The following is a 576,716-nucleotide window of genomic DNA, read 5'->3' on the forward strand; positions in this document are numbered from 1 at the left end:
TGTGTTAGCAAGACCGGCAATTCCACCTCGTTTGTTCTTTCTGCGAAGGTTCCTTAAGCTCCAGATGTCTACCGGGCCCTGTGTTAGGCAAGGGGCAAAAAAGACATTGCTGTTTGGGGTCATCTTTGGAGGAGTTCACCTTGTGCTAGGGTCACGCCCTGCGCAGGCTTTCCAACAGAGGAGGACCTAGAATGTGGAACTTTGCTAGGCCCTCGGGTTTCTTAAGCAGCACCTCTCCGCTGCCCTTAACTGATTATGGCAACCGTTCCATGCTTTCTTTTCCTTCCCTCCCAGCGGCAGTGGGATGTCTGAATAGGGTCTGAACCGGGACTGTCAGGTTTTAAAGTGCCTTCTGGAGACCCAAGCAAAATTTACAGGTGTCTGAGCAAAAATTACAGGTGTATGCCTGGAGTTTGCAGCCATTGCTATGGACCCTGGACCGTCAGCTTTCATTCCCTGATTCCCTTCGGCTACTTTTTTTTTTTTTTTTAGCATTTTTATTGCAGTGTAATTGTTTTACAACGTTGTGTTTCTGCTGTATAACAAAGTGAATCAGCTATAGGTATACATATATCCCCATATCCCCTCCCTCTTGCGTCTCCCTCCCACCCTCCCTATCCCACACTTCTAGGTGGTCACAAAGCACCGAGCTGATCTCCCCGGGTGATGCAGCTGCTTCCCACTAGCTATCTATTTTACTTTTGGTAGTGTATATATGTCAATGCTACTCTCTCACTTGGTCCCATTTTACCCTTCCCCCCTCCCTGCGTCCTCAAGTCCATTCTCTACATCTGTGTCTTTATTCCTGTCCTGCCCCTAGGTTCATCACCCTTCGGCTACTTTCTAAATAAAATGTTTATAATGAAAATATTTATAATGAAATACCATAAATGAAATATTTATAATGAATTACTCATATCGAGTAATATGATAAATACCTATCACCACAAGTATAATAATTTAAATTTTAATAAAAACTTCCATATATTATACTTGTTTTGATTAATTCTTTTAAGTAGAACAATACAGATAGGCAGAAGCTCCCTCTCCATCTCAGTCTGTTTCTCTCCCTCCACTCTAGTGACCACTATCCTCAGAATGGTGTATATCATTATTCCCATGCACGTTCTTATACGTGTACCCATAGCAATACGTTTTCTTTTGCACGTTTAGACATGTAAATTAAATGGAATCATTCATACCTATCATTTTGCACCTTTCTTCTCTCTCAAAATTATACTTTTGAGACTTATTCAATTAACAAATCTATAGTTAATTTTCACTGCTCTTGTGTGACACCCAAAATTTATCCTTTCCCTCACTGAGGGAGTTAGGTTGTTTCTACTTTACTGCTCTTAATAGAGCAGCATTGAACACCATGTGAGTTAGGTTGTTTCTACTTTACTGCTCTTATAGAGCAGCATTAAACACCATGTGCAAGAGAGTCACCAAATAGATCCCCAGAAGTGAATTTGCTGGGAACTTTTCAACTTTATTATCTGTTGCCAAATTGCTCTCTGAAATGACAGCACCAGTTTATACTCCCATCAGCGGTATGTGTAATTTGGACATCCCAGTGTACTCACTCCGAGAAGTCTGAACTGAGAGAGGCTAGCAGAGGCAGCTTGGTGGAGGTAGGGGGTAGGGGAGGAGCAGAAAATGATTGCTGCTAGGGGATCAGCCTGCATGCCCAGAATTTGTCAGCACAAAGGATACGCATGGAACAAATGTGGGCCACTATAAGACAGCCAACATGGAATCATCTTAGATCCTGTCTAAAAGGCCTGGGTGGAAAGACAAACAGACTTCAGCACAAAGAGCTTGAATTCCTAGGGGCTGAAAAAGGAGAACTGCATTTGCTTTGCCAAAGGAACTAAAGATCAGTATTTTACTGGTGATGGAGTTGTAAAGGAACTCAGGAGAATGCCAACAAGAATCAGCTTTAAACTTCTGACAGAACTAAAAAACAAAAAACATCTGACAGGGTCACACAGCATTGATCATCTACCACCACAGCACTAACAGGTAAGAACTTTCCTGCTCCCATTTACTCTCCTCCCTTCTGCTAGGTAGGGGAGGGGAAGGTAGGGTCTAGAAAGAAGACTAGGTGAAGAAAGAAAAGAAGCCCACCATATCACCCTCCCCAAACTCCAGCTTCCTGCTGGCAATAAGCCAGATCTGAATGAGGGGAGAAGCCTCAACTGTAAATGAAGTTTGGAATTTTGAATGAAAACATTAATTGCTGAAATGACACAGTTCTATAGTAGGACTTTTTAAAGCCAAAGAATGACCAGAAAAGTCACGACCCTATCCTCTATCTGAATTTTCATCTAAAGACAGGAGAAGAACTGGACCCAATGAATAAATGTAAATGGACAGTGGGAGAAAAAAAACAAAGTTGCTTCCTAGTTATATTACAAAGTCATGCTTGTTCAGTACATCAATCATTCCTCCAGGGTAGCTTTAACCTACTCTGTAGAAAGCTTCCCATCAACATATGTAATTTGTTTTAAAATTCTGGCTAAGCCATATATAATTTAAAGATAACCCCTCCCAAATTTGTAATGCTTCCAAAGCCAAATAACGTTAATTTGGAAATTCCATGCTCTTCTGGGTAGGTATTGAAGCAGCAGTACTATTTCCTATAATTAACTGGAATGACTAAGTATTCATGTAAATAGCTTTCACCAGTAGTCAAGCACTTGTAATAGGCAAGTAGAAACAAATCCTTATATTTCACCCATCAAAATACAACAAATAACTACAGAATGAAGAAGACAAATATTCTTATTTAATATGAATGTTCTACTTAGAACCGAGAGCATCACTCATTTCCAGAGATAACTTAAATATACTATTTTATATCATTAAGTAGTGTTTGGTATATATGAACATTAGTTTTACAGCAGTAGAGGTACATAAGATTAAATATGTTATTTTTCCTAATATTGTACTTTCTAATAGAAATTGAGTAACACAAATCCTTCAAAAATATCTACTTTCAGAGTCCAGGATGAAAAAACTCACAAGCAGAAAAGTCAGTCAGAGAAAGCATACACCTCATTTGAAAGGCACTGTGTTTTATTGAAATTATTTTTCCATGTTGTATACAAAGTGAACTTTTAAATTAAATCCAAGTACACCTTTACAGTAATTCTAGAGTTGAAAGGCACAGTGCAAGTATAAATTACTACAAATCAACAAAACTGAAAATGATTTTAAAAATTTTGGGCACAAAAATTTTTCTTTAAGTAAAAATAAATGCAGAGCACTACACCATCACCAGAATACGCAGTTTGACACAATTCTTTCACATTCATCTTCAAGCTGGATCAATACCATTATTATTATTTTATTATATTGTTATTATTAACCATAATATTGTGGAATGTTCAGCATTTATGTTTGGTAACCAGACATATATGATCTGTATAACCACATTTAGAATTGAATTCGTTCAGAAGAGTTGGTGAGTTTGGTATACTTTAACCTGGAGAGACTGAGATGGTAACATAAGATGTGATGGAGGAAGTCTCTAATGCCAAACTTAGTAAAGATCAACTAACACTTTAGACAAAAACCTAAACAAAGGAGATCTGTGGATGCTTTCAAACTATGACATGTAAAATAGCAAATTGGATAGATTTTCTTACTAACTAGATGCTCACAATTTCACATCAAGAAATTACTAGCCACTCTAAAAATAGAATTAGGGAAGAAATGTGATTTTAGAACAGTCTTCCATTTCAACAGTTTTCACCAAAAAGAAAATATGAAATAATTTAATATATTCCAATTTCTGTGAAACACAAACAAGGAAGAAATCTGTTGAAAACATGGAGCACATTCTTATTTCTAATTTAAAATCTCCTTTTAGGTTTTATAAGCTTTGAAAAGCAAGTACAGCTTTAAAGCATCATAGTGAGTAATTACAGATGAATAATAATGCAGTCTATATCTTAGGAGGCATCTGTAGGCATTTTAATTGGAAATAACCATTCTGAGATAATGCTAGTAGCAGTGTAGAAAAATGAAGTTAAAAAAAATTCAAAGTGTAGGGAATCCTCCTATCCTTTCTGGATTTTATTTTAATCATCTCCTCCACAGAGAATGAGCAATACCTTCTTATAGTCTCCAGATGTATCACCCTGGGGACAAGGAAAGCAGAGTTACAATCAGATAAATGGGTTTTAAAATAGAATACACAGCTCAAAGTCATCTAGGTTAACTTTTTCAGTCTTGCCGGGATCTTTCTTAGAGAGGTTTTTTTTTTTTTTTTAAATGACATTTGTTATTTTTTATTATAAAAAGAACACCTGTTCAATGTAGAAAATAGACATAAAAGAATATAAAAACATCATCTATAATCCTAACATCTAGAGATTACTCTGCCTAACATTTTGTTTTTTGCATATCCTTCCAGACTTTTTTCTATGGATATAGATTCCTACATGATGGGATTGTAGTATTCTTCCATATTCTACTTTTTTAACCTTCTATACCTATTTCCCTATTTTAATTTATTAAATACTCTTCCACAGCATCATTCCTTAATGGTTACAGAGTATTCTATTGTACATAGGTAAAATAATTTATTTGATTACCCCTCATTGGATATTTATGTTTTTTTCCCAATTTTTCACTATTATAAACACTGCTGCAATAAACATACTATAAATTTTTGTGCATTTTTGAATGATGTATTCAGGATAAATTTTCATAAAATGGGAATTACCAGATTAATGATCATGTATTTTCTTTGAATATGGGTTGCAAACTAGCCTTCCAGAAAGGTGCTATAATTTCTACATAGTATTTTTCATGGACTAAATAACAGATCAATGTTTGCTAGTGCTTCATGGGCACTAGAAAAGATGGGATGGGATTCAAAGTTTAATGTATATCTATTAAAATCAATCTTAATACACCCTTGTTTATACTTTGTCTCATTGATCTGCCAAAAGAGAAGGATGTGTTAAAGTCTGTCTAGCATAGTATTTCCATCAACGTCTTCTTTTGGAGCCTCAAGTTTCTTATTTATATATTTGAATGCAATACTATTTGGCAACTAACGTTTTATGGTAATTTAATCTTCGTTGTAAATTGTTGCTTTTATCAATATAAAGTGATCTATTACTTTGTCCTATTTAATGCTTTTTCCCCTTAAATTCTTCTTTTTACTTATAGTATAATCCCTGCTTTCTTTTTGTCAAATGTTCTTTTCCCTGGCCTTTTCTTTTTAAAGCTTCTTACATATCACTGTATTTCAACTGTTCCTTATAAACAGCATAGAGTAGGATTTTATATTTTTACCTAACCTGAGAGTTTATTTATTATTATAACTTACATTTGTAACCTTACTCCTGTCTTTTTTCTATTATTTACATATTTTCTATTTCTATTCTGTTTCTTTTGACAATTTTTATTGAATGGGCAATGTATTCTTTATTTTAAATTTTTTCCAGTGTTATGTGAGTGTGTGTATACACATATTAACGTATTTATATATATACAAACATATAATGTAAATGTATTTATTGTGCTGTTTCCCCTAGTCAATCAATATTTTTTACCCCATCATTTTAGTGTCTGTATAGTACTCCACTGGATAGATTTCCCATAATTTGAGTCATTCTCTATTGGTTAATAAAAATTAAAATAATGTGTAATAAACTCTGTAACCACTAAGCAAGAACTTCCTATTCCCCTTATCCTCCAGCCCCTGGTAAACTCTAATCTACCTTCTGTCTCTATGAATTTACCTAGTCTAAATATTTCATGTAAGTAGAATCATATACAGTATTTGTCCTTTTGTGTCTGGTTTATGTCACTTAGCATGTTGCCGAAGTTCATCCATGTATCGGAAACTTCATTCACATTATGTGTGTATATATCACGTTTTGTTTATCCATTCACCTGTTCATGGACCCTTAGGTTGTTTCCACCTTTTGGCTATTATAAATAATGTTAACATTGGTGTCCAAATACCTGTTTAAGTCCCCTTTTTCATTTCTTTTGAGTATACACCTGGAAGTGGAATTGCGGGGTAACATGGTAATTCTATGTTTAAATTTTTGAGGAAGCGCCAAACTGTTTTCCACAACGGCTGCACCATTTTACATTCACACCAGCAATACACAACGTTCTAATTTCTCCACATCCTCTCCTACATCTGTTATTTTCCATGTTTTAAAAATTATAGCCATCTTAGTAGGTACGACGTGGTATTTCACTGTGGTTTTCATAATGATGTTGAACAGCTTTTCACGTGCTTATTGCCCATTTGTATATCTCCCTTGGAGAAATGACGATATTTAAATCCCTTGTCATTTTTTAATTGGGTTGTTTGTCTTTTTGTTATTGAGTTTTAGGAGTTCTTTATATATTCTGGATAGTAAACCCTTACTAGATATTATTTTCTCCCATTCTGTGGATTAGCGCACTTTTATCTTATTATTTTGCCTAAAGATATTCTTAAATATATAATAACTAAGTAAGAGGTATAGTTTATTTTTTAAACATTTATTGGCAAGTTGCCTCCCCGGAAAGTTAGACTAGTTTATAGTGCTTCCATAAGAGACGGTGAGATTTTCCCAAGCCTTTCTCAATGCTGGTTATGACCTCTTTAAACTTTGTTAAGGTATTAGGTGAAAAATGATGATTTGCTTTTATTTGCAATCCATTGTATATTAGTGAGATTAAACATTGTACATATTTATTGTCCATTTGTGTCTCATCTTTCATGAAGCTCATGTTTTCTTTCTGTCCAGTTTTCTTTTTGGATTTTTCTCCTTGTTCTTAGTAATTTGTACAAGTTCCTCATATAGGGATATTAACCCTACATTATAAGTATATGGTACAAATATATTTTCCCATAGCTTCATTTATGGTCATCCTTGAATCTTAAAATTGTTTTGCTTACAGCTAGCTGTATTTCAGCTCTGCAAAAAACAGTGACCTCACAGACTGTACAGAAATAGAAACAAGTTCCTAAATGCCTTGTAGACATAGTCATAAACTCTGCAGCTCAAATCACCTAGTAGTTAAACCTCTCCAAGCTATGAGTAGGATCAGAATATTTAATTCACAGATCAAATCCTGATCTGTGCTGGCAACACCAGCTTCTAGGGAAATGGCTTTGGCTTCATATTCCCGAGGCATCCTCAAGAAGCAAAGTCCCAGTAATGAGGGGTTTTGAGAGACGTGAATCATTTCGCATCACTCCCATGCCATGTTAGGACTCCTAGAAGTCTGGTGCCAGGTAAAGAATAGCAATCCAGGATGACTATCATGTTTTCCCATATTTTCAGCAGACCTCAGCTGGCCCTGGATGTGGTTCTGGATGACTGATTCAGTTGCTTCTCTTTTATTGTAAGCAGGTAGAAATGGAAATTGTGCTCTTAAAACCATTCATTAAAATATAACCTTTCTTGAGAGGTGGAGGGTGGCTGTGTCTCACCGTGAGGACAAGGACACTGGCAGCAGAAGTTCTAGGAAGTACTCCTTGGCATAAGCCCTCCCAGAGTCCGCCATTACCCCCACCAAAGAGCCCAGGTAGGTTCTAGTGTTGGGTCGCCTCAGGCCAAACAAGGAGGGAACCCAGCCCCACCCACCAACCTTCAAGCGGATTAAAGTTTTACTGAGCTCTGCCTACCAGAGCAACATCCAGCTCTATCCATCACCAGTCCCTCCCATCAGGAAACTTGCACAAAACTCTTAGATACCCTCATCCACCAGAGGGCAGACAGCAGAAGCAAGAAGAAATACAATCCTGCAGCCTGTGGAACAAAAACCACATTCACAGAAAAATAGACAAGATGAAAAGGCAGAGGGCTATGTACCAGATGAAGGAACAAGATAAAACCCCAGAAAGACAACTAATTGAAGTGGAGATAGGCAACCTTCCAGAAAAGGAATTCAGAATAATGATAGGGAAGATGATCCAGGACCTCGGAAAAAGAATGGAGGCAAAGATCGAGAAGATGCAAGAAATGTTTAACAGAGATCTAGAAGAATTAAAGAACAAACAAACAGAGATGAACAGTACAATAACTGAAATGAAAAATACACTAGAAGGAATCAATAGCAGAATAACTGAGGCAGAGGAACGGATAAGTGACCTGGAAGACAGAATGGTGGAAATCACTGCCATGGAACAGAATAAAGACAAAAGAATGAAAAGAAATGAAGACAGCCTAAGAGACCTCTGGGACAACATTAAACGCAACACATTCGCATTATAGTGGTCCCAGAAGGAGAAGAGAGAGAGAAAGGACCAGAGAAATTATTTGAAGAGATTATAGTCGAAAACTTCCCTAACATGGGAAAGGAAATAGCCACCCAAGTCTAGGAAGTGCAGAGAGTCCCATACAGGATAAACCTAAGGAGAGGCACATAGTAATCAAATTGGCAAAAATCAAAGACAAAGAAAAAAATTATTGAAAGCAGCAGGGGAAAAATGACAAATAATATACAAGGGAACTCCCAAAAGGTTAACAGCTGATTTCTCAGCAAAAACCCTACAAGCCAGAAGGGAGTGGCATGGTATAATTAAAGTGATGAAAGGGAAGAACCTACAACCAAGATCACTCTACTCAGCAAGGATCTCATTCAGATTTGATGGAGAAATCAAAAGCTTTACAGACAAGCAAAAGCTAAGAGAATTCAGCACCACCAAACCAGCGCTACAATAAATGCTAAAGGAACTTCTCTAAGTGGGAAACACAAGAGAAGAAAAGGACCTACAAAAACAAACCCAAAACAATTAAGAAAATGGTCATAGGAACATACATGTCGATAACTACCTTAAACGTGAATGGATTCAATGCTCCAACCAAAAGACACAGGCTTGCTGAATGGATACAAAAACAAGACCCATATATGCTGTCTACAAGAGACCCACTTCAGACCTAGGGACACATAAAGACTGAAAATGAGGGGATGGAAAAAGATATTCCATGCAAATGGAAATCAAAAGAAATCTGGAGTAGCAATACTCATATTAGATAAAATAGACTTTAAAATAAAGAATGTTACAAGAGACAAGGAAGGACACTGCATAATGATCAAGGGATCAAATCAAGAAGAAGATATAACAATTATAAATATATATGCACCCAACATAGGAGCACCACAATACATAAGGCAACTGCTAACAGCTATAAAAGAGGAAATCGACAGTAACACAATAATAGTGGGGGACTTTAACACCTCACTTACACCAATGGACAGATCATCCAAAGTGAAAATAAATAAGGAAACAGAAGCTTTAAATTACACAATAGACCAGATAGATTTAATTGATATTTATACGACATTCCATCCAAAAACAGCAGATTACACTTTCTTCTCAAGTGCACACGGAACATTCTCCAGGATAGATCACATCTTGGGTCACAAATCAAGCCTCAGTAAATTTAAGAAAATTGAAATCATATCAAACATCTTTTCTGACCACAATGCTATGAGATTAGAAATCAATTACATGGAAAAAAACATAAAAAACACAAACACATGGAAACTAAACAATACGTTACTAAATAACCAAGAAATCACTGAAGAAATCAAAGAGGAAATCAAAAAACACCTAGAGACAAGTGACAATGAAAACATGACAATCCAAAACCTATGGGATGCAGCAAAAGCAGTTCTAAGAGGGAAGTTTATAGCTATACAAGCCTACCTCAAGAAACAAGAAAAATCTCAAATAAACAATCTAACTTTACACCTAAAGGAACTAGAGAAAGAAGAACAAACAAAACCCAAAGTTAGCAGAAGGAAAGAAGTCATATAGATCAGGGCAGAAATAAATGAAACAGAAACAAAGAAAACAATAGCAAAGATCAATAAAACTAAAAGCTGGTTCTTTGAGAAGATAAACAAAACTGATAAACCATTAGCCAGACTCATCAAGAAAAAGAGGGAGAGAACTCAAATCAATAAACTTAGAAATGAAAAAGAAGAAGTTACAATAAACACCGCAGAATACAAAGCATCCTAAGAGATTACTATAAGCAACTCTATGCCAATAAAATGGACAACCTGGAAGAAATGGATAAATTCTTAGAAAGGTATAAGCTTCCAAGACTGAAACAGGAAGAAATAGAAAATATGAACAGATCAATCACATGTAATGAGGTTGAAACTGTGATTAAAAGTCTTCCAACAAACAAAAGTCCAGGACCAGATAGCTTCACAGGTGAATTCTATCAAACATTTAGAGAAGAGCTAACACCCATCCTTCTCAAACTCTTCCAAAAAATTGCAGAGGAAGGAACACTCCCAAACTCATTCTATGAGGCAACTGTCAGCCTGATACCAAAACCAGACAAAGATACTACAAAAAAAGAAAATTACAGACCAATATCACTGATGAATATAGATGCAAAAATCCTCAACAAAATACTAGTAAACAGAATCCAACAACACATTAAAAGGATCATACACCATGATCAAGTGGGATTTATCCAAAGGATGCAAGGATTCCTCAATATATGCAGATCAATCAATGTGATACACCATATTAACAAATTGAAGAATAAAAGCCATATGATCATCTCAATAGATGCAGAAAAAGCTTTTGACAAAATTCAACACTCATTTATGATTAAAAACTCTCTAGAAACTGGGCATAGAGGGAAACTACCTCAACATAATAAAGGCCTTATATGATAAACCCACAGCAAACATCATTCTCAGTGGTGAGAAACTGAAAGCACTTCTTCTAAGATCAGGAATGATGAGACAAGGATGTCCACTCTCCCCACTATTATTCAACATAGTTTTGGAAGTCCTAGCCATCGCAATCAGAGAAGAAAAAGAAATAAAAGGAATACCAATTGGAAAAGAAGAAGTAAAACAGTCACTGTTTGCAGATGACATGATACTATAGATAGAGAATCCTAAAGATGCCACCAGAAAACTACTAGAGCTAAACAATGAACTTGGTAAAGTTGCAGGGTACAATATTAATGCACAGAAATCTCTTGCATTCCTATACACTAATGATGAAAAATCTGAAAGAGAAATTAAGGAAACACTCCCATTTACCATTGCAAAAAGAATAAAATACCTAGGAATAAACCTACCTAGGGAGACAAAAGACCTGTATGCAGAAAACTATAAGACGCTTATGAAAGAAATTAAAGATGATACCAACAGATGGAGAGATATACCATGTTCTTGGATTGGAAGAATCCGTATTGTGAAAATGACTGTACTACCCAAAACAATGTACAGATTCAAATTACCAATGGCATTTTTTACAGAACTTGAACAAAAAATCTTAAAATTTGAATGGGGACACAAAAGAACCCAAGTATCCAAAGTAGTCTCAGGGGAAAAAAACGGAGCTGGAGGTATCAGACTCCCCGACTTCAGACTATACTACAAACCTACAGTAATCAAGACAATATGGTACTGGCACAAAAACAGAAACATAGATCAGTGGAACAAGATAGAAAGCCCAGAGATAAACCCAGACACCTATGGTCAACTAATCTATGACAAAGGAGGCAAGGATATACAATGGAGAAAAGACAGTCTCTTCAATAAGTGGTGCTGGGAAAACTGGATAGCTACATGTAAAAGAATGAAATTAGAACACTCCCTATCACCATACATAAAAATAAACTCAAAATGGATTACAGACCTAAATGTAAGTCCGGACACTATAAAACTCTTAAAGGAAAACATAGGAAGAACACTCTTTGACATAAATCACAGCAAGATCTTTTTTCATCCACCTCCTAGAGTAATGGAAATAAAAACAAAAATAAACAAATGGGACCAAATGAAACTTAAAAGCTTTTGCACAGCAAAGGAAACCATAAACAAGACCAAAAGACAACCCTCAGAATGGGAGAAAATATTTGCAAACGAATCAATGGACAAAGGATTAATCTCCAAAATATATAAACAGCTCATGCAGCTCAATATTAAAAAAACAAACAACCCAATCAAAAAATGGGCAGAAGACCTAAATAGACTTTTCTCCAAAGAAGACATACAGATGGCCAAGAAGTACATGAAAAGCTGCTCAACATCACTAATTATTAGAGAAATACAAATCAAAACTACAATGAGGTATCACCTGACACCAGTTAGAATGGGCATCACCAGAAAATCTACAAACAAGAAATGCTGGAGAGGGTGTGGAGAAAAGGGAACCCTCTTGCACTCTTGGTGGGAATGTAAATTGATACAGCCACTATAGAGAATAGTATGGAGATTCCTTAAAAAACTAAAAATAGAATTACCATATGACCCAGCAATCCCACTACTGGGCATATACCCAAAGAAAATCATGATTCAAAAAGACACATGCACCCCAATGTTCATTGCAGCACTATTTACAATAGCCAGGTCATGGAAGCAACCTAAGTGCCCATCGACAGATGAATGGATAAAGAAGATGTGGTACATATATACAATGGAATATTACTCTGCCATTAAAAGGAACGAAATTGGGTCATTTGTACAGACGTGGATGGATCTAGAGACTGTCATACAGAGTGAAGTAAGTCAGAAAGAGAAAAACAAATATCGTATATTAACACATATATGTGGAACCTAGAAAAATGGTACAGATGAACCGGTTTGCAGGGCAGAAACTGAGACACGGATGTAGAGAACAAACGTATGGACCCCAAGGGGGAAAGCGGCAGGGGGTGTGGGGGTGGTGGTGGGATGAATTGGGAGATTGGGATTGACATGTATACACTAATGTGTATAAAACTGATGACTAATAAGAACCGCTGTATAAAAAAATAAATAAAATAAAATTTAAAAATTAAAAAAAATATGGACACTCCAAAAAAAAAATATATATATAATCTTTTTTTGTCTGGGGTCAACATGAAATAATTAACTCTATTTAGAAAGCAAACATTTCCAGCTTCTAACCAGGCAGAGATTTAAACATCTGTGGGAAAGGAGAGAGACTGGAAATATCTGAATTAGAGTACCATCCTTAAATGGAATGATGTCTGCCAAGGAGAGGATAAGAAGTGTCTAAAAACCTAGGTCAGAACCCCCTCCTTTCATCAGCACTTTCCTCTGGGCCAAGGCAAGGCTGCTGTGACCCACCTTGATGAAGGAGTACAGAGACTTTCCGTAGAGCCTCTTGAAGTTTGCCCGGATGTCCAACATGTCAATCTCCGCTCGAGAAACCATCACTCTGATAAGGGTGTTGTCATCAGTGCCCAAGCCCTAAGGAAGAAACAAGATCCCTGCATGCAAAGCTGAGCTAGTTTAGACAGTGCTCTTTGTTAGTCTATCAAGGTAAACTATGTATCAGTCTCCCAATGACATCCCTTGTACTCTAACCTTAGAGGCCTGTGGAGTCTGGTTCCTTACCATGGAGCTCAAGGGTTTCCCCAACTTATCTTTTCAACACTCAGTGTTCTGACCAGAGGAGATAGCTCTCTGCCCTTCTAGGGACATACCCTGTGTTCTCCAGCCCTCCTGCCTCACATACAGTGATCCACCCACCATGTCATCCTCCCTTCCCAGCTTTACCATCCTTCCTACCATGTAAAACCCTCTGATGTAAAACTTCCTTTAAGGTCCTGCTCAAATATACCAATTTCTTTATATGTCCTTTTCTGATGCTCACCCCCAAACAAATATTTTTTTAAACACCCTTTCCTCTGTGTTCCTATAATATTTGGATCCTCAACTACCGTCTTACATTCTATTTTGTTCTTACTGGTGTTTTGCACAGAGCTGCCTTCCTCTCAGAGCTAGAAGTTCTTTGAGACCAGGGATTGCATTTTGATCTCTCTTGCCCCTCCCATGGCTCTCAGCAAGGGTGCTTGCACGGAGTACAATGCATGGTTAGGAGCTGGGGCTCTGAAGTTGGACTACCAGTGTTTGCATCCCTGCTCCATTCCTTTCCTCACTGAGGACCCTGGGCAAATTGCTTATCCTCTTTATGCCTCAGTTTTCTCATCTGTAAAATGGAAGATGATAACAGTACCTGCCCCACAGAGCTGTTGTGGGGATAAAATTATACATATAAAGTATTAGGAACAGTGATCACACATTATAAGTACTCAATAAATATTACCTAGCATTATTATTAGCAAGCACTCAGTGAAGTATTTGAAGAATTGAACTGAATAGCTCAAGCTGATTTTGGCTAATTTGCATGGGGGATATAAGTAAGCATATGAAGGTGGACACAAGACCCTCAGAGCCATTCAGATGCTAACAATGAGGCCACTTACCTTCATAGATTTATAAAGCCTTTCAGCAAAATATGCAGATTTGTTCCTCATGCACTTTACTGTCAAGAGATAAAAAGAGAAATGAAAAGATTACAGATAAAATCTGCAAAACAAGAAGAGACAGTTGTTCCCATTGTTTCTACAAGGTGTGAAGTAGTATCTTTTGATTGCTTTGTCGAAAAATTTAGCCAATGTTTTATGAGCATAGGCTATGCTAAAAGCATTTTCACAGATGGAAAGTACCCTCAATTTATTGTCAAGTTCCTAGACAAATAATTAATAAAGGCCATTAAAGCAAAAGGCAGCATAAAATTTCAAAAAGATTATTGCTATCTGTACCATATGAAACAGTTATTAGTTCTAACCATTCACAGACTTGCAAGATGCAGCTAGTATAGGATTAACCTTTCCACGTGCTAAGATATAAAGGCACAGAGGATATAAAATAGATAAAGCCACATGGTACAATAACAATCAGGTTATATATAATATTTCTCGCTTAAAATTCTGGGTCACACGGGACTTCCCTGGTGGCACAGTGGTTAAGAATCCACCTGCCAATGCAGGAGACAGTGATTCAAGCCCTGGTCCAGGAAGATCCCACATGCTGTGGAGCAACTAAGCCTGTGTGCCACAACTACTGAGCCTGTGCTCTACAGCCTGCAAGCCACAACTGGTGAGCCCGCATTCCACAATTACTGAAGCCCACACACCTAGAGCCCATGCTCTGCAACAAGAGAAGCCACCGCAATGAGAAGCCCGCACACCGCAACCAAGAGTAGCCCCTGCTCGACTCAAGTAGAGAAAGCCCGTGCACAGCAACGAAGACCCAGTGCAACCCAAAATAAACCAATTAAAAAAAAAATTTCTGGATCACATGTCATGAATGATTTAAACAATTTTTTTATCCCTGAAAAAAAATTTCTACAACCCATGACAACAAATTGATAATAAGGAGGAAAGTCTATAAATATTTGTTTCTCCACTCCCCACCCCCTACCAGCTTACCTATGGCCAGCAGAGCTTCTTCGAAGCTACCAGATGTTTCAGACTGAATACTCTGTTCAATATCCTTCTGTGATATCCTTTTATATTCATCAAACACTACAAACAATAACAAAATGAAAATATAAATAATAAAGAATAGAGGAAACTAAACTGTACAGAGAGAATGAGCATCTTTTAACTAGACTATACTATTATTCTTTGGTATATTTCAAGAGGAAACTAATTAGCAATGTGGGTGAGAACCAGGATGCATATGGCAAGTGGAATGGAACAGAGGAGAGGAGGAAGGAATATTGTGAATCTTGGAGGACTTCAGGCAAGTCATTTCCCTTATGTGGGACCCTGTTTTCACTACATAAAGTGGAGATAACCTCTGGAGAGATTTGCTTTTTTTTCTCCTTGTTTCCTTAATAAGCTTGGCAATCACCTGTATGTTCATCTTCCTTTCAGCACATCAAAACTAGAGCAATTCCTGTTTACAAGAGCCAAGACATGGAAGCAACCTAAATGTCCATCGACAGGTGAATGGATAAAGAAGATGTGGTGTGTGTACACACACACACACACACACACACACACACACACACACACACAATGGAATATTACTCAGCCACAAAAAAGAATGAAATAATGCCATTTGCAGCAACATGGATGGACCTAGAGTTTATCATACTAAGTGAAGTAAGTCAGACAGAGAATGACAAATTTTACATGATATCACTTATATGTGGAATCTAAAAAATGATAAAAATGAACTTACACAACAGATACAGACTCAAAGACATAGAAAACAAACTTATAGTTACCAAAGGGGAAAGGTGGGGGAGGGAAAAATTAGGAGTTTGGGATTAGCAGATACAAACTATTATACGTAAGATAGATAAACAACAAGGTCCTACTCTATAACACAGGGAACTATATTCAATATCTTGTAATAACCTATAATGGAAAAGAACCTGAAAAAGAATATATATATGTATATACATATACATATAACTGAATCACTTTGCTGTACACCAGAAACAAACACAACATTGTTAATCAGCTATACGTCAATTAAAAAAATAACTAGAGCAATTCAACCTTTTCAAAACTTGGTCACGTTTGGTAACAGTTGCTTGCACCTTTTAATAGACTTTAACATAATTAAAATTTCTCCCCTTTTCTACCAAGTATTTTTGAATATTATGAACATATTTTTCTCTCTTGCTGCCTCCTTCTGGAGCCTTCTTAGAGTGGATATCTGCTGTTTATCCTCTTAACACTGCCTTCTTTGGGATGCTACTCCACCCCCATCAGAGTGATTCTCACAGGGCTGTCAATCCAGGAACACCCCTACCCCCCAACATACATGACAAGCTCTAACAAATGAGTGAGCAGTTCATCCAACCAGGGCCAATCAGTCTTACTCTCCTGGGAATTTTTTAACTGAGCAGATATGATGAGGATAGCCAAAAGCACTGAGTCATCTTTAACTTCAGAGAACATAAGAATCACCTGGGAAACCTGTTAAACTCTTTGCGTGTCACTCTCAGAAATCCTAAGTTAGCCAGTCTGAAGTAGGGGTCCAAGAATCAGCATTTTTAATGGAGACGAGATTTTAGGAAACTCTGCCTTAGAAATAAATCCATGACTCCCTTCTACTGAGATCCTCAGAACTGCCTTGATTTCTAGTCTTTCTGGAGCTGTTCAGTTCTCCCTTCAATTCAATGGACCTCTAGTATTTTCCATTTTCCCTCTTGTCCCCTTCTATATGATTTTCTCTTTTCCTATGTAATTATTCAGTGCCTATTTCTTGGAATTTAAAAATCTAATTGACACATTTTCTAAGACTCAGTGTTCTCCACTGTAAAATGGGGAAAATAATGGCTGCCTCACTGGGATGCTTATAATATGCTTAGCACTGCACCTAGAAGATAATTAACAAAATCTTAGTTATTATGAATCCTCACTACTATTGTTGGTTGGTAAGAAAATTATGATGTTTTCTTTATTCAAATAATGCTGAAAAGATTTTCTTCCAGTGGCTTACAAGCAAATGTTTCATAACTGCCCAACTATTGACTTATGCCTGGAAGCGAAAATTGTTACAAATATATTTGCATTAAATCGGCTTCTGAGGACCTGCAGTTCTTGGAAAATAACACCAGGGAGAGACTTGCCTTACTAGTAATCAGGCAAGGGAAGGCAAAAAAAATAAGGATCTGAGTCAGAAGTTGGTGCATCTGATGACTGCCCATGACATTTATTAACTGGAGTAATCACCTACTGTCACTGTGGAATATCTGAAATAATTGCAACTTCCAAATGTGTTGTAATTTTCCATTTTTTTCACGTTTTCAATTTAGCAAACTCATTCTTCTCAAATTTCCCACAAGTTTTATAAATTGTGAGTGATTATAAGGGCATGATGAGTTTATAAAATTAGGATATAGCATACAGACCTCAAAAGCTTATATAAAAGATGAAATATTTTATTAAACCTTTATTGCTGTTTACAAGAAGAAAATAAACCTGACAATAAATATTCTACAATCGTATAGTACCTTTTTCCCAAAGAAGTTAAAATCACATTAAAAAGACTAGCATTATCAGAAGCAAACTAGAAACTTTACACATAGGAAATAAAATCTGAAATCATCCACTATTCATCTTATGCAACACCCCCCCTAAAAAAATCACTTCTATTAGCTTTTTTTTTTTCTTTGCGATACGCGGGCCTCTCACTGTTGTGGCCTCTCCCGTTGCAGAGCACAGGCTCCGGATGCTTAGGCTCAGCGGCCATGGCTCACGGGCGCAGCCGCTCCGCGGCACGTGGGATCTTCCCGGACCGGGGCACGAACCCGTGTCCCCTGCATCGGCAGGCGGACTCCCAACCACTGCGCCACCAGGGAAGCCCTCTATTAGCTTTTACAACTTGGATGTTAAATAGGAATAAATGTCAACCAACATTTCTATTTTATTGCTTGCTGATGTACTAAAGGTTTTGTCTTATGTAACTAAATTTAAATGGAACTGCTTTAGAAAAAGGACTGACTATGGAGGTCAGTTTCCTACCAACAGGAATTCCAAACTTCTATGAATATATCTGCTAATTATTCATAATTAATCTTTCAGCAATTGGCCCTCATGCACATTGTTGCACCCATACATTTCCAAGGTAAGACATCTAAGACAGTTCAGTAAAATTAGATCCTTGTACCAAGTAAAGGGAAAAAGGTTATCAATTACAGGTGATATAGTTTTCACTATCTTTCAAATAGTTTCTTTAGACAATGAGGCAAGTGCCTTACCATGCAACAGATGATTTTGATTCCGGGAACAGAGAACACTTAGAAATTTCACCTCATCTGTCCCCCATTTCTTCTCTCCAGCCTCATACAGGTCCTGAAGCCAAACAAAGTACAAGTTTAAAACACAATGGAGCAGGTGCCAGGACATATGTAAATATTTCCAGAACTTCAGAGAGCAGAGTTAGCTTAGTTTTATTTTGTTGATGATGGCGGTGGAAGTGGTGTTGGCAGTGAGTGGAAATGACTCAGGATTTTTCCTTAGGTATAAAACTAATGGGACTCTATAATATCTCCCTGAGAGTCAGGGCAAACACCAGCAGCTCCCTACATGCAGACTACATGTTTCTGTCTTAAGACCCGAAAGGAATGTCCTAGACTTGGGCTGTCCTATACAGTAGCCACTAACTACATGTGGCTATTTGAATTTTAATTAATTACATAAAATTAAAAATTCAACTCCCCAGTCATACTGGCCACATTTCAAGTGCTCAGTGGCTACTTGTGGCTAGTGGCTACCCATACTAGACAGTGCAGATGTAGAACATTTTCAACATCACAGAAAAGTCTATTGGACAACACCACTCTGGAATGATCTGTGATTTGCTTGAGACTACAGAAGGTCTCACAGTAGAACCAGGACCCCATTAGTAATTGCTTATATTCCAACCTGGTAGAAATATAAGAAATTGATTCTGGTTACTTTAACTATATTATTACTTTTTTTTTTGGTTGTGCTGTGAAGCTTGTGGGGTCTTAGTTCCCCGACAAGGGATTAAACCCACTCCCTAAGCAGTGAAAGCGTGGAGTCCTAACCACTGGACCGCCAGGGAATTCCCTTTAACTATACGGTATTATCGATAAATCAAAACTACTGTTCATAACACCTCACACCCGTTACAATGGCTGCTATTTAAAACAAACAAACAGAAAATAACAAGTGTTAATGAGTATATGGAGAAATTGGAATCCTTGTGCTATGTCAGTGAGAATGTAAAATGATGCAGCTACTATAGAAGACAGCATGGCTTTTCCTCAAAAAAAGTAAAATGAAATTACCATATGATCTGGCAATACTACTTCTTGGTATATCTCCAAAAGAACTGAAGTTAGGATTTTAAAGAGTTATTTGTATCCCCATATTCAAAGCAGCATTATTCACAATAGCCAAAAGGTGGAAGCAACCCAAATGTCCATTGACACATGAATGGATTAATAAAACATGGTATATACACACACAATAGAATACAAGGCAGTCTCAAAAAGGAAGGAAATTCTGACACATGCTACAGCAGAGATGAGGCTTGAGGACATTATGCTAAGTGAAATAAATCAGTCACAAGAAGACAAATACTGCATAATTCTACTTATATGAGGTACCTAGATGCATCAAAATCATGGAGCCCAAAAGTAGAATGATGGTTGCCAGTGACTGGGGCGAGGGGGAAATGAGTTGTTTAACAGGCATAGCGTTTCAGTTGTGCAAGTTCAGAAAAAGTTCTGAAGATTGGCTGCACAGCAATGTGCATATATTTAACACTACTGAACTGTATGCTTAAAAATGGTTAAGATGGTAAATTTTATATGTATTTTATTAAAAAAAAATTTTTAAACCCTACTGTTCATTTATAACCAGCAGCTGGCTTGTTCATTTTCTCAAAATTCCCTACCTTGATACATTGTGTCATTCCTTGGGCTTACCTCCATCTACTCAGCTGTTTCTTCACTTCCTTCTCTAATTCCCACACTATTAAAGAGTCAGTTCATAGGACCGTGGAATTTTAAAGCTGGGAGGGCACAAAAGGTTCATCTAATTCAGTGTTTTTCAAACTTGAATCTCAGCAGGCTTGTGACTGCTTCAATCACTAAAGCTTGGTGGCAGTGACACTGATTTCTGAGGCTAGGTCATAAAGGTCAGGCAGCTTTGGTTCTCGTGGAGTGCTGCCTTTCCAGATGGTCCCTCTTGAAATGCAGCCGCCATGATCTGGGAAGCCCACGCCACCTGGAGAGGCCACATGTAAGAGATCCTTTCGAAGCCCCAGATGAGCCCAGCCTTTGAGTCACTGCAGCCCAGACACCAGACACATGAGTGATGGAGCCTTCAACCCCAGCCATTTGAGTCACCTCCAGCTACTCAAGTCTTCCCAGCTAAGACCTCTGACACTGCAGAGAGGAGACAAGCCATCTCACCTGTGCCTTGTGTGGATTATTGGCCCACAGAATCCATGGTCATACTAAAATGGTAGCTGTTTTATGTCACTGAGTTTGAGGTGGTTTGTTATACAGCAATAGTAACTAGAACATGTGGGCAAGGAACGAACTTTCAATCTGTCACAGAATGATACTTTTGTAAAATACCATAAGAATGAACTTGAGTAAAGTTTTAGTAATGGGTAGAAGATGGTATCTTTTTGTGTTAATTAAAAAAAATAACTAGTGAGGTTGGTCATCTTTTGGTGTATTTGCCATTTCTATTTTTCCTTTTTTTGAGTTGCCTGTTAATACACATGGACCATTTTTTTTTGAGAAATGGGGCATTCTTATTCATAGTATCAAAACTGTAGTTTACTTATGTACTTTATATATTAAGCTTATTATACATAAGGTGAAATTTCTTCCCATTCTATCATTTGATCTTGTAATTTTGTTTGTGGTATTGTTTGCTAAGACAGTGCATTTTTTTTTTTTTTTTTTTTAGCCAAACTATCAACCCTTTTCCTTTATGGTTTCTGCCTTAAAAGAAAATGCATACAAAATCCTTTCCCAGCTCCAGATTTAAAAAAGAATATTTAACTATACTTTTTTATAGTACCTTTATGGCTTGCTTTATTTATGTTAAAAATTTCAATCTATTTGGAGTTTTTTACGATGTCAGGTGAAAGTTGCGATCTAACTTTATTGTTTCCCAAATGGTTAGCCAATTGTCCCAACTCCACTGAGTAATCTGTGTTTTCTTCACTGACTTGAAATGCATCTATTCTGTATGTATTCCTGAATATTCTCACATAGGCTTGGTTCTGCTCTTAGACTTTCTAATCATTCCATTGATTTCTCCCTATTCTTACACCAGGACCAGATGCTTTAATTTATTTGTACATTTATTATATATTTAAATATATTTTAGGGCAAATTTGTCCACACCCTTCTTGTTGAGATTCTAATCTCCACAGTGTTTCCTCTATATTCTTCCTCTTCTCTGATTGCTTTGTCCTTTTCTTCTGAACCCTGGAAATTTTTTAGTACTGCCTTCCACAATGATTATTTTCTGCAATGTCATTTCTGATCATTTCTGCTTCTAATAAACATTTAGATTCTGTCTTTCCTTGTTCCTAAGAACACCTCTCCTCCACTCATGTAGCTCTCTCTTTATCTCTGCTTGCCCTTCATCCAGCTCCATTTTCATCTTCATTATTTTCTCATTGCATCTTTTTTATTTTTGGCTCTTGTTTAATTAAAAGCTGTCGTTCTCTCATTTGTGTCAGGATCCAAAGCGATCTGAAATCTGTCTCTTCCATATAGAGAGCCCATGTTTGCCTCCCTTTGTGGCCCAGTTTGTTCACAGACCACAAAGTGTTTGAGCTGGGATTTGTTGATGTTCATGCTCTTTGATCTTGAAATGATGAACAGTATATCCAGACCCGGTTTTTCCCCTAGAACGAGGTGAAGTGGATTCTCCTTTGAGCTCCTCACTTTTCATTTGGATGAATTTCAAACAGGAGGACATGCTGCTGGTCCAGTGGAGGCACCTGAGACACAGCCCAAGTCTTCCCTGAGGAGTTTCCCCATTTGCAGGAAGCCGCTGTGTCTATTTCTAGTGGGGGCAGGGCGTGTGTGTGTGTGTGTGTGTGTGTGTGTGTGTGTGTGTGTGTGTGTGTGTGTGTGTGTGTGTGTGTTAGCATCTTTTCTGGGGCAGGAATGGCTCTCCTGCATCCCTGGCCCAGCTTTGCTGCCCATCTGGCATTTTAATGGCCCTCCTCCACAGTTTCCAGTGTTGATGCAGATTTTTCTCTATTTTTGTATTTCCTGGTTTGTTTGTTTTTCAGAAGGGAATCAAACATGTGCCATCTTCTAACAAAAGCTCCAAGGGGCATTTTAATGTGGCATTAATATCCTACAAATTTCTTTTTAAAGTAGGAATTCTGAATACTGCCTGCTATTTCCTTCAATGCAGTTTTCATACCAAGAATAGATAAAATTGGACTTTTAGATAATAGCCTCTCTATACTTTAAAATTTCTGCCTTTGATAATAAATTACTAGCTAACTCCACTTGTTCTGATAATTCTTTTCATCTCAAACTCATTTACTTTCCTACATCAAAATTCAGCTATAATACCCAAAGTTTGCACATATCCGTTACTGCTGACGTATGTTAAAGAGCGAAGGTTGACCAGGTTTTCCTACTGTCTCATCTTGGAAGAAGAGCTGAAGCCTTGACTGGAGTTGTTCTTAAATTCCTTGCCTCTCTGTAAGACTTGGAGGATCCAGAAAAACCCTATTCTGAGTTCTACTGCTTCTACTCCTTCCAACTTCTCCCAGCCCAAATTTGTTTGGAAGCACCTTTTCATCTGGTCACTTCCAAGGAGAACTGTGCTCCTTGAAGAACTCTCAAGTATTTGTTGAATTGCATGGTTTTCGTTGTGTGTATTTTTTTTTAATTTAGGTATAACTGACATATAACGTTATTTTAGTTTCAAGTGTAAAACATAATGATTTGATATTTGTATGTATTGAGAAATGATCATCACAATGAGTCTAGTTATCATCTGGCACCATACACAGTTACGAAATTTTTTTTCTTATGATGAGGACTTTTAAGATCTTTTTCTCTTTGGAACTTTCAAGTATGCAATACAGTGTTATTAACTGCAGTCGCTGTGGTGTACATTATATCCTTATGACTTACTTATTTTATAACTAAGTCTACCTTTTGATCCCCTTCACCCATTTTGCCCACCTCCACCCCTGCCTCTGGCAACCACCAATCTGTTCTCTGTATCTATGAGGTTGGTTTTTTTGGTTGTTGTTTGTCTGTTTAGATTCCACACATAGGTGAGATCATACAGTATTTGTCTTTCTCTTTCTGACTTATTTCACTTAGCATAATGCCCTCCATTCACATTGTTGCAAATAGTAAGGTTTCATCCTTTTTTTATGGCTGACTAGCATTATTCCATTGTACATATACACCACAATTTCTTTATCCATTCATCTATTGATGGGCACTTGGGTTGCTCCCATATCTTGGCTATTGTAAATAATACTGCAATGAACAAGGGAGTGCATATATCTTTTTGAGTGTTTTCATTTTTGAGGGGTAAATACCAGAAGTGAAATTGCTGGATCACAAGGTAGTTCTATTTTTATATATTTTTTGAGGAAACTCCATACTGTTTTCCATAGTGGCTGCACCAATTTACATTCCCACCAACAGTGCATGCGGGTTCCCTTTTCTTCACATCCTCGCCAACACTCGTTACATGTTGTCTTTTTGATGACAACCATTCTGACAGGAGTGAGGTGATATCTCACTGTGGTTTTGATTTGCATTTCCCTGATGTCTAGTGATGTTGAGCATCTTTTCATGTGTCTGTTGGCCATCTGTATGTCTTTGGAAAAATGTCTATTCAGATCTTCTGCCCATTTTAAAATTGCATGGTTTGGGTTTTTGCTATTGAGTTGTACGAATTCTTTACATATTTTAGATATTAACCCTTTATTAGATATATGATTTGCAAGTATTTTCTCTCATTTAGTATGTTGCTTTTTCATTTTGTTGATGGTTTTTTTTGCTGTGCAGAAGCTTTTTAGTTTGATGTAGTCCTACTTATTTTTGATTCTGTTGCTTTTGTTTTGGTGTCAGATTAAAATAATTATTGCTAAGACCCATATCAAGTAGCTTATCACCTATGTTTTCTTCTAGAAGCTTTATGGTTTCAGGTCTTACTTTCAAGTCTTTAATTCATTTTGAGCGAAGTTTTGTGTATGGTGTAAGGTAGTGGTCCACTTTCATTCTTTTGTTTATGGCTTTTCAGTTTTCCCAACAAAATTTATCAAAGAGACTATTTTTTGCCCATTGTATATTCTTGGCGCCTTTGTCATAAATTAATGCATGGGTTTATTTCTCAGCTTTGTATTCTGTTCCATTGATCTGTATGTCTGTTTTAATGCCAATACCGTACTGCTTTGATTACCATAGCTTTATAATATGAATTGTATGGTTTTAAAAAAATCAAACAGATCTGGATTCAAAGAGCACAATTCCACCAGCTATGTGATGTTATACAAGTTACTTAAATCTATGCATCTGTCTCCTAATCTATAAAACAGAAGTAATAACATCTACTTCACAGATCTGTTGTAAGGAAGAAATGTAAAGTAGTTAACACAATGCCTAGCACCTAGTAAACCCACAAAAAGGTGAGAGTGGGTATATATATGTACATATATATATATATATATATATATATATATATATATATATATGTGTGTGTGTGTGTGTCCACCAACTAGGACACAGCTAGTGTCCACCAACTAGGGTCTGTATTATTGGCAAAAGAGAAGAAAGAGGCTGCAGTTCTACTGACCTGGGCATCCTGTCTCACGAGAGCATCATCCAGATAATTTCCTTCATCCCTGCCACCCTGAGGATGAGAAAAACAAACCCTGAGCATGAGAAAAACAAACCAAAGAGACTGAGAGAGGATCCATGAAGATTTGGGAGGTCTGATAAGACAGAGTGTGTGGGAACCCAAGGACATGGTAATTAGACAGAAGGGGTCCTGAGTCCAGCTTAGGGAGAGAGGACAGATGTCTTTGAACGTGCTTGCGATATTCCCACAGTTCTGAGCTGACCGATCAGAAGGCAAGCTCGGTGTGGCTCCCTGATGTTGTGTGGGCGTCTCTGCCAGCTGAAGGGGCAGGAGGACACATATGGCCTGGTGACTGCTCCCTCTGGGACAGTCCTCTACTCCTTCCTCCCCTGCCCCCACTCCTGTGTCTTCCCTGCTGACTTATGCCTTCCTAACTGGCAAATGTACACTGATCAATTCTGCCAAACAGGAGCTGGAAAGACAGGAGAATCAAGAGACTCTGGGGCCAACGGTGGGGGCTTGAGGAGCACCTGAAAGTGCCCCATCCCTCACCAACACCAGCTCACCAGGAAGGCCTTGCAAATCCATCTCTCTTTTCTGGCACCCCTGCTCCCACACTAGCCCAGACCTGCTTTTTTCACGGTATCTGGAATACCGAGGTAACCTTCCTGCCTGGGCTCCCCGCCTCTGGTTCAATTCATCTAACATATCGCTATAACATTACTCTTCCTGGGACTTCCGGGGCAGTCCAGTGCTTAAGACTTCGCCTTCCAATGCAGGTGCGATTCCTGGTCGGAGCTAAGATCCCACACGTGCAAAAAAAACCCGAAACATAAAACAGAAGCAATATTGTAACAAATTCAATAAAGACTTTAAAAATGGTCCACATCAAAAAACAAAAAACAACTTTAAAACAAACAAAAAAAGAGCACCTGGCATGTATCCGGTGCTTGTATGTATAAATGAGAACAAATGGGCCTACATGACTAGCCAGAGTCTTTAAAGGAGAGAGGATAAAATAACAGAGACCCAAGAAAAACACAGGGGAATATGCCCATTTGGGAGGGTGAAAAGATGAGAAAGGCTGGAAAAGTGGGTAGAGAGTAAGTGTCTCAATAACACCCAACCCTCCCCCGCAAAAGGAGGGAGCGACTCACAGCAGACAGAGACACCAGCACGCGCTGGAACATAAGCGACGTGTCAGAGCGAATGTCATCTTCAAGGCTCCGCCCATATTCTAGCAAGAGAGTAAAATCAGTGACATCAGAGTAAAGAACCCTGCCCGGCACCACATCACACCCCAGAGCCTCCCACCCTCTTCAGGACCTGTCTACTGAAGCAGCTCCTCGTGAGGTTTTTCAGCCCACACACAGTTTTCCAAAAACTAAACTCTGGTAAAATGGTCAAGATAAGTTTAGCTTGTCATTAGAGGGGAAATGAGATGCTCTTTTTCCTTGAATTGGGCAGTTGAGAAGGCCGGGCTGTGATCCCCACTCTGTGGTTCCTACCGTCCAGGGGTTTGTCCTGAACATGGTTGGCAGTGACGCAGAGAAGCAGCTAAGCAGCCCGTGGAAAGGCAAACAGAGTGGGGTTTCTGAACCTGTGTTTGGGGACAAGCCAGGGACTGTCCATAGGGAGAAGTCCTGTATGTGGCAGACGTGGGGAGCCAGCGCTAGAACCAGACTCCCGAGGTTTAGAATCTCCAGATCTGAACACTTACCAAAAAACTCTTATTGTTTTGTTTTCTTTCTACCAAAGTGTATGTGTTTATTACAGAAAACTTAGGAAAAAACAACTAAGTAAAATGAAGGGAGGAAAAGAAAACCTCATCATGAATCTAATCACCCAGAAATAATAATCATTGATAACATTGTGGTGAATATCCTTCCTCATTTCCCCCCATACACACATATTCTTTTTCTTTCTTTGAAAAACGGGATCATAGCATCCCATTTTATGATTTGTCCTTTTCACTTATCCATACACCATACCACTTATTGTAATTTAATAATATCCTTCAATATACGTTTTGATGACTACATTGTGTGTGTGTACCATATTTTGTTTAGCCAACCTGTTGGACATTTTAAGCTAATATAAGCAACACTGTGTGATCTAAACCTTTGTGCATTTTTATTATATTCTTAGGGTAAAAAGGTAGGCATCTTTTAAAGGCATGTATTGATGTATTGTTCTCTGGAGAATTTTTTTTTTTTTTTTGTGGTACGCGGGCCTCTCACTGTTGTGGCCTCTCCCGTTGCGGAGCACAGGCTCCGGATGCGCAGTCTCAGCGGCCATGGCTCACGGGCCCAGCCGCTCCGCGGCATGTGGGATCCTCCCGGACCGGGGCACGAACCCGTGTCCCCTGCATCGGCAGGCGGACTCTCAACCACTGCGCCACCAGGGAAGCCCTCTGGAGATTCTTAAGAGGGGAACAAGTGGTTATCCCTCTGAGGTGGCTGCAGGACCTATAGTCCAGTCTGAAGGTAAGAAGTTGGGCAAGACTGCTCCTCCAGGCCATTCCCTGGAATGCTAAGATTCAATGGCACCACCACTTTTGAACAAGCACCTTTGATTCTCTGCTTGATAATAAGGAACCCCTTTCCAGCTTTCAGGGTAATAAAACCCTGGGTAGCCTAAGTAGAGTGGCAGGTGCATCTGAGAAGTCTTGAAAAGCCAACAGTCATTTGTGTAGACAGGGATCTGCCTGAAGGCAGAGCTTGGAACTGAGGATCCCTCATGGTCAGTGTTTCAGTGGGTAACCACCTGCTGTTACTCTAGGTCTCAGAGAACAGGGCCTCAGCCAGGGCCACTGAGGATGCTACATACGCAGCTGGTAGGTCTGGTTTATGCGCCGGATCTCCTCGGGCATCCGGGAGGCCAGGATCTCAATCAGGCAGCCCTCATCCGTGCCTGCGCCCTAAATGCAAAACCCAGAGGAGAGGGCTATGAGTCAGTTTACCAAGTTGAGTCCCACACACAGGAGGAATACAACCAGGAATCTGCAGAGAATAAAAACAACTCACCAAGTTCTAGCAACAGGATTTGCTCCTTTTTAACTGTCCGACCCAAATTCCAACATGTTTACTACAATCATTATTAGTCATAACATACATTTATAGGCTATTTCTATGTGCTGGTTAGGGACAGTTTCTGCCCTCTGGGGGCTGTCTTTCCTTGCCCTCCCCTGTACTTTTCCTTTGCAGGGCAGAATCTTCTGGCAAAGGCTGTTATCTCTTTGTTTTTCCAGAGTCTAGCCCAGAACCTTCCACGAGGCTGAGTATTTACTGACATGGTGGAGGAGGGTAGTTGTATTTGAATTTCATACTTGGTCATTAACAATCGGCAGACCCTGGGGTAGGGCACAGTGGATCCAGCATCCAGCTGAGAACACTTTACCAGTTCTGAGCAGACCGAGAGGCCCCCAAGATGTCAGTCAGAAGTTTCATATCTCAAAAGTAGCTAATACAGCAAGAAAGCTTCTGGAGCTGCACCAAAAGCACAAGTTTAATCAGTCCCCAGTGAGCCACAGGAAAGAACAAATGATTCCTTAACCTCTGGAGAGACAACTTTTAAATTACAGTGGCTAGAATGCAATGTCATGTTTTCAAGTTGTCATAAATGCAGGAAAATCTTTCTCCTATATCTCCTCCTCCCCACTCTCAGGAGGCCTCTATCACTGATTCTTGAGAAAGCCCGCCAGCAGCCAGCATTTACACAAACAGCACCGAGAGCAGGAGGGGAGGACCACGAACCTTCAAGGCCTTTCGCAGCTCCTGCACGTCGTACAGCACCGTGGGCGTCATCATCCCCAAGATCACCTGCTCGAAGTTGCCACTCAGTTCTGACTTCAAGTCGTCCATCAGGTCCTGGGACACAAGAAAGCACGCTGCTTAACTGCTACAGTAACGGAAACCAGCCACCCTCAGAGGGGTCCAGGGACGGCTGGGGGCTCCAAGACCCTTTCAGGGGCTGGTGTGCACAAAACCAACTTCGTAATAACACTAAGACGTGGGATCTGACTTTACACGCTCATCCTCTCACAGTTGTCCAGGGAAGCTTTCCAAAGGCTACTCGGTACGTCTACAGATCTACAGTTATGCGAAAAGGCTATTAAAATACTCCTCCCGGGCTTCCCTAGTGGCGCAGTGGTTGAGAGTTCGCCTGCCGATGCAGGGGATACGGGTTCGTGCCCCGGTCCGGGAGGATTCCACATGCCGCGGAGCAACTGGGCCCGTGAGCCATGGCCGCTGGGCCTGCGCGTCCGGAGCCTGTGCTCCGCAACGGGAGAGGCCACAACAGTGAGAGGCCCGCGTATTGCAAAAAAAAAAAAATAATAATAATAATAAAATATTCCTCCCTTTCCCAACTACCTATCTGTACAAGACCAGATTTCCTTCCTACTTCAACCAAAACCACATATCGCAACAAGTTGAAAGCAGAAGCAGATATGAGAATCCAGGGTATTCCATTAAGCAGACATTAAAGAGATTTGCAAAATATTAAAAGAATGCCAATCCTCTCACTAATTTTTTCTCTTTTGGAATATAAAGCTATTTTTTCCTAAAATCGTTATTTATGTTAACGTGTAATATGTTTTTATAGATTTTTAAATAAGTTAACAAATACCTATTTTTAAATGTCCTTAATTTAAATTAAGTTTTAATTTTTAAAATGGTTAACATCAATAGATGTAACCCACAAAAACAGAAAGGTCCTCAATAATTTAAGAGTGTAAAGGGGTTCCAACATCAGTGTATGCGCTCACTTAACAATATACCCTGAATGTATTTCCAAGTCAATATTTACCTACAACATTTTTAACAGCTGCAGAAATTTCCATATGTAGAGGCAATATAATTTCTTTAATAAGACCCCCGTTCTATTTTTCTACTATTCTTCTAAACAAGCCTTTAGCTGCATCCTTGTGATCATTCATGATTATTTCTTGACGCTCAATGATTAAAAAGAAATGCAATTATTTGGACAAAGGACCAATTTCTTTTTTTTTGTGTGTGTAAACAGCTCCATGAGTTTTTACTAGACATTTTTTTAACCCACAAAAATGGAATTATATCAACCGCATTTTTCTTTTTTTATACAGCAGGTTACTAGTCATCAATTTTATACACATCAGTGTATACATGTCAATCCCAATCGCCCAATTCAGCACACCACCATCCCCAACCCCCCCCAGTTTTCCCCCATTGGTGTCCATACGTTTCTTCTCTACATCTGTGTCTCAAATTCTACTCTGCAAACCGGTTCATCTGTACCATTTTTCTATGTTCCACATACATGCGTTAATATACGATATTTGTTTTTTCTTTCTGACTTACTTCACTCTGTACGACAGTCTCTAGATCCATCCACGTCTCTACAAATGACCCAGTTTCGTTCCTTTTAATGGCTGATTAACATTCCATTGAATATATGTACCCCACATCTTCTTTAACCATTCATCTGTCGATGGGCATTTAGGTTGCTTCCATGACCTGGCTATTGTAAATAGTGCTGCAATGAACATTGGAGTGCATGTGTCTTTCTGAATCATGGTTTTCTCTGGGTATGTGCCCAGTAGTGGGATTGCTGGGTCATATGGTAATTCTATTTTTAGTCTTTTAAGGAACCTCCATACTGTTCTCCATAGTGGCTATATGAATTTACATTCCAACCAACAGTGCAAGAGGGTTCCCTTTTCTCCACACCCTCTCCAGCATTTGTTGTTTGTAGATTTTCTGATGATGCCCATTCTAACTGGTGTGAGGTGATACCTCATTGTAGTTCTGATTTGCATTCCTCTAATAATTAGTGATGTTGAGCAGCTTTTCATGTGCTTCTTGGCTATCTGTACGTCTTCTTTGGAGAAAAGTCTATTTAGGTCTTCTGCCCATTTTTGGATTAGGTTGTTTGTTTTTCTAATATTGAGCTGCATGAGCTGTTTCTATATTTTAGAGATTAATCCTTTGTCAGTTGATTCATTTGCAAATATTTTCTCCCATTCTGAGGGTAGTCTTTTCGTCTTGTTTATGGTTTCCTTTGTTGTGCAAAAGCTCTGAAGTTTCATTAGGTCCCATTTGTTTATTTTTGTTTTTATTTCCATTACTCTAGGAGGTGGATGAAAAAAGATCTCTGTTAAACATTTCTTGCATCTTCTTGATCTTTGCCTCCATTCTTTTTCCGAGGTCCTGGGATCATCTTCACTATCAATATTCTGAATTCTTTTTCTGGAAGGTTGCCTATCTCCACTTCATTTAGTTGTTTTTCTGGGGTTTTATCTTGTTCCTTCATCTGGTACATAGCCCTCTGCCTTTTCATCTTGTCTATCTTTCTGTGAATGTGGTTTTTGTTCCACAGGCTGGAGGATTGTATTTCTTCTTGCTTCTGCTGTCTGCCCTCTGGTGGATGAGGCTATCTAAGAGGCTTGTGCAAGTTTCCTGATGGGAGGGACTGGTGGTGGGTAGAGCTGACTGTTGCTCTGGTGGGCAGAGCTCAGTAAAACTTTAATCCCCTTGACTGTTGATGGGTGGGCCTGGGTTCCCTCCCTGTTCGTTGTTTGGCCTGAGGCAACCGAACACTGGAGCCTACCTGGGCTCTTTGGGGGTAATGGCGGACTCTGGGAGGGCTCATGCCAAGGAGTACTTCCAAGAACTTCTGCTGCCAGTGTCCTTGTCCCCAAGGTGAGCCACAGCCACCCCCGGCCTCTGCAGGAGACCCTCCAACACTAGCAGGTAGTTCTGGTTCAGTCTCCCCTTGGGTCACTGCTCCTTCCCCTGGGTCCTGATGTGCACACTACTTTGTGTGTGCCCTCCAAGAGTTGAGACTCTGTTTCCCCCAGTCCTGCTGAAGTCCTGCAATCAATTCCCACTAGGCTTCAAAGTCTGATTCTCTAGGAATTCCTCCTCCCGTTGCCGGACCCCCAGGTTGGGAAGTGTGACGTGGGGCTCAGAACCTTCACTCCAGTGGGTGGACTTCTGTGGTATAAGTGTTCTCCAGTCGGTGAGTCACCCCCAGCAGTTATGGGATTTGATTTTACTGTGATTGCGCCCCTCCTACCGTTTCATTGTGGCTTCTCCTTTTTCTTTGGATGTGGGGTATTTCTTTTGGTGAGTTCCAGTGTCTTCCTGTCGATGACTGTCCAGCAGCTAATTGTGATTCTGGTGTTCTCGCAAGAGGGAGTCCAAAGGACCAATTCCTAAAGACATTTAGTCACATTTCCTCCTAGAACAGGTCAGAGAATTTAAGAAGCTGCTTAAGATCAACCGATAGGGAGTTGATTTGGTTTCAAGTTCCAATCTCAGATTCTCACAAACCTGAGTCTGCAACACTATATTTCAATCTATTGTGCATATTTTTATGTTACATCCACACGTATCAAATAGATGAATGAACAAATAAATTAGCGTTCAGTCACTCCATTAAGGTTGGTCATCTAAACAAACTGCTGTCAGATCAGCTTAGTTCTGAAGCTGAATAATCAACCCCAAATGTGTGGCAACACTTTGTCTCTAGCTCACACATCTCATGCATGTTCATTAAATTTCCTTGGGGATGGAGAAGAGCTTAAAATGCCCAGAAGGTACTCTGAGCAATCTGAGGGAGGAATCCCATTGGTGCCCAGCCAAGGTTTGCATATAGATGCTCCCGGGAAGAGCTGAGCCAGCCGTGCCCCACCCAGCAGCTTAATGCCTGCCTTTGAGAGGCAGCCCGTCTGACTAGCTTTTATAAAATTATCCAAGAATAGAAATACTTATCATGGAGTTAACAGCACTCTGAGACCTGGAAGCACTCATTGATAACATTACCTCAATAAAAAGATTCTCTAATCACACAGATGGGCTTCCAGTGATGTGGAAAGATTGGGTCAATGACCCTGGTAAGTAAGCTGTTGAAAACGAGACTGAGACAGGGTTGCTCAGGGGTGTGGAATTCAGAGAGGAAGGGGAAAACATGGTGAGTGAACCGCCTTTGAATGCATAAGCCACTAAAATACACACACACACACACACACACACACACACACACACAGAGCCCCATTCTAGAACTGGAGGGGGTGGCTCTCAATTAAGGATCATTCAAAGGAATGAATATATACTACAAAGGGGTTTATGTAGAAGAGTTGGATAGACCCTAAATCCTCGGAGAGCCTGTTTAGAACAAACTGGATTTAAACATTTTAGTCAGTTTGGAGGAACTTCATTAGCACGTGGCCTAAAGGAAAGGCCAAGGGAAGCAACACTGAAATCTGTGCCCTGCCCAGTGCTCCAAAGGGTAGGGGGCTGAGTCCATTCCACAACCAAGTCCCTGAAAGGACTTGTGGGGGAAGAGACTAAACTTAGCCTTGAATTTTGTGAATCAAGAGCTCCCTGAAATCACTTCTGGCTATGGACAGTGGAGGAACTCTTGAACGTGTTGAAAGTGTTTTTTGTTTTTTGTTTTTTCCAAGAACATCTTTACACAAGGCAAAGGATCCATCTTTTAAAAACCAAGGGCCACTACTTCAGGATTCAAGAAGGAAGGGGCCCCTGCTCCCTTACTGCTGACAGGTCCCTTGTCAAGCCAGAGAGCTGCTACCTACCCTGCCGATGGTGGTCTTGTAGGCCGTCCTGATTTCCTGGCGCTGGGCCGTGTTGCGATAGGCCAGGACGTTGATGATGGCATCTTCATCCGTGCCTGGTGAGGAGCGGAGACAGGGAGTGAGTGTGATTTGAGAGAGGAATGAGACAATGGGTTCTTCTGCGGACACTGGTGTAACCCAAACACACGCAGAGAGCTTTCTAAGAAAAGAAGTTCTTGTTCAGAGGGTTTGTCTATTTTGGTGGGAAAACAGACACTAGATTAGAGTCTCGGTCTCTCCTTTCATTAGCTATTTTTTTTTTTAACATCTTTATTGGAGTATAGTTGCTTTACAATGGTGTGTTAGTTTCTGCTGTATAACAAAGTGAATCAGCTATACATATACATACATCCCCATATCCCCTCCCTCTTGAGCCTCCCTCCCACCCTCCCTATCCCACCCCTCTAGGTGGTCGCAAAGCACCGAGCTGATCTCCCTGTGCTGTGCAGCTGCTTCCCACTAGCTATCTATTTTACATTTGGTAGTGTATATATGTCCATGCCACTCTCTCACTTCATCCCAGCTTACCCTTCCCCCTCCCCATGTCCTCAAGTCTATTCTCTATATGTGCGTCTTCATTTCTGTCCTGCCCCTAGGTTCTTCAGAACCTTTTTTTTTTTTTTTAGATTCCATATATATGTGTTAGCATACGGTATTTGTTTTTCTCTTTCTGACTTACTTCACTCTGTATGACAGACTCTAGGTCCATGCACCTCACTACAAATAACCCAATTTCGTTTCTTTTTATGGCTGAGTAATATTCCATTGTATATATGTGCCACTAAATGAAAGAGTTAACTTCTCTGAGCATTAGTTTCCTTATCTATGAATGTGAGTGATCATTGTACTTTCCCTCTTTAGATCGCCCATATTTATCTTCCACGTTCTTGCCTTTCTCTCCTCACTTTTATCTCTTTATCGTCTCCTCTGAGTTTCAAAACAGTTCAAACCTGTCTTTTAATTCATGATTTGGCACTTCACAGGGTTTAAATTGGCTGCTCATTGTATCCACTGCGTTTTAAGATCTGTATTTGTGTTTTTCTTTTCTAAGCTCTCTTTCCTGATCTCTGATCAGGAAACTTTTTATAACTACCCATGAATTCCCATGATGCAATATCCTACCAAAACTTTCACTATGAGTTACAGTTTTTAAAAAAATATTTTTAAAAGATTATCTTTGCTCTTTTTAAAAAATTTATTTGGCTGTGTCGGGTCTTAGCTGCAGCATGCAGGATCTTTGTTGAGGCATGTGGGATCTACTGTTGTGGTGCGAGGGCTCTTCATTGTGGTGCATGGGCTTCTCTCTAGTTGTGGTGTGCGGGCTCTAGAGCGCATGGGCTCAGAAGTTGTGGCACGCGGGCTAATTTGTCCAGCAGCATGTGGGATCTTAGTTCCCCGACCAGGGATCGAACCCGCATCCCCTGAATTGGAAGGCAGATTCTTAACCACTGGACCATGAGGGAAGTCCCTGAATTACAAATTTAAAATATCTTAAATTTTGTTTGCCTGTTTCTTGCAGCAGCTTTTACAGGCGACTTTCACAGCTGGATGTTCATGTATGCTGGGTGAGTTTTCCATTTTCCCATATACTGTATGGGAAGATGTGATGAGTTATAGGGGAGTCTATTGAAATATTTCAGGAAGAAATAAAAAAATGTATAGATTTACGAGTTATTCTTTGCAAAATTAGAGATCTAGAAAAATGTGAGGTGTACGGAGGAAGCTATAGAGGTTTTTTTTTTTGTTTTTTGGGGTATTTTTATTTATGGCTGCATTGGGTCTTTGTTGCTGTGTGCGGGCTTTCTCTAGTTGTGGCAAGCAGGGGCTACTCTTTGTTGCGGTGCACGGGCTTCTCACTGCAGTGGCTTCTCTTGTTACGGAGCATGGGCTCTAGGCGCACGGGCTTCAGCAGTTATGGCACGTGGGCTCGGTAGTTGTGGCTCGCCGGCTTAGTTGCTCTGCGGCATGTGGGATCTTCCCAGACCAGGGCTCAAACCCGTGTCCCCCACATTGGCAGGTGGACTCCCAGCCACTGCGCCATCAGGGAAGCCCGCTATAGAGTTTTAAGTTTACATAACTTAGTGACCTACTCTGTTCTCTCGGGGGGGGGAAAAAAAAGAAAGAGGGTAATAGATACAACCATCCTTTTTCCAGGAGCACTCTCAGCTGGTGGGAGAAGGTTCATTGCCTTTTGCTTTTTTAACCAGTTTCTGTGAAAGGCACCACCACTCTTCCGGTCTGTCAGGCTTGAACCCTCAAAATAGCTTTGATTATTTTACCTGCTCTCTTCCTTCACATTCAGATTTCCTGTCAAGTCATGCAAACTCTAGCTCTAAGACCCTTTTTGTATCTGTCCCCTCTTTTTAATTCCTATGACAACCACTCCAGTTCAGGGTTTCTTCTTAGACAACTTAAAGTCTGCTAAGTAGTAGTCTCACTTCCTAATTGGTCTTTCCAACGTCTTGCCAGATTCATCTTCCTAAAACGACAAACTCTCACAGTGTCCCTCCCCTGCTCAGGATACACGATGGCTCCCCACCATTTGCTGGATTTACTATCTGCACTGCTGTCTGGCATTTGGGACTCTCCACCATACCCCATTCACTATTGTAAATATCCACATAAAAAGCTACAGGCAGCCAAATCCAGAGACTTAGCTCCTGAATTCCTGTACTTGACCCAACTACACTGCACTCCTTTCTCCTGACCTCCTTCATTACCAGTCTATGGGCTTAGGTCTCCCTAACCCCCTCCATCTAGCATCCTGATTCTGGCATTTGTTGTTTCCTGGACAATGCCTCTGGGTCATCCTCCCATGTCAGTAGCATCCTCAGGACCCGTCCCATGGTACCTGCCTTCCCAGAAGTCACCTAAAAAGTCAGCTCCTGCTTTGTAAGTACATCCTGCTGCAAGCCACGTATTTACATGGCCTGCAGCTAAGTGCCTCAGCTAAAATGCAAAACAGGGCAATGCTCACACTCATCCCATGCCTTTGCTCACACTGTTCCGTTCACCTGAAACCCATTCTCTCTTATCTATTTATTTACTTACTGAATAAATTTAACTCCTCTCCCAAGGCCCATCTCAATTTCTACATCCTCCAAGAAGTGTTGCCTGATGCTCTCAAATGACATGTGACCTCTCTGACTCCTAATGGGATCTTACTTGTGCCCCTCCCGTCGCTATCATATTATGAACCGATCATGTTTCTGCGCATGCCTTGGCTGCCTAGCATCCGTGGACGACTGAACCACAGGACTAGGTTTATAGTCCTTGTCTCCTCTAACCTTCACTGGCCCACACAGCGAGCACTGAAAATGGTTTGTTGTATCCAATGCCTCCTGACTCTGAGAATTCCGAATGCCATGTGGTCTACGTTCTGAATTATGGTGTTCTTGCTATCCACCAAAGAATTAGGATACCCCTGAAAAAAAGGGCGGGCCGAGTACCTTTTCCATTTTATTTATAAAAAGGGAAAATGATAGATTCAGGGTAATGTCCTGTTCAGAGGTGGGCGGCAGCACAGCGCAGTGGCTTGAGTTCCGGCTCTGGAGTCGGACTGCCTGGAATTGCCTAGAATCCTGACACGTACAACCCCAGACACCTCGGGCAAGTTAGCTCATCTCCCTAAACCTCAACTTTCTCATTAGTTAAACAAGCTGCTGTCAGAATTAACACATAATCTATGTAACACATTGTGCCTGACACACAGTAGAGCTTAATAAATGCTCATTATTATTGTTCCTGTTAGTAGCATTGGGGCTAAGGTGAATTCTTCTTGGATAGAAAAACTGGGAAATAATGCCTCATGGTCAAACGTTTTTATCCAAATCTTGAGGAGATTCTAAATGGCAGCTATGAAACAGAGAGCACTTCTCTGGCCAAATGTCCACTCAGGCAAGTTTGGAGGCAGGGTCTAAGTCAGCATGGCCTGCAGTGCCCGGGCATGGCTGTGCCCACCCAGTGGGAAGCCTTTGCCCACGGGAGCTACCAGAGGGTGGTGCACTGGAAGACAAGCCCTTCTGGTCACGTACGCACAGCCTTCTCACCTAAAATCCCACATGCTACACGGGGGTACTGGCCTAGCTGTGCGTATTACAGCAGCAACAGGCGGGGGGCTGACTCAAGGGAAAGAACATGGACTTAGAGCTGGCAGGCTCTGCTGAGTGTGACTCATGACTCAGTTCCACTTACTCTGTGCCTTCCTATGTTACTTCTCTGAGTCTCAGTTTCACATCTGTAAAATGGGGCGAAAATAACAATAGGACCAGCTGCTTTCACTACATCACAGGATTGTCGCACGTATTCGTTCAGATAATGTTTGTCAAAGTGCTTTGTAAACCTTCTGGCACGACATGCATACGTGGGTTAACTGGAAAACAAATACATTTCTCAAATCTGATATATAGATTCATAATACCGGAATGTAAAACAGATTTAAATTATCAGGGAGGTCCAGAATGAGTTCATAACATTTAAAATTCTTAGTAAAAAACCCTCCCGTCTAGTTTGCCTTGAAAAGTCAACTTGTTCCCATTGTGTTTTCTTAGCCTGAGACGTACTCACAGTTGCCTGTGGACACAACACCCTCTGGGTGACTCTGTCATGCACAGCACATGAGGGGTGTTTACCTCCAGTGGGACACTTACCGAGACCTTTCATGGCCTTCCTCAGGGTCTGGGCATCTTCAGTGGCACTGAAGCCTGAAGCAGCTTTGACGGTGCCTCCCTTGGCTGCCTGAGTGCACAGAGAAAGATGGTGACTGAGAGGCACTTCTCACCAGCATGGCGCCATCTCACACAGCAAGTTTGCTGAGCACCCACCATGGGCCAGACACTCTTCCAGGTGCTGGGACACGGCAGTGACTGTGGGAGATGAGGCTCTTGCTCCCCTGGAGCTGATGTTCAAGTTCAGCAGGAAGCAGACAGTAAACGAGCCAACAAACAAATATTCCACCAGGCGGCCGGTGGTGAGAAGGGCTACAGGGCAGACAGAGAGGTCCTGGAGGGGCTGCTCTGAGGAGTGACATTCAGGCTGAGGTCTGAGTGACAGGAAACAGCTGACTGTGCAAAGATCAGGGGAAAGTGTTACAGGTAGAGGAAACAGCTGAGACAAAGGCACTGAGGCTGGAGCTGCCTTCTGGGGGAGGAGTGGGACAGAGGCCAGTGTGGCTTGAGTTGGTGGGCAAGCTGGGGAGTGGTAAGATAAGTTACACCGTTACCTACAAAGTAATCTTGTCTCCCCTGAAAGGGGAAAATCAAACCTGAATTCAGTCAAGCCTCTAAGGCCAAATACCAATTTATGGTAAATAGGAGAAAGAGGAAAGAGGAAAATGTTAACCCACCCCACAGGGCTGTAATCAGCACAATCCAGACTGTGAGAAACACTACTTGATGGACGATCTAGTTTCTTCAACAAATAAACTGCAAGGAGAATTAGAAAAGAGAGAGATGGAGGGACTTCCCTGGTGGCGCAGTGGTTAAGAATCCGCCGGTCAATGCAGGGGACACGGGTTCGAGTCCTGGTCCGGGAAGATCCTACATGCCGCGGAGCAACTCAGCCCGTGTGCCACAACTACTGAGCCTGCGCTCTGGGGCCCACAAGCCACAACTACTGAGCGCACGTGCCACAACTACTGAAGCCCATGCGCCTAGAGCCCGTGCTCTGCAACAAGAGAAGCCACTGCAATGAGAAGCCCGCGCACCGCAACGAAGAGTAGCCCCCGCTCGCTGCAACTAGAGAAAGCCCGCGCGCAGCAATGAAGACCCAATGCAGCCAAAAATAAATAAATTAAATTAAATAATTTCTTTTAAAAAAAAGAGAGAGAGAGAGATGGAGGGGAAATATAGCTTAAAAGAGATTAAAAATGCACATCAATAATCATAATGGGTGAACTTATTGGGATCCTGAATCAAACACTAAAAAAAAATGACATTTATGAGACAGCTGGACATTGAACACTGACTTGATATTCGATGCCATTAAGCAACTAGTGTTAACGGTTTTAGGTATGATAATGGTATTGTGGTTATATTTTATTTTTTTAAGAGTTTGAATCTTATACACATTGAAAGAATTTATAGATGAGAGGATAAGATGTCTAGAATTTGCTTCAAAATAACGGGTTGGGGGAAGTAAGTGGAGGTAAAGAAGAAACAAGGCTGACCATGAGTTAATAATTACTGAGTTATTATTATGTAATATAATAGTTACTGACCATGAGTTAATAATAATTATAAGTACAAAGGGGTTCTTTTTAATATTTGGTCTACTTTTGTATGTGTTCACCTTTTTCCATAATAAAAACTTTAAAAATGAAAAAGAAAGAAAATCAGAGAGGTTTCAAGGGCAGAACAAGAACCTTCACAAGCCAGTGAGGAGTTTCTGTTTTATTCTAAATGCAGTAGGAGGCACTGGCAGGTTTTCAGCAAAGGGATGGACGAGATGATCTGATTTACATGTTAAAAAGATCACTTGGGCTGCTGTAGGGAGATACAGAGACTAGTTGAGAATCTGGGCCATGATCCAGGGATATGATGGTAGACGAGGGTGAAACAGTAAAAATGGAAAGAGACAGACAGACTCAGCACATGTTTTGGAGCAAAGGCGGCAGAACTTGCCAATGGACTGATGTGGGAGGTGAGGAAAGAAAAGAAGCAAGTGTAACTCTAAATCTTTTTCCCTGAGCAGCCAAGCAGAGAGTGGCATCCTCTACCCAGATGGGGAATGCTGGAGGACTACCAGATTTGGGATGGCAGTGGGGAGTGGGATTTAGAAGTCCTACTTTCAAAATGTTAAGTTTGGGATGTCCATTAAACATCCAAGTGGAGTTGTCAAAAGGATGGTTGGTTATACAACGTAAATCTAGAGGGCAAGCCTAGAGTAATAAATTCAGGACACATCAGCGTTTGGATGGTATTGGACAAAATGACCTAGGGAGAAAGTGAAGAACAGGGGTCCTAGGACAAGCCTGGGCCTCTCCAGCAGAGAAGGACCGGAATGGATAACCAAGAAGGACTGGTCCTTGATGTATAAAGAAAACCAGGACTGTGTGTTGTCCAGAGGCTGAGGAAGGAGGAAGATGTCAGTGCCTGCTAAGGTAGCTGTGAGTAGAGGACACAGAAGGGATGGTCAGATTGGGCAACACGGAAGGTCCTGGTGATCCTGACAAAGGCTTCTGCAGTGGAATGGAGGGGACAGAAGCCTGACCAAGTGGCAGAGGGAAGGATGGGAAGTCACGAGGAGGAGACGGCAGTCTAGACACTGGAGATGAGGGTTAGCATCACCGGAAACGACCAGCATGCCTTAAAGTGAGAAATACTCTGATGCATACAAGGGACAAAAAGTTAGTGAATCTGGGCTTCCCTGGTGGCGCAGTGGCTGAGAGTCCGCCTGCCGATGCAGGGGACACGGGTTCGTGCCCCGGTCCGGGAAGATCCCACATGCTGCAGAGCGGCTGGGCCCGTGAGCCATGGCCGCTGAGCCTGCGCGTCCGGAGCCTGTGCTCTGCAGCGGGAGAGACCACAACAGTGAGAGGCCCGCGTAACACAAAAAAGCAAAAAACCAAACCAAACAAACAAAAAAAAAGTTAGTGAATCAGACCCTCTGCATATACAGACTACAAATTAAAAACATCAACAAGTAAAACATGGGTTAGTAACCAGTAGGTACCATTCAGTTGACTTATGATTTAGAGATAATGTACTGATTAAGATCGAGGTGCCCTGAGTATTTCTAATTATTTACTAATTTATTAATGTTATTTATGTACGTGAGGCAGCAAAGAGAAACATAATTCAATACAAAAGATAAATAAATAGATGAAGAAGTTCAGTGACAGGCCACAAAGCATAGAAAATTACAGTAAAGAAGGGGGTAGAAAGGAAACGGAAACAGAGACCTTAAAGGCCTGTGTAATTATTCGACATGAGCCACAGATTTCTCTGTCTAGAAGCCAAACAAGAGGAAACTGTAATCAATAATGAGATTCACAGTGTCCATAAAAGGCAAAGAGATCAATTGCACCGAATTGCATCCCCAAAGAAAGATATGTTGAAGTCCTAACCCCCAGTACCTCAGAATGTGCCCTTGTTTGGAAATACTGTGATTACAATGAATTAATTAATTGTAATTAATTAAAGCAAGATGAGGAAGCCGCTAATTCAACATGACTGGTGTCCTTAGAAAACAGCACGTGAAGACAAAGACACTCAGGGAGAACACCACATGATAATGTGTTGTTGACTCCAATGTCTGCCAAAAAATGCCTAAGATTGCTAGCCAACCACCAGAAGCTAGAAAGAGACAAGGAAGAATTCCCCTACGGATTTCAGAGGGACCATGGCCCTGCCAACATCTTGATTTTGGATTTCTAGCCTCCAGAAATACAAGACAACATATTTCTGTTATTTTAAACCACCCAGTTTGCGGTGCTTTGTTACGGCAGCCTCAGGAAATTCATGCAGGCATTCTACTTGTTTTCTTCTACTGTATATCTGTAGTAATAAGCAAGCTGTGATTTGCTGTCAGCATTTCAAACGGCCTAGCTCAGCCCTTGACCCCTCCAAGACAGCTGTCTGAGTCAAATGTCTCCCAATGTTCTTCTGGAACTCCAGTGTTGAAAAAATTTTGGATGGTACTTAAACACTGCATTTGACTTTTAAAGCAAATTGCATTGCTGAGGGACACTAGTATGGGATTAAAATTAATATCTAACAAGATGAATCGATAGAGACATGTGCAAAGATAATACAGCTTATCTATCAGCATCTTTTTTCCAGAACAAGATAAGCCCGGAAAATTGGTTCCTGTTAGCTCTAAAGTATCCATATCGACTAAATTCCAGGGAATAATGTATCATTATCTGTTCCAGGAAGGCAGGGGATTCCACCCCAGGAAGGCTTCTTGTGGCAGCAGGCAAAGGAAACAGGCAGAGGATGTAGGGAAGAATGATGAAAACAAATAGCTAGAAATCAGTGATACATCACAATCAATGAAATGTCATTCAGTTATTAAAATAATAAATAATGATGAAGATAAATGTCAAAAGATGGGCATACGATACGATGAAATATTTAGCAATGAAAAGGAACAGAGGAACAAACTGCTGATACAGCATCAGGGATGGATTGCAAAAAATATAATGCTGACAATAAAAGAGCACACGCTCTATGATTCCATTTATAGGATGTTCTCGAACAGGCAAAACTAATCTATGGTGAAAACAATCAGAACAATGGTTCCATTTCTGGAGAGGAGTGGAGAGCAGGGCGGGGACTGATCTGGAAGGGGCATAGAGGAACTTCCTGGAGCGATGAAATGTTCTATCTTGATAAGAGGGGTAGGTCACACGATACGTACCTTTGTCAAAACTCATCTACCAGTAACCTTAAGAGCTGTGCATTTCATTGTATGTAAATTATACCTCTAAAACTTTTTGGTAAATATTTGAATACAATGGCTTTTAAAACATATTTTCCTTTTAGAAATGTGTCATATGGTCATTGTAGAGATTTGGAAAAAAAAATTTTTTTTTAAGAATTAAGAAGAAAATCTCGGGGGTAGGGGGAGGGATAAATTAGGGGACTGGGCTTAACATATACAAACTACTATGTATAAAATAGATAACTAACAAGGACCTAATGTATAGCATAGGGAACTATACTCAATATTATGTAATAACCTATAAGGGAAAAGAACCTGAAAAAGAATATATACATAATATATATATAACTGAATTGCTATGCTGTACACCTGAAATTTACATATGGTAAATCAACTATACTTCAATAAAAAATTTTTAAATAATTAAGAAGAAAAATACAACACCCATAACTCCACCATCGAGAGTAAATAATTTTAATATGCTATAAGATGTAAAATAAACGTGTTAGCATAGCAAAGACTAGAGTGAATACATTAACTGTTCTTCACGTTCTTATTACTACTATTTCAAAACCACTGTCATACAAGTAGGGTCTAAAATAAAGTGATGAAAAATAATTGGGAATTACAACATTGTGATTATATTGTATGGTTTTCCTTTCCTTTAAAGAAGCCCTTTATCTGTCCAATAAATAACAGTCATAATGGAAAAACAGGTTCTAGGAGGAAAGATGAGAGCAACTGAGGTAATTTTCCTCAGTGGAAAGCTCACTAAAGGGTCACTTGGTTACTGTCTTCACATGTAGAAAGGCTGCGAGCTTGTTCAGAACAGGAAGAGTGTCCCATTAATTATGGGTCCCCAGAGCCAAAAACCATGCACAAAGTAGGGGCACTGTAAACATCTCTGAATAAATGTTGTACATGTCCAGGGAGAACCCATCAAGAACAAATGGATTTTAAAGGACAGCATAAGAGATTTGGTGCAGACACGAGTAAGCCCTTGACTGTCAGAGATGATGAAGAAAATTCTAGAATGTCTAATGTTAAAAAAAAGATGTTAAGAGTATATTACTCTTTGTTCAGGATAGTTTACACATCCATCTTCCTAAAGGGAAGTGTGTAGAGTTGGCGGAATGTCTAGTTCCTCTCCAAGTATGAGATTCTACTTCTATTATTTCTTCCTAGAAGACCAGGGATCAAGCATCACCTGCCTATTGAGAAGCTTTATTTGGGCAGGAGAAGGAGAGCAGGTGGCCAGCCTCAGGTACAGCCATGTTTGTAGCTGAAAGGCTCAGCTTCCACAGCAGCAGTGAGCTTTATGGAACTCTCAAAGGGATCCAATTCCCTGCCTGTCCCTGAGATCAGGTAACCAAGCTCTGAGGAGTCCAGTCACAGCCAACAGCAGGAGGCAGATGACAAGTGTTTCTTAGCTGATGAGCCTGAAATGATGGGGTTACACAAAGTGTGGACAGCGGTCATCTCCTAGTGGAGGAAGCTGCGGGATTTTGAGTTTTTCCTTTTTATTTGCCTACAATTTCTAAAATGAACATGTAGTGTTTCTGCAGAGAGAAAACTATAACTTGTTTCTGTATCTCAGGATGTTAGAAGGATTCAAAGGAGTTCCTCTTTGAATTAATTTTCAGGGTCAGGTTACTCACCACCCCTGAAAGAAGTTAAAATGGCGTTTTCGAAAAAAGAAACTGTCTTTCCATTTCCTCGTCCCTCTCCTCTGATGAGCAAACAACTCTTTGTATAAGGCAACAGTCCCTGAGTACACATCCTGTACCTGTCTGCAGCTGGCACCAGGGAGGGTGAGGCACGTCTCCAACTTACCATGACTTTTACTATGTCAGGATCAGAGTTCAGTCAGCCAAGCAGAAGTTTCTCTGTGATAAAAGCAGAAGGGACATTACTGTGATAAGAGAAGTGTCATTAAAATCATTAATCAGGATGACGTACAATTTGCACAAAGTTAAGGCACAGGGAAATAACACCCAATTTCATCAAAAGGCCAGCTACTGATTAGCCAAAGAGACAAGGGCCAGGCTAATCATTAGAGAGAAACTGTGCTAAGGGGCGAGTTAATTACGCCAACAAAATACTGTCCTACCTGCTCTTCTGTTTGGAGATAACACATTACAGAAATGATTCCTCTTGCTTAGTTAGGGTGAGGTACATTGCTTGTACTCAAGCCAAACCTAGATTCTGAACTGGAAGCTCTAGTGGATCAGAAGAGGTGCCTCTCGGAGAGAAAAGAGAATCCGACTGCAACAGGGAAAGCACTGCACTCCAGCCTTTACCCTAAATGAGGGAGTGTGTGTGTGTGCGCACGCGCATTTGTGTATAATGACAGGCCACTGGCCCAACCAACATTAGACTTTTCATTTCCCAATGACCACTTTCACTGCCACCATCTCAGGACTTAAAGGTGCTTCCTCCCTTTAAGCTGCAGCCTTACACGCTCAGCTTGGCCCTTAGTTCTCTTCAACACCCCCTCCTTCAGCAAGAAGCCGGGAGCCATCACTCATTTATTCAGTCGTTTAGAATGCAAGAAATGTCTTTATTGAAGGCAGGCCTCTGAGGAACAGGCCAACTGGCTTCCTGTTTCCACATCCAGGTCTTATGGAAAAGGTTCCTTTCCTGAGCATTTAGTTAGATGCTTGATACTCAAAGAATCATCCCAGAACCAGAAGCATGGGCATCACGTGGGAGCTTCTTAAAAGTGCAGAATCCCAGGGCTTCCCTGATGGCGCAGTGGTTGAGAATCTGCCTGCTAATGCAGGGGACACAGGTCCGAGCCCTGGTCTGGGAGGATCCCACATGCCGCGGAGCAACCAGGCTCGTGAGCCACAACTACTGAGCCTGCGCGTCTGGAGCCTGTGCTCCGCAACGAGAGAGGCCGTGATAGCGAGAGGCCCGCGCACCGCGATGAAGAGTGGCCCCCGCTCGCCGCAACTAGAGAAAGTCCTGAGAAAGTCCTCGCACAGAAACGAAGACCCAACACAGCCAAAAATAAATAAATAAAAAAGATTTAAAAAATAAATTCAAAAAATTTTTACAAAGTGCAGAATCCCAGGCCGCCACTCCAGACCTACTGCCAAAATATGCGTTTTAACAAGATTCCCTGAATATCTGTCCACACAGTGGTTTGAAAAGCACTGGCCTAGATAACCCTGCCAGGCAGCCCTTTTCAATCATTCTCCCAGAATAACGACATCCTTCTTGCCCCACTTTATCACCAACTGAGTTATGTTTGGCCACGTTCATTCTTCATCTTCCACTTTCTGAGGCTTAGCTCATTCTTCCTTGTTTCCCATCACTCGCTACAGACTTATCTCCTATGACCTAGGGGTCAATCCCTTCCTACGGGGAATGTCCACTGGCTCTGGGGCACAGCCGGAGCAAAGGTGCAGAGGTGGGAATGAGCAGTGGCTTCAGGGACAAGAAGGTGACGAGGCTGCTGGAGCAGAGGGCTCCTTACAGGGAAGGCTCAGAGATACGGGTGGAAAAGCAGGTGGGGAACTGATTACCAAGGGCCCTGTACGTGCACCTGAGGAGTCTGACTTACACTGTAGGAATGGGAAAACAGTGAAAAGGTTTGGGTTTTGCAGAGAAATGATGTAAGACAAAACATACTTCAGCAAGTTACTATACTAGAGGGTAGACTAGAGTCAGAGACAAGGGGTCAGGAAGGCTCGAGGTATTAGTACAGGAACAAAGATCTGCACTAAAACAGAGGCAAAGATCTGGGTAGGATGTGGCCCCTGGAATAGGATATACACATGAGATATTTGGAAGGAAGACTTTATTGGATTCAGTGGCTCCTAAACTATATGGATTTATTCATTCAATCACTAAATATTCATAACACACCTCTATATCCCAGACACTGTTCTAGTTGATAGAGATAATACAGTGAATAAGACAAAGAACCTGCCTTCATGGAGCTTACAATGTACCAGGAAAGACAGACAACAAACAAACAAATGAATACGTAAGACAATTTCAGATACCAGTAAGATGAAGATATAACAGGATAATGGTATAGAAGAGGGATTGGCAAACTTCAGCTCAGGGGCCAAATTCTATTTTTCTACAGTCTACAAGCTAAGAATGGTTTTTTACATTTTCAACAGTTGATCAAAAATCAAAAGAATAATATTTGATGACACATTAACATTATATAAAATTCAAATTTCAGTGGTGGCTTGAGCAAAGCTTTCTGGAAATAGAGAGTCATTATTCAATGAGCTAGAAATGTTTTACTAAAGGAAAAAACTGTATCACACTTGAACGCAGGGTGCTTTTAGCCAGACAATTTATTTTAAAACTTGGACAGCACACAGCATAAGTCCATTTATATAAAGACAGCTGTTGTATATTTATTATTTACTAGTATCAACTGAGTTTCTAAATAGATTTTAGAAATGAATGCAGTAAAAGGCACCCTTTGATTCTTTCATTAGATGTCAGGTAATACGTGTAAAGTGAACCCACACACATGCTTACTAGCACAGTATCTGGCACCTCAATAACTCTTGGCAAGAATGGGGGAAGGAATCGAACACCCCCCTCTCCCAATAGAGGACTGCTGTAGGCCTCTTCTTAATTGCGCAGAATAATCAGCCTCCAGAGGATGAAAGGCCCTTCTACCTGAAACTCCATCCCTAAAAGGCCACCCGCACGTCCGCAGGCCTGCAGAGCCAAGGATTCTTTATAGGAATGCTCTTCTGCCTCAACCTCCTTGATTCATTTGCTCTTTCTCTCGGAAGGCCAGCCTACGGTCACATAAACTGACCAGTGTGATCGAGTTCACAACGACTCAGACTTTGTATTGGGGTTGTACAAGCTCCTTTGTGGCTCACAAGGGGGCAAATAATTAGCAACTTGCCTCAGTCTTTACATCTGTGAAATGCAGACACACTCAGTCTTGGGTGTCGCTCAAATGACCTTAAAAGCATCAGGACACTTCAAGATGGAAAGATGAAGGCTGAAGGGACCATATGTTTGCGATGCCTTTTAAAAAAAAAACTATGGGTTATGCAGTGGGTGGGAAACTGCATCTTCTTTATAATATGGGAACTCCTCAGCTAGGGCTCAGGACAGGATTCCTGAAGATTTTAGGACATAGTTTTAGAGCAACTGAAAGAAAGCTGGGAACTAAATGTAAGAGACTTATCCCAATGGCAGTTACATAAGGGAATAATAAGTTATAAATAAGTTCAACCTATTTCAAGTAAGATTACATACACTTTCAGAAATAATTTATGATGAATTCATAAAGAAAAATTAGGTATGTCGAGAACACATCCCTACTGTTTTCCTCTAGTATGTCCAAAAGGATAATAATTACACTACCCTGCATTCTGCCCTATTGTATCACTGCCCGAAATTGGCAAGCCAGGTACTGACTCAAGCATAAAGTTTCTCCTGTCCTTACGGCAGACTGCAGGTATGTGAACAAGGCCCTGACTCCTGGTAATATTTCAGTAGGCCATATAGGCAGCAGTGTGGTGCATTCCTCCCCACTCACCCAGAATTTGGAAAGCAGGCAAATTAGACTCACTAGTAAAATCAGTAAATGATCATCAAAACAAAGATATGCAAACTCATCTCAAGGAGAAAGAATGGCTTCCGAGATGAAGCTAGCTTGCTGAAGGGTATTAAGACATATTTAAAGAAAAATTGTGTCCATCAACAATGCAAGCTCAACCCAAAACCATCAGAGAAGAGTACTTTGAAATATTTATCAAAACCCTGGCCTCAAGAAAGGGTGGCTTGGCCCCGCGATCAATGGTTCAGGCGCCAGATATTTCCCCACTATGAAGATGAATTTTATCCATTTAAAACTCTTTGTTTTGATTCCTCGGGTGCCAAGCAACCTCTGGACTAGAGTTCGGCTTCCCACGTGGACCTGTCTACAAAGCACTGGAGTATGAGGATTTTTGTCTAAGTAACAGTTATATTTCTCAACATAAATAAATTAGCGTGTGCAAGCATATGTGTGATAAGCCTATAAATATGAACCCGTCCCTGAGAGGTGAACCCCTTCCTGATGTGCTAACAAATACAATTTCTCTGGTACTGCTGGATGCGGCACCATGAGGAATTCACCCCAGTACCACATGCTCTCCTCGAGACCCCGACATAACTTGGCAGCCTCCATTCAGATTCATAACATTGACTCACATGCCAGGACAGGCAACCTCCACCTTCATCGTGAAGGGATCTGATGTCCTTGTGACACATTCTTACTGAATCCTTCTCCTCCCTGGAAGATCACGTGTGAGTGAGTCATTCACCATTTTTCTTTGGTACGTGGTTTCATTTTACATCCCACAGGATGACAAATTTAAACATTTAGTCTGTGGATCTGTGGAGTGCGAGTGGGCCCCACCCAGGCACTAAAGGTTTTTAAAACTGTCTATGAAATGGGAACATGAAAGCAACTCTTTTTCCTTGGAACTCAGATTCTTCTAAAGGTAAAGGATGGACTTCCCTGGTGGCACAGTGGGTAAGAAGACTCTGCGCTCCCAATGCAGGGGGCCTGGGTTTGATCCCTGGTCAGGGAACTAGATCTCACATGCATGCCGCAACTAAGAGTTCTCACGGCACAACTAAGGAGCACACGTGCCGCAACTAAGGAGCCTGCCTGCCACAACTAAGACCCGGTGCAACCAAATAAATAAATAAATAATAAAAACAAAGGAAATTTTGTTGCCGGGATGGCGTTTTCATTTTCAAACATTTAATCCAAGGCAAAGTGTGCAAGCTAAATGAATGGAAAGTTGGAAACTTATTTGTTAAGCAATTACAGGGAAGAATCTATTCCAACCCATCATCTGGCAAGTAACTTATTAACAGTCTTTTGTCCAAATTTTAGCCACTTATTCATAGCATTGTTGGAAACAGTAATAATAATTTCAATCCACAAATAATTAAAAAACACAGGTTTTACATATAATTTAAAACATCCCCACTCCTTCTCTACCATTCCTACATCATGCCAAAGTCTACTAAAGTTTTCTACTCTGATTCCTTTGTCCAAAAGGCAGGGAGAAGGAGGGAAGGAACATTTATTAAACACTCCTCTACATGATCTTAATCTACCCAGTAACCTTTGGAATCATGATATTATCTCCACTTTACAAACCAACTGGGTGATATAATAATGAAAGCTGGCTATGGTGAGTTCTATATTGTATCAAGAGATAAGATTAGAAAAATAAAAAGAGCAATGAGGTGGCTTTAATGATTGCTGGAGAGCTGGTTGGGCCCTGCACTCTTAGTTCAATGCTTGCTTTGCTACATGTCCTTTCTACTTCACATAATATCTCAGTGTCCCCTCCCCAGGCACAAGCTTCAAGCAGGGCACAAATCAACGCATATTCTAATAAATTTTATAAGTGTTTCTCTGGGTACTGCATTCAGCTTCCATAATATAAGGCTTCAAATTTTCCTAAGTAATTTTCTTTCATTATCTGAGTGACTCCAAATGCTACCCGTGGACTGGAGATCTTTGGAATTCTGGTTGGCTGTTTTTTTTGTTGGTGGTGGTGTTTTTAAATTATTCTGCCTTTTAACTGCAGACAAACTTCCCCTTGTCCTCTCAGGCTAGTGACCGTAGAAACAAGAAGCTGATGCACTGGTAACACCAATTATTGCTCTCAATCATGGAACTGATAGGATAGTTTCACTGACGTTTCACGCTCATTCATTCAACAAATATGATCTGAATGCCTGCCCCAGGCTAGGTACCATGCTAGGTGCTAAAAGGCACACCTTCATCACCCCGTCTATTCCCTTCATACAGAAAATTATCCCCTGTGCCTTGTCTGTTCAAGAGTAGTCTATGAGTAAAAAAAATCCTGCAGGTGGTTGGCGAGAACTCTGCTGAACTTCCTTCCCATTGCAAGGACTCTACAACCTTTCTGAAGGCTCATCTCCTAGCCTTTAATCTCCTCCTTCTGGTCCTGGGGCTCACTCCACCGTGCGACAACCTCTGCCACTGCTCAGCATCAGGAATACTAGCCTTGTATTCCTTGTCATGTGTGCTGGAGCTGGAGGGACTTTATTTTTTTTATTTTTTTATTTTTTTTTTTGGGGGGGGGACTTTATTTTTAAATAAATATTTATTGACCATTTAGTTATACTGTGCGCCTGGGTCCTTTATCAATACCCTATCTTTTCGCCTTCTCATTGTACAGTGAACTGGGCATGATAACTTAAATTTTAGAAAAGTTAAGCATGATGCCCGAAGTCACTCATGTAGCGGGTGGTAGGAGCTGTGTTTTCAGTCACAGCCGTGACCCTAGAGACCTTTATACTATACCACGTTAAATGCAGGCATGTGTACACACGTGTACCATTATGCATTAGGGCAGGCGTAATGCTAGAAGCTTTTAGAGTAATAATGGAATCAAAACTTTAAATTGTCACTTCTTTTGCTGAGCTAAATACTTTCTTCTTCTTCATGTCTTTAACAAGCTGGATGCAAAACAAAACAACAACAAAAACATTCCTCTCCCAGACTTATCCATTGGAAACTAGACCACACTTTGGCTGGCAGACAGCTCCCAGTCAACAGTGTTGATTACAAGACTGTTGGCTATTTGAAGAGACCATATTTCTAACCCCACACGCCCCTGCCCTAGTTCAGCCGTCCAGCCTTTCCAGTGGGAGAACAAGGCAACATGGCTCTGTGACAGTGTCTCTTGGAGCTGACACGTGGCCAGAGTTGTGCCATTTCCAGCTGAGAGGGACATAAGGAGTCCATCCAGGCGCATTCTGTGCTTCTCCCCCCCATAACAGGGCCCAGAATCCTGTACTCAGTGCAGGGGTTCCAACCACAATATGAAAGTACCCCAAGTGCAGCCTGCTTCAGACTGACTGATGCATCACACCCTTGGGATAGTTTGAGTCCAGTGTCAAAGGTTTAAAATAATGGACCCATTTGGTTATGTTTATCCTAATGTCAGCAATATTTAGACTCTCCAGTGTACTTTAGGGGGTGACTGAAATGTTCCTTATCTTGACTGGGGCAGTGGTACCCAGCTGTATACATTTGTCAAAACTCATTGAACTCACCTCACACCCATCAGGATGGCTACTAGTAAAACAAAACAAAATGGGACTTCCCTGGCAGTCCAATGGTTAAGACTCTGAGCTTCCACTGCAGGGGGCACAGGTTCGATCCCTGTCAGGGAACTAAGATTCCACATGGTGCGGCCAAAAAACAGAAACAAAAACAAAAACAAAACAAAACAGAAAATAACAAGTGTCAGTGAAGATGTGGAGAAACCGGATCCCTTGTGTACTGCTGGCAGGAGTGTAAAATAGTACAGCCACTTTGGAAAACAGCATGGTGGTTCCTTGAAAAGTTAAAAATAGAGTAATTACTATGTGATCCAGCAATTCCACTTATGGGTATATGTATTCTAGGTATATACAATCTGGAGATATATATATATATGTATGTATGTATCTTTCAAAAACATTGAAAGCAGGGACTGAAAGAGATATTTGTATATCCATGTTCACAGTAGCACTATTCAAAATAGCCAAAAGATGGAAGCAACCCATGTGTCAGCTGACAGATGAATGGATAAACACAATGTGGTACATACACACAATGGAATACTATTCAGCCTTAAAAAGAAAGGAAATTTGACATGTGCCACAACATGGATGGACCTTGAGGACATTACGCTAAGTGAAATAAGCCAGACACATAAAGATCAATACTGTATGATTCCACTTATATTAGGTACTTAGTCAAACTCATAAAACAGAAGGTAGAATGGTAGTGCCAGGGGGTGAGAGAAAGGGAGGAAAAGGAGTTACAGTTTAGCAGGTACAGAGTTGCAGTTCCGCAAGATGAAAAGAGTGGTGGTGATAGTCGCAAAACAATGTAAATGTGTTGAACGCCACTAAGCTGAACCCCTAAAAATAGTTAGGATGGTAAATTCTACCTTACGTGTATTTTACCGCAATTTTTTTAAAATAATTTTTTTCCGATAAAAATTGAATTTTATTTTATTTTTTTATACAGCAGGTTCTTATTATCTATTTTATACATATTAGTGTATATAGGTCAATCCCCATCTCCCAATTCATCCCACCGCCGCCCCACCCCGCTTTCCCCGCTCGGTGTCCATACGTTTATTCTCTGCGTCTGTGTCTCTATTTCTGTCCTGCAAACCGGTTCATCTGTGCCACTTTTCTAGGTTCCACATATATGCATTAATATACGGTATTTGTCTTTCTCTTTCTGTCTCACTTCACTCTGTATGACAGTCTCCAGATCCATCCACGTCTCTACAAATGACCCAATTTCGTCTCTTTCTATGGCTGAGTAATATTCCATTGTATATATGTGCCACATCTTCTTTATCTTACGTGCATTTTACCACAATTTTTAAAAAATAATTTTTAAAAAAATAAAAAAAAACCTCCTTGAACTAAGCACTTAAGATCTGTGCATTTTTTTGTATGTAAGTTACACTTCAATAAGATAATAAACATGTCTACAGCCAAAAGTATATGATTAAGATAACACACACCTATACAGCTTTGTAGACAGTGGCCTCTCAGGGGAAGCCTGCTGCTGTTCTCTTTCATTTAGCAATACCCACTCAAAGGCAAAGTCCAACTCAGTGGAATCCAAAAATCCATACAGCTTTTGCACAGCATCACGGGTAAAACCATGGCTCCTCAGGGATAACAACTATTCAAAGAGAAAAATCTGTTCAGCATAGTTAAGCTTTGCCCCAGGTTACACTGTTTTCCCGATCCATTTTCCGAGTTATTTTAGAATTAGAGGCCCTCAAGGTAATGTGAAAGGTCACTTGATTCCATGTTCCCCTTCAGAAATACCATAAGTAAACTATTCCAGGCAAGTAAGACTCTAAGACAGGAACCCCACTAGCTGTTCACCTAGGATGATCACAAAGCTACTGGTGCTGATCTCCAGTTCTTGTCTCTTCTATCACCAGAGCTTCTGTATGTCCATCTGCACCTGGGTTACCTGGACCCCTCCTTATGAATCACAAACAACAGGCCGCATATTTTGAGACCCAAATTTCAAGGTTGACCAGTACTCTTGATCTCCTGTCTTGTCTAAAATATGTATATGTATGTATAAAATAGGTAACTAATAAGAACCTGCTGTATTAAAAAAATTAAATTAAATTAAAAAAAAAAACTCATGAAGGCACAGGGAGGCAATGGAAGAAACTCCATGAAAAAACCCAAAGCTCTAGGACTGACATGAGACAATGTCAGAAGCTGAGAGGAACTGAAACTAACTTGAGGCAGATCGAGTGAGTGTGTGTGTGTGTGTGTGTGTGTGTGTGAGAGAGACAGAGACAGAGAGAGAGAGAGAGAGAGAGACAGAGAGGGGGAGATAGTGGGGAGACGGGTTACACACCTCCATCAGCTGTCTGATGTGGGGATCCCTCCAGAAAACCCCAGCCCAGCCCAGCCCAGCCACCTGAGCTGAGAAGCTGTGAGGTGGACCCTTAACTCACCCTACTTACTCATCCCCAAACCAGACAAGAGGCAGAGTAGAGGCAGGGAAAGGTGACCAGTGAAAAAAACCCTGGTGGAAATGCATCATTTATATATCAGAGAACCGGGCATTGGGGGTAGGAAAAGATGCTACCTCGGAGAGGCAGAAAAGAAACAAAGAGAAAACCAGCTAGAGGTGGGAATTCGATCAGGCACTGTACAAACAACCTTCTCTCCTGCTTAAAGCTGATGCCGGGCTTCCCTGGTGGCGCAGTGGTTAAGAATCCACCTGCCAATGCAGGGGACACAGGTTCGAGCCCTGGTCCGGGAAGATCCTACATGCCGCGGAGCAACTAAGCCCATGCGCCACAACTACTGAGCCTGAGCTCTAGACCCTGCGAGCCCCAACTAATGAAGCCTGTGTGCCACAACTATTGAAGCCCGCGCGCCTAGAGCCTGTGCTCTGCAACAAGAGAAGCCACTGCAATGAGAAGCCTGAGCACTGCAACAAAGAGTAGCCCCCGCTCTCAGCAACTAGAGAAAACCTGGGTGCAAGCAAAGACACAATGCAGTCAAAAAATAAATAAATAAATAAATAAAAAGCTGATGCCAACACAAAAAGGTGCACAGGATGGGACCAAAGTGTCCCATCCACCCTATCCTTGACAGACAGTCTATACCTGTGCCGTGCAATGCCATAGCCACAAGCCACAAGTGGTTATGAGTAACTGAAATGCAGCTAGTGTGACAGAGAAAATAACTTTAAATTTTGTTTAATTTTAATTAAGTTTAAAGTTTTAAATTGAGGCAGTATAAGATATTTTTCCATAACACACAGCTGCAATGTTTTGGTGGGGTCACATTTCACTTTAACCATTGCACTGTGCAGTGCGCATGTCAGGCACGTTGCATCTGTTCTAGTTTTACATCTAATCACACCGCCAATCCACTTGGTGTCAATGGATTGATTCACTTTGACTGATACTATCTATGGATTGATGCAACATTTTTAATGTGTTTATTTGAATATGTCTTGCAGACAGCATGAATTACAGTGATATCTATGTAAACTGTAATTTGTAATCACATTTAAATACTTATTTTAATTATAACATTTTCTAGTGTGAAAAAATATCTATGGACACATTTAAAAATTTTAAATGAAGGCAGCTTACTGATGTGGAATTGAGTGGAAAGGCAGAAGCATTATGACTGGCACAGTAAGGAAAAAGAGATTCAATTGGCATAAGAGTTAGTGAATTAACTGGGACAGGTGCAGTTTTAAAAGTGATATGCTGGGACTTCCCTAATGGTCCAGTGGGGAAGACTCTGCACTCCCAATGCAGGGGGCCTGGGTTCCATCCCTGGTCAGGGAATTAGATCCCACATGCTGTAACTGAAAAGATCCTGCATGCCACAACTAAAACCCAGTGCGGCCAAAATAAGTAAGTAAATAAATAAATAAATATTTTTTAAAATAAAATAAATAAAAGTGATGTGCTTTTCATTTTAAAGTCAAATCAATTCTAAAAAAGATGAACCAGGTTTTTCAATGTGGATGCAAATATTAAAGGAAAATTATTTTTTGGTACTTAAGTTTTTTGGAAAACTTTTATGTATGGTTGAAGTAATGTGAGTATGTGAATCTACATGAAAACTAAATTTTATTAAGTCTAAATGCAGATCAAGTATTTCTGATGAAACTTCAGCAATAGAATTCAGATGTTCTGTCAGTGTAAAATACACACCGGTCTGTTAAGACTTAGTACGAAAAGAATACTGTAAAATACCTCATTAATCATTTCTTACACTGATTATACATTGAAATGATAATACTTTGAATCTATTGGGTAAGATAATGCATATTATTAATTTCACCTGTATCTTTTTATTTTTTAAAATGTGACTCTAGATAATTCAAACTTACATTTGTGGCTCACTTTATATTTCTATTACATACCTTGTGTAATAATTGTGAGAGGTATTTTTGAGCACTTATAATGTGTCAGACACTGTTCTAAACACTTTACGTGAATGATTATCTCAGATTATCTCTTTTAGATCTCACCAAGAAAAGTATTTATCTTCTTGGTGCTTTAATTTCCCCAGTTGTTAAAAAAAGAAAGAAAAACACATAATGGGTCTATGACAAAAGAACAAAAGCCTCAGAATATTTAAAGGCAAAGCTTATCCCTGAAAATAATTCACTTAATTATTCATAAGAAACATTCAGGGAATCATTGGCAGAAGAACACATTCTAAATAGGAGGAGAAAATGATTAGCATAGTAACATCAAGAAATCCTTTGAGACTAAAGAGCTTGGCTTAAATATTCTGTATTCAGCACATCAAGGCCGAGATTAATTTTCTATGATCACTCTTTTCCTCCCTCCCGAGTGGCAAGAGATTTTTTTTTTTTGGTTTAATTTTATAAGAAATTTACTTTTGAAAAACAGTGACTTTTTTTTTTTTTGGCTGCGTTTGGTCTTCGTTGCTGCGCGCCGGCTTTCTCTAGTTGTGGAGAGCGGGGGCTACTCGTCGTTGCGGTGCGTGGGCTTCTCATTGCAGTGGCTTCTCTTGTTGCAGAGCAAGGGCTCTAGGCGTGCGGGCTTCAGCAGTTGAGGCTCACGGGCTCAATAGTTGTGGCGCATGGGCTTAGTTGCTCTGTGGCATGTAGGATCTTCCTGGACCAGGGCTCGAACCCGTGTCCCCTGCATTGGCAGGCAGATTCTTAACCACTGCTCCACCTGGGAAGTCCCGTGGCAAGAGATTTTATTTTTAAAACACTCATGTGTATTTAAGAGGGCTTACCAAATCACATCTAAATAATATTCTTTTCACTACTGTTTGGATTCAACTATCTTTTCCCCCATAAAAATAAATCCTCCAGGGCTTCCCTGGTGGCGCAGTGGTTGGGAGTCCGCCTGCCGATGCAGGGGACACGGGTTCGTGTCCCGGTCCGGGAAGATCCCACATGCCGCGGAGTGGCTGGGCCCGTGAGCCATGGCTGCTGAGCCTGTGCGTCCGGAGCCTGTGCTCCGCAGCGGGACAGGCCACAGCGGTGAGAGGCCCGCGTACCGCAAAAAAAAAAAAAAAAAAAAATCAATCAATCAATCCTCCAGCAGGAGTCCTTCTAAAAGACATGGAGACTATCTGCAGAGATCATAAAAAATCTAATATTAACACCTTAAGAGGGACTTCCCTGGTGGTCCAGTGGTAAAGGATCCACCTTACAATGCAGGGGTCACGGGTTTGATCCCTGGTCGGGGAACTAAGATCCCACATGCCGCGGGGCAACTAAGCCCATGCGCCACAACTACTGAGCTCACAGCGCCTCAACTAAAGAGCCCGCGAGCCGCAAACTACAGAGCCCATGCACTCTGTAGCCTACGTGCCACAATTTGAGAAGAGAAAACCCCCACACCACAACTAGAGAGAAGCCCAGGAGCTGCAATGAAACATCCCGCATGCATTAACAACAACCCCAGCACATGCTGCAACTAAGACCCAACGAAGCCAAAAATAATAATAATAATAAAAAATAAATTAAAAAAACACCTTAAGAGATCACAGAAAAGATAAAACAGAAAATACTGGGTAGCTTTTAAAAAATAACCTTTATTTATTATAAAATGTACATGGCAGACAATTTATTATTTGGTTTTATTTCTGTTTTAGCAACCTCAGGATTTTGTAATTGTAACAATGACGTATGGATCCAGGATAGTTAGCATTAATTTTATTTGTCACCTCTCTTTCCCTCCAGTTGTTATTATTTAAGTTGCCTGCATGGTCTGATAAACTTGTTTCCCAAACCCAGTGAGAATGTGGGCAGAGGTAGAATTTTCCAGTGCAGTGCTAATAATTATGGATCTTTCCTACAAATGGAGAAGATCAACTTTCATAGAATTTTAGAGACTATAAGGTCTTAAGTAATCACATCTATTTCCCCCTTTGATTTTATTTTGTAAATTATTAAGTCAACTTTAAGCACTGAAAAGGTCATTTAAAAAAATGTAAACTTACCATCAACTTTCACTTACTGTTTGTTCCAATCTTTTAGCACAGTTGTAATCACAGTATGTATATCATTTTATGTTCTACTCTCTCCTCTTAATTTTCCTTATTCTACACAATCATCATATTTATTATTTTACTAAATTTATATTCTTCCACTGTATTGATATAATTTATTCAATGTCCCTCTCCTATTGGTTGTTCAGGTTTTTTTATGCTGTGACTACAATCTTTAGAGTTAGCATTGTAGATTTTATTCTTCTTTTGACCTATTCCTTGTGATATCTGATAATTACATTTCCAGTTGTCCTCCAAAGTTAAAAGGCTATCCAAATCCCAGCCAGCCATAAGCTTGTTTGCTTGCTTTATTTATAATTTAATGTTTAGGAGGTGTAGTACTGAACCTTACCGTTGGTTTAACTTGCTTTTTTGAACGCGTAGCAGGAACACTCTCTTCTCTTTTTCCACTTGTATCCTTCTTTGTGAATTATTTGTTTGCATTTTTTGCCCATTTTTGGGATCTTGGTGCTTCACTAACACATTTCTAGAAATTACGAATATATTATAAAATTTAATATTTTATATCAAGAATTTATTATGTATCTTTCCAATTTCATATTCTCCTTTTAGTACAGTCAAAATTCGTGAGAAAAATTGTAAATCATACCTTTGTACTTTGTACTCTTCCCGTCTTTTCCTTCGTACTCTTCCCTCTTATTATTACTTCAATGGTTAGAAAAGTCTCTTTTTTGGTGAAATGTTGATAATTGTTGAGCTGGGTGAGGAACAGGTATATGGGGCCTCATTTTAGTGTTCTCCCACTTTGGGTATATGTGGGGAAAAGTCCATAATGAAAACTTTTAAAAGAAGTATCTCTTCCCCATTGCTAGAATAAGTGCTTTATTTTATTTCTACTAGTTTTTCTCCCACCCCTTCCAGTTGAGAAAACTCTTGCCCAGGAGGTTAAAGTCACTCACTTACTATATGACTCATCCAGTTTCCTACCCACTAAACTTAGCCATCACGTCTTCTTTTTCAGGCATGGGGAAAACACCCAATGACATGGCTATTTGGAAACAGCTAGAATTCAATTCAAGAAAGTCTGGCTGGAAGATCCCAAGTAGCTGGTGCTTTATCCCTACAAGCTTACTCCAACCCTGCTCCACCAGTGAGACATGAGGAGACCAGGGGTGTGCTAATAATCTAACAGGAGCTCTCCAGGGAAAGAAAACCCTGGTTTGTCTCCATTTCTTTGGTGTAAATATTTCCAACATGACCAATTTCAACTTACTTATGTGGTGTCACTGAACTTGGAGCTGGGAATAAGTAGGCAGTAGTACACCATTATATAGTATTTCCACCACACAGATATAAGAAACTATATATAATAGTAAAATGTAGTAAAATAATTGGAAAGTGATGGGTTGTTTTCAATAAAACTTATTTAAAAATAAATACATAAAACTTATTTATAAATATGTCTATTTTAAGGTAATGTATTTACGCCTAAGTTCATTTAACTGAATTTTTTTAAATTGATTTATTTTATTTACTTATTTTTGTCTGTGTTGCGTCTTCGTTGCTGCACGCGGGCTTTCTCTAGTTGCGGCGAGCGGCGGCTACTCTTCCTTGCGGTGCGTGGGCTTCTCATTGCGGTGGCTTCTCTTCTTGCAGAGCAAGGGCTCTAGGAGCGCAGGCTTCAGTAGCTGTGGCACGCGGGCTCAGTAGTTGTGGATTGTGGGCTCTGGAGCACAGGCTCAGTAGTTGTGGCCCACGGGCTTAGTTGCTCCATGGCATGTGGGATCTTCCCGGACCAGGACTTGAACCTGTGTCCCCTGCATTGGCAGGCGGATTCTTAACCACTGCGCCACCAGGGAAGCCCTAACTGAATTTTAAATAGTGGCTATATTTAGCAATCAGCTTGCAAAACCCCTGCACATTTAACAACCATCTCTGATGGACTGATACAAGAACGCTCCAAGACACCACTGGGAGAACAGAGATGAAGGATGATTTTCTTTTTAATTGTGGTAAAATATGCATAACAAAACTTACCATTTTAGCAATTTTTAAATGTACAATTCAGTGGCATTAATTACATTCCCAATATCATGCAACCATCACCACATCCCAAACAGAAACCCTGTACCCATTAAATAATAACTCGATATTCCCCCCTCACCCCAGCCTCGGCTAACCATCATTCTACTTCCTGTCTCTATGAATTTGAATTTGGCTTTTCTAGGCATCCCCTATATGTGGAATCACATTTGCTCTTTTGTGTCTGGATTATTTCACCTGGCATAATGTTCTCAAGGTTCTCCTATCAATATGTTTGAGCACATATCAGAAATTCATTCGTTCTTAAGGTAAAAGCAGGAGTTTAAGACCAATATTTAAGGCCACCTTTAGTGCCCAGACAACCATGCTTGGCCTGGAGGGAGGGCGTGTGGATGCCACTTCATCTTCTCACTTCTGAGGAATAAGCCTTCCCCAGATTCACTGAAGTACAGAAAACCCTGGGAATCCAGTCCACCCAAAGCATGGCTCTGGTGGGGAGGTCACAGGCAGCTTTAATAGGGAGCACAAAAGAACCTGAAAAAGGCAGAAGGCGCCATGTGCATGATTAAAATCCCACTATGTTTATCTTTTCAATAAATCCAGACCAGTATTTCAACCTAAAAGAAGTTCATACAACCTAGTGGCTGTGAAAGTGTGGTTCCCAGACCAAGAACGTCACCATCAACTGAGAATTTGTTAAAAGTGTAAATTCTCAGGCCCAACCTCAGACCCACAGAATCCAAAACTCTGGGGCGGGGGTCCAGCAATTTAGTTTTTAAGAAGCCCACCAGGTGATTCTGATGCATCCTCAAATTTGAGAACCACTGCTTTAGAGTAATGATTCTAGATTCCAACTACTGATGCCTAAAATGGTCCCCAAACCATCCCATGGGCATTTTATAACTGTAGATTCCCACTCATGATCTTACATCAAGAATAAGGTCATGGGGGGAAAAACAGGCAAAATTTTATTAATGGAAGGGGGGGTATCATAACATTAACACCGTTTAATATATACAAGCATAGCTATGCCTAAATATGACTCAGGAAATATGTTTGCCAAAGATTATTTAAACAGTAGAGTTCTCAAAACCACCCACTGCAAACATGCTTTACTTCTGGCAGGCTTGAGCTGTTAATTTATAAGATCTGTGAAACTCCAAATTCAAGTCTCTTCCTACATGTGAGTGGTGGCCTAGGCTATAAAGGAGGACATGCAGCGCTGGAGGTAGGAGGCTGGGAATCCAGAACAAGGGCGGAGCTCCAGTCCCTGCTTCAAGGTTCACCCCCACTGTGAGAGCCAGCTTATTCTGGCATAAATCTGAGATAGTTGTGTCTATTGTGCAGGACTTCTGCCAGGATTAGCAATAATGTCAATCCCCATCATACCCTCCTTCCTCATTAAGAGAACCTTCATGAGTTGACAGACTGGGTTTGGTAAACCAGGAAGGTGGGACTCCCCAGGAAGAAATAATGACTGGTCCAAGGCAAGCCCATTCCAACCGCCACAATGGTCTATGAGTGGCCATGTGACACACTCTGGCCAATGAGAAATAAAGGCAAGCCTGCCAAGGGGCTTGGAGACAGAGTGTCCCCCAGGCTAAAACAGATAGAGTCAGCCTACCAACTTCCTCCTTCCTTGGGGCCTTGGATGATGTCAGGACTTGGCGTCTGGAGCTATGGCTTGAAAAAGATTCTAATTAGTACAGAGGGTAAGGCACCTAGCACGGTACCTGGGAAAAGTCCTCAAACTTTAGTGTGCCCAAAAATCACTCAGGGAGTGTTCAGAAAAATGGATTTGGGGGATGCTAGACTCTAGAACTTGAGTCAGTAAATCTTGGGTGGGGCTCAAAGACCTTATGTAATCAAGTTCCAATAAGCACCCCTGCTTATTCTCCTCACACCCAGTTCCAGGCCCTGATTCTCATTTAGGTAGTCCCTGCATGAGACCCCCCATTCCAAAACTGCCACTTGCTGTGTGGGCAGCCACTCATCGTCTTTACTTAAATAGTTATTTTGCCCCAATCAGGTACTAGGCATTGTGAGAGAAACAGAGACGGAGAAGATCTTGCTAACCAATCCAATGACAAAGCAGCGCTCGGCAACTATCATAAAACCTTCAGGGTAGCGAGAGACTACAGACTAAGTCGTCCCACCACCACCCAAGAGAGTCAAAAAGCTCTCGTTTGATAAAAGCTTAGAAAGACAGACAGGATTTAAACAGCAAAGAGGTCTGTAGGCAAAGACAGTAAAAATGAAGCCTCAGCTCTGATTATGAATGGTAAGACTTATTTGGAAAAGAGTATAGTTGACCCTTGAACAATACAGGTTTGAGCTTCCCCAGAGCCACTTACGCCTGAGCTTTTTTCACTAAATTCTACTGCGCCAGTTTGCCATCCACAGATGGTTGAATCCGCGGGTGTAGAACCAAGGATACCGAGGAACCAAGGATAAGCGGATGGACTGTAAAGTGATACGTGGATTTTCAACTGTGCAGGAAGTGAACAACCCCCGAGTTGTTCAAGGGTCAAATGCATTAAGTGTGGACTTGGGCTGGTTTAAGGACATGAAGAGAGTAGAGATAAAGGCTGGAACAGTCATTTTCAAAAATGGGTCATTCTGTGGGGCTTGGAGGTTGGACTGAATTTTCCAGGCCATGAAAAATAGCACATTCATTCAGCACCCCTTTGGTGAGCACCTACTGTGCACTGGGCCAGAGGACGGGGGGCACACGGCCCTGCCCTCAGAGGAGCTCAAAGCTGAGGGGAGGGCACAGGCCTGTAATCAGGCACAAAAGTGTGAACATTCCTGTGGTAGGGGAATCACAGGGAGACAGGAGCACCCAGGGGAGACCCCTCACCCAGATTAAGCCAATCAGGGGTGAAGACTATATGTAAGCCAAACCTTAAAGAGTTGGCCTAGTGTAGGGCAGGGAAGCAGGGAGCCTTGTTTTTCCAAGGCTGAATCTCTTCCTTCCTGGTACCCAGAGCTTCCTTTTTATTTAAAAACATTTATCACATAACTGTGCTAAGCATTGGAGCAGATGCAAAAGAAAACAGGGATTTTTAACCTAGGCCAGCAGTTTGTACTATGGGATGCCTGGACTCTCTAAGACCTATCCCCCAATAATTGATCCTGTCTCCCATGGGCCTACAGAATGGCCTTAATTTCTGAGGGCCCTCCCGCTCTGGCCGCTGGGACTAGTCCTGCTCTGGCTGACATGCCACTCCTCCACTCTGCCTGGTCTTGCTTTCTCATCCCCACGCCTGTGCATAAGCCCTTCTTCTCCTAGCCCACCTCCAGGATGGTTCCTCCTCCAGGAAGCCTCCTCTGACCACCCAGGATGGCGTTAGGTATACCCCCTCAGCTCTACGGCAGTCTGTGCATAGTGTATCAAATCATTTATCATGCAATGATAAATGCAGTGAGGTAATGGAGTGAACCTCTGCAGACTGCCCTGTGCCCCAGCCTCAGGGCCCACTTGTTGGGACAGGACATTCTGGGAGGCAGCAGCATCTTCTGTATTTCTCAAACTGGATGACTGCTGACCAGAGGCCAAGTGACCAGCTCAAAATGGACTTATTTGCTTAAAGCTAATCGAAGTCACCTTTACCCAGCATTGCCTGGTTAAGTGGTTCTGGAGGTTGTGAAGCCCCTGGAGTTATAGACATCTTTGTATCTAACTGCCTGGCTGAGAGCAGGTTTAATAAATGTATTTGGCTTCTGTAAAAAAAAAAAAAATTGCATGCAATCGTATGATTTTTTAATTGTTGATTTGCTTGTTTGTCTCCCTAAGGATGGGGTCTGGGTATTTTATCCTTGAATAGCTAGCATATGTCACACTGTATAATAAATGAATGAACTTTTTTCCATTTGGCGGGGGCCACTGACATCCTGCCTACCACCTGAAGACCCTTCTCTGAGGTGCTGAGCTGCCTCTCTTGCCCCTAGATGCTGCCCCAAGTCTTGCTCCCATAGGGAGGCACCACCAGCATCATGACACAGCACATCATCCTCGTTTGATGTCTGCTCCACTCCCCACCTAACAGCTGGGACTCCCTGCCCACTTAGAATGACCCAGATGACATCAAATCCATCTTGGACCAGTGGTTTGGACATAGCCTCTACCTCTTTACCTCTGAAAAAGTCCAACCCCGTAGTCAGCTTAATCTACCAGCTCTGCCTTCTCAGGCTGATTCCCCACTTTTAACCCATTATATAGTATAACAGAGTAGTAAGCACAGGAGATAGAATCAGACTGCCAAGTTCAAGTCTTGGCTCTACCACTTGATAGTATGTGATGTCGAGCAAATTCCTCAATCCCTTTGTGCCTCAGTTTCTGCATCAGTATAATGGAGACGACATTAGCAGGACCCACCTAACATAGGTGAAAAATTTTTTAAAAATAACATGCCAGGTGTTTGGCACAGGGTCAGGCTCATAGGGGACACTAGGTTTCAGCCTACAGAGAGGCAGAGACCTCACAGACTGAGCCGCAGAAGGAGGCCCAGGCTCTGAAGCCAAAGCCAGGTCTCTGAGTGCCCATGACCTGATATCACTGTGAGGACTTTCTCTGACAAAGCGCCCTGCCCCAGCAGGTCTATCTAGTCTACAAGCTGTGCGTTATCCCATCTACCTCCTCTCTCTGCTTCTGCAGCTAAAAACACATGGAACCATCGGACCATTTAAATGCAGAACTTTCCCCACCATGCAAGTCAAGGCACCTTACAATATTTTTGCAACCAGTTAAAGTATAGCCAGATGAAATGTATGGAAACCAAAGCACACTCCATGCTAGCTCTTTGCATACAAATAAGAAAGTATATGACCATATATTAATTTTAAGGTTGGAAAACTTGATAATTGTACATTCTTCATTTCTGTTTCATTCTCCCTCTTCACAAGCAGTGTTAAATGGACAGGTGCTATCTGTAACTCTCTGTTTTAAAAAGCTGACAATACATGAACATGATAAAAAAAAACAACTCAAATAGTACCAAAAAGTATATGTTGATAAGTCTGTAAGAACTTCACCTCCCTCCAACTACAGTGGCAGTCATAATTTTCCTGTGTAAACTTTCAGAAGTATTTATGCATTAACAAGTACCTAAGAATATAAATAGCCTCCACGATTCTTATATACAGAAACGTTAGCATATCTTGTAAAACTGTATTTTGCTTTAAATATATGTATATATATCTTCAATATCATTCTATATCTGTTCCTATCGACCTGCACCACTTTTTTTTTTTTTTTTTTTTGCAGTACGCGGGCCTCTCACTGTTGTGGCCTCTCCCGTTGCAGAGCACAGGCTCCGGACGTGCAGGCTCAGCGGCCATGGCTCACGGGCCGAGCCGCTCCGCGGCATGTGGGATCTTCCCGGACCAGGGCACGAACCCGTGTCCCCTGCATCGGCAGGCGGACTCTCAACCACTGCGCCACCAGGGAAGCCCCTGCACCACTTTTTAACAGCTGCATTGTATTGTATTGCATGGATGTTCCATAACTTAACCAGTCCCTTACTGATATTTAATCGTCTCCAAACTTTTGGTGCTACAGACAATGCTGCAATGTATATATCCTTGTACACATGTCTCCACACACATGTCCAAGTATATCTTTAAGATAAATTCCTAGTATTCAAATTGATGGAACAAAAGTAAATGGATTTTAAAATTCTGAGAAACATTGCCAAATTTTAGGGCAATTCTTAACACAATGTCTAGGCATCCATGGTTGGGATTAGAAGGGTGTCCGTAAACCCCTTGAGACTGTATGGGAAAATGTCAAATGCATGTTTATTCTTCTCAAGAGGAGATTCGTGGCCTTAATCAGATTCTCAGGGACTTCCCTGGCGGTCCAGTGGTTAAGACACTGCGTTTCCACTGCAGGGGGCACGGGTTCAGTTCCTGGTTGGGGAACTAAGATCCCACATGCTGTGTGGCATGGCCAAAAAATAAAAATAAATAAATAAAACAAGAAAAGATTTTCAAAGGGGTCTGTGACTCTAACAAGGATGAGAACCAGTGAGTCACTGGGTCCTTGTACAGCATCAAAAAGCAGCAATAACAGAAGCTGAAGCTAAGCAGGGTCCAGAAAATGCCTTCCTGAGGCCCTTGGAGAGGAGTGAGAAGGCAGGTGCTGGGGACTGTTGATACCACCGGGCTTGTGTCCACAAAGGACCTCCTCCAGAGGAGATGGCTCCACTACACAGGAATTAGGAGAACTTGTTCCCATTCACCACAGGGCCCCTCTACACTAGCTCCTGGTAATAATTTAATGTTACCTGTTGGGTGGTGGGGGGAGGTGAGTGCCTTAACCCAGAGGATTGAATCCACAGTGACTGGGCAGGGACGTCTTTCTGATGACTTGACAAAAGTCCACCCATGGGGCCTCCTGATCTGTTTCAAGTCGGGCTGTTCATGCTGCGTTATATCCGGGCCTTAAAGGGTTAATGATGTTGAGGGGGAAAAGGTGAAGGTCTTTTCCAGAGTAACTTACAGTCTGGCCTTTGGCTGCAATTTATCCTTGCTGCCGATTGCGGATAAAATGTTCCACATGAGTTTTATGTCTAGCAGTCCAGACCAAGAAGCAGAATGGCAACTGACTGACCTCAAGCATCTTGAACCTTTAAACTAAATTCTTCAGAGGTGGTGGTGCAGGTTCCCACAGCAGAGCTCTCTGTCCAGTTCAAACATAACTGGACACTAACAAGTTATTCCCAATAAAACCAATGACAGGCAGATTCCTGGGTCCCACCCTGTCATACTGATCAGAACTTTGGGGGCAAGAACCTGTGTGCTGTGCCAAGCTTCCGGAGGGATGTACCTGAAGTTTGGAAACTATGGCTTTAGAAGTCATCTTAGTTTAACCTTGTCCCCTTCCCAGCTCCATCAGAAAGGGGCTGTTCGGCCTCTGCCCAGATATCTCTGGGGAGAGACTCCCGCCAGCTCCAAAGTCACCCAGCCTACGGGTTTCAAAAGCCACTTCCTTAAGTCCAACCAGAACCTGCCATCCAAAAATTCCTGCCCAGCTCTGCCCAGTGCCACAAAGAGTGAGTCTATTCCCTCATCCACAAGCCAAGCCCTTCCCAAATTTAGGGCCATTCACCTGTATCCCCACACTACTGCCAGGTCCAGTTCTTCCCACCATGGTTTACATATCAGCTTGACCAGAAGAAAGTTGAAAAGGCAAAGAAAAACACTGGTCAAGATTTAGTTAATGTTTATGTATGACTGATTCACTTTGTTATAAAGCAGAAACTAACACACCATTGTAAAGCAATTATACCCCAATAAAGATGTTAAAAAAAAAAAAAGATTTAGTTAATAAGCCAGGAAGCCACAAATCCAAATGCCATATCACTCTGAACCAAGCACTGACAGAGCTGCAGTAGGACAGAGAGGATAACAGAACAGGCTTTAGTATCCAGCAGCTGGATTTAAATGTTCGCAAAAGGTCTGACCTTGACTAAGGACCACCACTTAGAGCCTCAGGATCCTCTTCTGTAAAACAAGCTTAATAACCCCGCCTCAGGTTGAAATAAAGATTAAACAAGTAACCTAGTACAGCTGTTACTCAAAGTCCCTCCATGGAGGATACTGCAGCATCGATCAAACTGCCTCCATAAGTAGCCCTAACTGCAGTAAAAGCAAACTCCCAAAGGTTAGGTTTGGGTCAAATTGCAGCCCCAAGCCCAGGCAAAAAGTTTAGAAGTGTTTGTTTTATACGAAGAAGGTATCTAAATTCTGAATCCTACTACAAAGTATATCTGTAATTGTTTTTGTATGAAAAGTGTTTTTATCCTCAAATACCTGGATAAAATTGACACCCAAGGAAAATTCCCCCTCTGGTTTATTCTGAAGCTACAAGTACTCCCTGGCACAAGGTCTGTTATCCCGGTGCCCGCCCCTCACCTCCGTCTCCCTTGGAGAAGAGCAGGCTTAGTCTACAAGCAGATGTGCAAGGCTGAGAAACAAATGAGCGGCTAGACATAAGCAAAGAAATGGGCCACAAGATACAGTCTGTGGATGACCAAGTGGCTTCTCACCCTACAGATACTGAGGGCTGGTGTGCTCGGACTTAACTGCAATGTTACCCTCTAAATAGCTTTCAGAGAAAAATTATCCCTAACCAAATGCAAGAACATCTAGGAGGGAAATTCACAGACACCTTTGATCCAGTAATTGTGTGTACGTCTGTGCCCGCACGTGTACCCCCAAAGCAATAGAAATCTGATCTAAGCTCATGTAGGGGATCCGGCCTTGGCCAGAAAGGGCTCTGGGAAGTCAGCCGGTCCTGGGCGGCTATGGTTACCCATTTCCTCATCCCTGTCCCCTTCCTCTGCTGCTTGCTCTTCCACCTCTGTCATCTGAGAATTCCCTGGCAACTAAAGAGTGAGGGCTTCCCTATCAAGAGAGTTACTTGCAATGTAAGGAGGAGGTGGAGGGTTCTAGAACTGATGGACAATGGGATGGATCATTTAGAGGGGGGGGGACCCTATTCATTCTTCCCACTGTCAGCTAGAGAGAGCAGATGCCCACTTTTCATGAAAGCTGTGGGTTACTCAGGACCCACATGCTCCCAACAGCTTACAGAAGACTTGCATCAATTTGAGAAGCACATAAAGTTGGGCAGATTGTTGAAAAGCAATAACCTCTTTGGTCCCAAAGTCTCCAGCTGGTTAAAACCATGACTAAAGAGTGAGGCTGTGCCACCGGCAGACGCTGGTCATGGATCTCATAATAATATCAGATTCCCATGTTCCAGGCATTGTGCTGAGCACGTCAGGTGCACACGGAGAGAAAGGGTAAGAGACTAGGAGAAAGGAGTTCGTTTCTTAAACGGAGTAAAGAAAGAATTAAAAAAGCAAAACTCGGGTGTTGGACTGAGTCAGCTCCAGGGAATATTACTCAATCCTTTGTAATGCCTAAATCCAGCACCGTGCTTGGCACATGAACTCAATAAATAGCTGCGGTGGTCTCTAACTGGTGTACATCCTGAGCTGCATAAACTGCTCTGGAGGTTCTCCTGGAAGGTGCCGGTGGATAAGGGCGGTGTTTGCCTCTCCCTTGCCCACCCGGAGCGAGTCCGGCTCGCTCCACCCTGTGCCTGCCCGGGCGGGCCCGCAGGCCGGCCGCGGGCACCCCCTCCTGGGAGCGGCGCGGCGCCGGACCCGCCACCCCCGCGAGGCTTTCCCGGGCTGTTGCACCCCTTCCGGAGCCCGGGACCCCCTTACCCCTGGGGCCGAGACGGGACAGCGATCCTTCTGTGCGGTCACCGAGATCACACCCTGACGGGGCCGGGCAGCGGGTCTTATCCCAAGCGGACCCGCCCCGCTTCGGGGTGGAGACTGAGCCCGAGTTCCTGGTTGTCCCTCTCTGCCCACGAGACCGGAAAAGCCTACGCGGGCGAAGCGCACCTGGACGCCGGGGCCGGGACCGCCGCGCCGGGCGCCCGGGGAGGGGCTGCACCGGCCTAGACCCCGCGCGTCGCGCTCTCGGCTTTGTCCCCAGCCTGGATCCCAGCCTGCCCGGCCCCGCCCGGGCGCGCTCGTGCTCCCTCGAGTCGAAGCAGTCGGACTCTCAGGTCTCCGGTGCTCGGGCGCCCCACACCCTCGGAGGGCCGCGCCCCGGGACCTCTCCCGCACACGCCCTGCGCCCACCGCGGCCGGAATTCCGGCAGAGAGTCAAAGCTTCCTCCCCGCGACACTGCACTTTCTCACGCCGGAAAAGTGGAAAGTGAAATCAGAACGGCACATTTCGTTTCCCTCTCAGCACTATACATACCCCAAAGTTCCCCGTAGTTCCACTTCTCCCTTGAGAAAAGCCGAGTTCCCTTTCCTTGGGGAAACCTTTGGAAATGGGAGTTCGGAGCAGTTCCAGATCTTTCTCGCTACCATTACCTGGGTTCGCTGCTGGTCAAGTAGCTCCCGGGTTCGGCATTGAAACAGCGCTCTCCCCTTATTATACAGTCTTTGTTCGTATCTGCCTCCCCGGTTGTACTCAAACAAGGCACTGACTGGGTCTAAGTGGTCTTTGCACTCACACCCAGTACCGACCGTCCTGGCACATGGCAGGTACTCGGTGAATGCTCGCATAATGAACCTATTGGGTATATCGGCAAATTCGGATTTCATTTAACAGAGGGTAGGTAGCTTTGGGGAGTGTGTGTGTGTGTGTGTGTGTGTGTGTGTGTGTGTGTGTTTAAGAATCGATTTTATTTATTTTTTATTTTTGGTTGCGTTGGGTCTTCGTTGCAGCGCACTGGCTTTCTCTAGTTGCAGCAAGCGGGGGGCTACTCTGCATTGCGGTGCGCAGGCTTCGCAGTGCGGTGGCTTCTCTTGTTGCGGAGCACCGGCTCTAGGAGCGTGGGCTTCAGGAGTTGTGGCTAGCGGACTCCAGAGTGCAGGCTCAGTAGTTGTGGCACAGGGGCTTAGTTGCTCTGCAGCCTGTGGGATCTTCCCGGACCAGGGATCGATCCCCTGCATTGGCAGGCGGATTCTTAACCACTGCCTCACCAGGGAAGTCCCTGGGGAGTGTGTTTTATATCGAACAGATCAAAATGCAAGTGACTGTTAGCAACCTTAAAGCTGGAGAGGTGAGCCTCCCTGGTGGCTCAGTGGTTAAGAATCCGCCTGCCAATGCATGGGACACAGGTTTGAGCCCTGGCCCGGGAAGATCCCACATGCCTCGGAGCGACTAAGCCGGTGCGCCACAACTACTGAGCCTGTGCTCTAGAGCCGTGAGCCACAACTACTGAAGCCCACAGGCCTAGAGCCTGTGCTCCGCAACAAGAGAAGCCACTGCAGTGAGAAGCATGCGCATGGCAATGAAGAGTAGACCCTGCTCACAGCAACGAAGACCCAACACAGCCAGAAATAAATGAATAAATAAATTTATATTAAAAACAAAAAGCTGGAGAGGTAACATTAAATTATTTCCTTAAGATGCAACTAAAGGAGGTGGTTTAATATGGTTGAGAGCATGGGTTTGGGGATCAGACTGGTCTGGATTCTACACCTGGTCAGCCCCTTTTCTCTGCTTGATACCTTTAAGTTTCTGAGCTTCAGTTTATGAACTAACGTGGAGTCAACTAAAGAAGACAAACAGTGGGAAAAAATGAAATAAGGCTAATTCATTTCCTCAGAGGGATTAGATCCACTACTTAATCCTTAAATAATTAATAAAATAAAAAAGAAAAGGTTAGAAATGGAGCAGATGCACCCTGCCAAGATCACCTTTACTAGGCGGGTGTACCCAGCTCACAGCGCCCCCTTTTCTCCCCATAACTGCCCTCACTCCAGGTTGGGAAGCCACAGTCAATGCTAACCTTACAGGGTACAAAAGGCCAAGAATTAATCTATGATATCCTTCCTATTCCAGAGCTCCCATGGGCTTAGGCTGAGGCTAAATTTCAGCAGAAAACCCTTCTGTGCTTTGCTTCTTCCTCTGCGATGTCCTGCTTGACTCACAGGTTCTCCTGAGAATACCACCTCACTAAGACACTTACACAAGAATCCCTGTCTCAGGCTTTGCTTCTAGGCAACCTGATCTGTGAGTATTTTATTTCATTTAATGTTTTAAGTTTTTTTTAGGAGTATTTACAAAATTAATATAGGGACTTCCCTGGCTGTCCAGTGGTTAAGACTTTGCCTTCCAGGGCAGGGGGTGAGGGTTCGATCCCTGGTCAAGGAACTAAGATCCCACATGACTCTCGGCCAAAAAACCAAAACATAAAACAGAAGCAATATTGTAACAAATTCAATAAAGACTTTACAAAAATGGACCCCATCCAAAAGAAAATCTTTAAAAAAAAGAAAGTAAACAAATCAACAGCCTCTGAGCAGTTTAAAAAAATAAATAAATAAAAAATTAATGTAACAGTTGAAATTAAAGATTCAAAGGAGACTTTAAATTAAATATAGCAGAATGAACACATGCATTTGCCTTGCTCCCTCTTGAAATCTCACTAAAGTAATAGTAGATGTTTTAAAAGAATGAAATAGGACAAATTTGTAGCAACATGATGGACCTAGAGATTATCATACAAAGCGAAGTAAGTCAGAAAGTGAAAGATCAAATACCATATAATATCCGCATATAATATGCGGAATCTAAAATATGATGCAAATGAATATATCTACAAAACAGAAACACAGAGAACAGACTTGTGAACTTGTGGTTGCCAAGGGGGAGGGGGTGGAAGAGGGAAGGATTGGGAGTCTGGGATTAGCAGATGCAAACTATTATATATAAATACGATGGATAAACAACAAGGTCCTACTGTCTAGCACAAGGAACTATATTCAATACCCTGTGATAAACCATAATGAAAAAAATATAAAAAAGAATATATGTATGTGTAACTGAATCACTTTGCTTTACATCAGAAATTAACATAACATTGTAAATCAACTATACTTCAGTAAAAAAAATTTTTTAAATAGTAGATTAAAAAAAACTCTCAAGAGGGACTTCCTGGGTGGTCCAGCGGTTAAGACTCCACGCTCCCAATGTAGGGGGCCAGGGTTCGATCCCTGGTCAGGGAACTAGATCCCGCATGCCTCAGCTAAGAGCCTGCATGCCACAACTAAAAGAGCCTGCATGCCACAATTGAAGATCCTACATGCTACAGATCCCGTATGCCTCAACGAAAATCCCGCATGCTGCAACTAATACCTGACACAGCCAACAAACAAACAAACAACAACAAGAAACTAACCCCCTCCCCCCAAGAAAACCTCACAAGAACAAGTGAGGAAAAATAACAAAATTTTGGAAACCCGAAAGCAGATAGGTGATAATTGACATAGCAGACATGAGAAAACTGACTCCTAAGCCAGGAGTAGGGAAAGCCAAGAAGCAACATGATATTGTAGAATTTCCCAGGGTAACGCAGGTATTGCGTGCTGCACCAAGTGCTTCTAAGAGTGGGTATATAACTAAAACTAAAAACAGGAGGATTTTTTGTAGGTCTGTACTGGAAGCAGCCAATCTCCTCCATCTCCTTCCCAATAGTACGCAGCTGCCACTGCCCTCTCCCACTTGGGCAGCAAATCAGAAACATAGTCTCTGAAGGCGATAAAGCAGAGGATCTCTGGAATGGGGCATACCAAGTGTAGTCGAGATGTTCTGGTTATCTAAGGCTGACTAACAAACTAGCCCAGAACTTGGTGAATAAAAACAATGACCATTTTATTATATCTCCTGATTTTTTAGGTCTGAATTTGGACAGGGCTTGGCTGGGCATTTCTTCTGTTCCACGTGACATCAACAGAAATCACTTAGTCTCACACAGGTCAGGATATCTATTATCAGAAAGACAACCGATAAGTTGTTGGTGAAGGTGTGGAGAAAAGGGACCCCTCGTGCACCGTGGGAGGGAATGTAAATCGGTGCAGCCACTATGGAGAGCAGTATGGAGATTCCTCAAAAAATTAAAAATAGAACTACCATACAATCCAGCAATTCCACTTCTGGCTATTTATCCAAAGAAAACGAAAGCACTAATTAGAAAAGATATATGCACCCCTATGTTTATTGAAGTGTTATTTACAATAGCCAAGATTTGGAAGCAACCCAAGTGCCCATCAATAGATGAACGGACAAATAAGATATATATATATATATATCACTCAGCCATAGTAAAGAATGAAATTTTGCCATTTGGGACAACATGGATGGACCTAGAGTATATTCTGCCAAGTAAAATAAGTCAGACAGAGAAAGACAAATACTGTATGATTTCACTCACATGTAGAATCTAAATGACAAAACAAATGAAAAAACATAACCAAACAGAAACAGAGCCATAGATACAGAGAACAAACAGGTGGTTGCCTGAGGGGAGGGAGGGGAGGGGAGAGAAGGAAAGAAATAGGTGAAGGAGATTAAAAGGTAGAACTTCCAGTTATAAGATAGATAAGTCACAGGTATGAAATGTGCAGTGTGTGGAATATAGTCAATAATATGTAATAATATGTAATAACGTGTAATATGTATGGTGACAGAGGACAACTAGACTTATGGTGATTATTTTGAAATGTATAGAAATATCAAATCACTATGTTGTATACCAGGAACTAATATATATATACATATATATATATATATATACACACACACATATATATATACACATATATATGTATATATATACACATATATATATGTGTGTGTGTGTGTATATATATGTATGTATGTTAAAAATATACACCAGACAAAACTTTTTTAAACAAGTCACTTGATGGTATTCAGCTGGCAGATGGGCCAGTCTGGAGGATTCACTCACATGTCTGCCACCATGATAAGGTGTGCTGGAAGGCTGATCTCAGCAGGCACTGTCCACAGGAGCACCTACACATGCCCTCTCCACATGGCAGTTTCAGGGTAGTCAGATTTCCTGTGGAGGCTCAGGGCATGCAAAAAGGATATTCCAAGAGATCCAAGCAAAAGTTACTAGGCTTCTTATTATCTAGGTTTGGCAGCCCCTGGACGTTATTTCTGTTGCATTCTATAGCTCATGGAAGTCACTAAGGCCAGCCCAGACTCAAGGAAGGGGCATTAGGCTTCATCCCTCAATTGGGAGACTAGCAAAAAATTTGCAGCCACCTTTAATCTACCACACAAGGCTGGGGGCGTGGCCCTGAAATTGAAGATCTATATGAAACTTAATATAATGAATGTTGAGCTGCTCAGTATTCCTCCTTCACTTGACTCCTACAACCCTGGCAACCAAGATGAGGAGTCTGGAATACTCTGCTCTTGGGAAGAGAAAAGACCTAAAGAGACTGTCATTGGTTATTCAATGAAACCGGAGCAATCCTTTAGTGACTTCACCATAGTCAAGCCCCACCCCTTACCCAGGCATACAGAGCTTCCAGGCAGCATTTTATTTTAATTTTTAAATGTTTGTATTTTATTTTATTTTTTCTTCCAGTTTTATTAAGATATAATTGACATACAACACTGTATAAGTTTAAGGTGTACAGCATAATGATTTGACTCACATACATCATGAAATGATTAGCACAATAAGTTTAGTGAGCCTCCATCATCTCATATAGATACAAAATTAAAGAAATAAAAAAAAATTTTGCGTGTGATGAGACCACTTAGGATTTACTCTCTTAACAACTTTCCTGTATAACATACAGCAGTGTCAATTATATTTATCATGGTGTACATTACATCCTTACTATTTATTTAATCTTATAACTGGAAGTTTGTAGTACCTTTTTTTTTTTTTTTTTTTTTTTTTGCGGTACGCGGGCCTCTCACTGTTGTGGCCTCTCCCGTTGGCGCACGGGCCCAGCCGCTCCGCGGCATGTGGGATCTTCCCGGACCGGGGCACGAATCCGCGTCCCCCCTACATCAGCAGGGGGACTCTCAACCACTGCGCCAACAGGGAAGCCCTGTAGTACCTTTTGACTGCCTTCATCCAATTACCCCTCCCGGCCCACTGCCCAGCCTCTGGTAACCACAAATCTGATCTTCTTTCTTATGAATTTGTTTGTATGTTTGTTTGTTTGTTTTTGAAGTATAATTGACCTACAACACTATGTTAGTTCCTGTTACTCAACACTGATTTTTTCCATACGTTTCAAAATGATCACCATGATAAATCTAGTTACATGTTGCTATACAAAGCTATTACTTAGTTATTGACTATATTCCCCAAGCCTTCATACCCATGACTCATTTATTTTGCAACTGGAAGTTTGTACCTTTTAATCTCCCTCATCTATTTCTTTCTTCTCCCCAGACCCCTTCCTTCTGGTAACCACCTGTTTGTTCTCTATATCTATAACTGTGTTTCCATTTTGTTATGTTTGTTCATTTGTTTTGTTTTTTAGATTCCACATATAAGTGAAATCATACAGTATTTGTCTTTCTCTGTCTGACTTATTTCACTTAGCATAATATCTTCTAGGTCCATCCATGTTGTCCCAAATGGCAAGATTTCATTCTTTTTTTTTTAATTTAATTTTTTTTAACACAGCAAGTTCTTATTAGTTATCTATTTTATACATATTAGCGTATATAAGTTAATCCCAATCTCCCAATTCACCCCACTCTTTTTTATTCCAGGCAGCATTTTAGATCTTAGTCTTAGGGCTGCTAGATAAAATACAAGACACTTAAAGTGGAATTTCAAATAAATAACAAATAATTTTTTACTAAATTATAAAATTCTTATATACAGTATATCCTAAATATTGCATGAGTATATTGATACTAAAAATTATTTATTGTTTATCTACAATGAAAAGTTAAGTGTCCTGTTTTGTTTGTTTTACTAAGTTTGACACTACTAAGTAAGAACAAACATTCAAAGGTCATCAGAATTTAAGGGAAGGATCTGATATGAAACAGAGCAGAAAAAAAGAAACTTGGAAGAAACAAGACTATATGGAGAGTTGAAAACTTTGAAAAATCTTTCATTGATCTCCTTTGAGAAACAAAAATAGAATAAAATAGAATGGAAATACAATAGATTCTCTAAAAAATGAACACTCAGAGAACCAAACAGAGCTCTTTTAAATTAAAACTATGATAGCAAAAATGAAAAACTCAGTAGAATGGTAGGAAGATAAAGTGAGGAAATATCCTAGAATGTGTAGATAAGAGACCAAAAAAAGAGAAGGATGTAAGAAAGGATAAGAAAATTCAAAAGTCAGCCCAGGATATCTGGGAAACAGAGTGGAAGAAATCAATTAAATAATTCAATCATATATTTTTAGAACTAAAGGACATGAGTTTCCACATTGAAAGGGCTCACTGAGCCCAACAAAATGGACAAAAACAGAACCACACCAAGGCACATCATGATAAAATTTCAGAACACTGGGGACATAGAGTAGATCGTAAGCACTCAGAGGGAGAAATGAGGTTTCACACAAAGGATCAGGAAGGATCAGAGTGGCATCACTTCTCCATAGCAACACATGAAGCTGGAAGACAATGGAATAATGTCTTTACAATTCTGGGAGAAAATTATTTCCAATACAGGTTCTTATACCCAGCCAAACTATCAGTCAAGTGTGGGGGTAAATAAAGATATTTTCAGACATGCAAGATTAAAAATATTTTTTTATCTTCCAAGAATCTTTTCTTAAGAAGCTTTCAGATGGTATGTTCCACCAAAACAAGGAAGTAAACCAAGAATGTTTAAAAAAAAAAGTGAATAGTGGAATGGACAACTGAAAATTGAATGGCAGGGAAGGGTGGTTAGTTAACACTATAGTTATTGAGTCTAATTTACTTAACTGTAGAGTATAGCTAACATTTATATAAGCACTTAGCATGCGCCAGTCACTATTCTAAGTACTTTAGATATGCTGTTTTAATCAGTTAATCCTCACAACAGTTCTATGAGTTAGATACTTGCATGGAGTATGTGTCAGTAAGTATTACTATTGATGGTATACAATCACTTACTAATTGAACAAAATTGTATTAAACTTCCCGTGGCCGATTGTATTTTTCAGAATTGGTTGTAATAATATATTCAGTCTCTCATGCTGTTCCAACACCACTCTCCCCACCCCAGTCAAGAGATAGCATCTCTGTCCCTACTCTTTGGACCTGAGTGGACTTCTTGGGTGAGCTTCCGTGATTGCATAACAATAGTAATGCTTTTGAAGCTGGGTCTTAAAAGATGATATAGCTTCTGTCTAGTTCTCTCACTCAGAGCATATGCCTGTGGAGCCCTGAAGTACAGCTTCCCTGAAGCCACCATGCTGTGGAGACGATGTGGACAGACCACATGAAGACAAAGAGAGTCGGAGGAGTCCCAGCTGTTTCAGCCCCAGCAGTTTGAACTTTCCCAGACCCAGTGGTAGACAAGCTAATGAAGAAGCCAGATGACCCCAGCATCATCCCTGTCTCACAGCAGCCAGATGAGAGACACTGAGTGAGAACCACTTAGCTGAACTCAGCCAACCCCCAGACTCCTGAGAGATGACAATAGTAAATGATTATCATTGTTTCATACCATGAACTTTGGGATGTTATTTTATGGCACAACAAATTTCCAGAACACTTCTAGATAGGAGTGGGGGTGTCTAACCCAGACTTCTGAATCTCCCTTCCCAGTACTCACTGAAATGCCCCAGAGCCTTTGGGGGGGGCGGAATTTTTACCCTGAGTGGCAAGCTCCTCTCTGATATCCATTCTGGCTGCTGGCCGAGAAGGAGGTGAGGACAAAGACCAGATAACCTTCAGCCCTTTGGGACAGTGGCTTTGCAGAAACTTTGAGAAGAAGCCTTACAGGGGTGACCTTCCTTGCCAGATGGCTCTCTTCACAATCCTTACAGGCTGCCGGAAGGTAATCAATCCTTCAGCTTAAGATATGAAGAAGATTCTAACAGCATCCAAATAGACAGGCAGGGAGCCAAGAAGCATTAGCTCATACTGTTTGGGAACAAGTGCAAAGCATGGTTAAATTCAAGGATGAGTAAGCATAAAAAAGGTTATAAAACCATGAAAAAATTCTGGAACAAAGAAAAGAAAACAGCATCTAAGAGGCAGAAGAAGAAACTAGTTTTCCAAGTTTTACAATATGAAATAGAAGTAAGATTTAAACTGTCTCTGCTATGACTTTGATAGACCAAACACCAAAAAACATACAAGTGATTGGAATAATATTATTTATGAGGTAGAATGAATAGTTATGAACTGGACTGGACTCCATGTTCTACAGAGAAAGCAGCTTCCTTTCAATCATCTACTGAATATTCACAAAAACTGACAAAATATTTATTGCAAAGAAAACCACAAAAAATTCCAAAATAAAAATAGGGTTTGAATCCCAGCTATACCATTGGTTAGTTGATGACCTTAAGAGAGTCAGTTATCTTTTCTGTGCCTTAGTTTTCTCATTTGTAGAATGGGAATAATGATAGTACCTACATTATAGGTGCTATGTTATAATAATTAAATGGCATATTTTTTGAAGAGTTTGTTGTAACTCTATGTTAGTGTTAGCTATTTTTCTGATCACAGCTAATAAAATTAAAATTCAATAACAAAACTATTAACCAATCTTTCCCTTTTAAAATAAATAGTATTTGCTACCACCTAATTATATTAAATGCCATGTTTGGGGGCTCATAAGGAAACTAAATTTGACACCGTCCTTCAAGATATCTCTCCATTGTCTCCTAGAATCCACTGGTATCAAAGAAAAATTTGATACTCAACTGGTTCTTTTTCCTTAGTTGATAATCTAGTTTTTCTCACAAGAAAAACTTAAGATTTCCTCTTTCCCTTGAAGAATGTGTTTAGGAGTGGACCTGTTTTGCTTGTCCTGATTGGCACTCTTAGGTTGTTCACTAAGACTGACATATTTTCCAAACTCAGAAAAGTTCACCTATATTATATCTCTCTTCCATTATTTCCATTCTTTTGTTCTGGAATTTCTATTTGATGCTGTGGGAACTTTTGACTTTATCCTCCATGTCGCTTAACCTTTCTTTCATTGGTTGTTTTTGTTTTATTTTGGCTTTGTTTTAGTCCTTTAGCTCTGAGCTTGAGAGAATTCTTAGGATTAATCTTAATTCAGTTCATTAATTCTATTTTTAGTTGTGTCCATTTTATTCAGCCCATCTACCAACTTTTTTTAATATACAGCTTTGATTTTTATCATAGTTGCAAATGCACATAGTTTTTTGTTTTTTGTTTTGCGGTACGCGGGCCTCTCACTGTTGTGGTCCCTCCCGTTGCGGAGCACAGGCTCCAGACGTGCAGGCTCAGCGGCCATGGCTCACGGGCCCAGCCGCTCCGCGGCATGTGGGATCTTCCTGGACCGGGGCATGAACCCGTGTCCCCTGCATCGGCAGGTGGACTCTCAACCACTGCGCCACCAGGGAAGCCCAATGCACATAGTTTTGAAAGACAAATAGTTCTACAAGATTTGTTACAAAAAGAACAGCAGTTTTCCATCTCCTCTCTCTCTCCATCTTTCTGCCAGGGAACTAGTGCTGCTTTAGGCACAAACCCATCTGGGACCATAGAATCCATTGATTTCTGAGATTATATAATAGGTATCCCAATCACAGGTCACAGCAGTGTATAAGGCTTGCTAAAATAAAGTCTGTGAAAGGTTTGCAAGAGGGATTCTCATGAAGAAAACCTGTGTTTCCCAATTTGAAAAGATACATTCACCACCACATTCCTTGTAGCATTATTTACAATTTCCAAGATATGGAAACAACCTAAGTGTTCATTAGTGGATGAAGAGATAAAGAAGATGTACATATACACAATGGAATATTACTCCGCCATAAAAAAGAATGAAATCTTGCCATTTGCTACAACATAGATGGACCTCGAAGGCATTATGCTAAGTGAAATAAATCAGACAAAGATAAATACCATATGATCTCACTTATAGGTGGAATCTGAAAAACAAAACAAACAAAAAACAGCACCAAAAACCAAGCTCATAGATACAGAGAACAGATTGGTGGTTGCCAGAGGGAAGTGTGTGTGTGTCGAGCAGGTCAAAATGGGTGAAGGGTGTCAAAAGCTACAAATATCTGGCTATAAAATAAAATCATGGGCATGTAATGTACAGCATGGCAATTGTAGTTAATAATACTACAGTACATGTTGGAAAGCTGCTAAGAGAGTAGATCTTAAAAGTCCTCATCACAAGAAAAAAAGAAAAGAAAAGAAAATTTCTGTAACTGTGTGGTGATGGATGTTAACTAGACTTATTGTGGTGATTATGTCACAATGTATATAAATACTGAATCATTATGCTGTATGCCTGAAAGTATTGATAATATAATGTCATATGTCAATTATACCTCACTTTAAAAACAAAATAAAATGTAAAAAATTAAGAAGATCTCTGTTTCCAACCTGCTAAATTGAAGGTAAGGGAAAGAACAGTGATAAGAAAACAGACAGAAAAACAAGTCTGCTTGGCGACACCCCTGCCCAATGGTAGTGACAGTTCTACCTTCAGTGATTAGCATTGGACTTCCCTTTTTCTCACCTCCTCAAACCTGAGCCAGCAGATCACTGCCTCCATGGAGAAGGTGACACTGCAACTTGCTTCACTTCCAGCCTGGGCTCCTTCAAGAAATTTAAGGCATAACATGGCAGCAGATGAGCAACATGCCTACATTAGTACAAACTTTGGATTAGGTCCTCTTTTGGTACTGTAATAATATTTATTCAATGAATTGGTGTTTGGAAAGAGGTATTGCCCAACTTATCTCATTTTTAGATATTAGGATCTCAGAAATTTATGTTTGCCTAACAGACAGACATCGTAAGCAGTGGTGATGAATCCTCTATGAACCCCATTCCCCATCAGGAGATAGTCTAATTCTACCAGAAATGTATCAAAGAAAAACATGCAGCACTTGCTGTTTTCCTTTTTCAATGACCCAAAAGAGGAATGTCTTTTTTCTCTTCTTCTCCAAAACCTATTTTGGCTACCATAAGATGCTGCAGCTCAACCAAAAGAGAAAGCTGATTTGACCTCAGAGAGGTTAATCACTTGCATTACAACAGTATAAACTTTAGCAAAGTTTGACAAGCAAATAACAATGCATTTGTAGATCACTGGCTCCAGGGAAGTGCCCATGTCCACGTTTCACCCCACTCAGAAGCCTGGCAGCTGATGAGGAAGGTAATTTTCTTTCAAGATTGTTGAACTTTTTTTTTTTTTTTAAGCATCTGCTCTTCTAGCTTGTACTTTTCCTGCTGCTGTCCTGCAGCTCACATATATGCCTCATAAAATCAAACCATCATTATGAAAATTAGCTCTGATCATAGGAGTCATCATGGTCTCATTTGTTTTTGCAAATACCCCAGATGAACGTGGACAGCTCTGAAGTGATTGCAGGTAAGTCAGCTATCACAAAAACACAGCAGCTGCAAATAGTATAGGGTGAGAGCTAGCATGATAATCCATTTTTCTATACAGCTGTCCCTTGGTATCCATGGGGAATTGGTACCAAGACCCCCCCCCCCCCCACTGACACCAAAATCCCTGGATGCTTAAGTTCCTTACATAAAATGGCATAGTACAACATACAAGACTCAGGGTGGCCAAGATGGCAGAGTAGGAAGACCCTGAGCTCACTTCCTCCTATGGGCACACCAAAATTACTATTTACAGAGCACCTGTTGATGAGAAAGACTGGAATCTACCAGAAAAGATCTTCTACAACTAAAGATATAAAGAAGGAACCACAACAAGATGAGTAGGAGGGGTGGAAACACGGTATAGTCAAGCCCCACACCCCCGGGTGGGCAACCCACAAATGGGAAGATAATTACAATTGCAGAGGTTCTCCCCAAGAAGTGAGTGGTCTGAGCTCCACATAGGGCTCCCCAGCCTGGGGGTCCTGCACCAGCAAGATGAGCCCCCAGAACATTTGGCTTTGAAGGCCAGCGGGGCTCACTTTCAGGAGAGACAGAGGGCTGTGGGAAATAGAGTCCCTTCTTAAAGGATGCACACAAAATCTCACATGCTCTGGGACCCAGGGCAGAAGCAGTAATTCAAAACGAGCCTGGGTCAGGCTTACCTACTGATCTTGGAGAGCCTCCCAGAGAGGCAGGAGGCAACTGGGGCTCACCCTGGGGTCATAGACATTGGTGACAGCCATTTTTGAGAACTCCTTCTACCAGGTGGACACTGGTGTTAGTAAGCACCATTTTAGAATCCTCATTGTTAATTAGCACCAGGTCCAGGCCTCACTCACTAGCCTGCTGGCACAGTACTGGGACACCTAGGGCCAAGCAACTAGCAGTGTGGAGAGACAGCCCCATCCACTAGCAAGCCTGCTGCCTTAAGACTCCATGAGCCCACAGTACCACCTGGCCCTGGCCATGAACACCAGTGCAGCACTACCCCCTGGACCCATAGGGACTTGTAGCCAGGGACCCTGGGACAGGCTCTGCCCACCAGTGAGCTGACACTAGCCCCAGGACCCAGCCCTGACCATCAGCAGGCAGACACCAGCTCCAAGACACCTTGGACCCCACAGCCAGCCATGTCAGGAAGCCATCCCAACCACCAGCAGGCTGACACTAGGTCTGGGACTCCTGGCCTTGCAACCACCCACTCATGAACCTGGCTATGCCCAACTGTGGGCCAGCACTATACCCCTAGGGCCCACAGCCAGCAGGCTTGTAACCCAGCCCCCACCCACCAATGGTCAGCAGCCTCCACACAAGGCCAGGCCTGAAAGCCAACTAGACCAGCGACCAGCCACACCTACCAGGCTGCCCACAGTAGTCAGCTCATCACAAGAGAAGGACACACACAGCCCAAATAGAGGACACTCTTAGAGTAACAGTTCTGGTGACCAGAAGGGAGTGCCCTCCTGGGATGCATAGGATGTCTTCTACAAAAGGGCACTTCTTCAAGGTCAGGAAAAATAACCAACCCACCAAATACATAGAAATAAAAACAGCAAATTAGGCAAAATGAGGTGACAGAGAAATATTTTCCAAAGGAACAAAATTAAGTCCCTGAAGAAGAACTAAGTGAGGTGGAGATAGGCAATCTACCTGATAAAGGGTTCAAGGTTATGATCAAACAGACGTCCAAAGAACTCAGGAAAAGATTGGGTAATCAGAGTGAGAAGTTATAAGCTTTTAATCAAGAGTTAGAAAATATAAAGAACAACCAAACAGAGATGAAGAATACAATAACTGAAATGGAGAAAACATGTGAAAGAATCAATAGTAGATTCAATGATACAGAGGAATTGATCAGTGAGCTGGAAGACAGAGTGGTGGAAATCGCTGAAGCTGAACAGGAAAAAGAAAAAAGAATTAAAATAAATGAGGAGATCACTGAGATTTAAGAGATCTCTGAGACAATATTAGGCCTACTAACATTCACACTGTAGAGGTCTCAGAAGGAGAAGAGACAGAGAAAGGGGCAAATAATATATTTGAGGACATAATAGCTGAAAACTTCCCTAACTTGGGAAAGGAAACAGACAACCAGGTCCAGGAAGAACAGAGTCCCAAACAGGATCAACGCAAAGAGGACCACGCCAATATACATTGTAATTAAAATGACAAAAGTTAAAAATAAATAGAGAATATTAAAAGTAACAGGGGAAAAGCAACAAGTTATACACAAGAGAATGCCCATAAGGCTATGATCTGACTTTTCAGCAGAAACTTTATAGGCCAGAAAGGAGTGGGATGATATATTTCAAGTGATGAAGGAGAAAAGCCTACAACCAAGAATACCTGGCAAGGCTGTCATTCAGATTTGATTTAGAAATCAAAAGTTTTACATAAAGGCAAAAGCTAAAAGATTTCAGCACCACCAAACCAGCTTTACAAGAAATGTTAAAGGGACTTCTCTATGAGAAAAAGAAAAGACAGGCCACACAAAAGGAAAAAGCTCATTGTTAAAGGCAAATATACAGTAAACGCAGTAAATCAGACACAGCTAACTTCACACTCAATGGTGAAAAGCTGAAAGCATTTCCTTTAAGATTAGGAACAAGACAAAGATGCCACTCTCACCACTTTTATTCAACATAGTATTGGAAGTCCTAGCCACAGCAATCAGACAAGAAAAAATAAATAAAAGGAATCAAAATTGGAAAGGAAGAAATAAAACTGTCACTGTTTGCAGATGATATGATACTATATATAGAAAATCCTCGAGACACCACCAGAAAACTGGTAGAGCTCATCAGTGAATTTGGTAAAGCCACAGGATACAAAATTAATATACAGAAATCTGTTGTGTTTCTATACATTAACAATGAAATATTGAAAGAGAAATTAAGGAAACAATCCCATTTACAATCATATCAAATAAATAAAATACCTAGGAATAAATCTAACTAAGGAGGTAAAAGACCTGTACTCAGAAAACTATAAGACATTGATGAAAGAAATTGAGGATGACACAAATAGATGGAAAGACATATCGTGTTCTTGGATTGGAAGAATTAATATTCTTAAAATGTCCATACTACCCAAGGCAATATACAGATTCAATGCAATCCCTGTTAAAATACCAATGACATTTTTGACAGATCTGGAACAAAATAATTCTAAACTTTGTATGAAAACACAAAAGACCACAAATAGTCAAAACAATCTTGAGAAAGGAGAACAAAGCTGGAGGTGTCATTTTCCCTGATTTCAGACTATACTGTATTACAAAGCTACTGTCATCAAAACGGCACAAAAACATACACATAGATCCATGGAACTGAATAGAAAGCCCAGAAACGAACACACACTTATATGGGCAATTAATCTATGACAAAAGAGGCAAGAATATACAATGGGGAAAAGACAGCTTCTTCAATAAGTGGTGCTGGGAAAACTGGACAGCTATATGCAAAAGAATCAAACTGGACTACTCTCTCACACCATGCACAAAAATAAATTCAAAATGAATTAAGGGGGCTTCCCAGGTGGTGCAGTGGTTAAGAATCCGCCTGCCAATGCGGGGGACACGGGTTCGAGCCCTGGTCCAGGAAGATCCCACATGCCGGGGAGCAACTATGCCCGTGTGCTACAACTGAGCCTGTGCTCTAGAGCCCGAGAGCCACAACTACTAAAGCCCTCAAGCCTAGAGCCCGTGCTCTGCAACGAGAGAAGCCACTGCAATGAGAAGCCCATGCAACCCAACGAAGACCCAATGCAGCCAAAAGTAAATTAATTAATTAATTAAAAAAAATAAATTAAGGACTTAATGTAAAACCAGAAAACATCTACAAGGAAACATAGGCAGTGCACTCTTTGACATCAGTCTTAGCAATATTTTTTTGGATATGTCTCCTCATGCAAGGGAAACAAAAGCAAAAATAAACAAATGGGACTATATCAAACTAAAATCTTTTGCACAATGAAGGAAACTATCAACAAAATTAAAAGGCCACATGCTAAATAGGAGAAGATGTTTGCAAGCAATATATCTGATAAGGGTTAATATGCAAAATATACAAAGAACTCATACAACTCAATATCAAAACAACAACAACAACAACAGCAATCCAATTAAAAAATAGGCAGAGGATCTGAACAGACATTTTTCCAAAGAAGAAATACAGATGGCCAATGAGCACGTGAAATGATGCTCAACGTGGCTAATCACCAGGGAAGTGCATATCAAAACCACAGTGGGAAATCACCTCACACCTGTCAGAATGGTTATTATCAAAAGGACAACAAATAACAAGTAACAAGTGTTGCCGAGGATGTGGAGAAAAAGGATCCCTCATGTACTATTGGTGGGAATGTCAATTGGTGCAGCCACTACGGAAAATAGTATGGACAGTCCTCAAAAAATTAAAACTAGAACTACCATATGACCCAGTAATTCCACTCCTGGGTATTATCCAAAGAAAACAAAAACACTAATTAGAAAGCAAAGTCTATGCTGAAGAAGATGAAATCTAGAAGTATAAAGACATCAAGACTTAATAATAAGGTCCTGTGACTTCCCTGGTGGCACAGTGGTTAAGAATTCACCTGCCAATGCAGGGGACACGGGTTCGATCCCTGGTCTGGGAAGATCACACATGCCGTGGAACAACTAAGCCCGTGAGCCACAACTACTGAGCCCGTGTACCTAGAGCCTGTGCTCCACAAGAGGAGAAGCCACTGCAATGAGAGGGCCGTGCACCCCTGCTCACTGCAACTAGAGAAAGCCTGCGCGCAGCAACAAAGATCCAACGCCGCCAAAAATAAATAATAAATTTATTTAAAAATTTAAAAAATAATAATATGGTCCTTAAGTCAGTGTGGCACTCACACAAAGATAGACAAATAGATAACTGGAACAGAAGAGAGAGGGCAAAAATAGACCTTCACCCACACAGTCACCTAATTTATAACCAAGGTAGCAGTGCAGTGGGGAAAGTGCACCATTCATTTTCCATGAATGGTGATGGGTCAATTTACAGCATATGAAAAAATAATGAATCTTGGTGTTACCTAAAAGAGAATCAATTGCAGATGGACTGTAGATCCAAACATGAAAGAAAAAAAACAATAAAGTTTTTAGAAGAAGACAAGTCAATGTTTTAGAATAGGTAAAGATTTCTTAAGTAGGATACAAATAGTTCTAATCATACAGGGAAAATGGTCAATTTAATAATATTAATCTTAAGAACTTCTGTTCATCAAAAGACATGAAGAGCATGAAAAGGCAAGTCTTAGAGTAGGGTATGATATTTACAATACACATATCAAAAAGAGGACTAATAACAAGTATATATATATATATATATATATATATATATATATATATAATGCTATAAATTTAAAGCATTTTAGAGTAAAAGAGTGGCCAGAAACAGAATATTTATGTACTATCTTACTAGATATTTACTAACTACAAAGGGAAAAATGGTAACTTTATGGTAGAGACACCTGACAGATATCACCTTAAACCAAGTGATCAAAGTTGACATCACTCCGGAGAAGACAATTGACATCATGTTCCTCCTGCTCTTATGCACTGAGAAGGATACAACATCACTCCTCCAAAGATACATGACCTGAATTTAATCATGAGGGAACATTAGACAAATACAAATTGAGGGCATTTTACAGAACAACTGACCAGTACTCATCGAAAGTGTTAAGGTCATAAAAGACAAAGTAAGACTGAAGAATGATCCCAGATTAATTGGGACTAAGGAGACATGTCAACTATGACATAAATCACAGCAAGATCCTTTCTGACCCACCTCCTAGAGAGTGGAAATAAAAAGAAAAATTAACAAGTGGGACCAAATGAAATTTAAAAACTTTTGCACAGCACAAGAAACCATAAACAAGACAAAAAGACAACCCTCAGAATGGTAGAAAATATTTGCAAACGAAGCAACTGACAAAGGATTAATCCTCAAAATATACAAGCAGCTTATGCAGCTCCATATCAAAAAACAAACAACCCAATCCAAAAATGGGCAGAAGATCTAAATAGGCATTTCTCCAAAGAAGATATACAGATTGCCAGGAAGCACATCAAAAGCTGCTCGACATCACTAATTATTAGAGAAATGCAAATCAAAGCTACAATGAGCTATCACCTCACACCGGTCAGAATGGCCATCATCAAAAAATCTACAAACAATAAATGCTGGAGAGGGTGTGGAGAAAAGGGAACCCTCCTACACTGTTGGTGGGAATGTAAATTGATACAACCACTATGGAGAACAGTATGGAGGTTCCCTAAAAAACTAAAAATAGAACTACCATATGACCCAGCAATCCCACTACTGGGCATATATCCTGAGAAAACCATAATTCAAAAATAGTCATGTACCACAATGTTCATTACAACTCCATTTACAATATCCAGGACATGGAAGCAACCTAAGTGTCCATTGACAGATGAATGGATAAAGATGTGGCCCATATACACAATGGAATATTACTCAGCCATAAAAAGAAATGAAATTGAGTTATTTGTAATGTGGTGGATGGACCTCGAGACTGTCATACAGAGCGAAGTAAGTCAGAAAGTGAAAAACAAATACCGTATGCTAACACATATATATGGAATCCAAAAACAAAAACAAAGAGGTTCTGAAGAACCTAGGTCCAGGACAGGAATGAAGATGCAGACGTAGAGAATGGACCTGAGAACACGGGGAGGGGGAAGCTGGGATGAAGTGAGAGAGTAGCATGGACATATACACGCTACCAGATGTAAAATAGCTAGCTAGTGGGAAGCAGCCGCATAGCACAGGGATATCATCTCGGTGCTTTGTGACCACCTAGAGAGGTGGGATATGGAGGATGGGAGAGAGACGCAAGAGGAAGGGGATATGGGGATATATGTATATGTATAGCTGAATCATTTTGCTATATAACAGAAGCTAACACAACACTGTAAAACAATTATACTCCAATAAAGATGTTTAAAAAAAAGAATTCTATTTAATTTCTTATAATGCACGCTATCCTCAAGGCCACATACTCCCTGCTCAACCCACTGTTTGCACTCCCCTGGGCCTTAAGTCTTCTTCAGGTCTTGGGGGTTGACTTTGAAGGCAGACAAGAGACCTTACCATCATGAAGGATACGTTCTATATCCTAATTGGGGTGGTGGTTACACTGGCATATATATTTATTAAAACACACTGAACATTACACTTAAAAATTTTGTCTTTAAGCAGGGATGGGGGGATAAATTAGGAGTTTAGGAGTAACATATACACACTACTTTATATAAAATAGGTAAACAAGCACAGGGAACTATATTCAATGTCTTATAATAACTTATAACAGAAAAGAATCAAAATATATATATATATGTATAACTGAATCACTTTGTTGTACACTTGAAACTAACACAATATTGTAAATTAACTATAGTTAAATGAAAAATCATAATGAAAACTTGACTAAAAAAACCTTCTCCTTAAAAAAAATTATACTTTTAAATATAATGTAAATTATGCCCCAATTAAAAAAGAAGAATGCTAAAATGATTAATAGCTATTGGTTGCCTGGAATCAGAATTTATGAAACCAACACCCCATGATGTTATCAATAAGGCCTTGTAGTATTTCCCAGAAATACTAGTTTTCAGGGAACTGTGTTCCCTATGCCTTGACCTGTGTCTCCTGGATTTAAACATCTGTGGATTGAAATATATCCAGACGAACAAGAAAAAGAGAAGAGGCTCTATATGAGCTTGGTGAGTGCTGTGAAACTGTTACTCCATTTAATAAAATTACATGACAGGATGATAAGGTATTTCCCAAATCACATAATAAAAAAAAGGCTGGTATCAAACTAAAGTCCGTTCTACACAGGCAGCCCCTGCATCCCCACTTCCTCTGTCTCCCCACTTTAGTCCTCAGTGAAGTCTCTTTATAGTACTTGGGGGAGGTTGCCATCTTGTGGCAGGAGAAGCAACTGCAGGGCTACAAGAAGCATGGGGGAAATGAGCTTATCTTTGCCTTTTTACGGAACTCAGAAGGTCTCCTGGCAGAGGATAATTCTCCATCCGTGGATTGCCAGTGATGCGTTAGTCACCCACCAAAGGGCTTGAGAAGATCCTCTGAAAAGATACTTTGAGGCTGAAGAGAATTGAGGGAGCTTTTTTTTTTTTTTTTTTGCGTTATGCCGGCCTCTCACTGTTGTGGCCTCTCCCGTTGCAGAGCACAGGATCCGGAAGCGCAGGCTCAGCGGCCATGGCTTATGGGCCCAGCCGCTCTGCGGTATGTGGGATCTTCCCGGACCAGGGTACGAACCCGTGTTCCCTGCATCGGCAGGCGGACTCTCAACCACTGCGCCACCAGGGAAGCCCGAGGGAGCTCTTTTGAAAGGAAGACTTTCAGGGACAGGGAGACTCTCAGGCATGACTCTTCTCCTAGCTGGAACAGCACAGTGATGACAGCCAAGGACATAGGCCTGCAAGTAGCCCCTACTCACTGATGCATTTGTGCCAGATTAAAAAAGCGTTCTTTCATCTGGGTGGACAAAGCCCCAGGGTGCACAGCCTGGTAAGTGGAATACAGGCTGTATCTCAGCCCTCCTCACCACCTCTGCCAGGAGCTCTTGTGCAGTGGACAACCTGCACAACCATGACTGCAGCCCCGATGCAGCCATAGAACCTTCTCTTGGCACCTAAAATGCCCACAGCAAACACCAATGCCCCAAAGCTGGGGCAGAAGATGGGCACATCCCGCCCTCATATGTATGCTTAAGGTAGTTCGGCACCCACTGTTACACGTGAATTTCAGTTTTCTTTCCAACAGGCACTACCATTTCTATTCAGGCCAAGGTGTTTCCAGGTGAAACAGAATAAATGTTGTGAGCCTCTAACGTAGGGTCTTTAGGAAAATAGCATCACACTGCTTTGCCATGAAAGACTGTAGAATGGACAAATTTGAAAGTTATAGGTAAGGGGCTAAGGAAATTTTACATTTTAAAATCCCTGGACAGACAAAAGACACATTGGAGAATAAGACAGAGAAGATGTTTATTCATTTAGCAAACATTCCTTAAGCACCCTGATTTGAGACACTGGGCTAGGAAGGAGTTACAATGATGTTTAGAACAAGAGTCTCTCTGCCTGGAAGACACACACACACACACACACACACACACACACACACACACACACTGTGCCCTAGAAAACTTCTCTCCCAAGTTCACAGTTCAAAAAGCTTGTCTTTGTGAAGACCTCTACTTCCCTTTGCATTTAGGAGTTTCTTCATAGCATTTTTATGAGTGAATCACTTTTAGCACTTATCACATTTTGTTATAATTACTTCTTTTTATTTGGTTGTTTATATTTATTGTTTTATTAGCTTTCCTCTTCCACCGAATCGGCTTTTGGCTGATTTGATTTTCTCTATTGTTTCTTTGTTTTCTATTTCATTAATTTCTGCTTTTATTCTTACTATTTTTATTATACTTTCTTTAGGTTTGCTCTGTTGTTTTTTTCTGCTGTCTTTCGTTGAACTTGAACCCATTTGTTTATTTATTTATTTTTAATTTAATTTAATTTTTATTTATTTATTTTTGGTTGCGCTGGGTCCTCATTGCTGCGTGAGGGCTTTCTCTAGTTGCGTTGAGTGGGGGCTACTCTTTGTTGCAGTGCGCAGGCTTCTCATTGCAGTGGCTTTTCTTATTTATTTTCTATTTTTTTTTAATCTGATCCATTTTTTAAAGTCATTATTGAATTTTTTACAATATTGCTTCTGTTTTATGGCCACGAGGCATGTGGAATCTTGGCTCCCTGACCAGAGATCGAACCCGCACCCCCTGCATTGAAAGGCGAAATCTTAACCACTGGACTGCCAGGGAAGTCCTGTGGTGGCTTCTCTTGTTGCAGAGCACAGGCTCTAGGAGCATGGGCTTCAGTAGTTGTGGCACACAGGCTCAGTAGTTGTGGCTTCTGGGCTTAGTTGCTCCGCGGCATGTGGATCCTGGACCAGGGACTGAACCCAAGTCCCCTGCATTGGCAGGCGGATTCTTAACCACTGTGCATCCAGGGGAGCCGCCCATTTATTTATTTATTCGTTTTTATTATGGTAAAATATATAAAACAAAACTTGCCATCTTAACCTTTTTTTTTTGCAGTATGCTGGCCTCTCACTTTTGTGGCCTCTCCCATCGTGGAGCACAGGCTCTGGAGGCGCAGGCTCAGCGGCCATGGCTCATGGGCCCAGCCGCTCCACGGCATGTGGAATCTTCCCGGACCGGGGCACGAACCCGTGTCCCCTGCATCGGCAGGCGGACTCTCAACCACTGCGCCACCAGGGAAGCCCCATCTTAACCATTTTTAAGTGTACAATTCAGTGGCATTAATTAAGTACAGTGTTGTGCAACCATCACCACTATTTCCAAAATTTTTCACCACCCCAAACAGAAATTCTGTACCCATTAAGCAACAACTCCCCGATCTCAACCTCATCTCCAGCCTCTGGTACCCTCTAACCTACTTTCTGTCTCTATGAATTTGCCTATTTTAGAAGTTTCATGTAAGCAGAATCATACAGTTTTTGTCTTTTTGTGTCTGGCTGATTTCACTTAGCATAATGTGTTTGAAGTTTATCCATGTATCAGAACTTCATTCCTCTTCTTGGCAGAATAATGTTCCATTGTATGTACATACCACATTTGATCACCCATTCATCTGTGGATGGACACTTCAGTTGTTTCTACCTCTTGGCTGCTGTGAATAATGCTTCTACGAACATTGGTATACAAGTATGTGTTCAAGTCTCTGTTTATAATTACACTATTTTGGATATATACCTTATAATAATCTCTTTATATCACTGGTACTTGGAATAGACTATAGACGCCTAGGGCTTGTAGTACTCATTTTATATTCCCAAGCCAAACACAGTAGGAATGGGTATGATGGGGGGAAATAATTGAATAATGATAGTTCTTTACATCTATGAATCGCTTTGAAGTTTATAAAGCATTTATCATATATATATGATAAATATATATATAACATATATCATGTATATACATATATATATATCTTTAACATCTTTATTGGAGTATAATTGCTTTACAATGGTGTGTTTCTGCTTTATAACAAAGTGAATCAGCTATACATATACATATACATATGTTCCCATATCTCTTCCCTCTTGCGTCTCCCTCCCTCCCACCCTCCCTATCCCACCTCTCCAGGTGGCCACAAAGCACTGAGCTGATCTCCCTGTGCTATGTGGCTGCTTCCCACTAGCTATCTATTATATGTTTGGTAGTGTATATATGTCCATGCCACTCTCTCACTTTGTCCCAGCTTACCCTTCCCCCTCCCCTTCCCAGTGTCCTCGAGTCCATTCTCTAGTAGGTCTGTGTCTTGATTCCCATCCTGCCCCTAGGTTCTTCAGAACCATTTTTTTCCCCTTAGATTCCATATATATGTGTTAGCATACAGTAATTGTTTTTCTCTTTCTGACTTACTTCAGAAAGTAAGTAATAGACGTGTGTGATAGATGCTAGGTCCATCCAGCTCACTACAAATAACTCAATTTCATTTCTTTTTATGGCTGAGTAATATTCCATTGTATATATGTGCCACATCTTCTTTATCCATTCATCCGATGATGGGCACTCAGGTTGTTTCCATCTCCGGGCTATTGTAAATAGAGTTGCAATGAACATTGTGGTACATGACTCTTTTTGAATTATGGTTTTCTCTGGGTATATGCCAGGTAGTGGGATTGCTGGGTCGCATGGTAGTTCTATTTTTAGTTTTTTTAAGGAACCTCCATACTGTTCTCCATAGTGGCTGTATCAATTTACATTCCCACCAACAGTGCAAGAGGGTTCCCTTTTCTCCACACCCTCTCCAGCATTTATTGTTGGCAGATTTTTTGATGATGGCCATTCTGACCGGTGTGAGGTGATAGCTCATTGTAGTTTTGATTTGCATTTCTCTAATGATTAATGATGTTGAGCATTCTTTCATGTGTTTGTTGGCAATCTGTATGTCTTCTTTGGAGAAATGTCTATTTAGTTCTTCTGCCCATTTTTGGATTGGGTTGTTTGTCTTTTTGATGTTGAGAGGCATGAGCTGCTTGTAAATTTTGGAGATTTATCCTTTGTCAGTTGCTTCATCTGCGAATATTTTCTCCCATTCGGAGGGTTGCAAATATTTTGTCCCATTCGGAGGGTTTTTTGGTCTTGTTTATGGCTCCCTTTGCTGTGAAAAAGCTTTGAAGTTTCATTAGGTCCCATTTGTTTATTTTTGTTTTTATTTCCATTTCTCTAGGAGGTGGGTCAAAAAGGATCTTGCTGTGATTTATGTCATAGAGTATTCTGCCTATGTTTTCCTCTAAGAGTTTGATAGTGTCTGGCCTTACATTTAGGTCTTTAATCCATTTGGAGTTTAATTTTGTGTATGGTGTTAGGGAGTGTTCTGATTTCATACTTTTACATGTAGCTGTCCAGTTTTCCCATCACCACTTATTGAAGAGGCTGTCTTTTCTCCACTGTATATTCTTGCCTACTTTATCAAAGATAAGGTGACCATATGTAAATGGGTTTATCTCTGGGCTTTCTATCCTTTTCCATTGATCTATCTTTCTGTTTTTGTGCCAGTACCATACTGTCTTGATTACTGTAGCTTTGTAGTATAGTCTGAAGTCAGGGAGCCTGATTTCTCCAGCTCCGTTTTTCTTTCTCAAGATTGCTTTGGCTATTCAGGGTCTTTTGCGTTTGCATACAAACTGTGAAATTTTGTTATACTTCTGTGAAAAATGCCAGTGGTAGTTTGATAGGGTTTGCACTGAATCTGTAGATTGCTTTCGGTAGTAGAGTCATTTTCACCATGTTGATTCTTCCAATCCAAGAACATAGTATATCTCTCCATCTATTTGTATAATCTTTAATTTCTTTCATCAGTGTCTTATAATTTTCTGCATACAGGTCTTTTGTCTCCTTAGGTAGGTTTATTCCTAGAGATTTTATTCTTTTTGTTGCAATGGTAAATGGGAGTGTTTTCTTAATTTCACTTTCAGATTTTTCATCATTAGTGTATAGGAATGCTAGAGATTTCTGTGCATTAATTTTGTATCCTGCTACTTTACCAAATTCATTGATTAGCTCTAGGAGTTTTCTGGTAGCATCTTTAGGATTCTCCATGTATAGTATCATGTCATCTACAAACAGTGACAGCTTTACTTCTTCTTTTCTGATTTGGATTCCTTGTATTTCTTTTTCTTCTGTGATTGCTGTGGCTAAAACTTCCAAAACTATGTTGAGTAATAGTGGTGAGAGTGGGCAACCTTGTCTTGTTCCTGATCTTAGTGGAATAGGTCTCAGTTTTTCACCATTGAGGACGATGTTGGCTGTGGGTTTGTCATATATGGCCTTTATTATGTTGAGGAAAGTTCCCTCTATGCCTACTTTCTGGAGGGTTTTTATCATAAATGGGTGTTGAATTTTGTCGGAAGCTTTCTCTGCATCTATTGAGATGATCATATGGTTTTGCTCCTTCAATTTGTTAATATGGTGTATCACGTTGATTGATTTGCATATATTGAAGAATCCTTGCATTCCTGGGATAAACCCCACTTGATCATGGTGTATGATCCGTTTAATGTGCTGTTGGATTCTGTTTGCTAGTATTTTGTGGTGGATATTTGCATCTATGTTCATCAGTGATATTGGCCTGTAGTTTTCTTTCTTTGTGACATCCTTGTCTGGTTTTGGTATGAGGGTGATGGTGGCCTCATACAATGAGGTTGGGAGTGTTCCTCCCTCTGCTATATTTTGGAAGAGTTTGAGAAGGATAGGTGTTAACTCTTTTCCAAATGTTTGATAGAATTCGCCTGTGAGGCCATCTGGTCCTGGGCTTTTGTTTGTTCGAAGATCTTTAATCACAGTTTCAATTTCAGTGCTGTGATTGGCTTGTTTATATTTTCTATTTCTTCCTGGTTCAGTCTCAGAAGGTTGTGCTTTTCTAAGAATTTGTCCATTTCTTCCAGGTTGTCCATTTTACTGGCATAGAGTTGCTTGTAGTAATCGCTCATGATCTTTTGTATTTCTGCAGTGTCAGTTGTTACTTCTCCTTTTTCATTTCTAATTCTATTGATTTGAGTCTTGTCCCTTTTTTTCTTGATGAGTCTGGCTAATGGCTTATCAATTTTGTTTATCTTCTCAAAGAACCAGCTTTTAGTTTTATTGATTTTGCTATTGTTTCCTTCATTTCTTTTTCATTTATTTCTGATCTTTGTGATTTCTCTCCATCTGCTAACTTTGGGGGTTTTTTTGTTCTTCTTTCTCTAATTGCTTTAGGTGCAAGGTTAGGTTTTTATTTGAGATGTTTCTTGTTTCTTAAGGTAGGATTGTATTGCTATAAACGTCCCTCTTAGAACTGCTTTTGCTGCATCCCATAAGTTTTGGGTCTTCACGTTTTCATTGTCATTTGTTTCTAGGTATTTTTTGATTTCTTCAATGATCTCTTGGTTATTAAGTAGTGTATCGTTTAGCCTCCACGTGCCTGTATTTTTTACAGATTTTTTCCTGTAATTGATATCTAGTTTCATAGCATTGTGGTCGGAAAAGATACTTGATATGAGTTCAATTTTCCTAAATTTACCAAGGCTTGATTTGACCCAAGATATGATTTATCCTGGAGAATGTTCCATGAGCACTTGAGAAGAATGTGTATTCTGTTGTTTTTGGGTGGAATGTCCTATAAATATCAATTAACTCCATCTTGTTTAATGTATCATTTAAAGCTTGTGTTTCCTTATTTATTTTCATTTTGAATGATCTGTCCATTGGTGAAAGTGGGGTGTTAAAGTCCCCTACTATGATTGTGTTATTGTCAATTTCCCCTTTTATGGCTGTTAGTATTTGCCTTATGTATTGAGGTGCTCCTATGTTGGGTGCATAAATATTTACAATTGTTATATCTTCTCCTTGGATCGATCCCTTGATCATTATGTAGTGTCCTTCTTTGTCTCTTGTAATAGTCTTTACTTTAAAGTCTATTTTGTCTGATATGAGAATTGCTAATCCAGCTTTCTTTTGGTTTCCATTTGCATGGAATATCTTTTTCCATCCCCTTACTTTCAGTCTGTATGTGTCTCTAGGTCTGAAGTGGGTCTCTTGTAGACAGCATATGTACGAGTCTTGTTTTTGTATCCATTCAGCCAGTCTATGTCTTTTGTTTGGAGCATTTAATCTTTTTACATTTAAGGTTATTATTGATATGTATGTTCCTATTCCCATTTTCTTAATTGTTTTGGGTTTGTTATTGTAGGTCTTTTCCTTCTCTTGTGTTTCCAGCCTAGAGAAGTTCCTATAGCATTTGTTGTAAAGCTGGTTTGGTGGTGTTGAATTCTCTTAGTTTTTGCTTGTCTGTAAAGGTTTTAATTTCTCCATCAAATCTGAATGAGATCCTTGCTGGGTAGAGTAATCTTGGTTGTAGGTTTTTCTCCTTCATCACTTTAAATATGTGCTGCCACTCCCTCTGGCTTGCAGAGTTTCTGCTGAAAGATCAGCTGTTAACCTTATGGAGATTCCCTTGTATGTTACTTGTTGTTTTTCCTTTGCTGCTTTTAATATTTTTTCTTTGTATTTAATTTTTGATAGTTTGATTAATATGTGTCTTGGCATGTTTCTCCTTGGATTTATCCTGTATGGGACTCTCTGCACTTCCTGGACTTGATTAACTATTTCCTTTCCCATATTAAGGAAGTTTTCAACTATAATCTCTTCAAATATTCTCAGTCCCTTTCTTTTTCTCTTCTTCTTCTGGGACCCCTATAATTCAAATGTTGGTGCATTAATCTTGTCCCAGAGGTCTCTGAGACTGTCCTCAATTCTTTTCATTCTTTTTTCTTTATTCTGCTCTGCAGGAGTTATTTCCACTATTTTATCTTCCAGGTCACTTATTCTTTCTTCTGCCTCAGTTATTCTGCTATTGATCCCTTCTAGAGAATTTTAAATTTCATTTATTGTGTTGTTTATCATTGTTTGTTTGCTCTTTAGCTCTTCTAGTTCCTTTTTAAATGTTTCGTGCATTTTCTCTATTCTATTTCCAAGATTTTGGATCATCTTTACTCTCATTATTATGAATTCTTTTTCAGGTAGACTGCCTATTTCTTCTTCATTTCTTAGGTCTGGTGGGTTTTTACCTTGCTCCTTCATGTGCTGTGTGTTTTTCTGTCTTCTCATTTTGCTTAACTTACTGCGTTTGGTGTCTCCTTTTCACAGGCTTCAGGTTCGTAGTTCCCGTTGTTTTTGGTGTCTGTCCCCCACTGGCTAAGGTTGGATCAGGGAGTTGTGTAGGCTTCCTGGTGGAGGGTACTTCTTTGTGTTTTGTCTGTGTTCTGGTGGATGAGGCTGGATCTTGCCTTTCTAGTGGGCAGGTCCACATCTGGTGGTGTGTTTTGGGGTGTCTGTGGCCTTATTATGATTTTAGGCAGCCTCTCTGCTAATGCATGGGGTTGTGTTCCTGTCTTGCTAGTTGTTTGGCATAGGGTGTCCATCACTGTAGATTGCTGGTCGTTGAGTGAAACTGAGTCTTGGTTCTGAGCTGGAGATCTCTGGGAGATTTTTGCCATTTGATATTATGTGTAGCTAGGAGGTCTCTTGTGGACCAGTGTCCTGAAGTTGGCTCTCCCACCTCAGAGGCACAGCCCTGACATCTGGCTGGAGCACCAAGAGCCTTTCATCCACACGGCTCAGAATAAAAGGGAGAAAAAATAGAAAGAAAGAAAGAAGATAAAATAAAATAAAGTAAAAGAAAAGAAAATAAAGTTATTAAAATAAAAAATATTATTAAGAAAAAAAAATTTTTAAGTAAAAAAAAAAAACGTACGAACAGAACCCTAGGACAAATGGTAAAAGCATAGCTATACAGACAAAATCACACACAGAAGCATACACATACACACTCACAAAAAAGAGAAAAAGGGGGAAAAAATATATCTTTGCTCCCAAAGTCCACCACCTCAATTTGGGATGATTCGTTGTCTATTCAGGTATTCCACAGATGCAGGGTACATCAAGTTGATTGTGGAGATTAAATCCGCTGCTTCGGAGGCTGTTGGGAGGAATTTCCCTTTCTCTTCTTTGCTCGCACAGCTTCCCGGGTTCAGCTTTGGATTTGGCCCCGCCTCTGCGTGTAGGTTGCCTGAGGGCGTCTGTTCTTCGCTCAGACAGGACGGGGTTAAAGGAGCAGCGGATCCGGGGGCTCTCTCAGGCCGGGGGGGAGGGAGGGGCACGGAGTGCGGGGCGGGCCTGCAGCGGCAGAAGCCGGAGTGACGTTGCACCACCCTGAGGCGCGCCGTGCGTTCTCCCGGGGGAGTTGTCCCTGGATCCCGGGACCCTGGCAGTGGAGGGCTGCACAGGCTCCCCAGAAGGGGAGTGTGGATAGTGACCTGTGCTCGCACACAGGCCTCTTGGTGGCGGCAGCAGTAGCCTTGGTGTCTCATGCCCGTCTCTGGGGCCCGCACTTTTAGCCGCGGCTCACGCCCGTCTCTGGAGCTCCTTTAAGCAGCGCTCTTAATCCCCTCTCCTCGCGCACCAGGAAACAAAGAGGCAAGAAAAAGTCTCTTGCCTCTTCGGCAGCTCCAGACTTTTTCCCGGACTCCCTCCCAGCTAGCTGTGGAGCACTAGCGCCTTCAGGCTGTGTTCACGATGCCAACCCCAGTCCTCTCGGAAGCCCGAGCCTCAGCTCCCAGCCCCGCCCGCCCCGGCGGGTGAGCAGACACGCCTCTCGGGCTGGTGAGTGCTAGTCGGCACCGATCCTGTGTGCGGGAATCTCTCCGCTTTGCCCTCCGCACCTCTGTAGCTGCCCTCTCCTCCATGGCTTCGAAGCTTCCCCCCTCCGCCACCCGCAGTCTCCGCCCGTGAAGGCGCTTCTAGTGTGTGGAAACCTTGCCTCCTTCACAGCTCCCTCCCACTGGTGCAGGTCCCTATTCCTTTGTCTCTGTTTATTCTTTTTTCTTTTGCCCTACCCAGGTACGTGGGGAGTTTCTTGCCTTTTGGGAGGTCTGAGGTCTTCTGCCAGTGTTCAGTAGGTGTTCTATAGGAGCTGTTCCACATGTAGATGTATTTCTGATGTATTTGTGGAGAGGAAGGTGATCTCTCCGTCTTACTCTTCTGCCATCTTGAAGCTCCTCCTATCATATATTTTATTTGATCTTCACAATGACCCTGTGAGGCATGTAGGAGAATCTGATATTATTTCCACTTTACAAAGGAGGGCAGCAAAGGTAAGGGGATCAGAGTCAAAGTCACTTAAAATTTCCAGATATTTTGCCTTCTAATTCAATTCTATTGTCATCCTGTTATTTTGCTATTATTTCTGAAAAATTACTGGTTAAAAGTATCCATTCTTAAAAAATTGATTACAAGAATGTAATCGATTACAGGAATGTAAGAGAGCTGCAGGAGGCTGAGGGGTCTTGATTTGTCTTCATTATCTCGTACAGTAGTTCCTGTACTTGGAATATAAACAATCCAGGCTGATCATTTAACATCACAGATTTCATTATATTATTGCTCTGTATGAAACCTTTCAATGGCTTCACACTGCTTCCAAGGTCAAAAACAAAATCCTTAACAAGTCTCCCACCCCGTAGAGTTTAGCTCTTGACTTCCAAACTCTAATCCCGATAAGGACCAGGCAATTGAGTTAAATGAGTGAGCTGGCTGGGTGTAAGATGAAATAGCAACTGGCCTTAGCTGCAGTGGTGGAAATTGATAGCAAGTGGTGGGGACTGCGATGGCCTGGGGAGTGTTGACAGTGGACAGTCAGTATTTGGTTTGTTGCCGTGGAGTCATGCAGACCCAGTGTGGCCAGATCTTACAACTTTCTTAGAGAAGCAGAAATTTGGATATTTTGTGTGAATTTTGTGTATTTTTTAATATTGGCAATTATTCACATTTTTAATAGGCTATTTTTTAGAGTGGTTTTAGGTTCACAACAAAATTGAAAGTACAGAGATTTCTCATATACCTACTGTCCCCACTCATGCATAGCCTTGCCCCACTATCAACATCAGTCACCAGAGTGGTGTATTTGTTACAATCCATGAACCTACATTGACAGGTCATAATCACCCAAAGCGCATAGTTTACATAGGAGTCCACTCTTGGTGTTTTACACTGTACGGGTTTGGACAAATGTATAATGACATGTATCCACCATTATAGTATCATACAGGATGGTTTCACTGGCCTAAAACCCTCTGCACAACTAATTCAAATTTAAAAACCAGTTGGGCCAAAATTAGTGTGAATCAGAGAAAACAGAACAGGTTGATCACTAGCCTAGTGAACAGGGACTCCCTGCGTGTTTCTCCTGCCTTACCCTATGTCCCTCTATACTCCAGCTGTACTGAACATCTTCCAGTACCTCTAATGGCATGGCTCTCAACCCTGGTTGCACATGAGAATTACTGGTGAATTGGAAGAAAAAAAAATGATGTGTGGTTTCCACCTCTACATGTTTCTTTATGGGTCCCCAGGTGATTCTCATGTGCAGCCAGGATTGAGAACATGTAATTGCCAGCTGAACTTCCTGCCTCCAGCTTTGCCCTCCTCTGGGCAATTTTCCACACTATTACAAGAGGAAGCTTCTAAAAACATAAATCTGATCAAGTCGCTCCCCTGTTCAAACCCTCCTTTGGCTGCTCCTTGGCATAAGGAGACATTCTTTTGCATAATTGGAAAGTCCTTCAAGAGCTGGCTCCTGTCAAGAGCCTTCCAGCCTCATCCCTTCCCATCACTGCCTCTGCTCCTTTCCGCATGAATGCACTTTGTTTCAGCTACCCTTGGTTTCTTGAGTCTGGATTTTCCGTGGATTTCCATGCATGCTCTATACTCTTTCACCCATGAGTCTTTGAACACGTGCAACTGGAGGGGCTTGAATGAAAGTGGTCACCAGGGCACTGCTGGAGAGGGAGTCGGGGCTTGAGAGGGTCTGACACGGTGCAGGGAGGTGACCAACACTAGTACCATCCTCAAAAAGATGGAAAACTCCTTAAAGGCAGAGAATACAGTTAGTATTGCCAGTTTCCTTTCTCCTATCACTCAGGGCCAAGCCTTGAGGATATGAAGCAAATTCTAATTAGAATTATATTCTCTGGAAGTACTCCCTAGTTTGTTTAGTTATTTTGGAAGGGAGCAGCAGGTCTAAAGTATTAGAGTTAAAGGAAAATGTGGCAGGTTCTGGAAAGTACAAGTAATTCTACAAGTCTGAACCTGAATGATTCAGTGACCTCTTCCAGGGATCTCGGGTTCTGGCTTCACATGGCTGAAACAGCATCTAACTGAGAAAGTTAAATATAATTTTGTTTATGGTTAGTGAATTACATCCCCTAAGAATCTCTTAAGAGACTGTAGGAAAGAGAAGAAGGAAGGGTGAAATGACGAACATCCAGAGGATGGGGGTGACCTTTATATTGCAATTTATAGCCTTCTTTGGGAATTCTAACCATCAGGGAGGCCCTTTGCCCAACAGTTCAAGCTTTTATCCAGCAAATGTGGAGTCCTTGCTTCTGTTATGTAGATGAAAAGCAAGGTTCTCCTGGGGTCACACAGCAGGAGCTTGACATTTGGGGAATGTGATTGATGAGTCCTGTCCTCCCACAGAGGAGTTCCATGGTGAGAGAGGACTCCAGAAGCCAAAGAGCCAAGGGACATTCCAAACCAAACATCTGCAATGAAATGCAGAAACTGTTGAGCTGTGCCAGACCCAGCTAGACACACAGCCCTATGTTCCCATGAGAACATCTCCCAGCCAGACTTTCCACCATTAAAACAGCTGTTTTTAATTCCAGCTTTCTCCTGAGAAGACTCCTTTGATAACATCCGAGGGGGAAGGGATCACATAAACTGTGTAAGTTTCTCAGCTTTCCTGTCACCTGATAGAAATCCAGTCCCCAAGGGCATACACTGTAGAAGTCCAGGCAAATTCAGAGTTTAGGCATCACCTGAGATGAGTGAATCAGATGAGGTACCATTCCAGGGCATCATGAGGGCCCAGGCTACCTGATGTTGAGGCAAGGCTTTGGCGGGGAGGGGCCACAGGGAATAAGATATTCCAAAGAAGAAAAGAGCATGGGCAGGGGAGTTCCTTAAAGGCACATAGCCTACTTCCCAATTTTCTCTAGGACTGGCCAACACTCAGAGTCATGATCAAATCCATTATCTTTGTCCCTCCTCTATTCTTCTCTTAGGACCCTATAGAAAAAAATATTAACAGCAAAGATTAGGCCCAACAGACATCAGCAGAACACTAAATTTCACCCTGATTTTTTTTTCATCAGTGAATTGTTTAGATTGTCTAAGTTGTTAAATTTTTGTCTTAAACCTTTAAAAATTAAAGTATGACATATATACCGTAAAGGGAATAAATTGTAAGTTTGAGAAATATATATAAGGGCACAAATTATCATTAAATGAACCCATCCAAATAACCACCCAGGCCAAGAAAAAGAATATTACCTTTATCCCAAAGCGTCCTTGTGTACATTTCTTTTTCTGTTTTGGCCACACTTCATGGCATGCGGGATCTTAGTTCCCCAACCAGGGATCCACCTTGTGCCCCCTGCAGTGGAAGCACAGAGTCCTAACCACTGGATGGCCAGGGAAGTCCCTCTTTGTTTGTTTTTTAATTTGTTTTTGTTTCTTGTCAACAGTTCATTGATTTTAAGTACATGTATATTGTTGTGCAACCTTCACCACAATCCAGTTTTAGAACACTCCTATTGTGACAAAAAGTCCCTTCCTGCCCGTCCGTAATCATTGTCTACTCTTGCCTTCAACCCAGGCAACCACTGATCTGCTATCTCTCTATGGCTCTGCCATTTCTAGAAATATCATATAAATGGAATAATATAATATATAGTCTCCTTTCCTTAGCATAATATTTTTGAAGTTCATCCTTTTTTCTTTGCATGCACCAATAATTTGTTCCTTTTATTGCTAATAAATACTACATTGTATAGATATACCACAACCATTTATCTCTTCACTAGTTGGTGGACATTTGGATTTTTTCCAATTTGGGGCTCTTAAGGATAATGTCAGGACTTCTCTGGTAGCGCAGTGGTTAAGAATCCACCTCCCAACGCAGGGGACACAGGTTCGATCCCTGGTCCGGGAAGATCCCACATGCCACAGAGCAACCAAGCCCGTGCACCACAACTACTCAGCCCATGTGCCACAACTACTGAAGCTGGCACGCCTAGAGCCCGTGCTCCGCAACAACGGAAGCCACCGCAATGAGAAGCCCACGCACAGCAACAAAGAGTAGCCCCTGCTCGCCACAACTAGAGAAAGCCCACGCGCAGCAACGAAGACCCAATACAGCCAATAAATAAATACATTTTTTTAAAAAAAAGGAATAATGCCATTTGGAATACTTGTGAGCAAGTATTTGTGTAGACATATATTTTCATTTCTCATGGATACATAGGTAGGAGTGGAATTGCTAGGTTGTAAAGTATATTTAGCTTTAAAAACTGCTAAGTTTTTCCAAAGTAACTATCATTATACACTTTCACCAGCAATGTATGAGGGTTCCAATTTCCCCATAACCTCAACAACACTTGTTATATTCTGTCTTTTTGCTTATAGGCATTCTAGTGAGTCTGTTGTGGATTCTCTGTAGTATTAACTTGCATTTTCCTAATGATTAATGATGTTGAGCATCTCTGAGTGTGATTATTATCCACTTGAATATTTTCTTTGATGAAATGTTTACTCAAGTCTTTTGTCTATTTTTTTTTATTAGATTTGTTTGTCTGATTAAGTTGTAAGAGTTCTTTTTGTGCTCTGGATACAAGTCCTTTATCAGATATATGATTTAAAAATATTTTGTCCTAATCTATACCTTAATCATTTTCTTAATGATGTCTTTTGAAGTGAAAAACTTGAATTTTTATTGATATATAATTCACAGACCATAAAATTTACCCTCTTAATGTGTAAAATGAAGTGGTTTTTAGTATAGTCACAGGTTGTGCAACCACTCCCACTATCCAATTCCAGAACATTTCTATCATCCCTCAGAAGAAACCCTGTTCTCATTAGCAGTCACCCCCATTCCTACCTCTTCCCACCCACTGAACCACTAATTTATATTCTGTCTCCATGGATTTGCTCATTCTAGACATTTCATATAAATGGAATGGTATAATATGTGGCCTTCTGTTTCTGGCTTCTTTCATTTAGCATAATGTTTTCAAGGTTGTAGCATGTATCATTACTTCATTCCTTTTTATGGCTGAATAATATTCCATTGTATGGGTATGCCACATTTTATTTATCCATTCCTCAAAGTATAAGTATTTGTGTTGTTTCCACTTTTTGACTATTGTGAATGCTTCTATGAACACTTATGGGCAAGTTTTTGCATGGACATATGTTTTCAATTCTCTTGGATCTATACCCAGAATTACAAAGCCATGTTGTAACTCTAACTTTTTTGAGAAGTGCCAAATTTTTTTCCACAGCAGATGCAACATTTTATAGTAATAACAGCAATGTACAGGGGTTCCAATTTCTCCACATCCTAGCCAACATTTTTCATTTTCCATTTTTTGATTCTAGCTATTCTAATGGGTGTGTGGTTGTATCTCATGTGGTTTTGATTTGCATTTCCCTAAAGAGTAATGATGTTGAGTTTATTGGCCATTTTTTTGTCTTCTTTGGAAAAATGTTTTTTAAAATCCTTTGCCCATTTAAAAATTAGGTTGTCTTTTTATTATTGAGTTGTAAGGACTCTTTATATATTCTGGATACTAGACTCTTATCAGATGTATGTTTGCAAATATTTTCTCTCCTGTAGGTTGTCTTTTCACTTTCTTGATGGTGTCTTTTGAAGTGCAAAAGTGTTTAATTTTGTTGCAGTCCAACTTATCAATTATCTCTTTTATAGATACTTTTTCTGTCTGAAGAAATCTGTGCCTAACCCAAGGCCATAAATATTTTCTCTTATGTTTTCTTCCAGAGGTTTTTTATAGTTTTAGTTCTTACCTGTAGGTCTATGATCCATTTTAAGTTGGTTTTTGTGTATGGTATGAGGTAAGGGTCTAAATTCTTCCTCTAATTCTTCTCCCCTTTCTACTCCTCCTTTTCTTTCTTTTTCTTATTTTTTCTCCTTCTCCCTCTTCTTCTTCTTCCACCCCTTCTCCTTCTCCTCCTCCTTCTTCTTCTCCTTCATGCGTATGTGTGTGTATAGATATACAATCAACATTACTTGTTGAAAAGAATATCCTTTCTGCATTGAATTGCCTTGGTACATTTATCAAAGATCAACTGACCATAAAGGAGGGTTTATTTCTGCACTCTCTATTCTGTTCCATTGATCTACATGTTTACCCTTATGCGTTGTCATGATTATTGTAGATTTAGAACAGCTGCCTTAAAATCAGGTAATGTAAGTCTTCCAACATATTCTTTTCAAAATTGTTTTGGCTAGATGTGTTGAACACAACTGAATTGTACACTTTAAAATGATTAAGTGTTGCATCCAAATTGGAAGGGAAGAAATAAAACTGTCACTGTTTGCAGATGACATAATATTATATATAGAAAACCCTAAAGTCTCCACCAAAAAACTATTAGAACCAATAAATGAATTCAGGAAAATTTCAGGATACAAAATTAATATACAGAAATTTGTTGGTTTCTTTATACACTAATAATGTACTATCAGAAAGAGAAAGCAAGAAAACAATCCCATTTAAAATCACATCAAAGAGAATAAAATACCTAGGAATAAACTTAACCAAAGAGGTGAATCACTTATCCTCTGAAAACTACAAAACATTGAGAGAAACTGAAGATGATACAAGGAAATGGAAGGAAGTTCCATGTTCATGGATTGGCAGAATTGATCTTGTTAAAATGTCCATAATACCCAAAGCAACCTACAGATTTAATGCAATCTCTATCAAAAGAGCCATAACATTTTTCACAGAACTAGAACAAATAATCCTAAAATTTATATGGAACCACAAAAGACCCTGAATAGCCAAAGAAATCTGAGATAAAAGAGCAAAACTGGAGGTATCACATGCCCTGACTTCAGAATATACTACAAAGCTACAGTAATCAAAACAGTATGATACTGGCACAAAAACAGACACATTGGTCAGTGGAACAGAATGAAGAGCCCAGAAATAAATCCACACAGAAATGGTCAATTAATCTATAACAAAGGAGGCAAAAATATACAATGGGGAAAAGATAATCTCTTCAATAAGTGGTGCTGGAAAAACAAGACAGCTACATGTAAAAGAATGAAATTAGAACACTTTGTCACACCATATACCAAAGTAAACTCAAAATGGGTTAAAGACCTAAATGTAATACCTGAAACCATAAAACTCATAGAAGCAAACATAGGCAGAACACTCTTTGACATGTCATAGCAATATTTTTTTTGGATCTGTCTCCTAAGGTAAAGGAAACAAAAGCAAAAAGAAATAAATAAAAAAAAAAGAAAAAGAAATTGGACCTGATTAAACTTTAAAGCTTTTGCACAACAAAGGAAACCATCAACAAAATAAAAAGGCAATCTATTGAATGGGAAAAAATATTTGCAAATGATACGTCATATATCCAAAATATATAAATAGCTCATACAACTCAACATCCAAAAAGCAAACAACCCAATTAAAAAATTGGCAGAAGACCTGAAGAGACATTTTTCCAAAGAGGACATACAGATGGCCAACAGGCACATGAAAAGATGCTCAACATCAGAGAAAGACCAATACTCTATGTTATCACTTACATGTAGAATCTAAAAATTAAACAAACAAATGAATATAATAAAAACAGACTGTGATGGGAGGAGGGGCAAGATGGGGTAGGGAACTAAGAGGTACATACTACTATGTATAAAATAAGATACAAGGATATATTGTACAGCACAAGGAATATAGTAAATATTTTTACTTTAAATAGAATATAATTTATAAAAACATTGAATTGCTATGTTGTATACCTGAAACTAAAATAATATTGGAAATCAACTGTACATTAAATAAATAAATAAATAAATATTTTAACAACAACAACAAAATAAAATGGTTAAGGGTTAATTTTATGTTATGTGAATCTTATCTCAATACAAAAAAAAAAAATTAGACATTCTGGAGATGTAACCAGTGCAGAGGCAGAATTAAAGTGCTTGGGACTTTTGACTAACAAAAATGCCTTCTAAGCTACTCTTGAGTCGAACTAGGCTGCATATGTTGGTTTACAAGTGTGTTTTGCTTAAACCAGGAGGTAAATTGTTAAATTCTTTGATGTTTCTAAACACAGATCAGAATTTTATTTCTCTAAAAAAGTTGAATAATTAGTAAAATTTATATCTTGAAAAAAAAAAAAGACTGCAGCTTTCAGCTTGGGTTCTCCCTTTCTTCCTCTCTCAAATCACTCTCTCTGGGGTAAGCCAGGTGCCATGAGGTTAGGCAACCCTATGGAGAACTTCATGTGGTCAGGAAAGGCCTCCAGCCAATGACCAGCAAGGAACTGAAGCCAGCCAGCTGCCACCTGAATAAGCTTGAAAGCAGATCCTCTCTTAGTTGAGTTTTCAGGTAAGACTGCAGCCCTACCAACAGCTTGACTACAGCCACATGAGAGACCTTGAACCGGAGGTACCCAGCTATACCACTCCTGGATTCCCGATGCACAGAAACTGTGAGATGATAAATGCTTGTTGTTTTAAGCAGCTACATTTTGGAGTAATTTGTTACACAGCAGTAGATAACTATTACAGCTATAGATTTCCACTGTTCCTATCTGAAGGTCTAGTAATTTTTCAAGAATAAATGTTTCCTAGTTTGTTTTCTGCCTGTGGTCAATTTCCAGAGCCCTAACACTTTATTTTATTTTTTAAATAATTTAATCCAGTTTTATACTTCTTTTGTTTTTGCCAAGAAGATTCACCAACCTCTTCACACAGCCATAGCCAGAAGTCCCTAAGGCTGCCTGATTTTTATCTTATGCATAAACTCCATGAGATTATTCAAAATGATCTCATGGCAGTCCTCTTTAGTTTGCATAAACATTTCCTCAAGAAAGAGAAATTGTTTATTACACTGACCAGGCTTCCAAGGTAATACCATCATTTCAACACAGCCCCAAACAATCAGCCCCCCAGATGGTGACCTGAACTTCCCAGCTTTTGAGGAAACAACCCAAACCAAAACCCCTGCCCAGGCAATCTAAAAACACAGGAATTCACCTTAACTACTTCATGAATTTTGTGCCATTATACAAGAGCCCCTAAAAAAAGAAACAAATTGTAATGTATTTTGAATTTTAAGTAACACTTCAATTTAAAGAATGTTCTGGGAGAAACACTGATTGGCTTGAGTAGCAGACCTGGAGTAGGTGGGATAAAGCAACATGACTTCAGGGTCCTTGAAGAGAAACCAAGTTGTTAGATGCTTGCGTTCAAAGAGGAAACAATTATAAAAGAAAGGAACAGACAGCAAGTATTTCTGGTTCAACTCAAAATAAGATCCTTTGACTCACAAAATAATTTTGTCTGATGCCCTGTAAACCTTGGCCTTTGTTGCCCTTATTTATGATGGAGGGATAATGATCAGATACCACCTGCTTGTGCCAATGAGCCAGGCCTGCCGATTACAGGGCAGATGCCAGGATGGGTGTTGGGAATGCGGGATGAAAGCCGCTGGATAAACAAAGAGGAATTGATGGGAGTTCCCCAAGCACTAGCCTCAGTTTTCTGCCCTGAAGCCTCTTGTCACATCATGGCCAACCTTGAGGGCATAGCCAGGTAAAGAAGGCAACTTTACCAAATGGATGGATTTTTTACCGGGCATGTTCATATTTGCATGAATTTGGGAACATTCATTTTGTGGCAGCCTCCTCCACCCTTGGGGCTTCTGCATTTCCTAGCAGCCAATCACCTAAGTTAATGAAGCCCCTGCTCTACGTCATCTCTATCACACAATGATGCTTTATTGTTTACCAGGCACTTACCTATTTCTTTGTCTGTTTATTATCTGTTTTGCCTTCGCTGGAGTGTAATCCTGGGGCAGCATAAATCTGACTGTATTCTTCTCAGCACACTGCTTGACCAGTAGTAAGCATGTAGTAAATAGTTGAGTTGATGACTCAGAACTCTAAAAAATTTTCCAACTCAGGCATCTCTTTTAATATACATACTGGACAATTCCATTTCAAGGTCTGGCTCATACTTCAACCTTGCAGTGATGAAAATGCAATTCTTTTAGTTCCTGCCCTTCCCTCCAGCCAATGGCAAAGCCAAGAACTTGGGAGTCATTTTCCATCCTGACCTCTCTCCTGGATTCCTGGAGCAGCCTCCTGTTGAAACTGCCTACTGCTGTGTTCTCTCTTACGTTTATCTCCCGAGTGACCTTCTGAAACAAGTTTGATCACAGCATACCACTGCTGAAAACTCCAGGGTGGGCCTTTAGATTGCTTCCATGACCTGGCTATTGTAAATAGTGCTGCAGTGAACATTGGGATGCATGTATCTTTTTGAATTATGGTTTTCTCTGGGTATATGCCCAGTAGTGAGACTGCTGGGTCATATGGTAATTCTATTTTTAGTTTTTAAAGGAACCTCCATACTCTTCTCCATAGTGGCTGCATCAATTTACATTCCCACCAACAGTGCAGGAGGGTTCCCTTTTCTCCACACCCTCTCCAGCATTTGTTGTTTGTAGATTTTCTGAAGATGCCCATTCTAACCGGTGTGAGGTGATAACTTATTGTAGTTTTGATTTGCATTTCTCTAATAATCAGTGATGTTGAGCAGCTTTTCATGTGCTTCTTGGCCATCCGTATGTCTTCTTTGGAGAAATGTGTATTTAGGTCTTCTGCCCATTTTTTGATTGGGTTGTTTGTTTTTTTAATATTGAGCTGCATGACCTATTTATATATTTTGGAGATTAATCCTTTGTCCGTTGATTTGTTTGCAAATATTTTCTCCTATTCTGAGGGTAGTCTTTTCATCTTGGTTGTGGTTTCCTTTGTTGTGCAAGAGCTTTTATGTTTCATTAGGTCCCATTTGTTTATTTTTGTGTTTATTTCCATTACTCTAGGAGGTGGATCAAAAAAGATCTTGTTGTGATTTATGTCAAAGAGTGTTCTTCCTATGTTTTCCTTTAAGAGTTTTATAGTGTCTGGTTTTACATTTAGGTCTTTAATTCATTTTGAGTTTATTTTTGTGTATGGTGTTAGGGATTGTTTCAATTTCATTCTTTTACATGTAGCTGTCCAGTTTTCCCAGCACCACTTATTGAAGAGACTGTCTTTTCTCCATTGTATATCCTTACCTCCTTTGTCATAGATTAGTTGACCATAGGTGTGTGGGTTTATCTTTGGGTTTTCTATCCTGTTCCATTGATCTATATTTCTGTTTTTGTGTCAGTACCATATTGTCTTGATTACTGTAGCTTTGTAGTATAGTCTGAAGTCAGGGAGTCTTATTCCTCCAGCTCCATTTTTCTTTCTCAAGATTGCTTTGGCTATTTGGGGTCTTTTGTGTCTCCATAAAAATTTTAAGATTTTTTGTTCTAGTTCTGTAAAAAATGCCACTGGTGATTTGATAGGGATTGCACTGAAGCTGTAGATTGCTTTGGGTATTATACTCATTTGCACAATATTGATTCTTCCAATCCAAGAACATGGTATATCTCTCCAACTGTTTGTGTCATCTTTGATTTCTCTCATCAGTGTCTTATAGTTTTCTGAGTACAGGTCTTGGATAAAGAAGATGTGGTACATATATACAATGGAATATTACTCAGCCATAAAAAGGAATGAAATTGAGTCATTTGTAGAGATGTGGATGGATCTAGAGACTGTCATACAGAGTGAAGTAAGTCAGAAAGAGAAAAACAAATATTGCATATTAACGCATATATGTGGAATCTAAAAAAATTGTACAGATGAACCAGTTTGCAAGGCAGAAATAGAGACACAGATGTAGAGAACAAACATATGGACACCAAGGGGGGAATGTGGTGGGATGCATTGGGAGATTGGGATTGACATATATACACTAATATGTATAAAATAGATAACTAATAAGTACCTGCTGTATAAAAAATAAATAAATAAAATAAAGTTCAAAAATTCAAAAAAAAAAAAAAAAAAAAACAACTCCAGGGTGGCTCCACGTTGACCTCATATAAAGACCAAATTATCTCAGCAGGGCACTAAGGCCTTGTCTATCTCTCCACCCCTCCACATGTCTCAGCTCTAGCCATACTGAGCTGTCTGCAGTTCCCCAAATGTAGCTGTTATTATGCATCTTGGCCTCAGTCTCTCTTCTCTTCTTGTCTTTCTTGTCCCTTCTTTCTTGGGTTACCTCATCTATGAAGATTTTTTTTTTTTACCAATATTATATTTCTCAAAACTTGCTTTTAAGTGACAGAAACCCACCACAAACTTCAGTTTAAAAGGGGGGATGTATTAACTCATATACGTGATGACTGGTTGGAGTCAGCCTCAGGAATGGCTGGATCCAAACACTTGAATGGTGCTGTTAGCTCTGTCTCTGTCTCTGTCTACACACACACACACACAAACTTTGGTTTCTTGTTATGAGTTTATCTCATTTTCTCTTGCTTGGGGAAAATGTGCTCCAGGCTTATATACAGTTTAGACATCTCAGGGGAGAGCAAAAATTTCTTTCTCCTAGTTTTAGCTTATAAAAATTATGGGAAAAACTAAGGTTAGCATGGCTGCAGACATATGCACAGTCATTGACCTGTGGATGGAGGGATAAAGTTATGATTGGCCAGACCTTGGACCATCCCTCTGGACCTGGGGAGGGAAGATGGGTACTCCCTTTGTTGAGGAGCCATTCTCCAATAAAAGAGAAGACGCTGTTACCAGGAAAAGAAAGTAGACCACCAATGTCTACCATGATCATCTTCTCACCCTCCCTACTGCTCCGTTCATGTTCCCACTGCCTTCTGTGCAGAGACAGTGGGCCTAGTGGGGGATAAAGCAGATTTTTGAGTCAGATGAACATATATTCAATTATTGTCTTGATAATAACTCTATGACCTTGAGCAAGTTCTAAGCCTCTCTGTGCCTTTACTTTCTCATCTGTACAATATTTTAGGATTCTTGTGAGTATTAAAGACAACATAGGTAAAGTATCTGGCATACAGTAGGTAGCATTGTTAATAACACCCATAATAATTAATTGTATTTGCCTATCTCTTCCTTCTAGGTTATGAATTTCTGAGTCAGGGCCTTGTTTTAGGTACAGTAAAACTTAGTTATAATAGCTGGGCTCAAATATATCATAGACTGATGTATCAGTTTGCTAGAGCTGCCTTAACAATTACCACTGTAAGGTTGGGCCACCCAAGATGGCTGTTCTCTTGCTCTCTGTACATCCCCTGCTTGACCAGTCCCTGCTTCACCCACACCCTACTCACATGACTGACCTTCCCCCTTAATCATAGAGCCTAATCAGTAAGTGCGTATGTACTTGCCTCTGGCCCCAGCTAGTGATTATTCTAATCTTTAAATCAGAACTATCTCCACTATGATAGTTTGTCAAAGGGGTTGTGAGGGGTGCACCACTCTGCTGGTTTCCCTGGCAACCAGTGAGTGAACCAGATGTCAATTCCTCCTGTAATTGGTAATCTCCCTCTTCCCCTGGGAGCGAAGACTGCCGCCACGTCCTGCCCGCCATCTGCCACAGACGCAGGGGTGTCGCTCCAGGACCTTGCTTCATATGTGTAAGCTCCCCCATCCATTAAACCATTGATGTCTCAGCCATTAACTCCAGGCTCTTCTTCAGTTTTGAGGCTGGGCGAGTACAGGGCTTACAGGCCTGTGGGGTGCAGCCCAACACCCACAGACTAGGTGGCTTGAACAATAGAAATTTTTCTTACAGTTCTGGAGGCTCGAAGTCTGAGATCCAGACATGAGCAAGATTGGTTTCACCTGAGGCCTTTCTCTTCAGCATGTAGATGGCTGCCTTCTCTCTGTGTCTTCTCATGGTCTTCCCTCTGTTTGTGTCTACATCTTAATTTCTTCTTCTTGTAAGGATACCAGTCATACTGAATCAGAGCCCACCCTAATGACCCCATTTTACTTCACTACCACTTTAAAGGTCCTTCTCCAAATACAGTCACATTATGAAGAAATGGGGGTTAGTACTTCAACATACAAATTTTGGGGAAAAACAATTCAGTCCATTACAATTGATTTCTTTCCACTGAAATAATATGCTACTGAAAATGTATACAGGAGAAGGCAAGTTTTGAAGACAAGGGAAGCGTTTACTTCTGTCCACCTCAATCTTGGCTTTACAATAATGATCCATTGCATTTATATAGACTTCCTTTTTCAGTTCTCCAAAGCATCTTCACATCTATTATTTGACTTCACCTTGTCACTCTAGAGGGCCCTGGATTAGTTTCATGAACCAAATTGACCAGAGATCCAGAAGACACAAGGTTAACCAGAAATGGTCAGCAGGGGGCATTGTGAATAAGCCCCAGAAACTCCAAGGAGAAAACTGCTGTGGTTTTGAACTCAGACCTGGAGCAGGCCCAGCGTCCTACCAACTGACTCAAGCACCTCTGGACGTGGGGGCCTGGCTATTGGTTGGGCTCAGGTTGAACCACGTTTGCCTTCCAGGGCATCTCAGCACAAATTAGGTCCCAGCCCAGGGATCTGGCCCAACATAAGCACTCTCCCATGCTCAGGAACTGAGTAGACAACATAAGTTCGATGGGAGCCCAGCCAGCCTTTCAACCCTGCCTGGGTCCCAGGAAATAAAGTGCTGATGTTTGGGAAAGCCTGTATCTCCAGGAGTAGCAGTGGGCCCAGCGGTGGACACACTGTGGACAGTAGGCTGGCTGAACTGGGTTTGTACCTGGATGCAGGCTCTGAAGAAGGCTTTAGTGCTTTGAGAGGTCTCAGTCACTTTCCCTCACTGAAGCCCCACTGTCTGATTTTCTTGTGCTTCCCCGGCTTTGATTATTGGGAGTAGATGCTTATATTCTATCAACTCATTTATGCCTGAAGTCCTGTGGTGGATGCCTTTGGTCCTCACGTCATACTTCTTTCCTTCTGGAAACAGTATACTCCCCTCCTTCGGAGAAAGTTAACCCCCATTCCATGGGATCTGGATGGGGCTGTCAATCATGATGCTCTCACATATCTGCCCTGACCCCCCAGCCCAGGGCCCAGCCTCAACAGACAAGAAAGATCCAGGGCTTGTGGGATGGTAAACCTGAAAGGAGAAAAGCCTCCAAAAGGGGGAGGTCAGAAATGTGCTGAGTCCAGGCTGGAGTCTTACAAAGATGTTACCCAGCACTGGGAACTCATTTAGGACAGGGACGCAGACTGAAGATTGTCCTTGTCCCTTCCTTGTGGAGGACAGAGCAGCAGAGAGTGAAGTTTCTATGAACTGGGTTTTGTTCATGCTATATTAGGTTTTCCCTTCTCCTTTTCAAGGCAGATAGCCTGGCCTTGGTGTTCCTTCATCAGGTGAAGTCTGTGTTGTAGGGTAGAAAGCAGAAAATGCTAAAAATAACATTTCTTTCTTTTCTTTTCTTTAATTGTGTGTATGTATGTGTGTGGGTGTGAGAGAGAGCGAGAGCGAGAAGGAGAGAGAGAAAGGCTGAACTTCTCCAAGTCCCAAACTCCTTAAAGAGTTAGGTGCCCCAGGGAGACAGGTGATGCTTTTCAGGAAGAAGTGGAAGCAATGGAGCAACAGAGGAGGAGATCTGGGGTCTGTTAACAGCAGGGAGCTGAGGCCCACATAACCATGTTACGTGGGTGTTGATGTGCTGCTGCCCCACATAACAGCTCATGGGAGCTGAGTGCTCAATTTTCAGGAATTTTGCAAACTGGTTTACGTTACTTCAGTAGCTTGAAATCAGCCATGGTGGAGGTGTTTACACCATGGGAACTGGCCTGTGCTGCAAGTCAGGGCTCTTCCCCCATCCCAAAGCCAATTACTAAACATTTGCTGCTGCATGTAAGAGTGACCTTTCTCCTAATACCATTCTGGCAAATGGCTCCTTCCTTGGGGAGAATGAGTGACAGGGGTGGGAGATAGTGCTCTCCTCTAAAAAGCGGACTGGAAGGTTCTTTATGAAAACATATGGAAACAGAAGTAGAGGGCATCCCCCTCCCTCCCTTCCCTCTCTCCCTTCTTCTTTTCTTCCTTTTTCTTTTTTACCTATAATAATACCTATACTGGAGATTTTCGAGAAGGATAGGAGGCAGCAGAGTATGAAGGCTGAGAGCAAGGCTTTGCAGTTAGACAGAATTTGGGCTCACCCCCTGGCTTGCACACTCTCTAGCCATGTGATATTGTATGAAGTGGAGTAAAGTTGTTGGAGTGAGAAGCATCCTGATGTGTGTTTGGGGCAGAAGCCAAGCCGCTCTGTTCATCAGCTCTCTCAGAAGATCTCGATGACCCCAAATAGTCCTACCCTGTCCTTCTCTGAGCCATGGCTACTAATGTGATAGCAGTCCACAAACCTGGTCCAGAGAAGGTGGATAGGATCTAAGCGCTCTCCTGACAACTCGTGGAGAACCCAGGCCTCAATAGCCCAAGAAGCTCTTGTCTGCCTTTCCTAAAAACAAAATGCCAAACTGCCCTGAACATCTGTCCTTTGGTCCTTTTTAATGAGGGAGTGGGTAGATTCCATTGCTTTTCTAAATTTTAATTTCCTCAACTATAGGATGGAAATAAAAATACAGCTTCATTGCCTTTCGTGGATACAGAATGAAAGGCCCAGAGCCATGGCAAATTTGTTATTGAAAATTTTTGGAGTTTCCCAGTTGGATTCAATTAGGATCATGACTGGTGTGGTTGCCTCCGCCAGGTTGAAAGAAAAATGCCATCATTAACCTTTAATTATTCACAACAAACCCATAGGAAAAGTCCTTGGTCCAGGTCCTAATGGAGTTATTAAAGCTCTTTTCCTATTCCACTGTTTAAACTCAAGGCAAATAACCTGGTACTTTTCTGTGGCTTCTCCCTGTAGAATGTGAAGGACCAACAGTGAACCCTCCCTACCACGTTAGGGCACGTTAGGGCAGGGGCTAAACATCTTTAGCTTCTTGGAGTTTTTTGCTTTACTTTGTCCACCTATTGTTCTCATTTGGTTGTGTTATTGTTGATGTGTGTGTGGTCTGTTTAGAGGGAGACTTTGGAAGCACAGAATGGTCACACGTGTTGTGTAAGAACCCCTGAGAAAAGGAAACACCAAGAGAATAAAGAGGGAATAAAAGAAATTAAATTGAGACAAGAACAGGCAACACAGAAAAGCCTATGTACAATAATCATCTTTCCTTTTCTCAATTTTATGCTTTCTTTCTTACTGCATATGAGTTTTTTTTCCTTCTCATTTCTATATGTCTCTTTTCTCTCTCTGTGCCCTCATTAACTCAACCTCATTAACACGTCCAAAACCAGAAGTCATTATCCTGATACCATCCTCCGCATCCCTCAAGTCCCACTTCTCTTTCTGAATTTCCCCATGTGTTCTCGGGTTCTACTTCAGGTCAGCTGCCCAAGTGAAAAACAACAACAACTCAGAATCATTCCTTATTTTAAAAATCTGCTTATTGAGATGTAATTTACATACAAGAAAAATTCACTCATTTTAAGCACACAAATTTAATGTGTTTTAACAAATGTACAGTCATGTAACCATCACAACAATCAAGACATTTCCACTACCTCAAAAAGTTTCTTTCTGTCACTATAGTTTTGCCTTTTCTAGAATGTCATATAAATGAAATCATATAGTAGTCTTTTGTGTCTGGCTTCATAGCATATTTCATTTGAGATTTATCTGTATTGTTGCAGGTATCAATAACTCACTCATTTTTATTGCTGAGAAATATTGCATTGTATAGATATATCACAATTGTTTGTTTACCCATTTACCAGTTGATGAACATTTGCATTGTTTTGTTTTGGGTTATTATGAATTAAGTGCTATGAATATTCACATATAGGTCTTTGTGTGGACATATATTTTCCTTTTTTTGGGGAGTAGAATTTTATTTCATTTCTAGGAAGACAATTGCTGAGTTGTATGGTAAGTGTAATTTAACTTTATAAAACACTGATAAACTATTTTCCAAAGGGACTGCATCATTTTCATTCCCATCAGCAAAATATGAGAATTCCAGTTGCTCCTTATCATTGTCAACACTTTGCACTGTCAGTTAAAAAAATTTTAGCCATTCAAGTAGATGTGTAGTATTACTTCATTGTCCTTTTAATTTGTGTTTCCCAGATGACTAACGTTGTTAAGTATATTTTCATGTGCTTATTTCTCTTGAGTATATCTTCTTTGGTAAATTGTCCACTTTCTTTCCCATTTAAAAATTGGGTTGTTTGCCTGTCAGAATGGCTATCATCAAAAAGAATGCAAATAAATACAGCAAAGGAAACCATAAACAAAAAGAAAAGACAACCTACAGAATGGGAGAAAATGCTTGCAAATGATATGACTGACAAGGGATTAAATTCCAAAATATAGAAAGAACTCATACAACTCAATATCAAAAAAACAAACAACTCAGACAAAAAATGGGCACAGGATCTAAACAGACATTTTTCCAAAGAAGACATACAGATGGCCAACAGGCACATGAAAAAAATGCTTAGCATTGCTAATTAGAGAAATGCAAATCAAAACTACAGTGAGGTATCACCTCACTCCAGTCAGAATGACCATCACCAAAAAGTCTATAAATAATAAATGCTGGAGTGGGTGTGGAGAAAAAGGAGCCCTCCTACACTGTTAGTGAGAAAGTAATTTGGTGTAGACAATATGGAGAATAGTATGGAGGTTTCTTAAAAAACTAAAAATAGAGCTGCCATATGATCCTGCAATCTCACTCCTGGGCATATATCCAGAGAAAACCATAATTCAAAAAGATACATGCACCCAGTGTTCACTGCAGCACTATTTACAATAGCCAAGACACAGAAGCAACCTAAATGTCCATTGACAGAGGGATGGATAAAGAAGATGTGGTATATGTATACAATGGAATATTACTGAGCCAAAATAAGAATGAAATAATGCCATCTGCAGCAACATGAATAGACTTAGAGATTATCATACTAAGTGAAATAAGCCAGACAGAGAAAGACAGATATCATATGATATCACTTACATATGGAATCTAAAATAAACTATAAGTGAACTTATTTACAAAATAGAAAGAGACTCACAGACATAGAAAACAAACTTATAGTTACCAAAGGGGGAGGGATAAATTAGGAGTTTGGGATTAACATATACACACTACTATATATAAAATACATAACCAGCAAGGACCTACTGTATAGCACAGGGAACTATACTCTATATTTGTAATAACCTATAAGTGAAAAGAATCTGAAAAAGTATATATATGAATCACTGTGCTGTAAACCTGAAACTAACATGACACTGTAAATCAACTATATTTCAATTAAAAAAAAAAGAACACAAGTAACAAATGTTGGCAAGTATGTGGAGAAAAGGGAGCCCTTGTACACCGTTGGTAGGAATGTAAATTGGTGCAGCCAGTGTGGAAAACAGTATGGAGGTTTCTCAAGAAACTAAAAACAGAACTACCATATGACCCAGCAATTCCATTCCAAGGGTATACATCTGAAGAAACAAAAACACTAATTCGAAAAGATACATGCACCCCAAAGTTCATAGCAGCATTATTTACAATTGCCAAGATATGGAAGCAACCTAAGTATCCATCGACAGTTAAATGGATGAAAAAGATGTGGTATACATACACAATGGAATACTACTCAGTCATAAAAAGAATGAAATTTTGCCATTTGTAGCAACATGGATGGACTTGGAGGGTATTATGCTAACTCAAATAAGTGAGACAGAGAAAGACAAATACTGTATGATGTCATTTATATGTAGAATCTAAAAAGTACAACAGGGACTTCCCTGGTGGTGCAGTGGTTGAGAATCCGCCTGCCAATGCAGGGGACACGGGTTCGATCCCTGGTCCGGGAAGATTCCACATGCTGCGGAGCAACTAAGCCCATGCCCCACAACTACTGAGCCTGCCCTCTACAGCCCGGGAGCCATAGTTACTGAAGCCCATGCACCTAGAGCACTGCAACAAGAGAAGCCACCACAAATGAGAAGCCTGTGCACCACAACGAAGAGTAGCCCCCGGTCGCCACAACTAGAGAAAGCCCACGCGCAACAATGAAGACCCAATGCAGCCCCCCAAAATAAAATAAATAAATAAAGTTTATTAAAAAAAAATACAACAGGGCTTCCCTAGTGGCGCAGTCGTTGAGAGTCCGCCTGCCGATGCAGGGCACACGGGTTCGTGCCCCGGTCCGGGAAGATCCCACATGCCACGGAGCGGCTGTGCCCGTGAGCCATGGCCGCTGAGCCTGCGCATCCGGAGCCTGTTGCTCCGCGACGGGAGAGGCCACAACAGTGAGAGGCCCGCGTGCCGGAAAAAAAAAAAAAAACCCAACAACAACAAACTAGTGAATATAACAAAAAAGAAGCAGACTCACGGTTATAGGGAACGAATTAGTGGCTACCATTAGGGAGAGGGAAGGGGGAAGGGGCAATATAGGGGTAGGGGATTAAGAGGTGCAAACTACTAGGTATAAAATAAGCTATAAGTGTATATATTGTGCAACATGGGGAATATAGCCAATATTTTATAATACTATAAATGGGATATAACCTTTTAAAAGTGTGAATATTGTACACCAGTAATTATATAATATTGTACATCAACCATACTTCAGTTTTTTAAAAATGGGTTGTTTGGTCTTTATTATTGATTTGTAAGAGTTTAAAAAAATATTCTGGATAGGGAATTCCCTGGAGGTCCAGTGGTTAGGACTCGGCGCTTTCACTGCCAGGGCCTGGGTTCAATCCCTGGTCGGGGAAGTAAGATCCCACAAGCTGCATGGCGTGACCAAAAATAAAAAATTCTGGATACAAGTTCTTTATCAGATACATATTTTGCCTATGGAAATAACCCAAAATACAGACAAAGAGTCATTCATGAGGTTTTTCACATCAATGTTATTTACAATTGTGATGAAATTGGAAATAAGTTACAATCTAATAAAAGGGAAACTGTTCACTTCTTTACGATTCAAAGGAATATTTTACAGCCATTTATTAATATTAAAAATGTAAAGACATAGAAACCTGCTTTTGATGTAATTTTAGGCAGAAAATAAAATTATGTATAATATCAGCTATGCATTAAGAAAGCCTGGAAGTATATGCCAAAGCAATGAGGGTAATACTGTCTAACTGGTAAGATTATGGCTGGTGTTTAGATTCTCAATACTTTTCCAAACTTTTCAAGGTTGATACGGTAAGCCTTAGTTAAACAAGAAAAAAGCATCTCATAAAGAGGTAAATGGTTACCACAGTGGTTGGTGCTTCCTTTACAAGCTCACCTAGACTGAGGCATGATTTGTGATACCATTAATAACCAGGCGGGTTAGTCAGTAGCATAGCAGACCAGCCAAAAGTTCTGAACTGTAATTCCAGCTCTGCCCTTGAACTTCAGGCTGTTTTTCACTCCTGTTTAAAATGGGACTCAGAACTGTGAAGTACTTAGCAAGACTGCCATGTAGCTTTCTGGGGAACTGCTTCCCAGGTATGTACTCTCAAATATGCAACAGCTCTTGAGATTTGTTGAGTGACTTGGGAAGATAATCTTGAGAAGTCAGGCCTGCCTTTAATAGTTAGAAGAGAGAGCCTCTGTGCTTCTGCCGATACACAGATACAAAGAGCTGGAGGGCAAGCAACAGGGGTAGTTAAGGAGAAAAGCCTTGGGGTGAAGAAAATATTGGAGGCAAGAAGAGAAAGACAAGGGTGAAAAGAGGAAATGGACGAAAGAATTGAGAACCCAAGCAAATAAGTCTCTGGACTGAGAACTGGCATACTTTGAATAAGAATTTTGTAGCTACATTTTGCACCTGTAAAGTCTTACTCTGTAAATGATTTGTATCCTTTTACTCATTTTCCTTTCTAGTTCTACAGCTATTTATGTCATCCTCTGGAGACTGGAAAGAGAGGACAATTACTACTGGGTTTACTGAGAGGAAGGAATTTAAAGTGCTTCTATAGGAATGACTCTCATAAGAAGGCAGTTTCCTAAGGCAACATATTTTGTTAAAATGAGTGATTCAGCTCATATCAGAGATATTTTTGAACCTGGTCAATTACTTTACCTAAGGCAGCCACACTATATATGTTTGCTGATGTGTAACTCATGAAACCAAGAAATAATATTCAAATGATTATTTAGAAGATCAAATAGAGGGTTTTAAAAAAAATTGGTAGCCAACAAAATCTAGCCAAAATTCTTTTTTGAAACTTGATAATATGGAAATGCAAAGGGCCTAGAATAACCCACACAATCTTGAAGAAAAACAAAGTGGGAGGACTTACTCTACTGTCCGTTACATGTATTATAAATAATTGTGTCACAAGGATGGACATACCAACCAATGAAATAGAGTATAAATCCATAAGAAGATCCATGCCTATGTGGATATTTTATTTATGACAAAAGAGACACTGCAAAGCATTAAAGAAAAGATAATCTTTTCAATAAATGGTGCTGGGAACATTGAATAAATTATGTGGAGAAACTTGACACCTACCTCATACTATACATGAAAATTCATTCCATCCCCATGCACTTGCAGTCCATGAGCCAAAGGGATATGCAAAGATGCTTAATTAAACATTTCAGGGCTGGTTTCTCTGTTCATATCCAATTCTGGTGCTTAGGAACAGGGACCCATGCTGATGCCCAAGGGCAAAAAGCCCCACTTCCTTTAAGGAAGGGGGCAAGCCTGACCCTGATGCCCAGTAAGGGGCAACGCTGGGCGTTTTGTTTTTCATGCTTTTCTTTTTGTTGGCCTTGTGCTGAGTTTGTTTACAAAAGATGTATTTTGTTTAACCAAATATTGAAAATGGAAAACTCGGTACATTAAAAAATTCAATCTAGATGTATCATAGACTTAAATGTAAAAGGCTAAATAAAGCTTCTAAAGGAAGAAGAGCTTCATGACTTCAAGATAAGAAAAGATTTTTAATAAGTACTAATCATAAAGAAAAAGATCATTTGAGTACATTAAAATTTAAAACCTCATTAAAGGCAAGGAAAGACTTTTAAAATAGGAGACAAAAAGAACTGATCATAAAGAAAAAGACTGATAAATTTGAGATTAATTTAACATTGGTATAAATACTTTCCATTTATTAAAGGATACAGAATATGCAGAAAATATTTGCAAACCTATAACCTACAAAGAGCTCATGTATGAAATACATAAAGAAATCCTATAAACCAATAAGAAAATGACAGTCAACCCAGAAGAAAAATGGGCAAAAGATTTGAACAGATGCTTCTGGGGAAAAAAAAGGATATCCAATGGAAAATAAACATATGAAAAGATACTTAACATCCCTAATAATTAGAGAAATGCAAATAAAAACTATAACCAGACATCATTATATACCCACCAGAATGGCTAAAATTAAAAGACCAGCACTCCCAGGTGTTGGTGAGGATGTGGACAGCAGATACTCTTATATGGTGCTGGAAGACTGCAGATTGGTACAACACTTTGGAAAATTTTTTATAGTATTTAATAAAGTTGAAGGTACATATAAATTTTTACCCAGCAATGCCATTTATAAGAATATACCCAATAAAAATATGTGTATATGTTCTTTTTTTTTGGGGGGGTACATGGGCCTCTCACTGTTGTGGCCTCTCCCGTTGCAGAGCACAGGCTCTGGACGTGCAGGCTCAGCGGCCACGGCTCACGAGCCTAGCCGCTCCATGGCATGTGGGATCTTCCCGGACCGGGGCACAAACCCGTGTCCCCTGCATCGGCAGGCGGACTTTCAACCACTGCGCCACCAGGGAAGCCCCTGGGTGAATCTTAAAAACATATTGTTGAGTAGAAGAGGCCAGATCCACAAGAATATATATTAGCTTTTTTCCCAACGGGTTTGCCACCAGGACACGGGTGTCCTAAAAACCTAAGCAAAACCTAAGCAAAAACGGGAAAGGAGAAGACCCACATCAACATCGTTGTCATTGGACACACAGATTCGGGGAAGTCTACCACTACTGGCCATCTGCTCTACACATGTGATGGGATAGACAAGAGAACCATTGAAAAGTTTGAGAAGGAGGCTGCCGAGATGGGAAAGGGCTCCTTCAAGTATGCCTGGGTCTTGGACAAACTGAAAGCTGAACGCGAGCGTGGTATCAGCATTGATATCTCCCTATGGAAATTCAAGACCAGCAAGTACTATGTGACCATCATTGATGCCCCAGAACACAGAGACTTCATCAAAAACATGATTACAGGCACATGCCAGGCTGACTGTGATGTCTCGATTGTTGCTGCTGGTGTTGGTGAATTCGAAGCAGGTATTTCCAAGAATGGGCAGACCCGTGAGCATGCCCTTCTGGCCTACATTCTGGGTGTGAAACAACTAATTGTTGGAGTTAACAAAATGGATTCCACTGAGCCACCCTACAGCCAGAAGAGATAGGAGGAAATTGTTAAGGAAGTCAGCACCTACATTAAAAAATTGGCTGCAAACCCGACACAGTAGCATTTGTGCTAATTTCTGGCAGGAATGGTGTCAACATTCAACCATTCCAACATGCTGGAGCCAAGTGCTAACATGCCTTCATTCAAGGGGTGGAAAATCACCCGTAAAGATGGCAATGCCAGTAGAACCACACTGCTTGAAGCTCTGGATTGCATCCTGCCACCAACTCGCCCAACTGACAAACCCTTGTGTTTGCCCCTCCAGGACGTCTAAAAAATTGGTGGTATTGGCACTGTCCCTGTGGGTCAAGTGCAGACTGGTGTTCTCAAACATGGCATGGTGGTCACCTTTGCTCCAGTCAAAGTGACAACTGAAGTGAAGTCTGTTGAAATGCACCATGAAGCTTTGAGTGAAGCCCTTCCTGGGGACAACGTGGGCTTCAATGTCAAGAATGTGTCTGTCAAAGATGGTCGTCATGACAATGTGGCTGGTGACAGCAAAAATGACCCACCAATGGAAGCAGCTGTCTTCACAGTTCAGGTGATTATCTTGAACCATCCAGGCCAAAGCAGTGCTGGATGTGCACGTGTGCTGGATTGTCACACAGCTCACATTGCTTGCAAGTTCGCTGAGCTGAAGGAGAAGATTGAGCGTAATTCTGGGAAAAAGCTGGAAGATGGCCCCAAATTCTTGAAATCTGGTGATGCTGCCATCGTTGACATGGTTCCTGGCAAACCCATGTGTGTTGAGAGCTTCTCTGACTATCCTCCTCTGGGCTGTTGTGCTGTTCATGACATGAGACAGACGGTTGCTGTGGGTGTCATTAAAGCAGTGGACAAGAAGGCAGCTGGAGGTGGCAAGGTCACCAAGTCTACGCAGAAAGCTCAGAAGGCTAAATGAATATTATCCTCAATACCTGCCACCTCAGTCTTAATCGGTGGTGGAAGAACGGTCTCAGAACTATTTGTCTCAATTGGCCATTTAAGTTTAATAGCAAAAGACTGGTTAATGATAACAATGCATTGTAAAACCTTCAGAAGGAAAGGAGAATGTTTTGTGGACCATTAGTTTTGTTTGTGGCAGTTTTAAGTTATTAGTTTTTAAAATCAGTATTTTTTAATGGAAACAACTTGACCAAAAATCTCTCACAGAGGGCTTCCCTGGTGGCGCAGTGGTTGAGAGTCCGCCTGCCGATGCAGGGGACACGGGTTCGTGCCCTGGTCCGGGAAGATCCCACATGCCGCGGAGCGGCTGGGCCCGTGAGGCATGGCCGCTGAGCCTGCGCGTCCGGAGCCTGTGCTCCGCAACGGGAAGGGCCACAACAGTGAGAGGCCCGCGTACTGCAAAAAAAGAAAAACAAAAAAATCTCTCACAGAATTTGAGACCCATTAAAAAAGTTTAATGAGAAAAAAAAGAATATATATTATATAATTCCATTTATATAAAGTTTAAATACAGGTCAAACCAAACTATACTGCTTAGGGTTCCATGCTTAGGAGAAAAGCTACAATGAGAAACAAGGAAATAATTATCACAGAAGTTAAGGTAATAATTATCTTTCAAAAGAAAAGGAGTAGTGATTAGGGGAAATCACTTTTGGGATTTCTGGAATATTGGCAATTTTGTATTTCTTGACCTGTGTGTTGCTTTGTGAAATGTCATCAAGCTGTTTCATAAACTTCACTGTTTGTCTGTTAGACTGGCCCAAGAAGAAATAGAAAAATTGAATAAACGAATATCCATAGAAGAAACTGAAATGGTAGCCAAAGATCTACTTCCTAAAAGAAACCAGATCCTATAACTCTATGATTAGATTCTATGAAACTTTTAAGGAACAAATATTTCCTACCTTATCCAACTCTTCCTGTGCTATAACTCACATCAGAACTAAATTTAAAAGCAGAAGAAATTTAAAATAATAAGCTCACTTATAAAAAGATACCAAGATTCTAAATAAAATACTAGCAAATTGAATCTTGCAATTCATTAAAAGAATAATTATCATGACGCAGGATTGAAAGGATATTTTAACACCAGAATATCAAGAATTCTACTAACTAGAAGGATGATGTAAGCATGAACTTAGTAGATGCCACAAGATCATTTATGTGTGGTATAGCCATACAATGGGATATCATCCAGCCATAAAAAAGGAATGATGTCCTGATACATGATACAACGTGGAGGAATCTTGAAAACATGCTTAGTGAAAGAAGCCATGCACAAAAGTCCACATACAGGCATACCTTGGAGATACTGCAGGTTCAGTTGCAGACTACCTCAATAAAGCGAGTCACAGGAATTTTTTGGTTTCCCAGTGCACATAAAAATTATGTTTACACAGTACTGTAGTCTAATAAGTGTGCAATAGCATTATGTCTAAAAAAAACAATTAAACATCGAAAAAACAGCCTTAATTAAGAAATAGTGCTGTTGGAAAAATGGCATCAATAGACTTGCTCGATGCAGGGTTGGCAGAGACCTTCAATTTATAAAAAACACAATATCTGTGAAGCACAATAAAGTGAAGCACAATAAAATGAGGTATGCCTGTATCGTACAATTCCATTTGTATGAAATGTCCAGATTAGACAGATCCATAGAGACATAATTTTTCTACCAGCTGTAACAAAAAACACACCCCCATCAAATCAGACTCATGCCAGAAATGCAAGTAGGTACTGAGCATATATCCTGAGAAAACCATAATTCAAAAAGATACATGTACCACAGTGTTCATTGTAGCACTGTTTACAATAGCCAGGACATGGAAGCAACCTAAATCAGCAAATGAATGGATAAAGAAGATGAGGCACATATACACAATGGAATATTACTTAGCCATAAAAAGGAATGAAACTGAGTTATTTGTAATGAGGTGGATGGACTGAGAGTCTGTCATACAGAGTGAAGTAAGTCAGAAAGAGAAAGACAAATACCGTATGCTAACGCATATACATGGAATCTAAAAAAATGGAACTGATGAACCTAGTGGCAGGGCAGGAATAAAGACACAGATGTAGAGAATGGACTTGAGGACTTGAGGTGGGGGAGGGGAAGCTGGGATGAAGTGAGAGAGTAGCACTGACATATATACACTACCAAATGTAAAATGGATGACTAGTGGGAAGCTGCTGCATAGCACAGGGAGATCAGCTTGATGCTTTGTGACGATCTAGAGGGGTGGGATAGGGAAGGTGGGAGGGAGGCTTAAGAGGGAGGGGATATGGGGATATATGTATACGTATAGCTGATTCACTTTGATTCACTTTGTTATACAGCAGAAATTAACACAACATTGTAAAGCAATTATATTCCAATAAAAAAATGCAAGTATGGTTCATTATTTGGATTTGTATTAATATGACACTATATTAATAAATCAAAGGAGAAAAACAATATAATCATCTCAATAGATACTTAAATACCATTTAGCAAAATTGATTTCTGACTAAACAAAACAAAATCAGGACTTCCCTGGTGGCACAGTGGTTAAGAATCTGCCTGCCAATGCAGGGGACACAGGTTCGAGCCCTGGTCTGGGAAGATCCCACATGCTGCAGAGCAACTAAGCCCGTGTGCCACAACTGAGCCTATGCTCTAAAGCCCGCAAGCCACAACTACTGAAGCCTGCATGCCTGGAGCCCTGCTCCGCAACAGGAGAAGCCACTGAAACGAGAAGCCCGTACGCCACGACAAAGAATAGTCCCCAGTCGCCACAACTAGAGAAAGCCCGCGCACAGCAACAAAGACCCAATGCAGCCAAAAAAACAAAACAAAACAAACCAAAATCAAAACAAAAACCAGAAAGGCTTACTATCATGAATAGCTAGATTTTTTTTTGCCATTATAAAGATCCAGTATCATACTTTAATTACCATTAAAGTAAGGAAGAAGACATTATACCTTAATAATGTTCTGGAAATCCTAACCAGTACAGTTAAATAAGAAAAGAATTTAAGAGATATCTCTTAAGGTAAGAGATACCTTTCATACCTTAAGTAAGACACTCTTAAGGTAAGAAAGGTTTATTATTTGTAATTGTATCAAAGGATAATGAGAAACCTGAAGAGTAAAAAGAACTGTTAGGAAGTTGTGGGAAATGCAAAAATGGCTACGATATTTTGAAGCTCTTCTCAGGAGTGGAGTATATTTCTTCACACTTTGAATTTGAGTTGAACTATATGACTTTCTTTAGAACATTGGGAAATTAGCAAGTTTGAAAAGTGCTTGTGCATTGGAACTTGCCCTCTTTTATGTTTTAAGGAAATCTGAGACCACTACTCTGTGAATTAAGCCTAGGTTAGCTTGCTGGATGGTGAGACACATGTGTCAAGTCATTGACATTACCCAAACTGACACAGAACAAACTCCCAGACCCATGAAGCCATCCCAGACTACCTAGGCCAGTTGAGGTGCCAGTTGACTGCAGGGATAAACTGAACTGGCCTAGACGAGGACACCAGTTGATCTGCAGAGTCTTGAGGAATAACACATGCTTGTTGTTTTGAGCCACTATGTTTTGGGGTGTTCTGTTATGCAGCAAAAGCTGACTGATACAGAAATTATAAGTGAACTTATTAAAGTGGTCAGCTACTTTTTTACCATTAGTGTACAGAATTGACAAATGGTTAGAAAATATAATGGAGGAAAGATCCCATTTACAACAGCAACACTACCACCAATATACCTGAAAATAAACATAACCAGAAATAGACAGGACCTATATAAAGAAAATGTAAAATCTCTATTAGGGAATATTAATTCTTGCTAAATTAATCTGTAAACTCAATGTGATCTCAATCAAAATGTCAAAAAAATGTAAACATTAGAAAATCTTAATGGGTTCATTAGTAGAAATAAACAAGAAAACTATCTGAATGGAAAGATATTTGGGGGGGCAATCAGATTAGATATTTTATTGCATTTTGAAGTTACAAGAATTAAAAACAGTTTCATTCCAGAAAAATGTAGAGAGACCAACAGAATCAAATAGAGAATCCAGAGCAGACTAAAATACACATGATTTTAGTAAATGGTAATGGTGACATTTCCAATTCATGAGAGGAAAGATAGATTATTTTTAAAAGTGTTGGGACTAGTTGGGGGAATAAATTCAAGCTATATAACCCCACTTCTTTTATCAAAGTAAATTCCAGAAGGAATGTAATGTAAAATGTTAAAATGAAACTATAAAGGTACTAGTAGTAAAGAAGCCAGATACAAAAGGTCACATTTTGTATGGTTACATTTATGTGAAATGTCCTGGGAATCCATAGAGAAAGAAAGTAGATTAGTTGTTGCCGGGGGTGGGGGGCGGACAGGGAAATGGGGAGTGACTGCTTAATGAATATGAGGTTCCTTTCAGGGTGATGAAAAATTTGTAAAATTAAATCGTGGCAATGGTTGCACAACTGTGAAAATACTAAAAATCACCGAATTGTATACTTTAAAAGGGTCAATTTTATGGTATGTGAATTATATTTCAGTAACACTCTTCCTTAAGAAAAAAAGAGGAAGAAGAAAATGAAAAGCCCAGAGACTGGAGAGTCCAGGGGAGGCTCTGACCCAAGTAATGAGGTCAGGTACAGTGGAACTGGGTCTGGAAGGGTATTTTTCGGAAGTAGATGTTTTATACGAAGAAAGGGAGCAAAAGAAATTACCTCTCTTGGCTCTGATTACTGCATCACTCAGCCTCTTCCCAGGACTTATGGACTCTGCATGCCCTGGATAATTATTTTAAACTTAATAAATGGTTTTCAGTAAAAAAAAAAAAATTACTAGAAGAAAACATGAGTGAATTCATTTATAATCTTGTAATGAATATCTTTCTAAGCATGACACAAAACCCAGAAGTCAAATGGAAAATGATTGATCCATTTGCATAGAAATCAGCAGTTTTTATATTAAAATACCACATACAGGTAATAATAGTATTATAGTTATGTTTTTAAAAGATTTTTTGTCTTTAGAGATACGTACTGAAACACGTGTGGATGAAATGATATGATGTCTGGGATTTGCTTCAAAATAACTTGGGATGGGAGTGAAGTTTGGTAATGAGTCCATGGGATACTCTTCTCTCTAATTTTTTTAAGTTTGATTTTTCCATGACAACAAATTAAACAATAAATAGCAAGAAAAATGTATGTACAACATAAAAAGATAAACTGGGAACAAATATTTGCAGCATAAAACATTAAAAGGGCTTGGTACTTCCCTGGCAGTGCAGTGGTTAAGACTCCATGATCCCAATGCAGGGGACATGGGTTCGAGTCCTGGTCCGGGAAGATCCCACATGCCGCTGAGCAACTAAGCCCGTGCACCACAACTACTGAGCCTACACCCTAGAGCCCATGCTCCACAACGAGAGAAGCCACCCCAATGAGAAGCCCGTGCACTGCAAAGAAGAGTAGCCCCTACTTGCCGCAACTAGAGAAAGCCTGCATGCAGCAGCAAAGACCCAATGCAGCCAAAAATAAAATATAAATAAATTTAAAAAAAAAAGTATGGCATTTATTGCCAAGCAAGAAGAACAGGTACCTTGTGCTCAAAAGACCCAAACTCCCACGTGGCTTTCGGGGAAGGGTTTTTAAAGACAACGTGAGGGAGAGGGTCACAGGTTTGCGTGATCAGCCCATGCATATTTCTCTGATTTGTTGACAGTGAGATAACAGGGTGCTGTTTTGGGAATCTCAATTATCAACCTTCTGTGTCCAACTGGTCTGGGGTCTATGTGCTAATGGTCAGCATGCAGTTAACTTCCTCCACCTGGTGGGGGTTTTAAGTATCTGCAAAACAACTCAAGGATATGGCTCAGGATACTATCTATAGCCCTTGAGGAGGAACTAAAGGTCCTTGACTTTGTTTTATGGCTAAACTATTATTATTTTGTCTTGCTTGACTGCTTTTCTTTGTTTCTGCATTTTCTCACTTCTCTGATTAAATTTATTCTTTGGGGCTTCCCAGGTGGCGCAGTGGTTGAGAATCTGCTTGCTGATGCAGGGGACATGGGTTCAAGCCCTGGTCTGGGAAGATCCCACATGCCGCGGAGCAACTAGGCCCGTGAGCCACAACTACTGAGCCTGCGCGTCTGGAGCCCGTGCTCCGCAACAAGAGAGGCCGCAATAGTGAGAGGCCCGTGCACCGCGATGAAGAGTGGCCCCCGCTTGCCACAACTAGAGAAAGCCTTCACAGAGAAACGAAGACCCAAGAGAGCCAAAAAAATAAATAAATAAACAAATGTGGGGTTTAAAAAAAAAATTATTCTTTGGAACGAGGGGAAGGCCTAGGAGGTTAAAACTTTTCTAGAAATAAGAGGCAGGGGACACGGGGGTCTGTCCCCGAGAAAGCCTTGCAGGATCCTGCTCATTTTCAGGTTGATCTCTAAGATACATTATTACGAAATCAAGGCAGTAGAGTTTCACAGAGTGTGTATTGTATGGCCCATATGTATACATTTTAAGAAATGTGTGTGTTGTATGTGCATGTGATATGTTTATTATAATTTTTATATAACCATAACACATTTTTTTAGAGTTATAAATAAATTATTAATAGTAGGGAGAGGAGTAGTGATGTTGGTGGTGAAAGTAAGATTTAATTTTAAAACTTTTTGTAGTGCTTGGATTCCCCTCCCCCCATTTGCATGTATTCATTTTAATTTTTTCTAAGTTTAAAGGAAATGGAAGCTTTTGCACTCAAAGGCTGTGAACCTTGGCATATGGTTTACAAGATAAAGTTCCATTTGTATGTAGTAGCTAACCATCCCTTTTTTTGTCATTTTTCCCTTGCTGCTTTCAATAATTTGTCTTTATTTTTTGCCAGTTTGATTACTATGTGTCTTGGCGTGTTTCTCCTTGGGTTTATCCTGTATGGGACTCACTGCGCTTCCTGGACTTGGGTGGCTATTTCCTTTCCCATGTTAGGGAAGTTTTCGACTATAATCTCTTCAAATAATTTCTCTGGTCCTTTCTCTCTCTCTTCTCCTTCTGGGACCACTATAATGTGAATGTTGTTGCATTTAACGTTGTCCCAGAGGTCTCTTAGGCTGTCTTCATTTCTTTTCAGCCTTTTTTCTTTAATCTGTTCTGTAGCAGTGAATACCACCATACTGTCTTCCAGGTCACTTATCCGTTCTTCTGCCTCAGTTATTCTGCTATTGATTCCTTCTAGTGTAGTTTTCATTTCAGTTATTGTATTGTTCATCTCTGTTTGTTTGTTCTTTAATTCTTCTAGGTCTTTGTTAGACATTTCTTGGATCTTCTCGATCTTTGCCTCCATTCTTTTTCTGAGGTCCTGGATCATCTTCACTATCATTATTCTGAATTCTTTTTCTGGAAGGTTGCCTATCTCCACTTCATTTAGTTGTCTTTCTGGGGTTTTATCTTGTTCCTTCATCTGGTACATAGCCCTCTGCCTTTTCATCTTGTCTATCTTTCTGTGAATGTGGTTTTTGTTCCACAGGCTGCAGGATTGTAGTTCTTCTTGCTTCTGCTGTCTGCCCTCTGGTGGATGAGGCTATCTAAGAGGCTTGTGCAAGTTTCCTGATGGGAGGGACTGGTGGTGAGTAGAGCTGGCTGTTGCTCTGGTGGGCAGAGCTCAGTAAAACTTTAATCTGCTTGTCTGCTGATGGGTGGGGCTGAGTTCCCTCCCTGTTGGTTGTTTGGCCTGAGGCGATCCAACACTGGAGCCTACCTGGGCTCTTTGGTGGGGCTAATGGCAGACTCTGGGAGGGCTCATGGCAAGGAGTACTTCCCAGGACTTCTGCTGCCAGTGCCCGTGTCCTCACGGTGAGACAGAGCCACCTCCCGCCCCTGTAGGAGACCCTCCAACACTAGCAGGTATGTCTGGTTCAGTCTCCTATGGGGTCACTGCTCCTTCCCCTGGGTCCCAATGCACACACTATTTTGTGTGTGCCCTCCAAGAGTGGAGTCTCTGTTTCCCACTGTCCTGTCAAAGTCCTGCAATCAAATCCCACTAGGCTTCAAAGTCTGTTTCTCTAGGAATTCCTCCTCCCGATGCCAGACCCCCAGGTTGGGAAGCGTGATGTGGGGCTCAGAACCTTCACTCCAGTGGGTGGACTTCTGGGGTATAAGTGTTCTCCAGTCTGTGAGTCACCCACCCAGCAGTTATGGGATTTGATTTTATTGTGATTGTGCCCCTCCTACCGTTTCATTGTGGCTTCTCCTTTTTCTTTGGATGTGGGGTATTTTTTGGTGAGTTTCAGTGTCTTCCTGTCGATGATTGTCCAGCAGCTAGTTGTGATTCCAGTGTTCTCGCAAGAGGGAGTGAGAGCACGTCCTTCTACTCCGCCATCTTGGTTCCTAATCTGCTAACCATCCTTTTTAATAGGTAAAATTTCAAAATCATAACATTAAACCTTATTTTTGCCTTTCTACGCCTTTCTTCCATTCCTCCTTCTCTCCTTCTGTTCCCCCTAGGTGTTCCCTTCCCTGTCTAAGCCCAAAACCACTGAGCATGTGGCTGTTACACAAGGCATTGGGATGTCTTTGGAAGTGCTGCCTCATACTTTTTCACAGCTCTCCTTGCACCTGGTACACTCACAGCACGAACTGAAAACTCAATACCTATTTGAAAACAAAAATTTTCTTGGGCATGATTGATACCCTTGCTTTGAAAGTCGCACAGCTGTAGTGCTGAATCCTTCATTTCCAGCACGTCAATCATGCCCTTCTTTTCACTCAGGACCCCTCACTTTTTAGGGATATCACGTCCACTGCAAGTGCCAAGCCCAAACCTCTCACTATGTGGGCATCCACTAACTTTTCACAGATGGTTTTCCATGTCTTTATAAAGGATCCTTTCGCTTCCTTCTCAGGGTGGGCCAAGTACAGAGAAGAGTCCTGGACCCTTGAGCCAATAGAACAAAGTTTAGCCCCAGCTTGGCCACCAACTCTAGACCCAATGTCCTCATCTACAAAATGCAGATGAACTCTAGAAACCCTCCCACCCCTGATCCCCGCATTCTCACTTCCGGTGCTAATGCTCTGCAAAGAGCATCACACCCTCCTCTTCCCTCACCATGTATATCTTTGTTATCCCCTGCCCAGAATCTTTCCTTCAATTTACTAGCTCTTTAAGATATTAGCATAGTATATTTTCCAGGCTTTGTTGTTTAGCTTTTTCCCCTGTTTTCTCTCCTTATCCTCTTATTTTCTTCTGAAGGATAATGACTCCTTCACTCAATAATTCAAATCATAAATATCAATCTAGTTTGATTGCATCTAGGTAGACACCTCTTCTTCTCCCTCTTAAATGAAATCACAACTCAAAGCCACCCCCTTGTAGAGCATTTGTAGTTTATATCACAGCCTTGAGAAGCAAGGGATAAAGCTTGACAGGGCAGAAAGCATGTGAGTCTCAGAGGAACAAGGACGAGAATCAACTCCCAGCACCACTACTCCTTCTCTTAACCTGCTTGACCCTCAGTTTCTTCATCTGTATTACAGAGGCAATAATAGTTCATTCTTGCCCATCTCCCAGTCCCCCTGCCCCACCTGGTCAGAGCTGACAACTCAGTCTGTCCTCAGGATCCGTCGTCTCTACAGGTGGCACCCCCAGTGCCCAGGCCTTCCAGGAGTCCTTTTCTGCTGCTGTCATTCCCCACTCACTGCCCTCATGGCTTGCCTCACTCAGCCTATCCTCCTCAGGGAACCGGAGCTCCCTGTGTAGAAACAGTGGGGAGAGGCGGGTGGAAGGAGGCCACAGAGGAGACAGATGAGTGGAGAGGGCTGAAGGGCAGTTCTCCAGCTCCAAAAAAATTCAGTGTGAACAGACTCCTCATGTAGTCACTGTTCCCCCAAATGGACATTTAGAATTATCTCAGAGGTAGGACTGCTTTTTGTTTGGAGATAAGTCTTAACAGGGTGAGGTGACTCATGCTTTCATTCCATTGTTTGGGAGGCCAACAGCCTCCTGAAAGCAGATACCAGCTCTCCCTGCATGGTTTCTCCTTCACTTGGTTGCTTCCATCTAAGCATCGAGAAGAGCTTGCAGGTGTTGTTTTATTTCACACTCATGGTGCGCTGTTCTGTGTTGTTTGTTACAACGCTTCCCACAACTTTCTTTTTCTCCCTCATCTCCAAAAATAGCAAATGACATTGCTGACCCGGATTTTCCACCTGAGTCTGTTTTTCATTTTGAGAGAGCTCAACATGGGTGCTGAGTGTTGCCCCAGCACCGACTAAATACTGATATTTAACTCTAGGACAAAGTCAGAGGTTATCCGTTTCTGCTATGCAGCTGCAAATCTGTCTTTATTCTTGGCATGAGAAGAAAGGATGTTATTTGTGATGGAAGAACTACATATGGGAAAAGCTTGGATGTGCCTGGATTTCTGCACAAAATATGTTCCTGAAACTTAATGTGTACATAGATTTATCTTAGAGCAAAGTCAAGCTTACCCAAAATGACTGGTAAACACAGTTTCCATGATAACAAGTATCTTGAGAGAAGACCTACCCTTTATATGACACATGTGTAACTTGGTTTCTGCAGGCCACACCACCCAGGGCATTCAAGGGGGGCCATAGGACCAGTGATAACTCCCTGGCAGGACCAGCTTCATGGGTGGGCACCCTATGTAGCTGTCCGGGCTCCACCCTCCGGAAGGTCCTGTGCTGTAACGTGCTGCTGTCACCATCATGAAATCCTGAAATTTTAAAACAAAGGGTCTACATTTTAATTTTGCCCTGGGCTCTGCAAATCATGTAGCCAACCTTGTTCCCTGACTCTTGGTCCATCTACTTTTGTTCCCCATTGCTACAGCCTCTGGTTAAATCCAACCCCAGTGATGTCCAGGAGCCCCCTGGACGTGGGTTTTGCAGAGGTTGATGAAGCCATCTGGTCACCTACTTTGTGCCCACTTCATTTCCTTCCTCTCCTGCGCTCACAGGCACTGTGGCCAGGATTTGTGGCAGCCCTCGGGGAGCTACAGACAGCGTGCCGTGCCCTCTGGACTCCCCAGAGGGCTGTGTGTTCCGGCAGAAGTGTTCTCCACTCTCTTGGTAAATACATTTTACCTTTCACCCCAAAGCCCATCTGCTTGCGCCCCAAATGCCTCACACAGCTTAGTGAGAAAATGCCCCTCCAAGGTCTGCTTGTGGCCCCCTCCCTTGTCTCAGCCCCTAGACAGCAACCTTCTACCTTCCCAGTCTCCCGGTCAATGCCTCTCCTCCAAACCTTCCCTTTTCCCCTTCCAGCCACCTTCCTCCCACCTAGAGCTTCACCATCCACCCTTTGGTTCCTGTTTTCCTTGGAAGCCGTCACTAAACATGGATGAGCACTTTTCAAAGAACCATTGCATTTACCAACTCTCTGTGTGTTTTTCAGAACACCTTTTCTGGCATATGTTAATAAATGCAACAAAACAGAGGGAGGTTCACTTATCATATGAATTGGGAAAAACTGCATATTAGATGATTTTCTCGGAGATTTAACTAATTACTGTTAAGTAAGTTGAAAGTTCAGGGAAGAAACTATTTAACTTAACACGGTGTTTACCAAATTGAATTGGGCATTCAACACTTACTGCAAACACACACACACACACAATTAAGTTAGCATTCTGCAGACAGTATATTTGGGGGATGCTCACTAAGAGTATAATAAACTTAATTTATGTAAATTCATTCTTAGCATAATTTAATCTTTTCTTGAGGACTCATAAGGTACCGGTATTTATCATTTGATGTCTGGACAAATGGAAATTAAACACACTCTGAATCACACTTAAAACACGCTAAGGACATTTAGCCTTACATAGAGCTAGGTACATAGATAGCACAGACTTGCTGCATTACTGAATTTAAAGAACCTCTTTGGGCCTCAGTTTCTTATAGGGGTTGGGTAGTTGGTCTCTAAGACCACTTAATAAATGTTGAGTCTTGTATGCCAGGCACTGAGATGTGCAGAATAGGCTCCTCCTCCAACAGAACTCACAGTTCAGTAGAAAACAAGCAAGAAACAAATAACAATACTACAACATGATATTGTTACAAGACATATATACTTAGTATATGGGACACTGAGTTGGGTCTTAAAGTGTGAGCAGGTGTTTGTTAGGATGAGAACATACGGGGAAAGGGACTTCCAAGCTAAGTGTACAGCACATATAAATGCATGGAGGCTTAAAGCACTAAAACTTTTAGAGACACTCTAGGTCTAAATTCCTTGACTTTAAGTTTTAATAAATATTAATAAATTCCATAATGCAAAACATCATGCCCCAAATCAGAGTTTGATATGTTAAGTCTCCTTACAGTGGAATATTCTGAGCTTTCCAGAATTCAGGTAATATTCTGAGGTTTTCTTAAGATAAATTACTGGATAGTAACTAATCCCACACCCCTTCAAAGTCTGCATATGCCAGGAAGCCCAGCAACAGTGGCCAAATAGCTCTGGTCCTGCTAGTGGTTCCCATTCTGCAGACTTTTGTCCTGCCCGAGTGACATCTGGACGGCTCACGAGGGTCAGTCCAGAGCCTCACGTCCCAGGCTTTTTCCAGTTGTGCTCCACAGCTCTCTGGGTTTCAACAGCAGCTTCTACGGTTCTGTGGCTCGTTCCAATGAAATAGTGTGTGCGTGTGTGTGCGTGCCCATGCACCTGTGTGTGTAAAATTACTGAGGCTTCTCATATTTGACCTTTGAGCCTATAATTTTGAATCTGGTTCCTTTTTCTCTTCTGTCTCCAGAAGAGAACGCAGAGCAACTAACCCCGTATGCAACAACTACTGAGCCCACGTGCCACAACTACTGAAGACCGCGCGCCTAGAGCCAGTGCTCTGCAACAAGAGAAGCCACCGCAATGAGAAGCCCGCGCGCCGCAATGAAGAGTAGCCCCCGCTCGCCGCAACTAGAGAAAGCCCGCGTGCAGCAACAAAGACGCAACGCAGCCAAATATAAATAAATAAACATTAAAAAATTAAAAGGAAGATTAAAATATAAAGCACATCATGATAATGCTGTCAGAAAAATCTATTGGAAAAACTGCTGCCACAGCCTCCATTCCTAGCATTCATGTGTACCTATGACTTATCATTATTCTTTTATTTTTATTATTATTATTTTTTTGTGGTATGCAGGCCTCTCACTGTTGTGGCCTCTCCGTTGCGGAGCACAGGCTCCGGACGCGCAGGCTCAGTGGCCATGGCTCACGGGCCCAGTCGCTCCGCGGCATGTGGGATCTTCCCGGACCGGGGTACGAACCCGCGTCCCCTGCATTGGCAGGTGGACTCTCAACCACTGCACCACCAGGGAAGCCCTCATTATTCTTATTTATCAGTTATTTCAGGGTGTTTCTTCCCAGCAAGGTCCCAGGATACATTTTGATTATGAGTTTCTTTGTTTGCTTTATAAACAATACTAAACCACTATCAACTAAACTATGGTGCTTAATTAAGCAACCAGTGATGCCCTGATATACGTGCATTTGAAGTCAAGGCCTCGTTACTTAGGAGAGGTGACTCATTAGGTGGGTAAAGCTTTTGCAGGAGTTATTTTTAAATGAACTCCTGAGCATGCATTGTCACCTAAAAAAAAGAAGGGTTTTTAGAGGATGGACAAAAAAAAAGGGCTAATTTAGATGCCTGAGAAAATAGCTTGAAAAATATAGGCCATTTGCTCAGGCTAGAGAGGGTGCCCCAGGGGTAAGGACATAGGAACTGGACAAACAGAGCAGAGCCACTAAATAGAAGGGAGAGAGGAACTGAGGGAAAATTTTGAGAGGTGCCTAAATTTTACCTTGGTTGACCATGCTTAATGTTATAATGCTTTACATTTTTATTTTGATTAGATGTGTCTAATGTTAGACTTGGAAGTCTAACATCCAAGTAACAGTATGTTCAATCCACACAACAGAGTACTACACAGCTGTAAACACCAATGAGTACTATATGGAACAATCCTGCAAATACAGGGTTAGAGAAAACAAAGTAAGGTAGGAAAAGTGTCTATGCAATACTACTGTTTTATCTAAGAAGGGAGATTAAATACACAAAAATATTTGCTTTTCTTTTTTTTTTCTTTTTTTTTAACATCTTCATTGGAGTATAAATGCTTTACAATGGTGTGTTAGTTTCTGCTTTATAACAAAGTGAATCAGTTATACATATACATATGTTCCCATATCTCTTCCCTCTTGCGTCTCCCTCCCTCCCAACCTCCCTATCCCACCCCTCCAGACGGTCACAAAGCACCAAGCTGACCTCCCTGTGCTATGCGGCTGCTTCCCACTAGCTATCTACCTTACGTTTGGTAGTGTATATATGTCCATGCCTTTCTCTCGCTTTGTCACAGCTGACCCTTCCCCCTCCCCATATCCTCAAGTTCATTCCCTAGTAGGTCTGTGTCTTTATTCCTGTCTTACCCATAGGTTCTTCATGACACTTTTTTTTCTTAACTACCATATATATGTGTTAGCATACGGTATTTGACTTTCCCTTTCTGATTACTTCACTCTGTATGACAGATTCTAGGTCTATCCACCTCATTACAAATAGCTCAATTTCGTTTCTTTTTATTCCATTGTATATATGTGCCACATCTTCTTTATCCATTCATCTGATGATGGACACTTAAGTTGTTTCCATCTCGAGGCTATTGTAAATAGAGCTGCAATGAACATTTTGGTACATGACTCTTTTTGAATTATGGTTTTCTCAGGGTATATGCCCAGTAGTGGCATTGCTGGGTCATATGGTAGTTCTATATGTAGTTTTTTAAGGAAACTCCATACTGTTCTCCACAGTGGCTGTATCAATTTACACTCCCACCAACACTGCAAGAGGGTTCCCTTTCCTCCACACCCTCTCCAGCATTTATTGTTTCTAGATTTTTTTTTTTTAAACATCTTTATTGGGGTATAATTGCTTTACAATGGTGTGTTAGTTTCTGCTTTATAACAAAGTGAATCAGTTATACATATACATATGTTCCCATATCTCTTCCCTCTTGCGTCTCCCTCCCTCCCACCCTCCCTATCCCACCCCTCCAGGCTGTCACAAAGCACCGAGCCAATATCCCTGTGCCATGCGGCTGCTTCCAACTAGCTATCTACCTTACTACGTTTCTTAGTGTGTATATGTCCATGACTCTCTCTCGCCCTGTCACAGCTCACCCTTCCCCCTCCCCATAACCTCAAGTCCGTTCTCTAGGAGGTCTGTGTCTTTATTCCCGCCTTACCCCTAGGTTCTTCATGACATTTTTTTTTCTTAAATTCCATATATATGTGTTAGCATACGGTATTTGTCTTTTTCTTTCTGACTTACTTCACTCTGTATGACAGACTCTAGGTCTATCCACCTCATTACAAATAGCTCAATTTCGTTTCTTTTTATGGCTGAGTAATATTCCATTGTATATATGTGCCACATCTTCTTTATCCATTCATCCGATGATGGGCACTTAGGTTGTTTCCATCTCCGGGCTATTGTAAATAGAGCTGCAATGAACATTTTGATACATGACTCTTTTTGAATTTTGGTTTTCTCAGGGTATATGCCCAGGAGTGGGATTGCTGGGTCATATGGTAGTTCTATTTGTAGCTTTTTAAGGAACCTCCATACTGTTCTCCATAGTGGCTGAACCAATTCACATTCCCACCAGCAGTGCAAGAGTGTTCCCTTTTCTCCACACCCTCTCCAGCATTTATTGTTTCTAGATTTTTTGATGATGGCCATTCTGACTGGTGTGAGATGATATCTCATTGTAGTTTTGATTTGCATTTCTCTAATGATTAGTGATGTTGAGCATTCTTTCATGTGTTTGTTGGCAGTCTGTATATCTTCTTTGGAGAAATGTCTATTTAGGTCTTCTGCCCATTTTTGGATTGGGTTGTTTCTTTTTTTGTTATTGAGCTGCATGAGCTGCTTATAAATTTTGGAGAATAATCCTTTGTCAGTTGCTTCATTTCAAAATATTTTCTCCCATTCTGAAGGTTGTCTTTTGGTCTTGTTTATGGTTTCCTTTGCTGTGCAAAAGCTTTGAAGTCTCATTGGGTCCCATTTTTGTTTTTATTTCCATTTCTCTTGGAGGTGGGTCAAAAAGGATCTTGCTGTGATTTATGTTCATAGAGTGTTCAGCCTATATTTTCTTCTAAGAGTTTGATAGTTTCTGGCCTTACATTTAGGTCTTTAATCCATTTTGAGCTTATTTTTGTGTATGGTGTTAGGGAGTGATCTAATCTCATACTTTTCATTACCTGTCCAGTTTTCCCAGCACCACTTATTGAAGAGGCTGTCCTTTCTTCACTGTACAAAAGATAAGGTGACCACTTATCAAAGATAAGGTGACCATATGTGCATGGGTTTATCGCTGGGATATCTATCCTGTTCCATTGATATATCTTTCTGTTTTTGTGCCAGTACTATACTGTCTTGATTACCGTAGCTTTGTAGTATAGTCTGAAGTCAGGAAGCCTGATTCCTCCAGCTCCGTTTTTCATTCTCGAGATTGCTTTGGCTATTCGGGGTCTTTTGTGTTTCCATACAAATTGTGAAATTTTTTGTTCTAGTTCTGTGAAAAATGCCAGTGGTAGTTTGATAGGGATTGCATTGAATCTGTAGATTGCTTTGGGTAGTAGAGTCATTTTCACAATGTTGATTCTTCCAATCCAAGAACATGGTATATCTCTCCATCTATTTGTATCATCTCTAATTTCTCTCATCAGTGTCTTATAATTTTCTGCATACAGGTCTTTTGTCTCCTTAGGTAGGTTTATTCTTAGATATTTTATTCTTTTTGTTGCAATGGTAAATGGGAGTGTTTTCTTAATTTCACTTTCAGATTTTTCATCATTAGTGTATAGGAATGCTAGAGATTTCTGTGCATTAATTTTGTATCCTGCTACTTTACCAAATTCATTGATTAGCTCTAGTAGTTTTCTGGTAGCATCTTTAGGATTCTCTATGTATAGTATCATGTCATCTGCAAACAGTAACAGCTTTACTTCTTCTTTTCTGATTTGGATTCCTTTTATTTCCTTTTCTTCTCTGATTGCTGTGGCTAAAACTTCCAAAACTATGTTGAATAAAAGTGGTGAGAGTGGGCAACCCTGTCTTGATCCCGATCTTAGTTGAAATGCTTTCAGTTTTTCACCATTGAGGACGATGTTGGCTGTGGGTTTGTCATATATGGCCTTTATTATGTTGAGGAAAGTTCCCTCTATGCCTACTTTCTGGAGGGTTTTTATCATAAAAGGGTGTTGAATTTTGTCGAAAGTTTTCTCTGCATCTATTGAGATGATCATATGGTTTTTCTCCTTCAATTTGTTAATTTGGTGTATCACATTGATTGATTTGCGTATATTGAAGAATCCTTGCATTCCTGGGATAAACCCCACTTGATCATGGTGTATGATCCGTTTAATGTGCTGCTGGATTCTGTTAGCTAGTATTTTGTTGAGGATTTTTGCATCTATGTTCATCAGTGATATTGGCCTGTAGTTTTCTTTCTCTGTGGCATCCATGTCTGGTTTTGGTATCAGGGTGATGGTGGCCTCGTAGAATGAGTTTGGGAGTGTTCCTCCCTCTGCTATATTTTGGAAGAGTTTGAGAAGGATAGGTGTTAGCTCTCCTCTAAATGTTTGATAGAATTCGCCTGTGAAGCCATCTGGTCCTGGGCTTTTGTTTGTTGGAAGGTTTTTAATCACAGTTTCAATTTCAGTGCTTGTGATTGGTCTGTTCATATTTTCTATTTCTTCCTGATTCAGTCTTGGCAGGTTGTGCATTTCTAAGAATTTGTCCATTTCTTCCAGGTTGTCCATTTTATTGGCATAGAGTTGCTTGTAGTAATCGCTCATGATCTTTTGTATTTCTGCAGTGTCAGTTTTACTTCTCCTTTTTCATTTCTAATTCTATTGATTTGAATCTTGTCCCTTTTTTTCTTGATGAGTCTGGCTAATGGTTTATCAATTTTGTTTATCTTCTCAAAGAACCAGCTTTTAGTTTTATTGATCTTTGCCATCATTTCCTTCATTTCTTTTTCATTTATTTCTGATCTGATCTTTATGATTTCTTTCCTTCTGCTAACTTTGGGGTTTTTTTGTTCTTCTTTCTCTAATTGCTTTAGGTGCAAGGTTAGGTTGTTTATTCAAGATGTTTCCTGTTTCTTAAGGTAGGATTGTATTGCTATAAACTTCCCTCTTCGAACTGCTTTTGCTGCATCCCATAGATTTTGGGTCGTCGTGTCTCCATTGTCATTTGTTTCTAGGTTTTTTTTAATTTCCTCTTTGATTTCTTCAGTGATCATTTCGTTATTATGTAGTGTATTGTTTAGCCTCCCTGTGTTTGTACTTTTTACAGATCTTTTCCTGTAATTGATATCTAGTCTCATAGCGTTGTGGTCAGAAAAGATACTTGATACAATTTCAATTTTCTTAAATTTACCAAGGCTTGATTTGTGACCCAAGATATGATTTATCCTGAAGAATGTTCCATGAGCACTTGAGAAAAATGTGTATTCTGTTGCTTTTGGATGGAATGTCCTATAAATATCAATTAAGTCCATTTTGTTTAATGTATCATGTAAAGCTTGTGTTTCCTTATTTATTTTCATTTTGGATGATCTGTCCTTTGGTGAAAGTGGGGTGTTAAAGTCCCCTACTATGAATGTGTTACTGTCGATTTCCCCTTTTATGGCTGTTAGTATTTGCCTTATGTATTGAGGTGCTCCTATGTTGGGTGCATAAATATTTACAATTATTATATCTTCTTCTTGGATCAATCCCTTGATCATTATGTAGTGTCCTTCTTTGTCTCTTCTAATAGTCTTTATTTTAAAGTCTATTTTGTCTCATATGAGAATTGCTAATCCAGCTTTCTTTTGGTTTCCATTTGCATGAAATATCTTTTTCCATCCCCTTACTTTCAGTCTGTATGTGTCTCTAGGTCTGAAGTGGGTCTCTTGTAGACAGCAAATATATGGGTCTTGTTTTTTATCCATTCAGCCAATCTGTGTGTTTTGGTGGGAGCATTTAGTCCATTTACATTTAAGGTAATTATCGATATGTGTGTTCCTATTCCCATTTTCTTAATTGTTTTGGGTTCATTATTGTAGGTCTTTTCCTTCTCTTGTGTTTCTTGCCTAGAGAAGTTCCTTTAGCAGTTGTAAAGTTGGTTTGGTGGTGCTGAACTCTCTCAGCTTTTGCTTGTATGTAAAGGTTTTAATTTCTCCATCAAATCTGAATGAGATCCTTGCTGGGTAGAGTAATCTTGGTTGTAGGTTTTTCTCCTTCATCACTTTAAATATGTGCTGCCACTCCCTTTGGCTTGCAGAGTTTCTGCTGAAAGATCAGCTGTTAACCTTATGGGGATTCCCTTGTGTGTTATTTGTTGTTTTGCCCTTGCTGCTTTTAATATGTTTTCTTTGTATTTAATTTTTGATAGTTTGATTAATATGATTCATATGTGTCTTGGCATATTTCTCCTTGGATTTATCCTGTATGGAACTCTCTGCACTTCCTGGAGTTGATTAACTATTTCCTGTCCCATATTAGGGAAGTTTTCAACTATAATCTCTTCAAATATTTTCTCAGTCCCTTTCTTTTTCTCTTCTTCTTCTGGAATCCCTGTAATTCGAATGTTGGTGCATTTAATGTTTAATGTTGTCCCAGAGGTCTCTGAGACTGTCCTCAGTTCTTTTTGTTCTTTTCTTTATTCTTCTCTGCAGTAGTTATTTCCACTATTTTATCTTCCAGGTCACTTATCCGTTCTTCTGCCTCAGTTATTCTGCTATTGATCCCATCTAGAGTATTTTTAATTTCTTTTATTGTGTTGTTCATCGTTGCTTGTTTCATCTTTAGTTCTTCTAGGTCCTTGTTAAATGTTTCGTGCATTTTGTCTATTCTATTTCCAAGATTTTGGATCATTTTTACTATCATTATTCTGAATTCTTTTTCAGGTAGACTGCCTATTTCCTCTTCATTCGTTAGGTCTGGTGGGTTTTTATCTTGCTCCTTCATCTGCTGTGTGTTTTTCTGTCTTCTCATTTTGCCTATCTCTCTGTGTTTGGGGTCTCCTTTTTACAGGCTGCAGGTTCATAGTTCCCGTTGTTTTTGGTGTCTGTCCCCAGTGGCTAAGGTTGGTTCAGTGGGTTGTGTAGGCTTCCTGGTGGAGGGGACTAGTGCCTGTGTTCTGGTGGATGAGGCTGGATCTTGTCTTTCTGGTGGGCAGGTCCATGTCTGGTGGTGTGTTTTGGGGTGTCTGTGGACTTATTATGATTTTAGGCAGCCTCTCTGCTAATGGGTGGGGTTCTGTTCCTGTCTTGCTAGTTGTTTGGCATAGGATGTCCAGCACTGTAGCTTGCTGGTCGTTGAGTGAAGCTGGATGCTGGTGTTGAGATGGAGATCTCTGGGAGATTTTTGCCGTTTGATATTATGTGTAGCTGGGAGGTCTCTTGTGGACCAGTGTCCTGAAGTTGGCTCTCCAACCTAGGAGGCACAGTACTGACTCCTGGCTGCAGCACCAACAGCCTTTCATCCACACAGCTCAGAATAAAAGGAAGAAAAATAGAAAGAAAGAATTAGTAGAAGTAGAAAGAAAGAAGGGAGGGAGGGAGGGAGGAAGGAAGGAAGGAAGGAGGGAAGGAAGGAAAAAAAGAAAGAAAGAAGATAAAGTACAATAAAATAAAGTAAGATAAAATATAATAAAGTTATTAAAATAAAAAAACAATTATTAAGAGAAAAAAATTTTAAAAAAACAAAAAACGGACAGATAGAACCCTAGGACAAATGGTGGAAGCAAAGCTATACAGACAAAATCTCATACAGAATAATACACATACACACTCACAAAAAGAGAAAAAGGGGAAAAAGTCATAAATCTTGCTCTCAAAGTCCACCTCCTTAATTTGGGATGATTCGTTTTCTATTCATGTATTCCACAGATGCAGGGTACATCAAGTTGATTGTGGAGCTGTAATCCGCTGCTTCTGAGGCTGCTGGGAGAGATTTCCCTTTCTCTTCTTTGTTCTCATAGCCCCCAGGGGCTCAGCTTTGGATTTGGCCCCGCCTCTGCGTGTAGGTCGCAGGAGGGCGTCTGTTCTTCGCTCAAACAGGACGGGGTTAAAGGAGCCGCTGATTCGGGGGCTCTGGCTCACTCAGGCCGGGGGGAGGGGCGCGGAGTGTGGGGCGGGCCTGCGGCGGCAGAGGCCAGCGTGATGTTGCACCAGCCTGAGGCGTGCCCTGCATTCTCCTGGGGAAGTTGTCCCTGGATCCGGGGACCCTGGCAGTGGCGAGCTGCACAGGCTCCCCGGAAGCGGGGTGTGTATAGTGACCTGTGCTCGCACACAGGCTTCTTGGTGGCGGCAGCAGCAGCCTTAGCGTCTCCTGCCCATCTCTGGGGCCCGCGCTTGTAGCCGCGGCTCGCGCTCGTCTCTGGAGCTCCTCCAAGCAGCGCTCTTAATCCCCTCTCCTCGCGCACCAGGAAACAAAGAGGCAAGAAAAAGTCTCTTGCCTCTTTGGCAGCTCCAGACTTTTCCCCGGACTCCCTCCCGGCCAGCCGTGGCGCACTAACCCCCTGCAGGATGTGTTCACGCCGCCAACCCCAGTCCTCTCCCGGCGCTCCGACCGAAGCCCGAGTCTCAACTCCCAGTCCCGCCCGCCCCGGCGGGTGAGCAGACAAGCCTCTCGGGCTGGTGAGTGCCGGTCGGCCCTGATCCTCTGTGCGGGAATCTCTCCGCTTTGCCCTCCGCACCCCTGTTGCTGTGCTCTCCTCTGCGGCTCCGAAGCTTTCCCCCTCCGCCACCCGCAGTCTCTGCCCGCGAAGGGGCTTCCTAGTGTGTGGAAAACTTTCCTCCTTCACGGCTCCCTCCCACTGGTTCAGGTCCCGTCCCTATCCTTTTGTCTCTGTTCTTTTTTCTTTTGCCCTACCCAGGTACGTGGGGAGTTTCTTGCCTTTTGGGAGGTCTGAGGTCTTCTGCCAGCGTTCTGTAGGTGTTCTGTAGGAGTTGTTCCACGTGTAGATGTATTTCTGGTGTATCTGTGGGGAGGAAGGTGATCTCCACGTCTTACTCTTCCGCCATCTTCCCAGAAGCCCCCGCTCAAGTTCAGATTTTGTTGCCGCTTGATCTTACACTCAGTCTTGAATTGTATCTGCTAGTTTAGGAGGGTCTCCTGTGGAGGCAGGAGTGGCTGTGGCTCAGTGCAGGGGTAAGGACACAGGCAGCAGAAGTTATGCTTTTCTTTTTTAAATGGAAGAATAAACCATAAAATTTTGTTTTTTGAAAAAGATTATCTTGGGGCTTCCCTTTTGGTCCAGTGGTTAAGAATCTGCCTTCCAATGTAGGGGACACTGGTTCGATCCTTGGTCGGGGAACTAGGATCCCACATGCTGTAGGGCAACTAAGCCTGTGCACTGCAACCACTGAGCCCGTGCATCACAACTAGAGGGACTGTGTGCCACAACTAAGACCTGACGCAGCCAAAAAAAAAAAAAAAAAAAAAAAAGATGATCTCTTTTGGGGGTAGGGGTCAGGTGGAGGGGACTGGAGAAGAAGCCACTGTCATATGAATATGCCTGGTTTGAGGACTTGACTTCAGAAGCTGGTAAACATTTTACATAATTTCATTCAAAAATATTTTTCATAAATTTTTTAAAAACTAAAATCAAAATGAAACAAATGAACTAAAATGTACTTGGAGAAGTAGCAACACAGAAAGGCACTATTTCAAGGAACTATTTCAAGTGACTAATTTGATTTTCATTGTTATTATATACCTTAAAAACAAAAATAACTACACAGCAATCTTAAATGGATTCCAGTAATCATATTATGGGTGGAAGTGTTAGAACAGGTTTTCTAAGACAGCTGCATGTTTATTGTAAAATAAAACAAATAAATAATGGTGTTGATGTCTTTGAGGACTGGGATTTTTGGTAAGAGAGAAAGAAAATACAAATGTAACATTGGTGAAGTTTGGAAACATCCTGTGACTTCTCTGGCCGTCTAGTGGTTAAGACTCTGTCTTGTTTGAAAATGTCATATAAACTCATGACAGACCTGCTCTTAAAGAAAAGGAGTATCTCCTAACTTTCTACTGAAATGGCCCAGAAACCACGATCAACCCTGTAGCCTGACAACCCTAGAGCTCAGAGTATTGTCTCTAAATCTCATTGCCCATTAAAAGGAATCAGGACCCTTGGAGTAATGGCTGATTCCAGATCTGAGGCCGAAAATTCATGAGCTGAGACCGGAATATAAAGAATCCTGTTATACTAGAAATCAAGAAAATTACTAGGATCATATTTAAAAGATTCAGAAGCCAACCTGAATAAACTCCCACTGGCCAAATATGGCACAAATGAATATTAATAATAATAATAATGGCAATGGATTGAAATACATTAAAAACCATGAGTTCATGATGATACTTAAAACAAAACAAAATCAAACACTCACTGGCCAGCTTTGGCAGATGCTAGGGAACCAATTCATTATTTTGAAAATTAGTGAATAACCATTTCCTGTATAATCTGTACTTCAGGGTACAAATAATTGATGAGGGGTACTTCTTTAGAGAAGTATTTCGGCTAATAAATGGGGAAAGAATGATAGAATATCACCATTTGCAACTCCTAATTAATTAACGGACCTAGACACTTATCAGTGGCTGCTGACACAGCAAAAAGAGAGCCAGACATTCTTTGCTTCCTAATGAGAAATATACAATACCACCCATGAAGTATTCTGCCCCCCAAAATCAAACATAGATCTGATCACAGGAAATATAGGGGACAGAGGAACATGTTAAAGACATCCTAATAATATAGTCGGAAAAATCCAGTCTGAGAAATTCTACAAGACAGATGACTCAGCACCTTCAGCAAATAAATTGCCAGGGAGAAAAAATAATGAAAAGGTAAACCTATAGATTAAAAGAAACTTAAGAAACACATCAACCAATTGCAATGGGTGGACCTTAGACTTATCCTGATTTGAGCAAATTCAAATTAAAAAATGTATGAGACAAATGGGAAAGTTTAAACATTGACTGGATATTAGATGATATTAGGGAATCAATATTAATTTCTTAAGTGTGATAAAAGTATTGTGGGTATATTTTCAAAGAGTACTTGTATTTTAGAGATACAGGCTGAAGTCTTTATAGATGCAGTGATACGAAGTCATGAATATGTTTCACAATGATCTAGGGTAGGGGTATAGATGATACAAGATTAGATACAAATTGATAATTATAGAAACTTGATGATGTATTCATTGTATTATTCTTTCTACTTTTTAATTTTGAAAATTTTCCCTAATAAAAAAAAGTTTTTTCACGTGCACTGTACTACCCTTCTAATTAATAAGAGCCAAGCAAAGCCAGGAGTAGGGGATGCCTCTTGGCATGTACCTAGAAAGAGCAGTGCATCAAAATACAGGAACTCATAGACTTGAAAGAGACCCTATTCCCTCCTCTGTGGCTTGAACCACCTCTACATTGTTCCTAAATACTGTTGCCCATATTCTGCAGGATTACCTTCAGCCTGTTCCACTTGTGACAGCTTTGAAAGTTCTTCCTCATCCTGAGCAGAAATCAGTCTCCCTGTATCTTTCTGCCACCCATAGATTATAGGCCTAAACCTTCCTCACACAATAGTCCTTCAAATATTTGAAAACCAGCATTCACCTGTCCCTCTCGCCCTAACTGCACATGCAGGTCTTTTGAGCTTCAGCCCTAATTCTGTCCCCACAGGCCCAATACTTTGGTTTTCTGCCATCCTGGCTGCTCTGCTCTGATCTCAGAACGGTTTGACTTGTAAGTCATGTGCTCTGGAATGAAGTGATCTGGGTGTAGCCTGACAATTACAGAGAACAACAGGGCTATCGCCTCCCTTGTTCCAGTTACCACATTTTTTGTTGTTGTTGTTACACGGGGCTGGAGCCTGGATGCACAAATTTCCAAGAGCTGGGGTGTTACATTTTCAAGAATTCTGTAGGCCAATTGTTAAAGGCAGTCATAATTAAAATTTAAATTACATAAACTTACAATTACATGTTATATTAAAGGTAAAAAATACTTAAAATGTATCACTTCCTTATTAGTTTACTACATATTACTATTATCTCTTCCTTTGAGGTTATTTACTTTGACTGCATTTGTGTAGTGGAAATACTGTAATGTACTGGTATGCTACTGCAAATCTCTTCCAAACTGGATTCAGTGACATCATTGGTGACTTGAAACTGGCCATGGTGGGAGTATTTACACTACAGAAATTGGCAGGTGCCATGAATCAAGGTGTTTTCTTCCTGCAGAGAGCTAGTTGTTAAACATTTTACCACCACACCCCTAGACACAGCCTGAAGTTTTAGGGTTTTTCTGGCAGCCACGTTACACTCCTGACTCAAATTAGGCTAAGGCGCTTAGCTTCTGCTAAAGTAAGTATAACCCATTCTTACTGATACAAATTAGTTCGTCAGACCTCATACTAATAATTTGCAAATTGCTTCCTTTTAGATTCAACTCACTAATTCTGATTTTGTCATCCAAGTATTCATTAGACCTCCAACTTCAGGTTACCAATAAATTTAATGAGCACACCTTCTGTATATTTATTCTGAAAGCATTCATGAGGGGAAGAGGGACACAGCCCTTGGACTCATCATTATATATTGTACTTTCTTACAGTTTGATATCAATTTGTTAGTCAGCACCTTGTGCATATAATCAACTGGTTACTAATTCATCAACAATGCCAGAGTCCAGTTCGTTATTTCCCCATCTGGTCCAAAAGAAAATCATGAAAAACCTCATTAAATGTCCAACCAATGATGAAATACTCTCTCTATAAGGGCTTTCCCTGAGCTGCTGGGCAGGTAACCTTGTCAAAGAGGGAAGGAGATAATCAGCCTTGGCTGATTCTGAATGAGCTCCTTCTGAGTCAACCATTACTTCACCTAGAACCTGAAACTGTTCGTCTAGTCACACATTCTAGAGTTTTGCCTGAGATTGAAGTTACAGACAATGGTCTACAAATTTTCTGGTTCTGCCTTCTCTCTCGTTCTGGAAAATTAGGATATCCCACTGTCTCCAGTCTTCTGATAACTCTCCTACTCTCAGTGATGTCCCCCAAATCACTGACAATTGGTGATCCCATGCTAAGTTTTCCTCGGGGCCCTAAGACGTTATTTCTCAAAGCTGGGGATTTGAACTCACCTGGAGCAGTTCTGGGCTTTTTCACATTCTATCACTCCATCTTGGGCTTCCATCTTCCCTTACTAAGGTTCATTCTTTTCTCTATTCCTCTTCATCTTACTCCTTCCATGTGGAGAAGAAATGTCTCTGCCATGAAAGTCAGAAACAAAAGAAAATGGAAAAGCTCTATTTTCTTCGTATCACCCACTGGCAGTGGTCCCAAGCTGAAGATCCTATCCTTTACCTGATGTTAGTTGTCAAACTTTACTAAAATGACAGTAATAACAGAACCTTGTAGTTTTAGAATAACTTGAGTGTATTGGGAGCTTTAGCTTTTCTGATACTTATGACTGTGTCCACGAATATTCCAGCACAAAGAATGACAATTTGATGGTAGGATAGATATACGATGAGATTCCTGACCTTTCAGAAGTTGTGACATCACATCCTTGTTTGAATTTGCAACAAGCTCCCTACCGTAGGGCATGATATATATTAATTTTAAAATTTTTATTAATTTGGTCTTGAGAATTTTTCACCTTGAAGTGTTTTAATAAAACACTGTAGATAGTTCTGATAATTACAAAATTACAATCAAGGGGAACGGCAAATACGGAAGAACTCAGTATACTTGGGAGCTTTTTTCTTTAATTTTACTTAGCTGATCTTTAATATAAAAACACCTCTTAATATAACCAACTCTTGTTATTCAGCATTTTTTACCTGGAAGTCTGTAAGTTGCCCTTATACACAGTTCCAAAAAATGTTAATGATGTTTATAGGTTTTAACTTGGAGGCCCTGAACTAAGAGATATGAAACCTAGGTTTTCCACTTTGTTTTGCTACTAATCAGTCGTGCCATCTTGAAAAATCCCTTTGCCTTTTTTGTTCACATCTAAATATTGTTGTAAGTCCCTTCCTGATCTAAGAGCAGAGAGCAGTAAAATGCCCAGCTATCCTGTCTACGGGTTCTTGGCTGTCTGCACTCACTCTCTGTAGTTGATGTGAGTATGCGGGTATGTATGGGGGGACAGGGAGGAAAGGTTTGAGTTGGGAGCCTTGGTAGGGAAAGGGGGAAGAGGAGGAGGAAAATAGCCCATATCATTCCTCTGAGGTTTTTCACAAGAGGTAATTTCAAAACAAAACTAAGTCAACTTATCAAAACAAGATAATGACAAGGGAGAAAGTAAAAGTTTTTGGCCAAATCCATCTCACAATCATTCTTTCCTGTCCCCACAAAGCTATCTGAACTGAGATCTTGTTAGTGAACCTCCATTTCCAGTAAACATCACTCACTTAGAACAAAAACGGGAAGCTCCCACATGTAGCCACTGGAAACAGTCCCAGATGCAGGAAGAGGTTTGTATGACATCATCCAGAAAGTTATGCATTGGGAAGGTCTGCAGATTAGAAGACTAGCTCACCTAAGGGTACTTTTCACTAGGAGTTTTTATCCAGTTTTAGAAGTCCCAAGTTTCCTGGAAAATGTATTTATTAATAAGTGTGTATATTTAACCCATATGTTGAAATGTATATACCTTACTGGAAATTGCTCAGATGCTAAAGAAATGTTATTCATGTGTGTAAACATTTAATTAAATAGTAGAAAAAAAAAGACAAATATTATTGTTCCTCTGTATGTGAAAAAGTTTTGTTCATGCTTTTAAAAATAACTCGGTTGTTTTAGTAAAAATGATATGTGCTCATTGCAAAATATTGAAACAAATCAGAAAAGCACAAAGAAGGTAACAAAAATCTGCTGAAGCTTCATTAGCCACAAATAAACATTGACAGAATTTTGGTAGACTCTCCAGACATTTTTCTGTGCATATGTACGTTTAATTTTACAGGAGTGGCATGTTTTTTATTTGCGGCGTTGTGTTCTTCCTTCCTCCTCAATAATGTCACTAACATCTTTATGTGTAACCAAATATAGGTATATGGTGTGACTTCAGAGGACTCCATAATTTTTCATTTTATTTTGTTTGTTCCATATAGTTAGTCGATTCCATGTGGATGAAAATATAGGTTGTTGAGAAAGAGCTTTTTTAAGCTTCAAAAGAACAGTTATGTAAAGAATATAAAGTTATGTTAAGTAACATATTTGCACAAGAATCTGGTTTGGTTATTCCTCCTGCAAAAGCTTGAAATATAGTAAATGAACAGTGAGTGTTATAGACATGTAAATGTATCTGAGCCGTTAATACAATTAAGTGTTTTAAAAAGCAAGAATGAATCACAAAGTAAAACTCAACATATTTAACAACACATTGAATAAAAGAGGCTGCACAAAGCTCCCTACCCACTTCTGCCATTTGAAGATACAGGAGACCTGCGACCAGGAACAAGGTCCTCACCCGACCACCCTGGCACCCTGATCTCTGACTTCCAGTCTCCAGGACTGTGAGAAATAAATGTTGTTTGTAAGCCATCCAGTCTCTGATATTTTGTTATAGTAGCCCAAATGGACTAAGACGGACTTTGAACAAGTTAACTAGTTACCAGTTCTGAGTCTCCCACAATTCCAAAGTCTTCTTCATTTCCCATGAATCTACAAACCACATCTGTTAATTTTAGTTTTAATTTCCTTTTGAGGCAAAATTCCTTTATTCATTTGTTTCTGAACCTACAATTCTGAAACCCAATGAATTTTAACATTAATGTATTTATTATTTACATATTGTCACATTTCAAAACAAATTTGAGGCAGTAAATGTTATTACTTAGTAATTAACAGTTTAGTTTTTTTTGTTGTTTTTTTTTGCGGTATGCGGGCCTCTCACTGTTGTGGCCTCTCCCGTTGTGGAGCACAGGCTCCGGACGGGCAGGCTCAGCGGCCATGGCTCACGGGCCTAGCCGCTCTGCGGCATGTGGGATCTTCCCGGACCGGGGCACGAACCCGTGTCCCCTGCATCGGCAGGCGGACTCTCAACCACCGCGCCACCAGGGAAGCCCCATTTTAATGATTTTTAAGTTCAGTGGCATTAAGTACATTCACATTTTTATACAACCATCACCACCATACATCTCCAGAACTTTTTCATCTTCCCCAACTGAAATTCCCATTAAACAATGACTCCCCAATCCCCCTTACTCCCAGCTCCTGGTAACCACCATTCTACTTTCTGTCTTTGTGATTTGACTATTATAGGTAACTTGACTTTGTTCGGTTTTAAGCCTTAAATAAATCTCTTCTCTATCTTGGTTGAGAACTCTGCTAGTTTGAAAGAGCCAGCTTTAAAAAATCCAAATGTTTTTTACGTGGAGGTGACATTTACATACCACAAAATGCTTACAGATACTTTAAAACATACAAAATTTTCCCTATCTTTATGTGAATGTATATGTGATAATGTATTATCAGCATGATTATAAAGTCATGAGACTCGTGTGCCATTTTATTTTGAAGTCACATCATACCCCTAAACGAAATAGCAGAATACAAATCTATATGCTGTGATTCCACCATGTAAAAAAGAATATCTTTGTATAGAATAAGACTGGAAAGTAAGAACATGGGAAAATAAAAATGGCTTATTTTTAGAGTGGTGCAGTTTTTGCAATGTGATTTTTAAAAAAATTATCAATAGTGTTATCAAGTTGGAGAACAGTTTTTTTTTAAATAAATTTATTTATTTATTTAATTTATTTTTGGCTGCATTCGATCTTTGCTGTGCGCCGGCTTTCTCTTGTTGCAGCAAGCAGGGTTACTCTTTGTTGCCATGCGCGGGCTTCTCATTGCGGTGGCTTCTCTTACTGGGGAGCACGGGCTCTAGGCGCAGGCTTCAGTAGTTGTGGCTCGCAGGCTCTAGAGCGCAGGCTCAGTAGCTGTGGCGCACCGCTCCGCGGCATGTGGGATCTTCCCGGACCAGGACTCGACCCATGTCTCCTGCATTGGCAGGCGGATTCTTAACCACTGCGTCACCAGGGAAGCCCCTAGTTTTTTTATTATAAGAGGATAGCAGAAAATAGATATTAAATTCACAGATTACTAAATGAGAAGAGAAAGGGCTGATGTTGTCTTATATCTCAAAGTTTCTAGAAAATCATTTCCATGAAAACTTTTCCCAGGTCCAACCAATTTGAATGTGGAAAGCATTTTTTTTCCCCTCTCTGAAAATAGACACAGAAATCATTGAGTACACCTATAGAAAGGCTGACTCACAAAATGTCCATTATACTCTACACATTAGGCATAAATTATAAGCCAAGGGGAATGTGCGCATATAATTTTAGGAAAATTAACTCAAGATCTTTTCCATTTTCAAATGAATTGTGTCCTAAAATTGACCTGCCTGTGGTAAAGGTATGTGCTGACTCTTTTCCACCTTTCCTTTCACAATAGTCTTTCTCCCACTTTGCAAAAGGAAGGCGTACCTGTCACCATTTACCTCACTGTGCAAAACCCTCCAGACAGGCAAACAAAAAGACTATGCAAAATAATTGGTCTCTGGGAAGCATCTTAATCACAAATCAAGTCACTAAATTCACACGCTAAGGCTTATACTTATTTCTGTTAAAGGAGAAGCTAGGGGTTCGAAATGGAATATTTGGTTCTTGTTGAGGTGTATCTAACTCAGTGTGAATCTAGGACTTTTATTTAATGACTTTGCCTCTTCTATTCCTTAACTATTGTCAAAGGATGCAGCATTTTTTAGAAGTTCCATGAGGGGAAAGCAAAGACAGCATTGGTGAAAAGTACTGAAGTGTGTAAGCAGCTTTTTAAAAACAAGCAATTCTTTTAGGCTATTCTTAACATTCATCCTTAGGCCATATCATTAGCTGGAGAGAAAAGCATGTTCAAACTGAATAAGCAGAACAAGCCTGTGGCACTGACTCTTCAACATAATTTGAGGGTTTTCTGGGACTATTGTATATGATTTTAGATGAAAATTTTACTTAATTTGTTTAAAATTCAGTGTGAATCAATAAGCTACAATCTATTTTATAAAGCATATAATGAAAAATTTATTCCAGCTATAGTCAATCTTCATCTTATTTCAACTAATTCAATATTTAGTATTTTCTAAATCCTAATAAAAACAAAAAATAAAAGTAGATGCCAGCTGCGAGGTCAATTAGTTTTAGTAGTATCTTTCTTTTTTATTAGATACACAAGGAAAGTTTGAACATAATATCTAAGGAGTTAACAGGGCTATTTCTGATTTTTATACATGATTCTTATTCTGAAAAGCCAAACACTTGTATTTGATACATGGCACACATCTTTAACAAAAAGCATGCAGTGACTTTTATCACACTCCTTGCTTAATAAGTAACTTACCTGTAACTTCACCTACACATGCTAGTTCATTATTTCAAAATAGTAATAAAGAAATGGCGTATTCCTTTCATCTGGTTTTATAACATAAAAAGGAAAAACGCCAATTATATTAGATATACATTATTTTAATCTCAAATTCTTTCAGTAATGTTGCCAGATACTATCTATAATTTACTTCACAATGCTTTATAATCTTTCTTGAAACATATAAATACATACTGTATATGTATTAAGTAAAGTTGGGGGAGGAAAGAAGCCAGACTTTTCTCACAAACTAAGTCTGATTTACATTGTTTCTCTGACCAAGAGGACTGATTTTACCAATTAGATTACATGATGTACTCATAAATTAAATGTATTCACAAATTAAATGAGTAAAATCTATCTCCACAATTTTGGCAAAAATATATTTAAATCACATTATAAAAATAGCATTTTATTAATAAATATTATATTGAAAAGGGTGCTTTGAAATTTACATTATTTCAGTTACCTCAACCCTTTTTTTCTTTTATTTATTTTTTTATACAGCAGGTTCTTATTAGTTATCCATTTTATACATATCAGGGTATACATGTCAATCCCAATCTCCCAATTCATCACACCACCACCACCACCATCACCACTTTCCCCCCTTGGTGTCCATATGTTTGTTCTCTGCACCTGTGTCTCTATTTCTGCCCTGCAAACCGGTTCATCTGTACCATTTTTCTAGGTTCCACATATATGCATTAATATATGATATTTTTGTTTTTCTCTTTCTTACTTCATTATGTATGACAGTCTCTAGGTCCATCCACGTCTCTACAAATGACCCAATTTCATTCCTTTTTATGGCTGAGTAATATTCCATTGTATATATGTACCACATCTTCTTTACCCATTCATCTGTCGATGGGCACTTAGGTTGCTTCCATGACCTGGCTATTGTAAATAGTGCTGCAATGAACATTGGGGTACATGTGTCTTTTTGAATTATGGTTTTCTTTGGGTATATGCCCAGTAGTGGGATTGCTGGGTCATATGGTAATTCTATTTTTAGTTTTTTAAGGAATCTGCATACTCTTCTCCATAGTGCCTGTATCAATAAATATTCCCACCCACAGGGCAAGAGGGTTCCCTTTTCTCCACACCCTCTCCAGCATTTGTTGTTTGTAGATCTTCTGGTGATGCCCATTCTAACTGGTGTGAGGTGATACCTCATTGTAGTCTTGATTTGCATTTCTCTAATAATTAGTGATGTTGAGCAGCTTTTCATGTGCCTCTTGGCCATCTGTACGTCTTCTTTGGAGAAAAGTCTATTTAGGTCTTCTGCCCATTTTTGGATTAGGTTGTTTGGTTTTCTAATATTGAGCTGCATGAGCTGTTTCTATATTTTAGAGATTAATCCTTTGTCAGTTGATTCGTTTGCAAATATTTTCTCCCATTCTGAGGGTAGTCTTTTCGTCTTGTTTATGGTTTCCTTTGTTGTGCAAAAGCTCTGAAGTTTCATTAGGTCCCATTTGTTTATTTTTGTTTTTATTTCCATTACTCTAGGAGGTGGATCAAAGGAGATCTTGATGTGATTTATGTCAAAGAGTGTTCTTCCTATGTTTCCCTCTAAGAGTTTTATAGTGTCTGGTTTTACATTTAGGTCTTTAATTCATTTTGAGTTTATTTTTGTGTATGGTGTTAGGGAGTGTTCTAATTTCATTCTTTTACATGTAGCTGTCCAGTTTTCCCAGCACCACTTATTGAAGAGACTGTCTTTTCTCCATTGTATATACTTGCCTCCTTTGTCATAGATTAGTTGACCATAGGTGTGTGGGTTTATCTCTGGGCTTTCTATCTTGTTCCATTGATCTATATTTCTGTTTTTGTGCCAGTATCATATTGTATTGATTACTGTAGCTTTGTACTATAGTCTGAGGTCAGGGAGTCTGACTCCTCCAGCTCCGTTCTTTTCCCTCAAGACTTCTTTGGCTATTTGGGGTCTTTTGTGTCTCCATATAAATTTTAAGATTTTTTGTTCTAGTTCTGTAAAAAATGCCATTGGTAATTTGATAGGGATTGCATTGAATCTGTACATTGCTTTGGGTAGTATAGTCATTTTCACAATATTGATTCTTCCAATCCAAGAACATGGTATATCTCTCCATCTGTTTGTTTCATCTTTAATTTCTTTCATAAGTGTCTTATAGTTTTCTGCATAAAGGTCTTTTGTCTCCCTAGGTAGGTTTATTTCTCGGTATTTTATTCTTTTTGTTGCAATGGTAAATGGGAGCGTTTCCTTAATTTCTCTTTCAGATTTTTCATCATTAGTGTATAGGAATGCAAGAGACTTCTGGGCATTAATTTTGTATCCTGCTACTTTACCAAACATTGATTAGCTCTAGTAGTTTTCTGGTAGCATCTTTAGGATTCTCTATGTATAGTATCATGTCATCTGCAAACAGTGACAGCTTTACTTCTTGTTTTCCAAATTGTATTCCTTTTATTTCTTTTTCTTCTCTGATTGCTGTGGCTATGACTTCCAAAACTATGTTGAATAATAGTGGGGAGAGTGGACATCCTTCTGTTGTTCCTGATCTTAGAGGAAATACTTTTAGTTTTTCACCATTGAGAATGATGTTTGCTGTGGATTTGTCATATATGGCCTTTATTATGTTGAGATAGGTTCCCTCTATGCCCACTTTCTGGAGAGTTTTTATCATAAATGTCTGTTGAATTTTGTCAAAAGCATTTTCTGCATCTATTGAGAGGATCATATGGTTTTTATTCTTCAATTTGTTAATGTGGTTTATCACATTGTTTGATTTGCGTATATTGAATAATCCTTGCATCCCTGGGATAAATCCCACTTAATCATGGTGTATGATCCTTGTAATGTGTTGTTGGATTCTGTTTGCTAGTATTTTGTTGAGGATTTCTGCATCTATATTCATCAGTGATATTCGTCTGTAATTTTCTATTTTTTAGTATCTCTGTCTGGTTTTGGTATCAGGGTGATGGTGATTTCATAGAATGAATTTGGGAGTGTTCCTTCCTCTGCAATTTTTTGGAAGAGTTTGAGAAGGATGGGTGTTAGCTCTTCTCTAAATGTTTGACAGAATTCACCTGTGAAGCCATCTGGTCCTGGACTTTTGTTTGTTGGAAGATTTTAAATCATAGTTTCAGTTTCATTATTTGTGATTCGTCTGTTCATAGTTTTTATTTCTTCCTGGTTCCGTCTTGGAAGGTTATACCTTTCTAAGAATTTGTTCATTTCTTCCAAGTTGTCCATTTTATTGGCATAGTAGTCTCTTAGGATACTTTGTATTTCTGCGCTGTCTCTTGTAACTTCTTCTTTTTCATTTCTAATTTTATTGATTTGAGTCCTCTCCCTCTTTTTCTTGATGAATCTGGTTAATGGTTTATCAATTTTGTTTATCTTCTCAAAGAAGCAGCTTTTAGTTTTATTGATCTTTGCTATTTTTTTTTTTGTTTGTTTTTCATTTATTTCTGCTCTGATCTTTATGATTTCTCTCCCTCTGCTAACTTTGGGTTTTGTTTGTTCTTCTTTCTCTAGTTCCTTTAGGTGTAAGGTTAGATTGTTTATTTGAGATTTTTCTTGTTTCTTGAGGTAGGCTTGTATAGCTATAAACTTCCCTCTTAGAACTGCTTTTGCTGCATCCCATAGGTTTTCAATCATCGTGTTTTCATTGTCATTTGTCTCTAGGTATTTTTTGATTTCCTCTTTGATTTCTTCAGTGATTTCTTGGTTATTTAGTAATGTATTGTTTAGCCTCCATGTGTCTGTGTTTTTTAAGTTTTTTTCCATGTAATTGGTTTCTAATGTCATAGTGTTGTGGTCAGAAAAGATGCTTGATATGATTTCAATTTTCTTAAATTTACTGAGGCTTGATTTGTGACCCAAGGTGTGATCTATCCTGGAGAATGTTTCGTGTGCACTTGAGAAGAAAGTGTAATCTGCTCTTTTGGGATGGAATGTCCTATAAACATCAATTAAATCTGTCTGGTCTATTGTGTCATTTAAAGCTTGTGTTTCCTTATTAATTTTCATTTTGGATGATTTGTCCATTGTTGTAAGTGAGCTGTTAAAGTCCCCCACTATTATTGTGTTACTGTTGATTTCCTCTTTTATAGCTGTTAGCAGTTGCCTTATGTATTGTGGTGCTCCTATGTTGGGTGCATATATATTTATAATTGTTATATCTTCTTCTTGGTTTGATCCCTTGATCATTATGCAGTGTCCTTCCTTGTCTCTTGTAACATTCTTTATTTTAAAGTCTATTTTATCTAATATGAGTATTGCTACTCCAGATTTCTTTTGATTTCCATTTGCATGGAATATCTTTTTCCATCCCCTCCTTTTCAGTCTTTATGTGTCCCTAGGTCTGAAGTGGGTCTCTTGTAGACAGCATATAGATGGGTCTTGTATCCATTCAGCAAGCCTGTGTCTTTTGGTTGGAGCATTTAATCCTTTCATGTTTAAGGTAATTATCGATATGTATGTTCCTATGACCATTTTCTTAATTGTTTTGGGTTTGGTTTTGTAGGTCCTTTTCTTTTCTTGTGCTTCCCACTTAGAGAAGTACCTTTAGCATTTGTTGTAGAGCTGGTTTGGTGGTGCTGAATTCTCTTAGCTTTTGCTTGTCTGTAAAGCTTTTGATTTCTCCACTGAATCTGAATGAGATCCTTGCTGGGTAGTGTAATCTTGGTTGTAGGTTCTTCCCTTTCATCACTTTAAGTATATCATGCCACTCCCTTCTGGCTTGTAGAGTTTCTGCTGAGAAATCAGCTGGCAACCTTATGGGAGTTCCCTTGTATATTATTTGTCACTTTTCCCTTGCTGCTTTCAAAAATTTTTGTTTTTAATTTTTGCCAGTTTGATTACTATGTGTCTCGGCATGTTTCTTCTTGGGTTTATCCTGTATGGGACTCGCTGCACTTCCTGGACTTGGGTGGCTATTTCCTTTCCCATGTTAGGGAAGTTTTCAACTATAATCTCCTCAAATATTTTCTCTGGTCCTTTCTCTGTCTCTTCTCCTTCTGGGACTGCTATAATGTGAATGTTGTTGCATTTAACGTTGTCCCAGACGTCTCTTAGGCTGTCTTCATTTCTTTTCATCCTTTTTTCTTTAATCTGTTCTGTAGCAGTGAATTCTACCATACTGTCTTCCAGGTCACTTATCCGTTCTTCTGCCTCAGTTATTCTGCTATTGATTCCTTCTAGTATATTTTTCATTTCAGTTATTGTATTGTTCATCTCTGTTTGTTTGTTCTTTAATTCTTCTAGGTCTTTGTTAGACATTTCTTGCATCTTCTCGATCTTTGCCTCCATTCCTTTTCTGAGGTCCTGGATCATCTTCACTATCATTATTCTGAATTCTTTTTCTGGAAGGTTGCCTATCTCTACTTCATTTAGTTGTTTTTCTGGGGTTTTATCTTGTTCCTTCATCTGGTACATAGCCCTCTGCCTTTTCATCTTGTCTATCTTTCTGTGAATGTGGTTTTTGTTCCACAGGCTGCAGGATTGTAGTTCTTCTTGCTTCTGCTGTCTGCCCTCTGGTGGATAAGGCTACCTAAGAGGCTTGTGCAAGTTTCCTGATGGGAGGGACTGGTGGTGGGTAGAGCTGGCTGTTGCTCTGGTGGGCAGAGCTCAGCAAAACTTTAATCTGCTTGTCTGCTGATGGGTGGGGCTGAGTTCCCTCCCTGTTGGTTGTTTGGCCTGAGGTGACCCAACACTGGAGCCTACCTGGGCTCTTTGGTGGGGCTAATGGCAGAGTCTGGGAGGGCTCATGCCAAGGAGTACTTCCCAGAATTTCTGCTGCCAGTGTCCTTGTCCTCACAGTGAGACATAGCCACCCCCCGCCTCTGCAGGAGACCCTCCAACACTAACAGGTATGTCTGGTTCAGTCTCCTATGGGGTCACTGCTCCTTCCCCTGGGTCCCGATGCACATACTACTTTGTGTGTGCCCTCCAAGAGTGGAGTCTCTGTTTCCCATAGTCCTGTCAAAGTCCTGCAATCAAATCTCGCTAGGCTTCAAAGTCTGATTTTCTAGAAATTCCTCCTCCCGTTGCCGGACCCCTAGGTCGGGAAGCATGACGTGGGGCTCAGAACCTTCACTCCAGTGGGTGGACTTCTGTGGAATAAGTGTTCTCCAGTTGGTGAGTCACCCACCCAGCAGTTATGGGATTTGATTTTATTGTGATTGTGCCCCTCCTACCATTTCATTGTGGCTTCTCCTTTTTCTTTGGATGTGGGGTATATTTTTTGGTGAGTTTCATTGTCTTCCTGTCGATGATTGTTCAGCTGCTAGTTGTGATTCCAGTGTTCACACAAGAGGGAGTGAGAGCATGTCCTTCTACTGTGCCATCTTTCTACCTCAACCATTTTTGGAAATATTGGGTTGAAAAAGATGCCACTAAGGAAAGGAATAGCAATGATATGTTTAATTTTGGTAAGACCTTTTTTATATATTTCCCAGAAACTGAGGAAGTGAATGGCTCTAATGACTGGGTAATAAATTTCTGCAAGTGGTAGTTTTCTTTTTTTTTTTTTTTGTCTTTGATAGAATTTTAAAAGAATCAATCAAGTTAAAGTTGATATATTGTTAAAAGTAATTTTTGAGACTAGATCCCTTTGTTTTTGTGTGTCTTTGTTTGTTTCTTTGGCTTATATTTCAGTCATGCAAAGAAATAAGTGATGTTGCCAAAAGAAGACTTCTTCAAGTCCGTTCTGTGTATGTATTGAACAATTTTTCCCAGTGCTTACGTCTATAAAAATAAAAAATAGACATAGAATTGATGGAATTAATGAACTGAATTGTTAAAAGCCCCATTCATCTTGTAAAGAAATGCATATCCTGTAAATTGGTGCAGCCACTATGGAGAACAATATGGAGGTTCCTTAAAACACTAAAAGTAAAGTTGCCATATGATCTAGCAATCCCAGTTCTAGGCATATATCCAGAAAAGATCAAAACTCTAATTTTAAAAGATACATGCACCCCGATGTTCGTAGCAGCACTATTTATAATAGCCAAGACCTGGCAGCAACCTAAGTGTCCATCCACAGATTAATGGATAAAGAAGATGTGGTATATATGTACAATGGAATATTACTCAGCCATAAAAAAGAATGAAATAATGCCAGCTGCAGCAACGTGGATGGACCTAGAGATTATCATACTAAGTGAAATAAGTCAGATGGAGAAAGACAAATATCATATGATATCACATATGGGGAATTATAAAAAATGATACAAATGAACTTATTTACAAAACAGAAACAGAGTCAGACATAGAAAACAAACTTAGCTTACTAAAGTGAAAGGTTGGGGGGAGGGATAAATTAGGAGTTTGGGGTTAACAGATAAAAAGAACTACATATAAAATAGATAAACAACAAGGACCTACTGTATAACACAGGGAACTATATTCAATATCTTGTGATAACTTATGGAAAGAATCTGAAAAAGAATATATACAGGGCTTCCCTGGTGGTGCAGTGGTTAAGAATCTGCCTGCCATTGCAAGGGACATGGGTTCGAGCCCTGGCCTTGGAAGATCCCACATGCCGTGGAGCAACTAAGCCCGTGCACCACAACTACTGAGCCTGAGCTCTAGAGCCCGCAAGCCACAACTTCTGAGCCCATGTGCCACAACTACTGAAGCCTGTGTGCCTAGAGCCCATGCTCTGCAACAAGAGAAGCCTCGACAATGAGAAGCCTGCACACCACAACAAAGAGTAGCCCCCACTCACCACAAGTAAAGAAAGCTCGTGCACAGCTACGAAGACCCAACACAGCCAAAAATAAATAAATAAATATTTTAAAAGTATATATATATATATATATATATACAGCAAATTGATTCATCATATATATATATGAATCACTTTGCTGTACACCTGAAACTAACACAACATTGTAAATCAACTATACTTCAATTTTAAAAAATTCATTCCCAATATAGTTTTACTTTTTGTCAATTTATCAAAATTGTTTTATTATTTATGTTGTTTTAATTAATTGTATAAAGCTAATAATTGTCAACAAGAAGAAATTTTTTAAACACTTAGAGACTTATAGGAAATTAAAAACTAAAAATCAATTTTGTAGTGTAGAAATAAAATGATCCAATCAATGAAAGAAAATCCAAGCATATCATTATATTACTTTGGGATAAACTTCTGTGGGGAAATTAGAAATATGTGTTCTAGAAGAAAAAAGAACAGTGTGAAATTCCTAGCTGTTGGAGAAGAATTTAAGTATTTTTAAATGGATGATGGTATTTATATTTCATCAAATATATGGTATTTAGTCTCCATTCCATACATTGAAAAGAGTGATGGAACACTTTTATTTTTAAATGACAGTATTTATGAGATGCCATAAAATATATCCTTTGCAATTATTTAGACTTATGATGAAAATTTTTATATGTCAACTTTAAAACATATGAGGGAACATGGGGTTTTTAAAAATGAACTTAGTGATTATGTCAGTGAAAACATTTGAAGACCACTGTAATAATTCCCAAGTAACGCATGATATTTCACAGATGCTCCCAGCTGAAAGACTGTTGTTGATTTCTACTGTGGTCTAATCTCTGCCCTCTTGTTAAACGAAATCCACCAGGACTATTTGGAAAATACTTGCCAAGAAGCACTTAAACTCAAGTTTCTAATGAATTGAGGTCACTGCTGCCTTCAGTAGTTTATTTAATAGTCATGACCCTGGGCTTCCCTGGTGGCGCAGTGGTTAAGAATCCGCCTGCCAATGCAGGGGACACAGGTTTGATCCCTGGTCTGGGAAGATCTCACATGCTGTGGAGCAACTAAGCCCGTGCGCCACAACTACTGAACCTGCGCTCTGGAACCCGCGAGCCACAACTTCTGAGCCTGCATGCCACAACTACTGAAGCCCACGCACCTAGAGCCCATGCTCCTCAATGAGAGGAGCCACTGCAATGAGAAGCCCTCACGACAACCAAGAGTAGCCCCTGATCACCGCAACTAGAGATAGCCTGCGCGCAGCAATGAAGACCCAATGCAGCCAAAAATAAATAAGTAAATTAAAAAAAAAAAAGAAGCTCATGGGCAAGAATGTTAATTTTGAATGCCCAGAGTTTCAGCTGTAAACAGAAATGACTAAATAAAATATCATTCACAATTTTAAAAACAGAATACATGGGGCTTCCCTGGTGGTTAAGAATCCGCCTGCCAATGCAGGGGACACGGGTTCGATCCCAGGTCCGGGAAGATCCTGCATGCCGCGGGGCAACTAAGCCCGTGCACCACAACTACTGAGCCTGTGCTCTAGACCCCGTGGGTCACAACTACTGAAGCCCGTGGGCTTAGAGCCTGGGCTCTGTAACAAGAGAACCCACTGCAGTGAGAAGCCCACGCACCGCAACGAAAACCCAATGCAGCCCCCAAAATAAATTAATTAATTAAAAAAAAAAAGAATACATGATTCACTAAGGTTGGGACAGGGACATTTCGGGAACCCCAATTTATATTTTATGTCAATTATAGCAAGTACATCTTAGTTCAATACTTTAATGTGTCAATTTCAGTGAATACAACAGATTTCCAAAATGAAATGGTTGAGTCCCAGTTTAAGAAGGCATCTCGCTAGGTGTCCATTAGCTTCTCCCAACAACCCATTAAAATTCCTTAAATGACTTAGGAAAAGATTAAGACTGTTAACAACAGGTGGATAAGGTAAATGGCATCTGTAAGGAAACTAAAACACAGAATTTAAAACTACATTAGAAGCAAGAAAAAGCTGAATGGTATGGAGGGCAAACTTTAGAAGCTTTCTTAGAAAACAGAGGAAATGAACAAAAGATATGAGAATGAAGAGAGATGAGATCATAGACTCAAAGGGCAGAGAATGGAGATCTGACAGCTACACAGTTGTGTCAAGGAAAATATGAGACTTTAGGGGCATAAACTCACAAAGGCAAGAGAAAAAGTACAGGCGGACAATACCACTAAACTTTTGGAAAAGGGAGAACAAATAAGAGTGGTAAATATTTAGCAGATCAGAGAAGGGTGCATCCAAAGCCACAGTGGAGAAAGCTGAAAACAAACCCAACATATACCACTGAGTCGTCAAAAGGCTCAGGAATTTGTTGCAAAAGGTACCTATGAAAGAATTGGCTGAACCTTTAAGAAGCAGTTTGATTCCCTCGCCCACACTGAGTGGCCAGGTGACTATCCCCTCCAGCCCTGGCAAAAGACTGGAGGTTTGTCTCTGAAAAGCGTAAACACAGAGTAAGGCTGAGAGCCAGAGTATAGCACCGAAGCTAAGAAGATTAGGGGATGGTGGCACGCTGCATGCTGGCTCCCCTAGGTCTCTTCCCTGACTGGGTCCTCCAACACAGGTGACCAGGTCTTTGCCCTCCAGGCGGGATATTAGTATCTTCTCTGGGAAAATCTGACTAGCCTAGTTCTGAAGAAATGGGCTTTAGAAATTCACCTGCCTTTTGGCTTATAGTCAACAAATCCTATCTAAGCACTCAGTTTCCAATCAGCTTTTCAAATTCTCAGTCTTAAATGTGAATACACAACCAAGGATTATCAAATGTTAAGGAATGCCTTGAATATTAAATAAAGAGACCAAGTCAACCAAATAAAGAGTAAAAGGCAACTTTTTTTGTGATGTGGACCATGTTTTTAAAGTATTTATTGAATTTGTTACAATATTGCTTCTGTTTCATGTTTTGGTTTTTTGGTTACGAGACAGGTGGGATCCTAGCTCCCTGACCAGGGATCGAACCTGCACTCCCTGCACTGGAAGGCAAAGTCTTAACCACTGGACTGCCCGGGAAGTCCCATAAAAGACAATTTGAAGGAAGCAGACTATGTAAGGAAAAGAAAACTTAAAAAAAATCATTAATCCACGAGGAGATATTATGTTCATGAAATAAGAACAAGATCATATTAGCTACTGGGAAGCAGCCGCATAGCACAGGGAGATCAGCTCGGTGCTTTGTTTCCATCTAGAGGGGTGGGATAGGGAGGGTAGGAGGGAGATGCAAGAGGGAGAGGATATGGACATATATGTATACGTATAGCTGATTCAACTTGTTATACAGCAGAAACTAACACACCATTGTAAAGCAGTTATACTCCAATAAAGATGTTTAAAAAAAAATTGTGTCCAGGAATTCCATAGGAAACCTGGGTATCTTCTCTATCATTTTTTAAAAGCAACAGAAGACATTCACAGATAATCTCAGCCTCATATCTCTATCTGAGAGATGACTCAAAAAAACCCTCAAAGATCATGTTATAAAAGAACTCTCTGGTGGTATTAAAATAAGGTGAACAAAGAATTTCATCAATGTATTTTTATAATTGTGGTTTCAAAACAATTCAACTGTGAAAAATTATTGAAAGACAAAACAATAATTTCATAATAGTAGCAACTAACATAAAGTGTTAGTCTCTGGTCTAAATGATTTACATGAATTACCTCTTTTAACCCTCCGAACAGCCCAATGATGGTAGATACCATAATTATGTCTATTTTACAGATGAAGAAACTGAAGCACAGGGGAGTTTAGTAATTTGCCTAAAGTCACACAACTAGTGTACTTGCTATTTAACTAGGTCTCTATGCTGTGACCCTGAGATTGGAACTCTGCTAATCATATTTCCTAGACTTCCTTGCGAACTGGCTCCCTGTGTCTGCTAATAAGAGGCACTGGAAGAAAATTGTAGATAGAGAGTAGGAAAGAAGGCTTGTGCTTTCTGTTTTCTAGTACTGTCAATATTGTTCCACCATTAGCAGCAGACAGTTGGCTCTAGCTCCCAACTTCTTTGGGCACTCCTAGCATGAATCTTGCTTTGCCCCTCAGAGGAATCTTCAGCAGGGGTGGGGCAGGGAACCCTCTCCTCCTCTGAAATCCAAGCACCAGCTGCAGAGAGCCTCCCCTTAAAGATCTGAGCACCAAACCTACAGGGCCTCTCCTCTGAGCTCCTAGGTTCTAGAAACTTGATTTCTTCCTTTTGTTCTCACAGTCCTAAAGGTTGAAGCTTCTTCCTGCAGTTACTAATCTCTGGTTTACCTTAGCTTCTTGTTTTTTCCTTTTAGTCTTCTAACTCCTCTGTAACCAATTCCCTGTATTTAATATCTTCTGTTTGAAATACTTAGTGTGTTTCTGTTTTTCTAATTGGACCTTGACTTATACAGTTAGTAAATGACAGGGCTGGGATTCAGATCCAGTAGCCTGACTCCAGAGCTCATACTCTTAATTGCTATTCATATTATTCTAAGTGCTTAAAAACAAAACAAAAATAAGACAAAAAAGTAAACATGACTTTAAATAACCCTTGGGACAAAGAGGGACCAAAAATTGTAAAATGTAATTGGAGTATTTAGGTCTTAAATAATGATTAGAGAAAAATTAAAACACTGTGACACACAAAAGCTATATTTATTGAGGGTGAAGCTCTTAGCTTTAAATGGTTTTATTTTTAAACAAGAAAGAAAAAAGCAAATACACCAAATATTTATCTAAATAATTAGAAACATAATAAAATAAACCAAGGTAGGGAATTCCCTGCCTGGCAGTCCAGTGGTTAAGACTCGGTGCTTTTACTGCCATGGGCCTGGGTTCGATCCCTGATTGGGGAACTAAGATCCCAAAAGCCACATGGTGCAGAAAAAAAGATAAAATAAACCAAGGTAAAACCAAAGGAAAAACAAAATATAAACAAAAGTAGAAAATATGCAAGTCTCATGTCTACTTTTGCTTATCATTTTACCATTTTTTAAAATCCTCAGTGCCTGGCAGACCTCAGAGCTCCTTGCACGTAGTGGAAGAAGTCGGTTTTAATGCAATATTTTCTCTATCAACTAAAACTATTCACACATACATACATAGGTAATATACATGCATACTGAAAATGACAGGGAGGATATCCATCTAACTGTCGTAGGGTTTACTTATGAGTAATGAGATCAATTATTTTTATTCTTCTTCCTTCTGCTTTTCTTCTTCCTGCTTTTCTATATTTCCAAATTTTACAAATGATTATGCATTATCATAACTAGAAAAAATGTTTTTAAAATAACCTTTCATCAAAAAATTTTAGAGTCCTTTGTTATAAAGCAGAAACTAACACACCATTGTAAAGCAATTTTACGCTAATAAAGATGTTTTAAAAAAAAATTTTTAAAGGCCTAAGATCAAATTGGGGAAAAGTGTTTTCCATTTATGTGACAAGGGTTTTTTTTTTTTTTAATTTATTTATTTTTTTAGCTGCATTGGATCTTCGTTGCTGCACGTGGGCTTTCTATAGTTGCTGTGAGCGGGGGCCACTCTTCATTGCAGTGCGTGGGCTTCTCATTGCCGTGGCTTCTCTTGGTGCGGAGCACGGGGTCTAGGCACGTAGGCTTCAGTAGTTGCGGCACGCAGGCTCAGTAGTTGTGGCCTACGGGCTCTAGAACGCAGGCTCAGTAGTTGTGGCGCACGGGCTTAATTACTCCGTGGCATGTGGGATCTTCCTGGACCAGGGATCGAACCCGTGTCCCCTGCATTGGCAGGTGGATTCTCAACCACTGCACCACCAGGGAAGCCCAAGGGGTTTTAATTAATAACATTAATATATAAAGACCGGCACATCTAATCTAAAGTAGTCACTCAGACAATTTCTATCATATCACTCTAGTCTAATTATATTATGGTATTTACCATTATCCAACATTTTTCTTGACTTGTTTGTTCATTTACTGTGGTTTCCTTACCCTGACCCTAACATAGGCTCTCTTACAAGGAGAAACCTTGTTTATCTTGTTCCACATCAAATTGCCTATTCCTAGAACAGTGCAGTACATGCGAGGAGCTCAGTATATACCAACTGAATAAATAAAAGAGTACTTTCAATCAATTCTTAAAAATGAATGCTCCAACAGAAAAACTGTATAACAATGTGATTTTTAAATGAAGAAATATACATATCCAATAAGTTTTAGACTATAAACTCTGTAAGGAAAGGAATATGTCTACCTATTTATCATTATATTTCCAGTTCCTAACACAGTTTTGACATGAAATAGATACTTAATAAAACAATCAATGAATAAATGATTGAACATAATGTTAAAGAAAAAAATTTCATGACACTTGTCAAAGACAGTAAAGAAAACTTTATTCAGGAGGGACTATTGCAATGAGGATTTGGTGGTAGGGAAGAGAAACCAAGCTCAAATCCAAATCCAATCAGGATAAGTAGAGATCTATAGCCAAAGGGCAGCGTGGATGGAAAATTACTAAGAGGAAACATCAAGGCTAGGGGGAGTCTTGCTGGTCAGACTCAACAGGATTCTTGCCTTAAGGCGGCCCAAGGTGATAAGATATTGAGAGTGAAGGATAAAGAATGTGACCAGATTTCCAGAGTGATCATCTATCGGGGTGAGGGATTTTCACTAAACTGGCCCAGCAGAATTCTTGCTAAAACTGGACTAACTGGGCCAAGAACCGAGCCCAAGGTCAAAGTCTAGTCAAAAAGAGGACTCAGGGCTTCCCTGGTGGCGCAGTGGTTGAGAGTCCGCCGGCCGATGCAAAGGACACGGGTTCGTGCCCCGGTCCGGGAAGATCCCACATGCCGCGGAGCGCCTGGGCCTGTGAGCCATGGCCGCTGAGCCTGCGCGACCGGAGCCTGTGCTCCACAATGGGAGAGGCCACAACAGTGAGAGGCCCGCGTACCAGGAAAAAAAAAAAAAAAAAGGACTCAGAGGAGCTGATTCAAGTTTGGTCAAGGAGAGTCTTTCTCAATGAGTCTTTGAAAAATGTTCACTAACTTAAACAATGACAATTAAAGCGACGAGCACCATCTCTACTTATCAAAATTTAATAGAGGGGACTTCCCTGGTGGCGCAGTGGTTAAGAATCCACCTGCCAATGCAGTGGACATGGGTTTGAGCCCTGGTCCAGGAAGATCCCACATGCTGCAGAGCAACTAAGCCATGTGCGCCACAACTCCTGAGGCTGCGCTCTAGCACCCACGAGCCACAACTACTGAAGCCCGCGCTCCTAGAAGCCTGTGCTCCACAACAGGAGAAGCCACCGCAATGAGAAGCCCACACACCACAAGGAAGAGTAGCCCCCTGCTCGCCACAACTAGAGAAAGCCCGCACGCAGCAACGAAGACCCAATGCAGTCAAAAATAAATAAATTAATTTAAAAAAATGTAATAGATCTCTCTCTCTCTCTCTTTTTTTTTTTTTCTTTTTGTTTTTAAAGACAGGTCACCGGTAGAGAGTGACTGGGGGCTATTTTTTTTTTTTCTTTTTTTTGCGGTACGCGGGCCTCTCACCATTGTGGCCTCTCCTGTTGCGGAGCACAGGCTCCGGGCATGCAGGCTCAGCGGCCATGGCTCACAGGCCCAGGCGCTCCGCGGCATGTGGGATCTTCCCGGACTGGGGCATGAACCCGTGTCCCCTGCATTGGCAGGTGGACTCTCAACCACTGCGTCACCAGGGAAACCTGGGGGCTATTTTATTGTATTTTATTTATCTATTTATTTTGACCATGCTGTGTGGCATAAGGGATCTTAGCTCCCTGACCAGGTATTGAACCCATGCTCCCTTCATTGGGAGTGCAGAGTCTTAACCATTGGACCACCAGGGAAGTCCTAGATTTCTCTTTACACTGTACAAACTCAGTGTTCACATGGGTATGGAAATACTTAGGATTTAACGTCTTCTTTTAAGACCAAAAACTTCTTGAGTTACAAGGAGTATATCTATTTTGTTCATTGTAATAAACTTTCAAAGGCATAGCCCAGGGCCTCCCTGGTGGCGCAGTGGTTGAGAGTCCGCCTGCCGATGCTGGGAACACGGGTTCGTGCCCCGGTCCTTGAGGATCCCACATGCTGCAGAGCGGCTGGGCTCAGAGAAGATCCCACATGCCGCGGAGCGGCAAGGCGTAGCCCATGGTGGGCGCTTTAACATTTGTTAACTGCATCACTGAGTGGGGAGCAAATCAGTATTAACTTTCCTAGAGGGTACTTTGGCTCTATAGCTGTAAAAACATTCATACCTTTTGACCCAGTTATTCCATTAAAAAAAAAAATCATAGCCTTAGGAAAAAAGTCAAAGAAGCACAAATAAGGATATTCATCCTAATCATATACAGTAAGTCCCCTGCATACAAACCTTCAAGTTGTGAACTTTCAAAGATGCAAACATGCAGTCCATCAACATCAGGCATGAGTGAAATTGAAGCTTGCCCTCATCTCCTATTGCTGACGATCCTTCAGCTCTACCATCTCCCACCACCTCTCCCTCCTCCAGTCAGTAACTCTTCTTGCCTCTTCACTTGATGCCAGCCCCTGTATGCCAGCTGTTGTACTGTACTACTCTACTTTTTAAGGTACAGAACAGTAAGATTAAAAATGTTTTCTTTATTTTTTGTGTTTGTTTGTTTTTTATGTATTATTTGTGTGAAAACTATTATAAACCTATTACAGTACAGTACTACGTAGCCAATTGTGTTAGTTGGGTGCCTAGGCTAACTTTGTTGGACTTAACGAACAAATTGGACTTACGTATGTGCTCTCAGAATGGAACTCATTCGTATGTAGGGGACTTACTGTATGTATAACAGTAAAATTTTAAAATAAAACAATACAGTATTCAAAGAACATATTATTAAGAGCAGTCATTAAAAATAATGCTTCTGAAAAACATGTAATGAAATGGGAAACTATTAAATGAAAAAAAAAGTACCAAATATGTATTGTGATCCAATATGGTAAAAAAACAAAACAAAACAAAACAATTTATAAATGGAAAAATGCTAAAAGGAAATGATCAAAATGTCAATAGCACAAATAAATGGAAAGATATTCCATGCTCATGGATTGGAAGAATTAATATTATTAAAATGTCCACACTGCCCAAAGCAATATACAGATTCAGTGCAATCCCTATCAAAATTCCAATGGCATATTTCACAGAAACAGAACAGAAAAATCCTAAAATTTGTATGGAACCATAAAAGATCCTTTATAGGCAAAACAATCTTGAGAAAGATGAACAAAGCTGGAGGCCTCATGCTCCTTGATTTAACTATATTACGAAGCTATAATAATTAAAACAGTATAGTATTGGAATACATACACATAGATCAATGAAATAGAATACAGGGCCCAGAAATAAATGCATGCACGTATGAAAAGGAGCCAAGAACATACAATGGGGAAAGAACAGTCTTTTCAATAAAATGTTGGGAAAATGGACAGCCACTTGCAAAAGAATGAAACTGGACCCCTATCTTATACCATACACAAAAATCATCTCAAAATGGATTAAAGATTTGAAAGTAAGACATGAAATCATAAGACTCCTAGAAGAAAACATAAGCTACTTGACATAGGTCTTGGCCATGATTTTTTTGAATCTGACTCCAAAAGCAAAAGCAACAAAAGCAAAAATAAACAAGTGGGGCTACATTAAACTAAAAAGCTTCTGTACAGCCAAGGAAACCATCAACAAAACAAAAAGGCAACATACTGAATGGGAGAAAATATTTGCAAATCATCTATCTAATAAGGGGCTAATATCCCAAAATATAAAGAACTCATATGACTCAATAGCATAAAACAATCTGATTTAAAAATGGGCAGAAGATATGAAGACGTGTTTTTCCAAAGAAGACATATGGATGGCCAATAGGTACATGAAAAGATGTTCTACACCATCAGCCATCAGGGAAAGGCAAATCAAAACCACAATGAGATATCACCTTACACCTGTTAAAATGGCTATTATCAAAAAGACTAGAAATAACAAGTGTTGGTGAGGATGTGGAGAAAAGGGTATCTTTGTGCACTGTTGGCAGGAATGTAAATTGGCATAGCCACTATGGAAAACAGAAGGAGTTTCCTCAAAAAAATAAAAAATAGAACTACCATATGATCCAGCAATTCCACTTCCTGGTATTTATCTGTAGAAAATGAAAACACTAATTTGAAAAGATATATGCACCTCCCTGTTCATTGTAACATTATTTACAATAGCCAAGGTATGTTAACAACCTAAGTGTTCACTGATGGATAAATGGATAAAGAAACTATGATATATATACACAATGGAATATTATTCAGCCATAAAAAAAGGAAATCTTGCCACATGTGACAATATGAATGGACCTCAAGGGCATTATGCTAAGTGAAATAAGTCAGAGAAAGACAAATAGCATGTGATCTCTGTTATACATATATGTATATATCTCTTAGATGTAGAGAACAGATTGGTGATTTCCAAAGGTGGGGGTGGGGTGAGGGGGCATGGTGGGAGAAACAGGTGAACTGTTTTCTTCCTGTTGTTGTTTAAATAAATTGAGTTTTAATAAAAGATGAGGACTGAGAGCTGCCTATTGGACATATTAATGTGGAGAATTGTTGGAGACAGTAAGAATAGACAATCGTATTGAGGTGTTTTTGCAGGAAAGAGGTACAGAAAAATGAGGTAGTTGCTGGAGAAGGATGAAAATTCAAGGTAAATTGATGTTTAACTAATGACATCAAAATGAACTGCAGGAGAAGGTGGAAATATGAGAGACCTAGAATGTTTCACCTGCCTTTCGTGTTATCCAAGAGGACTGAATATCCTATACACTTTATTCATCCATTGAGATTTACTGGTATCTAACTTGGACTTTCAGGTCTAGCAACAGTTTTGATGAAGGAATTCTGCTAAGAGAACATTTCTATGGTTAATCAGACTATTAGAATTCTATCTAATTAGGACCCTGATAAGAAGCATTGAATATGTTTCAGCAATTTTGTTTGATTTTTCGTTAAATTACTAATTCATTTGTTCAAAGTATTTGTTGAGCACTCACTACGTATGTGTGAGTCAGTTGCTAAGGACAGAAAGATGAATGTGGTGTAATCCTGAAGGGATAAACATGTAAACCAGTAACGACAGTACAAATTGATATGGGCTATAAATGAAGGTATAGTCGTCCCTCAGGATCTGAGGGGGATTTGTTCCAGGACCCTTCTCAGATACCAAAATCTGCTGATGCTCCAGTCCCTTACATAAAATGGCGCAGTATTTGCACACAACTTATGCACAAGAGATGATACTTTAAATCATCTCTAAATTATTATAAAACCTAATACAATGTAAATGCTATGTAAATAGTTGCTGGCCAAGGTAAATTCAAGTTTTGCTTTTTGGAACTTTCTGGAATTTTTTTTTTCTGAATATTTTCCATCTGTACTTGGTTTAATCCTCAGATGTGCAACCGTCAGATACAGAGGGCCAACTGTACATTCAAAGTGCTGTAGTAACAGTAAATAGCAGAACACAGCAGAAGGGGTAGTTGAAAGATTTATAGGGCAACTAAAGGGAGAAAGGGGATTTAGAGTTACAATAGGGCATTGGACTGGAAAATGTTGAGAGGTTCTTGAAAATTTGAGCTTCATGAAAACAGTGAATGCAAAAAAAAAAAAAGTCAATAGCAATTATCTCTGAGTGATTTTTATTCTGAGTTGACTTCTTCATACTTTCTTCAATGATTATATAATTACTTTTCTAACCAGAAAACAAAACAAAACCAAAAAAATCCAAGAAATCTTTTTAAAGAAAAGAAATGGTTGTTACTATGTCCCTTCTGCTAAACAGGGGCTCTCAAACTTGAAAATGCATCAGAATCGCCTGGATGGTTGGTGAAAAGAGATTGTCACCTCTGCCCCTCCCTCCTATTCAACAGATCTAGGTGGGGCCTGATAATTTGCATTTCTAATAAGTTCCACTGGACTAAAAGATTGCAATATAGAATGGCTATATGGTACAGTGAAAATGAGTGGGTTTTGAGGTCAGGTTGTGATTCTGGTTCTGCCCTTTGCAGGCTGTGTGTAGCAACAGTTGACATACTTTAACCACACTCAGCCTGTTTCCACATTGATAAAATAAAAGTAACACACACCTCAGAAGTGTATTGTGAAGGCTGAATGATATGATTAAATATCCAATGCAGTGCAGGCCTTAGTTAAGGTCCTTAAATAATGTTGGTCCCCTTCCCTTTGATTTCCTCTACGGATGAACCACACATTTGCCATAACTAGGTTTACTGTGACATGGTTTAGTCACATCACAGGTCAAATCATTTCCTCCGAACCTAACAAACCATGCACATCCCTCTGCTACTAACAAAATCTTCACTGTTCATTTATAAAATTGGGGATAATAGTATAGTAGTGTCTACTTTGCACAGGTGCATCCATGAGGGTTAAACAAGATACTATGTTAAGTGCCTAAATCAGTAATTGGCATGTGGAAGATGTATAGTAACTTTCCTTTCCCTTTCCCTTTAATTGGATATTTCTCCATAGTATCTCCTTGACCAAGTTCAAAATGGTCTAGAATAACTCAAAACAACTTTTCCACCCTAATCAAATTGTTTTCTGTGTCACATTTAATTTGAAGTCAATTATTTGGTTTATTTAAATACTGGTAAGGACAGACTATATAAACTATTGTACTGGATGTTCAAGGAGATAAGTAGAAGACTGTTACCTGATTCTGAGTAGTTGGTTGAGGTGACAATATACTTGAAAAGCTGCAAGGCCAGGGAGGACAAATCATACAGAAATAAGTGTGGTAGGAGTTTTGAGATTACAGTGGTTGATCTGATTATTTTACACTAAGATCTAGAGAATTACTGAGTTGTAAGAGAGCTATGGCTTTATGGCTGAGAAAATAGGTCCAGAGAGCTAAGTGGTCTAGGGGCACAGCTATGGAGTGGCAGGGGTTTCCTGTCTCCCAGTCCTGTGCTGCTTATAGATATGTTTCTTACCTTGAGGAGGCAGTTTGGTGTAGCTAGTTAAGCACTGGGTTCTGAAGCTAAGATGCTTGGATTTGAGTCCTGGTTTTTCCAGTTACTATCTGTGTGACTTTGGGCAAGTCACTTATCTCTATGCTTCAGTTCCTCCATCTATAAAGTGAAAATAATAATAGTACCTTATTTCATAGGGTTGTTGTGAGGATTCACTAACTTAATATCTGTAAAGCATTAAAAACTGTAGTTTTGACATTGTAACTGCCATTAGTCTCTAAGAGAATGGAAGACAAGAAGTCCAGTCTTCTGTTTTTTCCTTCTTTTTCTTCTTCTTTTTAAAACTTCCTCCCTCAGATTCTGATCAAAGCGTCCACGTGAGTGCTCAAAAAATACATGTTAGCTACCTTAATCTTATAGGATAAAAACACATTTTTGTATCTCAGAAGTAAGACTTGGGATTTGCATAAGTCAGGCCTAGTCTGGTATCAGGAAAGTCTAGAGAAGTAAAAACTGAGATAGCAACAGATTCCAGGATCCAACAGGGCTTCTTTAAAAAAGCCAGGCAAGGGACTTCCCTGGTGGCGCAGTGGTTAAGAATCCACCTGCCAGTGCAGGGGACACGGGTTCGATCCCTGGTCCGGGAAGATCCCACATGCCGAGACGCAACTAAACCCATCTGCCACAACTACTTAGCCTGCGCTCTAGAGCCTGTGCGCTGTAACTACTGAGCCCCCGCGCTGCAACTACTGAAGCCCATGTGCCTAGAGCCCGTGCTCTGCAACAAGAGAAGCCACAGCAATGAGAAGCCCACGCACCGCAGCGAAGAGTAGCCCCCGCTCTCCACAACGAGAGAAAGCCCACGCGCAGCAACGAAGACCCAACGCAGCCACAAAAATAAAAGAAATTAAAAAAAGAAAATAAAAAAGCCAGGCAAGATCAATAGATGCAGAGAAAGATGGAGGTCAATGAATCTAATTTCAAATATGCTTTCCCATCTATTTTAAGATCTATTCCAAACTTCCTTGGAGAAAAATCTAGACTTTTAAGGAAAGTGCAGCGAACATGCCCCCCGTGGGCTTGCTTTGAGGGAATGTTTCAGCAGGTGCTGCATACTGCCCTGGAGGTGGCTGCATGGATTTGTGAATCGAGGTGACAACACTGACTCCCTGAAAAGATGCTTTCTCTACACAGGAACTTTAACTGATAGTTTAACTACAGTGATACTACTTGAAACACAAGGAAGAAAGAGGAAGAGGAGGAGGAGAAAAGGGAGAAGGAAAAGAGGGAGGAGAAAAAGCGAAGGAGGAGGAAGAAGAGGAAGAAGCAGTAGAAACTGCCGTCAAGCCAGTCACAACTCAGTTCAATAGTCATTTTAGAAAAAGCAAGAACCATCCCCCCCACCCCCCCTCCGCCCTGGAGCACCTTTCTCTACGCTTCTCAAATCCTGCTGAAAAAATTCTGGGACTAATTTACAAGCCAAGAAGGCTGTCGCAGAATTAGGGAGAGCAGGTGGAGGTGAGAAATAACCTATATTGAGGGACTTGAAACATCATGGATTTGGGGAGGGGGGATGGGCAGGGACTTGGCACTACCTTCAGCATCATCTATCAGGAAATCTAGGGATGGAAGAAGGTTCCAAGAGGGGTCCCAAATCTTCTGCATTTTGCAGATGCAAATCACATCGTCCACCTCCACTCTCGGCACTCGGGCGGTATCAGGATAAAATAAGCATCAAAAGGGGAATCTTGAAGTGAAAACAAATAGCAGAAGGTCAGCCTAGAGTTCTTGTGTGGGAGTGGCTTAACAAAGGTCAGCACAGCCACAGCATCAGAAAAGGTGGAAAAGATCACCGACAGACGAGCCCCAAAGTTTGGGGTTTGGGTCTCCTGGTACCCTACGATTTGCCCCGCACACACACCCTTTAAGTTTCTCAGTTTGAGTCTCGCCTGTAGACTTCCTGAAAAGATACGGTCTTATTAAGCGTTCTCACAGCGCCTAGCTCAGAGCTGACCCGTGAGCCGGTTCTCAATAACGTCTGGGAGCAAAAGCAGCTTTTGAAGTTGGAGGAGGAAGGGCTCTGGGTTTATTTATGTTAGGGTTGGCTTTCGGGTGTGGCCTGGCACCAACTGCCAGCAAAAATTTCCCGATCACCTCCGGTCTTCCACCTCTGCCCAGGTGACGTCGGTAAGCCCCGCAGGACCAGCTAGAGCTAAGCGGCTAAGCCGCGTCCTTCAGGTGTCAGTCTCGATCCGTTCGGAAACCACAATCCCCAGAATCCCTTGGGCAGGGAGGTCAAGTCGCAAATAAGATGGCTCCAGAAGGGTGGGACATGCAGCAGGGTGGAAACCCTGGTCCTTGGCAGTTTCTTTACCGGATGTGTTTAAATAACTGAATCCCCACAAATGCACCACTCCAGTAACCACCTCCGTGGCCGAGGAGGCCACCGCAGCCGCCTCGCTCGGTCTTCCAGGGGCATCCTGGGAGTTGCAGTCCAGTCGCTGGGCTGCGCCGAACAACCTTTCCCATAGTGCCCTACGGGTCGGGCAATTTCAACGTTCTTTTCCAAAACTCTCTCCGCACTGAGATCCCCTTTCCCCAGTCCCCTTCTCTCCGATAACTCCTTCCCGTCTGTGGCGACAGAGCGCCGGCCGCCGGTGGCCTGGGCCCCTGGCCGGGTCGCTCCGAGAGGCACTTCCGGCGGCGGTTCACTTCCTGGTTCGGTGGATGGAGCCGAGCGGGAGCGCGCGCGGGGGAGGGGCGGCGGGTTAGTCTCCGCCGGGCGCTCCGGGGATCAGCTGGCGGGCGGGCGGGCGCCGAACGCGGCCCCGGCTCTCGCTGCAGCGCCGCCTCCTCTCCTTGTCGCAGGCCGGCCCGGCGGCCGTGACAATGTTGCGGCGCTGGTAGCTGGGCGCCGGCCGCCAAGCCATCTCAAGTGGGTGCCGCTGGGATGCTGCCTCGCGGGGCGGCGGGGAGACCGGGGAGGAGGGGAAGCAGTGCCGGGTTGGGTCAGCGCTGCCCGAGGCGGCCCGAATCCCTCGTTTTTCAGACCCCGGGGCACAGGGTCCCGGGTTGTGGGGCCGGGAACGCGTTTTCAGCCGCAGGGTTTTTCTAAGAAAATGCATGAAGCGTTTCCCCAGGATGGTGGCTTTTGCTCCCCCTAGGACTCAGCAGTTGAATTTTTAAGTGTGTTACTGATTCATCCTCTCTCTCTTCCTCTGTCATCACAGGTTTAAACTTACACGAATCGCTCTCTTGAGGAGGAGGGGACCGCCGCGCGATTGACACGCATATTCCTATAGGCATCCTCCCTCAGCCCCCACCCCCTCGGCCGGATTCGGGTGGCTCCTCTCCTAGCTGAAATCCGAGAAGAAATCCTTGGATCTCTTGTTAAAAAAAAAAAAAAAAAAAATCTAGAAACCGTCGGTATTTTGCTTTACTGCTTCCTTTTCGCAAGATGAAGAAGTTTTTCGACTCCCGGCGAGAGCAGGGTGGCTCTGGCCTGGGCTCTGGCTCCAGCGGAGGAGGGGGCAGCACCTCGGGCCTGGGCAGTGGCTACATCGGAAGGGTCTTTGGCATTGGGCGACAGCAGGTCACTGTGGACGAGGTGTTGGCGGAAGGTATGGTGGGACTCTTTCAGTGCGCCGTAAATTAAAATCTTGTGCTGATGCAGCAAGACGTTAAATGTATGAATGGGTTTTGACCAGTTGACCCTCCCTTCCCCCTCCCCTTGCCCTGTGAATCATTGTCCTTGAGAAATTTGAAACTGAGATTTCAAAGTGACAGGGCTTTATGGGGTGGGGGGAATTTGCCAGAAATTGTTTACCTCGGTGGCCTTTTATTTAAAAAAAAAATTTGACAAGCCACTTCTTGCCTGCCTCACCGAATTATGAGGATCAGACGAGAAAACGTATGGGTGAAAGTGTAAAGCTTTACATCAGATGTAGGGTGTGGGGCTTGTCATCCACCTAAAACTTGAAATACTGATGTGAGGGCTGAGCGGTGGGGATGGAGGACCTTTAAGAGGGGTTTCTTCTACCCAACTTTCCCACTCCCTTGAGCAGGCACTGGAAGGAAGAGAGGATTTTCAGAGAATCAGAGTGTGTTTTTCTAAGAGCCAAGGCTCTTGTTGGATTTGACTAGATTTGTTTCCTGACCCAACTGTAATCAGGTCCCCAGGATGCAGCTAAGATAACAAATTACATGAAATGAATGTGGTTATTTTGAAATCAGTCCAGTAGGCCCCTCTTTCTCCTGTTCTTGTTTTTCGGTTTTTGGTGTGTGTGTGTGTGTGTGTGGTTGTGTTTTGCCAAAAGAATTACTTGAGAGTGGCCTCCGATTTTTTCTTTTTCTCTTTTGGAGAGGATGTTAATGTTATTTAGATCTGCTGCGTAAATTCCCTACACACGTGTTCATCTGTGTATCTATAGACATGTAGATATATATCTTCATCCCCCAGGCTGTCCTGTAATCTTTGCATGTCTCTTTTGGTAACCTTAACGTCGACCTTCATAATTATGCCAGACTCATAATTTTCACAGCCCATTGCCTGCCTAGTGAGCTTTTATTTTTAATAAAAGCAGCAATTTCCTTGGCATGAAGCTATTCCAACTAATTGGATGGGGCCAACCTGCTGTAGGTTGTTTTATCAGCCAAGAGGGGATGGGGGAAGGGGAGGCCTCTATTCCTGCAGCATGGTGGGGGAACAGTTTCTTAGCAGGAGAAAAAGCCTTCTTGCAAGCTAAGGTTGGAGCAAGGGCCCCAACCTGGGCTTGGGACATGCCTGACACGGTGAGTGTTGCTCGTGGTGGGTTTGGAGGAGGAGCTGTTTGGCTCTCAGCTTCTGTCAGCATGGGATTCAGCTGGGCCCAGTTTTCTGGGGTTACGGTTGAAGACTTTTTAAAAACACTGGTTTAAAAAAGACCTGGCAGTTGATGTCCTTATGAAATTGTTGCTCTTTTCCATTTTCAGTACTGCTCTAGCTGGACTTAATCCGGGGCCTGAGTCACTGTCCCTCTGGATCCTTCCTTGTGGGCTTTGGTGCAGGATGGGAGATGCTTCTGTGCCCGCTGCCAGATCCACACCCTTGAGTCTGGTCTGTCTGTTTCATACCTGTGCCAAAGCCCTTGACTGCAGTGGGATGGAGAAATGGAGAAGGAGTGTGTGTGAGAGAGAAATCAAGAGGAAGGAGGGGGCCCAGAGCTCTTTCCTTCCCTCTCAACAGCCTCTGCTGAACTTAGAGCCCAGAAACATTTTGTTCAGCTAGGCTATTGTCTCATTAGAGGTGATGCTACCCTAAGCAGTGCCTTTTCTCGGAGTCTGAGTTGACGGGGAGGAGAAAAGGCAAAATTGGTCTTTTTTATCTAGGCTGCCCTTCTCTTCCCCAGAATTCATCCCTGAGAACTGCACATCATGCATGATGGTATTTTTAAATGGAACTGAGGGCTTGCAGCTCTGTATTCATTCATTTATTCATTCAACAAACAGTTATGGAGTGTCTGTGATGTGCCAGGCACTGTGCTGGGCTCTGGGGAATATGATTTAAAACTAGATACTGGAATTTACAAACTACTTTGAGAGATGGAAAACAGCCACTTAAAACAGAGCAATATGTGCTATCATGGAGATAAGCTTAGGGTGCAGTGGCCTCCAATTTTAGAGAGCCAAGAACTGCTTGCGGCAGGAAGTGACTGACTGAAGGACGAGCAGGAATTATCCAGGTACGGTGACAGCACGGACAAAGGCTCAGCTAGGTCTGGCAGTGTCGCCCTCTTTATGTTCTTTGACTATAACTGAATTTGAGTATGTGGTTCTTAGAAGTATGTAGCTGTGTAGGAGCCAGTATACAAAGTACTTGTGAAGAACCCACCAAGTACAAAGGCACTGCAAGGTTCTGGGAAGGATATAGGGGGGTTTAAAGTGTGATGCCTGCGTTTAAGGAGCTGTCAGTGAATTTATGAAAACAAGGCAAACATTCACCCCTACAGCAGCACGGTTACCAGGGCTGTCTGTGGAATCAGGTAGATCTAGATTCAAATTCTGGATCTGTTCTTTACTAGCTGTGAAACCTTGGGTAAGACATTTCAGACCTCTCTTGAATCTCTGTTTCCCTCTGGCACTCTCAAAGTGTGGAGCCTCGGTCCGGAGCGTCAGCATCACGTGGGAGCTTGTTAGAAATGCAGGTTCAGGCCTCACCCCATAAATTTGGTTGTGGGGCTTTAACAAGTTCCTGGAGAGATTCTGCTGCAAGCTAAAGTTTCAGAACCACTGCCCTACGGAGCGGTCTTGAATATTAACTGAGGCAATGTATGTAAATTATTTAACATTTTTCAGATGTTCAATAATTGGTAGCCATTATTTCTCAGCCAGGAGAAATGGGGGGCAATGTGAAGGCTAGTTTGACTGCAGCAGTCTGCAGCTTTCCTTTCCCCCGGTGTGGGTAGACACAGCCACATGTTCTTTGCAGAGGCATCAGCAGCTCCTTAAAGGGTCAACAGATGTTTTGGGTAGCCATGCTCCTTCCTGAACCCTCTTCGCTTTGAGTCCCCAGGTGCCGACCTAGCCACCAGTCCCAGCCAGTGTTGTCTTAGGATGACGAGAATCATGCATCAAAGTGCCCAGGGCAGTGGCCAGGCAGTTCAGGGAGGGATGATGTGCTGGGCTTCAAGCTCAGACCCTGTTACCACCTCGTCTCACTGACCGTCCCTTTTTCCTTCACGTGGGTTTGGTCTGTACTTTACAGTGAGGAATCGCAGGAACCCCAAGGAGGAGGTGCTGGAGTGTAAGGCAGGAGAGTGCCTGGGCTGCCATCTTTCTGTCAGCGGCATCAGCCCCAGTCACCCAGTTTCCCTAACTAGTCCAGTGAGGGTTTGTCTGTCTGGGGGAAGTGAAGGTTCTAAGTCACGAGGGGTCTGGCTTTGTGTAGGCTGGTGCAGGGGAGGATATTTTCTCTCTAGCTTCCTCAGTGAAGATGCCATGATGAGATGCTAAATCATGTGTGAAGTAACAGGCGTGTGATGTCAAGGGAAGATCTGGTTTAAGCTTCCAGAATGAGCTCAATGGGAAAAGTGGAGCAATGCTCAAAGGAGGACTGAGAGGCTACGCTTTTGTCATATCCCCCTAGCTCTATGAGGCCTTACCTCTAAGCTCCAGACAATACGTAAATGTTGACTACCTGCTGTGTCCAAGACAGCAGTCCTGAACATTCTGTATAAGGTGGAGCAGGGGGCCCTTCAGGAAAGTTTTCTGACCTACACTAAAGGAATTCAGGTCTAGGGCTAATGAGAACTACTCAGTAAGTCTCCATGTCAGTAAACTGACAGTTTCTCCTACCTACAGTGCAAAGTAGTGAGGCTTAAAAAATATGTGTGAAATCACCTAAACCTAACAAATGTGTGTGCGTGTGTGTGTGTGTATGTATGGCATAAATATGTATTGGTGGTATCAGTATGACGCATGCATGTATTCGTTTAGTGAACGTTTGTTGGTGCCTCCTCTGTGGCAGGTGCTGTATTAGGCTCCAGAGCTACTGGGATGAATGGGACTTGGGCCCGGCTTTTAAGAAGCTCATAGACCAGCAAATAACGCTACGATAAGTGTGCAGCACTTAGCAAGGTCCTGGGTGTGGAGTAGGTGGAAAAAAGATGTTATGAGATGATAAAGGGCCTGGGGCTGAGGGTTTCCAGATGAAGTGTCGTTTGAACAGGAATGGAAATTACCCAGCATATATTCCGGATGAGGGTTAGTCAAGCCTTTCTAAGCAGAAAGAATAGCACATGCAAAAGTGCGAAGAGGGGAGACAGTATGGTGAGTTCTGGGAAAACTGGCTAGTCTGGTGTTATCATTTTGGTTAGTAGAAGTTTCCCTTCCAGAGTCAAGGGAAGAAGGACATGGCATGGTAGAAGGAAGTTCTTTTACATTTGCTCCCTGGCTGTGCTGGCTGCTTGCTTTCCCCAGTGGCCCTGGGCCTTCTGAGTAACCATTGGCTAGCTGTCCAATGTGCACTGCTTCCCTCTGTGCCTCAGCCCTTTGCCAGTAGTGGGGGCGAGGAGGTGGCTGGTGTCTGGGGAAGGAGTGGTCCCGAAGGTTCGAGGAGAGGCAAGAAGCTTGAAGCAGAAGCAGCCGGGGGAGTGAGAAGACCAGTGTTACAGGAAGGAGTGGACAGGGGAGATAATGAGGGTGTTTGGCCCAAGCAGAAGGTATGTTGGAGAGAAAAGAAAAGGAAATAAGGCCACGGAGAGCTTCAGCGCCAGGCAGGGAGGTTGGCTATAAGCATGTGAGGTCTTCCCTTGATGCAAACAACCAATTTGACCCCTCCCACTTCAGATGTCTTTGCCTGCTGGGAAGTCTGGTTTTTTAGTGGCAACTGCAGATTTTCAGGGGGTGGCTTGTGAATGGTGTCTTCTTCCTGGCTTCGGGCATGATGACGGTTATAGCTTTGCTAAATATAGCCAAATCTCGAATTCAGCAATGAAATCTAGAATAAGTCATTGCGTGGTCAAAGCCTTTCCTTTGGTCTTTCTAACAAAGTCACACTCATTTAATGAGAGGTCGTGAAGAGAGAGAAACAGTTTCATATGGGTTTTGAGAGGGAGGGTACGGGGGGAGGCATACACTTGTACCTCGGTAGCTAAAACTGCATGCAGAGTACACAGGAAAAGCTTGGTAAATATTAATAAAGAGCACATGAAAACATACTACTGCGTCAGAGCAGTCATTTTACCTTGCAGTATTTGAAAGTTGACACTTGAGACAGAAAGGGGACTCACCCCACCGTCCACCTTCATCTTGTCCTCTTCAAAGGATAGATGCTTTCTGAGCTGCTTAAGAAATCCCTGTGCCCTCTGCATCTTTAAGAGCCGAACAATGATAATCATAGAAATGAAATTGTCTAGTGAAGCAGCATCCAGCACTTGAAGTAGCGGAGCGTAGCCTTCAGCATACTTTTCTGGAGCCATCTTTTGGTGTGTTTGGTGTGGTGGCGGTAGCACTGCAGTGTGATTGGAAGACCCAGGTTTGTTCGTTCATTCTTTGCCGTGTTCAGTAACCGTGCCTGTGCTGGATGTCGTGCAGTGATTAAATAAGACACGGCTCTGCCTCACTATCATAGAACTTCAGACATACGAGCAAATAGCTCTACGTGCTGTGATGAGGGATGTACAAGGGCTAGGGGACAGACATGAGGGAGCCATTAATCTTGTGGGGTGAGGAGTAGTCAGGGAAAGCTAAAGAAAGTGATACTTGAAATGTGTCTTCGAAATAAGAACTTAGTACTAGATGGACAGGGTCAAGAGAACATTCTAGGCAGAGAGAATAACCCAAGACACAAAAGCAGGAAAGTACACTGCTTGCTGAGAGCTGTATGTTTTGAGACAGTAGTGATCTCCTAGTGTCCAGTGCTGTGCAGGCCAGTAAAGTAGCCAGTAGCCACATGTGGGTATTTAAATTTAAATTATCCGATAAAAGATAAAAATTTAATTCGTCAGACACAGTAGCCACATTTCAGTTGATTAATAGCCACGTGTGGCTAAGGCCTACAATTTTGGACAACACAGACGGAGAAAATTTCATCATCGGAGAAAGTGCTTTGGGCAGTGTTGGTTTAGAACAATAGTCTTTTAAACTTTTTAGGTAGAATAACACTCAGTTTACAGACATGCTCTCCCTTGTTTATTTACATTATATTCATGGCCTGCTGTCATTAGCTAATAATCTTAAGGCGTAGTGTGTACTTATAGTGAAGTTCATCATTTATGATAGTGGTTGCACATCCACACTTGAATCTCAGCAAGGTTTCGGTGAACTTCTTGTCATATCTTATTAGACTGTGATTGTTTCTGCGTTGTAGTGTGACTGTTGAAGAGGACACCGGGATAGAAATCAGGCCCTGCCATTCTCTTGTTGCTCACGTATGCTTGTGTTATCTTTATCCAAGCTTTCTTTGCAGGAATCTTTTTAATCCCCTTGTTTGTTTTATGAGAGCTAATCCATTTAAAACAAATGCAATCAGTAAACGCACTTCACCAAGCACATGGACTGCAGTACCTCTCAGTACATCTCAGCCTTTGCTACGGAGCTTCCGCTCTTCCCCCAGGATTCCATCAGATGTGTCTGAGACGTGACTGACATTTGGACTTGATGGAAACATTAGAGATGGACCGTATATTAAATATTAGTAAAGATAAAAATCTTATTTTTTAAGATGACAGTTAATAAAAATAGTCTCATATTTTCTTTCTAAACCCAGTGGATTGCTTTGGAGACCACTGGTCTAGAGCAGTGGTTCTCAACCAGGGGCGATCATCCCCAGGTGACATTTAGCACCATCTGGAGACATTTTTGATCGTCACAGGATCGGGTAACACTGGCAGCTAGTGAGTTTAGGCCAGGGCTCCTGCTAAACGTCCTACAGTGTACACGATTTCCCCACCCCCGACAGAGAATCATCTAGACCCAAATGTCAGCAGTGCCAATGTGGTACAGCATGATGTGTCAGCCAGTATGGGGACAGAGAGGAGTCGGGTGGCTCAGAAGGGTCTAATTTGCTGTGTGACTTCAGGTAAATCACTTAATTTTAAAATTTATTTTCTCAGAATCAGCAAACCAGCAATCTTTCTTAACCTATTATGGTTAAAAACCTCTACGTCATTTTCTGTGTAAAACAGCTACTTGCAGAGTAAACCGGTAAACCAACGGAGATAGAACGGCGAGTCTGTGTGGGTCCTGGCTGAGAGGAGTTATGGCAGGACTCTCCACTGACTGCATGTGAATTATGAGCTTTAAAAAATTCTCCCCATATTCCCATATCTGAGCAACCCCAAAATGTGGTGGAAGCATTTTCTGACTTGAATTACTCAGAGCGAGGTTCAGTTGGGGAGGGATATTAAAGGTCAGAATGTTATGAGAGAAGATGTTGGTAATCCTTTGTGTAAGGAAGAGTCTAGCACTTGCAGCTAAGGGTCTTGGGTTCAAGTTCTTTCACATCTGCTACTTGTCGTCTTTGGGGAAGTCATTTAACTATTGTAAGCCTTTGCTTCCTCGCTGTAGAAAACGTCCTTCCTACCTCTGTAGGGATGCTGTGATCATGCAGTGAGAGGCTGGAGGTATAATGCAGAGAGCATAAGAGACAGCTTGCCCCTCCAGCCAGGGGGAGCAAGGTTTACTGAGCATCTAGCATATTCTTTACCAGCTCTGTTTGAGGTGCTGTGGCAGAGAGAAGTAATGGAAAGCTTGGCTTCTGCCCTCCCAGTTGACGTGACGTGACCAACACGCAGGAAGCAAGTGCACCCCACAAGACAATAGCTATTGAAATGCTGGCATGTGTGGTGTACTCTCTAAATTGTGGAGGGGTTGAGGGGAAGGAGGGCAATGAGGACTGAGATGGTTAGGCAAGATTTCCTGGAGTGGGATTGTTCTCAACTGTGAGTCTTTTCTCTGGAACCCCTTCTTCGAGGAACCTTGTTTTAGGGAACATACCTAGTTCAGCACCTTTGCACATGTTATATTCTTAGTAAAGTTGAAGTATTGCAACATTTTTAGTCTCTTTCAAGGAACAGTGTTGCCTGCATAAATAAATCATATGTTCTGTGTTTATACCCAAAGCAAAAAAGCTTTTTCATTCTATGTGATTTTGAATCAGGAATAATGAGTATCAGCACGTTAAGGCAATACTGGCTGCAAGATTTTGTGCTTACTTTCTTCCTCCATTATTATCTTTATTATTATTAGTCTGTTATTTTTATTATCATTTAGTCTATTATGTATAAACAATCTCAGTTCTTCTATTGAGTTATGGACAGTTGTTAGAAGGAGGAGTTCTTCTTATGAGTGAGACTTCTACCTTGGCAGAGGGTGAGTTCCCCAAGTTGGAACAAAGTTAAAAGAGTAAAAATTTGGAGTTTCATTTGAGATGTGCTGTGAGTGAATCAGCTTGAGCTGATCAGTTTTCTCCTTGGGCTCTGAGTGAACCTTGGCAGACAATGGAAGGCAATGCCAATTACACCTTGACATAGCCACACAGTGGGGGGTTCAAGAGAGTAAGGAAGCTTTGTTATTTATGATTTCTGAAGAGCCAAGAGATTGTTGGATGAAAGAGTTTATGGCATCCCTATATTATTATAATAGAAGGCCAAGTGAAGCATTGATGTTGGATTATCATTTGTAATTATAATGATCTTAAATAATGATGCCTTTCATCTAGGACTTGAATCCTGGGGAAAGCAGTATAATGCCATGTAATTTGCTTGGCGCCTGTTTTTAAGGACTTATAGCTATTGTACTGGGACCTTTAGAGTCAGAGAAAGATTATTGTCCCTCTGGTACTGAGCGTGAATTTGAGAACAAAATGGAGACTTCATTACCCGGGGACAGGAAGAGAGAAGAGGACTCAGACCTCATCAGTTGGGCCCTTCCAGCTTCACAGAGGTGGCATGTCTCCCACTAGTACCCTCGACTCATCATTTTCCCTGGTCAGTGAATTTTGTTGGTTCAGGAAGTGCTGATTATCTTACAGGTTTGTTAGACTCGTTTAATTTCCCCTGGGGATAGGCTAGCCCTGTTCCTCAGACCTTTGTCCTTTACTATTTTTAGAAGCCTGGGAATCTTGGTGGTGGGGGAGTGGGCAGTGTTGGAAGAAATAATTCCGTCTGGCTTTTTGGCTATGGGAAAATCTCGGTTTGACCGGAAGGTGTAACTCAGTAATGATTGGGGAAAACCTGATGTTCAGTACTGTCTTTCCTCCCTGACTCCCTAGGTCAAAGGGAACACGATGATGTTCTCCTTAGGAGAGGATTTTCAAGGTTTGCATCACACGTGGTGGTTTAAAAGCATGCGGCTTGGAGGTGGGCAGCCCTTGGCTTGAATCCTGGCCTGGTCCCTGTGGTGTTGGGCAACTTACTAAGATACTGGCTTATCATTGGCAAAGTACAGAGAATACTCTGAGTGGTTGTGAGGCTAGAGGAAATTATGCAAAGCACTTAACTTAGTGCCTAGCGTGTAGTTAGTAGTCTGCAAACAGTAACTCTTAGTATTTAGGTGCCTGAATTTTGTTTTTATCAGGCAATATTTGGTTTGCTGTATGTAAAACCTGGTGGAGCTAGAGTCTTGCAGATAGATGAATAGATAATATTTATAGATAGATATCTATATCTTTCACAGTATCTATTACAAACCCCAGGATGAATAAGGAGGAGAGAGAATTCAGATTTTATTTTATTTTATTTTTCCCTGCTTGAAACCCACCTGTGTTAGGATAATTGCCCCAGCCTGTCAAGTCACTGTTAGTATGATGGCCCTCTCTGCCTGAGGAACTCCTGCCCCCAGCCGTGTATCCACCTTCAAATCCTTGTGCTCTAACACAGGTCTCCTGTTTCATTCAGGCCTGTGCCCCCCTCATCTCCTGTGAACCGTGGATTTAGCTCTTTCCCATGCTCTCCTGGTAGTGTTCCCCGCCTCTGGGATCGCTTCCCCCTCCCCACCCACCTACCTTAATCCCACCTAACCTTTGTCCTGTCTAGCCTCAGTACTCACCACAGCTGTCAAAGTGACTAGTCCTTTGGATGCCTCCTCACTCTGACCTGCAAACTGCTACCAGAACTTGCATCTCCCTTAACCTCAGCCAGCATGCTTTTTAGTCACAGCAGTGATTCCTCTTTACCTTTTCTGAGCATTTAACAGCGTCTCCTCTTTATTGTCTTAGGCATGGCTGGTCCCTTTGCTTGGAATGTTTTTCCTGATCTTTCCATGGCTGGCTGTTTCTTGCCATTCAGATCTCACTGAAATCTCACCTCAGAGAGGCCTTTTTTGACTATCCAATATAAGGAACTCACCATGTTTTATTTTGCCACGTAGCACGTGTCAACTGATTCTTCTTGCTCATTGTTTATCTCCCCCCACTAGAATTTCACGTCCATGAAAGCGGAGCCTTGGCTGACTTGTTCGTTGCTCTATCCCCAGTGCCCGTGTAGTGCCCAGCACATCTGCGGAGCTCAGTGAAAGCCAGTTGAATGAATGAGTGAGCACATGAAGGAGGCAGAAGGAATGGCTGAAGATGGGGTTGGGGAATCAGGAGAGAGTGAGTGGGGAAAGTGAATACTAAGTAGATTTAAAAGAAGGAGGGTGTGGCTGTGTCAAGGTGTAAGAAATCAGAAAGGTCACGATGAGGGTGGAAGAGTGTTTCTTGGATTTGGAAATGTGGAGTTCGTTCATGAGCTTTGTTAAGAGCATTGGAAGTGGAGCCATGGAGTGGAGTCCAGGTGGCAGTGAAATGAGTGAATGGGAAGTGAGGTGGGTGCTGAGTCAGGGAGGAATTTATTATTATTTTTAAATGGTGGAAGAGTCTTGAGTACATTAAGCAGAAAAGAAGTGGCCAGTCGGGAGGAAGTTGGAAATGAAGTACGGGGGGATTACTGTTGGAATGGGGCTGAGGAGGTGATGGCAGGTCATGGGTGGAGTCATCAACTCAGGTGGGAGAGATGACCTTGGACAGGAGAAAGGGCACTTTATGCACTGACCTGGAAGGAAGAGGAGTAAGAATGGGAACAGAGGAGAAGAAATTGGTAAGGTTTGGCAAGTTGAGGGAGTTCTTGCCTCATGTCTTCTGTTTTCTATTGAATGCTGTGGGGTGGGAGTTGAGTTGAGGGGTTCAAGAGAGTAAGGAAGGAGGTGGAGGAATTCCCTAGGTTTATGGAGAGAAGGAATGACAAAGAATGAGTAGAAGAATGGCCTGGTCATATGGAGAGCCCATTCAAGATGACTCATCATAGGAGCACATGCTTTCCTGACCCTTGGGGGTCTGTTTTGAAAAATGTACAATTTTGGATTGGGCATTTTCTGAAATACATTATTTCCTGTCTTCTAAATTATATGCCACAGAGGCAGCATAATATAGGTGGAAAGTACTCCTGATCTGAATCTGTGTGGTGACCACCAGGCCCTGTACTCTGGACAAAAGCCTTCCCAGCTCTGTCCACCATCAGGTTCTTGTCTGTAAAATGAGGACGAGATGACGGTGAAGTTGCTTTTCAACTCTAACATCTTACCGTTCTCTTATTTCTCAAGTGCACTATTAGAATGTTACTGTTTTGTTATAGATCTGTTAGGGTCTTTGCTTGCTATGGGTGAGAGAGTTTGCTCCTGAATAAAATGGCCCTGGGTTGCTATGCTTTTTGAATTTCACGTTGTGCATTATGGTTCCCTTCTTTTGAGATCGTCAGCCATCGCTCCTTACTGCTACCCGAGTGTCTTCCTGAATTAGCGCCTCTCTAATTTGCTGCTTTTAATCTGCCGTGGACTTGGAAACTAGATGACTAAGCTTGTTAGACGCGTGTCTAACAATAAAGAGGCTCTTAGTGAGCATTTGAGGGTCTTGTCGTGATTAAAGTGCATGAACTGCTGAGCATGGGCTTCATGTCTCTTGTTGGCACAGAAACCAGTTTTTTATGTCTCTTCTGCTAGAAACGTTGAGTTCTGAAGACATAACGAGTTACCATTTGGTATTTATTATTAATTAAATGTGTTTAAAGCCTTTTGTCTGTAAAGTTGAGTGTCAGTGCCGTGCCTTAACCCATTTCCATTTTCCTTTTCACTTACTATCCCTTCTCCTGCTGTCTCCTCAGTCCCTTCTCCACACGTTCAGTGTAAGGCAATGTTCTAGGCACCGTTGTAATATTATTTTAGTCATTCAGTTTTGATTTCTTTGAAACCACAGAGAAGTTTCCAGGATTATAATCCACTGTTCAATGCTGTATCTGTTTATATCTCAATAAGCGCCCTGCTGGAGACCCTCAGATGGTATTTGGGGTTGGACCTGGAAGACGGGAAAGAATGAAATGAATGCTAGCTCCATATATAATCTTTGGGAGATATGGAAGAAAGCAATCCAGAAGTCTTAAAAAAATTTTATGACAAAAATTAATCCATAGTATAGTAGAATAATTAGAAGATAAAGCCAGACAAAAAGAGAAAATGTTATCCATAATCGCATAAATTACCTTTGTTAACATTTTGGTGTGTACCTTCCAGACTTGTGCATTTTTTAAGGATAAGAATATGCTTTGTCTGTAGTTTGCTTTCTCACATAGCAGTATATCCTAACTATCTTTTTGTGTTAAGCGTCTGCATCAACAGTTTCAGTCCATTGTGTGAACGTTTTGTGATTTGTTTAACCAATCTCCTATTAGTCATTTAGGTTATTTATAGCTATTACGAAACAACTGCAACGAGTATTTTTTAAAGCCTTTGGGTACTTGTTCTATTACTTCCTTAGAATAAATTTCTGAATGTGAAATGGATGGATCAAAAGATATGCATATTTTAGCTTTCAGTACATATTATAAAATAGCCTCCAGAAAGATAAAACCAATATATGCTTCCACCAGAAGTGTTATCTTTTTATGAGGTTGGACATGTTTTCTTTCTTTTTCTTTCTTCCTTCCTCCGTTTCTCTCTTTCTTCCTTCCTCCTTTTCTCTTTTCTTTCTTTCTTCCTTTCCCTCTTTCTTTCTTTCTTTCTTTCCTTCCTTCCTTCCTTTCTTCCTTTCTAACTTTCTTTTCTTTTTTCCTTCTCTTTCTTTTTCTTCTTTCCTTTTCTTCCTTTCTTTCCTTTCTTCCTAACTTTCTTTTCATTTTTCCTTCTTTCTTCCTTCCTTCCTTCCTTCCTTCCTTCCTTCCTTCCTTCCTTCCTTTCTTTCTTTCTTTCTTTCTTTCTTTCCTTCCTTCCTTCCTTCCTTCCTTCCTTCCTTCCTTCCTTCCTTCCTTCCTTCCTTCCTTCCTTCCTTCCTTCCTTCCTTCCTTTATATTTCTTCTGTGGTGAATTTTCTGTTTCTTTATTCATTTCTGTTAGGACATTCATCTTAATGATTTATAGAAGTGCTTTACCTATTTAACATATGAATACTTTGTGGGTGTGTGTGTACACATATCAGGTTTTTTTTTTCTATTTTGTCATTTACCTTCTGTTAAGGTGGGGTTTTTGCAGATATTTAAAATTTTTGTGCAACCAAGTATGTAAATCTTTTTCTTTATGATTTTGTCTGCAGTCATACTTGGAAAGGCCTGAGAAGAAAGATAGGGCCTAGATCACAGAGATCTTGTGAGTTTGAACTTTATCTTCGAGCAATAAGGAAGCCATTCAGACTTTTAAGAGGGGGATAGCATGATCAGATTCGCAGTGTAGTTAGATTTGTGGAGGATGACATGAGGTAGCAGAGTCTAGCGCATTGAGGAGGCTGTTGCCATGATCCAGGTGAAAGTCAGTGAGGGCTCAAGTGGCAGAGTGGTGATAGAAACAAAGGAGAGTACAGATGAATATTAAGAGGTCATATCATAAGACTTGGTGCTTGACTGGATTTAGAGGTTGAAGGAGAGAGATGGAATCAAGAATGATTCTAGGTTTCCAGTTTGAGAGCCCAGGTACGTGAGATAGAAGTGACACTAACTGGGACTTCCCTGGTGGTCCAGTGGTTCAGATCCCACGCTTCCACTGCAGGGGGCGCAGGTTTGATCCCTGGTTGGAGAACTAAGATCCTTCATGCCACACGGCGCAGCCAAGAAATTTAAAAAAAAAAAAAAGAAGTGACACTAAGTGAGCTTATTATTCAGGAAGAGAGGAAAGACTGAAAGAGGGAAGCCCCAGGTTTAATGAGGGAGGATAATGAGTTTAACCTGATCAGTTTGTAGTGTGTTTCGGTTACCTATTGCTGTGGAACACACTACCCTACAACCCAGTGGCTTAAAACAACAACAGTTTATTATTTCTCATGATTCTGTAGGTTCACTGGGGGCTAAGCTAGACTTCTTGCTGGGGCTTCAGCTCATCTCATTTAGGGTCCGTTAAAATTGTCTTTCCTCCTTCCACTCTATTATATACCTGAATTCAGAACACCCCAACATGCACCAATATATCACATTTCTAACACCGTGCTTTATTCTTAGCAGAAATATATATGTCAGAGAAATATAGGAAACCCTATGGGTTTATACACAGAGCTTTGGTGTTTTTTACACCCTGGGGGATGCAGTGAGAATTGGGTGAAGGGTGTGCCTTTTACAAAATTTACTTATTTATTTATGGGAAAGTGAGATAAGGGCTTGGGGGAACTCGGGCAAGTCATTTTAGGAAAGAGTACCTAGGGAAGTTGAATGTTGCGAAATTGATTTGTTTGGGGCTGTCCATGAAGAGATGCTTGTACTCGAGTTTGAGAAGTCAAGAGTAAGAAGAGCAATGGGCTGAGGATGGAGTTGAGTTTTAGCAACATTTAAGGGCTAGTTAATAAGGAAAGCCGTTAAAGGAGACAGGGGAAGACTATCCAGAGGTATGAGGAGAATCAGCAGACTGCAGTGTCTCACACACGTGGTGCTCTGCAGAGTTAGTAAGTCGGAGTAAAGAGGGTCAGATGCCTCTGACTGGTCAAGTAGGGTAAAGACTGGAAAAAGGCCTCTGGTTTGGGCAATGGGATGGCCCTGGCTTCTGCAAGAGCAGTTTTAGAAGAGTCGTGAGCTGGTGAATGGGAGAACCGAGACTCGACTATTTCTTTAAGGAATGTGAATAGAAAAGAAAAGGAGAGATTGTATGGTAGCTGATAAGAAGACAGAGAAAGAAAGAGATTTAAAACAAGAGTGAGGGCAGTTGTAAGGCTCCTGAGGAGACTGGAGGAGATGGACCCTTCGTCTTTTTGAATTGCAGCTCCGTTCTTTCAGTTACTCAGGCCAAAAACCTTTCCTCCAGTCATCCGATTGGGAAAATCCTCTTTGCTCTACATTCACAATAGATCCCAAATCCAGCCACTTCTAACTTCCTCCTCTGCTGTCTCCCTGGGCCCAGCTGTTGTTGGCCTGGATTACACTGGCTATCTCTTCACTGGTCTCTCTACTTCTGTCCAAGCTTCCTCAGTCTGCCCTCAATGCAGTGGCCAGAGGGATCCTTTTAAATGCAACTCATTTTCCGTTACTTCTCTGTTGGGAACCATCCAGTGACTCCCCATCTCCCTGAAGTTAAACCGCAAACTCTGGTGTGGGCCTAGAAAGTACTGTGCTCTGGCTCACAATGACTTCTCTTCTGTCCTGTGTTACTAGGTTCCTCTTTGGTTATTGCACTCTCTCCACACTGGCCTCCTTGGGGTTCCTTAAAGCAGGGGAGGTTCACACCTCCCCCTTGGGGTTTTTGGGCTTTCCCCTCTGTCTGCAGTACTCTTCTCTAGGTAGCCCCAAAGCTTGCTCTCCCTCGCCTGTTTTGCTTAAATGTCACCTTCTCAGAGAGTCCTTCTCTGACCATTCTGATAAACATTGCAAGCTCTCCTTCCCACAGTCTCCCTTTGTCTCCTCCCTGCTTCTCATATGCTCAATAATTAACCTATTTGTTTATGTATTGTCTCCCTTCTTTAAAATGTAAGCTTCCTGAGCTTGTCTGTTTTGTTCACAGGCCTAGACCACTTAGTAAATATTTGTTGCTTAAATGGGTAAATGAATGAATGAATGGGATCAATGCTGATCCTTGGAGAAGAAGAAGGAAATTTCACCCTCTGAGATAGGAGGAGAAAAATGAATCAGTATGGATAGAGTTAAGCTTGTATTGGGAGAGCTGGAGGTGTGGGGGAGATAGGAATTTGAAGGTAGACATGGAAGATGCCCTCGTTTTTCTGGAATGAGGAAGCAAGGTTGTCTGCTGAGGGTAGTGGTGAGTATGGGGCTGAGGAGACTCCTGAGGGTTTAGGTTAATCACTGAGAGGAATGGGAGAGGGAGCTGTCCAAGGACAGGTATAGGACTCAGGCAGGATGAACACCATGAATTGATAGTGATGCAGTTTTGCAAGCCTGTGTGATTTTTCTCTGGTAGAACTCAGGAACCTGGGACTTGGAGCAGAACAGGTGGACTTAGCCTTGATCCAGCGTTTAGATGTTTTGGGAGGCCAGGGGTACAGAGGAATCAAAGGAGTGGTCCAGGTTGTCAGCCGTGGGGCCAGAATGGGGGAGAGAGGACTGTTTAAGGAGAGGGTTGTTTGATTGGGAGAAAACGGAAAAGAGTCAGAGCTAGGTGATGCATAAATTTGAAGAACAGTTCAGCCCAGAGTGAAGACCTGAGAGGCTGGAGGCTTGGAAGGTGTGTCAGAAAGTGAACAGTTGTCATTCAGGGTTTGTGTTGACAAGGTCCAAGGTGTGGCCGTGTGTGTAGGTGGTTGAGAAGACCAAAGGTCACTGTAATGAAGGCATTTGGAGGCTGAAGTATAGGAATAAATCATCCTCATGGATCTTGAAACCTCCCAGGAGGACGGCAGGAGTTGTGGAGAGGAAGCCATGTGCCAGAGCCTTCAGTGAGTGTTGGGAAATGAGTCAGAGGGTGGAGGGACAAAGGCAAGGCAGGGTGGAAGCCACCTGAGCCAGGTGGCTCAGGCTCAGAGGGACAGGAACCTTTACATGAGGGTGGAAGGTGGAAGGAGTAATGCTCTGGAATCCGCTTAGGAGAACAAGGAAAAATCTGACCTCCTGCCCTGAAGTTCTTGAGGTGTAGGAAGATCTGGCATCAGCGGGCTGGTGATGCAAGCGATGTTGGCTGGCTCGAGCAGGCCAGGGCAATTTGGATGACACATCTTTGGCCAGATTTTGGAGCTAAATTGTTGTTATTGTTACATTTATATAATTTACGGTATTTGACAGCTTTGTGTTTCCTCTTATTAGAAGGAAGAAACTTTCCTTTTACTTATATTTACCTATATATTTACATAGCATGTTTATTTATGTTTAAATACATAAATATATATATTATTTATTTATTTTAAAAATTTATTTATTTTTGGCTGCGTTGGGTCTTCGTTGCTGTGCACGGGCTTTCTTTAGATACGGCAAGCGGGGGCTACTCTTAGTTGCGGTGCACAGGCTTCTCATTGCGGTGGCTTCTCTTGTGGAGCACGGGCTCTAGGCGCACGGGCTTCAGTAGTTGTGGCGCACGGGCTCAGTAGTTGTGGCTCACGGGCTCTATAGCACAGGCTCAGTAGTTGTGGTGCTCAGGCTTAGTTGCTCCACGGCATGTGGGATCTTCCGGGACCAGGGATCAAATCTGTGTCCCCTGCATTGGCAGGTGGATTCTTAACCACTGCGCCACCAGGGAAGCCCTAAATATATATTTTAAATTCTCCCTTGGGGCTTGGCTTTGAGAAGAAAGAGGCAAGAGACCTTGCATGGTCACTGTACAGACATTCTCAGTACGTGGTTTTGAATTTGCCTTTTGCATTTTGTTGCTGGGGGTTTCTGCTCACCTTTAACCTTTAGGCCCTCCTGGTCAGGTTGGTTGCCTCTTGGCTGTCTTTTGTCACACTGAACTAGTGATTAACTCTTATGGAAGCCCTTTACCTCAGGGGTTACTGAGAGATGAAGGACCACTTCTCTGAGTTTTTACTCAGCCTTTAGGTAAAGGAAAAGGTCTGACTGTGTCAGCAAAATTGCTCAATCTGTGAGTTAGAAATGGTATCTTGCATATTTCCAGTTATTCAAGAACCCACATAGTTAGCTGGGAAGTCTCCATTAAACACTGCCTCCTCCAACATCCCTAACACTTCAAACTCGTCGCTTCCCCTTCTGCACAGATATAGGGTGCTGTGGGCAGTATCTGTTGACTTGCTTTACGTGCGATTCGTTGTTCCTGATGTTGGTTCTCTCACATACTCAAGAGCACTTGGCACATACCTCTTTAGTTTTTGTTCCATCTTACTGTCTCTCTCTCTCTCTCTCTCTCTCTCTCTCTCTCTGTCTTCTAAGCTACTCTTCACCTACCTCTGACCCAACTTGTACTCCTTGAGGGCATGGATAGGTTTCTGCTTATCTTTCTCTATGATCTTAATAAGTAGATACTTAGGAAGTAGGTATTGAATGAATGCATTAAATTTAGAATTCAAACAGCCTAAACCACACATCTTGCAAAGGAGAAAACTATGGCCAGAGGATTCAATGACCTGTCCAAGGCTACATAGGTTCAGATGGGAATAGAGTCCATTTGTCTTCTCAAGGTTTGAGGGCTTTTTCAAAGATTAATGTCAAAACAATGAAGCCTGAATTGACTGTGTTCCCCAAAGTTAGAGATCCCTGAAGTTCTTGAAAGTTTAGTCGTATCTTCTAGGAATAGGGACCTTGTGCCTCTCATTTCACCTGTCACCCTGTTTGGGGACGAACTGATGGAGGGGGGAACTTTTGTTGTTCTTTAATTAACTACTGAGGTCGGGGAACCAGGGCCTAGGTACAGGAAGGGTCTGCCCTACTTGTAAAACTGGTAGGTTGGGTTTTTCCTTGACCTGTACCTTGAGGATGTCCTTCCGTCTCTTGGGTGCTAATGGAGACATGGAGCCATGCGCTGGGGACAAGGTGAATGGTACTGAATAATCTCTAGCCTGGCAGGCAGAAAGCAGCCTATCCTGGGCACTTGTGAGTGGTTTGGGGGAATTGGGAGTAGAAGAAAGGACATTACAACCAGGTGCCAGAAGTCATAGATAGGTCATTTGTGGCTGGTGGGGTTGGCAGGACACAGTGAGTCACACTGCCAGGTTGACAAGGGATTGAAAAAGAACAAATTCTTAGTAATTGCTGGGAGAGCCCTTTTTTCATTTAGACCAGCGGCTCTTAATTGGGGGCGATTTCACCCACCAGGGTATGTTTGGCAGTGTCTGGAGATAGTGTTAGTTGTCACAACTCAGTGAGGAGTGTGTGTGTGTGTGTGTTACTGGCATCAAATTGGTATTGGCCAGGGATGCTGCTGAACACCCTACAGTGCACAGGACAGCCCCTCACGACAGAGAATTAATTATCCAGCTCGAAGTCAGTAGTGCTCAGGTTGAGAAACCCTGATTTAGACCCTGATGATCAGTTAAGTCATTAAAAATGTTTTATATGTATTCTTTGAATTCTAATGGCAAAGTTGGATTTATTTTACCTTTTTCAATTGAGGTGAAATTCACCTAATTGTTTTAAAGTGAACAGTCCAGTTGCATTTAGTACGTTCATAACGTGCAGGCATCACCTCTATCTTGTTCTAAAACATTTTCATCATTCCCAAGAGGAAACCTGTACTTGTTAAGCAGTTACTCCCCACTTCCTCCTTTCCCAGCCCCTGGAACTACCAATTTGCTTTCTGTCTCTATGGAGTTCCCTATTCTGGATATTTCATATAAATGGAATCATATAGTATATGATTGCCTTTTGTGACTGGTTTGTTTCACTTAGCTTAATATTTTTGAGGCTTATTCATGTTGTGGCATATGTCAGTACTCCATCCCTTTTTATGGCTGAATAATATTCCATCGTATAGATATACCACAGTTTGTTTATCCATTCATCCATTGATGGATATTTGGGTTGTTTTCCACCTTTGGCTATTGTGAATAATGTAGTTAGGAACATTTGTGTACAAGTTTTGGGTTGAAAAACAAAATTCTTTTTGAGTTTTTTTGAGTATATTCCCAGGAGTGTAACTGCTGGGTTATATGGTAATTCTGTGTTTAGCTTTCTGAGGAACTGCCAAACTGTTTTCCACTGTATTGTAGAAAACAGTACTGTGTATTGTGTACTGTGGCTGTACTATTTATACATTCCCACCAGCAAGGTATGAAGGTTCCAGTTTCTCCACATCCTTGGTAGCTTATTTTTATTTTTGATAATAGCCATCCTAGTAGGTACAAAGTAGTACCTCATTGTGGTTTTTAACAAAATGAAAACTTTTTTTTCATTTTGGTAAAAAATGTGCATAACAAAATTTACCATTGTAGTATTTAACCTTTTGATATACAGACTGGTCATTCAGCAAGTATATTTTGAGACCCTACTCATGAGGGCACTGTTGAAAGCACTGTGTAGACTGTGATGAGCAGAACAGGTATAGGCACTGAGGAGGTGAACACCCACCACTCAGTTGTCAAGTCCTAGAAGTGATTTAGCAGAAAGTATAGGGGGTGTAGCTGTTGCAGCAGAGTTGACTGTCACAATTTCTTGATTTCTGTGTGTGTGTGTGTGTGTGTGTGTGTGTGTGTGTGTGTGTAGTGCCTTTCATATAAGGGCAAATTCATAGTTTAAAGGACACAGGGTAAAAATAAGTGAAGAGAGGGGCTTCCCTGGTGGCGCAGTGGTTGAGAGTCCGCCTGCCGATGCAGGGGACGCAGGTTTGTGCCCCGGTCCGGGAGGATCCCACATGCCGCGGAGCGGCTGGGCCTGTGAGCCATGGCCACTGAGCCTGTGCGTCTGGAACCTGTTCTCTGCAACGGGAGAGGCCACAACACTGAGACGCCCACGTACCACAAAAAAAAAAAAAAAAAAAATGCGAAATATAAGACGCAGCAGTGAGGAGGAGAGGACTGGTGCTGTGGCATCTGTCCCTGCCCCATAGTCCACTGAGGAAATCCTGTGTTTCAGGTTCCTTTAGAAACTCCTGGGACTTCCCTGGTGGCACAGTGGTTAAGAATCCTCCTGCCAACGCGGGAGACACGGGTTTGAGCCCTGGTCCTGGAAGATCCCACATGCCGCGCAGCGACTAAGGCCGTGTACCACAGCTACTGAGCCTGTGCTCTAGAGCCCGCGAGCCACAACTCCTGAGCCCATGTGCCACAACTACTGAAGCCCACGCACCTAGAGCCCTTGCCCTGCAACAAAGAGAAGCCACCACAATGAGAAGCCTGCACGCTGCAACAAAGAATAGCCCTTGCTCGCCGCAACTAGAGAAAGCCCGCGTGCAGCAACGAAGACCCAACGCAGCCAAAAAATAAATAAATTTATTAAAAAAAAAAAAGAAACTCCCCAAGCAACTCCCCAAGCTGGTTCTTAAAATATCTTCTATTGTGATCTGTCCGTATCTTTTGAGCCATGTAGGTGGGACAGTCGTATTTCCTTTCGAATTGGTTTAAAAGCAGAATGACATACCTAGCTGTTCACTGTGTCTTCCGTAAGGATCAGAGCGTGAGATGAGGTGGGGTAGGTGGGCTGCGGGCCCGGCAGGACTGAACTGTTCTGGCCTACAGAGCCCCTTTCTCTGTGAAGCCTCTGAAACGTGGGCTAAGCCAAGGTCCAGGTCCCCATGAAAAGCACACCACCAGTGGATGTGGTTTCCTTGGTAGACTATGTAAGTGGTGATTCCCCAGAAGGAAGGTCTTTGAAAGTGCCCATGAAGGAGTACAGCAAAGTGTTTGTTTTTTTTCCTGCCATGGCGGGGGTCGTATTATTTTCTTAGGTCTGGTCTGACAAATGACCATAAACTGGGTGGCTTACAATGACAGATTCATCTGCTCACAGTTTTGGAGGCCAGGAGTCTGAAACTAGGGTGTCAACAGGGCCACACTCCCTTCAATGGCTCTTGGGGAGAATCCTTCCTTGCCTCTTGCAGCCTCTGGTGGCTTCAAGGGTTTCTTGGCTTGTGCCTACATCACTCCAATCTCTGCCCTCATCTTCACGTGACCGTCTCGTCTTCTTTTTGTGTCTCTCCTGTGAGTGTCATTGGATTGTCATTGGATTTAGGGCCTACTAGTATGTTATTGGATTTAGGGCCTACTAGTATAATGCAGGATGACCTCATTTTGAGACCCTTAAATTAATTACATCTGCAAAGACCCTTTTTCCAAATAAGGTCACATTTACAGGTTTCTGAGGTTATGACATGGACTACCATTCAGGTCATTACAGGGGTGGAGGGGACAAGGTGCTGGGGTTACAGGAAAACCTTTTTTCTCCTGGCAGGGAAAGGAAGTGAGGTGCTGTGGAGAAAAGCCTGGCTAAAACCCTTACCTGGGCACCTGCAATATTGCTGTCACCCTCCCTGGTAGCTCTTAGCTTGAAATGCTAGCTCCACAGGGAAAGGACTGAGGTGGCCTGACCAGGCCTGGCTTTACCAGAGGTAGTTGACTAAACCTCATCTCACACCTGTCAAATGCGTCCCTGTGTGATGCCACGTATGTTTTCCTTCCATGAGCCCCTCCTCTTCCCTCTCTCCTTCCTTGCCAGATGTTTTCTCTCCAGTGCCTTGCTTTCCTTTGGTACTGTTCTGTCCCCATCACAGACAGTAAATGAAGCAGAGGTGTGTATTTTAGTAATCTTAATGTTTACCAAGTAACTTTGTTGCTTGTCTTCCGAGCTGACTCAGCAGATGGTGGTGCTGGAGCCCTGCAGTGACCTTCTTGATCTTTGGCCACATGTTTTGGGATGTGATTCTAGGAGCCGTTGGGACTGCACAAAGCATGTGTCTTCAAATGCTTGCATCTCCTTTTCCTTGACAAGAGCACCTGTCTTGCAGGGGGCCGTTGGACTTGGGGAGAAGATAGGCCTCCTGAGACCTTGAATCACCCACTTTCATTGGATTTTCCTGGTTTCCACCCAGATTTAGAGCTTGAGCCATCATAAATGGTTAAATTACTTTGTTAAAATGCACATCTCACCTAAGGATAAGAATACTTCTGAAGGACCAGAAGCCTAGTCAGCACTTCTCAAATAACACTTTGAGATTGACAGACACCTTGGCACATCTATACAGTTGACATCATAGGTAGGGTGGAGGACAGAAAGGCTCTGGAAGCTTTGCTGAGCTTGGAGATCATCCTTGAGGTGCTTTTTATAAACTGGATCATATCTTCTACCTTGGTATGAATATAGTAGTTCTTACTTTTTCCAAGGAATGTCCTGTCGCCTTGGACATCATTGAGACTTGCTGGGTAAAAATTATACAGCATGTAGTTCAGTCCTAGAAGTGTTGAATGGTGAACCAGCAGGGGCCATTAAGAGAATAGAAAGGACTTTATCAATAAAATACCAAACAGAAATGATAGTGATTCAAAAATACAATTACAGTCCTTTCCTGATCCAATGCCTGGTAGTCAGCTGTGCCATTCTCATAGTCATCTTCATCATAATATTAAGAGCTAACTTTTAGTGCTTATGTGGTGAGTGCTTTACTGGAATCATCCCGTTTATCCCAACAGCCCTCAACAGTGAAGTAGGTATGTACTGTTATTACCTCATTTTACAGCCGAGAGAGGTTAAGCAACCAGAGGCCACAGAGTTATCTAATCCTTGGTAGAGGGGCTGCTGACCCTAAACCCAAGCCTTTTTTCCCTATTGTGGTGAAAAATACATGCTGTAAAATTAACCATTTAAACCATTTTTAAGTGTACATACACTTCTGTGGCATTAGGTACATTCACATTGTTATATAATCATGACTAGCATCCAGCTCCACAACTTTTCATTTTCCTCAACTGAAACTCTCTACCCATTAAATACTAACTTCCTATTTCCCTCCCCAGCTCCTGGCAACCACTTTCTGTCTCTATGAAATTGGCCTTTTTGTACGTTTGTGATTGGCTTATTTTACTTAGCCAAGATTCATCCAAGTTGTAGCAGGTATCAGAATTTCCTTTTTAAAGCTGAGTAATATTTAATTGTATGTGTATATACCACATTTTGTTTATCCATTAACCTGTTGATGGACACTTAGCTTGCTTCTGCCTTTTGGCTATTATGAATTGCCAAAATAATAGCTGTTACGAAATGAGTACACAAATACCTATACAGCTTCCTGCTTTCACTTCTTTTGGGTAAATACTCAAAAGTGGATTGCTGAATCAAATGATAATTCTATGTTTAATTTTATGAGAAATCACCAGACCATTTTCCATAGCAGCTGCATCATTTTGCATTCCTACCAGCAATGCACAAGGGTTCCAGTTTCTCCACATCCTTGCCAATACTTTCTCTGTGTGTGTGTGTTTTATAATGGCCATCCTACTGAGTGTGAAGTGGTATGTCATTGTGGTTTTGATTTGCATTTCCCAAAAGACTAGTGATGTTGAGGATCTTTCCATGTGCTTGTTAGCCATTTGTGTATCTTCTTTGGGGAGAGAGCTATTCAAGCCTTGTGTCCATTTTTAAATAGGGTTTTTTTTTTTTTGCTGTTGTTGAATTGTAGGAGTACTTTATATATTCTGGAATTTAATGTCTTATCAGTTATATGATTTACAAATATTTTCTCCCATCCTTTGGGTTGCCTTTTGGTTTTAGCCTTTGGCTTTAGCTCTTATGTTTAGATCTTTGTTCTATTTTAAGTTAATTTTTGTATATGTTGTAAGGTGAGGGTCCTCATTTTTTGTCATGTGGATACCACTTTTCCCAACACCATTTGTTGAAAAGACTACCCTTTCCCCCTTGAATTGTCTTGACACCCTTGTTGAAAAATTATTTGACGATATATGTGAGGGTTTATTTCTGGGCTGTCTATTCTATCCACTGGTCTATATATCTGTCTTTATGCCAGTACCACATTGTTTTGATTACCGTAGTTTTGTAGTAAATTTGAAATCAGAAAGTGAGACCTCCAACTTTGTTCTTTTTTTTTTTTTTTTGCGGTACGCAGGCCGCTCACCGCCGTGGCCTCTCCCATTGTGGAGCACAGGCTCTGGACGTGCAGGCTCAGCGGCCATGGCTTACGGGCCCAGCCGCTCCGTGGCACGTGGGATCCTTCCGGACCGGGGCACAAACCCGTGTCCCCTGCATCGGCAGGCGGACTCCCAACCACTGCGCCACCAGGGAAGCCCCAACTTTGTTCTTTTTGAAGACTGTTTTGTCTATTCAGGATCTCTTGAGATTTCCTATAAATTGTAGGATGGATATTTCTATTTTATTGGGATTTTGATAGAGATTGCATTAAATCTGTAGGTTGCTTTGGGTAGTATTGACATCTTAAGAAGATGTCCAATTATTAAGCCTTCCAATCCACATAACACGGATGTCTTTCCATTTATTTGTGTCTTCTCTGATTTCTTTCAGAGTTGTTTTGTACTCTAGTTTTCGCCATCCAAGTCTTTCACTCCCTTGGTTTAGTTTATGCCTAATTATTTTATTCTTTTTGATGCTATCATAAATGGGATTGTTTTAATATACTTTTGGGATTGTTTATTATTAGTGTATAGATATGTGACTGATTTTTGCGTGTTGATTTTGTGTCCTGCAACTTTGCTGACTTCATTGGTTCTGGCAGTTTTTTGGTAAGCCCAAGCTATAAACATGGTATACTTTTTCCTCTATCCTGTACTTTAAAAATTAATCCCTACTTCATTTTTATCTTTTTTAACTTCTCCTCTGAGTTCTTGAGGATTTTAAGTTTTACTTTACTAATCTGATTTCTATAACCCTCGATTTAGTATTCCTTTTGTCCATTACTATTTCAGTCGGCATTCGGAGTTTTAATTTCCATTCAGTCTTTCCTGGTTTAGAAATCCCTTTTTAAATAACATGAGTATCATAGTTACATTGATTTCTTAAATCTTATTCTGAACAGAGTTTTGCAGCCTTCACTATAATCTCATGAGAGATGGATTCTTACAGAGGTAACTGTGAGTATCTGTCTTAACTTTTCCATATCCAAGTAAAGGAACAAGGGGAAATTTTAGGTTGACTGAATTTACTTTGGGGCTGCCCGTGCCAGGACCCAGCCCTTCAGTGCCACTCCCTCTGCCAGGCATGGTGGCCTGGGAGAAGGGTTGGGTGGGATAATGCCTGTCCAAGGCTCTGAGGGAGGCCCTTCAGTGTGGGCCTTGACCTATGGTATAGCAGTTCTGTGTGTGCCCTCTCCCTCTTGTGTATTCTGCTGGTCCTACATTTATTGTAAGAACACATGGCTTCTTTAGAGAAAGAATATCTAGCAGAAATTCCTCAAAGTTCTGGGCAGGTGTGATGGCATCCTTCTTAGTTTTCAGCTCATATGCAGGTTTTTCTCTATTTGTATGTTCCTTTAGTTTATTTTAAAGGAAACTGGGGGCAGGAGACACCTATCCTCCTGTTACCATCTTACCCAGATGTCATATAAGATAGACATTCTGTTAACCAAGTCCACGTGATGAGATTCACAGGCTCCCCGTGCCTTCTGTAAAACACTCAGGCTGAGTGGTCATGGCTAGGCTCTGCTGTACCCACACCCTTGATGATTCCAACCACTGGCCTGATTGATTGGGTTGAAGAAAAGAGAGCTTCTCCTATATTACTTTTTTTTTTTTTTTTTTTTTGGTGGTACGTGGGCCTCTCACTGTTGTGGCCTCTCCCATTGCAGAGCACAGGCTCTGGACGCGCAGGCTCAGCGGCCATGGCTCACGGGCCCAGCCGCTCTGCGGCACGTGGGATCTTCCCGGATCGGGGCACGAATCCGTGTCCCCTGCATCGGCAGGCGGACTCTCAACCACTGCGCCACCGGAGAAGCCCTCCTATATTACTCTTATCATTCAGAGAAAAATCAATTTTTTTTTCTTTAAAGTGTAAGTAATTTTTAAAATTTTATTTATTTATTTTTGGCTGTGGTGGGTCTTTGTTGCTCAGTTTTTTTTAAAAAAGAAATACTTAGTTTAGAAATGGGTTGATTTAGTATGAGTCTAATGAAGTAGGCTTTGATGATCCATTCCCACTTCTTGACGGCCATGCCCAGTAGGTTTTTCCTACCTGGCAGTAGTTGTTATCTGTACTTGATAAATTATTTTACTCCTGAACGCTATTTTGGGCACTGTGGGAGTGGGAAAGAGTAGCCAAATAACATGGTAAAGACAGATAGATGGAAAAGGATAGAGTTAAAGTGTCAACAGTAATCAAGGCAAAGTCCTTCTTGTGTCCCTCAAGGCCCTATATGATTCACCCCCCCACCCTACCCCCACCACAACACTCCACCTTTCTGAGCTCATTTCTTTTATTTTTTTAATTTAAAAAATTAATTAATTTATTTTTGGCTGCCTTGGGTCTTCGCTGCTGCGCGCAGGCTTTCTCTAGTTGCGGCGAGTTGGGGCTACTCTTCATTATGGTGTGAGGGCTTCTCATTGCGGTGGCTTCTCTTGTTGTAGAGCACGGGCTCTAGGTGCACGGGCTTCAGTAGTTGTGGTGCACGGGCTCTAGAGCGCAGGCTCAGTAGTTGTGGCGCATGGGCTTAGTTGCTCCGCGGCATGTGGGATCTTCCTGGACCACAGATTGAACTCATGTCCCCTGCATTGGCAGGCGGATTCTTAACCACTGCACCACCAGGGAAGTCCTCTGAGCTCATTTCTTAACATTCACCAGCCTTCTTGCTAGTCCTTGAATATGTCTGATGTGCTCCTGCCTGCTTTTCCCTCTGCCTCAGACAGTCTTCCTCCAGCTAACCCCATGGCATGATCCTTCACCTCCTTCATGAGTTTGTTAAAATGTCACCTTCTCCCTAACATATATAACTCCCTATCACCCTTCTTGCCTTTTTTTTTTTAGCTCCACAGCACTTAATCTAACTTACTTTTAAATCTATGTATATATTTTCTTATCTCCCTGCACTTGAACACAAGCTCCATGACGGCAGGGATTTTTGTCAGTGTTGTTCACTGCTGTGTCCGAGTACCTAGAAAATTACCTGACATTTAGTAGTTACTCAGTGAGCGTTTGTTGAATAATCAAAGATTGACGTCACTCAGCAGCATCAGGATCATGGATGGTGTATGTGTACCCTAGATCATTGAGTCTCAAAAATGTTCTCAGGGAATCCACAGATTTTCCGGATTCCTTCCTTCATTCAAGAAGTTTCTGTTGTGTATCTTCAGTGAGACAGGCACTGAGGTACCAGCTCATAAACCCCTTATGAGCATATTTATTTTTGCATTTCCAGCACTGAGTGCAGCTAGTGAGAGGTAACACAGAGGAAGGATTTGTGAAAGGCTATTGAACCAAACCACTGGGTCTTGTGAAGACAGAAGTGAATAATACATATCCCTGTGTTCAGTTGGATCGTGGTAAAATGGAGAAGACCTGGGTACATGACAGTTCTGTGATCTGAGTGGTGTAAGAAAGGCATCACAGACGAGGGAAAACCCAATTGCTTGGGGATGTTAGAGGTCAGGAAGAGCTTTTTATAAATATGACATCTGAGCTGAGCCTTTTGAAGATGGTTTTTCTGAGTAAAAAAACCAGGGAGGGAATATAATAGTCATAGGAACAATGCAAGTAAAGATGCAAAGGCAGGAAAGTGCAAAGTACGTTCCTAGAGCACTGAGTTGTCTTGTATTTCTGGAATAGTGAGTTGATGGGCGTGGAGGTGAGGAATGAGCTGGAGCAGTAGATCCAGACCACATCACAAAGGCCTTGAATGCCATGCTGAGATCTGTGAACTTTATTCTGTTGGCGGCAGTGGGGCACTGTTAAGCGTGTCTGTTATAGAGGCAGAAAACACATTAGTGGTTGCCAAGAGTTAAGGATGGTGGGGGGGTAGGGAAGAGGTAGGGAAGAGGATGAGTTAACTGTAAAGAGGCAGCACAAGGGATGTTTGTGGTGATGGAACAATTCTATATTTTGATTGTGGTGGTGTACACGAGTCTGTACATGTGATAAGTTTGCATAGAACTATACCTGCCTACACATACATACAAGTGCATATAAAATACGTAAAATCTGAATAAGGTCTGAAGATTGTGCCAACGTCAGTTTCCTGGGTTTTTTTTTGTTTTTTTTGTGGTACGCGGGCCTCTCAATGTTGTGGCCTCTCCCGTTGCGGAGCACAGGCTCCGGACGCGCAGGCTCAGCGGCCATGGCTCACGGGCCCAGCCGCTCCGCGGCATGTGGGATCCTCCCAGACCGGGGCACGAACCCGTGTCCCCTGCATCGGCAGGCGGACTCTCAACCACTGCGCCACCAGGGAAGCCCAGTTTCCTGGTTTTGATATTGTACTAGAGTTATGTAAGATGTTACCATTGGGGGAAACTGGATGAAGGTTACATGGGTCCTCTCTGTACTATTTTTCAAGCTTCCTATGAATCTATAATTATTTCAAAATAAAAAGAAGAAAAAGCATAAGAAGGAAAACTTGGTGAAGGATAAGCTGGAGCAGGCCACTTATTAGGATTTTCATTTATTTAACAATATTTTAGGGACTTCCCTGGTGGCGCAGTGGTTAAGAATCTGCCTGCCAATGCAGGGGACATGGCTTCAATCCCTGGTCCAGGAAGATCCCACATGCCGCGGAGCAGCTAAGCCCGTGCACCACAGCTACCGAGCCTGTGCTCTAGAGCCCGTGAACCACAACTACTGAACCCATGTGCCACAACTACTGAAGCCTGCACACCTAGAGCCCGTGCTCCGCAACAAGAGAAGCCACCGCCGTGAGAAGCCCGCGGAAGCCACTGCAGTGGGAAGCCTGCACACTGCAATGAAGAGTAGCCCGCGCACGCGGCAACTGGAGAAAGCCTGAGTCCAGCAATGAAGACCCAACACAGCCAAAAAAAAAAAAAAAAAAAAAAAAAATCCCCAACATTTTATTGTGAAATGTTATGTTCAGATAGTGTATAAGATGCTTGGAAAGTTATCAAATATGGTTCCTATCCTTGAGAATTTTGTTTTTGTTTTTAAGTGGAGGAGACAGACATGTTTTAAATAACGATCGTACTGTGTGTGGATTCTGTACTGGTAAAGATAGGTACATAGCACTATGAGAGCAAGGAATGGGGGGGACAAACTTCAGGGGGTGGGGAAGGCTTCATAACGATGCAGTGATTAAGTTGACTCTGAGGGAAGAGTGAGAGTTTGGGTCACGTACACCAGGGTTCTGCAATAGTCCAGGTGAAAGATAACAGCTAAAATTAGTGGTAGTAGGAATGGAGAGTGGGGAATGGATTCAGGACCATTTTGGAATAGTATTGATGCAAATTGTTGATGTGTTTGGACAGAGAGTTTAGACAGAGAGGGAAGAGTGTGAGATGACAGAGGTTTTAAGCTTGACTGACTGCATGGTGGCTCTGTTAGCCAAAATTTAGGGTGTAGTAAGAGAAAGGTTTTGGCCATAATGTTAGGTTTCAGGTATCCGAAGAACGTCACGTGGGGAGACTAGTGTGCGGTCGGTGTGTGGAGCTCGGCAGAGGCAGAACGTAGATACAGAGACATGTTGGAAAGCTGCACCCACACTGGACCACTTGTCCCTTCCTCAGGCATCCATCTTCATCATGCTTTTTGAGTCTGTGCCTTAGTCTGGAATGTCCCTCTCTTCCTCCCCTGTCTAGTGAAATCCCACTCCTGTCAATGTCTATTTCAGAATAGAGGTGATGGCTGGGGCTTTGCTAGTATGTGAATTTTGTCCATGGGTACTGGAGTAAGGCAGGAAGCGAGGAAGTGGGTTATCAACCTGTGTTCGGAGGTGGCAGGCCCTGGGGAAGAAGGTGAAGAGTAGAAGAACCAAGAAAGTAGTGAGGCCAAATGGAAGTTGGTCGCTCAGCCATAGCAGAGCTGACCAACCAGAATTAGACATATTAGGAAAAGAAATAGTTCATGATCTAGATTGTAGAAGTTCATGGCTACAGAAGATGAGCATTCAGTTTAAGTCCACCCAGAGCTCCATCTCATACATAGAGCTGCCCGACACTGAATGGTCCTTGCCAGCCTGATTAATTTTTCTTCCAGTAAATTTATTTATTTATTTTTGGCTGCGTTGGGCCTTCATTGCTGCGCGCGGGCTTTCTCTAGTTGTGGCAAGTGGGGGCTACTCTTTGTTGCGGTGTGCAGGCTTCTCATTGCAGTGGCTTGTCTTGTTGCAGAGCATGGGCTCTAGGCGCACAGGCTACAGTAGTTGTGGCACGTGGGCTCAGTAGTTGTGGCTCTCGGGCTCTAGAGTGCAGGCTCATTAGTTGTGGTGCAAGCCGCTTAGTTGCTCCACAGCATGTGGGATCTTCCTGGGCCAGGGATTGAACCCATGTCCCTTCCATTGGCAGGCGGATTCTTAACCACTGTGCCACCAGAGAAGTCTCCTGATTAATTTTTAATATACGATTCTCTGTTGAAGTGGCTGGGCATTGAAGTGCATCAAAGGCAGCTTTTGTTTTTATGAAGTTGGTCAAAATAATACCGGGGAGTCAGGTTACTGTAACCTTGAGCTCTGGTTGTTCTGAAGGGATGACATCAGACTCTGTAACTTCCCTGGTTTCAGAAGGCTCTTTACCTTTTGCAGGGCAAGTTCTTTGGAATCGGGAGAGGGTGTGCTTCCTGTTGGATTTTGTGCCCTTTTTTTATTGGAAAATGCCTTAGTTTCCTGCCACAGATAGAGAGTAGCATCAGTGAGTAAGGCTCCCACTTCCCTGCTGGCTTTCTCTTCTGTCCATTTCTTGAGTGATATTGTCTGTTGTCTGAGTTCTGAAAAACTATTGCTAACCCCCTAAAACACCAGAGATTTTAAATACAAGTGTACAGTAAATAATATGCTTTTTAGTCCTCAAAGCAGGTGGTGATGATGATGATTTTAACCTGCGTTCTTCTTCATGTGATCTCCTTAATTCTTCTAAGTTCCCCATCTTTAAAATTTTATTCTTAAATGCTTTCTCTTTTACAATGTCTTCTTTTTATCCTCATATTTTTGTACACAGAAACCACTGATAACTGAGGATAGAGAGTATCTGAGTGGCAAGGAGAGCTTCTTTATATGTAATGAGAACTTCTTTGAAGTGACTCACAGGTAGATGTGCTACCTTCTGGATGAATGATGACTGGTTAGGCAGAAAAGGGGAGGATAATAGAAAGGGAAACTCCTATGTGGATCCATTTTATCAGTGGTGTATGTTTTGAGAGCCCTCAGTTCTAATAGAGTAATTGGTGGGGCAGAGCCCTCCTTTTGCTCTTAGAATGGGATTTTCTCTCTTTTCTGCTCGCTGGCTGGCTATCTTTCTACCTAAAATATACTTTCACAAACTGGAAAGACTTATTCCACATTATCATGGGCTATTGAGGAAACTTTCCACTCTACCCAATTTTGCATTATTTGAAAAATTTCTCAATAATCATAATTACTTTTATAATAGAAAAGTTATAAATATCCCACTGGAAAAATAAACACCTAAAAATCAGGAAAAGATGTTCAGCTATTGAAAATCTCTCTTTATTGAATTTATAATTTTTTTCTTTTTTGACTTCCATAACTGATGAATTATTTTAATCGATTTCTTGATATTCATCCATTCATCCATCCTTACCGTTCTGAACTAACTTGAGTTTGCAGTGGTCTGTTATTCCTTTAACATACTGCCAGATTCAATTTGCTAGTATTTTATTAAGTATCTCTGCGTCTTTATGCCTAAATGGAAAAATCTGTAGTTTCTTTTTTTCCTGTATTGAATGGTGTTAGGGCTGTACTTTCTCGCTCTATAAAATTGCTTACTTGCTCTCATAAAATAAATATGAAAGCCTTCCATACTTCTGGTTTCTTAAAATTTCGGACTAATAAATATCATTTATTGTGAGCTTAGTTTGATCAAGGGTCAGTGATTAGAACCCAGATCTGCATGGCTCCTGAGTCCACGCTTATCATTGCAGGCCACATCAAAGGAGAAAGGCCAATCTTAGAATCCTGGGCCTCCATAGTCAGCAGGCCTGGGCTTTAACTCACCTTGTCTTTTTTTTTTTTTTAACATTTTAAATTTTGAAATAATTCAGAGTTACAGAAACAGTTCAAAAACAGTACAAAAATTCCTGTAAACCCTTTCCCAGAGTCACCAAAGGCTAACATTTTGCTACGTTTGCTTTTCATTCTTTCTATATATACATATTTTTTTCCCTGAACCATTTGACAGTTACAGATATAACGTCCCTTTTCCTCTAAGTACTTCAATGTCTATTTCCTTTAAAAAAAAAAAACCAAAAGCACTGTACAGTTTTCAAAATCAGGGGATTAACTTTGATGTAATACTGTGATGTATTTATTCACATTTTACCAGTTGTCCCACCAGTGTCCTTTATAGCAAAAGAAAAACATTTTTTCCCAGCCCAGGATCTAATCCAGTGTCAAACATTGTATATAGTTGTCATGTCTCTTAAATCTCCTTTAATCTGGAACAGCCTCTTAATCTTGCTCTGCCTTTCATGACCTTGACATGTTAAAGAGTACAGACGAGTTCCTTTTTGTAAGATATCCCTTAATTTAGTGACTCTGATTTTCCTATGATTAGATACAGGTCATGTGTTTTGGCTGGACTACCACAGTGATGTTGTGTTCTTCTCAGTGGATGTATCGAGAGGCATGTGACAGCTGTTTGTCGTGTCACTGGTAATTAACTTTAACCACCTAGTTAAATGGTATCTGCCAGGCTTCTCCACTGTGAAGTTACTATTTTTTACTTTGTAATTAATAAGTATTTTGTAGGAAAATACTTGGAGACTCTATAAATATCCTGTTCCTCATCAAACTTTCACTCACTAATTTTAGCACCCATCATGTCTTTTGAGGCAACAAGCAAGGATGCTTAAAGTGAATGCAGATTTTTGCTCCCCTTGGGGCTAAAGTGAAGGCAAGAGAAAGTGAGACAGTCTATTAGGCAGATCAGCCACATTTTTTTTTACACTGCCTATGGTCTTTGAGGTTGTTTTTAAGTATGTTAATTTAACTTTAGTCACACTGTTGAGAATAGTGATTGGCTGTAACCTGTAACCTTTGGGCTCCTGGATTGGTCACCCAGGGCCAAAGATCCATCCAGCCGGTTTATTCTGGTCACAAGTGCCCTTTTGGGTCTTTGACCTATGGCTCCTGTTTTTCTTTGACCCCTTATCTTTGCTTCTGATTAAGGTTCTGTCAGTTGGAGGCCAGAGTAAACTGCCTCTGTGTTGAATCACTTGTGAACAAGCATTGCTTCTGGCTACCAGGCCCATCTAATCAGACAGCCGTCCTCTGAGCCCCAGTGACGTATCCTGTGCTGTGCCAAGGCTGCAGTTGTATGAGTCACAGAAGCCAGTTTTTATATGTTAGAGTCCAGAATTATGCATAATTGAAGAAATTTTTAAAATACCAGGTGGAATATAATCAATTGCCAGTTCTTACAATTAGATGCTGTAGAAGTTAAAGGAGAAATGAATGAAGCAAAAAAAATCAAGGAAGACTTTTTGGAGCAAATGAGCCTTGATCGATAGGTTGGTAGGGATGCCATGAGAAAAGGCACACAGGTAAGAATGTGCAGAGTAGGAAGGTGAGGCAGAATGGTGGGACTTCCGTTTGGATGACTTCTTATCTAACACCAGGAGCATTAGATAAGCTACATGCTAGCTGTCTCTGTGCTAGTCTGCAGGCATTCTTAAAAGCCATGTGTCTGCTTCTGGTCTCTGATTACAGTGCTTCCCAGTTTTTTAGTTGAACTAGAGGTTAGATGGCAAGTTGGAACAAAGAAAGTTGGTCTCTTTGGGTCAGTATGGGTACGGGGAAACTGCTCTCCCCTACCCCTTATTAAACAAGTTACCTTATCCTTTTTTAGAGCACAGTTCCTCAACATTTCTAAGTTTCTGACCTCACCAGCATCCTTCTGGGGAAAGCTGGTGACTTCTGTTTATGAGACATCAGGAGGTCAGATATGATAGTAATTGGACATGGTAATGTCCCTCTTACTCAGCACATTCCTGATAGCCATAACCCTGAAAGCACAGCTCTTTGCTATGGTGTCATGCTGTTAAATAAAAAACACTGAATTTTATTTTATTTTATTATTATTATTTTTGAACATCTTTATTGTAGTAAGATTGCTTTACAATGGTGTGTTAGTTTTTGCTTTATAACAAAGTGAATCAGCTATACATATACATATATCCCCATATCTCCTCCCTCTTGCGTCTCCCTCCCACCCTCCTTATCCCACCCCTCTAGGTGGTCACAAAGCACCAAGCTGATCTCCCTGTGCTATGCAGCTGCTTCCCACTAGCTGTCTATTTTACATTTGGTAGTGTATATATGTCCATGCCACTCTCTCACTTCGTCCCAGCTTACCTTTCCCTCTCCCTGTGTCCTCAAGTCCATTCCCTACATCTGTGTCTTTATTCCTATCCTGCCCGTAGGTTCTTCAGAACCATTTTTTGTTTTATTTTGGTTTTTTTTTTTGTTTTAGATTTCATATATATGTGTTAACATATGGTATTTATTTTTCTCTTTCTGACTTACTTCACTCTGTACGACAGACTCTAGGTCCATCTACCTCACTACAAATAACTCAATTTCGTTTCTTTTTATGGCTGAGTAATATTCCATTGTATATATGTGCCACATCTTCTTTATCCATTCATCTGTTGATGGACACTTAGGTTGCTTCCATGTCCTGGCTATTGTAAATAGAGCTGCAACGAACATTGTGGTACATGACTCTTTTTGAGTTATGAAAAACAGTGAATTTTAAATCAATTATTTTGATATACATCCATATGTAAACACATGAATAAGTTCAAATTTATCTCCACAATAACCTGACCGTCCCTCAGATTTGGACTTTTCTTGGTTGCCAGGGGATGTTGTGGAGGTACAGCTCTTACCCCTCAGGAGTTACGCAGCCAACAGGATGCTCCTGCTTGAACTAGCTCTTGTGTGAGCCCCCTGAATGTCCAGGGGCGTGTGTCTGTTCTGTGGATGTCATTGGGCATGTGTGTCATGGTGGAGAGCAGTTGAATGGCTTAGACTGGAATTTAGAAATATACCACTGCCCCACCTCCCTTTCCCAAAGAAAAGCTTTTGGGTGGCAGAAATCTCTCACAGAAAAGCCCACTCTCATTTGTACCTTAGGACAGACTCTATGATCTCCCTTAGTCGTTTTATTTTTTCTCTTTTTTAAATTAATGAGTTCCTAATACTTTTGGCTTACTACTCCTGTAAAACCAATAAATTAAAATGGAGAAAGACACCATCCCGACAGTAATGAGAGATGACCAGAGCCACCGAATAAAAGACAAAAGCATGAAAGCTGACAGAGAGTAAAAGCATTTCAGTCTGGAGCTGCTTAGTGAGTGAGGGAAGTAGCCGTACACAGGCCCCGTAGCTTCCGAGGGCATCCCAGTGTTGAGTACGGAACAAGTGGTTAGTATTTGTAATGATTTCTCTAGTTAAGGATAAAAGGTAAAATTTTATCTAGCGTACAATTTGGGAACAGCAAGATGTGAATAATAGCTTATCTTGAAAACTTTTACTACAACTAATCCACATTAATTGTAAATATTCAGAAACGAAAGAAAAAATATAGAAAACAGCCCATATCTTAGGACCCATAGATTTAACTACTCTTGGTGTGTTAGTATTTAGTGCTCTAGCCTTTTCCTATGTACAACTAGAAATATATATTTCTATAATATAAGAAATATATATTATGTGATATGTATTTATGCCAGATTTGTGTGTGAGAACATGAAGCCTGCTTTTCCCCCCTTTTTTTCAATTAAAAAAATTCTAGTAAAAAACATAAAATTTACCCTCTTAACTGTTTGAAGTATACAGTTCAGTAGTCTTAACTGTATTCACTATGAAGGCTGTTTTTTTTATGCAGCAATATAGTGTGAATATTTTCCTATATATGAGTATAGATATTCATTTTTGAGGGTGCATGGATATACCATATTCTAGTTAATCAGTTCCCTATTGTTGGATATATAGGTTTCCAATTTTGGTTGTTATTAGCACTGCATAAAGCCTCTTTAAATATACATACCTCCACATTTCATGAGGATACACTTCCGGAAGAATTGTTAGATTAATGGGCGTGTACTTTCTAAAGGCTTCCAGTGTATATTGTCAAATTCTATCACTTCTGTCACCATATTTTAGTGCCCCTTTTACTGTATTCTGGCCAGTATTTGATGTTATAATTCTTTTAAATCAACATTTATGTAATTCAATCTTTAATGCAAAAAAAAAAAGTAAACAGCAGTAAAAGCTAAAGAAGTCGATGAGAAAAAAATGCATTTTAGGGAATGTGAGGCATGAGATTATTATGGTTTAAAACTAGCAAACTATTGGTTCTTTATGAGAAGAATGTTAGCACATTAACTATTCAGTGCACAAGCATGGTAACTCTTGTCCTAAGACATTCAGTCCTCATAATTTGAAGAAGAGGTGTTACCTGAGTCTGATTCTCATAACCCAGATGGGTGAATCTCAGGATAGGACTGTACTGACTTTTGTGTAACTTTTTTTGTGGTAAAACTTTTTTCAGTTGTCCTTAACTTTTTTGTGGGTTTTGTTCACCACACAGAAGTTTCAAATTTTTCAAATTTTTATTTTATATTGGCATATAGGTTATTAACAGTTCAACTTTTAATGAAGGAAAATCAGTAAAATTTTTGGTTACTCCTTTCATTTTTGTAGAAAACCCTCCTTACCTTAATTTTCTTTTAGTAGTTTTATAGTGTTAGTTTCTACATTGAACTCAGAAATTGCAAACATTTTTATCTCATAGGCTACATTCCACCTGCTAGAAGAGGTGGGTTTTTTGGGGTTTTTTTCCCCAGTATGGTGTTTTTAACAATTGGAACACAAATGCCTTTTAGGAAAGGCATGTATCCTCTAATTTGTCTCATTCCTCACAACTCCCAATTGTCTCATGCCTCACATATTTAGATGTGAACATTTAATTTTACCTACATGATCCTTATGGGCATTTGAGTTTGTGACCCCTGATTAGCCAACCTGGAGTTTATTTTGGTATTTGGATGATCGAGGGAATTGGTGTGAGTTTTTTTTCCCCAAATGACTTAGTTAGCAGTACCAACAATTTTTATTGGATAATTCCAATACAGGCATACCTCACAGATAACGCGGGTTCAATTCCAGAACACCACAATAAAGCAAATATTGCAACAAAGGGAGTCACGCCAATTTTTTGGTTTCCTAATGCATGGAAAAGTTATGTTTACAACTATACTGTAGTCTATTGAGTGTGCGGTAGTAGCATTATGTCTTAAAAAATGTATATACCTTAATTAAAAAACACTTCATAACTAAAAAAAAAAGCTAACCATCATCTGAGCCTTCAGTAAGTCATAGTAGTCACATCAAAGATCACTGATCACAGATCACCATAAAAAATATAATAATGAAAAAGCTTGAAACATTGCGAGATTTACCAAAATGTGACTTAGACACATGAAGTGAGCAAATGCTGTTGTAAAAATGGCGCCGATAGATTTGCTTGACGCAAGGTTGCCACAAACCTTCAATTTTTATAAAAAGGCAATATTTGTTAAGTACAGTAAAGCAAAGTATGACCATGGATATTGAATTCTTACATGTTCTTGAGGTCTTTGCATTTTACTCTTTGTTTTTATAACAAAACATTTTATAATTTTATGTCTAAATTATATGTTTTTAAATTTTGGTGTCTGGTAGAACTGGCTTCTCCATCACCCCTTCAAACCGCCCCCACCCTCATCTTGACTGTTCCAGTACGCCAGTGCATCTTTTTTTTCCTTGATGAAATTGGGAATAATTTCATCCAAAACCAAAAGCAACCTATTGAAATTTTAGCAGCATGTTATGTTTTCATTCTCATTGGGTTCAAAATACTTTCTAATTTCCCTTTTGATTTTGCATTTGACCAGTGGGTTATTTAGAAGTGTTTCATTTAGTTTCCAAATGTTTGCAGATTTCCCCAGAGAGCTTTCTGTTACTGATTTCTAATGTAGGTCCATTTAAGATCATTATAGTCAGAGAACATACTTTGATTTAAATCCTTTTAATTTTATTAAGAATTGTTTTATGGCTTAGAACGTGGCATATCTTGGTCTTCTGTGGACACTTGAAAAGAATGTATTCTGCTGTTGTTAAATGGAGTGTTCTATAAATGTCAATTAGGTCAAGTTGGTTGGTGGTGTTCAAGTCTTCTATTTCTTTATTGATTTTCTGTTTACTTGTTCTATCAATTATTGAGAAAGGAGTATTAAAATCATCAATAATTACTATGGGTTTGTCCATTTCTCCTTGCAGCTCTATCAGTTTTTGCCTCATGTATTTCAAAGCTCTGTTATTATGTATATAGATATTTAAGAGTGTTATGTCGTCTTGATGAATTGACCCCTTTATTTATTTATTTGACCCCTTTATTGAAATGACCCTGTAATATTCTTTGCTCTGAAGTCTACTTGTCTTATATTAATATAGTCACTTTGACTTTCTTTTGATTAGTATTAGCATGATATATCTTTTTTCCATCTTTTAACTTTAAGCTATTTGTGTCTTTACAGTTAAAGTGGCTTTCTTATAGGCAACATATAGTTGGATCTGTATTTTTTGTCCAGTCTGACAATCTCTGCATTTTAATTGGGGTGTTTAGTATGTACTGGTTTTTTTTTTTTCCTCTCTCCCTGGCCGCTTTTACACAACATTATATTTTTGAGATTCATCCATGTTGATTGTATCAGTATGAAGGTAGTTCATACCTTCTTATTTCTGCATAGTATTCCATTTTATAGATAGCCCATAATTTGTTTATCCATTCATCTTTTAAAGGACAGTTGAATTTTTCTGGTTTCGGCTGTTAACATTCTCGTGCAAGTCTGCATGTAGATTATTTGCTTGACTTCTTTCTCTAGCCGTAGAATTGCTGATTCATATGGTAAGTGTATGTTTAACTTTGGAAAATTAGTTTCTTATAAATTTGTTGAGCAATTTTACATTCCTGCCATCATTGTATGAAAGTTTTTGTTGCTCTACATTCCTGTCAAGCTCTTGGATTATCAGCCTTTTAATTTCGGAAAGCTTTCAATTTTTGTGTGTTGACTTTATAACTAGCTTTCTTACTGAACTTTTATTAGTTATTTTTTAGCTAATTATCTTGAGTTTTCTAAGTAGACAATTACATCATCTGTAAGTAATGAAAATTTGGTCTGAACATTTTCAGTATTTCTCTCTTTATTTTGTTTTCTGGCTGAACTTCATTGGCTTAAACTTCCAAAATAGAATACATTTGAAAAAGAATTTCGTCAAAATTAATTAAAATATGTTGGCATTCTTTGAAAGGGCCAAGTGAAAAACTCAAAACAACTCATTCTTAGTGATGTAGTATGAATGAGCTGTTACTAAGTTAAGTACCCGTATGCTCATTATTAATCAGACGGTATCACAATTTATTAATGTTTTTCATTATAAACAGTTCACAATTTGTTTTCACACACACCACTTTATGAATACAGTATTCCAACTCTTTTTTTTTTAATTTAATTTTTTTTAACTTTTGGCTGCATTGGGTCTTAGTTGCGGGAACTTCATTGCGGCACGCAGGCTTCTCTCTAGTTGCAGTGTGTGGGCTCTCTAGTTGTGGCACGCAGGCTCAGTAGTTGTGGCACGTGGACTTAGTTGCCCCACAGCATGTGGTATCTTAGTTCCCCTGCCAGGGATTGAACCTGCGTCCCCTGCATTGGAAGGCGGATTCTTAACCACTGGACCAGCAGGGAAGTCCCCAGTGCTCCAACTCTTGAGAGAGCAATACACAAGCTATCCATAATTAAATATAAACTTTTGAAGAATAAATTCTGTCAAGTGTGTCCCCATGACACGTTCAGAAGTGCATATAATCCTTAAAAGCACTTTAATACACCTATTTATGTTACATGTTGTAGAAATTCTATGGTGGATTTTTAAAGAAGGTATATATTCAGTTCTTTTTTAAAAAATTTTATTAGATTATAGTTGATTTACAATATTGTGTTTCAGGTGTACAGCAAAGTGATTCAGTTATACATATACATATATTCATTCTTTTTCAGATTCTGTTCTCATATAGGTTATCACAGAATATTGAGTAGAGTTCCCTGTGCTATAGTAGGTCCTTGTTGGTTATCTGTCTTATATATAATAGTGTGTGTATGTTCATCCCAAGCTCCTGATTTATCCCTGCTTGCCACGCCACGTTTCCCCTTTGGTAACCATAAGTTTGTTTTCGATATCTGTAAGTCTGTTTCTGTTTTGTAAATAAGTTCATTTGTATCATTTTTAAAAATCAGATTCCACATATGAGTGATATATGATATTTGTCTTTCTCTGACTTAACTTCAGTTAATATGATAATCTCTAGGTCCATCCATGTTGCTGCAAATAGCATTATTTCATTCTCTTTTACAGCTAATATCCCATTGTATATATGTACCACATCTTCTTTATCCATTCCTCTGTCGCTGGACATTTAGGTTGCTTCCCTGTTTTGGCTGTTGTAAATAGTGCTGCAATGAACATTGGGGTGCATGTATCTTTTCTAATTAGGGTTTTCTCTGGATATATGCCCAGGAGTGGGATTGCTGGATCATATGGTAGTTCTATTTTTAGTTTTTTAAGGAATCTCCGTACTGTTCTCCATAGTGGCTGTATCAATTTACATTCCCACCAACAGTGCAAGAGGGTTCCCTTTTCTCCACACCCTCTCCAACATTTATTGTTCGTAGATTTTTTGATGGTGGCCATTCTGACTGGTGTGAGGTGATACCTCATTGTAGGTTTGATTTGCATTTCTCTGATAATTAGTGATGTTGAACATCTTTTCATGTGTTTGTTGGCCATCTGTATGTCATCTTTGGAGAAATGTCTGTTTAGATCTTCTGGCAATTTTTTGACTGGGTTGCTTGTATTTTTGACATAGAGCTGCATGAGCTGTTACATATTTTGGAGATTAATCCCCTGTCAGTTGCTTTATTTGCAAATATTTTCTCTCATTCTGTGGGTTTTTTCATTTTGTTTATGGTTTCCTTTGCTGTGTCCAGTTCTTATAAATAGGTACCACATGCCTGTCACAGTCATTGTTAACATTTGTGAGTTAGCAGGTATGGCTGTGTGTGATCCTGGGGCTATGTGATAGATCATTGTCTAGAGCAGGGTTTTTCAACCTTGACACTCTTGACATATAGGGCTGGATAATTTTTGTTGTGGGGATGCTGTCCTGTGCATTGTAGGATATTAGCAATGTCCCTGGCCTGTACCCAGCTGGTGCCAGGAGGCATTAAGTTGTGACAACCAAAAATGTCTCCACATCTCTGGGGGGCAACATCATCCTATCTTAAGAAGCAGTGGTGTGACAGATCTTGAAGTGGGTTTAGGTACTACCCAATAGGAACTAGTGGCAGGACACAAGACCAAATCATTGGTGGAATACCCTGGTGGATTGTTTCTTGAGAATTGGATCCTAGTCTAGAGATTGGAGAAACTGGGAATTTGAAGAAAGTTCTCGTGTGTGTGTGTGTGTGTGTGTGTGTGTGTGTGTGTGTGTGTGTATGTGTATTCCAGGAATCAGTTTCTCTGCCTTACTTCCTCATCTTCTCTTTTTGACCCCTCTATGGCATAGGAGAGCCAGGGGCAGGTAACTGGGAGTTATTAATAAAATGTTAGGAAAATTGTCAGCAGATCCCTTGATGACATCTTGCCCCAACTTTCCTATTTAAGCTCCATGAGACTATCTGGTCGTTGTGGTTTGAAATACAGAACTGACTCTAATGCTCTTGGTTTCAGGAAAAAGGGATGTATAAGTCATTTACAGAGACTTCTTTATTAAACATGGTCTTATTTCTCTTGTCTTGATTCCCTGTGAGCTGTAGGAATGATACTTCTGTACCTTGGTGCACGTGACGAAATCTCTTAGGTGGGACCAAAGTGTGTTGTGGACGGTCAGTAGACCTTACTGGTTTTGACTGATTTTCGGTTCTCTCGTGCCCTAATTGAGCCAGGTAACATAGGGTGCTACATCGGATTTCATTTTTCGCTTTGCTGCTGTGACCTTTTGAATTGAGTTCTTTATCCACTTTATGCTTTAAATCTACCTATTTCTCAAAGTCATTGAGAGTAATAAAATTGCAGTGATATTAATAATGTTAACTTCCTAACCATAAATATACTAACTACAGCTTAAGTAAATGCTCTATAAAATCTAGACCTGCAAAATGGATTTGCCTTTCCAAATCACCAGTCGTTTGGAATCTATCCAAAATTCCATTTGTCTCAAGAAACTTTTCCTACCAATTTCAGCTAACATTTGTTTTTCCATAGACTTACATTTTTTCCTTATTGTTTCATGTCTTATCTCTGCAACAAAATTCTAAGTGTTTTTTTCAGGGAGGTAGGTGTAGAGATTGCAAAGGATGTCACATTTTTTATACTATGTTAAATCTCTTATGCTTTATCTCATTTGATCTTCCCACTAACTTTAAGGTTGTTAGGATAGATATAATTATTCCCATTTTACAACTGTGAAAACGGAGCTTTAGAGAAGTCAAAACTTGTCAGTATTATCCTGTTAATGGGTGGTTAAGCATAGGACCCATTAGGTATTGGGATTTCTAAATAGAGAAATCATGCAAACCTAAAAACTGTTTTTGATTTGCCATTGTATTTGCAATGTGCAGAATCTTAGTGTTGCCAGTTAAAGTATTGAGCCCTCTAAGCCTGCTGTGTTAAGTAGGCTGTGTGCAAGGTTAGTGGGGATGGCTTATGCTGAATCACTCCTGCCCTGGTTCTGTCCTCCAGGAGGGACAGGCACTGCGGAATAGCAACCTGGGGGTGGGTATACAGACTGAGCATACAGCAGTTTCTCTATATAGTCTTCTTGGAACGTGTGCTCTTTCCTGTTCTAAGACTCTAATGTCCTCTGCTTTAATCCTTAGCATTTCTGCTGCTTCTGATAGAGCTTTACGATAAGACCATCTAAAACTGAGTGTTTGAGAGAGAGGCTCCAGTATGCCCTGAAGTGACCAGGAAGTTAGTACACCTTGTCCAGCATGGAAACTGCAGAGAATGACTCTCTGGTATAAGAGGACAGAGCCTTGTTTTTGGCTCAGTTCAGAGAATGGGGAACGAAGCTCCCAGCTCATGTGCATGGCTGACCTTTGTTGTTGGTTGTCCCACGCATTAAGCAGAGTCGTACAGAGGTTTTTGACTCACTCCCCTGGCCTGGCAGAGCTAGCTTCTGTAGATTATTTTATTAGAACCGTTTGGAGCATGTTTTCTTTTAATCATGTTGCTTGGCTTTCTTCCGTGGGGTAAAATGGAAGCTTCCTTGAAACAGACCAGGAGCTGCTATAACTTCCTGTGCTCGAACAACCCAGTCCGGAGCTGTTACCTGTACCTGAGTGCTTGGGGCAGGTCATGCCTAGGGATTGCTCTCTGCTTCAAGGACGCTTATCTCAGCTTCTCAGACCCAACAGGCCTTTGCATTCTTTTAGTTGGAATATTTATTGCATCTCTCCTGTTCATATCCCCCAGGTCTCTTTTTTCTTCTGACCTTCTTTCTAAGCCTTGACTTTGTACCTCTTTGATGACTTTGTATCTCTTTAACGACTAGCCAGTTTCACAGTCCAATAATTGTATTCTCCACTCTGTCCAGTGTACAGTCCGCTGTTGGTCTGGGCTCTGTTTGGTTTATTTCCTGATTCTGATGCACCTCTGCCTAGTGTTAACTTGTTGCCTGGTCTGAGGACTAGTCAAGTCCTGTCCAATCTGACACATCTGTGCTCCCCGACCCCCTCCCCGGCTCTGACCGAGCTTTCTCAGTGAAAACCCTGGTTTCTCATCTGTCCTCTGACCCTTAACCCCATATGACGCTAGTGATGGTTTTGTGATGAGGCTACGAAAGAAGACTGCCTTCACGTGTGCCATGTGAGCATATTGTTTATATGGCTGTCAAGATTGATTCCACCTTTTCTAAAAGGCATCTAAAAAGCAATGAAAGTGCTTTTGAAAATCACAGGCTGCCTTTTTGGTAGCAGTTCTTTCATTTATTCTGTTGGAGGATCTAGATCTAGCTCTTTATGAAATATTCTCCCACATAATGTACTAGGGTAGTCCTAACAATAGTAAACCTTGATCCAGAGATCAGATGTGCCAGTTGATAAAAATAATGTAGAAGAACTCAATAAAACCAGCCTGTTTAATGGAAGCATCATAAAAACCTACATGGAAAAAAAAAGCACATAGCCGTGGCAGCAAGTATAAAACAAATGGCAGAACCGAGGAGTCACAAAATGACACGGTTGAGCACCAAGGATGGTTTCATATTTGCTCAGATGCCACAGGCACCCAGGACTAGGTCTCGCTTTGACCATCCAGAAGGCAGGATTTCTGGACACCTGCATCATCTGAAACCATCCTGCTGACAGCAAACCCTTGTAATATAGAGAGAGTCATTAGTTAAGAAGAGGGTGGGTTTAGTCTCCCCTCTTAATTTAAGGGATGGAGAGGCTCTTGCTCATGACAAACACTGAAAACGGAGTAAATTTTACATCAGCAGAAGTTCCTGTAGCCAGTGTTGCTGAGGGCTGCAGGTGGTGTCAGACACCCACCTAATGGACATTAGTTAGGAAGGAAGGGGTGAGGGGAGATGGGGGTGAAGTTTGTTGACTGTCTCTGAGGTTAGACGTGTGCCAGGTGCTACAGGATGCTATCTTATGTAATATTCAGGACACTCTGTGCAGCAGCCCATGGTTCCTCATTTCATAAATGACCTGAGGTTGCATGACTATGGAGTGTTTGACCTGGGCTTTGAACTCAGATCTAACTCCAAAGCCTTGCAAATCTGTAGAATGAGGTAGGCTTGCTTTAGAAAATGGAAACTGCTGATTTTGGCAGAAAGGCAGGAGATATGGAAGGACTCAGCCTCAATTCCCTCGTCTCATAAAGATTGCTGCATTTGAAAGTATGGTGCGTTGGGTCTCACCGCCAGCTGTCAACCTGTGGAGATTAAAAAAAAAAAGAAAATACAAACCTACCATCCCGAGGATTTTGAATCTTAGTGGGTTCCAGATGTGGGGTCTGGGACTTCCAAGATGATTGTAATGTGCTACTAGAATTGAGAAACTGTCTATGTATGAGAATGATGGAATGGATGCGAGCCCCGAGTGGCCCTGGAGATAATATTTCCCACCCTCTTGGAGAGGAAACTGAGGCCCAGCGAGCTCAAAGCCAGATGGTCCTTCATTCAGTCCAGCACTTACCCTGCACTGACTATTTGTTATCCTAGGTGAGTCAGAAAATGCAAAGAAAAAATACTTTCCCTGCCTTTGAAGAGATTTTAGGTAAAGGCTACATAGTTGGTTAATGCAAAACCATGGTTGGAACCAGGTTTCTCGACTTCATTGGCGTTATAAAGCCTTGTGAATGTTATCATTGCCAGGCCCTCTTTCAGATCCTCCAAGCTGTGTAAACGGTTCCTGTTAACACTGCGGTGAGTGGCTTTCAAAGCCCCTGGCTTCCAGAAGTCTCCTGCCTGCCTTTCTGCCTCATTACCAGCCTGGTATTCAGCCACACATTTTGCCTTAGGTTCATAGGCCCACAGCTTTTCAGCTGACTGCTTTGTTCTCAGTTCATTTTCAAGTGTCTCACCTGGAAAAGGCCCGAAAAGCTGCAGAATGATTATTTTGGAAACGCAGTGCTTGGACAAAACCTGCCCTTCTGGTGGTCACCCTGATCTCTTTGCTGTGCTTCCTAATTAGTTCGCAGTCCTCTGATTCATCTTACAGTGTTTTTGTGGGCTGCATATTTTCTGGAGTTTTTCTCAAACCCCTCAGGGCAGTGAATGCAGCAGAGGGCAGGGAGCACGTCCCTCCAATCACCGAGAAGGGAAGGAGGAGGACCGTGTGTGTGCCCAGCGCTGTACTAGGCCCTTTTTCAAATATTTTTTTCTTTAATGCTTCCTAATAGCCTTGGAGGAGAAAGATTCCAGGTCTGCAAAATATGAATAATGACTTTCTCGAGGTTACATAAACACATAAGTTTTGTTGCTAGAAATTCAGTCACAAAACCTTCCGACCTGAAGGCCATGCCCTTTTCCTTGTACCACAGGCCACATCCTATGTAAAGCTTTTGATCTAATCCAAACCTACTTTTTGAATTAGTGACTCTTAAATTTGATTTCTGATCTTCTCATTAGGTTTTGAAAATCAAGGCTTTGATATAACAATCCAGGAGAGATACAGGACTTGGGACATGGCTCTAGAGAGGGAGCATAAGGTGTCACAGTCTGAGATGTGTGGTGAGGGTGCGCACTGAGCCCCTAGGCCAGCCCAATAGGACCAGGGGCCAACACAACCGGTGTCCCAGGCCAGTGTCAGAACTTGGAAAACTCAGGGTGACCAAAGCATAAATGCTAAGCTAAGGTCCTTGGGGAGCCAGAAGTGGGAGGGAGGGAGGGATGGACCTCCAGCTCAGAAATATCTCCCATTGTACGTCATGTCAATTGGAGATCACTAGTCTCTCCTTTTAATAGAATGGTCTTTTCTTTTAAAATTAAGAGATAGCTTGAATTTTTATGTACTTTCCTTTTTTGGTAATACTTATCTGGGCTTCAGTTTTTGAATGCATGAATGATAATTCAGGTTTATTGTAATGAGGAAATGAGAACACATATGTGAATTACTTTTGCAAACTGTAGACTGTCCATACAAATACCAGGCATGAGACCCCAGCTTCCCCCCAAACTAACAGATTGGTAAGAATGGCAGTTTTGTTGTTGGGCGAAGGCAGCAGTGATTTTTGGAGCGTAGATAAATCCAGGAGTGGGAAACTGCATTGGGAGTGGGGTGGAGGGGATGTAAATGAGATCTCTGGGTGCCTGGAGGTGGAGGTCGAGGGAGATGCAAGACCAGACCTGATTTCTTGCCAACCTGGGGTCTTACTGAGAGCAGGAGCTGCCTGCGTGCATGTGGACACCACCTTGTGCAATCTTTAGCTCAGTGAGGAGTTGGTGAGAGCCTGACATGACAGCTAAATGTGTTGGAGTATCCTATAGAAATTGAATCACATGAAGGACTTCCCTGGTGGTCCAGTGGTTAAGACTCTATGCTTCCACTGCAGGGTGCATGGATTGATCCCTGGCCAGGGAGCTAAAATCCCGCATGCCGTGCAGTACAGCGGAAAAAAAAAAAAAGTCTTCACATGATGTAACATTTATATGTGAGGCCTGTAATGGAACCGATGCAACCAGGGGTTGGCATGCGTCTACGTGACAGGGTGGGAAACCAGGGCACCAAGAGAGAAGGTTGCTTGTTCAAGTCCACGCTACTCAAAACTGAAGCTAACAGCAACCTCCTGACTCTTACTTCTCCCTCTCTCTCCCACCCTCTTTCTTTGCTTCTATCAAAACATGGTATTAGTGTGTTTTCAAGAGCGAATTACAATGGAAGTTACCACAGTTGTAAAGCTCATCAGCGCAGGGTCTTTGAGGGAAGTGTGGAGAAGCTGGTTAGAGAAGCGGTATTGTGTAATGACCCAATTATGAGGCCTGCCATCTGCTGAGGAGTCACGCCTGCTTGGTTAGGATTCCCCGATTGTGTATTTCAAGGAGCATGCTAGATCGTTAAGGGAGCTGCGTGTGCATGTGTGTGTGTGTGTGTGTGTGGTAGGTAAATGACATTAGAAACACTAGTGCCTTTCTTGAAGGAGGTTGGTACATTGTGGGAGGAGGGAGATGAAGCAGCTTTTGAGGGTTCCTAAGCAGATGTTACCCACTGGCATAGAGAGCAGTGGTAGAAGGTGAATTATTCTGTAGAAGAGGCTCCGTGTGTTAGGGGAGGAGTGGTCAGGTGAAGGTGGCTGTCAGAACATGGCCAGAAACTCCAAGTCTACCTGGAGATGCAAGTGAGACATTTTCTTCCATTAGGACAAAGAGTGAAAAATCCATTTTGTTTTTTTAGTGCCTAGATTGTACTACGGATGAAAACATTAAATCCAGGAACCATGAAAAAATGGGGCTAGGTCAATGTCGAACTGAAACGTAAGCCACTATGCTTAGGGACCGGATGCTTAGTTGCCTCTGAAGGGACTCAGGGCTGGGAATCAGATGAAAAAATCCTGCCGCTGGCAGGCAAGTGGCAGGTGAGGGGAGTGTGTCTTTGGAACTGTTGTGGGTATTGTGCTCAGCTGGAAAGGGGTCTTCGCACTGTGAGCCATGAGACTGAGACCCAGGAGGATGCTGGCACACTGTGCACTAAACGTACAAGGAGTGACTCTCAAGGAAAATATCAACCTTTCCAAGCAGTTTTTAGGAGAATCTTTAACAGAAAATCTTTGTCTTCAGGTTTTGAAAATGTGCCTGTATCAGGAAAATGAGCAAGTGATTGGAGTGAACATCCCAGAAGAAATAATGTTTGGCCAATTCTTACTCCTCCCACCTGTCAGCTCTTTTAATTTATTTCCTTCTGCTGCTCATCCCCTACCCTCCAGTATGAAAGCAGTGTTGTCTTTTAAAGACTCGATCATTCAAATCCCTGCATAGAATTTAGGAAGTCGTTTGGTGTGTTTCATGTCCCTAAAGCATCACCAAAGTGTGGCAGACACCCAGCTCCAAAGGTCAGAAGTTCCTCTGATCCTTTAATCCAGTGCCACACTTATTTTACAGATAAGGAAATGGAGGCCCAGAGAAGTGTAGCAACTTACTCAAGGTCATAGCTTGTCCTTTGTGGAACTTGGACCAGACTTGATCTCCTGACTCCTGGCTGCTTGTTCTTTCTGTTGCCCCTTGCTATCTCTCACATGGAGATTTATTTGAAATGTTGTCAGGAGTTCTGTGGCAGGGGCAGTGACACATGATTAGGTGGGTGTGTAACTGCACAACTCATGGACATAAGCCTTTGGGCATTGTGTGGTGCTCTCACTGGTGTCTTAACTTCCAGCAGAGTCCTCAGTCAGGAAGAGCTTTAAGGATCTAGACATCAGCATTCTTTTTCCATGAGTTTGCAAAGGCTTCGGAACAGGAAGTTTTGTTTCCACGCTGAGCCTGCGTCTTCTTTTCCCTTTGGCCACCACTTCTTGTTGGACCCTGTTTCTGAAACAACCTTGGGATAGCCTTTGTCTCTTTCCCAACCTTCCTACCATTCACACTTGAGATTCAGCCGACACCTGGCAAAGAGGTTTCTGTGTAAGATCTTGAATAGCCATTTAAAATTTGGAATATGGTATATTTTGTTTTCCCCAGTGGCAGATCTTTTCAGAGAATAGGAATTTGCAAAGTCATTAGCTTCCTCCCCTAGACAAAGACAGCCAGCATGGTCAAACTTCCTGACCACCTCTCTTACCCCTAAGCCACTGGTAGGGTTTACTTAATTTAGTCACACACACAGGTTTTCATATAAAGAGATACTCTGATTCTGTTATAAGTGTTCTCAGTATACTGCTATTTTTACTTTTTACTTCAAAAAGATTTGAAATGTCCCTGATCCTGGAACAGTGGTCCCCAAACTGGCAGATGATCTGTACTGACCGGGAAACTTAAAAAAAAAAAAAAAGATCCCAGGACCCCACCCATGACTACTGAATCAGACTGTTTATCAGCATTTAGCTTATATTTACCAACTACTTTATCAGCGATGTAATATGTACTTGGTATATTGGATACTTAATAAGTGGCATATGAATTTATCCAGAGCCTGCTGAGAGGACAAAAGGTTTCGTTTTTTTAAAACACTTAGTGCATTACGTTCAGTGCAGCATTGTAAAGCGAATCTGTTTTTTCCTGCAATAATATAAGAATGAATATTGAAAGTCATTCTCTAAACATGTTCAGAAACGGTTTGTTTGAAAATGGACCGGCCCACCTGCGCAGTGCCAAATGGGGTCTACTAAACTGCAGCGAAATGTTTTAATCAGGGCTTTAACAAAGGCAGTAATTAAAAAATGTACACTCATGGTAAATGGGTTGAGAACTGACATGAATAAAACACTTTGAGTAAAATATAGGTTATTTTGTTAATTTGTTTTGAAACTCAGCACCTTTTAAAAAGTTAATTATTAAAAAACACAATCCTAAAATATACATTTGGCTGTCCTTCTCCTCGGGCAGGTGGTGACTGTCGTTTTGCATGTAGACTGAATACAGCAATAGCACATACTCTGCTTGAAAGCTGTTGCGTATTAATACTTCCTGCCTTCACAGAGGTGGTCTCATTCAGCCTTCCAGTTTTACAGATGGGGAAGCTGAGACCCAGTGAGGAGAAGTGAGTTGCTCCAAATGTGTTGATCAAGACTTTCTATAGGCACATAGTAGTTACCTACTTAAAGTAGCTGAAATGCAAAAGGAAAATGTTCCAAAGATAAGGTGGGGCGTCTCTCAAGGAACCTGGGAGCAGGAGTGCTGCTGACCCTGGGCAGGGTCTGAGATGAGGAACAACAAGGCTCTGGGGGGTGGGCTGGGGGGCCTCTGTCTCTGTCTCTCCTGTATCTCTGCTTTTTTTCTGCTCCTGCTTTGGTTTTCTCTTCCTCTCTGCATGTGGACTTCCCTGTTCATCCATGTCGCTCAACATGGCTACCGTACCACTCCCACTTGCACTTGTTACAGCTTAAGTTGCATGCACAGACTTCCACCAAATTCCACTTTTCCGAGGGAGAGAAACTGATTGGCCCAAGCTTGAGCCAGATATCCTTACTGATCCCATCAATTCCAGCAAGGATGAGGGTGAGGGTATTAGTTAATCAAACATGACTGGTAGGGGAAAGGGAGTGTCCAGAGAGAGGTGAATCGCTGAGGTGAGCAGACACCGTGAAGTTGTATTTTAAAAGTACACTAAGAAATTGTTGTATTCCAGGAGGAAAATGAGGAGGACTTGAACGAAGGCAATGGCAGTGAGTATGGGAAGAAGTAAGCAGATTTGAGAGAGATGGAGAAAGATCAATGAGCTCTGGTAGTTAGTTGGGTTTTGGGGAGAAGGAGTTGTTGAAGATAGGGAGTGGGGGAGGTGATGGTCACATTCACCATAATAGGCAACATGGGAAAGGTGGCTTGAGACGGGGGGGGGGACACACGGGGCTTGATTTCAGTTCAGACATGTTGAGTTTGGAGTGCATGTGAAAATTACAAGTGGAAATGTCTATCGAGTTAATTGAGAAAGTCCAATATATGGGTCTGGACCTCTGGGGAGAATTGACAATCTTGTGAATGTAATTAAAGGATGCTGAAATGCTTAATGGGTGAACTTGCTTAGGGAGCATTTATAGAGTGAAGAGATGCAAAAGGAAAATGTTCAAAAGATAAGGTGGGGGGTGACTCAGGACTGAACCCTGAAGAAACACTAGCATTTAAGGAGCAGGGAGAGGATGAAGAACTCTAAAGGAGATCAAGAAATAGAGAGTAGGAGAACTGAGCATGCAGTGTCCTTTTCTTTGGAAGCCCAAAGGGAAAGCTTTGGATTCAAGACTGTCACCAGTGAAAAGTATGCATGGCAGTCAGGTGGGATAACGTCTGAAAAATAGTGTACTGGACTGAGGTGCAGAGCAGGCGTTGGAGAGGACAGAAACCAGATTACAGGAGGTTTCTGAATGACTGGGAGGTAGACTGAGGAGGGAGAGAAGAATATAGGCAATTAACAATGTCTGGTTGTGGAGAAGAGGAAAGGGGTAGTAGCCAGTTGGATCAAGAAAAGGGTGAAGAGTTGTTTTTCCTCTTTTTTCTTTCTAAGATCAGAGAGACTTGGAGCATGTTTAAATACTGGAGGGAGTGAGGCGGTAGAGAGAAACAACTGAAAATACAAGAGAGGAGGGATAATTTCTGGAGTAAAGTTCTTAAAGGGGGAGTGGCTGTCTCCAGGGACAGGAAGGGGGATGGAGGCAAAGATGGGGTTGATATAGAGAACTTAGAAGAGAGAGGGGTGTGAAAGTTGAGGGACACAGGGTGGATTCAGGACTTTTCAGGACTTGGGAACTGTTGGTAGGTTGGGGTGGTGGAAGAGAGGAGGTGACGGCTTTTGGTATTGAGATTTTCCTTAAACGATGCTTTTGACCCTGAGAATAATTTTAGAAACAAAAGTGGGTAGTTGTGCTATACAGATCCGTGGGCATTTGGGGGGAAGGTGTTACACCCGGGAACAGGATCTCGGTGCATTTGTACTCTTGTCTGAGCCAGGTTGTTGATGTGCTTAGCATTGGACTCTCAGGTTTCTTTAGGATTGAATCACTAATTGCAATGAAGCAGGCTCACACCAGACAGCATCTCTTAATATTCAGCATCCAGAGAAAAGCCTAAAGGCATCTTTGTGTTCAAAATTTCACTGAAAACTGAAAAGTTCCCACACTTCCATCACATACTCTTGCTAACATAGCCTGTATGGTCTGATTTTGTCTAATGCTAACTAGTTTTCACTTCATCCAAAACCCTTGACTTGCCGTAATTAATTACTGCTAGAAAGCCAAGAGGTAAGGTTCCGTGTTCCCTTTTACAGCCCTGGGAGTGGGATGCGAGTGCAGTGAGTTCTCCTTCCTCCTCCTCCACACAGGCTTTCCCCTCCGGCTGAGACCCATTTCCCCGGTTCCCCTTAGTGAAGATGAAGGTGAAAGAGATAACCAAGGACGGTGACAAGAATTTGAATTTAAGAATAAGAATACCGTCTCCTCCATCCCCACTGCCTCCCTGACCTAAAATGTAAGCCCCATTGGAATGTGCGGCTACTTGGTCTGGGTCCTTTACGCCTCCTGTGGGGACAGATGTGGTGGGGATCAGCGCCTGCCCTCCCTTCTGCCGCAGTGTAGATTGCAGCCTGCCTCCTACTGTTCGGGTGACTGCAGAGGGCAAGAGAATACGGTAGGGCCAGCAAGGAGGAACTGTAACTCAAGCTTTGCAGCTGAAATTCCTCCCACAGTCTGGTCCTGCAGGCAGGTCTGGGAAATGATCTCCTCCACTTTGCTGGAAGGTAGAAGATGTGCTGAAAACTGATGCCCCAGTAGTTACTTGGCGCTCTCCCATATTGTCACTCAGCTCTCCCTGTCACGGGCTGGTGAGGGGGGTTACCTAGCATGGAACCCAGTAGGAAGAGTGTTGGGGCACCACTTTGCCCCCTCGTGGTGGGGGAGCACATTTTACAGCGTAGCCTGGTTCCTCGGGACAGCACAGCAGCCCACTCCTAAATGCGTGGTGCCAGAGGTCAGTGACGGAAAGTTCAGTGAATTCTCTGCTTTGCTCTGGCTCACTTTTCTTATTGGTAAAATGGGACTTGAGTCTCTGAATGGACGATGGGTAATTCGATGAGAAAATCACAGTAGAATGTGCTAGAGGAGCCTTAGAAGAATGTTGTGTAGGTGGGCTTTAGGAAATGAGCCTGCTAGGCACAGATCCAGGCCACTGGACACGGGCCCAGGTTATTGGGGTTCTGCTGCTTACGGAGTGAACCAGTGGTTCCCCATCGGATGACGGGTATACTAATACTTGCCTCACAGGGTTGTCACGAGGGTGCAGTTAGAGGATGCATGTGAAAATGCTCGGCACAGAGCTGAATCTTGATAGTGCTATTTTTGGATGTATCCTAAACAGATGTGCTATCAAGTAGCTGGAAGAAGTGAAGGTGGATGGAGCACAGGCCATGTGGCCCGAATATTGTGGAGTGTTATATTGTATGTTTCTTTCTCTTTGTATTCTGATTACTTTAGTGTTAACAACAGAGCAATTTCTCAGCGTGCAGTCCAGGGTGGTGATGCTTCTGTGATCATTGACTTGACCTCTTAAGCTCAGAGGCCTTTGTTTTCTAGGCATATGTGCCTATGTCAGTCACCAGGTGAACTCAGGCCTTGAAGAACGTCTCATAAGCATGGTTAATTGAGCTGATTATTATAATTCAACTGGTATCCACTTGCTTTTGTGTTTCTGTGTGTATCGTGTTTATACCGCCATGAAACTCAAGCATAGTTGTTAACATATAAATATTTAAAAATAGTATTCTAGGGCTTCCCTGGTGGCGCAGTGGTTGAGAGTCTGCCTGCTGATGCAGGGGACACGGGCTTGTGCCCCGGACTGGGAAGATCCCACATGCCGCAGAGCGGCTGGGCGCGTGAGCCATGGCCGCTGGGCCTGCGCGTCCGGAGCCTGTGCTCCGCAACGGGAGAGGCCACAACAGTGAGAGGCCCGCGTACCACAAAAATAAAAATAAAAATAGTATTCTATTAAGGACTAATGCTCCTTTTATAGTTGGTGGGTGTCAGTCATTGTATATCATATATTTTAATCATGGAAAGTCACTGAAAAGAGAGGTTGGGCTAGAGTCATGGTCTGGGGAAACCTGGGAGTGTACGTGGGGCTTTCTAGACCCCTCTCAGGACCACTTATCTCTCAACGCCATCATCTTTCTCCTTTTGTACCTGCTTAGTGCTGCCATCAGGCTGCACAGGCACTGCTCCACCTCACTGCCCTGACCGTGTTGGAGGGTTGGGAAAATTTCCCAGGAAATTAGCCAGTCAGGATTACAGTAAGCATAGAAACAAATTAATGCAAAAAACCCACGATGAACAAAATATCAGAATTTTAAATAAAAACAAGATCAGCCATATTGGAGCCTGAGGCAAAACGAAAAACCAGTACTGATCCTGTCTTTATTTTATTTTATTTTATTTATTTTTAAATTTTACTTATTTTTGGCTGCATTGGGTCTTCGTTGCTGCGCTTGGGCTTTCTCTAGTTGCGGCGAGCGGGGGCTACTCTTCATTGCAGTGTGCGGGCTTCTCATTGTGGTGGCTTCTCTTGTTGCAGAGCATGGGCTCTAGGTGCGTGGGCTTCAGTAGTTGTGGCACGTGGGCTCAGTAGTTGCAGCACACGGACTCTAGAGCGCAGGCTCAGTAGTTGTGGCACACGGGCTTTGTTGCTCTGCAGCATGTGGGATCTTCCCGGACCAGAACTCGAACCCATGTCCCCTGCATTGGTAGGCAGATCCTAGCCACTGTGCTACCAGGGAAGCCCTGTCTTTATTTTAAAAATGATATTTGTTCATCATGGATTTTTTGTATTAATTTTCATTTTAAAATACATTTTAAAATATTATTTATCTTGATTACTGAGTTTTGGGGCACTCCCATAAATTTTATGCTCCAGACATGTGCCTTACTCCCCTCACCCCAGTTCCAGCCCTGGTTTTACACCAAAGGCAGGGGAAATTTTCTCTGCATGGAATTTTGTGCATTGGTCCACCTTGCTGTGCTCCTTCCTGGTCCTTTTTGGAGACTTACCTTCTCAATACGCCTCCCAGGGTTTGGAGGACAGGTTTTTCTTTAAAAATAAACAACAAAAGGAGGGGTTTTTTTGTTTGTTTTTTATAATTTAAGAAAGATAATATATGGTCATTATAGAAAATTTGGAAAATAAAGAAAAGGATAAGGAAGAAAGTAATCAACTGCAATCCCATCATCCTCAGGTAAATCAGTCCTTAGATCTTCCTTAGATCTTTGTATATTAATGCAGGTTCTATTTTAATGTAAATCTAATTTTTAACTTAAAAATTCCCACTCTTCAAGTGCAATTTTTAATATGCTGTTTTAACACTGTTCTGGATGCTTTCTGTTAAACGAGGCTTATGGTTAAAACTATTAAAATTTAGGTCATATCAGAGCTCATGTATTTTATAAACATACTGGTGCAAGGTGTTTTAGGGTCATTGGGTTTCAAGGAACAGAAATTTAATTCAAATTAGAGTAAGTCAAAAGGAATGCACTGAATAAATATAGGGGAACCTTCCAGAACCCAACAGCAGGAGGTGAAGCTAGATTTTGTGAGTCTTGCTAAGTCATCAGTTATCTCTTTTGTCCATCTCTCTCCCCTTGGAGCCTCATAGTCTCAAATTGCAGCTTCTTCCAAGTGTCTGCTCTGATATCTTGCCTTTTTTTGCAAAACACGCTTCTCTGCTTTTTTGTGAGCATGGATGTGACTGACAGTAGCTACCAGCCTGGTCTGCATGGCTGTCCAACACTGTCTGACTCCGGTTCCTGAGTTGTTACTAGGATTCTCAAGAGAGAATGTGTGCCAGCTACCCACTCCTGGTCCCGGTAGCAATGGCCAGGAGAAGGGAGCCACTTGATGTAATGCATCTAATCATTATTTCAGCATGGGGTGAAGGGTAAGGTAAGCTAGACTAATGTGTTTCCTACAAAGAATAAAAATAAAGTAAAATCTTTGCCCTCTGAGAGAATATAGTCCTCAGGAAAGACTGCTATGCAGACAAGTGGGATAATCATCAGGGTTAGAAAATAAAGTAGGGATGGGCATTCTGTTAGGTCAGAGTTCACATAGGAGGCCTGGTTTGAGCTACACTTGGACTTACAGTTACTCATTTACTATTTAAAGAGAAGGCAGCCATTCCAGATAGAGAATACCAGCAAAAAGCACCGAGACACCGAAGGACACTGGCCAGGCCAGTGTGGGCTCCAGATTCTGTTGCGACTTGCATGCCACATTAGGGGTGGGATTTTATCTTGTAGGTGGTCGAGGCAAGAGGAGTATTCTGAGCAGGGGAGCAACATTACTGGATTGCTTTTAGTTTAGGAAACATCTATTAATCATCTGCTATGTACCGAACACCGTGCTAGCCCTGAGGACTCCAAGAGAAATAAGAAGCTCCTCTTGCCATTTTAATTTTCTTTGGTGACTCAGAGAGCAATGTAGAATGTTGTCCTTACGGTTTCATAGTATTCAAAGTCCTTAAACTGGTGTTTAATGATAACATCAAAGTATACATAGTATACTTTATGCAAAAAATATAAAGTATCATATAGTATATAATAAAGTATTATGATAACATAACAAGTATTTCTACCAAGGCAGAAAAAAGTGGTTTCCTGTTTCCTTTAGCCTGTGTAGCAGGGGGAGATGAACATATGTGGGGGGGAGCCACAGTGCACTGTGATGAGTGCAACAATAGAGGTGCAGGCCAAATGTGTGATAATGTGAAAGCCTGGGGGCGATTATCAGGGAAAGGGAAGAAAGACTTCATGAAAGAGGTGTTATTTTAACAATCTTCAACTCCTTTTATCTAGCAGAGGATTGGGTCAGGGTCTTCGAGGCAGAGGGAATGAAATGCAGCAAAAAGGTTAAAGTTCTGAAAGCTTGGTGGTAGAGGAGGGAGCATGGGGAGATAGAGCTGGGTGAGGACAGGGAAGTATTCAGATGATAAAGGTCTAGAGCAGGGCTTCCCTGGTGGTGCAGTGGTTGAGAGTCCGCCTGCCGATGCCGGGGACACAGGTTCGTGCCCCGTTCCGGGAGGATCCCACATGCCGCGGAGCGGCTGGGCCCGTGAGCCATGGCCGCTGAGCCTGCGCATCCGGAGCCTGTGCTCCGCAACGGGAGAGGTCACAACATTGAGAGGCCCGTGTACCGCAAAAAATAAATAAATAAATAAATATAAATAAAGGTCTAGAGCATATGTTGTTGGTGGGAGTGTAAAATGATACAGCCACTTTGGGAAAAGGTCTGGCAGGTTCTTGTAAAATTAAACGTATACCTATACAGTGGCCTAGCACTCACATTCTTGAGTATTAGGTATTTACCCAAGAGAAATAAAAACATGGAACACAAAAAGACTTGTACAAGAACGCATAGAGAGCTTTGTTCATAATAGTTCCAAATTTGAAATAACCCAAATGTCTTACCTGTAAGAGAGAGGATAAACAGGTCAGCAGTAAAAGTGACAAACTACTGACACACTCCACAGTATAAACTATTATGATGAGGGAAAGATCCTTACACAAAAAAGCACATACTGTATGGTTCCATTTATATGAAGTTTTAAAGTTGGCAAAACTAGAAATAGATTTAAAAAATCAAAACAGAGGTTGTCTCTAGGGGGGATATGAGAGTGGGATTGTCTGGAAAGGGGTATGAGGGAACTTTCTGGGTTATGGAAAGGTTTTATATCTTGATAGGGGTTTGGGTTACACGAGTGTATGCATTTATCAAAACTCATCCAATAATACACTTGAGATTTATACATTTCACTGTAACTAGATTTTATTTCTACTCGACCTCCACAAAAGAACCATGAATTCTGAATACGAGTTAAAGAGATGCATGCTGACGTGTTTAGGGTGAGGTGCACCGAGGTCTGCACCTTACTTGGAAATGCATCAAAAATAAGATGAGTTGATGTTTGTGTAGATGGATGATAAATATTTGATAAAACAAGTGGAGCAAAATGTTAATAATTGTAGACTCTAGGTGGTGAGTATATGGATGTTTGCTGTATGGTCTTTTCAATTTTGCTATGTGTTTGAAATTTCTCACAATAAAATGGGGGAAAATATAAAGGTTCTTAACGTACTGCTGTGTTAAGGAATTTGGTCTTTATTCTGGCTTTGGGAAGTTAATGAATGCTTTTAAGAGGAGTTTTTAGATATGAATTTTAGAATGGAAAGAGATCCAAGGCATGGAAACTTAGGATTCTATTTTAGTTCCAGTAAAAAAAGAGAAGTATATGAAGGAGCATCAGGGATGGAAGAGAAGTGTGGATTCCAGAGAGGTTTAGGGGATAGAATTGTTAAGACTTGGGGAAGTCAACTTGGGTGATGGTGAGAGTTGAGGTGGAGAGGAGATTGTGAACTGGTGCACAAGTACTGGGTAAGGAGCCACGACCTGGGGTGGGTGCATGACGGTGATGGGTAGTACAGTCAGATATCCTGAACCTCAGAGGAAAGGCTTTAGCGTGAAGTTAGGTTGGAATGCTCTGTGATTAGCTGTTGGGAGCTGAGAAAACATCACCCTGCTTCCCAGGATGAGGGCTCATCTCCCACATAACTAGGAGGGTCGAGGCAGATTAGGATGACCTGGATAAAGCAGATGTGTCTGGAGATCAGTTCTAGTGAAACATAAAGAATTGAAAACTTTTATATCATGTACCTTTGATGTCAGTGCCTGTCCCAGGAGAACAGAAGACACAGCTTAACCTGGCTTCTGAGCTCAAATCACCACAGTAGAAAACGCTCTTTCTGGAACAGGATGCTTTTTCCGGAACAGGATGCTGTTTCTGGAACAGAGCTAGTTAACCTGATCTTACTACAAAAGCGCAAAGTGCAGAACATGAAGTACGCTTTGAAGCATGAAGTTAAAGTGGAATGTTCTGGAATTAGCACTTGGAACCTGAGAGACCGTCAGCCAAGCTTTGGCTTTGCCAAAACCCCAGTTCTCCTTTGGAGACTGTGGACCAGTAACACACATCAAACATTGGTGGAAATGATTCGAGCCGGAGCTTGAGTGTCTGTGGCGGGCGGTGACGAACCCGGGCACGGATGTCGTGCCCTCTGGCTGACCCCAGCTGCTGTCTTGGTTTGCACACCACTTACTAGAAGATTGCTGGCACCCGTGGCTTGGGCTGAGGGTGGGGTTGAGACAGTTCACGCCCGAGAGGCTCTCTGCTTCTTCGCGTGAGGGATGAGGCAGCACCGAGCAAGGGGGAGTTTGATTTCTTTTCCTTCTCAACTGAAGAGGGTTTCATTTCCAGCTCAAGTGTTCTTTTTAAAAGACGGGGTCACAGGCAGAACAAGTACCACTCTGCGACAGCACAGAGATTTCCGTGAAGATGCAGCTCGTGCGTGTTGCCCCAGTACGCTGTCCAGTTGACTTAGTCTCAGACGACCCTCGGCCGTACTGAGCCACACGCTCAGGGTTTTTCTCTGGGGGGTGGGCTGCCTCTTCAATTAGTGTCCCTTCTACCCCATGCTAGATTCTAACCTTCTGGAAAGCTGGCACTGTATATAGTGTGGTTTGGTTTGGTTTGGTGTGATGTGGGATTTTTTTTTTTTTTTTTTTTTTTTTTTTTTGGTTTCCTTAGGGTGCTAGGCAAGCACTTGAGGATCTTTTATGCAGGGGCCACTGTGCTGCATGACACAGCCACAGTGAGTTATTCGTTGTCCTTGCCCTTGTGCAGTTTACAGGGTTCAGGGAAAGAAGGCATCAAACCAGGAATTACCTACCTAAGTATTTAACTATACTCCTGCTACATTCCGAAGGAAAAGAGGAGGGTGCTGTGCGAAACAAGGATGTAACCTGATCAGAAGAGGGGGTGGGGGCCAGGGGCAGTCAGGGGAGGCCCAACCAAGGCGGGTAACACGTAGCCTGAAACTTGAGGGCTGACTCGTAGAAGCTGGTCAGGCCAAGAATGAGGTGAATAGGGCAAAAAGATTGCACAGCAATCTTTAGGTAGCGTGGGGCACAAGCAACATCAAGAAGAAAGAAGGCGATTGTGGCTGGAACAGAGTGAGCAGTGAGAGGCTGTGGTGAGAATGAGGTTGGAGAGAGAGAGAGATCACATCCTATCATGCGGTGCCTTGCAGGCCGTGCCAGCATTTGGAGTTTCCTTCTAAGGAGCCAGAAGCCACTGAGGAGTTTCAAACAGGAGAATGATATTCAATTTCTGTTTTTATAAGATCACCCTGGCTTGTAATAATAGAGAAGAGAAAGTTGGCTCAGTGTGATCTGGGGATGTCAGTGAACAAAGGATATGGCCCTGCTGATGTCTCTCATCATTTCTCTCTACGTTTGCTAGACAGCCAAGCCCATGGAAACAGTTCAGACAAGGTGGGCCCGGTGGCTCTGGGAAAGGCCCTCTTCTGGTCGGTCTCAGCTGATGACAGGCCAGGTCCAATGTGCTCTGGTTCTATGTGCAGTAATTCACAAGCCTCTGGTGTGTGTGAGCCAACTTGATTTCTTAAATGCTAACCTTTGTTCCAGGTAGGCAGGTGCCTTCTCTGGAAATGTCTATTATTATTATTATTATTATTATTATTTTTAAAGACTCATGCCAAAAGAGAATGGAGATGAACTGGAGATGTTCCCTAGTTGTTGCAGTCCTAGAAAGGAAGAGCCACCTGCCAGCTGTCCCGTGTTCAACCGGGGCTGTGGCCTTCATTGGGTTCCGTTGATGTTTCTGTATCACTGCCAGAGTTTGCCAGTGGCTGACTCTGTGCCCACAGCTCTCGATGGAGAGAGAGGAAGTTGAGTACCTCAAGTCATCTCCCATCTGGGTGTTCTTCCTGCCTGGGGATAGGACTGCTTTGACATGTTCCCCAGAAAGAGTTGGCACATGGTGATTTTTAATTTGAGGCAAGTGAGGAGAGATTGATGTTAAAAAACAAACCCCAAGTCCCCACTGAAATCAGTGTTGACAAATGCTTCAAATTGACCTTTTCTCCTGCAGAATCTTTGCTGTGCTCCTTGCCATCTGTTCTAGAGTTTAGAACATTTTTGTTCCTTCTGAAACTTCTGGCCAAGTTGTCTTGAATAAATTGTGGATGGATGTTTGTCAGCCTCTTTGTCGTCACTCCCCGTGGGAGCTGACAAACACTGCAGACAGTGCACTCAAGTTCTCCCTCTCACCGGGCCACTGAGGGAGGCCAAGCTTTGGACAGGCCCCTTGGCTTTCACCATGTCTTTTCCCTAACCTTCCCTGATAATGGAGGTGTCTTGTAGGGTCCGCTGCAGGGAAGGAGGGAGGGACGGCAGCATGGGAGAGTGGACCAAGGTCAGGACCAGGAATTGGTATGCCTGTTTTTCAGTCCTGGCCCTGCCTCTAGGTGGCGGTACTAGGGAGGCCCCTTGGGCTTTTCTCCATGCCTCAGTTTCCCAGCTAGTCAAGTAGAGATTGTCGTACATGTCCTGCTACTTCACAAGGCTCTCATAAAGGTTGAGGCAGGGCTGTCTCATTCAGTCCAAGCCTGGAAATAGGTTTCCTTAACTTGCACAGGGGTGAAGAGCTTTTCTAAAGTTATAGCTGGGATTTAAAAAGTGGGAGATTTCTCCTAAAAATCTAGCTTCACTTGGAAATCAAAAAACTTGGCAACCCTCAGCCCACGTTCCTCCATGGCAGCAACTGGCCTTCACTGAGGAGCGGCTGCCCCGTGAGCTGGGCGTGCGCTTTCTGGTTTGCACGGTCTCACCACTCCCCGTGATCTCCCATCATTAGACTCCCTCTGTACACTTTGTTATACCTGCACTGTTTCCCTCCCTTAGATGATCTGTCTGGCCCCTGTAGGTATTTGAGTTTATGCCCTTTATCTCAAGAAGATACTCCAGATTTAGAACTTTATGATAAGTCAGATGTCTATCACACAAATACAAAGAACTTTGGTGGGGAGGAGGTAAGGAGGGAACCTATATTCATCACATACCACCTATGTGCTCGGTGCTTTGCCTGTCGTTTAATCCTCCCCAAAGCTAAGAGGTAGCTCTCAGCTGCCCTTGACAGGTGAGAGGACAGGGCCTCAGTGAGATCATGGCTTTCCTGAGCTGGGGTTTGAACCTCATCTGTTCGACTCTAAAGGAATACTCCACGGTCTCAGTGTAAAGTGGACGTGGTGGCCCCGCCTCCCCCCGCCCCCCAGGCTGCCTGCGCACATTTGTGTCTGTGGTAGGCTAGTAGGTAAGGGCCGTCTGCGTGACTTTCAGTGCTGTAGTCCTTTTTTCTTCATAAAATACTTTTACATAGGGCTACAGAACATTCTTTGGGTTTTTTTCTCTTTTAAAGCAGAGTTTCCCCCCTTTTTTCTAGCATCTTTTTCAGAATGAATAATAAGCAGATAAAAGGAAGCTGTGTGCAGAGCCCTACTCTTAAGTGGAGCCACTTTCCCTCGTGGGACCACTGCAGCACCTCCTGTAATCCTATGTCTCTGAGCAAACCGTTCATTTAAGTACCACTCATTTTGCCTTAATTTCTGCAGTTGAGGAAATGGACACCAAAGAGATCCAGCAACTCGTCCAGTGTTGCCCTTTCTTTTACATCTCCCGGATACATCCCACTTTAACTGGGTTCTCTCTCTGATTCTTTAGTTAAGCTTCAGGAGGCTGTTTTATTCTAGTTTTCTCTTCCTCAAGTAATTCCAAGAGAAATTGCATTAAGTAAACAGCATTCATCAGAGTAAACCTTATTTTGAAAGAGAAATGCAGAATTTGTAGGATGGAGAAGTGGAGGACACGAGCAGAGTGTGAAGTTTTCCTCACTTCGTTTTGTTTCCTCACTTTAGTTTGTCTGCTCTTATCGCACACAAGTGGAAGCCATTCCTAAAGGTGTAGATGGGGCTTGTGATAGGAAATGAAGTCCCTTTTACCTGCAGGAAATAAGCAAGCAGCAGGTTTTAGTGCCCCGACTCTAGGCCCGATTTTTAAATATCCACCAAAACCTCTTTGGCAGCAAATCCAGAAACCCTGTTTCAGCACCAGGATGGGCTTTGTCTCATGGTCTCATCATTCTCATTGTCTGCCCCCCTGTTTCCCATCTCCGTGCGTGTCACTGCTCAGATCATCAGTTTGGTGTTTTCCTTCTCTTCCCTATCACCTTCCCTCCCGATCCCTCACTCGTCCTTGCTAAGTGGAGTCACTGGTGTCTTGATTCATTCAGAACAGCCCCCAAGGCCTGGTACCAGCTAGCATGATTCCATATTTGAGATTAAGCCAGGAGAGGTACTACACTTACTTCAAAAGCCCCATTGCCAGTGTTGAATATTTATGGCCAGGCTCCTTGAAGAGGTTGTGTTTAAAAGATTTCAGTCAAGATAATGATGTTGATGACCATGATCTCTTGCTGATGTCAGAGTTGAGATTTTAGAAATTATATAACACCCTCCCCCCCCCCCCCCCGTGTATTACAAATTCTTACCTGCCTTTTTCTCCCAGGATAGAACTAGGCATTTCTGTCATCTTTGCTTGAGAGGTAGAAGTCCAAGTTATCTCAGTAATTTCATTGGTGACTCCATGATCCTATGCTTACTAAAGGCTTTTATCAGTAAAGTGGAAAGCAGGTAATCCTAAGAGTTTAAACGATGAAGGATCTATTGGGAAATGCAAATTAAAACCACAATTAAAAACTACCACTGGCATTTTTCACAGACCTAGAACCAAAAATTTCACAATTTGTATGGAAACACAAAAGACCCCGAATAGCCAAAGCAATCTTGAGAATGAAAAACGGACCTGGAGGAATCAGGCTCCCTGACTTCAGACTATACTACAAAGCTACAATAATCAAGACAGTATGGTACTGGCACAAAAACAGAAATATAGATCAATGGAACAGGATAGAAAGCCCAGAGATAAACCCACACACATATGGTCACCTTATCTTTGATAAAGGAAGCAGGACTGTACAGTGGAGAAAGGACAGCCTCTTCAATAAGTGGTGCTGGGAAAACTGGACAGGTACATGTAAAAGTATGAGATTAGAACACTCCCTAACACCATACACAAAAATAAGCTCAAAATGGATTAAAGACCTAAATGTAAGGACAGAAACTATCAAACTCTTAGAGGAAAAACATAGGCAGAACACTCTATGACATAAATCACAGCAAGATCCTTTTTGACCCACCTCCTAGAGAAGTGGAAATAAAAACAAAAATAAACAAATGGGACCGAATGAAACTTCAAAGCTTTTGCACAGCAAAGGAAACCATAAACAAGACCAAAAGACAACCCTCAGAATGGGAGAAAATATTTGCAAATGAAGCAACTGACAAAGGATTAATCTCCAAAATTTACAAGCAGCTCAATAACAAAAAAACAACCCAATCCAAAAATGGGCAGAAGACCTAAATAGACATTTCTCCAAAGAAGATATACAGTCTGACAACAAACACATGAAAGAATGCTCAATATCATTAATCATTAGAGAAATGCAAGTCAAAACTACAATGAGGGCTTCCCTGGTGGTGCAGTGGTTGAGAGTCCGCCTGCCGATGCAGGGGACATGGGTTCGTGCCCCAGTCTGGGAAGATCCCACATGCCGCAGAGTGGCTGGGCCTGTGAGCCATGGCCGCTGGGCCTGCGTGTCCAGAGCGTGTGCTCCTCAACGGGAGAGGCCACAACAGTGAGAGGCCCACGTACCGCAAAAAAAAAAAAATACAATGAGATATCATCTCACACCAGTCAGAATGGCCATCATCAAAAAATCTATAAACAATAGATGCTGGAGAGGATGTGGAGAAAAGGGAACACTCTTGCACTGCTGGTGGGAATGTGAATTGGTACAGTCACTATGGAGAACAGTATGGAGGATCCTTAAAAAACTACAAGTAGAACACCCATATGACCCAGCAGTCCCAGTACTGGGCATATACCCTGAGAAAACCATAATTCAAAAAGAGTCATGTACCAAAATGTTCATTGCAGCTCTATTTACAATAGCCAGGACATGGAAACAACCTAAGTGTCCATCATCGGATGAACGGATAAAGAAGATGTGGCACATATATGCAATGGAATATTACTCAGCCATAAAAAGAAATGAAATTGAGTTATTTGTAGTGAGGTGGATGGACCTAGAGTCTGTCATACAGAGTGAAGTAAGTCAGAAAGAGAAAGACAAATACCGTATGCTAACACATATATATGGAATCTAAGAAAAAAAAATGTCATGCAGAACCCAGGGGTAAGACAGGAATAAAGACACAGACCTACTAGAGAATGGACTTGAGGATATGGGGAGGGGGAAGGGTAAGCTGTGACAAAGTGAGAGAGTGGCATGGACATATATACACTACCAAACGTAAAATAGCTAGTGGGAAGCAGCTGCATAGCACGGGGAGATCAGCTCGGTGCTTTGTGACCACCTAGAGGGGTGAGATAGGGAGGGTGGGAGGGAGGGAGACGCGAGGGGGAAGGGATATGGGAACATGTGTGTGTGTGACTGATACACTTTGTTATGAAGCAGAAACTAGCACACCATTGTAAAGCAATTATACTCCAATAAAGATGTAAAAAAAAATAGATATGGGAACATAAAAAAAACACAAATATCACTACACACTCACTAGAATGGCTAAAATAAGAAGACCAGTAATACCAAGTGTTGATGATAAAACGGGGTCTGTATCCCTATGTGGCAGTAATTACCTTGAGTTGTACGGTAGCTGTTCCTTTCCGTGGGCCATGTGCTTGGGTTTGCCACTGTCTCCACCAGTCTCTGCAGCCTTTCCTGTAGTAACATTAAGAGGAGAGTTAGTTCATTTTTGAGGCCTCGTTACGTGTCAGGCACTACTCTAGGGCACGAAGATACAAAGGGGAACCAAGCAGACAAAATCTCTAAATTCACAGTGAGTGGTAAGTACCCATCCACATCATCAAAAATTAGAGGGAGAAAGTTAGACCAAGAGTGCTATGTATTTTAGGGAAAGTGGGAGAAAGCATGTTTCTTTGTGGAAGTAAAAAAAATTTTTTTTTAATTTATTTATTTTTGGCTGCGTTGGGTCTTCATTGCTGCACGTGGGCTTTCTCTAGTTGTGGCGAGCAGGGGCTACTCTTCATTGCGGTGCACGGGCTTCTCATTGCGGTGACTTCTCTTGTTGTGCAGCACGGGCTCTAGGCGTGTGGGCTTCAGTAGTTGTGGCGCGTGGGCTCTAGAGCGCAGGCTCAGTAGTTGTGGTGCATGGGCTTAGTTGCTCCGCAGCATGTGAGATCTTCCCGGAGCAGGCTTGAACCCGTGTCCCCTGAATTGGCAGGTGGATTCTTAACCACTGCGCCACCAGGAAAGCCCAAAAAATATTTCTGTATTTAAAGTTAATAGGTAAAAGTGTGTCTGTGTCAAAATTATCCTGCCTCTTTCACTTACCTCACATAATGGATCAGATCCTTTTTCCCTTTATGATTCAATAAATTCATGAATTTTCCCACAAATGGATTTCAGTGTAATCATGGAGATTATCTTAGTTTCAGACAATGCCAGTAGGCAGCGAGATTGGCACAGGCTCCCGTGGGCAGACTGGCACAGGCTCTGCTGAATGTTAGCTTTTCTTACCTCTGTCCAACCTCTCCCCAGCTCAGCTTTAGATTTTTCCATTTAATCAAGATCTAGGGATGCACCTCAACCTGAGGTAAGCACCTCGGGCTTCCCTGGTAGTGCAGTGGTTGAGAGTCCGCCTGCTGATGCAGGGGACACGGGTTCGTGACCCGGTCCGGGAAGATCCCACATGCTGCAGAGCGGCTAGGCCCATGAGCCATGGCCGCTGAGCCTGCGCATCCGGAGCCTGTGCTCCGCAACGGGAGAGGCCAAAACAGTGAGAGGCCTGCGTACCGCAAATAAAAAGAAAAAACAAACAAACAAAAAAGCCATTAAGGTAAGCACCTCTCTTGAAGTCTTACAGCTGCCTTCTGTAATCCCCGCACCTTCTTTAGCTGTGGCTGAGAATCTTATTACCCTGATCTGTGTGGTGGATGTGGGCCTGTGGTGGAGAAGTGTCTCGAGTCGTGCTCTGTGCCCTCTACCTTAAATTTACACTCTGTTTGGTCAACTACATGGTGTAAGTGGTTAACATCTTTAAAGGGACAGATCCTTTCAGGCTTCAATTTTTGATCTCATGATCAAGAAACCCTGATTTAAATGCTTCTCACCTGCAAATAAGCCCTTTTATAGGCATAGATGCCTAAAACGTGGTTCTGTCTATGTGAAGCATAGTGGTTCATTGCGTTGCCTTTAGATCTATGTTGGTCATAGGCTTTGAGGATCTGGGCTGGCTCTTCTCAACCAGTTGTCCTTGACTGGATCATGTGGTAGGCCTCTGACCCGTTTCTTCAGTCTGGTCTGGAAAGGTCATCTTGCTACCTGGCAAAGAAAGCTGACTGCTCCCATCTGGTGGCAGTTATCTCAAGTTGCCGCATCACCAACCTGCTTCTAAAGACTTGCCTCATTCTTTAGTGGTGCCATGCATCACAGAACTGCAGGAACTAGTCATTCCCAGCTTTTGTTCTGCAGGACTGTCAGGTGTGTCCTTATTCTCTAAATGAGTATTGCATAGTTTTCACTAAGATAAGTGAAGTGGAAAGAACATTTTTTAGATAATCAGGACGGTGAAACTGGTCCAGGTTCTGCCCATAACTAGCCATGGGATCCTAAGCCTCACTTGTTTCCTCCCCGTATAAAGCAAACTGCTTGGACTAAGGCTCTCTCGAAACACTACTGGTGTAAAGTCTGTAGTTCTGTGATTTTTTTTTTAATTCAAAATATCTGTAAAATGAAAACCCTCTTTTATTATTCACAAAACAATTATGACTATACATAGAAATTTTATAATTTATACTATCATTTTCCCCAATTTTATTTTATTTATTTCATTTTCCCCAATTTTAATTGCTAAGACACATCATGAATTTAATGGCTTTTGGCATGGGGGAAAGGAAGACAAATACTACTGCATTAAATGTACATATTTATTATAAGAAAATTCTGATATCCTAAAAATTAAAATGTAAAAAATATGCATCTTAGAATTGAGGAGGTTTTTTTTGCATGTGTAATTAGACCTCTACTTGTCAATGCATGCTAGAATTTAAAAAATCTTCTATAGTAAATACTCAAAATTGTAGAGTTAAATTGACAGCTGAGCAGTGTGAGTGGACTTTAAAGTATTACAAGAAAATGTTATTGAGGCACAAAACTTAGAGACATGACAGCTGAAATGAAAGATTGTATGGTGAACTTTACTGTTTATCTGAGTACTGAAGAGCACAAGGACAGGAAATATACAAGCATGCAGTCTTTGATAAATCATTATCAAAATGCGCTTTTGGAACATTTGAGCCCATTAAACAATTTTTTTACCACAGAATTATGTGTGTATTTTATGAAAACGTGCAACAGTGCTTTATGATTAAAGCTCTCTTTGGTTGCATGGTACAGAATCTGACTCAAGTTAATTTGAAAAAGAACAGTTATTTTAAAGATACAACAGGAAATATCTTGAACATCAACAGACAGGTACTGGAGGGCTGCTGGGTCTCAGAGGATTTAGAGTGGAATGATTGGGACCCAAGTCTTTTTTTTTTTTTTTTTTTTTTTTTTTAGTATGCGGGCCTCTCACTGCTGTGGCCTCTCCCATTGCGGAGCACATGCTCCGGACGCGCAGGCCCAGCGGCCACGGCCCACGGGCCCAGCCGCTCCGCGGCACGCGGGATCCTCCCGGACCGGGGCACGAACCCGTGTCCCCTGCACCGGCAGGCGGACTCCCAACCACTGCGCCACCAGGGAAGCCCGGGACCCAAGTCTTATATCTCAGGTCTGAGGTCTCTATAATCACTGCTAATTACCTTGTATCAATTTTGCACGTGGCTGCTTGCCCCAGTACTATGCCATGACCTCAGTTCAACTTCCTGTACTGCTGACTTGTCTCTGTGTTCGGCTCCATCCAATTAGACATCACCTCCGTGCAAAGAATAGCCTAGCAATTTTTTTCACTACCCAGGGTCAGTGCGCAGGATAGTTCAAGCTAAATTATGCAGGTGTGTGAGCAGGCAGATGGACTAAGTGTCTGATATAACTGCTGCTTATCCCAAAGCCTTCAACTTTGATAGCTTTGCTGCACATTATCTACCCAAACCCCTCTTAACAGTGGCACTGAATGCCTCTTACAGTGTTTGGGGAGTGAGGTCAAGGTTAGGAGCTCTAAGAATTTGTGGGACGCTAAGGCATAACCAATTCAGAGCACTGAAGAATTTCTTTTGGAGTTATAGTAACTTCTTTTAATGAATTATGAACTGTCTTTTAGAGAAGGATTAGTGCAGACATTAAAAACTCTGCCCAGTAATCGTCATACTTGCCTGGTATCTGCTGTGTAGAATAGCACTTTCCTAACTATGTCTGTGTCTTCTCAACAGCCCATGAGGTAGGGAGGGCAGGAGGAATCCTCAGAGTGTATTGTTGATTTGAGTTGGGGGATGGGGTGAGGAAGGATGAGAAAAAAGGAAGAGAAGGAGATTCTTGAAATTAATTGCCAACTATTCATAGAGCAATTCTTGAAATAATTTCCGAGCCTCTCTTTAAGTGTTGGACTTACGTTTTTTTAAAGAAGTCCTTGGTTGGATCTAATCTCTTTGAGCCTCTGTTTTCTTCAGCTAGTAATTGTTGTCTTAAGGGAAAAAATATCACCCAGCCTCACAGGATTGTGGTATGAATTAAACAAGAGCTCAAAGTGCCTAGGATAGCAGTTGGAATGTAGTTGGTTCTTTTTTTTCATCCATTCATTCATCTGTTTATCTGTAGTTTCTTTGGAAGATAATTACTGTTCTTCCTGTTTTTTTTTAGATAGACGTTTAGGAACAATTTTTCTTTCTTTACTTAAATGACCTCATATCCTTTTTTTTTTGAATTTTATTTATTTATTTTTTATACAGCAGGTTCTTATTAGTTATCTACTTTATACATATTAGTGTATATATGTCAATCCCAATCTCCCAATTCATCCCACCACCACCTCCCCCGCCCATTTCCCCGCTGGTGTCCATACATTTGTTCTCTACATGTGCCTCTATTTCTGCCTTGCAAGCTGGAGGAACAATTTTTCTGACTTGCTACCCAATCCCACATGTGATACCTTTGAGTCCTCAGAATCTTAAGAATGCTTTCTATGCCAGGCCAGCCCTAGGCCTAGCTGATGATGACATCAGTACCATTAACAGTGACATCAGCAAACTACAGCCACCATGGTCATTTGATTGACTTTTTAAACATGACTCAAAAGAGCTTGTATGTGTGTTTCTCTCACAGGTGGATTTGCTATCGTGTTTCTGGTGAGGACAAGCAATGGGATGAAATGTGCCTTGAAACGCATGTTTGTCAACAATGAGCATGATCTCCAGGTGTGCAAGAGAGAAATACAGATAATGGTAAGGCTGCCCCTCAGACTTGGGACTGCTTGTTTAAAATGGGGAGAGGGACTGTGCCCTCTCATGAGAAAGCCAGTGGGGGGCTTCTTCCCTTCCCTGAGATGGCAGAGAGGCCTTGCACAAAATGGGAGGGAACAGCCATGGGGTGTAGGACGCTGCTCCTGCCTTGGTCACTCTTAGCTAGAGAGTTGAGGAGAAAGGAGCATAGTGAGAGAACCGACCAATTTTCAGGTCAGAGAAATAGTTTGAGGCATTGGGAAAAATGTACTTAACAACTTGGTTCCCAGAATTAACTATGGAGATCCTAGCTTCCCAACAAACCTCCTCTTTCCATCTTATCATCTATCAGCTACCAGTCCTAGTTTTCAACCCTCTCAAGCCCTTCAGCATTCCGTGAACATATCCTTTCATACCTTTATATTACGTAAATGTAGTTCTTTCCCCCGGAATGCTTTTCCCTTTTTTTTTTTTTTTTTTTTTTGCCTAGAAACTGCTTACTCATACAATACTCTGTGATCCCATTTATAAAAGTCTAAGAACAAGCAAAAGTGATCTGTGGTAATAGAGATCAGAAAGTGGTCATCTGGGTGTGGAAAATTCACTAGAAGGGGGTATGTGGGAACTTCCTAGGCCATGGAAATTGTTCTGTATCTTGTTTTAGGTAGTGGTTATGGCTACACCATTGTCTGAACTCAGTTGGACACCTTAAGATCTGTGCATTTTATTATATATTAATTATATCTCACATCTTAAAAACTTAATAAGTTTTCAAGATTTAGGTTCATATTGTGTTTAAAGAAAGAGACCCTATTTGTTAGATATATGATGAAATATTTGTGGATGAAATAATATGATTTCTTGAAATTAAACAAGTGGATTTAGAAGAGAAACAAGATTGGCGATGAATTGATTACTGTATAAGCAGGGTGATGGGTATATGGGAATTTGTTGGAGTTGTCTCTTTCTTTCACTTCTGTTTGACATTATACATTTAAGAAATTTGGATAGTCTTTGTGTTTCCACAGTACTTTTCTTTATGCCAATTGTATTGCTTACCTTGTTACTTTATAAGTGATGCTGCCTTTAGAAAGTAAGTTATTTAAAATCAGAAACTTTGTATTCCAGTACACTACCTGACATAAAGTAAATACTTAAACTTTGGATGAAATGAATGTGTGAAATGGTCATAGCAGATGCAGATGTTCACCTAGAGGTGATGACTCCTTTGTGCCCTACATTTTAATACTCTTGGTTTTTTTTAAATTTAATTTTATTTATTTATACAGTAGGTTCTTATGAGTTATCTGTTTTATACATATTAGCATATATATATGTCAATCCCAATCTCCCAATTCATCCCCCTCCCCGCCCCCTCTTTCTCAGTGCTCCTGCTAAGAGTAGAGAGAGGCCCAAAAAATGGTGAGGGTGGCATTGTAGGGATTCCATCAGGCTTTGCTTACCCTGGTGGGGTTGCCCTTTCAGTGGCTACTTAGAGTAACAAGTTGTACAACTTAGGATTTTAGAGAGCCTGGTACTATGTAGATTCCAGAAGGCTGCAACTATTTGGGAAGGAACTGTTGGTAGAAATAAGTGTTGCTGTCATCATTGCAAAACAGACAAAAAACCCCCAAGGCTTATATACATACAGCCAGGGCCACGTGGAACTGTCTGCAAGGCACCAACGTCCTCCCTCTCCCCTGCCACTCAGCTGCAAACAGCTGTGCTCACTGTATTTCCCTTCCTCCACCCAGTGTTTTCGGGATGCTATTCCTCCTTCTCCTCCCACCTTGCCTCTTCCTTGCTCAGCTCTCGCACTCCATTTGCTCTCTTTGCTTCTGCTCTTTCCTCTGCCTGGAATGCATTTCTCATTCATTTTCTGGTGTTAGAAGAGTAATCCCACTCCTTAACTTTCTCCCACTCATTCAGAAACATTTTTGGAGGGCTTTCTTTGTGCTGGGCAGGTGCTAGAGTAAAGGAGCTAAGAAGATGCGGGCCCCTTTGGAGCTCACAAATTAATGGACCTGATTAGGAATTAAATTACATGATTCAAGTTCTGGCCCAGCCATGTATTAGCTGCGAGAGTTTTGTTTTTTAACTTGTTTTTTCAAAACTTAAATACCCAAATAGTTGAACTAAGCTTATTGTAAAAAAAACATCAAGCAATTCCCTGAGGGGGGCTCCTATGCCACTGCAAGGTCCCAGAGGCCACCACTTTTAGTGGATTCATTTGATACATTTCTAAATAGCAGGCTGATATTGCTAATTCTTTTTCCCCCCTCCATTTTAGGTGTTACATACTATGGAAGGTAAAAAGTTAACTCTCTTTCATCGCCTGCCTGCCCTTCACTCTAAATATTTGCATTATTCTCATCTCTCATTCTGCCACAGTAGCAGTATGTTTGGCAGTATGTTAGTTATATTAGTATTAGTTTTTACATTATTATGTAAGAAAACGTTATTTTTGCTAAATCTTCTAAGTGGACTCTGATTACTATTCCTCTCTTACATAATTCTCTTTTCACTGGAATTAATAATCATCTTGTCTTTTAGGTTTTTTAAATCTTAGTTTTCTGTGTACTTTTGTGCAACTTAATTTCAAACTCTCCCCAAGTTGTTTAAATCATTTTAAAAATACTTTTGAACACAGTTAGTGTTCTGTCTGTTTTATCTTCTTGAAGAAATCTCTCTCAGTCTTTGGACTTGAGGGAATATAGGTTGGTTGCTCTCTAGGCCTCATTTACTTCTTATCGTGGAATTTTCTAGCTATTCTCTTTGCTTCTTTCTCGTTAGATTTGTTGACTCCTCTTTTTGCTCTGCTTTCTCCTTTTGGTGGAACTTGTCCTCCAGGAGCTTCCTGATGTGCGGTAGGTAAATTTTGGAGAACTTGCAGGTCTGGAAATGTCTTCATTTTACATTCACACATGTGATAGTTTGCATATAAAATTCTGGATTGGAAATCAGTTCATTAGATACGTGAAAGCATTGCTGTACTATATTTTAGCTTTCATTGTTGAGCTTTGGGAAGTCCGAAGTCATTCTAATACCTGGTCCTTTGGCTGCGACCCATTTTTTCTCCCCAGAAGTTTATAAATTCTTCTTTGTTTACAGTGTTATGAAATTTGTTGATGATATATACCTTGGTGTGTGCATTTCTTATTTATTTTAGTTGTTTGGTGGTCTCATTTAATCTAGAAACTCGAATCCTTATGTGGGGGAATTTTAGTTTGTCTCATTTGATGATTTCCTTTTCTGTCTTCCTTCACTATCAGTATTTGGATGTTAGTTATCCTGAACTGATTTTCTAATTTTTTGTTTTCTTCCTTTTTTTTTTTTCATGTCTTTGTCTTTTCCCTCTACATTCCAGCAGATTTTCTCAGCTTTATATTCAACCATCCTGTTGAATTTTTTATATATCAGGTTAATTTCTAAGACCTTCTTGTTGGTCTTGTTTTGTTTTGTTTTGGATTTTGATGAAATCCAGTTTATTAGTTTTTCCTTTTGTCAGTTGTATTTTTGGTGTCATTTCTAAGAACTCTTTGCCTAGCTCTCAATTCCAAAGATTTTCTCTTATTTTTTTTTCTATAAGTTTTACATTTTGCATTTAAGTCTGTGACCCATTTTGAGTTAACTTTATATAAGGCATGAGACTTCGGTTGAAGAACATTTTGTTTCTTGTGGGTGTCCATTTGTTGAAAAGGCTACCTTTCCTCTTTTGTCAAAAATCAGTTGGGCCTATTTGTGACGGTTGATCTCCAGACCTTTCTCTATTCTCTGTTCTGTCCCATTAATCTATGTGTCTATCCCTCTGCCAACACCACACAGCCTTGATTACTGTAGCTTTATAATGTCTTGAAATCAGGCTGATTCCTCCTACTTCTTTTTCTCCCAAAATTGTTTTTTTAACTATTCTAGTTCTTTTGTCTTTTCATATAAATTTTAGAATAAACTTATCTGTATCTACAGAATGTCTTGCTATAATTTTGGTAGGAATTTCATTAAACTGTTATATCAGTTTGGGGAGAAATGGCCTCTTTTCTCTGTTTAGTCTTCCAATAAATGAACATGGCACCTCTCCGCATTTATTTACATCTTTGATTTCTTTCATCAGCATTGTGTAGTTTTCAGCATAATGGCCTTGTACATGTTCTTAGATTTATATCTAGGTTTTTGTTTTTGTTTTGAGTGATTATAAATGGTATTGGGTAATTAATTTTGGTGCGCATACTTTTATTGCTGGGATGTAGAAAATCACTTGATTTTTCTGTGTTTATTTTGTATCTTATAACCTTGCTGACCTTGTTTACTAGTTCTGGGAATTTTTTTCTCAATTCTTTAGGATGTTCTATATAGACCACCATGTCATCTGCAACTAGAGGCAGTTTTATTTTTTCCTTTCTGATCTGTTTGCCTTTAACTTCCTTCTCTAACGTGATTGCACTTCTCCCTCACTTACTTATTTATTCAATCATTTATTTATATCAGTATGGACTTATGCATATTAATTTTGTCCTTTTTTTTCCCCTTTAACCTATTTGCTATCTTTGGTTCATACTGGGTAATTCCTATTGTTTTATCTTTCAGTTCACTGGTTCTTTCCTTTGTCTCTTCCATTCTGCTGATGAGCCCATCCATTGTACTTTTTACTTCCGTTATTGTATTTTCAGTTCAAAAATTTCCATTTGGTTCTTCTTTAGGTTTTCTGGGTTTTTGATGACACTTCCTGTTTCTTTGCTGAGGCTTTCTATTTGTTCATTTATTTCAAGCATCACCGTAATTGCTGGTTTAAGCATTTTTTGTCACGACTGCTTTAAAATCATAGCTGGATGATTCTGTCTTTTTCGTCATCTTCATTTTGGCATCTATCGATTGCTGGGGTTTTTTCCATGTAGTTTGAGTTCTTCCTAGTTCTTGGTCTGATGAACTATATCAACACTTTCATATTGTGTTATAGATTCTGGATCTTATGTAAACCTTCTGTTTTAACTGTTTTCTGCTCTGGCAGGGGATTGATGGGTTTGGGGAATGCCCTCTTGTTACTACTAGGTGGGGATAGAAGTTCAGGTTTCCATAGGGCCTCTGTTTTTACCCCAGAAGGTGAAAGTTCACCTTCTCATTATTACTGGATTGGGGTGAAAATTCCAGTTTCCCGTTAGGCTTCCACTGATCCTTCCCTGGCTGGGAAGTAGGAGTGCCTTGCTACTGCTCCCCACGTGGCTTCAGTTGACACCATGGTGGTGGGAGTTGGCCTTGTTACCACTTGGTGGTTGTGGAAGTCTTGACTCTCCACTTGACCTCCTCTCACGGCACCTCAGAGATGAAGGTCTTGACTCCCTACTCAGCCGTCTCTGACGTTCCCCACCCTGAAGTGTAGGTTGGAGTGATTTGTTGCAGACTCATGAGAATGGAAGTCTAGGCTCTCCACTTGGCCTTTGCTGCCGTGACTGGGGTGGAGCTGCAGGTTTTTTCTGTGGTTTTTGGCTGGAATAGAGCAGTTATTTTCTATGGGTTCTGTCTTACTGGGTTGCCCCTTTTCTGGGTCTGACTGGAGAGAGCAGGCTTTCGTTGGGCTTTTTTGTGTTTTTGTCTGCACCCATTGGTTGTTTCAGTTTGCTGGCTTCTTCAGTTTTCGGTCTGGGAAACGTGAGGCAAAAAGAAAACCCAGACAGCTCACCACCATGTTGTTCCTTGGGTCCCAAAGTTCCTAGCCAGTCTGCCTTCTTCTACTCACATTTCAGATACTCATTATTATGTCTCTCTTATGTATAATGTACAAAATATTCAGGTGTATTTAGCAGGAGGAATAGGGAAAAGTACATCTATTTCATCTTCCCGGAAGCAGAAGTTTTCTGTTTATGCCTTTTAAAAAATAAACACTTTACATCATTTAGTAAGGCTTTTGAAGGAAGCAGAGATAAATGCATGTATTCAACTTACTTTTTTTTTTTTTTTTTTTTGCGGTACGCGGGCCTCTCACTGTTGTGGCTTCTCCCGTTGCGGAGCACAGGCTCCGGACGCACAGGCTCAGCGGCCATGGCTCACGGGCCCAGCCACTCCGCGGCATGTGGGATCTTCCCAGACCGGGGCACGAACCCGTGTTCCCTGCATCAGCAGGCGGACTCAACCACTGCGCCACCAGGGAAGCCCTCGACTTACTTTTTAAAAACAATTTGCTACTATTTTTAATCAGAAGTCCCTATGCAATGTTTTTAACCCGTGCTAGGCTCAGACTTCTGTCAAATAGAGGCCATAACCCCAGCCCTACCTCTCAGAGGTTGTAAGAGTTATGTGTATATAATACATATTATTTGAATTTGCTTGAAAAAGCATTGGCAGGATGAGAGAGAGAAAGAGGAAAGGCAGAAGGGGAAGAAAGAGGGAGGGTTCCCTATAGGGGATGAGGACTGGAGTTGAAAATACTTGTCTACTATGTTTTGCTTTTCGAATGTTAATATGTTACTTATTTTTTTAATTAAATTTTAAGCTGTTTTATAGTCACTTAGATGAGTGAGCAGGGATCCAAAGAGACTTCAGGTTGAGTAGGAACAAGCCATGTTCTATCAACATCATGTCCTCTCTTGGGCAGTTTTGTGGATAGGGAGCTCAGGGAAGCGCCATAGATCCAGTGACTGTGGACTGTAGATCCAGTGACTATGGACTGTATCATTTGGGTAAGGGCACTCACCAGAGATCTGTGAGCAAGATGGAGAGTCTAGGCTGGATGCTAGGTGTAATTGCTACTGTTTATAATGGTTTCTGATCGATGATTTGCTATTAATTTCGAGGGAACTTTCTAAGAAAAAAGCACTGCCGCTTACTGTTAACTTTATGTTATTTTACATTTAATAAGCAACTTGCTTAAAGAAACAGAAGACACATTTATCTCTTATGTGCCTAATATAAAGCTGGAAGATATAACAACTGCATTGGATGATAAAATCAGGATCCAAAATGATCCTTAAAATTAGAGCAATGGACTGATTCTGATGAGATGAAATAGCAAGGTAAGGTCACATGCGTGGATTTTTATTTTCTTCTAATCAACTTTACAAGCACAGTTCTGGGAAGGTAGAGATTAAAAGCAGCACAAGTAGAAAAAGACTTAAGCATTTTAGTGGTCAGTTAACTTGATATGAGTGTGTAGTATGATGTGGCTGCCAAAAGAAAAAAGAATGTAATTTTTAGCTGAATTAATAGAAGGTGATAGTGCTGATCTACTTTGCAGGAATCAGACCAGGCCTAGAGTATTTCATTCATTTTCTGGGGCCATTCTTACAAAAAGGACATCGACAAAGCAAAGCGTTTAAACGTGGGAGCAACCAAAATGGTGGTGTGACTAAAAACCATGTCAAAGAAAGTGGGTATGTTTAACCCAGAGAAGAAAGAACTTAGAGTCTAAATAATAATATTTCAGTTGTTTGGAAAATGAAAAAATAGACTAGGCTTATTTTTTTCTGAAGAGGGCAGTCTAGAATCAGGAGGTGGAAGTTTTTAGCTGGATGTAAAGGAGATCAACAGAAAGCGCTGCCTGCAGATGGGCTGAGGGCCCAAGGAAATGACATTAATCTAAGCAAACTTCTTGTCAAAAGGCTATAGCAGGGACTCACACATGGGCTCCCTGGCTGCTCTAGATCAATGCTACTCAAAGGATCTTGTTTTCTTTTTCTTTTTCCCCCTTGTGTGTTTGTTTATGTTATTTTTCCCCCAGCTTGTCATACTACTTTTCTTCATAAATTGAGATAAGATTCATCCTTTTAAATGTAAATATAATTTAAACATAATTCAGTGATTTTTTTATTCACAAGGTCATCCACCCATCATCATTTATCAAATTCCAGAATATTTCTTTCATCACCCCAAAATGAAACCTCACACCCATTAGCAGTCACTCCCCCTTCTCCCTTGCCCCAGTCCCTGGCAGCCATTAATCTGCTTTCTGTTGCCTATTCTGGACATTTCTTATAAATGGGCTCATACAGTAAGCTCTTGTGTCTGACATCTTTCACTTAGCATAATATTTTCGAGGTTTATCCATGTTGTAGCATGTATGAGTACTTACTCCTTTTCATGGCTGCATAATGTTCCATTGTCTGGATATACTGCATTTTGTTTATCCTCATGGACATTTGGGGTTTTTTTTTCACTCTTTGGCTATTATGAATAATGCTGTTATAGACATCTGTGTACAAACTTTTGTGAACATAATGTTTCATTTCTCTTGGGTATATATTTAGGGGTGAAATTGCAAGGTAAGATGGTAACTACTTTTTGAGAAAATGCCGAACTATTTTCTATAGAAGCTGCACTATTTACGTTCCTACCAGCAGTGTATGAAGATTCCAATCTCTGTATACTTGCTGACGTTTTTTATTGTTTCTTTTTTTGATTATAGCCATTCCAGTGGTTATGAAGTGATAATCTCATTATGGTTTTGATTTGCATTTTCCTGGTGATTAATGGTGTTGAGCATCTTTCGATGTGTTTATCATATGCTCTTTGGAAAAATGTCTATTCTGATCCTTTACCAATTTTTACATTGGGTTGTCTTTTTATTGTTGAGTTTTAAGAGTTCTTTATATAGACTGGACATTGGATTCTTTTTTTTGGCCGTGCCACGTGGCTTGTGGGATTTTGGTTCCCTGACCAGGGATCGAACCCATGCCCCCTGCAGTGGAAGCACGGAATCCTAACCACTGGACCTCCAGGGAATTCCCATGGATACTGGATTCTTATCAGATGTATGATTTGCAGATCATTCTTTGCAGTTTCTTTTCACTTTCTTGATAGTGTCCTTTGAAGCACAGAAGTTTTTAATTTTGATGAAGTGAAGTTTATTTTTTCTTTGACTGCTTGTGCTTTAGGTGTCATATCTAAGAACCATTGCCTAATCCAACATCATGAAGATTTGCATATGTATTTTCTTTGAGGAGTTTTTAGATTTGTGGTCCATTTTTGTTACTGAACTCAAGTTCAGCTGCTCACTGCTCAAAAGCCAATAATCAAGAGGCAAGTGTCAATAGAAAGGGAAGGTGCTTTAATCAGAAAAAGCCAGCAATCTGGGGGGAAGGTGAACTCATGTCCCGAGGGCAACTCCGAAGATTCTGCTCAGTCATGGCAGTTTTTTTTTTTTTTTGGCTGCGTTGGGTCTTTGTCGCTGAGCGCGGGCTTTCTCTTGTTGCAGTGAGCGGGGGCTACTCTTCATTGCGGTGCATGGGCTTCTCATTGCAGTGGCTTCTTTTGTTCCGGAGCATGGGCTCTAGGCACATGGGCTTCAGTAGTTGCAGCACGCAGGCTCAGTAGTTGTGGCTCGCGGACTCTAGAGCACAGGCTCAGAAGTTGTGGCACGTGGGCTTAGTTGCTCCGCAGCATGTGGGATCTTCCCGGTCCAGGGCTCGAACCCGTGTCCCCTGCACTGGCAGGTGGATTCTTAACCACTGCGCCACCAGGGAAGTCCCCATGAGGGTTTTTAAAGAGAAAATGGTGAGGGGAAGAATCTCAGTGAATCATCGAGGCAGGAGGTTGGGTTCTGCATCATTCTCCATTGCATGCAGGCTGGCTGACTCTCTCTTCAGATGTTATCTTGCCCGTATGATCTGCCTGCAGGATTGCTAAGGGGACTGTTGGGGGTAAAGAGCTGGTCATTCTTAATTCTTCATTCTTACTTCTTTTTATCTAGGAAAAGAATCAACAGGTTAATTAGGTTCTTTCAAGGTTGGAGGGGAACAGAAATGGACAAACAGGAAAGGGGCAAAAGAGCTGCTTTCAAATCCCCACTGTCTAACATCATTCCATTTCTGTGGGATTAGGGGTGAAGGTCTATCTTCTGTAACTTCTTCATGCTGACATAGGGTGCCGTATTCTCAGAGTGGAAGATGTCAACATGGGTCTGCAGCATCTCTTTGCTGACAATTTTAGTTGGCCACTTACATATTACAGGCAGAACAAACTACAATTATTTTGATGCCCACAGAGATATAGATTATTATGAGCAGTAATGTTAATCCCATTCTCTTTGAGGCCAGTTCTCGGAAGTGTGCTAGCCACAGATTCAGTACTGCTCAAGGTGGTACAGCTTGTGTCATGGCTACAGCCTGGTTATCATGCAGTTAGCTTTGTTCCTCTGGTGGCAGTTGTAGTATCTGTAAACAACTCAGGAATGTGCATCAGACACTGACTCTATGACTCTGTTGTCCTACTCATTAACTGCTCAGTTTTGTAGTTGGTGGGGCCTACAGGGTTCTGCTCGGTTCCATTTTAGGTTAATTTCAGTTTGTGATGTGAGGTAGGAATCCAACTTCATTCTTTTGCATGTAGATATCCAGTTGTCCCAGCACCATTTTTTGAGAAGACTCTTCTCTTCCTCATTCAGTTGTCTTGGCACCCTTGTCAAAAATCAATTGGCCATAAATGTACAGGTGCTACACTAAAGATCTTGTGCCAGAATGTAAGTCAATGAACTGCTTCCCTCATAGGTAAAGTCTCACTAGGAAAAGGAAAAAGTCATCTTAGTGACCTGATTGATTTACGTCCCGGAGTGAGCTCCTTATTTCCTTGTGGACTGGCTTCTACCTAGAAAATGTTTGTGGAACACATTTTGAGTAGCACTCCTCTAAATCTTTGGTACGTTAACTGCCACTGCCCAGGAGTACCCCAGGCTCTATCCCAGAGCTACTAGATTAGAATCTGTTTGTAAACAGAATCCCTAGGTGATTCAATGCTTATTAAAGTTTGAGCAACATGCCTCTAGAATCAGACTCTAAATGACTTTAAAGATCTATTCAGTAAGTAGAGGATTAATTAATGAGTAAGACTTGGAAAAGGGAGAATAAATGTGATTGTAGGCAGGATTATATCTGGGACTTATGTAATAGAAACCCATAAGGGCCCCAGATATGTTGCCTTCGGTAGAACTCCAGGGCCAGTCCAGATCTCAAAGCGTTTCTCTTCACTGCTGCACTGGACTTGATATCGTTTTTGTTTGTTTGTGAATTATAAAGAGTTACAAAGGAAATGTAGACTTATAAAGGAGAGTTACAAAGGAAATTTAGAGTTACAAAGGAAATTTTCCTAAAATTTAGGCAATTTTAGAGAAGGCAGGTGGGGAATAGTAAGGCCAAAGACTTTTACAAAGCAACTTTGGGAGAGAGAAACTAATTCCAGGCCTTAGAACTGCTTTCCTTCATCCTTAAGTTAATAAGAAGCTGCACTTTGGGTAAAAGTGTCTGTGGAATCGTAGTGTGATTCTAGAAGTTGGCAACAATAGTGCCGAGTCATAAACTCAGAAACCATCGACTATTCGGAGGGTCAAAACAGGTAAATATACCTCTTTGGAAGCTTACTGTGTGCAAATGCAGACACTGTCAGCATCAGGAATTTGCAGGAATTTGTCATGCTGACATTCCAAGGAAGGGTGACCTGAGCAAAAGACATATAAGAAAATTAGTTCATACTATAGCTCATTTTACTATTTTAAGGTGAGTGACATTATTGATGTGCTACTTAGAACGCTATCTTCTTTGTTTTCTTGAACATAAATATAAAGGCTTTTATAGATGTACTTAGGAATTGAGTCCTCTGCTTTCTTATAAGGCTTTAAGATTCTTAGGTAGGAATTTCCTGCTGCAGGAATTTTGAAGCTCGGGATAGAATACTGTTTTTGCTACAAGCACCATTAATTCGGACCACAGATAAACTTGAAATGTGTGGTCATCTGTAGGATCTGGGTAGAAGGCCTCATTTTCAAATGGTACTTTTTGTATGTGTTTGTGAAAAAAGTTTTTCATCACTTCAAGCATTTGACTATGAAAGTTAATAAGCTAACTACAAACACTTTAAATATCTATTCAGTAAAGCAGGTCTTCTAATAACATGTTTATCCATGTGGTTTAATGTTAATTTTAAAATAAAGTCTAAAATGACAATACAAGTCTTTAGACTTATCACTGCTTCCATGATTTAATGTAATATAAACTGATCTAATCCATAGTTTAACTGAACATTCCCCACTCCCCTGAAAATCAGAGTTTGACTTATACTCATCATGTAGACTTTTGTCTCAATTCTCCAAATAATACTTGTAGCCGAGGGCATCAGAGCATCTTCCTTATATCCTGCCTTTTCCTGAGTAAACCGGTAGTAACTGAGGTGCCTCTATGCGGGTTCCATCCCAGACCTCTACGTCCATTCATTCTGTTCTGTAAGCCTGGGGCTGGTCTTTTAACTAAAGCCAGGGAAAGCTTGGACATCCTTTGGTATGTTGCTGTTGAGAAGTGCTGTCACACTGCCCGTGAATGTGAGTCTATCTCAGCTTGTAGTAAGATTTTCTCTTGACCTTTTCTACATTTCACAGCCATTCAAACAGATCTTCTCTATCAGTTCTAAACCAGTGGCATCCTAAAATCAGAGACGTCGCTGTGTCGTCAAGTTGTTAAAAGTAAAATGCCATCGTCTCCCTCCAAAGAGGCGGTCTTTTCTGCTTGGACATATCTCAGGATCTCTGCGGAAGACACAATGAACAGGAATTTGGGCGTGGACTGATCAGCCAGCATCTTGGCAGAGTGTTCTAGGATGCCATCTGCAGATGTCAATTATCCAGTTTGGGTCCTCTAATAGCTCTTGACCTCCTCTTGGCTCTATCAGTTGCTTCTTATTTTCCTTCCAGATTCTTATTTATTCCTCTTGGGATGAGACAAACTCAGAGGCAACATTGCTGATTCTTTTTCAAACAGCTAAATGTAGAAACATTAGTCTTTCATTCCTTCTTGTGGACATTTGGAGGACATGATCTGCTGCTGCATTTTGGTTTCAAAGAAATTCTCTCCACTTCTTTCTACTTCTAGGACTGTGTAAATGGAAACAAATTCTAGAAGAGCTGATAAGACTGAAAAGCAGAAGGATAGTCCTCTAAAACATGAGCCCTGAAATCACTTTCTGTTTAGAGAAACTTGAATTCTAGAGGCTGCTTTTCTGCCTCATCATCTCCCTTGTCTGTTATCCAAAACAGTTGCTCTAAGCCTTTTATTTCTCTCATCAAGCTTCTTTCTCATTCCCTAACACTTTGAAGATGATCTTGTACTCTACCAAAAACAGAACAATAGATCTGAACTTCCTCAAATTCCCTTTTTTTTCCCCCAGCCTTAAACCAATATGCATGACCATCCTTATTTCCTTCCTGCTTGCCAGGAAAGAAATGTCTTTGAAAGATCAGTCCCTTTAACAGTGCTCCTAATTCCTTCCCTTTTCTACCTGCAGGACTTTGTTCGCTCAGTTATCCTCATCCTCTCCTGTATCTTAAAGCACCTTTTTGCCCTGGCTCCTTTCACTCTCCAGTGCTCAATCCTCTCCCATCCTAAAACTTCTTTCCCTCAGTGCTTCTCCGCTTTTAAGCTCAAAGTGTCCTGAAAGAATCTCCCGTAGCCACTGGCTCTGCGTATTCCACTCCCATTCTTCGCAAGTCCAGCTCCGTTCTTACTTCACTTTATTCCTTTTACAAAACTGTTCTTGCCTAGATGTCCAGCGACTTCCCAGTCGCCAGTAGAAGCAATCACGTCTTTACCTTTGGTCTGCCTTTCTGAGGCAATAGTCATTCTTAATCCTTCACTCAGAGGAAAGTTCTAAGGAGTTTTAACTTGGATGCTCAGAGTTCAGGTGTGTTGGTTTGATACTGTGAGGCTTCCTCTTGTTTGCGTATGTACTTTGAGATTAAAAGAGACCGTATCACTTTGAACACTGAGTCTCCAGTTAGTGTGGTGGTGGCTCAAGTTGCCGCATTTGTGTGCTGACTCTTACAGAACCACGTTTCCCACCTCCGTCCTCCCATTTCTTTTATTAAACAAAGAAAAACAATTTATTAAAACTAGTTAAAAAATAAAACCTTGGGGCTTCCCTGGTGACGCAGTGGTTGAGAATCCGCCTGGCAATGCAGGGGACACGGGTTCGAGGCCTGGTCTGGGAAGATCCCACCTGCCGTGGAGCAACTGAGCCCGTGCGCCACAACTACTGAGCCCGCATGCCACAACTACTGAGCCCACGTACTCTAGGGCCCACGTGCTGCAACTACTGAGCCCGCGTGCTACAACTACTGAAGCCCGCGCGCCTAGAGCCCGTGCTCTGCAACAAGAGAAGCCACCACAATGAGAAGCCCGTGCACCGCAACGAAGAGTAGCCCCTGCTCGCCCCAACTAGAGAAAGCCTGCGCGCAGCAACAAAGCCAAATGCAGCCAAAAATAAATAAATAAATGTATTAAAAAAATAAAATAAAACCTTACTTTGTGCATAAATCCCGTTGCCCAACTTGCTTGGTTTTTGCTCACTAATGACCTTAGATTTTGAACATCATCATTACAAAGATTTGCCTCTATGGATGTTGAAATACCAGACTGAGGGATGAGGCAACTTCCAGTGTCTAAATGGGTCCTGACACATGGGAGGTGCTCAATAAGTATTTGTTGAAAAATTAATTCCACAAGCAGCTCTGAGAGATGCAGTTCCAACCGGAGAGCTGGAAACATAACCCATCTTATATCTCAGTTGGTTGGCTTGAAAGACTTAATTGTGAGCAAAATGCTTAGGTCTGGATGCCATTGTAGTCCCTTCAAAACTTTAAAAAGCAGTTATGCTTTTCATATATTTCCTAGAGGGAGAAAAACAGTACGAATAGTTTAAAAGTCAAGTTGAGTTCACTTGTGTTCCTACAACCAGGAAAAAAATCAGTTTCATTTTTCTGAATTAAAAATTCACATATTTAAATAGTTCATGCTGTTGCTCTCCTGTTAGCCCCTCTGCAGTGTTTCTGGAGATGGGAAACATTTCCGGAGATGGAAAATTTGCTTCTGGTTTATGTGGAGCGCTGATGCCGTGAGCAAGTAGGCACCGTGTGTGCATTTGGTTCTAGAATTTAGTTCAGGAGAGCGTTATGGTTTAGAAGGGTTGCAGAATTGCTATTGAAGAGCTGACCGTGAATCTCATAGACCAGCGGAAACCTGCTCTTGACCCTGCCCCTTAGTCTTGTCTCTCTTCACTGTTAGTGTTGTCTCTGTGTATTTAAGTTATCTGGGCTAATGGAAAAGCCTGGCTCGTTCTATCTCTACCGGTGTCTGTAACGGATAATTTATTTCTCAACTCTTCTTTACAGAGGGACCTGTCGGGGCACAAGAACATCGTGGGTTACATTGACTCCAGTATCAACAATGTGAGTAGCGGTGACGTGTGGGAAGTGCTCATTCTGATGGACTTCTGCAGGGGTAAGTATATGCGCCATACGTTAAGCTCTCGTTTCTCTAGCACTTTGATTGTCAGGGGTGTGGGGTCATTTCAGTTAATGTGCACTGTACTCTAACATATGTTGTTCCAGTTTTAAAGATTGGAAAACGAAGAGGCTAAAAGATACAGAGCCCTCTGTCACTTCTTGGTTATTCTTACAATGGCGAGCATCAGTGGCACAAATAATTCAGAGTGGTAGATATTACAAAACTCTACTTTTGTTAGGTTTGGGAAGGTTTGGTGCTTGTATATGAATGCGAATGTATGAGAATGAGAATGAATATGTTCTTTGTGATGCTTTAAAACAAATGATGAAGGTACATAATAAAGACCCAACTCCAGATAGACTAAGGGAACAGTTCAGCTTCCCTCACTCGTGTGTTCTCTTCTCCACCCACACCACCATCCTCGCATTAGGGGGTAAAAGAATCCTTTTCGTCTAATGGAAATGACCCTGCTCTTCTTGCTGGAGATCTGTGATTGCCAGGAAGGCTACATTCAGATGTTGCTGCCATTAACAGTAGAGTCAAGTAGTTGAAAGCTCAGAGTTTCAAGCAGTATTTATCTTGGGAACCCAGACTGTAGCATGAATTTATTTGGAGTTGACTGCATTTCATACAGCTATTGTTCGGAGGTTTGGCTTTTTTGGTCTAAGCAGCTGTCACTTACATTCTTGGGTCATTGTCTCACTGTTTGGTGCCCAGTTTTGTAAGCACCCTTAGTTCCACTAACACGTTCCTTGCCTTTACAGATACTGTCCATAAATTAAATATGTTAGTAATGCTTAAAATGTGATGTTAACCGATAGTTTCAGCCTTCGCGGTAACAGCTGCTAACCTGATTTTGTAAAATACTACCACATTTCGGGGCTTCCCCGGTGGCGCAGTGGTTGAGAGTCGGCCTGCCGATGCAGGGGACGCGGGTTCGTGACCCGGTCCGGGAAGACCCCACATGCCGCGGAGCGGCTGGGCCCGTGAGCCATGGCCGCTGAGCCTGTGCGTCCGGAGCCTGTGCTCCGCAACGGGAGAGGCCACAGCAGTGAGAGGCCCGCGTACCGCAAAAAAAAAATACTACCACATTTGAACTTGACAGTTTGTCTCCTCCTCCTCTTCCTTTTTGGACAGTAAAATGTTTAGAGACGAGGCAGTAGGAGAGTCCAGGGAGCTGGATAATTTTCTAAGCGAGGTCGTCAGTCTTTCGGTCCTAGAGATTAAATGTTGGTGTAGCATTTCTGCAGACCAGGCAGCAAGCAGTAAAGCCAGAGAGACCAAGCTGTTTCTAAAATACAGACTGTCAAACTGCCTTCTTCCTCCACCCGGGGTCTGTTGTGCAATCTGATTCTTACTGAAAGATACAGCAGATTGAACCTGTGGCCTCATCCAATGCACAACAGGGACAGTATAACCAGGCAACTAGAGCCAGGACCATATTGTCAGTTCTGCTACTAATCTTGAAGACAGAATGAGGGCAGCTCACATCTGGGCTGCTTTATATAATGAAGAAACTGTTTTGACGCCATAGAAAACAAGTCCCGGGCTGGGAATCAAGATACCGGGGTTTAGTCGTGGCTCAGCCAGTGATGGGCTGAGTCTAGGTTGCTCCTCTGTGGACAGCTTTTCATGCTCGTGGATAAGTGATGGGTCTGAATGTTAATAACCTTTCCTCTGCTCTGCACCCCTCTCAGGAGGCCAGGTGGTCAACCTGATGAACCAGCGCCTGCAAACAGGTTTTACAGAGAATGAAGTACTCCAGATATTTTGTGACACCTGTGAAGCTGTTGCCCGCCTGCATCAGTGCAAAACTCCTATTATCCACCGTGACCTGAAGGTAACAGATCACCATTAAGTGCATTCTTATGGAGTATTTTCTGTCTGCCCCAGGAATGGGGTAGATGTTATGGGGATGTGAGAAAAGCGTAAGGCATGGTACCAGATTCTAAGCTTACATTCTGCTTGGGGAGAGAAAGTACAAAGAAAAAAATAAATAGCAGAACAGTACAGTACAATGTAGCTATCAATTTTATTAAGTAGCTTTCAGAAATTCTTTATAATCATCAAATGCCTGAACACATCTTTTTTGTTTTTCCTGATAAACTCCCAAATTCACTTTTCCAGGGTCAGAAAAAGTAATATGCTAATTTGAAATTTATAAAAAGTGGTGCTTGATCTTTAAAGTCTATTTCATACTTTGTAAAATCCATTAATTGGTGATTTGAAAAATTTGTCCTACTAATTACCATCCCCTTGCACTGGGCCTTTCGTACTGTAGTCACTTGACAATGTTCGTTGAATGGAATTGGCACCCAGTTAGGATTCACTAGCATCTCTGGAGCACTGACAATGTGCCACGTATTCTATTAGACACTTTATGTGCACTGTCTTTTGGGAGGGAGACATTCTTCTTTGCATTTTTTTTTTTTGCGATACGCGGGCCTCTGGCCTCTCCCGTTGCAGAGCACAGGCTCCGGACGCGCAGGCTCAGCGGCCATGGCTCACGGGCCCAGCCGCTCCACGGCATGTGGGATCTTCCCAGACCAGGGCACGAACCCATGTCCCCTGCATCGGCAGGCGGACTCTCAACCACTGCGCCACCAGGGAAGCCCTCTTCTTTGCATTTTATGTTTGGGGAAACTCAGGAGCTGAGAGGTTATGTGATTTGACTAAGGTCATATAACTAGGAAGAAGCAGTACCAGAATTTGAATCCAGCTCTTCTGATTCTAAGTTACAGTTTCTTTTCATTATACTTATGTTTCGAGAAACATGCTTCACAGCTAATATTTGCATCACTGTCCTCTAGTGTGCTTGTTAAATGCAGGCTACTGGGTTCCCCGCTGAATCTTTTGGGCTATAATTTTTGTGATGGTACCAGGGAAGCCCAGGAGTTTTTATCTTAGGCACCCCAGGTGGTTTTTGTATATTCTAAAGTTTGAGGATCATAGCTACATACTAGCGTTTCTGTTCTGAGGGTGTTTTTTAGTTTATTTGTTTGTTTGTTTCTTTAATTAAGATACCATAAAATTCACTCTTTTAAAATGTACAATTTGGTGGATTTTAGTATATTTACAAGGCTGTGCAACCATAACCACTGTCTAATTCCAGAAAATTTCATCATCCCCCCAAAAAATCCTGTATTCATTAGGGGTCACTCCTCATTCTCCCCTTGTCCCAGCCCCTGGCAACCACTAATCTACTTTCTGTTGCTTATTCTGGACATTTCATCTAAATGGGCTTGTACAGTATGTGACCTCTTTCATAAGCATAGTGTTTTCAAGGTTCGTCTATGTTGTAGCATATATCAGGACTTCATTCCTTTTTGTTATAACATTCCATTTTGTGGATATATCACATTTTGGTTATTCAGCAGTTGGTGGACGTTTGAGTTGTTTCTACTTTGGCTATTATGAATAAGGCTACTATGAAGATTCATATACTAGTTTTCATGTGGGCATATGTTTTCAGTTCGCTTGAGTACATACTTAGGAGTGGAATTGCTGGGTCATACGGTAACTCTAATTTTTTGAGGAACTGCCACACCGTTTTCCAAAGTGGCTGCATTATTTTACATCCCACCAGCAACATATGCGGTTTCCGATTTCTTCACACTGACCTAACACTTGTCATTGTCCTGTTTTATTTTCCCACCCTAGTGAGTGTGAAGGCTCCAACAGCCTTAGACAGCCTTCTCCAGTGTGCTTCTGCGCACAGTCAGCCCCTTTTCTGAGTGGAGCGAGGAGGATACATCTCAGTGAATATTATAAGCCTCACATCGTACAAGTACATAGTTCTGTGGGGACAGTGCAGATACAACATGGTTCCTATGCTCATCATGTTAAAGGACTGGTGAGAGAATGTAAATGAAAGATTTGGAATTGAAACCTAAATAAGTGAAATACAAAACTTTATAGAACAAAGTGATGAATGGAAGAGATTCAAGTGGCTTAATATGTGGTCAGATAGTGGGATCTGGCAATGGTGATTGGAGCCTTCTGGAAAAGTCGGATTTTGAAGGACTGGTGGGATATAGGTGGTCACAGAGAGGATGAAGGGCATTTCAGGCAGAGAGCAGAGCCCGAGAACTGCCGAGAGAAGGGAACAAGAAGGCATTTGAAGATGAGGAGATAGGTAAGGGCTTGGTACCTGGCCAGTTACAGACCAGGCTAGAGTGACTGCAGGCCACTGCTCTAAGAATATAATGACACTTTATTTTTTTTATTGAAATATAGTTGATTTACAATGTTGTATTAGTTTCAGGTTTTGACAGTTTATTTCTGGTTGCCTTAACCATGAGTGAAATTCTTGGGCGTGTTAGCATGTATTTCAAAATAGGCAGTGGTACCAACATTTTAGGACCTGACCTTTCTCCCTGCCACCTGCCTTGGAGAAGAGTTCATGAGGGGCAAAGGAAAGGGGGAGAAGTGTGGCCCAGCTGCACCAGCACTGCTTCTGTGACCCGTATGAGCTCAGGTTTCTCCAGAGCCCCATTCTCCCCCCAGGTCAGATGGGGTTCGATTTTATATTGGAACTCAGATTGTATAGCACAGTAACTTGTACCGACTGAACTGTAAGCTCTGTGAGTGATGAGCGTCCTTCGCGTTGCCAGATGCGCAGGGCACGTTGCTCTCCCTGTCTCGTTCTCCTGCCTGTGCATTTGCCTCCTCTGTGACTGTCTCTTCCCATGACCCCTGTGCAGCGTGTTCTCCGGGCTCCTCAGACTCCTTGGTTGCTCCTCTTATCACTTAGCCTCAGAGCCGCAGCTTCCTCGTCTGTAAGGTGGAGACAACAACGCCAGCCTTGTTAGGGTCAGGGTGAGACTAAAGGAGAACATGCATGTCAGTGTGCAGGCTCATCCTTGGCGTAGAAGATCCTGAGCGGGCACCCAGGGAGGTGAGAGCAAGGGAAGAGACCAAGAGGGCCATTGAGCATCCTTTTAGAGAGTGCTACTCCCATGGTAAACAAAATCTTCCTTTATTGTAACTTTTTTCAACATTTGTTGGATTAAACGGGGCCTAAATGATAATCATTTCATACCTGTAAATAGCACCTGCCCAGTTTACCCATTCCCAGCTTATTAGTGCTGCTGTGAGGCGGTGGAGAAGTGTCACCCATGATGGGAACCTGAGGCACAGAGCTCAGTGTCTTGCCTGGGGACACGGTCGGGGGTTGGTCTCAAGCAGCCAGAGCCTCTTCTTTCACTGCTCTGAACAGCCTGTGAGATGTCTCAGCAGAGAAACTCGGAGCAAACTGGAATCTGAGGGTAAGGCCGGGGCACAAGCGAGTGGCTGCCATGCTCTCTTCCTCAGCCCCTGCCCTTTGCCCCTCCGTCCCCCAGGGCTGGGCACACAGTAGTTGTGTTCAGTCAGTATTGAAGACCATCAGGTGTGCTGCTGGTTCGCCAGTAGTTGTTCAGGAGACTTTGTTTCCCTTTCTCCTTGACCTTGGAAATAAGGAGTATAAATAGGGGCCCCTGGGAGGAGGCCTTGACTGTGATTGTTCTAGAGGAGTCCTGTTGCTCTTGATTTTAGGCGTTGACTCCCGGTTGTTTTGCTGAAGCTTTCCCAAATTCCCCAAATCTTACACTCATTGCCATCTGGAGGCTTTTGTTAGCATGTTAGATCCTGTTGACTTCTACTACTGTGTGCTTGGTGGGCAGTCACATCGCCTGCCGCACTGCCAACTTCCTAGGCAGGCGTGAAAAGTCCCCGTGTGCTTCCTGTTTGCCCTGGCTCTGTCATTGCATCACAGGGCCTTGGCCGCTCAGAGCTCCCTGTCGTGGCTGGAACCAGCCAGCACAGTGCTAGCCGTAGCCAGGGCCAAGAAGTCCTTTGTTGTCCTCTTGGCCAGATAACGTGCTGGTGGCTGGTCTCCCGGTTGCTCCCCTATGAGCGACGTCTCCCTGGGCGACCAGGCGCCTCAGGAGTGGTCTGTGGGGCACAGGAGGGAGCACAGGCCAGGCTGGCTGTAGGGCCCCGTGTTGAGCCAGTGTCACCCTCTGCAGCGGCCAGCTTGGTCACACGCGGAACTTAGAAAGGACCCTCTTGCCCTCCCTACCACGTGTGTGGTCTTTCTTGCAAGTTCCAGAGGGGAAATAAGCTGAAAGCGGTCCCTGTCCTTAAGCAGCTTATGTTCTAAAAATAACCATGACAGAAGTTCTGGTCTTTATTGAAAGTCTCTCCTCCAGTACATAGTTTTAACATTTTCATTATTTCCCCCATTGTTTAATTGCCGTCTCTCTGAAGAATGATAGAGGTCATTCCTGCAGATCATGGGGTGTCGTAGACCTGGGACAGTCACGTTAGGCAGCCCTTTCTTTTTACCAACGGCGAAGCCTCTGCCTAGAAAGGCCGTGGCCTGAACAGTGATTTCAGTGATCAAACCAGAACAAAGGCCAAGGTTGTTTACTCTCAGTTTGGTTTCTGTTTGTTTGGTTTTGCTGTATTTTACCATGATGTTTGTCCTAACATTTAAGAAAGGGGAAGAAAGGGTTAAGACTTAATAAGTACATTCTAGATTGAAAAAGTCCTGAATGTCTCCTCAGTTGTCAGAAAGGAGATGTAGACCTCATGAAGTAGAATAAGATGAAGATTCTTGTCCTGTTTTTGGAGCCACAGGTTGGAAAACCTGCATGCATCTAATCCTTCACAATTTCCAGTGGTAAAAAATTAAACTCTGTGGCTGACATGCCTGGATGCCGTATCTGCTTGGAATATTGTCAAGATGAAGAGGTCAGGAGGACGTGGCTTTCCAGACCTCTTAGCTAAAGCTGTGAGCAGAATTTGGGAGTGACGACTTTAATAACGCTCTTAGGCTGACAGGTTGGGAATAAGGTCAGCAATGTTAAACTCTCAATGAGCTGAAAGGTGGGCGGTTGTAAGTGATGGTAACCAGCGTCAGGCTGACTTCCTGAAGGGCTTGGCCAAAAACGAAGTCACCGTGCAGGTTCTCTGAAGCTTCCAGAAGCTGATGTATGAAGATCCAGTTGGTTCTCGACCTTCCTAAGCTCTTAGAATCCCTTTCGGCCCTGGTCATCTCACAGGTGGACGATGGTACTTGCCCTCATTGTTTCCTTTCTCTCACATCAGTGCAACAGGGGAGGGTGAAGTCCCAGCGGTGTGGCAGCCTGAGCCCGAATCCCGCCCTCGCAGCCTTGTGACCTCAGACATGTTAGGTGACTGGACTCCGTTCTCTCGTGTGTTAAGAGGGACAGTGAGGCTGTGTAAGAATTTCGTTCAATACTGTAGGTAGAAGCGTACATGGGGCAGGGTTGAGCCTATATTAAGCTCTGTTAGTTGCTGATACCATTGTTGTTTATATCATCCTGCCCCTGTGCCTTCCTGTTCCTAGTTCCACTTATCTAAGTCCTGCACTTCCTCCAAGGCCCAGCATTATCTCGTCTCCTCATTCATAAGAGTGCGAGCCCATAATATGTCCGGTCCCATGTTTTCAGTTTTCCGGTGCCCAGGATAGTGCTGCCCCAGCCACAAAGGCCTGCCTCTGTGCCTCAGACACCTCATGTGTGCTCCCACCTCTGCGCCTTTATGCTGGCCGCTCTCTACTGAGAATGCTTGTCCCCCACGTGGTCCATGGCTGCTCCCCTCATCAGGGTGACTGTGCTGTTTATAGTATCATCCTTCTTTACTTTACATACATTTAATCTGCTGGAGTTTTTTCCACAATATTTATCACTACCGGGCAGTTATACTTAATATTATTTTTTTTAAAAAAATCATCAACTGGACTCTAAGCTCCATGAGAGGGACTTCCCTGGTGGTCCAGTGGTTAAGACTCTGCGCTTCCACTGCAGGGGACACGGGTTCGATCCCTGGTCAGCAAACTAAGATCCCCCAAGCCCTGTAGCATGGCCAAAAATAAAATTAAATTAAAATTAAAAAATAAAATAAGGGACCTCCTGGCGGTCCAGTGGTTAAGAATCCATGTTTCCACTGCAGGGCCACAGGTTTGAACCCGCATGCCATGCAATGTGGCCAAAAAAAAAAAAAACAACAAAAACCCTAAGCTCCACAAGAGGATGAACTTTGATTTGTTCACTAAGAAAAGTACTTGGCACGTAATAGGAGGTAGTAGTTCAAATGTATTTCTTTAATAAAGGAACGATAACAATACCTATCTTACATGTGTATAGGGAGGTTTACAATTCATTCTCTTACTTGCTTCATAAGAACAGTGATAGAATTATTATCAGCTTTACTTTACAGGTGAGAAACAAGCCCAAAGACATTGGTCCAAGGCCAGACATCTAAAATAGTCCCTGAGGTCTTCTGAACCCCAGGTGCAGTGTGGTTGCCACATGTCATGCTCTGTGTTAAGTGTTTTGTTGATGATGGTGCTGGCGGTGATGCAGGCAGCAGCCAGCTGGAGCTCGGAGGTCTTAACTGGTGTTACACAGGGACGGATAGAGAGAGGGCGGAGCTTGCAGCTACTGCTAAAGTGGCTGCTGCCAAGCGATCTCACCTTCCTAATCTCAACTGATCCTCCCAGTAGACTTGCACGGTAACCAAAGCAGGGATTATGGTTCTTTGCATTGATAGTTCTTTGATATTGCTCAGGCTTTCCCTGCATTGGTATCTCTGGCTCTCCTGTCTATTTTTGTACACACCCTTAATTTTTAACTGGTTTTCCTGTAAAAATAGTTTTGTACAATGTTATCTTTGTGGGAGGGAGGGAGGCCAACTGGGGACCAGGTTAGATATAGTATAATTCCTGAGTTCTGTCAGTCTGGAACTAACCAGAAATACAAACCTAGTTTTTAAGGGGGGGGAACCCCAATGTGCATCATCTTTTATTCTGTCCTTTGTCTACTTAGTTTTCCTCCCTTCCCCAACAGTGATTTTGGTCCCTAGAACTACCTTGTTTGTGTTTTGATATGAATTCGCTTTTCAGTTTTCTAGGTTGTACATTCCAACATTAGAAGGAGAGAATCTGATTCAGGAAGGGCCTGAACACATACAACAGGAGAAGCATGGTTTCACAGGCACCCTTTAGGATGTATGAGGCCAGCAAGGAAGATTGTTGCTGAAAGATACTGAATAAGGGATTTAGGGGTCCCTTATGTGTGTGAAATACTGGCCAGGTATTGTAGGGGACACATGAGCATAATATAATTATAGACCAGAGGCTGGCAAACTTCTCTGCAAAGGGCCAAAGAATAAATATTTTAGGCTTGTCAGCTATATAGGCTCTGTTTCAACTGCTTGAGTCCGCTGTTGGAGCTTAAAAACAGCCATAGACTAGAGGGTAAGTAACCAGTGGGCATGGCTTGGTTTGGACAGAGGTCTTTGTCACCCCTTCCTAGCAGTGGTAAGTTGTGTAGATTTTTGTAGGGTGGCCATGGAAAGTTTTACTGAGGAGTTATGGCTTGAGCAAGGCCTTGAAGACTGGCTAGGAGTTGACTAGTGGAGGGAGCAATAATTGAATAAAAAGACAAACTAGTCAATATGGGGAATGCTTAGCAGACATTGAGCAAATCAGCCTGACTAGTATTTAGACACTTGGTTCCTCATTGACTAGGTTCCTATTATAGGGACATTTCTGAACATAAAGAACTAAGATACCCCTGGCCTTAAGCTTATATCCAGTACATTGGGTGAGTGTAGTCATCCCTACCAGGGTAGGAGGATGGGGATGGGGGGCTTGAGTAATTGTTCTGCTTCCAACCTGCTTCCTGCCCTGGCAGAAAGACAATTCCCTGTCCTTCTCTAGAGCTGGATTGCCTAGGTTCACTGCCTTCCTCAATCACTGTGAGCCTCACTTTCTCTGTCTGTATAACAGGGATTATTATTACATTGTTACTATGAGGATTGAATGAGATAATCCATGTAAAGTGCTGAGACAGTAGTACTTGTATTAGAAAAAGCTCAGTAAATGGTAGCAGTTCTTTTTATAACCTCTAAATTCGATTGGAAATATTAGTGTTGCCTTGTTAGAATTATTTTAGATTCCTAAAGTGAGTATACGTTCAGGATAGCTTGACTGTTTCACTTGGTGTACATAGGTTAAACTCATGAGCATTGTAAAAAGCTGTAGATGGTGGAAATATTTACCTGACTCAGCCTTGTCTTTGGGGAACAAGTCTCCCCTAAGAATTCTTATTCACAAGAGCATATCCACGCAAGTTTACGGTCATAGTTCACACTGCCTGTGTGGCTAAAACTCCCAAGGTCAAAATTGTAAATTAAAGTGATTATAGGTTATTAGTGCCCCAGGTGCATAAGTGAATTATCTCTGGAAGAATAATAGACTTTAAACTCAGGCCTCCAAGGCTTCCCACAGATAAATTCCAAGGAACATGAGTTAACAACAACAATGACAAAACCCCTCACAACAATACCATGAGTGACACTCAGTAGGAGTAAGAAACAATAAACTACAGAGTCAGTTTGCAACAAAGACTTTAGGTATTGGATTTAGCAGATACAGACTATAAAATAAACATTTTTATAATTTTAGAAGAATTAAAGTATAGAAACAAGAGACATCATAATTGACAAGATAGTTTTTAAAGGACTAGCAGTAATAGTAGGGGCCTGGGTATTTGGTGGCTCCTATCTTATTTCTGGCAGACTGACATACACACACACACACACACACACACACACACACACACACACAGGGTGTTGTATGCGTTTCTCTTTTTTAGTTTATTCCATTTAGCCAACATTTTCTGTTCTAAGCACTATGTTAGGCATTGGTAGAGAAGACTACAAATACCTGTGCTTGTCCTTAAGGAGTTTATAGTCTACTCTTACCTTTGTTTTCCGAAGGTGATCAGTCTTTGGAAGGCTGAAGACAAAAGACAATGGAGACTACAGACTTACTGACCTAACAAGATGTTTACTGCCCATGCATAGCCAGGTCTGTCCTCCAGCAAAGCAGTCAGCTCAATTCACCTATACCAAAAATTAATACATCTTGAGTACAGTAGTGCCCACTGTTTTGGAGTTGTTATTTCTTTGGCAGTGATCTTTGATACGAAGGATTTCACTAGGTTCTGGTCTTCAGAAGCTCCCTCCTACCCAGAACTCCTAACTCACTGCCCAAAGAATTCATCTATAAAAATATAAGGATGGGCTTCCCTGGTGGCGCAGTGGTTGTGAGTCCGCCTGCCGATGCAGGGGACGCGGGTTCGTGCCCTGGTCTGGGAAGATCCCACATGCCGCGGAGCGGCTGGGCCCGTGAGCCGTGGCCGCTGAGCCTGCGCGTCCGGAGCCTGTGCTCCACAACGGGAGAGGCCACAACAGTGAGAGGCCCACATACTGGGGAAAAAAAAAAAAAAAAATATATATATATATATATACACACACACATATATATGTATATAAGGATGATACTTTAACAGGAGAACTGTGCATTTGCCCACAGGCCTTTAATCACTTTGAGAAGTAAGAAAAATATAGCAAATATTTATTAATTCAGAAAATCCTAACCTATCGTAGTAAAGAAATTGATATATGTGTTTATAAGGCCCAAATGAAATCCCTGACATCAGGAAGAACAGAGTACTGACGGAACGTAGGGAAGGAGTGGTATTTGTCTGAGTGGGGGCCTGAGGAAAGCTTTGACAGTATAAGGACCATTTCTGCAGAGCTGAGAAATGTGACGAGCAGTCTGGGAAAATGGGACTCTTGCTTCCCCACCGTGGAATTTCCTTTTTTCACCCTATTGCCATGCATCTTTTTTTTGTTCCACTTGGAATGACCCTTGTTGACATACTTAGAGGAGAATAACTTTCCTATGCGCATTAATGAGATTATCAGAAATAAAGTATCTTATTGATGTGTATGCAAACCAAATTTTCAAACACATTACTAAACGGTATCTTGGAATGGGCGGCTGGGCGATGTTTTTCAGGTTGAAAATATTCTCTTGCATGACCGAGGCCACTACGTCCTGTGTGACTTTGGAAGTGCTACCAACAAATTCCAGAATCCACAAACTGAAGGAGTCAATGCAGTAGAAGATGAGATTAAGAAGTAAGCTTTTCCTCCTTTCTTGGAATTTTATCCATTATCGGATCAGCAGTTTTACCTTCAGCTTATGATTGAGAAGGTCAGGGTGAGAAGACAGTGGTGCTTGTCAGTTGCCCCTCGTTGGCAGTTGGGTTGTTGGATTTTAAGTGGAGGATGGGGAAGGGGTTCATGACCATTGAGCAGTGGAGTAAAGTGAAGGAATCTTACAGCACTTTATCAATGGTCCTATGGTCATTATGCATAGATCTTTTGATTTACATCACATAGCCCTTAAAAAGGCACACACACCTTAGAAGTACTGTGATGTTTTAAGTGGGATCACGACAGCTGTGACATTACCAGTCAGTTGGTTATGCTTTTTACTGAAACCTAAATGGCTGTGTGTTCCTTCCTGCTCATAAGGAGCTCACCTGCAATCTAGTGGAATTAGTGGTGCGTAGGGCTGTTTAAGTCTCTGCAGATAGTGAATCACTGATTTCCACGAGAAAAAAGCTTCTTTAGATTTGTGATTCCGGTAAGAACCTGACCCATTTTCCCCTGTTGTCCAGAGTGTTGGATTTTTCACAGGCACCAGCACTCACTATCACTGTTCATAAATCAGCAGTCTGGAGTGCACACATATCCTGACCCTCTCTCTCCGTTCCTGCTTCACGCCTGGCAACCGAGCCTGGGGCAGGAAGACTTACGATCCAAGGCCCTGATAGGCACCTAAACCGCAGAGCCCTCTGGGCTCTAGAGACTCCAGCAGTGCAAATCACAGGCTTGGTAACACTAAGACTTTCACTTTGAAGATGAGCTTATCCTTCTCTTTTCTTGAGCCAGAGATAAGAGGAAAACTGTTGTTTCAGCCTTATGCTGGCAGCAAAGATCCGTCCACCTCCCAGCCTAGCCAGGGCCCACTTTATCCTCCTGAGTGTTCCAGCCAGTATTACATCTCTGTGTCGAGCCACATCTAAAGGGATTACTATTAAAAAAAAAAAAAATCAGCCAAATATACTATCAGAGAACAGGGATTTACAGGAGAAGATTTTGTTATTTGAGGAGCAAGAAAAGTTGCTTTTAGAGTTTATTTAATGCCTTAGTGTCTGTGTCCCCACCTGCTCTTAGATTGGAAGGACTGCAGCCAGAGGGCCGTGGGTGTGTGCCGAGGACTGCTCTTCATTTCACCTGCACTAATATTCCATACTGTCTTCTCCAGGGTGCTCCCAGGGAACTAGACTCTACTTATATATCCATATATATATGTATATTTTTTAAAGTAATTCTGCTACCCCTGGTTTTTAATTATAGCATTGACATATTTAACAAAAAATGAATCTCTTGATTGTAGATACACAACGCTGTCCTATCGAGCACCAGAAATGGTTAACCTGTACAGTGGCAAAATCATCACTACGAAGGCAGACATTTGGGTAGGTGTCAACTAACCTATCCACATCTCAGATGTCAGCAGTCTTGGCCGTAAACTCCCAAGTTTAATGCAGACAGTGCCATAGCAAGAGTGGCCACTGTACCATATCATTGTCTACTTATCCCTCAGGGTTATTCTTGACTCGAGGTGATGAGCCACTGCTTCTCGAAGCATGTCAAAGAAAATTAGTTTAGACCTCTGTGAAAGTTATTCAGGTGACCTGCCCATTATTTAAGTGGTTCTCACATATGTGTTACTAGTTCTTAAGAGCAAAACCAGCTGAATACTTGTTCTTTATTGGAGCACAATTTGGTAATGAGGATAGAAATAATATAACTTAGCAGATATATAGTGATGTTGGGTTCTAAATTCAAGTTTCTAATGGGTTAATAGTACAGAGTGTTTAGATTTGCTGTAAATGTGGATGGTGCCAGTATCTCTCAGCAGACCCATTTGCAGCTATGATAAATAAATCACTAGTAGCAATCTGCTTTTTTTTACTTTTTTAGGCTCTTGGATGTTTGTTGTATAAATTATGCTACTTCACTCTGCCATTTGGAGAGAGTCAAGTGGCAATTTGTGATGGAAACTTCACAATTCCCGATAACTCTCGCTATTCCCAAGATATGCATTGCCTAATTCGTAAGTATTTAAAGTTTCTAGTTTCACATTTTTATTTCTAATCTCTAGGAATGGATTGGAGGATAAAGGGATTAGATCCCAGGAGTGATGAGTGGGATGCAAAAATAAAGAAATCAGTTGATAACTGTTGGTCACTCAAAGACCATGTAACAGTGTCTAGTTAGAGTGGTGAGTCTTTTTGCCAGAAATCTAAACTTGGTTTCACACCTGGGCTGGCCACCCAAGCAGAAATCTTAACTGGGCTTTGAGCATTACAGTACTGCCCTGTTCTCTTGCAGTCTGTATGAAAGCTCTGGTACCAAAGGAGTCCAGCTGACTCATATCAAGCGATAAGAAATTCATCTTTGCAAAACTGGAAGCAACTCAAATTAAAATGATTGCAGTGCGTTGGCTGAAGTGAATACATAATTAAGACTATATAACTCTATGGAACTAGGTTTTTTCCTCTCATTTAGGTTAATCACTGGATTTTGATAAAAAGCATTTAAACTCAATGCTTTAAAATGTTTTTAAGATTCCCCACTCTTTTGTATCATCATAGTAAGCATATGTACTAATGTTCATTAACCAGATGGCAGAATAAGTAATTTTTGCTCAACCCGCTGTATTGGAATGCGGAAGAAACAGAGATTTTTATTATCTTTTTACTTTGGTCAAGATGTTTAGTATCCACATTTTAACAATCACAGATTGTAAATCCTGAGTAATGCACTTTGGGTCCTAGGTGGGGATACACTTGGAGAAAATAGAAGCAGCAAATGCGGTGCGGAGCATCTGACATTTGTTGAAGGCCTACTTGTACCTCATTTAATTCTTAAAACCCTATATAGCAGGGGTCCCCAACCCCCTGGGCCGTGGACCGGTACCCATCCATGGCCTCTTAGGAACCCGGCCACACAGCAGGTGAGCGGCGGGCAAGCGAGCGAAGCTTCATCTGCAGCTCCCCATCGCTCTCATTACCGCCTGAACCATTCCCCCCCACCCCGCCCCCTTCCATGGAAAAGTTGTCTTCCATGAAACCGGTCCCTGGTGCCAAAAAGGTTAGGGACCACTGCTATATAGTAAATATAATTATCCCTATTATACAAATGAGGAAACGGAGCCTCAAAAAGTATAGGTAATGTACCCAAGTTAACATAGTAGTAGCTTTTAAGTGACGACCCATTCCATTATACTAGTTTACACGAGTTTTATCAATCCGCCTCTTCCGTTTATTAATACAGAAGCGGGAGCAGTATTTAAAGGAATGGAATATCGTGTTTAATGGTTGTTGGATGTTTTCAGAGGTAAAGCATTATATTGATATCTGTACTAAAATTGCAGCTATGTAAATGAGATTGCAAGGAAATATGGGGAAATCGCCAAACTTATTGCTAGAATGGTAGGAATTTTTGCAAAAAAAAATTTTTTTTTTAACTTTTGTGCAGCAAATTCATATTACGAAAAACAGCTCTTTATGAATGTGTGTAACATGGCATCTTTCCTAAACTCTGATCTGTTTCACTTTACAAACTGTTGGAAGAGTCCACTGTCACCCTAACTCACAGGTCTGAAAATGCATTTCTTGTTATCCCCCCGCGCACACACACACACATGCCCCTTTCACTCCCAGTACAAGGTTCCCCTCTCCTCCTTTCAGTTTCTATCAGTGGTGTCGCCATTCAAGCCCAGATGACTGAAATTTAACGTTTTCTTTGGATCTGGCTAGCAAGACAGAATAGAGTCAGTCATTTCCTAAGCAGCATTAATGCTTTCTTTGAAGTTTCTCCTGTTTGCTTGACATTCTCTCTGTTCTCATCACTGTCACCATAATATATACCGACCCCGTAGGCTCATGCCTGTACTGGTGGACTGGCCTGTCTGTCCAACACACCCTCACTATGAGATTAATCTTACAAAATACCACCCTATCATGTCCCTATTCAGTAAACCTCATGACTTGCCAATGGTCCCATGTATTCTGGATTCATCCTCCCCACCTTATTTCCCTTTATTCTCTGACAAGGAGACCTCTGCCCTGTCCTCTTGGTTCCTCTATTCCTTGCAACAAAGCGTTCTGTTGCCTTTCTCCAAGTCCGTCTTTGCTCAGACTGTTTTCTTACCTGGAATGTCTTTTTCTCTGCTTTTGCCCTGACTGACTAAATTTTTTCCTGCCTTCAAGGACCAGCTCCACTCCTGCCTCTTCTGCAAAGGCCTTCATAAGGCTGCAACCTCATCAGTCTTTTCTCAACTTAGGGTCCAAACCATTCATTTGATTACTTAAGCAATAAATTGCCTTACATTGCTGTTTACATGTATATGTGTTTGTGTGTCTTCTCAAGGATTTTTTCCCCTGGGGATTTTTCCAGCTTCAGAAGGAGCAGAAGCTTAAAGGACCTGGAAACAGACACATGATCTGTAGATCACAGTAAAAGTAGAGATGTATTTGTTATCTTGTCATTTCTTTTAGATTGGAAACCAGCTAGTACCTCCAACAAAAGAATAATAAGTAAATTCATGAAATTTGAGTTTTGGTTATAATTATCAAGAATAATCATTTGTCTAGCTGATAGTATGAAAGAAGGAGACCAGAACTTCCTAGGTACCAGAAAATGAATGTGTTAAGTTCCACACTGAGAACTTGAGTCCCTGTTGTGCAGATCACAGAATGTGAACTTAAAGTATCTTTGTTACAGTTCAAAAACTTTGTTATTTTCTTGCAGATATTTAAAATTTTAGGAAAGTTAGAGCTTCCCTTTCTGAGAGGGGAAGAAAAGGGCTAATCGTACTGTCTGACTTTTATGAGAAATAAAAATTTTAAAAAGAATTTTGGTAATAGAGAAATTATGCTTCTTAGCTAATGTAATAACTCTTTGGGTACTATTAAATAATTCATATATGTTTATCTTAGGGTATATGTTGGAACCAGACCCTGACAAAAGGCCAGATATTTACCAGGTCTCCTACTTCTCATTTAAACTACTCAAGAAAGAATGCCCAATTCCAAATGTACAGGTATGTGAAAGGTACTTTTTAGGGGAAGTAAACATGATTGAATTGTCATTTAGCATTCCTGGGGTATTAATCAGCTGTTTAAATGAATAAGGCGTCCCTTGCTTTATCTAATAGGGGGCATTCAAACAAGGCAACTATGAAGGAGTTGCTATAAAGGGAATCCAATTTTTCCATAGAATTTAATTATAAAACTGAGGCAATTTTACACACACACACACACACACACACACACACACACACACACCTGGGGATTGAGTTGAACGCTTTGGGTAAAGATTGACCAACTTTACCTTGTCAGCTGTCCTAGTTCCCTGAGAGCCAACGTGCCTGTTGTATTTACCGAGAGGAGGTTGGGCAGGCCGTTTCCCTAAGGCAAGGCCCTGGACTTGCCACTGTGCCTAGGGGAACATAAGCCCCTTGTCCCTTTCCTCCTTTGCTGTAGCAGACCTTTCTTGATTTTGCTTCTGTTGCTGGCCAGTCTGGAACTCACACTCCTTTTTTTCTACCCTCCCCACATATGTCAGGCCATCAGAATGTTTTCTACACAGTCATCCTAAACTCTACAGACAGTTTTCAGAGTACAGTGCTTGCAAACACCCTTCTTGTAGTCTTGGCATATTTCTCATGTCATAGTATGATTCAACTTTCTTGAATATTTTACTAATGGATGCTGGAGTAAAAAATTTCTAATTGCAAATTGTCTTATAGTTTCTCCAGTAATGAACTTCTGATGTCACTACTGGAGCTTGAGGGTGCTGATAAGTAACACTTCTCTTTCACTCCCACATTTGGAATCAGATGTGGGAATCGTTCAGATGGAGCTCGGCATATTGGCTTTATTACTAAGAAGACTGAGTCAGGGAATGTGGCTTGACCAGTCAGGCTCCCTAACATTAGCTCCACATGACTGAGCAGCGAATGCCTGGTTCCTGAGGGACAGGCTCGTCCATAGAGGAGGGGGGCCGAGGGCAAGCCAGACCAGCTCACTTTTCTCTCCCAGTCTTATCAGTCAAGTAAGTTCCCCCTTTCCCTCGGGAGAGGAATGCTTGGAGGGTGGGAGAGAAGCTAGGAGAAATTTTCTAGCCAAAATCCCCTCCCCCCCCACCTGAAAACATGAAGGAAATGGAGGTGCCTCCTAAAAGCCACTTTCATTATTAGTGTTCCATGGTTCGGGTTTCCCAGATTAAAACGAAGGATACTGTGCAGTAACCTAAGACAACGTGATCCCTTTTGCTGTCCCACTTTCCTGTTCATGAAGTTAAATAACGTGAAATAGGATTGGAAGCATTCAGGTTGGTAACTCATTTTTAAAAAGTAAGCGTCACCAGTCTCAAGCTGTTTGGCACTTGCTCAGTGGTGGCCAGCCGTTGTCTTGTGGCTCCCTAACCACAGGAGGCGCTGTTAGACGCATGGTGCAGAATCCGAGCCCGAGGAGCTCCGCCTGCCTTGTGGGTTGAGCAGTGCCTCACATGCTGGGAAGAGGGGCTGGCTCAGCAACCACACACACCGCGGCTGTGGGTTTCTCCCAGCATTCTCACTGAAGGCTAGGTGCACCCTGGCTTGGCCCACTAGGCAGCACCAACGTCTCTAAGATCTAGCTGAGAGCTTAAGTATAGCCTACAGACCTCTTTTCATTCCTTTCATAACATCACTTCTAAGCTGTGCTGTAGGAGGGGGAGGGAGCTGAGATCAAGCCCCAGTGCTCTTGCCTGGCCCAGAGGTTGAGAATGACAGGGGTGGAGTGTGCTGTACTCAGGCTGCTCTGTCCCCTTCTCAGATCCTTTGCCTCCCTGACTGGGGCTGAGTCCAGTGGGATATACTTAGGTTAACTTCTTCCCTTCCCAGACCAGAGATCAGGGTCTGAAAGCCACTCCGGAAGACCCTAATGTGTATTTCCATTGGCCCAATCATGCTGGTTATTGTTTTTCAAAGAAATCTGTGGGGTGAGTTTTGGGAATTGGGTGAAGTGGGAGAAGGGAGTCAAAAGGTACAAATCTCTAGGTATAAAATAAATAAGTCATGGGGATGTAATATACAGCATGGTGACTATACTTAGTAATACTGTATTGCATATTTGAAGGTTGCTGAGAGAGTAGATCTTAAAAGTTCTCATCACAAGAAAAAGAATTCTATAACTGCGTATGGTGATAGATGTTAACTAGACTTATTGTGGTGATCATTTTGCAATATTTACAAATATCAAATCAATCATATTGTACACCTGAAACTAATATAACGTATGTCAGTTACATCTCAATTATTTAAAAAATCTCTGGTGTCCTATTAAAATTTTCTTTCAATTCTATAGAACTCTCCCATTCCTGCAAAGCTCCCTGAACCAGTGAAAGCCAGTGAGGCAGCTGCAAAAAAGACCCAGCCAAAGGCCAGGTAAGAAAGTTGCTGTAGTAGCAAGAGAGGGGACCTTATGGTTCTTGATTTTTAACGCTGCCATGGCCAGAGGCTGCACAGAACAGGAAAGGAAGCTCTGTCTCCCCCAGGCAGAAACTGTTCTTTGGGAGTGCAAGTTGGAATATAGTAAGATACAGAGATCTACATCTGAAAGAGAATCGAGAACCCCACAGCTACTCCCTTTGCTTGGGAATAGGTGCAGGGCATTCAGAGGTGCGGTGACAGCAGACCTTAAGTATTGCTAGTACAATATTGCTAAACATGTGTCCTGGCCTTTGCATAGCCTAGTCCACCACATTAATCTCCAGGAAATCTTACTTTCTGTGGCTCCAGCCACATTAGGAAAGTACAGGTCAAAGCATTGAGTCCATGAACAGCAAAAGAGCCTATGGATCTTAGGTAATCACATTCTAAATAACGGAGGTTCTTCCAAGTAGCAGGTCAAGAGAGGAGTCAAGAAGCTAGGGTTTTATTTGGGGAAATGCCCCTGTGCGAGAAAATAGAGTGGGTGCCGAGGAAGCTGGGAGAGCCATCAGAAAGCATGGAAGTCTGACCCAGAGCAGGGAGGAGAAGGTTGGCTCCAAGTGACCTGGACTGCCTGCCACACAAGGTAAGGAAGGTGCATTGTCCAGGAGTCCTGTCTTTTAGGAACCGGCCTGCCTTAATATCCTTGTGGCTGGAACATTATGGCTGAGAGCAGCCTCTGGGAAGCGTGGCCTCGGGGCACACAGGGCAGTGGATTTCAGGAGCACAATAGCTGAGCCACTTGGTCTTTTACACCCTTGTAGTCGAAGGTCTGCAAGGCGCATCCTCATGGCTGCCATGTCTTCCAAATGGCAAATTCCCAGGGTAGTCCCAGAATTGTTTATACCCTACTTTTCTACCACACTCCCATGCCAAGGAAGCCTTAGTGCAAATTATATCAACAAAGCACCCTAGATGGGAATATATGAATTTTAGTAGAATAGTAAAATAACTTCTGTTTTAGAAAATTCTTGAATATTTATAGAATGCCTGTTGTGTGTCTATTCCAGATGTGACTCTAAAGTAATAAGACTTTGGTTTTTAACAAACTTAGCAAACTACGTCCATGATGTTACTTTGCATTCTGTTTATATGTTAGTAAGTCTGCCATGATCACCTCTAGGCATTGCTTTTGGGGCTGATTTAATTAGCTTAATCTTTTGGGCTTATGGCCATCTTGTACTAGGCCCAGACTTGGTATGTATAGAGGCTAAGCAAAGATCCATTCCCACAAAGCACACACATTTATAAAAATTATAATACCTGCTGACGTTTGAGTGGTACTGTGTTGTGTAAAATGGAGAAAATAATACCTACATCATGAGGCAGATGAGAACATCAAACACTCCTGTGACTGTGTAACTTATATAAACTCTGTGGTGCCCATCTGTTAGTTCGTGTGGACCTCAGTAATGCTGCAAGAATATACAGACCTTACAGCCAAGAGATTTGGATCTAAGCTGTTCTGTATATAATCTGCAGTGATTTCATTTGCGTGATCACATTTGCTCCCCAGTCCTGAGAGGTGGGTTTTTCTTTCAGACTCCTTTTTTTTTTTTCTTGGCCCCGTCACGCGTCTTGTGGGATCTTAGTTCCCCAACCAGGGATTGAACCCTCGCCCTCTGTGAAAGTGCAGAGTCCTAACCACTGGATCACCAGGGAATTGTCCTCAAACTCTATTTTTAAAGTAGCCACTATTCATTGAGGCATCACATATACCAGCTACCATACTAGGTACTTTACATAAATAAGATGACCTTTTTCCCCCCCTTAAAACAAATCTGTGAGGTTGTTGCTGTTCTCACTTCACAGATGAGGAAACAGAGACTCAGAATTGTAAGTCAGCTGCTCAGGGTAGTTAGTCAGTATGTGATTAGCAGAAGAACCAGAACTCCAGCATCCTCACTCTTTCTACTCTGCACGTTAAGTGGTTTGCCCAGGATCACACAGATAGGGCAACTTAGAGCCAGATCTGCTGGCTTCAAGATCTGTATTTTCTTACAATATACTGAGGTCCATACAAACTAACATTTTGAGCACGCTTCAGTTTATAAAATGGTTTTACAGTTATTGATACATTGATGTTCACATCTGCCTCATAAAGTAGGTATTATTGTCTCCATTTTATACATAAGGGACCCCAGGCTAAAAGAGGTTCAGTGGCATGCCTGTTATCACAGTTAGTTACTGGGGAGCTAGAGTTCAAGTACGGTTTTCTTTGACTCCAAATCCCATCGATTCTAAAAATGTTACCCTTAGGAGACCAGTGTGGAAGTTCTTGGCGTTTGGTTTTCTACAGAAGTCTGTTTACCTCCCTCACCCTTGGCTTGATCTTTCTTACCCCTTTCTCCTCTTTCCCAGCATCTGTCCTGTTTTCCTTCCCACCTCCCTTCTCCAGGTCACAGCCTCTCCGATGTGATAGCTTTTATATTACCAGCTTTCCACCCAGCATGAGAGCAGGATGCCAGTGAAAAGCCTTAGGGTCCAGAATGGGCTTGCCTTGGAGACATGTCATGAGGAAGGACACGGGGCCAGCTGCTCTGCTTCCTATTTTGCATTTTATGGAGGCTGTGCCAGATATATTTTGGAAATATTCACGAAGCTTGTTTATTTTGGCCTTCACCTCAGCTATTACTCCCTAAAGTGTGTTTTCAAAGGATAGCCACTCTGATCTAAGTTAGCTAGTAGCCAGCTTCCTGCACTGCTCGAAATCAAGGGAAGCTACCACTTGGGCTGTAGCACCATCGCAAGGAGCAAGCAGACTACACTCTGTACTCATTTAGATTAGATTTGGCTGTGAGTTCTAGAAAGTGCAAATGACAGTGGCTTATATAAGATAGATTTTTTTTCTCTCTCAAGTAAACAACATCTGGAAGCAAGTAATCCAGGGCTGATACGGAGTTCTGTTCCACAAAGCCCTCAGGTACCCAGGCTGCTTTAAGCTTATCACTCCACCATCCCTATGGTTGTGGCCATGCCCTCATGGGCCGATATGGCAGCATCCCTCTTCCAAGCAGCAGGATCAAGGAATTGCCAAAGAAGAAGAGAGACAAAGAGCATGCACGGAGTTTCTTAAGGTTTCTAGAAACTGCTACATAACAATCTGTTTATAACCCACGTAGGCCAGAACTTAGACGCATGGCCATACCTGATTACAAGCGAGACTGGGCAATGTGATTTTTACTCTGGGTGACCCTATGTCCAGCTAAAAATTCTTATTACCATGGAAAAAAGCAAATATGTGTATTGGAGGAAATAGAGTTCCTGTCACACTCCCCAAATCCTTTATCTTGGGTTATTTACTTATTCCTTCTAGTTGCGTTATTGGATTAACTCATTTGATGCTTCTTATTATAGAGAGACCATTTTGACAGCTAGTTCGAATCAGGTTTGAGTCCCTGTACATCTGAAAACCACCTGCTTTAAACCCCTCTTTGCATTATCATCAAAGTAGATTCTAGGAAATACTAAGAAGTATTAGGCAAAATGGTCCCAAGATCAAAAAAGTTTGAGAAACGTTGCATTCTATATAATGCTGTCTTTGAGGTATTCCTTGCACGTTCACAAGTGAAAAGTTTTTCTAGAAAGGAATCTGCTATTTTGATCAGTGTGTTAAAACTTATTTGCCCACCTTTTTTTTTTCATAACATCTAGTAACACAAAACATCCTGCGGAATACCCTCTGGGAAATGTTGATTAAGTGGATATGGAAGGTTTGGATGAATGTGGAGGTGAAAGGTTATCCATCATGTACTCTGTCTGCCCCCTCTTCATTTTCTCACCCTTTAACAGGCAGGTTTTTTTTCACCTTTTCTCTTTCTAGACTGACAGATCCCATTCCCACCACAGAGACTTCAATAGCACCCCGCCAGAGGCCTAAAGCTGGACAGACTCAGCCCAACCCAGGAATCCTTCCCATCCAGCCAGCCCTGACACCTCGTAAGAGGGCCACAGTTCAGCCCCCACCTCAGGCCACAGGTCAGTAACTAGGTCGGTTTGAAACTTGGTACACCTCTTTGTCATCCTGGACTGTAGAGAAGTCTTGGAAAGCCTGGTTTTTCCTGGAATGGAATCTAGAGACATGTAAAGAGTAATGGTTTTCCTCAAGGAACTGGAGATGAGCTGCCGTTGAAGTTGTACGGGTCATGGCTGGCCAAAAGGAAGGCCTCACATTGAATTCTCCAGTGGATCTCCAAGGCCACTGAAGCCTGTTGTCTCTATTTTTTCTAGTCTTGGCCCTGATTTTATGACGTGGTCCATTCGTCCCCTGCCTCCCTCTCTATTTCATATACTTCTCTTTGCATTAAAAAAAAAAATCTTTTTGGACACAGAGGAATTATTTCTTTAATGCTCTGTCTCTTGAGGTATCTGTCACCTCTTCATGTTTTGTTTTTCCATTTCTAATGAGCGGACTGAGTTTCCTTTCGTAAAGAGGATTGATCCAAATTATCAAGTAACTGAACACAGCCATCACTCCCCCTACCAGGAAGCTGCTGTTGGTGAATTTGGTGGTCATTTACTTACAATCAGGCATCCAGACTGGGGTTGTGTAACATACATGTAAACCACCAAAGAATGCTTTGGTCCTGCAGTGTGCCACAAATGCAAAGATTGTGTTTATGTACAGTAGCATCAAAGTCCGGTTGAATATGTAGATCCTCAGGGTGCTGACTAAAGGAGTAATTGACTAAATGGGATGGTGAGCAAAGGAGGACTTTTTGAAGGAGACAAGCATTGAACACTGTTATTGGACCATGTTTTGAAAAATATGAAGCACGTAGTATGGCAAGAAGAAGGAAGGGCCTTCCAGGTGCAAGGACAGTGAGAAGCCCATGGATCTTGGGATTATCTGTCCACTGATCACCCCCTCTTTATTGCTTTGGCAAGAAAGAAAGCCGCTTTCGTTTGGAAGAGTTTTGAGCCCTTATATGGAGTTTATTCTCCTTGCAGGATCCAGCAATCAGCCTGGCCTTTTAGCCAGCGTTCCTCAACCAAAACCCCAGCCTCCACCCAGCCAACCCCTACCGCAGTCTCAGCCCAAGCAGCCCCAGGCTCCGCCCACCCCACAGCAGCCGCCTTCCACGCAGGCCCAGGGTCTGCCCACCCAGGCCCAGGCCACACCCCAGCACCAGCAGCAGCTCTTCCTTCAGCAGCAGCAGCAGCAGCAGCAGCAGCAGCAGGCGGCACCGCCTCCTGCACAGCAGCCAGCGGGCACATTCTACCAGCAGCAGCAGCAGCAGGCCCAGGCTCAGCAGGTAAGGCGGTGAATGTGACCCTCGCTTGGCATATGTGAGTCATCCCTGTGAAAAGGTCCACTACGTGCAGGTGTCTTCCTTGGGAAGCCCTGGGAAGACAGAGAGCCATGACCCGGCACAGCGTCGTACTCACAGATGGCAGACACTAAACCTCACACAGTGAAGCCCTCACTGCATCACTCACAGCCCTCCCCTGCTTCTTCTCAGGCCATGGGGAATTCTGCACCTCACCAGGGAACCTCAGCAAGGAAGCTGGTTTTTAAGGACTCTTTTTTTAATTTTTATTTATTTATTTATGTATTTATTTATAACATCTTTATTGGAGTATATTTGCTTTACAATAGTGTGTTAGTTTCTGCTGTATAACAAAGTGAATCAGTTATACATATGTCCCCATATCTCTTTCCTCTTGCATCTCCCTCCCTCCCACCCTCCCTATCCCACCCCTCTAGATGGTCACAAAGCACCGAGCTGATCTCCCCGTGCTATGCGGCTGCTTCCCACTAGCTATTTTACGTTTGGTAGTGTATATATGTCCATGCCACTCTCTCACTTCGTCCCAACTTACCCTTCCCCCTCCCCATATCCTCAAGTCCATTCTCTAGTAGGTCTGTGTCTTTATTCCCATCTTACCCCTAGGTTCTTCATGACCTTTTTTTTTTTTCTTAGATTCCATATATATGTGTTAGCATACAGTATTTGTTTTTCTCTTTCTGACTTACTTCACTCTGTATGACAGACTCTAGGTCCATCCACCTCACTACAAATATCTCAATTTTGTTTCTTTTTATGGCTGAGTAATATTCCATCGTATATATGTGCCACATCTTTATCCATTCATCTGTCAATGGACACTTAGGTTGCTTCCATGTCCTGGCTATTGTAAATAGAGCTGCAATGAACATTTTGGTACATGACTCTTTTTTGTTTTTCTTTTTTTTTTCTGACATGACACCATCATCAAATTGAAGCAGAAAAACAATTATTTCTTATTATCATCAAATATCCAGTAGTGTTTAACTCTTTCTGGTGTGTCATAATTTAAATTGCTTTGTATATTTTTTCACATTTTTTTGCTCTGAATATATTCATTTTATAATGATCAATATATCTTTTAAGTCCCCCTTTTAGCCATAGGTGGCTTCCTCCTCTTTTTTTCCCCTTTGCCACTTTTTTTTTTCTACAGGACAAACGACTGGGTCGTTTGTCCTGTAGAATTTCCCACATTCTGGATTTGGTTGATTGCATCCCTGTGGTGTTGTTTAATATGTTCCACCACCCTCTGTGTAAATGGGTAGTTTCTTGAGGCCTCTCAGTATTTGATTCAGGTTGATAGTCCTTTGTTCTTCCAGTTGCATCACATCAGGAGACATACAGTAGTCTCAACATCACAAGACATACAGTAGTCTCACCTTGTCTGTGGGGGATACATTCCAAGACCCCCAGTGGATGTCTGAAACCACAGCTAGTACCAGACCCTATATATACCGTGTTTTTTCCTATACATACATACCTATGGTAAAGTTTAGTTTATAAATTAGGCACAGTAAGAGAGTAACAAGAATAGCTAATAATAAAATACATCAATTATAGCAATATACTGTAATGAAACTTATGTGAGTGTAGTGTCTCTCACAAAATATTCTTGTGATGATGTGAGATGATAAAATGCCTGCTTGATGAGATGAAGTGAGGTGAATGTCGTGAGCATTGTGACATAGCGTTAGGCTACTATTGACCTTCTAACCATATGTCGGAAGGAGGGTCATCTGCTTCTTGGGATCCAGAACCATGGAGCCATGACAGTGTCAATGGTTGCATGTCAGGAGCAGATGGTGTCAATGGTTGGGGATCCCAGCCAGGACGAAATGGGACGGTGCAAGGTTTCGTCACACTGCTCAGAACAACATGCAGTTTAAAACTTATGAATTGCTTATTTCTGGACTTTTCCATTTAATATTTTCTTTTTTTGTTTTCTTTCCTTTTTTTTTGCGGTACACGGGCCTCTCACTGTTGTGGCCTCTTCTGTTGCGGAGCACAGGCTCCAGACATGCAGGCTCAGTGGCCATGGCTCACGGGCCCAGCCGCTCCGCGGCATGTGGGATCTTCCCAGACCGGGGCACGAACCCGCGTCCCCTGCATCGGCAGGCAGACTCTCAACCACTGCGCCACCAGAGAAGCCCCCCATTTAATATTTTCATATCACTGTTCATCACGGGTAACTGAAACTGCAGAAAGCGAAACTGTGGATAAAGTCTGCTTGTCCCCTCTTTTATTAATATTAAGATCAATCTGTGGGTTTGGCGTTGTCTGTCTGATCCAGTCACTTAATATTCCCCTTCAGTTTGTTTCCTAAGTCCATTAATTCATTAGGGGTGGCAAAGCGGTGATATTCTAGCATTCCATCTTCATTTCGGGGCTGGATTTTTCTGTAAAGAACTTGGGGTCGAACTCGCACCCCCTGCATTGGAAGCGCGGAGTCTTAACCACTAGACTACCAGGGAAGTCCCCTGTAAAGAACTTTTTCAGCAAATATTTGATTACCCTGAGGTACTGTTTGTACAGAAAAGGCAGAAATAATGCATGACTCTTTCCCTGTGTTTACCAGTTTTCAGAATAATGAGTTTGTTCATAGTACCATCCAGAAGTGAACAATGAAGATTTTGTTTTGTTCTTAGTATCATTATGAGTTCATGCATCTTAATATATTTGATATGTTTCCACACATTGCTGTTAAAAAAATTTGTCCCAGTTGTCTCAGTTTTGGCCAGTGGAAGTCTCTTCAGATTGGCTCCTGGGTCCTTTGGCTGTGACTCCAGTAGCCTTTAATGTGTCCTTGCTATTTGGTGTAACAAGCTGTTCCAGAATCATTCTGCCCTTGACCTGGAATCAGCCATTTCTCCAAGGAGCTGTTTCCCTTTAATGGAAATGATATTTAGAGACCACAGTCTTGCTACTAGGGATACCCATTTGCTAATGGGTTGGTTATTATTTTTAGGCCTTTTCAGTGAATAGTTAGGACACATATATATATATTTTTTAATAGAATATACACCATGAATTCAAATTTATATTTCTAAAGCAGATTTGTAATTATAGGATTTTTGTTTAACTTCTTGGATTTTATATTTGTATCTTTCTCATCTGGAAATCTTGATTCCTAACAACATTAACATAATTCTTAATTGATTTATAGTTTCAAGATAACAATACCAATATGATTACTGAAAACAGTTTAAGATTTCTTTGCCATTCTTGTTTTTTGGGGTTTTTTTTGTTTGTTTTTTTGCGGTATGCGGGCCTCTCACTGCTGTGGCCTCTCCCATTGCGGAGCACAGGCTCCGGACGCGCAGCCTCAGCGGCCATGGCTCACGGGCCCAGCCGCTCTGCGTCATGTGGGATCTTCCCGGACTGGGGCATGAATCTGTGTCCCCTGCATCGGCAGGCGGACTCTCAACCACTGCACCACCAGGGAAGCCCTTCTTTGCCATTCTTACACCTAGAATGTTTAGCACATTATTTTCTAGGAGTTTGGCTATTAATCTGATACACAGGTTTATTTGCTTTGTTTTGCTGTTTAGTTATTGCTTTTTAAATTTCGGTTTAATTTTGTTTTGTGAAAATGTAAAACATTTACATAATTTCAAACTTAAATCTGCAAAATTCTGTTCCCTCCATCCCATATATGGAGGTATCCTTCATTCCTATTTACAACTTGAGAGTGTTCCCTTTAAAGGATATATAGCATAATTTATTCCAATCAGTCCCCTGTTGACAGACATTTCGTTGTTTCTAGCATTTTGCTATTATAAGTAGCCAGCTATTTATTGATATCTGCTTTTTTTGCTAACGCTTTAACTTTGCCCCAGTAGGCAAACAATATCCTCCCAGTTAACTTCATAACTAAGTGACAGTATTTGGACTTTCACAGACAAGATCTTGACTTTTGTTCATCAGTAGGCCCTTTTTTCAGCTGTGTTTTTGTGCCTTACACAGAGTCCTTAGTAGTGAGGAGTAGAGAAGTATTCCTGTCTTCAGGAAGTTTATAAAAGAATATAACTTGAAACCATGCTACCAGTATAAGATAAAATATCATTAAGTGGTAGAGTATATTGAATATTTTGAATGTTTAAAGATGGGAGTATAATAAAGAGAGCTATTGGGAAATGATTTTCAGAAAGGCTTGAGAGGACTTAATAACTGAGTTAACATTTAGGTTATTCTCCTTAGTGTCATCATTGCTTCATCCTGTTCATGTAGGGAAGAATTTTAATCCTGGTTATTTCCAAATCCCTTTACGAGAGGGATAACTTCTGCGGTTAGCAGATCATTTAGTAGCTTCTGTTACGCTCCAGCATGTGGAGTCACAAGATGTACAGTCAGATGGATGCCCTCAGGCCAGGCACAGAAACCCCTCGGAAGCCAGTCTGCACTGCAGGAGGCAGGTAGTGCAGTGGCTGGAGCCTGTCAGTGTAACGTGCTGCTGTGTTTATGTCATGCCCTGAGGTTCCCCTCGTGACTTTTCAGGCCAAGGTAAAAGACGCCCTACCTGCCCTTGCCTTTGGCTTCAGCACCGGTCTTAGTTGTTACTGAGACATTCATCCTTTGTGGAATATGGTTCTGAGACAGGCTTTTATTCACCTCTTCATTCCTTGCCACTTTCTCCTGCTCAGTTTCAGGCAGTACACCCTGCAGCCCAGCAACCAGCGATCGCTCAGTTCCCCGTGGTAGCCCAAGGAAGCTCTCAACAGCAGCTGATACAGAGCTTCTACCAGCAGCAGCAGCTGGCCACAACCCTGCATCAACAACAGCTGCTGACTCAGCAGGCTGCCTTGCAGCAGAAGACCGCAGTGGTAGCCCTACAGCAGGCCCAGGCACAGCCAGCCACAGCCCCCCAGCCAGCCCCTGCCCAGGAGCCAGCGGTGAGAATCAACCAGAAGAGGAGCACGCAGTGAGGGCTAGGGAAAGGGTGGGAAAGAGGCCGCAGCAGCTGGTGTGGCACGGCTGCTCCCCGCCCTGGTGGTGAAAATATTTGATCTTTTCCCGATACATCCAGGAAAAGGATGAGGTATACTCTAGAAGCTTAAGGTTTTACAAAAATGATTCTAGGTTGCTGATGGACAAATGAACTTGTTTACAAGACACAAATAGACTCACAGCCATAGAAAACAAACTTATGGTTACCGAAGGGGAAGGGAGCGGGGAGGCATAAATTAGGAGTATGGGATTAATAGACGATGAACTTTCTTATTTCTCACTCTAATATTAGGCTGGCAGAAAGAGCTGTTCATTGTCTCTGTCAGTGCCAGTGTCAAGCAGTCAAAGCCCTAGGTAGGGTTAGAGCTAATCCCTTTCCCGTCTTCAGGGGGCAGTTTGACCACTGTGGCCTTCCCAGTCTCGGGAGGTTCGTGTAGGCCTCCACCTGTACCCTGAGTCCTGACAGTCTTGTGTTTATTCTTTGTCTTGGACGATATTACTGGCCACCTAAATAAGTCTACTATGCAGCGCCCTTCCAGGGCCCGCTTGCTGAGACCATTTGTCGTGGCCTGATCTCCCTCTGGGCACCAGAGCATCTGACTGTTGTTTGAGCCATCTTGTCAGTTTAGAAATTCGGCATGTTCGTTTCTAGATACTGGCTGAGTATAGAATCAAGACCTCTACGTGCTTTCTGATTGACCTCTACAGGTACATCCTCAGGCACATCATACTTTGACCTTTAATGAGTGCCTTTAATGAGTACTCACAGAGTGACAGTAATAGAAAATTTTATAATGATAGAAAAAGGCATTTTACATACCCAGCTGACAGAGTATCACAGCTACTCTCTTATTCCCAGGGAAGCCCAACCACTAGAAGAACGAAGGAAAAGTAAGAAACTATCTTTCTGAGGATTGATTTCTAATAGAGTTTTGTCACTCATCTTAAACCAGAAAAGCTACATCCCTTCAAAAGGAAGCAGTGCCGTAAATAGATTGTCTTCTTTAAGTCTCAGCTAAATGTGTGTTCAGTGTCTTTACACCTTCGTTTCTGAAACAGCTTGGTCTTCCTGCAGGCGTTTGGTAGACAGCTACTCTCTGTATTTTTAACAAGCGACAAAGTTCCTCTTGTTAATGGAAAAAGAGTTTTTAAAAAAATTATTGTATCATGTAGCTAGTTGAAATCTTATTTTGTCCAGTCCTCATTTAATGGAATTAGAAACTGAGGCCCAGGCTAGAAAGGGATCACCCAAGACACACAGACTGATAGCACCAGAGCTGGGGCATGAACTGAAGAATCCTGATCTGTGTTCAAGGATAATAACAATGATCGTTCAGGGTGAGGACGCGATCATCTACCACTGACTATACCCTTCTTATGGGGTCCCCCTCTGCTGACCCTGGACAAAAGTATCCACTTCCTTGGGAATGAACTGTGATCCTTCTCCATGTTCCTTGAATGAAAAAATACTTTGAGCACTTTGTTCAGGGGTAGGTGGTTGAGGGCACAGAGAAGGAACGGGAACAGAACGTGCTTCAGCCAGGAGCCAGAGAACCTCCCAGCCTTGACCCTTCCCTTTCTCCGGTGACCCTTTGTAGGACTTTGCTAGAGAAGCAAGTAATTGAATGTAAAGCATACCCTGCAACCATCTCACAACAATCTGCAAAGGGAGGATGGCCATACCCCACAGATGTTTATTGCAGTCTTAAAAATAGCCACAAGCATGGAAGCAACCTAACTCGTTCCAACAACTCACCTGTGCAGCCATTAAAAATCATGGTTACAGAGACTTCCCTGGTGGGCCAGCGGTTAACAATCCGCCTTCCAATGCAGAGGACGTGGGTTCAATCCCTGGTCGGGGAACTAAGATCCCACATGCCGCAGGGCAACTAACCCTGCGTGCCACAACTACTGAGCCAGCACGCCACAACTAGAGAGCCTGCGAGCTCTGGAGCCCACACGCCATAACTAGAGAGCCTGCGTGCCGCAACTGCTGAGCCCATGCACCCTGAAGCCCATGCGCCACAACTAGAGAGAAGCCTGCACACTACAACTAGAGAGAAATCTGCACGGCGCAACGAAGAGCCCGTGCACCACAATGAAAAATCCCACATGCCGCAACTAAGACCTGACACAGCCAAAAATAAATAAATATTAAAAGAAAACAAAAACAATCAACTATATTTCAATAAAAATAAATTAATTTTTAAAAATCATGGTCATAAAAGTCTGTACAATAGTATGGAAACTCTCATGAGGTAGTGTTAGAGGAGAGATGAGATTATGGGACGAGTATGTACTTGAAATAGACTTAAATATAAGATACCAGAAAGATAAGAACAGTTGTATTAGAGTAGTGGAATGGAAGTCCGGGTGGTTTTTCTCCCCTAGTCTATATCCTTACATTTCTTGATGTTATTATACTCCTTTTATAGTTATATATTTTGTTTTTTAAAAAATCTTTGGCAAGATAGGCATTTGAGTCTACCTTGCTTCTTCTCCCCCTGTGGTCTGTTTCTCCCTCCTCCCCCTTCCCAATCCCATTTTTGGATGAGGAGGCATCATGGTGCAGAAAAGGGTCCTGGGCGATAGTCAAGAGACATGGATTCTGCCCTCAATTGACCGTGTGACCTTGAGTGAGCACTTAGCCTTAGGGGGCCTTGGTCTGGTCTCTTCTAAAATGAGGGAGTTGGAATCCATGTTCTCTAAGGTCTTTTTTGACTCTTCATTCTGAGTTTCTGATTGGAAATAAAACTGCTTGACAGGGTTGTTGTGGGGAGTGGCTGAATGGGTGGCAGCCAGTTTGAATTGGTAGCTGTGATAAAACAAGGTGTCCTCATGATGGAAGCATCTGTTCTTCGGTGTGCTGCATACAGAGAATAGGCAGAAGGAAGGGAAAATGTTCTCCAGGTAGTCTGGACTCTTCAAAATAAAGGGCCTCAACAGTTAAGTACCCTTTTCAGTGTAGTGAATGTCTTAAAGTGCAAGAAATAAGCAAATCTAGTTCTGTCCTTAAATCCCTTCTCGCCCCTATGGGTACTGGCTTTAGGCTGGCTGTTGCAGATGCACTTCTGGACCCCTGAGGAAGTTGTGGAGCTGGAACTCTGGTCTTCTTCCCAGAGCACTTTGCTTCTCACTCAGAGATGCAGTCAGCTGCTTTACCCTTTGACTTTAATTTGATCGGAATTAGAACCTTATATTGTATCATTCATTCGATTGGTGAGTGGTTGTGTACTCTCACATGTACATAGCCTGCCTCGATAAAATTAAAGTCTGAGTCAATATAGGTACAGAAGCTCCCAGGCTGTCAGCATCCTGACCCAAGTAGCTGGACACTCTAGTTTCCTAAATCTCTTCATCTTTGAAGACACAGAATGTGAGAACCAATTTGCAGCGTGGAGGGGCAGCTCCAATCTGAGATGAAGGACTGGAGGGAAGGGATAGTTCAATACCTGAGGCATTTAATATTCTGAGTTCCTTTATTTCTGGATTGACAGTTAAGAAAAGGGTTAGGTGGCCTTCTTAATATTAATTTTTGTTCATTTTCTTGACATAGAACTTTGTAGATCAAGACTTATGCTTAAAGACTCGCTATGTGGCCACAAGGATGTTCCCACCAGTTTGTTTTTCTGTGGTGACAGTGTGTCCTGCCTTCCTTCTGGAAAAGACCTGTATGTCAAGAGACCTCCTCGTATTATTAGATCAGTCATCATCAAGGGCTTTTACATTTTTTCTTCTCTTTACTGTATTCTCTACATGGTTCTCCAGTGCCATTTCCAAACTGAAGATGGGAACAGGATCATCCCACTGCTCCAATGCTGCATATTTTCTCAGGGGTTGCCACAGAAACAGAATCCTGTAAGACCCATCCTATCAATGAACTAGAGTGTTAACAACAAAAGCAAAAAAGTGCTGCCATTTATTAATCACAGTGAGATTCTGTCTCATTTAACTAGTAGTCTGAGCTCTGTCAGAAAGGGATCTCTTAGCAGAAATCACTCAGCTCAAATGTGTTTTAGCTAGAGGTGTGCCTTCATGGGCTTGTAACTGTGCCAGTAGAATGCTTAAAGGCTGCCCTGTGGAGGCATTCTGAATGAGTTCCTAAAGCAGAAAGTGGTCCTTTAGGAAACTCTCTAGGTCTTTAAAGCTAGGAATAGCTTCTGCAGTCTTTGATCTGGGTCGAGTTACATATGGTTACCCTGTATATTATTGCCGATGAAGATTGAAATTTATAGATAAGCACCAGGTAAGTATCATGCTGGTATCAGTCTCAAGGCTGCAGCTCAGATCGTCAAAGCCTTGTTTTTTTCTTTCTGGGTGTTCTTGATAAACTGAGCCATTTGAGCCATATGTTAGCTCTCACATGGCATTTTTGTTATGCTCGTCTGCTTATTTGTTTTTCCTTTCCCTTTTTTTTTTTTTTTAACGCTTTTGTCTCTCTTCCTAGCAGATTCAAGCCCCCATAAGACAACAGCCAAAGGTTCAGACAACCCCACCTCCTACCATCCAGGGGCAGAAACTCGGATCTCTCACTCCTCCATCGTCCCCCAAGGCCCAGCGTGCTGGGCACAGGCGGATTCTCAGTGACGTGACCCACAGCGCAGTCTTTGGGGTCCCTGCCAGCAAATCAACCCAGCTGCTCCAAGCAGCTGCAGCTGAGGCCAGTCTCAATAAGTCCAAGTATGTACTGCTTTTGTGGGCAAGGGCTGCTGGGGAACATTGCTGTGTGATTTTTGCATGTGTATGTAGTTGTGTGTAGATGTATATGTAGGGGTGAGTGTCTGTGTTTATTGAGAACTGAATTTTCCTGTAGATCAGACTGATCTTAAGAAATAATTTCCTACTTGCCTCACAGTTTCCAGTCTGTCTTCCATCCCATACTGTATCATGTGTTTTCTAAATTCTTGATCTGATCAAATCTCTCCATGCTGATAACATTTCATTGGCTCCCCATTGCCTGTAGAATAATATCTGAACCGACTGGTTAACAGACCAAGGACTATTATATCACATTGGTGGAACTGCCACTCTCCTCCTGGTCCACTTAGGAAATGCTTATTTATTCATCAAGATCCATGTTGGAGGTTATATTTTCTTTGACCCTTCCTCTGGTATCATATATAATTTTGTCTGAACCCTTTTTTGAGCATGTATCACACTCTATTATCATTATTTATTTGTATGGTTAGCAGACCTAGCCTGCAAGTTCATCCACAGCAAGCACCGTGGCTTAATCAACCTTTGTAAATCCGGTGACAGGCTCTGTGCCTGACATCAGGTAGATTGCAGTGAGTGTTCGTTGCGTAAATGCAGTGTCAGGCTCTCAGCTTTCTTGGAACCATATACGGAAGTTAAAAATCTTTAAATTGAGTCATTAGGTAAATGCAAAGGGCATCAAGAGGGACTTTAGAAGAAAATCAGGTGATGATACCCAGGGGCTCAAGATGGTGGTAAATGTCTTTGTTGCTCTTTAACTGTGATGGTGTCCACTGATGCTGGATCCTGACAGATGCGAGGCAGCCGGAATAGGCAGCAGCCCCTCTGGAGCTGTTGTGAATGTTACAGTGGTCACCACAGGATGCACGAGCCTAAGAACAGGTGGCTTTGGGATCCTGAATTGAAAGAACTTGCAGATGAGACCAAAAATCTAAGCAAGAGGTTAAAGATGTAGCGGGAGACAGTGAATCACAAAAGAAAGGGAGATGTTTGTTTCACACAGTGGAAAGGGCATCTTTGGAAACTGTTCCATTGCTACGGGAAGCCCTTTTAGAAACATACTGTAGAAAATAATGGTTTGACTTATAAAATAATTTGCTCTTGAAACAAAAAGAAAATAGGTTGACCCTTTTCAACCTTGATATGTCTTTTTATTTCGTGGGGGTGGGAACCTACCTAGGTCTGCAACCACCACTCCTTCAGGCTCCCCTCGGGCCTCCCAGCAAAACGTTTATAATCCTTCAGAAGGTTCTACATGGAATCCCTTTGACGACGACAATTTCTCCAAACTCACAGCTGAAGAACTGCTGAACAAGGACTTTGCCAAGCTGGGGGAAGGTGAGTAATTGGTGTCTTTTTGTGATTAACTCAAGAGGGGTACGCATGTGAAAATGTAGGCTTGGGTCTTTCTTTCCTTCAAAGACTTGATTTTGAAGTGTATGCACAAATCAGCCTGTATTTTTACTAGGGCACCGAAGTCTCCTCATCCTTAGGAAATCCTGGTCTGTTGTGGGTGGCAGCAAGGAGAGTGGGAAACTTTTAGGAAAGATTTGGTAGCATAGATCAGGATGATAGTGTCAAGCATGTTCACTCCTTGGAGGAATGTGATGGTACCTTGTCCTAAGTGGGTTTATTATCCCAGAAAGTCGTAGCTGCTTACCCACGAGAGTGTGCCCTCATGTAGACACTGAATCTTCATGATCAGAATTCTCTATTACTGTTGACTGACCCTGGAGCGGAGATCAAATAAACAGAAGGTACCATTTCTACCCTCAAATCCACAGTCTAATTTGGAAGGCAAGATACCCACTCACAGACACACATACACCTTGGAAAACAACAGCACACACCCTGGGAAAATTCTACAGTATGATACAGTTCAAAAAAAGTACCTCAGTGCAGACAAAAGCACAGGGTAAAGGAATGATCAGAACGGAGTGAATGATACGAACTTTGACCAAACATTTTAGCTTTATAATTTTATAGACATCTTTTAAAAATCCATACACTTCTTGCCTTTTTTTTTCTTCATAGGGCATAAGATTTAACTTTCTTTGACATTTATTGTCAATTTGTTTCATTGTTACGTATGCCAGTTACTGTTCTAGACTGTAAACAGAAATGCCTTCATGTGCTGTTGAAAACTAGTATTTTGCACCTGATTAAGTGACTCCCAAATTTTAAAATTCTTGTATCTATTTTTAGTAATTTCCTGTCACTGTTCTTGTTGTTCAACTGTTGGCTTTTACATTAAGCCATTGTCATTGTGCCTGTCCCTCATAGCATCTCACTACTGCCATCTGTCTTCTCTTTTGCTCTCATAACTACTTTCAACATGGAAAACAGATCATCAAACTCATTAGAATGATGTAGAGATAAATCGATTCAGAGTGAAGGCTGGAGGCATTGTGCTCTGAGTAATGTCCTCAAGCTTTAGAGCTTTAGACTTCCTTTCTTTCCTCAGCTGTTTCTCAGTTACTGCAGCGACCAGACAAGGGCCTTTGAGTAGCCAAGGTGTTGCCATAATGCAGTAAAATGAGTCAAGTCTAGCTGTCGGTTTGGAGGGTGCCCTTCACCCCTGGCCTGTGTGTGCATCATGGGATTCTGCTGGGATGAACCGAGTGGTATTTTGTCCCTCCAGGCAAACATCCTGAGAAGCTTGGAGGCTCAGCTGAGAGTTTGATCCCAGGCTTTCAACCAAGCCAAGGTGATACTTTTGCCGCTTCCTCATTTTCTGCTGGAACTGGTTAGTATGGCGAACACCTGAAACTCAAGACTCACTGTTGTGACCTTCCCACTGGTTTCCAGTCCACAGATAACCCTAGCATGGCAGTGAGCCCCAGATCCTGGTGGTAACATAGTTTTCTTCATTCTGAAGATTTCCTATAAAAAGATCGGGATAAAAAAAGATCTAGAATCACTTTGAATTAGAATGGCAGGGTGATCTGGCAGTAATATACAGGATTTGTTCTCTCAAGTCCACATACATGTTTTTCAGCAAATATTTCTAAATTTCAGGAACATCACTCTGTTAATCTCTTGTAATTGCTTAGGTTCTTTGGAATGACTTGAAGAGTTCTAAGAATTAGATGCTCTATCCTATATCTGAGTCTCTTCTATGCTGTGTTTTTGTGCATGTGTGTGTGTGCTTATGGGGACAGGGAGATATCTTTTTATTTTTATTTTTTTCTGAAAAAGTTTTATTGTGCACAGAGGGGAAGGGCTCAGTCCTTCTTGGCTGCTGCCTTCCTCATGGAGGCCAGGACATTGCTCAGCTCCTCTCTCTTCCTCTTGGCACAGATGTGTCCCCCCACCCTTTTCTTGATGAACTTGAAGGCCCGCTTGTCCTTGGAGACCTTGAGCAGCTCCATGGCCCGCCGTTCGTAAGAGGCGAAGCCACACACCTCCTGGATCACGTCCCGCACAAACTCGGTGTGCTTGGTGAGGGGCCCGTGGCAGCGGCTGCGCCTCGGCTTGCTCACGTTCTCGGCCACCTTGTGGCTCCTGTTGAGGCCCACAGCCATGGGGTAGCGCAGAGCCATGGCTGCTGCTCTTTAATGGCTGCTGTGGCGGAAGCGAGATACCTTTTTAAATGAGACGTTTAAAAAAATTCTAGAAGTAATTATAAAAACCTAATTTTCCCTTTTATTAATAAATAATATACATATTTAGTAATTTATAGAAGAGCATAGAGAAGAAAGTTAAGAGCCCCATGATCTCACCCCTGAGAAATTAGCATAGCAATACCATTTGGATGTCTGTTAGTGGCATTTAACCTTTTTAGGGTCACAGATATCTTTGTGAATCTAAGGGAAGTTACAGATCTTCTCTTTCACAAAAATACATGTGTCCACAATTTTGTGCACAATTTTCAGCCTCAGTTTATGACTCTAAGGTACATTTTTATAGTCATATTTTAAAGCCTAATTTTTTTTGCTTACAAAATTTGACATCTTTCCCCCATATCATTAAAGAAGCTCCTCGAATATAACTTTTAAAATATCTACATTAAATTCCTTTATGTGGATGCATCCTAATGTATTTAACCAGGTACCTCTTTTTTAAACATTAATTTGATGTCAGTGTTTTACTGTTATAAATTCCTCAGCAATGGATGTGAGGTTTTGAATATGTTCTTTGTAGGATATGGAATTTGATATCCTTCAAAATTGATCTTTTTAATTATATTGATTAATTTCTGCTTTTAATTTTTCATATTCTTCCTGCTTTCTTTGGGTGTATCAGTATTTTTCTAACCTCGTAAATTTATTTCTGATTAGAACTTTGGCTGTTATTCCATAACATTTGCTATGTAACGCTCTATTTATTTATTTATTTATTTATTTAATTTTTGGCTGCATCGGGTCTTAGTTGTGGTACTCGGAATCTTCCTTGCAGCACGTGGGATCCTCCGCTGTGGTGCGTGGGCTCCTCGCTATGGTGTTCAGGCTTCTCTCTAGTTGTGGTGCGTGGGCTCAGTAGTTGCGGCGTGTGGGCTCTGTAGTTGTGGTGCAGGGCTCCATAGCACGTGGGCTCTGTAGTTTCAGCATGCGGGCTCTGTAGTTATGGCCCACATGCTCAGTAGTTGCAGCTCGTGGGCTTCGTTGCCCCACGGCATGTGGGATCTTAGTTCCCCGACCAGGGATCCAACCCGTGTCCCCTGTATTGGGAGGTGGAGTCTTAACCACTGGACCACCAGGGAAGTCCCTGTAATGCTCTCTTATTCTCATTCTTTTCTGGATGTTTTTAAATTTTAAATTTTAAGTTTTGATTTCTTTACCCTAGAGTTATTTAGGATATATTTTCATTGCATTGAGATAATATGGCCTCTGCAGTATTTTCTCTTGGGTATTATGCAGGAGTTTGTTATTCATTCTGTAAACGTTCTATGGGAGTTAGTAGTTTCCACCTCAATAAATACTAATCTACAACATGATTTTTAATGGAAGAACAATAACATTGTATTTAACATCCCCTTTGATTAATACTTAGGTTGTTACTAATTTTCACCACATAAACATTCTTGAAGCCAAATTTTTATTCATATCCTTTAAAATTTCTTTAAGATAGCTTTTAGGGGATTATTTGCTAAATCAAAAGATATGTGTAATTAAGGCTTTTGGTGCATATTTCCAAATTGCCCTCCAAGAATGCTATACACATTTTATTTCAGTCGACAATGAATGAGTAATTTTCACCTGTTTTTCCCAGACAGACCAGCTCAGAGGCTGTAGACAGAGGACATTGTTTACTGGCCATTTTTATTTCTTTTGGGATTTGTGTTGTTCATGTCCTTTTTTTTTTTTTAATGTGCTGTGTTTATTTTGTTCTTATTAATATGTAAGAGCTCTTCATGTGTCATATTGTAAACTTTTCTCCCAGTTTGTCATTTGTCCTATGCAAGTATTGTATTATCTGACCCTCTCAACAACCCTCCGAGGTTGCCACATCATCCCCACATCAGTTATGGTTGAGGTAACTGAGCACAGGCTAGTCTCTTTCCCAGGGTCACATAGCTAGTAAGTGGCAGAGCTGGGACACCGACCCTCTGGCTCTAGAACTTCCTCTCTCAGGTTTTCTGCCTCATAATAAGGCAAATTTAATAATAATGTCCTAGAAAATCATCTATAGTTTCAAATTTTTTTTAATAAAATAGAAGAATACATTTAAATCTTTTATAATATTTTCTTTGCATACATCAATTTTACTGTATGTATTTGTGTTTCTCTTTTTCTTGGTAATTCTAGCTAGAGATTTGCTATTTTATTACCTTTCAAAGACAACTCTATAGAACTACTCTTTTTCTGTTGTCTAATTCTTTATCTTTTGCCTTTATCTTTTTGATTACAGTTCCCTATTTTTCTTAGGTTCACTTTTGCTGATTTCAAGAACACATAGTAAATTTTTTTTTAATTCTTTAAAAAAAAGTATTTAGAGTTTTTCTCTCAATATAACAGTGATTTTCATCTGGCATGAGAGTGGGGAGGGAGGCTAATTATAATTTCCAGGAAGACTTTTTCACAGAGAATCTACTATTCTCTTGCCTCTTTCTTGCTCCAGTTGCCCACCCCACCCCAGCCTTTGAGGATTACACTGTTACTGAGAGTGCTTTCTAATAGCTGTGTGTTTCCCTTGTAAGAAAAAACTCATGTTTTAACCATATCCCATAAGTCTTCATATGATGTTCTCATTGTTAATATTTTGGAACAGGCATTGGAATTATTTGGAAGGTGTGTTTTTTAATATTAAATAGTGAAAATTTTTTGTGTGTTATTTTTTATTTTTAGCTTTGTTGTCTGGTCTATATAATTTTTAATTTTTTTTTTTTTTTTTTGCGGTATATGGCCCTCTCACTGTTGTGGCCTCTCCTGTCGCGGAGCACAGGCTCTGGACGTGCAGGCTCAACGGCCATGGCTCACAGGCCCAGCCGCTCCGCGGCATGTGGGACCCTCTCAGACCGGGGCACGAACCCGTGTCCCCTGCATTGGCAGGTGGACTCTCAACCACTGTGCCACCAGGGAAGCCCTAATTTTTAAATTTATTGGTATTTTGGTCTGGTTGAAAGTGCTTAAAGTTGGATATGCCAAATAGTTGACTAAATATACCAAATGTATAAAGCATTGGTCATTGTCCTTGAGATAAAATGTCACAATGATGACTAGTTATGGTGCTGGGTAGGATATAGTTTCCCTGGAAAGGGGGTCATGGAATAAGCCCTAGGAGGGTCTTCTTTGATGCTGAATCCCAGCGTTTAGTACAGTGCTTGGCTCAGTACACATTTGTTGAATGAAGGAAAGGAGTCGCTTTTTGCCAAAGGATAGGAGCTTGGATTCACCGATGTTAATAACAGATGTCCCTAATCATTTTCCATCCACTTCCAGTTTTAATGCCTAATTCTTTCTTATCATACATTTTATGTTTTGTTTTTTGTCTGTATGAACTATTTTTTAAAGAGTTGTTTTTTGCTTTTATTTTTGCCTCTTCTCCCCGTAATGCTTAACTTTGAAGGTTGTAAATGGCAGTATTTTTTTTAATGGCCCAGCCATTAGAAAACACATATTTGAGTAGTTAGGACAGTAATACCTGCAAACATATGTTGAGTACATGCTGCGTGCTAAGCCCACTGGGTAAGTGCTTTTATGCACATTATCTCCAGTGATCCCTCACAACAGCCCATGAGAGGCTAAGTGACCTGCCCAAGGTCATAGGTGGGGAATGACAGAGTAGAAATTTGTCCCTGGGCAGCCCAGCGCAGAAGCTGTAGTTATAACCACATCTCAGAAATCTTATAAATCAGTGACACTAAGCTTTTACAGGCATTACAAAACATCTTCGTATTTTCCTCAATTTATCCAGCACTTTTCTATGAACGTTTGGTATTTTCCCTTCATTTGCATTTGTGGTGTGAATGAAGAGGAATCTTCATTCTTTACAAATGAAATAAAATTATATCTAAATCCCAGAAATTAGTGTGTCCTCACTGTATGAAGTTCAGGGTGGCACCATTTTCTCCAAGTTTTCTAATCAAGCTCAGACCGTTCACTGATTTGAAACCTTCTAACTAACCAAGAGAGGAGAGAAGCAGGAAATTTGGTGATGAGCTGGGGAGGATGACACAAGGGTTATCCTTAACATTTTTATGGTAAAAGCTGCAAAAATGTTGCTAAACTGTGTTCATACATTAGAGGAGGAACAGGCAGACAATTAAAACTTGACATTGTGCCTCTTTATTTAAAATACAGTAAGTCCCCTACATATGAACGAGTTCCGTTCCAAGAGCACATTCGTAAATCCGGTTTGTTCATAAGTCCAATTTGTTCGTAAGTCCACCAAAGTTGGCCTAGGTACCCAACTAGCACAGTCAGCTATATAATACTGTACTGTAATAGGTTTATAATACTTTTCACACAAATGATACATAAAAAACACACACAAAAAATAAAGAAAACATTTTTAATCTTACAATACAGTACCCTGGAAAGTACAGTAGTACAGTACAACAGCTGGCATACAGGGGCTGGCATCTAGTGAACAGGCAAGAAGAGTTACTGACTGGAGGAGGGAGAGGAGGTGGGAGATGGTAGAGCTGAAGGATCGTTAGCAATAGGAGATGAGGGCAAGCTGCACATGACAATGTACACCAGACGCGTGAACTAACTTACGTGATTGGACATAGGAACGCATGTTCACATCTTTGAACGTTCTCAACTTGAAGGTCATATGTAGGGGACTTACTGTATTTTTCTGTTGATAAATTATATACATTAATTTGCTAAAACCCCAAGGAAGCAAGATTGAAAAACTCATGACCCCATTCCAAGAGGAAAGCATTACTAACATTTAACAATATTTATGTCCATAGTTTTATTTCTTTGTACATACTTTTTTCAAACATGAATTATACTATACATTCAATTTCATAATTTGTTCTTTTTCTTTTAATATATTTCATTGTATCTCATTTTAAAATATTTCAGAGACTAAGAGCAGTGATTTTAACCCTTCTCTTCCTCCACAGACCTTTAAAGAAGCTTAGTTAAAAGCCCACTTGAATGATATTCTTAAAATGACAAAATTATAGAGACTGGGACAGGAGTAAGGAGTGGGTGTGACTATAAAGGAGTACAAGGAAGTTCTTTTGTTTGATGGAATAGTTGTGTATCATTGTTTTGGTGCTTAGGCTAATTTATACATACTGTCAAATGGCAAGGAACTATAAACACACAAACACACACACACAAATGTGAGTACATGTGAAAACTGAATAGAGTTTAGTTAACAGAATTGCCCTGATGTCAGTGATACTGAACTATGGTTGTATAAGAACTCACCACTGGGGGAAGATGGTTGAAGGGTTCACAGAGTTCTATGTACTGCAACTTCCTATGATTCTACAATTACTTGAAAATTAAAAGGTTTTTTTTAATCCACTTTATAAAAGGCTAAATTAGATTTTAATTCAGGAACTAACTCATTATTAAAATGCAAGGTAAAGAATGGTAAAGACGGAGCCAGGAGACCTGTGTTTTGATCCTGGGTCTGCTGGTGGACCTCTGTCTAGTCTCTTAACTTCTGGGCTTCACTTTTTTTTCTGGAAAATAAGAAAATTATGATAGAAAGTGCTGAGATCCCTTCAGGCTCTGATATTCCATAGGGTATATAGATTTCTGTAAATCTAGAAGTTTGCCAAATATAGGATGAATGCCAATAGTATGGTAGATGTAGTCCAAAGGTTAGGGTTTATCTAACCTTCCAATAGGGAAGAAATCTGTTTCTGTCTCTTTGTGTCTACCTAGCACTACATTTGACCTATGGTGATAGAATAGGACTCAGTCCCTAAAGGACCTCAAGAGGGAAATGGGCACATAGGAAGTACCTATACACATATTCTAAGTTACAAAATAGACACAGTTTGTTTACCTACCAAAATGTGTGATAAGGATAGTAGTAATTGCAGTAGGAATTCTGACAGAGATCACTATAGACTGCAGTATCCAAGGAAGACGTGGAATTTCAGATGTACGACTATCCTACTTTTACCATTAATTGCATCTCAGACTACGTTGCAAGGACCAGATTGTACATCTTAGACATACTTTGCTATTACATTGAATTATATCCACCCATATTTCTTTATTCTGCCTCTAAATTTAGACTTACTCTATAATTGGAGTTGGCTTAATAGATGGTAAGTACATCTGGATTTACTTGATGTTTTCTGCTTTTCTCTTTTTTTCTCTCTCTTCTTGACCCTTCCTTCCCCTCCAACCAATTCCAGCTGAAAAAAGGAAGGGTGGGCAGACTGTGGATTCTAGCCTTCCTCTTCTAAGTGTATCTGATCCTTTCATTCCTCTTCAAGTACCTGATGCACCAGGTAGGTAAATAAAACTGATCTGAAGTTAAGTTACATCCCAGGGCTTCTTGAGAGTTCTGTTTTAAACACTCCAGGAAAAGGACCTGAATTCCAATACCTGTTAATAGGTGCTGTTGTATATTTTTACTGTCTCAATAAGAGGGGCAAAATTCTCTTGTGGGGTCACTAGTCCTTAGCAAAGATAATAAATTCAGCTCAGATTATACCAAGTTGTATTCCACATCTTATCAGTCTCAAGTTTCATATCCTTGACTGTGTTAATGGTAATATAAAGGGCCTGTGTATCGCAAAGAGCATTAGTTCAGTGTGATTATAACAAGGGGGGGGGGGAACCTATAAGCCTATGATAGAAGGACCAAAATGCTAATGGTGTAGTATAATGATTGGATTATGAGTGACTTCCTGTTCCTATTTTGCTATAATGTGCTTTTATTTTTAAAAGATACAAATACATAATAAAATTTGATAGGGAGTGTGAGTCAGGAGACGTCGGTTCCACTACCTTCCACTATCTGGGCTTGACTCTTTGTCATCGAAATAAGTAATTCTAATCTCCCCTACTGTCTGCTCTGTACCGATTTTTAAGTAAGCAGTCTAAAAAAGTAAGAAACGGTTAGTGTGGTCTGATTGAAATAGCTTTTGAAACAATATCATTGGATGCTTTCCATTTGGAGTTCGTGAATGCCAAAGATTTCTCTTCGCGCTCCCCTCCCCATCCTTTTGGGGGAAGGGGAGCAGAATGTGAGGAACAGAAGCCACCCTTTCTCTTCTTTTTCAGTCTCTTTGAAAAAGCAAATAGATCCAGCTCCTTAGAAACAGCTGACAGTCATTTTGCTGCTGATAGTTTTTTCTTTTCTCCCATTCTTACCCCTGTCGATTTCTTAAACTAAAAGTCTTAAACTAAAAGAATCTGCTTGGTTTTTCTTCTCTCCCAAAATGTCAGAGGGATTTATTTGATTGATTGCCTTAAGATCGGAAGTGATTGTGATGTGCATATCCTCTACTTACTAAGACAGACCACAGCTAGGTTCCCAAGATAGTTTTTATTTCTTTAAGTAGTTTGTTGACCCTTCTAAGAGGAAGAAGAAATTTGCCCTGATCAGGTAGTATTGTGTAACTTTGTAGCTTGCTGGACCTGGAGGTAGGTCAAAAATATCTAAAGTCACTAGGGAATGATTCAGGATATGGTAGTTAAAGAAAAGAGAAGAAAGAATCAACAGAGGTCCTTTTCTCTGTTGCATTCATCAGGCATGCCCGGCAGGGCCAAGACAGGCCAGTTTCAAGCAGAAGCCTAGAAAGGATGGGCTGTAAACTCGAGCTAGGGCCCACTGGCTTCTTTTTCCTCCCTTTTGTGGCAGTCATAATATCAGACAAGGAAAAAGGGATTATTGAGGCCTTCTCCCTTTGGTACCCCTTTTGGTCCATGCCTTGCTCTTACCTAGATAGCCCATGGACTGCAGAACTGGAAGGGTGACCTCTTGGCACAAGCCAGAGGATGAAAGCATAAATCAGACATGTCACTCCTTTGCAGTCCAGTGAATTCTCAAATCACTGAGCACAAAATCCAGGCTTCTTACCATACCTACAAGACCCTGACTAGTCTGGCCGTTGGCTACCCTTCTAACCTGAGCTCATAGCATTCTTCCCTTCAGTCTTTCCTCCAATAAGCTAAGCTAAGCTTATTCCCACATCAGGGCCTTTGCACTTTCTGGTACTCTGCCTGGAAAGCTTTTCCTTCTTGTCATTTGACATTTGGGTCTCTGCTTAATTGCTGTCTTCTCGGAGAGGCCCGACGTGGTCCCACGGGCACTGTCACTCACACCCCGTGGCTTTTTTCTTCCTAGCATTTATCATGACATTGTCTGCTTCTACTTGTTCATTCCTCTTTCTCCACCAGAATGCCAGTGTCCTGAGGGAGGGACCTTGTCTGTCTTATTTACCAGTGTACCGTTAATGCTGAGAACACTGCGGGGTGTAGCTGGCACTCAGTGAGTATTTGCAGATTAGATGAATGAAGTAAATGAAACCTGAGGCCGAAAGGCTTTTGGCAGCCCCATTACCCTCCATTTCCGTCCCCAGCTACACCAGACTACTATCTCCATAGCCTTCCGTCTCTGAGTCCGCCAACCCCTAGCCAGGCCTCCTTCCCACTCTTGAGGGGGCATAAACAGAGGCACAGCCCACATGTCAGGAAGCTGCCAAACCCTGGGATGAAAGTAGTAGGTAAGCTCAGCAGATTGTTCAGCTCCTCCTTTCATGATGCTCTCCAGGATCTGGGCTAAGTATGGCATGTGACCACTGTGTCTTTGATTACCTTATTTACTGTTATATGCCCAGCCTGTAGCACATTGTTATATAGCTCCTTTATCCCTGTATCCTTCCTCAGCATCTTGAAATGCCCGAGTGAGGAAAGGGCCGAGAGTCTGCGGTCTCTGGTACCTTGGCAGACTGCAGGTTTGTCTCCTGCCCCTCAAAGCAAGCAGTTTGTCACTCCCTCCACCGGTGGTGGACACCGGTTAGGTGTGTTGGTTGGTTGGTTGGGTTTACATACATGCTTCCCTCCCACACTCAGCCTTCCTGATGGTGAGAATCATGGAACCTTAGCCTCCTGACAACTATGCCTTTTGTGACTTAACATTTTATTTTATGCTTTTTAAATGTTTTCACATATGATTTCCTTTGAGCCAGAAATAATACTGACCGGTGGGTATGTCCATTAATCTCTCTCTTCGTGAGTAAGGAAGTGAGGCCTTAGTGCTGCTGTGACTGTGCTCCTTCTTCCTGGTGGCTCACAGCACCCACACAGCAAGGGGTCGTTTGGGGACAGATCCCAGCTCAATAAATCCTTTGACTAGAGAGCTAAATTTAAGGGTTAGGGAGATACAAGAATGGATTTGAACTTGTAAGAGCTTGGTTCTAGCCACTTAGTAGCTAAGTGATTTTGGTCAAATCACTCAAACTCTGTGTTCTCCCCCTCCTCAGCATTGGCCATAGTAGAACCTACCTGCAGACTGGCTTGTGTGGCTCAGATGAAATCATGTATTTGAAATTGCTTTGGGAACTCTGAATTAGTATAAAGATAGGAAGTGCTATAACAGCTTTGGTTCCAGGCCCTTATTCCCAGGGGCGCAGTCCTAGTTATCAAGAAGTCTTAGCAATGGTATTTTTGTCTTACAGACATGAAACTGGCTCTTATGACCTATGACCTTTGCACAACTCAGAGCAATCAAAGTAGAATTCCTTGATATCAGCCATTGTTAAACTCTAAGTGAAGGGACACTGGATAATTGGAGGTGTTTTTCTTTCTTTTTTAAGGAGTATTTTTCTTTTCCAAAGCATTGTAAAACAAATTTTCTTAGAAAATCTGGCATAAAAAAATCACAGCCGAGCATTTGTATGCTCATAAAGCTGCCACACGAAGCCTAGCTCTAGGGAGCCTCAAAGTATTTCACTGATGCTCATATGCTGTGTGTTCATTTATTTTGCCTTTTATTTGTATTAGGGAACAGATAAGCTATAGGTGGTATCAAAGGTTTAAAAAAATGGTAGAGAAGATTGAGGAATTTTCTCTGAAAATTGGTGGAAAGATTTAATCATTTTAAAAAATTGTGGTAAAGTATATGTAACACAAAATTTCCCATTTTAAAGTGGACAGTTCAGTGGCCTCAAGTACATTTATATTGTTTACAGCCATCACCACCATGCATCCACAGAACTTGTTTTCATTTTGCAAAATCGAAACTCTGCCTATTAAACAGTACCTCTCCGTTCCTCTCTCCCCCCAACCCCTGGCAACCACCATTCTACTTTCTGTCTCTATGAATTTGACTACTGTAGGTGCCTCATATAAGTGGAATTACACAGTATTTGTTCTTTTGTGACTGGCTCTTTTCACTTAACATAATGTCCTCATGGTTTGTACATGTTGTAGCATATGTCAGAATTTCTTTTTAAAGCTGAATAATACTCTGTTGTGTTTTGTTTATCCATCTGTCAGTTAACACATGGGTTGCTTCTATCTTTTGGGTACTGTGAATAATGCTTCTTTGAACGTGAGTGTGCAAATATCTCTTCAAAACTCAAGACTCTTTGAGGTACATACCCAGAAATAGAATTACTAGAACCTAACACTATTTTTAATTTTTTGAGGAACTGCCATACTGTTTTCCACAGTGACTATACCCTTTTACATTCCCGCCAGCAGTTCTCAGAGTTTGAGGAAAAGATTTTTATAGCAACCCCTTAATACTGACCTTTCAACATCAGTGTTCCACAAGACTGAGCAAGAATGCATTAGTTGCCCCGTAAGTGCCCTTCCTAGAATTAACAACTGTTTTTAAAAAAGTACTTCTTGGCTTATGGCACTCCGTGTTCTCTTGAAAAGTAAGCAAGAGGAGCTGTGTTTTCTCAGTGCTTTGTTGTCAAGATAGGCATTCCTCTCAGAGCTATTTGCTTGGCAGCTCCCTCACTTCCAATTGCTGTCTTGTGATATTTTAAAAGTCCAAGGTTGATCAGAGTATGTGTCTTTACTCTGGAAAGTTTTTCCTCCCACGGATTCAGTTCTCTAAAATGGACTCGGAATGAATGGGTCATGGTGGTTGACTTTTGATTCCAGCTTGCAGATGTCACAGGTGGTTTAGTGTCTGGTTTCTCAGTGATAGGAGCTAGAGCAACAAAATTCTAAAAACAGCATCTCTCATTGCAAGACATCAGGGCTTACACCCCAAGTTAGACAAGACGTAAATTTCCAGAACCACAAAGCTGTAGCAGCCAAATCATCTTTATCGATGGGGCTTGCATCTGGCTCTTCCATGTCTGTAAGTTCAGTCTGCTTTAGTCCTCATAGCCGTAGTCCTAACTAGGGTTGCAATGGGCCGTGAGCAAGCCCTTAGTCCTACTGGCCTGTATAAATAGATATCTACCCTCATCTTTGATATTTTAAAAGAGAAAAAGCTCACAACTTGCAGTATATCCTGGTCTCCTGCCAGGAAGTGGTTCTGACTGTCTGGCCTTAGACTGGTTTATGAAGGATTTGTACCCTTTTCTGTGATTTATATTTTCAGTTACTAAGTCTTGAGAGGAGCGGTATGAGAATCTGAAATGGATTAATCCCTGTCTCCAACTCTAGCAGCTGCCCCCTCCTCTCTTCCCCTAATCCCTCACGCCATTTGACTTATGTTTAAGGAGAGGGGAGGTGCTCAGAAGAGAAGACCCTTTCATTCCCCCCTTCATTTCAACGTACTAACAATCCTCTCCTTTAAAAGCACTCTCGGTTTCCACGGTCCAGGCTAACTAATTCTGCATCCATTTTTCTTCAGGGGTCCACCTTCTCAGTCTTTTAACCATGATTTCAGCGCTTTTCCAAGCTCTTAACCTGACTCAGTTTTATTTGGGAACCCTAGAGACTTGAGAAAGAACTGATTATAGTACTGGGAATGTGATAAGAAAATCACACCAACAGAAAAATAGGAGCAGACAATTCACAAAGGACAAAAGATGAATTATCAGGAAATACTATTTTTCTAAGGGTTCACCATCATGATGAATCCAAGAAGTACCAATTATAAAGCAGTGAGGTGCTGCAGCTTCTGCTGTCAGATTGGTAAAGATGAAAAAAAGCTACCACCTCAGGGTTGGTGAAGGTATCAGAAAATGGACACACTCAGATCCTGCTAGTGGGAGTAGCAGTTAGTACAGCTTTCAGGGAGGACAGCGTGGCCTTTAAGATTTTACTTCCTTATTGACTTAGCAATTCTTTTCTAATTACATTGTCTGAAGAGCACCTGAGTATGCTTAAATATTTATTGAACGTTCAGAGTTTATAGGAAAAGGTTGGAAGAGCATTTGTTAACAACTCAATAGTGACTGTCTCTACAAGGGAAATTATGGGTAGTTTTATTTTCATCCTTTTTTTTATTTTTTAACATCTTTATTGGAGTATAATTTTTTTAACATCTTTATTGCAGTATAATTGCTTTACAATGGTGTGTTAGTTTCTGCTTTATAACAAAGTGAATCAGTTATACATATGTCCCCATATCTCTTGCATCTCCCTCCCTCCCACCCTCCTATCCCACCCCTGTAGGTGGTCACGAAGCACCGAGCTGATCTCCCTCTGCTATGCGGCTGCTTCCCACTAGCTATCTATTTTACGTTTGGTAGTGTATATGTGTCCATGCCACTCTCTCACTTTGTCCCAGCTTACCCTTCCCCCTCCTCGTATCCTCAAGTCCATTCTCTAGTAGGTCTGCATCTTTATTCGCATCTTGCCCCTAGGTTCTTCTGACCTTTTTTTTCTTTTTTTTTTTTTTTTTTTAGGTTCCATATATATGTATTAGCATACGGTATTTGTTTCTCTCTTTCTGACTTACTTCACTCTGTATGACAGACTCTAGGTCCATCCACCTCACTACAAATAACTCAATTTCATTCCTTTTTATGGCTGAGTAATATTCCATTGTATATAGTGCCCACATCTTCTTTATCCATTCATCTGTTGATGGACACTTAGGTTGCTTCCATGTCCTGGCTATTGTAAATAGAGCTGCAGTGAATATTTTGGTACATGTCTCTTTTTGAATTATGCTTTTCTCAGGATATATGCCCAGTAGTGGGATTGCTGGGTCGTATGGTAGTTCTATTTTTAGTTTTTTAAGGAACCTCCATACTGTTCTCCATAGTGGCTGTACCAATTCACATTCCCACCAGCAGTGCAAGAGGGTTCCCTTTTCTCCACACCCACTCCAGCATTTATTGTTAGTAGATTTTTGTTGATGGCCATTCTGACCGGTGTGAGATGATACCTCATTTTGCTTTGCATTTCTCTAATGATTAATGATGTTGAGCATTCTTTCATGTGTTTGTTGGCAGACTGTATATCTTCTTTGGAGAAATGTCTGTTTAGGTCTTCTGCCCATTTTTGGATTGGGTTGATTGTTTTTTTGATATTGAGCTGCATGAGCTGCTTGTAAATTTTGGAGATTAATCCTTTGTCAGTTGCTTCATTTGCAAATATTTTCTCCCATTCTGAGGGTTGTCTTTTCATCTTCTTTATGGTTTCGTTTGCTGTGCAAAAGCTTTGAAGTTTCATTAGGTCCCATTTGTTTATTTTTGTTTTTATTTCCATTTCTCTAGGAGGTGGGTCAAAAAGGATCTTGCTGTGATTTATGTCGTCGAGTGTTCTGCCTATGTTTTCCTCTAAGATTTTGATAGTGTCTGGCCTTAAATTTAGGTCTTTAATCCATTTTGAGTTTACTTTTGTGTATGGTGTTAGGGAGTGTTCTAATTTCATACTTTTACATGTACCTGTCCAGTTTTCCCAGCACCACTTATTGAAGAGGCTGTCCTTTCTCCACTGTACATTCCTGCCTCCTTTATCAAAGACAAGGTGACCATATGTGCGTGGGTTTATCTCTGGGCTTTCTATCCTGTTCCATTGATCTATGTTACTGTTTTTGTGCCAGGACCATATTGTCTTGATTACTGTAGCTTTGTAGTATAGTCTGAAGTCAGGGAGCCTGATTCCTCCAGCTCCATTTTTTCTTCTCAAGATTGCTTTAGCTATTTGGGGTCTTTTGTGTTTCCATATAAACTGTGAAATTTTTTGTTCTAGTTCTGTGAAAAATGCCACTTGTAGTTTGATAGGGATTGCCTTGAATCTGTAGATTGCTTTGGGTAGTAGAGTAATTTTCACAATGTTGATTCTTCCAATCCAAGAACATGGTCTACCTCTCCATCTACTTGTATCATCTTTAATTTCTTTCATCTGTGTCTTCTAGTTTTCTGCATACAGGTCTTTTCTCTCCTTAGGTAGGTATATCCCTAGATATTTTATTCTTTTTGTTGCAGTGGTAAATGGGAGTGTTTTCTTAATTTCACTTTCAGATTTTTCATCATTAGTGTATAGGAATGCCAGAGATTTCTGTGTATTGATTTTGTATCCTGCTACTTTACCAAATTCATTGATTAGCTGTAGTAGTTTTCTGGTAGCATCTTTAGGATTCTCTATGTATAGTATCATGTTATTTGCAAGCAGTGACAGCTTTACTTCTTCTTTTCTGATTTGGATTCCTTTTATTTCTTTTTCTTATCTGATTGCTGTGGCTAAAACTTCCAAAATGATGTGGAATAATAGTGGTGAGAGTGGACAACCTTGTCTTCTTCCTGATCTTAGTGGAAATGGTTTCAGTTTTTCACCATTTAGGACGATGTTGGCTGTGGGTTTGTCATGTATGGCCTTTATTATGTTGAGGAAGTTTCTGTCTGTGCCTACGTTCTGGAGGGTTTTTATCATAAATGGGTGTTGAATTTTGTCGAAAGCTTTCTCTGCATCTATTGAGACGATCATATGGTTTTTCTCCTTCAATTTGTTAATATGGTGTATCACATTGATTGATTTGCGTATATTGAAGAATCCTTGCATTCCTGGGATGAACCCCACTTGATCATGGTGTATGATCCGTTTAATGTGCTGCTGGATTCTGTTAGCTAGTATTTTGTTGAGGATTTTTGCATCTATGTTCATCAGTGATATTGGCCTGTACTTTTCTTTCTTTGTGACATCTTTGTCTGGTTTTGGTATCAGGGTGATGGTGGTTTCATAGCATGAATTCGGGAGTGTTCCTCCCTCTGCTATATTTTGGAAGAGTTTGAGAAGGATAGGTGTTAGCTCTTCCCTAATGTTCAATAGAGTTCGCCTCTGAAGCCATCTGGTCCTGGGCTTTTGTTTGTTGGAAGATTTTTAATCACAGTTTCAGTTTCAGTGCTTGTGATTGGTTTGTTCATATTTTCTGTTTCTTCCTGGTTCAGTCTCAGAAGGTTGTGCATTTCTAAGAATTTGTCCATTTCTTCCAGGTTGTCCATTTTATTGGCATAGAGTTGCTTGTAGTAATCTCTCATGATCTTTTGTATTTCTTCAGTGTCAGTTGTTACTACTCGTTTTTCATTTCTAATTTTATTGATTTGAGTCTTGTCCCTTTTTTTCTTGATGAGTCTGGCTAATGGTTTATCAATTTTGTTTAGCTTCTCAAATGACCAGCTTTTAGTTTTTATTGATCTTTGCTATTGTTTCCTTCATTTCTTTTTCATTTATTTCTGATCTTTATGATTTCTTTCCTTCTGCTAACTTTGGGGTTTTTTTGTTCTTCTTTCTCCAATTGCTTTAGGTGTAAGGTTAGGTGGTTTATTTGAGATGTTTCTTGTTTCTTAAGGTAGGATTGTATTGCTATAAACTTCCCTCTTAGCACTGCTTTTGCTGCATCCGATAGGTTTTGTGTCATCGTGTTTTCATTGTTATTTGTTTCTAGGTTTTTTTGTTTTTGTTTTTGTTTTTGCGGTCCACGGGCCTCACTGTTGTGGCCTCTCCCGTTGAGGAGCACAGGCTCCAGACGCGCAGGCCCAGCGGCCATGGCTAACGGGCCCAGCCGCTCCGCGGCATACAGGATCTTCCCGGACTGGGGCACGAACCCGTGTCCCCTGCATCAGCAGGTGGACTCTCAACCACTGCACCACCAGGGAAGCCCTCTAGGTATTTTTTGATTTCCTCTTTGATTTCTTAAGTTATCTCTTGGTTATTAAGTAGTGTATTGTTTAGCTTCCATGTGTTTGTATTTTTTACAGATTTTTTCCTGTAATTGACATCTAGTCTCATAGCATTGTGGTCGGAAAAGATACATGATACGAGTTCATTTTTCTTAAATTTACCAAGGCTTGATTTGTGACCCAAGATATGATTTATCCTGGAGAATGTTCCATGAGCACTTGAGAAGAATGTATATTCTGTTGTTTTTGGATTGAATGTCCTATAAGTATCAATTAAGTCCATCTTGTTTAATGTATCATTTAAAGCTTGTGTTTCCTTATTTATTTTCATTTTGGATGATCTATCTGTCCATTGGTGAAAGTGGGGTGTTAAAGTCCCCTACTATGAATGTGTTACTGTCAATTTCCCCTTTTATGGCTGTTAGTATTTGCCTTATGTATTGAGGTGCTCCTATGTTGGGTGCATAAATATTTACAATTGTTATATTTTCTTGGATTGATCCCTTGATCATTATGTAGTGTCCTTCTTTGTCTCTTGTAATAGTCTTTATTTAAAGTCTGTTTTGTCTGATATGAGAATTGCTACTCCAGCTTTCTTTTGATTTCCATTTGCATGGAATATCTTTTTCCATCCCCTCACTTTCAGTGTGTATGTGTCCCTAGGTCTGACGTGGGTCTCTTGTAGACAGCATATATATAGGTCTTGTTTTTGTATGCATTCAGCCAGTGTACGTCTTTTGGTGGGAGCATTTAATCCATTTACATTTAAGGTAATTATCGATATGTATGTTCCTATTCCCATTTTCTTAATTGTTTTGGGTTCATTATTGTAGGTCTTTTCCTTTTCTTGTGTTTCTTGCCTAGAGAAGTTCCTTTAGCAGTTGTTGTAAAGCTGGTTTGGTGGTGCTGAATTCTCTTAGCTTTTGCTTGTCTGTAAAGGTTTTAATTTCTCCATCAAATCTGAATGAGATCCTTGTTGGGTAGAGTAATCTTGGCTGTAGGTGTTTCTCCTTCATCACTTTAAATATGTCCTGCCACTCCCTTCTGGCTTGCAGAGTTTCTGCTGAAATATCAGCTGTTAACCTTATGGGGATTCCCTTGTGTGTTATTTGTTGTTTTTCCCTTGCTGCTTTTAATATTTGTTCTTTGTATTTAATTTTTGATAGTTTGATTAATATGTGTCTTGGTGTCTTTCTCCTTGGATTTATCTTGTATGGGACTCTCTGTGCTTCCTGGACTTGATTAACTATTTCCTTTCCCATATTAGGAAAGTTTTCAACTATAATCTCTTCAAATATTTTCTCAGTCCCTTTCTTTTTCTCTTCTTCTTCTGGGACCCCTATAATTCGAAGGTTGTTGCGTTTAATGTTGTTCCAGAGGTCTGTGAGACTGTCCTCAATTCTCTTCATTCTTTTTTCTTTATTCTGCTCTGCAGTAGTTACTTCCACTATTTTTTGTTTGTTTGTTTGTTTGTTTTGCGGTACGCGGGCCTCTCACTGTTGTGGCCTCTCCCGTTGCGGAGCACAGGCTCTGGACGTGCAGGCTCAGTGGCCATGGCTCATGGGCCCAGCCGCTCCACTGCATGTGGGATCTTCCCAGACCAGGGCACGAACCCGCATCCCTTGCATCAGCTGGCAGACTCTCAACCACTGTGCCACCAGGGAAGCCCTATTTCCACTATTTTATCTTCCAGGTCACTTATCCGTTCTTCTGCCTCAGTTATTCTGCTATTGATCCCTTCTAGAGAATTTTTAATTTCATTTATTGTGTTCTTCATCGCTGTTTGTTTGCTCTTTAGTTCTTCTAGGTCCTTGTTAAACGTTTCTTGTATTTTCTCTCTTCTGTTTCCAAGATTTTGGATCATTTTTATTATCATTATTCTGAATTCTTTTTCAGGAAAACTGCCTATTTCCTCTTCATTTGTTAGGTCTGGTGGGTTTTTGCCTTACTCCTTCACCTGCTGTGTGTTTCTCTGTCTTCTCATTTTGCTTAACTTACTGTGTTTGGGGTCTCCTCTTCACAGGCTGCAGGTTCGTAGTTCCTGTTGTTATTGGTGTCTGTCCCCCACTGGCTAAGGTTGGATCAGGGAGTTGTGTAGGCTTCCTGGTGGAGGGGACTAGTGCCTGTGTTCTGGTGGATGAGGCTGGATCTTGTCTTTCTGGTGAGCAGGTCCACATCTGGTGGTGTGTTTTGGGGTGTCTGTGGCCTTATTATGATTTTGGGCAGCCTCTCTGCTAATGGGTGGGGTTGTGTTCCTGTCTTGCTAGTCGTTTGGCATAGGGTGTCCAGCACTGTAACTTGCTGGTCGGTGAGTGGAGCTGGGTCTTGGCGTTGAGATGGAGATCTCTGGGAGATTTTTGCCATTTGATATTACATGGAGCTGGGAGGTCTCTTGTGGACCAGTGTCCTGAACTTGGTTCTCCCACCTCAGTGGCACAGCCCTGATGCCTGGCTGGAGCACCAAGAGCCTTTCATCCACACGGCTCAGAAAGGGAGAAAAAAGGGAGAAAAAAATAGAAAGAAAGAAAGAGAGAGAGAGAGAGAGAGAGAGAAAGAAAGAGGTAAAATAAAATAAAATAATGTTATTAAAATAAAAAATAATTATTAAGCAAAAAAAATTTAAACAGTAAAAAAAAAAAAAAAAATCGGACAGACAGAACCCTAGGACAAATGGTAAAAGCAAAGCTATACAGACAAAATCACACACAGAAGCATACACATAGACACTCCCGAAAAGAGAAAAAGGAAAAAAAATGTATGTATCTTTGCTCCCAAAGTCTACTTCCTCAATTTGGGATGATTCGTTGTCTATTCATGTATTCCACAGATGCAGGGTACATCAGGTTGACTGTAGAGATTTAATCCGCTGCTCCTGAGGCTGCTGGGAGAGATTTCCCTTTCTCTTCTTTGTTCGCACAGCTCCTGGGGTTCAGCTTTGGATTTGGACCCACCTCTGCGTGTAGGTCGCCTGAGGGCGTCTGTTCTTCGCTCAGATAGGACGGGGTTAAGGAAGCAGCTGATTCGGGGGCTCTGGGTCACTCAGGCCGGGGGTAGGGAGGGGTACGGATGCAGGGCGAGCCTGCGGCGGCAGAAGCCAGCATGACGTTGCACCAGCCTGAGGCCCGCCATGTGTTCTCCCGGGGAAGTTGTCCCTGGATCCCGGGACCCTGGCAGTGGAGGGCTGCACAGGCTCCCCGGAAGGGGAGGTGTGGATAGTGACCTGTCCTTGCACACAGGCTTCTTGGTGGCTGCAGCAGCAGCCTTAGCGTCTCATGCCCGTCTCTGGGGTCCGCGCTTTTAGCCTCGGCTCGCGCCCGTCTCTGGAGCTCCTTTAAGCAGCGGTCTTAATCCCCTCTCCTCGCGCACCAGGAAACTCAGAGGCAAGAAAAAGTCTCTTGCCTCTTCGGCAGCTCCAGACTTTTTCCCGGACTCCCTCTCGGCCAGCCATGGTGCACTAACCCCCTTCAGGCTATGTTCACACTGCCAACCCCATTCCTCTCCTGGCGCTCCGACCGAAGCCCGAGCCTCAGCTCCCAGACCCCGCCCGCCCCGGCGGGTGAGCAGACACGCCTCTCGGGCTGGTGAGTGCCGGTCGGCCCTGATCCTCTGTGCGGGAATCTCTCCGCTTTGCCCTCCGCACCCCTGTGGCTGCACTCTCCTCTGCGGCTCCGAAGCTTCCCCCCTCCGCCACCCGCAGTCTCCGCCCGCGAAGGGGCTTCTAGTGTGTGGAAACCTTTCCTCCTTCACAGCTCCCTCCCACTGGTGCAGGTCTCGTCCCTATTCTTTTGTCTCTGTTTTTTTCTTTTTTCTTTTGCCCTACCCATGTATGTGGGGGGTTTCTTGCCTTTTGGGAGGTCTGAGGTCTTCTGCCAGCGTTCAGTAGGTGTTCTGTAGGAGCTGTTCCACGTGTAGATGTATTTCTGATGTATCTGTGGGGAGGAAGGTGATCTCCGCGTCTTACTCTTCCGCCATCTTGAAGCTCTTCCTACTTTTATCCTTTAGCTTATCTGTATTTCCCAGATTTTATACAATAAACATGTATTATTTTTACACTAAGGTAGAAAACAATTGCAGTTTGTTCTTTTTTCAAATGAGGAGCAAGCTTCGATATTCCCCCACCTCGTCACCCTGTTCTCCTGGCCACTCATGTCTGGGCTGAGTTTGCACGTTGAACAGCTCTCTGCATTTCCCAAAACCTGTCACCTTGAGGCCACGCATTTTAGCTCCTGCCCATGTCACTGAGGAGCCCTCCAGGTGTTCTTCCCTGCCATCAGTACCAGTTCAGAGTTCCAGTGTCATCGCTAAGCAGTCCATCTTCTAAGCCGCCAGTTCGTACTTCCTGTTTTTCCCCTCACACTGGATGATTGAACTTTTAGAGGTGGACAGCACCTTTACATTTATCTTCATTTTATCAATAAGAAAACTTAGATCCAGAGAGAAACAGTGATTTGCCCAAAGTGCCGCATAGACTTAGTGCAGAACCCAGGTCCCCTGGCTTTCAGTACCTTTTCTTCCTCTACTAGACCATGCTGCCTCCACCTCCCACTTCACTTTATTCAAGGAATTTTGCTTATTCTCTTCTCATACCAAGGCATTTGAGTAAAATCTAGAACTTCACCTGCCTTCACTACCTAGTCTCAAGCATCCGTGGCCGGCTGACCTATCTAGTCCTCTTACTTAAAGGAGATGTTAATCCTCTTTTATGGCCTAAGTACTTCAATTTATATGCACATGTACACACATTAATTCTGATAACTATGCCCATTTAATCCTAAAAGCCCTTTAAAGTAGTTCCTATCCTCTGTTTACAGGTGAGAAACTGATGCTTCGAAAAGTTAGGTAACTTAACTAACTTAAACTCAGGCCCTTTGACTCTTTCATGTTGCTTATTCATTTGGGAGGATTTTGCAGACCCCAAATGAAAATGTATAGCATCACAGTAAAAGATTAAATGTTTCTCAGGAGGATTAAATCATTGCAAAATACAATTTATGAATTATTTCTGGTTTTCGTTCGTCTGTCACTCTGTATAATTGAGAATTAGTGTGTGTCTTTGTACATTTCAGGTATGAACTGTCCTAGAAGATATGTTTTGTTTTTGCATCCAGAGAAGCCATTTCCCATGATTCAAGTAAAATTTAAAAAGTCTTTGTTCATTATGTAGCAACAAGTCTCGTCATACGTGTAGAACTTGATCAAGGTTTTGGATGTAAAGAACACTTCCTGCATAGTTTCCTAAATTCACCGCCTCTTCTCTGCTCTTTCCCACCCCGGCATGATGATACATGGCCTCAGAGAGTTTTTATAAAAATGTGAGAGAGAGGCCAGAATTCATAAAAGGAAGGATATCAAAGCCAGACCTTGATGCACCTGGGAGGCCTCCAGGCTGTGATTTAGAGACTGTCAGCCTCCCGTACCTCCCATTACAATCTTTCCCTCCCATTACAATCTGTCCTCACATTCTTCATTTACAGTGACCAAAAATGACCAGTAATAGCTTAAAATTTATCTTCTAAGAGTCTGTACACTTTAAAGCAATCAAAGCCTTAGTTAAACCAGGAGATTGAATCTCTATACATAAAGCTCTGGGTCCCAGTCCTAGCTAGCTCTGTGGCTTGCTGTAAGATCTTAGGCAAGTTACTTCACCTCTCTGGAGCTGTTTCCTCATCTGCAAATGAGAAGGCTAATTGGATAAGATCTAAAGTTCCTTCCAGTGTTAACATATCTTTTATAACTTGACCATTGTGCATGGGACCATGTCTGTGTGAAAACACTTTCTCCTCTGGTTATGGAGCCAAGCACACCCTGTAGGCAGCATGTGGAGGAAACGTTGAAGTCAAGTCCAGGCTCTACCATGTCCCATCTGTGACTTTGGGCAAGTCACGCATTCTCACGTTTTCTGATGTCCACTCTCAACTGTATCAGTATTTCCAAACCCGGGTTTTTTTGTGAATAGTGAATGAAAATGTTTGACATTGAACTCTACAAATGCAAGTGACAACCGTTGTTATAATAGCACCTGGGAGTCAGTACTGAGTAACCGACAGCCGCAAGAGCCCATGGAGTGAAAGAAACCATTTTTGCACAGGCTGCCGACGTGACTTATGCAGCGGCCCTGGACTCTCACTCCTGTTTTTCTGCCTGATGTTACTCTGACCCCTGCTCCTCCCTCCCACAGTTCTAAGATTTGAATATTCCTAAGCAGCACTGACCATCCAGATTATCTGTGTGAACAGCCTGTTACTTCGAGGTTTGGGCAGAAAAGAGTGTGGCAGTTTACCCCAACCCCACCCCATTCCATCTTACGATACAACACAGGTACGCACGCATGCACACACGTACCCTTTTACCCTCATGCTTTTTGCTAATGGCTAATTTTAAAAATCAGATTCTTGTTGAAGGACCTGCTTTTTTGCCATTGATCCCCTGTTCTCCCCACCTCCCCAGTGAAGCCAAAAGGCAGAGATTTGACAGAGAGACGAGAAGGAACCAGGAACTGGGGACACAGAAATTAAGAAGAAACATTCCCTGCCTTCAGGGCTGCCGGAGAAGCGAAAGCACAGTGTTCCAGAAAGTTCCTAATGTGGCAGGGAGGGTGGAGAAAGGCTTAGAGATGATGTTTGAGTGACTAATACAAAAAGGTTAGGGGGAGGTGTCTGTATTTTACAGATAAGGAGATCTGTTTCAGGAACTGCCCCAGGGTCACACCCAGTCACTGGAGAGGCCAAGACAAACTGCTGTATGAAAAACAAGTAATGTTGGGGCCTTTACTTTTTATCCATTGCTTCACAAGATTGCAAATATCTGAGTGCTAAAAGTGATAGAAGATCATTACTTTTTTTTTTTTTTTTTTAAGTGAGAGAACCTTTCGGGGTGGGGGGAATAAAACAAAAGCTAGTGTTCAGAATAATGAAAAATCAGACTTTTGGGGAAAACCATCTTACTTTTGCCAGTATGCTGAAAATTGTCCAAGATATTTTAAACATCTTTTCTTATAATGTCATGTACAGTTCAAGATTAGTGCTGATGTTATTACACTTGTATACTTGGTTAGAACCCTGTTTTTTTTTCCCTGCTGATGAGAGGCTGCTTCCTTCCTCCCTTCCTTCCTTCAATAAAAATTAGGTATAAATGAGATATGTAGCATGTTGGTATTTAATTCAAAGATAGCCACATATTATACATTTCAAAGATGGTAAATTGGTTTCACGTATAAAAATGGCTTTTTCTGCAGTATGTTAACTGTACCAAAGCAAATTATCTTGCCAAGACGCTAAAATCCATTATTTTGTTTCATCTGTGTCGTTATAGATCACCTAGATTACAGACCACCTAAAATTTGGTTTCTGTCCCTCAGTGAATATCTATTTCATCTTTGCTTGTCTTGATTCCTGATAGCCTAGAAGAATACAGATTCATTAAAATGTCATACACACATACTTGAACTTTGCATTTCTTTTTCTCAGACATTTTAATTCTAGCTTTATCTTAAAGGCAGTTTATTTTTCTGATAGAAAAAACATTGTTGACAGGCCTTTAACTGGGCAAATTATAGAATGTATGTGGTCTCAGTCTCTTTGTAAGTAAAAGGAAGTATGAGCTCTTAATTCCCTTCTTTCTGTAAGAGTCTATGATTCATTACTTTGTGTCAAGTTAATGCTCTGCTTTTTTTTTCTAATTACTTGAGAAACTTTATTCTAATGCTCTACTTTTAATAGGTTACAGGTAGAGTTGTTGATGGATCGGGCTAAAGAGTTGTCTTGGAAGGATCCTTAATGTGTCCGTGTTATCACACATTAAGTTATCAGGTGTGACAAATCTGGTGGCTTCTCGTGTCCTTTTGTTTTTTTAGCCAAAAGACATCAAAAGTAATCCATCTGCAGGCTTGGGTGAATTTTGTGAGATTTGGCAGTTTAATAATAAGAGTATACCAGGGGTGTCACAAGCTCTCGGTTGGCAGACAATAAATGATTGTTAAAGTTAACTTAGGTGTGGTTTCATTGCTTCTCTTGGTGAGTCATAAACCATTTCTAAATGCAAGACAAAAAAAAAAAAAAAGAGAGAGATTCAAAACTAAGCCCAGGAAGAGATATGAATACACAAAGACTTATATGCATATGTTTATGGAAGCTTTATTTTTAATAGCTAAAAGCTGGAAATAACCAAATATCCATCAGCTGATGAATGAGTCAACAAAATGTGGTCCATTCATACAGTGAAACACTACTCAGCAATAAAACAAACTACTGATGTATGCCACAACATGGAGGAATCTCAGGAACGTTATGCTAAATGAAGGACATCAGAAAAGACTACATACTATGTAGGAAATGGTAGAAAAAGCAAAGCTATAAGGACAGAAAGCAGATGAGTTGCTGCCAGCGTCTAGGGGTAAGAGGAAGGCATTGACTAGAGAGGGGCACAAGGGTCCTTTTTGGGGTGATGGAACTGTTCTACCTCATTATTTCCGTGGTGCTTACGTGTACAGTTGTCAAAATACATCAAATTGTACACTTAAAATTGGTGGCTTTTATTCAGTGTAAATTATACCGCAAATTTAAAAACAAACTTAGGGCAGCATCTTGAATGCCTTACAAAGTGACTACTTCATTTGGGGAAATAATCATTTTTAAACTTGGAGAGCCTATTTTTAACAAGATACTAGCAGTATTTATTTTTATGCTGAATATATGTAAAATTTTGACCCCTAAAATGTGTTTGTATAGAAAATGGTAAATGGTCGGCTTACTTGAATATCTCATTGCATTTTTGCTTTCTCTTTACTTCTCTGCCCAACCTAGAAAAACTAATCGAGGGACTCAAATCTCCTGACACTTCTCTTCTGCTCCCTGACCTCTTGCCTATGACAGATCCTTTTGGTAGCACTTCTGATGCTGTAATTGGTAAAGTCATCATCTCTGTTTCTTCAGTCATGCATGATATGTGTGTCTGTTTCAAAAATGGCAACTAACTGGTTAACAGATCCCTACTGAGTATAGCCCTGCTGAGGAGCGGAAATGCCACGAAGCCTCCTGGTGTTGGAGTGATGCCTTGTGCTAACCCAGAAGCCAGGGCTGTTTAATCTCCCTTGTTATCGCCCCAAACGAAGTGTTATCTCTGCCTTTCAGCAGCACAGCGCCGTTATTTATTCTTGAAACACTGAGATTTCTAGAGTGAATCTCTTGTGAACTAAGGGGAATGTGGAAAAATTCACATTTCGTTACAAAAGCTTCATGAGAAAAGTTGGTTTCCAGGTGGACTTCACCTTTAGTAGATTCTTCTTTCGAAGGCCTCCGTATGTGCCAAGTGTCAGTAACTGAGAAAACATTTGCCCCACGTTGAGGCCCTATGAGTAGAATCCGGGGCAGGGGCTTGATCTGCTTGCTTTGACATTTTCTTGTGCTCCAGCCGCAAGGCAGGCAAGACCTATAAAATGTCCGGGGCCCCTGTACTACAGGAGCACAAAGTCCTAGAACTCAGAAATGCTATGACCCTTCAGAGAGATGTTCCTCCAGCTGGGGCATGTCACATGGTAAAGAGTACCTCCAGCTACAGCACGGCATGGGATTTGAGGTGGACCTAGTGGCCTTTGCAAGGCACAGAGCATGTTTGGCCCCAAGTTTATCCCTTAAGAAAAGCACAATTACCAGAAGACATTAAGGTGCCTTTGAGCCTATGTCTTCTGACACGTAAGAGGTCTGCTTGAATAGCTCGCATTCAGCATTTATCTGTAAAAACTGAGAATCACCGAGACTAGCCACCGTGGTTCACCTTGCACGTGCCTGCTCTGTCAGTGAAGCCCAGACACTCGAAGCAGCAGAAAGAAAGCAACTTACTGTGCTTTCCATCTTACCTGAGATGGGCATTTTAGAGACATGCAGCAGAAAGCCTTCACAGAATCATCCAAGGAACCTTCTGATTACCTTTCCCTTACCCTTTCCTCTCCTCTCTTAATGCTCTGTTACAAAAGAAAAAGCTGATGTTGCTGTTGAGAGTCTGATACCAGGACTGGAGCCCCCGGCGGCCCAGCGCCTCCCCTCTCAGACGGAATCTGTGACCTCAAACCGCACAGGTCAGTCAGGAGTCTCTGGGGCTGCAGGAACTGGTCAGTTCGGGGAGCCCTCTGAGTCAGGCTTTCCACCTGCGGCAGATGGTCCTGGGCTTATTTCACAGCCTGGCTAGTTCCTCCTGGAATGGGTGCTCTGCACTACAGCCCCAGCTTTAGATGTTGAGCAATGTGTTTCCTCACTAAAGAGTAGAGTACCTTTTTGGAGCCACGTTCTTTGTAGAGCGATACCTGGGCTTTCTTTGATTTCAGTCTGTCTTTATTGAAGATTTTTGTCACTGGTGGCAGGTTCCCTCTACTTCCTTAATTAAAGAACTCTGCCGAGTTGTAAGGATGCCCTTAACTCCTCCTGGGTACTGAGCAGTCTTTTGGATCTAACAATGTCAGTGATGTCCATGGGGGCTCGTGTTATGTGTGTTAACATTCTATTCCCAGCACAGAGCTTTAATCACATCTAGGTGATTTGCTATTAAATTGTAGGCAAAGTTGAAATCTTCCCTGGATCCATTCCTTAACTACATTTCCTTAAATACAGATTTGATAACCTTCATTTTTATTGAGTCCATAATTACTTTGATAAAAGTGTCCACTTTGCTCACTTGGAACAGAAACAATTAGAAGTCTAGGAAACATGAGAATAAACTCACCCAGGTTAAAAAAAAAATGACACAGAAGACAATATGGTTCTTTTTCCTTGTGCTTACTTGGCTGCTTTCTCCCAGAAAACTCTCCCAGAAAACAATTTATGTGTTGAAATACTTGAACTCTGAATTTAATCTTCCTTCTGTTCCTTAACTAAAAGCAAAATCATGTGTTCCAAGGAGCAATTCAGATTTAAAGAATACTAATAAGAGACAAGATCATTCTATTTTGAATGAGGATTGGGTTGAGTTCTAAAAAAGTACTGCCTAATCATGCCATATTCTGCTAATAATAAGCCAGGGACCACCCCCTTCTTGTCAGCTTGGATACCTCATCTTATAGCAACTTTTTTCAGTGAATGTTTAGGGAAAGTTTAAGTGAAACTCTTTAGTTGCAAAGTCCTTTTTCCCAAATGGCATTTGCTGAGAACTGAGTTGCCAAAGTTTTATTGACATCCAAACCATTTACTTGCTTAACCAGCAACCTCTGAGCAAAAAAATTCTTCCATATTTATATATATCTGTTAAGAGAAGTTTAGAAATACATGTTTGTCTAGATGAAAGTACAGGGTGCTTAACGGGTTTCTTTTGGTTTTCCTTCTCCCGCCTTGGCTTGTAGGTATAATGTATTGGGTTGGCCAAAAAGTTCGTTCGGGTTTTTGTACGCGCTTACGGAAAACCCGAACGAACTTTTTGGCCAACCCAATAAACGCAGTAACTTAAAGGCTAAGACCTAACCTCGTGATATTGTTGTGTGTGCCATTTAATGCCATCACTGACCTGGGATGCTGTTAATCGGGACTCAGATTCTCTCACCGGGGAAGATTCCCTGATTGATGGCTCTCTGCTTTCTAACCCTACTACTGACCTTCTGGAAGAATTTGCCCCCATAGCGATCTCTGCTCCGGCCCATAAAGGTAAATGCTTTCCTCTTCTTGGGCCCACATGTATCCTTAGAGGAGAAAAACTGAGCAACTCCTGAGAATTTTCCTTGACAAAAGGCTTTGCTAGTGAAGTTTTTTAACCACCTCCTTAAGTGGAAAACTTGAGTTTGTACCCTTAGCCCCTGTGTTAAAGTTCCTCTCAGTAAGAATATTGAATCAGGCTGGGACAACAGACTGTGGAGATGTTGCTTTCTGGCAGTCACCTGGAATGCAGATATTCCATGCTTTCTATTAAAGACAGAGCTACATACCTTGGCAGTCAGCTCAGGGTTGAGTTGACTGTCCACTAACTGACTATAATTAGATATTTGTTGGCCTTAGAACTTAAAACTGTTTCATTAAATCAGATTTAAAGTTTTTTGATAGTGATCACTACAATAAAGAAAAAAGCATCATTCTTCAAAAGTCAGTCTCAAAGATTGAACTCGTAAAAGTTTTGAATTTTAGTTAACCTTTGAGTCATGATTAATTACTGGATTTCTCTTTCTAATCTACTGTTTCCATTTCTTAGTCTTGGGTTAATACTGGTTTGAAATTCTGAGGGACAGAGGTAGCTTGAATTGAGTGCTATTCAGTGAGTAGTTCGTGAGAGTGACAGGCACTATGCCTGGCTTACCGTAGGCAGGCATTCACTAAACTTTCTGGGCCTAGATAGTGAACGTGGTTTTCTGGAAGGAGCAAATACATATTAAAGGAACCGCTTGTAAGTCCTTTCTGAAGGAAATTTAGGAAGGAAGCCTCCCTGAGATGACTAAAAAATAATTAGCCTTTGGTTTGCAATGGTAATAGCTGAGTTTTTGTTTTTACCCTTAATAGCATTAAAATGACCATGTTTTTATAGAGCGTGTAGAAAGAAGTCGCCTATTTAGCCAATTATGTCTGACAGGAGTGTGTCAGCAGCAATGAGTAATTACAGAGAAACATCACTTGCAAAATAGGTGCTCAGCTAGCACTTGCTTGTAGAATGGAGAACTTCTAGTAAACTTCAGCTTGAAATCTCAGTGCATGTGATCTTCTGCCCCAACATTACTGGGGCATCAGTGTTTGAATGTCTTTTTTCCCAATCACAGGGCAGTGAGTTCTTTCAGAAGTATTCTGTTTGCCTTGTATACACTGGTTACTTCTTAAAGGGTGACTGATTATCTCCACGCTGCCCTTGTTTTTTGAGTGTTTCTGGATATTGTTAGTCCGGCCTCTGTTTGCTCAATAAAGAAGATAAATGACTAAATCCCGTGCCTTTGTGAATTACTGACGGTGAAGAGATATCTCACAATAACTACATTAATGGCCTTATAAAGGCAGGGAGAATTCTTCCTATAACACTTCTCCCTTCTCGTTTATGGAAGTCTTAACATGGCCAGCTCTGAAGCAGTTTTTTCTATTTCCCCAAGTTTTCCAGCTTTACTACTTTTATTTCAACTCAGGAAAATAAGCATTTTCATCTTTAAAAACAACAGTGATTGTACAGTTGGGAACTGTGTGCCTATTATGTATTCTCTCATTTGCTAATCTCTACCTCTGTTGTTTCTGCTTGTGTACTTGCATTCTGTATTAAGCTGCAGAAGATAGTAATCTCATCTCAGGTTTTGATGTCCCTGAGGGCTCGGACAAGGTGGCAGAAGATGAGTTTGACCCTATTCCTGTATTGATAACCAAAAACCCACAAGGTAAGAAAGAGAGGATGGGGAAAAGAGAAGAGTTTGACATCAGCTCTCTTCAAAATAGTAATGTACCTAATCTACAAGGTGTGTGTGGGGGAGGAAGCATCAACATTTAACGAAGGAAATTGGGGGTAATAACAATCATTATGGGCTGGACCAGTGTAGATAGATGGAGACACAGGTAAAGGTACTAATATAGGTATCTTAAAGCATGACCATGGTGTTTATTTAGAGAGAAGAAAAGTAATATTTGACTAAAAGTAATAGTTTGACTAAAAGCTGGTTTTTACAAAGTGTCAAGCTAAAAATAAAGTGATCTTCAGTCAATGGAAACCTGAAGATATATATATAAAAAAAAAACAACGCACAGGGTATTTCTTATCATGATTAGAACAATCTGTAATAAATATTCTTCCCAAAGAGATTAACAATGGTACTTTGATATCATTTGCATCTTTTGGACATTTGTGGAGCATGCTTTTTCTTCTTTGTTGTTTTAAAATCATTTGACCATGCCGTAAAACACTGAATTGCCCTAAGACCATATATATATACATATATATATATGTATATATATATATACACACACATATATATATATACACACATATACACACATATATATACATATATATATATATAGGTGTTATTTACATTTATTTATTTATTTATTTATTTATTTTCTACACTCAAAAACCCAAAGCTGTTTTGTTTTTTTTTTAACATCTTTATTGGAGTATAATTGCTTTACAGTCTTGTGTTAGTTTCTGCTGTATAACAAAGTGAATCAGCTATACTTATACACATATTCCCATATCCCCTCCCTCTTGCATCTCCCTCCCACCCTCCCTATCCCACCCCCCATCTATATATTTTTAAAGCATGTTTTTATTACAGTAGTCTTAATAACCAATTCCTCCCCAAATCAGAAATTACGGATTTTTAATTTACAGGGAAATGAGTTGATGTTATCAGGAAGTTAGTGTACAGCCAGCAGTTCTCAGGCAGAATAGATATTCATTTGAAAATAGCATCCTCTTTGCAAGGTCTCCTGCCTACAGTAGGGTATGCACACAGTGCTTGAACGTTTGGTGGGAGGTGGTGGATCGCTAATTTATATGTTTAAAAATTAGCATCTAAGAGTTTGCAAAATGTAAATTGTTGTTTCTCTAGGGTGTTTTGGTTTGTTGTGTTTCTCCTTTGCTTGTTCTGCACATCTAAACCCTAACCCTCTGTGTTTTGTACTGAATTCCTATCTCTCCACTTCCAGGTGGGCACTCTAGAAACAGCAGTGGGAGCTCTGAGTCCAGTCTTCCCAACCTAGCCAGGTCTTTACTGCTGGTGGATCAGCTCATAGACCTGTAGCCGTGACCCAGTAGCAGATGCAGTTCTGTAACCTTCATACCGTAATATACATTTTCATTACAGAGTTAAAAGAAAATGATTTTTTTTTAATCTGCAAATAAGGGGCTTCTAGCCCTAATCTCCTACTACCCCTTGCCTTCTCCCATAGAGATGATAAGGAAAGAAAATCACTTTGGCCCTCCAGATACTCCTTGGCCAGCTCCTCTCTGTTAGTTTGCTGTGTTTTCTCATTACCCTTCTTCAATAGCATTATCTTAAATCAAACGCTAGATGCCATGAGCTTCACCTCTGCTGGAATCGACTCCACCAAAAGCTTAACTGTAACTGAAACTAGTGAATTGACACCTTTGTCTCATTCTTGCTAGGAATGGCCTCCCAAATCAATCCTCCCAACCCCATCTCCTTTGGCCAGTTGCTGATGAATGTGTTTCTCTGTTTTTGCTTTTTATGCTGCTGCATTATCATGAGGACATGGCTTCTTCAGTTGGTCTTAACTCGAGGTAGTAACCTGGAGATGGGTGCGTGGTTTAAGAGAGGGTAAAACTGACTGATGGTGTATGTTTGGAAAGAGAAATTGAGCCCAGCTCTAGCCAACCAACTTTGACCTTGTTTGATCGTAGACTTAGCCAAGGGATTTCACACCCCATGCAACCTGCCCAGCATTCGTCCAGCACTCTGGCTTCCATTGAACCGTGATTTCTCAGATCTGGAGACATGACTGCAAGTACTTGAGATCCTTGGATAAAATGTGTACATGATATAAATTCCAAGTATTGCCATTCCTTTTCGTGTTAACTGTCCCAAGCCGGGATCTCAGAATTAGACCAAAACCAGACAGTGGTGGTAATATGATACCTTTTATTAGAAGACTTTTCATGGGGGGGTGGATGGGGGAGGGGAAGGAATTGTAGCAGAAACAGATGTATTTTTCTTGTGATTTTTATTTTGAATCAAATATTGTAAATTGTGTATAAATGAAGACGCTGAATAGTTCTGTTTCCACTTGGCGTTTCAAGTCCGATATCAGGTGTCTGTACAGGGTTTTGATCTCTTTCCCTTGTATAACTAACTACGCAGCAATCCTACAGTGTAACATATGGAATCATTTTGAGTAGACTTGTGTGTTGCTATAAGCTTTCAGCAGGTCCTCTGTCTTTGTAGAATAAGCATGTTGTTTATTTTCAGATAATCAGAAATAAGTATGCTGACACACTAGGCACAGTTTGACTTGGGCTACTTACCTTTCTTTCTCTCTGATGTTTGAATTGAAGGATGCAGCCAATGAAATATGTTCAGTTGGTTTTCCTTGGCATCCTAGATTTAAAAAAACAAAACAAACCATAGTTTCTCACTAACCTTAGAATATTGTTCATAAAATAAATAAAGGCCCCTGCACTGATGTGACAACATGACTCATGGTCACCCTCTGTATATGTCCTTACTCACCGAAGTATATTTTTTTCCTTACATGCAAAGCAGTTTTATAAAATCACCCTTTTGAAAGAGGTAGGCACAGAGAACCCCATTTGGTTCTCTTCCTTGAGTGCCATTTTCATGGTCAGAAGGGAACCTCTTAGTTGATCAGATTTGTACCAATAAAATTCCAGGTCCATTTGCTCATTTCCCTGTCTAGCACTTTTGTTTCTTCTTCTTCACGTTTGCTCTTTAAGGGGGAAAAAAAGAAAGCTGAACAGCAACAACCGCCTGCAAAACCCTGTACCTTGGAGGTCAAGCTTTGACCCCAGCAATGTGAGAACAGCCTTTGAAAGGTATCAGAGGAAAAGTCGGAACCTTTCAGTCTTCCTTCTGACTTTAAGTACTTCCGTGTCAGCTGAAACTAGACACACTAAGTACAGGCCTCTGTTAGCATAATGGGTCATTTCCAAAATTGAGGGAGGCACAACCTACCTGCTGAGGGTTAAAAAAGATATCCTCGGGCTTCCCTGGTGGCGCAGTGGTTGAGAGTCCGCCTGCCAATGCAGGGGACACGGGTTCGTGCCCCGGTCCGGGAAGATCCCACGTGCTGCGGAGCGGCTGGGCCCGTGAGCCATGGCCGCTGAGCCTGCGCGTCCGGAGCCTGTGCTCCGCAACGGGAGAGGCCACAACAGTGAGAGGCCCGCGTACCGCAAAAAAAAAAAGATATCCTCGAAGAGCTCTCCATGATTAGAGAGCAGTGAAAATGGGACTTGGTTTGCCCCTTTATGGACAGGAATATTACTGACGATCAAAATGGTATTCTTTTTCCCAGACATAGAAAGAATATATAAACTAATGAAAGAGATGTTTATTTTTAAATAAGAATAATGTTTTATGCTTATGTTTTCCAGTTTGATTTCTTTTCATATATACATGTTAGAAATATATTGAAATATCTAGTTTCTCAATTTAATTGAAACCATGAAGAGTACAGTTTAGAAATTAGGTAAGTGTCTCTAAATTATTCCTTTCATGTATTACCCGTAATCACATTGAGATATATTATCTAGTCATTTGGCTCAATAAAGCTTAATGGAGAATGTTAATGAAAATGAATAGACTAGAAACGAGAGAGACTGGGTGGAGGAAGCCTGAGGGGGATAATGACATGAAATTATCTTGAGTTTATTCTTTAGGAGTAGGGCTTCAAAGGAGAGAACTATTTTTCTGCTAAAGAAGACATGTGAGTGACTTGATAAAAGGGACCTCTTTAGTTTATAGCATCATCCTTGAGCTAAAAGGGTTTATTTGAGATGAGTATAGTATGCTAATAATTGATAGAACTTTGAAACTGTAGACTGAGCTACAAGAGGGACCTTAGAGATTATTCTAGTCCATCCACTTCATTTCACAGATGTGGGACCTAAAGCAGGTGGTGGGAGAAGAGACCCGGGCAGGACAGGCCACCTGGGAGCTTGTCCTGACCTTTGCCAGTCCCTGGCCTAGTGGGGCTTCAGCAGGGGCTTCACTTCTTAGGGCTGCTCCTTACTGACAATGATGGGTTTGGACTAGATGGTTTTTAAGGTTATAGAATTCTAGGGTTCTAAGTATTTATTATGATGCTTCAGGAGGACTATGAAGGAGTTATATAATCCTGATGTTCTTCAGTTATCTTCTGTAGCTCTTACTATTACTGTAGCAGTATTTACATTTTAGAGAATTACAATGGGCTTTCACTAACCCGGGTTGCTCTCTCTCTTGGTTATCTGAAGAGACCCATAAATCATCACAGAGTGTTGGACATAGATTTCCCTTTTTTTTAATATTACACACACGTATCTACCTATTCCAACAAAACAGTATCAGAAGATTTCAATTTTTTTAAACTGTATAATTGAGGACCTGCCATTTAAAAATGGACAAATAACTGTAAGCATATGTTTCTGATTTGCTTTTATTCCGACTGTGCAAAAGTAGTACCTGTACCAGAAAACATCACAAATTGGATTTTTTTCCCTTTACAGCATTCAGATAACTAGATCACCAAATTCGAGTCCCAGTGTTTTTAAAAGCACAGCCCTCAGAGGAGATAAGCTTTAAATGGACACTTCTAAATGTGATTATAATTAATGATTTCTTTAGCAGATGTATCAGAGTTGTGATACCTAATTGAGTGTTCCCTTCAAAGGCATCTGGTTTTACTTGGGAAACATACTTATTCAAATGATGCTGCCACCATTTATGTTATTTTTGAAACTTCTCTCCTTAGAAATATTCAATACTATCAAGAAAGATAATAAATATAAGAAAATCAGTTGTATTATCTAATTAGTATCGCTTTCAGCATCTGAAAGTAGTATGCTCTCTTTCTTGATCTTTTCCTACCACTCTTGGTTCTAAATAACATTTAGATGTTTCCAAAAAGCAAAATCACTCGCCTAAGCTGAAGAGTGGTTACTATTGAAGATAGTAAGAAGAATGAATAATTCACTGAAGATTCCCAGAGAGGATCTCATAATGGAATGTGACAGCAATCAGTCTTAACTTCCTTAATATTCTGAATAAGGGAACTTATACGATTTCGCCTGTCTTTAGTATGGTTTGGAAAATTGAAAGATAGGGGTTTTAAAATACCTCTGAAAGAGGTTGTCACTTTGTTCAGTGTCATTTGATACTGGACTTGGCTCTTCCCAAATTAGAATTATAGAACTTGGATTGCTAGTAATTATAGGGGAACAAATCCAGGAAAAGAACCTGTTTTTCTCAAGATGAAATATTAGCTTTGTTTCTAATCCTTTTTTCGGGGTCTCCTGAGATAAATGATTCAAAGCAACACAACCTCTCCCCCCCGACCGCCCAGGTCAGGAACAGTTCTGCCTTCAGTAGTGCTGGGGGAAGGAGGAGACTTTTGGGGTTGACCTCAGCCCAGAGGTATGGAGGCATATGAATTCAGCTGAACAGATGCACATTGTAGAGAACTTCGGCCAAAATAAAGTCTCCCATGCCGATGTTTGTCTATAGTTCCAGGAGTCTTAGCTTTCTCAGTCTGTAAGATTCAGAATTCTGTAGCCATGAACTTAGACTTTGGGGATAAAAATGACAGGATTGCCCAAAGTACTGAATTAAGCAGATTAGAGGCTGCCCGGCAGAACAGAGAAACTATTAGATGGATACTTAAAATGGTACCTTTACTGAAACGCTCCAGATATTACAAAGCCATCTTTTATTCCTCTCAAGAGACTGTAATTTTACCAGCACAAAGTTATTAGCCTTTTCCTTTTCCCCACTAGTAATGTTCCTAGAGTTGAATGTGCTTGGATTTCTTGAGTCAGAATGAATCCCAGATGGCCTCCATTTCAAATAATCTGTAACAAGATACTATTTTGTTTCTCTTGGGTTTCCTTTCACTGTGATGGGGGAGAGAGGTTCTTTGGACAATGCTGATCTGTGCAGCAGCATGGTAGTTGCTAGAATGGAAGATATCTTCCTGGTTCCCACTCTGATGTAGTCTTGCCCTAGGAGTATTCTCTGCCCTGTCGCACACGCCCTCATCACACGGATGTGTATTCACCACAGACCTTTATCCTGTCCTCCCAAGAAGACAAAGCAAACAGAGGTACATGAAGCTATCTTATACAGAAAAATGTGAAATTTGAACTTTGCTACACAAGTATTGTATAAAAAACAAGTCTGTAAACAAGTTTCTTATGTAAACATACAGGAAAATAAAGACTTTCATCTGTTAAAACAGGAGCATGATGTTCAGAGCTATAAATAAATAACTTACAGTAGCTGCTCTTTTCCTGATCTGAAAACCCACTTTTGCAAAAAAGGATTTAAACACATTGTTGAGTGACCATAAGCACCTGTGCACAAGGAAAGTGCAGACACGTATGAGAGACGTGCAGAGGACATTTTAATGAGTCATGGCTACCCCGGCTTCATCTGCGGTCATAGAGAGTAAAACCCCTGTGAGCCTGCATTTGATATGACCAGACATGGAGCTGTAAAAGAGAGCACAGATTTGCAGCTACCCTCCTCTAATTTAATCTTTAATGTACCCAGGCTAATTTAATTAAACATTTTACGTTGGCAACGACAGTTTTATGCCCAGGGAGAAATCTCTCTCGTTTAATTGCTCTGTTGGCTTGAGAGACCCAGCGCCTCTAGCCAGTGTTGTCCCCCATCAAATATCTTATTCGCCAGGCGTGGGTTTTAATGCAACTCCACAGCATATGGTAGAACCCAGTGCTTAATTTTATTATCTAAGCAAAAGGTCATGGAAATTACTAGTTTGATGTATATCTCCTGATTCCCTGATTCAGCTCTGAGAGTGTGAATTTCATTTGGTGCTACATTTCTGAAGTTCTTGTAAAGGGTATTTTGCTTTCTATTTGCTAACTATATGAGAAGGTTTCCCAATACTCCAAGATTTCACCTTCAGTTTTGGGCAAGAATTATGTCTTTGACACTCCCTATAACTGTTATTTCTCTTTATAGTTTGGGAGAAAGTAAAATTCTGGTCACGCATGATATATTGCACTCAGGAATATCCAGCCTGCAATTTAAGTCTTCAGATTTTCATTCTTTTTTAGGAAACATGGCCCTCACTGTCCATCAGATAAAATTTCCAGGGTAAACCTATTCTAAATTATTCAGCACTTTGGGTTGCTTTGGAAATTAATAGGGAATTGGTGAGGATAGTTGCCAAAGCATCAGATACTTTTGAGGATGCCTTCTTTCTGAAGCATATAAGCTCTTACTGAAATCGACATTAATTTGCAGCCCCAAAATAGACTCAAATGGAGTTATTCCTAGTGGAAGTGTCAAAAAGTGTGCTTAACCTTAACCTGGCACACAGTCCTACATCAGAGCAAGAAAAAGAAGTGTGTTTTGACTTCTTGCTTAATTTAATGTGCTAAAGCAAAATGAAAAGAGACATGACTTAATTTGAGGAAATTAGAACAAAATGCCCTACCTTAAGCTTCCTGATAAGGAAGACCCTTATGCTTGATAAGGGAGACCCTGACCCTGTGAGGCCAGGTCCCAGGTTTAAGCCCAACGCCCCCCCATCACTTCCCACCCCTACCCCAAGAACAACTGCCTAGCTTTATTGAGTTTTCTAGTCACAGGGCATCTGCTCTGCATGCCGTTGGTTTCCAAAGGAACTGGGCCAAGGCACTGAGGTTAAATTAGTATAAATCTTTCATTGCTAGTAGGCAGACTGCTTCCAACATGTTTTTCTGACAGTACAAGGCTATATTCATATACAAGGACTGTTCACCCTGAAAATACATGCTTTCCCTCCCTGCAATAACACACGCATATTCAAAAAAAAAAAAAACCCTCTAACTGCCAACAAGATTTAATGTCTATCTTCTGTTTACAGTTATTTAGACTCTGTCCTTCTCTTGACTGCTTTGTTTCTTGTGCTGCCACCACCAAAATTCCCTGAGGGAATGTGGATGTCTGCGTGCCCCATACCCACTGCGTGTCTTTGTTCTCCAGAACGCCAGGCTTGGAGGGTTACAAAGGGTGGTTGCTCTCAGCCTTGGTCATACTGCACCTCCTCTAAAAGGAATGGAAAGGTTAAGAGATCTGGCCTTCAAGGGAAAATCCTTTAAAGGTGCTTTTCCAATCCTATAGAGCAGATTCATGTTCAAAGACAGAGATGGAATAGGTCTGGCCTTGTTTTGAAGGACTGGAGACTAGTTCTCCTTTCAAACTTGATGTTATAGTATTTTTGTGACTATATATAAATTTTTAAAAGTTGTCGCAATTTTAGGTGTGATTTTTCCTATTCATCATGAAAGTCATAGAATATGCTCTGAGTTGGCAGATTTACAGTTGACTTGATCAAGAACTCACTTTTAACGTAAGTAATTTAGATAGGTTAGGAATGCCCTTCTAGCCTGTCTGACTCTGCACGTGGGTACCCCTGCTTGGTACTTTACAGCTCTCACAATGTACTCTAACACTGCAGGCATCCGAGATGCCCTGCGTTCTATAGGTAGCTGCTTTTTGGAGGTCTGTGCACACAATTTGATTTGACTACGTTCCATTTAAATTTCCCCAGAGCACTAGCTTCAGTCAAACGAGTGCTCATTTTCATTATTGGTTCCCATGGTGGCCAGAGTTGGTCATGACTAAATTTGCCAGTTTTCTCCTAAGAGATATTTTGCTCTCCCACAGAACCACATCAGCTTCTAGGGTGGTTTTGGAAGATGAGAAGTCATGACTTAATTTTGGGAACTAAAAACTGTCCAACTGATAACTGTGTTAGAAAGCAGTTCAAGGAGTTTTGGGGGCCATTCGTACCACTTTGCTCAGCAAATCTTATCTTGGAAAACTTCTCTGCCCCATTTCATTTGAATTTCCCCACAGACATCATCATCTGGGAATCACTGTGACAGATCTCACATCGATATACTTGCCTGAGAGATTAGAATTATGTCTTTCCACATATATTGCAAAGGAGAAGGTGTTCTGTTTATTTCCTGTCCCCTGACTAACGCTTTCCTATCACCATATGGGTGCACATACTAAAGTTATAATGCAAGGAAACATTTATCCTCTTCATATACTATTCAGAAAGCCATTTGGCACCAGTACAGAATTTAACTTAAAGACTGTAATTTGGAATTCACCAAATACATTCAGAGTTCTAGAAAGAGAAATAAAAATGGTGGCGGGGTGGGGGGGGACCCACCTTTTTTGTTTCTGAAAACAATATTTAAGGTCAGAACTGTTTAAAAAGAAGCACTGCTAAAAAGTTACAGGATTCAGAGAAACATAGTATTTTTGTACAGTGTCTTCTAAAATGTTCAGATCTCTCTCTACGTCTCTTTACAATGTAATGCCTCTAAGTAACTGGTTTCCCAATAAATTGATTTTGATGTTGCTTCTGCTGTGTTCTGTGTGATTAATTCAAGCAGAAACTTTAGCAGGGGAAAATTGTTAGCAGAAGTTTCTACTACCTAATGGTTTGCTTAGAAGGGGAGAGGGTAACGTGGGGAGGGGATGATTGAATTTCTGCTGTACAGAGGTTCTGAGTCATCTATAAGAGTCCAAATCATGGTACCTGTAATTTCTTACCCTGGTGGGTTGGGAAACCCATGATGACATGATATCTCTACCCCCAGCCACGCTTTTCTCTGGATTCTTCTTGCTTAGTTACATATGCCTTTTTCCTGCCCTCTTGCTAACATGTGCCCAATGACATACTTCCAACCTGCTAATATTTCTTGGAAGGTAAGCTCTCTTGCATTCTGATAATTGTCTATTTGATTTTAAAAGCCAGAGCACCCTGAGGCACCTCTACCTAGATAAAAATAGATTCGTTTATTAGAGTTTGCAAATACTTCTGTAATTACCTGTGCATTTTACTCCTTCCGCTTAAAGAACTTTATGATGGATTCATTTAAGCAGAGGAGATCTTTGCTAACTTAGAAGACTGAAAACAAAATTCCAGGGCAACTCTAGCTGAAGGTGATTGATTTAATATGATTTTGATTATGTCTCCTCCCCTTAGAAAGTGCCTTCAGTATTCATATTTGAGGCACTCTTGTGCTCTTTGAATAGTACTTATGATGTAAATCATCAAGTAATTTTGCATTTATCAAGCAGCCACGTTCTCCTGCTTTGGCGGGGGGGAGGTTCCATCCTCAGTTACAGGCAGTGTGGAGCAGATGACCACATGTCGCATCTGATTTGAGTTTGTCCCCAGACAGTATTTCTGCATCAGCCAGAACTGTCATGGTGGATGTGGAGATGAGTGACTGGGTTTGTTTTCATTCCATCCTGAGCCAGCACCAGGTAGAGCAGGTGTCAGTGCCTGGCCCCGTGCGTAGGAGCATTGCATAGTTACGCTGAATGTCTTTGTGCCTAACATCTTCATCTCCTTTCCTGCACATCGTGCCTATCGTGTTCCGAAATGTGAGACCGTGATTGGTTGTGTTCCAGTTTGTGTGCAGTTTCCTTGCCTGACTTTTCTTTTTCTGTTTTTCCTTTTCCATTTTCAACATCTATTATTTGGTTCCACAATGTTTCTGCCACGGGTTGACCATTAAATGTTCCAAGGAGAGTTGAATGGACCTGTGCATTAATTCTGCGTTTTGTGCTTTTCTAGGTATCCAGAGAGAGCCCAATCCCTATCCTGTAATAACTGTAGAGCACTTTAAAGAATCAACGGGTTTTAAAGACCTTCCCCTGTATCCAGACCCCTCCAGAGTACCTGGAATGAAAACTCAGAACAATTTAGAATATGACTACTTGGCCCGAGATGGCCCTTCCAGCAACAGCTCGTTCCACAGCAGTGAAGAGGAAGGGACCGACCTCGAGGGGGACATGCTGGACTGCAGTGGGTCTCGACCTCTCCTCTTGGAGTCTTCAGAAGAGGATGAGAGCTGCAGGCCTCCGCAGGGGAAGCTGGGAGGAGCCACTCCCTTCACTCAGCCAGAAGTCTCTCCTGAGCAAGCCAAGGCAGCGCAAGGTGGAAGAAAGAACCAGTTCGGAGCCCTCACGCAGCCAACCGCTGATGGACTCGGTGAGCCAGATGTTTTCGCCACTGCTCCCTTCAGGAGCTCGAGGGTTCCCGCGGATGACGTGGACATTTTCACCAAAGCCCCATTTGTCTGCAAGGGCGGCGTGGCTCCTTCCCAGCCAGAGGAGGCGGACGTGTTCTTGAGAGCTCCTTTCACTAAGAAGAAAAGCATGGAGGAGTTAACCGTTGCCCAGAGCGCCTCCCCAGAGTCTCCTGCGCAGCCCGGTCTCCTCCGTCAGACCAATGACATCCCTCTGCTCCCGGGCCTTGATCGAGCCGTGCATCCCTCTGTCCGAGCTCAGTATTCCATGGCTGGTTTTGCCCAACCGTCTAACCACCCCTCCCATTCTGTACAAGCAGCAGACCATCTTGACAGCGTCTCTCCCAGGGGCACCTCTCTGGAATCTGGCGCCCACCCTAATGACAGAAACAAAGGACCTCAGCCCCAGAAAGAATCTGTCTCAGGCCCCGTGGCTGGCAAACCATTCCGCCCCCAGTCTTTATCCAAATATTCCCGTCACTATAGCCCAGAAGATGAGCCAAGTCCAGAAGCCCAGCCCATCGCTGCCTACAAAATTGTTTCGCAAACCAATAAGCAGTCGATAGCTGGCTCTGTTGCCATCACATCCCTTTCCTCCAGGACTACGGAGCTGCCAGCTGCTGATCCTTTTGCTTTAGCGCCCTTTCCTTCGAAATCAGGCAAGCAGAAACCTTAGGAGCCATACCTGAGCCTTAGGCCTCTGTCTCTACCCCACCCTTAACACCCACCACATCACTCCCAGCTGAGCCTTCCTAAGAAGAAATATTGACATATCAATTATTATCTTTCAGTTCCATGAGTCAGCAGGAATTCTTCAGTCAGCAAACTCAGTCGAGGTGATAAGTTAGTTGAAACTCCTTTAAGTTATGCTCAATTCTTTTGTTTATATTGATTTCTGGACTTCCAGGCATTTCCATCTCCATCTCCACCCAGAGCTCTGCTTTTTGTTGTTTGCCTAGAAACTGTTTAAGTCTAGAACTACTTCCCAGTAAATCCAGAAATAACTTCCCAAAGGGGCCATGTTATTGCTAGTTTGACTCCTGTAGTTCCTGTTCTGAGTCATGTCTATCAAGGAATCAAGATGAGTTCCTCCCGGACTTGGTTTCATACTCTTGAAAAGGGTATATTTCAGGAAAGAAAACCAGATAAAAATTCTGCACATCAAAAGGAAGTGTAATCCCGCAGATACGCATCATTCCTGTGAAGCCGGCAGCTCTAGAAGGATTCTCTGGATCTGAGTCTGTGCAAGCCACACTGGTCCTCGTGCATGAGTGTCTGTGGGTGTGTGACGTGTGTCAGATCCTTTCCTTTGTAGAAATGCAAACAGATATCTATGCTCGTGTCTAATAGTGTTGAGCCTTCCCCATGTGCACACTTTAAAAATTCGTGTGAGCACACAGCTATGTGTGTGCATGTCTGTGTGCACAGGAAACATTCATCCTTTAGCTAAACCCTGTCCCACCTCGCGTACCTCCACAATCACTCATTTGCTGACATTGGTCTCCTGACCTAACTGACTTGAACCCTGTTTTTATTGAGTTCTTTTCTCATGGCAAAATTGAATTCATTGGAATGTATAGGAAAATCCTGTTGGAACTGAAGTTTCTAAGTAGATTTTTTTTTTCCTTCTAGAATTTGCTATGAACAAATTCCATTTACACAGGCTTGAAAAATTAATTATCCTTATACAGTTCCCCCTCAGAACAATAGAAAAGAGCACAATGTTACAGTTCCAAACACTGGGTTTGTGGTCTAAGTAATTTTAAAAAGTACTTAAAAACCTTAGGTCTGAGCACTCCATGCTGTCAATAGGAAATTAATTAATCATGAGACTAGGCTACAAACTAGATTTGCTTGTTTGTTTTTCCACATCCTTGTCACCTTTGTCTACTGCTTCTTGAGGAAATAGAAATCTGAGACATGTAAATAAGTTTGGGAGAAAGGAAAAGAGCTGAACCAGCCAGCCATGAAAACCTTTCAATTCTCTGTCCCCTTGGATGCTAAAGTAGGTCAGATAGGTGCCTCACTTGTGTTTTTGAAATGTCTTGTATTTCTGGAAAGATCTGACTTATTCTTGGCTGTTTTCATACCCTTTATTATTAGTGCCTTGAAATGAAACTTATGTCTCAGTGGGAAGATTTCTGCTGAAGATGTTCAATTTCCTATTTCAACTTGAAAGCTTCCTGTGACTTGTAGTAAATGTTAGTGATTTCTCCATTAGCTGGAGATGTTGGGAGAGTTGCTTACCAACCCAGATTAATGAATTAAGGATTATGGGAAATTTGTCCAAGAATCAAGCCTGAATGCCAAACTCAACTGCAGTTAAGTGTCACACTTTTAAATTTGAAGTTCAGGGATCTTGGCAGTAAAATATGAACAGACACTTTTCAAGACATTTTCTAGTTTAGTCTCCACCTATTTCAGCTGTCCAGGTTAAAAGATAAATTTAAATAATAGGTACTGGATCAGGGCTCCTAGCAATGATTTTCCAACTGAGGTTTCAGCAGTGCTGGTCCTTCACTTTTATGGATGTTAAATGTTCGTTGGGCTTTTCTCCCAATGATCATTTCTGAATTTTCTGTGTAACAGTGGATGTAGAATCATCTTTCCATTTGAATAGTTTTGGCTAACAGGTGTGGAACTTAGCACCCCAAGCTCTTCCCTTGCCTTTATCAATTAAAGCCTTCACGTGCAGGAGTGAAAAGGATGGGAATATTCAAGGAGAGTTCTCACCCAGAAACTCTTAAAGCAGAAGGTCATTCTAATTCACCAGAGGTGTTCAGGATTACCTCTGTAACAGTCCTGCAAAATGACTTTCCTTTGGTTATTTGATCACTCCCCTTCTGATATTTTAGTTCTCAAGGTGAAAATCAATAAAATCTTGGTAATTTTATTACATAATTGAATCATTTGTCAAGCTGTGCTTGTAATCCTTTTTTATTCTCACTGGAGACCTATGATGGCTGGAGACTCTAAATACCTTTTTTGAACAAGAAATGAATATAAACACATGCAGATTACTTTTGTGGTGTTCTTACTGAATGATGCATGAAAATTTTAGGACTATCGGATTACATTAATTATTAGTTAATAACTAGTGAACTCTGCACTGATCTTCTTTGGATCATATAGAGTAAATGCATCATGTAAAGACACAATGTTCTTGGGGCTTCCCTGGCGGTCCAGCGGTTAGGACTCCACACTCCCAGTGCAGGGGGCATGGGTTCAATCCCTGGTCAGGGAACTAAGATCCCGCATGCTGCACGGCGTGGCCAAAAAATTAAAAAATAATAAAGATAAAATGTTCTTGCCAGAGTCCATCCTGAATCTGGAAATCTGGAAAATTTTCGTTTCAAGGGAATCAGGAGTGCTCAGGGCGCTTTGAATTAGTAGCGAATGCATGTTTCCAACTACTGCATTAGGTTAACGCTAAGGGGAAAAGAAAACACATAATCAGCAAAATACTGCGTTACTTGTTTTAGTTTGTTTTATGTGTTACTTGCTTTACACATACACGGAATGCAGGAACCTGTGACCTTTCATTTCAGTGGAGCACAATGAGCCAGGGTACATTTAGACGTAAAGCATTGACCCGCGGCATGAACTAATGAACTCTTAAAGGATCCACATTAATGGACTAACAGGCACTATTGAATTCATGAAGTTATCTTATGTGTGGTGAAAAATATTTAGCATGTCTGTTTCTTGGGTTCACACACAGATAACCCTTTAGCTCCAAATCCTGGTTAGATTGGAAAATGGAATGAACAAAATTTGACGCTTGAAGCAGATGCAGGGCAGGACCCAAAGAAATCTAGGTCACAAACTCCATTTCATTTTGGGCCCACTCATTGTTGAGTTGAAAATTTCATATGTGTGGACTGGTTTATATGTATTCACTCGCCCACGTTAGGTCTGAGTTTAACCTGGCAACCTTTGTGAACTGTCAAGAAAAATACCAGTATCTTATTGACCCATTATTTAGTAAGTTTTAGAATACACGTACATCAATGTTTTCAACTATTTGGTGGACATTTCGCTGACTCAAAAAGTAGCGGATTTCAGTTTTCTTTAAAATAGGTGTAATCACCTATTTCACCAGAATCACCTATCAGAGTGATTCTGACAATAGAAATTCAATCATGCTGTATTTGCTTCCCTAAGGAAGTTGTCAAAACATAGGTTATATAGTATGTATGCATCCTATCAAATAGGAAATTTTATTATAGGAAACTAGAGAAAGGTGAGATCCAACTCACTCTTTAGCAGGAAGGATACTACCTAAAATGGAGTCCCTTGGGTCCCTTTAATAAAGAAAGATGTTATTCTCTGCTGTGTGTTTGGAATTAAAATTGGAGAACACAGGCCAGTCAAGTTCGGAATTGCTGCTGGTCACACAGATGCAGTTTTCTATGAGAAATTTGGAACCCAGATTATTCTGATGAAAGGTACATAGGAGAGCCTCTGAAGAGACCACAGCTTGTAAGGAGGCAAGAGCTCCTTGTAAATGCCCACAGCCATCCCTGAGTTCTAATCCTCCAATCCTGCTTTCTGGAGTAAACATGAAGATTTTAAATGTAATCATGTAAATTTAAATTCTTGCTTTTTCCAGTGACTGTCGACTACTTGTTTGTTGGTTGGTTTTGTTTGTTTTAACCACCAGAACACTTGCAAACTTGTGAAGTTCACTTAAGGAAGGGTTTCAAAATGTTTGAAAATAAAAAGTAGTATCTGGCTGGGAATTGTTTTTGTGTTCTTTTGCTACAAGATAAATTTGCTAGGCTGTGAAAACAACTAGCTGCTCAGCTTCGATGTGGGAATCCACACTGGCAGTGTCTTGATTGCCAGGACGCCATCTTGCTCTCTGACTTCCTGGTCCTACCAGCCTCATTTGCATCTTGACCTTTATTAGGAAACAGGCCTCCCACATGTGATGCCCAGATCCCATCTTTAAACTGCCAGACACAGGTCTTTCCTGCTTTTTCTCTAGCCCTGCAAGTCTTCCTGGCTCACCTTCCTTGTTCATTTCCTCACTTGACATTCCCCTATTATAATCGTACCAATAAGTGGGGAGTGAGAGGTATGACTGAATGAATGATCATGCTAATTTTTATTTGCCTCCCTTGTTACTGTAAACAGTTTTTTCTTAAATTTTAGCCTAGCCTGTGATAATCTTACCACACTGGAATAATTCCAAATAAGAGTGAAATGGCTCACCTTCCCCTTTTCTTATGGACTAGAAGAAAGGATGAAGGAAGGTTGGCAGAAGCCCAGCCTTACTCTGGAGACACAGCCCAAAAACCTCATGCTCTCCACCTTGATCTAACACAGGCCCAGAGTGCCCTAGAATGCAGGGGCAAGTTTATGTTTGAAGGGACTCTAGAGTAGCTTGTAAAAAGGGCTAAATGGGGAAATTCCCTGGTGGTCCAGTGGTTAAGACTCTGTGCTTTCACTCCCGTGGGCCCAGGTTCGATCCCTGGTCAGGGAACTGAGATCCCACAAGCCAAAAAAAGAGGCTAAATGTTAACCAGCACACTGGTGGCTTAGTCCAGTATTCCTGTAACTTGTAATTCCATAAGAAATTTAGTCTGAGTTACTTCTCTGCAATCTCAGTATGAGTGAAAGTGTTTTGAGTTTATAATAACAATGTTTTTTTCTTGAAATTAAGTCAATGTCATCTACATTGCATTTAATAGAACCATATATACGTGTTAGAAGGATCTATATGATTCCTTTTGGTAAAGAATTACAGAAGTGGTTTTTTTACCAATGTCAGTTAAAGTGAGATTTTGGGAGTGAGAGAAGACAATATCACCTTCCCACTCTGAAAAGGCAAGTCAGTTGTATCTGAGTCCACCAAAGACTCCTGTTTGAGGAGTGTGATTGGAGTGTGTGTGTGTATCCTCATGCTTTCTGCCATGGTGTTGAAGACCTCCTAATGAAGGCATCCAAAGAATACCAAGAGGTGACAGTAGGTATTTGAAATGAGTAAATTCAGTTCCGTTAGCCTACCGAGTTAGAACTGGAGTTCTAACTCCAGTTCTAAGCCATTGCCTTAGACTCATTTCCACAGTAAGCATGCTCTTCTCATCCACAAGGATAAAACTCAGTAGGGTTTGACCTAAACTCTCATGTGTGGTATTGGGAGGGCAGTAGTGAGCAGAATACTACAAGGCCTGCAGTATGTTACTTTGAAAGAGGGAATATTTAACGTCATTTGTTAGGGGATAGGAATGGAATAAAGGCCAAGGACCATGCTCGTTCCATGCAGAAGAGGTGAACAAACTCCTACTGACTATATTTTGAGTTGACTGAATGAGGAGGTCGACCCAGCTGTAAGGAGTGTTGAGGTCATCAGACCTCAGGAAACAATATGTGCATACAATCTCAAGGTCTGTGAACATGAGAAAGGGAAAAAACATTTATAGAGTTAATCTTAACAGCTCTTGCAATACCTCTTTTTTGCAGACTCTTGGGTTTATGTTATTGCACCCTTTGTGTGAGCTATCTTATGTATCTGATAGTTTTTATGAATACTTGTTTGAGTTGTAAACTCCTGTACACTTTATTAAAATGGACCTAATTAAAATAAATGATTTACACTTTGTATTATTTCTTAAGTCAGATCTTCCTAGGATTGAAGGACTCCATAAGCACCTTTCACTTAGTACCAAGCCTAGCTCTACATTTTTAAGTTTCAAAGAGCAACTCTTGGTTGGTTGGTTGATTGGTTGGTTGTTTTGTTGGTTGGTTTCCAATGCTGGCATTGTTATTTCCTGAGACCTGCTTTTCATCTAGATGTTTGTGGAGGCATAAATGAAATAATACAAGATAATGGAGCCATAAGGACTGAGCTGGGAAAATCACAGAGCTCCCTGCAATGTAAAGTTTCCTGTGAACTTCTAAAATGTGTTATCTGAATGTGACCTGCATTAATATGCAGTCTTCCAAAAAAAAAAAAAAATCCCTAAAGAGAGACCATAAGAAACTAAAGAGAGAAATCTTTAGTGGAAGTGGATTATACCTAAAAATTTTTAAATCCATACTGTGGGGAAAACCTGCCTGCCTATGTCCTTTCCAAATCTGAGAACATAACAAAGCTTTAATGAGCTTGACATCCGTGATTCAGGAAGAATTGGTAATGGGCTGAGTTCACAGACATGGTGTTCAAAGAAGATCCAGGGATCCAAAGAGCTCTAGTATAAGATGCATGAATAAAGCCAGAGTTGCCTACTTTTTCTGAAGATTTATTTAAGATCTGATTCATCTATCTATCTTTAAATATGTGCCCTACCTAGTTCTACAATGTGAAGTTCTTATGTTTTTTCTATTTCAAGTTCTCATTAGCCAAAAGTAGTCTTCCTTATCGTGACTCAGACCGTTCTGGGGGAAACCCTTTCAGATGCATCACTCCCACTGAGATGCAGGAGAAGCCTTCTGCAGAGGTGGACAGAGCTTACCTGTGGTGACTTATCTCTGCCTTAATTGTAGGGAGAGCCAGAATTAGAAGCTCCAGCTCCCCTGGGGTGGTCTCTCTGCATACAGCCTTTGATGACTCACTTTTGCCAGCCCTGAGACTGGTTGGTAAGAGACCAGCCAGGGAGGAGGTGCCCTTGGGTTGTCCCCTAGGTTAGAACCAAGTGGAAGGAACCAGAGCGAGACCCAGGGAAAAGCCAAGAATAAATGGTTTAGACCTGTTTCTCTGTATTTGAAGATAAAGATCTTTCCCCTTACATCATGTGTTTTTTCCTTGAGTTTATCTTTCCTCATATTGAAGTATGTCAGCCTACAAGGAAGGAGACCAAGTACTTCTTCAACCTGCTTTTATGTAAGCTTAGCCCAGAGGCCCAAAGGACTCCAAGTATTCCCTTCAGAAGGCAGCCCAATATTCCAGTGCTGAGATTTGGGACCAACGCCATTGCTACATGTGGAATTCTTAAAGTCAGATATTGTGAAATTAGTAGTTCTACCAGATCTCCCATGCCTCATCCTGTTTTTGAGCAGGACCTTTTGACCTCAAGGACATATTTTATTTTTCACTCTTTAGAGAAACCTTACGTTATCTGAGAGGAATGGATCACAATTTTCTCTTAGAGTAATCAAAAATTAAATATAAACTGTCAGCCTTTTTTCAGTTTATAATGAATACTACTGGTAGACATATTCAAGTAAAATTCAAAACAGCTAAAACTGCACATCAAAAATTGATGGAAGACTGAAATCTTGACATTTTAAATCAAAATTTTGATTCAGGAAATTTGAATTTAGTAGGTATAGTGGCCACAAGAGAACTCAGTAGTAGAAACCGTTGGTAAAATTTGAAATGAACTAAAAATTGACGAATAAATCTCCATTGTAAAATGTATATAGAAAAGGCTGGATTCCAATGAATATAATTACAATAAAATGGAAATACATTGCATAGGAAATTGATCCCTTGTCCATTATTTCCTAGCTGTGTAATCTTGAAACATTACTGAACTTCTAAGGGACTCAGTTTCTTCATCTGTAAAATGGGGATAACATTAAATGCCCATGATATAGATTGCTATGAGGTGTGCTTAGAAAATGACCCACTTTAAGTGCTCAATCAATGTTAGCTATTTCTGTTTGATTCACCAGCTTTAGTGGCACCAACATGTGGTAATATCACAATTCCCTCAGCCCACCTGAAATTGTGCTTTACCTGACAGTTTTTTATATTTGTATTTATTTTATATTTTGCACACAAGTTGAGACTTTACTAATCTTTCATACAGCACTTTCAAATTCATATAAAATGTGACCATGCTAAGAGCTCGAACAGAAATGAAGAGAGATCTAGGGAGCTTGCCAGTGGGGAACATGGATAAAGAAGGACTAATGAGGGAAACACTTGAATATGTCTGTATGCCAGCAGCTAAGGAGAAACAATCTGTAGAGAGGGAGCAGATGAAGATGAAGGAATAACAAAATGAATAGTAAATGGACAGTAAGCACACCCAGCACCCAGATCTTCGTTTCTAAAAACCATTCTCTAATGGAATTTCTCCATGGAAGCAGGGCTCCATGGAGAAATTGCAGATTCTAGGGCTGGAGCAGGAAATATACAAAATGAAGCAGGAGCATCTGTAGTGCTGGAAAGTAAAGGAGTGCTAAAAATAATAATATATAAAATCACAGGGGCACAGACCCAACCTGAATGAACTGCCAATGCGCAAAGCTGAAACAACTTAAGCAATGAAATAAATAACATAGTATTAGGTTACAACAAAGTATAAAGTAAATATCCATGAGCCCATGCTGATATAAAAAATGACTGAATAAAGAAATGAAGAAAAGACATATACAGAAGAATTTCAGTTAATTTATTTAGCTCCCCCATCTCCCCAAAGTGGAGCTTAATTCCACAAAACTTAAGTGTGGGTTGTGCGTTCAAAGAGTAGTGTACGGGGCTTCCCTGGTGGCACAGTGGTTGAGAGTCCGCCTGCCAATGCAGGGGACGCGGGTTCGTGCCCCAGTCCGGGAGGATCCCATGTGCCACGGAGTGGCTGGGCCCGTGAGCCGTGGCCGCTGAGCCTGCGCGTCCGGAGCCTGTGCTCCGCAATGGGAGAGGCCACGGCAGTGAGAGGCCCGCGTACTGCAAAAAAAAAAAAAAAAAAAACGTAGTGTATGGAAGGGGAAGGAGAAGGGAGTAACTTCGCAGTGGAAAAACCTGACAAACACTGCCTCAGCCAGATGATCAAGGTTAATAGCAACAGTGATAGGTCATGTTGATAACACGAACCCTATGATGTGATGAGAAGGGCACTTCCTTCTATGGTCTTCCTCCCCCTAACCTATAACCCCAGTCTAACCAAGAGAATAACGCAAAACTGTGGAGTTTGGTTAATGCTGGTTCCTTAGCTGTGGCAAATGTATAATGGTAATGTAAGATGCTATCAACAGGGAAAACTGGGTAAGGGATAAACAGAAACAATCTGTACTATCTTTGCAAATTTTGTGTAAATCTAATATATTCTGAACAAAAATTTTACTTAAAAAAATAATAAATTGGGTGAAGTCCCTAAGGACTGGGAGGGGGAGTAAGGAAGCAGATGGACTGAGAACACAGGTGGAGGTACTGGCTTTGGGTAAGAAAGATGCCTCTTCTGCTATGGGAAGAAGGAGGTAGGATTAGTGCAGTGTTGGAGAGGAAAACTCTCTCTACACTCTTAGGTTCAACTCTTGAGGGCTGGCAAATTAAACTTCCAAATGATAGATTAGCAAGAGAAAAGAGGTGTTTTTTTTTTTTATTGGAACATAGTTGATTAACAACGTTGTGTAAGTTTCAGGTGTATAGCAAAGTGATTCAGTTATACATATACCTGTATCTCTTCTTTTTCAAATTCTTTTCCCCTTTAGCTTATTACAGAGGAAAGAGATTTTTATTCACATACTTACATGGGCATTCACAGAAAATATAACTCATGGTGGCAGTTAGAATTTGGGGCTTATATATATTGGGTTGGCCAAAAAGTTCGTTCGGGTTTTTCCGTAACCCGGGCTTCATGAAAAACCCGAACGAATTTTTTGTCCAACCCAATATCATCTTAATAAGGTGCTGCTGCAAATAATCAATAAGCAGGGCTTCCCTGGTGGCGCAGTAGTTGAGAGTTCGCCTGCCGATGCAGGGGACGCGGGTTCATGCCCCGGTCTGGGAGGATCCCACATGCCGCGGAGCGTACGGGCCCGTGAGCCATGGCCGCTGAGCCTGCGCGTCCGGAGCCTGTGCTCCGCAACGGGAGAGGCCACAACAGTGAGAGGCCCGAGTACTGAAAAACAAAAACAAACAAACAAACAAAATAATCAATAAACAATCTAACTAAGAATAGAAGAGAGTTTTATTCAAGCCAAACTCAGGACTATAGCTTGAGAAACAGCCTCTCAGTAGCTCTGAGAAGACTGTTCTGAAGAGGTAGGGGAGGAGCCCAGAGATACCTGATGTTTTTGGCCGGTCAAGCATAGATCCTGATAAAAGATGACTGCTAATCACAAAGAACAGCGATCTCAAGTTAATGATTTTAGTGACCTGCTATGTATGGGAAGATGCAAGAATCTAGGGTCATTGAAATTCTTCCTGAGGTCTGCATCATAACTATCTAGGGACCAGTTTATTCAAAACGCAGAATGCCTTATCCTGGGCTGGTCTTTTTCCCCCTGAATTTCCTTCAGGGCTCCCACTGTGAGCCACAGCAACGGACTGTGACTTAACCCTTTATATAACTGGATGGTGGGCAACATTCTTTCAATGGTTAAAGTATGTGTACAATATATGGTTGACAAGTGATAAGACAGACTATTTTAGTTAGCATAAAGTTCAAGCCAAATCATGTATAAGCCAGAATAACTTCCCCATACCTCAGTATGTGAACATTTCTTCCATCAAAGGGAAGGAGAAGGGGAAGGAGAAGGGGAGAAGGACACCTATGAGGAAACAAATGATTTTTAGGAAAAGATAAATGGTTTCTTATGAGAATAGAGATGTGATAGCTTTGTGAGAATGTCTGCTTAGGTGATTTCTTATCCCTGAGCCAATTCTCCTCTTCAGTGATAAGAGTCCATCTTTCCTGGCTGCTAGACTCCTGGGGAGAGGATTTATAACACTTGAAATCTTTTGGGAGGCTCTACTTTTAGGTAGATAAGGGTAGTTCCAAACAAAGCTCCTGAAGTGGAATATTCTGGATGCCTTCAGCAGAAAGAGATAAGTATGTGAGCTTGTGCAAGGCTTTAATAGTTTAGAGAGTCAGTTGCCACTACTGCTACCACCAAGGCCTCTATCTTTTTCTCTGTGAAGTCAAATCTGCTAAGAATAAGGAGGAACTGGATATCTTTGGAGTAGCTAGTAAAGGGAATGGTTAAAAATATATATATACAACCAGTATTTTGAACAGAATGAGTTCAGTAAGATACAATCAGAAAAAGGGCTTAAATGTCATCTTTTTGTTCTTCCTGCCTCACTCCTTGATTGAAATTCAGCAAATCCCATTGCTTTCTGGTTACTTTCATCTTTAAAAACTATCTTATTTTCTATCTTACTGTCAAGTATTAAAAAATCTAGCCAAGTCTTTCAAACTTCCATCTTGTATCTGCCTTAGAGCTTTCTTCCTTTCCCTTGGTTAGGCTCAAAGACCATTCTTCTCCTCTTTCTACACCTGCCTCCTGCAAGGAAGGGGCTTGGGATCATGAAGCAGTGGTCCTTTTCCTTGCCTGGGGTTGCCTGTGGCTTTCTGCACTGTTCCCTGAAGGGGGAACAATTTATACAAAGGCCCTTAGGTGGGAAATAATTCAGCATATTTAAGGAACTGAAAACAGCCAGAGGAGGGGAAAGAGAAAGGAGGCTGGCAGTCAGCCTTCCAGACACTTTATGCTCACACATACAAGCACATACTCAGAGACACAAACTATTTTACGTAAATGCGATCATACTGTAGGTGCTGTTTCTAACCAGTTTTGTTTTCCACTTAATGTAAATGACCAATAATTGGCAAAAAAAGAATTATTTTATTTATTTATTTTGGCTGCGTTGGGTCTTCGTTGCTGTGCGCGGGCTTTCTCTAGTTGCGGCGAGCGGGGCCTACTCTTCGTTGTGGTGCGCAGTCTTCTTATTGCGGTGGCTTCTCTTGTTGCGGAGCACGGGCTCTAGGAGTGCAGGCTTCAGTAATTATAGCGCACAGGCTTCACTACTTGTGGCGCACGGGCTTAGTTGCTCCGCAGCATGTGGATCTTCCTGGACCAGGGCTCGAACCCGTGTCCCCTGCCTTGGCAGGCGGATTCTTAACCACTGCACCACCAGGGAAGACCCCCTCCCAAATTTTTTTAATCCAGTTTTTGCAAGGGAGAGAAACATATTTTGGTGGCTGACTGAAATGCTAATTGGCATAACTCCCTGAAGTTTGTCAATTAATTGAAGTTTGTCAATTAATCACACACACACACACAAATCGTAAGAGTACTACCCGGAATGAGGTCCCCCAAAGCACCAACACTTAAGCGGCGGGCAGATGAAATTCTGCAAAGGAGAAAGGAGAAGGAGTAACCAGAAAAATAATAGGAAAAATTGGCAGTTGTGGTGCCAGGGAAGCCAAGGAATCAGATTACGAAAGGGAGGGAGAGACCCTTAGCATTCCACGTTCCAGAGGTCAAGAAAGGTAAAACCCAAGAAGGATCCTTCAGGTTCAGCAACATGGATGATGTGGGTGGTCTTGACTAGATCAGCTCCCCTCCCCACACCAGTGGGACACAGAAGGCTGCTTTCAGTGGTTTGAAGAGTGGGAGGTGAAAAACTAGAGGCTAAAAGTGTAGACAACTCTTTTATGCCATTCGACTTTGCTGGGGGAAGAAAAAGTGGTGGTTTTAAGGTGGTTTGGGGCAAGGCAGGATTTTTCTTATGGGAAGGAACAGATAAGAGAGGGAGAAGTTGAAGACAGCAAGATGGTTCCTAACTGGGGTATGTTCTTGGGTGGAAGAGCCACATTGCACACTTGATTCAAGGTCTAGAAGAGAGTAAAGGGGAAAGCCGTGGATGACACTGAGGTCTAGAATGGGTCAGCAAAGACAGAAGCCAACACGCCGCAGCCTTGAGAATGTAAGATGCACTCAGAGGAGGCTCACGTGTCCAGCCCCAGAGCAGCCACAGCCTGAAGCCCCGCCCACCCCCTTAGAGGCCTCCCCTTCCATGTGGTCTCAACTTGTCCGACAACAGGTGTGTTGTTTCCCTTACAGAAACCAGTCCTCTGCGCATATCTTCTAGAACAGTGCTTCTCAAACGTTAGCCTGCATCAGAATCACCTGGAGGGTTTGTTCAAGCAGATTACTGGACCCCAGCTCCAGAGATTGTGATTCAGTAGGTCTAACGTGCTGTGTGATAATTTGCACTTCCCACGTGTTCCCATGCGGTTGCTGCCCTCAGTCCACATTTTGAGAACAGCTGTCCTAGAGAAAGCTTTTTACCCCAGTAAGATCCTGGAGAATAGTTAACGAACTTTTGTACTTTGCTCTGGAAATCACTCAATACTCATGCTTATACAGCAAAAGGCAGCTCCACACGAGGTGAGTTCTCTGTGCTTGTTGGTCCAACATGACCGAGTCCACAAACCCAGCCTAACCCAGGTCCACAGGGGCCCCATGGGAGAAGAGCAGGCAGCTCGCTGGAGAAAGGCGAGAACCTTCCCAGGGTATATGCTTCAGGGCATCTTTTGAGACAGTCACTGAACTGGGCCTGAATGGCAAGCAGGTTCCTACCAGAGGCAATAGGCGGGTCTAGGATGTTCCGCAGGATCAGGCTGTGCAAACGCAGCACCTATCTAAGTGGGAAAAGCAATGTACTGTTCCGCGCATGCGTGCGGAGTCCCTCGTGCTTGCTTGACCACGCCTGCGCAAGCTTCGCAAGGATTTCTTTTTTCCCCCCTTTCCCAGCCTCGGGAAGTAGGTAGGTAATGATTTCCAACAGCCGACGCAAGCCCGCCCCGCTCATCCGCAGCAGAGCCGCGCGCGGCCGGTAGGGTGCGCTATCCACGGTGCCTTGCCAGGTCCCGGCCGGCCTGCGCCTGCGCGGGGCTTGAGCGCCGCTGCGAAGGCTGTGGGGGAGTGGAGCGGCCTATCCCACACCTGCGCACTCGGACCAAGATGGCGGCGGCGGCCCTCCTGGGCCGGGGAGCTGCGGCGGCTGCCGCTGGGCTGCGGAGGCGGTAAGTGGTGAGCCCGGGGCTGCATATAGCGGTACCGCTGGGCGTAGCCAGCAGAGCGGTCGCCTCCGCGCCCGCCCTCTCTTACACCAGGTGGGGAGAAGTGCCCCTGACCTTGCCTTTGGGTCCACCCCCATCGCCGAAGTTGGGGGTTTAAACCCTGAGGTGGGCAGCTCTCGGTGAGGCAGCTCTGCGACCCGGTTCTGGCGGGCCCTGCCGGCCTTGTCCCAGGCTCCGAGACCCGGTGCCTGAGTCCCTGTGGTGGGGAGACTCTCAGAGGCCGGCTGTAGGGACCCCACAGAGGAGCTGTTTTTAAATCGGGGCCCCTCCAGCCCCTCCACCCCGTGCATTCGCTCTGCCTTTTAAACACGAAATCAGAACGTCAGAATGTCACTCATTTTCTTAGTGAGGCCTACCTAGAAGGGGAACGTGACCTATCTGAAGTCACACAGCATCTAAGTGCTGGAACTCCAGATTTCCGCGCCCCACCCACCAAACCCACTCCGTTCCCTCGTCTTTCCTCTTTGCATTTGCCCTGTCTTTGCGTTTGGCTTCCCAGGGACATCTGTTAACACTGGTTAGGTGAAAGGCACTGAGGACGTTCAGTAGATTGTTGTACCCTGGTTTCTCTTATGGAACAAAAGGAGAAGAGGGCCTAACAAGGGTTGACCTCCTGAGTGTTTGTTAGAGGTTTTAGTGCTAATGATGCTGTTGAAGTTGAAATGCGTTTCCTAAAATAATTAGGTTTGCAGAAGGATTTTTTGTTAGTCACCTCCTGTCTCCCTCTCTTATTTTTGAGTAGCTGTCTTCCTGGAATAATGTAACTCACCTTTACTATTTTATTACTGTAAACCCACCTCCGTCAGAATATACAAAAACCCATCTCCATTCTGCCTTTTCTGTGGGCTGAAAGGAAATTTCCGTATTCCAGGTGTAGTTCCGTCCTCGGTGTACTTCCATATTGCAAGGTATCCAAGATTTAGGCAGTGTGCTATAGATAAAAATGCTTTCACCCCAAACCTGAATTCCATTTAATGAATCATTGTTGGGCACCTATTGCATACTAATAATAGCGGTAGCTAACATTTATTGAACACATGCCACATGGCCTAGCACTGTTGTAAGCACTTTACGAGGATTATCTGGATCCGTGTTTGCCCCAGTCTTTATGAGTTAGCGGTGAATATTAACTTCATTTTAGAAATGAGGAACTGAGGTAGGTCATCATGCTAGTGGCTAGGGACAGCAATGAAGACAGTCCCTCCTCTTTATGAGTTTGCAGGTTGAAAATAATCAGAGGAACGTAAAAAACAAAAAGTGATCATAAATATGCTTAAAATTCCTCAGTGACTCCTGTGAAATGAAAATTGGAATGCATGGCAATAGTATTTTAAAGTAAACTGCATTTTCATGTAACTTGCGTCAGATTTCTAAAATTTTTCACTAGTAACATCTCCTTTTGTTTACTTTTCTAGTAGTATTTGGTTTTCCCTTCTCCCTTTGTTTTTAATTAGCCAAATCCATGAAAAAAAAAAAAAAAAGCCAGTCAACACTTCGGAAGTTTTGTAACTTTGGTTATTTCATTCTGACTATATTCAGAGTAAAATAACCAAAGTTATTACAAAGCAGCATCAATATGTTTCCAGTCAGAAAGCACGTATAGACTGTTGACTTCTTTAGCAGTTTGGTGGAGAATAGTATATTTTCGATTAGACTTTTGGAGGTATTGAAATGCCTTTCAAAACAAATAGCATAGGTTGTCTCTTTCCATGGAAACATGGTGGTAGAGACAGAAAAGGAGGAAGACTTTTCACTGTATTTACTTTTCTTCCCTTTGAATTTTGAACCATGTGACTCTATCACTTAGTTGTTTTTAAATCTAAAATGGGAAAAACAGTTCGTAGCTCTTTGCCTCCTTCATGCATACCTAAGAGTCTGGAACTCCAGGTTATAAATCACTAATGTAGATGCATTTCTGTTTCTTTACACCAGGTATTGTATATTCTATATACACTCAGTTATAAAGGCTGTAAATCTCCCCTTGAGCTCTTGTTTTTAAATTGTTTGTAGATATTGCTTGTGTGAGGGAGTGGAAATAATGTTGTGGATGGAAAATGAAAATTCATGTTTGTTATTATTTTCATTATGGTTGTTTTATATATGAGAAGTAGAAACTTGAACTTAAGAGATTATCTCTTAAAATGTCATTTTTATTTGTTTTTAAATGTAGATTCTGTCATATGATGAATCCATATACCATTAAGAAACAGCCTCTGCATCAGTTTGTCCAGAGACCACTTTTCCCACTCCCTGCAACCTTATGTAACACAGGTAAAATTTCATCTCTTTTAGAGCAAACTGCCTGAATGAAATTTTGTGGGTCATGAACAATGAGAATTTGTAAATTTTCTATTCAGATGCCTATAAAAAGAATATAACATTTTTTTCTGCCATAAATTACACTTTGCTATAATTATTTGCTTACACATGTCATTTGACCTTAAATTTCAAGAATCCTGAATACAGTGTCCAGTACTTCTATGAAATCTCAGTTTCTTGTGTAACACATCTTCTGGAACATAAGAGTTGCTCAATAAATGATTTCTGAAACAAAAATATAGAAAGAAGTTACAAATGGGTTTGTGTTTCAAAGAATCATATGTATTTTAAGCTGTTGCCCTCCTTATTTTGATAAGAATACCTCTAAAATCAGTAAGTTTCTAGCTTTCACCCAGGCCTTAGGACATAGTACTTTGAATGTAGTTTTTCTTTTTTTGTCAACATTAATCACTATGGTTTTGTTGACAGTCTTGTTGATGTTACATGCTTTTATTTTCTTTAATATTGGAAATAAGTATGAAGATAGGATTTGAAAATTTTTGCAATATGACCACTGTCACGTGGTTAGGGAACCTTGTTGGGGAGGGTGTGTGTATGTGTGTCTGTCTGTCTGTGAATGCCTACCTATATGTGCTTATGGAGCTGTAAGAATTGGGATTCAGCTCTTGGCCCATCTCCATTTCCATCACTACCTTGAACTCCTCCTTGTGGCCATGCTACTCTGGAAGGTGGCTAACTCTGGCTAATGCCATGAGTTGGATCAGGGTAGAGACCTTACCTCTTCTGTATCCTGGGGCAAGAACAGGAGTGCCAGTTCCTGTCTCCTTGAGTCACAGAAGAATTTAGGCATAAATATTGAGCAACTCAGCATCTTAAGCTACTTTAATTAGACTTTTAAATTTTGTAGAACTGAATCATGTGGTCATCTAGGCTTTTCAAATTGGAAACCTACTGATTTTAGTCTTTGATATTGACTTCAAGCACCATTAATTTATATTTGAGGGGGAGCTTATGCCTACCTTTTTATCTGTTACCTATTATACCAAGCATAATAGGAAAGATTATTTTACAAGAGTCTTTCTCTCCTGTTGTAACCGTTATGACACTTTCAGAGGATCTTTCTGGATGATGGATCTGAGAGTCATTTTTGAAATACCTAATTTAACCCAGTTTAGGCTATGACTGGAATGATTTTGTTAATACCTAGTCAAATTACTTTTTTTGAAGTACCTTTGTTCATTGTTAAAATTTATGTAGTGATATCCTATATTATCATATTTTCTATTTCAGACATATGTAGATTATAGTCGCTTAAATAATTTTTTACATTTATAGTTCTTCAAGTGTTTCTAAAAAGTTTTCTTTCTGCATGTATAGTTTTACACAAATGGACTGAGTAGAATAAAGCCAGATTTAATTCTTCAAATATTGGTGGAGTGTCTAATATGTGCAGAGATTTTGGTTACCAATAAATTATTAAGAAAGGCCACAGAGATGATTGGTCAGAGCCAGGGTTAAAAGAACCTTGTTTTCTGTATATTTACAGAAAGTGGCGGCAGCACTTTATATAATGTTCCATCTGAAAAATTGTTCCCTTGTAGTGCAGATTGTCAGAGGAATTTATTGGTTGGAAGTATAAATATTTTAAATCAAGTACTTCAACACTGAGGTTATCATTTTTCATTTTTTTCTTTTTTAGGATTTGCCTGGTCACCAAGTCACCAACTAATATCTTTACAGGACAGTGACTTAAGCAAAACGTATGGGAGTTTAGTTTCAATTTCTACTTTACCAAGGAAATGACTCAATATCAGTTAGCTGGAACTGCATGGCGAGGTGCAAAAACAATCTCAGCTGTCAAATTAGACTCTTCTCTTTTAACAGTTAAGAAAAGCATTTTTATACCAACCATATGTTTTGCCAAATTTAATCTCTTTCTAATTTAAAATAAAACTGTTGTTTTTTGATATTTTACTCTTTCTTAAGATATGTGATATGAGGATTATGATAGGATAGAAAGACTGATCTTAAGTATATTTTTCTTTTATGCTTGGCACTAATACTTATGGAGTGGTAGTATGCACAGTGGTTAAACAAGTCAGTGCTGGAAAATTGGCCAGGCTTGAATCCTGACTCTGTCACTTAACTAGCCGAGTGACTTTGAGCTTTAGTTTCCTCATTTATAAATTAGGATAAAAACAGTGCCTCCTTGGCAGGATGTAAGGATTAAATGATATAATTCACATAAAGTGCTTAGCACCATGCCCAGCACATGATAATTACTCAATAAATTAACTTATTTCCATATATGCTCTAAGAAGAGAATTGGGTGGTGCTATTTGTTTGTTTGTTTTTAAGTCAGAAGTTTTATTTTCATAATAAGTAACCAGAGCCTGTTTAATAGTTTTAAACTGTTAAAACCTCAGTATTATCTTTTTGTCCTATGAGCTGTTATCATAATAGCAAGGTAGGAAATTAAAGATTCTTTTATTCTCAATCTGATCATGGCCCTAGAAGGAACAGAGAAGAAAAGAATCTCTAAAGATAATTTTCTTTTAAAATTTTATTTATTTATTTTTTTGCGGTACGAGGGCCTCTCACTGTTGTGGCCTCTCCTGTTGCGGAGCACAGGCTCCGGATGCGCAGGCTTAGCGGCCATGGCTCATGGGCCCAGCTGCTCCGCGGCATGTGGGATCCTCCCGGACCGGGGCACAAACCCGTGTCCCCTGTGTCGGCAGGCGGATTCTCAACCACTGCGCCACCAGGGAAGCCCTCTAATGATAGTTTTAAAATATTCTAGAAAGTAATTCACATAGATTCTTACCTACATGATAATTTATAATGTCACTAATTCTATACCTTTGGACAAGTTACTTAACTCTTAGTGACTTAACAAGTTACTTATCTCTAAGCCTCAGTTTCTTCATTTGTAAAATGGGAACAATAATACATTCTTCATAGGATTGTTAAAGGCTTAAATATATATAAAGCACTCAGCCCTGTCTCTGTAATAAGTAAGCATAAAATAAATATCATTTGTTATTATTATAAATTTATTTATTTTAAAAAACGTCAGCACTTTGGAAAGTGATGATGATTTATTATTATAGCTAATTTGTATTGAGTTACCAAATAGAATCCATCTAAGACTCCTGAATTATGATATGCCTTCCTACTTACGTGTAGGATATTGCTAGAATCTGTTGAGTAACAAAACTAAATAATTAGTATTAATATAAAATTCAGTGAAGTTATCCTAAATATTTTGATAAATTTGTTGCTTAACAATTCTTATTCTGTAAGCTTGGGCAATAAAGCTTTATATTCTTTTTTTCTAATTTTCTGTATTCCTTTTGGTTCTCTGAAAATGAGCACTTCATAGTCCATAAACTTGTTAACATTTTTTTTCTAGAATAACATTCTTTCTTTTTTCTCTTTTAGTGAGATACATGTTTATTCAAACACAAGATACCCCAAATCCCAACAGTTTAAAGTTTATTCCAGGAAAACCAGTTCTTGAGACAAGGACCATGGATTTTCCCACACCAGCTACAGCATTTCGCTCCCCTCTGGCTAGGTATAGTACTATTTTTAATTTGCTTTTACCAAGAAACATAAATAACTGACTTCGGGGGTTAAGGTAGCCTTTTTTAGCTATTTTACTTTTATGTGCATTGCATCTTTTCAGTATAGAGATTATTTTCTTTTCAGGTGAGAGATAAAGAAAAATAAGAGTTGATATTAGGAAACCCTTCTCCTGAAAAGGGATGTACTTAAGAGATCTGCAGCATGACTAAATAAGAATTTATATTTTTCCTTTTAAAAAATCTATCAAAATGATAATATGGCAGGACTTACCTGGTGGTCCAGTGGTTAAAACACCATGCTTCCAATGCAGGAGGTGTGGGTTCGATCCCTGGTTGGGGAACTAAGATCCCACGTGCCATGTGGCAAAAAAAAAAAATGAGGCAAATATCCATTCTAAATCTTTAAAACCCTGTTTTTAGAAAACAATAATAACATGATCATTTTATTCTCAAGGATAGCTGGATTTCTAGATGTTTCAAAATGGAATAGTTTCTAAAATATTCCTCTCAGAACTATAAATGATAATAGTTATCAGATGTGGCATGATTTTTTAATAAACTAGTGAGTGGTGACAGTTTTTATTTTTATTTATTTTTTATTGAAGTATAGTTGATTTACAATATTGTGTTAGCTTGAGGTGGATAGCAAAGTGATTCAGTTATTTTTCTTTCCAGATTATATTCTATTATAGTTATTAAAAGGTACGGAATATAATTCCCTGTGCTATGTAGTAGATCCTTGTTGCTTATCTATTTTAGGTAGTCCTTATCTGTTAATCCCATACTCCTAATTTGTCCCTCCCTCTTTCCCCTTTGGTAACCGTAAGTTTGTATTCTGTGTCTTTGAGTCTGCTTCTGTTTTGTATATAGATTTATTTGCATTATTTTTTAGTTTCCACATATAAGTGATATCATACAGTATTTGTCTTTCTCTGTCTGACTTACTTCATTAAGTATAATATTCTCTAGGTCCATCCGTGTTGCTGAAAATGGCATTATTTCATTCTTTTTAATGACTAAGTAGTATTCCATTGTACATGTGTACCACATCTTCTTAAGTCAGTTGTCTGTTGATGGGCGCTTGGGTTGTTTCCATTACTTGGCTATTGTAAATAGTGCTGCTGTGAATACTGGGGTGTGTGTATCTTTTGGAATTAGAGTTTTCATTTTTTCTGGATATATACCCAGGAGTGGGATTGTTGGATCATATGATAGCTCTATTTTTAGTTTTTTAAGGAACCTCCATACTGTTTTCCATAGTGGCTGCACCAATTTACATTCAGTGGTGACAGCTTTTAAATTCACTAAAGACATGTTAAATGTATGTCTAATGATAAAGCACAAACAATAAAATTATAAAACCCCTTTTTAACTGATAGCTAGAGAAGTTATTTATAATAAGAAATGTTAGGTCAATCACATCAACTGAAATTTTTGGTAACCTAAGACTGATACTGATTGCCAAGGATATTGGGAAAATAAAACTTAGATAACTATTTCTGTATACATACAGCCATTTAATGTGTCTCATTTAGGGGAACCAGGAATATGCTTATCTCAGGAATCGTTTTTAAAGTTTCTAATTAATAAATATGCACATTTCCTTCTACCTAAACATTGGAATATATCTTAGAACATTTGTTTTTTATACTTTTTAATACAAGCCACAGTAATAAACTTTTTTTTTAACATCTCTATTGGAGTATAATTGCTTTACAATGGTGTGTTAGTTTCTGCTTTATAACAAGGTGAATCAGCTATTAAACATCTTATATTATGACTTGCTATATACATACACACATATACATACACAGATATACATAAATATGTACATATACGTATGTATATATAGGTATGAAACAAGTGTTTGATGGGGCAATTTTCGCCTTTATAAGGTATAAAACATTCTTTTTTTAATAAATTTATTTATTTATTTATTATATATATTTTTTTGCGGTACATGGGCCTCTCACTGTTGTGGCCTCTCCTGTTGCGGAGCACAGGCTCTGGACACGCAGGCTCAGCGACCATGGCTCACGGGCCCAGCCGCTCCGGGGCACGAACCCGTGTCCCCTGCATCGGCAGGCGGACTCTCAACCACTGCGCCACCAGGGAAGCCCTATAAATTTATTTTTTATTTATTTGTTTTTGTCTGCATTGGGTCTTCGTTGCTGCACGCGGGCTTTCTCTAGTTGCGGCGAGTGGGGCTACTCTTTGTTGCGGTGCACAGGCTTCTTATTGTGGTGGCTTCTCTTGTTGCAGAGCATGGGCTCTAGGCGCGCAGGCTTCAGTAGTTGTGGCACGCGGGCTCAGTAGTTGTGGCTTGCGGGCTCTAGAACGCAGGCTCAGTAGTTGTAGCACACTGGCTTAGTTGCTCCACAGCATGTGGGATCTTCCCGGACCAGGGATTGAACCTGTGTTCCTGCATTGGCAGGCGGATTCTTAACTATTGCGCCACCAGGGAAGTCCCTAAAGCAGTCTTATATTTCCTTTCTTGTACTTTTTATATTATTCTGTTCTGTTCTGTTTTATTTTATTAGATAAAATCCTGGTCACTATATAATTGATTTTACGACTCACTGGTGGTTTTGAAAAACACTACCTTAGAGAACAGCCACATATATACATAAGGAGTGTGCAAGTATGTTCATTGTAGCCTTGTTGGTAATGGTAATAAGTTAGAAACAACCTAAATATTCATCGGTAGGAAGAGTTAGATAAACTTTGTTCGTCCATAGTCTGCATGGACAAACAATAAAACAATAAAAAGGATGAGGCGGACTCATATTTACTGAATGACCTCTAAGACATACTTGTTATTGAAGAAAGCAAGTTGCAGAACAATGAATACATTATGATTATTATGTGTATGAAAACAAAAAACACAAAACAACAAAAATGCACTGATAAAGAGGTCTGGAAGAATGTACACAAAACTGATAACAGTGGATTTGGGGAGGGTGGTCAAGAGGCATTTTCACTCTCTATGTATAGTTTGAAATGTTTACATCACGTACAAGCTCACATATTTTGTATTTTAAAAAATGTAAAAATAAAAAAGCCCAAACTGATTCAGTTACAGATTAGTTGGAGATTATTTCTGTCAGATGTTCAGTTGGCAAAAATCCCCATTTCTCCGGTTTACAGAATTTATTATCTTCAGTCAGCCTTGTTTTTGTTGTTTAGCAGAGAATGTTTTTACTGTAAGGTAGAACGTAAGCTTCATGAGGATGGAAACCAGTCTGTTCTGCTTGTTGTTGTATCCCTAGTGCTTAGTACAGTGTCTGCTACTCAGCAAGTATTCAAATACTAGGTGAATGAATGAATAAAGAGTAATGTATCTTACTTCAGGGAGGCATTTGACATGTTTCTTCCTGTCCTTGTAGACAAGAGAAAGAAATGTAAGCAGAGGGTAAACCTGTCTTCGGGGACATGTAAAAGGGCTCTGAATCCTTGTAGTTGGCATGTTTATTCAGGACTTTTTTAAAATCAGCAACATTAATAAAGATATAATTATCAGTTTTTCAGATGAGAGGATTTGCCTATCTGTTGGATGGCAAAATTCAGAGACATTTTTGAAAGTTTTATTAGGCTTAAAGCAAATAAGATAAAAGTCCAATAGAAATAAATATTAAGCCGTGTGTTTAAATTTTTTAAATGAATAGCACAATTATGGGATAGAAGAACCTGACCTTTCAGTTAGTCATGTTGGATATGATGCAAGGCTTAAAAAAGTCAGTCGAACTTTAACAGAGTCCTAGTGTCCAGCCTAAGAGAGGTAATAGTCTTTGTACTCTGAACAAGTTAGACTACATTTGGGATAGTGTTTTCATATTTTATTTTGGACATTGACAAGTTGAAATTGTCCCAAGGAGAGTAACCTAAATAACAAAGCATGTCTACTAATGTTTGAAACTCCTGTTTCAGCTTTTTCTTTCTTTTAGGGACAGAACCTGTGAACTCTTTCCTAAAGCAGTCTCCATGATATGGACTATAGATCAGGTGTATTCCTTTGCACGGTCCTTTCATTTGGGGAAAAAAAAAAGCTTTGCTGATAGTGCTAATCAAGGGTCCTACTTAAAGGTCTGTGCTTTGGTTTATGGATCATAAGCTGCAGCCAAAAATCTTGTGACCACTTGCAAATTCAACACGAAGTGGTTGTGTAAAGGACTTAGATGACGTAGTTTCAGACAAATTCCTAAATAATTTCAAAGCCGTAATTTTGATAGCATTCTTGCAATGGTAGACAAAGAAAAGGAAACTGTAACCTTCTTTGGAGTATGTCAGCTTTTGTTGCTAAGGCTGGGAAAAAAGAAACTGCTTTAGAGAGTCTGCTAGGTGTGGTACATATGTCAGTGACTGGGGAAGGAAGCTGTAATTCAAAATTCCTTGAAGGGCTTTTTCAAATTATAATCTGCCCTTCATTCTCTCACAGGATTCTAAAAAATTAGCTTTACTGAAGTATAATTTACGTGCAGTAAAATTCACCAATTTTAAGTGAGTTTTGGTAAGTATATATAATTGTGTAACCACCAAGAAAATAAAAATATAAAGCATTTTTATCACTGTAAAAGATCCCTCATTTCCCTTTGCTTTCAGTCTCTTCTTGCTTCACCTCCACACCCTGCTAACTTTCTTTTTATGGCAATGACTTTTAATTTTTAAATTTTTACTAAAAGTTTTTTCCAGCTTCTGTGAGATGTAATTGACATAAAGCATTAAGTTTAAGGTATACAACATGATGATTTGATATACATATACATTGTGAAATGATTACATAGAAAGGTTAGTTAACACATCTGTCACTCTGGCAGCTATTGATATTCTTTACACCACTACAGTTTTGCCTTTTCTAGAGTTTCATATGAATGGAACCAGATAGTCTTTTGTGTTTGGCTTCTTTCATTTAGTATAATGATTTTGAGAGTCATTCTTGCCCTTGTGTGGATCTATAGTTCATTTCTCTTTATTGCCAAGTAATACTACATTGTATGGGTATTCCCAGTTTGTTTAGTCATTCCTCAGTAGATGGACATTTCCAGATTTTTTTGTTTTTGGTATTGTAAATAAAGCTGCTATAAAGATTCATGTGCAGGGCTTCCCTCGTGGTGCAGTGGTCAGGAATCCGCCTGCCAGTGCAGGAGGCACGGGTTCGGGTCTGGGAAGATCCCACATGCCGCGGTGCAACTAAGCTGTGTGCCACAACTACTGAGCCTGCGCTCTAGCGATTGTGAGCCACAACTACTGAGCCCGCATGCCACAAGTGCTGAAACCCGCGTGCCTAGAGCCCATGCTCCGTGGCAGGAGAGGCCACTGCAGTGAGAAACCCGAGCGCCGCGGTGAAGAGTGGCCCCCGCTCACTGCAACTCTAGAGGACCTGCGTGCAGCACCAAAGACCCGAAGCGGCAAAAGTAAATAAATAAATTAAAAAAAAGAGATTCAGGGCTTCCCTGGTGGCGCAGTGGTTGAGAGTCCGCCTGCCGATACAGGGGACACGGGTTCATGCCCCGGCCCGGGAAGATCCCACATGCCGCGGAGCGGCTGGGCCCGTGAGCCATGGCCGCTGAGCCTGCGCATCCGGAGCCTGTGCTCCACAGCTGGAGAGGCCACAACAGTGAGAGGCCCGCGTACCGCAGGACAAAAAAAAAAGAGATTCACGTGCAAGTCTTTATGGAGCATCCATTTTCATTTCTCTTGGGTAAATAACTAGGAGTGGGATTGCTGGATTGTAGGGTAAGAGGATGAAACAAGATTGGCCATGATTTGCTAATTGTTAAAGCTGGTGATGACTGTGTGGAGGTTCTTTTACATTTCTCTCTACTTTTATGTATATTGTAGCCAGGGGTTCCCAACCCCGGGTCCGCAGCCTGTTAGGAACCAGGCCGCACAGCAGGAGGTGAGCTGTGGGCAACCGAGGGAAGCTTCATTTGCCGTTCCCCATCGCTCCCCATCACTCACATTACCACCTGAACCTTCCCCACCATCACTCGCATTACTTCTGGAACCATCTCCCACCCCCTTCCCCCCGTCCGTGGAAAAATTGACTTCCACGAAACTGGTCCCTGGTGCCAAAAAGGTTGGGGACTTCTGTTGTAGACTTTTCCATAATAAAACATTTTATTATCTCTTTTTTAAAATTTTTTCACAGGCAGTTATTTAGGATTGAAGGAGTAAAAAGTGTCTTCTTTGGACCCGATTTCATCACTGTCACAAAGGTAAGCATAGGATTATGTAAAATAAGATGTGACATACTTTTAGTTTTTTCTGAGTCCAGTGCCCCTCTCCAGAATATCCATTCTTGATGTGTTCTACACATACTGTTATTAAAAATCTCGAATTAATTTTACTTCTCACATTTCTCAAGTTAATTATTTAATAGAATTTTCAAGTTGAAATTAACTGTAGTCCAGATCCCTCATTTTTCAAAAGAGAAAAACTTGAGCTTCAGAGAGTTAAATGCAGTGTCCAAGACTGTATAGGTGGCCTCCAGCAGGACCAAGACTCAACCTTGGCAGGACTAAAATTTAGGCTTCCAAGTATAATTTTTACTAATTCTTAATTTACATTGATAGAGTAAAAAGGGAAGCAAATAAATGATCAAATATATATATATTTGGCCTACAGAATGATTACGTCTCCTTTCAAAGTGAGCATTTATAAAATGGCATCTGGCACATTCTGCCAGCCTGCCATCCTGCAGTAACACTTCAGAGCTTCACAGACAAGAGCAGGGGATTGTGTACTTCTGCAACACTTGGATAACCTCTTAATGTCAAAAAATCGAGCTCAGTATGCTACCCATCCAACATCTAAGGTCATATTTGCTAGAAAAGACTGTTTCATTTTTAAGTCTACTAGATTAATGAGAAATGAACCATATAAATTTGAACTATACTTATTCTTTTAAATTTGTAATTGATATGTATGCACTGAACTTAATCACTTGCCCAATTTTGCATCAAAATCAAAAGTATTCAGTTAGCTCCTCTTAAGCAGTTTGAAAGGATTACTCTTGAGTTCTTGCTGCACCACGAAAGGGGACATACTGAGTTATCAACATGTTACATCTAGTCTAGTACTCTCTTGCAGCTGTTTATATGAGGAGGAGAATTAGGATTTTCTTCCATGCTGGCGATCCCAGTGGCTATGGTTGTTCACACAAATATCCGGATTATAAAATGTTCTTCCTGGTTGTTTAACGTGTTATTTTTTCTAAATTCTCAGAAAACCCTTCCTTGACCATATTACTGAACGTGGTAACTCCTCCCAGGCACTTATTACCTTATTTTCTTCATTACACTTATCTCTTAATGATATTGTTTATTTTTATTACCTCTCTTTCCAGCACTAGAATGTAAACTCCATGAAGATAAAGATAGTCCATCTTGTTAAGCTCACCTACAACAATGCTTAGCACATAGTATGCATTCAAAGAAATTTTTGTAGAAGGAAACAATGATGTAAAATTTCCTAAATTGAATTTTCAGGTTTCAAGTGGTTTCCCCCAAATGTAGGATTGTGGTGAGCAAATGTGTGCTCACCAATCTCTAGTTTTTACTTGTTTATAGACATTTGACCTATCTTTGTTATTCTTCAGTTTTTCTTCTTTTTTTATTTTATTTTATTTTTATTTTTGGCTGTGTTGGGTCTTCGTTTCTGTGCGAGGGCTTTCTCTAGTTGTGGCGAGCGGGGGCCACTCTTCATCGCGGTGCGCGGGCCTCTCACTATCGCGGCCTCTCTTGTTGCAGAGCACGGGCTCCAGACGCGCAGGCTCAGTAGCTGTGGCTCACGGGCCTAGTTGCTCCACGGCATGTGGGACCTTCGCAGACCAGGGCTCGAACCCGTGTCTCCTGCATTGGCAGGCAGATTCTCAACCACTGCGCCACCAGGGAAGCCCCCCAGTTTTCTTTCTTTGATGTTTTTTGAAGGAGAAAAAAGGACTAGCATTGCCAACATGTTTGATGTGGCACTAGTGCTTTACATACATTATCTAATTTAATTCTTCTTTTTAAACCATTTTTAAATTGAAGTATAGTTAATTTACCGTGGTTTTTATTTTTACTTTTTTTTTTTTTTGCTGTACGCAGGCCTCTCACTGTTGTGGCCTCTCCCCTTGCGGAGCACAGGCTCCGGATGCGCAGGCTCAGCGGCCATGGCTCACGGGCCCAGCCGCTCCGCAGCATGTGGGATCTTCCCAGACCGGGACACAAACCCGTGTCCCCTGCATCGGCAGGTGGACTCTCAACCACTGCGCCACCAGGGAAGCCCTTTATTTTTACTTTTTAAAAATTTAATTCTTATAACTAGTTTTTCTTGTCTTCATTTTACAAATAGGAAATTATGTATTTTAAGAAGTTTTTATTTCTTTTACATATAGCCTATGTTATATAAATTTTTGGGGGGGATGAAAACGTGATTATAGGGCTTTTTTTTTCTTGATTTGATTTTGGTAAGTCATCTTTTATTTCCCTTTCCCTTTGTAATTTAGTTACCCTTTTTGAAATTTCTCCAGCTCCATTATTTTTTCTTAATGAAATGATATAACCAATAAATAATATTCCGAGTTAGGGCACACATTGATATTTAATAGATAGACTGGTAGATTGATGTGCTTTCTTCCAATTACCTTCCTCATCATGGACTGTCCCATTTACCTGATAGCTTCAGTGATTGCCTGTTTCCCTTTCTAACTTGTAATTGATAATTCACAGGCTTCTTTATGCATCGGGTTTTTTTTTTTCCTAAATGTATATTTGCAGCTTATATGCTGCCTTTTTCTCATTCAGATAACTTCATAATATTTATTTTCTTTTAATACCAATATTTCCCTATTCAGTAGAGCCCACTACTTACTGAAGCTCTAAGGTAGCCTTCTGATCCATCTTCCAAATAATTTATTAAAATGTTACCTAGAAATAGTACTCGTTACCAATCACTAAGACGTCTCACTAATTTTGTTTTTGCATTCGTAGTAGTGCCTGTTTTACCTTCTGTGTACTGTCTCTAAATTGGTTCTTAATCCGTGACAAAAATAGACCCGTTTGTATACGAAGACGTACTTTTTAATAGTATTTAAGCATAGACCCTAGCTAACAGCCCCCTGAGAATCTAGACTGCCTCTAATAGTTTTTCGCCTAAAGAGCTCTCCTTTAAAAAATTAAAACAAAACATTCTGCCTTTCTCATTTTAGATGTTAGTACTATTTGGGTACTATCTGTCTCTTTTTTTTTAATGGAATCGATTAGTTGGCCAGAATTAGAAGTGAAATAGTTATGGATTCTTTCTTACGGATACCAGTCTAGTTGACGGTCCACAGTTCCTCTAGTACAATAGCTGTAGATAAGACACGTTATACTTATGGTTCAACAGTTATGTCATTGGGTTTCTTCAATACTATTAAGTAATATACGTAAGTTGAATTTTTTTGAATAGTCGTGAAATATCCTGTATAGTTCATCAAGCAGTTATATCCTATTTTATTAAAAGAATGGGAAGTCTCTTTATTACCCTCTTTAAACACAGAATCCATTCTGTATTTTAACTCTCTTCACCTCATGAAAAAATATCTTTTAGTCATTTTGGTATCCCCTCTATAGGGCATGTACATACAGCACACTTATTTGATGAATGCATGGATTGGGGGATGTTCTAAGATTGTATCTTCTGAAAGTCATTATAAGCCAGCTCCTTTAGGAACAGTAACTGACATATATTTTCCAGAAATGAGTGCTATAGAATATATATAGGGAAAGATTCTTAAAGGTATTGTTTTGTATTTGTCTTTGCCTTTGGTTGAAAATGTAACGTTTTCCTTCAAATATTTACAGGAAAATGAAGAGTTAGACTGGAATTTACTGAAACCAGATATCTATGCTACAATTATGGATTTCTTTGCATCTGGCTTACCTTTAGTTACTGAGGAAACACCTTCAGGAGAAGCAGGTAATGTGTTGGGTAATTAGTATTTATCTTTTTTTTTTAAACTGTTCTATTTTCTTCACATTTGTCTTGATTTCAGAAGTCATGGGACTACAGATTTTTATCATTATACTATATTTACCCCTGGAACCAATCTCAGAGGGAACAAAATTTCATGTGTAGTAGTTTCATCCATCATTTTATAAAACTTGTGTATAAATTGAATATATTATACAAAACTAAAATTTTCAATTATAAAAATTTTCAAGCATATAGAAAATAATATTATAATGCTCACCAATTTGCCCTCTTCTCAGATTTAACAAAGGTTAACTCTCTACCTTAATTGCTTTAGACTCATTTCTAAATAAAGTATTAAAGACATAGCCAAAGACCCAGAACTCCCATCCCTTTTCCCTTTCTATTACAGAAATGTATGTAAATTTAGTTTGTTTTTAAACTTTTACCACACATGTAAGTCTCTGCAGGGAATTTATAGTATCGGTTTTTGTTCTTAAACTTTAAATAACTTGTGTTATATGCAACTTTCCTTTTTTCACATATTTTGAAATACACCCACTTATTTATTTTAAGTGCTGAATAGTATTCCATTATATGACTAAATTACAGTTAATTAATTTTTTCCTTTACTTATATCCAAGTAAATTGTTTGTGCTAATTTCTGTTACAAACATTGCTGCATTGGGTGTTCTTGTACAAGTCTCTTTGTGCATTTGTGGAAACCTGCTTTAGGGTACTTTTAGAGTATATTACTAAAAGCAGAATTGCTGTATCGTAAATTGTTCTAATTTACATGCAAATTGGCAGTGTATAAGAATTTCAACTTTCTTATATCTTCATCATCACTTTGTGTTTACTTTTTTTTTTTAACCAATATGTTAGGGGTAAAATGGTGTCTTGTTTTAATTGCATTTCCTTGATTAATATTGAGCCTGAAGGTTTTCATATATACAAACATATGGCCAATATTCATATGACTGGCCAATATTTTCCTTTTCAGTAAATTTCCTGTTCATAAACTTTGCTGATTTTTTAAAAAATTGAATTATGTGTCTTTTTTGTATTGGCTTTAGCAAGTTGTTTTTTTTTTATAAATTTATTTATTTATTTGTTTATATTTGGCTGCGTTCGGTCTTCATTGCTGTGCGCAGGCTTTCTCTAGTTGGGGTGAGCAGGAACCACTCTTTGTTGCGGTGCGCGGGCTTCTCACTGCGGTGGCTTCTCGTTACAGAGCATGGGCTCTAGGGGCGTGGCCTTCAGAAGCTGTGGCACGCGGGCTCAGTAGTTGTGTCTCACGGGCTCTAGAGCACAGGCTCAGTAGTTGTGACGCACGGGCTTAGCTGCTCCGCAGCATGTGGGATCTTCCCGGACCAGGGCTTGAACCTGCGTCCCCCTCATTGGCAGGCGGATTCTTAACCACTGCGCCACCAGGGAAGCCCTAGCAAGTTTTTAAAAAATATTCTGAGTATAAATCCTGAATATACTATATATAAATTAAGCATATTCATAGCAAATAACTTCTCCCTAACCATGCCTTATATTTTCACTATATTTAAGTTGTCTTTTGTCATTCAGAAATTTTTTCTTGGGCTTACCTGGTGACGCAGTGGTTAAGAATCTGCCTGCCAAGGCAGGGGACATGGGTTTGATCCCTGGCCTGGGAAGATCCCACATGCCATGGAGCAACTAAGCCTGTACGCCACAAGTACTGAGCCTCCACTCTAGAGCCCACGTGCAACAACTACTGAAGCCCATGTGCCTAGAGCCTGTGCTCCACAGCAAGAGAAGCCACAACAATGAGAAGCCTGTGCACTGCAACGAAGAGTAGCCCCCCGCTCACCGCAACTAGAGAAAGCCTGCACACAGCAACGAAGACCCAACACAGCCAAAACTAAAAAAAAACAAAAGTCCCATGTAAGAAAACAAGAAAGAAATTTTTTCTTATTTTAAAATATGGAACGTTTCACAAATTTGTGTATCATCTTTGCGAAGGGACCATGCTAATCTTCTCTGTATCATTTCAGTTTTAGTATTTGTGCTGCTGAAGCAAGCACAGAAGTTTTTCTTTTTAATGGGTCGCATATTTTCATCTTATCCTTTGTGGTTTCTGTTTTGTGTACATTGTTTTAATAAGTTATTGTATGTAAAGCACTTGGAAGAGTAACGTCACATGGATCTCAAATACTAGCTGTGATTATTATATTTGTTGTTGATGAAATTTTTCCTTTCTCCAATATCGTACAGATACTGTTTTGTGTGTGTGTGTGTGTGTGTGTGTATATGTATACGTATATCTACACACACACAAACATTTGTATAATCACCTTTAAATGAATCAGTTTCACTTCTAGATAATATATATTCTAAATGAGTGATAAATATACACAAGGCAACATGTGGAAGCATGTTCATTGAAATATTTTTAAAATATGTTAGCAGTTAAAAGGAGTGAACTTGATTAGGAGATATCAATGTGGAAAGATATAAAAAATATGAAGTGATAAAGGAAAACTGAAGAGTTTATTTATATGTTCTTACATATATACCATTTATGCAAATTTTAAATAATAATACAAATTTTAAATTATATGTATTCTTGATGGACATGTATGTAAAATTTATATAACGTTTTGAGAGCCATTTGACATCTACCAGAACTTAAAAATACACAAGCCTATTGACCCAGCACTAGGAATTTTTTTTTATATAAAGAGTACTTTCTTTTTTTTTTTATAAATTTATTTACTTATTTACATTTTATTTTTGGCTGCGTTAGGTCTTTGTTGTGGTGAGCGGGGGCTACTCTTCGTTGTGGTGTGTGGGCTTCTCACTGCGGTGGCTTCTCTTGTTGTGGAGCATGGGCTCTAGGTGTGCGGGCTTCAGTAGTTGTGGCACGCAGGCTTAGTGGTTGTGGCTTGCAGGCTGTAGAGCACAGGCTCAGTAGTTGTGGCCCACGGGCTTAGTTGCTCCATGGCATGTGGGATCTTACCAGACCAGGGCTCGAACCCATGTCCCCTGCATCAACAGGCAGATTCTTTGTGCCACTAAGGAAGTCCAGCAGAACTAGGAATTTATCTCTTAGATATATATGCAAAAATACACCGATATATACTTTACGTAAGCATGTATACTGCAGGATTGTTAGAAATAGCAAACTAGAAACAACTGAAATAATATAAAAACTAGCCAAATGAAGACAAAGCCATACAAAAATTACTATGCACCTATTTTTTTTTTTTTTTTTTCCGGTACGCGGGCCTCTCACTGTTGTGGCCTCTCCTGTTGCGGAGCACAGGCTCCAGACGCGCAGGCTCAGCGGCCATGGCTCACGGGCCTAGTCGCTCCGCGGCATGTGGGATCTTCCTGGACCGGGGCACGAACCCGTGTCCCCTGCATCGGCAGGCAAACTCTCAACCACTGCGCCACCAGGAAAGCCCTATGCACCTAATTTTTAAATTGAGGCATATCTTTATATGCTGATACGGAAAAACCTTTTAGGTATATTAAATAGAAATAAAACAAGGTATAGAACAGTGTGTATAGTGTGTATAAATATAGACTTGTAAATGTTAACATGTACTCGAGGGATATACACTAAAGTCATGATAGTGGTTGCCTGTGGAAGTGATGGTGTGGAATGGAATGTAGGTTTGCTGATGTAAGAGAATTTTAACTTTATTATATTTTATTTCTTTTATTAAAAAATTCAAAGTTGATATAATTTAATATTAATATGTTGATACTTACATTGTTGCCAGAACTCTAGTGTTTGTCACAGTGTAATTTGAATTAGCTGCATTTTAATTTTCCCAATGGTAAAGACATTTTTCAAAAAAATATAAAACCCATAAAAATAGGCATACGTGAGGATCGGTATATGACCTTACAAAGTAAAAGAAAAACAAAAATGAAACAAAATGAAAAAACCATGTTTTTGCTCAGATTTGTAAAACATTTTAGAGTTTCCATAAGGCTTACATCTGTATTTAGCATGATTGTCATTTTGAAAACCACTGAATTGAGAAATTGAAAATATAACTTAACTTACAAAGCAGGTGTGCTGTTTTGTCTCAAAGTTTTCATCAAAATTCAGACAATATCTTTTCTCTGCTACTTTTCAGTTCTTGAGAAGGATGAAAGTTTACAAATATATTGGCCAAAAAATTCAAATCCTAACATAATTAGTAGATCAGGTTATTCAGTATTCACATTTATCACCAAATGTTGATCAGTGCTCCTTAATTTTTCTTCAGATAATCAAATGAATGACCTTTACATTTCCCCTAAGTTAAAATCACTCTGTTTTAATGTTTGTACTTGCATGGATATAAAATGTCTACTGTTGATATGTTTTATTCGTAATTGTTTCTAGGATCTGAAGATGATGATGAAGTTGTGGCAATGATTAAGGAATTGTTAGATACTAGAATACGGTATGTGCTCATCTTTCTACCTGAGATCAGATATATCAATACTACAGAGCCAATTTTCATTGTAGCAGTATACTTTTGGTTTGTCTCTGAGGTTGTAGTAGAGTTAACAAAATAAGTATAAGTTAATGTAAACCAAAATAGGTAACCATGACAATTGAATTTAAAACCTGTACATTCTCTATGTTCACTCACAATTTATAACACTCTGTCTAAACATAATAATTTATCTTTCATGGTCACCATTTGGGTTTGATATTGTTATAATACCAAATTTCTTAGTAAGAAAAAAATGGCTTAACAGTGTTTGGGAGAATTGTGAGGAGAGGAGCACCTCTTTTCAGGCTGCTACCCCAAAAGAATAAATTTAAATGAGTAGAGAACCATAGGGTTCCACTTTTGCTTGTAGCAGACCAGTGGTCCTGCTGACAATTCCCAAAAAAGCTAGATAAAATACAAAAAAAAATTTTTTTGTTGTTGTTGGACAGTATTAGATAGCTGCCAAAGCAAATAAGGTCCTGTAGAGAAGGGAAGCACATTGAAACTTCCCTCGGGGCATTCGCTGATTCTTGATGTGAGGTTAGAATATGAGAAGCTGGGCAAAGGGCAGTCGCTAAGAATCAGAGAAACTATGTTGCTTTCAGCAAATTTGTAGAGATGGGAAGACAAAAATTAAAATTCTGGGTTTCCAATGAAACTTTGACTTTAAAGGGCAAGATCCCAGAGAAAAGAAAAAAATAAGCCTTAATACTCAGAAGTTCTCCCCACATGGCACTTACTTGTTCTTAGCTATGGAGGGGAAGAGACTAAGAAGTCAAACAAAAAGCAGTTGAAAAGCTGAGCAAAGTTTTGGCAGTTTTATGGTGCTGGGGGTGGTGACAAAAATTGGAGTTTAGGATCTGTCAAGGAGTGTGGGGCCTCAAGGAACACCCAGGCTTTTAGTCGGACTCTCTAGAGGACTATCCCCTTGAAAGTGGACAAACCAGAGGTAGGCCAAGCCTTACAAAACTGTAGTCCAGTATTGAGTTAACCTAATTCCACAGCAGGTTGAGCTACTGCCAAAAGATAGGGTGAATCCTTTCTGATGTAATATAATCCTGAGTCACTTCAGTTTTTCTTGTACATTGTTCATCATTCATTGTCCAAAAATTACTAGGCATGGAATTTGGAAACTGGACCAAGAGAAAATAAAACAAATCCATAGATAACCTAGATGTGAGAGTTATCAGACATGATCTTTAAAATAACTGAATAAAATGATTGAGAAAATAGAAAGTGAGATGAAGAATTTCATCAGAAAACTGGAATCTATAAAAAAAGAAAAAGTAATTCTGGAACTAAAATATATAATAGCTAAACTTAAGAACTCATTAGGTTAGTTGAACATCACATTGGATACTGTTGGAGAGAAGATTAGTGTACTGGAATATAAGTCAATAGAAAATATCCAGCTGAAGCACAGAAAAGAGAATGGAAAATACAGCAAAAAAGTATGAGAGACGTAGAATATATGGCAAAAAGGGTCTCACAATGTCCTATAGGGTTTTTAATATATCTGGAATTAAAATGCATGACAAAGGGGACTTCCCTGGTGGTCCAGTGGGTAGGACTCCAAGCTCCCAATGCAGGGGGCCTGAGGTTCGATCCCTGGTCAGGGAACTAGATCCCACATGCATGCTGCAACTAAGGAGTCCGCATGCCACAAGGAAGATCCTGTGTGCCACAACTAAGACCTGGCGCAGCCGAAATAAATTTTTTAAAAGAAGGGTTAACCTACTAAAAAAAAAAATGCATGACAAAGATATAAAAGGTGGTGATAAGTATAAGAGTAAGTGTTCTTTGGGACTTCCTTGGCGGTCCAGTGGTTAAGACTTCGCCTTCCAATTCAGGGGGTGTGGGTTCAATCCCTGATCAGTAAGCTAAGGTCCCACATGCCTCAGGGCCAAAAAAACCAAAACATAAAACAGAAGCAATAATGTAACAAATTCAATAAAGACTTTAAAAATGGTCTACATCAAAAAATCTTTTAAAAAAGTAATAAAAAAAAGAGTAAGTATTCTTCATTCTTGGCATTATCTGGGAATTGATAAAAGTACTAATTTATATTAGAGTTTAAGAAATCAAATAGGCATCTTGTGTAATAAACACTAAATCAACAGTAAAAGACTGTGTATAACCAAGCCAATAGAGGGGGAAAATGGAATAATAAAAAACAATACGGGGACTTCCCTGGTGGCACAGTGGTTAAGACTCCACACTTCCAAATCAGGAGGCCTGGGTTTGATCCCTGGTCAGGGAACTAGATCCCACATGCGTGCCGCAACTAAAAGTTCACGTGCCACAACTAAGGAGCCAGCAAGCTGCAAATAAGGAGCTGGTGAGCCACATCTAAGGAGCCCGCCTGCCACAACTAAGGAGCCTGCGAGCTGCAACTAAGGTGCCTACCTGCCACAACTAAAACCCAGCGCAACCAAATAAATAAATAAATAAATATAAAAAAACAATACTTGTTTAATCCAAAGTAATGCAAAATGATAAATAATAAGATGGTACTATAAACCCAAACATATTAGTAGTTATATTTTAATGTACGTGGGTTGATTAACAAAATAAGATTGTCAGATCGGCTATTAAAAAAAACCTACATGCTGCTTGTAAGAGGTATACACCTTAAATATAAGGACACAGAAAGGTTGAAAGTAAAAAGACAGAGAAATATATAGCATGCAAAAAATGAATAAGAGAAAGTTGATTTAGTTATACAGATATCAGACAAAATATACTTTATAGCTAAAGACATTACTAGCAATAAAGAGAAATCTTTCATAATAATAAAAGGGTAATTTCTGTGAGGAATATATACCAATTTTAAACTTGTATGCATCTAATAACAGTTTCAAAATAAATGAAGACTATTTGAGAGAACTAAAAGGAGAATTAGATAATCCACAATTATAATGGGAGACCAACACATCTCTCTCAATAACAAATAGAGCAAACATATAAAATGACTCTCATAAAATATGAGTTATACACATGATTAACAAAGTTGACTAAATTGACACACATAGGACATTGCACCCAACAAGAACAAAATACTTATTTTCTTCAAGTGTACATGGAAGATTTACTAAAAGAGGCTGTATTCTGAATCTTAACGCTGAACAAATTTTAAGGATTGAAATCATTGAGAATATTGTTTTCTACAGTGAGATTAAGCTAGATGTCAGTTTCCAAAAAGGTATCTACAGAATCTCTGTGTATTTGAAAACTAAACAGTGGTCTCCAGAAAGACCCATGGTCAACAAAGAAATCACAAAGGAAATTCAAAACAGAGTATCTGCACGACCTTTGGGTAGGCAAATTTTATTTGACAAGACAAGACAAACTAAGGGAAAGACATAAATTGGACTATAATAAAATTGTGACTTCTTCATCAAAAGGCATCATTTACAGTGAAGAAGCAAAGCACAGATTAGAAGATATTTATATATATGGCAGACTATATTTAAAATCTCTTACAAGTTGTTAAGAAAAAGACAAACAAATAGAGACTGCAGCAGTCTCTTCACAAAAACACTGGAGTAATAATTCACAAAAGACAATAAGCAAATGACCACTAAACATGAAAAAGTGCTCATCCTCATTAGTCATTATGAATATTCAAATTAAAACTACAGTGAAATACCACTGCAGATCCACTGGAATGGTTAAAATTATTAAGATTGACAGCACCAATTGGTGGTAAGGATGTGTGGAGCAACAGAAATTCTCATGTACTGCTGGTGGGAATATAAGTTTATATAACTTTGGGAAACTATTTGGCAGTATCTACTAAATCTGAACATATGCATATTCTTGATGAGCAGTTCTACTCTCAGGTACATTCCCAGCTGTAATATATATGTATACCAAAGGACATTTGCAAGAATCTCCACAGCTGCACGATTTGTAAAAGCAAAAAACTGCTGTTAACCCAAATGTCCATCAACAATAGAATGGATAAATTCTGGCATATTCACTTAATGGAATACTGTGCAGCAGTGAGATTGAATGAACTATTACTATATGCCACAATGTAGATGAATCTCACAAAGAGCAAAAGAAGCCAGATTAAAAAAGAGTTAATACTTTGTGTTTTCTAAACGGAATTTACATTTATAAATTATAGAGTTAAAAAATAGGCAGAATTAATCAGGGGTGATAGCAGGGAGGATAATGGTTACCATTGGTTGGGAGGAGTGATTAGAAGGAAGAACAGGGGGACTTCTGGGGTTGTAGTGTCTGTTTCTTGGTCTAGAACAAATGTATGTTCACTTTGTGAAAATTCACTGAACTGATCATACATGGTTTATGCATTTTTCTGTATTTATATTTCAATGAAAAGTTTAACTAGAAAAAAAAAAGCCAGCACATGTCAGTCTCACTCTGTTCACTTAAAAGAAGTGAATGGGTATATCTTAGGTAATCAGTATAATTTTTAGGAAATTTGAAATCTTAAATGCTGAAGAAAGATTATTAATAAGCAAGATTAAAATGTAATAAGCAGATAAAGTATTTGTATGAACGAATTTTGGCATTTTATCTGAAAGTTAAAAAAAATTACAAATGAGACTAGCTACAGTTACTGTTCTTGATTATAAAAGTAGCTCTAACTGTGCATTTATTAATAGAAAATCTAAGCTCTGAGTTTTATTAAATTTTTTTGACAAAAACTTCTATTATTTTAAATATATCACAAATATTCTATGGCTGCAGGCCAACTGTGCAGGAAGATGGAGGAGATGTAATCTATAAAGGCTTTGAAGATGGCATTGTACAGCTGAAACTCCAAGGTTCTTGTACCAGCTGTCCCAGTTCAATCATTACTCTGAAAAATGGAATTCAGAACATGCTGCAGTTTTATATTCCAGAAGTAGAAGGTGTGGAACAGGTATGCCAATATTGTATGACAGTTTAGATTTAATATTAAAATGAATTTTTTGGAAAGAAAAATTCATGACCTGACATTTTCTTCCAGGGTTATTTCTTCCAGGGTTATATATATAACCCTGGAATATTCCAGGTTATTCCAGGGTTATATATATATCTTCCAGGGTTATATATATAAATATATATATATTTATTTATTTTACTTATTATTTTTGGCTGCATTGGGTCTTCGTTGCTGTGCACAGGCTTTCTCTAGTTGCGGTGAGCGGGGCTTCTCTTCGTTGTGGTGTGTGGGCTTCTGATTGCGGTGGCTTCTCTTGCTGCAGAGCATGGGCTCTGGAGTGCAGGCTCAATAGTTGTGGCACACGGGCTTAGTTGCTCCACGGCATGTGGGATCTTCCCGGACCAGGGCTCGAACCCATGTCCCCTGCATTGGCAGGCGGATTTTTAACCACTGCATCACCAGGGAAGCCCCTCTACATGCCTTTTTTTAAAATTACAGTAGTTAACACTTTGGTCGATTGACAAAGGAAGGTTTTTATTCACTTGTCCAGGGTGGGGTGATGAATTGGCAGTTGGATTATAAACCTGAATTGGCATATAATTATAGTAGATATGGTGAAGAGAAAAAATAGTCTTAGGTTTATATAACTCTTTTCCTTTCCAAAGGAGTTGGTTTTTAGTATCTGAGTAATATATAACCCATGAAAAGATACTAATCTGTTCTTTTTTTTCTTCAAGTATTCATTAGTATCTTTCTTAACTTACTTGAAATGAAAATCTTTCCATTCTTCTAAGGTTTAAAATGAACGTTTATGTCAGTAAGACCAAAATAATTAGTTGCTAGTATGATATTTTGTTTCTTTACCTTTTTTAGTGATTCGTTTTTCTAATATATATTTTTACAGTAACAATTTGGTATAGCTCCCTAGAATATATTTAAGGAAATAAGGTGCTTTTGGAAAAAAAAGCAGGAATGTCAGTTATATATATTAGTCATACAGCTAGGAAATACCAGTTATCATTATAGTCTTCTCTGTCCAGCTGAGACTCTGCTATTGGAAGCCTCCTTTGGGACAAGGAAAAGAGACCAATGTTTTAATTAATTTGCTAATATTCAATTTGCTTTTATGTTTTTAGAATATCAGGTTATGATGCAAACCTTGTGCTTTGGGGGCTGTTTGTAGATTTATTCTTATTGGATTGACACGCATTGTTATAGATTAGAGTATTTCAGGTAAGCAAGTAATATTAAAATCAGGAAAATAGCAATTTCTAATCCTTAATTCTTAAATTCTCTTTGTTCTTTTGTTTTAGGTTATGGATGATGAATCAGATGAAAAAGAAGCAAACTCACCTTAAATTAATTTGAGTTTTCTTTGGGCCCAGCAGTTGGACTTGTTGATATATATACTAAGCTTTTATTATTAATCTGCTAAGGAACTTGAGGATTAATAAAATATACCCTTTCTTCAGAGAATGATATATAAATATTGCATGTTTGCTTTACCTCATATGAGTTATTTATAACATCCTGAGTCATCTTCTGTACACGTGGATTTTATCCAGGGATATTTTTATTTTTGTTCTTCATTTCTCATGGTTCCTTCTTTGCATAATGTGTGAAGCAGTTTAAAATACATCCCCCCCAATCTAATTTATTTACTTTTTTAATACAGAAGTAAATAGGGAGAATCTTTTTAAGATATTCTAAAATGGCTTAGCTTTTTATGAGATGTTTGAAACTATGTTTACTGAATTTTTACCTTGTTAAAAAAAAACACTAAACAATTTTTAGTTTTAAAATGGTATCTGCCTAGTAGCCCCCAATGTAGTATCACATAACTTCCCACTGAAAGACCAAAAAGAAAAAAGAAAAATCATAATGCTGAAAACTGATGAAGAACCAAGTTCTGGAATGTAGACAAAATTTCCATTGATTACAGGACAGAGCAGGCTGAATTGAGAAAAACTGCCATAGTATGCTCAGGCTTTACCTTATGATACAAAATCTGTCTGAAAAAAAAATGTGAAACTGCTTGGTCCTTCTACTGGCTTCTCCTGACTCAGAGATCTATAATCTGTACCATGCCAAAAATTTGGACAGTTATCTTTCTACCATATGTGTACAGCTTTTTCAGATAGCCCAAGTAGCAAATTATGCTTCTCGTTTTTCTATAGGAATTCAGAGTCAACAGTTCACAGACAATATCAGGAAAGGAAAGATAGGTACATTGCATCTTTGGAATTCTGTTCCCCAAAAGTACTGAGATTAAAATAGGGATGGAAACAGAAAGAACTCCAGCAGTTGTGAGTGCTGGGAAGAGAAGTTTTAATTTTTCTTCTTTTGGTTCACAGAACCAGGTATTGCGGTTGGAGAATTTGTTTCCTGAGCCGTTATAGATGAATTCAGGTTAGACTATGGGAATTACTGCGTAAGGTAGGCACATTAACTTGCTGAAGCTACAGGAAATTGAGATTGTGGAGGAGATGCAGTTAATGACAAGTCTTGGGTCTGGCCACGAAATAAGTGGCTGAGGTGAGTGGGGGATTTAGTTACTGGAAGAGGAAGTCACAGAACAGAGAGGCCAAGTTATTGGAAAGATTTTCTACAAAAGGGAGCTTGTTGGAACTTCCCTGGTGGGCCAGTAGTTAAGACTCCACGCTCCCAACACAGGGGGCCCGGGTTCGACCCCTGGTCAGGGAAATAAGATTCCACATAACACAACTAAGCCCACGTGCCACAAGTAGAGAAACCCACGTGCCGCAACGAAGACCCAGCGCAGGCAAAATAAATAAACTAAAAAAACAAAAATAAAAACTGGTTGTCTTAAACAATAGAAATTAAAAAAACAAACAAAAAAACACTATGGGACATTTCAATATGTATTTGAAACTGAGATTATTGGCCAAAGCACCTGGAGGGTTTTTTACTAAACAAAATTAGGGTGAAGCCTGTCAAGGAGTGGGTAATTTCCCCCTCTACCCCTTTTGAGTTCTTGTGACTGGACTAACAATAAAATTGACACAAAATAGATTAACAGGAGAAAAAGAAACAAATTTTAATTCTTGCACACAGAGGTCTCATAGTAACGGGACCCAAGAAGTGGCCAAAGCATTAGCTTTTATATTTTTAGACAAAATTAATTTGAGAGGAATTGACAGAACAAAGAAATTTAGGTTTGGGTGCTAATTAGTAAGGAATTTAAACAGTTTGGACTTGGGTAGTGAGTTAGGACGGAAATAACAAGGTTTGTTTAGGTAGTCTTTTGGCCTGAATTCCCTATCTCTGGTGATAAGGATGTCTTCCTATATCTCCCAGTACAGGGAGGGCACCTGTCACATGGAAGATTTATTTCCTGCTTTCAGGGAGACAGGAGGGTCAGAGTCCCTCTTGTATCAGCCATTTCTTAAGTAACTTTAATTCAAAATAATATGACATTGAGGCATATTTTGGGGTGCCTGCCATGAGCCCCACCAAGCCCTAATACAGAATGATAAGGAGCAAAATATATAAAAATAGACTTTCATTGAGCATTCACTATGACCCTGTTCTCAGCACCTTATATTTATGAAGTCATTTAATCCTATGAGATGGGTAACTATTATTGTCCCCATGAGGCACAGAGAGGAGAAGTACATATTCCATTGCCATAGAAATTAAGTGGAAAAGCCAGGAACATGGACCCTGACATTCTGGGTGCAGAGCCTGTGCACATTGCCATTAGGGAATTGAACCCTCGTACTTTTCCCGAGTATTCCTACCTCAGGAAAGGGAAAAGCATTCCTTGTCTTCATAGGTGCTGCTTCCTAGTGGACCATCTTTTACTTGCTTCAGACCATCATGGGCCAAATGTGTACATTTGTACACATCTGTGTGCATATGTGTACATTTTTTTCATGCAGGAATATGAAGCTGGCTGCTCTCCAGTCCAGTGGGAATTTACATCATCCCTTTGGGAAACCCTAGCCTTATACTCTGCTTCTCCACATTAGAGTTATCAATAATAATTCCACAGGGTGCTTGCAGTCTGCAGAATCGACTTTTGAAAGAAACTCTAGAAAACAGTATTCTTCTGTCTCCTTACATTTGGAGTCATCTTTCAACTCTAGGCAGCTCCCTGAATGGTCCACCTCTATTTTGGCTCTGATCACATCCTACAGGATAGAAATAGTAGATAGGACCAGTTAATCTCATGGTTTCCAATTTGTTGACAATTTCTTGGCAGTAGAATGAGTTTCTTTCTAGCAGAGGTAGAAAACTCTGCCCCAGGTTCTGCCTACTGGGGAAATTTGGAGCCACCCTGGAGGCGAGTATTGGGGAATGTATTAATTCTAGTTGGAGTCAGCACCCTTTGTTCTCAAGCCTGAGGAACATCTTTTGTTAGTGTTTTCTTGGTGTCCCTTCATTCTTTTAGCCCTTTCCTTTGAAGAACTTCTACCTATTCCTGACTCTATGTGGCTCTGGTGGAACTGTCCAATCACCGTGTCCTACCTTTGCCACGAGAGTGGGGCATACGACTCACTAGACCCATCAGAATCCTTGCCTAAATATAAAAAGTGAGGACGGAGGAATAGCCTCTCTCCCCTTGGACTGCAAGCTGTAAAGATGTGATTCCAGAGCTGTTTTAGGGTCTTTACCCTGTCCATGAGGTCAGAGAGAGAATCAAAGAGAGTTCTGACAACATTTTTTGTGTGCCTGGATATAGATGTATCTGAAGCTGTTTGTATCTCTGTCCTTTCCAATTACATTAGCCAATAAATCCCCCTCTTCAGCTAGTTTGAGTAACTTTCTATTATTTGTCATTGAAAGCTCTATCCTCTAGAAATTTAAAATAAATACATATATTCACGTTGAGGAAGTCAATAAGATCACCCTTCGATGGATGTGTTAGTCAGGCTTTCTAGAGAAACAACTAGTAGGGGGGAGAGAGGGAGCGAGAAATTCATTTTAAGGAATTGGCTCATGCAATCATGGAGGCTACCAAGTCCAAAATCTGCAGGATGGGCTGTCAGGGTGGAGACAGGGAAGAGCTGACGTTGCAGTCCAAGTCCAGTTTGGCTGGGGAATTCCTTCCAGCTCTGGGGAGGTCAGTCTTTTGTTCTATTCAGACTTTTAGTTGACTAGATGAGGCCCATCCACGTAATGGAGCTCATTGTGCTTTACTGAGTCCACTGATTTAAATGTTAACCTCATTTGAAAGCATCCTCACAGAAACATCCAGAATATAATATTTGACCAAATATCTGGGCACTCTAGTGCAGCCAAATTGACCCATAAAATCAGCCATCACAGTGGGGAAAGTTTGCCTTCAGCACCAACTTATTCCTGATTCCTGCTTCCATAATTTGGCCTCCTTTCTCTGGCGTTACCATACTTAGTTCCACATGCCCTTATATTGTCCCTTTCTTGCCTAGTGTCATCAACCAAGGTAATCTGTCCAGGTCTGCCTTCCTTCTAATTTCAGAATTATCTTTATTTTATCCCCATCAAAGCTTGCATTTCCTCAGTGACTTTTTCACACCTGGTATCCAAATGAAAATAATCTCATAGTTACACTCAAAAGTGTAATAGATGATAGTGACTTAATGTAGATCTCCTTGGGGAGGGAGAGCTGTTCTGCCTTAAATATATATGTACAGGTGGAGTTTAGGCAATGTGATAGGGAAGGAGTGGAGGTAATTTTGCACGAGGGAACTTTCTGGTTCCCTTATAATCCTATTTTGTGAGTGACTAGTCCTCTATAGTCAAGCCCTAACTATTTAACATTTGATTCCCTTCTTAATGCTTCCTTTTAAAAAGGGCAAATACACAGATGCAAAGTGTAAGATAGGATTCTTCTTTAGGGAACTGCCAATAGGTTAAAGTATAGCTAGACTGTTAAATGCTTGAATACAGTGATGGGAGATGATGCTGATAAAACCGACAGGAGTGAGATCTGAATTACCAAGGGTGTGTGCATAGGAGTCTGGACTTAATCCTTCAGGTGAAGGATACCCACTGAATTGGAAGCAGGGAGAAACAGGATCTGATCTGTGTTTTTGAAAAATCACTCTGGTGTGAAAGTGTCTAGGATGAACTGGGGTAGTGGTGGAATCAAAGGGGTTTACTTAAGGGGTCTTTCTGAGGCCCTGACTGGTGCCTTCTCCTGTTCATTGCTTCCTTCTCAAAGGCCTTCGTGGCTCAACCTACTTCTTTTTCCTTTGACATCTTCTCTGTTCACTGAAGTACACTTCTCCATATAACTCCATAAGATGTGGGATATATATGCCCCTGCTTCCCCTATTCTTGTAATGCACAGGGCTTTTAAAATGTATGTATAATTAAAATGAGATGTATGTATGTATGTATATTAAAATGAGATATGTATGTGTATTATGAGAGATATATGAGATAAAATGTATGTATATTAAAATGAGATAATTGACATATAACATTATATTAGTTTCAGATGTACAGCATGATTGATGTATATATTGTGAAATGATCACCACACTAAGTCTAGTTAACATCCATCACCACACATAGTGAGGAGAACTTTTAAGATCTACTCTCTTAGCAACTTTCAAATATACAATACAGTATCATTAATTATAGTCACCATCCTGTACATTACGTCCCCAGGACTTATTTATTTTATAACTGGAAGTTTGTACCGAGGCCTTTTTAATAATTTTATTGCTATCAATACTTATTATTGTAATCCAGATAAGGGATAACAAAAATCACAAATATGGGGGCATTTAAAAATCTTATAAAGCTATTTCAATTATGGTTCTTCATTTCTTTAGCAATGGCAATGGAATCCCTGATGGCCTTCAGGCTGCATGGCAGGGAGAAGGCTGAGAACCATCATATTCAACAGGACTAATCCCGTGAACAGGGAAATGGACTTACATAAAAAGACAATGAATTACACCCCGTTACCATCATTATTATTATTATTATTATTATTAGTTCAGAACTTTTGTTCAGGAGAGAAAATCTTTTCCATTTCCTTGGATGTTTGAATCAGACCCAGATGTCTCCTTTCCTTCATAGGACATTTATTTTCTTCTCCTCCAGCCCTTATCCCCAAAGGTCCAGCTAAAGCAAAGCTATGTATAGATGGAGGTCAGACAAAGTTCTTCCGTATCCGTGTCTTGATTGGCACATGTTTACAAAGGCTCTTTGTTGCAGTGGGTTGGTGAGGTTGTTCAAGCTTGGGCTGGGAAAATATTGACCTTCAAAGTTTCTTCCTTGAAACTGGTGCATAAGCACCTTCCGAAATAGCTGTAGAATGGAGGTGGACAAGACAAATTGATAGTCATGATGGAGTAGAAAGCAGAAGAGGAAAGTAAGAGTTCATAGATTATTATAGTTTGAGCATAAGCACTTTGGTGATACCACTAACATTTTCTTTGTTCCATCAACAAGTTTTCCGGTGATGCACAAAAGTATTGTTCAAACTTTGGAATCATACCTTCACTTCTTGGCAATATCACTAAGGTTCTACCAGAACCTCTTAGATGAGGGTTCTGAGGCTAACACATACACACACAGAGACTTTTTTTTTGCCTCTTGAATTAAAAAATGTGTTGTCTAGTAACAAACAATTCACTGGTTTTTAACTTTGCTCTGGGTAATTTAGGAACCTGTTTAAGGGCCTGAAATATTAAAGGGCTTGCAGGTGAGTACTTTCATTAGTTAAATGTGACATTTTCCTTTCTTTCAGGACACTTATAAAAGGGCATCTTTTTCTTTCTCTTGTTTTTTTGAAAACAAACAACTTTTTATTGATGTATAGTTGGTTTACAATGTTGTGTTAGTTTCAGGTGTACAGCAAAGTGATTCAGTTTTATATGTATATTCAGTTATATATATATATATATATATTCTTTTTTTTTTTTTTTTGGCGGTACGTGGGACTCTCACTGTTGTGGCCTCTCCCATTACAGAGCACAGGCTCCGGACTTGCAGGCTCAGCGGCCATGGCTCACGGGCCCAGCCGCTCCACGGCATGTGGGATCTTCCTGGACCGGGGCACGAACCCGTGTCCCTTGCATTGGCAGGTGGACTTTCAACCTCTGCGCCACCAGGGAAGCCCTATATATATTCTTTTTCAGATTCTTTTCTATTATAGGTTATTACAAGTTATTGAATATACTTCCCTGTGCCATACAGTAGGTCCTTGTTGGTTATCTATTTTATATATAGTAGTATGTATATGTTAATTCTCAAATCCTAATTTATCCCTCCCCCCATTTCCCCTTTGGTAACCATAGGCTGTTTTCTATGTCTGTGAGTCTATTTCTGTTTTGTAAATAAGCTCATTTATATCATTTTTTTAGATTCCACATATAAGTGATATTTGTCTTTGTCTGACTTCACTTAGTTTGATAATCTATAGGACCATCCATGTTGCTGCAAATGGCCTTATTTCATTCCTTTTTATGGCTGAGTAGTATACCATTGTATATGTATATACCACATCTTCTTTATCCATGTATCTGTCGGTGGACATTTAGGTTGCTTCCATGCTTTGGCTATTGTAAATAGTGCTGCTTTGAACATTGGGGTGCATGTATCTTTTTGAATTAGCGTTTTCATCTTTTCCGAACACATGCTAAAAGGGCATCTTTTTCCCTCTAAGAAAAGCTGGAAAGCCCTTTGCTCATTTGATCAGATAACCAGCCATAGAAAGTCAATTCTGCTAAGAACATATGACTTTTTTCACTCCTTCAAAAACATTTTTGATCCCTTACTTTGTGCTAGAAAACTCTACCAGGTGTTGGGTATGCAAAGACTTGTTCTACTCTCAAGAAACTTAGCTTTGTAGGGAAACATATTAAAAAAGCATAAAATATTGAAGCATATTGCTTTAAAGGAGGCAGCTCAAAGAATGAGAGGTTAATGACTGTCCTCCAGCCTCTCTGGGGGAAGACCAAAAGGGTTTTCCCCAAGAAGTAGCATTTAAGCAGAGATGGGGTGGGGATTCCCCAAAGAGTAACCAATATGTGCAAAAGATTTGAGAACGTTGGACCTGTTGGGAAACTACCTGTTCAGGGTTGTTAGAGTGTAAACGGCTGAAAGGTGGAGTAGGAAGAGAGCAGTAGTGTGAGGTAAGACCAGACATCTGGGATCAGAAGACCATGCAATGTTCTGTACGTCAGGCAAGTTTTTATTTGATTCTAGTCTTGGGCCATTAATAGCGTTATAATAACCATCTACATTTGACTAAAAATAGCATTTAAATATTAAAGCAAATGCTCAGGTAATAAATTTTCAGAAACATCATCTCTCTCTGATTAAGTCTCTCTTGGCAGGACTTGTGCATTAATTCATAGGATTAATAGTTCATGAGTCCAATGGAAGGCTGTCAAATCCAGGCAATTCCTACTGTCTGAGACGTGGGCCATCAGAAGTATGGGCCAGCAGCGTTTCTTAAGCCCAGGCGCCTAGTGTTGGATAGTTGAGCCTTACATTCGACCCACTCCCCCTCTGTAAAAAACTGGGGGTTATGGAGGCAGTGGATGGGGGTGGGAATGGGGAGCGGAAGGCTTTCGAGGCCAAGAATCTGACTTAGAGCTAAAGTCGGGAACTGAATCGCTGTCACCAGAAAGACTGGCCAGACCTGATTGGTACCTCTCTTCCCTCATCTCACTCAATTCTTTCCAATTTTTTTACAAGCTTATGTCCTCTTTCCACCCTGACTTTGTTTGTCCCCTAGGATCAGGTATCCTTCTTTCTTCCTCCTCTCTCCCCGCTTGGTGGGGCGCCGGAGCTTGGGGCCTTGGACTGCTTTAGGCGCGTGCCCCAACGCTATTTGCTTTGGTAACAATACCATCCTCTTTGCTAATCTCTCCATCGTTCCCTGCCAGCCTCCCAGTTCTTTCCCTCCCGCAGGGCAGTGCCTCCCGCTGCGCGCCCGGTGGTCGGGCGGCTCCAGGAACCTCAAGCGGATGCGGCCGCGAGCCGGTGCCACGTCTCAGCCGCCGGCAGGCCAGCGCCTGCGTGGGCTCTGGGGCGGTGAGGGGCGGGGCTGTGCGGGGAGGTGGGACCTGCGCTTGAGCGGCGCGGACGCGGCCCAATGGGACCTGCGGGCGGTGGCGGCGGCGGCGCGGTGTGCGCCGGGGGGCGGGGCCCAGCAGCAGTTGCTGGCAAGCCCGGGAGGACGGGACTGGTTTCATTGCCTCGGCCGTGGCATCCGTGAGGGAGTCGTGTTGGCGACCCCCTGGCCCCCAAGCCCGCTGACCGCCCAAAAGGCTTGTGTGCTCTCTCGAACTCGCCAGCCGCTCGCCGCTTGCCTTGCAGGCCGTGCCTCCTACATCATGTGCGGTAAGGGGGCCGCGGGCGGGGGGCGTGTTGCGGGGCGGTGCTGGGGTGCGGTGCGGACGTCGCTGAGGCCGGTGGAACCGGCGGGAGCGGGAGTGTGGCGGGTGCGAAGTCAGGGTGTTGGGCGGGGGTGTCCCGCGGTGCCTGCGGGTGCTGGGGGCGGGGGCCGGCCTCTGGGAGCTGGAGCGGGGACCTAGGACGGCACCTGAGAGGAGGGCGGGCCCTAGAAGGGATCTGGGGGGGCCGAAGGAGGCTTTGCGCCAAGAAGGGAACCAGGAGCGAAGAGCACTGTCTGAGTTGGAAAAGGAGCGAGGGCTGAGGGAACTGAGGGGTGGAGGGGAGTGACTTCAAAAGAGTCCAGCAGGTGAGGGAGGCAACCTGTGGAACATCAGGTGAGGTCACTTGAATTTATCTCGCATTCTTCCAGGATTTACCTTTTAAAAAATATTTAATTTTAGTTGCTTTCTTTCGGGCACGCCCAGCAGAAAATAGAACTATAGCTAGAGCTACGACAATGACATTTCATATGATCTTACTTCCTGCCTCCCCCCATCTCAACAGAAGCCATTGCTAATCAATGCCTTGGTGAATGGGCCTGGAAGTGACCGTGGAGAGAGATCGTACATCATTTATTACTTGCATGTGCACCCATTTGAAACACTTACGTATGAGAAATATTGGTCTACATTTAATGAATGTTTTACCTAGAACAGTTAAAACATAAAGTTAGGCCCTTTTAGTCCATGTTTTGAGACTTAGTCGTTTTAATAATTAGATAAAAGTGTGAGTTAAAGTTATAATTGTCAGAATTATATCTAAAATGACTGATATGCTCTAAAATTCGTATTAACTTGGCTATTGTCAGTAAAAAGAATTGAATTCTTACCTTCCTTATTGAAATTTACAACTGACCTTACCCCTGGAAGAAAGAACACTTTTTAAAAAAATTTTATTTATTTAATTTATTTATTTTTGGCTGTGTTGGGTCTTTGTTGCTGAGCGCGGGCTTTCTTTAGTTGAGGCGACTGGGGGCTACTCTTCGTTGTGGTGCGCGGGCTTCTCATTGCGGTGAGGCTTCTCTTGTTGACGAGCACAGGCTCTAGGCGCGCGGGCTTCAGTAATTGCAGCACTCGGGCTTCAGTAGTTGCAGCACGCGGGCTCAGTAGTTGTGGCTCGCGGGCTCTAGAGCGCAGGCTCAGTAGTTGTGACAGACGGACTTAGTTGCTCCGAGGCATGTGGGATCTTCCCGGACCAGGGCTTGAACCCCTGTCCCCTGCATTAGCAGGTGGATTCTTAACCACTGTGCCACCAGGGAAGTCCCAAGAACACTTTTTTTTAAGGGAAGTATGATTGTAATAGAATTGAAGCTACCTGGGAAACATTCTTTGTAGCCTTTTGCAAGAGGAACTGAGCAGGAGTAGCTTGTACTCATTAGTGTCTATTTTTCCTGCATTTAACTTTATGTTAATTTCAGCTTCTGAAATGAAGAGCAAGTTTAAATTTAGAGTAGATTGAAAAAAAAGCACACAGAAACAATTATAAATAGCCTGCTGAAATTATTAGTGGTAGAGCTGGCTTTAGAATCAGTTACACTTTTGCAGTGTCTAGGTAGTAGAGTGGTTTTGCAAAAGACATAATTTAGTTTGGAGCTGTGAGGTAATGAATTTGCAATCCCCAGTGTGCTTGTTTGGTAATTAACTGTTACTGAATGATGAGGTGTGCACCTAGTCAAGTACCTGGCTTTCTGGTTGCAGATCATTTCTTTATCTTGTTCCAGGAAAAACAGAAGTCAAAGTACAGTACTATAAAAGAAAAAATCAGATCTGGTTTAGAAAAGGTTCAGATAATGGTGAGGCTTTCAGGGTGGTGATTAGTTGTTAGGCGTTTTCACAGAGTCATCATCCCCATTCCACCATGTTATGCTGCTGAGGAAACAGGTGATAAACAAGAAATAAAGAACTAGTTATGGGAATATATGTATATGTGTAACTGATTCACGTTGTTATAAAGCAGAAACTAACACACCATTGTAAAGCAATTATACGCCAATAAAGACGTTAAAAAAAAAAAAAAGAACTAGTATTTGAGGCATTTCTAAGGTCCTGCTTTTAACCTGGACCAGTTTTACATGATTCCAGGAATAGGGTTCAGAATTTCTTTCCTCTTCAACGTAAATTCTGAAAGTTAACTGTTAAGAAGACAAAGATTTGTCCTTATTTTCCTCCCACATCTTAATTATTGACATAAAATTTCTAGGCAGAGAAATTGAGTAGGAATGAGATTAGATGGGAAAATTTAGAGATTTACTTTCTGATTACCTGCTGCTGGTTCAAGTTTTTCTAAAAGATTTCGTTTCAACATTGCAGAGTGTTGAAGCAGAAGAATGAGGACTAACAATTCTTTTTGATAGCTTTTTCCAATCAGAGATACTGTTAAAACTGTTATTATATTTATCAGGTTGTATCGGGATGTTAATATCTTACTGAGGGGAAAAAAAAGATTTTATGGTCAAATAAATTTGAGAAGCCACAGACTGAACAGTGTTGACCTGGCTTTTTTTTTAATTGCAGGACTTTTGGGAATTTCAATATGCTAGTAAGCATTATGAACCTTCCAGAGAAAAATAGTGTATCTATTTTTAAAATTTATTTTGTCTTCCTCTTATTCTTGGTTCTTTGGAATACTTTGTCCTTTTTAATCTGTTTTACCTTTGGCTTCAGTGAGAGAGTGTCAATTCACTTAAGTTACGCACAGCTCTTAACAGATTTTGCTGTTTTTTTTATAAATGTAGGATTATACCCTTCTGGTCCAATGGTGTATATAAATGATATTTTTGTAAATGAGATAATACTTAAAAACAGTAAGAGAGCTGCAATTAAAAAATATCCTGAAATGAATCCTTAAAATTTTTTTTGTTATTATACTGTGTAATAGCTTTGGGGCTGGTTGAGGGATGCTAAGACTGGCTTCTAGGATAAATCATAAAACTACTAGTGTTAACATGTTCTTAGAAATCATACTGGGTATAAAGTAGTTGTGAAAGGAAAGAATTATTGCTTAATGAGCATTTCCTCAGTTGTGTTCCCTGGAAAGGGGAAAGTTAATAGGTCCTGGTAATGAGCAGTAGAAGGTGGGAAAGAGTTTTTGTTTTTGTTTTCAATCTTTATTGGAGTATAATTGCGTCACAATACTGTGTTAGTTTCTGTTGTACACCAAAGTGAATCAGCCATATGCATACATATGTCCTCATATCCACTTTCTCTTGAGCCTCCCTCCCACCCTCCCTATCCAACCCCTCTAGGTCATTGCAAAGCACCGAGCTGATCTCCCTGTGCTATGCTGCGGCTTCCCACTAGCTAATTATTTTACATTCCATAGTGTATATCTGTCGGTGCTACTCTCACTTCGCCCCAGCTTCCCCCTCCCACCCCGTGTCCTCAAGTCCATTCTCTATGTCTACATCTTTATTCCTGCCCTGCAACTAGGTTCATCAGTACCATTTTTTTTTCCTTAGATTCCATATATATGTGTTAGCGTATGGTATTTGTCTTTCTCTTTCTGACTTACCTCACTCTGCATGACAGACTCTAGGTCCATCCACCTCACTACAAATAACTCAATTTTGTTTTTTTATGGCTGAGTAATATTCCATTGTATATATGTGCCACATTTTTATCTATTCATCTGTTGATGGACACTTAGGTTGCTTCTATGTCCTGGCTATTGTAAATAGAGCTGCAGTGAACATTTTGGTACATGACTCTTTTTGAATTATGGTTTTCTCAGGGTATATGCCCAGCAGTGGGATTGCTGGGTCATATGGTAGTTCTATTTTTAGTTTTTTAAGGAACCTCCATACTGTTTTCCATAGTGGCTGTACCAATTCACATTCCCACCAACAGTGCTGGAGGGTTCCCTTTTCTCCACACACTCTCCAGCATTTATTGTTTCTAGATTTTTTGATGATGGCCATTCTGACCAGTGTGAGATGATATCTCATTGTAGTTTTGATTTGCATTTCACTAATGATTAGTGATGTTGAGCATTCTTTCATGTGTTTGTTGGCAGTCTGTATATCTTCTTTGGAGAAATGTCTATTTAGGTCTTCTGCCCATTTTTGGATTGGGTTGTTTTTTTGTTATTGAGCTGCTTGTAAATTTTGGAGATTAATCCTTTGTCAGTTGCTTCATTTGCAAATATTTTCTCCCATTTTGAGGGTTGTCTTTTGGTCTTGTTTATGGTTTCCTTTGCTGTGCAAAAGCTTTGAAGTTTCATTAGGTCCCATTTGTTTATTTTTGCTTTTATTTCCATTTCTCTAGGAGGTGGGTCAAAGAGGATCTTGCTGTGATTTATGTCGTAGAGTGTTCTGCCTATGTTTTCCTCTAAGAGTTTGATAGTTTCTGGCCTTACATTTAGGTCTTTAATCCATTTTGAGCTTATTTTTGTGTATGGTGTTAGGGAGTGTTCTGATTTCATACTTTTACATGTAGCTGTCCAATTTTCCCAGCACCACTTATTGAAGAGGCTGTCCTTTCTCCACTGTACATTCCTGCCTCCTTTATCAAAGATAAGGTGACCATATGTGCGTGGGTTTATCTCTGGGCTTTCTATCCTGTTCCATTGAGCTATCTTTCTGTTTTTGTGCCAGTACCATACTGTTTTGATTGCTTTAGCTTTGTAGTATAGTCTGAAGTCAGGGAGCCTGATTCCTCTAGCCCTGTTTTTCGTTCTCAAGATTGCTTTGGCTATTCGGGGTCTTTTGTGTTTCCATACAAATTGTGAAATTTTTGGTTCTAGGTCCGTGAAAAACGCCAGTGGTAGTTTGATAGGGATTGCATTGAATCTGTAGATTGCTTTGGATAGTAGAGTCATTGTCACAATGTTGATTCTTCCAATCCAAGAATATGGTCTGTCTCTCCATCTATTTGTATCATCTTTAGTTTCTTTCATCAGTGTCTTATAATTTTCTGCATACAGGTCTTTTGTCTCCTTAGGTAGGTTTATTCCTAGATATTTTATTCTTTTTGTTGCAATGGTAAATGGGAGTGTTCCCTTAATTTCACATTCAGATTTTTCATCATTAGTGTATAGGAATGCCAGAGATTTCTGTGCATTAATTTTGTATCCTGCTACTTTACCAAATTCATTGATTAGCTGTAGTAGTTTTCTGGTAGCATCTTTAGGATTCTCTATGTATAGTATCATGTCATTTGCAAACAGTGACAGCTTTATTTCCTCTTTTCCAATTTGGATTCCTTTTATTTCCTTTTCTTCTCTGATTGCTGTGGCTAAAACTTCTAAAACTATTTTGAATAAGAATGATGAGAGTGGGCAACCTTGTCTTGTTCCTGATCTTAGTGGAAATGCTTTCAGTTTTTCACCATTGAGGATGATGTTGGCTGTGGGTTTGTCATATATGGCCTTTATTATGTTGAGGAAAGTTCCCTCTATGCCTACTTTCTGCAGGGTTTTTATCATAATTTGGTGTTGAATTTTGTCGAAAGCTTTCTCTGCATCTATTGAGATGATCATATGGTTTTTCTCCTTCAATTTGTTAATATGGTGTATCACGTTGAGTGATTTGCGTATATTGAAGAATCCTTGCATTCCTGGAATAAACCCCACTTGATCATGATGTATGATCCGTTTAATGTGCTGTTGGATTCTGTTTGCTAGTATTTTGTTGAGGATTTTTGCATCTATGTTCATCAGTGATATTGGCCTGTAGTTTTCTTTCTTTGTGACATCCTTGTCTGGTTTTGGTATCAGGATGATGGTGGCCTCATAGAATGAGTTTGGGAGTGTTCCTCCCTCTGCTATACTCTGGAAGAGTTTGAGAAGGATAGGTGTTAGCTCTCCTCTAAATGTTTGATAGAATTCGCCTGTGAAGCCATCTGGTCCTGGGCTTTTGTTTGTTGGAATATTTTTAATCACAGTTTCAATTTCAGTGCTTGTGACTGGTCTGTTCATATTTTCTATTTCTTCCTGATTCAGTCTTGGCAGGTTGTACATTTCTAAGAATTTGTCCATTTCTTCCAGGTTGTCCATTTTATTGGCATAGAGTTGCTTGTAGTAATCGCTCATGATCTTTTGTATTTCTGGAGTGTCAGTTGTTACTTCTCCTTTTTCATTTCTAATTCTATTGATTTGAGTCTTCTCCCTTTTTTTCTTGATGAGTCTGGCTAATGGTTTATCAATTTTGTTTTATCTTCTCAAAGAACCAGCTTTTAGTTTTATTGATCTTTGCTATCGTTTCCTTCATTTCTTTTTCATTTATTTCTGATCTGATCTTTATGATTTCTTTCCTTCTGCTAACTTTGGGGTTTTTTTGTTCTTCTTTCTCTAATTGCTTTAGGTGCAAGGTTAGGTTGTTTATTCGAGATGTTTCCTGTTTCTTAAGGTAGAATTGTATTGCTATAAACTTCCCTCTTAGAACTGCTTTTGCTGCATCCCATAGATTTTGGGTCATCGTGTCTCCATTGTCATTTGTTTCTAGATATTTTTAAATTTCCTGTTTGATTTCTTCAGTGATCACTTCGTTATTAAGTAGTGTATTGTTTAGCCTCCATGTGTTTGTAGTTTTTACAGATCTTTTCCTGTAATTGATATCTAGTCTCATAGCATTGTGGTCGGAAAAGATACTTGATAAAATTTCAATTTTCTTAAATTTACCAAGGCTTGATTTGTGACCCAAGATATGATCTATCCTGGAGAATGTTCCATGAGCACTTGAGAAGAATGTGTATTCTGTTGTTTTTGGATGGAATGTCCTATAAATATCAATTAAGTCCATCTTGTTTAATGTATCATTTAAAGCTTGTGATTGCTTATTTATTTTCATTTTGGATCATCTGTCCATTGGTGAAAGTGGGGTGTTAAAGTCCCCTACTATGAATGTGTTACTGTCGATTTCCCCTTTTATGGCTGTTAGTATTTGCCTTATGTATTGAGGTGCTCCTATGTTGGGTGCATAAATATTTACAATTGTTATATCTTCTTCTTGGATCGATCCCTTGATTATTATGTAGTGTCCTTCTTTGTCTCTTCTGATAGTCTTTATTTTAAAATCTATTTTGTCTGATATGAGAATTGCTACTCCAGCTTTCTTTTGGTTTCCATTTGCATGAAATATATTTTTCCATCCCCTTACTTTCAGTCTGTATGTGTCTCTAGGTCTGAAGTGGGTCTCTTGTAGACAGCAAATATATGGGTCTTGTTTTTGTATCCATTCAGCCAATCTGTGTCTTTTGGTGGGAGCATTTAGTCCGTTTACATTTAAGGTAATTATCGATATGTATGCTCCTATTCCCATTTTCTAAATTGTTTTGGGTTTGTTATTGTAGGTCTTTTCCTTCTCTTTTTTTTTTTTTTTGCCTAGAGAAGTTCCTTTAGCAGTTGTTGTAAAGCTGGTTTGGTGGTGTTGAACTCTGTCAGATTTTGCTTGTCTGTAAAGGCTTTAATTTCTCCATCAAATCTGAATGATATCCTTGCTGGGTAGAGTAATCTTGGTTGCAGGTTTTTCTCCTTCATCACTTTAAATATAGACGTATGCCAGTCCCTTCTGGCTTGAAGAGTTTCTGCTGAAAGATCAGCTGTTAACCTTATGGGGATTCCCGTGTGTGTTATTTGTTTCTTTTCCCTTGCTGCTTTTAATATGGTTTTTTTGTATTTAATTTTTGATAGTTTGATTAATATGTGTCTTTGCATGTTTCTCCTTGGATTTATCCTGTATGGGACTCTCTGTGCTTCCTGGACTTGATTAACTATTTCCTTTCCCATATTAGGAAAGTTTTCAACTATAATTTCTTCAAATATTTTCTCAGTCCCTTTCTTTTTCTCTTCTTCTGGGCCCCCTAGAATTCTAATGTTGGTGCGTTTAATGTTGTCCCAGAGGTCTCTGAGACTGTCCTCAGTTCTTTTCATTCTTTTTTCTTTATTCTTCTCTGCAGTAGTTATTTCCACTATTTTATCTTCCAGGTCACTTATCCGTTCTTCTGCCTCAGTTATTCTGCTATTGATCCCATCTAGAGTATTTTTAATTTCATTTATTGTGTTGTTCATCGTTGCTTGTTTCATCTTTAGTTCTTCTAGGTCCTTGTTTAATGTTTCTTGCTTTTTCTCTTTTTCCAGGATTTTGGATCATGTTTACTATCATTATTCTGAATTCTTTTTCAGATAGACTGCCTATTTCCTCTTCATTTGTTAGGTCTGGTGGGTTTTTATCTTGCTCCTTCATCTGCTGTGTGTTTTTCTGTCTTCTCATTTTGCTTATCTTACTGTGTTTGGGGTCTCCTTTTTACAGGCTTCAGGTTTGTAGTTCCCGTTGTTTTTGGTGTCTGTCCCCAGTTGCTAAAGTTGGTTCAGTGGGTTGTGTAGGCTTCCTGGCGGAGGGGACTAGTGCCTGTGTTCTGGTGAATGAGGCTGGATCTTGTCTTTCTGGTGGGCAGGTCGACGTCTGGTGGTGTGTTTTGGGGTGTCTGTGGACTTATGATTTTAAGCAGCCTCTCTGCTAATGGGTGGGGTTGTGTTCCTGTCTTGCTGGTCGTTTGGCATAGGGTGTCCAGCAGTGTAGCTTGCTGGTCGTTGAGTGAAGCTGGGTGCTGGTGTTGAGATAGAGATCTCTGGGAGATTTTCGCCATTTGATATTATGTGGAGCTGGGAGGTCTCTTGTGGACCAGTGTCCTGGAGTTGGGTCTCCCACCTCAGAGACACAGCACTGACTCCTGGCTGCAGCACCAAGAGCCTTTCATCCACGTGGCTCAGAATAAAAGGGAGAAAAAGTAGAAAGAAAGAGGATAAAATAAAATAAAGTAAGATAAAATAAAATAATGTTATTAAAATAAAAAATAATTAAGAAGAAAAAAATTTTTTTAAAAAGTGAAAAAAAAAAAAGAAACGGACGGATAGAACCCTAGGACAAATGGTGAAAACAAAGCTATACAGACAAAACCTCACAGAGAAGAATACACATATACACTCACAAAAACAGGAAAAGGGTAAAAAATCATAAATCTTGGTCTCAAAGTCCACCTCCTCAATTTGGGATGATTCGTTGTCTATTCATGTATTCCACAGATGCAGGGTACATCAAGTTGATTGTGGAGCTTTAATCCGCTGCTTCTGAGGCTGCTGGGAGAGATTTCCCTTTCTCTTCTTTGTTCTCACAGCTCCCAGGGGCTCAGCTTTGGATTTGGCCCCGCCTGTGCGTGTAGGTCGCAGGAGGGCGTCTGTTCTTTGCTCAGACAGGACAGAGTTAAAGGTGGAGCTGACTCGGGGACTCTGGCTCACTCAGGCCAGGGGGAAGAAGGGGTGCGGATGCGGGGCGACCCTGCGGCGGCAGAGGCCAGCGGGACGTTGCACCAGCCTTGGCGCACTGTGCGTTCTCCCAGGGAAGTTGTCCCTGGATCCCGGGACCCTGGCAGTGGCGGGCTGCACAGGCTCCCGGGAAGGGAGGTGTGGATAGTGATCTGTGCTCGCACACAGGCTTCTTGGTGGCGGCAGCAGCAGCCTTAGCGTCTCATGCCTGTCTGTGGGGTGTGGGCTGTTGGCCGCGGCTCGCGCCCGTCCTATTTGGGAATTTTTGACTGTACATTTTAGGTACCTAGAAAGTATTAGAAGATATTATATAGATAATATATAGATATTATCTATATAATATATAGATATTATAGATATATACATACATGAAAGAATCACTGTTGTACAACAGAAATTAACACATTGTAAGTCAACTATACTTCAATAAAAAATATTGATAAAAGAAAAAATAATGAAGATATTTGAAGTGATCACTTTGTACTTGGCACTCTGCCTTTTGGAGAGATGACTAAAACAAAGGAATTGCCTTCAGGGAATTGCTGTCTGATTGGAGGAAACAGTGACTACACATATAACAGGTGTGGGTGATAATACACAGTCCTTCTTCATTGCCATGTTCTAGACTACAAGTGGAATGAATAGACATTCTGAGACTGGTTAGGCCAAGAATGTTCCAGATGTTAGGATAGGACTCTTAGCTGAGGAATGCTGCCAGTTGGTAGAGAACTAGTGCAATGCGAGAGATACCACTGATGGCACGTTCTGCCCAACAGTGAATGGAGTCAGAAATAAATTGAGAACTACTGCTAGTGGGTTTGAAAGAAGAAATAAAAGTGCCAGGAAAAGAGGCCAAAGAATAGTGGTTAGAGGCAGAAGAGTTCCAAAGTGGTATATTGCATTGGACAGAGTCTGCAAGAGTAGAAAAAGGTCATTCATGTTTAATATTGCAGAGACAAGTTAATTGCATTTAGCTATAAAGAAATCGTTAGAGAAGCTGCGTATATGAAGGCAGAAGGATTTGAGTTAGTGTTGAGGAGAGCATGTATACCAACAAAAGAGAGAGTATTGTGAAACTGAGGTCCCTGGTAGAGTTGAAAAGTTGAGTTCCTGATGTGTAAGCTGTGAAATTAATGCCAGGTGTTCGCTGATTGATTCATACTCTAAGCATTGTCTCTAAATTGACTAAAAGTTGATCTAGATCATTGGATAATAAAAATTCAACCCTCTATTGTATAGGATCCTCAAAATATTTTGATGTTAACAAAAAGTTCTGTATTTACAAAATTGAGGAATCTCTTACCAAGAGTTACAAGCAGGAGAGGCTGGTTCAGGGCATATGTGCGGAATATGTTTCTCTATTTTCAGTCTATAGGAAGGATAGGCTTATAGGGTATTACACTGTTAAGATGAAGAAGAAGGCTTCAATTCTATAAAGGAAGAATCTACTGAAAATGAGAAAGAGGCTGGGAAGAGAGAAATGGGGGTTTGAGAGTAGTCTAGATTCTAGACTTTAGAATAATATCTGGGGGAAGTGTAAAATTTAGACAAGCAGTGAATTAGCAGGATTGGTCAGCAGTTGGGAGGGCTCCATGAAAGTGGACGTGAGATAAATGGATGACCTGAAATGGATGGACTTCACTATAGGAGTGCTCAGGGACACAGGGGTGAGAGTATAATGGGCCCAGAGGGGCTGGCTTGGCAGCATGAAGAAAAATTGTGGTCTGATGTGATTGATGAGAGAGAAGTGGGAGAGATGGAATGTTTAAAGGTGTGTGAGCAGAAAGTGCATGCTTTTTCTCGGGAAAGATGATGATATAGGTAGACTGTGAGGGAGTGTATAATTAGAGATGTCAGTGTTTAAACAGTGCTTTGAGTTCCAGGATGTTAAATATGCAAGAGAGAAGTGTTACAGAGCTCCTTCCAGTGGCCCCATTTATTTACAACAAAGTAGGAGGCACTTGAACCAGCATTTTGTAAATAGGAAAAAGATTTTGAACAATTAAAAAAACACAAAAATAATTGAAATTTCTCATGTGTCACTCCATATAACTTTTTCTTTGTGTTTTTAGGGTTGTAGGAAATGTTATCTCAAATATTTCTTCTTTTAAAGGAATCTTACCTGTAGGATGTGCCTCTATAATTATAGTATTGACTATGTTTTATGGCAAGTGTATAGTTGGTGTGTATAACCTTAATAGCAGAATTGTTTATAATTACAAAGAGTTAGAAAAACCTCAATAAATAGGTAAATGGCTAGGTAAAATATGAAAAATCTATTATGGACTATTTTTATTATGCAACGTTCCGTAGACTGGGGTAGATGGGTTGTACTGATATAGAAGGATCTCCAGCATCTTAAGAGAAAAAACTACAGAGCAATATGTATATTATCATATTTATGATAATATATTATCATATTTGGTTAAAAAAACAAAACCTCTAAAACCATGTACATCTGAGTTCATATGTGTAGAAAAATTCATAGCTGAAGGATTGGGACAGTGTGTGGGGTTAATGGTGGTTATCTCCTGTGTGGAGGTAGAAAAAGGAGATTTTTCACAGTTCCTTCTGTAGGATTTGTGTTATTTGAATCTTTAACGATGATAATTTGTAACTAGGGTTATAAGAAAAGATTTTTAAATGAAACTTAAGTAGCGTTGTAGATGGATTCTGTTTCAGAAGGTATAAAATTTAGAGAAGGAATTTGAACACTTAATATTGATAAATTCCAATGTCTAGGGTTTCATCAGAATATTGAAGTTGTCAAGTGAAAAAATATGTAAAAGCAAAATTTCTTCTTGAAATTAATATAATATTGTAGGTCAACTATACCTCAAAAAATGTAAAATTTTTTATTTGTGAGAACATAAATTCAACCAGACATAGGAACTTTAATAATTTGATTGGTCAGCTAAATTGCATTCAGTTTTCATTTCAATAAGATTTAATAGTCTTTGCCTACAGCTAGATTGCTTTTAACCAGATGTGTCAAGTCTGTGATCTAGGTCATGTCTGAATATCTTGTTAAGCAAGGTGTTCAAAAGTGCTTTTATGTCATTGAATTTAAGTTGCCGTTTTCTGAGAGTGATGCCTGTAGGTGCAAGTCCTTGCTTCAGTTAGGGAGATATTTATTCCAAGTGTATTACATGAATAAGAAAATTTGTACTTTGGAAGCACAAGCTGATTTGGGAGTAGAAAGTCTCCTGTGCTCCATACAACTACTGTTTGTGTTATTGGAGCAATTACTGAAGAGTGGTGGAGAGTTGATTTTTAGTCTTTTGTAGTTACCTTAAGCAGTACTATTTATTGTGAAGTTTGATAAGACAAATCAAAGACCTGAAATAGGGATTGCTACTCTAATAAGCACCATTTTGAGTTATGAATACCTACCCTGTAAACATGCCCTGCATGTCTGATTGGCAAATTATTTGCTGTTATATTTTCCCAGCTACCCCAAGATTACAGATAACCCACTAATCTGTACAAGTGGGCCAGCTGTGCTCTCAAGGGGCTGCTCTGTAAAACTGACAGATTCAACCTCTTTATCTTTCATTTTCCTAACCAGGGATAACTTTCTTCTCCCAGCTCTGTTACTTTGATCTTAGAAAATTTCTCTACATGTGTCATCCTTTTATTCCTTTTAGTTCCTGCCTGGTTATGCAAGGAGAAATATTGCTCCTACTTCTTCTTCCTCAATTCCTCCCCTTCCCCTTTTCTTTGTTCCAATAGTGAACCAAAATAAATGACAGTAATGATTATTGGTAACAGTGGTGCTTCCTCTATCAAGGAAAAGGCAGGTTTTGAATTGGAATTGATATATGGTATTTCATCGAATCTAAGATGCCGCTTATTGGGAGATGTACCATTTATATATGGACCACAAAGAAAGAAATATGACTGTCTTAAAATCAATGCTGTCAATATCTGAAGTCCTAGAAAGTATTGTGAGGATGCTTTCAGAATATCACAGGCTAAGTGATCTGTTTGTCTTTACCTTAAAGCAGTGATGAATCTTAGCATCACTAATAGGGAGTCACCAGACAATATAAAAAACATACATACTTGTGAATAATTCTTGTCCCTCAGTTTTAACCTAAATCAGTCAAGCCTTTCGTTTTCTCTTCCAGTTTGCAGGAAATACAAGGAATAGAGGAACTGGTTAGACCACACAGTGTGGAATCAGTTAGGCATAGCCAGAGGTGAGAAATTCAACAAGAAAATTGCTCCTGGCTTATCAGTAAGTCAGTGTCTTAGAGGAAAACAGGGCATTAGGGGAGACCATTCTGGATTCAAAGAGACTTATGAGACATAACAATCAAATGTGAGCTGTGATCCTTTATTATATTGTAGAATAAACAAATCAGCTGTAAAAGACATTTATTTTTGTTAATAGGGAAAATGTGAATATATGAACATTGTATTAGATGAACTAGAGCATTATCTTAGGTGTGATAATAAGAAAATGTAGAAAAATGTTTTGTAGAAAAATGTTTTGTAGAAAAATGTCCTCATATTTTATATGTTACTTTGCTTTTATTAATTCTTAATGATATACTCTGAAAATACTAAGGCCCTCCACCAGGTTTCTAGCTTTAATTTGCTAATACAGTGTACACAGAACAAATCATGTAACTGTCAGAACAAAGAATTGAGGCCCAGAGGAGTACAGTCTGTAGAGGTATTAAAAAGTACCACATGCTTAGCATATAGCAATCTCTATAGCAATCAAAGAAGAATCCTCAAAAACCATAGAACATCAAGCTGGAGGGCACTGCAGGTGTCCTCAGATGTCAGAAGGAGGAAATATTTGGCCCCTGTGCTGTGACTCCTCGTGTAATAGAAGTTGCTAACCAGTCATGGCTTTCCTTCCTGTATGAGAGACAGGGTCACTGAATCCTTTTCAGAGGTGCTCTCTAGAGCCAATACCAATTAAAAACCTGTTGGCACTTATTGTGAAACTTATTTTACCATCTCTCAGTCAAGCCCATTCATTTCGCAGAAGGGGAAGCTGAGGCCGGGTGGTATAGTGGAAAGCTTCGGGGACACGAGTTAAAGAATTTGCAGGATTTCTTCAGCGCAAGAAACTTTTATGAGCTAACAAATGTTTAGTGTGAATTTTATTAGTTTATCAAGTAGTTAAAATTTAAGTTTGTTTGGAGAGGGATACTGGTTTAGAGAATACCTCTTTCCCTATAAAATTGTACTCAGGATCTCAAGATTCACACAATAAGCTAATGTAAACCAGGGAGATTGAAGTTAGAAACAATATCAAAATTGAAGGCTGTTGTTGAATTACATGTATTGAAGATAGTGAATTTAATATTGCATCACTCTGAATTTTCTTGTAAAAATGTGTTGAGTCTATAACTTGTCTTAAAAACAGTTGTTTTTTGTCATTAGCATTTAAATTGCTTTAAAAAAATTGGTATTTGATTATTATATTTAATCTTTAATTCTCTGAATGTATTACTTTTACCATCAGAATTGCTTTTTCTTTTTTTTTATTTGGCTGCAACGCGAGGCTTGTGGGATCTTAGTTCCTCAACCAGGGATTGAACCTGCACCCTCAGCAGTGAAAGCACAGAGTCCTAACCACTGGACCTCCAGGGGATTCCAGAATTACATTTCTTTAAATGAACAAACCAAACCAGAAAAAACCAAGAATGTAGAAACAGAGAACAGAGTATGCGGGGTATATAGAAGTAGAAATATAATGTTATTTACATGAAACATATAATGTTCAAGCCAATATTACTTCAATTAAAAAAAATCTCAAAAAAAAAGGAATTACATTTCTTAAAAAAAAGGGAGAAATGATATTTAGTAGTGAATTTTTCTGGATGTGCTGCATTATTGGGATTTGGACTTCGTCTTCAAGGCTTTCCAGAGACCTCAGCCTGCAAAGAATTTTTGACAGTGTAATATGTTGTATTAGTTAATGATTTTCAGATGAATTAGATTGTATCCTCCTTTAGCAGATTATTTAGCTGATGCTAATCACAGTGATGGAGAGTTAGACTAGTTGAGAATCAGTGTTCTTTTAGCACATTGTTTTTTCCTTTTTTCTTTTTGCCCACGTCGCACGGCATACGGGATCTTAGTTCCCTGACCAGGGATTGAACCCATGCCCCCTGCAGTGGAAGCGCAGAGTCTTAACCACTGGATCACCAGGGAAGTTCCTCTTTTAGTGCATTTAAAGTTTTATTTTGGGAAAATATTTATATTCTGTGTATTGTCCATTAATGAGCTAATAGAATACTTATTTGGGGCTGATAGTTTTCTGTGTGCATTTAATCTTTATCAGAGGTCAGTGACCCATGGGGGCAAAAGGGTAGAACACATAAAAGTTTGATTTACAATTGGGTTATTGGTTTAGTTTTTTCATATTACAGATACTTTATTAAGGACCAACAATAACAACAAAACCCCCAGACCTCATGCAGTGTTGTGGTGCAGTGAAAGTGAGATGCTTGTACAGTGCCTGATAACTTAATAGAGCTTTACAATTATAATTTGTAAAAATATGAATGAATATAGGATTTCTATGAGTCTGGCCTTGTACCACTTTTTTGGGAAAGTTCAAACTGTTGTTTCAGGTTGTTTTGGATTTTAGTTTTAAAATGTCGTTTCCTTTTTGTTTGAAAGGCATGATTGAGAAAATTGCACTGTACTCACCATGGTGATCAGCATACACGTTACGGTGGCTTTTTTGTCAACTATTAGCTATGTGATATTTTTGTATGCTGAAATGCTTTGATAAGACCAAACTCTTTATAGAAATAAAGATACCTTTTCAAATGAAATGAAAGCTGGTCATTCCAGAGTTCTGCCCCACAGAATTAATCCCCTTAATAATCAGTGGCATTATAGTGTAAGATAGTTAAGAAAAAAGAAAGTTCTTCCATAAATAAGCAGCTTGAGCTTATATTGCTTTATATTTTGATTTTCAGTTTTTATACATTTTAGCTATATCCACCCTGGCCAAAGCACAATCATGGAAGACCTCAGACAATTTCCATGCTGCTATTCCTGAAATGTGGATTTCCTTTACCTGTGTTCTACTGCCTCTTTGCTCTTCTGGATCACTTCTTGTTGTACAAGTCCCTTTATTTATAGTTTTGCTTTTCCAAATGATTGTTCCTTTTCTATGAATTCTCAAGAGTCGTTAACATGTATTATGGTTATTTGTCCCTTACTAATCTGGTGAACAAGTGAGAAACCATTTGTCTTACGATGATTATATATATTTTTAGCCCATTTTTCTCTATGATTAAATTATTTAGATTGTGAGTATTCTTCACATCATTGCTATTTATAAGTTATTTATTCCTAAAATGTATTGATAGCATGGTTGTTGAAAGTAAGAAAAATTATTTCATCTGTATAGTTTTGGAGGGTCCATATATTGCTTAAAATACTTAGTTCAGAAAATGTTTTCCTTTAAAAATAATGCTCAGTATATAGGCCATAAATCCCAAATTTGTTGGTTAGTTTTGAAGCATTAAATTTTAGTTGTTAAAATGTCAGTGATGGAAGGTAAGTGAACAGTCTTATAAACGGCTTTGAAAAAACTAAACATTTATTTTGACTTATTTGCTTCAGTCTTTTATACTTAGAAGAAATTCCGCTTTGAAAAAGTTTCACTGCCTTTGAATAATTTGAAGTGAAGATTCTTTCTTTTTTAAAGATGGACTGTAGCTTCACGTTTTTGCACATCTTAGATATTATTATGAAAATTAAGATTTTTGTCATAGTTATGCCAATGTTGATTCTCTAGTTCGAATTTTCTATTAAATATTTGTTTATTTGCAGGTATATTTGCTTACTTAAACTACCATGTTCCTCGCACGAGACGAGAAATTTTGGAGACCCTAATCAAAGGCCTTCAGAGACTGGAGTACAGAGGATATGATTCTGCTGGTATTTCCTTTAAAAAAATATTATGGGTGTTGCATGATTCTTGAATAAATAGAAAGGGTTTTTTGTTTGTTTTAGGTTACTAGATTCTTTATAATGTTCATTTTGTTGTTTCTGGTAAATCTAAAATCTGAAGAATTTTTGGCTTTTATCACGTTTAAAGGGTTTGTTCATGCAATTTCAGCAGCATTAGCATTTATGTAGAATATTGCTTCTCACGGGTATCTTCTTTTGCTAAGAATGTTGCTATAAAAACAAATCACATGGGGCATTTTCATTATAAAACAGTTCTTAAGGCCTTACTCTGTATATATTTTTTTCTTTCCTGTAACTTTTAACTTCTTTTTCTCCGTGGATTCCATGCTTTTGGCATGTGAACTTGCCCAAGATTCTTCTATCTTAGAGAAACGACAAAGCAGATAAAAATAACTTATTGTCAACTTTATGTTCTACTCTAGCTTCTTCCCTTAACTGTATCAGGGGTCCCCAAGACCATCCCCAGTTTCAGTGATTCCCTAGCAGCACTCAGCATATAGTTGTACTCATGGCTATGATTTATTACAACAAAAGAATACAAAGCAAAATCAGCAAAGGGAAAAGGTGCATGGGGTGAAGTCTGGAGGAGAGCAGACATAGCTTCAGGATTCTCTCCCTGTGGAGTCATGCAGGATATGCTTAATTCCCCCAGTGAGTTGGGCAAAATGTGTGAAATGTTGTATACCAGGGAAGCTCATTAGTAACTCAGTGCCCAAGACTGTCACTGGGGGCTGGTCATGTAGATACCCTCTGCCTAACATGTGCCAAAATTCCAGGCTCCTAGAGGAGAAGCAGACATTCGGCATAAGCCACCTTGTCTGCACCAACAGTTTAGGTGCAGTAAGCCACACTTAATCAGTTACTGTGGTGGGAACCCTCCTGAAATCCATGCCAGCCAATGGCCAGCTTTGCCAAGCAGGCCTTTCTAAGACAGCGATCTTGGGCCTGCCATATTAACTCTTTTCTGTACACTCAACATCCCTGGCTGTAACGGGCATTTATCTTCCCTGACTCTTCCTCAGCTAATGGAAAGTCAATTCCTCAACTCCTTTGTTCTTAAAATTCTCTTTCCTCAGCTTCTCTGACGGCGCATCTTCTCACTCTCTTCCTAACATGCTGATTATTTCCTGTCTGCTTTGGGGGCTTCTTTTCTTCCACCTATTACTTATATTAATGTTCTTCAAGATACTTTCATAGGCCCACTTTTCTTATTTTGTATTTTCGTGGGTGAGCTCTGACTTCATCAACCTCCTGTATGTTTTTTTTTTAATTTTTATGTTGGCCACGTTGGGTCTTCGTTGAGGAGTGTGGGCTCTTCGTTGCGGGCTTCTCTCTAGTTGCGGTGCGTGGGTTTAGTTGCCCCGCGGCTGTGGGATCTTAGTTTCCCGACCAGGGGTTGGAGCCACGTCCCCTGCATTGGAAGGCGGATTCTTAACCACTGGATCACCAGGGAAGTCCCAACCTCCTGTATGGTTGTGACTTACAATCCAGATGTATTTCCCGTGCTGCACACCTGTATTTCCAGCTGCCTCCTAGAAATTTCTCCCTGGGTAGACCATGATATTATAGACTTTGCATGTGCAGAATTGAACTGAATATGCTCCATTTCTCACTCCACTCTTCACTCTGTTCTTTCTGTGTTCTTTAATCAACAGTCAGTCATTCAGCAAGTCCTTTGAGCCTGGGAGGTGTCCCAGACGTCTCCTGCTTTCTCACGTTACCTGCAGTCAGTTCTGCTTCTCAGTATCACTCATCTCTTCATGACCATTGTGTAGCTCAGGCCTTCCTCATTTTTGCTTTGCTGTAGGTGTAACTTCTGACAGCAGGTTTCTTCTTCCTGTTTCTCTCCTCCAACCTTTACACTCTTTCCAAAGGGAGTTTTCTGAACTTTTTCGCCATGTAATTTCTCTGCTTGAAACTACTCAGTGCTTTTCCAGTATCTTCAGAGTAATTTTTTCAAATTACGTAGGAACTTTAGTAGAATCTTGAGAGATGTGTTCCCTGACATTCCCTCCTTACCCTGCTTCTGCAGTGGGTGCCTGTCTTCTTCGTTTCTCCATTGTACTTCAGTTGCAACCTGTAGTACTTTTATTATAACCACATAACTTTTATTATATTAAAACCACACTGTATTGTAATTATTTTTTTCCTTGTCTGTCTTCTCAATAGGCTATTGAGAAATTTAAGAACAGGAACTGAGTTTTCTTCATTTTTATCTCTAGCAGCTACCGTGGTTTTTGACATGTAATAGGTTTTCAGTAAATTTTGAATTGATAAGTAAGTGAACTAATTAGATGAAAAACAAATTTTTTTCCTTAGAAGTTTTGCCTTACAGTGATAATCTAAGTAGTGGTCAGTTTCTAAATCTTGCTTTTCTACCTCTCGGTGATTTAGGTGTGGGGATTGATGGAGGCAATGACAAAGACTGGGAAGCCAATGCCTGTAAAATCCAGCTCATTAAGAAGAAAGGAAAAGTTAAGGCGCTGGATGAAGAAGTTCACAGTAATGTACTTAGTTTGGTTTTTGAACCCCCTCCTCTTTTCTTCCTTCTCCCTTCCCTACCAAATTACTTTTCCTCCCATATTTTGGGGCCCATTTTGAGAACAGTGATTTTTAAAGTTGAAGGGAGGGAAGAAAAGTAGTTTTGATGCTATCTGTACTGGTTTTAATATCCCTCAGTTTCAAAAAATGATATTAACTAGAGAAGGAACTTAATTATGTACACTGTGTTCAGAGCAAGCTTAATATCCTAAAATGAAGTAGCCATCATTCCTGAGGAAGGGCCTTTCATAAGACAAAAGGTATTTTCAGTGGTGCCCTTATTCATGTGTCTTCACTTGGTGGTTGTCTTCACTTTGGACTAAACGCTGAGTTTGGATGTGTGGTCAGTCTGGATGTTGCACCTTTTAGTAGGTCTGATACAATCAGGTATCATATTTTTCCCTCATGATTTTCTTACTTCCCTGGCATAAAGTAGTTGCCAGAGATACATGTTCCACTAAAGAGCGTATACTTTACAGTATTTAGTTCATTACATTATGTTTATACATTTTATTTTTTCACAGGAAACTTGAAAACAAAACAAAAACTTTGAAGTAGATTGATTGAAAAAACATTTCAAAAAATCCTCTAAAATACCAGGAAACAGGGCTTCCCTGGTGGCGCAGTGGTTGAGAGTCCGCCTGCCGATGCAGGGGACACGGGTTCGTGCCCCGGTCTGGGAGGATCCCACATGCCGCGGAGCGGCTGGGCCCGTGAGCCATGGCCGCTGAGCCTGCGCGTCCGGAGCCTGTGCTCTGCAGCGGGAGAGGCCACAACAGTGAGAGGCCCGCGTACCGCAAAAAAACCCCACAAAAAAACAAAAAACCCAGAAAACAGTAGGTTTTTTATATACCTGCTCAAACGGATGCCATTGTTATCATTGTAAAGAAGTGCAGGTGGAAGAGGAGAACGATGGATTTAGTCATTTTTAATTTTCACATAAGCCAGACATTTAGCTTTGTGGTACAATTGATGCTCGAACAACACGTGTTTGAACTGCTCAGGTCCGCTTATGTGCGAATTTTTTTTCAATAGTAAATACTACATTATTACACCATCCACAGTCGGTTAAATCCATGGAGATGGAACCTTGGACACAGAGGGCTGACTATAAGTTATACTCGGATTTTCAACTGCTGGGTGGGTCAGCACCCGTGACCCACTGTGTTGTTCAAGGGTCAACTGTACTTGCTTAACAAATTAAATCAGTACTTATTTTTTATGTATTGTGGGTAAGATTAGCTTGGGATAAAGCAGACACCCCCAAAAGCTACACTTCAAAAACTGTGGTTATAAATATTTGGTCTAATGTGTGTACTGCATCCTGTTTACCAGGCTGATTATAGTAGGTTCTACAGGAGAGAATAAACAGATTGGTTTAACATTCAGGGGAGAGCTAGTTCCCACAAGTTAGGAAGACTTGGGATACATAAGGAATGGCTGCTAATTATATTTGGGCAGTGAAGGTGGGAAGGGAGGACCTTCTGAGTAGATTAGCTTGGAAAAAGATAAGAATAGGGAAAGCAAGTTTGATGGAATGGTAGGTGGTCCTTTTAATCTACTTTGTTGGTAGATGAGTGCGAGGCTAGAAAGGCAGATTGTGACCAGAATCACCATCTTTGAATGTCACCATATTGAAACATGCCTCCTCCTGCAGGAAAGTGACCCCTTTCCTGGAATGGGTCACTTGGAGACAGTGCTGGTGAGTTTGTAACTGATGAATCACTTGGAAGAGCAATCTGGCAATGTCTAAATGGGAGATGCCTATACCTTGTGGCCAAGCACTTCCACTCTTGGGCAGGTACTCAGAAGAAACACTATGACAAGGAGACATGACAGTAAGATGCATTGCAGCCAAGTTTAGAAGCAACCTGGAATAAATTGTATGTGATAGTGAATGACCATGTGTAGCTTTTGAAAGACGTGTACTGGATCTGGTTCTGCATGTGGGGACATGCATAATTTCTGAGAACTTAATGTTGAGTGAAAAAAGCAATCTAGAGAAGGATATGCAAAGTATTGTACCATTTAAAAAAAAAGAACACTATAATTTATGAATATAGTAGCATAATAGAAATTTGAAGGCATAGGTGGGAAAGCTCTTGTGAATCCTCTGGGGAGGAAAGGGATGGAGCAGGGTATAAAGGAGGCACCAACTGCATTTTTTTACATTTTAGGGTTTATTTATTTTTTATTTATTTTTGGCTGCGTTGGGTCTTTGTTGCTGTGCGTGGGCTTTCTCTAGTTGCGAGGAGCGGGGGCTACCCTTCGCTGTGGTGCGCGGGCCTCCCACTGCGGTGGCTTCTCCTGTTGCGGAGCTCGGGCTCTAGGCACGTGGGCTTCAGTAGTTGCGGCACGTGGGCTTCAGCAGTTGTGGCTCGTGGGCTCTAGAGCACAGGCTCAGTATTTGTGGCGCACAGGCTCAGTTGCTCCACGGCATGTGGGATCTTCCCGGACCAGGGCTCGAACCCGTGTCCCCTTCATTGGCAGGTGGATTCTCAACCACTGTGCCACCAGGGAAGCCCACATTTCAGGCTTTAAAAAAGATCTAAAGCATAAATGGTGAGACGTTAGCATTTGTTAAGTCGGAGTGTGGTTATTTCGATGTTTGTGATGTTTATTTTATTATTCCCAGCAAGTTTTAGTGTTTAACCTCTTAAGACAAAAGGGAAGGAAGACATCTCAGAGAAGACCATTAGATTGCTTTTTGGTAGCTCCTGACTTTGATAATACTTGCTAACATTTATTGATTGCTTTCTGTGTCCCAGGCACTCTACTAGGTGCCTTCTATATAGTCCTCGTCATAACCCATGAAGTAGGTGAAATTATCATCCTCATTTTGCAGATGAGAAAATTGAAGCTCAGAGGAGCAGGTACTGACATTAGATGGTGTCAGCAGTAAAAGCAGTGAAGTTTGGGGGCAGAGGAAAGGCAGAAGAGGACTGCTGTTCTAGGGCATGACAACAAGTAAAGATTTTTTAAATAATTTATGTCTTAAAGATGTAAAGCACAAATGATTATATGTTAACATTTGTTATCTGGGTGTAGGTATTTGAGTGTTTCATCATTACCAGCAAATTAAATATGTTTGAACGATTAAAAAAAAAAGAAAGATGACATCTGAGAATAGGTACACAGAGGGCAAGGAACCTTGGGAGTAATAAGGGTGGGGGGAAGACAGAAGATGCAAGAAAGGAAATTATTGAGGTGTTACAGCTCAGAAAGGTCAAGGCACAGGTGGGGAGTTAGCCTTTACAGGAGTTAAAGGGAAAAGAAAAGCTAATTTAAACAGAGTTATGAGGTGAAGGGGAAACCTGAGTAAGGTAGATTGAGGGATGATATAGGTAGGATTGAGGCTTAAAAAGTATAAAAAATGTCATGAGCTGTTGGGGAATTGAATGAGTTCTCAGTTTAGTGAATAGGGAACACGGATACGTGTTCCTTAAATGGCAACAGTTAAATAGATTTGATAATTACCCATGAACTTGAAATGGACTCAATTTACAGAATTTTGTGACTTTCTTCAGTGTTGCTTGGCAGCTTGTGGCGGGCGGGGGAGAGAAAACTGAGTGTAGCGTTATCTAGACTTAAGGTTCAACAAGGGGCTTTAGAATGGAGTAACACTGGATAGGAAGAGTCAGGATTGGAGCCCTGATTAATTTATAAAACATGCAATATTTCTTGCGGGGAATATGCGTATTGTCATAGCAATGATCTTTTTCTTATTAGTCATTAGATAATGTTCCTTTGGCAACAGTGAAATAGGTATGGTAATTACCGTGAATTTGAAATGAGTTCATTTTATAGACTCTTGTTGCTTTCTCCAATGTACTTTCTCTTGCCAGCAAGTGGGGGCACATACTGCTTTTAATTATAGTTAACCCCAAAAACTAGTCAAATGTTTTCACTGCTTGCATTGCCTGTTAAGTAGTAATAAATGGAAATCCTTACTTTTCTGGAGGTCATTTATCAGGTCGCCTTAATTTTTCAGAACACAGTTAAGCCAGAAAAGAATACATTGATGATTTTATCCATTGATTGAACCACCCAACAAAAGTTTGAGTATCTGTCCTATGTAGCTTAGTGCTTACAATTCAAAGATAATAAGACAAGCTGCTACCTTTGTGGATCTTAAATTCTGGCAGAAGCCGGGTAGACAACATGTCATAAATGTTATAATAGTATGGCAGAGTATACATTGTGGTTTTAGTCTTAGGTTCTGGAGTCAAGCACTCTTGGGTTCAAATCCTGTCTCTGTTTCCTATTAGTTGTGACCTAGGGCAGGTTCTGTGACCTCGTGAAGCCTCAGTTCCTTTATCTGTAAAATGGGGACAGTTGTACCTAACAGTACCTAATTGTATTGTGAGGATTCAATAACAAAATGAATATTTATTGAGTACCTATTATATACCAGCCATTGTTCTAAGCCCTTAGGACAAAGAAAAGATAAGCAAACTCCCTGCCCAGGTGGAGCTTACTGTCTAGTGAGAGGGCCAGATGACAAACAATAAATAACGTTAGGTAATGATTAGTGCCATGAAGAAAAGGTATGGTAGAGATGACATTTGAGCAGAGATCTCGTGATTGTCTGAAGACGGGAATTCTAGGCAGAGGGAACACCAAGTGCGTAGATTCAGTGTGGGTTTGGCCTGCTTATAGCTGGAAGTCAGTGGGGCTAGAGCTCAGTAAGTGAGGGAGAGAGTGGCAGGAGATGAGGCTAGAGAGGAGGCTGACGGCTAGGTCATGGAGGGTCTTCAGAATGATGGATTTTACTTTGTGTGTCGTGGGAAGCCACTGGAACATTTTGCATAGGGGACTGACGTGATCTAACTTCTGTTTTGAGAGGATCACTTTGGTTCGATTGTACAGAGGAAGACTGGACACAGGGCGACCAGTTAGGATTCTGTTTAGTAGTCCATGTAGAGATGATGGAGGCTTAGGCCACAGTGATAGGGATAGAGTGGGGAGATGTCTGTAGTACCTTGCACAGAGTAAGTTCTCCTTAAATGTTAGCTGTTGTTATTTGTAAAAGGTGCATTGAAAGCTTCGAGGAGTGATTGGAGAGGGTTGGGAGAGAAGGATGGAAAGGTAGGTGGGGGCCAGATGGTGAAGGGCCTTTGTATACCATGAAAAGGTGTTGGGGCTTTATCTTGTGAGAAAATGGTTCTCTGGTTGTATGTTAGAATTTGAGAATCTTTTTTTAAATCCACGTGACCAGGTTTAGGATGATTCATATGGGTAGCTAGGGGTGCAAACCACATTTTAAGCAACTGGAAGTCTATTTAAGGATTTTAAGCACTGTTTCTTTATCAGATTTGTATTTTAGGATGACCACTGTTTAAACCAGGATAAAATCTACAAAGACTACGTACTAATATGCGTGGACTTTCCTGTTCACACTTCTGAGCATTTTGCTCTTAATTTAGACCTAATTCTGATAAGGTTTGTTACCTGGTTTCTTAGCCAAATGAAATTTCTGTTTAGGAAATTAGAAGGAGACGTTACTGGTAGATGCTATACTAGAACTGTCTTTTTTTTTTTCTTTTCCCTGGAGGAAGCAAGAAGAGAGAGTTCGTAAGGAGAAGGAATTAGAATAGCTGCTTTGCAAGACAGAGGAACATCAGCCCATAACCTCATACTTTCATAGTGCTGCTTTGTTTTCAAGGACTATTTTTTGATTATGCAAGCTCTTCATAATTGCAGTTTATGGTGTGAGATATGGTTACATTCACTGGGGACCAAAGAAATTGCACTCATAATGTTGTGTGGCATTGAGAAAATGAATTTTCTTTTTCTGTACGCGGGCCTCCCACTGTTGCGGCCTCTCCCGTTGCGGAGCACAGGCTCCGGATGCGCAGGCCCAGCGGCCACAGCTCACGGGCCCAGCCGCTCCGCAGCATGTGGGATCTTCCCGGACCGGGGCACGAACCCGTGTCCCCTGCATCGGCAGGCGGACTCTCAACCACTGCGCCACCAGGCAAGCCTGAGAAAATGAATTTTTTTTACATGTCTAATTAAAATGATACTGATTTTTTTTCAAGGAAAGGATTAAATACAGATTTAAAAAAATCACCTTAACTCTTTTTGACCATAAGTTTGAACATTTTCAAGCCTCCAGAAAAGTTGAAAGAATAGTACATTAATCATCCATATACTTCATCTAGTTTTACCAGTTGTTAGCATTTTGTCACATGTGCTTTGTCTCTTTGTATACATTTTTTTGGTTGTTATTGGAACCATTTGCCCTAAATATTTCAGCAGCATTAACTCCTGTAAGTCTTTTAATTACTGTTTTGAATATGCCTGATCTTCACTTTCAATAATTATATATTCCAGGTGAGCAGAACTGTAATAATGACATTTAACTTTAGCTTATAGCATTATCTCTCCAGCATGATTTAATATTGAAGTTTTTTATTTTATCTTTTTCAGAACAACAAGATATGGATTTGGATATAGAATTTGATGTACACCTTGGAATAGCTCATACCCGTTGGGCAACGCATGGCGAACCCAATCCTGTCAATAGCCATCCCCAGCGCTCTGATAAAAATAATGGTATGGACAGGACAGACTGTACATGCTCTGGAGTGTTTGTAGAGGGCCAATAATAGAAGAATGAAAACTCTGTTTTCATTATTTTAATATGGAAAATTTCAAGCATATTCAGATGTAGAGAGCATACAGAACCTGATATATCCATCACCCAGCTTTAACATTTATCAATACATAATCAGTTATATTTTTCTGTACCCCACCCAGATTATTTTGGAAGCCAATAGATATCATATAGATAGATATATCACAGATAACTAGATATCATAGCATTGAATTAGTAATTATGTAAGTGTGTATCTCTAAAAGGCAAGGACTTAGTAGATTGATTTATCTCCTAAGTCTCCTAAGAGACTTTTCCTTTTCTCTCCTTTCTTCCTTGCAGTTTACTCTATTGTTTGTCCTGTAGAGTTTCCTACAGTCTAGATCTTGCTAATGGCTTGCATCCTGTGGTGTCATTTCACATAACTCTCTGTCCCTTCTATGTGTTATAAGTTGGTATGGTATTTGTTTGTACCTGTAATGTTTGGATGTTTTTCTTTTTGTGTTAGGTCATTGATAATCATTGCCAATATTAATTATTTCTTTAGGGGTTATAAAATGGTGATAGTCTAATACAATCTTTCCTTCGTCATTTATTATCTAAAATACTTCTATAAAGAGAAACTTCTCCATATTAACCACTTGATTATCCTGATGTACAGATTGTATAGGAAAGGCAAGATAAATGTTTGATTTTTTTTCCCCTTTATTTACCATTTTTCAAATGAAGCGCTTCTAATGTTCTAAGGTGAACAGAGTTCCTTTTTATACTTACTGTATTATTATAAATTCATGGATTTAAAATATTTCATTTGTTTCAAAACACTGAAGTAATTATCTATATTGATGCACAAAACTTCCCATCTTTAGTCATTGGGAGCTTATTCAGGTTGACTCCTGAGTCCTTTTGATGTGACCCAAGTAGGCTCAGTAGTCTTTGTTGTTTTCTGGTAGTTCAAGATGTTGCAGGTTTATCTAATCCTGCCCCAAACCTGGAATCAGCCATTTCTCTAAGGAGTCCTAGTTTCTTTCAGTGGAAACGATAATTAAAGACTATAAACCTGGGTGCCGTGGTGGCTGTGACATGGGGGGCCCGGAGCAGATGCTGGAAGTAGCGGTGGGTACCATGGAGCCAAGGCCTGAGGGGGTGGGCGTGGCGACCACCGAAACACAGCGCCCTCTGTTCCCTCCTCTTGCGGTGCCTCGTCGCTCCCCTCCATCAGCTGCTGTGAGCCAGTGCCTCTGCCCCAGGAAAAGAAGGGGTGGCAGTGAATAAGACCACCATCTTCCCCCCCAGACCAAAAGGAGTAGTAGAAAGCCTGTCTTTCACGATCCCGGGACACAGAGTCTTCACTCAGTGATAGTGGCGGGAGCAGCAGCAGCGGCAGCAGCGGCAATAGCCAGGGCCGGGGGGCCAGAAAGTGGCTTAAACCACCTCGTCGCCGGGCCCAGCGCCAGCACCCTGAGCCCGTGCCAGGCAGTCTGCATTTGTGCCGAGGCCCTGGCTTGCACCTCAGCCAGATCCTGAAGGAGGCCCACTTTCATGGCCGACAGCACCAAGGACGGCCTCCCACATGATGTGCTGGCAGTTTCTTGCCTTCTGTGAAGGGATGGTGCTGTGCAGATTTGATATTTCAACTTAACAGTGTTTTAAAAAGCTGCACAAAAAAATGCCTGTTGGCTTTTCAGTCGATATTTGAAATAACAGGTTAACAGGCAGTTGTTTACTTCTGGTTTTGCTGCACTATTGTGATTAAAAAGGGGTTTTGAAGCTGTTTTTTTATAGGATTCTTTTGAGGGTGGGTATCAAATCTGCTTCAAGGTAACCGCAGGAGGAAATCTCATCTGCATGTTGAATCCATAGTTTGTCCAATTCAGATTGATTTCTAGATCTGTCAATTAGAAATTCTACTTCATGTAAAAAGGCCTTTTAAAAATGCAGGATCTTCCATTTTTAAAATTCAATAAACTAGAGAAGAGTATCTAGTTTCCATGAAAAAAACCGAAGTTTTTTTCCAAAATACAGAATGCTTGATTCAGTTTTGCCCTGAAGTTAATTGCCATACCACCTCTTAGTACGTAGATGTCCTGTTGAAAGTACTCGCTCCTTTGTGCCAGGAGAACGATCAGATCCAAGTTACACTGTGTAAGTAAGCATCCTCCCTGATGACTGTCTTCTCTCTTTGTTATATATTTGTACTTCCGGAGAGGTCTTTCAGACTCTTGGATACTCAGATAACTTGTTAGCATTACTCCTCCAAAGCCTACATCTCAGACTCAGAAAACATTGCTCAGTTATGCTAGTCAAGAAACATGTGATGACTTTTTGTCTTACAAACTTTTCCAGCAGTAGCTTCTGTGATCTCATTGATAACTCCACCTCGTAGTGTCGAGAATTAAGGAGCAGGTGAAGGCCGACAAAGTGTAAGCTCTCTGAACTGATGTCTGAAGTCACAAGTATTTTGAAACTGTTGGAGAAGGGTTTACCTTATGGTTAAAGTAACCCCCAACAGTAACTAGGGGGCCACATTCCACCACTGAAACTGGAAGGACTGGTATGGCTTAGAAATACATCAGCAGAGGCACCTCTAGAAGAAACAGCACAGTCAGTAGTATTTATTTAGAGATGGATTGTTCCCGTGTTATTTAGTCATGCTAGAGAGCCACGCACGTTTGAATAGCGAAGGCGTAGATGTGTCTTCTGCTGCAGTGACAAGCTGTGTGAACACGGAGCCAGGATGCATCAGGCCATCTTCTTGGGAGAGTGCGGGGAGGGACAACCTGCCATTCTACGTGGAGGAAAGTGCCTTAGAGTCTACTGCCTGCTCTCACCCTCCACTTCACTGGGAGTCCGCACAGCGCACACAGCAGATCTGAGGAGCATGGATAGCTCTAGAAGGAACTTTGCTCTTTGTCAAGATTAGAAAAGGACACAGGGGACAGAGTGAGATTTTCTTGTGTGACAGAACTAAAATTTGAAGATGAGGCCTATAGAAAGAGGGCAACATATGTACCTCCTTTCCATGGTTTGTTCCTCTAAATGGGTAGAGTTGAAAGGTCAGTTACTTGAAGTAGAAATGTAGAGTTGTGAGGGAAAGTTTCAGCATAGGCCCATGCTTACGGAGGGGATGGTTTGTCCAAGGATTTTTTTTGTTTTACTGCCATCTCTGAAGTTCTAAAACCAGATGTTTGATGAGGATTTTGGATCATAATAGGTTTGATGGCAGGGAATATGGGAAGGATACATTGCTAATATTTTATCCAACAAAAAGGCAAACAGCAACTAAATGCTGTAAGAAGACAAGCTCTCAGGCACACATGTACACAACACAATTCAGAAATACCCAGGAGGACTCCTGCAGGCTTAATGGAAACAAAACGTGTATTAACAAGAACACGTAAAACTCAGGAAAGCATGTGTCCTTTCATTTCCCACCCAGCTGAAAGAAATGAAAGATGAAACCATCATTGAAACAAACCAGTTTTTTTTCCAAATAAGTACAGTTATAGTGCTGGGCTAGCAGTTAACTCTTTTACCCTGTTAAACACAAGAATAATCTCCATCCCATCCTGCATATTTTCTACAGCCTTGGCAACTTGAGATACATTTCTGTTATGAGGCTACTTGATAGTAAATGGTCATCTTTTAAAACTTCTGTTATCTCAAGCTAGTAACAACACCATGTACTTCTATATTGCACTGCCAAAAAAAAAAAAAAAAAAGACTAAACCAGGTCTTAGAAGTGCTCATTGCACCTAGGCCTTTTCAGTGAGCAGAGCTAGGAAATATATATACCTCTGTGTATGTGCATGTGTAAATTTAAAGAGAAAACACAACGTAATTTTACACTAACACTTTCAATTCAGATCCAGGGCTGTAAGGTTTTTACTTAACCTCATTGATCTATGTGTTTCTTTTCAGTCACACTTAAAAACTTAGTTAACACCAGCAACATACTTATTTGATCTATCAGATGCTACGTGTACCATGGAATCATAATGTCAACACTACCATAACAGTATGTTGACTGTTTTTTATTTTTTTTTGTCCTTAGGGTATATCTCTCTAGGGATGTATAATCAAATTACTATGTTTTGGAGTCACTTGGAATAATCCCTCTGTATGTAATTGTTCTACTAGCTGGGTATAGCATTATGTTGATATGTTTTATTTTGAGTTTTAGGAATTGATTTTCTTTAAAAAATAATTTTTATTTAAAACTATTTAAAATATTTGCATAGTTCTGAGGTCATACCTATAAAAAAGGCATACTAAAATAAGTCTAGCGTCTATCTTATTTCCTCTTCCTTATTCCATCTCTTCCTGTATATAAACATTTAACAAAATTTTTGAGTTATATGTATGTATGTGTGTATATATATCCCTTTGAGGTAAGATTTTGTAGTTTAATTCAGTAGCTACCTTTTTAGGTTTTTCATGCTTCACATAATTATTGGATTAGAATGTTAACTACTCAAACTTTTAATACTGACAAGGTCTTTATAAAAGATTTCTGAAAAACTATATGTTATATTTTGAGAATTTGGCTTTAATTTTAGGCTTTATATCAGCTATTTATGATTCCCTGTGTTCTAGCATTAAAATTTTAAGATTTATTTTTGTAGTATCATTTTGTGGTATCTTTTCTTAGAAATCTAGTGAAGTGTTTAACATTTGGTTTGTAATGAACGTGTTCAGTTCAAGCTCACTTAACGTCAGATCTTTAAGTATATTAAAAAACATTTTGATAATTTGATATAAAATTGAATTTAGTGGTAATTTCTCTCCTGATTTACATGAACTTTAAATAAGAAATCCACATTAGTTGCCTTTACTTTACATACACTGTCAGTGGCTACAAATAATATTGTCAACTCCTGATTGCACATTCTTACGTTTTTGAAAGTTATTTAATCAAAAAAAAGATGAAAATTATCCCACTGTCATCTGTATTTGATCTTGAAATGCTTCTTTAACTTTAGTTTATCTGACATTCTGGGAGTTTTCTGGGCCTCAGATAAGTAAACTATAGAACTGAGTAACTGTCCGTTTTCTCTCAATTCTTTAACTTTGGTTTTAAACTCATTTAGTGTAAATTGGATGAAGCCTTTCTCTTTAAACTTAGGAATGTTTTATGCATAAGAATGAATGAACAAAGAAGTGAGAATAATAGTTATTTAGTTCAACCCTTTCATTTTGCAAATGAGGAAAGTGGCCCAAGGAACCTGCTTCTTTTACGTAGTGGCGCTGGACTGGTAGTTTAGCCACAACTGAAGTTGATGTCTCTAGACTCCAGTTTATTATATTAACCCACCATACCCACCTCTTAGCACTGTGTGCTTCTACATGTGAACTGTGCTGCTGATCTACCTGAGGGTAATCTGATGATGAAAAGTGGATAATACTTGATTACAGCTGAAAGTATAGCATGTAACAAATTTTTTGACTTGAGAAAAATCTCTTAATAGTAATGGCAATTTATAGTGTTTATTAGACCTATAACTTTTTGGTCATCAATACTTTTATCTCTTTTAGAATTTATTGTTATTCACAATGGAATCATCACCAACTACAAAGACTTGAAGAAGTTTTTGGTAAGTAAAGTGACCTAAAAAGACTACCAGTCTTTGAAGAATACTTCTAATGAGAGCATTGAGGTTGTCTGTTGGGATGTGCAGTAAATCCTATCTCGATGTGATCAAATAATTCCTAAGACAGTTACAAGGATATGGTGGTTTATTGGACTTTTTTTTGTTGACAGTAGAACTTTTTTGTTTCTTATATGAAAAGAAAATAATTATTTGGCTTGATTATAAATGACCCAAAAGCTTAAATAAAATTGGAATTTGGGGGGATGTCTTTGCATTGTGAGAGACAGTGTCATTTTTAAAAGATTCTAGGGTGTTAGAGGACTCAAGACAGATTGAATGAAGGCTCCATGCCCTAAATAGCTGTGTAGTATACAGTAATGGTAATGATGATGACTTCATGAGTGACTTCTCAGAGCTGTCCCGTTCAGCATTCTGCAGTGATGGAAACTTTCTGATCATGTACTGTCCCAGTATGGTAGCCACTGTCCACATGTGGCTGTTGAGGTAGGATGAATGAGGAACTAAATTTGAAATTTTATTTCACTTTAAATTTAAATAGCCACCTATAGCTAATGGCCATTGTATTGGACAGTGAAGTATCATCATTAAAGAAGGAATCATGGGCTTCCCTGGTGGCACAGTGGTTAAGAGTCCGCCTGCCAATGCAGGGGACACGGGTTCGTGCCCTGGTCTGGGAAGATCCCACGTGCCGCGGAGTGGCTGGGCCCGTGAGCCATGGCCGCTGAGCCTGCGCGTCCAGAGCCTGTGCTCCACAACAAAGGGTAGCCCCCACTCGACCCAACTAAAGAAAGCCCGCGCAGCAACAACGAAGACCCAACACAACCAAAAATAAATAAATAAATAAATTTATAAAAAAAAAAAAAGAAGGAATCATTATATTCATAATGGAATTAGTGGTTTGTGAATGTTATATATTTCATTATATTTTAATTATTTTAAAATGTATTTAATTCATATATGACATATATAGATTTATATAATTATAAGTATGTTTGATCACCTCACTATTTTGGATTCACCGTAATTAGATGGTGACCTTAAGTTTAAAGAGTGGGTATTCAGGGTGTGGTGGTCAAAAAGAGACTAGAAGTTGGGTAATGAGATTTTTGAGGAAGAATTGTGTAGAAAAGATTTAGATATTATGAATATTTCCTTGAATGGGTCAAAATTTTTTCCTTTCTAATTACAGGAAAGCAAAGGCTATGACTTTGAATCTGAAACAGACACAGAGACAATTGCCAAGCTTGTTAAGTACATGTATGACAATCGGGAAAGTCAAGATACAAGTTTTACTACCTTGGTGGAGAGAGTCATCCAACAATTGGTATTAAACCATACTTTTAAAGATGATTATTGCCGACATTACTCACAATAAACGCTTAAAAATAACTTTGATAAGTAGGAATTATGCTTATTTCTTAAGTATTTTTTGCTTTTATTTCCCATGTATATAACTATTCAACTTGAATAATTTTGAGAGACTGTTGTTTTAATGATTTTACTTCTTTCACTGTAGTTTAGTGTCATGGGAACTAAAAATAATCCAAAAGCAGTTTGTCCAAAAACTATGCATACACACACATAAACCCATACACACCACACACAAATGTGTACACAGTACACACACTTGGGGATTCATCACCTTCTTGCTTCCTGCTCATTCAAGTGTTCTTCTAGTCAGTAACTTAGCGAAGGGTAGCTTCGGTGAAATACACACTCTTTATTCTGGGATAATGGCTGCATGTCTCAGCCAGTACAGTCAACTCATTTTTCCTTATGGGGACTTTTCCTTGGCCCTGTACCTCTACAGAAAATTATTTCCCAACCCGAGGGAAAAGTGGTATTGTTTTTGATCTCATCCCAGTTGTCCTAATTAAAGATTAAAGATATCAAAGATACACAAAGGTCCAAATACATAGTGATTTCCACCCCCGCCCCAATCCCACTCATAACTCTGGCTTTTCCATTTAAAAGCCCTTTACTTCTCTGTGAAGGTCCAACCCTTACCTCCCATCTCCACCCAAATCTTATGATGTCTGCAGCTAAAGGAGTCAGGAAGGTAGAGAAGATAGAGAACTTCTCTTTACTCAAGGCAGAGTAGTGTGCCTTCCCAGCCTTTTCTTGTTTGTACTCGTATAGCCGTTTTTCTGTTCCTTCCTTCTCCTACCTTGTGTTCCTCCTTTATTCATTCTTGATTTCCTTAGGCCCTGTCCCTGAGGAGTTTGGGTTGAGGGGGGGCGGTATGGTGTGCATGTTAATAATTGTGATTGTGTATATTTATGTCTCCAATATCAAGGACAAAAAGGATGGAAGTTAACAGTGGTATAAAATTACTGGGCCAGAGAATGGGTTTTGGATATGGAGCTTGGGATCTTTTCTGATTCTGCCCTTCCCTTACTAATGCATAGTATGGGAGATATGATGTACCTATTGAGAAGTATTGGTAGCGTGTACAAAGGTGTCTTTTAAAATGGTCTGTTTAGGAGCTATTATCTACTGAGCCTATTTCAAGAGTGGGCTTGGTTAAAAAGTGGATCTTGGATACATCAAAGCTCAGGAGTAAGTGTCTACCTAAAATTCAGACTCATTTATAAACTAGTGCAAAAGAGTAGCTGTGTGAACAAAACATTTCTGTGCTGAAGCCAGTATATTTTAGGCATTTCACATTTGATAATTGATTATAATATATAATGCTAATGCATTTTTTTTTTCCCTCTATAGGAAGGTGCTTTTGCACTTGTATTTAAAAGTGTTCATTTTCCTGGCCAAGCAGTAGGCACAAGGTATATGTAAATTTTATAATGACTAATAATTATGTGTATTTTGAAACTTTAGCATTTTAAGCTTATCCCCTGTACACTCTGAATGGCCCTTCACCATAATGACTCTGTCCTTTTTTAGAGATACTTGTGTGAGTCATCCCTTGGTATCCATGGGGGATTGGTTCCAGGAGCTCCCGTGAATACCAAAATCCATGGATGTGCAAGTCCCCTATATAAAATGGTGTAGTGTTTGCGTATAACCTAGATACATACTCCTGTACACTTTAAATCATCTCTAGATTACTTACATACCCTCATGTAATGTAAATGTTATATACATAGTTGTAAATACAACGCAAATGGTAGTGTGTAAATAGTTGCCAGTGTGTGGCAAATTCAAGTTTTGCTTTTTGGAACTTGTTGGAATTTTTTTTCCCCGAATATTTTCAATCTGCAGTTGGTTGAATCTGCAGATGTGGAACCCATGCATATGGGAGGTCGACTATATTTATTTTCATATGCCCTTCTTGTCTGTTGTTTTACCACTATTCCATGTAACAGAATCCCTTAACAAAGCAAAAACATTTTGGCATTTATAATCGGCCTTTTGTTTGTAGTGGGGCACCATTGTTACTTTGTGAATTTGGATGTTGAATATTTTGTAAAATATCCATATTTTTCAGAACTCTATATTCTAGACAGAGTCCTAGATAATTGTACCATTACTACTTTTGCTGGGATATTCAAGCCTAATCATGAAGTCCTTTTTAGAACAGTGTGGAACCCTAAGAGTTGGTAAGAGAGAGCTGTCTTTAAAATGAAGTCAAGGGGACTAATGTTCATATATTGTTCACACATCAAAAGAAAGGTTTCATTTTACATTAAAAAGGAGAAAACTTTCTAATGCATCATTATAGAACAGGGGTCCGCAAACTTTTTCTGTAACAGGCCAGATAGTAAATATTTTAGGCTTTCTGGGCTATGTTGCCTCTGTGGCAACCAGTTAGTTGGTTTTGCTGTCGTAGTGTGAAAGCAGTTGTAGAAAACGTGTAGAAGAAAGGGCATGGCTGTGTTCCAGTAAAAACAGACAAACCTGGCCTGTGGGTCATAGTTGGCTGACCTCTGAATATTTTTTAAAAACTCTGTTTATGTCATTCTTTTGTTATATCTGAAGTCGAACTTGGAGGGAGAGTTTAAACATTATTTGCAGAGCGTTCCCTCATCATTTAAATTTTGTATCATTAGTGCATTACTTATAAAAATGGCTTAATTCTGTTTAATTTTGTACTAACAGACGAGGTAGCCCTTTGTTGATTGGTGTACGAAGCGAACATAAACTGTCTACTGATCACATTCCAATCCTCTACAGAACAGGTAAAAACTATTCCTACATCATGCCATGGGAAAAATGTATAAATTGAGTGCAGTAGTTACAAAGAATTGTTTTCCTAAAATTGATTAAATGCCCCTTTGGTCAGATCCACTCATATATATAGTTCTGTCTAGACATGAAAAGAATTTGTTTTTGTGATTTCTCTGACGAGTAGAATTTTTTTCTGTTGTATATCCTTAGCTAGGACTCAGATTGGATCAAAATTCACATGGTGGGGATCACAGGGAGAAAGAGGTGGGAAATGCACTCTGCATGATGGGGAGGAATCTTATCCTCTTTTGTTCATTCTTTACTAATTCTTTGTTCTTGGAGTGAATGAATGTGCTGGGCCTCTAAAAATATGCTTATTTTATGGGGAAACATATTTTGACATTATTTTTCTAATTTGTGGGAGCGTATTTTGTCTGTCTGCTTTTGGCATTTAGAAAACTGCTTTTAATAATTTGTTTCTTTAAGATCTCTGAGATTTGAGGAAATAGTTGAAATTTTAAAGTTTTTTCCTTTGTTTTAAATTAAAACCATGTAGGATACATTATTATAAATAAGATGCTGAGATTAGGAAAAGAGCATTGTGTTTGCGTGCTAGGCTATTCTAGATTGACCTCTGTGGTAGTTATTTGAATAATTTAGCCTAATTTTTAACTGAAATATGTTGAAATGGGTTTTGTTTTATGCATGACATTTTACGTTTATATTTTTACATTTGATACCTGATGGGCTTTGTTTGAATTTGGAGTTTTTTTAAAATTTACATTTGAAGTTTATCTTTTTAGCTGTACAAGCTGGATCATTTTATTGATATAATTAGACAGAAAATGGTGTGTTATTTTTGTTTACTTTTTTCCTAAAAGCTCTCTCTGTAAAAGACACAGGGAGTGGTAAATTCAGGAAATTGAAACCCATATTATTCATGCATAATTCTTGGTTTCTTGAAGAAGATGTAGCAAAGTACTCTAAACCTATTCATCTTTAGATAGTAGCTGCTCTCACTGTTTTACCTAGAGCAGAAAGTTATTTCCTTAAATAACCTTCAGTCCTGAGATGTTAGAACTTTATTTTCCTCCTCCCCTCCCTCTCTTTGCAGGAAAAAACCTAGCCTACCAGTATAAATTTTGGATCCAGAGTTCCAGATTTCTGTTAATAATTCTGCTTGTGTATATATTACTTATGTGATATATTACCTTGTACAATGTCTTAGGCTGCTTTTAGAAGCAATGGAAAAACATTGGCTAAGGTCTTAAGAAGTTGGAAGAAAAATTTATCGTGAGACACCTTTTTGAGATCAGGGGTTGTGCTTTAGTAACCCTGATTTCTCTAGCTCCTAGTAGGTAGATAAGGTATGGCTCAGCAGAGTTTAGTTTAAAAAGTACAGCCTCTTATTGAAGAGGCTGTATAAAGGGGAAAACACTGGACTGGCTTTCAAGCATTTGCTATTTTCTCCAGGTATAACTACTGACCAAATAAAGCAGGATGATAATAATCGTTTCCACTTAAGTGAAATCAGAGGAGATAGACAGTAGATGGGAAGACATTTTACAGATTGTAACAGTCATATAGATGTCAAGTGGTAATATTTTTTTCATTTAAATAGGCAGTGATACCTTGAATTCTTCTGAATATTGTATTTAAATATACCCTGTTACTTGAAGAAGGAAATAACCAATATTTGTAGAAAGAATATGGTGAAACTCAACTCCAGTAGGGCATTTTATAACCAAATCTAGTTGTATTTAAAAATTTTTAAATGTAGGTGCTGGCCTATCCTTTTGCCTGTTTTTTAATTCACCTTTTTACATACGGTAAAGTTCACTCTTTTTGATGTACAATTTCATGAGTTCTGTCAAGCACATAAAGTTGTATAATCACCTCCACAATCAAGATAAAGAACAATTTATCCCCTAAAAAGTTCCCTCAGCTGACCCTCTGTAGTCAACCCCGTCCCCATACCCAGCCCCTGGCAAACACTGATCTGTTTTATCTTTTTATAGTGTTATCTTCTCTGGGATGTCATCTTATACTTGTTTTTCAAAGTGTGGTATCTTTTCTGCTATTGAATTTGGATGGAAAGAGCTATTTTACTTTCATGCCTAAAACACACCAAATAATCATGGATTGTGGAGAACTTTGAATGTAGGTTACTAAGAATAATTACTATCAAGTTTTTATAGACATGCATTTTAGAGGATGGACACAATATGAGTTTTTACAAGTATATTTATGGTATCCTCTGGCCATTGTATCCATTGGTTACAAGGTCCACTATGTCCTGATCTTAGAGAAAGGTGCTTTTTTGTCTCTGTGACATTTATATAGCCTTCAGTTAATAGTATTTTCTGTGTTTGGCAAATTCGTCAAACTTCATTATGCCTTCTGGTTTTGACTTCAGTTGTGAATAAGCAGAGGGGAAAAAAGTTCTTCATCAATAGCTTGACAAATTAAGTAGAAATGCCAGAATTCTAAAGTGCTAGAATTAAAAGATATTATCATTGCAAAAGGACTATCCTTTATCCTGACATGAAAGTAATGTAAGAAAATCCAATTTTAAGAAAGGAGAGGTTCTGGGTTTATAGTTCCAGTCCTTAGCAGTAGCTGCCATGTATGATATACCATGGTTAGAGACTTATAAGTATCTTTGTTTTGTTTTTAGATCAGAATTAGTGTAGCCTGAACTTTGACTTGTTATGCTGACTTACTGTTAAAATCTAGAGAAGTTTTGTTAGGAGATAATAAAAATATGCCACTAGGCTTCATTTTATTTTTCACTGCACAGTTTTGATATTTTTAATGTAACTTTAATGATAAGTGTAAGTATACAAACTTATATGTATTAATTTCATTAAGTTTTGTATGAAGTTAAATTAAAATTAGGCTATACATACATTAAAAAAAAGACTTAGTGACATTAATTATTTGCCTTTTACTTGGAAAAGAAATATTACATTAAAGAACGTATAGCACAGCACTGTATCTGCCACGCTGTCTTTAATAGCTGCTCTTTCACTCTATGCCCGTTGTTCTTGTTGGCTTATTGCATGGAAATAGGGTGATCTACCTGGCATTGAAAAGTTGCTGGAATTATTTTGCATTGCTATGGTTTTTTGTTGATTTTGTAGAAAATTATGTATATTTATATATCAGCCATGGTTTTCTGCATGTGTGCTGATTCTGTTAACTCTATAATATAGGCAAAGATAAGAAAGGAAGCTGTAATCTCTCTCGTGTGGACAGCACAACTTGCCTTTTCCCCGTTGAAGAAAAAGCAGTGGAGTATTACTTTGCTTCTGATGCGAGGTGAGCTTCCTTGGTTGATTCAGAGAGAATTCTTAGTAAAACTGCTCATGCTACAAGAAACCAAGAGGTCACTTTGTATATATATCTAGTCATGCTGTAGAGGAGAACTTTGTTAATTAAGGATGTGAAGGTGACCTTTTTGGAGATGGTGTTCTAGAACGTTTTTGCTCTCAATTCAAAGTATGTAGGTCAGTGTACAAAGGAGATAAGTCCTTGAGACTTGTTCCAGTGTATTTACTCTGAGCTCGTGTTTTTTTTTTTTTCCTCTTTTTTTAAGAGCCTTAACCCAGGTTTTATAGGAAGGAGAGATTTTAGATTGGAGAGTAGAATGGCTTAGGAGCATACCAATTATAGTATAATTGCTAATCTATATTGTAGTTTTAATCCAACGTGGACATATCTTTTTAATTCAGAAGTAATTGGCAGCAAAATCACTTTTATATAGGAAATAGTATTAGACTAGGACATTTTGAGAGAAAATGCAGTGGGGATGCTTAGAGGCATTTATAAATGAAATACGAATAGTAATGAGGATAAAATGGAATCACTCAAATCGCCAACAGCTATTTGAATCATTCATTGTGCCTGAAAGTAAGGGGATCTAAAAATGTATGATCATGCAGTTCACGACTGCAGGGGATGTATTATCTCAGTGAGAAAACAAGCTTCAGTGTTTTCTAAATTTTACAGGTGTGTAGGGTATGTAGTCGGTGTTGAGATGTGTCATTGCTGTCGTTAGGTAGGTTTGTTACAGAGTTGACAGTTTTGGCTTAAATAATCCGGAAGTTGCAGAAGTGTCTCGGCCTCTTTTCATTCACTCATGCGTTCGTATTGAACACTTCCAGCAAAGCCATGTGCTCGGCTCAGGAGATAATGGCGGGTAAGAATAAAAATATTACTTGTCCTTAAGGAGCTCTTCCTTAATGGGAGAGACACATTTTAGTGAGTGGTCACCAAGTATAGAATTCCAGCTGTGACACGAACTACAGAAGGCTTATAACAGGGTGACTTGACCCTCCTATGGGTGCATTTCTTTAAGGGAATGGTGCTTGAACTGAGAGTTAAGGAGATATTAGGAGTTAATTAGGTAAGGAGGTGGAGGGAAGAACAGTTATTCTCTGCAGATGGATCAGCCTGTGAGATCTTGGGCTGGGTGTGAGTGTGGCTGGAATAGGGAGAGGAAGTTTGGTGGGAGACAAGGCCAGAGAAAGAGGTAGGGGTCATGGTAAAGGCATTTTGCTGTTTTCCTAAGAGCTAAAGGGAAGCTGTTGCACGGTGTGTTGGTGAGGGAGAAATCTTGATTAGGGTTGTCTTTTGATGTCCATTTTGGCAGAAAAGGAGAGTGGATGAGGGAGGTTAGAGGGAATGTGGGTGGAAGTTGGGAGGTACCTGCAGTAGTTCAGCCAAGGGCTGATGGTAGCTTGAACTGGTTTGTGGTGGTGGACACAGAGAGAAGCTTTGGGAACTATTTAGGAGTTATGATTAGAGGACTTGTGATAGGTAGGATGAGGAGGAAATAAGCATGCTTTCTCATCTGATCTCATCAAATTGGTTGCCATACAGAGTTCCTTTTCTTCATTGTCTGCAGTGACCACCCCCCTCCTCCATTTTCCTGTAGGGAATGGCACTGATAACCAGAAAGTTATCAGAGATATTGCAGGTTGATAGACTTTGTATTTAAACTTGGTCCTTTTGTCCTAATGATAGTTGTGTTTATAATAATCATCCTAGATTATTGATTGTACTGTCTCCTTGAACATTTTTAGTGCTGTCATAGAACACACCAATCGTGTCATCTTTCTCGAGGATGATGATGTCGCTGCAGTGGTGGATGGCCGTCTTTCTATCCATCGAATTAAACGGACTGCGGGAGATCACCCTGGACGAGCTGTGCAGACCCTCCAGATGGAACTCCAGCAGATCATGAAGGGTGAACCTTTCTATCCTGTTACACCTTGGTGTCCTCAATGGAAAGGATATTTTCTCCTTCCTGACCTGGTGTAGGAATCTGATAATACAGATTAGTGAAGGGATAACCCCAGAAAGGGGGATGATTCTTTGGAGAAATTATCTGCTGTTTTGACAATACTTCTTCAAACGAATTCGTGGTTTCTTGTTTCTCACATGAAAAAAGAAATCAATTATTTAAGTGGTACTTGATGTTTTAAGATACTTTATAAACATAGTTTGTGTTCTATTCTTTGTTCCTCTCTTATTCTCTGTGTGCTTCAGTTTTCTCATATATGAAATGGGGATAATAGGATTTACCTCACTAAGGTTGTTTTGGGGATTAAGCCCTTACAATAGTGTCTGACATGCTTAGTGAGCTCTATATAATGTTTGCTACTATTAACTATTATGATTATGGTGATTGTGGTTTTTATTGTCCTTTCTGATGGGGTTGTGGTGAAAAACAAGCTAACGTTTATTGCATAATGGCTATATGTCAAGTCTTTTCTATATTAATCCACACTACCACGCTATGAAATAGCTGCTAGAACAGATCATTTTACAGGTTAAGGAATTTCCCAGAGCTGCTTAGCTATTAAAAGATAGAATCATGATTTAAACCTAGATCTGACTCTAAAACTTAAGATTTTCCCACTCCCCTGTTTTTCTATAATTGCATATTTTAGGTATGAAGTTAATAAAAGTATTTTTCCTCCTTGTTCATTTTTCTTCCCATTGGGTAAAATGTCATATATGAATATTGTTCTCTACTGCATGACCTTTCGTTTCATTTCATTTACTAAGATTATATTAAAGGAGATAGACTTTTAGTTGAATACAAATTTCTTATCCTTTGGCTTGTTAATTTTTGTTTTAATGATACAATTTATATTACTTTAGGCAACTTCAGTTCATTTATGCAGAAGGAAATTTTTGAGCAGCCAGAGTCAGTTGTGAACACAATGAGAGGAAGAGTCAACTTTGATGACTATACTGGTAATTACATGTGAATTATGTTATTATTTCAAAGTCTTTCATGGGGGTTGACGTTGACAGCCTTATAGGGTTCATTGTCCTTTGTAGAATAACTATGGCTGCCAGCCATCAGTGGAGCCCAGTCCTCTTTTAAAAGTCCTTCCGTGTGTGATTCCACTGATATGAGGTGTATCTAGGTTAGTCAGATTTGTAGAGACAGAAGGTAGATTAGTGGTCACCAGGGGCTGGGGAGAGGGGGAAATGGGGAGTTAGTGTTTAACGGGTATAGAGCTTCAGTTTGGGACGATGCCAAAGTTCTGAGATGGATGATGGTCATGATTGTACAACAATGTGAATGTGCTTAATACCACTGAATTGTACACGTACAAATAGTTAAAACGGTAAATTTTATGTTATGTATATTTTACCACTATAAAAAATAAGGGAATAATAATAATGGTTGCCAGGAGCTGAAGGGACAGGGGAGTGGAGAGTGACTGCTAATGGATACGGGTGTTTTGGAGGTGATGAAAGTCTAAAGTTAGATAGTGGTAATGGTTGCACAACTCTGAAATACTAAACACCACAATCATACTCTTTCAAAGGGTGAATTTTATGGTAAGTGACATACCTCTAAAATGATTATGAAAAATATAAAAAATGCTTAGGAAGTCACATTTGAAAATTGTTGTCAGTTATGGGACTATTAAGGTGATTTTCCTGGAGAAAAAAAAAGTCCTTCAGTGTACCATTAAGAACATTTAACTTCTTTTCAGTACAAAAATCTTTTATTGGGCACCTACTATGTACCAGGGACTGTTCTGAACACTGTGAGTTCTCAGAAGAATGGGACCTGGTCCCCTTGTTGGGAAGCTTGCTGTAACTGTTCAGCCTAGGTTTTCTCTCTCAGTTTATAAATGAGTGAAGTGTGAACTTCCCAGAGGTTTTCCAGGTGTTTGCCTAATGCCTTATGGGATAACCTAACCTGTACCTTCCTGCCTGTTTAAGGTGGGGTGACAGTGCAGCTCTGGTCTTACTTCTGGAAGTTCTCTCTAGACCTTGTGTCACAGGAGTTTCTGCACCTTGGTGGGATGAGCTTGAGATTGACTTTCTGTGGTCATAGGATATCCATAAACTATCGCTAAATCACATTTTTGGAACATTCTTCATGACCAGTTTAATAAACAGTTTAACAAACAAGCTTTGGGCTAAGCTTCTCAGTGTTAGGAATCAGTTTTGGAGAAATTATATCTGGTATGCAACAATCTTTTCCTGAATTTGTGTGTTATACATATAATATTAAGTGCCTTCTCTTTTATGTCACGTCCTGCTAACTGATAGAGAATGATTCTCTGAATAAATGCGGTTTTTGTATACTTTTCTTTTCTGGAGGCATCAGACTCTTTCTCAGCAGGAGAGATTTGTTGAAGGCTGAATTATAAGTTGAACATCTGGTGAACATGGTGTGTGGAGCACCATGCTGAACGTATCAGGGACTGTAGGAAAGTTGTCTCTGCTGCGGTCTCCTCCTTGAGGTTCTTGGAAGGGGGATGAATACATAATTAACTATTTAAAGAAAGGTAAAATATGATAAATGACATTAGAAACACAGTTTAATGTTGAAATGTTTAAAGTTTAGTGTTGAATTTAGAGGAAGTAGAGAATGAATCTGTTTGTGGACAGGGGGCCAGGGAGGGCTCCATGAAGTAGGCAGGTGGTGCTTTAAAGGATTTGGAAGGTTTGAATAGGTAAAGATGAGATGGGAGCATTGCAGTTGGGTAGAATGCATTTGCTAAGAGGAGATAGTAGAAAACCATCAGAAATTTGTTTGTGAAATAATATGTAGTCCAGTTTGCCTGCCACCTCTAGTACTTGAAGAGGAATAGAGAGCAGTAAGTCTAGGGAAGAAGGTGAGAGGAACTGCCCAGGAGGGCCGTGAATGCATTGTGTTGAGTGTGAAGGGTACCTCCCTTTGTAGAAATTGCAGAGCTGTTAGGAGACTTAGGAGCCAGGGGTGATCGGAGCTTTACTGAAGTGACCTGGGTACCAGTCTCCAATGTGCATTGGAGGAGCGAGAGGCCGAGATGCAGTCGCCAGTAAGGATGTTGTCCCATCTGGGGTAAAGCAATGGGGAATGGGAGGGCAGCGGGGTCCGGGAGAGAAACAGAAGCGCTCCAGAGCAGGACCTGTTATCTGCTGGTGTGGGAGAGGGGGTTGTGGAAGGTGGTTGAACTGGAAGAACGGGGAGAGTAGCAGTAACTACTATTATGGTATGGAATGGAAATAAGATTAGGAAAAAGTTTTGTTTTATAAGGGAAAAGAAGGAGATAAACTTTGAAAAGTCATGATTTTAAAAAGCACTTTTATCTATGGTATGTGTTCCTCATAAAAGTTCTATAATATAAACAGGATAGCCGTTATCTTTTTTTGTTGTTAAGATAAGGAATTTGAGGCTCTGTCAGTTTGCGGTCTGGCCAGAGGTCACACTGCCAGTCATTTATGGAGCCAGACTAGCCTCCAGTGTTCAGTGGTGTTCACGCTCCATCCCACCCCTTTCCTCCAGACATTCCTGCTGTAGTAGTGGTCTCCCTTACCAGAAGTAGGAGCCTCTCCAAAGCATCAATTCAGACCATGGGCGACTCCTTCCAGAACTATCCCAAACGCCCCTCGGCCATCAGGGAATTTGCTAGGACTAATTTTAGGGAAATGCTTGTGACCAGCTAATCTCACTGTCTAACCTCCCTGTCCTTCTTGGTTATCATCTGAAATATAAGTCTCTCTGATAGTCTGTCTACTTTATACTTAGTCATCTCCAGACTGATGTGCCTTTGCATGACTCCCTACCCAGCCTCTTAATGTTGTTTCCTTTTCCCTCAAGTCTTTTCAATACATGCCGAGGTCTGAGGCAGAGGTACACAAAAAGGAACAGCAAGAATGCCAGTCTGGCTGGGGTGGCCTGGGTGAGAGAAGTGCTAGGACATTAGGTCAGAGTGAAGCAGGAGGCAGGGCTTGTGGCCGCTTGAAGGCCATGTAAGGAGTTTGGACTTCATTCCAAAGTAACTTGGGAAGCCAGTGAAGCTTTTCGTTGTTTTATTTTCTACTTAACTAGTTTCTTTTTTTTTTTTGCGGTACGCGGGCCTCTCACTGCTGTGGCCTCTCCCACTGTGGAGCACAGGCTCCGGACGCGCAGGCTCAGCGGCCATGGCTCATGGGCCCAGCCGCTCCGCGGCATGTGGGATCTTCCCGGACCGGGGCATGAACCCATGTCCTCTGCATCAGCAGGCGGACTCTCAACCACTGCGCCACCAGGGAAGCCCCCATAACTAGTTTCTTAAAATAGAGAAATATAATCGGCCCTCTCAGTATTGAAATTTAAAAGGAAGAGCGTAAATTATTCAAAAATATAAAAAGCAAAACATATACGTTGGTTCCATTTTGTAACTAGTTAAGGTAGAAGAAAAGAGTGGAGGAGATAAAGAGCAGGGGCAGAGTAGACAGACCGACGGTGGGTCAGATGGAGAAGGATGCTGCCCACGGGCATGCTCATTGCTCTCATCAGCCAGACGCTGAACTGTCTGGTAGCCACACAGTGCCTTGGACAGTATATTCCCTTGGTAGGTGCTCAGAATATTAGTTGAACAATTGAATGAATGTTGGATGAAAATTTCTCACAGGTAGAAAACTCGCCATGTGTAGAAGGACCCATAGACAAGGCACCCTTAGCAGAACATGTACGTGGCTGTAGAGACAGAAAGAGGACAGACTCATTGGAGGGTTCTGTGATCAGATTTACGTTTTTAAAGAATCCCTCTAAAAGATCATTCTGGCCGTGTGTGGAGAACAGGCTCTAGGAGGTAGAGAATAGAAGTCAGGAGGGTACGGCTCTTGTCCAGGGGAGGGATGTTGGACTTGGCTGATGGTGTTAGAGGTACAGTTTGAAGGTGGGGCTCACAGGACTTGCTTGTGCAGTCGCTGTTGAGCAACCGAGGATGGATGACCCTGCCGTTAGGTGAATGGGGTGGCATTGACTGAGATGGGAAAGACTGAGAGGAGAGTGGTTTATATTGTGTTCAGAGCACTGTTCTGGGCATGTAATGGAGATGAACACAAGTAAGACAATTTTTTTCCCAAGCAGGCTTACTGAGATATAATTAGGTATAATAAAATTGACTGTTCTTAATGTATAATTTAGTGAGTTTTGACCAACTTCCACAACATGGTCATAATCCTGAACAACCTGTACAACAATCAAGAGTTAGCACAGATCCTTCACCGGAAAAATTTCCCCAAGCCCCTTTGTAGTCAACCCTTTCCCCACCTCCAGCCACCAGCATCTACCGATCTATTGTCCGTGTCCCTATAGTTCTGCCTTTAAGATACCTTTTAATCTGAAGAGAGGAATGTAAAAATGACCGAACAAGGTAGGATGTGGTAGATACTGTAGTTGTGTAGGTGTATCAGGGGGTGAGGAAGGTTAATTACAAGTTGGAGGTGGCCAGTTAAGTTCGGACTTACTTCGTTTACATTTCAAAACGAGAGAGAACTGTGCTTCCTAAGAGGAATATGAATGCTTTAAAACAGCAGTGTTGTTTCCCAGATTGGCATTGGTCACTCATGAAAAGCGAATACATGTTTCATATGGTTCTTTCCTAAATAATTATATCCACAAACTTTTATTTCAGTGAATTTGGGCGGTTTGAAGGATCACATTAAGGAGATCCAGAGGTGTCGGCGTTTGATTCTTATCGCTTGTGGAACAAGTTATCATGCTGGTGTAGCAGTAAGTGGCTTCTTAAAATTTTAGTTGTGTCATTTTGGGTATTAGAAGATATCTGCAGATAAACAGTATCTCCAGTAACACACCATGTAAAACTATTTTTTGTTAAAACACCGTGTTTTGTTTTCATGTTGTGATGGCAAAAATCAAGAAGGTTGGGGAGAGAAATTTTAATAGCTACTTGGAATTATTTATCAATGGATCATCTGCTTTAGAAAGGTCCTTAGATATACAGGTAGACCGCCTGCAACTAACTTCATGAAAGGCAAAGAGTGGAAAAGTTCTTATGCCATCCTGGCCTTGCAGTTCACAGCGCATGCCTACTTCTGTTAGAGCCGTCACTGGGTTTTGTGTATCATTGTTCACTTGCCCCAGACAGATGGCTGTGTGAACCTCAACAGGATTTTAGTAGGTAGGCACATTTCTGCAAAGAAAGGAAGTCTTCTTTTTGATAGACTTTGTTCTTTAAATTGTTATTTTGGAAGCTGAAATTCTGTATCAAAGATGTGTGTTGGTTGTCAATATAGAAGCCTAGGAATTTAACAGTGTTTTAGTCCAATAAATCAGATCCACGTGTAGTTTCCCTTATAAAGAGACAGGCTATGTGCTGTTGATGTCAACTCCTGTAAGTACAGAAAACCCTTGCACACTCAGTTTCTACTTTTAGGATTGATTTCCAAAGTTCATGACAGTAATTTTTTTATTTGCTGGGGCATAAATATAATTATCTACACTTGTGGGAGCCATTCATTTGAGGAGTGAGTGAAACTAGCTGGTCACTCAACCCTTGCATCTCAATAGGCTTTCTTCTTCTCTAAAGCACCCCCTTCTCCCTCCCCTCCCCACCCCCCGCCCCAAATTACATGGTCCTAAAAAGGAAAATCTGTGCAATTTTGAAGGGAAGAGTTGTTAGAAAGTGATTGTTTTGAGCACTGGAAAAAAAAAAAGAATGAATTAAAGACATTAGTGTAAATTAAGGGATTGCCTGATTTAGTGGTGGCTTAGATCTATTATTGAATGAGCCCTCTATTCAGAAATACAAAATTTGACTAAATGTTTCATCCAATGCTAAGCCTGAATTGTGGGGCATAAATTATATATATGCTGTGTTGGAATTCTCTAATTTGAGAAGATGGAAGGGTTTTGTTTTGTTTTGGGGTTTCTGGTGGGTGCTGAGACTACTGTAGTTAACAAACAAATATTAGAAATCCTGTGTGGTTTAGCATACAAAATAGTGTCCCTGAATTAATTCTAGCTAGGTTATCTACCCCCTACTCCACCCTCCATTCTACAGAGTTTGAAAGTATTGAGCTTTCTTAAACAAGATTTTTAAAGTATATTGACTTTTTTTGAGAAACAGCATTCTTTATGAATACCTAGTATTTCTGAAATGTTTAATTTTTCATTCACTGTTTATGATACATCTGTTATTATCTCATTTGAAATTCTCAGTGATTTGGTATTATATGAATTGTCATTTAAAGACTAGGAATTGGGAAGTTAGAGTTAATATACAAGCTAACTCAGAACAGTGCTTTTTCCACTTTTCAAAACATTTTATACATGCATTTATTTATACATGCATTGATAATTATCTAAAGAGACTTGTGCCAAAATATTAACAGTGCTTATCTCCTGGGTGTTGGGATTTTGGTTATTTTATTTTTTTATGCTTTAATCTCTGTTGTTTGTATTTTCTAACACTGCATTATGTATCATTTTTATAATCAGAAAAAGTGAAAACTATACATTGAGTCTGAGGAAGTCCAGTGAAAAAGAGTATTTGATGTAAAGTTGTATGACCAAGTCATCTTTTCTCTGCAGACACGTCAAGTTCTTGAAGAGCTGACTGAGTTGCCTGTTATGGTGGAGCTAGCCAGTGATTTCCTGGATAGAAACACCCCAGTTTTTCGAGATGATGTTTGCTTTTTCATTAGTCAGTCAGGTATGCTAATTTTAAAGACTTAAAGAAAAGGAAAGTCATTCTTTCTAACAACTATAGCATATGTTGGCAAAACTGATATTTAAAGATAAACTGGTTATTGCAGATAACTTGACAAATATAGGTTTATTTTGATGTTATGGAATTCTTAATGAGTTAGTAAAAACACATTTTACACTCAGAAGAGCTGAATTTTTAAAGACAAAGAAGGAAAGACGATCCTAAGAAGTCGGATCCTATTATTAAAAGTTTTACAAATTTATTCTTTTAAGTACATGTTTTAAATTTTATTTAAAACAAATGAGGGGAAAAGGGAGGGAGCTATGAATTGGGAATTTGGGATTAACAGATACACACTACTATATATAAAATAAACAACAAGGACCTACTGTATAGCACAGGGAACTATACTCAGTATCTTGTAATAACGTGTAATGGAAAAGAATCTGAAAAAAATATATACGTATAACTGAATCACTTTGATGTACAACTGAAACACTGTAAATCAACTATACTTCAGTTAAAAATAATAATAAAACAAATGATATTGTTGAAAGAGTAGTCAGTTTTCTCTTTTTGCATCTAAAAAACAGCATATGTTGACTGCTCTGTGTGTTACTTTTGTCTTCCTTTTTACCCAGGCGAGACAGCAGATACCCTGATGGGTCTTCGGTACTGCAAGGAGAGAGGAGCTTTAACTGTCGGGATCACAAACACGGTTGGCAGTTCCATATCAAGAGAGACAGACTGTGGAGTTCACATCAATGCTGGGCCCGAGATCGGGGTGGCCAGCACAAAGGTAAGTTCTTGACTTAGTTCTCATGTGATTATTTACATAATCATAGTGTTGGTGAAACAGACTAATCTGTATCTTATATTTCATTTCTTAGCACTTATAGAATTCATATTGTTTACTAATCGTAATTATCGTAAGCCTTGAGCGTCAGTAATAGATAAAACACTTGTTGTCCCCCTTCCTCACACTCATCTTAAGGGACAAGCGTATATAATGTAAAGTTTATTTTGCAAACGTCTCTTCTGACTATCCGCATTCAGCACTTATATTCCTCCTGCTGTGTGGGGTGGGATATGTGGTAAGTATAATGCCCCCTCTTAATTAAGTATAGTAGGGAATTAGAAAAATAACAAATCAGAAACACCCAGCTTAAGTCTAATAATTTTTGACATTTTTATTTACAGGTTTGTACTATCCTAATAAATGTGCCAAAATAGACACACTGCCTTTGAAGTTTGTAAAGAGGAGTATACTTTTGGTATAAAATTTGGCTGTTTAAGAAAATAAATTGAGTATTATATGAGAATATCTGTTTCTCTTTAGATATACATCTGTGGAGATTTAAAAGCACCTTCATTTTCATTTTTAAGGCCTAGTGAGACAACTTTCCTCTTTGAAATTGGGATATGCATAAATTTAGTACCAGTAATAAAAATAGGAATCTTAGAAAGTTGTATAAATGCAAACGATGTTCTCCACAAATATGTTACTCTTTATAGTTTCAAAATTTCAGTTTCTTGTCTTTTTCTGCCTAAGTCTAATATTTGTTACTGATTGTTGAATAAGATGCTTAGGTTTTGGTGGATTTGAGTTTAATTAAGGGAAGATGATGTTAACATATACAAACCACATTTGGTTCTTTTTCCATTTAAAGAACCTCATGGGGAATTTTTTTGTGGAAAAGTTATAATTCTTAAGTAAAAACTCTGAGTGAGGTTTTTGTTTCTTGGTTACTTTGATATTGCTAACACTATAATTTACAGAAAACCGAAGCCTGAATTTTCTCCATGTGGTGATTAAAACATGTAAGATATTTGTGCTTGGGTTTCCATTCTCTGCCTGAATGAATAAACAGCTGCCCTCAGCAGCAGCTTGTGGATTCTTGGAACAGTGTCCAGACAGACAGCTTTGATCAGGGATTAGAATCCCAGACCCTTCATTCAAACGCATTTGAAGCAAGGGCTTCAGTGTGGCATGTATGGGATGCAGGATCATACCACTGAATGGAGGCTATTGACTTATCTTTTTATTGAATCTTTCTTGATCTGTGAGCTGCCAGGGGACATGCAGTTTTTTTGATTTCTAATTGTATCATTCATGAAAACTTAAATTTTCCTCAATGTTTTATTATAATATTCAAACATACAGCAGAATTAAAAGAACTTTACATGAGTACCTGTATACCCATCACCTAGATTCTGCCATTAACCTTTTTTCTGCAGCTTTATTGAGGTATGCTTTTCATACCATAGTGTTCACCAATTTTAAGTGTATATGGTTTTAGTAAATTTGGCTGTTTATCACCACAGTCCAATTTTAGAAGACGTAATCACCTGAAAAAGTTCCTTTGTCCCCCTTTCCAGTCAATTCCCACTCCTACCCCTCTGCCTCAGCCTCAGGCAAGTATTGCTTTCTCTTGCTATATTATTTCATTTTCTAGAAATTTCTTATAAATAGAATTGTGTAATACATGTCTTTTGTATCTAGCTTCCTCCATTTAACATGACGTTTTGAGATTTTTTCATGTGTTATTTGTATCAATAGTTTGTTTTTTCTCTGTAAGTCCTTTTCTAAAATCTTTTTGTTTTGAAATAACTGTAGATTTATAGGAAGTTGCAAAGATAGTAGAGAAGTCCATGTACTCTTTACCCAGGTTCTTCCAATGGTTACATCTTGTATAGGAAAAGAAGCATCTTTTTATAGTATATACTGTAATTCTTTAAAAAAATGGCTCCCTGAAAAAATTTAGTATTATGGCAGCTTAGTCTTAGTTTAAATTTTCTTGGATTCTAAAGTTATTTTGTTTTCCTTAACTGCTATAGACATTCTGGGCGTGGAGTTATTTAAAAGTTTGGGGGTGTTTAGTTATAGATCATTTCTGAATGGCAAGTATAAGTTTATATGTTAATGGGTGACGAAAGAAATTCTAATTAATCCTGATCCCTGGGCTCCATGATAGGGCTAGCATAAGAATTCTATAATCTTGATGATTAATTCCCAACTTTGCCTGAAAAACTGTCAAGGTTAGAGAGATATTATTAAATTTCTCAGAATGTTTGACCGTAGATAATTTGATATTGCTGTAGAAATCGATGGGTATAACTGTGCAGACTCAGTAATTCTTGTATGTTATTGCAGGTGTTTAGAAGTTCACCACAGTACTGACTTTTGTTGATTTTTTAAAAAAAATAAACCAGTATAACTTTTATTTTTGGCTGAATAAAAAGTAAAACCAAGTTGAAAAGTTCAGAGTCAGCATTGTCCTGGTAAATTCTTTCAAACCTCAGTAATTCTAAATGTGAGGTGTAGCTTATTTTTTTCATAATTGGTTGCCTGGTGTGTATTGATGAAATGAAAAACATGAAATTGGAAATTAAGCTGAATGCAATAGAAAAAATATGTGCATTAAAGTTACTCTGTTTAATATTTGCTTTTAAAAACCAGTGCTGAGATGTTTTAAGTCCAAACAAAGAAGCATACTCTGTAGAATAACATTTTTATTTATGGGCTGGAGGAACCAGAATACTCATTATCTGATCATTTTGGATTGGAAACAATTTAGGTATCCCAGGAGTCCAAGATATTGGGTCTCTCCCTCTGTCCTGATAGTATATTTTCTGATTAATTGGTTTATTGAAAAGTAAACTTCAGTAGAAAGAAGTAGACTGGGAAGGACTGGAACTTAGAATACAGGTATGATTGTTAGATTGGAGGCAAGGGACTGAAAATCCACTTTAGTGCTAAGGGGAAAAAAATCCCAGTCTGCCAGTGGAACACATAGGAGGACAGGGACAGGTAGCTGTGGAGGATGTATGAGCACCTGGTAGCTGGGAGGTGCAGCGAGAGGAAACAGGGAATCTAATTTAACTATTGGGAAGGTAAGGAGCATTAGCAGACTGTGATTTTATTGTACAGGAGGCTCACTATCCACATTATGACAGGAAAATATTCACTCATGACGTGATCCCTTATCCAGAGAAGAGTAGTAGAAATTCAGCATATAATCTATAAAAAAACCCAAGATGAATTATTCATAGCACTGTAGCTGACAATATCACAGTAATCCTAGTGATTAATAATAAAAATGTAAATAAAAACCTCAAATGCCTGGAACATAAAAACGTTTCTTTAAATAACTTGAGTTAGAACCATATCAGAATTGCCATTTAAAAAGACTTATTAGAAAAAATAACTATAATGAACAATATGGGTAAAAATTTAGATAGTGTGGCCAGAGTGATAGAAGTATGTTCATAGCATTAAATGCTTCAAAAAGAAAATGAACTGAGTATTGAACTCAAAAAGGTAGAAGAAGGAAACCCAATGAAGCAGAAGGAGGCAAATAATAGAGAAAAATGGATGAGTGAACAGCAAAATAGAAAGCTTCAGGACCTTTATCTTGGTGGGCCTTAGCTGTTCTTCTGGAACCTTCCTAGGATTTTATCTGTATTACTGCAAAGCAAAAAAGGTGCCCTTAGAATCCTTCTCAACATAATGTTTCACTGTGACAACCAGTAGGTAAGGATTGACTCTATATGAAACGTATTTGCTATCCCTATTCTAGAAGTTCTGTCCAGTTTAGTAAGAAAAATTAAAACAGCAGGAAAGGAGGAAACAAATTCTTATTTGCAATTGATATGATTGACTACCTGTAGAACTTAAGAAAATCAAGTCAGAAACTTCTTAGAATGGATAAAAATTCATGTAAGGTGCTTTATAGAAAACATATATAAAATAGAAGACAGAGTAGTGAAAATCACTGATGCTGAACAGAAAAAAGAAAAGAAGAATGAAAAGAAATGAGGACAGTTTGAGAGACCTCTGCGATAACATCAAGTGTACTAATATTTGCAGTATAGGGGTTCCAGAAGGAGAAGAGAGAGAGAAAGGGGCAGAGAACATATCTGAAGACATAATAGCTGAAAACTTCCCTAACTTGGAAAAGAAATAGACATCCAAATCCAGGAGGCCCAGAGAGTCCCATACAGGACTTACCCAAAGAGGAAAACACCAAGACACATTGCGATTAAAATGACAAAAATTAAAGAGAAAGAGAGACTGTTAAAAGCATCAAGGGAAAAGCAAGAGATAACATACAAGGGAACTCCCATAAGGCTGTCAGCTGACCTTTAGCAGAAACCCTGCAGGCCAGAAGGGAGTGGCATGTTTTATTTAAAGCAATGAAAGGGAAAAACCTACACCCAAGAATACTCTAACCCAGGGGTCCCCAACGCCTGGGCTGTGGAATGGTGCTGGGCTGTGGAACGGTGCCAGTCCATGGCTTGTTAGGAACCGGCCGCACAGCAGGAGGTGAGTGGTGGGCAAGTGAGCGAAGATTCATCTGCTGTTCCCATTGCTCCCCATCACTCACATTACTGCCTGAACCATCCCCCCCATCACTTGCATTACCTCCTGAACCCCCCCACCCCCGACCGTGGAAAAATTGTCTTCCACGAAACCGGTCCCTGGTGCCAAAAAGGTTGGGGACCGCTGCTCTAACCAACAAGGCTCTTGTTCGGATTTGTTGGAGAGATCAAAAGCTTTACAGACAAGCAAAGGCTAAAAGAGTTCAGCACCACCAAACCAGCTCTACAAGAAATGTTCAGGAAATTCCTCTAAGCGAAAAAGAAATGGCTGCAACTAGAAACATGAAAATTATGAAATGAAAAAGCTCATCAATAAAGGCAAACATACAGTAAAAATAGGAAGTCATCCACCCACAAAGCTAGTAGAATGGTTAAAGACAAAGCAGTAAAGTCATATATGTCCACAATAAGCAGTTAAGGGATGCACAATACAGTTAAATGTAAAATATATCAAAAACAGTAATCATGAGAGGAGGAGAGTACAAATGCAGGGTTGTTAACATGCATTTGAAATTAAGAGACTGGCAACTTAAAACAATCACGCACACACACATATATACATATTGCTATATAAAAACTTCACGGTAACCACAAACCAAAAATCTATAATAGATATAAACCAAAAAAGGCAAAAGGAATACAGACAACACTAAAGATAGTCGTCAGATCACAAGAGAACAAAACAAGAAAAAAGGAAAAAAAAAAAAAGACCTACAAAACAACCCCCAAACAAGTAATAAAATGGCAATAGCATACATATCATTAATTACCTTAGATGTAAATGGACTCAGTGCTCTAATCAAAAGAGAGAGTGGCTGAATGGATACAAAAGCAAGACCCATATATATGCTGCCTATAAGAGACTCACTTCAGATCTAAAGACACACACAGACTGAAAATGAGGGAATGAGAAAAGGAATTCCATGCAAATGGAAATCAAAAGAAAGCTGGGGTAACAATACTTATATCAGACAAGACAGATTTTAAAGACTGTTACAAGAGACAAAGGAGGACACTACATAATGACCAAGGGATTAGTCCAAGAAGAAGATTAAACGATTGTAAATATATATGTACCCAGCATTGGAGCACCTAAATACATAAAGCAAATACTAACCGACATAAAGGGAGAAATCAACAGTAACACAATAGTAGTAGGGGACTTTAACACCCCACTTACGTCAGTGGACCAGTCATCCAGACAGAAAATCAACAAGGAAACACTGGCCTTAAATGACACATTACACCAGAGGGACATAATTGATATGTGTAGAGCATTCCATCCCAAAGCAGCAAAGTACACGTTCTTTTTATGTGCACATGGTACATTCTCCAGGATAGATCACATGCTAGGCCACAAAACAAGACTTGGTGAATTTAGGAAAATTAAAATCATATCAAGGGACCTCCCTGGTGACGCAGTGGTTAAGGATCTCCCTGCCAATGCAGGGGACACGGGTTGGATCCCTGCTCCGGGAAGATCCCACATGCTGTGGAGCAACTAAGTCCGTGTGCCACAACTACTGAGCCTGTGCTCTAGAGCGTGCAAGCCACACCTACTGAGCCCACGTGCCTAGAGTCTGTGCTCTACAACAAGAGAAGCCACCACAATGAGAAGCCTGCGCACCGCAGCGAAGAGTAGACCCCGCAACTAGAGAAAGCCTGCACACAGCAGCAAAGACCCAACGCAACCAAAAATAAATTAAAAAAGAAATTAAAATCATATCAAGCATCTTTTCTGACCACTATGCTATGAGACTGGAAGTCAACTGCAAGGAAAAAACTGCAGAAAACACAAATGAGGAGGCTAAACAACATGGTACTAAACAACCAGTGGATCGCTGAAGAAATCAAAGAGGAAATGAAAAATACCTAGAGAAAAATGCAAACAAAAACATGATGATCCAAAACCTTTGGGACGCAGCAAAAGCAGTTCTAAGTGGGAAGTTTATGGTGATACCTCAGGTATAAGGTATTCCTCAGAATACCTCAGGAAATAAGAAAAAATCTCATATAAATAACCTAACCTTACACCTAAACAAACTGGAGAAAGAAAAAGCCCAAAGTTAGTAGAAGGAAAGAAAGCATAAAGATCAGAGAAGAAATAAAATAGAGACTAAAAAAATAATAGAAGAGATCAATGAAACGAAAAACTGGTTCTTTGAAAAGATAAACAAAATTGATAAACCTTTAGCCAGACTCATCAAGAAAAAAAGAGAGAGGGCACAAATCAGTAAAATCAGAAATGAAAAAGGAGAAGTTACAACTACCATTACAGAAATACAGAAGATCGTAAGAGACTACTACAAACAACTATATGCCAATAAAATGGACAACCTAGAAGAAATGGACAGATTCTTTGAAGATGTATAATCTCCCAAGACTGAGCCAGGAAGAAATAGAAAATTTGGATAGACCAATTATCAGTAATGAAATTGAACCAGTAATTTTAAAATTCCAAGTAAACAAAAATCTAGGACCAGTGGCTTCACAGGTGAATTCTACCAAACATTTAGAAAAGAGTTAACACCTATCCTTGTCAAAATATTCCAAAAACTTGCAGAGGAAGGAACGCTGTCAAACTCATTCTGTTAGGCTGACATCACCCTGATACCAAAACCACACAAAGATATCACAAAGAGAAAACTACAGGCCAGTATCACTGAAAAACAAAGATGCAGAAATCTTCAACAAAATATTAGCAAACCAAACTCAATGATACATGAAAAGGATCATACACCAGGATCAAGTGGGATTTATCCCAGGGATGCAAGAGTTTTTCAGTATCCAGAAGTCAATCATTGTGATACATCACATGAACAAATTGAAGAATAAAAACCAAGTGATCATCTCAATAGATGCAGAAAAAGCTTTTGGCAAAATTCAACATCCATTTATGATAAAAGCTCTCTAGAAAGTGGGCATAGAGAGAACCTACCTCAACATAATAAAGGTCATATTATGACAAACCCACAGCTAACATCATACTCGGTGAAAACCTGAGAACATTTCCTCTAAGATCAAGAACAAGACAAGGATGCCTGCTGTCAACACTTTTATTCAACATAGTATTGAAGTCCTAGCCATAGCAATCAGACAAGAGAAAGAAGTAAAAGGACTATAAATTGGAAAGAAAGAAGTAAAACTGTCACTGTTTTTGCAGATGACATGATACTATACATAGAAAATCCTAAAGATGCCACCAGAAAACTACTAGAGCTTTACAGTGAATTCGGTAAAGTTGCAGGATACAAAATTAATATACAGAAACCTGTTGCATTTCTATACACTAACAATGAACTATCAGAAAGAGAAATTAAGGAAATAATTCCATTTACCATCGCTTCAAAAAGAATAAGATGCCTAGGAATAAATATACCTAAGGAGTTACAAGACCTGTACTTTGAAAACTATAAGACACTGATGAAAGAAATTGAAGACAATGCAGATAGAAACATACTGTATTCTTGGATTGGAAGAATTAATATTGTTAAATGAACATACTATCCAAGGCAATCTACAGATTCAGTGTAATTCCTATCAAAATACCAATGCCATTTTTACAGAACTAGAGCAAGTAATTTTAAAATCTGTATGGAAACACAAAAGGACTCCAATATCCAAAATAATCTTGAGAAAGAAGAACAGAGCTGGAGGAATCATGCTCCCTGACTTCAGACTGTACTACAAAGCTATAGTAGTCAAAACAGTATGGTGGTGGTACAAAAACATACACATAGAATAATGGAACAGAATAGAGAGCCAAGAAATAAACCCATGCACTTATGTTCAATTAATCTATGACAAAGGAAGCAAGAATATACAGTGGAGAAAAGTCAATCTCTTCAATAAGTGGTACTGGGAAAACTGGACAGCTACATGTAAAAGAATGAAATTAGAACGTTCTCTAACACCACGTATAAAACTACACTCAAAGTGGGTTAAAGACCTGAATGTAAGACTGGAAATCATAAAACTTCTAGAAACAAACATAGGCAGAATACTCTTTGACCTAAATCGCCACACTGTATTTTTGGATCCTTCTCCTAGAGTAATGGAAACAAAAGCAAAAATAAACAAATTGGACCTAATTAAACTTAAAAGCTTTTGCACAGCAAAGGAAACCATCAGCAAAACAAAAGACAACCTACTGAATGGGAAAAATATTTGCAAATGATATGACCAATAAGGGGTTAATATTTAAAATATATAAACAACTCATACAACTCAACATCAAATAAACAACTGAATACAAAATTGGCCGAAGACCCAAATAGACATTTCTCCAAAGAGTACATGTAGATGGCCAGCAAGCACATGAAAAGATGTTCAACATCGCTAATCATCAGAAAAATGCAAATCAAAACCACTACGAGATACCACCTCACACTTATCAGAATGGCTATCATGAAAAAGAACACAAATAACAAATGTTGACAAGGATACGGAGAAAAGAGAACTCTCATACGCTTTTGGTGGGAATGTAAATTGATACAGCCACTGTGGAAAACAGTATGGAGAATTTTCAAAAAACTAAAAATAGAATTATCATATGATCCAGCAATTTCAGTTCTCAGTGTATATCTGAAGAAAATAAAAACACTAATTTGAAAAGATACACGCACCCCAATGTTCATAGCAGCATTATTTACAATTGCCATGATATGGAAGCAACCTAAGTGTCTACCAACAGATGACTGGATAAAGAAGATGTGGTATTTATATATAATATCACACAATGGGCTACTACTCAGCCATAAAAAAAAATGAAGTTTTGCCATTTGCAGCAACAGGGATGGACCTGGAGGGCACTATGCTGAGTGAAATAAGTCAGGCAGAGAGAGACAAATACTGTGTGATGTCACTTACATGTAGAATCTAAAAAATACAACAAACTAGTGACTATAACAGAAAAGAAACAGAGTCACAGGTACAGAGAACAAACTAGTGGTTACCAGTGGGGAGAGGGAAGAGGGGTGTGGCAGTATTATAGGGGGAGAGGATGAAGAGGTACAAACTATTGTGTGTAAAATATGCTACAAGGTAAAACATGGGGAATATAGCCAGTATTTTATAATAACTATAAATCGAGTATAACCTTTAAAAATTGTGAATCACTTTATTGTACACCTGTAAATTATATAATATTATACATCAATTATCCTTAAATAAAAATTTTTTTTAAATATACAAAAAGTTTTCTCTATAAACCGACAGTGACTACTTAGAAAAGTACGGGGGTGTGTGTTTGGAGGGGGGGAATTCTATTTTTCAATAGCTATAAAAAATACTTAAAAATAAGTCTACCAAGAAATGTGTAAGATATCCATAAATATTTGTCAAATAAATGAAAACTATATAACTCTTTAGACTTTTAAATTCCTAACAAATTTATAGAAATATGATGTTTCTGGATGGGAATATTGTTTTATAAATAAAATGACAAATCTGGGACAGAATCTATAGTCCTGCAACATAGCTCTAGTGTATCAAATAGCTTAGGCTACAGGAAATGTCTCAAACTTGACATTTGAGAGATAGGGTGGGGCGAAATGGAGGGAAAATTGTGTATTTATAAAAATAAAAACAACTTAACATCTTGCACTAAAATTAATTTCAGATGAATAAAAATGTAAAGAAAAAAGTGAAAAGGGACAATGGAAACAACAGAATTAAGAAAATTTAATAATGCTTAACTGATGTTAGGATGGAAGGACTATTTAAGCTTCAAAGCATGACATAAAGTTAAAAAATTAAAACTTCTGTGTGAATAAACACCATTGTAAAAGGTTAACCTAAACTGGGAAAATGTATTTGAAATGTAACAATAGAGACCTTTTTAAGACCAACTGAAAAGAAAACAAACCCAAGTCAAAAAACGAGTGAAGAATAATGAAATTAACTTTCAAAAGAGAAAACATAAATGGCTAACAAATATGAAAAATAATGTTAATTTTTTGGATTCAAGATATGTATGGTGAAGTAGTCATGAGAGTACATTTGTCCAGCAGTCTAATGGTAAAAATTCGTTAATAGGGTAGTTCTCAATATTGCAAAGAATGTGGTAAAATAGGCATATCTCACACTCATATGTTGCTAACAGGAATCAAAATGGGCTTGGCAGTGAGACCGCAAGTTTTCAAATATTTACATTCTGTAGCCTCCGAAAATAAATGTCTGTTAGTTCAAATTTTCATTAATGAAAAGTTTGTTTTGAGCCTGTATGTCAGGCATTATGCTGAATGCTTTACATTTGTTTCATTTAATTCTCATGATTATCTTGTAAGTATTATGTATCTTTAAGAGGTAGACCATCTGAGACCCAAAAGGGAAAAAACTACTCAAGGTTATTACACACTAGTAAACAAGATAGAAAGCATTCTGTCTTGGGAAAGTGCTTGTGATGTTAATTAAGAATAAACACATGGGCTTCCCTTGTGGCTCAGTGGTTAAGAATCCGCCTGCCAATGCAGGGGACATGGGTTTGATCCCTGGTCCGGGAAGATCCCACATGCCGCGGAGCAACTAAGCCCATGCACCACAACTACTGAGCCTGCGCTCTAGAGCCTGCAAGCCACAACTACTGAGCCCATGTGCCACAGCTACTGAGCCTGTGTGCCACAACTACTGAAGCCTGTGTGCCGCAACTACTGAAGGCTGTGCACCTAGAGCCTATACTCCGCAACAAGAGAAGCCACCTCAGTGAGAAGCCCGTGCACTGCAACAAAGAGTAGCCCCTGCTCGCCACAACTAAAGAAAGCCCGTGCACAGCAATGAAGACGCAACACAGCCAAAATTAAGTAAATTAATTAATTGGTTAATGGAAAAAAAAAAAAAGAATGAACGCACTTGGGGAATCCCCTGGTGGTCCAGTGGTTAGGACTCCTTGCTCCCATTCCAGGGGGCATGGGTTTGATCCCTGGTTGGGCAACTAAGATCCTGCAAGCCATGTAGCGTGGCCAAACATAAAATTAAATTAAAATAGAATAAAAAAAGAATAGCACAACTTATAAAATTACACCTACTAATAATTTTCTTAACAGTATAAAGGAAAAAATAGTAAAAATCGAAAGTAATTACTCACAGTGTTATTAATAATGTTATTAATGTAATTATTCCTACTAATAAGATTGAGGCTTATTCTTATTTCTATTTACTTTTCTACAGTTGAACTTTAAAAAAATTTTTAGCCAAAATTAAAAAAAAAAAAGTAGTAAGAACAGGCAATAGACAAAAGTGAAAAATCAAAGAGAAAATTTTTTAAAAATCCAACAAAACCAGTGCAAGTACATTAAGGAGAGGCTTTTAAACCCTTATTTTTGATTTACATTCGAAGCTTATTTGGTTATGCACATGCAGATTTACTCTCTACTTACCTTCCTTTGGTTCATTTCTCTTCCTTTCTTGAGGGTACTGTATTAGGGATTTCATAAGCATTCACTGCATTAAAAGGAACTTATATTTGGTATTTGGAAATAAAGGTTAAGTTATTTGCTCAAATTCGGAAAAGGAGAACAGTGGTAGATTTCCTAAATACTGGTTTACTTTGCTGCTACTAATGCTGTTTTTTAAAAAATATGCACTTAAACCAGTGGGAATTTTTTTATTTTCGTCTTTTTAAATTAAAAATTCCAGCTTCTTAAAATACAACTGCAACTAATTCTTCTGCTTTTTTGTGGTATTTCAGGCATACACAAGCCAGTTTGTATCCCTTGTGATGTTTGCTCTTATGATGTGTGATGACAGGATCTCCATGCAAGAGAGACGCAAAGAGATCATGCTTGGATTGAAGCGGCTGCCTGGTATGAAGATACTCACACACTCTACTTGTTGTCTAAGGGGGTGGGAAATAAATGGGTGAAGCTGTGGCTTGTACCTATTTAGTCAGCAAGATCTTTTTACTTTACACCTGTGCGTTTAAAACCCCCACAGTGATAGCACAGAAGATTAGAAACGTTGGTTTTTTATCGGTTGCTACCCGTATGTTATTATTATTATATTGGTTTAGTTTATTGTTCTCTTTTCATAGATTTTGCTAATATTACTTCTTAACAGATTTAATTAAGGAAGTTTTGAGCATGGATGATGAAATTCAGAAACTGGCAACAGAACTTTATCACCAGAAGTCAGTCTTGATAATGGGACGTGGCTATCATTATGCTACTTGTCTTGAAGGGGCCCTAGTAAGTCTTCTCACTTACAATTTCAGAATGTTGACTTATGGACCTGGCACATAGCCATACTTTTATTTATTTATTTATTTTTAAAATTTTATTTATTTATTTATTTTTGGCTGCATTGGGTCCTCATTGCTGCACGCAGGCTTTCTCTAGTTGTGGCGAGCGGGGGCTACTCTTCGTTGTGGTGCATGGGTTTCTCATGGCGGTGGCTTCTCTTGTTGCGGAGCATGGGCTCTAGGGGGCGCGGGCTTCAGTAGTTGTGGCACACTGCTTCCGTAGTTGTGGCATGTGAGCTCTACAGCACAGGCTCAGTAGTTGTGGCACACGGGCTTAGTTGCTCCACGGCATGTGGGATCTTCCTGACCAGGACTCGAACCCGTGTCCCCTGCATTGGTGGGTGGATTCTTAACCACTGCACCACCAGGGAAGTCCCAGTCATACTTTTAGACTGAATGAAATAGGTGGAAGTTTTACAAAAGTGGCTTTATATTTATGCATTCTGATTTGTTTACCTTGAGGTATAACAAAGTATAACAGAATACTTAATTCAAAAGTGAAAATCAAGAAGAGTACATTTTAGCATGATACCGTGGGTTTAGCAAGGAACTTGGGTTATTTTTTTGTCCAAATATGAATAAAATAAATATTAAGTTCTCTAGGTGTGAGATTTAATTGAGGTCAAATATGAAGCAATTGGGAGATCAGTTACAAAGAAATATGAGTACATTCATGATAGTCTAAACTCTTCAAAAAGCCCTTGTGGACTTCCAGATAGTTGTTGACATTATATTTAGAAATAACGATCAGTTAACCTGTTAGCTATATTTGCACATCAGTGATCCTTTAATACTTTTGGATAAATAGACAGGGACTTCAGACATCAGATGTCTTGTGTAATATTTAAAGAATGGGTTTTTGAAAAACAGACTGAAGACTAATCTAGTTTCTTCCTATTAGAAAATCAAAGAAATCACTTACATGCACTCTGAAGGTATCCTTGCTGGTGAGTTGAAACACGGCCCTCTAGCTTTGGTGGATAAGTTGATGCCTGTCATCATGATCATCATGAGAGATCACACCTATGCCAAGTGTCAGAATGCTCTTCAGCAGGTGGTTGCTAGGCAGGTAAGTCAGGAGCTGCTGTGAGGACACCTTGGGGGGTTAAGAGTTGGGTCACTAAAGCTTATTTGAATTTTATGACATTTAAAGTGATAGACCAGTACCCATCAGGTGGCTTACAAAACATGCTTAGGTTTCCATGTGAGTAATCTGAGATACTCAGGAGTTTTGACAGGACCTAGCTCATAGTTCTCATAATACCAGAACCAAGATCAAAAATGAGGTCTTGGTCTCCAAGTCCTGTCTTCTTCAATTAGTGTATGCTGTTCTTAATTTAATATTCTTAAATGTGTATTTCAGGAGAAACTAGATTTTACATGAATATTACTGGTGCTGTGCTTAATGGAGTTTTCTTCAGATCATTTGGCTTTGTATGTAAATTTCCAAAGATGTTAGTCTCTAGTCACAATGTAGTGGTTACACACTTGGGCTTTGAAGGCAGGTAGTCCTAGAATTAAGTACCAAGCCCGGTATTTCTTAGTTGTGTGAGTTTAAGAAAGCACCGAATCTTACAAAGCTTCTGTTTCCTTGACTGTGAGTGAGACTTACCACACGGGATTGTGAGTTTAAATAAGCCTATGTCAGTGAGGCCACGTGTGAATCGTGCCGTGCAAAATTTGCACGCTCATGTGTTACAGCCCTGCTTTTGCTTAACCAGTGATTGCGAGTGTGATTTCTTTCCCAGGGACGGCCAGTGGTGATCTGTGATAAGGAAGACACTGAGACGATTAAGAACACAAAAAGAACAATCAAGGTGCCACACTCAGTGGACTGCCTGCAGGGCATTCTCAGCGTGATCCCCTTACAGTTGCTGGCCTTCCACCTGGCTGTGCTGAGAGGCTATGATGTAAGTGGTGGACCGCTTTGGTCTGGCTTTTCACCCTGGTACATTTTGATAGTTTCCTTCTAAATTTTTAGCAATAGAATTTGAGAATTCCCTCATACATATCTCTGTCACTTGTTATATTTCCATGGCCCAATGTGTAGGTTATATCCTAACATTTTCATACCCATGGACTTGAAGGAAACTTGGACGTTACCTCCATGACTGGAGATTACCTGTTTTCTTTCTGTGTTTCTTAATGAGGTAGCTATTGGAAATTCTTTATTTGGGACTTTCTCACACACTGTAGGACTCTCAGCATTCCTGGTCCCTCATTCATTGTGACAACCAAAGTGACAATCAAAACATCTGCTCTTATACGTTTCTAGTGTCCCCTGAGAGGGATGCCACCTCATAGAGGACCACAGGAGTTTTTCATGTGCCGAACTGGCTCCTTTGGAATTCTTTTTCCTGATTTCAAGTCTTTTAAAGTTATATTACTATATTTTCTAATCTAATTCTTTGTAGTCTATAGTAAAGATGGTTAATGAGCATGTTTTCTATTTTCTGTTTTTTATAATCAAAAATAATTTGCTTATAGCCATTTACCCCCCCCCCAATATCTGTATAATCTCTCAAAAATTGCTGGGTTTTTTTTTTTGCAGGTTGATTTCCCGCGGAATCTAGCCAAATCTGTAACCGTAGAATAAGGAACATCTGAAACTGGGCAATTAAGCAACACAAGACACCTTTTGTATTTAAAACCTTGATTTAAAATATCACCCCCTAAGCCTTTTCTAGTAAATCCTTATTTATATATCAGTTATAATTATTCCATTCAATTTGTGATTTTTGTGAAATTACCTCATATTTTCCCAGTAATTTGTGAGGGAGTTTGAATAATGGAATCTATATTGGTATTGGTGTCAGAAAGAGATTTAGCTCTCATTTTCATTAAAGGATGCTGAGTGTTGGATTTCTGGTCCCTCCACTTCAATCTGAGAGGCGGCCAGTGAAAGAGTAGTGCATTTAATTGGAATATTTAAAGCCAACAGCAATGTACTTGGACATTTAATTCAGTTATAAAGAGAAGATACTGTGATTTATTTGGAAATTTGTTTGTTATTTTGTTTTTAAATCAAACTGTAAATCTTAAAAACTGAAAACTTTTCTTTGTGGGATTTCTAGTGGTTAACCTTAGTCTCTCAAACTTATTGCCTGTTATCTGTATGTCAAGGTATCTTAGGAAGATAAATAGTATAGTAGTGTGTTGGTTTTCTCCAGCCCTTGATAGAAAATACTTGCACAGTTTCATAGCACAAACTTTAAATTTGAGCTGCTTTGTACAATTGACAATATGATTTTAAGTTTGAAGATGGGATACGTACATGTTGTATATCCTACTCCTTGTTTTTTCATGTCCTGAAAGTGGTTTTTAATTTCCTCATATCTGTAGTTTTTTTTTTTTAATTACTGCTGAATGACATTTTATCTTATTCTTTGAAATCACCACACAGAGTTGCTATCAAATGTCTCAATACCAATATATTCAGAATTCTCTTCAACTTTGTCCCAGAGAAGAATTACCTGCAGTTAATTTTAACTTCTCTCACTGCCTTGTTGCATCAAACTGGTAGTACCTTTGTGCCAATTTGGAAGCTCCTTGCAGTTGTTTGGAAGATTTACAAGTCTTTTGACTAATCATTTGACTCTAAATGTATACGATGGGCTAGAATTAGAAAAAGCTATATGCTTTACACTGATATTAATGAAGGATTATATAAAATTTAGTATTACTTTCTAGGAATTTTTCTCTCTGTATATTCTGTTCTACCCCTGAAAAATATTTAGGAATGAAGAAGATATAAATAATACTGAGGTGCCTTCAGCTAGCTAGTGTCAGAAATGGAAACTTACAATTTAGATTTAAAAATTTAAAGTGGAATATTAGCTTGACACCCAAAAAGTTGTAATAATTTCTTCACGGAGCTTTTTTGGCCATACCTTGGGCGTTACAGGATAGTGTGTTTATGTTTTGGTTAAGTCCTTCTCTTTCTAAAGTTTTCACTTTTAAATTGTGAAGGTAAGATATTTAGTATAATTAAGTAAGCTCAGTCTTTTCCTTTTTCTGTGTTTGAACTTCTTGATGAGGTTACGATTTTCTAGTAGCTATTGGAAGAGAAGCATAGAATTTTGCCTTGTGTTAGGGTTAGAGAAAGAATTGGCATATTTTGAGGTAATTCAGAAGGACTCTTAGATTAAGACTAGAAACCTGTTTAAAATGAAATAGGATTACTGTTCACATCTATATAGCTACTATAGCTATATTTATCTATTTTAATTGTTTCTAATATTATTTTGTGTAGGCCTGCTAGTTTTAGTATGTGTGTAGTATCATTCTTATATTAGCATTTTATGCACATGATTTATATGGATTTGTAACATTTCCAAAGTTCAGATTAGCTTTCTAAGTGAAACTGATATGTGAAATCAATCATTAATTTTCAGTCTCTGTTTCCTCTCCCTCTCCGTGTGTGCGTGTTTGGTGTGTCTGTCTGTCTTTCTCTAGCTCTCAAGCACACATATACACTTCAGGCTAGGGTAAGTTCTAAACCAAATCTCAAAAACTAATAGTGAGAAAAAAAAAAGTGGTATTTTCCAAACAAACGTGGCTTCCATTCCCTACCCCTTCTTCTTGCTCCCTACCCTGTTTAGCGTAGTGATGTTTAGGTGCTTTTATGAATTATGAACACAAAAAATACTGTAATGAGGCAAACTGCTAATAAGTGCGGATGCTCAGTTAAAACCAGTATAATACAGGATAAGAAAATCTGATTTTTCCAGAAAGATATTCTACAAAAGGAGTCCTTTCTGTCAAAATTCTTTCTTGTAGTACATTTAAAATTTAAATTCACTCATGTATAACTTAGAGTTCCTTACCGCAGGTCATGAGCCCTTTGTAGGCCAGAGGTCATGTTAGCATCTAACACATGGCCAAGTACACGATTGTAACTTTGGCATCAGTCAGCTTTTCTGTCTTTTTAAATCACCTATGCCATAGGAATAGATGGTAGGAGGAAAGTTAATGTTAACTGTTTTTAGTTTGTTATAACTCTGTCAACACCCTATTATGGGAAAGTCACTGTGCTAGAAACTGAAAAATACATCCTGTTTAAAGCAAAGTCCACTTGTCCCCAGATGGACTCATCACTCGTGGAGACTAGGATCATTGGAAGGCACAGGGTGAGAGAGTAGAAAAATGAAGTTGAGCTGTTAAATGTTGTGAGTGGATTTGTTCACTTAAATCATGGTCCAAGTTTTGGTGCATATAATGTTCCTAAGAGGTGAAGTGCATTCTGTAGAGTAAGCTGTTATCACAGGCGGTAGATCCATGTGTCTGTGGTCCTCTAAGGAACAGCAGTCATTAGATTCAAAGGCGAAAACAGTCAAGCATCACAACTAAAAGGGAACTGACACAGTGTGATGTGCAGACGGGGCTGTCAGAGTGCTAATAAAGATTTTCTCTCTTAGGTTCCTAGGAAATTGTTTCCGAGATGACATTGTCTTATCCTTTTGAATACAGGTCTCTTGACCTGAGTTAATTATGAGGATGAGAGGAAAAGAGCCCCTTTTTAGCTCCTTGGTAGCATTCCTTTGACACATTTCTATAACTCTTCAAAGAAGGAAAACCAGCTGAAATGTTTGCTTTAACCAACATATTTTAAGAAGTCCTTTGGGATCAGTTTCCTCTCTCTCTCTCTTTTTTTTTAAATTAGGATATATACTATAGCAATAAAAGGGAACGACTCATGTTAATTACTTATTGTATGCTACAACTTAAGTGATTTTTCTAAAAAGCACAATGTCGTTGAAAATATTTATTTAAAAAGAATTCAGAGCTCACATTGAATTTGTGAAGGCCAAAGAAATTGAAGGGAATGGTAAAGAAAGATAAAGAAGTCTTATATCCACATACTTAGTAGATGTTGTATACCAGAATACCAGGTGGTGTTTTACCTGCGAAAACATATTTCAGATTACTTTCTTTGTTTTTAGTGTTAGAGCCTCAGGTTTAAAAGTTTTAACAATTAAATCATTTTTTCCCCACAATATTTAAAGATTGTTAATCTATCAGTATTTCCCTAGCTTGATGAATTTAACTGTATCTTTAGATCTGTGACATGATAACCAGTAGGAATGGTAATATTAGCTTTGAACCAATAGTATCCAGGGTTAAAATAAAAATCATAGTTAACTAGCAAAACTGTAAAGTTATGCCATATTAACTTGTGAGTCTGTAATAGCTTGATATCAATGTTATGGAATATGCCATAAATAATGGCTAACGAGAACTTCTTAGGAAATTCTCAAATTACCTTTCTTACTACACTAGTTTTCAGAATGAATATAGAAGTGATCCTGTTAGCTTTTTAAAACTGTTCTGCAGTTAATTTTTATTTTTTGCTTAAATAAAACTTTCAGTATTTGTTTAAATTATATTTCTTGTGAGCTAGAAATTTTAGAATCATCCTGCCTTTGTTTCAGTTTTCTGTTCTTCAAGATGAATGTTTAGTTTACTGAGCCAGTTGGTCATTTCTTCCTCATGTCTTCTGAGTCCAGTGACTGTAATTCTGAACTGTGAATAGGTTACCAAAAACTTGCTGAGAATTGCATTTTGAAGCAATTTGCCAATATTTGAAGTGTATACATGTTTGTCATTGTGTTAAAGATTGTATTGTACTAAGAATGTAGCCAATGTTTACTTTAGTTGTTGGTAAACATTTTTGATGCTAAAAGTTTATTCATTACTGTTGCTTTTAAAAAGAAGAAATATTACATAAATATATTTAAAAGTCACGTCTTCACTCCAACTTCCCAATTATTTAAAAAGGATTGTTAGATAAAACAAAGGCTCTACTTTTTCTGATGTTATACTCTGTAAATATTATACTTTCTCAAGTCTTTTAGAACTTTTTGTGACACTATGTTGTTTTTAGCAAATTTACTAAAATTTGGGTGTATGCAGTGATCAGCAACTTTGTTTAAGTGAATTGATAGTTGCAAAAGAAGGATATTTAAGATGGGTGAATAGCAAGTACAGCATATACTCCAAATCTAAAGTTTCTGTAGTATCTGGCAATCTCTTAATCATTGAACAAAGAGTCCTTTTACAGGATCCTTTTATAAACAGCAAGCTAAAATCTCTATGCCTAGTGCTTACAGCACTTGCTGTGTTTTGCAGGAGACAGAGTTATGCCAGGGTGGTTTGAATGAATAGATGTGCTGTGTTGCCTTCCCATAGAATTGAGCCCAATCTCTCCTCTCTCTTTCACCCTGTGTTGCTCTGCAGCAAAGCCCAGATCCACACCAGCATGGATCATTTTTTCCACAGGCCACATTTTTTTACATAAAATTTAGCTTTACTCCTAGTGAAAGGTTTTCTTCAGATTCTCTTCAGTTCACTATCAGTAAGTATTTACCGAGTGCATATTAAAGGCCAAGAAATAATCTCCCTAAAAATTAAGAGGCCACTTTTCATTGAAGTGGATTTGAGGAAAAATAAGTTCTTTAATTTTTTGGGTGAAGGAAAGAAGTCCTTAAGTTTCTCCCATTAATCTGAGGTTAAGTTCTATCTAATTAAAAAAAAATGATGTAGAAGCTTTATTAGTTTAACAAGCATCCTGGAGATAAAAAGTAATCTTGTAGGGCTTCCCTGGTGGCGCAGTGGTTGAGAGTCTGCCTGCCGATGCAGGGCACACGGGTTCGTGCCCCGGTCCGGGAAGATCCCACATGCCGCGGAGCGGCTGGGCCGGTGAGCCATGGCCGCTGAGCCTGCGCGTCCAGAGCCTGTGCTCCTCAACGGGAGAGGCCACAACAGTGAGAGGCCCGCGTACCGCAAAAAAAAAAAAAAAAAGTAATCTTGTAATAATATACAGAGAAGTTGCCAGGTTATAGGTCATTTAACCAGCTGACCCCTCCCCAGGAAGTGTATATGTAATAAGATAAATTTATTATTCTCTTTTTGGTTAGCATGTACACAAGAGATTATTTCCAAGGTTGAAAAGACTATTTGTGAACTTCATATTAACATGATTCATTGACTCAAAACGCCAAGGTTGGGCTTCCCTGGTGGCGCAGTGGTTGAGAGTCCGCCTGCCGATGCAGGGGACACGGGTTCGTGCCCCAGTCTGGGAGGATCCCACATGCCGCGGAGCGGCTGGGCCCGTGAGCCATGGCCGCTGAGCCTGTGCGTCCAGAGCCTGTGCTCTGCAACGAGAGAGGCCACAGCAGTGAGAGGCCCACGTACCGCAAAAAAAAAAAAACAAAACAAAACAAAAAAAAACGCCTAGGTTCACACATGTATTTCTTATAGAGAATGCTGTTATGTAGCCATATTTCCTTTTTCATATTTCAAAAAATTTTTGATATGGAATATGGATGTGTAATTGAAAATATGGAATAAAAAACAGAGCTTGTAAACAGTTGGAGAAGTGCACTCTGGATAGAATTATAGTTATTTCCTTCCCATTCATTTATCAATCTGCCTTTGTATATGTTTATATAAAATTAAAAAGACTTTATGCCTATTAGAATGAAAGCAATTGGCATGTTTTCATATGCTCTTAATTTCTGCAGTTTAGCGACCGATTGCATTATTTCTAACAATGCGAATAAGGTACATTGTGGAACTCACAGCTATTGCACACCCAGGGGATATTTAGAGGTTAATTTTTGCCTCCATCACTTAGCTCTGCATGCTTTGAAATGGAGATAAATATGGTGAGGTCTTAGAAGGAAAATGGCCAGAATTCCCAAAGCCTGGAATATAGGTAAATACTCATTGAGAGTTCTAGATGAACTATACCTAAAAGGCAAATGATCACTTGTTCTTAACTAATATATTCTTACTTTGTGAGACCCAAAGGTTGATATCCATTAGTTTTAGATTGTCGTGCAATAGCCAGGGTGCAAAGGTCTAGATGTGTCAGGATCACTACAGTTTGTTTCTGCCAACGGCCCCTTTCAGGTGACACTGTTGTTGGCATTAAGAAAAGCCAGTGTGGCATCAGTCAAGGATGTTTTACTATGGCAAGTTCAATGTGAGACGGACTCGTTAGAAAGCTTTGTCTTCAAATAATGCCCCTAACTGGGATGGAAAATAGTCTGAGACGATAAAGACTTTCAGTTTCTAGGTAATCAAAATTGCATTAAATTCAGGTTTCTTTCTGTTAGACTTGAATGTATCTAGCCAGTGTGATTTATGGGGACTTCTGGTGGTGGTTGTTTTTTCCTATTTACTTTGTACATAGAGTTGTTTTGAAATATTGAGCACATTTGCTTTGAATTTTATCTCTTGCTTTCTGTTTTGTATTTGTCGTTTGAATAAAATTATAAACCCAATATTGATTTTATTCTTAATTCACTTTTACTGCTGCTATGGAGAAACCTAGGAACTGTGGGAGATCTTCGTAGGATTTCTGTCTTATGTTCTTGGTTATTAACTTGGAATCATGTGTCACTGAAGTTCAAAGCATTTCTTTCTTTGAAAGAAACCAAAAATTAATTTTAAAACTTCTTCATATAGGTAGTCTTTTTCTGTGCTTTAAGTGAAGTGGAAAAATATACTGGCCTCTGAGCGCAGAATTCACTTTACTGACACAACGTTAGTAACTTAAGTACTTTGAGTTGTTTTCTTAACAGAGACAGATTTATATCAATTTATTTGCAAATTCCTGGTTGTTCCTGTGACAGAACACAGGAATGAAGGGCAGTGACTGAGATTCCCCAAGATAGAGAAAAGTTAGCTGCCTTACAGACACATTGGTCTCTTCAATTTGACCTTCCCAAAGTGTGATGCTCTTAAGTTAATGGTTCTCGACTCCTTTGGGCTTAATATGCTGAAATGAAGTAAGGGCAGCTCTGAGAATGTTGACAATCACCCTATCAGAAGATAGGGCTGATTTTTAATGTTATTTTTAAAATTAAAGAATCTATAATGGCTTGGCTTTTGCTCAAATAGGATGCCTCAAAATTTAATCATTATTTAAATAGATATTCTCTTCACAAAAATTTAACAGCCAAGTCTTGCTTTTCTTGTCAATCTTAACCTTGTGCTGTCCAGTGTACTGGGTACACCAGGTACACAGATCATATGAAACGGGACCCATGGACAGATGAACTCAGCGTAAACAACATATATCTCTGTGTGCCTGCCATAGCAGTTGCTTAATAAAATACTTGCTGACCTAAGTTATAGTCTAAGTAGCATTTTTTTCCCCTTATTTTTTCTTTCAGTGCCTTTACTTGCTGAGTTAAGAGTTTGGTCAAGAAATTGTAAATCACTACTGGCATTTCCAGTAGGAAAGGATTTAATAGGGAGAATTGGGTTTACACAGCCGTTAATTCTGGGAAATGCAGATCAGGGAGGGCACTGTGAAATCTGCCAGTGTAGGAATTGCAGCGAGCTACTGTCGGTGATCTCAGCTGCTCAGATCCCAAAGCATCGGGGTGGATGACTGTCAGGAAGATATTGGTGAGTCCCACATTAGCTATCTGATGCCCATTAGTCTGTTTGCAGTTGCCACTAGAGAATGTTATTTTTACTTCTCTTTTCCCTTCCAAATTGTGCACAAATGGCTCTCCTTGGTGAAATCTAATTGTATCTCTGTGTACAGGTATCCAGTAGAGGGGAGAATTTAGAAGGGTGAGGATAGTACAGAATATTGAACAGATGTTGTCCATCACAGTTCACCCTTTGGAATACACAGCATCTATACTTACCTTTGTATCCATGTTTAAATTTCCAAAGAAGAACAAAAAGAATATCATGATTCTGCCTGATATACAGCAACTATCCCTGTTGAAACAAAGATGCAGTCACCTTCCCAAGAAAAGGAGATACATTTCCTGAATTTCTCTATCCATCTCTGTGTGATGTTTATTCCTCTTCCTTAAAAACAATCCCCCTTGTTATGAAAGTCTTATGTAGTCTTAAGTAGAATAATTGGAAGGAGAAGGGGGAAAAGTTGATTTATTACATAAATAAATGTGTGTGTGTGTATACATATATATATATAAATATATATAATTGTGCAGGGACACGGGTTCGAGCCCTGGTCCGGGAACATCCCCACATGCTGTGGAGCAACTAAGCCTGTGTGCTACAACTACTGAGCCTGCTCTCTAGAGCCTGCGAGCCACAACTGCTGAGCCTGCGCCCTAGAGCCCGCGAGCCACAACTACTGAGCCTGCGTGTCACAACTACTGAAGCCCGTGCACCTAGAGCCTGTGCTCTGCAACAGCAGAAGCCACCACAGTGAGAAGCCTGTGCACTGCAATGAAGAGTAGACCCCACTCACTGCAACTAGAGAAAAAGCCCATGCGCAGCAACAAAGACCCAGCGCAGCCAAAAATAAATTAATTAATTTTAAAAAAAAGGAAGATGGAAAAATATATTACCTAATCAACAAAAACTGGGGCTCTCACTAAAGGATCTCTCAAAGATAAATGCTAAGGTGAGGCGAAAATGATCCCAGAAAGATTTGAGATGCAACATAAATGAATGGTGAGCAAAGAAACACTGAAATGAGGGTAAATCTAGAGCACTGACTGTCCAAAACAGTAATAATAATTTTTTAAATTTGAGAAGCTATAGAACAATCCATGATAAAATGCTAGACAATAATATAAGTTGGGAGTGGGGGAGCATAGTTAAAACATAGTCCCTTTTATTATGTGAGAGGAGGGTAAAGATAATAACTTTGGATTTTGTTAAGTTAAATATATGCATGTTAACATTTTTCTGATATAGGGTATAGTTTCCAAAGTGATAGGAAAAAAATAGAATTTGGGAAATATATCCAAATACATTGGTAATAAACAATGTAGGAGACATTTAAAACAGGGACAGAGAAAAGCTGAATGTGAAAATGTTCACTAGGCAAATCCTAATTCATGGAAAATTGAGGGAGCTATAATAATATAAGATAGATTTTAGATAAAAAACGTTAGTTGAAAATTGCGCAGCTGCTATGGAAAACAGTATGGCAGTTCCTCAAAAAGTCAAACATAGAACTACCATATGATTCAGCAATTCCATTCCTAGCTATATACTCAATAGAACTGAAAACAGGGACTCAAGCAAATATTTGTGTGCCGATGTTTATAGCAGCATTATTCACAATAGCCAAAGTGTAGAAACAACCTAGGTGTCCATTAACAGGTGAATGGATAAACAGAATGTGACAAATACATACAGTGGAATATTATTCGGCCATAAAAAGGAATGAAGTGTTGATACATTCCAAAACATGGGTGAACCTTGAAAACATGGTAAGTGAAATAATTAGACACAGAAGGACAAATATTATATGATTCTGCTTATGAAATATCTAGGCAAATTCATAGAGACAAAGTATTAGATTAGAGGTTAACAGGGTCTGGGGGAAGGATGAATGGGTAGTTATTGCTTATGGGTAGAGAGTTTCCATTTGGGGTGATAAAAAATTTTGAAAATAGACAGTGATGGTGATTTCACAGCATTGTGAATGTAATTGATACCACTGAATTATTCACTTAAAAATGGTTAAAATGCCGAACTTTGTTATATATATTTTACCACAATAAATTTTTTTTTACATCTTTATTGGAGTATAATTGCTTTACAATGGTGTGTTAGTTTCTGCTGTATAGCAAAGTGAATCCGCTGTACGTATACATATATCCCCATATCCCCTCCCTCTTGAGCCTCCCTCCCACCCTCCCTATCCCACCCCTCTAGGTCATCACAAAGCATCCAGCTGATCTCCCCGTGTGATGCAGCTGCTTCCCACTCGCTATCTATTTTACATTTGGTAGTGTATGTCAGTGCTACTCTCTCACTTCGTCTCAACTTCCCCTCCCTGCCATGTCCTCAAGTCTGTTCTCTACGTCTGTGTCTTTATTCCTGCCCTGCCACTAAGTTTGTCAGTACTATTTTTTAGATTCCATATATATGCGTTATATATATGCATAACGGTATTTTTCTCTTTCTTATTTCACTCTATGACGGACTCTAGGTCCATCCACCTACAATAAAATTAAAATTAGAAAAAAAATCCATAGAAAGACTTTTTTATCATGTAATAATAAAAGTTTTAATTCAACCGGTATTGTAAGGCTTTTTAGTTTTTGCTAAATGGTGGATGTACCTTTGTATCTCATTATGGTTTTACCTTGTGCTTCCTTGGTTACTAATGAGTTGAGTGTCTTTTTTTATGCTTATTGACCACTTTCTTTTTTTTTTCTTTTTGTAAAGTGTCTGATCAAGTCTTTTCAAAATCAGTTTTTGAAAACTGGATGATCTATTGTTTACTCTTTAATTTATAGGAGCTCTTTATGTATCCTGGATTCTGGTTCTTTGTTACGTGTATTGCTATTGTCTTCTCTCACTTGTGATTTCTCTTTTCATTTTCTTTTTGGTATCATATAGAAATTCTTGACTTTAACATAGTCAAATTTATCATTATTTTCCCTTTATGGTTTGTGTTTTTATGTGAATTGTTGGATAAATCCTTCTTCCTAGGTCATAAGTATATTCTCCTGTATTGTCTTCTAAAACCCTTACTAGCTTTGTTTTCATCCTTGGATTAAAAATCCTTAGATTTTTAGTTCACCTGGAATTAATTCTGAGTTTGGTGTGGGGTAGGGATTCATTTTAAATTATTTTTATGTGGATGCCATAATTCCCTGCACTATTTACCAAAACACTCACCCTTTCGCAATTTCCCTGCAATGCCACCTCTTATATCAAGTGTTCACATGTGTGGATCTGTTTCCATGGGCTATTTGTCTCTGTACCAATTCAACATTATTCCCATTATGTAGCTTCATAAAAAGTCTTGATATCTGATAGGGCAACTCTCCTCTCACTGTTTTTCTTCTTGAATGACTTGGTTATTCTTTGCCTTTTGCATGTACTTATATAGAAATTTTAGAAACAACTTGTCAAGTTGCACAAACACAACTGGTGACATTTTTATTGGGATTGCATTAATTTCATAAATGAATATGGGGAAAATGTCATGTTTCATGCCACAGTTTCATGGCATTGAGTCTTCCAGTCTATATACGTGGTTTGAGCACATGTCTCTACTTAAGTCTTCATTAATGACTCAATTTCTGTAATTTTAATCCATAGAGGCTGTAGTAGGCTGAATGATGACCCCCACAGATATCAGGTCAATATAAGGACCTGATATGCCTTACCATATAAGGCAACCTATATATGTTGCCTTATATAGTAAGAGGATCTTTGCAGATGTGATTAAATTAAGGAGCTTGAGATGGGGAGATTATCCTGGATTATTCAAGTGGGGCCTCCGTGTATGTATCATTATAAGTAGGAGGCAGAGGGAGATTTAGCACAGAAGAAGATGTGAAGGCAGTTTGACCACAGACACAGAGATTGGAGTGATGTGGCCACAAACCAAGGAATACCAGCAGCCACCACAAGCCGGAAGAGGCAAGAAAAGGACTTTCCCCAAATTCCCCAGAGGGAGAGTGGCCCTACCAGCACCTTGATTTCTGCTCAGTGATACTGATTTCAGACTTTTGGCCTCCAGAACTGTGAGAGAATAAATCTCTATTGTTTTAAATCACCAAGTTTGTGGTAATTTGTTAAGCAGCCACAAGGAAACTAATTCAGAGAAACTGTGCATCTTTTGTTATAGTTATCCCTAGGTATTTGATAGTTTTTGTTTTTCTTATAAATGGTATCTTAAAAAATTTCATTTTCTAGCTCTTTGTTGCTGGTATAAGAGATACGATGAGATTTTGTATGTTGACTTTTTTTTTTGCTGCAGCGTTGCCAAACTCACATTAATTCTCATGGATTTTTCTTTGTACACAATCATGCTACCTGTGAATAATAACAGGTTTGTTTCTTCCTTTCTAATCCTTACTCATTTTTAAAAGTTGCCTTACTGTGTTGCCTAGGACATCCAGTACAATTTGAATAGAAATGGTAATAGGAACTTCCTTGTTTTGTTCCTTACCTCAATTTTCAATGTTTTGAAGACTTTCAACATTTTACCATTTTTTTATATTTGCTGTAGATTTTTGTACACATCCTTTATCAGGTTAAGGAAGTTTTTTTCCTCAAATTTTGGTTTGCTAAGTATTTAAAAAAAAAAACCATACGGCTGCTTAGGTATAACAAAAGCTTTTTCTGCTTCTTTTGAGATGGTCATGTTATTTTCTTCCTTTAATCTGCTAATGAAGCAGGTTACATTACCTTCCCAGGGTAAACTCAGTTTGGTCATTTATAGGCTGTAAATTTCCTTCTACAAATTGCTTTACGTTGTAGTGTGTAATATTTGGCATATGCGTTCAAAATATTGATATTTTCGAATTTCCATTATGAGTTCTTCTTTGACTCATGGCTTACTTAGAAGGGTTTCTTAATTTTCCAACATGATTCTAGTTATCTTTTTGTTACTGATGTCTAACGTGGTCAGAGAACATACTCTGAATCATTTTAATCTTTGGATGCCTGCTTTCAGTCTGGAATATGGTCAATTTTTTCAAGTGTTCTATGTGTACTTGTCTTTAATATGATTATTATGCTGTTGCTGGGTATAGTATTCTATATCTATCCATTAGGTTGTATGTCAATTGTGTTGTTCAAATCTTATATATCCTCATTGATTGTTTGCTTGTTCTGTCAATAACTGAGAGAGATCCACTATGACAGTGGAACTATCTCCTTTCTTCTCATATTACTGCTTTATATGTTTCTTCTCATATATTTGCTTTAGATATTTTGATACTATATTTAGGTGTATACATACTTCAAATTGTTATTGATGAATTAAAATTTTTTTTCTTATAAAAGAACCTCTTTATCCTCTAGTCATAATTTTTACTTTAAGATTCAGTTTGGGGGCTTCCCTGGTGGCGCAGTGGTTAAGAATCCACCTGCCAATGCAGGGGACACGGGTTCGAGCCCTGGTCCAGGGAGATCCCACATGCCGCGGAGCAGCTAAGCCCGTGTGCCACAAATACTGAGCCTGCGCTCTAGAGCCCGCGAGCCACAACTACTGAGCCCGCGTGCCACAACTACTGAAGCCCGTGTGCCTAGAGCCTGTGCTCTGCAACAAGAGAAGCCACCGCAATGAGAAGCCTGTGCACTGCAACGAAGAGTAGCCCCCGCTCGCCACAACTAGAGAAAGCCGGCAGGCAACAACGAAGACCCAACACAGCCACAGATAAACAAATAAATAAATTTATATAAAAAATGATTCAGTTTGTCAGTAATACAGTCACACCAATTTTCTGCTGGTTAATATTTGCATGATATATATTTTTCATCTTTTTATTTTCAACCTTTTAGGATCCTTTTGTTTTAGATACAAACTATTGTAAACAGCAAAAAATTAGATTTTTAAAAATCCAATTTGAAAATATTTGTCTTTTAAATAGAGCAATTTATATTTGAAATGTAATTTAGGTTCATATAGGTTTATACCTAGAGTTTTATTTTGTTCCTTCTCTTTGATCTGCCAGTCCTGTGTTTCTTTTTCTCTCCTTTTTAGGCTTCTCTTTGGATTAAGTATTTTTTTATCATCCCGTTTTTTTTCACTTCTGTCTGTTTGGATATTATACTCTGTTTCTGTCCTTTTAGGGGTTACTGTAGAAATCACAATATTCTTATATAACATATCAAAATCTGAAGTTGATCTATGTTATCCTCCTCCCAGACTGTGGAAGGACCTTAGGAAATTTTAACTTTGTTTCCCCACTCCTTACTCATATGTTATAATTAACATATATTTAAATTATACTATGTAACCTCATAAGAAATTATTATTCTTTTATATGGTCATTTTTCATTTAGATTTATGCACATTTATCTTTATACATTCTTGCTTATCATGCCTGTGTCTGGGATTTCTTCCTTCTGGCCCTGGCTCTCCTCTGGTGGTTCTGGCCCCTCTGCTGCACCGTGGTAAGTGCCCCAAGCTTCTCCCCCGGCCTCAGACCTCAGGCGGCTCAAAGCAAAGAATGACACAGGTTAACAGGACCATGAGTAGGTAGAGGGCAACAAGAAACTGTGTAAATAATTAACAATAAGTCTAGCGTCTTTTGTACGATTTTTACAAAATTGGCAAAAACTAACATGATCAGGCTTCCCTGGTGGCGCAGTGATTGAGAGTCCGCCTGCCGATGCAGGGGACGTGGGTTCGTGCCCTGGTCCGGGAAGATCCCACATGCCGTGGAGCGGCTGGGCCCGTGAGCCATGGCCGCTGAGTCTGCGCGTCCGGAGCCTGTGCTCCACAATGGGAGAGGCCATAACAGTGAGAGGCCCGCATACCGCAAAAAAAAAAAAAAGTGCAGATTCTCAGGTCAACAGCAGAGACTGTGATTCAGTGAGTGGAGTTGCAGTCCAGGAATCTGCATTTCTAAGAATCACCAAAGATAATCTGGGTACAGGTGGCCAAGAGCCACACTTCGAGAAACATCACCTTTACATCTCATAGCTTCATTGGGTCCACTGTACAACCTCTTCATATTCATGGGCCAACCTACTTAAGTCTATTCTTTAGACCATGGTATGGGAGGGAGCACTGTGTGCTCCTGCAGATCTGATTCTGAGTGAAATAATAAGAGAAAAAGTACCTTGTATATTGTGGTATTGTGATTTATAATAAATGTATGTTTGGTCTTTGTCTAGTTTCTGGCACAGAGCTCCTAAAACCCTTGGAATTTCCTGAGTGATGAGCATCATAAGATGCTCTTATTGTGTTAATGAGGTGACTTTTGGAAAGCTCCTAGGTCACCTAAGGATGGGGGCTGGTTGCCAGGGGAACCAACCACGCGATTAGAGGGTTAGAACTTTTAGTCCCATCCCCTGATTTCCAGGGAGCGGAGAAGGGCTGGAGGTTGAACCAGTCAACAATGGCCAATGATTTAATCAACCGTGCTTATATGAGGAAGCTTCCAGAAAACTCCAGAAGGACGGTGTTTAGAGCTTCCGGGTTGGTGAACACGTGGAGGTGCTGGGAGAGCATGGAAGCTCCATGCCCCTTCCCCATATGTTGCCTTATGCATCTCTTCTATCTGGCTGTTGATTCATATTCTTTAATATCCTTTGTAATAAACCAATAATCTGGTGAGTAACCAGGTTTCCTGAGTTCTGTGAGCCGCTCTACCAAATGAATTGAACCCAAGGCGGGGGTGGGGGTGGGGGGTCATGGGAGGCTCTGATTCATAGCTAGCCAGAAGCACAGGTAACAACCTGGCTTTGTGATTGGCATCTAACGTGGAGGGCAGTCTTGTGCGAATGAGCCCTTATCCTGTGGAATCTGATGCTATCTCCAGGTAGAGAATGTCAGAATTGAATTAATTGCTTGGTGGTGTGGGGAACCATTCCCCCCATTGGAATTGATATCAAATTATTAATATAGTTGTTCAAATATTTACAACACTTTGAAGAAAGTAATGATGTAAAAGGCCTCATTTATGCAAAAAGTTGTTTTGCTTCTCTTGCTCCCCAGTTGGTGCAGGGCTAAGCAGAGGCATTATTTTCTTGGTGTGATGCTTAGACTGAAACACACTAAGATAAGCCAATTTGTCCTTCTCTAAAAGTCATTTTGGGCTCCCACATACCCTGGGCTGAGTTGGAAATGTGTGAATTGAAACCTGAGTTGAGATTGAAAAAAGATAGTGAACTGGGGTCATGAAGCCCTTAAACACTTATTACCTGAGAAAATGTGTATAAAGGGACTTTTAATCCTGTAATGTATGTAACATATGTAATATATGTAGCATATGGAAGGGGAAACTTACCAGAAATGTGAATGGGAAGTAGGTAATAGAGAGAGAGAGAGAGATGGTATTACTTATTCTCTATTAAATTAAGAACTTTAAAAAGTAAGCACAGAGCTTCCCTGGTGGCGCAGTGGTTGAGAGTCCGCCTGCCAATGCTAGGGGACGCGGGTTCGTGCCCCGGTCTGGGAAGATCCCACGTGCCCTGGAGCGGCTGGGTCCGTGAGCCATGGCCGCTGACCCTGCGCGTCCGGAGCCTGTGCTCCGCAACGGGAGAGGCCACAACAGTGAGAGGCCTGCGTACCACAAAAAAAAAAAAAAAAAAAAAAGTAAGCACAACTATAGCAAGCCAGGTTTTTTTTTTTTACAAAAGGGAAATCCAAAATTTGACCAAACTTAATAAATAACCTTAACTCTATGTATTCTAAGCTCACTGTATCTCTGCAGGTCTGGTTTCCTGGTATCTCAAGGAGAACATTTCAGGTAAAAGCCAAATGATTCTCAATCATAAATCTCATGCTTTATACACTCGAAGATAATAAAGTCCTTGATGCCAGTTAATTTCACTTTTCTTTTCTATTATCAATGCCCCTGTCCTTTTGAAAACTGGAATGTGGAATCCAATGTGGCAAATGGTAAGAAGTGGGAAATGCTACTGGAAAATAATCTGATGTCAATTTACTTTTCTCCTGGAGTAGAGCAATCCTTTCCCCCAGTGGTTGGGCCCGGACCATCAGCCTCGGGTGAGCAGACAGAGAGGGTGGCTGTCACTGCTGCATTCTCTGAAGATCTCTCTTGTTGGAGGGACCAGAGATCCCCGCTTGGGTGTAAGTACATCAGACATATCTGGACATGTCTGAACGGATGGGCGGGGCCCCCCAGATGCCTCTTTGGGTGAGGGCCTGAGCAGCCTCCTGTGGATTAGACTAACCCTTTGACCTCAGCCGCTGGAGGGGAGGGTACACTGAGATGGGCCAGGTGCCACCACTTGGACTGGCCTTTGGATATGTGGCTGGGTTCTTTGGATGGCAGGGGCATCTTCTGCTACAAATGTCAATAAGACAATTAGACAGTGTGTACAGCAGCCTGGTTTGATGCTTACTAATTGAACAGAAACCACGGGACATGAGGGCTCCTCTGCAGCTTCACCACGTACCAGAGGGTGCCCTGACTTCCAGGGAGAGTGCAGAGGTGATGGGGACCCTGTGGACACCACCGAGGGATAGCCTGCACTACATCTGCCTTGCAGTGGATGTGTTCAAGGGCACGTCTAATTACACCCCCTAAGATGCTCTGTGAACAGGTGGGAGAAAAACCCAGAGCAAAGGTGGGTTACAGCTGCCCATATGTTAATATTATTTCATTGGCCCTGCAGGCTGTGGGGCCCAAGGAAACTTGGGTTACATTAAAAAAGGAAAAGCATACTGTAGTTGGCAAACAAAATGTGTCTTTGTGTGTGTGTGTGTGAGAGAGAGAGAGAGAGAGAGAGAGAAAGAAAGAGAGAGAGAGAGAAATGAGCTTTCATTTAGAAGCTTTGGCCGTGGTTTCAACTGGTTCCTCTCCACTTTTTAAATGATATTTTCTGAGCCTGGAAACCAAGCAGGCAGATCATGGAATTTTGGCTGGAGATGTTTTTAAAAAATGTAGACTAGCAGTGAAAAAGGAGGCGGGAATATGGCTGGGAGGCTTTTATGGGCTGCACACCAAGCAGGGTTACCATGGTGGTGCTTCTGCTGTTTATATAAACAAAGGATTTTCCTGACAAACATACTTCATATTTAATAATCCTCAATCCACAGTGTGTAGCTAGTTCAAGCCATCTGGACTTGAGTAGAATTTTATTATTTCGCGAGGCTGTTTTCAGGCATCCTGTACCACTTCAAAATTAAGTGTTAAGTACCAATATCTTGAAGTGCAAGGGTGAGAGGTGTCTAATAATTGGAAGAGAGTTTAACCTGCAATATGACAATGTAAAACAGGCTTTTCACAGATCTACAGTCTATTGGGCCAGCCTCCGCTGCCATTTTAATTCAGTTCACGTGCCTGACAAAACACTTAGCCCACCTCCCTAACTTCCCGGTCTCTCTTAAGAGCACTGCAGTCTCCCAACTGACCATGCTTCATATTGCCATTGCCCCGGATGGTAGCCCACATCCAATTATTTGTGAAGTCTTAACAAGCTCCTGTATTGTGACAGGACTCATTTGGTTATTAGTAAGGAAAAAACCTACTCTCTTTAAGTGAAGCACAAAAGGGGATTTATTGGTTCATGTAACTGGAAAGGCAGGGGTAGATCTGGCCTCAGGAATCACTGGATCCAGCTCACATGCCCACATCTCCAGAGGGTCCCAGATTCTGGCACATCTGACATTGTTTGCTCTAGGTGGACTCAGTTCTTCTAGAAACTTTTTTTTTTTGACTGTGCCTCGTGGCTTGCGGGATTTTAATTCCTCAACCAGGGATTGAACCTGGGCCCTTGGTAGTGCGAGCGTGGAGTCCTAACCACTGGACAGCCAGGGAATTCCCCAGTCCTTCTAGAAACTTAAGGAATGAGATAAGGAACTTAAAGAGTGCTTTCCGGCATCCTTTCCCCAGGATCATGAAGTGATCAGGAATCTCCAAAAGCTCAGGTAAAGCTGTTCGCATTTTTCCCCCTCCTGAACATCTGGACACGTCTCTAGACCTGTGTCCAGAGTAGCTATGGGGCTCTCTTCTGTTGTTGCCTCATCATGGCCCTCTGGGATCTCCAAAGCCAGCTGTGAGCACCAGACTTCTGGGCTGATGCCCCTTCCAGGGGTACCCTAATAAATAAACTGGTTCAATTCCAAGGGTACCAAAGTGCGTCATGTACGTATGCATGGCACCAGGATTCCAGTGATCCAGACGAACCCTCATTGTGTCCCCTGGGTATCCCCAGGACCAGCCAACCTAGGCTCCATGCACTAGCTTCATTACACCAACTTCAGTGCCCCTCACAACTACAGCACCTTGGTGTCCCCCGCTACTCCCAAATGACACAGGCATTTCTTTTTTTTTTTAACTTTTTATTTTATATTGGAGTATAGCCGATTAACAATTTGTGATAGTTTCAGTTTCAGGTGCACAGCAAAGGGACTCAGCCAGACATACACGTTGTATCCATTCTTCCCCAAACTCCCCTCCCATCCCGGCTGCCACATAACATTGAGCAGAGTTCCCTGTGCTATACAGTAGGCCCTTGTTGGTTATCCATTTTAAATACAGTGGTGTGTACATGTTGATCCCAAACTCCCTAACTGTCCTTTCACCCCATGCTTCCCCCCGGTAACCATAAGTTCATTCTCTAAGTCTGTGAGTCTGTTTCTGTTTTGTAAATAAGTTCATTTGTATCATTTCTTTTCAGATTCTGCATATGAGGGATATCATACGATATTTCTCTTTCTCTGTCTGACCTACTTCACTCAGTATGACAATCACTAGGACCATCCATGTTGCTGCAAATGGCATTATTTCATTCTTTTTAATGGCTGAGTAATATTCCACTGTATACATGTACCACATCTTCTTTATCCATTCCTCTGTCGATGGACATTTAGGTTGCGTCCGTGTCTTGGCTATTGTAAACAGTGCTGCAATGAACACTGGGTGCATGTATCCCTTCGGACCATGTTTTTCTCTGGATATATGCCCAGGAGTGGGCTTGCAGGGTCATATGGTAGCTCTATTTTTAGTTTTTTAAGGAACCTCCATACTGTTCTCCACAGCAGTGACACAGGCATTTCTGAAAGTCCTCAGGAGTTTTGTTCAGGTGTTTGGGGAAGTCCACTCATAGGGTCTTCTGCCAGGTCTGGGTTGGATGTCGGCCACACCTGTGGTGCCCTCTCCTTGGGCCACGCCTGGTCACCCCAAAGGTGCAGACCCTTGAGGCACCACAGGACTCAGTTCCTGGACTGGGTGGGGCTCGGATCTTCTCCTCCGGATGCCCTGTTCCCCTCTCCTCTATGAACACCACATCTCCTACCCTTCCAGGCTTCTGTACTCACCACTTGTTATTTTAACGGGGGAACCATGAAGCACAAAGAGAACTCCAGGTTCACAGAGCTGGTTGGTGACCACCAGGGCTGGGATCCATATGTCCTCATTCTCTGCTTTTTTCTTTTATAACTAATTAACACTTTCTCTGTGAAAAATGATAATCTGAAGGAACTGTTGGTTTAAAATGACCAAAAAAAAAAAAAAAAAAGGCACTGTGCAAATACACCAGGGGTTTTAGTTTTGAGAGTCTAATTTGAGAACCCTGGGGGAGGGCAGTGGAATAATAGTGACGGGACTATTTGCACAAGGTCCCTAAGGAAAGAGAGCAGCTGAAGACAGCACCAACTTGTTCTGAAGACAGCTGTTGATGGTCGGAGGGAAAGGACAACTTTGAGTAACGTGGTCTCTGGCAGGGCCTATATTGGCGCTGAGAGTGTTGGGAAAAGCGGGAGATCAATGGGTGGAGAAAGGGTCACCTTAACAAGAGAAAATAGTGAATGTCACAAAGTTGCCCAGGCTCCCAGGGCTTTGTTGAATTAATTGGTTGGAACTTGGCGGGGGGAGGGGATCCACAGTACTCACGATTCCGAAAGCGGGGCCGAACCAGAAAAATGCCATTTTGGAGTTTCCCTGGTGGCGCAGTGGTTGAGAGTCCGCCTGCCGATGTAGGGGACACGGGTTCGTGCCCCGGTCCGGGAAGATCCCACATGCCGCGGAGCGGCTGGGCCCGTGAGCCATGGCCGCTGAGCCTGCGCGTCCGGGGCCTGTGCTGCGCAACGGGAGAGGCCGCAACAGTGAGAGGCCCGCGTACCGCAAAAAAAAAAAAAAAAAAAAAACCCAACCAACCAAACAAAAATGCCATTTTGTGCTGTTATTGTAACCCTCTTGTACCCACTCTCTGGTGGACGTGACCGGGAGGAAGTAGAGGGTTACTCAAATGCACAGAGCGGAGAAACGGTTACAGAAGGTGGAAGTCTCGGAGCTGCTGTGACCGGCAGAGGCCACAAAGGGGCAGTGTGCCTCCTCAGTCTGTCTCGATCTAAATGGGCAAAATCCCGCGGGAGTCGGAGGAAGAAAAGAAATGTAGTCACCACGAGAGGCCATTTACCCGCACTGGGCAGCCACTCCTGCGGCAGACTCCGGGGTCACCCCGCTCCCTGTTCTCACCCACCACGGCCTCCCCTCCTTCCCCTTCCAGAAATGCTCGGTGAGCAGCCACTGTGCATCAGGCACTTTTCTAGGCCCTGAAGGCACCCGCCGTTCTGGAATCTACGTTCCGGAGGGGAGGCGCAGAGTTCTCATCGCAGCTCCTCCCACCTGGCCACCACCTCTACCTGTGCCCAGAGCCCCAGACGCACCGGGCCCAGCGGCAGTTGCTGCAGTCGACCCAGGCCTGCCTTTGGAAGGCCGATGGCAGAGGGCCTTCAGCCTTTTGTCTCCCGCACCCCGGGTGTGGCTGGGATAACGGAATGGTGATCGGGTGACAGAAGCTGCGGGGGCGCCCAGTGACCACCAGGTGGCGCTTGGAGACCCCAAAGGAGCTGTGATCGCAGGGACCAAACAGTATTTCTTTGGGGCCACAATACGTCACAGTGACAGGGCAAGCGCGGCATTGCTTTGGAACAAATCGCTTGTCCCGTACTTGCTCAGAAAATTCCCAAGAGTCCTCTAAATACAGAGATAAATATTCACCTGCAAGACGGGCCCATCGTGCGTCCCACCCAGGGTCAAGGCATGAGAAAGGAGGTGGTGTCTGCAGGGCAGGGCCCCTAGGCTGAAAACTGTTTCCCTCTGTCCTGTAGATTTCTGTACTGTAGTTTCTTCCTGCCTCCTTAACTGGATCCAGGAAATGGCTGTTGCCGGGGAGAGCTGGGCCTGGAGCCCTTGCTTCTTGTGGAAAGAGGGGTTGTGGAGAAGCGGGATTCCTGCCTGACGGATGACCGCCCTAGGTGGGTGTGTTAATTAGATGCTGGATTTACACACAAAAAGCCCTCCTACAGTTATGCAAAGCCTCTACCACTCCTGCTTTTTGGTGGAAAAAGCCCATCCATCCCGTGCCCACCATTTAAAATCCCCACGGGGCTGGTTTTGAGCAGAGAATTCAGGAGGCTGACGCCTGTCTGACATTTGCGGGCAAATTGCAACCTTCCGTGATTTTAAAATTCAGGTGTAGAAATCAAGAAAGTAAATCTATCTTTAAATAGCCTACTCCTTAAAATGTGTTCTCTTTTGTCTTTTTTTTGGCTGCTACCCCTTTGGTACAGGGTATATAATACAGCGGGGGGCGGCAAGGCTGGGATACTTCTCAGTCCACAGCACAGTAGGGACCAGAAAAGAATGTCAGTGTCTTCAAGGTAAGCATGCTGTCTGCCTCCGGGTCTCAGGCTGGGTGTGACCAGGGCACCTTTGTCTCTGGCAGTAGCTAAAATGAGGGTCCAAGGTAAGTGGGAGTTTTGTCTTGATTTGGAAGTTGGATCTGGTTGTTCAAAACAATTCTGAATTCCTGGGTGTGGAGTTGGCTTTGGGACTCTGGGTCTCAATAACGCCTGCTTCTTGCTCCATGAGGGATATGGCCCTGGTGGGGAGAAGGGCAGACATCAGCCTCTCGGGCGGCCAGCTCGCCAGCTAATCTTCACGGCTGGCTTGGCGGCACTGGTTCCTCAGAGGTCTGGTTGAGAGCAGATCTGAAAGGACCTGGGCTAGGGCATGCGGCCGGGAGTGCCAGCCACACTGAAGGGCAGCTGCACATGGGTGGACCGTGATTCAGCCTTGAATCCCCCAAACCCAGACTCGCTTGTCATGCTTTGACCAGTATGTGTGACTCTCAGCAGTTATCTGCTGGTAGAAACTCACATTTCAATCGACCTCCTCCCTCCCCTCTCCCAAGCTTCTCTCAGCGTGCTGTCTTACAAGAACTTGTATGTGGCCCTGCTCTGCTCCCACGTCATGTCAGCACGTGGCGGCCTGGGCCGGGGACGAGAGACGCTGCTCTTCTTTCCGCTATTCCATGCAAAGATGTCGGTCAACTTTTTTCTCAATGCCCAGCCATGCGGTTGTGATCAGGCGGACATATTTAATAGACTGTCCTGGAGGCTCGTACAAGCAGAGGGCAGTGACATACAGAGTGTCCTGGTATTCACCTTCCAGACGCGGTGGTTCTTAGGGCCACCAGCCCATCCTCGGGGAGCAGAGTTCTATCGTCGTCATCTCTCCTCCAATGAGAGGGCCGTATACACCCTCCCTACAGCCTGGCCTTCCAGTGGGAGAGAGGGTGGGGACTGGAATTCACCTCTGGGACAGACTTTACTTTGTCTCCAGGCCCAGAGAGAAGAGGAAATGCCTTTTCACCGCAGCCCAAGGCTGAGATCCTTTCAGTTGCTGTGCGGGGATCTGCCTTTCCTAGGACATTTGACAGCACGGCTGTCCATCCAGTCCCACCTGTCAGGGTAGCCCTGCCTTCCTGCCCTGCAGGATGGGAGCGCACTCGGCGGGGATCCGACGTGGAGGATGTCGAAGGGGAGTCCCTCTGGCTCCCCTCAGCACCAGGTGAAGCTCCTGTCTGGCTAGAACATCTACATTCAGCTTCCGGGCGGCTGCACAAGTCCCCTCGGGGATGATGTGTGGACTTTGCTGGACTCGAGGTAGTTTTCTCAGAAAGAGGCAAATCTGCCTGGGGTGGGGGGTTAAGTGCTGACTCGTCGTTTCGGACAGAAGCTGCCTGGAGCCTTGGAGCACAGCTTTCCCAGAGCAGGTCCTAGCTAGAGCACCACAGGGTTTCTGCGCTCCGTCTGGACCCTGTCGCCCACACCCGCTATTTCAAAGTTCTCAAGTCCCCTCAAACCTCCTGCTCGACCACCTGCCCCCCTTCTCGGCAGCTGTCCTAATTTGGGGAGAAAATAGATCCAGCAGTCCCCTACCCCCCGGCTTCCATCAACATTCCACAGGTAGGCGTGGTAGCTCCCAGCTTCTCCTTTTCTCCTGTCCCCCTGGAGAAGGCTGGCTGCCGCGCCAAGCCAGCTCGCCTGTGTTCAGACAGGTGGCCGTGGAAAGCAGCCTCTGACAACTCTGGTTCTGTCTCGCTTGCCCTCTCCTGCTTCTCCACTTGCTCGCTCTTCTGGAAGCCGGCTGCCATGTCGGTCGGGAGCTGGCCCGTGCAAAGGCCCATGAAGCAAGGAACTGAGGGGGGCCTTGGGACAACAGCCAACAGGGGACTGCCGTCCTCAGTCCAGCGGCCTGTGAAGCACCGAATCCTGCCGAGAACCAGTGAGTGAGCCTGGCGGTGAAGCCTCCCTCAGTCCAGCCTTTGGGTGAGACCGTAGTCCTGGCCGACACCTTGACTGCAACCTCGTGAGAGACCCTAAGCCAGAGGACCCAGCTAAACCTGGCTAGATCCCCAGCTCGCAGGAACTGTGAAATAACAAATGTTTATTACTTTGCTAAATTTGGGGGGGTAATTTATTACGCAGCTATAGAGAAGGACTACAGGGGCTCTCAGACTCGTCAATTTCTTAGCTCTGAAAAATTTGAAAAAAATTTGGGCATCCACGTAAGGTTGCCACCTTCTTAGTTTACAAAGTAAGTCTTGAAAAATGACAACCAATTTTGACTCCCATTGTTTTTATAAAAGAAAGATCATTTTACAATAGGTGATAGAGCATTTGACTAGTTGGTCTAAATTTGAATTACTCGAAGGTCGTTTTATTCTGCAAGGTCATCCCAACCAACATTGTTAATTCATTAAAAGCTACATTGTCCCTTAAAAAAAAACAACAAGAATCATTTTTAATTTTTATTACAGTGTTATTTACATACAATAAAGTCCATCCATTTAAAATTTGAGGAATTCTTATAATCCTAAACTCACTTCCATAATCCAGATATGGAATGGCTTCCTTGTCCTAAAAGGTTTCCTATGCTCCTTTGCAGCCAATCCCCTCCGAATATGGGCCCCATGCAACCTTTGATCTGCTTAAGAGGAAGGACATTTTAATATAACAAAACTTAGTCCGGAGCCCGTGCTCCGCAATGGGAGAGGCCACAACAGTGAGAGGCCCATGTACCGGAAAAAAAAAAAAAAAAAATTAGGAAGGATGTAATCTCAAAATAAAAGGCAACCAATAAACTGAGTGCGTTTAAATGTATAAACCAAACTTTATTTTTACATGGCCTTATGAACTTGTAGACTGAAGGCTTTTCAGCACCACTGTTCTGGCTCCCATCGGTATTAGATAAGCTAGGCTGCTTTAAGAAAGAGTCCTGAATACAGTGGTTTAAATAAGATGGAAGAGTTTTCACTCCTCACATCCTGTTCCAAAGGTAGGTGGGCAGTTAGGGCAGGTAGAGGGCTCCACTCTCCAAGGTCATCTGGGAACCCAGGCCAGTGAGCCGATCTGCCAACCTCTGTAAGTGACATCCTTCTCCAGGTCCAAAGCAGCTGCTGCAATCTCCTAGCCATCAGGGAAGGAGAGAGTGTGTCCACAGCAAGCATCTTGAAGGAAATAACCCAGACATTTAACACCTAACTTTTGCTGATGTAGCACTGGCCCAAATTAGTCAGACGACCAAACCTATGGGAGGATGGGAGGCAGGGAAATACAGGCAGTGCTGGGTGACCCAGTGCCCAGTTAACAGCTGGAGGATTCTACTACTGGCCAAAAGGAGACAGTTAGCATTATGCCCTCTCTTCCAAATTGTCAGTCTCTGCCTCTCTTCTGGTTCCGACTGTCAGCCTTTCTCGTGCTTCTCATCTGTAAAAATACCTCCTTGGGCCGCACGTGCTGTGCTCTCCTTGTTAGCACCACAGCTCCCCCCATTTCCTCACACTCTCTTTCTCCTCCTGATTCCTATCCACTCCTCAACCCAGGCAATATGACTCTCCCCAACAGGTCTCTAAGACTCGTTTTTGTTGAATCCATGCTTTCCAGTGCTTTTCTTACTGGATGTTTCTTCAGCTTCTAACGTGTCGACCTTCTGTCCTGAATGCTCTCTTTGCTTCATTCATCTGATACCATAACCTCATGTTTTCTACATTCATTTAGTCACTCTCAGTTAGTCCCTGCTCTGAATGATTCCCCTGCTGCCTTCTGTCACCTCTCAGCGTTTCCCAGGACACTACTCTCTTTTATTCTTTTCTCTATACACTCATCTGAGCAGATCTGCTCCTATGATAAGTCAGCTAAGATTGTGCTTGGCTGTATGTAACAGAAACCCAGCAAATGGTGGCCGATATAAGCAAGAGGCTTATCTTTCTCATGTAACAGGGAGTTTGGGGGCAGGCTGTCGGTCCAGGGCTGTCTGTGCTCCTTTTGTAGATCTGCTTTGCCAGCCTTAGTGTGTGGCTTTTTTCCCTATGGTGCAAGATGGCTGCCACATCTTCTGGCAGCACAACTACATTCCAGGCAGGAGGAAGGAGGATGGAATACGGCAAAAGGCAAAAGGAGGATGCTAAGTCTGTCACATTTCATGAAAGCTAACTCGGGAGTCTCCAGAGCGCTCCAATTTCAGAACCGGATCCCATGGCCTCTTGTAACCAGGAGAGTGTCATGGGAAGTGAATGATCTAGCTGTACACAACGCAGATGTGAACAAAGCTGGGAGTATTAAGAATGAAGGAGAAGATGGATACTGGATGGGAAAGGAGCAGCGGGTGCCACCCATGACTTCAGCGCGTATCTGCTGACAATTCAGAAAACTGTATCTTCTATACAAATGGCCAATAAGCACATGGGACAATGCTAAACATCACTAATGATCAGGGAAATGCAAATCTAAACCACAACGAGATACTACCTCACACACATTAGAATGGTTACCATGAAAAACAAAGAAACAACGGAAAGCAAGTGTTGGTGAGGTTGTGAAGAAATTGGAAACCTTGTGCATTGCTGGTAGGAATGCAAAATGGTGCCTCGCTTGTGGAAAACAGTATGGCAGTTCCTAAAAAAGTTAAACATGGTATTACCATATGATCCAGCAATTCCATCTAGGTATACAACCAAAGGAATTGAAAACAGGCACTCAGATAGATATTTGTACACCCACGCCCATAGCACCATTATTCACAATAGCCAAAAAGGTGGAAGTAACCCAAATGTCCATTGACAGATGACAGATGAATGGATAAAAAAATGTGGTATAGATGTGCAATGGCATGGTAGTATATCTTAAAAAGGAATGAAGTTCTGATCATGCTACAACATGAATAAACCTTGAAGACATTATTCTAAGTGAAATGAGCCGGACACGAAAGGACAAATATTTTTATGATTCCATTTACATGAGGATCTCAGAATAGGCAAATTCATACCGACAGAAAGGAGAATTGAGGTTACCAGGGGCTGGGGGGGAGGGAAGAGGGGGGAGTTATTGCTTAATAGGTACAGCATTTCAGTTTTGCAAGATGAAAAGAATCTTGGAGATAGATGATGGGGGTGGTTAGACAATAATGTGGTGAACGTATACATAATGCTACTGACCGTCCACTTAAAAATGGTTAAAAGGGTAAATTTTATGTTATGTATATCTTACCACCATAAAAAAATCCTTATCTTCAGTTTTGAGCTCCTTTGAAAAGACCCGTTTATTTAGGCGCTAGACATTTTCATTTGGGTACCTCACCTCCAATTTTTTTTTTTTTTTTTTTTGCGGTACGTGGGCCTCTCCTGCTGTGGAGCACAGGCTCCGGACGCACAGGCTCAGCGGCCATGGCTCACGGGCCCAGCCACTCCACGGCATGTGGGATCTTCCTGGACCGGGGCACGAACCCGTTTCCCCAGCATTGGCAGGCGGACTCTCAACCACTGCGCCACCAGGGAAGCCCACCTCACCTCCAACATTTTATGCTCAGAACTGAACTCATGAAGTCCCACATGGGGCTCTCAGCCCTTTGAAATCACATACGCTAGCTCAGCCACTGGCCCGCAGAGCTTCACACGGCACCAGGACAGGAATGTCTGGAGAGGTTCCAGCCTCAGCCACGGGCCCATGGGAACCAACCTCCTTGGTAACGCTTGGCTCCTTGGGGCCAACCCAGGTTACCTCCCTTCCAACAAACAAGCAACTCCTTCCTCTTTTCCTGCTGGCGAGTTCCTCCTTGGAGTTCTTGGTGTCTTTTCCTGATAGGATCTTCAGAGAAGACCATCCAGTCCACGCTGCCAGGTTTAGGACAAGTGTCTCGGCTCTCCTTTGACACACAGTGCTGCCTCTTTCCAGAATGCTGCCTATCATGGGCTGTCAGAGAGGTGAACCCCTTGTCCAGTCTCCCAGAGGTCTGGCACACCCTTTCCACGGGGCTGGGGCTGACCTCTGACATGATGGGTCAGTCAGCTTCTGTCCTGGTCAGCTCTTATGCCCAGACCTGCGGTTAAATACGTTGACTGTGACCCCAGCCTAAAGCCGCGGGGACTACTTTGCAAACGGGAGGCCCACTGACTCCTGTGAGAAGAAAGATTTTCCCCAAGGGGACTTGCGGTGTCTGTCGACATATGAGAGAGTCCGGCATAATGTTAAGGACTTCTGCTTCGCCTGGAATTTCTACACACACACATGAAAGTAATTCTCAAGTTGAATGATCTGAAAACCATTTGGGGGAAATGGTAATTAAGAGTGACAATGGGGGCACATTTATATTCGGGGGGCATTTCTGGCTGTATCAGGCATGGGTGTCAGCTCAGGTACAGATATGGTCTTGTTTTTAATTCCTGGAAGCCTAACTGGAGAGTGTATTTGTTATCTATTGCTGTGTAACAAATAACCCCAAACTTAAGGACTCAAAACAATATTTATTATCTCCCAGTTTCTGTGGCTCAGGAAAGGCTTGCCTGGGTCCTCCGGCTCCTAAGCGGCCATTAGGGTTTCAGCCGGGGCCACCGTCATTCTAGGCTCCCCTCCCCCCACCACGGCAGGATCCTCTCCCAAGTCAGTGTTGTTAGCAGGATTCAGCTGGTTGATGGCCATTGCCCAGAGGCCACCCTCAGTTCCTGGCCATATGGTTCTCTCTGTGGGGTGCAGCTCACAACATGGTAGCTGATTCATCAGGGTGAGCAAGCTAGACAAGCCAGAGAGACAGAAAGAGTGAGCTAGACGGAAGTCACAGTCTCAGATCTAATTTGGAAATGACAGCCCATCCCTTTTGACTCTATTCTCCTAATTAGGAGTCTGTCACTAGGTCCAGCCCACATTCAAGGGGAGGAGGCTACAGGAGCATTGGGGGGCAGGGGGTCATTGGGAGACATTTTGGAAGCTGCCCACTACAGAGTTCTCTTTCCTCTGAGCGTATGTTGTCTTGCAGGGAACTTCGACCGTCAGTTGAATCAGTCAAAGGCTAGGAGGTGGATAAATAAACTGACAAATCTCTGAGCAGCTCTCCACGCCTTTGCAGCTGTCTTTTCCACTCGGGTTGATTTCAGTGTTTTTAAGCAAAGATGACGAGATTGCAGACAGGGTGGTGGAAGGCCCAGGCTTCCTCCCTGGTCTTTTAGGAAGGAGAGAGCGCTGGTTCTCAAGGCTGCTTCTCCTCTCCTTGTCTGACTAACTCTCTGTGGTTTGGCTTTGCTCTGCAGTTTTGTTTACACGGCTGGGCAAGGAGGATGACTTAACCCACCCAGACTGAAATCAGGGCTGATTTCAAAGTGAACCATCAGTCAACATAAGGCACAACCAACATAACGAGCAGAAATCCATGTCTTTGCTACAGAGGCACCAGGACGACGAATCATATTCTGTGCCTTTGCGTGTGCTGTTCCCCATCTGCAATGCCCTCCTCACCTCGCCTATCCATCCTGCCAGGTGCCCCTCCATGAACCTTCCCCAGGATTTCTGTCCACACAGCTCTTTCTCTTTCTTCACTTAAGTTTAAGAGCAGCTACTGTCTGTGCCACCCAGCTGAGCTTATGGGTACATCCTGCCTCATGGGGTTCTTTATTTCCTGCATGTGGGCTTTATGCCCTGGCTCCAACGAGATGTAACCTTCTTCTCCAGGGCAAGAACTGTTGTCCAGTTCTTTCACACCCGCCGTGGTACCCAGCCCAGGGTAGAGCTCGTTGATACTTGAGGTCAGAAGCCTGGTCAGATCTTATATTTGGAGGCTCCCAAGCTCCTTGAACAGTGCCTGTCCATGCATGGCAAGACTTCGCTCAATAAATGTAAATTTTATGTTGGTGTCTATGGCATTTGCACAGATGGAGTTTGGAAGGGGATGGAGAGGACCGCAGTGGTGGTGTGGGCGGAACCTGCTGTCACTCAATCCCCACTCTGCTCACTTCACACTTATGACCTTGTCCTTCGCACTCAGGGCCTCTCGTCAGACCTGCTCCCCTTGGGCGGTGGGGTGTGCTGCCTGCGTGGTGGTGCCCAGTCTTGAGAAATCTCTCCAGTTAGGCAAAGGGTATCTGGATCTTTACTTCTGGGCAAGAAACCTTCTCCTCCCCAGCATTCCCTTCTTTTGGAAAGAACAATTGTTTTTCTGCTTTGAAGGAAGCCCAAGGAAACTGTGCGCGGGAACCGCAGGGAGGAGTTTGGTCATTGTTCAACGGTCGCCCTTCGACGGCGCAGCTCAGGTGCTGACCAGGATCCTGGGCGGGGGTGGAGCTGACAGAGGGATTGGCCCCCCGCAAGGCTCATGCTGTGGATTCCCTCCTCAGCTCTGCAGCTCTAACTCAAAAGACAAGGCTGAACGTGTCCTGGTGCCTTGATTTGCCCCTCAAAACAGGAGGCGGTGTGGTCTTTCTGGTGGAGCCTCGTGTCTCCTGTGAGCACTGGGGATCCTGTGACTGCAGATGAGTCTGGGGGCTGGGCTGGGCTGAGGGACAGTATTCCTCACCTTCTTCTTCAACCAGCACTTATAACCAGCGTCTACATCTGCTGTGCCCCACGCTTTGGGGTGGTGGACAGTGAAAATGCAAGGTCAGATACGGCAGGTCCTCGCCCTGGAGGAGCACTTGCAGCCTAAGGGGAAGAAGAGGGGACATCAGAGGTTTGCATCCGCCTGGGTGCTGAGAACCTTGAGGAGGGGCTGTCTCTGGCAGGAGGCATCGGGGAAAGTGAGAAGAGCCCATGCTTAAGCTGAGTTTTGACAAACAGGAACCAGTTACTTGGGGAAGACGATTTTCAGTAGAGGAGGCGTAATGTGTGAGACGGACCAGCGGGACGGAACTTCACAGTGTGTCGAGGGATGCGTGGTGAGTTTGGCCTGCCTATAGTATGAGGGTTTCGAGCAGGAGTGAAGCAATCAGCCTTGGATTTTATAATGATCACTGTGCCTGGTGAGGAGGGAGGGCTGGAGGGGCCGGGATAGCAGCGGGTAGGCAGGCGGAGGCTCTGTAGTTGTCCCCATCCCCGTGAGGGAATCTGGAGAGGAGGCGACTGCAGAGGAGACATGGGGGAAATTGGCCAGAGTTCCTGCTGGTGGTTATGTGTGTACACGTGTGTATGCGAGTGTGTGCGAGTACACACGTGCATGTGTGTATGTGCGTGAGAGCATGTGCCTGCATAGGTGCATGCATGTGGATGTGTACATGCATGTAGAGATACATGTTTGTGCAGGTGTGTGGGGACTGGTGGAGGCATGATAGAGAGAGCCGGGGAACCCACATTTGATGAATTTGGTATTATAGTCTTCATTTTCCATTTGAGTAAACTAAGACTCCGTACATTAAATGATGTCCTTTCTTCATTCAATGAACATTGAACGCTCCATTTGGAGGGCATATTTCACATATTTTGCCACTTTTAATCCTTAAAGAAACATTATAAAGGAGTTACTGTTATCTCCCCATTTTATAGATGAAGAAACAGGCTCAGAGAGAGAAAAATCCTGATGAGATCGACCTGCATGTCATGGATTCTACATGGAGTCCGTGGGAAACGTCAGCTGGGACTTTTCCAGACTGGTGGGATTCTCATTTGAATACCCCAATTCTCTCCTCATCCCTTTTTTTTTTTTTCACATAAAGGATGATATGAGTGCTTTTCAGAGCCCTCCAAGGATAGGCAAGAAAGACTGAGGGGACCAGTAAAGATTTCTTAAAACAATACGAAATATATATGCATACAATCCTCCTTAAGGCAACTTCCTCTAAGAAAAAGTCCAAAGCAGTGAATGGGCGGTAGGGGGAGGTCTACAGGGTTGCTGTTTGCTGCCGAGTTTCCTTCCTTCTGTTTTAATATCAAGCCTGAAAGTCTGATACATGTTAATACGATGTTCCCTGGAAAGAAGAATGGTTGTGATATATGCTGTAAACCAGCACTTCCAAATTTTACTGTGTATGGGGACCACCTGGGGATCTCGTTAAAACACAGATTCTGATTCAGTGGGTCTGGGTGGGGCCTGACATTCTGTGTTTGTCCTGTGCTCCCAGGGATGTCCGTATGGCCACATGGCAGGATTTGCACCACCCTTTGAGGAGAAAGACTGAAAAGCAAACAGAGTCAGGGGTACCTGTGGTTAACGAAGAGGGGAGCATGGCCAGGAGCCTGAGGGAGAAGAGAATGAGTTTTGCTTTGAATGTGTTGTGTTTGAGGCACAGATGCTTCCTGGGGGAAATTGTGTGGTGATGACTAGTGGGGGTCAGAGTTCAATGCAAGTCAGCAAGAGGTCAGTGAGAGGTCAGAGTTGAGGACTCAGATCTCCATCATCTTGGGGGTTGTCGTGGACACCTTGGGGGAAACAAAGTTGCTAAAGGAGGGAGAGACAGAGTTTGGGAAGAGCAAAAGTAATCGGGCATAGGGTCTAATACGAGACGTTTAAGAAGAGAATAAGGGAGACCAGTGATGACCCCGACAAGTGTGGTCAAAATGTTAGGAGAACAGCCAGCAGGGTTGGGTGACAGAAACCGGGCGAGAAGAAAGTCAGGAGGAGAAGGGGCAGAGCTGGGTCCTCTGTCCCCCCAGCCCACTCCCATTCGTCTCCTGGGAGGAGACGGTCGCCCTGCAGCAACAGTTCTGTTGCTTTCTGGACTCTGGTTGGGTTCAACCAATGGGGTGCACTGGGGGGGGTGAGGGGAGGAGGCAGGTGAGCGGTGTGTGTTCCCTCGCCCTTACCCTCCACCGCAGGCCCGCGGTCCCGCAGCTCCCACTGGTTCTGGTAGCTCTTCTGTTGCTGGCCCCAGCATTCTGCACCGTTCCTTGTGAATTTACAGCGGTGTAGGGTGGTTTGGCAAAAGCCCCTAAGCTGGTGCGCGCCATTTGCGTTCCGTTTGAACCACGACCAATAGAGAGGGGATGGGCGACAGCGCTGGATGTTCTATGAGGGAGACTGGGACCAGGATGTAACATTTCACAGTTGAGAGCTCTCCTTGTTTCCCCGGAGCCATTTCCCAAAGATGCTGGGGAGGGTGAGTCGAGGATGGAATGAAACTGGATGAAGTATAGAGTACAGCAATTCCCCTACCTGCGAACCTTCACGTTGCAAACTTTCAAAGATGCCAACGTGCCTTTGCATGTCCAGTCATGTAAGTTAGTTCACGTGTCTGGCGTACATCGTCAGGTGCGTGTATCCTCTACAAGTGGTTGTGCTTTTGTGTACTTTACTGTACAGTATAGAGTACAGTAGTACAGTGTCTTTATTTCAAGCCCAGGCTGTTTGGAAGCAAGTGTAGAAGCAGCGGTGAGGTAGCTGGTACTGCTAAGAAACGCCAAGCGATCATGATGGAAACAAAAGTGGGGGAAGAAGAAGTAACTGAAGACCCAAAGAGATTTATGATGCAGGAAATGGCGAGGGGATTTTCTTTATGTGAGGTGGCACTATTAGGGCACTGTTAGGCACTGTGAGTTTTTGAGGCACAGGACCTGAACGTAGAACGGTACATGAAGGTTGCAGCAGCCGTTCAGAATGCAATCCAGTGCTACCGTGTCATCTCTGACAAGAAGAAAAGAGCTACTACCCAGACATCACTGGATCGTTTATTCAAGGGAGTAGATAGAACTGAATCCAGCAAGGAACCAGAACCTGTGCCATCCACGTCAGGCGTGAGTGAAACTGCATCTTGCCCTCATCTCCTATGGCTGACGATCCTTCAGCTCTACCATCTCCCCCCTCCTCTCCCTCCTCCAGTCAGTAACTCTTCTTGCCTCTTCACTGATGCCAGCCCCTGGATGCCAGCTGTTTTCCTGTACTACTGTACTTTTCAGGGTACTGTACTGTAAGATTAAAAATGTTTTCTTTATTTTTTGTGTTTGTTTTTTATGTATTATTTGTGTGAAAAGTATTATAAACCTATTACGGTGTTCGTTGGGTACCTAGGCTAACGTCACTGGACTTAACGAAAGGGCTCTCGGAACCAAACTTGTTTGTATGTAGGGGACTCCTTCGAGAAGCTTGGCTTTGAAGAGAGTGAGGGAAGCAGGGCAGTAGCTGGAGGAAGGGCTGGGGTTGAGGAAGGTGATTTTAGGGCTGGAGAACCTGGAGCACATTTACAGGCAAATAGGCAGGTGCTGTCAGACAAGGAGAGATTGAAAATGCAAAAGAGCGAATAAATGATGCATGGAGGGATCGCAGCAGTCCGAGGCCTCAGGATCCACAGGACATCGAAGACTCAGCTTCATAAAGGAGGAGACATGTTTCCTTTGTAACGGATAAGGAAGAAGGGATGGGTGGGTGATGAAACGGGGAGTTTGTGGAGTGAGGGGACATTGACACACCTCCCCTTGGAGGCTTTGATCTTCTTCCTGACAGAGGAGGTTGGTCTCTACCTGAAAATGAAGGGGCGGGGGGTGGGGAGAGAAGTTTAGAAAAAGCTGCTGTAAGGAGGGAAACCAGAAACATCTGGAGAACAATGAAAGGAGGGGCAGCAGCCAGGAGGCCTTTTCCACATTCTGTGCTCACCACGTGGGCCACGCTCAGTGCACCGGTCCGTTCTCTCTCCCCTCACAGTGGCTTCTGCGGCAGCATTCAACACTAAATGCACTGTCATTGTGGGGTCTCTGGCCTTTGTGGGGTAATTACTCGTCTTTCGGGATTTCTCCCCGCTCCCTCCTCTGATCCAGCATGGTGTCCTCATCAGGTCTGCTTGCCGGCTGTGGCTCTCAGGATGAGGGTGCACCACCTGCTTCTCAGCTCTGTGGACGTCCGTCTACATCTCGCATTTGGCTCAGCTCGCCGTGGCACAAATCCTGCCTGGTCTGGAATTACAGAGCCAGTGCCTACCTCTCTCTTACCCCCTTTAGAAAGGGAGAATCTGATTGGCTCAGCCCGACTAATGGGTTGGTTTCTCCTGGGCCCGGTCTCCACTGGTGTTTCAGGTAGCTCTGGCAAGGACAAGGGGGCCACATTGTACAAATATGGGCCTATAGACTCACCCTTCACAAAAATTGTGGTTGGTGTTCAAGCAACTTTATATAAGATGCTCTTAATGAGATTAACACCCTCGAAAGAGTTTTGTGCGTTGGGCTTTGGATTGATGCGAATGAAAATTGTTTCAGGAAAATTCCTTTGGTTACTTTTCTGGGACGATGAAAGCTTCCTAAGGGATAACAGGGAATTAACTAATTGCTCCCCAAAGATACTTCGCCATGAGGTGGAGAAAAAGAGTGAGATTTCTCATCATTATGATTATTTTTATGACCCCAACAGGCAGATCTGACTGGTGGAGACATCTATTCAGAGGCTGAGGTGGTAAAAATAGAACCTGGGCGTGTTCATCACCAACGCCTGCCCAGAGCTACTGTACCTTAGGCAGAGAAAGCCTCAAAGCCCAGAGAAGAGGCTCCGGCCTCTTCCTAAAGCACAGTGGTGAGGTCTGGAAAGAGCTCGGGATTCGGAGTTGGAGTATCTTGTTGGAATCCTCACTCCGCTCCGTATCATTTCAGGCAAATCTGTATCTCGCTGAGATTATAATTTTCAAGAGACAACATCCCTGGATGGATAAGACATTGGGTTCAATTCACACTAAGGTGTGGCTGACGCGTTACTCAAACTTTTCCCTGGAGCCAGTTCTGACTCTGAGAAGGGCACTAAGCTCTGAAGAACAGAAGCAGAGGAAATGCCACAGAAAGAAGATGTCAGTAAGTCTAAAGGCCAGATATTCTATTAGGGAGATTTCTACCTGCTTAGCATTGAGTTGATTATTCTCAAGCCTGGCTACATAGGCGTGGTGCCCAGTGGCGCGCCTCAGTGAAGAAAGCCATCACTTGGAATGTTTGTAAAGGGTTTGTCTCTGTCACGGGCTTGAAAATCTGGGCTCTGTTTTCCATGAGATACTTGCCGACCTTTCCCCTCGACTGCCCACACCAATCCTGAACACTGTCAGTGCTCAGCTGTGACCCTTCAGCCTGCTGACCCATGAAGGTATGTGTTCCCTCCATAAATGGCCAGGTTCCCTGACTTATTGTTATTTTTCTTTTTTGAAAAAAACTAATTTATTAACTTTATTTTTGGCTGCGTTGGGTCTTTTTAAATATAATTTTATTTTATTTTATTTATTTTTGGCTGCGTTGGGTCTTCGTTGCTGCACGCAGGCTTTCTCTAGTTGCGGCGAGCAGGGGCTGCTCTTCGCTGCAGTGCGCGGGCTTCTCATTGCGGTGGCTTCTCTTGTGGAGCACGGGCTCTAGGCACGTGGGCACGCAGGCTCTAGCGCGCAGGCTCGGTAGTTGTGGCACACGGGCTTAGTGGCTCCGCGGCATGTGGGATCTTCCCGGACCAGGACTCCAACCCGTGTCCCCTGCATTGGCAGGCGGATTCTTAACCACTGTGCCACAAGGGAAGTCCCGCTATTTTTCTTTAAAAAATAAAAACAAAAACCCGGGAAGCCTCCTTTCCCAAGCAACAACAACAAAGAGACCCCACTGGGTCTGTTTCTCAAGGAGACGATCCTTCATCAAGTCTCACTGCCACATGTATTTCTTTTGTAAAAGATTCCTGACTTCATGTCTCCCCAAGGACTCTGTCAGGGTGATCTCACCTTCTGAAATTGGCAGGGAATAAGCCTTCTGATTTCATTCTAGTTCAAGGACAGAAAGGTGGTTGTTAAGCAGAAATTGTCCAGTCAGTAATCAGACAAGCCCAGTCACTTCTTCTCAAAAAGATTCTGACCAAATGCTGGAGGTACTTTCTGCAGGCAAGATTGACCTTGAACACACAGACTCCTGTAAGAGCCAGAAGTCCTGTTTCTTTTAAGCCCTGGTTGCTTTCGAGGGCCTCTGTAAAGGAAAAGGAGACCTGGGAGGAGTGGACAAATGTGGAATCTTTCCTATTACAAGCACATAGAAATGCGGGATAAAATGAAAAGCAAATTAGTCCAGTTGCTGGAACTGAAGAGGTAATGGAGAAACAGCCGGAAGTGGTGAGTGGTGCCCTAGCTAGCGAGGGGTGTGAGTGTATCTGTCTGTGTTCTTATTAGACTGGAGTGGGGCCCATGCAGAGATGAGAGTGAAGGCCTTGGGCCAGTGCCAGCCAGAGGCCTACACAAGGAAGAAAAAGGTGGGGGGCTTGCAGGGCTGAACTCTCCAAGAAAGGAGGACTAGGAAAAAAAATCCAGTCGTTGATTAAGGAAGATGCCAAGAAAGTTTGCTTCTGCCTGGATTCTGGGTGAAAAAAATTAAAGCCTTCTGTGAAAAAGTGAAATCCCAAGCTTCCGCTTTGAGAGGTTCTGGAGACAATGTACGCTGTCTATGAATTGGGGACATCCTAGATTTAAAAATGCATGTAAAGAGTGGTCCTGGTTATGTTACTGTTAGGACACATGCGGACACAGATGAAAAGTCACTCTGGTCCCAGGAGTTTTCCATTGAAAACTCAAGCTGAGTTAAAGATGATCTTTCAGCAAAAATTTGCAAAATACCTTATGGAAAGATCTACCATGAACAAGAATTTGCAGATGCAGCAAGCAGGAGTGTCAGCAATCCCCACCTTGAGATCACAGAAAAGCAGTCTGAAAGAGACCATAACTATAGGGATGTTGACATGATTAAAGACATAAAAAGAAAAAATAGAAGCCACAGTGAAAGAATAACCATTATGAAAAAGAGTGGGAGTAATACTGATAATACAATCTATTTGTGCTCGTGTTCAGATTTAAAAATAAGTAGACTTAAACTGAGGAAGATGGGTTGCCGCCAACCAACCAACCAACCACCCAACCAACAAACAAAATAACAAAAGCCAACAACATCTCCTCCATTTCCCCCCCAAAACCCAAAGTACAAAAAAAGCCTCCGAAAGCCATATCTTGGAAAGAGAAAATGGGAGGCCCTCGTTTTGTCCTTGCGTATTTCAACCCACTGAAGCTTAGCATGGTTTATACGCTCTTGTAGACTGTACCGGTCAGCACTAGGTTTATCATCAGGATAAGAATGCAGACACTAAACTTGGTTGCCTACGACACCAAAATAATCTTTCTATTACAGTATGATCATGGAAAGAAATGGAAATAATTTTTCTATTACAGTATGATCATGGAAAGACGTGGAAATACTGGGCCAGTAAAGTTCCTGTGAGCAGCCCCATATGATCACACAGTGGAAGAGAATGAATAGGGAATCTGAGTGGAGTCATGAGATGGGCAAAGGAAGTTTAAAAAATAATTGTACAATTATTTTGTATAATTGTATACAAAATACATATATTTATACATATAAATATATAAATACATATATTTATAATTGTATAATTATAAATTATAAATATATAAAATATATTTTATTTTATTTATTTATATTTTATTTATTTATTTATATTTTATTTATTTATATTTATTTTATATATAAATATATAAAATAAAATATATAAATATATAAATACATATATTTATAATTGTATAATTATAAATTGTATAATTGTACAATTCAAGCATATGTGCTCGAGAACTTGGGCACGGGACAAGGTTTCATAGTTTCATAGTTTTTTTAAATGTTTCACAATTTAAAAAAAACTTAAAATTTAACCAACAATAAAAGGCGTGGGCATGTGTGTGGGGAGGGAAGAAGGACCCATATGGCTGCAAGAGGCTTGCAGCAAAGGGACAAGGTGTGTTCACGTCTCTGTGGCCAAAAGTCTCAGGAAGTTCTGGGCCTCAGGGCCAGTAGTCTGGGCAGCCAACTGCCATGTGTTGATGTGGCCTCACTGCTGTCCCTTCACTCTGGGCTGGTATTGTCACCGATTTTGTTCTTCTCCATTAGATCACAGGCCGCTTTCATCACCCTCTTCAGCAACCTGCACTGGGCAGGGCAGCCCAGCTACAGGAAGTTACTGCTAGCTATTTACTTAACATTCTTTCCCAGGATCCCATGGGGCCTCTGGCCCTGGAATTCTTTCCCCCCCCAGCTTTATTGAGATATAATTTGTCTACCACATTGCGTAAATTTAAGGTGCAAAATGTGCCGCGTGATTACCACCATAGAGTTAATTAACATCTCCATTGCTTAACGTAATTATCATTTCTTTTTCTGTGGTCAGAACATGAAGATCTACTCTCAGAAACTTTCAAGTATACAATGCAGTATTGTTAACTATAGTCACCATGCTGTACATTAGATCCCCAGAACTAACTTATCTTATAACTGGAGGTTTGTACCCTTTCACTGACATTTCCCCATTTCCCCCACCCTCCCACCCTGGCACTACCATTCTACTCTCTCTTCCTATGAGTTCAGTTTTTTTAAGATTCCACATAAAGTGATATCATGCAGGATTTGTCTTTCTCTGTCTGACTCATTCTACCTAGCATAATCTGTCGAGGTCCATCTATATTGTTGCAAGTGGTGGGATTTCCTTCTTTCTTAAATAATATTCCATATATATATGTACCACATCTTCTTTATCTATTTGTTTGTAGATGGACCCTCAGGTTGTTTCCATATCTTGTTATTGTGACTAATGCTGTCATGAACATGGGAGTGCCGATATCTCTTTGAAATTTTGATTTCATTTCCTTTGGATATATGCCCAGAAGTGGGATTGCTGGATCATATGGTAGTTCTATTTTTAATTTTTTGAGGAACCTTCATACTCCTTCATGTCCATAATGGCTGTATCAACTTACATTCCCACCAACAGTGCACAAAGTTTCCCTTTACTCCACATCCTCACCAACACATGTGGTCTCTTTTTGATAATAGCCATCCTAACAGGAGTGAGGTGATATCTTATTGTGGTTTTGACTTGCATTTCCCTGGTGATTAGCTATGTTGAGCATATTTTCATGTATGTACCTGTTGACTGTCTGTATGTGTTCTTTGGGAAAATGTCTATTCAGTTCCTTTGCCCATTTTTGAACCAGGTTGTTTGTTTGCTGTGAGTTGTATGAGTTCCTTATATATTTTGGATATGAACTCCTTATCAGATAGATGATTTGCAAATATTTTCTTCCATTCTGTAGGTTGTTTTTTCATTTTGTTGATTGTTTCTTTTGCTGTGCAGAAGCTTTTTAGTTTGATATAGTTCCGCTTATTTATTTTTGCCTTTGTTGCTTGTGCTTTTGATGTCGTATCCAAAAAATTGTTTCTAAGACCAAGGTCAAGGAGTTTTCTCAATGTTTTCTTCTAGGAGTTTTATGGTTTCAGGTCTTATATTTAAGCCTTTAATTCATTTTGAGTTAATTTCTGCAAGTTGTATAAGATAGGGGTCCAATTTCATTTTTCTGCATGTGATTATTCAGTTTTCCCAGCACCATTCATTGAAGAAACTACCCTTTCCCCGTTGAGTTTTGTTGACTCCCTTGCCAAATATTAGTTGACCTTGTAGGCAAGGGTTTAATTCTTGGGTCTCAATTCTGTTCTATTGGTCTATGTGTCTATTTTTAATGTCAGTGCCATACTGTTTTGATTACTATAGCTTTGTAATATGGTTTAAAATCAGGAAGTGTGATGGCTCCAGCTTTGTTTTTCTTTCTCAAGATTGCTTTTGCTGTTCATAGTCCTTTGTGGTTTCTTATGAGTTTCAGGATTTTTTTTCTATTTCTGTGAAAAATGCCATTGGAATTTTGATAAAGATTGCACTGAATCTATAAGTGACTTTGGGTAGTATGGACATTTTAACAATATTAATTCTTCTGATCCATGAACATAGGATATCTTTCCAGGTATCTTTTTTCAATTTCTTTCATCGAAGTCTTATAGTTTTCATTCTACAGATCTTTCACCTCCTTTGTTAAATTTATTCCTCAGTGTTTTATTGTTGTTGATGCTATTGTGAATAGGATTGTTTTCTTTATTTCTTTTTCAGATATTTCATTTTTAGTGTATAGAAGTGCAATTGACTTCATATGTTCATTTTGTATCCTACAACTTTACTGAATTCATTGATTAGTTCTAATAGTTTTTTGGTGGCAACTCTATGATTTTCTCTATATAATGTCATATGCACAGACAATTTTACTTCTTCCTTGCTTATTTGGATGGCTTTTTTTCTTGATTAACTGCCCTGCCTAGGATTTCCAGTTCTGTGTTGAATACAAGTGGTGAAAGGGGGCACCCTTGTCTTGTTCTTGATCTTAGAGGAAATCTTTCAACTTTTCACTGTTGAGTATGATGTAGGCTGTGGGCTTGTCACTTATGGCCTTTATTATGTTGAGATATGTTCCTTTTATACCCATTTTGTTAAGAGTTTTTATTGTGAAAGTATGTTATATTTTGACAAGTGTTTTTTCTGCAGGTATTGAGATGATCATATGCTTTTTATCCTTCATTCTTTTAATGTGATGTATCGCATTTATTGATATGCATATGTTTAAACATCCTTGCATCCAGGGATAAATCCCACTTAATCATGGTGTTTAATCATTTTAATGTGCTGTTGGATTCAGTTTCCTAGTATTTTGTTAAGAATTTTTGCATCTATATTCATCAGGGCTGATAGCCTGTAGTTTTCTTATAGTGCCTTTGTCTGACTTTGGTTTCAGGGTAATGCTGACTTTGCAAAATGAGTTTGGAACTGTTCCCTCCTTTTCAGTTTTTGGGAAGAGTTGGAGAATAATTGGCATTAATTTTTCTTTAAATGTTTAGTAGAATTCACAAGAGAGCCATCTGGTCCTGGGCTTTTCTTTGTTGGGAGATTTTTTGATTACTGATTCAATCTCCTTTGTCATTGTTGGTCTGTTCAGATTTCCTATTTCTTCATGATTCAGTCTTGGTAGATTGTATGTTTCTAGGAATTTATCCATCTCTTCTAGGTTATTCAATTTGTTGGCATATAATTATTTATTGTAGTTTCTTTTTTTAAAAATTAATTAATTAATCAATTTATGGCTGCATCGGGTCTTCGTTGCTGGGTGTTGGCTTTTCTCTAGTTGCAGCGAGCAGGAGCTACTTTTTGTTGTGGTGCGCGGGCTTCTCATTGTGGGGGCTTCTCTTGCTGCAGAGCACAGGCTCTAGGCGTGTGGGCTTCAGTAGTTGTAGCACACAGGCTCAGTAGGCATGGTGCATGGGCTTAGTTGCTCTGCGGCATGTGCGATCTTCCTGGACCGGGGCTCGAACCCACGTCTCCCACACTGGCAGGCGGATTCTTAACCACTGCGCCACCAGAGAAGTCCCTATGGTAGTTTCTTATGACCCTTTGTATTTCTGTGGTATCAGCTGTAATTTGTCCTCTTTCAGTTCTGATTTTATTTACTTGAGTCTTCTTTCTTTTCTTCTTAGTTAGGCTAGCTAAAGGATTGTCAATTTTGTTTATCTTCTCAAAAAACCAACTCTTGTTTCTGATGATCTTTTCTATTATTTTTCTGGTCTCTGTTTCATTTATTTCTGCTCTGATCTGTATTTCCTTCTTTCTGTTAACTTTGGGCTTAGTTTGCTCTTTTCCTAGTTCCTTGAAGTGTAAAGTTAGATTGTTTGTTTGAGATATTTCTTTTTTCTTGATGTAGGTGCTAATTGCTATAAACTCCCTCCTAGAGCTCCTTCTGCTACATCTCATAAGTTTTGCTGTGTTGTGTTTCCATTTGATACAAGAACATTTTTGATTTTTCTTTTGATTTCTTCTTTGATCCATTGGTTGTTCAGGAGTGTGTTTTTTAATTTCCACTTTTTTTTTTTTGTATCTTCCAGTTTTTCTCCTGTTATTGATGTCTAGTTTCATAGTGTGTGGTCAGGGTTTTCTTGTCTGCATACCATACTTGGAATGATTTCAATCTTCTTAAATTTGCTAAGGCTTGTTTTGTGACCTATCATATAATTGATCCTGGTGAATGCTTCTTGGTTGAAAGTTTTTTTTTTTTTCATTCAGCACTTTGAATATATCATCCTATTCTCCTGGCCTGGAATGTTTCTGCTGAGAAATCTTATGATAGCTTAAAAGAGCTATTTTGAAATCTTTACTGGGTAGGTCACAGATCTCCATGCCTTTGGTGTCAGTTACTGAAAGATTATTGTGATCCTCTGGAGGTGTCATGTTTCCTTGATTTTTTGTGTTTTTTAAAGTCTTGTGTTGCTATCTTCACATTTGAAATAGCAGTCACCTCCTCCATTCTTTACTGACTGATCTCTCTAATGTGTCCAGGTTTATATATATATTTTGGTCCAACACTGTGCTAGAATTTCTCTGCTGGATGCCTGGACTTCCACAAGGTCTCTCTCCCCTGTGGGTGATTGTCTAAGACAGTGTTCTCCAGGGGTTCTTGGACCACAGCTGAGAGGGGCTAGAGCTGGTTTACACACCACTGTAGGATCCACAGTCAGGACTGAGGTCTGTATGTCTACTACCTGACACATGGGTGGATGAGAGTCTGCTCAGGTCCCTTGGCATATGGTGACGGATCCCACATCTCCCACAAAGACACTTTTATCTGGATGGATGCCGAATTGTTGTTGTGGGGCGGGATACAAGCAAGGGACCTATTTTTTGGCCATCTTGCTGATATTACTCCCTTAGGATTCTTACTAGAAAAGTTTTCCCATTATTTTTAAATAGTGAAATAGATCAGACTTACTAAAAGCTTAGAGAATAATTTACCAATACCCATGTATGCATCATTTAGCTTAAGAAATAAAAAAAAGTGCATTTGAAACTGTGTCTGCCTCCCATTACCCACCTCTCTTTCTAGTTCTGAGGTTGGTGTTTCTCATGCCCCTGCATAGATTTATTACATACGCTTTTAGCTTTAAATAATACATTGCATTACTTTGCATGTTTATAAACTTTATAGAGATGGGATAATGCCACATGTATGCTTCTACAACTTCTTTTTTCACTCAATATTATGTGTTCTGAGATTCATCCAGATAGATACTACTAGCTCTAGTTCATTTTTATGAATATGCCACCATTTATTTATCCATCTAGGTTGCTTTCATTTTTTACTATTCCAAATAATACTGCAGAGAACATTCTGGTTCCTGTTTCCTGGAGCACACTTAGGAGCTTCTGTGGCTGGGTTGAAGGGTAGGCATACTCCCCATATTTCATGGGTAACAGAATGTGAAATGCAGACCTTCCTGTATCTTATAGTTCTGGCAGGAACCTCAAAGTCTGGTCCCCGTTTTTCCTGATGTACAGTTTATCTTGTTTTTATTGATTTGTAGAAGTTTTAAAAATGTTTTCTGGAGACCACTTCTTTGCCGGTTATATTCATTGTAAATGCAATCGCCCAAGTTTTTCTCTTCGTTACTGTTTACTCTGCTTAAAATAATTTTTAAAATTCTGAGTGAGTCAAATTTATGAATCATTTCCTTTATTGTTTGTGCCTTTTGGGTCTTATTTAAGAATTTTTTCATCAAGCCCTGTAAAGGAAGGATTTCTCTCTTAATTCTAGCAGTTTACTTTTAGTGACATAATAGGTTTTAGTTTATATCTTCTGGTAGCATCCTCTGTGCCCTGGTTCTCTGCTCATCCCTGTGACTTATAACTGCAGAGACTCAAGCAGCTTCCAGGTCTGCCAGACCCATATCATCTTAGGGGCGGTGCCATCTTGACCTTTCACATCTTAATTCTCCAAAAGAATTACCATAATCTAGTCAGTGAGCTTGGTTAGAATTTTTCCAGCAAAAAGGCTTGTTGAAATTCTTCTCTGGAATAGAGTTAGATAGAGATTGATAAATAGACAACACAGACGGTTTAGTATGGGTTTTGGAGCAAGATAGACTGGTTTTTAAAATCCCATTGAAGTCACTCGTTCTGAGTCTTAGTTTTTTAATCTATAATATGGGGATAACGGTGTCTAAAGTGGAGAATGTGACAAGTATTAAATATATAATCCTGGACTTAGAGCGATTGTAACAAACAATGATAGCTAAATTTATTAAGCACTTAATATGTGCTAGTCACAGAGCTAAATGTTTGACATAAATTATGTCACTTGGTCCTTATGACAATTCTCTGAAGTTAGATATCACTACTGTGATAATGTAGGAGTTAAGGGAAAGGTTTTGATTGGGTTCAAATCCCAGCTCAGCTACTTACTGTGTGACTCTCAGCTCTTGCATTTTGGTTTTTTCATCTGTAAAGTAGAAATATGATAATAGTATATTTGTTAGATCTTTTAGGGCTGCTGTAACAAAGTGCCACAGGTGGAGTGGCTTAACTAGAAATTTTTGTCTCAGAGTTCTGTAGGCTAGAAGTCTGAGATTAAGGTGTTAGCAGGGCCAGGCTCCCTCTGAAGACACTGGGGAAGGATCTGTTCCAGGCCTGTCTCCTAGCTTCTGCTATTTCCTTGCCTTGTGGCAGTATACTATTCTTTCTGTGTGCATGTGTTGGTGTCCAAATTTCCTTTTTTTAAATAAGGACATCAGCTACATTGGATTAGGGGTCCATTCTACTCCAGTATGGCCTCATTTTAACTAAGTACATCTATAATGACCTCTCCAAATAAGGTCACATTCTGAGGTGTGGGGGGAGGGAGGTAGGACTCCAACATATGAATTTTGGGAGGACACAATTCAACTCATAACAATATACATGGAAGTTTGTCATGAAGATAAAAAGTGTTGACAAATGTAGAGAGTGTAAACATTGGTACATAGAAAATGATCAATAAAGCATTAGCGGAGAAAAGGGAACCCTCTTGCACTGTTGGTGGGAATGTAAATTGATACAGCCACTATGGAGAACAGTATGGAGGTTCCTTAAAAAACTACAAATAGAACTACCATATGACCCAGCAATCCCTCTACTGGGCATATACCCTGAGAAAACCATAATTCAAAAAGAGTCATGTACCAAAATGTTCATTGCAGCTCTATTTACAATAGCCAGGACATGGAAGCAACCTAAGTGTCCATCAACAGATGAATGGATAAAGAAGATGTGGCACATATATACAATGGAATATTACTCAGCCGTAAAAAGAAATGAAACTGGGTTATTTGTAGTCAGGTGGATGGATCTAGAGACTGTCATACAGAGTGAAGTAAGTCAGAAAGAGAAAAACAAATACCGTATGCTAACACATATATACGGAATCATAAAAAAAAATGGTCATGAAGAACCTAGTGGCAAGATGGGAATAAAGATGCATACCTACTAGAGAATGGACTTGAGGATATGGGAAGGGGGAAGGGTAAGCTGGGACAGAGTGAGAGAGAGGCATGGACATATATACACTACCAAACGTAAAATAGATAGCTAGCGGGAAGCAGCCGCATAGCACAGGGAGATCAGCTCGGTGCTTTGTGACCACCTAGAGGTGTGGGATAGGGAGGGTGGGAGGGAGGGAGACCCAGAGGGAAGAGAGATGGGGACATATGTATATGTATAACTTATTCACTTTGTTATAAAGCAGAAACTAACACACCATTGTAAAGCAATTATACTCCAATAAAGATGTTAAAAAAAAAATAAAGTGTTAGCTCTTGTTACCATTACCATGAGTCAGATGGGGAAACTGATGCTCAGAGAGGAGGAGTGACTTTCCTAAGGTCACATAGCCAATGTATGGCAGAAACAGGTTTTCAATACAGACATGGCTGATCCCCAAATTTCTGCACTGCGTGTCTTCATCACCTAGAGACAGAGAGAGACATTCATTTCTTCAAGGCTCCATTTAGTAGAAGAGGCTCACCTGAATATAATTATGAACAAAAATGTTCTGAAAATTGTGTTTGGTACTTCAGTTGCATATTGCATTGCATATACATTTTCTTATTTTCAAGTAACATATTTAAGATAAAATGGTCATCAATGATTAAAATGAAATAAAAGAAAAATAAGCTATACATCTTTGCATCATTTTAGTTTTATTTTTCCTAGCACTTATTTATTGCATTGTATCACTTTTGCTCTATTTTCCTTCACGCTATTTGTTCCACTTAGTATTGCCCAAAGCCGGGTCCCACATCTCCTTACCAAGGCTGCCTTCCTAGTAAGGTATTCTATTGGCTGTTTTCCTTTTCTCCCAATTAATACTTATCTGTCTTACATCCCATATTATAACAAGTCTCTCACCCAGGCGTCCTGGGTAAAAAAATCAATGAGATAAGCTTTGCTGGAGCATAAGTGTCATTGCCCCAGTGGGTTCACAAAGGCTCCCCCCTGACAGCCTGGGAACAGGGGGCAGTGAGGTTTGTCCTTAGGGACAAGTGAGAGATGGTCACGACGGGGCAGGCTTGGTCACCTTTGGAGGTTGAGAACCTTTACCACCTCTTGCCGTGAGACCACGTCTTCAAATTTCCCATAGTTTCCAGGGTGGCTAGTCCCATCTCTCCATCCAGGTCCCACGACAGGGTCCTTGTCCAGCAGGCACTGAGGAATTAGGATTTCATTTTCCTTTTTTCCCCAGTGTGGTTCATTGTGCAGCTAATTCTCCCCGGTTATGCTGAGGTGAGGATTCTCTGGGATGTTGGAAGGAAATTTCCTCACATTTTCCATTCCTTTCTTCCCAGAGACAGTTTGCTGGCAGAGTAAGGGCCACTTCTCTTGGCCGCCAGATGAGAAACAGAGCTTAACGCAGAGGTGAGAACAACGCTTATGTGGCTAGCGCTATTCCTTGGCATTTAAAAAAAAGTCAGTCCAACTTGGGGTCATTTATTTTTGAAAAGTGAAGGAAAATGTGAAACTTTAAAAGGAGAGAAGGTTGTGGCTGGAATGACAGACGTCACATTTCTCTTTTCTCCCGGGTCGTCAACACTCACCCTTTCGCGTCACACGCCCTGGCCTGGGTCTCTGATGGTGGATGTGCGTGTGGCCTCCGAGGACCGGTCCTCTGCCTCCTCCTTCCCAAAGGCCGCCTCCCCCAGGCCCTGTGCCCAGGGACAGGCCCACGTCCCAGTGCCCAGCCATCGCTCCCACAGGTGTCACTCACTGTGTGCCTCCCTTCTTGCTTCAGACGGCTGTGATGCCAGGAGGTCAATATTCACTTTAAAGGGCTTCTGAAGGGCTTCTACAAACGCTGCCTCAAATTCAGTCCCTCACTTTCCATTAAGTTCTTGCTTAAGGAATTGCTATCACGTTTAAAGAAAGTGATAAAGTAAAAACAATACGTTTATATGGTTATGATAAAAAAGCAGACAACATTACAGAAAAGCAGACAAAATTCCCATCTCTCCGGCCATCGCCCCACAAACACCCCGTCCTGCCGCCGACCATGCTTAATCATTGCTCTCTTTCTTTTTTAAATTTAGTTTTTATTTTATTTTATTAATCGTGGTTTAACGAGTGAAATAGTTCTACAAGTCTTGTTATTAAAACAGCAGAACAAGTTTCTGTTGAGGATGATGATTTTAGTGGTCTAAAATTAGATTGTGGTGATGGTTACACAACTCTGTAAAATATTAAACCCATTGAATCACACAATTTACATGGAAGAATATAACGTCAATTATATCTCAACAAAGCCGTTGTAGAAAGGGGAGGATAAGAAACATTTCCAAGAAAAACTTCCTGAAACCACTCCCGCCTCACTTCCCAGGGGCAACCGCTTTCAGTTAGGGTGAGATTCCCCACCATATCTCTAACTCGTTTGCTTGCACTATTTTTGACTATTCACTTTTAGGCATTCACTATTGACTCCCATTTAAAAAAAAGACGAAGCTTTAATTTTCTTTCATATCACTTACCCCGGCCCCCACCATACCAAATGCACACTTCGCCTCCCCTCTCCTTCTGGTATACTGTTATCAATATTCTCGTTAGCTCAGTGTTCTGTGTTTTCATCAGTATGATGACAAAATTTCCACTGGCAGCTGCCCAGTTGTGTGGCATGAAAGAGCATCTGAGGGTTCAACTCATCTTAATTTCTCAACCTCCTTGAGAAATGACAGTTGATTTACAATGTTGTGTTAGTTTCAGGTGTACAGCACAGTGATTCAGTTTTATGTGTGTGTGTGTGTTCTTTTTCAGATTCTTCTCCCTTATAAATTATTATAAAAGATTGAGTATAGTTCCCTGTGCTATACAGCAGGTTCTTGTTGGTTATCTATTTTGTATATAAGAGTGTGTATATGTTAATCCCAAACTCCTAATTTATCCCTCCCCACCCCTTCGCTTTTGGTAACCATAAGTTTGTTTTCTATGTGTATTTGTTTTCTGTGTGTTTTGTACATAAGTTCATTTGTATCTTTTTTTTTTTTTTAGATTTTACATATAAGGGATATCATATGAAACAGTACTTGTCTTTCTCTGTCTGGCTTACTTCACTTAGTATGAGCCACCCATGTTGCTGCGAATGGCATTGTTTCATTCTTTTTTATGGCTGAATAATATTCCATTGTATATCTTTGTCACATCTTTTTTATCCATTCATTTGTTGATGAACATTTAGGTTGCGTCCATGTCTTGGCTATTGTAAATAGTGCTGCTATGAACATTGGGGTGCATGTATATTTTTGAATTAGAGTTTTCTGTAGATATGCCTATCCAGGAGTGGGATTGCTGGATCATATAGCAACTCTATATTTAGTTTTTTAAGGAACATCCATACTGCTGTCCTCAGTGGCTGCACCAATTTACATTCCTATTAACAGTGTAGGAAGGTTCCCTTTTCTCCACACCCTCTCCAGCATTTATTATTTGTAGACTTTTTAATGATGGCCATTCTGACTGGTGTGAGGTGATACCTCATTGTAGTTTTGATTTGCATTTCTCTAATAATTAACAATGTTGAGCATTTTTTCTTGTTAGCCCTTCTTGATTTATTAAATTTAGACATTATCTAATGGCTTCTTGCTGTAATAGATGAAGACTGAACTTAGTTATAACTCTCCAACTATAGTTATAGCATTATTTTTAGTTCCTCCATTAACTATCTGTATAACTTTAAATACTTTGGTCACCTCTTTAGTTCTTGTTCTACCAACCATACATAGCATTTTTAAACTATATATATATACATATACACGTATGTGTGTATATATTTACTTCTCTTCTTTTTCATTTATATCTCTTGTTCATTTATACTTCTCAGCTTGTCATCTGTAATTTTTCCTTTGTGTTTTTAAGATCAATACATTAATTACTATAACTAAAATTAATTTTCATGTTTTGCCTATATGTTGATTCAAAAGTTACAAATTAATAAAAACAATTTAAAAGATTATGAATATGTAAATATTTTCATTGTATACTCAACTAGAGCATTTTGATTACATTTCATTTTTTGTTCAGTTTTTATATTTTCCTGGAATTTTTAACTGCCTTTCTTTTCTCTTCCATTGTCTGCCTGAATTACAAGCTTAAGTTTCTAACTAAGAATAGAATATATATAGAATACATCCTTTTCCTTGATTTTTGTTCTCTGGTGGCCTCTGTTGTCTTGCTTTAGTCTGGACTGATTCCTCTCTCATTGAGTGAGGATCCCTACCAGTCTGGCCCTAGAGCTTATTCTTTTTGTTCAGGGGTTAGATGGTCAAGGACTTTATCAAGGGGTTTGGATTTGTTCCTTCAGACACACTTTAAGGTAGGGGAGTGATGTGATCAGTGTTGTGTTTTAGAGACGTAACTCTGGAGCTATCGTTTGGAAGGCTGTTAGGCCAGAGTCAGGGAGCTCAGAGAGCAAGTTAGGGGATGATTGCACCATGTGTCAGGCAATGGATGAGGGCTCCTGAGTTTAGAAGGGAAATAGGGCTGCAATGGAAGAGGCAATTATGAAAGTTATTTCAGAGGCAGAATCAACAGAACTTGGACACTGACAAGACATGGGAGTTAGGAGAAGATGGGGTCAAGATTGGCTGGCTGGGTCCTGGTGGTTTGTTTGTTGTATCCAGGAGTACATGATGAGCGTGCTTGGGAGAGCAGAGAGGCAGAGAATGAGTCTGTGTTGAACATGGTGCAAATGAGGCGACTGTACAATATCCAGGTAGTCAAGTCCAGCAGTGTTTGGAAAGATGAGTCTGGAACATGGGGGAGACATCTGTGTGGGAGGTACAGAGCTGGGAGTCACTGGCTCATAAGGAAAATGAAATCATGGGGGTGGATATGAAGAGTATGTGGTATGAGGAGAACCAAGGTCAAAGTCCTGGGAAGCATCAGAATTTATGAGGAACATGCCTGGAAAGTTGTCTGATGACATCCTTGAGAAGAGGTGGAGGAGTGTGGGAGAAGTTAGGAATATTCCAGCACCCCCACTGGACCCTGTGGTGTTTGGGGATGAGGGCTGAAGGGAGGTGGCCTCAGGGAACAGCAGGTCTCTGAAAGGCAAGACGAGGAGGCCAGGGGTGAAGCCATGATGCAAAAAAGAGTTTTCCCAGAAATGAGGACTCCAGGAGGAAGAGAAGAAAGGGGCAGCAGGGAGGAGAGCATTCAGAAGTATTGGGGAGGAGAGAGTACGCTTGACCATGAGTTGAGTGACCGAGGGCACCATAGAGGGTGGATGAGGGAGGGGCAGGAGCCATTCCAAAGTGGCTTGTCATGTGGTGCATATATGTGATGGAATACAACTCAGCCAACAAAAGGAATGAAATAATGCTGTTTGCAGCAACATGGAGGGACCTAGAGATGATGATACTAAGTGAAGTAAGTCAGACAGAGAAAGACAACTGTCATATGATATTGCTCGTATGTGGAATCTCAAATATGCTACAAATGAAGTTATTTACAAAACAGAAACAGACTCACAAACATTGAAAACAAACTTATGGTTACCAAAGGGACAGGGGGGAAGGAGGAAGTATAAATCAGGAATTTGGGATTAGCACATGAGAATTACTATATATAAAATAAATAAACAAGAGTGTCCTACTGTATAGCACAGGGAACTATCTTTGATATCCTGTAATAAAGCATAATGGAAAAGAATATGTAAAAGAATATATATATCAATATATATTTGAATCACTTTTCTGTAAACCAGAAACTAACACAACATTTTATTTTTATTTTATTTTTAATTAATTAATTTATTTTTGGCTGCAATGGGTCTTCACTGCTGCGCACAGGCTTTCTCCAGTTGTGGCGAGCAGGGGCTACGCTTCCTTGCAGTGCTCGGGCTTCTCATGGCGGTGTCTTCTCTTGTTGTGGAGCATGGGCTCTAGGCACGCGGGCTTCAGTAGCTGTGGCGCACGGGCTTAGTTGCTCCGCGGCTCGCGGGATTTTCCCGGACCAGGGCTCGAACCCGCGTCCCCTGCATTGGCAGGCGGATTCTTAACCACTGCGCCACCAGGGAAGTCCCAAACACAGCATTTTAAAACAACTATACTTCAAGAAAAAATAAAAATAAAAACAAAGTGGCTTCTCTTCTCTCAGCTGCTTTCAGTCTCTAGTCTGCTCCAGTGCCTGCAGGTGGTGGTCAGCCCTGTAGATCTGCTGGGTTGGATCTGGGTTCCTGAAGTGCTGATGTGCAGGAACCACTGTGTACATTCACATCCACGTATTTGACTTCCCCTGACCTGAGGACAAATGTGGAAACAGCAAGCTTGGCCAGCCAAAGTAAGCAGAGAGGCTTACAAATCCAAACCTTTCTGTTTTCACTGGAACGTCAGGACCCAGCTTCATTCCTCCAATCTGCTCCAGTCCAAAGGAAAATGGACCATATCTATTCTTTGAGTAGAGTGTGATGACTGTATGCCACATGTTCGATGGGCTGGTCTGGACCACCACATATCCTGGTACCCGGCCACTCCTGGGGCCTCCTTCCAGACTCCATGCAGGTGTCTTGATTGGTTATTGAGTGTCTCCCGAGCTTCTCACAACAGCCCACCCAGTAGGTATTATATCGATCTTGTTTGTAGTTAGAAAAAAGCGAGGCTGGAAATCACACAAATATGAAGTGAGAGAAGTAGAATTTATTTTATTAAACTTTTCTTTTGTTATGAAACATTTCAAACAAACAGAAACATTCCAAATATAGCATATCTGATACCTTCTGTACCCACTGATGGTTCTATAAGACCCTAACGTTGAGTCACTCTTGCACCAGATTTTTTTTTTTACATCTTTATTGGAGTATAATTGCTTTACAATGGTGTGTTAGTTTCTGCTGTATAACAAAGTGAATCAGTTATACATATACATATGTTCCCATATCTCTTCCCTCTTGCGTCTCCTTCCCTCCCACCCTCCCTATTCCACCCCTCCAGGCGGTCACAAAGCACCAAGCTGATCTCCCCGTGCTATGCAGCTGCTTCCCACTAGCTATCTACCTTACGTTTGTTTGTGTATATATGTCCATGCCTCTCTCTCTCTTTGTCACAGCTTAGCCTTCCCCCTCCCCATATCCTCAAGTCCATTCTCTAGTAGGTCTGTGTCTTTATTCCTGTCTTACCCCTAGGTTCTTCATGACATTTTTTTCTTAAATTCCATATATATGTGTTAGCATATGGTATTTGTCTTTCTCTTTCTGACTTACTTCACTCTGTATGACAGACTCTATGTCTATCCACTTCATTACAAATAGCTCAATTTCGTTTCTTTTTATGGCTGAGTAATAGTCCATTGTATATATGTGCCACATCGTCTTTATCCATTCATGTATCAATTTACATTCCCACCAACAGTGCAAGAGGGTTCCCTTTTCTCCAAACCCTCTCCAGCATTTACTGTTTCTAGATTTTTTGATGATGGCCATTCTGACTGGTGTGAGATGATATCTAATAGTTAGATATCATCTAATAGATGATATCCGTAGTTTTGATTTGCATTTCTCTAATGATTAATGATGTTGAGCATTCTTTCATGTGTTTGTTGGCAGACTGTACATCTTCTTTGGAGAAATGTCTACTTAGGTCTTCTGCCCATTTTTGGATTGGGTTGTTTGTTTTTTTGTTATTGAGCTGCATGAGCTGCTTATAAATTTTGGAGATTAATCCTTTGTCAGTTGCTTCATTTGCAAATATTTTCTCCCATTCTGAGGGTTGTCTTTTTGTCTTGTTTATGGTTTCCTTTGCTGTGCAAAAGCTTTGAAGTTTCATTAGGTCCCATTTGTTTATTTTTATTTCCATTTCCCTAGGAGGTGGGTCAAAAAGGATCTTGCTGTGATTTATGTCATCGAGTGTCCTGCCTATGTTTTCCTCTAAGAGTTTGATAGTTTCTGGCCTTACATTTAGGTCTTTAATCCATTTTGAGCTTATTTTTGTGTATGGTGTTAGGGAATGATCTAATCTCATACTTTTACATGTACCTGTCCAGTTTTCCCAGCACCACTTATTGAAGAGGCTGTCCTTTCTGCATTGTACATTTCTGCCTCCTTTATCAAAGATAAGGTGACCATATGTGCGTGGGTTTATCTCTGGGCTTTCTATACTGTTCCATTGATCTATCTTTCTGTTTTTGTGCCAGGACCATACTGTCTTGATTACTGTAGCTTTGTAGTATAGTCTGAAGTCAGGGAGCCTGATTCCTCCAGCTCTGTTTTTCGTTCTCAAGATTGCTTTGGCTACTCGGGGTCTTTTGTGTTTCCATACAAATTGTGAAATTTTTTCTTCTAGTTCTGTAAAAAATGCCAGTGGTAGTTTAATAGGGATTGCATTGAACCTGTAGGTTGCTTTGGGTAGTAGAGTCATTTTCACAATGTTGATTTTTCCAATCCAAGAACATGGTATATCTCTCCATCTATTTGTATCATCTTTAATTTCTTTCATCAGTGTCTTATAATTTTCTGCATACAGGTCTTTTGTCTCCTTAGGTAGGTTTATTTCTAGATATTTTATTCTTTTTGTTGTAATGGTAAATGGGAGTGTTTTCTTGATTTCACTCTCAGATTTTTCATCATTAGTGTATAGGAATGCCAGAGATTTCTGTGCATTAATTTTGCATCCTGTTACTTTACCAAATTCATTGATTAGCTGTAGTAGTTTTCTGGTAGCATCTTTAGGATTCTCTATGTATAGTATCATGTCATTTGCAAACAGTGACAGCTTTATTTCTTCTTTTCCGATTTGGATTTCTTTTATTTCCTTTTCTTCTCTGATTGCTGTGGCTAAAACTTCTAAAACTATGTTGAATAAGAATGATGAGAGTGGGCAACCTTGTCTTGTTCCTGATCTTAGTGGAAATGCTTTCAGTTTTTCACCATTGAGGACAATGTTGGCTGTGGGTTTGTCATATATGGCCTTTATTATGTTGAGGAAAGTTCCCTCTATGCCTACTTTCTGCAGGGTTTTTAATCATAATTTGGTGTTGAATTTTGTCAAAAGCTTTCTCTGCATCTATTGAGATGATCATATGGTTTTTCTCCTTCAATTTGTTAATATGGTGTATCACGTTGAGTGATTTGCGTATATTGAAGAATCCTTGCATTCCTGGAATAAACCCCACTTGATCATGATGTATGATCCGTTTAATGTGCTGTTGGATTCTGTTTGCTAGTATTTTGTTGAGGATTTTTGCATCTATGTTCATCAGTGATATTGGCCTGTAGTTTTCTTTCTTTGTGACATCCTTGTCTGGTGTTGGTATCAGGGTGATGGTGGCCTCGTAGAATGAGTTTGGGAGTGTTCCTCCCTCTGCTATATTCTGGAAGAGTTTGAGAAGGATAGGTGTTAGCTCTTCTCTAAATGTTTGATAGAATTCGCCTGTGAAGCCATCTGGTCCTGGGCTTTTGTTTGTTGGAAGATTTTTAATCACAGTTTCAATTTCAGTGCTTGTGATTGGTCTGTTCATATTTTCTATTTCTTCCTGATTCAGTCTTGGCAGGTTGTACATTTCTAAGAATTTGTCCATTTCTTCCAGGTTGTCCATTTTATTGGCATAGAGTTTCTTGTAGTAATGTCTCATGATCTTTTGTATTTCTGCAGTGTCAGTTGTTACTTCTCCTTTCTCATTTCTAATTCTATTGATTTGAGTCTTCTCCCTTTTTTTCTTGATGAGTCTGGCTAATGGGTTATCAATTTTGTTTATCTTCTCAAAGAACCAGCTTTTAGTTTTATTGATCTTTGCTATCATTTCCTTCATTTCTTTTTCATTTATTTCTGATCTGATCTTTATGATTTCTTTCCTTCTGCTAACTTTGGGGTTTTTTTGTTCTTCTTTCTCTAATTGCTTTAGGTGCAAGGTTAGGTTGTTTATTCGAGATGTTTCCTGTTTCTTAAGGTAGAATTGTATTGCTATAAACTTCCCTCTTAGAACTGCTTTTGCTGCATCCCATAGATTTTGGGTCATCGTGTCTCCATTGTCATTTGTTTCTAGATATTTTTAAATTTCCTGTTTGATTTCTTCAGTGATCACTTCGTTATTAAGTAGTGTATTGTTTAGCCTCCATGTGTTTGTAGTTTTTACAGATCTTTTCCTGTAATTGATAACTAGTCTCATAGCATTGTGGTCGGAAAAGATACTTGATAAAATTTCAATTTTCTTAAATTTACCAAGGCTTGATTTGTGACCCAAGATATGATCTATCCTGGAGAATGTTCCATGAGCACTTGAGAAGAATGTGTATTCTGTTGTTTTTGGATGGAATGTCCTATAAATATCAATTAAGTCCATCTTGTTTAATGTATCATTTAAAGCTTGTGATTGCTTATTTATTTTCATTTTGGATCATCTGTCCATTGGTGAAAGTGGGGTGTTAAAGTCCCCTACTATGAATGTGTTACCATTGATTTCCCCTTTTATGGCTGTTAGTATTTGCCTTATGTATTGAGGTGCTCCTATGTTGGGTGCATAAATATTTACAATTGTTATACCTTCTTCTTGGATCGATCCCTTGATCATTATGTAGTGTCCTTCTTTGTCTCTTCTGATAGTCTTTATTTTAAAGTCTACTTTGTCTGATATGAGAATTGCTACTCCAGCTTTCTTTTGGTTTCCATTTGCATGAAATATATTTTTCCATCCCCTTACTTTCAGTCTGTATGTGTCTCTAGGTCTGAAGTGGGTCTCTTGTAGACAGCAAATATATGGGTCTTGTTTTTGTATCCATTCAGCCAATCTGTGTCTTTTGGTGGGAGCATTTAGTCCATTTACATTTAAGGTAATTATCGATATGTATGTTCCTATTCCCATTTTCTAAATTGTTTTGGGTTCGTTATTGTAGGTTTTTTCCTTCTATTTTTTTTTTTTTTTGCCTAGAGAAGTTCCTTTAGCAGTTGTTGTAAAGCTGGTTTGGTGGTGTTGAACTCTGTCAGCTTTTGCTTGTCTGTAAAGGCTTTAATTTCTCCATCAAATCTGAATGATATCCTTGCTGGGTAGAGTAATCTTGGTTGCAGGTTTTTCTCCTTCATCACTTTAAATATGTCCTGCCACTCCCTTCTGGCTTCCAGAGTTTCTGCTGAAAGATCAGCAGTTAACCTTATGGGGATTCCCTTGTGTGTTATTTTCCCCTTGCTGCTTTTAATATGTTTTCTTTGTATTTAATTTTTGACAGTTTGATTAATATGTGTCTTGGTGTATTTCTCCTTGGATGTATCCTCTATGTGACTCTCTGTGCTTCCTGGACTTGAGTAACTATTTCCTTTCCCATATTAGGAAAGTTTTCAACTATAATTTCTTCAAATATTTTCTCAGTTCCTTTCTTTTTCTCTTCTTCTTCTGGAACCCTATAATTCGAATGTTGGTGCATTTAATGTTGTCCCAGAGATCTCTGAGACTGTCCTCAGTTCTTTTCATTCTTTTTTCTTTATTCTGCTCTGCAGTAGTTATTTCCACTAATTTATCTTCCAGGTCACTTATCTGTTCTTCTGCCTCAGTTATTCTGCTATTGATCCCATCTAGAGTATTTTTAATTTCATTTATGGTGTTGTTTATCATTGTTTGTTTCATCTTTTGTTCTTCTAGGTCCTGGTTAAATGTTTCTTGCATTTTGTCTATTCTATTTCCAAGATTCTGGATCATCTTTACTGTCATTATTCTGAATTCTTTTTCAGGTAGACTGCCTATTTCTTCTTCATTTGTTAGGTCTGGTGGGTTTTTATCTTGCTCCTTCATCTGCTGTGTGTTTTTCTGTCTTCTCATTTTGCTTATCTTACTGTGTTTGGGTCTCCTTTTTGCAGGCTGCAGGTTCGTAGTTCCCGTTGTTTTTGGTGTCTGTCCCCAGTGGCTAAGGTTGGTTCAGTGGGTTGTGTAGGCTTCCTGGTGGAGGGGACTAGTGCCTGTGTTCCGGTGGATGAGGCTGGATCTTGTCTTTCTGGTGGGCAGGTTGACGTCTGGTGGTGTGTTTTGGGGTATCTGTGGACTTATTATGATTTTAAGCAGCCTTTCTGCTAATGGGTGGGGTTGTGTTCCTGTCTTGCTAGTTGTTTGGCATAGGATGTCCAGCACTGCAGCTTGCTGGTCGTTGAGTGAAGCTGGGTGCTTGTGTTGAGATGGAGATCTCTGGGAGATTTTCGCCGTTTGATATTATGTGGAGCTGGGAGGTCTCTTGTGGACCAGTGTCCTGAAGTTGGCTCTCCCACCTAGAGGCACAGCACTGACTCCTGGCTGCAGCACTAAGAGCCTTTCATCCACACGACTCAGAATAAAAGGGAGATAAAGTAGAAAGAAAGAATTAGTAGAAAGAAAGAAAGAAAGAAAGAAAGGAGGGAGGGAGGGAGGAAGGAAGGAAGCAGGGAAGGAACAAAAGAAAGAAAGAAGATAAAGTGAAATAAAGTAAAGTTAAATTTTAAGTTATTAAAATAAAAAAATAATTTTTAAGAGAAAAAAAAAGAAAAAAATTAAAAAAAAACCAAAAACGGACGGATAGAACCCTAGGACAAATGGTGGAAGCAAAGCTATACAGACAAAATCTCACACAGAAGCATACACATACACACTCACAAAAAGAGGAAAAAGGGAAAAAATCATAAATCTTGCTCTCAAATTCCACCTCCTCAATTTGGGATGATTCGTTGTCTAAAGGAGGGAAGGAGGGAAAGAAAGAAAGAAAGAATAAAAGGTAAAATAAAATAAATAAATTATTAAAATAAAAATAAGAAAAAAATTACAAAAACAAAAACAAAAAACGGACGGATAGAACCCTAGGACAAATGGTGGAAGCAAAGCTATACAGACAAAATCTCACACAGAAGCATACACATACACACTCACAAAAAGAGGAAATGGGGAAAAAAACCATAAATCTTCCTCTCAGAGTCCACCTCCTTAATTTGGGATGATTGGTTGTCTATTCATGTCTTCCACAGATGCAGGGTACATCAAGTTGATTGTGGAGCTTTAATCCGCTGCTCCTGAGGTTGCTGGGAGAGATTTCCTTTTCTCTTCTTTGTTCTCACAGCTCCCAGGGGCTCAGTTTTGGATTTGGCCCCGCCTGTGCGTGTAGGTCGCCGGAGGGCGTCTGTTCTTCGCTCAGACAGGATAGGGTTAAAGCAGCCGCTGATTCGGGGGCTCTGGCTCACTCAGGCCGGGGAGAGGGAGGGGCACGGAGTGCGGGTTGGGCCTGCGGCGGCAGAGGCCGGCGTGACGTTGCACCAGCCTGAGGCGCGCCGTGCGTTCTTCCGGGGGACTTGTCCTTGGATCCCGGAACCCTGGCAGTGGCGGGCTGCACAGGCTCCCCAGAAGGGGGGTGTGGATAGTGACCTGTGTTCGCACACAGGCTTCTTGGTGGCGGCAGCAGCAGCCTTAGCGTCTCATGCCGCCATGTTAGCCGCGGCTCGCGCCCGTCTCTGGAGCTCCTTTAAGCAGCGCTCTTAATCCCCTCTCCTCGCGCACCAGGAAACAAAGAGGGAAGAAAAAGTCTCTTGCCTCTTCGGCAGCTACAGACTTTTTCCCGGACTCCCTCCCGGCTAGCCGTGGCGCACTAACCCCCTGCAGGATGTGTTCACACTGCCAACCCCAGTCCTCTCCTGGCGCTCCGACTGAAGCCCGAGCCTCAGCTCCCAGCCCCGCCCGCCCCGGCGGGTAAGCAGACAAGCCTCTCCGGCTGGTGAGTACTGGTCAGCACTGATCCTCTGTGGGGGAATCTCGCCGCTTTACCCTCCGCACCCCTGTTGCTGTGTTTTCTTCCGCGGCTCCGAAGGTTTCCCCCTCCGCCACCCGCAGTCTCCCCCCGCGAAGAGGCTGCCTAGTGTGTGGGAACCTTTCCTCCTTCACAGCTCCCTCCCACTGGTGCAGGTCCCATACCTATCCTTTTGTCTCTGTTTATTCTTTTTTCTTTTGCCCTAGCCAGGTACGTGGTGGTGGTGGTGGGGGTTTCTTGCCTTTTGGGAGGTCTGAGGTCTTCTGCCAGCATTCAGTAGGTGTTCTGTAGGAGTTGTTCCACGTGTAGATGTATTTCTGGTGTATCTGTGGGGAGGAAGGTGATCTCCGCGTCTTACTCTTCCGCCATCTTCCCCAGCAATTGCGCCAGATTTTTTAAAGAAAATATTAATATATCTAGTTGAAGCTCTCCGTCTCCCTTCCTGATGTTTTCTCCTCCCTATCTCTTTAAAGCTAACCACTATTTGAAGTTGGTATTTATTATTACCATGCAAATATTTATGTTTTATTGCATATATTATATTAAAAACAATCTCTGGTATTATTTTGCATGCTTTCACGTGTTGCATATGTGGTATTAAACTCTGCATTTCTTTTTAATTTTTGGATTCCATTTGAATGTATTGAAGATATCCACTGGAGACATGTTCACTTCAGCTTGCATTGAGCAATCAGGCTTTGTCAGCTCTGACATGAAGTGATCATAGGCTATGAAAGTTTAGTATCTCACAATTCCCTTCCAGTCTTAATAACTCAGAGCTATAACTCCTTAGCTCCTAATTTGGATGTTTAGGTCAATTTCCTTACTTCCTTGGTTAATACTATATTGTTGGAAATTTGTCTTGGTCAAGGCTTTCTTGCCAAACCATTCTCTATAGTGAATGAAACATGTACAGTATTTTCCATAGTGCAGAGTGGGGGTGGAGGATGGGGAGAAATGTGGGTCAACCAAAAAGTGAGAGGACATAGGAACATCAGAATCTTCTCGACAATGTTTGCAACAGTCTCAAGGTTCTTTATTACTCCTATTTCTTCTGGATGAGTCTCTCCTCTTTGGCAAAAAGAACTCTCCTGGTATTGAATTCAACAGGAAGTGGAATGTTTGGGCTTTATTGAAAGTATTTCCCATGTTTTGCCTGTTTACCATGAGTCAAAGACAATGAAATAAAAAATCACAGCTATCTTCATCAATGATGAGCTCTTCTGCTTCTGGAATAGTAATGTACAATGTTTTCTGCAGATTTACAGAGTGTCCAGAATTTTCTGTAGGGATGGAAGTGTTCACTATCTATACTGTGCAGTATAGTAGCTATGAGCCGCTAACCACGTGTGACTATTGAGTACTTGAAATGTGGCTGATGAGCCTAAGGAACTGAATTTTAAATGTTTATTTATTTTTTTAATAATTTAAATTAGAATAGCCTCCCAGACCTGATGAGTACTGCACTAGACAGCACTGTTCTAGAGAATTTAGACCAAGATATGTTGAGAGAGGGACTTCCCTGGTGGTCCAGTGGTTAAGACTCCGCGCTTCCACTGCAGGGGGCAGGGTTCCATCCCTGGTTGGGGAACTAAGATCCCACAGGCTGCGGGGCCAAAAAAAAAAAAATATATTGGGAGAGTTTCAACAAGTCTTAATAAATCAAGTGAGTTCACATTAAATGGCAATGGATTTATTTGCTCTTTCTTTCCCCAAATCTGAAGTTAATATAAGAAACTGGTTAGCTTGTAAACTATTGTACAGAGTATTGTTTCTCCAAGAGCCTCTGCTAATCTGTTGTTTGTAGTCAGCATATTCTTGTGATTCTTGTTGGAGTTGATGAGTCTGCTTGCACTGTCATTGTCCCTGGCCTCATGGCTCACTCAGTCCGCATCATTTCCTAGCTCTGTTGATTCTGAGTCCTTTCAGCGCTGGTTGTTCTCAGCCACCCTCTGCTCCAGCACAGCCTCCCTCTGAGAGATGGGCGAGAGTGGGGATCTGGACCCACCCAGGCCCTGATGACAGTCCTGGATCTGAGCTTGGTCTGTCAGCTTTCATTTCTTTAAAACTTTTTATTTTGAAATAATTTTAGACCTACAAAAATGTTCCAAATGGTACAGTGGCATAAAGAGTCTTGGAGTATATTCTTCACCCAGATTCCCATTTGTTCATGTGGTTAACATTTTACCCCCTTTGCTTTCTTCTTCCTTCCCCCTCTTTATATCTACATCAATATCTATATCAGTCTGTCTATTCTTCCTCCTTTTCTCCTTCTTCTTCTCCTTCTCCTTCTCTCTCTCTCTCTCTCTCTCTATTTCCCTTACAAACAGGAACATTCTCTTACATAACAACAGTACAATGATCAAAGTCATAAAATTAACATGAATACAATATTACCATCTGTTCTATAGATCTCATTCAAATTTTTCTAGTTGTCCCAATAAAGTCCTTTATAACAATAACAACAAAAATCTTCTGATCCAACATCCAACCCAGGATCACAGGCTGTGTTTGTTTTTTTTGTCTTGTTAGTCTCCTTTAATCAGGAACAGTTCTACAGTGTTTATCTTTCCGTGGTCTTGATATTTCTGAAGAGCATACGTCAGTTATTTTGTAAAATTTCCCTCAATTTGTATTTGTCTGATGTTTCCTCATGATTGGACTTAGCTTATACGTATTTGGCAAGGACGTTACAGAAATGATGTGTCCTTCTCAGTGCATCACAGACAGAAGCACATGATATCCATTTTTCATTTGTGATTCCTTGCTGAAGGTGCTATCTGCCAGGTTTCTCCATTATAAAGTTGTTCTTTTTCCTTTTGTAATTAATAAGTGTCTCTTGTGAAATATTTTGAGACTACCTAAACATCCTGTTTCTTGTCATACTTCTACCCATTAGTTTCCGTATCTACTTTTCATTCTTATCTGAAATAATTGTTACTATTGTGGGTGCCAAATGATTAGCTAATTATATCATTGTTTCTGGTCGGCATTTATTTGTCGACATTCTGTTGTAAGGAAGGTTTTTTATTTTTTGTCTGTATCTATCTATCATCTGTCTATCTATTATCTATCTATCTATCTATTATCTATCTATCTATCCTCTACCTCTCTATCTTTATCATATAGCAATCTATCTCAATATAAACTCATGGATTCTTATTTCTTTACGTGAATTTTATTCTATCACTATCACCATTTATTATGAGGTCAAACTTTCCCAGATGTGAGCTGTGAGAATCCCTTCATTTTGGTTCCTTTGTTTTATATAATTTAATTTTTTTTTATATCTTCCCATCTTTTTTGGAGCAATTTATTACTTTCTGATATAACAAAATGTTCCAGTCTCATATTTTTTTGTGTACCAACCCTGGAATCAGTCGTTTCTTTAATGAGGACCAGCTTTCATTTTGATGATCACATGCTGTAGGGTGAACAGGAGGCAAAAGCCAAAAGAAGGAGTTGTGACACTAAAAGACAACAGAGTGTATGAATGAACTAGAAACGTACGTTGCCTTACAGATAGACATAGCAAGGAAACTTGCTTGTCAGTGTTGGGTTAAGGGAGAAACTTTTCTCTTGAGACTTCCTAACCATAAGCTGGCACTCATTCAAGTTTGTAACCCAAATTTACACTACCTGCATGGTTCTAAACACTTTTAGGTCAAAATTTATTTTAAAATAGTTCTGGATTGGTAATGATTCCAGAAATTTGGAAGAAGCAAAACTAAATCCTCTTTGGAGAAATGCAATCAAAACAAAAACCTCAAAGTTTTCCATGAATAAAGTTCAGAGGAATGTGGGCTCAGAGACAACGTCAAAAAGCATTTAAGGAGACAAGGCACTCTGAGGAAAAGCCAGCAGGAACAACAAACCACAGAATAAGGCCAACATAGTTTTTAGGTATGGGAATTATGAAGTACAAAATGGAACTTAAGCATGTTTAATATATTTAGAGAAAGAAAAGTGGTGATTAAAAATATAAGATACAATGTATAACTGATTCACTTTGTTATAAAGCAGAAACTAACACACCATTGTAAAGCAATTATACGTCAATAAAGATGTTAAAAATATATATATATATATGATACAAGTTATTATGAAAGTTAAACAGGCATACTTGAAAAACAATCAAATAGAATTTTTATGCAAAACAAATATAATAATTGAAATAAAAAACTCAAATGATGGTTTAAATTTAAAGAGAAAATTAGATATAGGTGATAAAAACATGAACAGGAAAACAGATCTGAAGAAATTATCCAGAATGCATAACAGAGAGACAAAGCAGTAGAAAATATGAAAGACAGATTAAAAGGCATGAAGGACAGGATGAGGAGGTCTAACTTACGTCTAATTGGACTTCTAGGAGGAAGGACAGAGAGAATGAAAGAGAGGCAAAGTTTGAAGAGATAATGACTGAAACATTTTCAGAATTGATGAAACATACGTGCATACTTCAGACTTAAGGAGCTCAATGAATTTACAGCAATATAAGCAAAATTTTCCTTAGACAGATAGTAGTGGAACTGAAGAATACCAAAGACTACGGAGAGGTCTTAAAAATAGTCAACATGTAAAGACAGACTAACACAAAGGAACTACAGAACTCACAGTGGATATCTCCAAAATGGTATCTAGAGGACAATGGAATATTATCTTCAGTATTCTGAGAGATAGTAACTGTCAACCTAGAATTGCATACATCGTGAAACTATCAAGAGGGAAAGAGGGAAAAATAAAAATATTGTTTGGTCAAATGAAAAAATCAGAGCCTTTGTAATAAACATTTTACACTAAAGGAAATTCTGAAGATGCACTTAGGGTACACAAAAAATACACAAAAAATATTTGAGGGACAGTCCACTGCAAGAAGAATGAAACAAATCCTTAAATATGTGAATATCTAAACAAACAATGATTGAGTTAAACAATAATTAATGTCTAATGATGTAGAAAAATCACAAAACAAGTAGAATTAAAATATTGAACAAAAATAAAATATGTTTGGAAGGGCTGATTAGATTGAAAACAGTCTAAGTTTTTGTATTGTTTAAAATAGGAGTGTGTGTAGACTAAGTTTAGATAAATTAAATTTATCGAGTGATGTCAACAAGATGGCCCAACAAGATGTCCTTCACTTGTATTACCCCCCTCAACAACAATTTAGCACCTATCTATGGAAAAAGTACCTTTGTGGGAGATGTGGGATCCAGCACCATACGTCAGGAGGTCCAGGGGAGTCTTGTTCATCCATGCATCAGATAATAGGCGTACAGACCTTGGTGAGAACCCTCCTCAGACTGTAATTTCTCCCATGTGGGAAATGAGACAGTGAGTGACCACCCAGCCTCCCCAGCTATGTGGGATGCTGCCAAAGAGGTCCATTTCTCTTTTGACCCATCCAGAGTACTCAGTCATGAGTTGAATGACTGGAGGTGGGGGTAGTGGGGGAGCAGCTGGGAGGGATGCAGCTAGGACTTGGAGGGCCTTGAAGGGACATGGATTCTGCTAACTGCATCCTGTTAACTGTGGGACTCCGTCAGGAAGCCCACCAATGAGCCCCTGGGGATGCCTCATCCACTGATACCCCAGCTGGCCTGTTGCACCCCCAGTGCTCTGGGTGCCTCACCCACTCACTTCCCCATCCTGTGGTCAGCTCCCTGTGCATACCTGTGATGGTGGCATGAGCAAGCCTTGGCAGATGGCTAGTGAGCGCACACAGAAAACTGGACCATACTGCCCGGCCAGGGAGAGAACACAAAATTGAGGTTTAGTACTGTCCTGAGAGCAAAAGGGAGGCTGTCAGCGCTCAGCCTGGTGTATTGCAAGATTGAGGGTAGGCATACAAGCTTAAGAATCCTGCCACAAGAGGGAGCAATAAGGGTAGAGCAGGAATATCCACAGCCAGTCTGAGGAAACCTCAGCATCCCTAGTGGGGCTGAAGGAAGGTAATTCTTTCCTGAAGTCAGTCAGTGAAGACCAGAGGGGGTGACAGCAACTTCAGATGCAAAGAGAGCAATGCAAGCCTTCAAGGAACATGAATATCAGGGAAATTTGATGTCACCAAAAGATCACAATAATTCTTCTAGTGACTGAACCCAAGACCTGGAGATCTACCCAATAAAGATGTGAAAAGAGCTGTTTTAAATAAGCTCAATGAGCTACAAGAAAACACAGAAAGACAGTTTAACAAAATCAGGAAAACAATGCACAAACAAAATGAGACGTTTAACAAAGACACAGAAATCATTAAAAAGGACAAAAATACAATGAATGAAATAAAAAATGCAATAGAGAGCATCAACAGCAGAATGAATTAAAGAGAAAAAATCTGTGAATTAAAAGATAATAACTATGGAATTATCCAGAGGGGAAAGTTTTTTTAAAATTAAGAAAGACTGAAGAAAGCCTGCATGATTTTTGGGCCTCCATCAAAAGAAATGATCTGCAAATTATGGGAGTCTCAGAAGAAGGGAGGGAGAAAGGGGTGGAAAGCTTATTTAAAGACAAAATGGCTGAGAACTTTCCAAATGTGGGGAGAGATTTGGACATCCAAGTTCATGAAGTGAATAGGTCCCCAAACAAAGTTGATGTAAAGATATATTCTCTAAGACCCATTGTAATAAAGCTGTCAAAATCAAAGCAAAGAGAGAATCTTAAAAACAGCAAGAGAAAAGAAGGTTGTAACTTACAAGGGAACCCCCTACAAGACTATCCGTGAATTTCTCAGCAAAGGCCTTACATGACCAGAATGAACCCACAGAAATGCATTTCTGGGCGCTCTGGTTCTCTATGTCTCAGTGCAGAAAGAATTCAGTGAGAGGCAAGGTGATAGATAAGTGTTTTATTAGAATAGGATGCTTGCGAGGCTTACAAGTGGGCAGGCAAGACGGTGCTGCCCCGAGAGCTTAGTGGGCTACAGTTTTGTAACCAAAGGAAGAATAGGGAGGGGGAGAAGACCACCTCCTTCATCATTCTTTTTTTTTTTTTTTTTTTTGCGGTATGCGGGCCTCTCACTGTTGTGGCCTCTCCCGTTGTGGAGCACAGGCTCCGGACACGCAGGCTCAGCAGCCATGGCTCACGGGCCCAGCCGCTCTGTGGCATGTGGGATCTTCCCGGACCAGGGCACGAACCCGTGTCCCCTGCATCGGCAGGTGGACTCTCAACCACTGCGCCACCAGGGAAGCCCCTCCTTCATCATTCTTGAGTAGATGTGAAGCTTCCATCATCAGCTCCTCCTCCACGTTGGGCAGGGGAGTTTTCTTGTCCCTACATGGACAAACCGGGACTGTCATGGGGCAATGGAAATGAGCAAAAAGGCAGTAGCATATACTAAAATATGGTAAATCGCCTCAGGTTTCAGTACAATGTCACCTTATATTTTTGTTTTTAGTGTGAGCAGAGTAGCATGTCCTAGGAATCATTAACCTACTGAGCTCACTGGGCAGGATGTGGGTCTCATTCCACCATTGTTTTATGGTTTTGGGGCATGTCTCATGCTTCTCTTGCATGGTTTTGTTGCTAGGCAAGCCTGTTTGGTTTTGTGGTTAAGCAAACCTGCTTTCTTGAGTGATCGTTAACTTACAGGGGTCTCCCATATATATATATATATTTTACTTATGATCCCTTAGTGGGATTAACTACTTAATCACCTACTTTGTCCCTTTACTCTGTCCCTATCAAGATCCTCCTCTATCAGTATCCCATCCCAATTTTACCATTTGTGAAAGTTTTAATAATTGCATCACCACAGCACACCAAGGGCTCTCCGTGCTCCAACTACCACCAGTGAAAGGGTACTCATTGCCTAAGGGATTGCTGTGAGATATCCAGCTACAGAATCCAATGTTAGAGTCTGCTTCCTAAGACCATTTCTGGTGACAACTGTCTTAGATCCCTTGAAACAGAGTTGATGAGCTATATGCGGAGTGTTCTCAGATTAAAAGTAAAGAAGGAAGGATTGGATAGAGGGAGAAGCTGATTTGCAGTGTAGTTGTCACTGAGGCCTCACCTGACTCTACAGGGATCTCTGGAGCTGACATGGTTCTTCTGAGTTTTCCCAGTTTGAGACAAGAGGGTCTCTGTATTTATGCATCAGCCAGTCATTGGCCATGGGCTCACCCAGGGAGGGAGCATAACCTTGGCCAAGGCCAAGAACAAGTCCTACTGAGGGACATAGCTGTGAGCTGCCAGCAGCTGATATTCCCAGCAGCTGGGGGTCATATGTCATTTGTCAGCCTTGGGGAGGGGATCTTGTCAGAGAACCCCTATCCACAACAAAATTTCATAATGGTAAGTGAGAAACACAAGATAAAAATTGTATTTATAATGTGACTTCAACATTTTAAAACGTGAATATGTAAAAAAAATGACTGGAAGGAAATAAACTAAACTGTTTAAGAGGTTATGTCTTGGAATAATGGGTGACTTTCATTCCCCCTCTCCCCAGCCCATATCTTATAAACACACATAAAGAACCTTAGAGTATCTTAAGGAAAACATAAAACCATCCCACTGATTCCTCTCTACGAGCTGTTCAGATCAGTCAGAAGTGAACATCAGTGTCACTTGAATGGATAAACATTCTGTAGTACCTCCAAACAATGGAATATTATTCAGCAATGAAAAGAAATGAGCTGGGCTTCCCTGGTGACGCTGTGGTTAAGAATCTGCCTGCCAATGCAGGGCACACGGGTTTGAGCCCTTGTCCCGGAAGATCCCACATGCCGCAGAGCAACTAAGCTCACGCGCCACAACTACTGAGCCTGCGCTCTAGAGCCCGCGAGCCAAAACTACTGAAGCCTGTGCGCCTAGAGCCCGTGCTCTGCAACAAGAGAAGCCACCGCAATAAGAAGCCAGCGCACCGCAACGAAGATTAGCCCCTGCTCGTGGCAACCAGAGAAAAGCCCGCGTGCAGCAACAAAGACCCAACGCAGCCAAAAAATAAAACAAAATAAATAAATTTATTTTAAAAAAAGAAAGAAATGAGCTATCAAGCAATGCAAAACATGGAACCTTAACTGCATATTACTAGGTGAAAGAAGCCAATCCGAAGAGGCTACGCGCTGTATGATTCCAGCTACATGGTATTTTGGAAAAGGCAAGACTATGGAGACAGTAAAAATATCAGAGGTTTCCAGTGTTCAAGGGGAGAGAGGAGAAGGGATGAAAAAGGGAAGCTCAGGGGATTTTTAGGGAGGTGGAACTATTCTGCATGATACTGTATGATACATGATGGATACATGTGCATTTGTCAAAGTCTATAGAACTGAACAAAGAATGAACTCTAATATAAACTGTGGACCTTACTATTGATTTATCAGTTTGTCACCAATGTACTACACTAATGCAGGGAAAACTGTTCAGGGAAGAGGGGATATATGGGAACTCTCTGCACTATCTGCTCATTAAAAGAAAAAGAAAGAAAAAGAAAGTGAATGTTAGTTTTTGTAATCTACTAGAGGCAACAACATTCACAGTAGTTGAGACTGAATTTAACAGATGGCAAGCTCAGCGAGCCAGGGTGAGATCTACTTATCATGGACTGAACAAAGCCTGCTCAGGCAGTTGTGAAATATCAGAACACAAATCTACAGATAAACAGCTTCTTTGTTTACGAATGCATTAATGGGTATCACAACAGCTTGACTCTTGATTCTGGAATTCTTGCTGTTTCCTCAATGAACCATGACACAACTGTTGAGTCTTGCTATATGCATTCATAGAATGGCAGGGAATCTGGTCCTGTGACGGGACATTTGATAAACAAACAAGGCAAACTGGAGCTGATTCTTCTGGTGACTGCCAGTGCTGGCGCCTTTTTTCCCTTTTGGCACATACCCTAAATTCCTGGCATCTACTTTTATTTTTCCTCCCAGGCCAACTGCAAAAAGGACTTGACCTCAGCTGACATAGAATGTGGAAGATTGTGTATGCATTGAAAAGTAATTCAGTCTGCTGATGAAGTTAATGAATTTTCATGGGAATTTAGTCAATACCACCCAGTGAGAGTCCGCACTTTGAATATTTGCTCAAAGGCAATGGGGAAATAAGAACTTCTTTATCACTGCTGATTCTTTTTTTTGCTATAAATTTATTTTTTATTTATTTATTTTTGGCTACGTTGGTTCTTCGTTGCTGCCGGTGGGCTTTTCTCTAGTTGAGGCGAGCGGGGGCTACTACTCTTTGTTGCAGTGAGTAGGCTACTCATTGCGGTGGCTTCTCTTGTTGTGGAGCGTGGGCTCTAGGCAGGCGGGCTTGGTAGTTCTGGCTTGCAGGCTCTAGAGCGCAGGCTCAGTAGTTGTGGCACACGGGCTTAGTTGCTCCGCGGCATGTGGGATCCTCCTGTCCCCTGCATTGGCAGGTGGATTCTTAAGCACTGCGCCAGCAGGGAAGTCCCTATTACTGCTGATTCTTGAAAGTAAACATTGTCTTAGAGGGACTTCCCTGGTGGCGCAGTGGTTAAGAATCCACCTGCCAAGGACTCCCCTGGTGGCACAGTGGTTAAGAATCTGCCTGTCAATGCAGGGGACATGGGTTCGAGTCCTGGTCTGGGAAGATCCCACAAGCCACGGAGCAACTAAGCCCGAGTGCCATAACTACTGACACTGTGCTGTAGAGCCCGCGAACTGCAACTACTGAGCCCGGGCACCACAACTACTGAAGCCCGTGTGCCTAGAGCCTGTGCTCCGCAACAAAAGAAGCCACTACAATGAGAAGCCTGTGCACCACAATGAAGAGTAGCCCCCGCTTGCCTCAACTATAGAAAAGCCCACGCTCAGCAACGAAGAACCAACGCAGCCAAAAACAAACAAATAAATAAATAAAATAAATTAAAAAGAAGCATTGTCTCCGATACAGCTTCTGTTTCTATTGTTGATTTGCTTAAACATTGGACATGCTGAGGTTCTTCACTTGTACGTTTATTCACTCAGCTAACACTGACTGACTACTATGAGACAGGCACCATATGCATAAGTTATTACTGGAGGGGCTGCACTATCGTATAGTCTACTTTAGTATCAGAGTGTAGGGGGTGAGAGGACACTTCTACTTTTCTCTGCTTAGTCTTGCCTTGACTAAGAGAAGATAACTCTGTCCTGCCTTCCATTCTTCTCTTCTCTCTTTTCTTGCTTTTCTCTGAGAGTTGAGACCTGTCTGATTGGCAAGATAAGAAGAACCTTCCATTCATGGACAATACTACCAATGGACAGTTACCATTAATTAGAAGCAAGAACACTTACCTCGCATTCTCTTAAAAAAAAAATCCATCTGGAATCTCTTTTTCTATGTAGTGGAGATCTGACAACTTTTTAGTATTAAGTTTTCCCATTTAGACATGTAGTTCATGAAGTTTTATAGTTGTCTTCCTATAGGTTCTGCACATTTTTTTGGTTAGCTTTATTTCTAGTTATTATATATATACATATTCATGTATAATTTATACATACTTTAAAAATATAAATATGTAATTTATATTTTTTCTATTGTGAATGGACAGCTTTCTAACTGGTCATGATCATTGACTGTGTTGGTCATGTCCCTGGCTAGCTCACTGGCCTCCTTTATTAGTTCTAGTAATCTTAAAGTTGATTCTTATGGAATTTTTAGGCAGTCCAATACATTGCCTGCAAATAATGACAATTATTTTCTTCCTGATTTTTATAATTACTTTAAAATTTTTGTTCGTGTTATTGCACTGGCTAGGAGAATAATGGTGATGGTTAGAATCCCTTCTTGTTTTTATTTTAAAGGAAATACCTCTAATACTTGAACATTAAGTATAATGTCTGTGTAGTTTTTTTGGTGGATACCTGTTAACAGATTAAGGAAGTTTTTCTTCTTTTCTATTCCTAACTTGCTAAGGAAATTAAAAAAAAATTTTTTAAATCAGTTACCAGTTACTATTAATTAGAAGCAACAAAACTATGTCCAGGACATAGTGCTGAATGGGATCTCTTTGTTTTTACTAATGGTTCAAGATTAAATAAATAATAATATATATTCAGAATCTCCTAAAAGCAAATATTGAAAAACCTATAAAAATGCTGATCTAAACATCAAAGTGGTAAGAGAACCAGTATTCTCAGCCAGTAATACGTGTAGTGGCCAGGGTTTGTTGGGAGTTAGCATTTGTTTTGGTAGCTTTGATGGGGCAAATGGAAATGTCTGACAAAGGTAAGATGTGGAATTCTTCTCAAGCTCACTGCAGGTCTATTCCTCATAGCAGGGATTACATCGTCAGAGCAGAAACAAATGTGAATGAGTCTGAAAGTCTGTTCAGCCTCATGGAAACACACAATGCAAAACCACGGAAACTGAACACATGTTGCACAGACACAGACAGTGTGTCCATATTAGCACCAGGAGGTGCTCATTACATCCAATTCTGCACAGAGTGGAGAAGGCAGCCAGATGTGGGGTTAGAAAGGAGAATTTGTACCAAATACTTACATGCCTATTTGAAGCAGGAAAGAAAATTTCTCTTCCTGGAGAGATGGCTGGGAGCCACATTACTCCTTTTAAGGCTGGGTTTACTCACCCAAGGCTTGAGGTCCATCATCTTTGCCACCATTTGGAATGAGAGGAACTGAACAGGGTCTGTCTGGACTTTCCCTAAGCTCAACCCCATCAATCGTAAGTATTGTTCTCAGTGAAGGCACTCCCAACAGTACAGTTATTGCCACCAGAACTTAAATAGTCCCTTGGTCATTTGCTACACCCTAATGACCATATTATCATGCTTGATGTCTTTAGCCAGCAGGACCACATAGCTGAGCCAACCCCACCAGGCCCTAGTTTATTCGCACCTTACTTAATTCCAGGTGTTGGATTATCAGAAGATTTGTAGCCTGGTTTGACACCTCTTCCTTTTTGCCCCTCTTGTCTGGAATTGCTCCTCTCATGCTCCTGTCTGAGGATCTCCCACTGTCTTCTTTCTCACCCTTCGAGCCTGCCTTTTGAATCCCCAGGCCACCTCTCCAGAGATAGAGGCTGCTTCCCATTCACTTGAAATCCACCCCAGCTGGGGAGAAGCTTGGTCCTTCAATTTCAGATAAATGCGAATGCTTCTGCGTCACCTTTATCTACGAATTACTCTTTGCATTCATATGGAATATTTATCTCCAAAAGAGCTTGGGTGTAAATGCATGTTATCATCAATTTCAAGCAGGTCTTTTACAACAGGAGTCCTGTAAATAATTTTAAGAGTAAAACTAAGCAAAAAGAAACATGCTCTGTATCCTGTAAAGTTTGGGGTGGGGCTCAGAGGGAGGAGAATGTCAAAGTGCTTGTATTTTATTTATTTATTTTCCACAACTACTAATAATTATTATTATTTTAAATTAAAGTATAATTGACCTACAATACTGTTAGTTCCAGGTGCACAGAATAGTGATTTGATATTTTTTAACATTACAAAATGATCACAGGTTGAGTGATGATCTGTCACCATACAAAGTTATTAAAATACTATTGACTATATTCCTCATGCTGTATATTTCATCCTCATGACTTACTTTTTTTTGTAACTGGAAGTTTGAACCTCTTAATCTCCCTCACATCCCCCCACACCTCCCATCTATGGCAACCACCTGTTTGTTTTCTGTATCTATGAGTCTGTTTCTGTTTTGTTATGTTAGTTCACTTGTTTTGTTTTTCAGATTCCACATATATGTGAAATTGTAGTATTTGCCTTTCTCCATCTGACTGATTTTACGAAGCGTGATACCTCTAGGTCCATTCGTGTTGTCACAAATGGTAATATTCCATTCTTTTTTATTGCTGAGTTATATTCCTTTGTATATACATATCACATTTATCCACTCATCTATCAATGGACACTTAGGTTGCTTCCATATTGGCTATTGTAAATATTGCTGCAAGGAACATAGGGGTACATATATCTTTTCTAATTAGTGGAATTGCTGGATTGTATGTTACTTCTATTTTTAATTTTTTGAGGAACCTCCATACTGTTTTCCATAGTGGCTGCACCAATTTACATTCCCATCAACAGTGCAAGAGGGTTCCCTTTACTCCACACCCTCTCCAACAGTTGTTATTTGTTGTTTTTTCTGGCTGTGCCACACAGCTTGTGGGATCTTCGTTCCCCAACCACGGATCAAACCTGGGCCCCCAGCAGTGAAAGCGCCAGGTCCTAACCACTGGACCACCAGGGAATTCCCCGTTGTCTTTTTTTTTTTTTTTGGCTGCCTTGCGTCTTCATTGCTGCACACAGGCTTTCTCTAGTTGCAGTGAGTGGGGGCTACTCTTCGTTGTGGTGCGCCGGCTTCTCATTGCAGTGGCTTCTCTTGTTGTGGAGCATGGGCTCTAGGCATGCAGGCTTCAGTAGTTGTGGCATGTGGGATCTTCCTGGATCAGGGCTCGAACCCGTGTCCCCTGCATTGGCAGGCGGATTCTTAACCACTGCGCCACCAGGGAAGTCCCCTGTCTTTTCGATAATATCATTTTGACAGATGTGAGGTGATATCTCATTGTGGTTTTGATTTGCACTTCCCTGATGACTAGTGATGCCGAGTATCTTTTCGTATATTCCGTGGCCATCTGTATGTTTTGGAAAAATGTCTATTCAGGTCCCATGCCTTATTTTAATCTAGTTGTTTGTTATTTTGATGTTGAGCTGTGAGCTCTTTACATATTTTTGTTATTAATCCCTTAGCAGATATATCATTTGCACGTATCTTCTCCCATTCAGTTGGCTGCCTTTTCATTTTGTTGATAGTTTCCTTCACTGTGCAAAAGCTTTTTATCTGTTTATTTTTGATTTTGTTTCCCTTTCCTGATCGCTGTGGCTAGAACTTCCAGTACTGGGTCAAATAAAACTGGTGAGAGTGGGCATCCTTGTCTTGTTCCTGGTCTTAGAGGAAAATGCTTTCAGCTTTTCAACATTAAATATGATGTTGGCTGTGGGTTTGTCATATATGGCATTTATTATATAGAGGTATGTCCCCTCTATACTCACATTGTTGAGAGGTTTTCTCATAAATGAATGTTGAATTTTGTCAAAAACTTTTTCCGCATCTATTGAAGGGAATCATATGATTTTGTTTATTTCATGAAAACAGAATTTTACCGAAGGCATAAACAGATAAAAAGATTACGAAAAATGAAAACTACAGGCCAATAACTCATTAATATATTCAGTAGATGCAAGCATCTTTAACAGGCCTATGTTGTTAGCTGTAGACAATTTCTTTTTTCTTTTTTTTGAATTTTATTTTATTTATTTTTTTATACAGCAGGTTCTAATTAGTCATCAATTTTATACACATCAGTGTATACATGTCAATCCCAATCTCCCAATTCATCACACACACCCCCACCCCCCTGCCGCTTTCCCCCCTTGGTGTCCATACGTTTGTTCTCTACGTCTGTGTCTCAATTTCTTCCCTGCAGACGGCTTCATCTGTACCATTTTTCTAGGTTCCACATATATGCGTTAATATACGATATCTGTTTTTCTCTTTCTGACTTACTTCATTCTGTATGACAGTCTCTAGATCCATCTACGTCTCAACAAATGACCTAATATCATTCCTTTTTATGGCTGAGTAATATTCCATTGTATATATGTGCCACATCTTCTTTATCCATTCATCTGTCGATGGACACTTAAGTTGCTTCCATGTCCTGGCTATTGTAAAGAGAGCTACAGTGAATATTGCAGTACATGAGTCTTTTTGAATTATGGTTTTCTCAGTGTATATGCCCAGTAGTGGAATTGCTGGGTCGTATGGTAGTGCTATTTTTAGTTTTAAAAAGGAACCTCCATACTGTTCTCCATTGTGGCTGTATCAATTTACATTCCCACCAACAGTGCAAGAGGTTTCCCTTTTCTCCACACCCTCTCCAGCATTTGTTGTTTGTAGATTTTCTGATGATGCCCATTCTGACTGGTGTGAGGTGATAACTTATTGTAGTTTTGATTTGCATTTCTCTAATCTTTAGTGATGTTGAGCAGCTTTTCATGTGCTTCTTGGCCATCTGTATGTCTTCTTTGGAGAAATGTCTATTTAGGTCTTCTGCCCCTTTTTGGATTTGGTTGTTTGTTTTCTTAATATTGAGCTGCATGAGCTGTTTATATATTTTGGAGATTAATCCTTTGTCCATTGATTCGTTTGCAAATATTTTCTCCCATTCTGAGGGTTGTCTTTTTGTCTTGTTTATGGTTTCCTTTGCTGTGCAAAAGCTTTTAAGTTTCATTAGGTCCCATTTGTTTATTTTTGTTTTTATTTCCATTACTCTAGGAGGTGGATCAAAAAACATCTTGCTGTGATTTATGTGAAAGAGTGTTCTTCCTGTGTTTTCCTCTAAGAGTTTTACCGTGTCCGGTCTTACATTTAGGTCTCTAATCCATTTTGAGTTTATTTTTGTGTATGGTGTTAGGGAGTGTTCTAATTTCATTCTTTTACATGTAGCTGTCCAGTTTTCCCAGCACCACTTATTGAAGAGACTGTCTTTTCTCCATTGTATATCCTTGCCTCCTTTGTTATAGATTAGTTGACCATAGGTGCGTGGGTTTATCTCTGGGCTTTCTATCTTGGTCCATTGATCTATGTTTCTGTTTTTGTGCCAGTATCATATTGTCTTGATTACTGTAGGTCTGTAGTATAGTCTGAAGTCAGGGAGTCAGATTCCTCCAGCTCCGTTTCTTTCCCTCAAGACTACTTTGGCTATTCAGAGTCTTTTGTGTTTCCGTACAAATTTTAAGATTTTTTGTTCTAGTTCCATAAAAAATGCCATTGGTAATTTGATAGAGATTGCATTGAATCTGTGGATTGCTTTGGGTACTATAGTCATTTTCACAATATTGATCCAATCCAAGAACATGGTATATCTCTCCATCTCTTGGTATTATTCTTAATTTCTTTCATCCGTGTCTTATAGTTTTCTGCATACAGGTTTTTTGTCTCCCTAGGTAGGTTTATTCCTAGGTATTTTATTCTTTTTGTTGCAATGGTAAATGGGAGTGTTCCCTTAATTTCTCTTTCAGATTTTTCATCATTAGTGTGTAGGAATGCAAGAGATTTCTGTGCATTAATTTTGTATCCTGCTACTTTACCAAATTCATTGATTAGCTGTAGTAGTTTTCTGGTAGCATCTTTAGGATTCTCTATGTATAGTATCATGTCATCTGCAAACAGTGGCAGCTTTACTTCTTTTCCGATTTGGATTCCTTTTATTTCCTTTTCTTCTCTGATTACTGTGGCTAAAACTTCCAAATCTATGTTGAATAAGAGTGGTGAGAGTGGGCAACCTTGTGTTGTTCCTGATCTTAGTGGAAATGCTTTCAGTTTTTCACCATTGAGGATGATGTTTGCTGTGGGCTTGTCATATATGGCCTTTATTATGTTGAGGAAAGTTCCCTCTATGCCTACTTTCTGCAGGGTTTTTATCATAAATGGGTGTTGAGTTTTGTCAAAAGGTTTCTCTGCATCTATTGAGATGATCATATGGTTTTTCTCCTTCAATTTGTTAATATGGTGTATCACATTGATAGATTTGCGTATATTGAAGAATCCTTGCATTCCTGGAATAAACCCCACTTGATCGTGGTGTATGATCCTTTTAATGTGCTGTTGGATTCTGTTTGCTAGTATTTTGTTGAGGATTTTTGCATCTATGTTCATCAGTGATATTGGCCTGTAGTTTTCTTTCTTTGTGACATCCTTGTCTGGTTTTGGTATCAAGATGATGATGGCCTCGTAGAAGGAATTTGGGAGTGTTCCTCCCTCTGCTATATTCTGGAAGAGTTTGAGAAGGATAGGTGTTAGCTCTTCTCTAAATGTTTGATAGAATTCGCCTGTGAAGCCATCTGGTCCTGGGCTTTTGTTTGTTGGAAGATTTTTAATCACAGTTTCAATTTCATTACTTGTGATTGGTGTGTTCATATTTTCTGTTTCTTCCTGGTTCAGTCTTGGAAGGTTATGCCTTTCTAAGAATTTGTCCATTTCTTCCAGGTTGTCCATTTTATTGGCATAGAGTTGCTTGTAGTAGTCTCTTAGGATGCTTTGTATTTCTGTGATATTTGTTGTAACTTCTCCTTTTTCATTTCTAATTTTATTGATTTGAGTCTTCTCCCTCTTTTTCTTGATGAGTCTGGCTAATGGTTTATCAATTTTGTGTATCTTCTCAAAGAACCAGCTTTTAGTTTTATTGATCTTTGCTACTGTTTACTTTGTTTCTATTTCATTCATTTCTCTGATCTTTATGATTTCCTTCTGCTAACTTTGGGTTTTGTTTATTCTTCTTTCTCTAGTTCCTTAAGATGTAAGGTTAGATTGTTTATTTGAGAGTTTTCTTGTTTCTTGAGGTAGGCTTGTATAGCTATAAACTTCTCTCTTAGAACTGCTTTTACTGCATCCCATAGGTTTTGGATCATCATATTTTCATTGTCATTTGTCTCTAGGTATTTTTTTGATTTCCTCTTTGATTTCTTCAGTGAGCTCTTGGTTATTTAGTAATGTATTGTTTAGCCTCCATCTGTTTGTGTTTTTTACGTTTTTTTCCTTGTAATTCATTTCTGATCTCATAGCATTGTGGTCAGAAAAGATGCTTGATATAATTTCAATTTTCTTAAATTTACTGAGCTTGATTTGTGACCCAAGATGTGATCTATCTTGTAGAATGTTCTGTGCACACTTGAGAAGAACGTGTAATCTGCTGTTTTGGGGTGGAATGTCCTATAAATATCAATTAAATCTATCTGGTCTATTGTGTCATTTAAAGCTTCTGTTTCCTTATTTATTTTCATTTTGAATGATCTGTCCATTGGTGTAAGTGAGGTGTTAAAGTCCCCCAGTATTACTGTGTTACTGTTGATTTCCCCTTTTATAGCTGTTAGCAGTTGCCTTATGTATTGAGGTGCTCCTATGTTGGGTGCATATATATTTATAATTGTTATATCTTCTTCTTGGATTGATCCCTTGATCATTATGTAGTGCCCTTCCTTGTCTCTTGTAACATTCTTTATTTTAAAGTCTATTTTATCTGATACGAGTATTGCTACTCTAGCTTTCGTTTCATTTTCATTTGCATGGAATATCTTTTTCCATCCCCTCACTTTCAGTCTGTATGTGTCCCTAGGTCTGAAGTGGGTCTTTTGTAGACAGCATATATATTGGTCTTGTTTTTGTATCCGTTCAGCAAGCCTGGGTCTTTTGGTTGGAGCATTGAATCCATTCACGTTTAAGGTAATTATCAATATGTATGTTCCTATGACCATTTTTAAAATTGTTTTGGGATTGTTTTTGTAGGTCGTTTTCTTCTCTTGTGTTTCCCACTTAGAGAAGTTCCTTTGCATTTGTTGGTGAGCTGGTTTGGTCTTAGCTTTTGCTTGTCTGTAAAGCTTTTGATTTCTCCATTGAATCTGAATGAGATCCTTGCCGGGTAGAGTAGTCTTGGTTGTAGATTCTCCCCTTTCATCGCTTTAAGTATATCATGCCACTCCCTTCTGGCTTGTAGAGTTTCTGCTGAGAAATCAGGTGTTAACCTTATGGGAGTTCCCTTGTATGTTATTTGTCATTTTTCCCTTGCTGCTTTCAATAATTTTTCTTTGTCTTTAATTTTTGCCAGTTTGATTACTATGTGTCTCGGTGTGTCTCTCCTTGGGTTTATCCTGTATGGGACTCTCTGTGCTTCCTGGACTTCGGTGGCTATTTCCTTTCCCATCTTAGGGAAGTTTTCGACTATAATCTCTTCAAGTATTTTCTCTGGTCCTTTCTCTCTCTCTTCTCCTTCTGGGACCCCTATAATGTGAATGTTGTTGTGTTTAATGTTGTACCAGAGGTCTCTTATGCTGTCTTCGTTTTTTCATTCTTTTTTATTTATTCTGTTCCACAGCATGAATTCCACCATTCTATCTCCCAGGTGACTTATCTGTTCTCCTGTCTCAGTTATTCTGCTATTGATTCCTTCTAGTGTAGTTTTCATTTCAGTTATTGTATTGTTCATCTCTGTTTGTTTGTTCTTTAATTATTCTAGGTCTTTGTTAGACATTTCTTGCATCTTCTCGATCTTTGCCTCCATTGTTTTTCCGAGGTCCTGGATCAATCATCTTCACTATCATTATTCTGAATTCTTTTTTTGGAAGGTTGCCTATCTCCACTTCATTTAGTTGTTTTTCTGGGTTTTATCTTGTTCCTTCATCTGGTACATAGCCCTCTGCCTTTTCATCTTGTCTATCTTTCTGTGAATGTGGTTTTTGTTCCACAGGCTGCAGGATTGTAGTTCTTCTTGCTTCTGCCCTCTGGTGGATGAGGCTATCTAAGAGGCTTGTGCAAGTTTCCTGACGGGAGGGACTGGTGGTGGGTAGAGCTGGCTGTTGCTCTGGTGGGCAGAGCTCAGTAAAACTTTAATCCGCTTGACCGCTGATGGGTGGGGCTGGGTTCCCTCCCTGTTGGTTGTTTGGCCTGAGGCGACCCAACACTGGAGCCTACCTGGGCTCTTTGGTGGGGCTAATGGCAGACTGTGGGAGGGCTCATGCCAAGGAATACTTCCCAGAACTTCTGCTGCCAGTGTCCTTGTCCCCATGGTGAGCCACAGCCACCCCCTGCCTCTGTAGGAGACCCTCCAACACTAGCAGGTAGGTCTGGTTCAGTCTCCCCTGGGGTCACTGCTCCTTCCCCTGGGTCTTGATGCACACACTACTTTGTGTGTGCCTTCCAAGAGTGGAGCCTCTGTTTCCCCCAGTCCTGTTGAAGTGCTGCAATCAAATTCCACTAACCTTCAAAGTCTGATTCTCTAGGAATTCCTCCTCCCATTGCCGGACTCCCAGGTTTTGAAGCCTGACGTGGGGCTCAGAACCTTCAGTCCAGTGGGTGGACTTTTGTGGTATAAGCGTTCTCCAGTCTGTGAGTCACCCACCCAGCAGTTACGGGATTTGATTTTACTGTGATTTCACCCCTCCTACTGTCTCATTGTGGCTTCTCCTTTGTCTTTGGATATGGGGTATCTTTTTTGGTGAGTTCCAGTGTCTTCCTGTCGATGATTGTCTAGCAGCTAGTTGTGATTCTGGTTTTCTTGCAAGAGTGAGTGAGAGCCCATCCTTCTACTCCACCATCTTGGTTCAGGGCTCAAAGGGGATCATATAATTTTTATTCTCTAGTTTGTTAAAGAGGTGTATCATGTTGGTTGATTTGTAGATATTGCACCATCCTTGCATCCCTGGGATAAAGCCCAGTTGATCATGGTGTATGATCATTTTAATGTATTGTTGAATTTGATTTGCTAATATTTTGTTGAAAAATTTTGCATCTATGTTGTTCATTGGCCTGTAATTTTCTTTTTTTGTGGTGTCTTTTTCTGGTTTTGGTACCTGAGTAATGGTGGCCTTGTAGAATGAATTTGGAAATGTTCCTTCTCCTTTACGTTTGGTAAAATTTCCCTGTGAAGCCATCCGGTTCTGGACATTTGTTTGTTGGGAGGTTTTTTTGTTTATTTTTATTTTTTTCACAAATTCAATTTAACTAGTGATTGATCTGTTCTAATTGTTTGTTTCTTCTTCTTCTTTTAAAAGATTTATTTATTATTTATTTTTGGCTGCATCGGGTCTTAGTTGTGGCATGGGGGATCTTAGTTAAGGCATGCGGGATCTTTCGTTGCAGCACATGGGGTCTTCGTTGTGGTACACGGGCTTCTGCCTAGTTGTGGTGTGCAGGTTTTCTCTTCTCTAGTTGTGGCATGCAGGCTCCAGGGCATGTGGGCTCTGTAGTTGTGGTGCATGGCTTCCAGAGCTCGTGTGCTCTGTGGTGTGGCACACAAGCTCTAGTTGAGGTGTGTGAGCTCAGTAGTTGTGGTGCATGGGCTTAGTTGTCCCGTGGCATGTGGGATCTTAGTTCCCTGACTAGGGATTGAACCGGCATCCCCTGCATTGTAAGGCAGATTCTTTACCACTGGACCACCAGGGAAGTCCCTGTTTGTTTCTTCTTGATTCAGTCTTGTGAAGTTGTATGTTTCTAGAAATTTGTCCATTTCTTCTAGGTTGTCCAATTTGTGAGCGTATAACTGTTTGTAGTATTCTCTTATGATTTTTTTGTAGTTATTTCTCCTCTTTCATTTCTTATTTTGTATATTTGGGTGCTTCTCTTTTCTTCTTGGTGAGCCTAGCTAAAGGTTTTTCAGTTTTATTAATCTTTTCAAAAAACAGCTCTTGGTTTCATTGATTTTTACTATTTTTAATCTCAATTTTATTTATTTTATGTCTGATCTTTATTGTTCCTTCCTTCTGATGACTTTGGACTTTGTCTGTGCTTTGATTTTTTAATTTGTTTAGATGGTAGGTAGGTTGTTTATTTGAGATTTCTCTTGTTTCTTGAGGTAGACTGTATCTCTATAAACTTCCCCTTTAGAACTGCTTTTGGTGCATCCCATAGATTTTGGAGTGTTGTGTTCCCATTTTCATTCGTTTAGAGGTATTTTATGATTTCCTTTTGGTTTCTTCATCAATCTCTTGTTTTTTTAGTAGCACGTTGTCTTGTCTCCATGTGTTTGTTTTTTTCCCATTTTCCTTTCTGTAATTGATTTCTAGTTTCATACTTTTCTGGTTGGAAAAAATGCTTGATATAATTTCTGTCCTCTTTAATTTGTTGAGACTTGTTTTGTGGCCTAGCATGTGACCTATCCTGGAGACCATTCCATGTGCACTTGAGATGAATGTGTATTGTACTGTTTTTGGATGGAATGTCCTGTATATATCTATTAAGTCCAACTGGTCTAATGTGTTATTTGAGACCATTGTTTCCTTATTGACTTTCTGTCTGGATGATCTGTCCATTGATATAAGTGGATGTTAAAGTTCCCTACTATTATTGGCAATTTCTCCCTTTATGTCTGTTAATATTTGCTTTATATATTTATGTGCTCTTGTATTAGGTACATATATGTTAACTAGTATAATACTCTTTTCTTGTACTGATCCCTTTATCATTATGTAATGACCTTCTTTCTCTTTCGTTATAGACTTTGTTTTAAAGTTTATTTTGTCTGATATGAATACTGCTACCTCCACTTTCTTGTCATTTCCATTTGCATGAAATATCTTTTTTCCCCCACTTTCTTGCTTTCAGTCTGTGTGTCTTTAGCTCTGAAATGAATCTCTTGTAAGCAGAATATATACGGATCTTGTTTTTTTTTTTTTTTTTTTTTGCTGTACGCGGGCCTCTCACTGTTGTGGCCTCTCCCGTTGTGGAGCACAGGCTCCAGACGCGCGGGCTCAGCGGCCATGGCTCATGGGCCCAGCCGCTCCGCGGCATGTGGGATCTTCCCCGACCGGGGCACGAACATGTGTCCCCTGCATCGGCAGGCAGACTCTCAACCACTGCGCCACCAGGGAAGCCCCGGATCTTGTTTTTAATCCAATCAGCCACACTAAATCTTTTGATTGGAGAATTTAGTTTATTGACATATAGGGTGTTTATTGATAGGTACATACATATTGCCATTTTGTTACTTGTTTTCTGATTGTTTTGTACTTCTGTTAGTTTCTTCCCTTGTGTTTTGATGACTTTCCTTTTTATTTTAATTTATTTTTATTTTTTAAAATTTTTATTGGAGTATAGTTGATTTACAACATTGTTGATGACTTTTAGTGGTATGCTTCTGTTCCTTTCTCTCTATTTTTTGTGAACCTATTGTAGGTTTTTGATTTGTGGCTATGATGGTGTTCATATATGTTGACCTATAACTATATCTACTTGTTTTAAATGGTAGTCATTTAAGATCAAACACATTCTAAAAGATGTACATTTTTTTACTCCTTTCCCCCATATTTTGTGTTTTTGATCTCATATAAATATGGAACGCTTGATGAATTTGCATGTCATCCTTTCTCAGGGGCCATGCTCATCTTCTCTGTATCATTCAAATTTTAGTATATGGGCTACCAAAGCAATCATCCTTTAACATATTTGTAAAGTTGGTTTAGTGGTGCTGAACTCGGTTAGCTTTTGCTTGTCTGTAAAACTATTTATCTCTCCTTCAGATCTGAATGACAGCCTTGTCATGTAGAGGATTCTTGGTTGTAGGTTTTTCCCTTTCATCTCTTTAAATATATCATGCCACTCCCTTCTGGACTGCAGGGTTTCTGTTGAAAAGTCAGCTGATAGCCTTATGGGAGTTCCCCTGTACATACCTTGTTGCTTTTTCCTTGCTGCTTTTATGATTTTCTCTTTATGTTTAATTTTTGCCATTTTAATTACAATGTGTCTTGGTGTGGATCTCTTTGGATTCATCTTTTTGGGGATATTCTGTGCTTGCTGGATATGAATGTTTCCTTTCCCAGATTAAGGACATTTTCAGCTATCATTTATTGAAATAAGTTATCTGCCCTTTTTTCTCTCTCTTTTCCTTCTGGTACCCCTGTAATGTGACTATTACTATGCTTAATGTTATCCCAGAGGTCTTTTATACTATACTCATGTTTTTAAATTCTTTTTTCTGTTCAGCTTTGGTGATTTCCACTTGTCTGCCTTCCAGTTTGCTAATGTATTCCTCTGTATCAGCTAGTCTACTGTTGATTCCTTCTAGTGTATTTTTATTTCAGTTATTGTATTCTTCAGCTCTGTTTGGTTCTTCTTTATATTTTCTAACTCTTTGTTAAACTTCTCACTGTGTTCATCCATTTTTCTCCCAAGTTCATTAAACATCTTTATGATTGTTACCTTGAACTCTTTATCAGGTAGATTGTTTATCTACAGTTAACTATGTTCTTCTTTTGGGGTTTTATCTTGTTCCTTAATTTGGAATATATTCATCTCTTCCCTCATTTTGCCTAATTCTCTATTTCTATGTATTAGGTATGTTGGTTATGCTTCCTGATCTTGGAGAAGTGATCTTATTTAACAGATGTCCTATGGGGCCGGGCAGCATACTCCTCTCTGGTCACTAGAGCTATATGCTTTAGGGGTGACCCTGTGTAAGCTGCTGGGCCCTTCTGTTATGATGGGACCCACTACTGCAGTCAGCTGGTAGACGGAGCTGATCCCTGGCATGGTTTGTTGCCAGACCCTGACTCATGCAGGGGCTGCCAACCCGCTGGTTTGTGGGGCTAAATCTTGGTGTGGCTGGCTGCGTGGACAAGGGTATCTGGGGCTTGTGCCTGGCCTGCTTCTGGGCAGGGCTTAGTTCCTATACTACTGGCCTCTTAGCCTGGGGGGTCCTGGGACTGGTGCTGACCAGCTGGTGAGTGGGTAAGCCCTTGGTACCAATGGGCTAGAGGAAGACTCCAAAATGGTGCTTGGCAGCACCAGGGTCATGTGGTAAAATGAGCTCTCAAAAATGACTGCTGCCAGCATCTGTGTCCTCAGAGGGTGTTCCTTTTGGCTCTTGACTCTGGGAGCCTCTCCAAGCTCAGTAAGTGAGTCTGACCCAGGCTCCTTTCAAATTACTGACTCTGCTCTGGGTCACAGAGCATGTGTGATTTTGCATGTGCCCCGTAAAAGCAGAGTCTCTGGCTCTCCCTTAAGCAAGTCCCACTGGCCTTCAAAGCCAGACACTCAGGGAGCTTGTCTTCCTGGTGCAGGACGCTGGGGCTTGGAATCCTCATTCCTTTCGGGAGAGATTCTGCAATTGTAATTATCCTCCCGTTTGTGGGTCATTACCCAGGGGTGTGGGTCTTGACCATACTGCATCTTTGCTCCCACTACCAAAGTCACTGTGGCTCCTTCTTTAGATCTTTAGTTGCAGAAAATCTTTTCTGCTAGTGTTCAGGTTATTCTCATTGATAGTTGCTCCGTAAATAGTTGTGATTTTGGTGTGCCCAATGGGAGAAGGTGAACTCAGGGTCTTCCTACTCCACTATCTTGGCAGCAACTCCAAAGTGCTTGAAAGTGTCAGTGATGGGTGGCTGATAGGTCGCCTGTCTTATGACTTCTCTTTCAGAAGAAAATGAAATGGTTCCTGTACTCTTAGTGCCAATTTTTCGTGTACTTTTAAAAATTTTTAATTAATTAATTAATTAATTTTTGGCTGCATCGGGTCTTCGTTGCTGTGCATGGGCTTTCTCTAGTTGTGACGAGTGGGGGCTACTCTTTGTTGCGGTGCGCGGGCTTCTCATTGCAGTGGCTTCTCTTGTTGCAGAGCACAGGCTCTAGGTGTGTGGGCTTCAGTAGTTGTGGCACACAGGCTCAGTAGCTGTGGTTTGCAGGCTCCAGAGCACAGGCTCAGTAGTTGTGGTGCACGGGCTTAGTTGCTCCGTGGCATGTGGGATCTTCCTGGACCAGGGATCGAACCTGTGTCCCCTGCATTGGCAGGTGGATTCTTAACCACTGTGACACCAGGGAAGTCCCTCTTTCTTGTACTTTTAAAATGCTTTGCAAGAATGCAAGCCACTTCACTCCAAAGAAATATGTCTTTTCTGAGTTGCATCCATTTTAATGTTTATAAGAAACTCTCAACTAAATATGCTGGCTAAAAAGTACTGAATGTGCACAATTAATTGAGCATCACTTAACAGAGGTTTGCTCTGAACTCTCAAGTTACTCAGGCATTTTGTCAGCTGCTGCTTTTGCTTTATAAGTACATTGTGAAATTATATTTAAAACTAAACAAAGGAGATGTTGCACAGTTTTAACTCCCAAGAATTAAAACTGTTCCAAGTTAAATAGAGAAGGAAGGATTTATATAACTAAATGATCATTTGAACGTTGAGCAAAAAAGAGAGGAACTAAAGATTATGCTCAGTGGAATTATAAACCTTCTAATTTGTTTAGGTATGATAACTTCAGGATGGAGATGCCATGGTTCAAGCCAACACAATACAATTGTAAACCGAATAACTTCATCTGTTTTGCATATGCCAACTCTATGGCCTAATACAAAATGATAATTGTAAGTAACATTGACCTTGTTTACAATGTATTAAATGGACAAACTGTTATATCGATTGTTCTATACCTGAGTGACACTTCAGGGAAACATGTATTTATCTGAAGATAGAAAATTGGATTTAGTGATGAATAATTCTGGATCTCCCGCTCCAGTTCACAGTCAGCACTTGATCAATGATCTTATTCCTGTTGGTTTCTTTGTTTATTCAACATAATGCATTGGAGCACTACTCAGCATTCAGAGCTCAATCATTGAAATTTGTTTGGCAAGTCAAACAATATATAAGATTTAAAAATTCTTTATACCGTACAGAAAGTACTACTTCTAGTACTTCCCTGGTTTTATTTGTTACACTTAAATTAAATACAGCTGGAATTTATTTTGGTGGAAGGAGTGAGGTAGGGCTCCAACTTCTCTTTTTCCTTCCAAATTGCAAGCCAGTTTTCTCAAAATGATTTAATGAAGAATGTAATTTAAAAACTTGCATGTGCCCAAAATGCTATTTAAATTGAATATTAATGAAATCTTGGAAAGAAATTGTGGCGTGATTTTCTGTTTTCAGAGGGTTTTATTCCAATTAAGATGAACTCAAGGCTTAATGAGGACTTGTAAAGAAACAGATTCAGGAACTAGTACTCTTTTACCTACAAAAAATGTAAGAGGAGGAGGAGCTGAATGGAAGCCGCTAAGGAGAATAAGGTGCAGAAATAACAAAAATATTTTGAAGTCTATATAAATAGAAGGGTATTTGCTGCAGCACTGTCTATGACACTGCCTGGTTTCTTAAGCAGATAGCAAACCTCTAGAGTCCTTGTTCTGTGAGTCAAATCAATCATAGCCACGTTTCTGTTACAGGCAGCCGAACAATCTTGACTGATCCACTACATTTACTTTTTTTCCTGTGTGCTTCTATATCTCTACTTTTACTTCACTGTTTCATTTAGCATGGGTTACTATTTTTTAATTAAAAGTTTTTTTAAAAAAATTTAAAAAATGATTTATTTATTTTGGGCTGTGTTGGGTCTTCGTTGCTGCGTGCGGGCTTTCTCTAGTTGCGGTGAGTGGGGGCTACTCTTCATTGAGGCGCGCGGGCTTCTCACTGCAGTCGCTTCTCTTGTTGTGGAGCATGGGCTCTAGGCGTGCAGGCTTCAGTAGTTGTGGCACACAGGTTCAGTAGTTGTGGCTCGTGGGCCCTAGAGCGCAGGCTCCGTAGTTGTGGCGCATGGGCTTAGCTGCTCCACAGCATGTGGGATCTTCCTGGACCAGGGCTCGAACCCATGCCCACTGCATTGGCAGGCGGATTCTTAACCACTGCGCCACCAGGGAAGCCCAGCACATGTTACTTTTTAAAATCTAAAACTGTTGCTAAAAATAAAGAATACGTTGAATGTTGGACAGCTAAAGAAGAAATGAGAGTAATCAAGACAGTGAAGAGTTTATTGGAGGGCGCAAAATAATTTGAGCAATATAATTTAATCTGCAGAGTGATAGCCATTTTTATGATCAGGATGTTAAGCACTTGAACAACCTACACTTCATTTTCATAACAAAGACACAACTAGGAAAAGAGTTAATTTTAAGAATTTATTATTTTTTTTAAAAAAGCAACTTCCAGGGTTTGTCATTGTACACATTTAGCCCAGTCTCCTATAGCAGGTACAGCAATAACTGATTTTTATAACATTGACTCAGAGGCACTGAAGATCCATACTGTCTTAGGAATTATCACAGATAGAAGAGAGAATTAGAAGAGTTTAATGTTAAGTGTATTTAAAAAATCATATTCTAATTCTTTTAAATTGCTTATCCAAGTATGCTAATATAGTAGAGTTCAGATAACTAGAAAACACAATTGACTAGAACATCCCATTCCCATCTGGTGTGCATTAATAGGCTTTTTATGGCATATATCTTTATATAGTTTGCAAACTAATTCAACCCACTTTTACACAGCATTAATTGTTTTTTATTGAGTTGGCACTGGGCTGAAATTGTTGCTCATTATCTCATCATTGCTTTTTTTCTAGTTCTTGGATGGATTTCCCTCATCTGACACAGTGTTTGGACTTTAGTATATATGAGACTTCCAGATTATCTCTGCCCATTCTAGTGATATTTACAATGAGGTTATCCATGGCCAGATATCCAAGACTACTAATTAATATGTCCACTAGCTCTGTTCTTGACTTTGGTAAAAGAGAGACCTTGTGTCTTACTGGAGTATGGGCCAAGCTCCAGGACAGAAGCTGTTTGTGAACTGGTCGTCAACAGAGGTAACCACTCAAGGTTCTTATTAATGCTGTGCAAACAAGGATCTCGTCATTTCAGTAACTATTTGTACATTTATAAAAGCAATACAGTCATGGGAAAAACCAACAAGCACAGCTTGGTAGAATAACCTGCCATGAAATATCATTGGCCTTATAATAATTTACTACAACTGTTCCTTTTATTCACACTGGATAGGAAATGCTTCCATCTAACACATGGAATATGAATATATACAACAAAAAGTTGGCTTTTATTAAAAAAAAACTTCAGGAGGACAATAACATGAGGGTTGAAAAAATAATTTTGTGCAGTTTCCTAATCACAATCATATGTCTGCTACCTTTTACAGGGAATGACACAAGTTTGGATAGATTTTATAAACCAGTTAAAGAATTTTCCTGCCTGTAATAGCCTACTATTAAAATATTACCTTGTTCATACAGTATAGAGGTTTCTCCTTCTCCACTGTAATTCTAAATGACTGGGGTTGACATGAAGAGTCCCTTTTTAAGGACAAACCCTGCTAATCCTCTTCAAAGTCATCATATATTTGCAGTTCCCTATTTCATCTAAAAGTTCACCAAAACAACATCTTGGAAACTGCACAGGGCTTCTGACTGATGTGCAGTTGGGATCCTGAATGTTGCGTATTCTCACCTGATGCCTGCCATCTTGATGCACAACAATGTCAACATCTTGGCTTGAACTTTCTGATGGCCACAGTGAGCCATGCAGCAGTGGTGTGGGGTGGACTGTTTTGTACCGCCAGCAGTCAAAACAGTGGCCAGGGGCTCAACGCCTCTACGCTGTGAGCCTGGGGAACCCATTCGCCTATGGAATGGTTCTCTGGAGTCCAGCAATGTCACTGCAGGTGGCCAAGACATTCTGTCACCTGCTTTATGGAGGACTATACTCAAGAAGAAACCTAATGTTCTAAAAATAGACAATATGGGCCAGGTTGGGGGCAAGCGAGGGAGGTTGCTTTCATAAGCCCTGTAAAATATCTCTGATTTTAGCTCTAGGAGGAAGCTGGGAGAGTCTCTGGCAGCGGCAGGCTGGGAGAAGGGCAGGTCTGAGGTATGCTTGGGGAAGTGTCAGTTTGGTGTTGGCAATGCAGATTTAGTGCCTGTGGACCCCGACTAGGGCACTCTGCCTAGATCTATTCTCCCCTGACTGTACCTTTAATGCCCAAGGGTTTCCCCATTCCCCCACACAATCCTTGTTTGCTTTTGCTTTCTAAAGTTGAGAGGGCAATTAGGGATCGTTTATGTCTCAATTTTGACTGATTAGTGGTGGCTCTTTGGAATTATGATTTGAGGATTGTGTAGAAATCACTGGGCTCCATGGAAGATGGTGCTGTGATTGATTAGCAATGTCTGCCATGGCTACAAGCATTGGTGTGTATGGAATGCATGCTAGGTCCTATGTCTCTGTTCTAAGTAAGATGAAAGAATGAGGCTGGCTTGATGGGTTTTTGAAGGATCTTTGGAGACCACAGCCCGAAGCACTAAGTTTGCATTTACTTAATATTCTGCTTCATTCCTGAAAAGATTTAAGGGTTTCGGGAGTGGAATTTTAAGATGTGTGGAAAGTTGGAGGGGGAGGTAATTTTGAACAGGCTGGTGCAGGAGGCCCTAAACAGTGGCCTCTGTTTTCGCCCTTGGGTGATGAAGCCTAATGTTTAGAAAGTGATTATAGAGCTTACTGGTGATAGCAGATTCAGAAAGACTTGGAGGAGTGGAGTGGTTCCCAGGCATGGTGGGAATTTCAGGCAGCTGATAATATTTGTGAGTATGTTGAAAAGCCAAGGAGAAATATATTTGTATCCACAAACACATGTGGTTTTTTTTGGATAAATTCCTTAGTATGTCCGGACTATTGTCTCTCAGCTCTACATAGAAATCTCTGGTGCACAACTTCACCGAGAAAGAAAAACAAAATCAGTGAAATTGTGTGGTAGGTGCTAGTGATGCCATTTTGGGAAGATCAACTAATGTTTGTCTGTGGAAAATAGGATCAGTCACTTCTTCGTATCTCAAGTGATTTAAATTGAAGCCAAATCTTGATTTTTTAACATGAGGCGTTAACAAGTTGCTCTTTGACGATGCCGTTGTCTGTTGATTTAGGGGCCATGTTGGGCCAAAGCCAGCCACCTCCAGCTGCTGATGGTCTGTGGGTTTTAGAAACTGTCTGATGCTCCCATCAGTACTCGCCTGTCAGTGCACATACCTGATTTCACTTACACAGCAACATGGTAACATACCTTTTCCTTCAGTAAACAACCGCCCTCTTCCTCACTTGGAAACTGGGAGAATTTGGAAGGAACATAAGGCATATCTTTTTACTCCTCTGCAGATCCCAGAACATGCTTTCGGATACCTGTATGATGTTGAGTTTCTTGCCACAATGGGGGCCCCAATCTTTCCCCAAAGATGTAGGCAAAGGGTCTCGGCCTTCCTGGGTGGCGCACGGAGGTGAGGATCCCTTGGTTCCTAGGCCAAGGGTCCAGGGTCAAGTGATGGAGGTGGAGTAAAAGAGGGAGGCAGCATTTAGCAACCCAGCAATGTTATTTCTTATCTGACTCTGCATTTCACCCTCAGAGAAACGATTTTCTTATTGATCTCCATGAGACACAATCCCATTTAGAGCATCTCAGCAGTTGCAGCGTCTCTGGAACCTTCTAGAGGTGACGGCTGGCTGGCTATAACTGTGACTGTAGTTGCCTCATTGTTTGTTTTCAGGCAATTCAAAATTTCGATTTCTTTCCTCTGATCACAATTGTCGGTGTACTGGTGTTACAAACCAATTTTTAAAGTGTGTGAACGTCAGTGGGCTTCATCCCCACTCATTTCCAAAGTGGAAGCCCCCTTTAACTGGAAAGACTTGTTCTAACACCACAGAGGAGCCTCCTCCCCAAAGTTTCTGAGAGAACCCAGAGCATGAACTGTGGGTTCTAGACAGAGGGCCTAGGAGGTGGTCGGGACGGGGGTGGTGCCCTGTTGGGAGGGGGAGCCTGAGGGGGAGGGGGGAGGATGGAAGGTGGGGATGGAATTGGAGGGGTGGGGGCACTGGGGGGTGGGGGAGGGCAGTGGGGAGCAGGGGGGGGTGGGGTGTAGATGGGGGCAGGAGGCGGTGAGGTGGTGTGGTAGGCATTGTTGAGGGGGTACTTGGCAGGAGGATTGTTCTTGACTCTGGTGAAGTTGATACAGCGTCCCTGGAAGAGAATCAGAGAGAAGGAAACATGAGCTGATGCTTGCTGGGGCCTTACAACAGGGCGGGTGGCAGTGTGCAGGAGGGGGGCAGCCTGAAAAATACGTGGCAAGCAGACGCCATGTTTATGTCCGTGCGCTCAGCAGAGCATTACACCAGAACTCGACAACAAATAAGCTCCTCGTTCCCTTCTTCTGGGCTTACTGTGTTGCAAACTTACTTGTTCAATTTCATTTTTCGCCGAGCCTCTCTCTCTCGACGAGGTGGAAGAGCAGGGGACTGACCTTAACTGGACGCACAGGGTCAAGGTGAGGACAGAGGTCGTTGAATTTAATCTCCTCAACAGCCTTGCCAGGCAGGTATTATTATCAGTCGTCCCATTTCATAGATGAGGACACTGAGGCTCAGAAAGGTTAAATCACAACTAGGAAGAGGTGGGGTTGTTGTCACCAGTAGATACAGCCTCCCGCTCCAAGCCCCTGCCTTCCCCAGAGCTCTGACATGGACAGTTTATCCTGCTTTTGTTTTCCCTGGGGAATCCCTCTTCCAGCTGCTGTCGCACCTGCCCAGGTGCCCTTAGGTTCTTAAGAAATACAACCCGGGGACCTTTGGTTGCAAAGCAGTCATCAACCCTGAATCCAGCTTTTTCCCCACCCTTCCCAGGTACCTGACTAGATAATGCAGAGTAGACACCTGGAACCCCTGCAGAAGCCTCTTCAAAGTCCAGAATACGAAGCCAGCCCTAGGTAGCCCTCTCTCCCCTGGGGCACCTCCTCTTTGCTCTCCAGAATCACAGGCCCGCCCGCCCTGCCCCCCAACAGATACCTCCAGTCTCAACAGGCACTTGGGAGCCTTTCACCCAACACTGGGCTCTGCAAGGGACGGGAGCACAGGGGCTCTCCCTGTCACGATGTTCTCCTTCTGGTGTGTGGACCCCCCTCACCTTTCCCATTCGACCCTCCCCTTCTTGCCTGGGCAGGGTACCGGCCAGCCTTGTGGGGTCCTGGCCTTTTTCTAAACTTCCCACGCCTATCGGGGCATCTTCTTCTCTCTACTGTGTGTCCTGGATGCTGACAGAATCGGGGCCATCCCCTCTGAGGCTGCCCTGTCCCTTTCTCCTCTCCTGTTCATTTTAACCTGATTTTAACCTGATACAAGCATTATACCGGGGCCGAGGAGGGAGTACGGCATTTTTCCTGGCTTCATTCTTCAGGATGGACGCCCATCCTGTGGTGGCCAAACTGGATGGGACGTGTCCAGAGGGGCCACAGTTTCCCTTTCCAGGCCTATTGAGGACGGGCCTGAGGGGGACGAAGAGAGTGAGGCTGTGGACTTTAAGGACCAGTTACCTGAAGGATAAGAGGGAAATACAAGTGTGTGATTTGAGACTTGGCTTGGGGAGCGTCACGGCGGGGGCACGACGAATGTTTGTGGGAGCTGGCGGGGCCCCGAGCAAAGCTTTCCTCACACGTGTACACCCCATCCATCCTTCCGGTCCCGAGTCAAGTCCCTTTTCCTCCACACGTCTTTCCCTGAAGGGTCCTGCTTCCACTCATCCCTCGCTTCCCTCCCTGAGTTTTCTATCTACAGTCTACGCCACACACCGAAGCCTGCATACTATAATTGCTTTATCTGTAAATGCCTTGGCTCCCTGACTAGGTGAGAAACTTCTGGAAGGCAGTGGCCTTGTTTTGTGCTCCGCTGTTGGTTTAGGAATTACAATGCCGTATTTAGATGTCAGCACCCCATTTTCTCTGGGCTTGCATTTCATGAGATTAAACCATGACCTAACTTTATTAGGTTTCGATTGGGGTCCACTAACTGCAGAAATCAGCTACCATCTTCTCACTGCATTGCCCAGAACTCCCAGGTCACGGTCAAACTTTCACGGGTTAAGTCAATTTTGTGACCCAGTACTGTGAATTCCCGTTTGTCCAAGCAGCGCTCTTCTATAGCTTTATAAATCGAAGCCTCGGTTACACTTTATTTATGATCCTGGATAAAGCTCTTTCTTCCAAGATGTGAATGTCCTAACGATTACCATCTGTGATAAGTTCCTGTAACGGACAATTCAGAGTTGGGATTTACTGTACTACATGTTCTGCCCTTCATTCCTAGATATGCCCAGTCAGACCAAGAGGCCCATTTCCTTTAAAGATGAAGGAAAATTCTGATCCTGGGGAAGGAGGCTGGAGTCAAGTCCCCACGTGGCTTAGATTTCCTTTAGGGCTGGTCATCCCACTGCTCTCTCCCTCCCTTTAGGGATCAGTGATGGTGAGCTGGGCCAAGAGAGCAGGTGAATTATCTCAGAGGCCCGTTTAATTATTTCACACAAATTTTTTTTTTTTTTTTTTTGCGGTACGCAGGCCTCTCACCGTTGTGGCCTCTCCTGCTGCGGAGCACAGGCTCCGGACACGCAGGCTCAGCAGCCATGGCTCACGGGCCCAGCCGCTCCGCGGCATGTGGGATCTTCCCGGACTGGGTCACGAGCCCGTGTCCCCTGCATCGGCAGGCGGACTCCCAACTACTGTGCCACCAGGGAAGCCCAACTCTAGTGTTTTTGCTGGAGACAAAATCAGGAGCTGCCAGGCTTCTTCTGTTCATAACCCAGATTAGGATTCCTAAATGTCTTCAGAAAGATTTGAAAGGATCCACGGAACAGAAGGCGATCTCTCACATCTGTCAGCTAAAGATGGAGTAAAAGCAGGCAGGGGTTTGGGGGGGGGGCAATGGGAGTGAGATGGAGAAAGATCTTCCTCGGTCAGCCCCTCCCCTGCTGCCATCACAGCCTCTTGGCCACAGCAGCTGAAGGACAGGGGTGAAGGTGGGAGAGAGGCAGAGAGCGCCTCTTCCTATAGTCAGTAGCACCCCAGGGGTGCCCCACGGGCACCTGCTGCAGAGCACAGGCTGTGGTTCATTACAGACCCAGCACATTCGAGCCCAGCATAGCAGCCCAGAGCCAGAGGGGCGGGGGCAAGCTCACAGCCTCTGCCACGCCCCCCTGAGTCATATCCCACTGAGATGTAGGCTGGGGATAATACACCACCTGCCACTCCCGGTCAAGATGATTAACTTAACCAGTTTTCTTGAAGGGCTCGGAACAGTGCCTGGCACATTGTGTTTGCTAAGTGAAGTTGAGTCTGGGTGGGGAAACGTGCTCAGACTCCTAGTTCAGTGCCTCCTAGGAGAGCTGCAGGCTAGAACCTCTACCCTTCTCACCTGGCTTCTAGAATAAAACTGGTATACAGGGAAAAAACTGTAGCATTGGACACATGACCAGAGCAGCTCCCAGAGCTGGCTCTCTTCCACACCTTCTTCTGTCCTCCCGTTGCTGCGTCACTCCTGTAACTTATTCTTACAGGACGCACAGTTGACTAGTGATGCATTTATACATACTTACCATCCTGAAAAGAAGATGCAGACACTGCATAAACAAATCCCTGGGGTCAGTTACAGCAAGACGCAATTAGGACTTCAGGGAGGGGTGTGGCTATAAATTAAGTTCTTAAAACCGGGAGCCAAAGGAGCCAACACAAACACTGTTAACACTTAGACCATGTAGCTGGCTTTAAGATCAGTTTACACGACATCATTTTTTGCTTGCGAGAGGATAATTGAAAGGCCAGATGTTCCCAGTGTCACACATGCCAGCAAATCTGCACCAGTGTTTGGTTAAAAGTTTGCTAGGACAAATGGAGCACTTACTTCCTACGCTGGTCTTTGTAACCAGTTGAATTCTTTGCAGTATTGTCTTCGGGTTGCTTGATTCAGATCCAATATTTGGCTTTGACTTCAGTTTACCTCACTGCTCATTTACAAAGTATATATGCCAATTATTTTCACACATTAGCAACAAAATGTCCTGATGAAATTGTAAGAAGAAAATGCAACAGTATCTCTTGCTAAGTGGAGGCTTAGCAGGATGCTAGGTGATGCTCTTCCTGGGCTGAAAAATGCCATTTTGATTCGGTTGAATCTAATGGTGTTGGGAGGATTATTAGAAATGTCCAGGCACATCATCCACTTTATTATCAAACCCCCATGAGCTAAGTATTATTGTTTTCATTGTACAGAAAGGAGATTGAGGGCTCAGACCTATTTAAATAACGTGCCCAAGACCACCCAGCTGGGAAACTGTAGAAACGGGATTAAAACCTAGCTCTGCTTGCTTTAGGCTCTCCTCCCCCCTTTTTACTGTATTATCCTGAACACAGGCTAAAAGTGCAAATAATGCCGCGAGGCACTTGTAGACGGTAAGACACAGTGTGGCACTTGGCCACAGTCCATCAGCTCTTAACATAGATGTGATCAAGAGATCAGATCAAGAGATGGAGAGATCTTTCCAGAACGTAATCTGGTCAGTTCACTCCCCAGGTTAACGTCTTTCAATGGCTTCCCAAGGATCCTTAAAATAAAATCCAAATGCCTCCCTCTGATAGCATATGCTATCTGTGATCTGGCCTTGCTTATACTTTTCAATTAAATTCTTGCTCTTTGTTGCGGATGTCCACCCTAGCCCATCCTAAGCTCTCCACAAATATCTGTTTAATGAAGACTAAACTCTGCCACTTGGTAGTCTTCTCGATATAAACCTTGTTTCCCCAATGGCTGGGGCATTATTTCTGAGACATCGTCTGGGTCTTCTCCTTTTGAGGTCTTCATAGCAGCAGGAGGTTCGAGTTTAAGTTGGCACTCAATACTGCTCACACCGTTGAGGGTCTCTGAGGTGGAGCAAGCCTTCGTAGGAAGCTCAGATTTTCCCTGCAGGTTTAGGTTCTCAGAGGATCAAAGGTTCATGAACTCACGGCTGTGTGTTTACATCTCCTCAGTCATCCCCTGATGGTCTCTTTGGACCATTCTCTAGACTCTCAGGGTAGGGGTGGCGAGAATCCTGTGTGCTTCCCTTGATTTCCACACTTGAAGTGTTGACATGTTACCTTTAAAAATTTGGGTTACTTTTTATTGCTGTATCAAAGGAGGTTGTTCTTCAACAAAGCTCTTTATCTAAACTGGAGGGGACACACTTTGAAACGATCATGGTGTAGTCAGGATGAAAGATCTGATTGAGCACGTTCTGGCTTCTTCCCAGCTTTGAACTGCAGACACTGATGATCCAAGGAGAGCAGTCAGGAAACTGGGGGTGTGGGACTGTGGTCTGTCTGCCCTGCGGGTCTGGGCTGGGAGGCAGACTTCTACCTCCAGTTCTGCCTCTAGTGTGTGAAACCCTAAGTCTCTTTTCTCTCTGTGGGTCTCAGCTTCTTCATCTTCATCTGAAACAAAATTGTTGTGCTAGCTAGACCAAGGACCCTTCAGCCTCAATATTTTAAAATTCTATGAGAATTCAAATTGCTTTGGAACCCTTTAACTTGGATACTTTAATCTGAATTCTTTGGGGGCAGCCAGTTTGCACATCTTTTTTTTTTTTTTTAAATACATTTATTTATTTTTGGCTGTGTTGGGTCTTTGTTGCTGCACGTGGGCTTTCTCTAGTTGCAGTGAGCAGGGGCTACTCTTCGTTGTGGTGCATGGGCTTCTTATTGTGGTGGCTTCTCTTGTTGTGGAGCACGGGCTCTCGGCGCGCGGGCTTCAGTAGTTGTGGCTTGCGGGCTCTAGAGCGCAGGCTCGGTAGTTGCAGCGCACGGGCTTAGTTGCTCCATGGCATGTGGGATCTTCCTGGACCAGGGCTCGAACCCGTGTCCCCTGCATTGGCAGGCGGATTCTTAACCACTGCACCACCACGGAAGCCCTGCACATCATTTTATATACTACTTAGTTTGGTTAACTCTTTGTATTGCATATTTTCCAGCTGGCCATCAGATTTGCAAAACATTAATAAGTTGAAAATTCAAAATTGGATTCTCCATGTTCTGCTCTTTTGTTACCATGGTAAGTATTCAAGCTTGCCTGTGAGTTCTGAATTTGGGTTTGTGGGATGATAGGGGAAATGTGAGAAGATCTGAGGGCTGATCGCATGCAGAAGACTCACCAGTGGTGAGCTCATGTGTTCTGAGTGTCATAAAACATCTGTTTGGGTATCAGGCACACTCAATGGAGAGGGAGCTGGCCTTCAGAGGTGGTTAAAAATATGCCATGGCTTCCACAGATTAGACCAAATAGTTTCTTATGAACAGAGGTCACTTAAGGAAATTGGATTTCACAGGAAGAATATGAAAATAATCAGATGGAAAAAGAACAGGTCTGCCAAGTTTCATCCGACAAATACCTTTACTCTCTGGCCTAGTTCTCCCCTTGGTTGTCTTGTTTGGAGGTATTTCTCATGTTAAGTGGATTCGGTTTCCAAAGTTTGTTTTATGTCAGTTGTTTAGAATTAGGAGCATAATTTCTAACTTACATCACTCTTGTAAATGGGGGTTGGTTCTCAAGCTAGACCACAAAACTCATTGACGTGGTGAAGCAACTGATGTCATTCTGCTGAAGTAGGTGCTCTGATGATAAATGAGACACATGAACAATGAACGGATGGGGGGCTGGATAGGATGACTCCATCCTGCTGCTTCTTCTGTCTGATTCTTCTCTTCATTTGTTAAGTCATTTGTGCATTCATCCTTCTGACAAATGGTTTTTGAGTGCCAACTATGTCCTGGACACCTTATAAGGTGCCACAGACAGCGCTGAGCAACCACACACATTCCCGGCCCTCATGAAGAATATAGTCCAGAGGTGGAGTTGGACAGCAGTCAAACGTCCCACAGATAAATGGATCTCAGCAACTGTATTTGTGTTGTGTGACACTGGCCTTGGCTATAGTTGACTGGACCAGCGGGTGGACGCCTAATCTGAGGTAGACCGGTCAGATTCTCTCTTCTGGGAGTTTGGAATTATGACTGAGTTTGCAGGTAGTTAGTCAGTTAGGGTTGATCCCTTGAATAGAGGGGATGTAAGTGGAAACTGGGGGGTGGCCATCTTCTGCCACAATCAGGGGAAAGCAGAGTTCTGATTCTTTCCTCTCACATAGATCCAAAGATCTTTCCTCTCACATAGATCCAAAGATCTTTCCTCTCACAAAGATCCAAAGATCTTTCCTCTCCACTCATTTTTCCATACCCTCGCTGTCGCTCATCCTCTGTAACTTCTAAGTATACCAGTCTTCCTGCTTTCAGCCTTTCTCTTTTCCAGTGATATTTTGGTTTCCATATAAAATGTATATATGTACACACACACATAAATAAAATGTGTGCACATAGATATACACGTTTGCATGCACATGGATACATAGAAGTATATATAAGATGTATATATGCCTGTATATATAAAAATTTACATATATATATATGCATAGACATAGACACACATTCAATGTTGTCTTCCTGCTTAAATTCTTCAATGTCTCCCCTCCCCACCTTCTACAGGAAAATATCCAGGTTCCTCAGCACAAATCGGCCCTGCTCCCTTGGTGTTTCTTTCTGCCATTCCATGCTGTTTCCTTTATTGAACCACACACTTCAGCTTTGGTCCATCGCTTGAAATGAAGACACCATACTCTGGCGACTCATTTAACAGCATCCATTCATAGGCCCAAGTCTAGGACAGGGACAAAGTGGCACAGAGACAGCTGTCTTGCCTTCTTCCTCTTTCCCAAAGCCAGAACTGAGGGCAAAGAGAAGGGTGTGTTGTGAGTGGTGATGCCAGAATCCTTCTCGGCTCCCTTTTCGCTACCACACACTTGCCCTGTCTATAAATCTCATGTAATAGCCTGCCTTGTATGTGCTCTTCATGGAAAAGGATCCAAGGTCAATTCCTTTAGTTATTTGATTCATTTTGCTGACACACACGCTGGCCTGCTCTCCATAATAACTTCTTTGGATGCCAAATTGGAGGGTAAGATGAAAGCATGAAGGAAATATTTGGTAACAAGAGGAAACTAGAGAAATGAAAGGGTAGAAATAAAAATGGCACATCTTCAGTGGGACACTTGTAAACACAGGGTTTGTTAAGAACTGCTATTACTATTGAGATAAGACTTATTCAAGAACAAAATTCCCCCTTTTTAATCTGATTACAAAGTTCTACATTTTCTTTGTGGAAAATTTGGAAAATGCACAAAGGAAGGAGGGAGAAGAGGAGGAGGGAAGAATTTCAATGATTACACTCAGAGAGTTAACATTTTGTGCTCGTTCTTTCAGATCACATCCCCGCCCACCTCCACCCCCCAATACACACACAGAGTGGCCCGTATATGTACAAAAATGGGATCATCCTGTATCAAAGTTTTTTAATGAAATGCTGTGACCATTTCTCCCCTGGCATTTTGTATTTTTTTTAAATAGATTTTATGTTTTCCAGCAGTTTATTTATTTATTTGGCTGCATCAGGTCTTAGTTGTGGCATGTGGGATCTTTCATTGCGGCGAGCAGGCTCTTCGTTGCGGCGCACGGGCTTCTCTCTAGTAGTGGCGCACCAGAGCGTGCAGGCTCAGTAGTTGCAGCACGCGGGCTTAGTTGCCCTGTGGCATGTGGTATCTTAGTTCCCCCGCTAGGGATTGAACCTATATCCCCTGCACTGGGAGGGGAATTCTTAATCCCTGGACCACCAGGGAAGTCCCTCCCTTACCATTTTCAATATTATTTTCAATGGTTGCATAATCTTCTGTGACATGGAAATACCAAACGCAGTTATTAAATTCCTTATTGGGCACTGAGTCTATTTAATTTCTAACTATCCTCACATTTCTAAAATAACTTCTGAAAAGTTCTAGAATCAATTGTTAATCTTTAATTTAGGATCTTTGCACCCAATTTCATATGTGAGATGGGCCACTTTTCTTTTGTTGCTCTTTTTGTCATCAAGGTAATGCTAACTTTCACAAAAGGAATTGGGAAGATTTTCATCTTTTGCACATGTTCTATATTTGTGAAGTAGCTTAAGAGTTATTAGTTCAGATTGACACGTATACATTATTGATACTACGTATAAAATAGACAACTGATGGGAACATACTGTATAGCACAGGGAACTCTACCTAATGCACTGTGGTAACGTAAATGGGAGGGAAGCCCAAAAGGGAGGGGATATCTCTATGTCTACGGCTGATTCATTTTGTTGTGCAGTGTAGGCTAACACAACATTGTAAAGCAACCATATTCCAATAAAAGTTAATAAAAGAGTTATTAGTTCACTAAAAGCACGAGAAAATTCTCTCAAAATCTTTCTGGACATGCTGGTTTTCTTGAGTGCAGCTCTTCGATGCCTTTAAAAGTTTTTGTCACAGGTATTGACCTCTTCAGGCTTTGTACTTGAGTCCATTTCCATAATTTATCCTTTCTTAGAAAATCATTCATTCCATAAGATTTTTTAATCCTTTGCATAGCCCTGTACTTTGTACACAGGAAATTCTTACAATTGAACAAATATCTTAATTTGTGATGATAAATACCCCATTTGTCATTATCAATAATATACATATTTACATGTTCTGACTTTTTTTGACTTTCAAAGATTTGTCAATGATATTGGTACTTCCAAAGAAATTTTTTTTAAGACTTATTTCTCAGCTCTACTCTTTTTGCTTGGTTTTCATTAATTTGTTCTTACGTTCATAGATTCCTTAGTTCTGTTTTTGTAGATTTGTTTCATATTCTTTTCTAAGTTTTAACTGAATGCTCAGCTCATTGTTTTCATTTTAATAATGAAAAAAATTAAGGCTATGATTTTTTTCCAATTCCCATAAATTTTTATTGTGGTGAGGTGGTGGGAAAACGTGGCCTGTAAAAATTATACTTTTTTCTCCTTTTTCTGGTTTTCTTTGTTGCCTAAGTTATAGTAATTTTTTACAAATTTAAAAAATAATGTGAATTTTCTATTTGATGGGTGCACTGTTAAATAAATATCCAAAAATCTATTTTTATTAGATTAGTTAAAGCCTCTGTATCTTTTATTTATTTTCCATCAGCTTGATCTGTTGAAGTCTAGGAGTGGTGTGGGTTTATTAATTCCTCTATACCCCAATTTTAAACACTTGTATTTGCTCAAATTTTACTTTGCTGCTTTAGTCATTGGGCCACCCAAGAGCAGCAGGGGAGGGGGCCTCTCTCAGAGCAGTCTGGGCAGAGAGAACGTCTTCTGTTCCAAAGAATTCTCTCTCCCTGTTTGGTGGTAGCTTGTCTGCAGGAATGGCTGCCATCAATTCCTTCCCTCCTGTGAGTATGGGCCCCTCCCCCTGGTGAGGAAGAGTCTATTTCTCCACTCCCTTGAATCTGGCTTGTGATAGTTTTGAATAATGAAATATGATGGAAGTGATGTTGTACTAGCTTTGAGACTGACGTTAAAAGGCCTGGAAATTTCTGTTTCCTGTTTTTGGTGCCCTGAGACTCGGTGTAAGAGTTCCAGGCTACTCTACTATAAAGAGAGACCATGTGGAGAGCACTGAGGACAGATAGGTGAGTGAAGAAGCCCGCTTGGACGTCTAGCCCAATATACCCCCGATGACTCCAGTCCTAGCCACCATCTGACTGCATGAGAGACCAGACCCCAAGTGAGAATTATACAGGCTAGTCAGGTCAACCCACAGAACTGTGAGAGAAATAGCAAAGTATTGTTTTAAACCACTATGATGTATTTACTTACTTATCTTATTATACAAGTTTCAGGAATACAGCATTATAGTTTAACATCTGTTTACACTACAGAGTGATCACCACCACAAGTCTAGTTACCATCCATCAGTATACAGTTGATCCCCTTCACCCGTTTTGTCCACCACCAACCTCTTTCCCCTCTGGTAACCACTAATCTGTTCTCTGTATCTATGAATTTGTTTTTTGTTTTTTAGATTCCATATATGAGTGATAACATACAGTAGTTGTCTTTCTCTGTCTGACTTATTAGCTAAGCATAATACCCTCAAGGTCCACCCACATTGTTGCAAATGTCAGGATTTCATTCTTTTTTTATGGCTAAGTAGATATACACACACCACATCTTCTTTATCCATCTATCCATTGATAGACACTTAGGCTTTTTCCATACCTTGGCTATGGGAAAAAATGCTGCAATGAACATAAGGGTGCGTATGTCTTTCTGAATTAGTGTCCAGAAGTGGAATAGCTGGGTCATATGGTAGTTCTAGTTTTAATTTTTTTGAGGAATCTCCATACAGTTTTCCATAGTGGCAGCACCAATCGACATTCCCACCAACAGTACATGAGGGTTCCCTCTTCTCTACACCCTCTCCAACAGTTGTTATTTCTTGTCTTTTTCACAATGGCCATTCTAACACGTGTGAGGTGATATCTCATTGTGGTTTTGATTTGCATTTCTCTGATAACTAGTGATGTGCCTGTTGGCCATCTATGTCTTCTTTGGGAACATGTTTATTCAGATCCTATGCTCATTTTTAAAATCGGGTTGTTTGTTTTTTTTGGTTGTTGTTGAGTTGTATGAGTCTTTATATATTTTGGATATTAACCCCTTACTGGATATATGATTTGCAAGTATATTCTCCCATTCAGTAGGTTGCCTTTTCGTTTTGATGATGGTTTCCTTCATGATACAGAAACTTTTTAGTTTGATGTAGTCTTATTTATTTTTGCTTTTGTTTTCCTTGCCTTTGGAATCAGATCCACAAAAACATTGCTAACACTGATGTCAGTGAGGTTACTGTTTATGTTTTCTTCCAGGAATTTTATAATTTCAGGTCTTATGTTCAAGTCTTTAATCCATTTAGAGTTAATTTTTGTGTATAACGTAAAATAGTGGTCTAGTTTCGTTCTTTTGCATGTGGCTGTCCAGTTTTCCCAACCATTTGTTGAAGAGACTGTCCATTCTTCATTGCATATTTTTTGCTCCTTTGTCATAGATTAATTGTCCATATATGTGTGGGTTTATTTTTGGGCTCTCAATTCTGTTCCATTGATCTATGTGTCTGTTTTTGTGCCAATACAATCTGTTTTGATTATGATAGCTTTGTAGTATAGCTTGAAATCAGAGAATGTGATGCTTCCAGCTTTATTCTTCTTTTTTAAGATTATTTTGGCTATTTGGGGTCTTTCGTGGTTCCATACAAATTTTAGAATTATTTGTTGTAGTTCTGTGAAATATTCCATTGTAAACCACTGTGTTTAGAGTGGTTTGTTACAGAACAATACTGAAATAACTCATCGCTTTGCCTAGTAGGGCCATTCCTGGTTTGTGGAGCTGAGCACAGGAGTTGTTGTGGGTTTCTCTTTTTTTTGGACTCTGAACTTGACACTCTTCAAAGGTTGGTAAGGATCCTGATCTGTGCTCTACTCATTGCCTATTGCCTGATTGGCTAGGACTTCACATGGCTAGAATCCAAGGGTCCCCAGGAGAAAGATAAGCTCACTGGATGAGAGAAAGATATAACCCCAAAGGAAACCATCACAAACTTCCCTTTTTGTTCTCTTGATATTACTCTGCATTATTCATTATGAAATGTAGGCTGTTATGGTGATGAGAAAAGGTTGAATTGGGAGAAGCCTGGGAATGATGTTGCAATATCGAAGGGATTTTGCCTGTTTACACACTCGTGCGAGCTTACTTTTATGAGCTGGGCCTGAGACATCCTGTCACCTACTCCCATGCTGCCAGTGGGTAGCTCAAGGTTGAAAGGTCTCCCCTGCTTCTGCAGTGAAGTGGAACACATATGCTCCAATTATCATTCCAACCTGAATGTCTTTAAAAAATATTTTAATAAGTACCCTGACAGAGAGGAAACACAGTAAGATAAAGTAGTCTTGCCACCCAAATGCAGATGAATAAACTCTGTCCCAAGGTTCCATGAAAGGTTGCTAAGTGCCCATGTCTCACCTATGTCAAAAGTTACAATGAATTACTTGCCATGCAAATGAATGAATTAGTAAGTCCAAGTAGAGAAGGACTCTCTCTGATGGCTCCTGAGGAAGGTCAATATACCATTGCAGTCAACAAAGACAAAAGCATACATGGTGACATAAGGAACTGTATTTATATCTCATCATTATATAAAACTTGGCATATTATGTCTGCACCTGTCTAGTTCTAACTGACAAATCTTAAAAAAAAAAAAAAAGAATAGGATTGGAGAAAGGAGATTCAGGAAAAGTGATCAGGTAGCCAAAGGGACCCAAAATTCAGAGTGTTCAGGGTAGTAAGATGAAGATATATGCAGAGATTCCATGGGTCATACACTTCAGAGATGGAATTAATTGAAAACATTTGTTGATTCAAGAGGAAGCAAATGGTGCTGAATTGGTCTGACCTGGTGTAACATGCCCTAAATGTTGTTTCTTAGATTTGCCTTTCTAAAAACCAGCCATTGGTTTTGACCATCCTCTCATCACTGGTGGCATCCTGTTCAATATACATGGGTCCTGCTAAGCAGTGCAGCAATTATTTCTCCCAAAAGCCTGGATGACATTTTGGATGGTTCTCAGTAATAATGTTGCTTTCATGCACTTTTCTAAGATTTAGAAAAACAATGTGGCATGGTCATGCTGAGTGAGTGAAAGTGTGACCCAGGATGAACTAATTTTACTCACAGCCTTCCTTCTCTCCCTTTCTGTCTCTTCCAGTTAACAATCTTGAGTATATTTTCCCTGTCCTTGTCCATAATCCCAGTTAAATGATTCTGATTACTTAGAACTATCATTAATATAGTCTTTCTATTTATTATTTTATTTATGTTGAGGTATTTGCCTTAAAAAATTGGGTGCCAGAAGATAAACTGAGATTGCTTAGCCAAGAGTATTATTTAGCTTGGATGTGAAATGTAAAATTATGAAATTACTTATTCATCTGGTGCATAGCTCTGGCCTCATCCTGCTGCATAGATAGAAGCTCATGGATGAAGGTTTGTTTTCTTCTTTTGCACAATGTGAGGAATCCCATCTTTAGGACGCATTCTTTTCCCATGTCTGTAGCTATCAAAGTGCTTTCCCCAAGTGGAGAGAATATTAATTAAAAAATAAAGAATATTTTGCTTTTGTGATTGCTATATTGTTGCCAGTGAGACATAGGTATGTGTCTTTTAGGTTCTCAGCATCTCACACATGCACGATTTTTCTATCCCATGACCCTGTCATAATGGCTAAGCTCCTTATTTGAGGGACCAGTTGCTTGTTATGAGGTGAAAAGTTTTCATACTAATTGCATCTACCATTCACTGAGCCAGGCTTAGTACTAATTGTTTTTTGGGTTTTTAAAAAATTAATTAATTAATTTATTTTTGCGGTATGCCGGCCTCTCACTGTTGTGGCCTCTCGCATTGCGGAGCACAGGCTCCGGACGCGCAGGCTCAGCGGCCATGGCTCATGGGCCCAGCCGCTCCGCAGCATGTGGGATCTTCCCGGACCGGGGCACGAACCCGTGTCCCCTGCATTGGCAGGTGGACTCTCAACCACTGTGCCACCAGGGAAGCCCAGTACTAATTGTTTTATATACATCATCTCATTTTGTGCACCTAATTGCACTGTTGGTTAATATTATTACCGTGATTCAAAAATGTATAAGTGGGCTCAGAAAGGCTAAGTAATTTGTCCAGGGTCTCTCTGCAAGTTAATGATGGAGCACAGCTATAACTCCAGCTCTGTTTAATGCTGAACTCTTTCTTTTGAGCAACATGTGCTTTTAGATGGGAATGAATCTAGGGCAGAGGGATTCAAGAAGCATGGCTACTTAAAGAATTGGCCACCAGTAATATTACACATTTGAGAATCTGCTTTGGGTCCTGATACCTCCCCACTCCCACCATTCTCTTCCAGCTCTCTATGTCTCTGTTTTTAACTTCCTCAGAATTTCGGTGCCCTCTAGATGCTCTTCCTAGAGAAGGGTTCCATATATCCCCACTCTTCCTTCTAATCAAAACTTGCTTGTCCTGAGTGCCTTTGCCTTTCAGTCCTCTATGCTTTGTATGTGACAAGTCTCTAGTGTGATCCATGCGCTGGGTCCACTATGAAGGTTTATTCCTTAATAGGCACTTTCTTTCCATGTCCACAAGTATACACTGTAAATAGAAATGGTTAATTGTCTCCCATATCCATTTTCACTTTCTTCCTCCAGCAGGTGAACCCTGGCATTTCACTGGGCACAGGACAATATAGTAAAGATTACGTTTCCCAGCCTCCCTTGCATAAGTTGGTTCAAGAGGTGGGAAGTGATGCTGACCTAGTGTGGTGCAGGAGTTCGCAGGTGGGTGTGGCTTCCTTTGTGTCCAGGTGTGGCCAAGTAACCTATACTCTGAACAGTTGGATGTGAGAAATGATGTGTACAAATTCTAGGTTGTGCCTTAAAAGGGAGGGGCGTACCTTCCCCTTTTCTTTTTTTGCACTATGCAGATGAAAGCCACACTCTTGGGATAGTGGAGACACAAGACAGAAGAAGCCTGGTCCCCTGACAGCATGAAGCCACCATATTGACTTTAGACAGTTTATTCTCAGAAGGTTACATGTGAGAAAAAAGAGTTCTATCCTGTATTGTTTTGGGATTTGCTAGATCAGCTGAACCTCTAACCTTAATAATGTAACTCCTACAGGAAAACTCCTGAGACAGAGTTTTACTCTAAAGGGGTGGCCCCAATACTGGGCATTTGAGGTGCTGTGGCAGGCCATCGTGGTGGCCTGCTGGAGCACGCTGGGCTTTGGAATGACTCTTAAATTTTGACCATGCCGTTGGCTACCCGCTCCAAATTTGCATAAGCCGGTCCTTGCCCAGCTGACTCCGAGGGGCCTCTGACATCCTCCTGGACTCATCTGCTTTTCAGGTGAGGGCCGCTAGGCTCCTGCCAGAGTGCCCTGAAAGGTCATGGCTGATGTTTGCAATCGGCCAGACATAGTAATGAAAAATTTATAGCACTCAAAATCTGGGATTCATTTAGGAGTAGAAAGCATTAATTTAAGTTCTCCAACCTCAAAATTGGTTTCAGGCCTCCACTGGGCGCAAATACTCTTCCTAATTACAAGACTGCATAGAGTTAGATCTGAAATGGGATCATGATCCAGTATCAAAATGCCTCATCTCCATGGTGCACGAAACACCTCACTAATTCTGGCTCATTAATTAAATATTTGTGATAATTCTTCCCGGGCTGGTCTGAGCTTACGTTCTGTAGGATCTGGGAAGAAATGTTTGTTAGGCTTATATTTAGTGAGAGTATAGCATGAATCATAAAGAGGAAAAAAAAATTATATCTTAAATCTTTTGGAAAGAGGCAGGATATACAATAGAGAAGAGCTTTTGTAGATTTCAGCACCTTAATTGTAAATAAAGGATGTTGCTAATGTAATAAAGGGTGTTGTTCAGTGGAAGTGGCCTCAGTAGAGACCTCCACTTGGAGAGACCGGCAGTGGCACTGCCTGCTTCATTTCTGTCAATTTATACGGTCCCTCCCAGTTGCACAAGCCCTTACCAGGACAGCAAAAGGTCACCCAGGTGCCTGCATGGACCTCTGACTCTGGAATCCTCCTTGGCCAGGTTATGTTGCTGCACCTGGCTTTCTGCATTTCTTACTTCTTGTACGCTCTTCTGGCCCCAGGCTCCCCCATTCCTATGGGTTGGTGAGACCTTTGAAACTAGCTTGGCCTTTGTCTCCCTTGGCTGCAATGACCTGCTCTCCACGTCCTTCCCAAGTGATCAGCCTTTCACCAGGGCCCACTCAACAGGGGGCAGAGAACGCTTGGGAGCAGGTGATTACATGTACCTACCAGCAATGAGAAGGCCACTGAGACACTGACAAGTTGGGCTTTTTGTCAGTTTTCCTTTTGCTCCCTCTTCCCCTACCTTAATTTAAATCCAACTCAGTAAGGCTATCCTGTATAAGGGACTCTGTTTGCTGGTTTGGCAAGGGCAGCTTGGGAATATTAGCTGCTATGTGGAAAAAGTCCTCGTCCTGCTCACCTGATTCAGAAGGACTGAGAGCTGAGGGCCAGGAGGCTGCCTGGACCATAGGAAACAGAACAACTCAGGGAGAGCCTTCACCTCTGGGCGGTATGGATGTAAAGGCCTCCAAGGCACCAGCTTTATACACAACACCAAGTTCTTTACCTCCAAGAGGTTCTTTACGTTTTGTGAGGAAGGCAAGTTTTCCAAGGGACTCTGGTCCACCCAGGACATGAGCAAAAGGCAAAGATGCTCTTCCCCCAGGTAGTCCGGTTCATCATCTCCTGCCTCCTAACTAGTCTCTCTGAGACCTCGCTTGCTCCTCTTTCCAATCCACCTCACTGCTGAGATCCAACATACCAATGTGCTAAAAATAGAGTTACCATATGATCCTGTAATCCCACTCCTGGGCACATATCCAGAGAAAGTATAATTCGAAAAGATAACATGCACTCCAATGTTCATAGCAGCACTATTTACAACAGCCAAGACATGGCAGCAACCTAAATGTCCATTGACAGATGAACGAATAAAGACAATGTGATATATATATACAATGGAATATTACTCAGCCATAAAAAGAATGAAATAATGCCATTTGCAGCAACGTGGATGGACCTAGAGATTATCACACTAAGTGAAGTAAGTCAGACAGAGAAAGAAAAATATCATATGATATTGCTTACATGTGGAATCAAAGAAAAGAGAGATACAAATGAACTTATTTACAAAACAGAAATAGACCCACAGACATCGGAAAGAAATTTGTGGTTACCAAAGGGGAAAGGGGGAGGGATAAATTAAGAATTTGGGATTAACATATACACACTCCTATATATAAAACAGATGAATAACAAGGTTCTGCTGTATAGCACAGGGAACTATACTCAATATTTTGTAATAACCTATAAGGGAAAAGAATCTGGAAGAGAATGCATACATACACACACACACGCACAAACATATACATAACGGAATCACTGTGCTGTACCCCTGAAACTAACACAACATCGTAAATCAACTGTACTTCAATAACAAAAAGTACTGATGTGGCCGACAAGGCCCTGAATGGTCAGTCTCACCTCCTGCTCTCCTTTCTCCCCACCTGCCGGTCCTGCAGTTTCCTTTCAACTCCATGGTCATCACTACTTCATGGCCATCACTACTTCATGGCCTTTGCACGTGTTCTGCCTGGAACACGCTTCCCCCAAACCTTGCTTGGCTAAATTCTGTTCACACCTCATGTTCTGCTTAGTCCCTTTTTCAGAGAGGTTTTCCTGCCCACCTCCAGTCTCAATTATGCCCACCTGGTAATCTCTTTCATGTCCTGCCCTTTTCCTCTTTCACCTTTGCCATTGTGTATTTGTCCCTCTCTTTGTTACAATACTGAAAGCTCTCTGCTGACCACTGTTTCCTTCATCACCCAGGGCCTGGCCCACAGAAGGGCCGCCAGAGTACCTGTAAAATAAAGGCGCGAAGAAGCAGACCCTGCTTCCTAGGAACATGGTGAAACATTTGTCAAGTACCACGTTAAGCCCTGTGAACGTTACAGTCTTATTCGTATCCTGTGAACAAGGTTAAAAGTCCGTCTAATGGGCACAGGGTGGTCACTGTTATAATAGCCATGGTTCATCCAAGCCTACTTATGTTATCCTAAAACCTCACCACAACCTTGTAAAGTAGGTATTACTATTCCCATTTCAAAGATAAAGAGATGGACGCTCTTGAAGGCTAAGGCCCTTCTCCAGGGCCACACACACAGTAAATGGCGGTGGTACCTCACAGAGACCCCTCTTACAATGGATGCAGGAGAACCCAGGAGAGACATTCCCTAGGTATTGGCACCCAGTAACTCAGCCTACTTATCTACCCTTTTTGAGGCCAGGGAAAAGAGCACTCAGGATTGTTAAATTTGGAGAAAGGGACACGGGAAGGTTAAATTTTGATGGGAATCAGGGAGGCAAAAGGATAAAAGTGTACAGAGCACGAAAGAGAAGGGATGTGAGGGGCACTGACCTTGGCTGGGAGAATCACAGAAAAAAGAGGAAAGGTGGCACCATAGATATGTCCATGCATCTCTTAACCTAGGGTTTCCTTCCCTAAATTTGTGCAAATTGCCCAGGAGAGACTGGTTTAATCTCCAAGGAGCTTTCCGTTCATACGTTAGTCACACGGTATAGTGTAGATTTGTCACAAAGTTTGGAATACTTTAGGAATACTTTCACAAATGCGAGTGGAGTTGAACTCCTCTGTCCCCTGTGTCATTTTAAGAGGAAAACGATTTTTTTTTTAAAGGTGTCAGATTTATGTGCTGTGGGAAGGAAGAGCAGGATCTGAACCAAGAGATGCATGGGTCCATATCCAGAGAAAACTAATTCGAAAAGATACATGCACCTCAGTGTTATAGCAGCACTATTTACGATAGCCAAGACATGGAAGCAACCTCCATGTCCATCGACAGATGAAGGGATAAAAAAGTATACATGTATACATGTGGTACATGTATACAATGGGATACTACTCAGCCATAAAAAAGAATGAAATCATGCCATTTGCAGCAACGTGGAGGGACCTCAAGCTTATCACACTAAGTGAAGTAAGTCAGAAAGAGAAAGACAAATACCGTATAATAGCACTTATATGTGGAATGTAAAATGTAACACAAATGAACTTATCTACCAAACAGAAACAGACTCACAGACATAGAGAACAGACTTGTGGTTGCCAAGGAGGGGGTGCTGGGAGGGATGGATTGGGAGTTTGGGATTAGCAGATGCAAACTATTATATATAGACTGGATAAACAACAAGGTCCTACTGTATAGCACAGGGAACTATTGATATATTCGATACCCTGTAATAAACCATAATGGAAAAGAATATGAAAAAGAACGTATTACATGTATAAGTGAATCCCTTTGCTGTACAGTAGAAATTAACACAACATTGTAAATCAACTATACTTCAATAAACTAAACTAAAAAAAAAAAAAAAGAGATGCATGGGTCTGAGGAGTATTAGGCAGGATGGTGCCAGGACATCTCATAATCCTTTATGTTTTTGTGAATAACATAAGCTTGCGCTCAGGGTGGGGCACTGAGACACTCTGCAGAGGGAATGGAACGCAAGCCCATTTTCGGAAACTTTGAAGTAGGGCATTTACTGGCCTAGGTAGGGATTTGGGGGCAAGGGAGAGGAACACGGAGGAAAAAAGGAAAAAAAGTGAAGAGCAGCAAAAGGACAGAGTTCTTCTCATGAACAGAACGGTTCTATGAGGAGCTGTAACCTAAATCAGAGGCCGATTACTATCTAGATCACCTTAAGTCCATTTTCAAAGCGTGTCGACACAGTCTTCAGTCAATAAAAAACAACAGTGATTTCAACCTACTGCTGCCAGGGAGGTCGTCAATCATGTAGACATGACTTCTTTGAGCTTTGGATATAATTACCATACATGACCTGACCAAAGGGGCAATATCTTCTATAGGAATGAAAGGAAAATTCCAAAAGTTCATACTCCTTGAAAAAGGAGATCCTATTTGTTTTTTAGACTTGCTCAGGCCAGAGATAACCTGGAATCTGTATTGATACAGGTCATCTTTCAAAGGCTATTGACACAGTAGATGGTTTTTTATTACCTTAGAAACTACTCCAGAGGCAGGGGCCCTGGCCATATTGTTAGACAGCATTCAACCTCACTGTTGGCAGGACCAGGTGGAGATGAGAACATAGTTTATGCACCAGAGTTTAAAACTCAAAGGGGAAGGGTGGAGGTGTGGTTTCCGTTTACCTTCAGTAACCCAACACTCAGCTGAAATTTGGAATATATTTGGTATACATCTACCTTTGAGATTAAACAAATAATCTGTAATACTGTAATTTTTAGCCATTTTCTCCTTTAGGTAATTCATATCTGTTTCCCTAGTCTTGCCTGATTTTCAGACACTGTTTTTATTTATTTATTTTTGGCTGCGTTGAGTCTTCATTGCTGTGCACGGGCTTTCTCTAGTTGCGGTGAGCAGGGGCTACTCTTTCTTGCGGTGTGCGAGCTTCTTATTGCAGTGGCTTCTCTTGCTGCAGAGTATGGGCTCTAGGTGCGTGGGTTTCAGTAGTTGTGGCTCGTGGGCTCAGTAGTTGTGGCATGCAGGCTCAGTAGCTGTGGCTCGCGGACTCAGTAGCTGTGGCACGCGGGCTCAGTAGCTGTGGCTCGCAGGCTCAGTAGCTGTGGCTCGCGGGCTCTAGAGCGCAGGCTCAGTAGTTGTGGCGCATGGGCTTGGTTGCTCCGCGGCATGTGGGATCTTTCCGGACCAGGGCTCGAACCCGTGTCCCCTGCATTGGCAGGCAGATTCTTAACCACTGCGCCACCAGGGAAGCCCCTCAGACACTCTTTTAATATTCTGCTTGATCACTCTGATTTAACGAATCCAACACACAATGAAAATAATAAAAATTATTTCATTTTAG

At 40.9% G+C, this 576,716-nt stretch overlaps 6 protein-coding genes, 1 long non-coding RNA gene, 2 other non-coding genes and 2 pseudogenes across 38 annotated transcripts in view; 5 read left to right on the plus strand and 6 right to left on the minus strand.

Moving 5' to 3' along the window:
- Nucleotides 1-3,060: 3,060 nt before the first annotated feature.
- ANXA4 (annexin A4) lies at nt 3,061-70,102 on the minus strand. The gene is made up of 13 exons (XM_067704809.1): nt 69,945-70,102; nt 44,953-45,005; nt 38,385-38,472; nt 33,697-33,791; nt 28,874-28,987; nt 27,948-28,038; nt 26,276-26,355; nt 25,113-25,169; nt 18,530-18,623; nt 15,237-15,332; nt 14,229-14,287; nt 13,087-13,209; nt 3,061-4,148 (listed from the first exon to the last, which is right to left on the minus strand). Exons 2-13 carry the CDS (start codon nt 44,953-44,955, stop codon nt 4,089-4,091), a joined length of 960 nt encoding a protein of 319 aa, XP_067560910.1. The 5' UTR covers nt 44,956-45,005; nt 69,945-70,102; the 3' UTR covers nt 3,061-4,088.
- Nucleotides 70,103-124,746: 54,644 nt separating this feature from the next.
- Nucleotides 124,747-126,392, plus strand: LOC137205634 (elongation factor 1-alpha 1 pseudogene; annotated as a pseudogene).
- Nucleotides 126,393-181,126: 54,734 nt separating this feature from the next.
- AAK1 (AP2 associated kinase 1) lies at nt 181,127-354,525 on the plus strand. Of its 22 annotated transcripts, none has more exons than XM_067704811.1 (22): nt 181,127-181,247; nt 181,711-182,100; nt 253,414-253,532; nt 268,663-268,771; nt 270,475-270,617; nt 280,656-280,777; nt 282,105-282,186; nt 282,695-282,827; nt 285,718-285,821; nt 288,130-288,209; nt 292,078-292,232; nt 293,205-293,509; nt 298,183-298,431; nt 302,934-303,176; nt 304,375-304,540; nt 305,844-305,948; nt 312,981-313,076; nt 331,418-331,519; nt 332,587-332,688; nt 334,130-334,240; nt 335,824-335,934; nt 346,838-354,525. In XM_067704811.1, exons 2-22 carry the CDS (start codon nt 181,938-181,940, stop codon nt 347,965-347,967), a joined length of 3,930 nt encoding a protein of 1,309 aa, XP_067560912.1. In that variant the 5' UTR covers nt 181,127-181,247; nt 181,711-181,937; the 3' UTR covers nt 347,968-354,525. The 22 variants fall into 22 exon arrangements, 21 of the variants coding, with proteins under 21 accessions (XP_067560912.1, XP_067560911.1, XP_067560914.1 ...); XR_010934480.1 differs by lacking the exons at nt 181,127-181,247; nt 346,838-354,525 and adding exons at nt 181,277-181,415; nt 337,914-345,610 and having other exon boundaries at nt 335,824-337,793; XM_067704810.1 differs by lacking the exon at nt 181,127-181,247 and adding an exon at nt 181,277-181,415.
- LOC137206143 (large ribosomal subunit protein eL36-like) lies at nt 306,379-306,775 on the minus strand. The gene has a single exon (XM_067704831.1). It carries the CDS (start codon nt 306,742-306,744, stop codon nt 306,427-306,429), a length of 318 nt encoding a protein of 105 aa, XP_067560932.1. The 5' UTR covers nt 306,745-306,775; the 3' UTR covers nt 306,379-306,426.
- Nucleotides 354,526-358,669: 4,144 nt separating the features above from the next.
- On the minus strand, nt 358,670-361,620 carry LOC137206145 (uncharacterized). Its single transcript, XR_010934481.1, has 3 exons — nt 361,554-361,620; nt 360,269-360,321; nt 358,670-358,736 (listed from the first exon to the last, which is right to left on the minus strand). It is a non-coding gene; the product is annotated as an uncharacterized lncRNA (long non-coding RNA).
- A 221-nt stretch (nt 361,621-361,841) lies between these two features.
- NFU1 (NFU1 iron-sulfur cluster scaffold) lies at nt 361,842-388,704 on the plus strand. Of its 7 annotated transcripts, none has more exons than XM_067704835.1 (10): nt 361,961-361,999; nt 364,227-364,327; nt 366,036-366,219; nt 367,778-367,913; nt 368,599-368,625; nt 374,072-374,138; nt 377,751-377,865; nt 382,235-382,295; nt 387,051-387,225; nt 388,542-388,704. In XM_067704835.1, exons 3-10 carry the CDS (start codon nt 366,165-366,167, stop codon nt 388,584-388,586), a joined length of 681 nt encoding a protein of 226 aa, XP_067560936.1. In that variant the 5' UTR covers nt 361,961-361,999; nt 364,227-364,327; nt 366,036-366,164; the 3' UTR covers nt 388,587-388,704. The 7 variants fall into 7 exon arrangements, with proteins under 7 accessions (XP_067560933.1, XP_067560934.1, XP_067560935.1 ...); XM_067704836.1 differs by having other exon boundaries at nt 366,036-366,172; XM_067704837.1 differs by having other exon boundaries at nt 366,036-366,096.
- Nucleotides 379,810-379,916, minus strand: LOC137206272 (U6 spliceosomal RNA). Its single transcript, XR_010934587.1, has one exon. It is a non-coding gene; the product is annotated as a U6 spliceosomal RNA (small nuclear RNA).
- Nucleotides 388,705-397,340: 8,636 nt separating the features above from the next.
- On the plus strand, nt 397,341-469,556 carry GFPT1 (glutamine--fructose-6-phosphate transaminase 1). Of its 3 annotated transcripts, none has more exons than XM_067704839.1 (21): nt 397,341-397,542; nt 414,670-414,777; nt 417,205-417,312; nt 423,784-423,909; nt 429,485-429,543; nt 430,751-430,885; nt 432,283-432,344; nt 433,618-433,697; nt 433,897-433,950; nt 436,902-437,007; nt 438,774-438,937; nt 439,858-439,953; nt 444,615-444,712; nt 446,534-446,654; nt 447,293-447,450; nt 459,721-459,835; nt 460,089-460,216; nt 461,171-461,338; nt 462,018-462,179; nt 462,821-468,270; nt 468,506-469,556. In XM_067704839.1, exons 1-20 carry the CDS (start codon nt 397,536-397,538, stop codon nt 462,863-462,865), a joined length of 2,100 nt encoding a protein of 699 aa, XP_067560940.1. In that variant the 5' UTR covers nt 397,341-397,535; the 3' UTR covers nt 462,866-468,270; nt 468,506-469,556. The 3 variants fall into 3 exon arrangements, with proteins under 3 accessions (XP_067560940.1, XP_067560941.1, XP_067560942.1); XM_067704841.1 differs by lacking the exon at nt 397,341-397,542 and adding an exon at nt 411,042-411,056; XM_067704840.1 differs by lacking the exon at nt 433,897-433,950.
- Nucleotides 469,557-487,105: 17,549 nt separating this feature from the next.
- Nucleotides 487,106-535,795, plus strand: LOC137205529 (Golgi reassembly-stacking protein 2 pseudogene; annotated as a pseudogene).
- Nucleotides 535,796-546,903: 11,108 nt separating this feature from the next.
- Nucleotides 546,904-547,006, minus strand: LOC137206277 (U6 spliceosomal RNA). Its single transcript, XR_010934592.1, has one exon. It is a non-coding gene; the product is annotated as a U6 spliceosomal RNA (small nuclear RNA).
- Nucleotides 547,007-551,512: 4,506 nt separating this feature from the next.
- ANTXR1 (ANTXR cell adhesion molecule 1) overlaps nt 551,513-576,716 on the minus strand; it is a 245,461-nt gene continuing 220,257 nt past the window's right edge. The window contains exon 18 of the mRNA XM_067704842.1: nt 551,513-555,427. Coding sequence (XP_067560943.1) covers nt 555,167-555,427 — 261 coding nt within the window. The 3' untranslated portion in view covers nt 551,513-555,166. The remainder of the gene's footprint in view (nt 555,428-576,716) is intronic.

Source organism: Pseudorca crassidens, chromosome 14, assembly GCF_039906515.1.
Source record: "Pseudorca crassidens isolate mPseCra1 chromosome 14, mPseCra1.hap1, whole genome shotgun sequence".
Taxonomy (NCBI): domain Eukaryota; kingdom Metazoa; phylum Chordata; class Mammalia; order Artiodactyla; family Delphinidae; genus Pseudorca; species Pseudorca crassidens.

Coding starts and splice junctions, on each gene's coding strand:
- AAK1 (XM_067704811.1), top strand. CDS start 181,938: ATGAAGAAGTTTTTCGACTCCCGGCGAGAGCAGGGTGGCTCTGGCCTG. Junction 280,778..282,104: donor GTAGAAGATGAGATTAAGAA/GTAAGCTTTTCC, acceptor TCTTGATTGTAG/ATACACAACGCTGTCCTATC. Junction 305,949..312,980: donor CTCATTTTCTGCTGGAACTG/GTTAGTATGGCG, acceptor AACCAATTCCAG/CTGAAAAAAGGAAGGGTGGG.
- LOC137206143 (XM_067704831.1), bottom strand. CDS start 306,744: ATGGCTCTGCGCTACCCCATGGCTGTGGGCCTCAACAGGAGCCACAAG.
- ANXA4 (XM_067704809.1), bottom strand. Junction 15,333..18,529: donor TCAAAATCATCTGTTGCATG/GTAAGGCACTTG, acceptor TATTGTTTGTAG/TGTTTGATGAATATAAAAGG. Junction 13,210..14,228: donor GGCTTTATAAATCTATGAAG/GTAAGTGGCCTC, acceptor TTTCTTCCTTAG/GGCTTGGGCACTGATGACAA.
- GFPT1 (XM_067704839.1), top strand. Junction 432,345..433,617: donor GGCCAAGCAGTAGGCACAAG/GTATATGTAAAT, acceptor TTGTACTAACAG/ACGAGGTAGCCCTTTGTTGA. Junction 439,954..444,614: donor CAACTTTGATGACTATACTG/GTAATTACATGT, acceptor CTTTTATTTCAG/TGAATTTGGGCGGTTTGAAG.
- NFU1 (XM_067704832.1), top strand. CDS start 361,938: ATGGCGGCGGCGGCCCTCCTGGGCCGGGGAGCTGCGGCGGCTGCCGCT. Junction 374,139..377,750: donor ATTTCATCACTGTCACAAAG/GTAAGCATAGGA, acceptor AAATATTTACAG/GAAAATGAAGAGTTAGACTG. Junction 387,226..388,541: donor AAGTAGAAGGTGTGGAACAG/GTATGCCAATAT, acceptor CTTTTGTTTTAG/GTTATGGATGATGAATCAGA.